Below are 526,900 nucleotides of genomic sequence, written 5' to 3'. Positions count from 1 at the left end.
GAGAGACTGAGTGTAGAAAAGAGACTTTTAATAAAAAGTAACCTGGCATTAACTTGGGCAAATCGCTGCAAGCAGGATTCATATGCATAAAACCATGAATAAAACACACACCCCAGTGCACACTGGGCAGTTTCCTTTTGCCTCAGGTTCTTAAGTCCAGCAACAAGAAGTTCCTTTAATGTGCCCCTCCCTTCACAGCACCACACTCATAGGTGTTGTCCTTAGTCAGGACAGACCCAGAGTCTAGAGATGCAGCTCCAAAGTTCACCTCCCATCCTGGTCAGGGGGAGGTGGAAAGAAGACACATTGCTTGCTCCGCTGGCTGCTCGCTATGTTCCTGCCGCCCCACCAGCTGCTCCGGCGGCCACTCTGCCAACTCCCCTGCTGCACACCATCGCCTTCCACTGCCACCTGCTCCTCTGCAGGTCAGTCTCCTGAGGTTTCTCCCAGCTCTCAGTGATTTTCAGCTCTTAGTGGGGGAACTTCACTGAAAAGGCAGGCTGGGCAGGAATGCTGACCCACAGCAAGTAATTTCAGCTCACTTAACAAAACAAAAGACTTTTAATGGAGCCTTAATTAACTGTATCTTTGAACAGTGGGGTGGGGCAGGTCAAACCATGCCTAGAGCTCTGAAGCAAAGCCCACACATCCCAGGAGAGACACCTGTCCCTATCCCCTCTACCTTTCACAGGGGTCTGCATCCAAGCCCCCTGCTTACCGAGTTCAGTTCAAATGAGTGGGACCCTTCAATCAGGACAGGCTAAGCACAGTTCTGCTGCCCTTCGTTCATACATTTCAAAAGTAAAGTGATTTGCAACCCAGCAGCCGCCAAAGTGACCAATTGGGCAAAGCAGTCCCATCAGGCCGAGGACGTAGGCAGGGTGGGCGTGCTCATGCAAATACCGTCTGGTCCTGTAGCCTATTCTTCTACCCCTGGCCAGCTCAGCAGGGGCAGAGCTCATTCAGATCCTGTTTACATCCTTACAGAAGTGGCAGGTCTTTGGTGTAGCACCAGAGTGACAGTTTGACTCCCTTGCCTTCTGGTACGCCTGCCTCAGCTCCATGATTTTCACACGGCACTGATGCGTGTCCCATTTGTAGCCCTTCTTCAAAAGGCCTTGAGAAATCTGACCATAGGCAGGGCCCAAGCATAATTTTTTTGGGCCCCGTACAAACTTGAACCATGGGCCCCCTCCCACACACATACCACAATCCCTCATCCCATACATACAATCTCATGAACTATGAAAAAAATTTGAATTCTGAAATTACTGTTACATTCTACATTTCTGAAAAATGCCCCCCCTTTGCTATTTTTGTTTAACATAACACCCAGCCAGAGAGTCCTACAAGTTTGCTGACTATTTTGTAACTTTTTGTTCCTTATAAAGGTATTATATCCTGTCAATGTCTTGATTTTTTTTATTCTAATAGACCAATCTGACTGCAAACATTTTATAATTAGGCCAATTAACTTTAAAGCTTTATTTTTCTGGCCTTTTTCATTGCAAAATCATGAATTAGGCCCCCAAAGTCAATTTCTTTTGCAAGTTCACACTCAATAGACAGGATAACTAGGTGGCTTAACCGTTCTTTTCAGGCCACAAGTATGGCTCTTTGAAAAGACAAGAATCAGATAGTGTAGCACTACTCTCTCCTGCTTCTTGTAAACCTTCTGAATGTGGTGGTGCTAATGGTGATACTACCTGACTATCTTTAAGCATTAGATTGGAGTCACATGATGCATGTTCTGGCAGCTTTTCTTTGTCATCAATTGCCAGTGCCACAGACACAGTCTCTATATTGAATTCATTTTCATCTTGATTTTGTTCATCTGCTTCCCTCGTTAGTATATTGCCTGACTGCAGAAAGGCCTTGTCTGATTTGAAAAACTGAAGGACAGATTGGTGTTCTTTAGCTTCTTTTAGTTCCCTTTCTTTTACCTCCTTACCTTTCTGTCTGCCTGATTTGTATTTATTGCCACCACCAGACATGGCAGTATGGGGGGGTGTGACTGTGAGTGAATTAGACACTTACTCACATGTATTTTGGGCCTGCCAATCCTACCAGAAGAAGAAGGATCACTGGTTCCCACTGTCTTATGGTGCTTTGCTTTGTCCCTCCCACCAGCTGTCCCTCCCTCCTGCCTTTGCACAAGGAACTCTGGGACTGGTAGTTCTTGAGCTTGATATGCTAGCCCACATCAGAGAGAGGAGCACAAGTCTCTCTGTCTCTCAGTCTCAAACTACAAGTCCTAGTTTAACTGCACAAGCACACACTCGCTATTCTAGAGAAGGGCCTGGGCTGGGCCAGCAACTCACCATTCAGAACGTTGCTTGAGACTGCGCTAACACTGCTTCTGATTGGCTCCAGCAAATCTCACAAGATCTGGACAATAGATAACAGGGAAATAAGTTTCTATAAATATCCTCAGGCATGATCTACAATTTAGCCTCAATTTTTTTCCTCACGGTAATGGGGGCTGCAGCCTGGGCTGGGCCTCCCAGGGCCTTTGGGCCCTGGTAAAGTGTACCCTTTTCCCTCCGATGTGGGGGCCCTGACCATAGGTATTGAAGTTCCTATGGCTGGAGCGGAACTGGGACTGCACAGCCTCCTCTCCCCACAGACCCAGCAGATCCAACAGCTCTGGTGTGTTCTGCGGGAGAACTTTTGGTGTGTGGAGCCACCATGGTCAGCTGGGAAGATGAGGTGTGAGCTCTCCATGCCAACCAAGCAGGAAGTGGAATTTCAAAATTTCCCAGGCCTTTAAAGGGGGAGAGGTGGATGGAAACCTGTGTACCTGGCTGCAGAGCAGTGGAGTTCAAACTGCTGACCAGAGTGGTCAAGCTGGACATTGTGGAATACCTCCTGGATGCCATTTACGGTGACATAACCAAGCGCAGTGTCTACACCACCACTTCGTTGAGCTAACTTTGCTGCAAAACACTCTGCACCTCTTGTTGAGGTGGTTTTATTTTGTCGGCAAAGCAGGAGAGTTTTGTCGGCAGCAGGGGCATTGTAGTGTGTACACCTCCACGGTTTTGTTGATGAGAGCTGACTTTTGTCAACAAAACTCTGTAGTTTAGACCTGGCCTGAGACACAGAAAGCTGTTGTATGTGGTGAACCTGCAGGCAGATCAATGGCACTGCTACCATGAACAGGCAGGCTACCATGTGGGAGCCAATATCTTCTCCTCAAAGCCTATGCACCACAGGTGCACCGGATTTTGTCAAGGTGTTAGGGGTAGTGATAAAAGCGGACTTTGACTCCCTCAGGGAACTGATGGGCAGGATTCCCTGGGAGGCTAATATGAGGGGGAAAGGAATCCAAGAGATCTGGCTGTATTTTAAAGAAACCTTATTGAGGGCACAGGAGCAAACCATCCCGATGTGCAGAAAGAATAGCAAATATGGGAGGCGTCCAGCTTGGCTTAACAAAGAAGTCTTTGGCGAACTTAAACACAAAAAAGAAGCTTACAAGAAGTGGAAGCTTGGTCAGATGACTAGGGAGGATTATAAAAATACTGCTCGAACATGCAGGAATGAAATCAGGAAGGCCAAAGCACAATTGGAGTTGCAGCTAGCAAGGGACATGAAGGGGAACAAGAAGGGTTTCTACAGGTATGTTACCAACAAGAGGAAGATTAGGGAAAGTGTGGGCCTCTTAGAGAATGAGGGAGGCAACCTAGTGACAGAGGAAGTGGAGAAAGCTGAGGTACTCAATGCCTTTTTTGCCTCTGTCTTCACAGACAAGATCAGCTCCCACTGCTTCACTGGGTGGCACAGAGTGGGAAGGAGGCGAACATCCCGCAGTGCTGAAGGAACAGGTCCAAGACTATTTAGAAGGATTGGACATACACAAGTCCATGGGGCCGGATGCAATGCACCCGAGGGTGCTGAGGGAGTTGGCTGAGGTGATTTCAGAGCCATTGGCTATTATCTTTGAAAGCTCGTGGCAACAGGGGGAGGTCCCTGAGGACTGGAAAAAAGCAAATATAGTGCCCATCTTCAAAAAAGGGAGGAAAGAGGATCCAGGGAACTACAGACCGGTCAGCCTCACTTCAATCCCTGGAAAAATCATGGAACAGGTCCTTAAGGAATCCATTTTAAGGCACTTGGAAGAGAGGAAGGTGATCAGGAACAGTCAACACGGATTCACCAAGGGAAAGTCATGCCTGACCAACCTGATTGCTTTCTATGATGAGGTGACTGGCTCTGTGGATGTAGGGAAGGCGGTGGATGTGATATACCTTGACTTTAGCAAAGCTTTTGATACTGTCTCTCACAGTATTCTTATCAGCAAGTTAAAGAAGTATGGGTTGGATGAAGGGACTATAAAATGGATAGAGAACTGGCTAGAGCATAGGGCTCAACGAGTAGTGATCAATGGCTCCATTCTAGCTGGCAACTAGTCACAAGCGGAGTGCCCCAGGAGTCGGTCCTGGGGCTGGTTTTGTTCAACATCTTCATTAATGATCTGGAAGATGGGGTAGATTGCACCCTCAGCAAATTTGCAGATGACACTAAGCTGGGGGGAGTGGTAGATACCCTGGAAGGTAGGGATAGGATACAGAAGGACCTAAACAAACTGGAGGATTGGGCCAAAAGAAATCTAATGAGGTTCAACAAAGAAAAGTGCAGAGTCCTCCACTTAGGAAGGAAGAATCCCATGCACAGCTATAGACTGGGGACCGACGAGCTAGGCAGCAGTTCTGCAGAAAAGGACCTGGGGGTAACGGTGGATAAAAAGCTGGATATGAGTCAGCAGTGTGCCCTAGTTGTCAAGAAGGCTAATAGCATATTGGGCTGCATTAGGAGGAGCATTGCCAGCAGGTCACGGGAAGTGATTATTCCCCTCTATTCGGCATTGGTGAGGCCGCATTTAGAGTATTGTGTCCAGTTTTGGGCCCCCCACTACAAAAAGGATGTAGACAAGTTGGAGAGAGTACAGCGGAGTGCAACAAAAATGATTAGGGGGCTGGAGCACAGGACTTATGAGAAGAGGCTAAGGAAACTGGGCTTGTGTAGTCTGCAAAAGAGAAGAAAGGGGGTTCCAGGGAGGATGGGGTTAGGCTGTTCTCAGTGGTGGCAGATGACAGAACAAGGAGCAACGGTCTCAAGTTGCAGTTGGGGAGGTCTAGGTTGGACATTAGGAAAAAGTTTTTCACTAGGAGGGTGGTGAAGCACTGGAATGGGTTACCTAGGAAGGTGGTGGAATCTCCATCTTTAGAGGTTTTTAAGCTGCAGCTTGACAAAACCCTTGCTGGGATTATTTATCTGAGGTTAGTCCTGTTTTGAGCAGGGGGTTGGACTAGATAACCTCCTGAGGTCCCTTCCAACTCTAATATTCTATGATTGTATGATAAAACAAAAGGGAGCAAGGATCAGTCAGTTCCTCCCCAACCATCTGTTTTTTCTTACATTTCATCCCTTATGCAAGCTACCATAAAGCCACCACTTTCTATTATTTATTTCTTTATATTATGATAGCACCTAGGAAGTGATCAGGGCCCCATTGTGCTAGGCATTGTACACAAAATGAAGAGAAAGTCTCTAAGCTGGTGAGTGTAAGATGACAGAGAACAGGTGGGTGCAACAAACAGTTGTGGGGATATAAGAATGAGATGATTATGAACAGTGTGATAATCTTCCTGCAAATCCCTCTTAAGATCCACTTATACTGTGATGTCCATAAGAATTTAGCCCACTAATAATGATTAGCTCAAGGGCCAAGTGATGATAGTTTCTATTTACACATAGAGGAAAAATATTTACTGTGTATTTTTATTCCTCTCATTTCACCTTTTGACTCAAGCGGTTAGCCAATTTTTAGAGCCTTGTGGGTTGTTTTGATTAGGAGAAACTGATGTTGGAATCAGGTATTTCTTTGGTGCTATCCTGTTTATTTACAAAGAGTGTACAAAGTCCTGTTTCCCTGAACGCCACAGGAATCAAACAACAGGAGATAATGTCTTTGCTCACAGTTCAAAACTTCTTTCAGCCAGTACTCAGAGCAAAAAGCTTTCTAGCCTTTTTCTCCGGACCAAGAGCCCAGTGCTTGTTCTGATTCCCTCGCTTTCTGCTCCTGCTCTTTCTGCGTCTCTTTCTCTCTCCCACAGACACAGATACCTCTACCAAGCAATACCCAGTGCAACCGCTCCTTCCACATGTGCCTTACGTGTGCTTCTATTTTGAGGGATGACATGCACCCATGTTTCGACAAAAGACTGCTATTGTTTCAGCTCCATACAGGAGCTTAATTTTGTCCTACATTTACTCCAAATGAGGGGTAACTGTTACACTCGCCAGTTTCAATGAAGTTTAATCCAACCCATAATACAATACCTCGTGCCCATCCTTCTGTTGTTGCTTGTTCTGAGACCCTTGGGGCATGGACCGTCTTACTATATACTTACACAGTGCCTAGTACAATGTGGGCGCTACCACAATAATCAATGACAATTTATGCCAAATGTGTGTAGCAGCTGGGGAGAATGTTTAGGTTGCACCAGGCCAACCTCCTGCTGCAGAAGTGGAGACTGTTATAGGTATGGAAACTGAGGCACACAGAGATTAAAGCCAGAATTTTCAAATTTGTGTATATAAGGCAAGACATCTAAATCCATATTCAGGCACCTGTATAAAAGCGATTTGATTTCCAGAAGTGCTGGAGTCAATGGTATCTGTGGATGCTCAGCACCCCTGGACTTGGGAACTTAACTTTAGGCATCCAAATTTGAAAATGTTGGCCTACGTGACTTGTTGATGGTAGGGACTCAGTGTCAGATGAAATTAGTCTCTTGCTTAGTCCGCACTGCCTCATTCTATTCAAGTGCCCCTCGTCACCAGATGTCGCAATGGCTGCTCATCAGAGAAGCTGGCTCAGGCTTCAGGAAGCCAGCTGGTAAAGTGCTTGTGGTGGCAGCACTGTTATCAGTGGTAGTCCCGGTGGAACTGCTCCTTACTGCTGTGAACTGATCTGGGTTCTTCCCCAAATTAAGGGACCAGTGGTTATGTTTTTCCTGGATTCTAAAGACCAGCCTGGGGTGTTTGTGTAATAGGACTGTGAATAACTTGTGATCTTTAGGAAAATATATTGCCAAATTTCCAAACTTTGTGATCAGTGCGCATTTGCAAGGCTATTTTACTTTTTAAAAGACAAAAATGGAAGCAGATATGCTCCTTTATACTCCCAGGTGTAAAAGTGGAGTGGGGGAAGGAGGAGGGAAAGCAACTGCACGTTGCAGGCTTACAAAGGTCGGTTCTGTTTAAGAGGACCAAGTAAACAATGGCAATAGAAACAACCCATCCCACTTGTCACTATGGCAAGCCTAAAAGGCAGATGAGATAAGGACAGGGCTAGTGTTTACTGATCCCAGTGCCAATCCAGTATCTTGTGACTGACCTTTCACCCACTAAAACAAGAAACCCCAAGGCTTGTGTGTGTGTGTGGGGATCAGTGGGGAGCCCCTATGGTGTGGGGGGGGGGGTCAGTGAGGAGCTCCTATGGGGTGGGGGGGTCAGTGAGGAGTCCCTATGGGGTGGGGGGGTGGGTCTAGGGGAGGCAGTGACTAGGGAGTCTGTGGGGAGCTCCCCAGAGGAGGCAGGTCCGGGGAAGGCAGGGAGTGGGGGGAGCTCCCGAGGGGAAGTGGGTCCGGGGGAGGCAGGGGGTCAGTGGGGAGCTCCCATAGGGGGAGGGGGTCTATGGAAAGCAGGGAGTGGGGGGGTCTGTGGAGTTCCCGGGTGGGTCCGGGGGAGGCAGGGCGCGGAGGGGTGTGGGGCGCTCCTGTGCGTGGAGGGGACGGGAGGGAAGCAGGGGGGGGCAGTGGAGAGTTCCCGTGGGGGGGGGGGGGGACACACAAGCGGGGGGTCCGGGTCTCTGAGCCGCTTCGGCGGCGGTGCCCGAGAGCTCCCGCCCCCCCGTGGCTCAGATCAGCTCCGCGCGCTGCTGCTGCTGCTGCTGCCGGCGCCACGCCTGGCCCTGGCCTGGCCTGTCCCTGGGCCTGGCCTGTCGCTGGCCGCTCCCCGGCGGGGCGGGGGCGGGCTCTGTGCCGCGGCGGGCGGGCGCTCGCCCGCCCAGGGAGGGTGAGGCTGCCCCGGCCCTTCATAAGGCCGCTGGGCTGAGGCGCGCCGCGGACGCCGCGCTGCGGGGGGATGGAGTGGGCCGTGCCCCTGCTGGGCCTCGGCGCGCTGCTCTGCCTGCTGGCCTGGCTGCGCCGCGGGCTGCTCGGGCTGGACGGCGACCTCACCCTGCTGTGGGCGGAATGGCGGGGCAAGAGGCCAGGTAACCCGCCGGGCGTAGCGGCGCTAGGGGGCGAGCCGTGCCGTGCCCTGCCCCGCCCCGCCCCGCCCCATCAGCCCCGGGAGCGCGGGGCAAGAGCCCGCGGGCTGGAGGCAGCTGCAGGGGCGGGATAAAGCCTGGAGGAGGCAGAGCCACTGTGGGCCTCTCTGGGGCTTCTCTGCCTGGGGACGCTCCTTTAGCTAACGGGGTGGATCCGTGAAACTGCGTTAACCCCTGTGTGGACACGATATTCAGCCTTAAAGTGGCTGGGTTAAACTAATCCGAATTTAAGGCGGTTTTAATGCTCAGTGACAGGGTCCACGTGGGTGTAATGCAGTTTAACAGGCCCGCTTTGAATTCACACCTTGTAGTTAATGTGGATTCGTTTTCCTGAACGTCCCTGTGTGGAAGAGCGCTGGGGTAGACCCGAGGGAGTGTGTGGGGATCTCTCTCCAGGGTAGTGGTAGGGGTTTGGGGGTAGGGTTATGGGAGGATTGCTGGGATATGGTAGTTGCAGGGGTGTGGTCATGGCTATGGGATGGAAGCCAGGAGAGTGTGTGTGTGTGTGGGGGGGGGCGGTCCTGGGGTAGCATTGAGATAAAGCCATGGAGTGGGTGTGGTGTGAGACAGTCACAGGAAGGCATGTGTGGGGGAGGAAAAACAAGGAGAGTTCTGTGGCACTTTAAAAACTAACCAATTTAATTTTAGCAGGCATAAGCTTTTGTGAGGCTCAGCTCACTTCCTCAGATGCGGAGGTAGAAATGAGAAACATAGGAGCATCCTATACCTGTACAAGTGCATAGAGAATAATGGGGGAGGTGGATGAAAGCCAGGTACTTGGGGCTTAATGACAGTCATTGAGCAGGAGGTGAGAATGGGTGAGCAAAGCAATTTACCTCTTGTAATGAGGGAGGAGGATCTAGGATAGCAGTGGGGTCTGGGAGGGAAGGCAGTTAAGTGTCTTTGCCACATCGCTATTTATACTACCTTTTGAAAGCAAGTGTAGCCTGGAAGTATCCCATCTCTGACCACACAGTGTTGATGTTAATGACCTGCACAGCTGTGGAAAAAGTGGGGCAAAGGTCTTTGGCAAACATTTCTACATTTGTTATCAGTGCCAGCCGACTGCTAGATGCTTCATAAGCATGCAGGAAACTGAAACGTTTACACTCATGCCTTTTGAAAAAGATCAGCTATTTAAGCATTTTGACAGTAGGTCAGAAAAGTTAATCAACAAGACTTGTAAGTAGGGGTCTGTCTCCCTAGTCCATCTCACTGATAGACCCCTGAAGATCTAATGGAGATAGTTATAGAAACTTTGCAGAAGTTTCAGACTTATTTTTAGTCGGTTTTAAATACATGCTGACCTATACAGGGTTAATAATTCTCTTTCTAGATTTATTCCAGTATGATGTGCTGACATTGTTACTTTCATAGTATCACAATTTTGCTACATGTCTTAGAGAACAAGTAAAAGACTGTCTGAAGAGTGCACTGTTTAGAAAGAACATAAACGAACAAGGGTAACAATATAAAATGAGGGGATGCCAGTGAGATAGGACAAGGATTACAACAGTTTACAAGAAAGGGTTACTGCTCCCACTGTCTTCTCCTGCTTGTGACTGAATTTGCAAGCTGCTTAGGCCTTCTGTAAGTCTTCTGTGTGTGTTTGTCAGGCCAGCGTCCTCTCTTCAAATCTGACTGTCTTACTTTGTCATTGACTTCAACCTATTCTCATAAAAACTTAATTAAAAAACCAATAAGGAAATTACATGCAAAACACAAATAAGATGATTTCAAGTTCTCTGTATAATGTGCTCCCAAGAATGTTTTACCTTTCCCTTTTCTCATTGCCTTTCCTCACTTCAGCATAACATGACATCAGAAGGATTTCACAGTCTGTAACTTTGATTTTAAGTTCCCTGAGGTAGATAACAGGTCTGTTATTTGGTACAGTGCCATGTGCCTCAATGATAAACAGTTAAATGTTAAATAACAGGTCTAAATACCTGATGGAGGATCTTTCCAATATAGCTTTCTTGGTTTTACATCTTGTTTGTTTCAGTGCTCTCAAGTTGTTTTACAGCTGTTCATCAGTCTCTCTCTCACACTTAATTGTTTTTTTTTTTTTCCCTTTAGGTTTCTATTTAGTTTCTCCTATTTTTCAGTAGCCACATGCGTCCTGTTTTCAGGAAGTGCATGGTGAACTATGCTAGCCTCACTGCTTTTTCAGCAGATGCAGCCAATGCATTTTCAGTTCTTTGATTGTAGATAGTCGGTTTTGCAGGCCTTTGTAGAAAGCGATGTTGATACCATACAAATAGACACCTTACGATTTATTTATTTTTGGTAAGGGTCATAAGGTATTAGGCAGGGTCTGAACATATGGGAAGCATGGTCCCTGTCTTAAAGAGCTGACAACCTATGTCTTGATCCTGCAAGCAGCTCTGTGTGGTCAAACCAATGCCCATACAGAGTCCCCCTGTAGCCAGGGGGCTCCACATGAGCAGAGGGTCTAACTGCTCCTAGTGGTTGGCAGAATTGGGACCAAAGAAAAAGAGTAAGGGTACAAGATGCAAGCAGAAAGGCCAAAATGATGATCTGACCATAAATTCTGGCAACTTTGGAACTGAAGTCATGAGCAGCTTTCACAATGAGCCTGCTATTAAAAACCTGTTTGAGGATACAGGGAAGACCTATTTAAACACCACCAGGAAATCTACTGATGACTTCTCGAGGTCTCTTCCTCCCATTCTACTCAGTGCAGCATTCTGAAAGTTGATTATAACATCTTAATTGGAACTCTGGCCAGAAGATGAGCACCTGTAATATAAAGAGGAAGGTGGCCTTATGGTTAAGACCTTGGACTGGAAATTACGAGACCACGGCACTTCTTTCCGATTCTGCTACTAACTGAATCATTATTTTGGGTGTTATAGTAAAAACTGGTTTTAAGTTATGAGCCTTTTAAAATCAGGTTTTGCTCAAGTGCAGTATATTATGTGTAACTCTTCGCTAAGCTGATAAAGTGTAAAGCAATTGTTTTCAATCTGTGGTCTGTGGACCCCTGGGGGTCTGCACACTATGCCTAAGATTTCCAAAGGGGTCTGCACCTCTGTCTGAAATTTTTTAGGGATTTGCTAATTAAAAAAGGTTGAAAAGCACTGGTGTATAGCTAAGAGAGGCTGTGCTTCAGCTGGATACTGAACCATATTAAGGGAAGCTGGGAATGTGCGATGGGATGATTACTTGATTATCGGTTCTGTTCATTCCCTCTGAAGACCCAGCATTGGCCATTGTCAGAAGACAGGCTACTGGGCTAGATGGACCATTGGTCTGACTCAGTATGGCCGTGCTTATGTATGTTTACACTGTGATTTTAAAAAAAAAACCCAAAAACCCAACTCATGGCACTGAGTCTCTGAGCATGGGCCAGCTGACTTTGGCTTGGACTGTGGAGCTAAAAATAGCAGTGTAGAGACACTCAGGCTGGAGCCCAGGCATCTGAGATCCCACAAGGGGGGGAAGGTCTCAGAGCAGCTACACTGCAATTTTATAGCCTTGCAGTTCAAGCCCCGTGAGCCCACGTCTGCTGCGGGCCAGTCGTGGCTGTGCCGCAGGTCTTTTATTGCAGTTTAGACATATCCTGTATGTGCAGTTTGGCATAGGATTCCTTGGCTTAGTTCCTTGGCTCAACCATCTTGTGGTGCAAAAGGATTAAAGGAGGGCTCCAGCATGCCTTCTAAGATATGTGTGTGGGAGCTGTTCTCTGAGGCATGTTAGGAACTGCCCAGCTCCTTAAAAGTTTGCAAGAGGGCTTGCCTCCTGTGGAATTCCCTACTGGGTATAGAACAGGCTGTTCCAAAGGTGTTGAGCCAAATAGCTGCAGATTGTGGAATTTAAACATGCTTTTGTGCCCAGCAGTCAGAGCTTCACATTTTCTCTTCCTACATAGGTTCTTATAGTGATGATTGGCTGACAGTATCTGGATGCCTTGCAAAAAGTTCTATGGCAAGGCAGGGTCCAACAAGCTGACTTTCTTCCTCTTCCCTAGGTGGTTGATCGGTAATGAGGGGTGTGAGTGTGTGTGCTATGAAATGGTGAACTGCAAGTCAGCCACAATGTGCATGCGGATAGCATAGTGGTCAGCAATACTGCAGGTCGGTAGTAATAGTCCTGGTGACCTTAGTTTTAGAATGAAGATGGCACAGGTGGAAGAGCTGGCAGTCCATGACATAGTCAATCCCAATTCCAAATGAAAGGTGGTCAGGAATAAGAATCAAAATCACAGCAAGATAAATGGCAAAAAGGGTTAGGGGCAGTAATGCAGCCCTGTTTGACACCAGTATAGACGGTGGACGAGTGTGTCTCCAACCCATTACAGATGACTGTGGCAATCATCCCATTATGAAGTAGCCTTAGAATGCAAATGAACTTCCATGGACAACCAAACCTAGACAGCATCTTCCATAATGCTTCACGATTGATGGAACAAAAGCTTTAGTTAGATCAATAAATGCCATAAATAATAACTAGCGTTGTTCTCTACACTTCTTTTGTATCTGTCGTGCAATACAAATGTCTGTGGTGCCCTGAGATGGTCTGAAGCCACATTGGCATTAGGGGAGAACATCCTTAGCAAGAGGAAGGAGACGCATCAAAAGGATGAAGCAAGGATCTTCCTGGCAATGGAGAGGAGGGCAATGCCTCAGTAATTCCCACACATTGATTTGTCCCCTTTCTTAAAAATGGTCACAATATTGGCATTCTTTAGCTCGGGTGGAATTTCCTCATTAACCCTAATCTTGACAAGAAGTTGAAGTTTTTGCACAAGTGCTATTCTACCAGCTTTGAAGACCTCACAGGGATGCCATCTGGGTCTGACGCCTTGTTATTCCTAGTCTAAGTGATGGCAGGCTGAACTTCAGAAGATTGGGGGGGTTCAGCAAGAGGTTTTAGTACTGGATGTTGAGGAATGGACTTGATGGTGGCGGCTGAGACTTCAGATTCATGGTTCAATAAAGTCTCAAAGTACTCCTTCCAGCGTTGCTGGAGGACTCTTCCTCAACGTTGGAAAGACTAACAAGCTCCATAGGCCTGGCCCTGCATAAGTTGTCCCTCTTCTCCCACAAATCATCATCGGTGGTGAACCCCTGGAAAATGTTGAGCGTTTCTCTTACTTTGGTAGCCACCTCTGAGACAGCCAACCTTGATATGAAGATTGAACATAGGATCCGTTGTGCCAGTGCATCCTTTGGAAAGTTGCTTTGTCGTGTCTTTATTGACAGAGATCTGTGAATGGAAACAAAGATTTCCTGGTCTACAATGCAGTAGTTATCCCCACTCTTCTTTATGGTTGTATGGATGACATACCAAAGCCATCTTAGGTGTCTGGAGTGGTACCAACAGCACTGCCTTAGGAAGATTCTCCGTATCAGATGGCATGTCCGTTGCACCAATGCCAGTGTTCTCTCTGTAGCCAACATCACCAGTGTTGAAATGAAGATTATGAAATACCAACTTCATTGGGCTGGCCATTGTGTGCGGATGGCTGATGATAATCTTCTGAAGCAAGTCCTCCTTTTTTTTTTTTTTTCCTCAACTTAGTCATGGTAAAAGGACCCACAGAGGACAGCGGAAATGCTACAAGGATACTTTGAAAGTATATCTTAAGAAGGGAGGCACTGATCCCACGAGTTGGCAAGAGCTGGCCGGCAACAGACTGCAATGGTGTTGCATCATACATCAAGCCTCAGCCTATTTTGATGAGAATTGCCTTGCTCTGGAGGCTGGGAGTGAAAGTTTACAGGATCCTGGCCAGCAGTTGTGCTCTCTACAAGCAACTACCTGTCACATGTGGAAAAACTTGTAGAGTCTTAAGTTTCATTAATGATATTTCCCCCTGGCAGACATCATCTTCATAATTGAGGGATAGGCAATGAATGTATACACTCATGCATGCATATGCCTCTCCGTACCCACTTCAATCTCTTTAGTGGTTGGTTGCAGATGTTGGGGGAAGGCTAAGCTAAAGAGATGAGTCTTGCACTCCTTTTTGAAGACAATGGTCATTCATATCTTTTTCAGAAGGAAGTTCCATAGTCTTGGATCAGTTGATGGGAAAGTGTTATCTCTGCTTTCAGGAGTTTGACCTTGAGTGTGACTGTTCACTGTTCCTGAGAAGTGTAACGTCAAAGGAGTGAGACACCTCCCTTAGTAAGAGATGATCATCTGAGGTCCTTCAGGTTACCTAGAATGATAATCTTTGTCTTGAAATTAACGCATGGGGAGCCAGTGTAATGAGAGAAACAGCTGAAAGCCCTTTGTGCACCTCATGTTGCTCAAGAGGCAGGCCGATGAGTTTTGGACCATCTATGTATTTTTAAAAGTCTGTGCACTCATTCCCAAGTAGGGGGAAGTGCAATAATCCATTCTAAAAGTCTTGTAGACATGGCTCACTCTGGCCTGGCCATCATCTGAAAGTAGATGCTGCAACTTTCTTGCCAGTCACAGCAGGCTTCAGCGCAGGCTAGCACTGCCCCAGGGCTTGAGGCAGGCTTGTATTGCTGCAGTTTCACTGCTTTGATACCTAAATGTAGCTGGATTAAAGCCAGCCTTCTGTATATCTACTCTTGAGCTGCAGTTACACCCCATGATTGCAGTATGGCTGTTCCCAGCATCTGAGTCAAGTCACAAGTCAGAGATAGAGCTGAGTGTTGTCTCATGTGGCAACAATATGCAGACCCTGCTGTCTTCTCCTGTTCACTTACTTAGGTAGGAATGTTAGCATTGGCTCTAACTAAGGTTTCTTTGAGTGCTTGCTCATGTCAATTCCATTCTAGCTGCGCACACACCCACGTGCATGGTTACTGGAATCTTTTCCCCTTAGCAGTATCTGTAGGGCTGGCTCTGGCGCCCTTTGGAGCCCCGCATTCATGCCGCAGTATATGAGATGCCACCAGCCCTGTGCTCCCTCAGTTCCTTCTTTCCACCTGTGATGGTCGCTGGAACCCTCTCTCTCCTGCTTGCTATTGCAAGTGCTTACAGCTCTCCTTTAGTAGTTAGGTTGAGTTGCTTCTCTTTATTTTTTTGTCTAACTCTTCTGTATGTAGTTATAGTTGAGTTCAAGTCACATTAGGGACCTTTGTCTCGGAGTGGGGCATGTCCCGTGCCCTGGGCTTCAAACCTTGTTCCACATGCAACAAGCCCTTCCCGCTTAATAACTTCCACGACAGCTGCTTAAAGTGCCTGGGAAAAATGCATAGAAAGGATAAGTGCAGGATTTGTAAGGGATTCAGGACGAGGACTAAAAAGGACAGACAGATCTGCCTGAAAGACCTATTAATGGAGGCGGCACTGAGACCAGCCTTGGAACCGCCCCATTCTGACTCGATGCTGAGAACATCAGCTTCAGGGCAGAGCGCATTGCCAGCACTGGGGTCTTCTCAATACTGCTTCTCTTCGCCATCACCGAGGAAGCGGCAGAAAAAACAGTGTTCTGAGAGAGGTCATTCCCCCCGCACTGAAGAACAGGAAAGTAGGGCTGGGCACAGCTCGCATCGGGGCAGCTGGAACAGGGCTGTCCACCCAGGGCAACAGAGCCCCACGAGGGAGCCACCCCCGACTCCAGGGAATGGAAGGGGGCCCTGCCAGCTAATGGTACCATCAACCCTGAAGGCATTTCAAGTGATGGCCCTCCCACCCCTAGACATTCCTCAGTGCCAGAGAAAGAGAAGGCACCAATATCAAGAGGAAGCTTGCGATGGGGCCTCCGCAGTGGACACATCGCTCTCCTAAGCCACACCACTGCTCTGTATCACCACGGCCCCAGCTGCCAGCGCAGAGGAGGTCCTCGCCTTCACAGCACTGGTCCCTGAGATCGTACTCCCGGTCCCCCATACCAAGACACTCACCTGCAGTTGAGCAGCCCCGATCCCAGTCCTCCCAGTACCAGTCCTAGTCTTCCTGCCACAGGTCTCTGACACCTCACTGCCCAGCATCATGCCATTCACTACACCACCGGCACTCACCAGAACATCACGGGACTGAGGTTCCAGGCACCAGTCTCCCTCCCCACGGCACCATCCTCCAGTACCACAGGGTGGCCAGGTGGAGGCACCATTAGGTCCTCTGTGGTCTCCAGGAGAGGAATCCTACTTCAAGCTCTGAAGGGGAACCCACTACCTGAACCAGCCAGCATCAGCCATCAAGGGTGCAAGAGTTGGGTTCGGGCCCTTCAACATCAAGTCAACTACATCAGCCCCTTTGGCAGGAGGAGGAGATACCACCACCTCTCCCTCATCTTCTTCATCCCCGGATGAGGCAGTCACCATCACGGGGTCCCTCAATCCTGTTGAATGACTTTCGAGCCCACCTAGAGCTCCTCAAGAGGGTGGCCTTCAATCTTGGCTTTGGGGTAGAGGAGCTCAAGGAAACCACGGACAACCTCTTCAACCTACTGAAAGCTGCGGTGTTGGCCCAGGTTGTGCTGCCAGTACATGAAGAGGTGCTCAAAGTGGGCGAGGCCCTGTGGCAAGTGCCATCTTCTCTGCCACCAACATCCAGAAGGGCTGAAAAGAAATACTATGTCCTGGCTAAGTGATTTGAGTATCTCTTTATACACCCTCTCCCAGGATCTCTAATAGTGGCAGCTCCCCACAAGCAGGATACTAGGGTCAGGTGAGCTGGACCCCAAAGAATAAAGACACCCAAACAAGTCCAACTTTCTGGAGGAAGATTTATTCTACAGCCAGCTTCCAATTTAGAATTGCCAACCAGCAGGCACTGCTGGGAAGTACAATTATAATATTTGGGACTCCCTGAAAAAATGAGTCACATGAGCACATGCAGAACTTTGCCACCAGCTTGGAGGAGGGCAAGGCAGTGACCAGACCTGCCCTATAGGCAACATTGAATGCAGCGGAGTTGACGGCAAGATCTAAGGCCTTGGTTGTGTCCATGTGCAGATGTTCGTGGCTACAATCATCCGGTCTATCCCAGGGAGTGCAACAAACTATTCAGGATCTTCCATTTGACAGCAGAGCACTCTTCTTGGATCAGACTGAGGCTCGACTCCATGGGCTGACAGAGTCCAGAGCCATCCTGCACTTGTCAGGCCTAAACACATCACAGGCCTCAAGATGACAATTTTGCCCTCTGCAGCAGCAGCTTAAATTTCAGGACCCTCCACGTTTCAGCTTCTGCAGGAGAAAGGATAAGGACAGAGGCTTCAAATGCCATCGCTCTGCCCTGACCTCCTCCTCTACTTCTTGCCTGGGGCCCTCATGACACCCAAGTGGGCAACGCCAGCCATTTTGAGGGTGCACCTGAGGACGACGTTCCAGTTTCTTTCCAGGATCCGCCTTCCCGGTTATTCCTGAACCGCCTTGCTTCTTTCCTCCCTGCATGGGTCCAGATTACATCAGACTATTGGCTTCTTAACATGATTTCAGTGGGCTACATCCTGTAGTTCTCTTTGCCCCCTCCCAACCACCTTCCCTTCCCGTCCCCCTTCAGGGACCCCACTTACAAGCAACTTCTCATTCATGAAGTGGAAAACCTTCTGAACCAGGGTGGGGGTTGTGAAGGAAGTTCCTCCAGACATGAGGGAAGGGGTTTTACTCCTAGTACTTCCTCATCCCCAAGGCGAAAGGGCGCCTCAGACCCATCCTACACCTGGGATGTCTCAACAAATATCTCAAGAGACCGAAGTTCTGCATGGTCTCCCTAGCCTCCATTATCCCTTCTCTGGATCCAGGAAAGTGGTATGCTGCCCTTGACTTTAAAGTATGCATATTTCCACATTGCAATATTCCCTGGCCACAGTTCATGGTTGGTCATTCCCATTATCTATTTACAGCACTGCGCTTTGGCCTTTCCTCTGCCCCAAGGGTATTCATGAAATGCATGGTGATGGTGGCCGCACACCTGAGGCGCTGGAGAATGCAGATTTATCTTTACCTGGACAACTGGCTAATCAAGGGCAAGTCCCAGTCTCGGGTCTGGAACAGCCCCAACCTAGTGCGGGTTACCTGAGCCTAATGATGACCGAACAAAAATTGACATTATCACTTGTCCAGCGAACAGTTCATTGGGGTGGTCCTTGATTCAACCCAAGCCAGGGCCTTCCTCTCAGAGCCTTGATTCAAAGCCATGTCAGACCTCATCACGCACATCCACACTTTTCCCCTCACAACAGCCCGAACTTGCCTCAAACTACTGGGTCATATGTTGGCTTGCACGTACGTGATGCGCCATGCATGTCTAAGACTCAGGCCACTACAGTCGTGGCTGGCATTGGCATATACCCTGAGCAGATGCAGCCTGGACCACGTGGTCACAGAATCCCCGCATGTCTTGTCATCGTCTGAGTTGGTGGTTGAATCCCCATTCGATGATGCGGGGCATACCCTTTGAAGGGTTAGTCACCTTGGTCACATCTGGCTTGCCAACTATTCCTCCCTTTCATGTCAAGCAAAGTAGTCCAAGTTGTGACGGACAATACTGCCATGATGTTTTACACCAACAGGCGAGGCAGAGCCTGCTCTCCAGCCCTGTGTCAGAGCACATACACCTATGGAACTTCACAGTTTGAAACAATATTCATATCATGGCTTCTCATCTCCCAGGGGCCAGGAATGCCACAGCAGACCTCCTCAGCAGGTCCTTCTTACCTCACAACGAATGGTCACTCCATCCAGAGGTGGCAAACTGATCTTCCAAAGGTGGGGTTCTCCCCAAGTGCCCCTTTTTTGCATCCAAACTGAACAAGAAATGCCATCAGTTCTGCTCAATGAGGGGTCGCTATCTGATGCCTTTCTTCTCTTATGGACGGGAGCTGTCATGTACATCTTCCTGCCAATACCACTGATAGAATCCTGTTGAAGATCAAGAGAGACAAGGCAGATATGATCCTGATAGCTTCCGCATAGCTGCATCAGCATCGGTGCAGCATGTTGCTGGAACTGTCAGTTGTGGCCTCCCCCCTCCCCTCCAACTACTACGTTGGCTCAAACTCCTCTCCCAGAACCACTGCCAGCTCCTACACCCGGACTTAGGATCCCTACACCTGACAGCATGGATTCTGAGTTGCTAAACATTGACAATCAGGCATGCTTATCTCAGGTCCAGTAAATCCTGATGGGCAGCAGAAAACCCTCCACTAGGATGTCATATCGGGCCAAGTGGAAAAAATTCACCTGCTGGGAGTCAGGCCAGAAAATCTCACCTCAATCCTGACTATAATAGGCTATTTGTTGCATCTTGAACTTCAAAGCCTAGCTATTTCTTCATTAAAGGTCCATCTGGCAGCCATCTCTGCATTTCACCTTCCGATCCAAAGGAAATCATTTTTTCCCCGCTATATGATGGTTAGGTTCCTTAAAGGCCTAGAGAGGCTTTACCCCCCAAGTTTAGGACCCGTTGTCCCCCTGAGATCTGAACCTAGTTCTAACAAGGTTCACAGGGCCCCCCTCCCCTTCAAGCCCTTGGATACCTGCTCCATGTTGCTCCTCTCCTGGAAAGTGTCCTTCCTCATAGCAATCACCTTGACACGAAGGGTTTCTGAGATTAGTGCACTCACCTCAGAGCCACCATACACAGTGTTCTGTAAAGACAAGGTCCAGCTGCGACCCCACCTGACCTTTTTACCCAAGGTTGTGTCCGTTTCATAATAACGACGACCTATTTCTTCCAATGTGGTTTCCAAAACCGTATAGCTCGAACAAGGAATGTAAATGGCAGACACTTGATATCAGACGTGCCTTAGTTTTCTGCATCAAAAGGACAATATCCTTCCATAAGACATGCAACTCTTTGTCGCAGTGGCAGAAAGAATGAAAGGCTTCCCGGTTTCCTCCCAGAGGACCTCCTCGTGGATAACTTCCTGCGTCAGATTCTATTATGAGCAGGCAAACGTACCTCTGCTGGAAATCGTTCTAGCCCATTCCACCAGAGCGCAAGCCTCTTCGGCGGCGTTTCTGGCACAAGTACCGATACAAGACATCTGTAATGCTCTGTCTGGTTCTCGGTGCATACCTTCATGTCCCATTACACCAGCAGGTGTGGGACGACGCCAGGTTGGCAGAGCAGTGCTGCAGACAGTGTACCTGTGAACTCCGAGCCCACCTCCAGGGACACTGCTTGTGCGTCACTTGGAATGGAATCGACATGAAGAAGCACTCGAAGAAAAGACTTATCTGCATAACTGCTGCTGTTTGAGATATTTTGCTCATGTCCAGTCCATGACCCACCCTCCGTCCCTGCCTTCGGAGTTGATGGCAAGAAGGAACTGAGGGAGCGTAGGGCCGGTGGTGCCTCATATACTGCGGCATGAGCACGGGGCTCCAGAGGGCACAAGAGCCGGCCCTACGGATGCTGCTAAGGGGGGAAAAAAAAATCCCAGTAACTGCACATGGATGCACATGCACATAGACAAGAATGGATATGAGGAATGCCTCTCGAAGAATAACCATTATGATCACTTTCTTTGACAGGGTAACAAGCCCTGGGGATGGGGGGAGCAGTAGATGTGGTTTATCTTGACTTTAGTAAGGCTTTTGATACTGTCTTTCATGACCTTCTCATAAACAAACGAGGGGAATACAACCTAGATGAAGCTGCTATAAGGTGGGTGCATAACTGGTTGGAAAACCGTTCCCAGAGAGTAGTTATCAGTAGTTCACAGTCAGGTTGGAAGGGCATATTGAGTGGGGTCCTGCAGGGATCAGTTCTGGGTCTGGTTCTGTTCAATATCTTCATCATTGATTTAGATAGTGACATAATGCAGTGGAGGGCAATAATTTTTGCAGAGGGGCCACTCAATGAATTCTGGTAAGTCTCGCAGGCCCCATGATGCTGGAGTGTCAGGCAGCTTTCGGCCAGTCACTACCTGAACTTCTGGCTTCCAGTCACATGACCAGAAGCAGGAAGTTCAGGTAGCGACTGGCTGAGAAACTAAACTGCCCGACGTTCCAGTTACCTTGGCAACTGAAGCGTCGGGCAGCTTAGTGATTCTCGGCCAATCGCTTCCCGAACTTCCTACTTCTGGCAGCCGGAAGCTCTGGCGTAGCGCTTCTGCATGGCGAGCTGTCAGGCCGGACAGAATAGTTAGATGGGCCGCATCCGGACCTCAGGCTGTATTTTGCCCACCCTTGGCATAGAAAGTACACTTATAAAGTTTGTTGATGATACCACGCCTGCCAGCAAACGTTGGAAGTGCTTTGGAGGGTAGGATTAAAATTCAAAACAATCTGGACAAACTGGAGAAATGGTCTGAAGTAAATAGGATGAAATTCAATAAGGACAAATGAAAAGTACTCCACTTAGGAAGGAACAGTCAGTTGTACACATACAAAATAGGAAATGGCTCTCTAAGACTAAGTATTGCGAAAAGGGATCTGGGATTAATAGTGACTCACCAGCTAAATATGAGTCAAGAGTTGCAAAGAAGGCAAACCTCATTCTGGGATGTATAGGCAGGAGTGTTGTAAGCAAGACATGAGACATAGTTCTTCCACTCTACTCCATGCTGATTAGGCCACAACTGGAGTATTATGTCCAGTTCTGGGTGCCAAATTTCAGGAAAGATGTAGACAAATTAGAGAAAGTCCAGAGAAAAGCAACAAACTATTAAAGGTCTAGAAAACATGAGCTATAAGGGAAAATTGAAAAAAAATTGGGTCTGTTTAGTCTGGAGAAGAGAAGACTGAGAGGAGCGGAGGGAATATGATAACAGTTTTCAAGTACATAAAAGGTTGTTACAAGGAGAAGTTAGAGAACAATTTTTCTCCCTCCTGAGGATAGGACAAGAAGAAATGGGCTTAAATTGCAGCAAGGGCGGTTTAGGTTGGACATTAGGAAAAACGTATTAACTGTCAAGATAGTTAAGCACTGGAATAAATGGTTTAGGGAGCTCCATCTTGGGAGATTTTAAATAGCAGGTTAGACAAACACCTTTCAGGGATGGTGTAGATCAGTGGTTCTCAGCCAGGGGTACACATACCCTTTGGGGTATGCAGAGGTCTTCTGGGGGTACATCAACTTATCTAGATATTTGTCTAGTTTTAAAACAGGCTACGTAAAAAGCACTAGTGAAGTCAGTGCAAACTAAAATTTCATACAGACAATGACTTGTTTATATTGCTTTGTATGCCATGCACTGAAATGTAAGTAGAATATTTATATTCCAATTGGTTTATAATGATATGGTAAAAATGAGAAAGTAAGCAGTTTTTCAGTAATAGTGTGCTGTGGCATTTCTGTATTTTTATGTCTGATTTTATAAGCAAGTAGTTTTTAGGTGAGGTGAAACTTGGGGGTATGCAAGACAAATCAGACTCCTGAAAGGGCTACAATAGTCTGGAAAGGTTGAAAGCCAGGGTCTAGATAATACTTGGTCCTGCTGTAAGTACAGAAGACTGGACTATATGACGTTGTGAGGTCCTTTCCAGTCCTATGATTATCATACCATGCAGCCCCCCCAGTTCCCAACTTCATAGGGGCTTGTATGGAAGTCATCACTGTCTCATGCAGTGGCTGCTGTCTTTGTTAAATGGGCTTGAGGCGTTTCCAATTATTATTATAAGGTAATTATATTAAAATGATTATTATAAGGTAAAGTTTTTAGCCCATCTATACATCTTGTCAGTCAGAGAAGCAGTAACTGTGAAACCAATTTTACTGTCATAGAGGCAGGATGCATTTTTCCCCAATATTAATTTCTCTTATAGGGATTTCTGCTCATTGCAAAATACAAGCTATTGACAGATCCAAGACCTTTTGTCACACATTTTAATAACAGTGTTGTCTTTAAACCACAAATGAGATCAACATTCCATGCTAAAGGCTTTCTGAACTGCTAAACTCTCACATTTTGAACAAACTATTTCCATTCCACTGGGTTCACTCAAATACGTTGGGTCAGATCGTCAGCTGCTGTTAATCAGAATAGTTCCAATGAAGTAAACACTAGCTGAATATCTGTTCTGGTGTTGGAAACACAAAAGGAAAACTTTAGCATATGCCAGATTGATGCAACGTAAGAACCTTGAAAGCTTCCAAAATCTGTCAATGAGTGAAAGCAGAGTGATATAAAGTTGTACATACTTATCTTTTAATATACAGTATATAAAGCTATAAATAGGGGTGGAAACCAAGTTCAAAGTGTCAGTTTTCTTGCAATCTCTAACAGTTTCAGGTGTTTGTTCCACCCATGTGACGAAAGTATGCCTATCATTGCAGTCACTAACATCTGTTAGTTATGTGCTGCCTGTGTCATGCTGCTCTGTCAGTTGTATTCTTACTGCAAGCAAATGAAATTGTTTAGATGTATTTGCTATTTGTTAGATGACATTTGTCTTATAAAATGGTGATGTGCAGTATTTTTTAATAAAGCAAACATTTCTTACGTTACAATTTTAAAAGCAAAACAAAATTGAACCAAAGGTTAAAGATACAAGTGAAGGAAAAACACAAAATAAGCCTTAACAACTCAAACATGGTTAAAGGTATGTACAATGATTTCCACCACAATCCCAGAACAAAGTGTGCTGAACTTTGGTAATAACATGCCTATCTATGCATGCTATACAACACAATTAAATATACTGGAGCTCATCTATGTAAGGGAGGAATAAGAAGGTGTCAGACTTTCTTAATATCTTTTTATGAATGTAGTCCTCAGTTTCATTAAAGCTTAACTAAAAGGATCCCAGATTTCTTATTTTTCTCAGCACAGCAATTTGGAGCTTATGTAGCAATAAGGACTTCCTCAACTGTAAATTTTGATGACAGTTAAAATCTGTAATTGAAATTTATTTAAATCACCTTCTGCTGGCCCCTGTGCTTCTAGAAAGATGTAATGGGGGAGTAGAGACTCAAAGACGAATTACAGTTCAACGTCCATTCTCCTTTATTACCAACTAAACAGACACTTTTTTTAAACATCTCATGCTCTGAGGTGCTTTTGTGAGGAGGGATGTGTACTGTACAAAGTGGCAACATCTGGGAATAATGTAAAGAAAATCTCTCTAGATTCTGCCACCCATTCTCATGCTGAGTAATAACTTCTGTAATTTAATAGCATGGATTTCAGTAGTTGCGAATGAAGGTACTGTTCAGTCTAGGTACATCTACTTCGCTATGGCGAGATACAACTTCCATCTCACATAGATGTACACATGCTAATTCTGCTTGAGCTAGTGCTTAAAAATAGCAGTTGGGCCAGGGCATCTCAGCTTATAGTCCTGCCCAGTTCCCTAGATATGCACTTGCTCAGCTAGCCGCAGCTGCTGCCTTTGCTGCGGCATCCCCGGTGCTAAGTTTAGGCACTAGCTGCATCAGACCTAGAGCACAGAGATCTCCTTGCGTTGGGGATCTCACCTCCTGTGTAGACGTACCCTCTGCATAAGGGTTGCAGAATCTGGCCAAAGGGGTGTTGCTGCTGCTTCGTAATAAAACAGATTGCAATCTGAGGGGTGTGCACAATATATGTAAGAATGGGGAAGGCAGGTTAATAGCCATAAAACAGTTAATATACGGTCCCATGGTATACATGGCAGCTGGAGTCAGGCTGCAAGTTCCATCACTGGGGGGATGTGGGGAGTTTGTCCCAGATTGTAGGCATTTGTTTGTCGCCCACCTATGGAGATGGATGCTTGATGGCCCTGTTTCTAGAGCATAAGCATGGATTGGGTCCAGTAGAAGTGAAATGTTGCATAAAATCTGTTGTGCTCTCCTCAGAGTGGGTAAACATAACACGTTTAAGGTGATTAAATGTGAAGAACGGTTCCATCTGCCTGGCCTACACTGGGACTCTCTAAAACTGTAGTGATTCATATCTCTGTCTGCCCCTTCTCCTTTCCCACTGGTCAAATGAAATAGAGGCCTTGTGTTTATATACCGGAGCTATGAAACTCCAGGAAAAAACCCAAACTGCACCAGAGGGGTATCTGAATTTCTTAGCTGGCTGACACATACCGCTATGCTGTGCAACCTCTCGTGTATGTTACGTATCATAGCACAATAGTTAATCATTAACACCATTCTATTGTAATTGTATTTTATTTTAAAACACTCATTTAAAACTGAACCAGTAAAAGTTCTTCAAAATCAGAACACTCAGAGTGGAAAAAACCAGTTCTTTCATTTGGTCTCCAACAGTACTCTATTCCAAGTTCTTTGCAGAACAGCAACACCCAAATACCTCATGTGCTTGCCAACTTACCGTACCATAATATAGGGAAATATCTTTTTTTTTACCTCCACTGAACAGTGGTAGTGAATCAGTCCTAATAGTTGGGGGGAGGGGGCAATCTGATCAGTAGGAGAGAGGAGATTAGTTTTCAACAGCGAGCGGAAGAGGGGACAAAAGTGTCCATGTTGAGAGGACAAATGCAATATCCTCTGTGGTTCAACAAGTATTGTTTAATTCTATAGATTTTGAGGGGAGGGGGGGGAGTGTTGAGGAAGGGAGGGAGTGTGTGCCTGTGAGATGAACCCGATGTCCCTCGGGGCTAACAAAATCAGAGTTTGGGATGTGTTGGGATACACTACAGGGGGAAAATTCTATATTAAACATAGTATGATGATGTAATTTAAAGACTGCACTGTAATTTACAAATGGGCAAAATTTAGGTTGCATATGCCATTAATTCTAGAATTTTTTACCTTCTGAGCACTTATCCGTGGACCCTTAACGTGTGGTTGGTTATACACTGAAAAGTGACTTTATAAAAATGCTATTGTGAGGTTCCTTGTTCTTGGGTTTTGCTCAGTTTATACTAGAAAAAACATTGTCGCTGCTAGTGCTGCAAACAGAACTTGAGTTCTGAAAGTCCAGCTGTGTTCTTTTCATTTTGCATGTTGTTCCTGGTGATAAAAGGCTTTGGAGATTAAAATGAAGACACTGGTGATCCCTGAGCAAACTGGATACCTATAGTGGGGTTTACACAGCTCTGATGAAACACTATTCACAGTGCGAACTCTAGGTATCACTGCAATACACAGGGGAGGCAAAATAGAAACATTTTTGACACAAAAGTCAGCAGCTATCATTAAACAAACACAAGGATCAGTTCTGCTGAGTTAAGAGGGTTCAATTTTAATATATAGTCACTTTTTAAATGTCCTAATTAGTTAGGGTAATTTATTTTTTAAAGAGTTAGGGAATCTTTTTCATCTTTGGCTACATATCTGCGGAATGATCTGGCCTACGCAAATGTCAGGAAGTAAGAGCTTGAGGTGGGAAGTTTTTGACATGGAGCTGAGTCACATGTGCAGTAACTCTAAACAGTTGCCACCAGCCCGTGACAGATGTTAGTCAAGATGCCTAAGGCACTGCTGGAAGGCGCTCTGACACTACGGTGATGAGCACAGCATAAGAACCTCCATAGACTAGAATGCCGATGGCACTCTTAAAAATCCCACAAGGGGGTGTGGTTGGTTTGTCTTGGGGAAAATCCCACTAGCCCCCTAGCTGCGTCTTCATTTGCCTAACCACCTTCAAAAATCTGGCCCTTAAGGCCTGAGCCGCCCGCAAATGTCTGAGGAACACCTATTGAAAAATCCCATTGATTTTAACGGATGCTGCAGGAGTGACTGAATGAAGCGGGACCCGCACCTCGATCTAATTCAAAATAAAGTGGGTGAACTCTCACCCTGCCTGCACTGCGTAGCTTCCTTTGATACACATATTAGCCTTGAGATCTCTAGTTACTAAGCAGGGGCGGCACTGGGGGGGCCTTGCCGCTCTAGCCACCCCAAAATTTGCCTTAGCAGCTGCTGTTCTCCAGCCTCCCAGCTCTGAAGGCAGTGGGGAGAGAGCGGTAGCTGCTGGCCAGGGCACCCAGCTCCAGCAGCAGCGGAGAAGTAAGCCCAGGCCGGGGCAGTGTTACCCAAGAGCAGCCCACCAGAATGCACCACCCAGGGCAAGTAGAGGGCCCATGGCTCCCCCCAGTGGCCCAGACTGACCCACTGTGGCCTGGGTTCATGGGCCCCACCCCCGCCACAGTCACCGCTCCCTGAGCGCCATGAGAACTCTGCTGGCCCTGGAGCCGGGTACCCCCCCGCCTAGGCAGGTCTTGCCATCTGGGAGCAGCTGCCAGTGCTGCATACTGCCTGGCTTCAGACTTCTAGCCTCTCACCTGGCCAGGGAGTGAGGGCTTGGGGGGAGGAGAGGAGGAGCGAGGGTGGGGCTTCAGGGGGGCATGTGGTGAGGAGGGGCTATGTCCCACCTCAGCCTCCCTCCCCCAACCAGGAAGAGCCTGCCATCGCCCCTGTTACTAAGAAATCCAGGATTAGGAGAGTCTCTAAACAAGAAATGTCCTGTTTAAAAACTCTGAAGATCAGACTCATTTGTTTGCATTGTTGCCTATAAATCTCTAGGTGCTGCCTTCCATAATTTCAGAGTTCTGTGCTCGTTTCTCTCTGTATGATGAGGTCAAAGGAAGTCCTAGATGTGCAGGGCTTGCTTAAACAGACTCCCAGAGTCCCGTTCCTTCCATCAGGTATAAATAACTAGTCCATTGTTTAGCCTGAGTAGGCTTGGATTCAAGCCATAAGAGAAAACAGTAGTAAAAATTATTTCACATCTGTTCTTGATAAAGATAATGTTTTACCTTTTATAAAGTAACAGAACTCAGAATTCCTTAATTTCTGCTCAATAAAATCAAATGCTGCCCCTGTAACTATTTATTTAGTAACTAAATTACTCTGCTGTTGGCAGTGATCTATAAACTGCTTTCTTGGTCACTTCGACAGAAAATGAACTGCCTGACAAGGTCGTCTGGGTGACAGGAGCCTCAAGTGGAATTGGAGAAGAGTTAGCTTACCAGCTAGCCAAGATAGGAGCTCTCCTTGTGCTCTCTGCAAGAAGAGAGAATGAATTGGAAAGGGTGAAAGAGAAGTGTCTTGGTAAGTAAAAAAGTAACTTTCATACTATAGATCTAATTTTTGCCATGATAGAGTTGTTTTTAAAAAAAAGGTACAACAGATATAAACTCCTAATTAAAAAAACATATATACACAAATATGAACTTACATTGATAATAATCAAGAGGCTTTTGAGTTGTGTATTCTAAGAACACATTTCAGAAAGCTCCCAATGGAAGGATGCAATGTTACAGGAGCATTAAATGAGAAGTGTTTAGGTGACTAAAACTGCAGATAGGTGCTTTTGACAATCCCAACCATCTGCAATTTTAGGCAACTTCACAGTCTGGGCCTCTTTCTCGTGAAAATAAGAGGCTGTTTTCAAAAGGAACACTGGGGCACTGAGCCAACGGTGTGCAGTCATGTGGAAATTCTGGCAGAACTTAGCATAAAGTTACGCAATGTTCGAGCAGTTCATGATATGCAGCTAAACTTGCTTTTGTGGCAGTTAGTGAAGATCAGTGCTAAAGACTACAAACTTCAAACAGACCGGCTAGGAGGAGCTGTCATCCTGGGTAATCAGCATTATATCAGCACTAGGGCAGTACCAGAATATATGTTAGAATGTACTTACTTGAAACATACACCAAGGACATGCAGGAGGACTCCTTCAGCTTAGCTGAAACTAGACTATAAACTTATTCAGAACTTCACTTCTGCTAATTTGAAGGACTCCTTCTGAATGTCTGCTTTGGGCCAGGCACACGGGGTTTAGGGTCCATTTAATGCAGCACCATGGAGTAAAGTAGCTGCACCAGAACTGAGAATCTGTCCCTATGGTGCTGGAACAATACTGGCTACTCATCATCTTTCATTCCGATCTACTGCCCACGCTGCCGGATCTGGCATGTAAAGCCATTTCCTTGGTTGGTGTAAATCAACTGACTTTGGTGGAGCTATGTTGAACTACATCAGCTGAGGACCAGATCCATAGGAGTTCACTTGTATTGTGTCATCATTATCCTGGAATGAGACTAAATATCACCTCTTCTGAATATAGGAGGGTTGGTTGAGGCAATGGGTCCCACTCTTGACTAGCGCAGACGATATTTATAGTTGATCTTCCAGGCAGTAATTTTGGCGCAACTGTGCGTGTGTGCATACATTTACACACACTCTCTCTCTTTCGCTCTCTCTCTCTACAGTAATCCTGTGAGGTTCATGATGGGCTGCCTGTTTTAAAAGCATCATGCTGCAATAAATTATAAGTATTTAGCTGAAGTGCATGTGGCGTAATTAGAACAAATAGTAACTACAGTAGCTGTGCAGAAAACTAAAATGACAGCAACTTAGCTAGTTAGCAGACGTTTAGAACTTTTTGAAATGTATATTTCAAATTGTCTTGTTCAAGGCAGACTCTTCACCCTGTCACATCTATTGTCCTTCTCAGTTGCCAGAGCCAGAAACATTACTGTGGAGAACCAGACTGCTACGTCCATGTGCCAGTTCAATAGTGCTACATTATCTGTCACCCAGATCGTATAGCAGGGGTGGCCAAACTTGCTGACTCCTTAAGACCCCCCTCCCCACTGGGCAGAGTCCTGTAGCCCCACCCCCTGCTGCAGGGCAGAAGCGCCGAGCTCCCCACCCCAGTCTGGTAGGTGGAGAATGGGGGGTGGGGAGGAGCATAAGGGGCTCTGCAGGCCGTACTTTAACTGTAAAAGCCGTATGCAGCTCAAGAGCCACAGTGTGGCCAAACCTGTCATATATCTTAGACATGTTGGGCTGGAAGTGACCTGGAGGTCATCAAGTCCAGCCCCCTGCGCTGAGGCAGGACCAAGTAAACCTAGACCATCCCTGACAGGTGTTTGTCCAACCTGTTCTTAAAAACCTCCAGTGACCGGGACCCTACAGCCTCCCTTGGAAGCCTCTTCCAGTATTTAACTATCGTTATGGTTAGAAAGTTTCCCCTAATATCCAGCCTAAATCTCCCTTGCTGCAGATTAAGCCCATTGCTTCTTGTCCTGCCTTCAGTGACCATGGAGATCAATGGATCACAGTCCTCTTTACAACAGCCCTTAACCTATTTGAAGAGCGTCATTAGGCCCTCTCTCTGTCTTCTTTTCTCAAGACTAAACACGCTCAGTATTTTTGTCCTTTCCTCCTAGGTTAGGTTTTCTGATTCTAGCAGAGCTTACAAGTGACCCTCTTTGTCCTTAATTTTGCCTTGCACATGCTGATTGGGCAGCTAGCACTTTCAGAGTCTTTCTACAGTGCAGCCATCTTATAGCACCTAAACTTCTTGGTGGCTGTAAGTAACTCTCCCTCCCTGTTACAGTTGGCTGTGAGATTATGCTGCTATAGTCCCTGTTGTGTAGACATGGGCTCGATAAACAACGGAAACATTCAGGCACCCAGGCTGCCTTTGACATGTTGGAACTGGGTAATGGTGAGCTTTCACAGGTGTCCCTGAGGAAATAGTTTAGCCTGCAGAATCTTTATTACTGGTGTTGATGAATGAAGTGCCAGCTGCAGTGGCTTTAATCTCGACAAAATGGGGCTACTGCATCCAGGCGCACAAGCGAGGACTTAGCATTTGTGGCAAAGGTTACGTCTATATAATTTTAAAAAACCAGTTGGTGGGGGCGAGGACAAGGTCCAACATTTGCCCAGCATTGTGGAAACAAGGTTCAGTTTTGCCTGTGTATATTGAATTGCAGTGGATGTAATCATTAACAAATCATGCTGCAGTCCTCTACTTTCTCTCCAGTGTGCAGTTGATGGAAGGAGAAAGATCAATGTAGTTATGGTCCAGAAACAATCAAAGATGAAACGAGCACTAATTAGCAGGTAGTGTCTAATTAAAAACACTTAAAACAGATGCCAGGATCGGGGGGTGGGGGGGTATAATTTTGTTGCCTTTGCTGTGTGGAGAAGACTCACAAGCCACTATTTAGGCAGCAGGCCCAGTACCGGCCCAGTACCAAGGTGAGAAATGTCAGTCGTGCAAAACAACTAGAAAAGCTGACGTATTCAGCGTGAAGACTTGGAATCGGTGGCACTTGGCTGTGCTAACGTATTCATCAGCCTGAAAGCATCCTAAAGAGTGCTCAGCATAAAAAACAGACACATGATGCAATAGTTAAAATAGCTTCGCATTTAAGCCTCTCAAATCCTTATTCATAACCAAAAGAAATTGACAAACACTAGCATTCCGCTCTACCGTAAAGGACTATTAACAAAAGAAATGGCAGCTTGGTCATGAGGAATTGGGGATTGGCCAAGGAGGAGAGGTGATATCTCTGGGTCTTTCCCCTGCCCTCTCAAGAAGAGTATGGATTCACTGACTCAAGATGATGAAACTGCTCAGAACGCAGGACTGGCTTAGAAGTTTTGGGATCTGTGAGTTGGCATGAAACAAACTCCGGCTAGCTTTGTACCAAATCTTTCTGCTCCTTCATTAGAAGCAGGAAGTTGTCAGCACGCATTTTAAGCCATATAATCTGAGCGCCCTTGATATGGAAACTGAGGCAAACAATACCACTGTTCAGGATGGAATCACATTTTAATGTAAGAGGGAAGCCAGTTTAAGATTCTGAAGATCTATATCATTTACTTTAGTGCATGATTTGTCCATTAAAACTCCTACAAAAATTGTTGGGGTCTTTTTGTTTACATGTTTCCTTTCTCTCCTGTTGAAAGGAAAATAATCTGTTTTCTGAAAATATACTGTCTGAGTGGCCTTCCCAGTAAAACCAGTGTGCGTGCTACATTTGTGATAAGATTGTGATAGGATATCTTGGAGCACTGCATGGCCTTCTGATGCTTTTCTTATTCTTGTGGGAAGTACTTAAAATCTTTCACGTCTCCTAGGCAGCGGGCATTAAAAATAGCCACTGAAGTCACGCTAACCTTCCCTGACACTCTGATTCTTGTCAATTAGCCTTACAAGTTTACTGGGATTTGATCTCAAGTGACATTCATGTTTATTGTGTGTGTGTGTGTGTGTGTGTGTGTGTGTGTGTGTGTGTGTGTGTCTCTCTCTCTCTCTCTCTCTCTCTCGTTGAAAAACTTACAGTAAAGCTTAATATTTGAGTGCTTGCTCACATGTCAAATTAGGTGTGGCAAGCCAGGGTGTGAATCTACTGTGCACCAGCTTGCTGTGTTGACTAGCTTGCCATGTGGATGAGGCCTTACTTCCTACAAAACTCATGAGCGTGCTTTAGTGGTTACGCTTGTGAATTTTCCACTGTGCCTTTATTTTTCATGACTATATAGGTTTTTAAAAATATTATTAAAATGTTGAGTTTAAAAAGACAGGACACTTAGTGTCTTTTTTTGCTTAACTCTCCATATAATCTACCTACACATACAGCTTTTATTTTAATCCTTTTTCTGCCTTGAGAAGCTGTTTCTGTAGACACACAGCAGTAACCACATTCAAGATTTTCTGGCCTCAGGCTCAGATATTGTGTACGTAGCCAGGCCGTCAGAGAGGCCGCAAGCTCTCAGGAGTACACACAATTGAACAGTTTAACCCCCAGGCAAAATGTGAAGGATCCTGATACTTTGTGCTTCTGTGGGGCTTGGCTAAAGTCTTAATTAAAAAATATATTTTTGCATTATTTACAAGGAATGTACACAATGGAGTGTATCGGTATATTGTTCAAGGTACACAAACCCATTTCATTTAATAAGATAGTACTTTGTATTGGTACCGTTAGAATCAACTAATGGAGTTCTATCCTGTGTCTGAGAAAAAAGAATCTGTTCCCACTTAATGGAATTTCCTTTTTGGAAGCTGTTGGTGGTGAGGCTGTTGGATTTACTTATTTATTTATTTAAAATATCAGGAATTGAATGTACTCCATCGGTGTTCTGGCTGGAATGCTCCTTTTAAATACTTTCTTTTATACAGAGATCTCCAACTTGAGCAGTAAAGATATCCTTGTTTTACCCCTTGATTTGATGGATAGAAGCTCCCATGAAGCTGCAACCAAAACCGTTCTTCAGCATTTTGGCAGAGTGAGTTGAATTTTGGGCTCAGTCCCTTCCCCTTGGTTTATACCCACCCCATCCCTCCACCTGTATTCTTTAGCACTGTTTTTATTTCCAGGAACTCAGTGACGGTGACTTTATCTACAAGTTGTCCATTTTGTGTGCGTGTGTGCATGCCCATGCATGCGTGTGTGGCTGCTAAGTCCTTGATCCTACAATTATTTGGTTGTGTTCATGTCATTGGCTTCAGTGGGGGTCTGCACAGGTGCAACAATGAGCAAATAACTTCTGAGTAAGGATCTAGGAATCTAATAATCTGATTGGCCCTGATCTGTGGCTGCATAACCTGGCTTCTAGACCCATACTGAAAATGGAATAACCATAACTTGTGTGTGTATTGATCTGAAAGTTGAACACAAGGAAGCAAGTTCAAAGAGCTTCATGTGGCAATGGTAGTAATACCTGTTTGTGTTAGCAACCAGGCACAACCGAAATATGCGTAACTCAAAAGCTGATTTTCCCACCCCCTTCACATTCTTGAGATGAACAAGTATTTTCTTGTGCATAGGTGTTCTGCTGCAGATGCCTAGTTCTAGGTATGAAGTTAAAGGAATGACAACAATTTGAAATCCAGGCATTTTAATAAAGTAGGACGTTTGAGATAATGCCCACAATACCCCTTCCATTTTATGGTTTTACAATCTGGTGTTTGTAACTGTCTCTTTGTCCCTCATTGCTGTGTACTCCAGTGGAAACTCTGGATCAGTCCATGCGGACCAGCTTGCAGGAGCAGGACCTTAGATGTTACTTGCTACAAGTTAATTTAAAAAAAAAAAAAAGCCTGTAATGTGGCTTTCATCTGCAAGTGTTCCTTTAACAGACCTTGGCTACTACTCAGCATAGTTATATTGAGCTATTTTTGTCGGCTTTTTGCTAACCCAACACCAAAATTAGCCAAACCTCAACTTAGACTTAATTGTAGTGGGTTTCTACCGCTAGAGTGAATTAAATATCTCCTACAGCAGCTATTATTGTCTAGCTTTTGTAGCAATGAGCCACTATTAGGGGCAGAAAAGCTGGTCAAGACAGAGTGGTGCTTGCTTAGGGGAAAAATATGGAGGTGGTTAAAAGATGTGTATTAATTCATCATTTCTTTACTGAAGATTGACATTTTGGTGAACAACGGTGGACGTTCCCAGCGCTCCTTGTTTGTGGATACGAAGGTGGATGTTTATAATGCCATAATGGAACTTAATTACCTGGGTACAGTCTCCTTAACGAAACATGTCCTGAGTCACATGATCCAAAGGGAGAAAGGGAAGATTGTAACTATGAGCAGTGTCATGGGCATCATGGGAGCCCCCCTCGCCACGGGGTATTGTGCCAGCAAGCATGCCCTCCAGGTAAGCGCAATTCCATCTGGCTTTTCAACGAGCAGTCTTGGAATACAGTGACTGTGTATCTCCTGCACACTTTATTGCAATAGCAGCTGTTCCTTGTGGAAGGTTTTAGTCTAACCAGCATCCAGCAAGGAAAGAGACTTGGCTGAAGAAGTGCAAGTGTATTGTGGTTCCCCCACCCAAATGTTTAAAAGCTCTTCAGAATAGAAGGGGCTGGTTATGGACGAAACTCCATTCCCACGCCTGTGCACAGTTGGTGACAACGAAAAGTGCCCTCTGTCCTTCCTTCTCTTGTCTTTGGATAGTGAACCACGCACTGTTGTAGAGGACTGCAGGGGCTTCAGGTAGGGCTAACTGATTTACAGCTGAAATGAGCGCATGACTTTCTGCCAGCTGTCTTCCAAGGTAAAGCAGTGTGGGGGTATTGGGATCCAAAACCATGAGTTAGGCCCTCCAAAATCATAAGTGGTCTAAAAATCACAAGATCTTGGGTTTTTTTCCCCTTTTGCCTTCTGGCTTTGGAGCTTTTAGGGTGCCCCCTTTCAAGCTTTTCCTGGCCCTTGTGGTTTCAGAGAACTTTTCCCACCCCCTTCAATGAAAGCGGAGTTTCTCATAATCACTTGACTCTAGGAGGTGGGGCTTTAAGGAAGACACCAAATAGCACAAGACACAATAAAATCACAGAATTTGGCGATGCTGTATATCATTGGGCATACGTCAAATCATCAAAAAATAGAAACAGTTGAGGTACGATGTACTTCTGTATATCCCTGTTTCCTTGTAAGGCTTTTTTATACTGGTGTAAAACCCAGCCTGTTATATCAAAAGGATTATATATATACTACCTGTCCAGAAATGTAAGGGGTTTTTAAAATGTGTGTATAATTATACATACACTGTGTTCACTTTGATATGGGGGTTTCCTTATTTATTTTTGAAATAGAAATAATCCCAAATGAGACCTACAGCCTTACTAGCTGAAATACATACATCTGAAGGAGAAATTGGAACTCCTTGAGAAGGGAACAGAAATTCATATTCATAGGCTGGAATAACTGAAGGAATTTTGGGCCCAGTCCTTTCAAGCATTGAGCACTTTCATGGCTTTCAAAGAGAATCAGTGGCTCACGGCCCCTCTTATGTGGTATCTTTTAGCATCCTGCCCTTTATTCTCAACATTTCTTGCAACAAATTGTGGGTGGGGGAGGGAGTGTTTATCTTCACCACTGCAGAAGGCTGCAATAGATCAGGAAACAAAATGGCTCTAAGGGTTGCATAGAATTTGCATAACCTTGTGGGATTAGATATGACCTGTCTTCAACACTGTTCTATGAACTGCTGCTAAAGTGATTGGTTTTCAGCTTAAACTGCAGTTATGGTCAGTGACAGTGTGAAATGGCAACTTCTTACTCAACACCTGACTTGAAGGTGCACACAGCAGAAATTTGCTTCGTTTACCGAAATAGAATTTTGCAAAGCAAAGGGCTGGCACCATAAGCAAGTCAGTAAGTTGAAAGAATGAGCCCTTTTCTATTGAGGAGACACAAGACAGTTGTCAGCTGTTACTGAAAACTCCTTGTCAATAGAGATGAAAGAGGCAGGAAATATACCACTTACTGCTGAGATCATAGATGGAGGTTGGAGCTCTCCGTTAAAAAGTTCCCTTTGAATTTCTACACGGAGGAGAGTTGATCTGGAAGTCATTGAGAGAATAAGCATATGAACATGCACACCCTTTCCCAGGGTCATTGCTATAGTCTTGTGTCTGTCTGTAAACTCAATTATGAATGCTTTTTAGTCTAAACACAGTTCATCCTTTGTACATTGCCATGTGCACACACAAGGCTCTATGACCTTTAGACGTAGAACACTTTGCTAAGTGGTGTTAAGGTTGAGAACATAGATCAGTAATCCAAAAGGTAAGAGCGTTACAATGTCTTGGCTATTTATAAAAAATAAGGTTCAGGACACTGAGAGTTAACCTTAAACTTAATCTAACATTTGACAGTGTGGAAATGAACAATTAAACCACTCCAATAGCCTTAATCTATAGCAAAAGGAACCAGCCTCCAATCTTCTTTCCTCTGTTTCTTTCGCACCTAGAGCCTGGATCTACAAACTCCTATTCACATAGATATCTACTGAGTTGTGAGATCAGGCCTCTGCTTTGCAAGATGTAGGTTTTTGGGTTTTTTTTACCAAAGACTTTTAAGAAATTCAGGCTAGAGAGATGGAGATTGCCTTGTAAGAGTCCCTGTATTAATCCACTGACCACACCACACTGCCATCCTCACTTTACCACTTCACAAACATTTTAATAAGTCTGCATTCTATAAATGCACAAACGTTCAATCTGAAGCCACTATTCTTAAAGACTTGAATGCATAATACGAGTTAGTGTGACCCGGGAGTACCTTTACGTTAGGTCTCAAAGTGGCTATAATTACATGAGCTGGGTCCAGATAGATGTAATTGTTCTGTATTTGCTGATTCTTAATTGGTGGCACATAGTCTTAATGAAGCAGGATGGACTTCAGTATGCTCTTCAGACAAATTCCTAATTAGATAATTGGTAGCACATGGAGCCTCAATGGGGGCAATGACAGCCTTCAGTATTCATCCTAATGAGGACTTTGGCTAATTGGTGGCACATGGAGTTGCACTCAAGAATGACCAGTGATGTCTTAGCATGTTGTCTAATCAAGACTGTCTGAAATAGGTGTCCTTTGCTAGAAGTAAAGGCAGCTAGCTCTTACACAGCAGCAGTGCAATTAGGAGCAGATCATCTTAGTGCTTGTGGTCACTGAGTTGAAAGTGCATACGGATGGATGAGGCTGTTTCTGTTCTAACACCATCGCCCCCACCCGCAAATGTGTCCCTGCGAGGGAATCACCGGGGTGGAGTTAGGGTTGCTGGGTGGCCTAACTGTATTTCCATACTTTCAAATGTTGGGCTTTCTTTAAAGCCTACCCTGATCTTTAGGTTTTTTTCCTTGACAGTGATTGTCTCAATAGCAATAATATAAAATCATTGATCCGTACTGTGTCACTGCAAACAAATAAAAACCATAGCAGCAAGTCTTAAAGCCCAGGTCACCTGACTCCGGCTTATGGAGCTTGCACCATGGCAGTAAAAATAGCTGGAGCCCGGGTTCTGAAACCCGATGAGGGGACCGGGTCTGAGAGCCTGGGCTCCTGCCTGAGCCTACGCTGCTGTTTATAGCAGCAGCCCTGTGAGCCTCAGTCAGCTGATCCATGCTTTGAGACCCTGTGCCATGGGTTTTTTACGCAGTGTAGACATTAAAGCACTGTGTGGACAAAGACCTTAGTTAAAAATTCTGTTATGAGCCAGAATAGACTCCAGCTTACTTCCCGAAGCTGTTGGCTCTGCAGAACCTACAGAAAAAGGGAGACAAAGTGTTTACTTTGGTAAATGTGACTTTGAATACTGAATACTTAAATGGCAGTTCCGAGTAAGAATCTGCCTTTTCTACATTGTTGCTCTTCAGAGTAGAGCAGCATTTCAAACAGAGTTAAGGAGAACCTAACCTCGCTGTGGAAGAAAAAATACTTAATTGATTGTCTCAAGTAACACAAAACACAATACTCCCCATACAGCAGCTCTCTTATTGGACATACCTGCACGTTCGCTTAGGTAAGGAGTTATCGATGCAGTGAAGTAGAGAGGACTGGTTACTTACCCCTTTCCGTTATGAATTCTCAGCTAGAAGTTTCTCAAAGCAGCAATCTAATAATAAACCTGCAGTATGTTGGGGGATGCTATTTTGGCCTGCTCACTCCCACACTGTGGTATGAAGTCACATGGTAGCATAGCCCCTGTGGAAATCTGGGTGGTAAATAGACTCTGGAACTGCAGGATGCATCTACCAAGAGGGTTTGTTCCTGACTCAGTTCACCAGGCCATAAATGGACTAATTTTCAGTCATGGACTCCATGCAGAACACGTCTTTGAGTCGCATGTTCCCCAAAGCAGCTCCTGTACAAATGTTAACAGCTACAGAACTTGAGCAAGACAGCACTCTGGTACCCTAAAGAGGAGTAGGGTATGTCTACACTGCAGTGGGAGGTGTGATTCTAGCAAATAAAGACACACCCCAGCTACCTTTTGATCTGAATCAAAGCTAGTTCAGGTAGCGGTAGCAGTGAGCTCCTGGCAGCGCACACTAAAGCCATCCGCCCAGGCCCCTGGTTACGTGCTTTGAGCGGGCGCCACCCCTGCTGCCACAGCTTCACTGCTGTCGTCCACAGCTAGCTTTGACTAACTCGCTCGATCTTGCTCCACATGCAGCGTCGCAGCTCCTGAGTGCAGTGTAGACCAACCTGTCGTGTAATTCAAGCTCAGCTTGACTCATGCATTTCTCTGCAGGGTGTCCAAGTCTGAGCCCAGGCCAGTTCCAGGTGGAGCCAAAGGCTAAACTCCCCTTTGAATTCAGGGGTGCAGAATTGGAGACTGTGAGCGCTCGGTGCAGGTTCTTGCTGCCCTGTGTTCCCTCCGCCCTGTGGCATAAAATCCTCATCCCTTACTTCAACGAACAGTTGCTATCATCATGTTTTACTGTCTGCATGAAGAGTTGAGAGAGGCGATAGGCTTTTGATTGCAAGGGATCCTGCAGTGCTCCTCCCTGCAAAGCTCCCTTTGACAAAACACCAGGGGTCTGATTCTCCAAGGCACTGAGCCCTGTGTGCTGCCACTAATGTCACTTGGTGCTAGAGAGGCTCAGTACCTCTCAAAATCAGGCCCTATAATACTTTGCTGGTGGGTGTTGTGCAGACCTAAAAACGGCAAGAGTGGGGGAAGCTTCTGCTAGTGAGATCCTGCTGCTCCCGAGAGCTGAAGGAAAGTGTCGGAAGTCACTGGTGCCTCTCTCTCTCATTCATTATGCAAGCCCTTAACCACTAGTTCAGGCTACTGATAAGCATTCAAACTGGTCATTGAACATGAAAGATCAGAGATCCGTGCTGGTGATCACATTTAGTACAATACCTGGAACTCCTACAGCAGAATTAGAGCTTAATGCTCAATAAATAAGTTAAGCCTCATAGTACCATGGTGAGCTACATGAATATCATTCTGTGGATGGGGAAACTGAGGCATGGGGCGATAACATAACTTCCTTTCTCCTAGGGTTTCTTTAATTCTCTTCGTCCTGAACTTGGTGACTACCCTGAGATAAACATTACCACCATCTGTCCAGGACCTGTCCAATCCAAAATTATACACAATGTCTTCACTGAAGAGCTCTCGAAGGTAAGGCGCAGCTGTCTCCCTGCTGAAACTCTGCTACAGTAGACGCTAATTCTCTCACAGGCCCAATTAGCCTTCGTTATATTGTCCAATTTAGAACCGAGCTCCTTCCTGCTGGCAAACATTAAGCTTTCAGCAGCAAAGAGATTGTCAGCTAATGAAAGACCTAGAGTGTAATAAAGAAACTTTATATAGGTCCAGATTTGTAAAGGTATTTTTAGGCACTGTAATGCTCAGTGTTGTAATGTCCAACTGATTTAGGAGCTTGTTTTTTCCAGAAGTGATTTAGGCACATAGGGGGCCCAAATTCCTTCGGCAATGGGATTTTAGGCTCCTAAATCAGTTAGGCGTGGCAACACTGATGCCACCATGTCTAAATATCTTTAAAAATCTGGGTCTTAGTCTCTAACTTCATATGGAATCATGTCCTTACTCACCTTAGTAAACTTTGTACCCTCCCTTTCCTATGTGTGCAGGTGTGTTAAAAATCTTTGTAGGTGACTGATTTGGTGCACCCCTCCCGCCCCCAGAGGGGCAACCTGGAACCTGCCACTATGCAGCCAAGTAGTGGTTGCAAAGTCCCTGGGTAGTCACCTTGTACTCACCCCCTTCCACAGCAGAATCACCCTGTTCTGCTGCACAGAAGCCCTTCGCAGCTGTGGGGGAAGGGACTGGATTAGTCCCCTAGAACTTTGAAATGCAGAATACGGTAGCTGCCACATAGGCAACTTTTGTCTGCTCAACTCACAAAGTTCCTTATTCTGTTGACTCTATGATGCAATCACTGGCAAAGCTCTTACAGTCAACAACATCAAGGCATGCATTCCTAATTCCTATTGAAAGCCGAGAAAAATCCCTCACATTCCAAAACTCTTTCAGCTAAAATATCCTGCAAGAAACCCTCTAGAAATTGGTCAACAATTTTTGTGTGTCTACAAAATCTACCCAGCAACCATACTGCCTCCTATAATTCCACACTGGGTGGGGAACAAGCTGCCTCTACTGTACGTTCAACCCACGTTCTGGCAGGTGTTCGTGTAACTGTATTTTCAGAAGAAATAAAATATTGTGTCTAAAGCTCTCTGTAATATTAGAACCCAGCTGAGAGCAAAACCCTGGAGAGCAGCATCTTCATTTGATTCTTCAAAAATAAAATAAAATAAGCTTCTCAGGCTCTTAAGAGGCAAGAAGTTTGGTTCTACCTCCTTCCACAACCAATCACTCAGGGAGTCTCTTTCCTAGCTGTCCGTCCCAGGGTCCTTTTCACTGCTGGAATTGGAAAGCAGACTGATACCAACAGCTTCTGCTGCAGAAAACTGTTGCTGTGGACCATCTGCTGTGCAGTGCACTTAACCCTCCTGCAACTGAGAAATGAAGTTAAATATCCACTCTAAAATCCCGTGTGTTCTCTTAGTTTATACCAAATGATAAACCTTGTTTAAATAGGTCAGATTTTGGACTTAACTGGGTTTTAAAGAATGGTAAATATTTCACCTGGGTTTCAAAGGCTGGTAAATATTTAAATACATGCTCTGGTTACGATAAGTAAGATTGCAAAGTGTTCTGGTTGGCCTTTTTGAGTGGGAAGCGCCCCTGATACAAACGTGGGCCTCAGGGGGGTGGGGTTTCTTTTTGCAAAGGTAGGCCTCGGGCTAAGAGGGTCTCAGAAAGTACATTTAAAACATGTGCATCTAGCACACGTCTTTCACCTTCATCACAACCACAGACAATGCAGTAACTTAAATAAACTAGAACATCTATAAAATCCTGGTCAAGAGCATCTCCTTGCTTTCTTTCTATATGCTGAAAATATATGAGGCAATGCTCATATTGTACGCCGCCACTGGTACATCAGCACCATTCAGAAAACTGAGATTTAAAATGCATGTCAGTCACACCAGCGGCTTTAGAATTCTAGTCCTCCAGCCCGCCCTGCAGTGAGACTGCTGTCCCAACTTCAACCCCAGCAAATCCCGTTTTATTCAGCTTTGCTATATCAAATGGTCTAACGTTTGCGCTGGCTACTTCTCAGGGACTGGAGGCTGAATTTATTAGCACAAAGCGTCAATGTCTCAGCTTAACAGCCATCAGAAAGGGAGGAGCTGGCATGAAAAAGACTAGTGTGCTTTACTTATTCATGAAGCTTAACTGAAGCTGTTCCCACCCAAAACTCAATACAAGAATAATATTCTGGTCTGAGGAGGCTAGAGTGGCCCCCACCTCTGCAGAATTCATGTGGTACTGCTTTGTGGGGGAGAGGATGAAATGTCTGAATGTGTAGCAAGTGCATATACTCTGCATGGAGCCCAGCTCCATAAGGTGTTCCCTTTTCTGACAGTAGCAGGGTTAGGCTGGGGGGAGGGAGGGAATAGGGCACAAGGATTGGCTGCTATGCATGTCTTCCAGCTCACTGCCAGGCATTAGGGCAACATAGGGCCAGGTAGCTGTTGGGATGAAGCTAGAGCACCTGTAGTCACTCTGTAGGCTTCAGAGGAGAATGACTTCGCCTTAGCACACACATCTAGTTACTTTCAGGCTTTGGGCCCAGGTGTATTATGTAGGCTTCATTTGCCCAAAATCCTACAGTTAATATAAAATATCAAAACCAAAATGGAGAACTGTCCTCTGGCCAGCCTGCTTTGCCAGAAGCCACAAGAGACCTGTTTTATTTTCTTTGGGGATAGATACGCAATGAGCTGTGATCCATTTAAAAACAAAGTATAACTCCCCTTTAAACATGTGAGGCAGGGAAATGGCAATGAGGCAGAAAATTTGTTTTAAATGATACGTATAGTGCCTAAATGCTGTGATGATAGGTACACGGGAAATCCAAAGATAGGAGAATGAAGTAACTTTTTTCTCCAGGCAAAAGTTCACTATAGCGTTTCATCATTCCTTTTTTCTTTTCAGTCACTAGAAAACATCGGTGATCAGTCCCACAAAATGCCAACTGATCGCTGTGTTCGGCTAACTTTGGTCAGCACAGTAAATAATTTGAAAGAAGCCTGGATCAGCGATCAACCATATTTAGCCGTCTGCTACCTCTGGCAATATGCACCCACCTGGGCATGGTGGCTTATGAACAAGATGGGCAAAATAAGAATACAAAACTTCAAGAGTGGAGTGGTAAGCCATTCCTAACAGGGTGGTTTTTGTATATCCTTTTCTCTCTATATAGACTTTAGCTATCAATGTAGCTGCATTCTGGGTCTGCTGTTCATCTTCCTCTGTTTGCTACCACATTTGGCAACATACTAGACTGTGCAGCCCCATGCCCTGTGAGTTATTGCTGTTCAAACAGCAGAACAGTGAAGTCAGTGCTCTTATGACAAAACATTTCATTTCAGAAATGTACCTAGTCTGCTCTGCAGAAGTGTACTGAGTAACTGCTAGACACCTGGCCTGCACTGTGCTTTGTCACTATGATTATTATAAAGTGACTGGAGCAATATATTTGGAATTCAGACAGGCTGACAATCTCTCACTTTCTTGCAAGTGCTGCTTTTGTCACATTTGTGACTGAGGCAAAAGCCTCTTGCTACATAGAAAAACTTACATTAAGAAGGATAGGTTAAGCACACTAAAGTAAAGGTTTCATGTCTATACTTAAAGTGGTCCTCCTGTACAAGTATATTGTCCGTGTCTGATTGCATATTAATACAAATAGAATGAGCCTTTTTTAACTCCATCTTGCGTGGGCTTCCAAATCTAAATAAAATAGTAGAAAATGGGGTGGAAAACATTGCTCAAAAGGTGTTGTGTCCTCATTATTACAGGATGCTGATGTCTCCTACTCTAAAAAGAAGAATGCTTGAGGAGGAACCTGCACAAAACCCCACTAAACTAGACTAGTAGCTGGAGCAGGGGGACCTTTCTGTCTTCTAGTCATCACTGCAAGTTAAGGCCTGTGCTTTTTGTTTTAATTCCTTACTACATTTTTGCTATCATGTAACCTGATAAATGCAATATAATTTGATTGTAAGAATACTTTTTGAATAAAAACATGTTTCTAAACATATCTGTTTTACGCTCTTGCAGGGCTTTTTATAAATTTATTCCTTAGGTTTATAAAAACAAGTGGAAGGAGAGTGGAAGTGTGAACTTTCTACTGCCCTAAGTTTACCAAGTAGTTGGAAGGCAGGCTAGCAATAAAACTACTTGATCTGATTTCACCACTCTCACCCCTTACAGACTGCAACCAGCGCTGAGATCTTTCCCTTCCTGAAGCCTGAAAGGCCCAGGCCTTATAAGCTGGCTGTAGTAATAGCAGCCTGGGGCACAAAGAGGAGGGGAAGGGAAGACATCTCCTTTCCAAGAGCCATTAGTACGTATCAAAGTGGAGGAGTCTGCCCACAGAAGGGCATGGGCAGTCAAACAAGGTCAAATGTAGTACCTTTACACACCTAGATTGTCCAGCAGAGGCTGTCAACATGTCTTCACAAACAAGGCCTCACTACTGCAAAGACCGATGCATGTGTTTAACTGATTGCAATGACATTACTTGCACCTACTTCCAGTGCATAAAGTTTAAGAATGTGCATAGGTTTTTGCAGAATGGGGTCAAAAGATAGCCAGTGCCTGAGCTGTACCCGCTGTCTGTAAAATGGAACTATGGAAACAATAATGCAAAGTCAAGATGTCCCAATTCTTCGTATTGCCCATAGGATCATCCTTCCTCCTTTGGTGTTACAGCGCTGCCTCTAAGGAGAACTTCCCTTTGCAAGTTTTGGGAGGAAATTAAAGAAATTCATCTTATGACAAAATGCTGACTTCCCTGAGATCCCTGGACCTTCTTCCTTAATGTTCCAATGAAGGAGCCGCATTTTAAACAGAACAAATGAATTTGTTAGCAGCTAGACTCTATCGCACACTATTGGAAATGTGATAAGTAAAATACGAATTTTCCTTGTAAAGGAAAAGCTTTCACACCAAGTACTTATACATGAGGCCTCTCCAAAAAGGACAGGTATTTAGAAATTTGGCCACCCTTTCTAGCAGACCCAAGCGACTGAGGGATCCTCGGTTAAGAAGCTTCAGCCAAGTTCTTGGAACATTAACCAGCTTCTGACTAAGTAATGTACACTGTAATATGTTAACATTTTACTGTAACATTGCCTTTAATAAAATTTCAAAAAATATCTTTGCGGACTGAATCACACTGATATATAAACTTTCATCTACACTCTCACTCATATCTGTCCCTATTTAGCTGAGCACTGTGGAATACTGCAAATGAAATATGCATTAAAAAGATGGAACAGAAATTACTGTTGAAGCAACTACTCAGTTCTGACAGACATTTTTGTACCTGTAGTTTCTGAAAGAATGGATGTTTTACATTAGTGAATTGAGTTGAATGACAAACTTTTGCACTCAGAGGGTCTTCAAGTGCTATGGACTCCTACTAGTTAAAGTATTCATAATGACCTTTTTAATAAACATTGTTTCAGTATTAGAACCAATATGAATTTTCAAAACTGCTTCAGAAATAACGGTCAGTTCTGGCCTTTTAATTTAGCTCAAAATGTGCTCTAAGTGCTGTTACATTTTGTGCTAAAAACAAGAGGTTGGACACTCACTTGTGAAGTTGGGGTCGATTGCAGCAGTTCCCACATTGGAGTTTGTGAAACACATGGGGGTAGGTTTTGGTTAATCTACTTGACAAAGGGCTGGTCTACATGGGGGTGGGGAAACCCTGGAGTAGCTACTTGCACATCTATGGAAACACGCCAAGACCGCCTTGGTGAAAGGGCAGCTGATAATACACTTTAAATAAAAGGATTTACAGTTATACATTATAACAAGTGCTAAATATCAAACTAAATCAATATATAAAATCAATAAAAAATATGTCATATAAATATTCATCTGTACACATTGGTTACCAACTCTATGGCTCACTATACTACAAAGAGCTGTAACCTGCCTGTGAATGCAAGTCACCTGTCAAGTTATTAAAAAAAATGCACCACCAACTATTAGTGGCCAGAGCGAAGTTTCTCTTCTCTGAAGTAGAGAAGATGACTTTGGCTGCCAGCGCCAGAGACAACACAGAGGGAATGGGGTTTGGGTAGTTCCAGCAGTGAAAACAGTTTCTAAAGTTCTTGCCTCCTGCTAGCACCTTTTCTGTGCAAATTAGGTTTCCTTGGTTTGGCAACTGCCATTCAATGCCACTCAGTCAGATCTTCATATTTCTAGTTGTACATATGCAGCATTAGTGTTTTGGTTTCCTACATACAGATAGGAAATACAAAAACAAAACAAAACAAAAAAATAACCACCCTACAAATCCAGAGTCTACAACAAAGGCACATGGAGAGGTTCAGATGAATAAACTGGGTAGCCCAGGGGTGGGTCTGCTGCTTGCACAGTAAGATTTCTTAGGAGGACTGGGTGAGCTTGTATACTGTAGCGTTCTTCATCATCATTGGTAGCATACAGCAGCTCCCACGAAAGATTTGCCCATTGACCTCGGACAGCTTCGTCGTTCAGTTTGCCAACCTGCACTAACAATTCCTGAAGGGTAAGCACTCTCCCGGTGTAAACTCCCTTTGAAAGCAAAAAACAAACAAACAATCTTTCAGTACACTTTCTAAAGAATTAAGAAATGTTTCAGTTACAGAGCACAAAAGGGAATAGTTAGCATTCTGTGTACTGTCTTTTAAAAACTGCTTCTTTCATAATTTTAACAGGTGAAATTGTGGAGACTCAATTTAACAAGGGAGACTTTCAGTACTGCAGTGTTTAGTGTGAGATGAAAGGGCTACAGGCCTCTAGAGTCAGACTTTGCTGTTGCATATAATTAACTAGAACTGTTGAATCTTTAATGGCTGAATTCTTGTATACAGGAATATCTCCACGTCATAGTTATCAGATACTGCTGCATCTGCAGAACAGCTGTGTAGCAATTTCCAGCAGTACTAATATGAGATGTCAAGCACTCGTGTTCTTTGGATGTAAAGTTCTCTGTAAAGTCTCGAATGTAAGACAGACACTAAAATAATGAGCAATGGAAAAACCACATTAATGTTACTAGCTAGCATTTCCCCCCTTACCATGTTAGGATCATGTCCCAAGGAAAAAAGGTATGGCTTTTCTTGTAAAACTGCTTGTTGCCACTCAGTATCTGATACTAAACCAATGTACCAGTCAGTTTCATATTCTTCCAGATAGTTGATCAGCTCTTTGAAGTTCTCTACTGGACCCAAGCTTGCTTTGTCAACCATGAGCTTAAACGTGTATCTGAAAGATGCACAACAGAACACAGAGTAAGTACGCACTTCAGAGAGAAGACAAATTGTTATCAAAAGCAATGTAGCTATGATAACTCCCTTACAGGTTGTTGTAATTGTTTTAATTAGTTCAAACATTGGCACTATTGATTGATAATTGCAATGCAAAATATTTAATTTCAGAACTAGTTTGCTATACTATTTGACAATAACTTACTTTCACTTAGACGGCTTTAAACTATATGTAGTGAAGAGATATATGCTAATTCTGAAAGCACAAATGCTCTCTGCTGACAGTCTTATACTATGTTTTATAATCCACCTGGATTTTTACCTGAATGCTTTCAGAGCTAGTTGGAACAGCTCTGGTTTTCCAGTTAGCCAATCCAAACCAATAGACCATGGAATGCCACCTGTGTATGCTCTAAATACGTGACTAGGAGCAGGAACCGTACTGTCTAGTCCGAACAAACCAAAACAACAAGACAACACACCATGCACATACAACTCTTTCAAAGCTTTTTCTTTAGTAATGTCTTCAATGAAATTGGAAGGTTTTTCTTTCAAATGAAAAAAATCCAGTTGACTCAAAACAAAATGGTACCAGTCTTCTGGAAACCTCTGCCTCATCTCATTGAGTTTGGAAGTAGGTATGGGTGCAGTTCTCCACTCTTCAGGTATACTTAGCAGCTCAGAGTAGGAGCAGCTAAATTCAACTAAAGGTAAACTTACAACTTCCTGCTGCTTTCCTTTGTCTACAGCAGGGAGCCCAAGCGCAACAGCTTTGTAGAGTTTAGCGGCAGGTGCTGTCTCTTGCAGAGCACCAAGTGTGCTCTGCGTTTCTACTGATCCTGGAACAGACAAAAGCGTTTTTGGTGCAGTTTCCAATGGCTCTGGTTTTTTTCTCTCTTTTGTTCTCCTGCTGGGCTCAAGATCAAAAAGATCACTATCATCAGTCCAATCCTCAATTGTATCCACACTAAAGCTATCTTCATCCTTTATGGGCCTGGGTTTTTCTACTGCACTGTTAAATGCTTTGGGCTGGGTTAATTGAAATGGCCCTTCTTTGTTCTTGGCCATTTTGTCCAGCTTCTCACACATTTTTGATTTTTTATAGCAATACTGGACAAGCATCCATATAAGCACTTTAATGAAATCATCTTTCAGTTGCTTTAAGTTTTCATGTGAATCAATGATTCCAGACAAGACATTCCTGGCATCAGAATATAGTCTCACAGGTAGAGCAGCACAAGGGGTTAAAATGTTTCCAAAATGATGGTTGAGAGAGTGTCTCTCTGCATGCTCCTGGTATTCAAAGGCCATTTCAAAAACTTCATCCACTCTGTGAGCTTCAGCAGTGTGGCAGGAAGTTTCCTGCAATTCTAGCCCCTATAGCACAAATGGAAACAAGTCATCTTTGTCCATATAAACAATGCTTACAAATACTATTTTCTCGTATTAACAATTATTCCCAGCAACTAAAGAGACACTTCCATTTCTAATATTTCTGGCACCTATGGAGCTAAAAAAATTTTTATAAACATACTAAGACTGACTTAAAATATTAAAATATAGGCACAATAAATCTGAACTTTCTTTAGAACCTTGCATTTTATCTACAATGTTACCTTTGCCCCTTACAGATCTACTATATACAGTTGTTTTAAAACAAATATCTTGCATTACAGGATAAGCAAGATACAGTATTTCTATACTTGCTAATCTAGTAACTATCTATTGTTTTTTTCAACTTCTTTTATGTCAGAACTTGCCTATATGCTTCAGATTGTTTTAAATGTAATATTACGGATTTAACATTGCAAAACAAAGACCCCATCAGTTGCAAAACTATACTAAATTAGTTACACACCCAGAACATGTTAACCTTATGTAATGTAAGTTGTGTTAGTGCTATTGCAGGAAGTTACACAGAAACAAATGTGTTTCCAAAACATGACTAGGTAACTTTTCAGTAAATATTCACCTTAATATTAACACAGCAGTATGTGAAGCCTCTTTCTAGTACCAATATCCACATCAGTCTGTCCTGAAAACGGCACAAGTAGTGAGATCCAGGTAAAGAAAGACCTAAAAAAAAAAAGATGCAGAAAAAGTTAATCTTTTGATTTGTGTTGACTGGGATTTCTTCTACACAGTGAGGAAACTCTTGTATGAAATAGTTTGTGATCTGTGTTGTCCTGGCAACAGCCTAGCACATCTACACAGCAACAGTGATCCTGCCAGAACCAGTCTGGGCCGGCCAAGTACAGCACAGGTGTTGCTCCAGTGGATTCCTGTCTTCCTGATGTACATATCCCATAGTGCCTGCACCCACTACTAGCTGGGGCTTTCGGGCAACTTCCAAGCATGAGGCACTGCCTTTGGGGTTGGAATGGCCAGGAGCACTGAGGCAGCTGCAAAGCTTGTGGTTACCTCTTGCAATACAAAGAAACTATTGCATACTACACTGATTGAGCTAGAGATCTGTTCCTGGATATTACAACCACCTGGAACAACCAGAACTGTCAAACTTCTTGAGATACTTGGTGAATGTGTGTACATACACAATTTTCCAAGTGCTGCTTTTTGCCATACTTTCTTCAGTATAGATTGGGTCTTTGTGCATTAGCTTCCACAATTGTTGATGACATTAACCTTGTGTCAGGGCCAGAACAGAAACCAAAGCAAGTAAGGTGCAAATCTGGATCCAAATACTGTTTCCAGAACAATAACTATAGTACATTCTGAAACACTCAGGTAGTGTAAATAGAAATGATGAGGCAAACTGGGAAAAGTTAGTGGAAACCAAGTTAAATTTTCTTGCCTACAGGGCTATGTATAGACATATGCTTTTTAATACTACTACAATGTACTTCTACAGAACCTTTCAGCATAGCATCTCAAAGTGCTTTCCAAACATTAATTAGACTTCATGACAACCGTGTGAGATATTAACATCTTTATAACAAGAAAATGAAGTAAGTGGCTTGGTCCAAAAATCACACCGTTGAGTCTGGGGCAGAGAAAGGAACAGAACCTTGAGACATGAAGACAGAAGGAGACATAGATAAAATAAGTGAGAAATGGCAAAGGAGTGCAAGGTAATTAAATTACTCCAAAAGGAAGGTGGGAATGGGATGAAAGAGAAATATAGGAAAGAGGGCAGACTTCTAAAAGGACAGGATCTAGTTTGTTCCGTTACTCCCGATATCAGCAAGGGAGTATGCTAAAGATTAGATGGAGAAAGACATGCCTTGCAACTTTTTTCATTAATTCAGAATGTTTTTGGAGCAGCAGTGGACTCTGGAATAAGTCATACCCAGCATTCCTCAGCCAAAAGAAGTCCTAAGATGTATTGCTTTGGTGGAAAATCAGAGTGTACAAAAGGGAATTTTGAGACTCCCCCAGCAACAGAGAGTCAGGCTGGGGGAGGGTGGGAGAGGAGGAGGAAGAAAAAAAAAATGTGCAATTCAAGGAGCTCTGCTAAACAGAATAACAAAATATTTAAGAGAGTCCTTTTTGGCAGCCGCTACACACACAGCACACCCATTGATGTCAACTGGGAGTTCCACACAAGTATGACTGCAGAATATACCCAAATAAAAACATTAAAAAACAACAATCTTCCAGCCAACAGATCCTGTATTGGCCCCTCCCCAAAATAGAGTAATCATTGCAGTACACAGAATTTTCATTAGGGGAGGGTGAAGAAGAGAAAAACTGAATAAGACTTCATAAATGGACTCCCAAGTCCTAAATTAATAAACCTACATCCAAGGATCATTAAGAACTGTTTTTCTAATACATCAACTCCATAGTTAATCATTACTTGCTCAGTTGGAAGGCACAAAAGTTTTACAAGACAACTGCATTTTTGTCTAAATTACCTGATATGTAAGAGAGTTTGGGAATGCCAAAGTCATCCTTTATCTATTTAAGATTTTTCTAAAGTGCCTGTCACCATAGTTCCACAAGCACTGATAGTAGTAATAATAAGCTGTGCTTCCATGGCATTTTTATTTATGGATCTCAAAATGTTTTATAAATATCAATTAAACCTCAATCCACCTGTGAGGTACTATCATATCTGCTTTATGGATGCTTAAACTGATGCAGAGATGTTAAGGCTATATTTTGCAAGTGTAGCCATTTCTGGGTGTCCCATATGAAACTCTAATGGACTAATTTTCAGAGATGCTGAGCCCCCACAACTCCAATTGAATTTGCTGTTCCTGAGCACCACTAGGAAGAAAAGTCAGGCCCTAGATATCAAGTTGGGTACCACAAAAAACTGAGGCAACCAAAATTAGTGGGCATTTGAAAATTAAGGCCTAAATGACTTGCCTGTCACATGTCAAGTTAATAACAATGCTAGCATTTAAGAGTCCTGAAATCAAGCTTCTTGGTTTAGTCAGTAGATCGCCCTCACTCCCACTGAAACATCGCAGTGCTTTCATCTTCTCCCTTTCTATTTAGATGTTAAGAGGACGGGGTTAAACTTGCTATCTAACTACTTTTCTTAATGCTGGCCTTAGATTACAGTCAGCTGTCACTTCTCCAGCATATTTGTGATATTCCAAAACATGACAATGCATGTTCACTGCCAACACATCACTCATTTGCATCCTTGCTCATGTTCAAATGATCTTTGATTTGTACAGTGAATTTTAGTTTCCAAATGTTGTAAAATACAACCAGTAAAATCAGCCATTAGGTTACAACAGCTAAAATTTAAAACATATTCCACTGAGCTAATAAAGTGCATTTTCTTGCTACCATTACAAAGATTTTTTTAAAAATTTGTGCTAACTGCCAAAGCTACTAAAAATCCTTTCTGTAGAATAGTTTTTATTTTTAAATTAAAATAATGGTACTTAGAGCATTGTCACTTCATCATTAACTTATTTGAGAATCTAAAATGATTTCTTGCTTGGCAATGTCCATTCAAAGACTATCTTTTCTCTTTTTAATATTTAATCGGAGGCATAAGTGCCACAGCACTGCACTTTTATAGAAGCAATAGGGAAGATGTTCTCTTATTTACTGGCAGAGTGAAGTTGGAGTAACTGTAGGAAGCTTTCCCACAAAAGGAGAACCCCCACTCCAAGTCTCTTCAGCACTGGCACCAAAACCATCACATAGGACTGCTGACAAAAGTTTCTGCATTTATCTCTTCCTCAGAAAAAGAATGACTAAAGTTAGCTTCAATTATCTTTGAATACTAAGATGCCTCCTCTACTAGCCATCAGTGTAAGACAGCAAAAGTAAATACTCATAGCTTATCAGTGAGGCAACATAGTCTCGATTATTCTAGTTATATGTGTGGTGTTTTTCAGAAACATTCTTGCAATTTCAGCAATTATATTTTCTTCAGCTGAGGGGAAAAAAAGCTTAGTTTTTGCTGTTTTCTTTTAGTGTAATTAAAATAAATAAATAAATACATGCCACAATCTTTCATATACTTGCAAGGTCAGAAGGGACTGTTATGATCCTCTAGTCTCATATCCTACATAACACAGGCCATAGAATTTTACCAAGTGGTTCATGTATCAAACCCATAGTTTTTAGTTGAGCCTAGGTAGATCTTTTAGAATGACATCCTCTTTTGTTCAAGATAAGGAATGCCAAGTGCAACATGCTTTGCCACTACTTTGTCTTTATATTAAATCATAGCATTCTCTATTAAGAGAATGCAGCAAGGTCAGAAAACACCCAAATTCTTCTTAACCGAATAAGCCCTGGAACATTGCACTGTTTAAGTTCTAATCTAGATAGTGAGAAAATTTATTTAAATGAGATGTTGCAAATCACAACGTTCTTCAATAAAGACTGCACAGATTAAAGCATTTAACTACATCTGAAAACTCTTTTATACAGCTGCTTAGTTTACCTACCTAGACTACCAGCTGCTAGTGCAGATTGCAGTGCAGCAGCCAGACTCGGAACCATCTGCTGGTAATACATCGTATCGGAACAAACACATGCTGTTGCACCCACAGGTCCTGGCCAGCTGCGGATAGGTCTAGGAAACCCAATAAAAAATATTGGTAGAGTGAAGAGCGGCAGCAAGGGGGAAGAAAGTAGTGCAGAGACAGCTATGAAGCCCAATACAATTGGGAAGAAAACAATGTTGAGTGTAATTAAGGTGGCAGTGGATTTCCGACGTTGCTTTTTCTCCGTCCAGGACGTCAAGAGAACAGCTACTGCAAACTGCAGTTTTGAGATCAACTGAAGTAATCGATCCCGAATGAGACCAGCCTGTTGAGATACATACAATAATTAAATATTTTCATTAGGTATCTGGTCACATTGCTAGAGCTCTTTCAGGTTTACAATATTTCATTTAGCATGCTTAATATTATTTTAACATTAATTATTATACCAAGAGAAAATCCATGTCTACAGAGTTTCAGTCTCATAGCCATAAGTCCTGAGCCCTAATTTTGGAACAAGCGGGGAAGAAAAGAACTGGAAGCAATAGCTAGCTGCTTAATCAAAATTAAAATTAGGTTTACCAGTAAGAGTCTGATTCCTGTATCAAGGCTTCTGTTCCACCACACATTTGTATTAAATAGCAACATCTGCACTATCGATACAATCACCATCTCCAACAAGGCGTTCTCTGTATTTTGCCAAACCTAAAATAGAGATTGATTATTTGTTGTATCAAGCATCTGCCCTGTCTCCCCCTTCTTGACCTGGAGTATTTCTTCCAAGTCATTGGTAATACTTATTTCTTTTGGAAAAGTTTTCTTCTACAAGATAACAAATTAGAAACGTTTAAAATTACCATTCTAAAGGTTCTTGTGAATCCAATGCAAATAGATACAGAATGAAGACTTTGTAGGGAACTGTCTAATTAAATAAATGCTATCATAGCAAATGGAGACACTGCAATTACAAAAAAAAAAAAAAAAAAAAGAGAAACATCAATGTTTTTCTTTGCAAAGTCTACAAAAGTCCATAATTTGGCTCCAGATCCTACAATGACTCATTGCAGAATGGAAATCTTAGTTTGTGAATGGAAACTACCTCCATTAAGCCAGTAATTTTTTTCATGAACTTTCCTCTCCCCCTCAAAAAAAAAAAAAGTTAAAATTAGGTGACATTTTCACACCAAAGGCCCATTCCCACAAGTGCTTATGCCTATGCTTAATTTGTGATCAGTTTCTCTGAAGTTAATGGGAATACTCATATGAGTGAAGCATGTGAATAAAGACTGCAGGATTATGTCCCAACACTGGTAGATCTACACAAATAAATTCACCTGGACCGAATCTTTGTTCCACTGAAGTGAGTGGAAGATGTGCTATTGATTTCAATGGAAGCAGGAGTAAATCTTTTATCAGGAAGTTACAAGGAACAAATATTCTGACTTCCATTTTCAATTCAGTTTTCTTTTGGAATTATTTTATGAAAGTTACAGCAAAGATTTTCAAAAGTGACCAGTGATTTTTGGTTCCAAACATATACTCCTTAAATGGACCTGATTTTCAAAAAGCACTGAGCATCCAAAATCTGAAAGTCAGTCCCTTTAAAAGCTTCTCAAGCTGAGCACTCCAAAACTGATGTACCCTCAATCACTAATCACTTCTGAAAATCAGGGCCATTACTTTTAGTCTTGTATACACAATTAAGTAAAACATCAATACAAACTTTCAACCATTTAATTCTTCTGAAAACGTACATTTTAACTCACATAGAAATGTTATTGCCATGTTTTAAACTTTCTTTAAGCATCTTACATATAGTATATAGTAGGTATTCCTACCTAGTGTTAGTAAAATCCTCCTGACAACACCAACTTTCATAAGCCTTCTTTGCGTCTCCATGAACACAGTCACAGTCAAGATATCCTTTGGATAAAAAGGGTTTCGGAAGATTCCAAACAAGTACACTCCCTGAATCTCTCTAAGAATCCACAGAGCTATAAGTAATATGATCAGAATGTAACTCACTATAGCCTGGGGACTAGCCTTGGAAAATGCTGAAAAACCAGCAAAGTGATGCAGTAGGCTGGCTTCTATGAGAGCAAATGTCAAGACCGTCAAATAGAAAAACAATTCCCTCCACCCAAACTGACTCCTAGGAACACTGGATATATTCTTAGACTTGTTGGAAGCTAAATGGCTCATCATGGTGTGCTTGAAGGCTACACCAATCTCACTTAGGTTAAGACTGAGTATGAAACCAAATCCAGTCATGAAGAGGACCACACCAAGAGTGCTGGGAATGAAATACGACGCTATAGCTGTTCCAGCAGAAATGAGAAACATTACTAATAACCTGCGAAGGAGAAAAAAAGAAAGATTTGCTTGAAAAGAAAAAGGTTATAAACTACACTGTTCTATTTGATCATTATGTAAATAAAATTTACCTTTTATTACTTGACATGGGTGAACCTCCTAGGCCAAACTCCAACACTTGTTCCATTCCCCATAGACAGAGTGCATCAAGTGGGGGCAGAATCCCCAATGCCCATAAAAATGGCAAAAATAGAAATATGATATGCAAAATCTGGTTTGTCTGTTCTAAAACTGGTATGTTAACAGTAAACCTGGATGAAAAAGGAAATGTATTGACTCCTATGAAAGGAAGATACTGTATATATAATGCACTATTTAAATTTAACACACACAAATTTAGAAGTATAAAAATTATGTCCCATATTCAAATGCCATAATATTCAGACTTTTTTTAAACACAAAAATAAATATACTTAAATTAATGCTTGGATATCATCAAACGGACAACCAGAAACCCAAACTTCAAATCCAGATCCAAATATTTCTGAAGTTCAAGTGTTTGTACCTATATATCCAGATCAGACCTATATTTAAAATTACTATACTAGGTACCAATCTAGAAAAATGTATTTTAAGACATTTAAAATCTGTAAAAATATATTGCTCGATAACTGATCCTTAAAAGGATGATGAGGCAAACAGTTACTTCCAGTAGTACTGAATTTAAGACTGAGGATGACCATTTTAACTATGCTAAACTTGTAACTTCTGTCTTCCTCTTAACTTATCTTGAAAGCTATCCGGTTCCTAATTTTCTATAAAGCAAAATAAAAGCATTAAGTTCTAGTCTAGTGTATAATTTTCTAGGCTTTTTCTGGATTTTTCCAACTGACTGACATCTCTAAATACAAATCCTTCAGGAAAGTTATTTAATTGCATCTACCAAGAAACTGCATACATAAGCCAACATTAAAGTTATATAAACATTACAAAAGTTTACCTATGTGCAAGATCCACTGCAATAAAGACAAAAATATAGAAAGGTCTCATCAGAGCAGTAATTTCATAAGTATCCAGTGCTTGGAAAGTAGCAGTCTCTGTAGCTGTGTTTATGATTAAAGAATATTCTCCTATACATACAGTCACCCATCCAAACACAAAGATCACAACAGTTCCTCCAATGTTACTGTACAGCAAGGTTATTCTGTTTGGCAGCAAATACCAAGTTCCTAACCCACACATTACCCCAGCAAGAAACGAATGAAATACAGTGTTGACTATATATTTCTTGCCTGGAATAATAAATTTAACTGTCTCTGAACCCACACAGCTGGAAAATTCATACTCATCTTCATCCCTTAGGGTATTCTGAATTTGCATTCTTTCTACTGTCACTGTTTTCTGTCTCGCATACAGATTTGTCATCTGGAGAATAAGTGCTGTAACAAGCATAAGTCCTCCTGAAAGTGCTGCAGTGTAATAGTCTTTCATAATGTCTAACTGGTACAAAAGTGTTCCTACTCCTCCCAAAACCCATGGTGTCAGGAAAAGAATGATCTGATTCACATATATGTAAGGTGGAGCACAATAGCCTAATTTAAATCGGGGACCTCCCAAAACAGTCTGTGGAAAACGCTTCAAGAAGAACTCCTGTTTGTAATCATTCAGGAGAGGTACATCCGGACCCATTCTCATTACTCAGGAATCTTAGATGAGTTCCATCTTTCCTGTAACACAGCAACTGCAGATAAAGAAAAATAAGGTAGTGTTATTAAATGCCACATTCAAAACTTCACTAGCAGATAATAAAGATAATTATTTTGTCCTGTTTTCATTTGTAAAATCATAGTGGAATTTTCATGTTATTAACTTCAGTGGACATCCATCTGTTTGCAGAACACACAACTTCAAGGAGTGTAAGTAAACAGCTAAAATGGGAAAAAACTTTACAAAATATTTTTAAATACAGAATATACTGACAGTTGCAGAACTTATGTGAAGAATTATGGAACTAATTCAAAATGACATTTACTCTTTGTAGTTAATCAAATTAATTGTTTACCCTCATGACAGAGCACTTGTCTAGAATTGGAATTTACATCTAGCCCCATTCCAATTAATGACTTAAGCCTTGATCCACTAAACCTCAAAGAGGAGGCCACCTATGTCCAGGAGGAACCCTACCAATTTCAATGAGGATCCATGTGGGTGCAAGGGTCTAGCCACATTGAGTTATTTGCAAAATTAGGGCCATTTAAATCAAACATAGAACATCTTAACTATAAAAAAAAAACTAATAGTGGCATCAAAGCCCTTTTCAGTTATCATGCCTAGGAGCCTTAGTCATTGACTAGGACCCAGTTAAGCTAGATGCTTCGCAAACTAAGAACAAAAAGATGGCCCTTGCCTGAAGAACTTACAATCAAAGCATAAGACAAGAGACACATGGAGGAGAACAAGGAAACAATGAGACAATATTGGTCAGCACGATGGGCAGTGGCCTTAGTACACCACTAGCCTGTTGTCAATGTTTTTGTAGGCATTATGGCAAACACGAGCTTTAAGGAGCACAATGAGGTAGCTTTGTGGATGTTACGGATGTCACAGTAGTTACAGACTATATACAATGCCTGGGCCACTACTTGTTTCCATACCTGGATGACTGGCTTCTAATGGAGTCATCCCGTGATGGCCTCCTTATTACCGTCCGAACGCTAGTCTAGGCATCTGTATGAATGAGGGAAAATAGGCCTTCTTTCCAATGGACCACTTCGCCGTTCTCATCTCCCTCATTACAAGGCTACAGCACTGTTTCTGCACACACCTCTGTCACTGCCTTTCACTTCTGGGACACATGGCGGCATGCACCTCCGTCACCCCACATGCCCACCTTCACATGAGATGCCGTCAACAGTGGCTTCAGTCTCTGTACGACCCACAGTGGTAACTTCCCATGGTGGTGCATCCAAGGTCATGGTGGGCACCCCCTTCAACCCTCCTACACCCTACACCACCCTCACCATGGATGCCTCATTTGTGGGCTGGGGCACCCACATACAGGACCACATGGCCCAAGGCCTCTAGTCCCCCAGCGAAGCAAGAATGCACATCAACATCATAGCGGTCCCACGCGCCTCTCAAATACTTCTTTCTCTCATCCACTCCAGACATGTGCAACTTCTCTCAGACAACATGACAGTGGTTGTATACATAAACAAACAAGGCGAAGTCAGATCTCCAACCCTCTGTCAGGAGGCACTCTGTCTGTGGAACTGGTGCCTATGGCACATCATCACACTTTATGCAACCCATTTACCGGGTACAGACAACATACTGGCAGACACTCTCAGCTGCTCCTTTAATCTCAACCACATGTGGGAGCTTCATGACCCCACTCTTCATTCCATCTTCCAGCTAATGGGACACACCTCACTGGGATATGTTCGTGATAGCTATCAATCACAAGCTTCCCCTCTTCTGCTCCAGAGGTGTCCTCAGGCAAGGATCTCAAGGAGATGCCCTTCTCCTCCCCTGGACACTGGAACTATGTTATGCCTTCCCACCCATAACGCTCCTCCCACAGGTACTCTGCAAAGTAAAACACAACTGAGCAGTCATCAACCTCACAGCCCACTTCTGGCCATGCCAATATTGGTTAAACAATCTTCTTCACCTTTCAACCTGCCCTCCAACCCATCTCCCCCCTCTCCTGAATCTCCCCACACAACAATGGGGATGGATCTGCCACCCCAACCTGGACCCTCTTCATCTCACAGCCTGGTATTTGGATAGGGCTCATGGATAGACAATGCATTCTCCACACCTATGCGAGATGTCGTCACACAAAACCGACACCCGGCACTAGGGCATGCTACCAAGCCAAATGGAGACACTTCATGGAGCGGGCATTCAACCACAATCACTCCATAAACACCATGTCCATACTGACCATCTTTAACTATCTGCTTAACATTCGTCTTTCGGCCTTGCCCACTCCTCCATTTGAGTTCACCCGGTGACGCTCAGCACCTTATTCCCACCTATAGATGGGTTCTCTGTCTTCAGCCATCCAACCACTGCCTGATTTCTCCATGGTCTGCTCAACATCTTCCCTTCAGTCAGGAAACATACCCCCCTTGGGACCTTAACCTCGTCCTTTCAACCCACATTAGACCCTCCCCTTTGAACCCTTGGCCACTTGCTCCCTTACCCACCTATCCATGAAGGTCATCTTTTTAGGTCACCTCTGCCTGATGAGGCCAACAAACTGGCAGCCACGATGGTGGACCCACCCTTTACTCTGTTGCACAGGGATAAAGTCTCCCTACGACTCCATCCCAAGTTTCTCCCCAAGATGGACTCACCATTCCACCTCAGCCAAGTCATCCAGCTCCCAACCTTTTACTTTAAACCACACACCTTCACCAGGGAGAGCACACTATATTCCCTCAACGTCCGTCACGCGTGGACCTTTTATCTCTAATGCACTCACACTTCCCAAGCATCACCCAGACTCTCTCACACTGTAGCAGAACATTGCCGAGGCTGCCCCTCTCTAAATGATCTCCCGCTGCATCACAGAGTTTTACTCCCTTTCCTGAGTCTCTCCAGAAGCTGGCATCACTGCCCACTCCACAAGTGCATAAGCCACTACGACATCCCATGGAAGGACATCTGCAAAGTAGCAACGGGGCCCTCCATTCACACATTCACCCGCTCATTACGCCATGGCCTATTCAGCAACAGATGCAGCCATTGGTCGTACAGTCCCACAAACTCTTACTTCTATTGAGCCCTTGCTCGCAACTCCAAATTGAATACTGCTCACTACGCTACCCATATAGAATCCACAGAGGAACCAGCACTCAAAGAAGAAAGGTTATTTCCTGTAACTGATGGTTCTTCGAAAGATGTGGTCCCCATCTGGATTCCAATCCCACCCCCATCCCCTCTGCTATGGGCTCTGTGTCTGTTGGTAAGAGAGAACTGAGGGGGTGTCGACCCGCGCAGTCTCATAAGACCTTGGACACACCACGTAGCCGATGCATGACACACATGGGAGTCGACGGAGACTACTCTAAACAGTTCTGACTCCGGCACATGCACACCCCCACATATGGAATCCAGATAGGGACCACACCTCTCAAAGAACCTCAGTTATAGTAAGTAATGTTTCTTTACTCAAAGGGTAAGGAAACTTTTAAAGAGAGAGTATCTTTGTACTCTACAAAAGCAATGATAAATCAAAACGAACATTTATCTTATCGGTCACAGAAGCAAGGACTTAGAGGCGACAGGCAGGAGTACTGTCAGAGCTTGGGTAGAGAACAGGACTCAGAAAAAGGTTACTGTGTAACAACTTTTGTTTTGTTTTAAATAAGATACCCATGCATGTAGCTAGAAGAGTTAATGCAGGAAGTTTTATAATACTGGCTGCCTTCTATCTGACAAATACACTCAACCCTATTTTTAATAGCACTACAGGTGTAGTGAGAAACAAGTGTGTTAATACCACTGACATGTATCCTCTTACTACAATATTTAATACTTGTAAGTGCTTGAGTGCACAATGTACAGCTTACATTCACCAAGGGAATGTCACATGGTCTGCAAGCATACATTGGGCATCAGGGCATTCCATCAGACAATGGAAACGAGAGGTGCACAGATACTCTAAATCAATCGTACTGGCCAATAATAGGCATTTTTTCTAAAAAAAAATATTCGCTTTTACAGTCTAAATCAATACATAATACTCAGGGATAAAATGTAGAGCCATGAGATACTGTTGACCTGTTGCCCTTATAACACAGAGCACTCGCTATGTAATACATTTCTTTCTTCTGTTGTAACTTTCCATATTTTTCTGTTACTTGCATCCTGTTATAACAGGTGAAAACAGCAATCAATTATGTCTGAAAGCAACTAAAATGTAATATGGAAATATTGCCAAATATACTGATATTGGATAGGGCTATTCATTACAATCAGTTCTACAGCTTGTAAATGCAATACGGAGATACCCATAAAAATATTCTAAAAGTACATTTTAAAAAATATTCTAAGCTTGCTCAGAAGTCATTGGAACTTTATAAATAAAATTAAATAGTATATTTTAAAGCGCTACATGTGCAATGGTGCCAGGTTAAAAAGAGTTTGATATGTGAAAAGTTGCAGGTTCATGTAAAGGAGAGAAATTCAGTTTTAAAAGGAATATAAATCAAAGGTGAACAGTTTTACTTTTCATATAAAATTTCCAGAGCAGCTGTGATTTTGCTGTTTTCCCAAGGTGTTACTTGGAAACATGTACTGGACATGCACAAGTCTATAGGACTGGATGCAATGCATCCAAGGGTGCTGAGGGAGTTGGCTGATGTGATTGCAGGGCCATTGGGCTATTATCTTTGAAAACTCGTGGCAACTGGGGGAGGTCCTGGATGATTGGAAAAAGGCAAGCATAGTGCCCATCTTCAAAAAAGGGGAGGAGGAGGATCCGGTAAAACTACAGACCTGTCAGCCTCACCTCACTACCCGGAAAAATCATGGAGCAGGTCCTCAAGGAATCCATTTTGAGGCACTTGGAAGAGAGGAAGGTGATCAGGAACAGTCAGCGTAGATTCACCAAGTGCAAGTTATGCCTGACCAACATAATTGCCTTCTATGATGAGATGACTGGCTCTATGGATGTGGGGAAAGCAGTGGACATGAAATACATTGACTTTAGCAAAGCTTTTGATACTGTTTCCCACAGTGTTCTTATCAGCAAGTTAAAGAAGTATGGGTTGGATGAATGGACTACAAGATGGACAGAAAGCTGGCTAGATCATTGGGCTCAACGGGTAGTGATCAACAGCTCCATGTCTAGTAGGCAGCTGGTAACAAACAGAATGCCCCGGGGTCGCTGCTGGGGCCGGTTTTGTTTAACATCTTCATTAATGATCTGGAGGATGGGGTGGATTGCACCCTCAGCAAGTCTGCAGATGACACTAAAATGGGGGAGTGGCAGATATGCTGGAGGATAGGGATAGGATACAGAGTGACCTAGACAAATTGGAGGATTGGGCCAAAATAAATCTGATGAGGTTCAACAAGGTCAAGTGCAGAGTTCTGCACTTAGGACAGAAGAATCCCAGGCACTGCTACAGACTAGGGACCAACTGGCTAGGCAGCAGTTCTGCAGAAAAGGACCTGGGAGTTACAGTGGACAAAAAGCGGGATACGAGTCAACAGTGTGCCCTTGTTGCTAAGAAGGCTACCGGCTTATTGGGCTGTGTTAGTAAGAGCACTGCCAGCAGATCGAGGGAAGTGATTATTCCCCTCTATTCGGCACTGGTGAGGCCACATTTGGAGTATTGTGTCCAGTTTTGGGCCCTTTCCTACAGAAAGGATGTGGACAACTTGGAGAGAGTCCAGTGGAGGGCAACAAAAATGTTTAAGGGGCTGGAGCATATGACTTATGAGAAGAGGCTGAAGGAACTAGGCTTGTTTAGTCTGCAGAAGAGAAGAATGAAGGGGGATTTGATAGCACCCTTTAACTATGTGAAAGGGAGTTCTAGGAAGGATGGAGCTAGGCTGGTCTCAGTGGTAGTAAATGACAGAACTAGGAGTAATGGTCTCAAGTTGCAGTGGAGGAGGTCTAAGTTGGATAGTAGGGAAAACTTTACTAGGAAGGTGGTGAAGCACTGTAACGGGTTACCTAGGGAGGTGATAGAGTCAACATCCTTAGAGGTTTTTAAGGTGCAGCTTGAAAAATCTCTGGCTGGGATGATTAAGTTGGGGTTGGTCCTGCTTTGAGCAGAGGGTTGGACTAGATGATCTCCTGGGGTCCCTTCCAACCTTAATCTTCTATGATTCTACTTTTTGTTTCAAGTTTTAGTGTGCGTTCTTGTTTATAAGTATGTATTTGCTAAACCACAAACAAAATATTAACCAATAAAACACATTTAACAAATAAAACATATTTACACTAGAAGTTCTGTATAAATAATAGACATACTTGTGTAAAACTTAAAATCTATGCATCTAAACAACACACTCCTCCTACTTCAGTGCAATGCAGAACAACAGAAACGTAAGGCACTATAAAAAAAAGCAATAAACATATTTATAAGATAAATTGGAGACTGAAGCCCAACAAATATGAGAAACCATGTAGTCTTAAATACTTCTGTCTGACCTCTAAGTTGATAAATAATATGTTAGTGTCAGATATTCCATCAAGAGCTTATATACGTATAGTTACCTCTGCACGACTCTCAGCAAAAGGAATTCACACCTTAGTAACTGTTTGCAGGATCTGTCCTTAGTTTGCATTGCTAAAGTATGTGGGCAGTTCTAGGCTGGCATCTTGCCTGGTAACCAGCTCACCTGGGTGACGCTGACAACAGTCATATCAAACATAAGCTACCTTTCTTCACTTTCAAAGCCCTTCATGGCCTAACTCCAACCTACTTATCTCACTTTCACTACTGAAGCATCAGCTCCCACGTCTGATCAGCTCATGATGCCAGCCTCCATTGCCATTTGTTAAATTATCAAACAAGCATCTTCGTGTTTTCTCCCTCACTTGGGAGAAGCACTCCACAAAATATCTGCAAAGCTACCTCATTAGCCTCCTTAAAACTCTCCTTTGCTGTGATGCCTACAAAAACATTGACAACAGATAGGCAGTCTGGAGTGCTGACACCACTGCCTATTATGCTGATCAATATTGTCTCATTGTTTCCTTGTACTCTGTATCCATTTGTTGTCTCTTGTCTTATACTTTGAATGTAAGATATTTGGGGATAGGAGATTTTTGTTCTATTTGTATAGTGACTAGTACAATAGGCTCCTAGGTGCTATTACAATACTAACAACAATCTGGCATCACCAACGCAGTTCTACACCTATATTTCTCAGGGCTTATCCCATTCCCTTTATGCAATATCTGAACACCATTAAATCTTTTAAATTGTTTATCCTCACAACATCCCTTTGAGGTAGAGATGTATTGTCCCCATTTTACAGATGGAGAACAGAGGCATAAAAAGACTTGATCAAGGTCACACTGGAAGACACTCATGGGGTCAAGGCATGACCTTTGGTCTCCCAAGTCCCAAACTAGTACCATAACCATGACACCATCCCTTTTGTACAGGGCTGACAGATTGTTAAATGCTGCTTTACATTTCTTGCAGAAGCTAAAAGGGTGAGGTGGATGAACGCTTTACTGCTAACATCACAGCAAAATCAGATTATATTTGTAAAGTTTTCATTTAATTATGAAATTAATTATAAGGCTTTCAAAAATATGATGTTATGTAAACATTATCTTCACAATAAATTAAAATGGAAACTAACTATCTGCTTATACAAGCCACACCACAATACTCAACACCTCTCACCCCCTGAAACTCTCAGTCATTAAGATCAACCAACCATAAACAAACAATTCTTTTAAAAAAATCACACCCTTACCACAAGCAGAGTTTTAACTCCTGAGTGACTTCAGGCTGTCCACTAAACACTTAACTCCTGCATTCACGTGTTCACAGAAGGGGCTCAGATACCATCATGAGAGGTGGCAATATAAAACCCTAAAATCAGGAGATTTTGTGCTTGGACTAGCGAGTGATGGTGACAATTTTGGAAGACTTATCGAACACTATAGCTCCCGATCTGCACACACAAACTTATCTCCACATCAAGTGTCACCTACAAGCTGCACCGCCTGTATGCTAAAAAACTAAGAAAGAGAAGGTCAAGTTTGCTCTAGTTGAGGTGCAAGGGCCGGGTCCCTCCTCTCCTAAGACTGAGGGGCAGCACTCAAACCCCACAGCAGCCTCTCAGCCAGGCTGGCACCATCTCCTTGTTCTGTTTGTACAGCACCGAGCACAACCGACAGCTGGCCGGGGACTGGGGCACCAATGTCTGCTGGGGGACGCAGCCAGCCCCTACCAAACCCACACAAACCCCAGCATTTCTAGGCTCTGGAACCAGCCCTGTGGCTCGGGTTGGGGGCAGAGGCGGCCACCCCAGCCGGGACCTCGGGGCGGTTTGCCCCGCCCGGCTCATTGGAGGCTGCCCCGCCGCCGGGCGTGGGGAGCGCGCCAGGCTGAGGGCGGGAGGCGGCAGAGCCCGGCTAGCGGCAGCGCCTCCTGGGCAGCCGCGTACCTGGGGGCGGATCGGGGCTGCCGGCGCCGATGGAGGAGCCCCGGCGGCGGCTGACGGGCCCGAGTCTCCCCGCTGGTTTGCACAGGGAAGGTAACCGAGGCAGGCGGGCCCAGTCCAGCGGCGGCGGGGGGGGGGAGAGGAGCCGGGCCGGGGGCGCCTCCCTCTCCGCCCGGGCCGCCGCCGCGGCAGCTGCAGCGAAGGGGAGGCTGCTACCGGGCGCCCCCTGAGGCGGCGCGGCCGGGTTCCGGCGGGCGCGGGACTCACCTCACACGCGCGCGGGGGTGGGGGAGCCGCGGCGGCCCCGCGCGCTGACGGCAGGCGGCTGCCCCTCCCCCCGCCGCTCACTGACGGACACGCCCACAGCCGCCGCCATTTTCCCGCCGCTGAGGGCCGGGCCGTTGTTGTCCCCCGGCCCATCGGGAAGCCGGCAGCTGCTGTTGTTCTCTAGTCGTCTAGCCGCGCCGCCGCGCGAAACGGCCTCGGAAATAGCCGCTCGGCGGCCGGGCCCGGGGCTTAGCCCCAGCGGGCGGGGTCTGGTGTACGAACGGCGGCTGCTGCGCCCCTGCTGTTTTTGTAGGGCCCGCACAAAGTGGGCTTGGCGCTCTCCTGCTGTTTTTGTAGGGCCCGCACAAACTGGGTTTGGCACGCTCCTGCTGTTTTTGTAGGGCCCGCACAAAGTGGGCTTGGCGCTCTCCTGCTGTTTTTGTAGGGCCCGCACAAACTGGGTTTGGCACGCTCCTGCTGTTTTTGTAGGGCCCGCACAAAGTGGGCTTGGCGCTCTCCTGCTGTTTTTGTAGGGCCCGCACAAGCTGGGTTTGACACTCTCCTGCTGTTTTTGTAGGGCCCGCACAAAGTGGGTTTGGCGCTCTCCTGCTGTTTTTGTAGGGCCCGCACAAACTGGGTTTGGCGCTCTCCTGCTGTTTTTGTGCGTCCTGCCGTAGCCTGCACTGCCATGTCAGGCTCTCATGCTCTGGCGGCTGACGTTAGTCGCCATGCGGGCACAAGGGATAGGGGTGTGACTTTGACTTAGCCCCATGCCGGGGGTGGGATCTCCCCCAAAGTGCTGTGCGGGCTGAGATGAGGGTTTAATGGGGACGGTGGGCATTGCCTGCTGCCCCCACAGGCTGCCCTGCCTCTGCCATTCCTACTCATCACTGCAGATGAAGAGCACTCATCCCAAGCCCTGTGCACCCTTAACACTTAGTTAAAATATACATTTGTTCCTGCTCACCCACAACACTGAAGCTGCTGCAGCTGTGCAGACTCACTGGTAGCATCTTGGGGCCCCACTCATGGATTTGGGACACATTGTGCTAGGCACTGTGACTAGAGCATTGCAACCTAAGGGGACCCGATTGCAGGGGTTGGGTCAGCTCTGAAAATGACAATCTCGGGTAGGATTTGGGTCAGCTGTGCTCAGGTCAGCTCTGGGTCTGGATCAGGCTTTAAAATTAGACCTGAGCACGCCTGTACTAAGCACTGTACAAACCATGTAACAAAAGATTGTCAGTTCCGCAAAAAGTGCGTACAGTAAGATAAGACAACAGGTGGATACAGATTGTGGAAGGGGGTGACATAATCTGACAACGAGACAGCTTGCTGAGCTACCTACTCCTGCTGTCTCTTTACCCAATCCAGTTATTTATATTTTTTAAAAATGACTTGCTATTTTCAGATACATTAGGTACTACTACAAAAGCCAGAGACATTCCCCCCAAAAAATTTGATAGCTAACAGTTAGGCTGTGACATTCAAGTTCAAATATTATAAACCACTATATGGATCATTTAAAAACAAACAGACATTCTGGAAATTATCAGCTAAGGTTAATTATACAGCTTTTGCACAACTGTAATACACAATTAATACACATCTGTAAACTGGGCCTTTTTGGCTGTGCAGCACCAAAATAACCATAACTCTGGCCCAGCAGTAGTTACCTGGGAGATGGAATAGAAGGGGTCTTTGAAACAATTTTATCTATCCATAACAAACAAATTCATTTTGCCAGTCAATGCTTTCCTTTCAGTTGTAAAGTGGCTGTGCCAACTCTAGTGTTCTTTATGCCCATCGGCCATCCGCATGACAAATATTGTATAAAATCCTCAGTAGACAAGCAGCATACTAAAGACCATCATTCTCCATTCTACATTGACTCCATCTCTCCGTAGGTCTTTGTAAGGCACTTATCAGTGTAGTATCTGACCACAAATCTAATTGAAGTGACATCAACATTTCAAGTATCAGCAAGTACAGAGCTAATGTATCTTATGTACACAAACCTCCTAGGCCCAGATCATGAAATTATAACATTGACATAAAAAGAATCAGTTTTACCCAGTTGACAAATAACATACTCATAACTGGCTTCATGCATCAGCATCTGTACCAGTACAGTGTTTTCCTAAAATTTAAGGATTCTGCAAATGTAGACTGCAGACTTCTTAAGCCTGTTATGAAATTAGATGATGGCTAGTAGCTACTCTAAATTTACCCTGCTATTGGCCTTTCTAGGGGCTGGTCTACACTTACCTGGAGATTCGGCAGCAGTCGACGGGAGTTACGCAAACTACACAGAGTAGCTTGCGTAACTCACATCGACTGCTCTGCTTCCCTTCTGCGCGCTGCGCTAGATGTTTGTTTGTTTTTCTGGACCCCAAAAGGGAGTGTTGGATGGAACAGTTGTCCTCTCACTATTTGGTCCACCAATTAGGCCTAATTTTTGACATACCAATTTTGGTTTATTGATTTTTGGTCCCATACTTTTCTTGTTTACCAGTCATTATTTTAACACAGCCCTTGAATTATATTAGTAGGCTTTTTAGTTTGCACCTTTTTCATTAACATTTATTATTATAGGTCATTGTGAGACTTTGTAAACTTACACTTTCACAGTGGAGCTTACAATTAGGGTAAATTTGCAGGTCCAAGTATCATAACACACGCTAGAGAGCTTATTTCTTTCTAGCTGATTTATTCCATTAAAATAAATCCACCTACCTTACAAATAATTAAACTTTTCATGCAAGTGAGGGCAGTGCATTGTTTTCTAGTGGCAGAGAGTTTCAGTAATATTTCTAAATTATCATTTGTGCAGGGTTTATGATTTTCATTCTTCCAATATAGGGAACTTTGTTGATGAAAGTTTCAACTCACTGCCAGCCTGTCTACTAAACATAAACTGAGTTGTTTCATCAGTTCACAGCTAAGTAACTAATCCCATACGGCATAAAAAGAAATGTAAGCAGGAAAGTATCTACCCTATCAAGGTAGGATTGTAAAGTGCTTTGGAATTTACAAACAGAAATACATTCTACCTCCAATATTATTATTGTCAACTGAAGGGAGAATAGACTTGCAAGTGAACTAATGACCAGTTGCAGTTATCTTCCTTTCATCTTCTCAGTTTTCATTTAGGATAAATAATAGCTCTTTAAAGTCAAGCACTTTAGTAGTAAACTGAGTATTTTTTGTTGATTACATAGCTAGATTTTTTTCCTTTTCTTTGCTTGCAGTTAATGCAAAAATCTCCAGATTATGGAGACAGTTTAGTTAAATATTTGATGTTTTGGGAAGGGCTCTCCTGTCTTGGAAGTCTATTTCAATTGCAGTGTTTTGAAAAGCTATCACAGATCTGAGGAGAGAGGGAATTACAAATTGCAAATCCGTGTGCTACGTGAATCACAAGTGACAACCCAGTATTGACTGAGGGATATTTTGTATCTTTAGTTTGACAATGTGTAACAATTCTGTGGCTGCATAGACTTCACAGTTGTCATTCATACCCCTATTCCATGGCCACATAGATTTCATGGTTATATAAGAGAAGATAGATAGAATACAAGACATTCTGCTCCAGGAACACTGACTCCTACCAGTAGAGCTCAAGGACAATCTGTATCTGCAGTATTAGTATTGGCCAGGTGTATTTATCTGTGCACAAGCTACAACATCACTTGCCCTTGAGCACCTCATTCACTAGAGGTCCGTGGTATACATACACTCTAGCTTAGCATTTCTCAAATGTGGCCACCAAGGGATTTTTCTGCAGCCATCAAAGCCTCCTGGGTGGAGACTGGGGATGGGGGGGACAAAGCAGTGGCCTGTCCCTGCAGTGTCCAGCTATTGCTCCTGGATGCTCTGCCTTGGTGTTTGCTCACTCTGCCAACAGGGGATCGGTGCCCTGCACTGCAGCCTCGGGGGGTTCTGGGCAGCGCCTCTGGAGACACGTGGGTCTGGTTTGTGTGCTTGGTGAGGGAGAAGCCTTCAAATCCGCAGATGGCTGGTGACAGTTCCTGACCCACCTTCCTGGGGGCGGAGGGGTTTCGGGGGTGGGTTCCAGCCCCACCTACAGCTTCAACTGCGGAGCTCCAGACGTGGGCTCTGATCTTAACCTTCCCCCGCCCCTCAGTTTCAGCTACAAGGCTCTGGCAATGGGTGTCAACCTCCTCTTGCTCCCCCCACCCCCTTGTGGGCTTCAGGCTTCAGTCCCCCGTCTGGCTGGCTGGCTTTGGTGGGTTTAGCCCGGGGTGGTGGGACTTGGGCAGATCCGGCCTTACTGGTCATCATGGTCAAGAGGCAAGAAGGGGGTGGATCTGGGGTGTGAGGCTGCAGAAGGGAGTTCAGGACAATGGGCGGAGAAAAGCAGCGGGGCCCCGTGGTGATGGAGGAGGGGGAGAGCCCAGGGAGGCAAGAGGGGGCCAGAGCGCACACACACCGAGTATATAGAAAGGTGATTATTTTTCCCCCCTTAAGTTGATAGTTAGTTAGTACCTACCTTCCTCTTCTAAATATATCTCCAAAACAAGCAGAAGAATAAAGGTCAGATCTCATTAGAAAAATTCTTAAGTGAAATTCCCACGATGCTTAGAGATCAACCATTGCTTTACAGTCCCCATCACAATCTCCACTTGCTGCTATGGCATTAAAAACCATTAGACTGACTGGTAAATCTGCAGGTTTCTCTAAACACATTTCCACTATAACACCTGAAATGCGCTTAGAGCTCTATGCTTTGTCATCCAGGCAACAAGGAAGGTCTGAGATTTTTTTACTCTGCTAAAACCATAAAAAAATCCTAGAATATATGGTGGAGATAGGGTGAGGGGACTGGAAGAGAATGGAGAAGAGAGTCCTTGTTCTAGAAACTGAGGAACAAGCATCAAAAAGCTTGCAGGTATCGAGGCTGGCTTTGGAGGTGAGTGGGCCCTCTGGAGCTCAGTGAGATAGCCACTGCAATATTAGATGGCTTGCTTCACAGGAGAGGAAGTTCCTGAGTAAGCAGTCTGCTGTAGGGAAGATGAAGGAAGTAGCCCTGTATCTAGCTGTGCACAATGGAGCCCTAATGATGAGAAGATATATATGTACAAATTATAACCTACTCATTGGTTATGGTCTGATGCTTAATGTACTATAATAAGATTAAATAACCTTTGTCAGGTTGATGTTCATTTTTTCCAAAATGGGTCATGATTTCTTTTTAGTCTACTCTTTAAACCTTTGAAAACACTGCATTTGTGTGTGCAAGTGAATTCAAAATGGATTTTCATAATTTCTCCTCTAATAGGATTGGACAGATTCTCACAGTTTCTATTGCTAATACGATTCCCTGCAAATAGAGCAGAAGGTTCAGGAGAACAAAAGAAATGATCTAATTTTAGTAATGGTGCAGGCTGAGCCTATGTAACCTCACTCCTTCTTTTATTCTCCTCCCTTTTTGAATGTCAGTATCTCTCCCACCATTGATTTTTTTTCAGTTTGAACTGAATTCTTGTTGTGCATTGAAAACTTGGCACAATGGATTTTTAGATAGCTTCCATCCAGATGTATGCAACAGTTGGGAATTTTATCAATTAAATTCCAAATAATCTCAAATGATTTTATAAAAATCAATTACGCCAACTAGAGTTGTTTTTGTTAATCAGAAAACTGTAAATCTGAAATTCCATGTAATTCTAAATCTCATTTGTTTTAGCCATATAACATCCTTGGCAAATTCTGATTTGTGTTTTAGGAGTCTGTTGCATATGGTAGCTATAACACAAGTAGCAAATTTAGTTGTTGAAAGACAAAAGGCAATTTATTTTAGTCCAGTTGGTACACACAGTTTGCAGGACACCTAGGTACCAATTCAGCGAAACACTTAGACGTATGAATAACTTAAACACAGTAAATCCTGCTGAGGCTTTAACTGAAATCCTAGTCCTATTGAAGGCAATGGGACTATTAACATGCTTAAAGTTAAGCATGTGCTTAAGTGCTTCGCTGGATCAGGACCTCATGGAATAGTTCAAATGAGCATTGGTGAGGTTGAATGTTAAATACTAGGGTTCCCACAATTCTCTCTCAAATAAGTGAAGCAAACAAGCTATATTCCTAATCTGTGGGGCATAAAAATTTGATGTGAGTAGGAATCTGGAGTGCAAAACTGTCCAAGAAAGCAAAAAGTTCAAGAACAACAAGGGATGCAGTAAAACTTACTAAGGGAATTTAAAAGACCTTCCTTTCCATGCCGTATTTAATATGTGGAATGGACTACAAAAGCAGCAATATACTTGTGAATACAATACAAAGAAGCTAGATATAGAGTACTTAGATGAAAAAAATTACAGGCTACAAAATACTGGCCCAAAGTTTTATTTCAGCCCAAATGTCTCTTTCAGCCCATTTCAGTCACATTTAAAAATTCCTGCTGATCATTCAAAACAAGTAAATCAAATCCATTAAATACAGAACGGAAATGTTTATATAATGGTCAATGCTACCATGTTGTCGCACAAGAATGAATTCCTGTGGTTATTGTAACAGCACACAGTTGTATGTAAGGTATTATTTATGTAGGGCCCAAAAGTGTGCATTAGGGTATATCTGATGTATTTTAGGATCTGCTTTAGGCAGTTTTGCCAACTACAAATGTTCAAAAATTATGAGTCAATCCCCCAAAATTATCAGACTGTTTTAAAAATTATGAGATTAAAAAATACATTGTGTTTTTATTTGCTGTCTGCTTTTGAGTCTTGGAGGGGTGGGAGTCACATTTTCAAGCTTTTCCAAGGAATCATGAGGGCTCAAAACCTATTTTTTTTTAAAAAGCTGAAATATAGTCCAAAAGTTGGTGCTTTAAGGCCCCCCTCCTCCCCTCCCCCAAAAAACCCAACCCTTCCCCTCCCCTCCTAATAACACTTGCAACAAAATCATCTGTGGCTACAAAGGAAGATAGGTCCCTGCACTGAAATGTTCACATTCTAAGCAGCAAACTGAAAAAGGAAGAAGGAAGGAACTTCCCTTTCACAATTCTTCCCCCACAGTTGTTTCCCCATGCACTAAGGGGCTCAAGTTCTACAACATAAAAGCTTTGCAAAATACACCACCAAAGCTGGTATAATACACCACAGCTGTCAACCCATCCCTTCCCAGACATGTCCAGTGTTGCTTAGTTCTCTTCCCTCTCCGATATAGTCACAGTTCTGGAGTAGCTGGATAACTCTGCTAAAATGACCAGCAGTGAAATAGTTAATGTTGATGGCTACAGCATCATTGTTAGGCACTGGCATATGCTAGGGACAGGGTGGAGTCCTGGCAGAGCTCAATGGGAAAGGCCTGGGCTTCCCCGTGCAAGTGCCGGGCAACGCACGTCACCCACCCTGTAGGCGCCTGCATTCTTTACTGTGCCAAAGGGGAGGGCAGTGGAAGTGATGTGAGCCCTCTGATGCACATTGATGGACCAGACCACCTGCTCCCCAGAGCATCGGGACTTCACTTGTGACGTGCTCTTGTGTTGGGTGCACAGTGGGGGCCCGGAGGCGCCTTATCATTCTTTCTGACTCCCAGCACATGGGCCAGCCATTGTCAACTGCAACTGTTTGGTTGTGAATTTGTGAATTTGGTTGTGTAACATTAAGAAATCCCAGCAGCAGGCCTCAGACTCTGCCCCTGCAGTATTTACACTGGAAGTCCTTCCAATAGAAACCCACACTCCCCTCAGACTTCTTGGTGAATTTCTAGCAACCACTTTCAACTGTGGCAGTGGCACCAGTTTGACTGAAGATTGTTTCCTACTGCAGAACAAGAACCTTAGCACACTCATAATCTACTCAGATCAATAACCTGGAGTATTAAAGGGTCCTTAATAGCAAGTAATTAAAGAGAACCTTTCAGACTGGGGATGGGCCAGAAGGAGTCTTACAGATGTTAGACTTCAACAAAAGTCTATGGATCTTGAGTTGTTTTAATATTTTTTTCCTGTGACCCTTTTGCAATAATTAAAGATTTCTGACGAAACAAGGGTTTGCTCCCACCTCCTTCAGTGATGCTATAATTATGAATTTGTGACATCACACGCCTGTCCATAAGAACATGTCATGCCATCCTAAACTCAAGCGTATAACTTCATTGGAGTGTCAGCCAGGAGCAGCCAGGTCACGAAGCAGGATGTTCCTGTTCAAAACACAAATATCTGACATGATAGCAAAAGCAAATACAGAAAACAACTAGGCAAGTAAGCCTGTGCAAAAAGAATTGCCCTGGATATTTAACTTCCTGTATTGTCATGTGTATTCTAAAATCCTATTCTTGCAATAGTTAATTTTATAAAATATTTTCTGCATATGTGAAGCACTTGGATTCATAACTTCACAGTAGATATCACAGTAGATTCTTTCTATAAGGGTCTTCAGCCAGCCAGTCAGGCCCACTGGTTCTGCACCCTTATCTAACAATAGTGGGAAAGTGGGACATCCCTGCTGTGTGTCTCTAGATTATGCCAAAGATGGGGACACAGAGGCTATGAAATCTCTCATGAACTGGACTCTCCATAAAACAGATTATTAAATGCCTAGAGAATCCATCTGATTTTTTCTTTATCTCTGCCTGGCCATCTTTCCCTCTTGGGGACAGTGGTATTTAGTGGTTAATACAGGGGACAGGTACTCAGGGCTCTTGGATTCTTTCCCCAACTCTGCCACCAATCTTGGACAATTCACTTTACTAGAGATGGACTCAAAACTAAATCCCCTGATCTGGTATTTTGGAGTCCGACCTGAATCCAGCTTTCTTAGCTTTATAATGGATGAACCAAAATCCTTCCCCAAGGACATTTAGGGTGAAATCTTGGCCCCCAGTGAGGTCACTGGGAAGTTTGCCATTGAGTTCAATAGGGCTTGTGCCTTTGGCCCATTCTAAGGTCTGAAGTCTGAGCTATCTGCTTTTGTTTTTACTCAAGTAACTTAGGCTACTTCAGAAACCTGTAGCTTCCTTCCTTTTACCCAACAGCATCGTGTTTTTCTCAACAGATGAATGTACTGTACTCACTTTTCTAATCACTCAATATAACATTTCTTGGGCTTCTTTCTTGAGTTTTCCGCTGCAAATTCAACGTTAATGCATTCTATGTAGCAATTCACCCTCATTACCACCAGGGGAAATCTCAGCGCTGTCAGATGGGTGTATTGTTATGCAGCATCTTAGTTTCCCTGCGGTGGCAGCTGTCTTGGAGCTTTCCAGCATCCTAGCAGTGAAACATAGGTGAAATGCTGGTGCTGCAATTAAATTAATGTGTTAAATGGTTGGGTAAAGGAAAAAACTCACTCTAAAAAACAGAGAAGGGAATAATTTTATCTTACTTTCTTGTCCTCCTTTTCTATCACTGGTGCTGTAGGCCCCATCTATTTTAAAAACTCACATTACCCAAATCCAATCATACCTAAGACGATCCTCCATCCTTAGAAGTTTTTAAGGCCTGGCTTAATAAAGCCCTGGCTGGGATGATTTAGTTGGGGTTGGGCCTGCTTTGAGCAGTGGGTTGAACTAGATGACCTGAAGTCCCTTCCAACCCTAAGCTTCTATGATTCTATGAAGAGTGAGTGCATTCAAAATGCAGATCCAACTCTTGCAGCTCAGGACTGTCTCTACACTGAACCTCTCTGTGCTGTAAAACAGATAAAATACCCACCTGGCAGGGGTCTTGTCAGGCTTAATGAGTACAAAAGTGATTTGAAATCCTTGAATAAAAGAAGCAATGTAAGTGCAAAGTATTATTATTCTATTAATGTTCAGTACTCATAAAACCAAGAGAGTGGACACCAGATTAACCTCAATGCACTATACTTTCCTAAGTCTGTTTCATTTAATTTTGGTAACATCCTTGCTGAATTGGTGAGCATCCAAAGCCAGACCTAAAGGTCTACTCTCCTACCTTGCCACTAGAGTAACGAAAACTTATTATATATTCCTTTGTGACAAGTAACAGCTCATTACAATTTATGAGATGCTTTCAGAAGTCAGCAAATGATAGTGAATTCACAGTTGGGCTGAACATAGTTTATCCCTCGAAATTATGAAATGTGGGGCAGTTTATATAAGTGCCAATCAGCTGAGTCTAGAAGGAGTCCTACTGCTAACGCTTTCTTCTATACTCTTGTTATGGGCCCTTACACAGAAGGAAGTACATTTTGACAGGATACAAATCTGTCTCTGGAGTTTTAATTAGGGGAAATGGCAGACTCATTTCTATGGGGAGGAGAGTTGAGGGATAAGCCGGTTGCTATGCGATTGTTTTTATTTACAGTAAATAGAATATCCTCATTGCAGAAGTGTTTCTAACGTGAGATAAAGCTGATCTTTTTTTTTTCCCAACTGTCTTTTAGTGCCCTCTTGAGGACAGAAAATTACAAAAAATATAAATCTGCTTTCTTCAGTTACAGAAGCTTCCCTTGCTCTTGGGATTGCTGAAATAAAAACGCAATTCTTAGTGTATGTAGCTGGAAAATCATTTACATTTTTAAAGCAAAGTTCCATGTAACAGATAAACAACTAAAAATGAAATCAGTGGACCATTTTATACCTAGTCTTGGAGATGGGGAGATGGACGAGGTGACTCTCGAGGGCCCTTCCAGCCCTACACTTCTATGGTTCTGTGATTTTAGTGCCATCATTTACATTTTTTAATGTATCAGTCTAGAAAAAGCTCTTGCCTCTCGATAGGATTTCCTGTGCATTCCCAAAATAATGCCATACACAAAAGCTTCACTGAAAAAAGAACTAAGGTTGATAAGTGTAATGTCACTACAACATTAAACCCTTAAAAGCAAGGAAAAGCCAAGTTATGGGATACCTTCTAACTGTACCCTAATGCCCAAACAGCATGTTCCCACTGAGAATAACAGAGAGTAAGACTCTGGATCACTGCAAAGTAATACTTTCTGTCTTCAAAAGATAAGGAAACACACTAAAAACAACGTAGTAGTCTCTCTCACAGTCTGGCACAAAATCTTAATTACAACCTCAGCAGCATTAACAACTATTCAGTGCTGACATACGTGCGCAGGTTAAGTGAGTGGTGTGACTGAGAACTATGTCCCTGCGGCTGGTAAAAGCCAGTGGGGAGGTAATGAGTTGGATGTGATTGCCAATATTTCTTTGAGAAAACACCAGCTGCCAGCTTCTCTTGAAGAATTGATTGTTGGATCCCTAGTCCAGAAACCATCTCTTGCCACAATCCCACCAAATAGTACCTAGCCTTGAACCTGGGTTAGGGACGACAATTCTAGCAAAATCTGGTGTTCTCAGGGCTCTTTGAATCAGCCAGTTAGATTTTAGGCTGGGCTAGAGTTTGTTTGTGAAGATCAGGGGTCCATGCTGATTTATTTATTTATTTGATCTATTGGCAGCTCACGATGTAGCTAACTATGGGGCATTGTTGGCATGACCGTGAACGCTCGCAAGGGCAGATAGGTTTGTTCCAGTGGCTCTGCTCCCCGCTTTCCAAAAGAGTCTACACAGAAATATTGGGCAATTTCTCACTGTTCCCGCTCAGTGTACAAATGGACCTTTCAGGAAGTGAGTGTGTGGGGACTACAGTGTTTTAAACATGTGTTCAACATCAATCTTCATATTTCCATCTCTTCCTATCCCTGCTGGTGCAGCTCAGTGACTTACCCAATAGCTAATGGAAACTGCAGCAGGGATGAGGGTTAGCTGGTTGAGACTCAACTAAGAAAAGATAGAGAGAACTCCTGGAGGTAGGAGGAAACATCGAACATTATATCAGCATCCGCAAATGGAGTAAGACGTTGCTTGTTATTTGTTGCTCAGGTCTCCAACCTGGGAGGGGTTTTACTGGATTTCCACTTGCTTCTGGATATTTAGGCAGTAACAGCTGTCAAGAGCCTGTCATTTGCATGTGGCAATACAGTTTTGTCCCGTTCTTTCCAATGTGAATCTTAGCATGGTTACTCCTATGTTTGTCACCTCACGACTGGAGGTGCTGTAACTGCTTGGAAATTGCAGCAGGTATAGGCTGTGGCAGCCACTTAGGCAGGGACTCAAGCAGACGGCACATTATTCCTGTGCTCTGTTAGCTGCACTGGCTACCAGTGGCTTCCCAAGTGACGTTTAAGGTGTTGGTTTTTATGTATAAAGCTCTGCTTGGTTTCAGTCTGGCTCCTTGAGTGACAACCTTTCTCCCATGATACTATGACAGCTGCAACTAAGAACGCCCAGGGAGCAAGATGTCCTTAGCAAGGGGTTCTTGCCTTTAGAATTCACTTCCCCCAACTGCTCTGCCAGAGCCAAGATTTGGGGTCTATTTACACTGCTATGTGAGCCTAGGGTTAGTAGAACTCGAGTTTGCAGGCCTTGGTTTTGTTACTTATGGCTTGAATGTCCACACCCATTTGTAACCCCAAGTAGGAATCATTGAACCCTGGATCCCAACTTGGGTCTCCAGCATCTACACTACATTATGTGGGCCTTAGTTCAACCACTCACATCCTAGACTACTTCCTAGCACCCTCCCAAAACGTGACTACTCTAGCCGTTTGTTTATGGTGCAGTGTGGGAAAATGTGACTGTCCCCCAAACTTAGCTGTCCAGGGGACAAAGAAAGTCTGCTGTGGGATTGTGGGATGCTTTCGGCGGGCTGCACCTACACTGCAAAGCAACAGGGCTTGAACCCTGGGTCCCAGCTTGACTCAAGCTCAGATCGTCCCCCCTGGGGGGTCCTGGGACCCTGGGTTAGCACAATTTGTGTATAGAGGGAAGCAGGGGTTAGGCTTGAGTCTGAGTTCAAACCCTGGGCTTACATTGCACTGTAGACATATCTTTGGTGAGCAGAAGGACATCTAAAAGATGCCTCCTTTCCTTTCCCGCCTTGTGTTATAGGAAGGAAACAATAAGAACAGAGATCATTTCTGGAATTAGGAAGGTTTTTCAGGTTTGCTTTTTAATGTCCCTTGGGCCTGTTTTTGATGAAGTTTTGTATTTTAATATCTCTGCCGCTCCCAGAGAATTTTTGATAGTCCCAATTAGGAATAACTGGATACAAATAAAGAGCAACTTCCCAAGTCGGAAGAGAAATCCCCTACAAAGAGTTGCTCATTTAAATTTAGCAGCAAGTCCCTGTTGCATTGAAAAGTGGGTGTCTTGAGCCCAAGAAGAGACATGACATTAATAAAAGCCTGGGTCACTGCCACACCAAGGAACAGCGAGGTGTAATTCAGGATTTCATGTCAAAGTATCACTGGTTTATTTCCATTGTACCAATCACCATTAAAAATCTCTTTAACCTTTTACTAAAGAGGGGGGATGAAAAGCAGTTAATACTTTAGCTTTAAAATGCTTTAAGTAAAGTTTTCAATTTAAAATATGTATTATTTTCCTTTTGCAGTATAGAGCCTTTTAAAGGAGGAAAGTCATGCACGACAGATTTTTAGATGATATGAACTGTCCTTTTTGGGAGGAAAAATTAGTGAGATCGTCTGATGCTCTTGTTGATGTCAGACTGTATTTTCTTTGAGACAAAATAAGACAAACACACAAAAGGCGGCAGATAAGAACAGCAAAGATAGAAAATGCGGCTTTTGTCTCTGGTGTTGATTTTTATTTGCAGCCTCCCTGCTGGAGAAACACAGGCCCAGCATGTGATCTGGTCCACCACTCTGAGACTTGGCAAACTTGTACCAGCATCAGGCTGTTTAAGGCAGTGCTGTTATCTTCCCTCTGCTAGCACAGGCTCCCGGCAGAGTTGCAAAAGGTATTGTCACAGTGATTGAACCAGACTCTTATCAATGGTGTACCAAGGGAGGAGGGTGGGGGGGAAGCCCTTCATGACACGCAGGCAGGGTGGGGAGTGCAGGAAGATCTGAGGGACAGCTGCCGCCAGCCCCCCACAGAGCCTCCTGTGCCCCCCTGCTCATCATGAAGGGCCAGTCCAGCACCCCAATGCCCCCAGACCAGGGGGTGAGGCCACCCCGTTCGAGCCGGTGCCGATCTGCGGGGCTGGACTAGGCCAGGCTCCACCATCCCACACAAGAGAAGGTAAGTGGCATGTTCCCCTCCCACCCCTTCACAGGTACAGACAACCCCCTACCCAGGGCAGATGGGGGGCAGTGCTGTCTTGTGGGAGACGGGGACCCCTCTTGCCCTGCGCGGGGGGGAGGTATGAGGTCTGGAGGGAGGGGGACCAAATGTAGGCTTGGCCCCCAGGCACTGGAGACCCACGGTATGCCACTGACTAAATAAAGGCAAAAAAAGAAGAAGAGAGGAATAGGAAAGAGATGAAATAAGGGGAGGAAGGAAAATTACACACAAGGAATGGGTGAGAGCAGGCACCCAAGGCTCACATGCCTGGTGTTGTCCAGCATTTAGCTGAAGCCCAGTGGAGGTGGTGGTGTCATCTGGTTACTTCTCTGGCCCCGTCTGGTCAGGATGCCTTTCAAGATCAGGATGACAAAGCCCCATGGTTTCACAGTGGATCCTGGTGTCCGAGGAGGCAGAGGGGGAGGACCCATGATGGTAAAGCTTGCTCCTTCCACTCCACACATCCCCCTCTACTCCCATTTAGTGACCTCAAGCTAAACAATGTCCAAGAAGGGGTAGCAACCTCCCTCTGTTAGAAGTAGCCAGAGAAAACACACTGCAGTGATTTCAATTATCAACATTTCCTTCCATTGCAAGAATTTTTCTGCTCACTGTTACGTCAACCTGTGACTTTACTAGAAGCCTTGAAGACCCTTTAGCACCGTTCCTTTGACGTAAACAATTCCTTTCATTCCAATCTCGCTCCAACATTTACTTTCATGAATAATTTTATGTAACAGGCTGAGTTGAACTTTTGTTGCCTTGGACAACTTACAATACAGGCCTCTGCACAGCACTCCACTATAAATCCAGACCAGCTCTCCCCTTCTCAGAGGCCAGAGTGGTCCCCTTGCATCCTCAAACACCACCAGTCTGTGAAACACCCACTGCTGTGCATTCCTTAATCCCTCTTGTTAGCTACCCAACTCCCTCAGCCTGCCCAGATTATTTGCCAGGAATCAGAGAGCTCTCTTTGCTTTCTTCCATCCGACTGAACTTCCATTTTGAACTAAATTAATTTACTTCTAAGAAAAAGATTTGGTGTGACACAAGAACACAATTTTAATGTTTCCTGTTCACCACGCTGAGCATGTGAACAAAGTCAGGGAAGGAAATGGCTTTTGTTATACTTTCTAAGATGGGCTACTTTTCTTGAGTAGGGGGAAGAACACTAAATCAGAAAACACAAGCTGAACCATAACTTTATTCAAAGAACAGGATCTTTGAAATCACTGGGTTTACTCAGGTGAGTAAAGTTATACCTGTGCCTAGATGATTGCAGGATTGGGGCCTGAAATAGAAAGGAGGTGGCAGCATAACAATAGTTCTGCCTCACGTCTCACAGAGCAGATCAAAAATAATGATACCATCTGAATAAAGAACAAACATAATCATCAACCGCTAAATAGTTCTAGCAAATAAGCACCTTCTCCATAAAAGTAACTACTGCTGGGAAAAATGGTACCAAATATTAACTGTCACTTTATGCATCCCACCTTAATCAACATGCATGGATTACCTCTGATGTGTTCTCAAAGCTGTTACTTAAATACCACTTAAGGTCAATTAAATAAACAAAATTTTAACGCCTAATGACATAAAGACATAAATAACATAAAGACCTGTAATGGTCAAATGATTTGGTGTTTCGCCCTTCTTGATTTAAAACAGCAGTGAAAACGGTTGGACCCCTTGAAGGTGATTTTGAAGATGGAGAAGTGCCTGTGCTGCACAAACAGCAATCAGAGACAATTAAGCAAACTGGGACAAGTGGTTCATTCTCTGCAGAGCCTGCATAGGAAATTGCACTTTACATTTCAGTCCCATTGCATTCGAAATAAGGCCCCCAGCTAAGTCATTTTTCAAGTCCAACTCCAATCAAAAGGTATTGCTTAAAATCTTCCTATTACTGTAGAAGTGAAAGGAATGATTGTCTATGCTGATGAGCCTAGAGGATTGGCTTGGAAAGAATTTGACAGTTTTGTCTCCCAGTCCCATTACAATGTTATTACAGACCCTGAAGAATACTGACAAGGCCTGAATGCTAGAATGAGTGTTGGGGTTGTTTAGGATAACTCTCTGTGACTGCAGATTTTGTACTGCTTCTCTGAGATACTGGGTATAGATTTTCTATCCAGGTTTACTCTTAGGCTGATTCTCAGGCAGCCTTTAGAGTTACTGATTAACAGATTGGCGTAAACGTTAACAGAATACAGAAAATAGAAAAATGTGAAGGGTGAAAAAAATAAGGAATTTTAGAATGAATTCTAAATCCCCATTCTGCAGCTCTGTCTAGTTAAGAGCTTGTGAAGTATGCACTGATCATGAGCAATATTTCTATGAGACCTTTATAGTCAGCGTAGACTGTTCTTAGCATACGATTAATGAAACAGTATATTTATGTGTGGAAGTTGCATCATTCCAGTGATTTTCTTTGTAAAGGCAGAAATGTATTGTACTTTCATACCCTTTAGAGCCTGAGGCTTTTCACAGCACTCCAGGTGCCTAAAATTGGACACCTCACTTTTATTTAGATGTTTAAATACAGATTTAAGTACCTAAATTTCAAGGCTTGAAAATGTTGGCCTGTATTAAAATCACTTTTATTAGTGTTCACACTGTTAGTGGGGAAAGAGGAGGAAAGGTCACACGGGGGAGATGGAAATACAGCTCTGTGTCATTTACTAACTAGGGGATATGCTGCCGTGCAATGGAGAGGACAGACTAGTTATTTTACTAAGGGCTAGGCTGTGGATTTTCCTGAGCCCTGACTCAGGGGCAGTGCAGAGTTATGCTCCACCAGGAGCAGACCATGAGCTGAATTATGATTCAGAAAGTCACAGTTCAGTCCTTGTTTCCTTCTTGCTCCAGGGGCAGGGAGTAATTTGTGACAGCCCTACACCTAATGCGGCTTGCTTTCTCCTCTGCACCAGCCCTACTGCTGCAGCAGGCCAGTGCGTAGGGGGGGGCACAAACTTGGCCTGTGGGAGAGGAGGAACAGGTGGCTCGGCATCAGCTGCTCTATGCACCCACATACAGCCCAGCAATACGTCTTGCCTGCACAGAGGAACAGCATTTTATGTCCCTTTCCTCCTCCGCCTAGACACTCTGAGTCCTATATAGCCAGGCCAGACCTTCCTGTTCATTGTCAATAAAACTGTGAAATGCCAGACTGCATTTGCTTTGTAATTCAGATCAGATGTTCTCTGGACACAATTTCACCAAACAGGTGTCAGCATCAGCCACCCCTTTCTGCAGCCGCGTATCCCACAATTCTGATACAAACCGTCTATTCCCCTCCTGTCTGCACTTTCTGGAGGTGGTTGAAATTTGCAGCACAGCCCGGGCTGGCCACTCTCCCCTTCTCCAGCTTGATCTTCTGTCCCCACGGCAGCAGTCAGTGGCGGTTCTTTGCTCCCGTCTTTTCCTTTGCCTCGTTATTTGTATTTGCTTTCAGGCAGGAGCAAGCAGCATGCTTTCTTCTCTCTCCTCATGTAGCCACCTGGAGTCCCTGCTGCAGCACTTCCTTGCTGAGTTCCTCTGCTCCCTTTCAGGCATCCTTCATTCTGCCCAAAGCCACAGCACCTGACTGAGAAGCCATGGCACTCTTTGGATGTCAAAAGAGCACTAAAGATTTATATCAAGCATCCAGAATCCACAAGATTGGCCTCCCTGAATAGTCTCCTTTCACCCCGGTGTCAGGTCTCAGAGTATCCAAGCTAGACCTTGCCCGATGGAGCAGATGACGTATCACGAAGGCATATAGGGCAGCCGGCGTTCCTGTTCCAGAAGGAATCAAGGTGCATGCCACAAGATTGATGGCAGCCTCATGAGACAAAAGAGCGTGTGCTTCTCCGGCGGTGATCTGCTGAGCAGCAATGTGGTCGGCAGCTCACACCTCTAACAGACTCTATGATGTGGACTTTTTGCCTTCTGCAGAGGCCTTGTTTGGCAGGAAGGTGCAGCAGGTGGTAGTTCAACAAAAATGGCACCATTAGGACAATCCTCAAAAGGGGAGCATATTTCCTCTGTCTTTCTGTTTGTTCTCTTAACCTTCTCTACTCCCGTTCGCTGCTCGCTACTTCCCATATGTATCAGAATGGCAGGAGATGCTGAGCTGCAGATAAGGACTTTTCTGACCCGGTAATCTTCTTTCTCCTAGCACCATCTCCAACAACCCGACTTGTGTCCTGGATGGCTTTTCAGCCCCAGATCATTTTATATGGACAGTTACTGTAGAAGCAGTGACTTGCTGTACATAGTTATTTGGGTGGCTTTGGAATTATTGTTTCTAATTATTTTCTTCGAGTTTCTACACACTTTTGGAATGAATCGTCTGGCAGCAAGTTGGAGAAGCGGGCATGGCCAGCACAGGCTGTGCTACAGCTTTGAACTACCTCCTGAAACTGCAGACCAGAGAGGAATAGCCCCTATGTATCAGAACTGGGGGAGCCCCTGCTAGCAGAAAAGGAATTATTGAGTAAAAATATTTCCATTTTCATGTGAGCCATTTTCTGCTATTAAAGAGTCTTGTTTTTATAAAAAGAAAAAAAAAAGAAAAAAAGAAATGTGTGGCCTTGTAGTGCATGTGTAGCTATACACCACAGTGAAAGGCAGACTGCGTCCACACTGTGGGGTGTAGCCACACGCAGCAGTGAAAGGCTCTGGCAGGTGAAGGCAGTAGGGAAAGGTTCTGGCAGCAAGTTGCTGTTGGAATCTTTCCCCGCTGCCTCCTCCTGTCACAGCCTTTCCCCGCTGCTGGAGTCTTTCACTGCAACAGGGAAAGGCTCCAGCAGTGAGACAAGACACTGCTAAAAATAGAAGTGTAGGTGCTTGGGTGCATTGTTTGGGTGTGTAGAGAGCTATGGAGGGTACACACCCTAGAGTTTTGGCGTGTCTCTACTCACCTAAGCACTGCCTCACCATCTGCACTGCTCTGTATACCCATGCTAGCTGGGCATGCAATGGCTGTACTCTACACACTGCCGTAAGTGTAGACCTACTCTAAGGGGAAATATGTTAATTAGCGTTTAAGTTAAACAAACCAACACCTCTTATCTGCACCTGTGTACAGTCAAACAGGAATGAAACACATGGTTACAAGTGGCAAGAATCTTAACATCAAAGACATGTATACATCCCAAAAGATATCAATATGGAACAGCTAAGGTGTGAAAACAAAACAGGGATACATGAGGGTTGAAATGATAAAAATAGAATAGCAAAATATCTCAGTTATTTCAAGATGAAGATTTTGTACTCTTTAATTCTTATTCTACAATCAAACTATAAGGACAAATCACAGTGTTAAAGTATCTGTGACAGAAAAATAAAATATAACTAAAAAATGGACACAGTAATATTCTCCTTCCTCCTAATATAAGCTGTCTTGAACTGTTAGGGGAAAACAAACACAGTGTTAATTTGAAAGCATAGCAGAGCAAACATAATTACCAAAATTAAGATGAATTTGGAATGGAAATTAATTGGGACTACATTTGTGGGGATGCTTGTAAAGCCTCCAGAACTTGTAAATTGTCAAAAGCCAAGCAAGAAAATACATCCGTGAGAGAATGGAAAAAGCACAAACCATTGGGGTCTGGGAGAGAAAGTCCACTTAATCACAGCATTCTCTAATGAGCCCATCCAAAGAAAGAAAGAGTTGGAGAGCCATGGTCAAAAAAAAGGGGCCTGATCCTGCCAATCACACGCAGAATGAATCCTGTCTTATTTGGCAGTGGTTTCATTAATTTCAGTGGGACTATGTACGGGTTAAGGTACCATGCATCAGGACTAAGGGTGACAGAACTGGGGCCAATCTAAAAAAAGTATTTAAATAAAATACCTTAAAAGTTCCTTAACAGGCAAATTCTGGTCCCCACAGAGTCAATAGAAGTTTTGCCATTGACTTCAATTGTACCCAACTGCACCCCTATGTATTAAAGTATCTATATAATGATTACAGGATTGTCACTCTGAAGCCTAGAATGTCTGTTGAGTCAGTTTGAGGTGATGGGAAAAGCTACAGGTATGGCTGAGAGCTCTTTTTGGTTAGAATATTGCCAGGTTCAATCTCACTGGGATTCACAGTCTGTTACCATTCAAAGTTCCCAATCATTTTGACTTAACAAATTAAACCTGTGGGGTGTACAGCCATAGTAAGGCCTGTATCTATGCAATGCCAAGAGTCCTAGACCACTGTAATATCAGAGGTAGATGTCAGAGGTAACTCAACCAATCACCACCCTTACTCTACAGCTGATTTGCATGCAACCATTTCATTGGTTGTATGAGGCAGACTGCACAGATGGTGGATTACTTAGCCCAACTGCTACATGCTTGTGACAGCGTGGGCTTTCAGCTACTAGTACAATAATAAGTGTACTTAGCTTTTCTTAAGCTTTCATGGTACCTTGAAGATGTAGCTGTTAAATATAATTATATATATGCCTATAATGAGAGTAAACTTCACCCATAGCCAGTTTGCTTGTGGAAAAATATAGAGGAGAGAGGACAACCCTGTATTTATTGGTCTTGAGAAGGCGTCTGACCATATTCTGGGAGAAGTAATCTGGTGGTGTATGAGAATGAAACAGATACCTGAAGACTGTATCAGACTTGACTAGGGCATGTACAAAGGTGCTAGTAGAAGGCCATGTGGATAAATAGAAGAGTTTCTAGCAAGCATTGAAGTATATCAAGGCTTGGCACTAAGCCCCCTTTTTGTTCACATTAATGCTGAGTGCACTTACAGAAAACATCCACAGAATGGCAGCTTGGTGCAGGCTTTTCGCAGATGATGTAGTGCTTGTGTGAGAGAGGAAACAGGAAGTGGAACAAGGTTTAGAGAAATGGAGGTGTGCACTTGAAAGAAATGGCATGAAAATCAGCAGGAAGACTTTGAGACTATAAGGCTGAGGTCCAGCCACTACGAAAGCTACAGAAGTTCAAGGTGCTAGATTCTATAGAACAGGATCATGGTGAAGTCAATGACTAATTTATAAGCAGCAGCAACAGGAAAGGCATGGACTAGCTGGAGAGACGTCAGCAGAGTGATCTTCAATAGGAGAATGCCTATCAAATCAAAAGGTAAAATCTACAAGATGGTAATTAGGACTTCAGTTTGTATGGCTCTGAATGCTGGGTACTGAAAAAGAGACAGGAGTAGAGCTTAAATACAGTGGGACTGAAAATGTTACAATGGATGCTTGTAGTTATAAGAATGAACCATGTTAGGAGCAGAACAAAGTAGGGGGAAGTATAAAGGTGGTACCAATGATAGAAAAGCTGAGGGAATCCAGGCTTAGATGATTTGGGCACATGAGAAGAGGATTAGAAGAATATATAGGAAACAGAGTGTAAACTTAGAAGTGACGGGTAAGAGAAAGGTTGGAAAACCCAAAACTAGATGGAGAGATGTCATACAAAAGGGGTGTGATTAGCTGCGGAAGGAGGACTTGAAATGCAGCTGAAAGGCCCCAAGGGAGCAAAAGATACCAGCATGACTAACAATCTAGCATGAGGAGAAATGTTGTCACAGAAGAGGGACTTCCTGCAGAAGGAATGACACTTGCAGTTATTTGGGCTGTGTGATGGGCGTATACCAGGCCTTTGTGGCCTCCTACTGCAGGCCCTAGGGTCCTACTACACCCCACCAGGAAAGGAGCAGAAAAGTTAGGGCCTTTACAGGTCTGCCTAAAGAAGCCCCATTGAAGCAGCCTATCAGAGCCCAGAGCAGACTCAGATAAAAGGTGTTGCAGGACTTGTTCTTGACAGGGACCAGGAGGACAAGGCAAAGTACTCCTCTCTGGCCAAAGGAGCGTAAAAGATAACTAGAGTTTGGTTCTAGCTACATTTGCTTAAGATGTGATAGAAAGGACCTGAGAACTTTAACGCTGAACTAAGGGGTGAAGATAAAGGGGCCAAGCGGGAAAAGGCCCAGGGAAACAGCTGCAATGCTCTGAAGTGAGCAGTATCTGGCTGATGTTTCTGAGGTCCCTGGATTGGAATCTAGAGTAATGAGCAGGCCCGGATTCCCCCACTGGCCACTGGTGAGGTGGCCTAATCCCTGAGAAGGAGACAAGGTTTGTTTAGAAAACTGAGCAAAGGGCTGAATTTAAATCCGCCAGAGCTCGGGCTGAAGAACCTGACAAGGGTAGACAGACAGTTTTTGTTGGACTTTGTTGTACTACTCGATTGGACTTTGTGACTTGCCGGAGGGCCGAGCCACTGAAGACCTGCCAAGGAAGGTCAACAACCTATGGCAGTACCGCAGCAACAGGAGGCGCTCCAGAGGGGATGCCCCCATTACAGTCAGGCTTAGTGCCAAGCCTGTCAGTCCAAAACCATGTTTCTTTGGTACCTATACAGTCGGACAAGGGTCCGACTAACTTGTGAGCTGGCACCATGCCATCCAAGCAGATGGACAGATCTGTAAGTAGCCAAGAGGCCAGGTAGGAGCATTGTGTGTGTACTGATGGCAGTGAAGCTTATAGGATTAGCCTACTTGCTTGCATATATATATATATATCTTTCCTTATAGATTTAAGTATGGTTGTTTGATTATAATAGAGTCATAGATTTATATTAAAGTATTTTAGCTGTAATGCAAGGTACCCTACAGGCCACATCCTGTATGAAAGCTAAGGCAGTTAGCATACATATGTTTAGGACCTATGGCCCAGATAAGTAATGATGAGTTAAAGGATAAGACATATATGGTTATAACCTTTACCCTAGATAAGTCAGGAAGCATCAAAACGCGCCGGGGGGGGGGGGGGGAGGAGGGCTGTCACAGGTTATGCCTCAAAAAAACTTCACAGATACACCACAGAACCCACAAAAGAGCCAGAAATAACAAAGGTGAGATAAACGAACTATCTGGAACCGTCTGGAAAGGATGTGGGTATGCCATTAATACGCACGGACCTGCCAGCCTATAGAATAGGTGTACCCTAATAATTTAGGGGTGACGAATCCAAGTTTGGACTTAGAAAGAGGACTCATATTGCTCAGGGTATAAGAAGGGGCAAATCGTGCTACTTGGGGCAATTGATCATCAGCTACTCCTGCTTGAAGCTTCTTTTAGTTAGTGTTAAGATTTTGTTCTTCGTTTATACTTAGTATTATTTGTAGTGTTAATCTTCGTCTTATAGTTCTTAGCCCTCGAGCACTGCCCACTCCGCCCCTCTTCTCACGAGTTGAGGAACCAGACATCTCTCTCAACCAGGTCATCAGGGAAGGGTGTGAGTATATTAATCCAAAGCATATTGTAGAAATATATATCATATAAGTCTCTAAATTAAGATTGTATTATCCATTATCCATTTGATTATTCATTTTCTTTTAATCAGTCATTTGTCTATCATTTTATGTTATCTTAATAAAAGCTTATAAAAATTATACAGATTTGGCTATCACTGTGAACCTTCCTGTTGTGCACCCTGGGGTCCTTATAAAACCCTTCTGGAGCCTGGTTCTGGGACAAGAACCTCATTATCTTCTGATCAGAGCAATTGATGAGCCTATACCCCCATTCAAATTACTAAAACACCCAAAATCAAGCTGCGAGAGTCCTAATAGCTGGCCAGCCGGAATTCTTAACACAACAACTTCTGTTTTAGGAAAACCGTTGGCTTGTTTGGACTGGGTGAAGTCAGGGATCGAATGAAGCAGGAGTGGGAATGGTAGAAACATAGGTCCGATTGTTAATTAATGTTGTTAAAGTTGGCTTATTACACACAAAAAAGGGGCAATCAAGAAGGGGAGTTGCCTTTGCGCTGCAGAGAGAGTGGAGAATGAGAACGATTAATGGCATTTCCAGATCCTTTTGTATCTCTCTGATAGGCCAAAAATAGACTTCATACAAGTTCGCAGAACAGATCAGCAGGTGCAAAGCCCTGTTCTACAGCCCCCTTGGTTATGGAAGGGGAGAATAAAACTTACTTTGCAGATTGAATGCAATAGCTGAAATGCAGTGAAAGCTAATACTTCACCTTTTGACTTTAAAAAAAAAAAAAAAAAGGTTCTGACAGTCTGACTACACCAGTGGGCCATTCTATTTATGGGAATATACTGCCTGCTGATATGTGTGTCTTTATGAATTTCTGGCTCATCACCAGCTGGAAGCTTGAGATCCAAGAGAGAAAATCCTGTGCCTATGCATAGCTTTCGAACAGAAATAGTTTTAAATTGCATGGTGTCCTAAATTTGGAAATGGAAAATCTGCAACCAAGTTATTTTTCAGCTAAAAGGACCCCAAAATGTAGAAAGTAAAATTAATTGAAATTGTGTAGATCCTCACATCAACATCCTCTTCACAGATGTACACTGTTCTCCCTAACCATGCTTCATCCCTTCTGATTGCAGTATAGCTAGAGGGCCCAGATGTATCTGTTCTTCCATCCAGAATGCATTAGAATCTATCTTCTAATGATCTACCAAACCTATTTTTCATATATCACCTCTTTCTTTCCCCTGTCTTCTCTAACTTGTTTATTCTTCCTTTTGAAATACTCAGCTGCACCATATATTTCTCTGGTGTTGACATGTATTGGACAGCCATGTCTGGAGTCACCGCACGTTATTCTTCTCTGTGTTTGTCCTTAGCCTAAATTTAAACCTGAAAGAATAGTCAGAAGAAGTCAGCACAAAGAAAAAAAGAAATGTGTTCAGGTATATTTCTCGATGATGAGCCTTACTCAGTCACAAATTTGAAAACAAGGGGACTGGATGGCTCAGGGGATTGGTAACGGCATACAGTCTTTTTCACTTCTAGGCTCTCATTCTGAATCCAGCCCAGGTTAGCAATATTTGAAAGTAGTTCTCTTCTGAGAGCTGTTCAGTGCGATGTCGGTGATCCATTCTTTTGCTTGTGCCAAAGAGTCATTACCATTGACATTAATACCTCCCACCCCGGAGACTTGTTGGTAGTTTCAGAAGAGAGAGCTAAGATTTAATGGTCATTCACCATGAACTATACTGACAACCTTATTACTCATCAGATCATTGGTGATGAATATTGGTAGGGCAGTGTAGGGAAGCTTGCACTGCAAAATTCCAGGGTAGTATCCATTCTGTTGACCAATACGGGACTTAAGTCTCTAGGCCTGTAAACCAGACACTTTTCACGACTACTAACATATTACTTAAATTTTCTCTTTTTTTTTTTTTTAAATCGAAGGGGTAAGGAGGGATCTCTCTACTAATGTATGAAACCACAGCTCTTGCTAAGTCTGCAGTGTATTATAGTAGTGCCTATCAATACCAGTTCATTTTGCGCTTTGATGGGCACGCAACTGCACTTTAAGGGCTTCTATAGATGACGCTTAAAAGCTTAATAACTACTACATGTCTACAGTGAACTAAAAAAATACATTGAAAGAACATTAAGGATATGAGAGAGCCAATGAACGCAATTACAATTCAGAATTAAACCTTTATTTGAGAACTCTAAGGTGTCCAGGCCTTCCATACTGCATGATTTTTGCCCTGTTGTACAAGGACTGACTACAGAATGTGGTCCATCTACTATTACTGGGGGAAAAACAATAACAGCAGCAATAACAATCTGATCCCAACACTAAGTCAATGGAGTTAAAGCAGGGATCAGACTTTTATTTTATTTTATTTTATTAACTCACACCAAAGAAATGAGGCAATCCACAAATACACATTCATACAGAAGAATTAAAATAGTTAAGATAGGACTTAGTTTGTGTTGCAAATCAAGATGTTCTTAAGTGGAAGTTCACCATATGTTCTCCGATACCTAGACACAAAGATAAGCCACCTTAACACACCTCATTTTGCTATGCATTGGAGTATGAATTGCTGCACATAGTTGGTTTGACTCAGAGCTTTTAAGTTGTTTTAAATATCATTTTTTGTGATTGTACTAAATTATATCAATATTATTTTGGTATTTTTTTTTTAAAAAGTTCTTGCCCTCTCAGTTATTCTGCCAAATTTTGGGGTTTGGGGAGAAAGTATTACAAATAAAAAAATGCTGAAGGTACTAGTAGATTTAATGCAACGATGATTTTTTTGCGGGGAGGTTATGTCTTCCTCTTTTTTTTAAAAAACAGTCCAATTATGTGCCATGTAGCCATAACCAGGCTAACAACAACCATATGATGGAATATCTTGTAATCCGGTTGTAGGTTTCTCTCTAGAGACAGTTTCCAAGTAGATGAGTTTTAAATCTCCTTAGAATTAAGAAGGGTTTGGAAACCGAATTAATTGTTTTGGAAAAATCCTCCTTTATGGATCATGAGGAGGATAAAAAAGGAAAGAAATAATGTCATCTGTGGTGGTTAGTCAGATGTTCTTTTGGAGTTACAATGATTTCCTCTTTAATTCCTCTTCTTGTTGACATTCATGTTAAAAGAATAATGAGTACTATGTTCACTGCCTTAATGCTACTCATCCTTGTGTACATTATGAAATCTTTGCATTAAGCTAACCAAATGGATTGAATCATAATGTAAGGCAGACACTAAAAACAACTGCACTCAGCTGTAAGATGGCATAAAAGCATAGTATAAATGGATACACTACAGTACAAGTGTTAATAATTGCCAGTACACTGTACAGTAATTTGTTTTAAAGAGGTGATTGGACCCAGACAACTGAGAGCATGCATCATACTGACTTAGTAGATCTGAATTGTTTTGTCTTTAGATTTTTAATTTTTATGTACTTGCCCTTTTACCAGTATAGTTGAGACATTCTGGAACATTTTTTAGCTGTATTAGTAATGCCAGGTTTAAATGAGGTAGATGATTTTGAACAATCGGCAGATGATCATTTCCCAGGTCTGTGTGCGTGCATGCGTCTGTCTATCTAGCTAATGTATATTTGTGGATATGTAATTTTTTCCTGCAAAGGCTACATTACTTCATGTTTTTAAAGAGCTTTGGGGAAAAATAGGTGCCCAGAAAAGCTATTTATTGTTTCACAGGTATAATAAAGGAAGCTATAGGCTAGTACTAATAATGCTTTAATTAATACATAAAACCAGGAGTCAATTCTTTACATGGTACATTAAATAGTAAAATATACCAATTTTGACTTGATTTCTATCTCATTGAACTACCCTCCATTTATTTGCTTCAGTTTTAAATCCTTCCATTCTAGTGTTCTCCGGCACCCATTATAGAATTCAAGCTTGCTTTTCACCTATCTGCTAACAGTTTAACATAGATGTCTGGGTCCAGTCCATTGTTCCAATTGTATATAGTTTAAAAAGCTCTGCAGTATTTTACTCTTTCCATTGTATCTTGGCTTCCCTGAGTGCTCTGCTCGCTGCATTTTACTTGTACTGGCTCTGTTTTCTAAGCCCATTTATGCTTTTTTCCCCCCCTGTACACACTTGTTCACTGGGGAGCTTAAATTGACTTCTCTCCATTCTGTATCCTTAACTAAAAATGCACCATTAAGGTTGATTGAAGTCTTTTGAAAACACTTCATAAAAAATGAAAGGCCATAAGAAATTAGGCTACCAGTGTTTGCAAATACCTGTTTTCAGCCAAATTGATGGGAAGGAATAAGAAAGAACTGAAAACTTAAAAATGCTATTGATACGTGTTTATATGCTACCTATTTTTGTGTGAATTGGCAAAGCACACGTACAACATTTTGGGGAATAAAATATTGAAAAATGTCAACAAAATGTGCCATACTGTAGGCTTTTTGTTACTTAAAACCTTTTAATCTCTTAATCATAAGGCATAGCTCTAAAGAAAGGAAATGGATTAACTAACATATTTAGATCATCCTGTTATTATTTTCATAGTTTTCCCTTTCAAAAATAAATTATTGTCCTCAAAATGTTTCTCTCTAGTTAATATTGCCTTCACCTAGTTTTAAGCTTACACGAGTAATTTTTAAACCACACAACATATTTATCAGGGTTCAAAAGAGTGGTTAAGAAATTGCTTTAAAAACTAAAACAAAAATGTTCAGTAAAACACTGAAACTTTAAGGCTTCTTTCATTAAAAGCTTTAGTTAGGTGCAATGGCTGAAGCCATTACATATGTCTAATGTTCCGTGCATGTGCAACTAATTATACAACTAATAAACAAAGAAACCTTATTTGGAAAGTCATCCACCAGGAGGAAAGAGAGTAATGTCTGGACACACACAATTTGTAAAGGAAGAATTGTATGAGCATATGGAAATGAATCTGACTTTAAAAAGAGAAATGTCATGAGGGATTTGCACCAAGTTTAAAAGGAAGCAAGTGCTTCAGAATCACAAGTGATTAAATTGGAAATGGCAGCGAGGTTGTCGAAGTAGCTGAGACTGCTCCCTCCGGTGAACAAGATACCAAGCAATCAAGCTGTTTCTAAACTCTACCAATGTGCCTGTTTATTACAATAAATATGTATTTAAGTGCTTTAATGATTATCTAAAAGAGCAATTACTGGATTTTAAATTACTCGCATTTCTTTTCTGAAACAATTGCCTTTTGAGAATCATAGGTTTGATCTACAAGCTACGCCAACAGTGGAATTAAAAAAAAAATTATTTCGGAAAAAGCTACCTACAAATTGATTTTGGCAGTAGCTCCAGCAAGCGGAAATGTCTGAAATGCAGAAGAATTTCTCGAAAATTAATCGGCATATAGTAGGTTTAAAAAAACATCAAACCAATTCTTCCCACCAGAGAATATTAAAATAAAAATAAATATAATTCAGGATCAAACCTTTACTTCTGTTAAATGAAAGCATTGCCACAGCAGTGTAATGTTATCTTTAGCAATGCAATTCATTTAGGATATTTAAAAAATGATAATTACTATTTTATATAAGCAATGGAATAACTGCCAGACCTAAACTATTATTTTATGGAATACTATGAACCCAAATTGCAGCAGAGTGCATGTTTTCCTTTAAGAATTCTCCCATTAATGGAGGAAAAGAGCATCAAGATCAACAAGAAAAGTAGCTAAGTACACGGAGGTCATTCAGAAGCTATGAGTTCTATAGCAGAGGTACAAGAAAAAACTGTCAGTTTCCATCCCATTAAACAAGCTATGCGCTATGTGTTAGACTCCCTGGGATTACCAGCAAACCCCTACCAAGATGTGTGCTAGCTTCTGCTCACACAGCACTATAAATTATTCAATTCCTTTTATGCAAATAATGTTTCATAGAAGCATCGGGAATCCATAATGGGAAGAAGAGTAACATCCATTTAGAAGAATTAAATGCTAGGTGAAATGTATGACACTTTGCAGACAAAAGCTATTGAAAATGGTCCAGTACCAGTGCCTTTTAAAGGTCCACAGACATACACACACTTAGAAAGCTTCCAAGTTTTCTTTTCTTTTTTCACATCAGAGTGTAGCAATGATTGCCCTGAGAGACACTCATTCCTGCATCACAGGTACGCACAAGGAAAAATCACAGAACTGCGGCCCCGCAGAGAATTTCTCTGTTATTCAGAATCTAAGCCTTCACTTTAAAAAAAGTGAGTGTTTCTAGGAAGCCTGGCTGGAAAGGGTGTTTTTAATCATGAATACAGATTTTTATTTTTTTAAACCTTTGGAGCCAGAAACACCCACGGCCATTTCCTCCCTATTTTCACAGACAGAACCTGCCCTCGACTTCAATGGATGCATAGGGCCAAATTCATCCTGGTGGAACTCCACTGAGGCAAATCCACCATTGGCATAAACAGATGCAAGTCCATTGATTTCAGTGGAATTTTGCCTGCTGACTATAACGAATGAGGTATAGCAAAGCTATTGTTACCTCATTGTCTCTTTAAGACCCTTCTTACAGGAAGCGATAGATGTGCACAGAACACTATGGGTGCATCCAGCCAGAGAACTGAATGTGTCTCCACTGTCGGACTTTAAATCTTTATTGTGGACCTTTTTGAGGTTTATCCCCTTTTTTATGAGTAACCTAATCAGAGAGAGTCCTTGTTGACCTGCCTGTAAGTTGTCTGCTCATTTAGGCCCGGTCTACACTAGCAAACTTGGTAGCAATAATTTACCATTGGTGGCGCTGCACTGCTGTTAGCAATGGCAAGAACTATAGTGTAGCTGTTAATCACAAATTACAAAATTCAATCTTTGAGGAGCCAAAGAGGCCTCTGTCAGGCTATGCTGGGACAATGGTTTTTTGATTATACCCCAACTTCACATTAGAGAAGCAGCATATACAGTGGCTAGAGCAAGGAACTGGGGAGTACCACTGTACTTTAGTGTCATCTTTATCTTTCTGCCTTAGTTTACTAGCGTTATTGAGGCTTACGTTGATTAGTGTTTTAGAGCATTAAGGTGCATAGATGAAAGGCAAATTAAAAGTATTAAGTGTCAAAACTTTTTTTTGTGGGACTAAAAAAAATGAACACACTTTTCCCTGTTAGAATCCATATTACCTATGGTCAACATACATAGCTTTAGATCTCTGAAGGAGGCCAGCTACTATGCAGCTGAATGTAGGCTGGATATAAAAGGGTCTCTTCTAGAAGCCCGTATGATGTTGACTGGACTGTATATTTATGTTGCTGAGATGCTGGCAGACCAGATGCCAGCTCATTCCAAGGCCACAGGCCTCACTGAACGCTTACCAATGCATAGCTGGAAACTAGTCTTGCTCACCTGTATGTTAGCATTATCCCAATAAATATTAGATGTTATGTTAATAAGAAAGTGTTTAGTGTTTTATACATTGCTTGTAGGATTCTGACTCAACTATACCCCATGTTATAAAGTGATAACAAGCATTTCCATTGTAAGCCTCTGACTATGTAACTTATCAAACAGGGAAAAAGCCACGTGTAATGCAAATGATGGTCTTTAACATGAAGATGTTAAATCCTGTTCATTAAATGCAAATAAACCATTCTACAAGCTCAAAGATCACAGACTTTGTTAAAGACATTCCTCCCCCACCCTATGAAAAAGGGACTTAGGGAAACTGTTATCAGCTTGATTTCTGAGGGGAGAAGATATAAAAATGTCTCACAAGGAAAAATGATCAATACTTTGCTGTTTGAACTCTCACAGGACCAGAGATTCTACACTGAAGTGAGAGTTATCCCTGGGTTTGCCCTGAAAGACATTTTGAATTAACAGATCACTACAACTTTGTCACTCTGAGGATTTAGATTGCAACTCATTTGTGTTATATGCTTGCTTGCTTTAACCTGTAAATAACTCTAATTTCTTATTCCTAGTTAATAAATCTTTAGATAGTTAATTACATGATTGACTACAGGCATTATCTTTGGTGTAAGATCTAGGGTACCAATTGATTTGGGATAAGTGACTGGTCCCTTGTGCCTGGAAGCAACCTGACTATTTTGCGATTTTTTGTGTGTGTAAATGACCATTTATCACTAAGTTCAGCTGGACTGGGTGGAAAGACAGACTGGAGAGCCTAAGGCGACTGTCTGTGACTCCATGGTAAGACTGTTATAGTGATCTAGGAGTTCACATTTGTTACTGGGTTGGTGAAATCTAATTATAGAACATACCACCAGTTTGGGGTGTCTGCCCTGGTCGTGAACCACTCCAGACAGTGTGACAGCTGTTTCTACACTTAATCTTCTTTAATTATACTATTATTCACACAGGAAAAATTTTGTTAAAAAGTGAATGAAAGGGCATTTCAATAGAATCCAACTAGCATCCAAGAATAGCATTATGCTTTCAAAATGCTTACAATATTATACACTTTAAAAATAATTGGAAATAGACAAAGGCAGAATTTTAAAAAAAACCAAAGACAAAGATGCAAAGGTAGAAGTAAGTCAAGAAAATTGAAAATAGGTAAAGCCGGAGAAAGATACAAATGGACAAATACTTCTAACTGGATCAGACTCACCAAGTGGTTCTTTAATTGGTCTGTGTAAAGGAAATGTACTCACCTGTAACTGGAGTACTTTGAGTAGATTGTCAATACAATTCCCTAAGCTTGGGCTGAGCCTGGAGACTCCACACAAGCTCAAAACCCATTAGAAAACTCTTGACAGCTTGGGTGTACCAAGAGTCTGCCTTGAGGCATGGGATACTTCCATTCAGAGTTATACTCGTGGCTTTCCAGAGGGTTCATGGCTTGTGCACAGTTCACAAGAGTGTTCCAAGAGCAGGGATCTGTACGAACATCCTCTATGGAGAATCATGTGATCTTTCCCTTCCCCTTCCCTGTCCAATTGTTGTTAAACCCACTTATTGCACCTTGCTTTAAAATTCGATCTCTTTACAGGGAAAGGACTCTGCTTGTACAGGGACCAGCACACTGAGGCCTATGCATATGACCTTATTCCATGAGGAGCCAGACTGAAATCAGTGGGATTACTCCCCCTTCTCCACAGCATCAAACACAATCTACTGTCCCTCCACGGTTTATCCACTCCCATAACTTACATGGTCATCTTCCATCCCTTTTGTTCCACTGACAACACGAGCCATCAGTGGCTGCTGGTGACCTCCTTTTTTCAAGCATCTTCTTCCATGTTGCCCTGACTGATGGAATGATCTCCCCAAAGTAACTAACCTGTCCTCCTTGAGGTCCCTGCACAACAACTACCTCTCCCACAGTGCCCAGGAGAGACTGCCAGCTGACAACAGCTAGGCAAGTGGGCTAAAGAAATTCATTAATATCTCCAATTTGTTTATTGAAAAATACCCAACAATCTTCAAACTGGCAATTTATGCACACAAGATCTGCTCCTGCTCCGAATTAAGTCAATGGCAAAAGTTCCCAATGACATCAGTGGTGTAGGATCAAGCCCAGAGCTGGTCTATGTACTATGTAACCTGAGTTATGCTACACGTGTCTCTTTTCCTCATCCTCTTTGTTATCTGCTACCCCCACCTGGTGCATCACATCTTCATCCAGACTGCAAGCTCGTTGAGGCTGGGACTCTCCACCCCTATAGGCCTTTCCATTGATTTTAATGAGCTTTGGATCAGGCCCCAAGTTTGTATAGCTCCAGCATGACAGGGGCTCTATGGCACCACCATAATGCAAACAATGATGGGAATCTGTATGTAACATATGTCGTTACCTAGTAACTAAGGCCCTGAACCTGCAATTTACAATGCATGGGGAGACAGCTGTGCCTATACAGAACCCAGTTGACTCTGCACAGATGCAGCAGTCTACCCGTCAATTGCATGATTGTGGCCTATGACCTAAAGTGTGATCTCCCTTAGCCCAGTGTAAATCCAGAATAACTCTATTCAAGTCAATGGAGTTACTCTGGATTTACACTGGTGTAACTGAGAGCAGAACCTGATCCAATTTCTAAACTGCTAACATGTTGTGGCAAACCTGCTCTAGAAAATCCACAGTGCAACAAAGACATCTGGTGGCTGTCCTGAAAACTGCACATCTTTAAAATGACACTGTACATACATAAAACAAAGAAAAATGCCACCAGAAAGGGCTATCTGACACAAGCAGGTATAGTGGTGGCCTGATAAGTAGTCTTCATGTTTAATAGCTATCTCTCCATCTATAACTAATGTAAGGAACACCAATTCCTTCTTACAAATTCACAGTGCTTATAAAGAAAAAATAAAATTATATTATTTTAATTTTAATAATTTTCTAAGCTATACAATTCTCAAGAATTGGACATTTCCAGAATTCCCAAAATATCAACAGACCTGAATTATAAAATTTTAAGAAATGCAATAATTTTAGTAACCATTTACTTGGTGCCTGACATGTAAAATATATATATTGTGAAGATTACATGAAGCTCTGAATGGCATACTTTATTACATTAAAACAAATGGTCTGATGTCTTCCAGTGCTTTAATTTCAAAGTCTAACATGGCAATTTATGCAGATAATTATTGAAATAGCTATGCTAAGTATTTAAAAAAGAAAACCAGAGTTTAGTGGAATTTTGATGGCTTTATAACTTATGGTAGTGATATCATCTGGTATTTTAAATTTCTGTGATATAACTTAAAAAATAAAATAAAAATTTAAGGAACAGGTACAATTGGGTTCTAAATATTAAAGGCCATATTCTGGCTTCAGATATATTTGCATGCTCCTACTGAGTTCAGTGGCCACACCTACATGCACATGTATGTGAAAGGCTCACTGCAGATAAAACAGGTACATGTATTATAGCTGAATCGTAGACTGACAATCATATTTTCCGATCAGTAGCCCAAATCCTGCATGGGAGTTTTGCCAGAGTAAGAGTTTGCAGGATTGCTCCATTATTCACTATACAGTTCCTTCTCATTTACCGTTGCAAGATAACGTACCGTACTACAATTTTTTCTAGTCCAGTTAAACCAAAGAGCAATTAATTCATATTTTTGTGAAAGTTCCTGAGGTTTTTGGAAAAAAATCCTGTAAAAGATGGAAAGACCAAATTCTGTCTTTAACTATACCAGTGTAAATCTGGAGTAACTATTTACTTCAAGGGACCTTTTCCACTGAATAATAATGGATATACATCAGCATAAGTTAAAGCAGAATTTTTCCCAAGTGTACCCATTGTTTGGATCATGACATTCTATGTCATAAAAGTTTGCTTCATCAACCTAAGGAACTTGATTAGTTAATTCAGACTTTTCATATTAATCATTATTAATTTTTATCTGGTGACTGTGAATATAAACAGAATGGGACAAATTCTCCCATAGTGTAACTCCACTGAAGACAAAGGAGTAATACCAGAGATGAGTTTGGCTCAATATTTCACTCATGTCCATTTTTCTTATTGAAGTTTACATTCGATTTGGCCTGGAGGGGCCATTGGCTGGCATCCTGAAAGAAAGAAACATTACAAAGTCAAACCATAGTGACTTAGCTTTATACAGGAGGAGTTATAAATAACTCTCAATTTTACAGCACAATAACAAATCAACTAATTTGATGTTTGTTCCCATCATATTCTTATATGACAACCAGCTTCCTATGTATGCAATATGGGTGAAATCCTGGCCTCGCTGAAGTCAGGAGGAAATTTACCATTGACCTGACTGGGGCCTGGATTTCACCCTCTATGCTTTGTGAATACTTTCATAGCTTATCCTATAAAATAAGGATTAAAAGTAAAATTTTCAAAAGTACCTAAGTCACTTAGGCCTAGACTTTTAAAGGTATTTAGGCATTGTATTTAGGCTGATGGGACTTTCCATTCCTGCTGAAGGGATATATTTTTCCTGAATTGTCTCCAAATATTACCTTGACTTAAAAAGTAGCAATGACCAATATTTTAAAACCTGGGTGCGTAGAATTAGGTGCTTACAACCCTCTTTAGGCATCTAAATGAAAGTGAACTGAATTTTTTTCAAAGGTGCTGCTCCCATTGACTTGGCAGCATTTCTTTTAGATTAAAATATAAATTAATAAACAAAATGTTGATAACTTGCCATATTGAGGCCTGAGATTTTTTAATATTCAATCATTCTAGGGTACAAAAACAGGAAACAAATTATATTCTGAAAGTGCTGTTTGGGATTCCAGAGTTGAGGTTAAGTTCCATTTTGCACTTAATCGGGGATTCAACCTCTTTGGTTTGTATGAAAAACTAGGCACATTTTCTCCAGAATTTACAGTACTTGCTCTGACTACAGAATGAATTTTTGAGAATTGACCAATGTCTATTCATTAGTTTATGAATTAAAATTAATTAAAAATTGTGTCCTTTGAAAAATGTAACATCTTGTGAGAGTCTTTTCTTTGACCCAAATGATATTAATAGCAGAACACCACACTTCAAATTTTCCATATATGTAAAATTAATTGAAGTCTTGTGCATAGGCTGTATTTAAATAACTTTGGTTGTAATTAAGCTAAGTTGTTACTGCTTGTTGTCTATAATTGTTCTAATTCTATAGGCCATTGATGGCACAGAGCAACAGCACAGCACAGGTAACAGGTAACTATAGGTAAGTAGTGCTAGTGTGACAGATAAATCTACAGTTAATTTTCATGTAAACAGTTGTCATAACTGATTAGTATGAGGGACACACGTATCTAAAGTTCTGATTGGTAGATTAATTGGCTCAACTGCTCTTTAAAGATTCCCTGCTGCAGGCTAACTTGGGCAGCAGAGCCTGAGTGGAGGGAAGGCAGCAGTGCAATGGGGAACTGCTGGGCCCTGAGGCACACGGCCAGTGGAACTCAAGGGAGAGCCTTTAACGCATGGTGATTTTGGACTCTGTGGCTGCACTCTCCATGAGCCTTTTGCCTAGCACAATCTCACTCATACTCCCTATAAACCAATAAGTCAATTGTAAATTAAGGGCCAGATTCACCAGCTTCACTTCAGCTGCTTTCTGCTGCTCTGGTGATGCAAAGCAGCTATAAAACATATCTTAACTGCCTGGTGTACTCTCACTTCTTTGGAGCACTGTGAAGCTGCCCTTAAAAGTTAAAATAAAATAAAAAGTGATTTAAAGTTGATACTATAAATCTGCTAATTATAAACCCATTCTCTTTGGGTTTATTGCTTACTGTTTGTGTGTATATGAAATGTTTAATACATTTTAAAAAAAACCTAAAGAAATCCCCAGGCAAAAATAGATGTTAAGATAGACCTAAGGTCAAGAGTGTATGTCAGAAATTTAAATGTAAAAAAAATTACAGAGCTGTTGTAATTATCCACAGGCCAAGTATTATAAGCCCAGGAAATTAACTTAAATTTATACTTCAAAGGAATCTAAACACAGTAAGCTAAGAAATGTACAGTTAAGGCACCCAAAGAACCTTAACTCTACCCTGTAGTGATGCCATGGGGGGAAATATGAAAAAAATCAAATGTGTCGTTAGATTCCATTTAATCTAATCCAGGACCACAAATATTAAAATCAAATTAAAACCCGAGGGTGCTGAGGGAATTGGCTGATGTGATTTCAGAGCCATTGGCTATTATCTTTGAAAGCTTGTGGCAATTGGGGGAGGTCCCTGATGACTGGAAAAAAGCAAATATAGGGCCCATTTTCAAGAAAGGGAGGAAAGAGGATCCAGGGAACTACAGACCAGTCAGCCTGACCTCAATCCCTGGAAAAATCATGGAGCAGGTCCTCAAGGAATCCATTTTAAGGCTCTTGGAAGAGAGGAAAGTGATCAAGAACAGTCAACATGGATTCAGCAAGTGAAAGTCATGCCTGCCCAACCTGATTGCTTTCTATGAAGAGGTGACTGTCTCTGTGGATGTGGGGAAAGCGGTGGGCGTGATATACCTTGACTTTAGCAAAGCTTTTGATACTGTCTCTCACAGTATTCTTATCAGCAAGTTAAAGAAGTATGGGTTGGATGAAGGGACTATAAAATGGATAGAGAACTGGCTAGAGCATAGGGCTCAATGAGTAGTGATCAATGGCTCCATGTCTAGCTGGCAGCCGGTCACAAGCGGAGTGCCCCAGGGGTTGGTCTTGGGGCCGGTTTTGTTCAACATCATTAATGATCTAGAGGACGGGGTAGATTGCACCCTCAGCAAGTTTGCAGATGACACTAAGCTAGGGGGAGTGGTAGATACCCTGGAAGGTAGGGATAGGATACAGAGTGACCTAGACAAATTGGAGGATTGGTCCTGCACTTTGGACGGAAGAATCCCATACACAGTTACAGACTGGGGACTGACGAGCTAGACAGCAGTTCTGCAGAAAAGGACCTTGGGGTTACAGTGGATAGGAAGCTGGATATGAGTCAGCAATGTGCCCTGGTTGCCAAGAAGGCTAATAGCATATTGGGCTGCATTAGTAGGAGCATTGCCAGCAGATCGCGGGAAGTGATTATTCCCCTGTATTCGGCATTGGTGAGGCTGCATTTGGAGTATTGTGTCCAGTTTTGGGCCCCCCACTACAAAAAGGATGTGGACAAGTTGGAGAGAGTCCAGTGGAGGTCAACAAAAATGATTGGGGGCTGGAGCACAAGACTTATGAGGAGAGGCTGAGGGAACTAGACTTGTTTAGTCTGCTGAAGAGAAGAATGAGGGGAGATTTGATAGCAGCCTTTAACTACCTGAAAGGGGGCTCCAGAGAGGATGGAGCTAGGCTGTTCTCAATGATGGCAGATGACAGAACAAGGAGCAACGGTCTCAAATTGCAGTGGGGGAGATCTAGGTTGGACACTAGTAAAAAGTTTTTCACTAGGAGGGTGGTGAAGCACTGGAATGGGTTACCTAGAAAGGTGGTGGAATCTCCATCTTTAGAGGTTTTTAAGTTGCGGCTTGACAAAACCCTCGCTGGGATTATTTAGCTGAGGTTAGTCCTGCTTTGAGCAGGGGGTTAGACTAGATGACCTCCTGAGGTCCCTTCCAACTCTATGATTCTATGATATGGCTATTCCATGATGCCATGCAAGACTTAAGATTGTTTGGGTGCCTTCACTGTGCATTTCTGTTCTTAACATGGCTGGATTACTTGAAGTAATCTTGAAGATTTCTTGCTGTAATCTTAAATTTGAATTTCCTCAGTTTATAATGCTTGGTTTTGTCATGTTACAACATCTCTGTAATGTTTTTTCACAATTCAGTTATTGAAATGTCCTCTCAACTTTAATCCATTTTAATATATTTTTGTCTGCAAATTATAGTACAATAGTAAGCAGATTACAACAAAATGGTCTTAATATTTTTACTGTCTTCATAAAGACCATAAACAAAACCACCAAGGAAAGAATGGCCGTCTGCAAAAAAGATGGAAGAGAATTTAGGAACAAACGTGCCATTTAAGACAAAGCAGGCATTTCTGTTAATGTAGAATCCTTCCCACAGCATCTCCCACACGTTTAAACAAACCTCCACCCTCTGTGTAGTTAGGTTTGTTTAAATATTATAATGACTGGCGTGCATAGCTCTGTTTTAGTGTAAGTCAATCCACATGCCAAGGAAAGACTCATGCATACAGCCTTACGTGAAAAACAAGCCTGCCACAAGTAAAAATAAGTGCACACATCAGAGCAACAACATTCTAACTATACAGTGTAGGTGTCATATAATTCTACTCAGAGGGCCAGCATGAGGCCTATACACCAGGGTAAAATTCACCCTTCATGAATTAGCTATGAATGTACGTTGGTCATTTCCTCTGACCATTTTTATTTCCCTGGAACATCTATGTCAGCATGGAACTATTCAGGCAAGGGAGCCCACCTGTAAGAAAGTATAGGTTTGTGCGAGACTCCCAGTGCTCACCTTGTGATAAACAGAGTTGTCCAAGGTCACAGAAGTATCTGAGCCAATCAGCACAAAGTGGACCTATTAATGCTAACGGTCCTTGAGATGGTATGTTGCATAATTCTTACAGATCACGTACAAGGCAGAGTGGAATGGGTCAGGCATTCTGGAATGTCCTTGTGGTATGAAGTTGCTGGAATGTCCTTGTGGTATGAAGATGCAGTGTGAATAGTGCAGGACCACTGACTCTGACAATCTAGCTTTCAATATCACTCTCATCACCCTGATATCTGAGCTCAGGCTACCTGTAGTCAGATGAAAATCCCACAGCAGTCCCTGATATGGTGCAGAGCTGCACCGAACTGCTGGTGAGCTATGGTTGGATGGAATCTAACACTTCAAAGGCACTGGCCCCTGGATCTAGGTTGATGAACCAGCTCTTTTCTGCAGCCAATCTGACGAAGTTCACCCTGGATGCACCTTTGGATCTGTCTATATCTTTGGGCAGGCTGCAAAAGACATCTGCTCAATAGGGTTCTTGTGGAAGGTTTTGCTTCCCACATGCTGAAGGGGTGGAAAGGAGCTCTCTTTTATAGGCAGCAGGCTGCCAGAGTTCCTTTTTGAATCATTGTTTTAATGCTACTGAGGTTTTGTTGCACTATTAATTATGTGTCAGGTCACCCAGAGCTTTGCAGGGGCTTCTTTTTATTATTTAAATTGGAAAAAAAAAACCCACATCTTGCTTATTTCTCAGGAATCTGTCACTGCCTTGTCTAAGTGTCAAACATAGTTGATGCACTGACTCTACTGTATTGTCAGGTCAATATTCTCTTCAGCAGGAGCCCAGGATGCTTGACAGTAGTACAGGCCCAGTGACTTTGAGGAGGAAGTTGCTTACAAATGGCAGCTGGTATCCTGTCCTGTTCTCTGTGCCTGTTGCTTCAAAAGGATTGCTATGGCAACTGTAACTTGGCATGGGACAATTTGGTACCAGAGCCATGTATCAGAACAGATGAGCTCAGGATTTCCCTGGATAAGCCCATAGTGCTTGACTACTATGGATGCTTCAACCCAGTCACTTTCAGAAATCTCCTCCATGCTCTGTTCTAGACGGTAACCAAAATGCTGTTTGCCAGAAAGGGAAGGTCAAGGCCTTTAGCCCCTGGAATCTTCTATTACTGTGAAAGTAGTGCCTTACGAGAAGGGCCTTAAGCAGATCTAATACCTCTGCACAAAACTCTAGAACTTGAGAGTTTATCTTCCAAACACACCACACAGAACACATCTACCCCTAAACATTTTCATGATCATCTCTGAACTCCTGTTTCTTGAACATACTAAAGGTGAAAGGTGTACCACCAATTTATAAAAAGACAATATAGTATTTTCAGTATTATTTTCTGGCCAATTCTTTATACTTCCTAACATTATTTGATTTGCTCTTTTGATTGCCACTGTGTTTTGAGCATGAGGGGGGCAAAATGTGATACTCCATCTTCATGCAAATTTCTCTAGTAAGAAAAAGCATGGAATTAAATACCAAAGTATGAGAGGCAGAATCCTGGCTACATAACACATTTTGAAATTTTCTGTGGCCATGAACTGATTGTGTAGTGTACAGCAAATGCAATGACACAAGACATGAGTTTTAAGCTGCCATAGAATTGTTTGATCTTAAAGTATAATAATGTGTGAAATTTGTCCTAAGAAAAATGCTCTCTTGGGCCCTGATCTAGCAAACACCAGCTACTGAGTGTAGTTCTTATTGCAATGTACAGTGCCTAGCATAATGGGGTCCTGGTCTGTGACTAGGTTTCCTAGGGCCTCAGTAACACAAATAAATAATCATTGCACGTTATTATTATTTAATAGTCTCACAGGCATATAGACTCAAGGTAATAAGTATTATGCTTGGTAATAAGTGTTACTGGGATTGGGCCTTTGTTTTGAGATAATCATTTTTAACCTTGAGTATTTTTGGTCACAATAACAGGTTCACCTTGATTGTTGCTACTCTGATATATTAAATTTTTAAAATAGTAAACAAAAGTTATCAACTGTGAAGAAAACAAAAAATGAAACAGGAAGGTTCAAGCAAGCTACAGAGCAGAATCAACTAGGATCTGTGGGACAACAGCTTGCTCCTGTTCAGTATATTATGCAAATCATATTCCAACTGAGTCATTGTTCTAAATAATCTTTTTATCTGCATGTTTTTTGGTATTACTAGTCACATCAGATGCTTTATCAGGAGACAGAAGGAAAACATATCCCTCCGGCAAAGCTGGGAATGATGACCCAAGTAAAACACAATCTTTGGATGATGGGAGAAAGGGTTGGAAGAAAGAAAGCTGCGTCAGCCCTGGAAAGAAGAAAACGTCAGAGTTTCTCAGATGGAGAGTGATTAAAGAGGCATTGTGCTAGGAAAAATAGGAAAAACAAGCTTTATTGCTGATAAGAGTCTCACCTGCTGTCATTTTCTCTGCTGTTCTGGTGCACATGTGCAGTTCGGGTAGTGCCACTCTGTTGTGTCAACTGGTTTAGAAGATTAGCTGTTGCTCCTTTTACCTGCCTGAGAGCTATTTCTGCATGGATGCTTCGAGGATTATTTGTCACCAGTCCTGGATTCTTAGATTTCTTATCTGAAACACAAAATATACATGGACATCCTCCAAATGTAATAGCAATACTCCAGCCAAACCCCAGCATGTCCATTTCCAATCATCAAGAACTCCATTCATTCCTCTTTTCTTGTAGGCATCTTGAATTCTGTAACTTTCCTATTGTTTCCTAACATGCATAACAAAGAAACTTGATGTTCATATCATCACTTTCCTTTTAAGTTTTTAGCAAAGTTAGTTTTCTTTCATAGATTGAAATTAGCAACCCCAAAAAATTGAAACATGATAATTCTTATGTAAATTCTTCAAATTGACAGATACATCAAAAAGAAAAAAATTTCAGAAAAATGATAAAGTTAGGAAAAAATACAAACTGTTATTTTATTCTTGAAAACCCATGAGTTTTTCATAACCCTCTTTAGGATGTGCACAAAGACTTAGTTATATATAAGTACTGCAAAATAAAGTTAACTATGAATAAATTGATGTAATATGCATTTTTAATGAAATTTAAGTACCATTTGTTCCAGATCAGTCTCCAAAATATCTTTGGCAAGTCAAAATGCCCTTGTTAAAATTATTCTATTTATCCTATATGTACATTGTAATGTCTAGTACTGGAAAATATATAATTATATTTTACATTCAGGAAAGGAGACAGAGTACTACTATTTGTATATACTCACATTTATTTGCCTCATTCAGTAAAGGATCTTCAAGTACATGAGGAAACGTGAGGTCAGGTCCAAATAAATGGTTGATGCCTTCAATCAGATTCACATTTGTTACTCTTACGGGAGGATGTTTTGAAAAGGTAATTGGTAATCCAGGAAATCCACAGTCCATAGGGGAGTTTGCAACTGGGATGCCCTACATAATAAAACAAAAGGCAGATAAATAGGTCTCATGGCTTGGTCTTTGAGGCAAAAGTACATAAGATGCATAGATACTATATTAGGGCATGATCCTAAAAATCCTTGTAGACAAACAAGTCTTACTAAGACAGTCTTTGGGAGAAAGAATGGTCTTGTTAAGAATGATTAAGGTATTGGAATAGGACTGAAGATATCTGTGTTAGGTTCCTGGCTCTGCTACAGACTCCATGTGACCTTGGACAAGTCAGATAACCTCTGTGTTTCTGGCTGTAAATTGGGGCTAATAATATTTTCCTTCCCCCACCCTTTGTCTTGTCAATGTAGATTGTAAGATTTCTGGACCAGGGATTCATCTCTGTGTTAGCATTAAGCACAATGGAGTTCCAATTTTGTTCAGGGCCTCAGAGCACTATTGTGATGCAAATAATTCATAATAATAATGTCAATGGGAAAGCTTTGTGTAAAGGTGTGAGGCTGTATGATTGAATATGACCATTTATATAATTGATATTACCATTGTTATACAATTGTAATAAATCTTGTACAAAATATGTCATGTAGGGTGTCAACAGAAAAGTTATGATTGTGTAAGTATGATTATCCTGTTTATATGAATGTATCATCTTTGTATCTGAAGTTAGGAATATTGGCTATGTACTTTAAAAACGTGTTGTATTCCTGGGTAACAGTCACCAAATAGGATTTACATCAAGGCTAGACAGCTGTGTGTTGATGACCCATTAAGAACACTTCACTCTGACAATGGGCCATAAAAGAAACTCATTCTACCCAGTAGATCTTTCTATGGATGCCTGAGACACTGAGGGACCAATGACCATCCCCTATGTGTCATCAAGCATGTAAGGGCATGTGATATGCTCATGTGACCCTGGATTCCATCTTGGGCCAGTAATTTTCCATGTACCTGAGCTGTGGGCTTTGTTTGGGCACACTAAATTCCATGCATATGGGAGAGGATATAAAAAGGCACCTGAGACATCTCCATTTTGTCTTTATTTCCTGCTTCATTTTTCTGGACTGGATTTCTAACAAGAAAGCTCTAAACAAGGACTGATGACACACAATTTGTTTGGGTAATTCCAGAGAGACTTTTGCAAGCTAGCAGTTTATTCCATCATTGCTTCAACCCTGATATAAGGACTTTGCAATCACTTGTATGTATATGATCTATTAACAATCTATAATTCTCTTCTTTTATTATTAAATCTTTAGTTTTTAGTTACTAAAGGACTGGCATTAATATGATTTTGGGTGAGATCTGAGTTATATATTGACCTGGCTAAGTGGCTGATCTCTTGGGATTGGAAGAACCCTATATTTGATGAAATTGGTTTCAGTGTCTGGGTGGTGAATCAAGGAAGGTCTAAAGAGACTGTGTTTTTGTTACCTCATATGGTAATACAGAAGTTCACTTTGTTACTGGGTTGGTATAGTCTAATAATAGAATAACCACTAGTTTGGGGTGTCTGCCCTGTTTCTCAGCAGTCTGTCCTGAATTTAGCATTCTTAGCTGTGACCCACTGAGGCACGGTGACAAAAGGATTGTAGGATCGGGCAGCCAGTCTACTGTTGCTAACTTGAGATTTAACTATTTTAATTGTCAGTTGAACTGTAACACAAAAATAGTTATATGCTGTGTATGATGAATGGATTAACGATTATAAATATTTACAAAATTTGGGGATTGATAAAAGTTTGGGGCGCACTTTGGGAGCTAAGCTACAGTAGCACACTGGATTTATTTATAAAAAAGAAGAATACGTTTAATGTGTAAAGTGATGGTCAGCAGAGGACCTGTAAAATTGCAGTTTTGGAAAGATATTTATAATACTGTATCAACCAATTCATAAATAAATGTATACTATTTCATAAGTAAAACCTTAGTGTCTGATGTTATGCTGCATATAAGTTGGTGCTGATTTGTTTGGTTAAAAGAAATTTACTATTGGTTTTAAAATGCAGAAATAAATTGTAAAAAAACCAAAACCCTACAAAATATGCATGTAAATTGACTAATTGTCCATCATTAAAACCATTTCCAATTCAATAATGAAAAACATTAACTATAGGAGATAAGCATTAGCATAAAGACAAAAATGAACGGCATACTATGTACAGAGTATGTACAGAGCGTTCCAGCAACAACCTAATCTAGTAGCAAATAAGGGTTCTAACCTACTTTCTACTGAAAAAATTTCTTTTGAAGTTTAACATCAAAAGCGTTTTTTCCGCTTAAATGACACCATACGCTTTCACTTCTTACTTTCTAACAAGCACTTGAAAAAGCACAATTAGAATGCAACTGACAAACTTGAAAAATCTTGTGTGTTGTTCCACTTCAATGACCTAATGAGATAATGGTTCAGTTCTGTTCCAGCTAACGAGGTATAACATCTTCATTGAACCTTAATACAAAACAGAGATATCTCTAAAGATATTGCCTTAACATACTTCTCTTGCTTTGCTAATCCTGCTATGTTTTTTATTTAAGTGATGTCCAATGTTTAAGAGTACAGGTCAGTTTTAAAATAAAACATTTACACATGCAGTGACTCAATCCACAATTGTCTTGAACTTTTGTATACAAGCACTGTGGCTTCAAGTGGCAAAAATGTGTTCACTAGTAGAGTAACTCACCAAGGCCCTGATCATACAAATTGACATGTTAATGCAGCCATAAGGAGATCTGTGATAGCATGTGTTTGAAGGATCAAGTTTAAGGTAGAACCCAGTATATAGAGATTTTGGTATATCTAGACTGAGGGTATGTCTATACTGATGGCGGCAAAGTTGCCACCACCAGATCGATCTTTCTGGATCGATTGAGCGGTCAGCGTAGACCCGCTCAATTGATCAGGAAGTCGACTGAGTAAAACCACCCCCTCAAATAGTGTAGTGCTGCGTCGACCAGAAGACATTTCCTGTCGGCACAGTGCAGTGAAGATGGCGCGCAGAAGGGAAGCACAGCAGTTGACGGTAGTTATGCAAGCTACTCTGCATGGTTTGCGTAACTCCCGTCGACTGCCGCCAAATCTCCAGGTAAGTGTAGACCAGGGCTTAGTGTGATTTACTATCGAAGTTAACCCCAATATCAGGGAAAGCAATGACACCTTTATTACAATTGACACCTTCGATATTTGTATAGCAGTAGTACCAAGAGAGCTGTATCACAATAAAGCACGTCACACACATATGACAAAAAGACTATTACTGCCCCCAAGAGCTTACAGTCTAAATGTATGATGAGAGAACAGGTAATTACTACAAGCAGACGGGGAGCACAAGGCAACAGTAAAATGATTAGGATTAGTGTAAAAATGGTGGTCACAGTAGCTGCTTAGCCATTGTCAAGTGTTTTGTAGGTATCCTGGCAGAGTTGAATTGTAAGGAGAATTTTGAAGTATAATGGCTTTGTAGATGTTATGGGGAGCTCCTCGTATACATAAGGGACAGCCTGGTACAGAGGTGCTTGTGGGAAAGTTGATCTAATGGGCAATAAAAGCTGACTTTACTGAGGTTTATCATAATCTTGACTACTTATAGTGTTTTAATCATAAACTTTAAAACGCTTTACTAGGTGAGAAAGCATTGTTACTGTGCTTTATAAACAGGGAAACTGAGGCACAAAGAGGTTAAGTGGCATTATAAAGCCACATAGCAAGTAAGTGGCAGAGCTGGGAAAAAAACCCATCTCTTCTCACTATTTTATATGTATGCTGTTGTAGAGATGGATAGTTAAAACATGTACTACCTTTTGGATGGCAGGAAAATAATGGATACATTTGGAGAAAGATTTGGAGAAAATGCAACCAGTGACGTGGAAAACATCAATCTACAATGGAACTAAAGAATTCTCTCTACATGGCTCTGAGGTAAATAGCAAGACCCTAAGGACAACAGACATGACCTTTGTAGGAAAGGATGCACACTGTCTCAATCTCTTGTTTGAACCATATTGATATTATTCATATTGGGGTAGCACCCACAACCATAGCCATGGATCAGGCTCCCACTGTGCTAGGCACTGTACAAACACAAAATGAAAAGATGGTCCCTGTCCCACCGAGCTGACAATCCAAGCATAAGACAACAGGTGGATGTAGACAGACTCTGGGGGACCACAAGGAAACATTCAGATTATATTGGCCAGCATGATAGTCAGAGGTCTCAGATTTCAATGGTGGTGGTGGGGAACTTTCAGTGGAGGGTAGGGGAGGAGCCGGGGGGCCACTTAGACCTCTGGGAGTTCTTGGATTTTTTGAAGGATAAAATGCAAAAATCAGTCTATTTCGGGAGCATTTCTTGTGATAATTTGATTAAGGTTAACTACAACAAAACTACTGACACAGGGCAAACAGGCAACAAAGATAAGCAATCTGCTGCACCTCTGGCATGCAGGCTCCATACCAAATCATAATTTTCAAGCCTATAAAACATCAAATTTCAGATAACGGACTTTCCTCCACAGGAATGGCTCTCAGCACAGATTAACCCTTTGGCCCCAGACCACTAACAAACAAACAAAAACAGTAAATTAATAAAATCTAAAAAACTTCCAAAAAGACTGCAACAATCATCCCCAAGCAGAGTTTTGACACCCCCTGGCCCCTCAAAGGGAAAAGCACCAGAGACTCCATGAAGTCCACTAGAGACGTCACAGTTGCTTTTGATTTTATGTGGAAGGCAGCTGTTACTACAGTGAGGGGCAGCAGTATAAAACCCATGGGTAGGTAGTCATAGTAAATCCTGTGGTAGAGATCATCCTTGAATTGAGGGGTAGCCAAAAGAAGAATAGAAAAACAGAGCATTTAGTCCAAAATGCTTTTATGCATACGGAGTGGAAAATTCTGATACACTGCTTTGTTTGGAAAGTCCCTAATGTTCATTTATGGGCTCCCGCTCCTCACGCATACCTCAGCTTTCACCCCATCTCTTTTTCTTGTAGTACAGCAACTACTCACCATGACTCCACTTTGGAAATTCTCCAGGGTTACCTAATGCCATCCATTGGCAAAAAGCCACTTACAAATTGAAGGGAACATGGGGAAAGCATAAAAAATAATCAGGGACTAGAGGTTTGTTTTAGGAGGAAATATTAAGAGAGTTCACACAAAAGAGCAGAGAGGGTCATGCTAAGATTCCACTAGTATCTGGAGGGTGGAAGAAGGAATTATTAGAATAGTAATGGTGGGCAAAACTAGGAGCAATGGGACTAAATTAAGGTTAAATTTAAGCTGAATATCTGGAGAAATTTCCTAACAGTAAAATCTGCAGTGTTAGGTTATGCAATCGCCTCTGAAGGGAAGTGGTGGAAGTTCCACTTCTTGAGACTGAATTAGACAATGCATAATGGTGTATGTGAAAACAATCCTTGATTAAAAGAGAGGACCTTCAGAACCTATCAGGTCTTTTCAAAGTTCTAAGATTTCAGTTTGACTTTAATAATGTTGAATTTTCCTTTACTTGTTGTTCTATTAAATGAATCTCTGCTCTTGCCCTCTCCTCCGTGCTCACTGTAATTCCATCTAACACTTGCAGGTTGGGCAATCGAAACACAAGCAATGGACGGTGGGACATCTTGCGAGAAACCTGAGGGGAGAGAGAACATAAGTTATCCTACAAATGGAATCCTGATCTAGAAGGATGACCTAAGAATAACTTGCCTCACGAATAAATGTCTGAACCAAACCACAGATGATCATATTCTATTCCTGTCCCAGGCAGTGTCATAGACAGAAGATGACATAAACATTTATATTCTAATATTTAGCACAAAAAACTATGACTGAAAGAGGAAAAAGAAATACATTATCTGAGGGGCTCTAAATAGGTTTCCACCCTATTAGTGTCTGACTCCTGCTGACAGATGCTAACTGATGCTTGCTGATCCATGATAGCAGGTGTACTTTGTTAACACGAGCTTGCATATAAGAGTTGAGAATGCCCCTTTGAATGAGGATTTTCATGTTTGGAGCGATGCAATTCTAAGGAAGGAATGCCATGAACAGCCAAGCCTGGAGAGAAAGTTCGGGTAGGAGCTGATGTTGCTTGGCTTCCTGCAATTCCTGTTGGGCTTTCTGCTCCTTCATAAATTGCAGCCAGATTTTTTCCTGTTTTTACTGGGCTACAGTCTGAGCTTGCTGGAGTTGGTACTGCTGGGTTTTCATCCATTTCAGAATCTAATCCATTTTCCCTTTTTACTTTGCTTTTATAGAGAAAGTTTGAAAAATCTCACAACTCCGAGAAACATATTTGAGGAAGTGGCATTTCCACCCTCTTACAAAACACAGCCAGCAAGAACATTGTCTATAAGGTCAAATCTCACCCTCCTTCAGGGGTTTCTCTCTATTAACTAGGTAACACAAATAAACAACAGCATGGGTCAACAGAAAAACTCTGCCACTGTTCCAGATTCAAGTTTAAAATTCTGCAGGGCTCACTCTAATAACACTACTGAGCTTTAATCATTAGCACATTCAAAAAAAAAGCAAATTATAATGCCTTGCACTTTTTACAGTGTCTTTCATTCAAGGATCTCAAAGGGTTTTTGTAGGTAAATATTACTATACCTATTTGTAAAGAGATAAATTGAGGCAAAAAGAAATTAATTAAAGGTCAGATTTTTAGCTTCTGGTCTTAATTTTTATAGGCCCATACTGCAGGTGCAAAGAAATGTGGAAATACTTTTGTGCCTGAATTATCTGTACCCTCAGATTAGATCATTTGGATGTGGAAGTGCTTTACACTGCAGGTCTAAATAAACAGAAGTCCAAAAAATGGGCCTGAAATTATGTGTGTTCACAAATTTGCACTAGCAAAGTCAAGGCATGTTTGAGGTCAAACTGAAACTGAAAACTTGGCGCAAGAGGTTTGTTCATGGTTATGTATGTAACCATGTATGATTCAGTGGTATAGACCAAAATAGAACCTAGAAGTGAGAACTCTTCGTCCTGAGCTAAAAAAACTACTGACAGTGTCTCAGCATTTTAATAGCAGATTCTGAATGGTCCAAAACCAGTGTAAAGAACATCTGAGTATGTTGGTAAATTAAGCTTTTGTGAAGTCAAAACCACTTCAAAATATCCAGCTATTGTTTGATGCAACACTCTAGCATCCACTCGGCATGTCATGGCACTGCCACCGCAGACTCGCCCTTTAGTGGCCTAAAGGAATCCCATTTTTTTTGCAGAAATGTATGTTTCTCTCCTCAATATTCTTATTTTTATATCTTAAAGGGTATAAAATAAAAATATTGCAGTAGATCTTCAGTTGGTGTAAACTGTCATACTTCCACTGAAGTCAATAGAGCATTAATAACTTAAACCAGTCAAGGAGCTGCAGCATAAAACTAAACACTTTTAAAAACACTAACACTGGAAAAAACGGTGACTTACCTGACACCTCCAGGTGACCTTGCAGGCTACAGGATTGGTCTTTGGTAAATGTGATTTACCAGTACTGTATTTTGGTATATAACAGTTACTGCTGATCAATATGAATTATAAACTTTGTAAACGGTATATATAAAGTTCCTCAAATGCCCCTTACAATGATTATACATGGGGCCTCACCAATTTCATGGCTGTGAAACCGTGTCACGGACCGTGAAATAAGCCTCTCCCCATAAAATACATCTCCCCCATGCTGCTGGGAGCATCCCAGCCAGGGGCTCCTACTTGCTAGTCACAGCTGGGCTGGGGAGGGACAGGATTTGCTCTTCACCTGTACAGTCGCTCTTGGTGGGGAGATCAGACCCACCTCCGGAGGCAGTGCAGTAGTGAGGGTGTCTCACTTCTGTGCTGCAGCAGCCCTGCAGTTTCCTGCAGCCAGGGGAGGTACCTGGAGGTGGGTCTGATGTCCCCCCCAAGAGCAGCTGGGCATGGGAAGAGCAAGTCCTGCCCCTCCCCAGCCTGGCCAGGAACTGGGCTCAGAGCTTCCACCCCAGGGCTCCAGTCGAGGCTTGAGGCATCCCAGCTCCGGGCTTCCATCCCTGCAGCTCCTCCCAGGGCTCGGGGCACCCGGGCTCGGAGCTTCTGCCCCTGCGGCTCCTGCTGTGGCTCAGGGCACCCATTTTTCCGGAGGGTGGGAGGGGGAACAAATTGGCTGAAGTCTGTGGGTTAATCCACCACTGGTCAGGACTAGCAGCTAAGAGCCTCCGGCTGGGACGCTCCAAGCAGCACGGGGGAGATCGGACTCCCTCCACCTCCTGGAGTCTCCTCTGGCTGCAAGAAGCTCTTCGGCTGCTGCCTTCAGAATTAGGATCTGAAGGCAGCACAGAAGTGAGGATGTCAATCCTGTGATCTCCCCCCCCCCCCCCCCCACAACAACTTTGCAACCCCCTATAACGCCTTTTTGGGTTGGGACCCCCACCCTTACAACATGAAATTTCAGATATAAACATCTGAATATGTGAAATTGACTAATTTTCAAAGGCTATGTCCATGACATTGACCAGAATGGACTGTGAATTTGTAGGATCCTATTTATACCTACTTATTTTCTCTTCTGTTAATAGATTGCAGCTGATGCAGAAAATTTCTATTACTGTTCTCCTGTGCCTATTTATGTAACCATATTATCCCATTTTCAAAGGTCTTCCTTGGTTACCATAGAGATTTCACATTGATTTTATAGCATGGTTTCTTACCTAATATTACTGGACTTAAACAGCAATTTGACTTGCTTTTTATATGTATTCCTAGCTGATTTTGTTTTTAAGGTCAGAGTCTGCAGATTTACTAACTGTAAAAATAATGCAGGGACATTTAGGACTCGGGCTTTTGTAATCTGATCCTATGGGGTGCTAAGTATATCCTGAGAAGCCTGCACACTGTAAACTCCCAGTGAGACGAAAGGGAATTGAGGGTGCTGAGGATCAAGCTCTTGATATTTAGTGCCAAATTTGTTTTCCTATTATGAAATGAATATATTTCTGTTTTAAATTCAACTGAAAAGGTTTTGTTTGATGCTGCTTTTAAGTGTGCTAGTTACAAGGCAAATTACTCTGGTATCAAGCAGAGTGCCACAGGGGTTGGTCCTGGGGCTGGTTTTGTTCAACATCTTCATGAATGATCTGGATGATGGGATGGATCGCACCCTCAGCAAGTTCACAGATGATACTAAGCTGGGGGAGGGAAGGAGTGGTAGATATGATGGAGGGTAGGATAGGATACAGAGTGACCTAAACAAATTGGAGGATTGGGCCAAAAGAAATCTGATGTGGTTCAACAAAGACAAGTGCAGAGTCCTGCACTTAGGATGGAAGAATCCCATGCACTGCTACAGCCTGGGGACTGACTAGCTAAGCAGTAATTCTGCAGAAAAGGACCTGGGGATTACAGCGGACAAGAAATTGGATATCAGTCAACAGTGTGTCTTTGTTGCCAAGAAGGCAAATGGCATATTGCAAGCATATTGAGGAAAGTGATTATTCCCCTCTATTCGGCACTGGTGAGGCCACATCTGGAGTATTGTGTCCAGTTTTGGGCCTCCCACTACAGAAAGGATGTGGACAAATTGGAAAGAGTCCAGTGGAGGGCAATGAAAATGATTACGGGGCTGGAGCACAAGACTTATGAGAAGAGGATGAAGGAACTGGGCTTATTTAGTCTGCAGAAGAGAAGAGTGAGGAGGGATTTGATAGCAGCCTTCAACTACCTGAAGGGAGGTTCCAAAGAGAATGGAGCTAGGCTGTTCTCTGTGGTGGAAGATGACAGAACAAGAAGCAATGGTCTCAAATTGCAGTGGGGGAGGTCTAGGTTGGATATTAGGAAATACTTTTTCACTAGGAGGGTGGTGAAATACTGGAATGGGTTACCTAGGGAGGTGTTAGATTCTCCATCCTTATCGGTTTTTAAGGCCTGGTTTGACAAAGTCCTGGCTGGGATGATTTAATGGGGTTGGTCCTGCTTTGAGTAGGGGGTTTGTCTAGATGACCTCCTGAGGTCCCTTCCAAGCCTAATCTTCTATGATTCTATGATACATACATGAGGCTGAGATCCTGCAATCCTTACTCAAGCATGTGGTCCCATTCAGATCAATCCTGCCCCTTTAAAGTCAATCGGTGTATTGTATTTGTCTGATTGGACCCACTTATGTCCGTAAGGGTTGGCAGGATCCAGTTACATATGCCTAGCACCAAAGGCACAGGACCTTCAGTGTGGAAATGGTTGAGGACAAGCTTGTCACTTCGGTTTTATAATCTTATAAACTTTGTGTTCCTTTGGAGAGAAGAAGACAAACAATTATAACCACAATGAGAAATAAATGCACATTTGGAGAAAATTCAAACCTAAAAATCCCTATGAACTTTTCATGAAGGTCACTGCATAAACAAACAATAATATTATCAGTGAACATCTTCTTACATTCTATAAAAAATGGTTTAGATCTCCTTTAACATTCTTTGATCTGTTTTATAGACCTGACCTGTTTTGGAATATTTAAAAGACAGCCCACCACCACACACTCACTTTTTGAATTTACCTTGCAGCACTGAAAAGAATAATACATGGTAGAATGAATGCAGTCCAATCACTCCTATACCAACGTGACAGGTTGATATGAGATGAATCTACATCCATATTATGACTACACAATGGTAAGTGATTGGTATTCAGCAGTTAATTAAGGAGAAATTCTTAACAAATATAATTAATTAGAAAGGTTAATTACCCACAACATAAACTTAAATATACATCTAGTTTACATGACCATACAAAGTAACATACTTACTGGATTTCCATGTATTGAAAGCTCTTTAAGACTAGGAACAACTTCAAATTTTTCCAGTTCAGATAATTCCTGTTCAAAAGTTCAAAAGTAATTTATATGCTATTACATTTAAAAGCCTACGAGCCAAATGTATTTACTTCGGCCAAATGCAGGAGTCTTTACCCAGGCAAACCCACTGAATGTAATGGGAGTTTTTTTCTGAATAAGGTTCTAAGTATCTGGCCTACTGAATCTACAGTCTCAACAAAAATATACTGTACCTGAATTTTGTTAAGTCCCAGGAAAAGTTTCTGTAATTTAACTAAAGGCTGTAAATTGTTCAGTTCTCGTAGTCGGTTTTCCTCTAAGTGAAGTGCCAAAAGGGAGCTCTGTTTAGCAAAGGAACCCTCTGTAATTGTTTTAACACGGTTATGATCCAATACCAACTCCTGCAGATGCTGTAGACCTTCAAGTCCTTCAATTTGACTGATTTCATTACCTGAGGAACCGAGATTATATGTGGAAAATGAGATGTAATGTGGCTGGTATTCAACTGTAACACAAAACAGCCTTTAACAAATAGCCTGTGGTAGTGAACTTCCCAGATGACCTATACACTGTGTAAAAAGGCATTTCTTTTGATCCATTTTAAATGGATCAAATACCACAGAGTGCCTCTTTGTTCCTGTGTTACAGAAAAGGATGAATCTGAGTGCCCAAAGGACCTTCTCTATATCATTACAGCTACTGCAGTGTTGCTCCTGGAACCTTTTCCTTTGGGAAGTACGTATCTTGCTTTATATGATATGGAAGTTCCCTCATGCTTCTAGAGATCTGAATGTCCAAAATTGCTTGTACAATTTATATTTAAAGCAAATCATCTTTCTAATTAATACTTGGGCTGTTGAAGATGACTTAAAATCAGATCATTATGGCTGTTCAAATGCTGTAAAATAGCTGGATTTTAACAATACAATATCAAATGTGCTAGGATTTCTCTCTCTCATAACTAAAGAACCCTAAGCCAATGGCATAAATTAGAGCATCCCTATAGCTGAGTTGAGGTTGGCCCTGTAATGGCCAGTGTTTGAAGGACTGGAATCAAAATTAGCTTTCCTATAGAACATTATATATTGGCTGCACAAATATAAACAAATGCTCTTATTACTTACCCTGTAGAAACAGCAATTTCAAATTTTTTAGCCTACTAAGCTGTAGCTGGGCCAAGTTACTAATTCCATTGTAGCCCAAATGAAGAACTTCTAAACTCTGCATTATTGGGGGCAGATTTTCACCAAATCCTGCATCCCTAAAACAATAAAGCAAATAGGAACATAAGGCCAGATAATTTCCAAACATTTTTCCTTGTACACAGTAACTCAAGCATTTCTCAACTCATTAACATCAATTATAGATACTTTATATAGGTAAACAGGAATTTACTAACTGGACCAGATTCAAAAGAAATTCCACCTATCTACTGCAGAAAGGCTGAAAGGCACTGAAAGAAATCTAGTATTTGAAGTTTGAATAGCCTTATATGGACTTCTATGCGATGGAAGCTAGGTCAACTTTTACTGGATGCAGACCATAGAAATCAAACAAACATGGAAAACCACTCTTCTGCCCACAAAAGGCCTCAATACTTATAATGGAAACAGCTGGAAACTGCTGTTTAATTTAGTAAAATATTTATGTAACCTTTGGCTGTATTCTCACAACAGCCTATGATGGTGGGGCAAAACCAAACAACAGCATGCAATTTACTACTTTACTTATAAAAGCTTCATTTTTGTAACATCTGACCATAATGAGGAACTGTGGTATGGTAGATTGAGAAAGGCACTGGAACACAGCAATTCCTGAGTTCTTATTTCAGCTTTGCCACTGCCTCATGACCCAATCACAGAGGCTGCTGAATGACTCCTGGAACTGCTGAGCAACCTGAATCGTCATTAAACCAATAAAATTAGTGGTTGCTTGGGTGCAAGTGATCATGACTTGATTACATTTTTATGTGCAAACAGAATAAAGCCCAAACCAGTAATATATATACTTGGCTTTAAAAGAGCCGATTTCATAAAGCTAAAAATAGTTGTGAACCAAATCAGCTGGAAGAAAGAATTTAAACAGAAAAATGCGAAAGATAATTAGGAACTATTTAAGAATATTTTACTAGATGCTCAAAAAATCACAATCCCACAATTAAGAAAGATGGCTATACTAGTTAAAAATAACTTGGCTTAGGGGGAAGTAAAAGCAGCTATAAAAAAATTTAAAAACATATAACAAATGGAAAAAAGGGGAAGTTGATAGCAATGAACATAAATTAAAAGTTAGGAATTGGAAAAAAATCTGATAAGGGAAGCGAAAGAACACAAGGAGAAATCTTTTGCCAGCAAAGTCTAGGACAGTAAGAAGGTGTTTTTTTTAAGTATATCTGGAACAAAAGGAATCTTGGTCTATTACTAGATGGAAATGATAGAATTATCAATAATAATGCAGAAAAGGCAGAAGTGTTGAATATTTCTGTTCTGTATTTGGGAAAAAGCCAGATCATGTATCAATATACTAAGATTCAGAATTGTCAATGTGTGTCACTCTAGCTTAAAATGTCTGAAAGTCAATATGAAATGACAGAAACACATGAGAGCTCTTTTTATCCGGAGCATCACCAGGTTGAATTATCATGATGATTCACTGCTGTTACCATCCAGTTTTTAGTTCTCAGCCATTTTCACTTTACAAATGACATCTGTGTGGTATACAGCTACTTTAGTAAAGCATGTATCTATGCCAAAAGCCGTAGAGCACTGTGATATCCAAAGTAACAATAAATCATCACCCTTACTTTACAGTTAATTTGCATGCAACAATTTCATTGGTTGGATGAAGGAGATTACAAGATGGTAGACTACTTGGCCCAGTATGTGACAGCATTGGCTTTCTGATATTAGTTCATATCATATGATGATGATGATTATAATCCTTTTCATTCCAAAAGTAACTAAGTGGATATTAAACAGAATTTACTAAAGTTACACTATTTTAAATCAGCAGGTCATGATAACTTGCATCTGAGAATTTTAAAGAATCTGGCCCAGGAGCTCTCTGGACCATTAATGCTGATTTTCAATAAGTCTTGGAAAACTGGGGAAGTTCCAGAGGACTGGATGAAAGCTAATGTTGTGCCTATATTTAAAAGGGGTAAATGGGATGACCCAGGTAATTAGAGGTCTGTGAGCCTGATATGGATCCTGGGCAAAATAATGGAATGGCTGACATGGAACTTCATTAATAAAGAATTAAAGAAGGGTAACATAATTAATGTCAATCCAATGGGTTTATGGAAAATAGATCTTGTCAAATTAACTTGATTTTTTTATGCAATTACAAGTTTGGTTGATAAAGGTAATCATTAAATGGATTAAAAAATGGCTAAATGACAGGTCCCAACGTGTAGTTGTAAATGGGGAATCATCAGCACCTAAACTGATAGCTACTGTGATTGTCCACCCTCGCCAAACTTAAATTTAATCTTCTTGGCCATATCAGCAAATGTTTTGATGCCAGATTTCTTGACTGCTGAAGAAGCTATATGTCCCATCAAAATCAAGTGCACCTCTCACAGTTTTCTGTTTTGTTCTTCACCAACGTCTGTAATTTTCAGTAGAGACTCTTGTACGTCTGATGTTACATGCAGTCCAATAGATATGTTGATATGCACCTCTGGATGTGATTCAGAGTCAAATGGGTTTGTCATATGGTTGAAGATATGGTTGGTAAGAGCTGTAACATGCTCTTCACCCCTCTTCAGTTAAGAGACAAGGACTTGTTTGTGGACTTTGTCTTCCCTATTTCTTGTTAGGCCACTTATTTCTCTCATAGGTTTTACATATTCATAATATGAAGTTGTGTACTGTCATCTATAAAACTAATATTGACCTGTGTGTAAGTGTCACTGAATTAAAAAGCTAGTTTCTAGAATATTTCAAAGGCTAGTACTGCATACATAGCAGTTACAAATGAAAACCTACATACATTTACATTGATATCTTATAAATTATATTGAAAATATAGTAAGGTATTATAAATACTTGTGCAATATTTTATAATTAAGAATATATACGGTGAAAACATTTAATGTTGGTATACTGCAAAATGTTGATATTTGCCATTTTTGCTACATGCTAAACAGCTTAATCATTTCTGAAAAAAAATACTTGCCCATGAAAAACTAATAAAAATCTTTTCATACATTGTCATTTGGCAGCTTTGATCAATAAAACACCACATTAAGGTGCTGAAATTAATGTTTTTGGAATTGTGCAAAAAATGACATTTCTCTCATTTTGGAGACCACTTTTCACCTCACCTACAGGCACCACTTGACAGCTCCACGTCATATCTGATCCCAATGTACATAAAATAAGCTTTCAAATGATATGATGTAGATGTGTGTGGCATGTGTACATTAAGCTCCAAATATACGGCCCTTTTTGAAGAACATTCACATGCCTATTTCAGCCAGTGCCCTTTTCCCCCAAAGAATTAAAAACAAACTCATGCATTTTGTACAGAAGCTTCCCATTCCCAACTAAATCTTAATTTTTCTTAAACTAATCATGTCCTGCAGAGAAGGAAGAGAATTTGGGACAAGAAATAAACATATACAGATGTCAAATGACCACAAAAAATGAAGGTAGGAAGAGCTGGACACTCATTTGGGAAATACACAAATAAAGCACCAAATCTTACATTTCTGTGTGATGCTGTCACTGAAAACATTTACTAAAAGTATGGAGGGAACTCTGGGTAGCAACTTTGCAAGTGTTTTCTGATGGGATTGAACTGAAATTGGCTATGGACACTGTCATAGTTGTAAAGGTCTGACTGAATGAACCTTGACATGTTCCTGAGGTTTCAGTCCTGTGAGAATGCAAAAATGAGAAATGCAAACTGAAATTTGATTTGAAAAAGTTCTTCAGGACAAAATCTGACCTAATGTGTTGGTGCCAAAAAAAAAAAAAAGAAAGGAAAGAAAAGAAAAGAAAAAATCTGTATGGATTTCTGCTGCAGGGGATGAGAAAAAGGGCTCTTTTAGGAGATGGGATAGGAAAAAGGGATTATTGACAGATAAAAGACTGCTCAGACTAAAAACAATATTAGGAAGGAAGTTTGGATGAATATGCAAAAGTGCTGCTTGACTTTATAATGTGTACAGTAGCATGAATCAGGCACTAGGGCATGGAGCTCACTGATTCTAATAAGTGGTTGTGACTGCTATCAGGATACTTGAGCATCTAAAAGTAGCTGAGTTTTCACAGATCAGGCTCAAAGAGGTGTAATATTATCTCAGTATCGAGATTACAGTGATTCAATATAATAGCAGGACTTTATACAATTTTTAATTAAAGATTTCAAGTACATAATGTCCCTGATAGGCCTGATTAGAGATCTATAAACTTGCCATACTAGATCAAACCTACGGCTATGGCATCAGAAAACTTGCGTGTGGTCAATACCAGATGCTTCAGAGGAAGTCAAAAAGGCCCCATAGAATCATAGAAGATTAGGGTCGGAAGGGACCTCAGGAGATCATCTAGTCCAACCCTCTGCTCAAAGCAGGACCAAATATATTTATCCAGTTGTGCAATGCTGTCCAAGGAGAGTGGGAGGGGAGAAGACTGGGATAATTGGTTTGACTTCCATAAGTCCAGAAGCTGTTGAGAGGCAGTGTGTCTGGTGATTACAGCAAGGAGCATTTGTTTTCTATTCCTGGTTCTGCCAAAGATTCAGTGTGACCTTCACTCAACTTCTTGGTGCTTCAGTTTACCAGTCTGAGTCAGTGCACTCTAGGGCAGTGGTCCCCAAACTGTGGGAAGTGCCCCCCTATGAGGGAGCAGAGGAACATTTGGGGGAGGAAGGCATGGCGGGGCCCAGGCCATCTCCCACAGGGCGCGGGGAGGGAGCACCACCCAACCCTGCTCTGCTCCTGGCCGCAGACCTGGCCACAGCCCTTAAATCCCAGCCTGGCTGTGGCTCTGCATCTGACCACAGGCCAGCCGCAACTCTGCTCCTGGCCCCCAGCCCTGCCACCAACCTCAGCCACTGGCAATGACTGTAGCCCAGCTGCGGTTCTGCTTCGAGCCCTGCTCCTGGTCCTTGACCCGCCCACAGCCACAGCACTGGCCTCGGCTCCTGGCCCCGACCCAGAGACCCCGATCCTGGTTTTGCCAGAGATTCAGTGTGACCTTCACTCAACTTCTTGGTGCTTCAGTTTACCAATCTGAGTCAGTGCACTCTAGGGCAGAGGCTCCCAGAGACTGGCTGGATGCTACCAACGATGTCAAATGTGCCTGAGTGGGTGGCAAAAGGCCACTGGGCTTCCTTGCTAGAAGACAGCTTACGCTAGGCAGGGAGAAGAGAGCATCCCAGGCTCATTGGCCTCCACGGACCGCCTCTTTCAGCAGTAGAATAAAGGAATTACAAAAGTTCATTTTTAATTTGATAGTACCTGCTTCCTTTTGAAGATCCTTGCTGTCCATAGCCACTAGAGGTCACTTTCTGGTACAGCTGCTGCCGGTTTGTTAAGTGATTTTGGGGCTTTTGTCTGGGCAGTATTGATTCAATGTGATTGTAATTCAGACACAATATCTGCATAAAGCAAACCACATTAAATGAAAAAGAACACTGCTCTGCTAATATAGTAGCAAAGGTGCCAGTTACAACATATCTCTGGTTTTTCAAATTCAGATAATGAGCTAACAACAGATTGGTTGCTGAATCACTGGGGTTCAAGGCTTCAAAAATTCTTAGTGCAATAGATAGGTTGGTGGTCAATTTATTTCAACACATGGTTAAACATGTGGTTTTTAGTCTTTTCATGACTCACCTGTACTGTATGAACACTGCTTACTGAAATAACTTTAGAAAGTTATATTTAGTATCTAATGTAAGTAATGTAATAAAGATTTCCTCTTGCTTTGTTATAAAAGAAACCTGTCAGGCAGGAGTAAAGAGAGTTAGAACTTTATATAAGAAAGAAGATTATAATTATTGTCATTATAAAAATAGGAAAGAAAAGCATAGAATGTGATTAACTCACCTTGACATTAGGCAAGAAGATTAAACCACTGAAAGAGGTGAGATTGTTGTTCTGTAAATTCACATTACAGACATTTCTAAACTGGTCTGCTGGCACAAGATCCACAGTTCTGTATTGGATAAAGAAAATAATTACCGAAAAAGGTATCGGGTGACATAGATTTCCTGAGCAGGTCTACAGATGTTACATTTCTCTCCAGAAATCTAACATTTTCCTTTTACAGGAGCATCCTGATAAAACCCTACAATAAATACATTGTGTTGTTTTCTCAGATGTAGTAATACAGAGTTGATATAATTCCTATGTTAAAGGCAAAACCCACTTCACCCACATAAAGTCTGAGTAATTATACTTTATGTGGGTGAAGTGTGAAAGGTGAGGGCTTGAGGAAGTGAAATCTACCCCACTGCAGGTACGTTGCAGATTCCCATCACAACCTCTCCAGTGTGTGGGCTGGAAACCTGGCCACAGCCCCTCCAGAGTATTTGCAGGTGTAGTAGTGCCACAGGATGTGCATTTGTACAGATAATGGTCCCTCTCTCCAGTCAACATCTTCCCCACAGCCTGCTGAAGTGCTATAAATTGTGAAAGTCTCCCATCTGGAGCACATGCCTCGATTGGGGATGTCTATTACTAGGCAGAGTCAACTGAGGAGAAAGCAGAAGGACAGCCCCGGATCAGAGAATACCATCACTTGAACGGATTCCATCACCTGCAGTGTTAAAGAGAAGCGACTTCAAGAAATTAGACCCCGTGACATAATATCCCTCTATAGAAGCTGTAAGGTACATAATCAAAGATACACAAGAGATATTTTCATATTGCCTTAAAACCTTTCATAGAAAGCCAAGGTCTCCAGAAACAGAATGTCTTTAGTGGCAGTGACTCAGCCTCACAACAGTATTTAAATAGTCTGCCCTCATATCTAAAATGGTTGCTTCCAAACTGGGAGGAGTTGAGACTTCTTTATGAATATGGTCATGGTCATGACCCTATTGGAGCCAATGGGAGATTTGACACTGGCATCAATGGAATTGGGATATAGCTCTTGGTGAAAACCTTCTAAGCCACTGAAAGATCACGGATAAGACCGAGTTCTGATAATCATCTTTACACACTACAAAACAGAGGGAACTTTCATTGACAGATATACAACTATGCATACCACAGAAATGCTTTCCAAAAAGTTATAAATCACAAAGGAAGGGTGGCAAACAGTCAAAGTGTATATACACTGCTGTATAATATGTTGGGCAGTAGGGCAGAGCATGCATGCACTTTCACACCAGGAACACAAAGCCATTTCTAAGGGAAGAGTGAAATAAGTATTTAATGCAACAATAAACAGATCATTCTGACATGATTGCTCTTGATGATTTACTGAAGTTATAAGATCCAGGATACGGTGATATCATCCAGATCTTTCACAAATCAGGAAATAGTGGCAACAAGAGAGGAGATTACTTACCTGTAACTGTAGGTTCTTCAAGATGTGTGGTCTCTGTTTTTATTCTAGACGTGGGTGCGCATGCGTGCAATGTGCCGGAGCTGGAAGGTTTCCTTAACAGTGCCCATTGACCCACACGTGCATCGTGCATCCCCTCATGCTTCCAGCTGAGGTTATAATAGGCTGTGCAGGTCGACACCTCTCTAGTGACCCTCTTACTGATGAGCAGTACAGTCTGCAGCAGAGGGGTGGATGGTGGGTTTTGGAATACAAATAGGGACCACATATCTCGAAGAACCTACAGTTACAGGTAAGTAACCTCCTCTTCTTTGAATGATGGTCCCTATATGTATTCCAAAGGTGGGTGAGTAGTGAGCAGTGATCAGCGTGAAGGTGGGTGCGTGGAAGCAAGACAAAGTGCACTCTGTAGCACGGCACGGCCCAGTGTAGATTCCGCAGTTGCCCCTTGAGAGATGACAAAGTGTGCTGTGAAGGTGTGAATGGAGTGCCATGTTATTGCATGACAGCTGTCTTGCCAGGAGATGTTGGCTAGGCATGCCGATGTGGCTGCCTACGCTCAGGAAGAGTGCGCTGTGACCCTATCAAGTGACAATATATTTGATAGCATGTAGCACTATTCGATGCATCCAGATATCCATTTCAACATTCGTTGGGAGAGAGGCCTTGGTCTTTGGAGCAGTCGGCAATGGGGAGAAACAGTTTTGGTGATACACAAAAGGCACAGGTCCTCTGGAGGTAGAATGCTAGGGCGTGGCAGATGTGAGGGTGTGAAGGATTCTGTCTGCATGGGAGGCATGTGGTTTGGGATGAAAGACAGGGAGGTGAATGGACTGATGTGGAACTTCGACGCTTTTTTGGGAGGAACTTGGGGTGGAGCTAAAAGGAAAATTTATTCTTGTGGAATACGATGTGAACATCACTTTCATTGAGAGATGGGAGAGGGAGCACGTTGCTATTGGCTCAAAGGATGGCTTAGTGAGGGTTTTGATGTAAATCTGCAATCAGGGCCATCATCATTGCAAAATGATCCACTGGAAGCAAGGCCCATGCCGCAATGGAGTCGAACTGCACCCCGATGAAGTTGATTGTCAGGGTAGAGACAAACACTGATTTCTCATTGATGCAGACACCCAGAGAGGCCAGAAAAGCATGAAGAGCAAGTATGGCTGAGGGAAGTTCTTGTTGGGATACTGTAACTAGGAGCCAGTCATCCAAGTAGGGGTACACTGAGTACCAAGGCGGTGCATTTGTGCTACCATGTCTGCAAAGACCTTCATGAAGACTCGTGGAGCCATCAGAATGCCAAAAGGGAGGAATCAGAATTGATAGTGGTGCTTCCCTAGCTGGAAATGGAGAAATTTCCAGTGTGCCGGGTGGATACTTACATGGAAGGAAGTGTCCTTCATGTCGAGAGCCATGAATCAAGCCCTGTGAGGGAGGGAGGGTGTAATAAATGCCAGCATCACCATATGGAACTTGGATTGCCTGCTAAAGTTGTTTAGCAGCTGAAGATCAAGAATGGGTCAGTGCCTTCCACCCTTCTTTAAGATGAGGAAGTATGGCAAGTAAAAGTCTCTCCCCATGTAGGGAGGTGCTACATGCTCTATGGCACCCTTTGTGAGAAGAGCAGCTGCCTCTTATTGGAGAAGGTATTGATGGGAAGGGTCTGCTGGAGGTATCGGGGGGAGGGGGAAAACAAATAAACTTTATGGAGTACCCATGATAATCTCCAGTACCCAAAGGTCCATAGTAATCTTCAATTGTGGGCAAACAGAGCAAGATGGCCCTCAAAGATAACGTGGGGCATCACAGGTGGCAAAGGGGAGGTTGGGAGCTCTCCGTGGATGCATCAAAACTGTTTAGGTTATTGGTGGGCAAGGTATGAGGAGGTGGCCATGACAAAGGCTGTGGGTCTCTGCTGCTGGGACTGATGGCACCTGGTGCTTCTGGTAGTAGACTGGATAAGGCACATGTGGGTGGGGGCGGAACTGTTGATGCTGCTGCTTGCAATGCAGGGCTGGGGTATAGCTCCCCAGGGATCATAGCGTGGCTCGGGAGTCTTTTAATGAGTGAAGGGACTCATGTCTTGGAGTAGAACAACTTGTCCTCATCAAACAGGAGGTGCTCTATAGTGGTTCGGACCTTGGAGCCCAACAGCACTAGTGGAGGAGACTGGGTCGAGTGGTACAAAGCTTGGAAGAGCAAGTATCTATGGTGAGATGGCTCCCAGAGCACCTAGTAGGAGTCTGGGGGTGTGGCAGCCCACAGGGGTACTAGTACCACACCGTCGCAGCCAGGTCAGAAACTGGAGGATAACGCAGTCAGGGACGAGAGTCGAGTTGCGCCTGGACATGGGAGAGAAGTTGGGCTCTAGCTCAGAAAATTCCTCCAAGTCCAAAGAGTCAGGTAGCAGTGGAGCCAGTGGTGCACAGTGCAGTGTCATTAGGGGCCAATCCATCAGGAGCAGGAGCAGTTCGTCAACCAGAATGAGGATCCTCCAAGTGAGCAAGGGACCAGAGAGAAACAGGGAGGGTGGGTACAGTAATTCCAATGTCTCTGTGGAAAGAAGGAGCATACGACCAGGAGTCCGGGGAGTGCCTCTGGAAACAATGAAAGACCGAGGCAGTGTCCACAGGGCCAGCGGAAGCAAAGGTTGCAGAGGTGGCGGCAGGATGGGTGGTGCTCGTGCCAGGGACTTCTCCGGGTGGGCAAGTACCAGGGGAACTAATGGTACTACTGCATGCTTCTTGTGCTTAACTTTACCCTGGATGCAGGGAAGGTTGGGTGCAGGTGCGGCAGGTTCTGTGCGAGACATCTCACCCAACCTGGCTTGGGGGGGAAAAGCTATGTTTAGAAGTACTCCTCGACAGGGACTTCCTACCCTCATGTCTGGGCTTGTACTTAGCCACTGGTGCTGCCGGATCTAGGGAGTGCAAAGTGCTCACCATCAGTGACGGATGTTACACCAACAATTCCGATGGTCCTGGATCCGAGTGGGTGTGCGGTCTTATGGCTTCTTCCATGAGGTATTTTCTGAGGCAAAGCTCTGATGCTTCCTGGGTCTGGGCCAAATTGCGCAATGAGCAGCAACATGAACCTTCCCAAGGCAGTAAAGATAGTGCTGGTGCTCATCACTCACAGAGAAGGAACACAGGCATAAAACACAGTTTTTAAAACTTGGAATATGGGGCATAGTCCCAGGTGGGGGGAATTGTACCCCAAACGGGATAAACTAATGTTCGCTATCCACAACTACTATATACAATATCTATCTATAAGAAAACAACAAAGAAGAACTATTTGCAACGGACTGAGTCACTCTCGTAGCTGGAAGACTAAGAGTATGAAGGAACAGGGGGTTCCGACTCAGGCCATGTGGTGATAAGAGGGAACTGGAGAGGCATCGACCCACACAGCCTATTATAACTTTGGCTGAGAGCACAAGGGGATGCACAATGAATATGGAGGTCAACAGACACCGCTAAAGAAACCTTCCGGCTCCAGTCTATGGCATGCATGTGGACCCACGTTTGGAATACATATAGGGTCCAACACTCAAAGAAGAACCTCATTTACACCTAAAATGACTGTCCTCATTTGGGCTAGATTTGGACTAAAAGGATTCAGAACCGACAGACTAAGGCAAATATGCTCCTTTTGACCAAATGAAGTCTCTTTACTACAGGTGCCTGTCCAAAATGTACGTAGGCAGCACAAATCTGTGTTTGAAAAATAGAATTATCTACTGAGAGATGAGGAAAGTCTGAAATTGAAGAAAGTCACTCTTTTTCCATGTGGATCATATATCTACTCTGTGAATTAAGTTAAGAGGATTTTGCCCATAAACTGAGAGACATATGAACTGACTTAACTAATAGGCATAGGCTCTGGTTTTAATTATATTTTTCTAGCCATGATACTAAATGCTATTTGTAACATAAGCGAGCACATTTAAAAATTATTGCACCTGATCGTAGAAGTTGTCCAATTTAATTCTTGCATTTTAGTGAAGTCTGAATGTCCTAGTCTTTCTGCAATCATATCACAGGTAAGTCTGCCACCAAATAAATCTTTAGCACTCTCAATGTCTGCTGGCTCCTGTATAATGACATTTAAAAATTGCATTTTGTTATATTAAAGCAGACCTAGAAGTATAATAATACAAAAAATTATATATATAAAATGTCAGCCCATAAGGTAGTTTAAAAAAATTATAAGTGTCTGAAAATCAGGGCTTAAACTAAAAGTGTCACCACACTATCACCTAAGCTTTGTGCCAGTAGTGCTATGTTTCCTATATTCTTATTGAACATGTTATGGAAATGTTCATATGCTCTAATTCAGTTTAAACTATAGATCTGTGATGTGCACCAAAACAGTATTAGGTAATTGCTTTAATAAGTGACAGAAATTATCAGGATGCCCATGCCATCTTGATTTGTGAAAAAGATGGTTTTAACAACAATTCTAATAGATATATGATGCATAGGATAACTTACTACTGCAGTGCCATCTAAGGCTTTGAGAGATGGAAGGTGGAATATTACAAACGATCGGTAGTTATCTTGTTTCCACACAATTAGATTTCCGTACATGTCCAGCATGACCAGATTATTTAAACCCTAAGAAATAAAGCACATAAATCAAGGTTTAATAGTAAAATTTGTAAATGTTTGTAAGGAATGAAATTTGGGTTACTCTGTCTATCTTTAATCCTTCTCTTCATCTTACAACTGCATGTGTCAAGTCTGAAGTATCATTTAATTGAACCCAGGGCTTCATTCTCATTTACACTAAGCTGCCTTTACGTCACTCTGGCAGTGTAAAGGAGTCTGAAAGTTGACATAAGTTAATATTACATTCACTTTAAAGTCCTTTTACACTACCAGAGTGCTGTAAAAATGAGAATCAAGCCCACAGTGAGAGAGAGAGAGTGTGTGTGTGTGAGCAAAGGAAGTGGGATTGCTGCATGTGTGGATGCTTGTGCTTTTGACTTTATTTCAAATGTTATTCTTCTAATTGCTGGGTTAGAGATGCATATTGTGTGGTTCTATGTGGAAAACTTTGGGCCCAATCCAGTTAGGTGCTCAGCACCTCCTTCAAAGTACTGAGCACACTCAACTCCAAAAGAAAGTGCAGACTAAGGCTCTTAGGAAGGACAATTACCATGGGCCTAATTTTAAAAAATGAAGATCTAAATTGCACATGCAAATACAAGACTATCAGGCACAATTTAGAGACAAGGTGGGTGAGGTAATATCTTTTATTGGACCAACTTCTGTTGGTGAGAGAGACAAGCTTTCGAGCTACACAGAACTCTTCTTCAGGTCCTGAAGAAAGATCTAAAGAATAGCTCTTTGTAGCTCAAAGGCTTACCTCTCTCACCAATAGAAGTTGATCCAATAAAATATATTACATCACCCACTTTTGTCTCTCTAATATGTGTGGGACCGACACAACTACAACAACACTGCAGGCACAATTTAGGCAGCCATTTTAAAAAAAATATGGCTTCCCGTATTTAAAGATGGGAAAGATATTATATTTGTACTGAAGTAACAAGCGAATTGTGAATTTACTTTTATCCACAAGCCCTATAGCAATCAAGTCCACATTTACCTTTAAGTGGTATATTTCTTGGTAGGTAGAAATATAGTTATTGCTGATGTATAGTTCTATTAGTGCGTAGGCTTTCTGCAAACCAACCAATGAAGTAATTCTGTTGCTCTCAAGAGAGAGGTAGTGAAGATGAGACAAATTTTCAAAAACGCGTCTTTCCAGACTGGTGAGATGATTATTATTTACACTAAGTCGTGTTAGTTTGGTGAGTTTTGAAATTCCTGGAAAAATAAATAAGATGTTCTTAAAGCATATATAGTGAGAAGCAAAAAAAGTGGTTAACTTTAGATGGTAAAACAAGCTATACATGAGAGGTGGCCTACACAATCAGGCTTTGATGCAGGTAGGATCAGGAGAGATCATTCATGGCCTGCTTTTCTGTGACAGCTAGAACATTTTCCAGGAAGAGTCTACTCACGGTCTGCTTCACCCCTCTGGCAGTAGCAGAGATCCTTGGGGAAGGTACTGGCTGCTGATTCTTCCTCCAGCAGTAGCAAAGAGCATGGTGAGGGGGAATGGCTGCCCACTCATCTGTCATGCAGCAGGTTCTTTTTCTTGCTCCCTCTTCCCCCATACACCCAGAGATGGGCTTTCTTTCACTAGACAGAAGACTATAGCCCAGATTTTTAAAGGTATTTAGGTGTTGCTAAGCTCAGCACTGCAACACCTAACTAATTTAGGAGCCTAAATCTCATTTTCAAAAGGGCTTTAGGCACTTAGGAGCCAAAATACCATTGACAGTCAATGGTATTTTGATTCCTAAGTGCCTCTATACCTTAGGAAAATGCCATTTAGGCTCCTGACTCAGTTAGGCATTGCAATACTGAGCACAGCAATACCCAAATACCTTTAAAAATCTGGACCTATGAATCTAACTGACAATAATAGTGTTTGCCATGACCTATGTAGGGATTTGGGGAAAAGTAGCGACTACCCAATAGGTTTTGGAAGAGTCATATAGTATATATAAGGTAAATCTGTTCTTTTTAAAAGTGAATTTTTGACCTTTTGGAATTGCTAGTTTATTAAAGTCTTATTTTAGAAATTATTGACCCAACACATAACTGTCACAACAAAATTTATGGTTCTTGCAGGAAAGTTACATGTCCAGTAAGTCTACATGCTAAAAACCATGCACTCTTATCAATTCTGAAAAATTCCTATTAACATAAATACATTTGTTTTGCTTTTCTGAAACACAATTTATCTGCCTTGTTCTCTTTTCTTCTTTTCTGCTAAAGACCCACCACAAAGCTAGAGATAAGACAATTATATTTTTTTAAATCTGAAAGCTTTAAAATTGTATGCAACTGATAAAGATAAAAGTAAAAAGTCACTCTCTGAAACACTAGACTATATGGGAACATTTCTGTTGTGTCTAAGTTAAATGGTTTGATTTTCACTAACTTCCTAAATATAGTACCTTCTAGATTTGAGATGCAGTTTTCATCTAAAGTGAGCTCTTCAAGATTAAGGCAAGATTCCAATCCTTCTATTTTAGTGAGATTATTGTTGCTAAATGAGGCCCATCTTAAATTCTCCAGTTTTTCCAAGTTGGCAATTTTGGTGAGATGTTGTCCATCCAGATCTAAGACCGTGATCTGTGAGAAAACTCAGTTTTAGTATTGAAAGATCTCAGTCAATTCAAAAATAGATACTAAAGAGCAATGCATCAAATGATATACCGAGGGCCATATACTGTCTTCACTTTCTTCATATACATTTCCTAGTAATATCAACAGGTGTTTCTTTTTGGATACTGGACAGCACAGATCCATCATTTTGTAATCAGGACTTCATTTTTAAAACCTTCCAAAAAACCAAAACCAAAACTTCAACAACTTGCACCAGAACAAGCCATGATTCCACAATATAAACTAACCAGCTTCCAAATGCACTAGTGCATTTACAGCTAATGTTAAAAATAGGTACAAAATTTTTCTGGTGTAGATCAGACCTCAGTATTAAAATTAATTTAACCTCATCTACCAATGTCACATATGATTATATTATTATTTAGCCTGCTTTCACATATTTTCATTCTATAATCCAGGGGTGAAATCATGGCCTCACTGAAGTCAATGGCAAAACATCCATTGACTTCAATGGGATCAGAATTTAACCCTGTATATAGTAACTTTCTAGCTCAGTGTTCTAGCAGAATTTGAGAGTTTGCTAAGGAAGGATTTATCCCTTACAGTTGTGATTCACAAATAAGTATTCCTTTCCCTTTAATGTATGTAACATCTAAATTCATTCTATTTTTCTTCTTTGCAATACTCTTCGGAAGGAACAAATGAAATTAGATTCCAGAAACATTTTTATCCTTCGGTGTCATCACAGAACTTTGTTTCACAGACACTGGCTGTAAACACTCACTTTACAACACGCTCTATACAGAAAGAGAGCAACCAATGATTCCATCCACCCTGATGCATGACCATGATTTCACTCTTTCTCAGAAAACAACCAGTAAGTCCAGGGCTGGAGTTAGGGAATGGAAAGCAGAGCAACTGCCTGGGGCCTGGTGCCATAGGGGGGCCCGCAAAGCTAAGTTACAAATCCCAACCCCGAGCGGCGGGTCTCAGGAAGGGAGGTCCACAAGACAGGCCCTACACTAAATGGCACCTCAGGAGCATCTCTGGCATCCCCCTTCAACTGTTATATTTTTGAATGCCTTAGTTTTTATTGCATTTGTAGCCCATTTCACGACTTTGATGAATGATTTGCATGCATGATTTATCCCTGCCATATAAAACAATAAATTTACAAGCTAGGATCTGTAAATCTGTATTTATTCATGCAATATATAAGCAAATAAAAAAAGTTTCCTCTAATCTTATAGAAACTTTTTAATTTTAAGAATAACTGAAATGTATTAACATCAAGAAATTGAACTGTGCACCAACAGTGGGTGGACCATTATTAAACAGTGTTACAGTAGGTGACGGCCTTAGAATGTTAGCCCTAGTCCTTTAGTTGTCTCGTTGGCCATCATCGATTGAAGGTATGTTTTAATGAACTTGAGCTTTGAAAAGCTGCGCTCACCACTCGTGACTGTGACCGGCAGCGTGAGCAGAATCCTCAAAGCTATCTACAAATGAGGAAAAGTGTCCTTTAACTCTGCATCATGAATGAATTGGAGAACTTGGAGTGGACAGTGCTTTCCGTGTGACAAAATGTGACAGTTGTTGTCCAATTCAACATAGAAGACTTTATCATTGATGTCCGAACATTCCCCATGCGTCAGCGTCTGGTGAAGGTCTGTGTAATTGTTCAAGAGTGTTTTCCTGTCTGCCGGCAGCTTACTAAGCTCATACAACCCCCCCATGTCTTTTTGTGATGCTTCATTTGTCCGAATCTTTCTTCAATGGACACTTGAGCAGTGTCAATGAATGAGCAAAAAAACTCCCTCTTGAATTTCTCTTCCGAGTTTCCCATCACTTCAGCTCTGCCCTCATAACCAAATTGTCTCTTCTTCCGATGAATACAAGTTTACAATAAATACAATACAATAAATACAAATAAATAAAAATACAAATACAAATAAATACAAGTTTACAAGTTTCCTCAAAGTCAGGCACAACTCCTAAGTTTCCACATTTTCTTTGGCAGCAGTGATGGCATCTTCAAATCCACTGCCGCAGCAGACCACAATAAAATCAAAGCAGTGCCTCATCAAAGCAGTAGCGTTTATGATTTCCATGGACTGAGTTTGTAATGCCTAGCTTACAATGTTTATTTGGAACAGGATATCATGCCAAGCCACAACTGAGACCAGAAATGTGAAGTCAGTGATCCAGTTTGCTAGGCTTTGTACCTTGTGTTGGATTCTAGCCTGGGCTTTACTTGATTGTGCCAGTTCCATCAGGGTGTTGTAAACCTCAGTCACTTGGTACCTCACTCGCCTTTCGCTGTCAATGCAGCTCTCCCAGCGAGTGTCACTTAGCAGCTTCATAATCAGATCTGTAACATTTTTCGCGAGGATCTTCCACCTGATAGTTGATGCTGAAAAACAAGACGTATATCCTTTGTAGTACTCTGAAGAGAGACACTGAATCTAAAGAAGATGACACTGCACTTGACACAACCAGGTTGTGAGAATGGCAGCCACGAGACACAAAGAAAGCTCTTGGATTCGGCGTAAGGATCCTTGCCTGGACGCTGCTGTTTCGTCCCTTCATGTTTGTGCTATTGCTGCAGAAGTGCTGAAGCTTTATCTTATTCTCATTCAAAACGTTCAGAAACAGTTCTGCTAGGCCTTTTCCAGTAGAGTCATCCACAGATTGGAAACAGATAAAGGGTTCCTTTACTGGGATACAGCCATCCTCATCATCAACAAATCTTACTGTAAATGACATCTTTTAACTGTGACTAATATCAGGAGCATAGTCCATTATTATGGCGTAGTACTTCACTTTGCTGAGCCACATCAATATGTTATCAAGCACTTTCTTTGCCATAAGGTCAATCAATCATTTTGAATTGTTTTGTTGCAGTAATGGTTCATAGTTTCTTTACGTGCTACTTGACGTAGGTGCTCACACATGACAGCGTCGTATTTCCCAACTTATCCGACGAGCCCCGGAAAGCCAAATTCTTGTCAAAGAAAGAGGGCAATTAAGATCAGATGCTCAAGCACGTTCCTCCAATCCTGGGTTTCTATGTTATCAAAGTGCTGGTTTTCTGCATCTATGCATTTATTCAGCTTGCGATTGGACTCGACCTCCATCCATTTGGAGTAGTCTGTAAAATGGCCGGGTGACTTTTCATGTTGCTTCAGAGCATCAGCTAAGTTATGCCAGTAATTGTACCTGGAAAGCGCAAGCAGTGATTTGGCATTCTTGTCAAACATTAACAACAATAGTCCTGTAGCACTTTAAAGACTAACAAATTTAATTTCTGCAGGCATAAGCTTTCATGGGCTGTAACCCACTTCGTCAGATGTAAGGAATAGAAATCAGATATATACATCTAAGGGTAAGGAACAACAATGGGGAAGGTAGGTATAAGCAAAGTCCATTCAGTTGGAGTAGTTGAGGCTTATTCTTATGCCACCGTATGCCAGCAATGCCCCTCTGCCATGTACATTGGCCAAGCCAGACTGTCACTACGCAAAAGAATAAATGGACACAAATCAGACATAAAAATGGTATCATCCATAAACCAGTCGGAGAGCACTTCAATCTCCCAGGACACTCTGTAGCTGACTTGAAAGTTGCCATACTTCTACAAAAAAACTTCAAAAACAGACTTCAAAGAGAAACTGCAGAGCTGGAACTCATCTGCAAACTTGACACAATCAAACTGGGTCTAAATAGGGACTTGGAATGGTTATCTCATTACACGAAGTAATTGTCACTGTTCACACATTCTCGCCTCCTAATCAATGGTTGTGAATAGGCCTCATCTACTCTAACTGAATGGACTTTGCTTATACCTACCTCAATTTGTTCTGGACAATCGCTACTGCCTAAACTCGGTCTATGTTGTTCTGTTTCAGATATTTTCCCATCAAATTTGCCCCTTTCTGCAAACTAGATTGCAATTGAGCTTTTCGCTTTCTATACTGAGCTCCTGAAGGCTTCTTCAGAGGCATCTTCTATTTTCTATGAGGGAAACAGACAGTATTAGGGAGAGAAAAAGTCTATGTTCTGCAGTCTTCGAAAGTCATCGAACATTATATGTTAAGCATAGCAGAAGAAGTAACAGTATTTCTTTTATATTGTTGCGTAGATAGGGATTTGATAGATATCTCTGGTGTCTCATTAAATATGTCTTTTATTAGTTGCTACTTACACTCTTCAAGTTTTAAAACATAAGTATACTTTCACAATTACATAATAAAACAAGCTTAACAATATCGCAACTTGGCTCTCACTTCACTTCACTCCATTCTTATATCTCACTGACTGACTGGTGATGCCCCACCCCTTACATACCCATGAGGGTATGGGCTGATAACATTCGAGGAGATTCAAGGAAAATGTATTTCTCAGAAAGTCTGGAAGGTTCCATGAGTGTAGTGAGGAGGTGTGGCCTCCCTCCCAGACTGATGGGGACCAACAGGCTGGGCCTGTGGGGGCAAAGCCAGAGACTGCCTGTCTACCAGCCCGGAAGCGAGGGGGCAGGACAGGAAGTACAAAAGAGAGGCCCAGGTGCTCAGTTGGCAGCCAGCTCCCGGAAGGGAAGGACATCCCTCCTGCTCTGTCTGCGGCCTGGTACCCAGGTGAGCCGACCGAGACCGGGTACCTGGGGAAGTGGACCAGGGTCGGCATCTGGGCGCCGGCAAAGGAGCAGCGTGAGACCTGGATCCCAGTGGTACCCCCGGATCCACCCACCACATTGGACCCGGTAATCCTGAGGGGCGAAGACCTGGAAGAATTGCCCGACACAGATGCAGAGGGCGTGGCCCTACCGGGGCCAGACCTGGAGGAACTTCCCCTGGAATTGGAGGAGGACGATGGTGAGGCGCGGGCCCTGACCGGGCCAGACCTGGAGGAACTGCCCCCTGCAGACAGCCCCAAACAGCTGCCTGACCTGCCACCCCCTGACAAGATCGAGGGGTTCTACAACCTGCCCCATGGCACCTACCCTGACGAGAACTACTGGATGGCAGGATACCAGGTACCCGAGGGACAGAGGGAAGGAAGTAGCCCTGGGGAGGGGCCACACACCCCGGGAACCGGGGAGCTGGACAGTGATTCAGCGTGTTGCAGTTGGGACCCCACCGACTCCATGGCAAAGCCCACGGACCCCGTGACCGACCCCTTGGCCACAGCTAGGGACCTTGGCTGGGATGCAGTGGAGTTGGGTGGGCCTGCGTCCCACTCCCCCTTCCCTGACCACCCTGGTGGCCTTTAGACTGTTTGCTGTCCTGCCCGGGGCCTTTGAACTGTTTGCCGCCTCATCTGGGGAGCTAGACTGTTTGCTGCCCTGCCCGGGGACCTTTTAAACTAGCTACAGATTGGAGACTGTTTCCCCAGCCCCGAGCTGGGATTACTCCTGCCGAAGCAGGGTAGTGAGGAAATGTGGCCTCCCTCCCAGACTGACGGGGAGGGACGGCCAACCATACTACAATGAGATTCTACAAAGGTCCAGAACTTTCTAGGAGGTTGGTGAAAAATGAATCTACACACGGAATATCTGGAACATTTTACTTCAAACATTCTATTTTCCCTTTTGTCTCTAACAACAAAAACAGTGCTTCAAGCCCAGCATGCCAGGTGGTTGCCTGGGTCGCCTGCCCCTAAATCCAGCTATGGAGTTCCAACTCCACCCCCTAACTCACTTCAGTGGGCCACCAAGCCTGTGGGTCAGTGTCAACTGCTGGCTTCACCCCCAGAGACACATGTGCCTTCTGTGGGGGTCCACTTCTTACTTTTTGCCCCAGAAAGTCTAATGCCTGTCCTGAAGCCTGGAGTGTTCTTCATTAGGCTAACTAATCATGCAATTATGAAAAAAATGGCCACATAGCTTAGCATAGCAAGTTGAGTCTCTGACGGCCCTGGATATTCAGCACCTATGCCAAACCACCTATACAGAATTCAAAGCTGTTTCTTACACAGGCTATGCTAATGGCCAAAGGACAACTTATGTTTTCTCTTCTATCTGTTGTGATATTCCTTTTGGATGGGATTTTCTCTTTCTGTAATAACATAATATATCCCTGTAGGAACCCCATTTCATTTTGATGTCACAAAACGTAATGTTGACACCACATACTGAAACATTGGTTTCTTGGCAATATTTGTAAGTATGCATTCCTTAATGCACACAGAATAGAACACTATGCTCATCAGCAGAAATGTGTTTTCCTCTAGCTATTCTATACTCTACACAACAAATTGAACTGACAGAGGAGCTTTTAACCTTTTGTTCTTGGCAGATTAACATGATTTCAGAGGATAGGTCAGAACATGGATTATGACAGGCTATGATGAATTTGGATCTTCCTATGTTGTGTTCTATGGCTTTTTGTTATGTAATGGAGTTGTAATTGTAGGTTGTCATGCCAGACAAGAGGAAATGTTTGTAGGCCTGAAATTAGACCTACCACCTTTCTTCATGTAATCTGGGCTCAGTATTGAAAATTCTATGTTTGAACACTGAATAATTGAAAATTTCAATATCTTGCAACCTCACAAGAAAGGAGCTAGAATGTATAGAAGAGAAAACTGTGATCTGATATGGAAACTCTTATGTTTTTATGTTCTTAACTTCAGGTACTAGATTACATTTTTAAGTGCTCAAAAAGATACATTTTTATTTAACATGCTTCAACCCATAACAAAATAAATGTGACAGAGATAAATCTAAGGCCTAATGCATTATATTTAATAGAGACAGGCTTACCCTAGAATACCAGCTGCTATTGAAATGTGCCTGGGAATCCACCTTTTTCTTGCTAATTTGAGTCAGAATTTTGGCATAAGGATGCACACTAAGAACACGTGGTCTAGCTTCATCAGTCCTAGAATGTTCTAACAAAGATGCCTGACAAAATGAAAATACTCAAATAAATAATATAACTGTATAAATCATCTACTCTTTCCACAGTGTAACATCAAAAAAAGGCTTTATGGCTTACAGTCTTCCAATCATAAGGAGATGGTAGATTAGTAGATCTAATACGTCTGCAGATCTAATCGGTCTAGTAGATTTGACACATGGTAATAGATCTCATTCATTTCTAATTTTTATTATTCTACTAAAAAAATGATCAGGGGCAAATCTTGAGGCCCTTACTCTGTTTTTGATCAGTCCTTACTCCAGCAAACTCCAATTCTAATCAATAGGAGATTACCTAAGAATGGACAGAGTAAAACCTGAATAAAGGCTAGAATTTGGACCAAGATATTAAAAGATCAGTGTCAAATAATTTAGCCTTTTTTTTTGTTCGCCATTGTCTGAAATACCATCTCAGGGCTTGTGCACATAGCAAGTTAATGTGCGGCAAGACAGGGTGTGAATCTACAGTGAAACACCTTGAACACACTAATGCTAAGTCATATTCTAGGACTTTTACTATCAGTTGCATCAGTGTCCACATAGTGAATTAGGGAGTGGCAAGCTGGTGCACAGTAGATCACACATCTGGCTTGCTGCACACTAACTCACTATGTAGACAAGCCCTCAGAAGCCTAAATATAGTTTTTCTGTTACTTGATTTATCCTTTTTTTTATTTGGCAAACATATTTAATTTTCTGTGCTTTCAATAGAGCTGAAATTAAACAAGGTCATTTTGAACAAATTAAAAAATTATATAAAATCTAATATGCTGAAATATCTTTCATTGTGTACCAGTGTCATTATTAATATCACTGAAGCCGAGTGAGAACAGTTCGTGAAATAACTGTTGCTTCACAGCCAGCTGCTGAGAGCACAAAATATGGCATTTTCACAGGGCATACAAAACTAAGTGATTTTTAAAATATGATTAAATACAAATTTTAAAATAGAAGTCAGATTGTATGATTATGCCTATAAATTCTTGTTTCTAATCTTGCATTTGGTACAAGTTACAGCAAAATGGAACATCAAACCTGAGTAATCTTTGATCCAGCAATAAAACACAGAGCATCTGCAGCCTCTTCTTCAGTAATATGGACTCCATCTAAATGAGTAAGAGCCTTTAATCGGCCAATGATTCTCAAACGCAATGAGGCTGGCTTGGAGAAAAAAAGCAAAGTGACTTAATTGATTTTTTAAACTGTCTATATGATTACATACAAAAAAGCACATATTTCTTTCAATCCAGTCTCCTGTCATGTTATATATGTTAAGGGCTAGACTCTGGCCCATCCTATGTGCTCACATAAGGAAGTAAGTAAAGGGGCATAAGATGTGCCCCTTGCTCCCATGTCTCAGCTATGCCTGCCATTGGTAGCAGTGTGGATGGGAAAACAGCCACCACAAGGTGGCTATGTCTTCCCTGCTCATGTAGACTGGGAAAGGGTGAAAAGGGGTGGGGAATGGGCTGAGTTTTGCCACACCTCTACAAAACTATAAGGAATAATGTACATTTTGGCTAGATTTATTAGTGTTAATAAATTACTCTGGATTTACATGGGTGTGAGAAATCAAAATCTAGCCCTGAAGGATTGTAATTCATACATAGCTATGTAAGATATTAAGTGCAGTATAATAACAAAGTTGTAAGCATCTGCCTTATAAGCCAGAAGCTTGCAAATACTACAAATGTCAATACACCCAAGGAACTTGATGACCTCACAGGACCTGAAAGAGAAGCTCAAGGGATTTGGACATGTCAACATAAACTCAAGGTGGAACTACAGCCCTAACTCATATACAGAAATATTTTTAAATTCCCACTAGATTAAATATAGTGCAAGAAAAACACACACTGGACAATCACACTCATAGGAAAGTGAGTAATAGCATTCTTATTTCTAGCCAGAAAATATACTTACTGAAATTACCAAAATAATAATGATCAATTTAATCTTTATAAACTAGATGGGATGATGCACCTGTGCCTGGGAGAAAGAGGGAGTAAGCACACCCCTTAACTGGGCTACACAGCCCTCAGATCCAAGTATTCAGGAGAAGAAGGCTATGCAGGTAGCCAGGGAATGGGGTGGAGAGGATGTGAAATGAGCTGAGTCTTGGATTGCTTCTCAATGCCACAGACAGCATAGATGTTCTGGGGGATGTGTGTGGCACCAGAAGATTGGCACTGCATATGTCCCCAGAAAGTGGGGGAAACTGTCTCCGCCCTGTCCCATCTTTCACTAGCCAGCACAGCTGAGTCAGTGCATGGGGGCAAAAAGTGGTTTTATACTGCTGGCATAGACCATCAGTAAAGTTAACACCTAGTAGAAACAAGGAGAGGAATTATGCCTCAGAGGAGTGTCACTGAGTCACAATGCTTCTAGGGGCCACTCCTGCAGCTTATGCACCACCCTTTGTTCAGGACTCTGTACAAAGTGAAAGGGCCTGATTCTCAGTTACTCTAGGGCTCTGACAGCATAAAGCATCCTTAAAGAGGGCACAAATCACATATATATCCACTTTAAAGCTCCTTACACAGCCAGAATGGTGTAAAGGGGCCTCAATGTAAATGAGAATCAGGCCCCAAATTGAGCACCATATGGTCTAATTGTTGTTTTGGTTAGAAGGTTTTCCTGAGAATTTTAGGCACTAACACATACCTTATGCCATGGGTTATGTCTGATATCAAGACTGAGTAAGTTTGAAGTGTGTTTACGTAAGACATTTATTTCCTCTCCAGTCTTTTTCAGTTGATTCCAGCTCAAGTCTAAATATTTCAGTTTGCTTAAGCCTCTAATTCCCTCAAGGGTGATCACATGGTTGTGGCTTGCATCAAAATACTCCAGGTTGGGCTGCAAGACAGTACTGATTTGAGAATAATTGTACAGAAAAAAGTGCAGCAAAGAAATATTTGGTAATAAACTCCATTTTAATAGACAGTCCCACAGAAGGCATTATCCTTCAGATTCAATGTCCAGAGTGCCTCCTGCCCAGCAGCAGAAAGCTTGCCTGGAGAGAAGTCTGGTTAAGCAACTGAATCTTTGAATGTATATCTGAATCCATCCCACCCTCTGACATTTTCTGGTTCATCCACTACCAATAGAATGCAGTACAGTTCTAGTTTTCTTTTTCAGGATGGAATTCATCCCTAGTGTGCTCAGCCATGCAAGGCCCTGTGCACCACTTCAGCCAGAGTAAGTGAGACAATCACACCATTTGAGAGTGGTGGGATCTACAGAGAGTCCTTGGACTGGGGAAGGGTCCATATCTCGTACACCTCTTGGAAGGTGACTCCATACTGGCTCCAAACAGTAGGCAAAAGAGAGGGTTAGAGGAAGGCTTTGATTTTGGTCACATGATCTGCAATCACATAGATCCAGTGGCCCAGAACTCCTTGGTGCTTAGAGGATGCTTAATGATTACGCTAGAATGGTAGCCCTGGAGGAGCAGCATTTGTATGACCTACTCAAGCTGGAGGTGAATGTCATCCTTCCTACCCCACAGCCAGAGCCCCACTCCAAATCTAATCCGTTGGTTTTATTAATTATTGTATTAGTTATGATTAATTATTTGTTTTAAGGTAGTGCCTAGAGATGCCAACCAAGATGAGGGCCCACTGTGCTAGGCACTGTAGACACACATAGTAAGAAACAGCCTCTGACCTGAAGTATTTACAATCTAACTAGACAAGGGAGACAAAAGGTGAGAGACAGCAACTAGAGAGAGAAATAATAGATAATAATAACACTATCTACCTCTTATATGGCACTTTTCATTGGCAGGTCTCAAAGCACTTTACAAAGGAAGTAGGTATCATTATTCCATTGTACATATTAGGAAACTGAGGCAAGGGAGGTGAAATGACTTGTCTAAGTCTGCCAAACAGGCCAACTGCAGAGCCAGGAATAGAACAAAGGTCCCCAAGTCCCAATCTAGTGCTCTACCTACTAGTCCACACTGCCTACTACAAAGCAGAAGCAGGAACAAAGGCTCTGTTCCCAGGTAGTGAACCCAGTAGGAATAAACCAATCTTGCTGCCATGCAACAGACATCAAGATATTTAAGTTGTACACACAAAGGATTTTTAATTAAAATATTCCTTTAGTTTATTTTCCTTTACAAAATATTAGAGCAATATTTCTTACCAAGTGGTAAACATCATCTAAACAAGTAAATTCATTGAAGCTGACAATAAGTTTTCGCAGCCCTGTCAGTCTAGAGATGTCCCGCAGTTTGCTCAGGCTGTTCCTATGCAAATTCAGAACCTAAATAAAAAATGAATGAGATTACAACTCTACCCTATATATACACAAACAAATTCTGTGCTACTCCTTAACTATTTCTCAGCATTAAAGAGTTTCAACTGCTAGCCTGTAAGAGTCAATGTAACTCTATTCTATAGATCATAAAAAAGACTAAGAAAAATTGTAAATGATATGAAGTTTGTGAAGGGCAGTTGCGAAGACCCTGGGACAAAGTATTGCTTTTATTTTCTATTTTGAAGGATATTTTTTCTTCACTTATACCTTCTCCTTGAGTAATAGTGAGACTGGGACTCAGTTCAGAAATGGTTTTTACTGTTCCATTGAAAGGTGTCATGGTAGGAACAAGAAGGGAGGACAGAGTTTCCAAGTCTTCCCCACTAGTACAGATCTTGTTGCTTGGGGAGACTGGTGGGAAGACCGGTTGGAAAATTGCCAGCTGAGAATTCCTCCATGCCCGGAATTCAGTTTAGGAGAGTGGCACCCAGAAGAGGAGAGGAACAGACCAACTGAAGCCAATTACTCAGGAAAAGGAGAGATGGGTGTGTGCAAAAGGGAAGGGAGAATTGCTACTATCCCATCGAAGACACAGACAGGAGAGGAGATCAAAATTATCTAACAATTTGATGGGTCAAATGTTCAGAAGGATTCCTGCACCAAGTCTGTACAGACAAAAAGAGTAACTGCAAATGCAAAACAGCAGTTATATGTGCAATGAAAAGAGCACTATTTGCATAAGTAAATATGGAGTTTTGTGGGTCCATCAGTTGCAGTGATATTTGAAAATCTGGCTGTAGCTATGTGGCTCTCAGAGTTCTCCCCTTCATTGGATTTCTATTTTTCTAATGCCAAAACTGACACATAAAATCTTTTCAGGAGTGATCACTGTGATGACATAACCATGCAGCCAAGAAGACTATGAGAAAACTCACAGTTAAAGCTGGCACTTTAGGATTTAACTGGATCTCACAAACACTAGTTTTATTTGTGATTTTATTGAAGTTATTCTCAGTTTATACTATAGTAAGATCAGAATCCTGCCCCATATTTGTAATTCATATTTTTATGAAAAACAAACAGCACAATTTAGGGATGGAAGATCTCATTCTGATTTCACATTAGTTTTGGACCTCTCATTATTCCAAAAGCATACACTGGTGTCAAACAAGTGTAACACCAGAATCAAGCCCAAATGCTAACCTTAACTTGTGACTTCCTGCCTTTGGTTTGTTTAGGAGGCAATCTGAATATTACATTGGTTATGTAACAAACTTATCCTGCTGTAAGTTTAACAGACAATGCTCACCACTATTTGACTGCAAATATTGGCCTTCGCAACTGAAAGCACTGTCCTTTCATCCAAACAAACAATTTTTGGTCTGGCTTTTACTATAGGCTCCATGTTCATAACTTCATCATCACATTGCAAATCACGAGACAGTATAAATCCTTCTGTATTTTTCTTTCCTTCTTCTACAATTACATTGCTGAGCGTAGAAAACAGGGACTGAACTTTGACCTATGCAAAATAATATTTGTCACTATTAGTAAAATTTCTATTGTAAGTTAGGTAAATTATTTAAAATTGCATACAACTATGCTGAAAGTAGAGTCAGGGAATCATCTTTCAATTATTCAGCACTTTCAGAGGAGAACAGCAATGGTTTTGATTACACAAGCATTTACACATTACAGTATGTTATGAACGAAAAGTAATGAAGTCTATGGACCATATCCTGTCATATATAGAACTCACGCTGAAGACAACAGAAGTCTGCTTCCCCACCCAAATTCCCAAAGTCCAAGCATTGCAATAGCTCAGCCTCCAGTGAAGGAGAGTTAGATGCAGACCCAATGGAGCTCATCAGTTCTGCAGTTGTTTTGGCAGGGGCCCACACAAATGTGATGCAAAAAGGAAATCTCTCCCACTCTCCCCTCCGGAAACTGAATATTCTACCTTTGCAGTACACCCTGCTTCTACCAGTTAGTAGAGTTCAGGACCTGAACTGAGACCCCGGCCCAATGACAGGAATTTACGCAGCCACATAACCACAAGGCAAGTCTACTACATAGTTTATAAAAAATTAACATAAAAGCTTTTTTAATGAAAGAATAACCTGTTCAGGATCCCAACCAGGTGGCAGAATATCTGTGCATGCTTCAAAACTACCTACATCACACTTTGAACCAAACACAATAGAAAAATTAGTTGCTCTCTCTTTAAGGACCCCATGAAGTAGAGTTTTGAACACTGTGAAATCTCATTATTTTCAGTGTCTCGTTACCTCCAAGGATGGTGCATTTAGTGAAAGGGGAGCTAATTTTCAATTGTGCTTTGTTGCACTGAGAAGACTTCATTTTAAATCTCTGTGCCTTCCCTGCCACACTTGATAATGTTACAAAAAAAGAGTCTGATCTAACTCTCATTGCAGTGTATGAAATGTTTCCCATTGACTTCAATGGGAGTTTTAAAAGGCCTTTAAACAGTTGGTGGGAACAGAACTCTGAACTTAGGTCATGTCAAGTACTGTGAGTGAAGGAGTAAATTTCAACTAGTTGGTTTTTTCTTGACATTTGAGATCTAAAGCTTTCCCTCTAACATCCTATTAGGGAAAACAAAGTTCATACCAGAGTAGTGTACTCAAATTCAACGACGTATTCAGGCAAGACCAGCTCGCGATCAAACACAAACCACTCACACTGTCGATGGCTGCAGTCACAGTTTCTATGTTCCATGGAAGAATATGTTTCTACAGCAAAAGAAAAGGAATAAACACAAGCAAAAGGAATAAATACAAGATTATTTCATGTTCATTGCAGGATGTAGCAAATAAACATTTCTCTCATTGAAAAAGTTTCAATTTGATTTATCTTTTTCAAAGGAGATTTGTTTTTTTAGGATGTCAATTTTCTTTAGGAGTCCGGTAGCAGTGTCTAAGAATCTTACCAAATCTTACTGCAGAATCAATCATTTAGCTTTTTATGTTCCTAGGGCAACGCTGTTCCCTGCTCTACACACCTTCAGAGGGTAGTAAGTGGGTGTAAGGTGCCCTCTTACTCCCCTGTGCAAGCTGCATGGCTGGCAGGTTCCAGCATGAGTGGGAGGCAGCTTCTCTGGGGCCACTACTCCCTCTGCTGCTGATTGGAAGGGAGTGGGCAAGCAGGGGTGGGAATTGGGCAAGAGACTTGGCTCCATTCCCCACTATCCCCAACAAGCCAGATGAAATCTTCTCCTGATACAGACCAGTAGCAGATTATTTCCCCTCTGGAGTGAGGGGAAAGCCAAGGAGAGAATCCCAGCTGTTCTTTCATGGCAGACTATAGGCAAAGAGAACTTTGTTTAGGTCCAGATGGCACAGTTAGCTATATTGCATGATGTTTATTACCCAAAAGTAGTTGATCATTTTATGGTATAATCACCTAACAGATTGGTTTTCTCTTCCTCCCCCCATGGAAGGAGAGAGACAATCACAGTTCCTGCACTCAAGAAAACTCCCTTCTAGTATTCCAATGACAGTAAATCCCCCCAGACAGGACAGGGAAGAGGTTAAGCCATGGCTCTGTTCCCACTCTGCACTGTCTTGAAAAGTTGGCGGACCACATGAAGCAAGCAGGATTGACCTCTCAAAAACTATGGCATCATATATATGTAGTACACTGACGTAGGCTTGGTCTACACTGCCGGCAGCCATCGATGGGAGATACGCAAGCTACATACTGTACTGTTTCTCAGCATTAAAGGAATTCTCCTTCTGCTCAAGTGGAGACAACTTCTGGGTTTAAATGATGACGGTGTTTGATCTCCCTCTGTGTAAGTGGCCCCAGTTGTTTTGTGCACACGCGCGCACACACTCACAAAAGCCCCCTGAACAATGCAAAGCTGGGATAGGGACTGTGAAGACTACTCTATTTCCAGTGTGGAGTAATGGCTGAAGAGCACAATCTGGCCCTTTGTGCGTTCCTTCAAACTCTGTGTGAATTAAACTACTATAAGTAATCACTAAAACAGTGTGCATCTTTTATTATTCTCTTTAACATTATTTAAAAAATAACATGCACTTGGGTGGGTCCAGACTGTGTTCTGAGTTCTCGCCAGGACCAAAATACCACAGCTGGCTCCTAAACATAAGAAAGACAGGGTTTAGGATACAACACTGACACAACCTTCACTTTGTGCTAATAACAGCCTGCAGATACAGTACCATCTTCGGCAGCAGATGTAGCACTTAGTACACGTTTCCGAGGCCTGTACACTGAATTAGCCCCTGGATAGTTGACTTGACTGATGAGATCTTTTTCACGAGCTGGAACACTATGTCCAAGAAAAACTTTTGCAATTATGAGTTTCCCTAGGGATGAGAAGAAAAGAAGGTTTAACAATAACACTATCAAATTAGCATAAACATAGGGCAATAAAATGTTGGTGGTCAGCTCAATACCATACAACAGTGGACTACATTCTGGCCTGGCAGATTAATGATCTACCAAGTGCCTTTGGGAAGAAAGACTTCCCACAACTTAATCCACGAACAGTTATATTTAGCTAAGATTTATAAGCAGTAAACTCAGAAATACAAAAATAAAAGAGGGTAGTGTCAAGGATCTGTCCCCATCAAGAGCGCCCCCTTTGATGCCACTTCACACAAGCTCTCAGCCTTCTGGCTCTTTCTCTCCTTTTCAGAGTTTCAGGTGAAATAAACAAATAATGCAAAGTCAGGAAAAGAAGCTAAACAAAAGGGCAAATTAAAAAACAAAATCTAAAGGCAGTTCTGGCCAGGATAATGACTTCTTTCTTCCGAGGGGCCCTGGATTGGCCATAGTCCATCCTAGAGTCCACTGGGTCTCCAGCTACAGTCTCTTCACTCTTTTAGCACAGGAGACCTTGTACTCACTTTTTGTGAGGGCAGAGGTTCTGCTATCTATCAGGCCTCCTCCTGGGAGCTGGGACGTTTAACAGACTGCTCCCTTCCAGGGCTGCCAACTACTGAGTAGTGATTTCTCCTTTTAAACTTCTCCATTTCTAGCACGACTTGACGATGTGGCACAGAGGCACTTCTCTAGCCCAAAGAAGCTCCTTAACCCCTTCCATGCTGGGGAGGGGTTTATACATCCCATCCCTCCTGTTTCCCCAGAGTGCTCTGTCCTGGCTTCAAGTTAGTTCAACTCCCTTTTGTCTCCCCTCACTCCCAATAACTCACCTTTCTTTTGCGTTGTTGAGTCTAGAAAGGTTTAGCTACATCTAATGAGCTCCCAGATAAGAGTGCCTTCCTTAGCTCCTCTGAACTTGTCTAGAAGTTAGTCTAGGCCATTGTATGGATTGGTGGTGCTTCCTAATAGAAAGGGTACTGGGACAGATTACAGCAGGTCTTCACATTCCCTCCACAAAAAGACCTGTATACTCTGTCACAACAATCTACTTACTGTATTTACAAGATTTTCTTGTACTTAAAGGATAAGAGATTTTGCAGTGATTTATGAAATAAGCCTTACGACTATGAGTGATGTTTTAAACCACCTCTCCAAGCTATTACATTACCATGTCTGAATGGCTCCTCAAGATCACTGCTATTTTTTCTTTCATCCTTGGTTTGTTGCTGCAAATATTCTATTCTGGGACATTCACATATACTTAGACTGTTAGAGAGGAGAACAGCTTCTTCTCTTCTTGAAAGCTGCAAAGATTAAAGTAAGATCTAAGTATGTTTGTTTGACCAACATCCCCTTTAAGAATTTCAAGATATTTATCCTTAATCAGCAGCTTTACAATATGCAAATGAATTAAGGAAGAGATGGGCAGTGAAAGAGGGAGGAGTAAAAAACAAGAGGAGCAGGCTCACTTACTTGTGATATCACCATCTAATTAGGAGAAGAGAAGGAGAAAAGAAAGTTTGATTGTAAACTCTTTGGGGCAGGAATCATATTTTTGTATATGTTTGAACAGCACCATGCGCAATGGGAGGGGGCAATCCTAACTGGGACCTTTGAGTACTAGCACAATATAAATAACGACAAAGAAGCAGAGTGGGAAATGGGCAAGAGTGAGCTATTTCTGAAGATACAATCTCATCACTCAACAACAAGCTCTTCATAAAACAAAGAAACAGGGAGAGGTGGGCTATAGGTAGAGAAGATAGAATGAGGATGCTGCAGAAAGGAAATAGAGAAGGTTGTCCTATCCCATCTCTCTACAATTTGCTTTTCATGGGTCAAAATAAGAAATTTCTTACCTGATAATTCAGTGTTAGCAGCTTCTCTCCTCATTCATCATTAATGGGATAATGACCCCCTACATATGGAATTCAGAGGCAGTCCAATATTTTTGCTAGAGGCTCCAAGACTAAGCCTCACCCTTCAGATCAGATCACTGGAAGAATTCTAGAACACTCCAGTGCAGCATTAAGATAACAACTTGAATAATTATTGTAAGACAGTTATATGTGTACGTCTCCCTTCAAAAAAAGAATTCATTAACCAGGCTACCAGGGTGGGCTGAATGAGAAGATGAGCTGCTAACAGAAACAAAATTATCAGGTAAGAATTTTTTCTTTCCTTTACACAGCTTCTCTTCTCATTCATCAGCAGTTGGAAGTAGCAGGCAATGAATCACACAAGTTGGAGGTAGGGAGGGGAGGATAAACAATTTTTTTATTATAGTAGACTCGTAGGCACGAATGTATGTAAGAACCAACCAAGTAGCACCTTTGTACCAACGACTTTGCAGAAGAATGGAAACTTACTTTGCAAATCTTCCTCAGATGAGGTCATACTCTTTCTTCCCAGTGCCCCTGTGGACTTCTGTGAATAGTTTCCTAGGTGCCCAGAATGCCAAAGGTGCAGGATTTTAGCATCTTGTCTGCAGCAACTCTGAGGCCCTCATGTCTTCATGTTTTGGACAGAATGAGATAAATAGTATACAACTGGCATGTGTATTCCATATGCCCGAGCTATATCTTTAGAACACTAGAAATGCCCATTTATGCCATAATCTTCCAAAGACTGCCACGTGTTCATACTAAATGATAGGAGAACTATTTCCCAGGAAGAGTCCAATGTGCCTTACAGAACACTGCTAGGGCTGGGACTGGTACCTATGATTCTATTTGTATGACAGTAGCATCTAGAGGTCAGGACCCCAGTGCAGTTGGCACTGTACAAAGAAGAAGTCCCTGCTCCAAAAAGCCTTCTGTTTTCCCTCGCAGACAAAACATAAATTTGACCAGATCAATGAATGAAATTTCCTGGTTGAGTTCTATCTGGATACCAAACTGTATCGGAGACCAATGGAAAATCCACATTGAACTACACTTCTCTTAGGATTCACACGCTGGTAACTGTAGGTGTTCCTGATCTGAATGAAAGGATCCCTGCTTCAAGAAGTCTGGTCTTCTATGTAGATGCAATGTGGGTTCCTTAGCTATCTAACAAGTCCAAAATGCCTTCTGGGCCAGAGGAGGATTAGAAGGACTTCAACTCTCCCTTTTCCTCTTTTTTATATTCTTTACGTAAACTATCTTGAAAGATAGCAGATTCTGCTCTGACCACAATATTACTTCCATTTGACCTCTTGTTACTCCGATTTTGGAAGGGGTATAAACACTCATGCCTCAATCATAAACCAGACTCCAATGGGGAGAATTCCCGCATGAGAGACAAAATTGCCCACGATGTGGTTTCCTACGCCTTCTTCTGAAGCAGCTGGTGGCCACTGTCATACTGGATACTGGACTTGATGGACCACTGGTCTGATGCCATGTTTTGGGTAGGGAGGTTGTTCAGACACTATTGACAGAACTGTCAAAGTGAACTAACAAATGTATTTGCTGAGATTTTGGAAATTTGTCTTTCAAGTATGCTCCTCAACATACAAGACTTGCTTCCATAGTGAGTATGCAAGAGTCTAGAATGCAAACTGGGTTGGCTTTCAGCATGTTGTTTGAACTGACCTACCCACAAAGGGATATTTGGATGTGATCTGAGAATGACATCTAATTTTGCATTGTATCAGATGTGTGATCCACATCCTCATAATGAATTTCTTCAGGTGCATTTTGAGAAACAACTCGGGGGTCGAAGCTGATGCATGGCACCAGCAATCCTATTCATTGGAGAAAATTGCTACGGATGACCTCTGTCAGGAAATGACTGGTGCAATGATGTGTTGGAGAGATTTTAGCTGGGGACTGTAGGTGATGACCAGTGGGGTTCTGTTGTTTTCTTTGTTGGGTCTGTCCTGTATATATCAAACACCTTTGTTCTGAATAGCTATAGCTGAGGCTTTAAAACCACATGCTGCCAAATACCCAATTTGGGGAGAAGCAGGAGGAAGAAAGTTGCTGCTGCACAAAAACAAATAAAAATTAAACGATAAAACAAACTGTTTGGAAGAAACTGAATTCCTAACTTGTTACACTTCTGGGGGCAGAAAATCTGGGGGCCTGAGCTGAAGGGTGGTACTTAGTCCTGAAGCCTCCAACAACAATTTTGGACTGACTCCCAATTCCACAGGTGGGGGATGTTGACTATTTATGATGAATGAGGAGAGAAGCTGTGCAACGGAAAGCAAGGGAGTGGGGAGAGAAGAAAAAAGGAAGGCAGGAAAAGAGGAGTTGAAAAGAAGTCGCAAAGCACTGATCATTCCTGTGCTGGAGAGGGAAGAAGCAAAGAAGGAAGTGCAGACAACAGGAGGAAGGACAAGAATAAAGGGACAAAAGGGGAAAGATGAATGGGACAAAGGATTAAGAAGAGATGAAAGAGGGGAAGGTAGAGCACCACCAATTAAGCTTTCCTGAGCTGGGCTACCAACTACTAAGCAATAAACATTTTTTTGTGCAGATTTTATCTCACCTTGTGCTCTTTCATTGTTTGGAACCCATCCTCAAGCACTTGTAGGAGTTGTTTTTTCTTAACTGGCAAGTCTGGGTCAAATACATAAAAGAGACATTCCAGCATCTTCCTGCAGTTTCTTAACAAGAATAAGAAGCAGGAAAATATTTCAGTGTTTGTGTTGCAAAAATAACATGCAGCCTAAGTGGAGTCTGTTCACTGTACAGTGTTCACTAAGAATTAGCTGGTGACTTCCACTTATGTAAGAAATACAAATAATGCTGATATTCAGTCTGCAACATCATCAGGAGAACACTAAAGGTCAATTGCATGACAAAACAAGTGTTTTTGTCCTTTAATGCATAAGTTGATCTGCATTTCCTGTGCTGCCTCAAAAATCTACTTTTTTTTTATTTGGAATACCAAGTTCTTACTTCTTTTTCTTAGCTGGAGGTTCTTGGCAAGGTTACTATAGTATCCGGGAAGGAGAGTGGATAGTGGAATCCAAATGGACAAACCATCTCAAAGGAACAGTTTCTGTAAAAGATGTAACCATTCTTTCTTCTTCGAGTGATTGTCCACATGGTGACTAGCAAGCAGTGACCTCATAATCAGGATCAGGATTGTAGGACAACTCTGCCAAAGCGGTCAGCATGCCTCCAGTAAGGAATAGTGCTGGACGAAATTATGGACTGATCTCCACATAGCAGCACTGCAAATTTCTGAAATTGATGTGCTTTTCATACCATAAACAAAAAAGTGCCTGAGCCCTGGTGCAGTTGGCTTTAACCTGCATGGGTGGATCTAATCTAGCTATCTCAGAGCATGATCTAATACAATTAGATATCTGTTTAGACAGTGTCTGGATGTGCATTGCCTGACCTTTCACCGTATGAGCAACTGCTACAAACAGTCTTGAGGAACTCCTGAAGAGTTTTTTCTAACCACATCAATGGTGTGCAATTTGGCTTCCCTTGGTTGGAATGAGGCTTGGGAAAGAAATCTGGTAGGTGAATCATGTGATTCAGATAAACATCTAAAACAATCTTTGGTAAAAATTGCAGATGAGACCCAAGGGTCACTGTGTCTTTATGTATCAGTGTGTAAGAAGCACCAGCCATGAGGACCTGAATCTCTCCTATCCATCACACTGATATTAGAGCAACTAAAAAGTCCATTTTAAAAGATGATATAGAGAGCAAAATTCTAGGGGCTCAGAAGGAGGTCCCATTAACCCTGCTAAGACTATATAAAGGTCACAGGAAAGAGGGAGCTCCCATACTGGTGGAAACACATGAATAAAGGGCGTGAGAAACTTAGCAACTGTAGGGTGGGAAAATATGGTGTGACCCTGGACAGGAGGATGGTGAACTGATATAGCTGCTAAATGTATTCTTATGCAGCTGATGTATGGCCCTGAGTGCTTAGGGACAGCTGATAAAATAGCAGGAATCGAGCCTTTTAAAGGAGACAGGTGGCACTGGCTGCCTAATTAGAGCACCTCCCATCTTCCTGCATAGGTCAGTGTAGTACAGTGGTTCTCAACCTCTTTACCATTGTGGGCTGCATATGCAGCTCACCATGTGTTATGTGGGCAGCATCCACACAATATAGAATATATACTACCTGTATATCACTGTATATCACTTAAAATTAGCCCCAAAGTAGCCCAATCTATTTATTGAAATAAAGGTTTTTTTCTGTTAACACATTGGTCTATACAGGTGTGGCCGAGGGGGGTGTGCATATGTATGAGAATGTGTATGAGAGAGCATGTGTAGGTGAAAGTTGTGTGAATCAGATGGGAAGTGTGTGTGTGAGAGAGAGCCAGTGTATATGAGTCATGGGAGACAGACAGTACCAGTACCCAAGATATATAATACTTGGAGGGCAGTGGGAAGGTGAATCAACCAGTTTTTATACAATAATCAGCATTGTTCTGAGTTGTTGATCAGAGCAAGATAATTGTAAATCCCTGAGCTCAGCATTTAAAGTGGCCTGGAAAAAGCATGTGTGTGTGTGTGTGTGCGGGGGATCTATGATAATCCCAGCTGAAATAAATGTTCATGCAGTTGGTAGGGCAGGGCTTAAAGTGCACCCCTTAGTGACCTGACTTCATTTTTAATTCTTGTTTGTTGGGACTGTGAACTGTTGCGACTCTGCCCACTTTAAACCTTGCCTGAGCTGGGTCCACAAAACAGCTGTAGTGTCAGCAGTGTGTCCTCCTCCAGGCTGCTGTTCTGTAGTGCAGGGAGCAGCGTGCAGGGCATGTGGCACACAGCAGCTCGGTGCCCTGGCTGCCTCTCACCAGGAGCTCATCTGAGGCGCGGGCAGAGCCCTGCTGGAGGCTGCCCTGCTGCTGTCTCTGTGCGTGGGGGAGTGGGCACTGACCTCTGGCTGGCAGTAGTGACTATAGAGGGGGTGCAGCTGGGATAGAAGGGGCTGCTCCGAGCCCCACTCACTGCAGCGGGCACTAGGAGCATGCATTTAGCTCCACGTGGGACTCAACACTGGGGCGCTGTCCAGGCCAGAGAGGATCACTGCTGCAAAGGGCATTACAGCCCTGTAGCAGAGATTACACAGGAGAAAGAGGGGGAGACAGCTCCTCCCCACTGTGGTTGCCTGGTCGGGCACATATCCCTGCACACCTGTTCCCAGACAGTCAGGGGCAGGGGTGATCCCACCCATCGAGCAATAGGGGAACCTAGCAGGAAGCTGCCCATGGGACAAATTTCCAACCCGCACCAGCTGTTGCTTACAAATAGTTGTCATTAAATACAATTATAAATTTTAATGTAACACATTACAGGGCGCCTCTTGCTCTGGTTGTGAACTCCAGGTCTGGACATGGCCAGCAGACAATGTGCTGGTGGGCGCTATCTGTCGCAGGCAGCCCCGGGCACAGTGCAGCCCGGAGCATGCTCATCCCTCCCAGAAGCAACATATAGCTGTGGTGGAGAGGGGAGGGCACAAATGAAAGGTTCTGAGGGGTCACATGCCCCCCATTTCTCCGGACACTTCTGATGCGGATGCCTAGAAGCGAGGAGGCAGTGCTCCTCCTGGCAGTGGTGCTCTCAGTGTCCCTGCCGTGCAGTCAGGGAGGAAGCAGCAGGTTGCCATCTGACTGCCCGGCTGAAAACCTTCCCTGCCACAGGGGCTTGCTTCATCTTCCATGCTAGCAGGGAGAACTCCAGCAGGGCTCCGTGGTGCTGTCTCCCCTTCAGCCAGCCCCGGCACAGCCTCTGCAAGGACCCGGGAGTGAGGCAATCAGTGTGGAAATCTTTGAATTTTTTTTAGCACACAGCTGGGCCACAGCTGTGTGTGAATTGACTGCAAGTGACCCATGGGACGTGGGTTGAGAACCATTGCTCTAGTAGAATCCTTTCTGCTATGCACCAGTGTACTCTGGACATCAGCTCTGCTGCTCCTGTCAATGGTAGTTAACCAGGCAGCCTCCAGGCTGTTAGATGCAACAATGCTGGGTTCAAAGGTAAGATCTGACCTTCATTCTGAAAGATCACATTGGGTAAGTGTGATGCTGTATGATTGAATATGACCATTTATATCATTGATATTGCCACTCTTATACAATTGCAACAAATCTTGTACAAAGTGTGTCATGTAAAGTGTTAATGGAAAAGTTATGATTTGCTAAGTATGATTATCTTGTTCATATGCATGTATCATTTCCTATCTGAAGGTATGAATACTGGCTATGTATTAGCATCATACACATGTGATGTATTCCTGGGCAGCATTCACCAGGTACAATTTACATTAAAGCCAGACAACTATGTATTGATGGCCCATCAAGGACACTTAGTTCTTACAATGGGCCATATAAGAAACTCATTCTGCCCAGATAGTGCTCCCTGTGGACGCCTCAGCAAGAATACGGGCAATGGCTGCCCCAGTAAGTCATCAAACTATGTAAGGACATGTGATATGCTCATGTGACCCTAGACTTTATCTTGGCCAGTAACTTTTATAAACAGAGACTGAGCTACGTTTGAGACAGTAAAATTCTATGCACATGGCGGAGGGTACAAAAGACCACGGAGATATCTCCATTTTGCCTCCTTCCTGACCTGATTCTCTGGACTGTGGATTTACAACCTAAAAGGAGTATTTTGAACTATGGACTGAGAACCTTCCAATTTTCTGAAAATTATCAGAGACTTTACAAGCCAGCAGTTTATGCCATCTCTGCTACAAATCTGATATAAGGACTTCACAATTATTAGTATGTATATGATCTATTAACCATTAACAACTCTCTTCTTCTTGCATTTTATTATTAAACCTTTAGATTTTAGTTAGTAAAGGACTGGCAGCGTGATTATTGGATAAGATCAGCGTTATATATTTACGTTGCTAAGTGGCCGATCTCTTGGGATTAGAAGAGCCCTACATTTGATTAAATTGGTTTTCAGTAACCACTCATAAAATCCAGTGTCAAGGGCTGGAATGCCTAAGGAGACTGCATATTGGACTCCTTGTTATCCAGTGTGGTGAAACAGAAGTTCACATTTGTTACTGGCTTAGTTCTAATGATAGAATAGCCACCAGTTTGGGGTCAGTCTGCCCTATTTCTCAGCAGTTTGTCCCGAATTTGGCATTTTCAGCTGTGACCCACTGAGGCATGGTGACAGTAAGTCAGGTAATACTATTGGGGGCTGAACTGACAGGAGTCTGAGGAGATCTATGCCTCCTTTTATTAGGTCCCAGGAGGGTGACTGAGACCAGTACTCAATCTGGGAATGATGTTTCTTCCTATGCCTTCAGATGACTGGGTGGAGGAGGATTTAGCTGCTCTACCAGTCTCAGGAGATGAAAGTTTCTCTGAAGAGAGAGCCTGGGAACTTGAAGCTGAGTCACAGCTCACAAGCACACTGATGGCGGAAGCCTGCTGAGGCACAACAGGCCCTTTTTCTCCAATTCCGCGGATTTTGTTAAGCACTCCAGGAGAAAATGTGTCAGACAGGCCTCTCTTGACTTCTGCTTTCTTGGAGAAGGAGCCACAGAATAAGCATCTATCAGGGATATGCCCCTCTCCAAACCAAAAAAAGCACCTAAAACACCCATCATTAAGCGGAACAGCTGCATCACAGGAGAGGCAAGTTTTGAATTCCAGCGACTTCATTTCAGCCCTAATGGCTAAATCTCAATATCAGGAAGCTCCCTAACACTAACAAAATGTTTTTTTCTCTTTCATATATATAAGCCAATGGACATAAAAAAAGACAAAACCCACTACATTATACAAGATCACTATTTAACTCATTTACACACACACAAAACATCAGTAAGGTCACACACTGTACAGAAAAGAGGACACTGCAGGGGTTCTGTCTCACAGCCATGGGTGGTAAGAACAAACTGAGGGACAGGTGGGCACAAGGGCATCCAGGCTGCAGGCACAGCCCCAATGGACATTTGTTGGCTAAAATAATCCTATCTTGCATTCATGTGCATCAGAAGTGGAATGCATGTGGACAATCACTAGAGGAAGAATCACTGCTAATTTCTAAAGCTTCAGTACCTAATCCTGCTATCACTCCATACACAGAAATCCCAGAAAACTCATTTGTCAGTTATATTATTCCCCTGCAGGGAACTTCTGTATAAACCAATCTTTAGTTTCCATTTGTTATGTATGATGTAATACTACCTCCCCAATTTTTCCCTTTCTTCTGCCCCTTTCTATACTGTAGATGGTTGTATATTTTAAGACTAATTACCATGCATCTTGTATACATCACTCTGATAATTGTCAAAACTTAAATTAAAAAGTAAATATTAAAAAAAATCCCACCTTAGAAACCCTTCTTTCCAATAACTAAGCTCCAACTCCTGCCAGCTGCTTTGACATGTGGACCCAATGCCTGCAGAGCTTATTACAGTATCAGGGACTTAAACATTCTTGTTAGAAGGCAGTGCAATGGATACCTATCAAAGCCAAACTTTTCTAAAGTAAAGGCTGAAATCCACGTATAAGAAATTTGAACACACCAGCATTGGAGCAGACAAATCCAGTGGGTAAATATGCAACCAGGTATCTGTAGGTACGCTACTGAGATGTGTGTTCAATACAGATGTATACATTCATGTATTTTTCCTCTTTTTGCACTATATCCCTGGTTTTCCTTTTTTAAAAAAGTCTGGTCATTCATATCTATATTTAAATGGCATTCACAGCCTTATTATAAACAAATGACCAAAGTGTTTAATTATGCAGGCTTATGTGTTGCTTTGTAAAATATATCTATCACTTAAAATCACAAAGTTCATATTGCGTCACTAAATTGTCCTTAAGAATCATCTACTCACTCTGTTTCACTTGAAACTTCTTTATCCAAAAACATTTGGAACTTCTCTTCAAATATCATCCTCAGAATACGATTGTGCACTCGAATGATGCGATTTATTTTCACTCCTGTGATACCATATACTTTGAAGTCCCAGGCACAAAATCGTGATAGAATTAGATCATAGCAGGAATTAAACCTATGTCCAGGAATGAGCAACGGACAGCAAAGAATTAATAACATTTTTCTTCATAACATTTTCATTTTTTTTTGCAGAAGAAAAAAATTGTATGTCAACCACAACTGATTTTTCTTGTTTTCAAATGAAGGGAAAGAAAAATAAATGAGACTTTGGGGTGTTTTCTCTTTCTTTTATACTTTTAGAAATTCTCTCTTTCAACTACAGATGGACAACCTTGTGTTACCTCATTTTCAACATTACAGATTCAAAATTAGGCAGCAAGCACTAATGTTAACATCTTTGTGATCCACCACGTTTCTCTCCTGCATGTACAGTGGGATGTCTAGGATATTACGTTGCATCGCACACTCCTTGAAGTTCTCCACACATGCTTAAGGTCACTGCTTTAGGCTTCTCGTCTGGAAGACTGTCACATCCTGTTTGTCTCGCAAGTGAGTAATTCCACTGGAATCAACGTGACTACTTGCATAAAATGAACAAGGTGAACGTGAACCTATATTACTACACCTAAACATTAAAAGAGGAATGACGATCCAGCGGTAAGGGCACTAGCCTGGGACACAGGAGACCTGGGATCATTTCCCTGCTATCTATCTTACAGCCTTCCTGTGTGACCATGGGCAAGTCACTGTGCCTCAGCTCTCCAACAGTAAAATGGAATAATAGCACTTCATGCCTCATGGGTGTTTTGGAGATATATACATCAAAGATTGTGAGGTGCTCAGATACTACAGTAATGCAGGCCATATAAACACCTTAGATAGACAGATAAAATACAGTTCTTAATATGTCAATTATGGAAATGTAGTGGTTTCCCAAAAACTGAGAAAACCAAATTGAAAAACTTAAATACTTTCTTTTAATAATCAAAGGACAATTTTCTAGAAAAAGACAAACAGCATATACAGATGTACTCACAATTAATAAAAACACTGCTCTTTCTCTAAAGGACTCTGTGCTAAGACTCTGATTCAAACATTGGATTCATTTAGAATTTCTCTTTTTCAATATTAAAAATCCTTGGATTGAAAAAGCAGCTTTAAAATAAATAAATTAATAAATAAAATAAAATAATAATATTTACAAGGAAACTACAGATAGAACCTCTGAGCACATTGCAACCTGCAGCACTCTAACAGATGTACCTGAATATAAGAGAAAGGCACAGATGAAGTGGACAAGCTTGGAGTACTCAAGCAGAAAACTGTTCTTGAAATAATGCCAACCTAAATTTACGTCTCCCCTCAACAAAGTGTCAAGGTTATTTATACTGAGACCATGTAAACAACTTCTAATGCTTCTTTACAACAAGTAGTAAAGCTATCCAGGAACTACCTGCCATTACTGCCACAGTAGTTAAAACAACTAACAGTCATTTCAGATTTTCATATTTCTCTTTTATAGACTATCTTATTTTATCATTTCATGGATGTGAAATAAAATAAAAAAAAAATAGCAAAGAATTAATCTACAAGGGCATCAGTCTTGATAATGTGTACTATCCAAATAGTGGAATATTTATCTTCTACTGTCCCTAAATATCACTGTGGACCCAACACAGCTCCAATCGAAATGAATGGCAAAACTTTAACTGACTTCAGTGAGGTGAAGACAAGCCCTCTAACCTCTGCTGTTGCATTTGGTCCAAAGGACTATCTAAAAGTTAATGGAATGCTTAGATGTTTTATGCGTAGGCATAAATGGAGTGAATGTTAATTAAAAATAACTATGGAACAAATGATAAAAAAAAAAATCAGTCACATTTCAGTTTCAGATATACAAAGAAGAACCCCACCTAAAATATCCTATTTTCCCCCCAGATTATTTGTATACTCTTTGATTTTCATGATTGTGGCTACTGGAACATTTTATTAAATAAATGATTAATTTACATTTTTAAAAATTACTGAATGTCCTATGAAGAGTGTGTTTTATAAAGCAAACATCTTCTTTCATTTTGAGTGCTATCTGCATTTTAAATAGTATCACCGGTACCAGAGAAGTAGAGAGAACCTTTCTGTATTTTTATGAGGAGGAGGCATGGCACAGTCCCTAGCCTGGGACTCAGGAGCCATGGGGTCTAATCACAGCTCTGCCACTGGTCTGCTGGATGACCCTGGGCAATCACTTCCTCTCCCTATGGCTTGGTTTACCCATCTGTAAAATGTGGAATAATGATATTTACCTCCTTTGTAAAGTGCTTTGAGATCTACTGATGGTTTATTATCTCTTACAAATCGCAATAAATAGATGATAAAATTGTATACTTCAGCGCATAAGGCAATAAATAACTAAAGAGGGTTAGGAATTAAATTATTCCACAAGCCCATTGTTCTGTAAGTGGCTACTAAGGTTTCTTGCACCTTCCTCTGAAGGTGAGCAGGGTGACTGTGCATCCCTGCATGCAGAACTGATGGGCTCAGTGTTATTTCCATATAGGGCAAGGTAGAGGGCTGCGGAAATAGGCAGATATAAAGGTCACAAACGTCTGTATAGGAGTCTAGATGGTTCAGTGCTCCTGCTCTATCTATAAATAGCATCTATGGAAGGGCTGTATGCCCACTCCATGCTTTGCCCATGGATTAGGGACTGATTCCATTTCTCTCTAAGCTCCTATGTAGTTCTCCCACAAAAAGCAGGGGTCATGAATTTAACCACATGAACTAAGTTTACCGTTTTCATAAGCAGGTGCTACTCCCAATGAATGTCAATAAGGATCTACTTAGGCCAACATCAGATTTGGCCCTATGTGTGTATCTGAAGAAAATATTTCCTTCAGAGAATTTCAGGTCACAGTGGAATAACTGGGGTTTTTTGGGTTAAAATTCACTAACAGTGGAAAGAACAGAAAATTTCTTATAAATTATTTCCTTTCTGCTAGCAGCATCTTCCACAATCATTGATATCTTGGCTGCTCCCCTTTCTTTGCAGCTCATGGAGGCAGACCAGAGTTTAGGAGCTACGTGGTCCCCCTCAGCTCCTGCTTGCTTCCAGATGAGTTATGCCCAAGCTGTAAAACTTGCATAACTTCATTAATAACAAATATTCCAGAGATAATGAAATAACTATGCACATTAGACCAAGGAAGACAGTTGTCATATGGTAACAATTCCACTTAATATCTTAACTTTGATTCATGAGCCATGTATGGTGGGTAGAATTATGGGAGATGCTGGTAGCAGAAAGAAAATTATCATTAAGAAATGTTCCATTCTTCAGCCCAGCATCTCCTACAATTCTTGATATCTGGGAAGTAGTGAGCAGCGAACAGATGTAGGGAGGATTATAGAAAAGGTCAGAAAAAGAAAATAGTCTCCCACCCCATCTATAATATTTGCTCAAAGGGCAAAATCATTTCCAAGCCACTACATGCAGCACCTTCCTACCAAAGGATGTCTCTGAGGAAGACAAGAAGTCCACCATGCAGTATCTGATAAAGATGGTAGCATTTGACTGGGTGGCTGCTGTGGAGTTCTGCTGTGGATGCATCAGCTCTTTCTGCCCAAGAGGTCACCATGGATTGCGTGAGTGTGTCCTGACCCCTTCTAGAACTGGAATTTCTGATGTTTTGTTTGCTTCCATAATGCATAGTCTACTCCAGCATTTTTCAAATGTGGTTACAAGCCCCCAGTGGATTTTTTTTTTGCAGCCACGATGGCCTCTGTGGTGGAGATGGAGGGGAGGGGAAGGCCCAAAACTGCAGTCCTTCCCTGCAAAGCCCAGCTGCTGCTTCTGGCTGCGCCACTCTGGTGTTTGCTGGCACTGACAGCCGGGATCAGCACCCTGCACCACATAGCCTCTTTGGGGGCTCTGGGCAGCACTTCTGGAGACACGTGGGTCTGGTGTGCATGGCACGGAGGAACCTGGGACTCCACAGGCAGTGGGTGAGTTCCCGAATCACATTCCCAGGGTGGCAGGGCTCCAGCTTCAGGCTTCAGCCTTGGGGCAGTGGGGCTCAGGTTTGGAAAAATTGTCAGAGCAGCCACCAGTAAGAGTTGGTGGCTGCACTCTGAGTGCACCAAAATATTTGTTGTGAGATCCCCTGGTCTAATCCATCTATGAACGGAGAACTTAGAAGCTCTGAGTCTTGGCATTTCAGATGGAAGAATACAAATAGGGCACCTGATCTCCTCATGGACTCTGTACAGTTGAGGCAAATTTTCAGAGTCCTTCTGACATCTAAGATGTGTTACCTCTCCTCGGTGGTATGCTGCAGCCTTGGAGAGCATGAAGGTAGAACCACCTCTTGGGATGAACAGAAAGAAGAGTTCACCTTCAGGATAGATGATTCTGGAGTTCTGAGCACCACCTTGTCCTCATGAAACACGCAGTAAGATTCCTGCATAGAGAGTGCCACCAGCTCCAACGTTCTCCTGCTGGATGTGAAGGCTATCAGAAAACAAATTTAATAGGTAAATAAAATGCTGACATGATGTCAGTGGTTTGAAGGGATGTCACGGCTCTCAGTACATATGACAAGTCCCACTTGGAAAAGAAAGAGGTCTAATCATGAGCTTGGCTAACTGGACTGCCCTATGGAATCTGGCTACCTGCAGGCTCTCTGGCAGAGAACCCACAGATCCTGTGAACACACTACTAAAGGCTGACATCTGATGCACAATGGTGCTGGGTTGGAGAACTTTGTCAAAATCTTCTTGGAGAAAATCCAGGATAGCTGGAATTCCTGGATTTCTAAGGTTTGCTTCAAGTTCCAGGGACTTGCCATAAAACTTGGTTCAGAAACAGAAATATGCTTTAAAGCTTTAAATATGCTTCTTCTAGAAGAAGGAAGTGTTCTGATGACTTTGGAGGACAGACCCAATGATGCTAGCACTTCCCTTTCAATAGCCAGGCTGTTAGATGCAGCTGATTTGGATGAAGCCAAGGATTTTGTGAGAGGATGTCCTGTCTCTTTGGGAGCTGTAGTGGCAGTCCCAATTTCAGGTATCAGGTCCAAAAACCAGGGTCTCCTTGGCCAACGTGTGGTTACCAATATTAGTCACTTGTCTTCATTTTCGGACCACTTGTCTTAATAATGGAAAGGGTGGAAACACACAGAGGAGGCCCTGTGGCCATTTGTGTGATAGGGGATCTGCTCTCATAGAACTGGGGTCCACTTCTCTGGTGAAGTAATTTGGTCTTTTCACATTCATGTGGGGCAGGCCGAACGATTGGATGATTAACTCGAAGACTTCTTGATTCAGGCATCACTCAGAGCAGTTCACCTTGCACCTGCTGAGTCAGTCTGGCTTCTGGTTTACGTGAACCACCCTGAGGAAGAGGAAACAATGCTTCACCCACTGCATGATTTCCATTGTTTCAGCTTTGCTGGTATTTCTGTGAGGATGAAGACTGAAAGGAACGCCTTTGTGTGAAGGCCAGTCTGTATTCTCACTTAAAAGCATGGTGTGGCATCAGGAGGGACTGATGAGATTTTGTGGCATAGTCCACCACCATTGTCCAGATGTGAAGGAGGAAGCTGTTAAAATTGCTGCCTTCTGCAGGCTGCCATGGAGGCAAAAAATTGGAAGCAAGCAGCAGCTCAGGGAGCATGAGGTTCCAAAACTCTGATCCGCCTCTATGAACTGCAGAGAGAGAACAGCCCAGACATCAAGAATTGTGGGTGACACTGGGCTGCAGAAACACGGTTTAAACATAATGTCTAAAACAGCATTACCAGGAATCACTGGGTGAGCCTTCTTCAAAGCGAATGTTGCCCACTGTTTCCAATTCAGTCAACAAAAACTGCACTACTAAGTTATTACTCTTCTTCTTTTTTTTAACTTCCATCTGGTAAATTTTCTCAATTCTGCAAGAGAAACAACAAAGTAAATTGTGGTGGGAATATAATAAATGCTAAAGATAGGACACAAATTCATCTGTTCTAAGTATAAGAACTTGGAGCCCCATTCTTTAGTTTTCTTTCCATTTATTTTTCTAAAAATTGTAAGTGAGTTTTATGATTGTGAATGGTGCTGAATTTACAGCCCTGACAGTGAAATCCTGTAGTGATCAACAAGACAGCCTCAGCATAGGCATCTTCTGGCAAGGTTCCTCAGTCCACAACCAGCATTAACTTGAGAGCTTATTGGTAGGAGTAAAAGAGAGGTTTAGTTTCTCTGAAGTATTGAAAATTATGCTAGTCTGAAGTGCAGCCACAAAGGAGCACTGCTAGATCCAGGGGTGACTTAAGGCACAGAATTCATATAGGTGGCCACTCAGGATATTTCAGGTCATTATATGTTCAACCCCTCAACTCCCTCAATTGTTCCATTACTGAACTGACTCAGTAGAAGTGTGCATGCTTCTTTCCCCACCTCATTGACAGGCGTCCAGGACTGTCCCTTTGGAAACTACCTCCTGCTCGCCAGTCAAAGAATCTGGCATGATCTGGTTCTCTTTAAGATCTGCTGCACCACAGAATTCTTTGTCACCCCACATTTCATTGCACCCTGGGATGGGGTAAGGGCAAACTAAGCCATTAGTGACCCAAGATGCCAAAGCAAATGAGGCAAGCACTGGCTAAACTGAAGAATCAATTACAGTTTCCAGGTCCATTGTCTGATAAAACACCATAGAATATAATAAAATGCTTTCTATTATTTTAAAGCTAGCAATCCAAACTTTTCTTTGGTAACAAACATTCATTTCTAAACTTAATCAATCATGAGACATCAGACTTCAAAAACCAGTTAATTCTGATTTATTTTCCCACTTGAATTTTGATATGATTTTAGTACCAATCACCTAAAGAATCCCTAGAAGAGAAGGTTACTCACTATGTGCCGCCACTGAGGTTCTTTGAGATGCGTGTCCATGTGGTTGCTCCACTTGAGGTGAATGTGCATCCCTGCGCCTTTGATTGGAGAATTTTAGCAGCAGTGCTCATCTGGGTTGCACATGCGCTGTCCCCGTTTTGCGCTGTTGTCAGTGCCTACCTAGCATGCACAACCAGACACCTCTCAGTTCCTTCTCTACTGTAGAGTCTGGAAATTGAACTCCGAAGTAGAGGGGAAGGGGATGGGTAGTGGAGCATGCACAGGGACACTCCTTGAAGAAAAGAAAGTTACTCACCCTGTGCAGTAACTGAGCTTTGAGATGGGTTTCCCTGTGGGTGTTCCACTATGCACCCATTTCAGGTGACTGTTGAGCAGTGCCCTTCATTGGATGGAAGGGGCTTCAGAGTTACATGTGTAAAGAATGATAACACGGTAAGACCTAGCAATGTGTCCGATCTTGAACCCTGGTCAATTGCATAATGTTTTATGAACATGTATGCAGATGTCCAAGTGGCTGCTCTACATATGTCCATGATCAATACATTTTGTATAGGAAGGCTACTGAAATTGACAGGGACCTGGTAGAGTGAGTTCAAATCCCCAATGGGGGGTACAGGTCCTTCTGTTGGGAGCAGAGGTGGATGCACCCAGCACTCCATTTAGATAGTATCTGGAAATAGCAGAACCTTTAAAGTGTTCTGCAGTGGAAAGGAAAAGCATCGGTAATTTTCTAAAGGGCTTGGTTCTGTCAAGGTAGAACACTAAGGCACCTCTGACATCTAGAGTATGTAGTGCTGAGTCCTGTGCACTCTCATGAGGTTTAGGGAAGATGGATTGGTTGGTTTATGTGGAAAGAAAAATATTTTTAGGCAGAAATTTTGGGTGAGGTCTTAGGGTAACCTTGTCCTTGAAAAAGATGATATAAGATAGGTGTGCTCTCCCACTTGGCAGGCTAATGTGATAGCTACTAAAAACATTATTACATGATTCTCTTCAATGGTTTTCTTTCATGTCATCCTCCTTTTTTCCATCTTCCACCAGGGAGTGTCCAGTGAAGGGTTTGTTTAGAAACACTTTTTTTCACATCTGCACCACATGTCAAACCACTTCAGCCTCCTTCTTGAATCATAGAGTTTCTATGGTCTGTTGGCCAGTCTTTTCTAAAACATCAGAGCTGGTTACTTTATTCCACAAATGGACACCAAGTATTCTCAGCAAGCATCGTTAATGCAGTGTATTAAGTTTCCTGCTGTGGGCTGCTAGCATTTGCCAAATGTCAGTATCACCTGCAAAGTCAAGAGGTTGAAATGTTCTTTTACTCCATGTAAGTCCTATATCTTCCTTTGATGTTACTTTTTGCATCACATAATCTATCGCAATGCAGAAAAGATGATGAAACCCTGATGCACATCAGTAATATCAAACCAATCAGTCTCTCCACTTCCTGTTCTTACGCAGCAGTTTGAACCTTCATATGGCATCTTCACCAGTGATACTATCTTTGTAGGAAGCCCATATTGTCGCAAGATCTTCATAGTGATTCTCCGTGAATGCAGTCAAAAGCTTTGGTGAAATCTATGAAGTTCAAGACTAATCTTCTCCTGTAGGCAAACCCTTTCTCAGTCTATCATCTCAGGGTAATCATCTACACATGATCATTTTGACTAAAGCCTGCTTTCTTATTATGCAGTTCTTCATCTATGCCCAATTTAATTCTGTTCAACAGTATGCTACAGAACACTTTTCTGTGTTCTCAAGTAGTTTTATTCCTCGCCAGTTATCACACACCATTAAGTTGCCTTTCTTTGGTAATTTATAAAATACTTCTTTCTTCCAGTGCTCTAGGCAGAACTCTTTCTCCCAAATTATATGATAAAATGAATGACTTTTGGAATACTATCAGTTTGGTCCTCAGTTGAAATAAATATAACACAGGCTTCAAATCCTATAATCAATTCTCTAATTTACCAAGCCCCATCTCAGTCAGTTAGAATGTATACATATTTCAAATTGCAGCTCTTATACAATTCACTATACATACTCATCTAGTTTTCTGTTCCAGAATGTTATCCTTTCTCTCAGGGCATCTAATTTCAGAAAGAACTTCCGCTCAAGACTTGATTCCTCGCTGGCTTCATCTGTGTTCTCACTATCATCAATTGATTTTTCAGTTTCCAGCCTTTTACTCTTAATAGATTTGTTACTCTGTATTTTGCCTGATGTCTGCAGCTCTGTCAGTTCACGTTCCAGCTGTTAAAAAGAATGCATCAGGATTCAAAGGCAATATGGTAGAAGTTACGGTAGAAAATCACAGTAAAGATAAGCCTTCTAGATATAGACTAAAAAGTGACTGTGAAAATATCTAACAGAAAAATAATTAAGTAGAATAATAATTTTCTTGATTTTTTTCCTGATAATATAATTTGCTTGATAATTAGCAAAATAATGCTGCAATTTGTAATAAGTTACTTAAAAACTCGACAAACTTGGAACAAGTAAAAACATGTACTGATATGGCTTCAGTTATGATATGATATGATATGAAAACACGGCTTCAGTTATGATATGTCCTGCAGAGTTGAAAATCCCACTCTTTTAGAACTAAATACATTTCTATGGCCTGTAGTAGCTTATAGTATGATCAAAAATATGAAATAATGATTTCCTGATAACCTACTATGTTTAAATTTGAATTTCTTTCTCTCTTTGCTTCCTGGATATCTTCAGCTGTCCTGGATCTTTAACCCCTTATAATGTCATAGCTATGAGGTTATGAAATATATTCTTATATGAATCTGATGCTCATGAAAGTGAGAGACTGTTAGCATGACCTAAAGTTAGGCATGGTGAGGGCAGGCACTGTACAAGTTTCCCCACTTAGTTAGGGCTTGAAACTGCAGTGCACAGAGAAGGGTGTAGAGGGGATATGCTCAGCAAGTGTACAGGCAACAACTGCATGGTATATTAAAAGATAAATCATGATCTGCACCTTGAGCTAACATCTCCATCCACATGCCCTTTGTCATGGGTGCTCAGTGCCCAGAAAGGTGTGAGTTGAGGAAATAGGGATGGGGTCAAGCAGAGGGGACAAAAAACTGCACAGCTCAAACAACTCAGTCCACTTTGCCTAAGAGCGTCAACAAAACTGGTATTCTAAATATTGCCTTCCCGTGCAGCGTAAGAGCGCAGATCCCTGATCAAAACACTGGGAAGGTTTAGATATATGTAAAAAGCAAAAGTCTGGATTATTTTTAAATAGGCACATTTTAAAATAGCTAACTCAAGGTACATCTTAAAGATTTATTAAGAATGTAAAAAAATATCTGTGAGCGCAGATTACAAGACAAAATGTTTTACTGTTTAGGATTATTAGGGCTGCATTGGCATAGCTGAGAATAGAATCTCATTCATTATCTTATTTGTTGTATTTAAAGAATGGGAAGATAATATTTTAGCCTTAAAATTAGAAAACTGTAATATAAGCACTGCCTGTTGAGGGTTACTGAAACTGCAGCACGAATAATTGCTTTTGAAGAGAGCTTAGATATTTAAATAAACAATGTGGTTTTTTTGTTTGTTTTTAAGTTAAGATTTCCATTGACTTCAATCAATTGATCAGGCCCTAAGAACTTTGGCTATATTTTGCACTTGGTTACATTGTCCAACCCAAATCAGTATAACTGAAGGTAGGATTTAGCCAAATAAACTTATAAAAGTATTTCTTCATCCCAAATCATATCTCCCACCATGTTAGATATTAAAATATCTTTCAAAGGATGCTTACATTGTTGATATTTTCAACTATTTAAACTTACGTGTTTTATGTTGCAGCTGAACAATTTTATTTGATCTTCTGGAAATTTCTGCAGTTTGCATTTTCTTTCTTTTAGCTTTTCAAGCTCCTCATTGAGCTGCCTATGAACAATCTTCACACGCATGTTATAGTACATTATCTTTTTTATCACTGTAGCCTTCATGTGTCAGGAAAACAGGAAAAGTTATTTGTCAGAATAATGTTAGCAAAATATGACTGTTCATACAAACTGTTTCCTAACAGTTCAGCAACCTTGTGACATTAAAATTTATATTTACATTTGTCTCTTATATTTCAAATTTTAAAACAATCACTTCAGGATTTACATACTAGATTTTTATGGTGTTGTTAGGACTTCATTTCATTTTGGGGGGTCTGTTTGCAATCTCTTTGTGATGTTTCCTAGTGTACTTAAATGTAGCATTGTTTCAATTAGCACTACATTAATGCACATTAGGGAACCAATAGTGTGCACCAATAGGATCTATACAGACCAATTAATGCACATGTTCATGCATTTTAGAAATCACATCCTGTATTCCACATTAATGTTCAATGTAGACAAGCCCTTAGATACAATTAACCATTTCAAGTGTTTTTCCAATGTTTCTTGGAAACACTGATTTCATTTTTGTGGTATAAGGGATGTTTTATCATTGTTTATTGGTTACAACCAAAAAATCAGAAGCCTTAGGTTTTGTATACTGCTAGGCTTAGCAGAGTTCCATTTTTATTTTTTTACGATTTTTTTCTATTTTTATCAATATCAAGTTTCTCAGTTGCAGAAAATTATGGGTGACAGACAATAGTGGAAGTCAGAAAATAATTATTTCATGATAGTATATGCTGAGATTGAAAAAGTTAAAGCTTTATAACCATTACAACACAAGTGATCAACATCATATCAAAATATATAAAGTAAATATCCTTAAATCAAACTCTAGTAAGTTCTCAAGGAGCATTTTTCTTACTTTGCCTTTCTGTAAATTTTCAATATAATCAATGGAAATATTTTTCATCAGTGTGTGTGTGTGTGTATGGTATAATTGGCATTTACCAATAAAAATGTAATCCTTCCAAGCCCATATATTGCACATTGGATGGTTTGTCTTCAAGTTAAAATATTATAGTTAAGAATGCTTTTACAAATCAAATATGATTAATTAATTTTCATAACCACATTTTTATATTGCTATAAATATATTAATATAAATGTGATTATGAAAATTAATTATTCATATTTTATTTTAAAAAACATTCTTAAACAAAACAGCTATACTGTATACACATGAACTATATCGTATGACTTGCTTCACAATAGAATGGACTCTATACAAACAGTTTTTGCCATCCATTTCTAACAAGAGTTAAATTTGACGATTGATTTTAAAAACACTTTGCTTGGATAGGAGGATGTGCTGCAGCAGCTCCATAACAGGATGATCCACAGGGAAAGTGAGGACAGAACTTGAGAATTTTTTTGTACTATGCTTGGAATATCTAAAAACACAAGATAGGATTCCATGGATTTTATTGAGCTCTTTCATGACCTCAAATCCTACCTGAAAGATTTCTACATGGAAACCATACATGAGAATACTAGTAAGCTTTTTGATTTTTAAAACAATGCCATGCTTGATTTTCAGTTAACTTCCTTGAAGTTATTGCTACTCTATGAACTGTAGTCTGTTTACAGAATACCTATATAAAGGGAGTCTTTGTATTCTGTACTAGACTCTTTAAATAATGAAAAAAATATATTTTAAAAGGTCTTGACTCAGTTTTCAAAGGGAGGGAATGGCTCCTTTCAATACAATAACACTGTTTCTCACCAACAAAGAAAGGTGGCCAATATTATGAATCCCAAGTATTCAAAAATCATGAGTTTGGCCTCCCAAAGTCACGAGATTTTAAAAAGTTATAATAAAGGTTGAGCTATTTTTATTTGCTTTCAGGTTTTGACCCTTTAGGTTTCATGTTTTCAAGTTTTTCTCCTCATGTGGAGAAGAAACTTACTTTTTTAAAATTAAAGTTGAGATTCTTTCATAATCATTCAATCACGAGATATTGTTAGACTCATGATAAAATCACAAAAGTTGGCAACACTTTATTAGTTTTGACACAGACACTTCAATTTTGTTGGCTGAAAGACAGACGTTGGGTAGTGGAGGCGTGTTACCAAAAATAGAGAGAGAAAAAGGAAAAGAGATCATAAATATTTTCGGCATAGTTATGTGGTAAAAATCTTATCCTTACCTCTGCCAGGACCTTGATTTGTTGTTGAGATACATCATATGTATCCAGCCTTTGAAGCTGAGGCATATGATACAGCACATGTGTAGCATAATTACAGAGAAGACAAATAGGGTTGGGGTCATACTGAGGATCATTCAGACTCAAATCTTTTAAATGAGGTAGACCTGCTAAATTAGTGAGTTCCTGGAAAAACAATGAAAATAGTAAATCAACAACATGTTGGTGGTCCTTATTTCAAAAAGTTTGCATTTCAGCATGAAAACAGGTTATTGCTTTCAATTATTAAAAGGATATATGCTCAAAATATATATCAACCCCTGACTTAACAAATGGATATTGGCAGATCCTCTTGACAGCTGAGTCTAAAGAAAAAACGGCCTTCTTCGCTCCATTGGGACTATATCAATTTAAAGCCATGCCTTTCAGACTCTATGGGACTGCTACCACCTTTCAGCAGTTGATGGACAGCTACGACTATATACGCTGCATACGTTGACAATATTATCATCTATAGGGAGGGCTTGGCCGACCATATGAAGCATGTTACTGCAGTATTACAGGCTCTTAAGGGGCTAGGGTTGATGGCCAACCCTACCAAGTGTCAACTGCCCCCAGGAAGTCACCTACGTAGGATACAGAATGGGGGATGTAGTTGCGACCCCTGTTGGACAAAGTCCAAGCCTTAGCAGGCTGCTCCAGCCACTCCACAAAGAAGCAAGTTCACCGTTTCTTGGGATTAGCAGGGTACTATCAGTGATTCATTCCAAACTTTGCTAGCATTGCCACCCGTTTGACAGACCTGGTCAAAGTCCTGCACCCAAAAGGGTCCATTGGACTAAAAACTGTGACAAGACATTTAGAACACTATAAAACCAGCTAATCCAGGAACCAGTTCTATTCCACCCAGACTTCTCAAAGCCATTTATCCTATGAACAAATATGTCCAATGTCAGGCTTGAAACTGTTCTATCTCAAGAATTTGGAGAAGAACATCCTATCCGCTATCTATTCTGCGAGAGGCTGCATATTTGGTCATTGAGATATAGGCCCTGGTGGTGAAATGGTCTGTCGACGCCCTGTACTAATACTTATGGGGCAATCCTTCTGCGTAAATAACTGATCACGCACCACTTTGCTGGCTGAACTCAAAGACAGATTACAACCCACGCATTATGCAGTGGTACCTCTCACTACAGCCTTGCAGTGTTATGCATATGCTCTAAGCTTCCAGCCTGCCCTTAATCCTGTCTCAGTCCAAGCCTTGTTCAAGCCTGCTTCAGCCTTGTCTGTGCCCTATTCCAACCTTGCTCCGGCTCTGCACCCACCTCCTGATCTTCAGACTGACTCCACCCAGCTTCAGTCTTTGGCCTGCTTCTGGACTCTGTCTATGATCCAACTCTACATCTGGCTTTGACCTTTGGTACCTGTCCTCAACTACCACTCCAATCACCACCCCTGACCACCTAGAATCCAGAGCCTGATTGTTACCTCAGTCTCAGTAACAATGAAAAGAACTTAAAAATGAAACATGAAGCCTGAACATACCTTGAAGGAACATATTCTGTTACCAGAGAGGTTTAATCTTTCCAATTGTTCATTGGGGTCAAAGCAATTTCCTAAAACACAAAGACAAACAAAATTAAAGAGAACATGGCTGCACCTATTATACTTGGTGAAGTACATATTTTCCTCATACATACAGGTTTTAATAGCAAAATATAATTGCTCAAGATTATAATTCATTATTACAAGTGAATAAATCTTATGCAGAGCAACCTTTTCTTCTTCCACTCAAAAACAAAACTAACATAAAAAAGAATCTGAGGAAAATTAGCAGATTTACTAGTTTCTGTTTGAAAATATAGTGCCTGATTCTACTCTCACTGAAGTCAATAAAGGCCTAAATCTCCTATACATTAAAACCCATTTACACTACTCAGGCAGTGTAAAGGAGCCTTAAATTACATGCACATTCCATTGATATCCATTTTAAGGCTCTTTTACATTGCAGAAACAGTGTTGAAGAGTTTTAGGGTTGAAGGGTAAAGAAGAATTAGGCCTGGAGAGTTTTGCCACTGATTTCAGTAGGAGCAGGAATGGGCACATAGGGCTTGATCCTGCACCATTCAAGTCAATAGGTGTTTTCCAAGGGCTTGAATGGAAGCAGAATCAAGTCCATATACATTAGACTTCTCAGTAATATGAGTTACTATGCAGAAATGCCACGTTTCAAATAAATATCACCTACCAATTTTGTTTATTAAGTTTCCAGCCAGATTGAGCTCCTTTAAATTCAGCAGAGTGTGCAAACCCTGTAAATATTTGAAAAGGTAAAGCTTCAGTCTAATACAATATTGCAAATGATGAAGCTCCTCAAGACTAAAAGTCAGAAGACAGATCATTCCAATTTAAAAATAACTTAGTTAGGTTCTACTCACATTTTTAATCATCAAAGTTAGCTTTTATTGTAAGCTTAATTTTCTTCTGACATGTAAATAGACAATGAATGCTGCTCAAAATGAATTATTTTGGAAAGCCTTGTAATTTATACTTCAGTGAAAATTAACTTGGTCTGGCAGCTCCTTAGCTTCACAACTGTTAATCAAAAACCTAACAGAACCATGCCCCGTGTCATTAGAATTGACTAACTTTTGGCTTCAGCCCACATCTCAGCCTTGGGACACCACAGTGGGATGCATTAGGGATGTCAATCATTTCTGTGTGTGATGGAGATCATAATGTCCTGGGATGAGATGTCAGCATTCTTTATTATGATATGTCTAATAAATAACGATTTTGTTAATGTGCTGTCTCCTTTCATTTTGTTCTTACTGAGCCCCAACTCTTCAGTCACTTCTTTCTCTCTCTCATTTTCCACAGCTCTAATCTCCCCTTCTTCTTATCTTATCCCCTATCTTATCACTCCCTACTCCTATCCTCTGCCACCGCAATCTCTCCAGCATTCTATTTTCTATCCATTCCCATTAGTTTTTTCACTTTCCCCATTAGTGTCCATGAATAGATTGGGTTTAAATGGGGTCTAGATCTATCAGAAATTGGGTTGTCTCAGACCCTCCCACCCTGTTCTTCTTCTCACTAGGATTCACACTTGTTTTCCTTCCACTCTTCACTCAATTTCCTATGCCCAGGGTACTTTAGCATACATCAACCAGCACCACTAAGTTGCGTGGTGTGCTGCCACTTTACTCCTCTACCTCAGCATATCTGTTCCATGTGAAGCCCTCTGAACATAGTATCCAGATTCCAAGGTTCCTGGTTTAATTTGCCCTTCTCAATATCTTCCTCCTCTCTAAACCTTCATTTTAGTCTAGAATCTCCCTCCTCCTTCTGTTCCTCACACTCCCTAATGAAGATGGGGATTGAGGTGCATCTTCAGTCTCCCACAAGGTGGACGTATTGAAGGCTGCAAGTGCCCTTAGGCTGTAAAGTGAGAAGCAAGGCCAAATGTTCTCCTAAGTGAAAAAAGATAGAAGCTATTAAAATTATCAGTTTGTTACACTGAAAGTGGCTGCCCTTTGCTAATTAGAATTCTAAGGAGTCCAATCCAGCAAAATCTATTCATGACTCTCCAAGATGTGCAAAATCTATTCTCAAGGAACTACCGAGTAGATCAGACAACAAAGGCCTCTGCAAAAGAGCTCTCCTCCTCCTATGCTCTCTACTCCTGAGTCTTGAAATCTATTATTTTCTGCCACCCAGAGCTATTTAGCCCATGTAGTAGTAACCCAGCACTAGTGCAGCCAGATAAGGAGAAATGAGCAAATTCCCCACTTTTGGGATTATTTTGTTAACTGGAAGAAGTTCTGTGGGGCTGAGTAAGCAGAAGACTTCCTGCATCAATCACACACATCACTGAAGACTCCAGAGCAATCCTCCTCCTTTTCTCCATAGTATCACCATTTACTATGGGAAGTTTGAAATAGTCTTTGGCTGAATGGGCCTCTAACTCTCTGGCTGATGGCTTGTTCCCATATTTCTCTTTCATGAGACAGCTTTAGGTGGTGGGTTTTGTTGTTGATTTGGTTTTTGCCTTTTTTACTAAAAAAAATTAAAATGGAAATTAAATTGCAAAAAAAAAAAAAAAAAAAAAAAAAAAGATTGACATAATTCTGAGATCCTGACAAAAAGTCCCTACCTGAAACTATGTTGGTGTGCCTAGGGCCTGATCTACTCTGGCGATGGTGGTCAACGTAATATCACTTACGTCAATCTCTGAAAGCCTGCGTCTACACTGGCACGGCAGTCCCGTCGACTTAATATGCGGCAAAAGTTGACATAATAAAACCACCTCCACAAGTGGTGTAGCGCCTAATTCTATTTTATTGGTTCGATTTTGCATCAGTGTAGACCCAGCGTAACATAATTCAACGTTCATGCCTCTGGGAGGTATCCCACAATGCCCCATTGTGACTGCTCTGGACATTCCCACTCTGCTGTTACATGGTCACGCTCACCGGAAATGGCCCCTCCTCTCATGACCTGGGAAAATTTCAGTTTTCATTTCCTGTCCGGCCAGCATGGAGGGAGCTTGTAGCTGAACTCCTCGTGGCTACTGCAAGGCCCAAACGCGCTCCAGCATGGAGTCAACCAGAGGTCTTAGATCTCATCGGTCTTTGGGGCGAGGAGTCCATTATGGCTCAGCTCAGAGCCAGCAAAAGAAATTTGGACATTTATGGGAAGATATCCCATGGCATATTGGAGAAGGGGCACAACAGGGTCACGCAGCAGTGCCACGTGAAGATCAAGGAGCTACAGCAGGCATATCAAAAGGCCAGGGAAGCTAACAGCCGTTCTGGTTCCTCGCCCAAAAAATGTCACTTTTACGAGGAGCTGCATGCCATTCTCGGCGGGAACCCCACCACGGTGCCACCACGCAGCATCGATACCTCCGCTCCATCCCACTCCAGGGACAATGATGAGGACTCCGTGGACGACAAGGATGAGGATAGCAGAGTGCAGGAGAGCGGGGTGTCCTTTCTCCCAGTCAGGACCTATTCCTGACCCCAGAGCAGTCCAGCAGCACACAGGACAGCACTAATGATCCCAGGGAAGGCACATCTGGTGAGTTGTTTTTTTTCTTCATATCAGTTATGTTCTTTTTTAAGGGAGGGAGGAGAGGAAAGGGGATTTCAAGAGCTTAGCGTACTGTCTTGGGTGGCTACTGCCGAAACAGATCATTTATATGCAGAGATATGCTCCGAGAATCATCAGTTGCTATCTCAAGGAAACTTTCATGTAGGTAATCTGTTTATCTTTTGCAAAAGGTTTCTGGGCAGGGCAGCCTTGTTCCTGCGTCCCCGGTAGGATACTTTGCCGCGCCACACTGCAATCAAGGGAGCCGGAATCATGGCAGAACACAGCATAGTGGCATAAGGGCCAGGCCGGTAACCCGCTGCGTGCAGCAAATCTTCCCTTTCCTCGTGCATTACCCTCAGGAGACTGATATCGCTCATGGTCACCTAGGGAAGACGGCGCATGTTTATTCCCCATTGTATTGTCCCAATAAAGTCACTTTAATTATTTGGCTATGGTTTCAGAGGACACTATTAACCCCCCGTGCTGTCCCCAGATCCCGTGGCCACCTCGTGACAAAATGGTCATCTTAATTAAACCGTGGCACCCAGGCACCCCTCTCATACAGGACATTTGAAATGAGCTTTTTTAATCCTCTCTAAAGCAGAGTAAAGTGCCCCTAACTTACCATTTCTGCAAAGACACAGTGAGCCGACCCTTCTGGGATATGCGGAATGGAATGAGGGTCTGTCTTACCCTTGTGCACAGCAAGGGGAGTTTTTTATACATTGTTGCATTTCTTTCATTTCCCTGGGTATGCTAACAATGGCAACGTTGTGCATTTCTTTTCGTTCTATAGACACCTCGGCCTTGACCCAGACCGCTTGAACTGCTGCAGAAAGACTATCGCAGATTAGGAAGAGGAAAAAAACCCCAAGAGACGACATGTTTGGCGAGCTCATGAATGCCTCCGCGGCCGCAGAGACAGAACTCCGAGCATGGCAGATGACCTTGTCCCAGAACATGGACATGGACAGGGAGAGTCAAAAAGCGATGCAGGAGCATGATCGCAGTACCACGCATGAGATGCTGCGAATCATGCACGACGAAGCAGACATGCTCCGGCGGCTTGTGGAACTTCAGGAGGAGCAGCAGCCGGACAGAGTCCCGCTGCAGCCCCTCCATAACGCTCCTCAGCCTATGGCTTTGCTGCCCTCCCCCTCCTTCACCCACAAGTGGTCTCGGAGGTGAATGGCCAGGCTTCAGTATGTGGTGCACTCCACCCCGTGGAGGCAAGCAGAAAGCAGCGGCGGCCCCACTAACAGCTGGCCTGCAAGCAACCACACTACCATTTGAGACTGTGAATGAACACTAGCCCCCCACCCCCACCAGCTTGAATGTTCATAAATAAAAGTTTACATTGTTTCAACACGTTTCTTTATTAAATCATATCTTGCTTGGGAGGGATTTGGAGGGTATTGATGTCCATGGTAGGGGGGATTTTAAGCAAAGGCACATAACATACAGGAACAGAAATCATTACTGTATCTCATTGCAGAACCTGGTTTTCAATGCTTCCCTAATGCAAAGTGCTCCGCGGTTAGCTCTCAGTGTATTGCTGGCATCTGGCTGCTCATAATTGGTGGCCAGTCTTTCTGCCTCCACAGCCCAACCCTGAGGGAACCTTTCCCCTTTCACTTTACACACCTTACGAAGAACACACCACGCAGATATCACTGAGGGGATGTTCTTTTCACTCATGTCCAGCCTAGTGAGGAGACTTCTCCATCTGGCCTTTAAATGCCCAAACGCACATTCAACAACCATTCTGCAACTGCTTACCCTGTTATTAAAATGCTCCTTGTCAAGGTGCCCGGTGTACAGCTTCATTAGCCTAGGGAGCAAGGGGTAAGCAGGATCCCCCAGGATCACTATTGGCATTTCAACACCCCCGATGTGAATTTTTTGGTCTGGGAAGAAAGTGCCCGCCTGCATGTTAGAGAACAGCCCCAAGTTCCGAAATACGCGCGCGTCATACACCTTTTCAGACCACCCCACACAGATGTCTGTAAAATGACCTCGGTGATCCACAAGGGCCTGCAGGACCATGGAAAAGTACTCCTTGTGGTTTATGTACTCATTTGAGAGGTGGGCAGGAGCTAAGATAGGGATGTGCGTGCCATCAATGGCCCCCCGCAGTTTGGGAACCCCACTGCAGCAAACCTGTCCACTATGTCCTGGACGTTTCCCAAAGTCACTATCCTTTGTAGCAGAAGTCTATTAATGGCCTTGCACACTTGAATCACGGCAGCTCCCACTGTAGATTTACAGTGATTCCGAAGTGATTCCCAACCGAGCGGTAACAGTCGGGGGTTGCCATTTTCCACAGATCGATGGCCACTAGCTTCTCCACCGTCAGAGCTTGTCTCAAGCGAGTATTCACGCACTTCAGGGATGGGGCCAGCTCTGAGCAAAGTTCAAGGAAAGTGGCCTTTCGCATACGAAAGTTTTGCAGCCACTGGTCATCATCCCACAGCTGCATAACGATGCGGTCCCACCAGTCTGTGCTTGTTTCCCAGGACCAGAACCAGCGCTCCACGGACTGCAGATGATGCGTTATGGCCTGCAGCAACTGGGAATTGTTCCGCTCGATGGCTTGTAGCAGGGCAGACTCAGTGGCATAGTGGTTGCCCGTGCTTCGGGTTCTCGCTCTCCTTTGAAAATACTCCATGATAAGCTGAGATGTATTTGTGATGCTCACAATAGTAGTGCAGAGTTGAGCTGGCTCCATGTCTCTACAGCAATAGCGAGTGTGTGGCATAAACAAATGGTGTGAAAATTGGTTTCCTGTTTGTTTGGGGGAAGAAGGGAGGGGGAAGGAGCGTTGCATCATGGGACGATGAATCTCATCCCAACAGCCACCGTGGCTAGTTGCACTGTGGGATAGCTACCCACACTGGGTATGGCTACAGTGGGATAGCTACAGTGCACTGCTTTGACTGCCGAAACAATCATGGCGAGTGTGGACGCACGAGCCCAGCGCAAGGAGCATGCTGTGGACACGATCCAGTGACTTCTAAAAATCGGCGGGTGAAAGTTGACTTTAAATAAGTCGACTTCACTCTGCAGTGTAGACATACCCTAGGAAATGCAGAGGTCTCAGAAAAGTGCGGGATTTTATTTATGTTATGCATATGCAACATACCATAGTGCATGCCATTAGTTTTTGATGATGTTTCAGCCCTAACTCTTTATGATTGTGGGTTTTTCAGACTTTTTTGTGGTTTAATGGTCTTAAAATCCTAGTTTATAGGTTGTATTCAGATACTATAGGATTCATGTGGCATAAATAGAATGGATTAGCTGGAAGGAAATCACATAAAAAAACCCAAACAGTCTCACCTGAATCTCCTTAATCTGGTTATTATTCAACCAAATTACCTCCAACTTTGTTAGGGTCTCCAGATTTCCAATTGTAGAAATTTCATTGTAGTATAGGTAAAGCTTTTCCAAATTAGTGCAGTCTTGTAGACCATCAATTTTCTGCAGCAGAGGACGATATATTAGTTCTCAATGAGCAACAAAAATGCACTCTTAGGAAGAAAGGCACCCTGCTTGTCAACGTACTGTATATCTATACAGAAAACTAGAGAGCAGTGTGGCAAGTCAGTTTCAATGTCCATTATATCAGTGAAAAGATTCCCACTGACTTCAGTGGGCTTTGGCTACAGCCCAGAAAGAAAAAGCAATACCTGCTGCAGCACTTCATGATGAATGTTGAAGTGATTCTTTTAAAACGATATAAAATTTTCAAGAAAATATTTTTCTTGTTATCAGTTTCCTAAAAAATGGCTTGTACTTTGTATTGTCAGTTTTTTAAAAAGTTGTTTTAGAAACACAACAATGGGGTTCCACAATGCAAGAATATTAAAAATTATCAGAAGAGGTAACTTGATCATTGTCTAAAATAGAACCTTTTCAGATTTAGCAACCAGTGTGATTACAAATAATAGAGGACCAGATTCTGAACCCCTTATTCATAATAAGTATTACTTTACTCCTTGAATAGGCAGATTGACATCAATGGGACTACCTGTGGAGGAATGTGCTATTCAGTGTAATCTGATCAAAGTTACTAGAAAAGAAAAATCATAGAGTTAACTTACCGTTAAGCAACATTCAACAATCCATAGCTCTTTGAGTAATGGACAATATTCCAGGTCTGAAATATTCTGAATGCTTTGTCCAACAAGAGTAAGGGTTGTTAAATTTGGGAAAAATGACATGCCTACTATTCTGGGATAACCTGAGAAAAACATCTCCAGTGTCGATGTTTCTGGTCCTTCTTGATCAATTTTCTCATAAGACAATCCATTGCAAGTGCACTGGAAATAAAACATAAACATTATTGCTCTTTTTATTTCTATGGTGTGAAAAATGCATTTTGGAGGAGAATGCATGGGAAATACTCCTGCAGGGAAATATTCCTGCTGTGAGGAAGGGCTCTGACAGCTCCCTGCTACTAGAGCCCTTTTCCGCAGCCAGGAAAGACTCAGGCAGTGGGAAGCTTTTCACTGATACATGTACACGCCGCAGCATGGATGCAGCTTGCTATTCACTGCGGCATGTAGCTACACATAACCTTCATGCCATTGCTTCATGGCCATTGGCCATGTCTACAGTAGCACTTATGTCAGCAAAACTTTTGTCACTCAAGGATGTGAAAAAAACACCGCCATAAGTGACATAACTTTTCCTAGCATAAGCACTCATGTGCACAGCACTATGTCGGTGGGAGGCGCTCGTCCACTGACATAGCTACCGCCATTTGTTGAGCTGGTTTTATTATGTCGATGGGAGAGCCCTCTACTGTTGGCATAACATGGTTACATGAGCACTCTTACAGCAGCACAGCTTATTAGTACAGCTGTGCCACTGTAAGCTTGTAAGTGTAGACATTGCCATAGTAAATACAAGTCTTTGTCCAGAAAAAAAAATTACATAAAACGTCATTAAAATTCTAAAAATGACAAAGTAGTAAAACACAACTTTTCCAAAAAAGAATAAATGGCCTGATCCTGCTTCCAACTGAGCTAAAGGCAAAGCTTCCATTGTTAACTGGTGCAAGACAGGTTTTAAGAATTTGTCTTGAATAAAGACTGCAGAATTTATTTTGTTCAATTACGTTACAAAAGCTTATTTCCATATATTTTAATATCTCTGCACTATTCTTCACATCAAAAAGGGATAAAGGGAAAATTACATTGAAATTCTGCTTCTCTGAAGATATAATTTAGCAAGATTCTCACTCCTGGGACTTTGTTTGTTAGTATGGGACTAGTGGCCCTCCCATCGTTCTCAAGCTTATTGACCCTTGCAGCCCCCTATTGTCATTGTATGCTATGTACTGCCCTCTGAACAGAAGTGAGAATCCTGCACTGATGATATTTTTAGAGAAATATAAATTACCACATAATTTTGACAGAAAAATATTAATAGTGATTGACATTTTGAGAGTTTAAAAAAAACCCAAAAAACTTACCAACTCTTTAATTATTTCCTCTGTGTTCTGGTTTTGGTTATCACTTTGGATCATTTTCCGAGTACTTAAAAGTAATAAGCATAGTAGTTCTATTTGAAAGAATGATAATATAATTATCTGTTGTGTATCTATTCACATAATTTAAAAGCCACAGAATTTCAAATAAATTTTGAAACAAAGATCTCAGTTCCGAAGCAATACACTTCCAACAGGCATTTCTTTCATGGGATCACAATGACATTAATGGGGAAAAAATAATAATATCCTCAGTGTTTGGAATAATTACTTTTTTCATTTACATTTATGGATTTTAAGGTCAGAAGAGATCACAGATTTTAAGTCTGATCATCTAAACTCCTGTATAACACAGACTGAAGAATTTCACCCAGTTTCCCCTATAATGAGCCTGATAACTCATGAGATAACATGTCTTCCAAAAAAGCACCCAGTCTTGATCCAAGACATCAAGAGACAGAGAATCCACTACTTCTCGATAGTTTGTTACAATGGTTAATCATGCTCACTATGAAAAATGTGTGCCTTATTTTGAACTTGAATTTGTCTGATTGGAACTTCCAGACATTGATACTCGTTATTCCTTTCTCACACAGTTTAAAGAGACCAGTATTTTCTTCCTGTGAAGGTACTTTATGTACTGTAATCAACTCACTTCTCAATCTTCTTTTTCCTAAACTAAGTAGATTGAATTACTTAAGTCTCTAACTGTAAGGTATTTTTTGCAGCCCCCAAATAATTTCAGTGGCTCTTTTCTGTACCCTCTTCTGCACCAATTTTTCAACATCCTTTTAAAAATGTGGACACTAGAACTATATGCAGCATTCCAGTATCAGTCTCACCAATGTTGTATAAAGAGGTAAAAATTACCTCTCTACTCTTACTCACTACTCCCCTCTTTATACATTCAAGCCCTTTACCCCACAGTATCACACAGGCAGCTCATGTTCAGTTGTCTGAGCACTATGATATGGGCTGCACTCTTTGTTCCTAGATGTTTGACCTTGCATTTGGTTGCATTAAAACACATATCTGTACTATCTGCCTTTTTAATTTGTTGCTCTTGCTGTTAATAAAATTAAAGGAAAGGCACCTTAAAATTAGTCACCATGTTTCATAAATTCATGATTCCTCAAGAAGAAAATTTCCAAATAAGAGGTAAAGAACCCACATGCAGATGTGAAAATAAACTGAAAACAACAAAACATAACTGAGATGTCTGCTGAGATTGGACCATCTTTTCTGTTACACATTTTTGAAGTGATCACATACAATCACATTAGCTAACATTATCAGCTTGATATTAGTACAAACAATATTGTAATTTACACTGCATCTTTTCTCTCCAAGGATCCCAAAGCACTTTACACATTTTATTTACTAACATATGTACAGGCTACACACAAAGGATCACTCCAGACATCTTTGAAATGCTGCTACAATTCTTAACACAGAGTATCTTTACCCATTAGTTTAGGGCAGGAAATGAAGACTATTTTATCTAGTTGAAACTGCTGGGGAAATTTAAATAGGTGGAATTGAATGAGATAAGAGTAAGAACAGAGGTAGAATCCCAGAGCTAACCCTGCTACTCTTGGGATCTTAAAGAACTACAAGGAATCAAGACTATATTTCCATCTCATCCAAAAGATGGCACACCCAGCAGCAGTGTAACACTTGGCACAGTATTGGGGGCATCATTTCTGTACTATTAAGATGGAGGGATAAATGCCACCTACTTAGTCTCTAACATCACCTCTACCAGGGCAATGCCCTGTTGACACAATGTCAGTTAGTATTAGTTCAGGACTGATGCAGAGGGCAAAATATTAACTATCGAGTCTTCCATCAGCAACCTCCCACAGTGTGGTACCCTGTGGGTGATGTGTTGCGGGGGGCATCAGTTCAGGAGAGGAAAGCATCCCCATTCCTCCACAATTTTGGGTTTCATGGAGAGGGGCTTAACTCAGCTGGAGACAACATAGCCAGCAAGGACTTGAAACTCTTCCTGGCAGCAGACAGGTGTGTGGGGGCCAGGCAAGGTATATCCCCTTTGGAGGAGGGGGAATTGGGAAGGAGGGTGCCAGGCACGGGATACCCCCTTTGGAGAGATGCAGAGGGTTGGGAAGGTGCGTGTCAGGCAGGGGATACCCCCTTTGGGTTTGGGGGCTGCAAAGAGGGGAATCCCCCTTGGGGCTGGAGGGTTGCAGAAGGGAGCCTGGCAGGGGATACTCCTGTGGGGGTTGGGAACGTGGGACCAGGCAGAGGATCCCCCCTGGGAGATGGGAAGGAAGGGTCAGGCGGGAGATACCCTCTTTAGGGGTGGGAGGTTGCGGAATGGGGCCTGGCCCCCTTTGGGTGGGAGGCTGGGAAAGGGGGGCCCAGACGGGGGATACCCCCCTTCCCCGAGGCAGTCACGTACCTGGCCCCGAGGACCTAGCATAGGCGGGGCCGGAGCCGGCTGACGCCGCGGACTCCCTCTGTGTACGGCAGCAGCCTCGGCCGTCACCATGGAAATCGCCTACCGCCCCGGCGGAGCGGCAGCAAACCCGAGGCGAGGTGGTGTCACGTGACAGCGGTTAGCGCGGGGCTCCCCCCCCTCCGCGGGGGGTGGGGAGGGATTCAGACATGCCCCTCCCCCCACCGTTTCTCTCAGAGCGGGCGGGAAAGGGCGTCAGTCAGACCGGCCGCCGCCCAGTCCTTTTCCATGGCGGGAGCGGGGCTCAGACCTGCCCCCCCGTCGCACACAGCGCCAGTCATTGTGAGGCCCAGGGGAGAAGGGCCCACAACAGGGGACGCGGGCAGTGCAGAGGGAAGAAGAGGCCAACTCCTCCCCTCCCCGCCCCCGCCTCTTGCTGGGATGGAGACCAGGCGCCTCTACCACCCCCTCTGCCACTCCTGCCTGCCACGGCCTCCCCCCTGCGTGGATCTAGTGGGCGAGCTCGGCTAGGATCAACAAGAAAGGCTGCTCTTGATTCTCTCCAGAGACCATATCTACCTCGGTGTAAGCGTCCTGAGTTCAGCAGAGTTACTCTAGGTTTGCACCAGAGGAGAACCAGGCCCTGTGGCCATCACTTCTTACAGTGGGAAGAAAAGAGAAGGTGGCAGCGCCCTGTACTCTTTAGACATGAACATTTAACACATTTGCGCACTGTATGACCCCAGAGTGCACATCTAGCTCTGCGCTGTGAGTTGCAGTTGAGCTCACTGGTTCTCTCTTTCTGGATCTCTAGGTATGTCCTTATCAATCAGCCTATACCCTATCAACTACTTTGCCAAATATCTTGACGCTTGTAGCCAGGTGGAGAGTTTTATTCTGGCTCATTTGTCTTTCTTGATCTGGGTGACACCGGAGCACACAAGAAAGCTGTGCAGGTTTCACTTCAGTTGTGACTTTAACTAGGTAAAGTCAAACCGGTGCAAAAAGCTGTGTGAACGCTCATATTTCAGTTAGAGTGGCTTATTTGGGCTTTGCTTCAATTGATTAGGAATTTTTATTTAAATCAAATCTGTAACTTTCTTGGGTAGACAATAGGGCTGGTTGAAAATTTTCCATCAAAACTATTTTTGATAGAAATTTTTTATGAAAAGTGTCTGCTTTCTATGGAAGTTTTTAAATTTTCATTGAAAATGTTTGGTTTTTGTCTGAAAACATGTTTCTAATTTCTTTTATTTTCATCAAAATTTCCCACAATTCTCCCCCGATTGCCAACCAGCCCCAGGAGACAAACTCTAACAGGACTCTCATTGTTTTTGCTGTATACAGACTAACAGGGCTACCCCTCTGGAACTTCTAACATCAAGCTCTTTCATGTGTTTGCATTGCTCTTTCATGTCACCAGATGTCACTCCTATTCCGTATAATGCAACTTTCATTCATTTAATGTCATTAAAGATTTCCCATTAGGGACCTGCTTACCTTCCAGCTATCAGCATTGCATCTCACTTATTAGTTCACATAAATGTGGTAGGTTTTTTGTACCAAAAGTTAGTAATAATGTGAATTTATCATGTTTATATGCCCTTATAATTTAGCACTCCACATAACAAATCATAACTCACATACAACAGTTACATAGTGAAACACAAAATCTTTTTATATAAAATGAGGTTAAAAACATGATAGTTATGACTGGGTATGAAAAGAATGCTAATTTTTTCACTTCAGAGAAAAAACAGCCATCAGTTATCTACCCTATCTAGTCTGTTCTCTTTCCATGTTCTGCTATTGCACTGAGTTCTGCGATAAAAGTCGGTCTTGCCTAGTAAGTGACTTTAATTTATTTTCTAAATCAACAAGTTAAGCACCATAGGGCCAGATCCTCAGCTGGTGTAAATCAGCATGTTTCCATTCTAGCTACACTGACTTACACCAGCTGATTATCTGGCTCATAATTTTAAAACAGTGGGTAAATAAAAAATAAGCACTTGTATCCAAAACTGAATGGTTAGTTATACTGATAGTAATAATAAGTAACTGCTTCTGTTTCTGAGCTTATAGCTGAATGACTCATCATTTCATAGAATCATAGAATATTAGAGTTGGAAGGGACCTCAGGAGGTCATCTAGTCCAACCCCCTGCTCAAAGCAGGACTAACCTCTGCTATATCATCCCAACCAGGGCTTTGTCAAGCCGCAGCTTAAAAACCTCTAAGGATGGAGATTCCACCACCTCCCTAGGTAACCCATTCCAGTGCTTCACCACCCTCCTAGTAAAAAACTTTTTCCTAATCTCCAACCTAGACCTCCCTCCCTGCAACTTGAGACCGTTGCTCCTTGTTCTGTCATCTGCCACCACCGAGAACAGCCTAGCCCCATCCTCCCTAGAACCCCCTTTCAGGTAGTTAAAGGCCGCTATCAAATCCCCCCTCACTCTTCTCTTTTGCAGACTAAACAAGCCCAGTTCCCTCAGCCTCTCCTCATAAGTCCTGTGCTCCAGCCCCCTAATCATTTTTGTTGCCCTCCGCTGGACTCTCTCCAACTTGTCCACATCCTTTTTGTATTGGGGGGCCCAAAACTGGACACAATATTCTAAATGCGGCCTCACCAATGCCGAATAGAGGGGAATAATCACTTCCCGTGACCTGCTAGCAATGCCCCTCCTAATGCAGCCCAATATGCCATTGGCCTTCTTGCCAACCAGGGCACACTGCTGACTCATATCCAGCTTTTTATCCACTGTTACCCCCAGGTCCTTTTCTGCAGAGCTGCTGCCCAGCTCGTCGGTCCCCAGTCTATAGCTGTGCATGGGATTCTTTCTTCCTAAGTGGAGGACTCTGCACTTTTCTTTGTTGAACCTCATTAGATTTCTTTTGGCCCAATCCTCCAGTTTGTTTAGGTCACTCTGTATCCTATCCCTACCTTGCAGGGTATCTACCACTCCCCCAGCTTAGTGTCGTCCGCAAACTTGCTGAGGGTGCAATCTACCCCATCCTCCAGATCATTAATAAAGATGTTGAACAAAACCGGCCCCAGGACCGACCCATGGGGAACTCCGCTTGTGACCGGTTGCCAGCTAGACATGGAGCCATTGATCACTACTCGTTGAGCCCTATGCTCTAGCCAGTTCTCTATCCATTTTATAGTCCATTCATCCAACCCATACTTCTTTAACTTGCTGATAAGAATACTGTGAGAAACCGTATCAAAAGCTTTGCTAAAGTCAAGGTATATCACATCCACCGCCTTCCCCACATCCACAGAGCCAGTCACCTCATCATAGAAAGCAATCAGGTTGGTCAGGCATGACTTTCCCTTGGTGAATCCGTGTTGACTGTTCCTGATCACCTTCCTCTCTTCCAAGTGCCTTAAAATGGATTCCTTAAGGACCTGCTCCATGATCTTTCCAGGGATTGAGGTGAGGCTGACCGGTCTGTAGTTCCCCGGATCCTCTTTCCTCCCTTTTTTGAAGATGGGCACTATATTTGCTTTTTTCCAGTCCTCAGGGACCTCCCCCTGTTGCCACGAGCTTTCAAAGATAATAGCCAATGGCTCTGATTTGAATCTGTTTATATAATAGCTCTAATCTCTTCAACTGCTACAGACATGCAGAGAAGCATTGCACTATTAATTGTGAGCTCAACTCAAGAAGAAGCAAAACTGACATTACTGCTAGAAAATTTCCTGTGGGTTTATAAAGCTGTTAACACTTATTAATGTTTGCATGTACAACATTTTCAAACTGTAAGGCAGCAGCTGTTTGGCCTCATTTTTAATGCACAGGATTTTCAAACCTCTTTCAAAAAGACTGAATTATAATCATTTCAAAGTTCTGCAGTGTGTTATCTTTTACCTTCTGCTACAATACCTGCTGCTCTAATTTTGCTAAAGCATTTCAATATAATTTGAGATCATTTCATAGGATAGTGAAGGGAATTGTTTAAATGCTGATGATGGTTTACTACTTTTTGGGATTCTCCCTGTTATAGTTTTGCTGACTGCTGCAGCAATTTTTGAAATTACCGATCATCAGATTCTCTTGGATTATTGTGCATCATGGGTACGTATTTCTGCCAGTGCCTTTTACTGTTGTTGAAATTTTTTATAGAGCAGTAGGCAATGCGTTTTCACTAGGAATGCTAAGTAGACATCAATATATTTGTTTCTGGAATACTTACCATCCTTAAATCAATATTGATTGTAATCTATATAAACTGACACATATGCTTCTGACTTGCAATGTGTCTTTTCATTATATCAAAATACTTCTAGTATCATTTCTGCCTACCTACTTATTACATAAAGCATCAGATTAAGTGTTTAGATACTATGGTGTTGGGCACTCTAAAAATACCTAAAAATATATTGTTTTAGAAACCAGATTTTCAATGAGTTGTAGTCAATAAGACTGAAGAAATTTTAGCTGGCTCTTAGTATCAATGAAGAAATGTGACAGCTGTATGCTTAGTTTGGCTCTATTTTTAATAACTTTATTAGTCAATTACAATAGTTAGGTTATGTCTTTGGATAGGTTTAAAAAAGATTTTTCCAATTAAGGAAATATCACTGTTTCAGCAATTAGTTTAGGTGAAGAGGTATTGATCCAGTTTTTCTTTCTATATATTTGCAGTTAAACTGTGGTCAACGCCGGCTCACCTGAACAGAATAGTGACATGTGAGTGTAGAAACAGTGCTATTTTCTAGGGTAGAGAAAGCACTGATTATTTTTAAACTTGATTGTGTCTTGGAGTGCAAAGCTATGGAAACTAATGCAGTATCTACACAGTCATTTTTGGAGAAAATTTCCACCTTTGCACTAACTCTCTTTTAGTAAGTAGGAACAGTGGGAAATGTAGTGTAGACAGGTCTAAGATGTTTTTACCACCATATTATTTAATTCTGCTCACAGCAGATCTACACAACAAATGCATCTGCTAGCTACATACTACATAGTACATGCTACATAGCTATGCTGATATAACCCTCGGTGTAGAGTGTTTCTACTGGTATAGCTAATGTCATTCAGGGAGGTGGGTTTTTTATGCCAACAGAAAAACTGCATCTGTAGTCAAAGGCTGCCATCACGCTGAACATATTGGCAATAACTGTTGATTGTATAGGTAATGGCCTGAACTGACTGGAACTTTAAATGAAAGAGATGGTGACTGGATATCTGGAGCTACACATCTTGGATGTCCACCTAATAATAGTCATCACTCCCATTGGAGTCAATAAAAATGTTACTTGAGCAAAAATGGATTAAGGAGTTTAGAATTTGCCCAATAGTACCAGTGGATTAACTATATTCACAGTACCCCCCTTCTAGTCTTCTCTATGTGCGTGGAAAGTCAGGTAGCAAAGCTAAAGTGCTCTAGCCCGCTGAGCACCATCTGGCCATGTGGACCCTGTTGCTGTGCACTAAAAGTTTTGTAGTGGACTTTGATGTACAGCTGTTTGAGACAGCAGTATGCCAAAGTACACTATGGAATTTTTAGGGCGTGGCACCAGAATCCACACAGGACCTTAATGTGTGGCAGGCTAGTGCACTGTACATGTAATTAACTATTGGAACAATTTACCAAGGATCATGGTGGATTCTCCATCACTGACTATTTTTAAATCAAGGTTTTGGATGTTTTTCGAAAAGATATTTTTTAAGAATTATTTTGAGGAAGTTCTGTTGCCTGCGTTATACAGGAAGCCAGACTCAATGATCACAGTGGTCCTTTCTGGCATTGGAACCTATGAATCTATTCACACCACAGCTTGCTGCACACTAAGGAGACAAGAGCTTTAACAGCAGTTCTGAGTGCTAATGTGGCCAGGGGAGAAGGATGCTCACTGAATTTGTATAGCATTTTCCTGTGAACTAACACTCAGTGTAGACATCCTGGGAGTCCAGTCTATTACAATTATTTGAGGGTGTCAACAAGCATGTGGATAAGGGTGATCCAATTGATACAGTGTACTTGAACTTTCAGAAAGCCTTTGACAAGGTCCCTCACCAAAGGCTCCTAAAAATAGGCAGTCATTGGATAAGACTACCCGTAACTGGTTAAAAGATAGGAAACAAAGGGTAGAAATAAATGGTCAGTTTTCACAGTGGAGAGAGGTAAATAGCAGGCTCCCTCAAGGATCTGCACTGACACCTGTGCTATTCAACATATTCATAAACGTTGAACTGGAAAAGGAGGTGAGCAATGAGGTGGCAAAATTTGCATATGATACAAAATTACTCAAGACAGTTAAGTTCAAAGCTGAAAAGTTACAAAGGAATCTCACTAAACTGGGTGACTGGGTAACAAAATGGCAGATGAAATTCATGGTGAGAAATGAAAAGTAATGGACATTAGTAAACATAATCCCAGTTATACATACGATATGATGGGGTTTAAATTAGCTGATATCACTCAAGAAAGAGATCTTGGCATTATTGTGGATAGTTATCTGAAAACTTCTAGTCAATGTGCAGTGGCAGTCAAAAAAGCTAACAGAATGTTAGGAACCATTAGGAAAGGGATAGATAATAAAACAGGAAATATAATGCCACTATATAAATCCATGGTATGCCCACATGTTGAATACTGCATGCAGTTCTGGTCGCCCTATCTCAAAAAAGACATATTTGAATTGGAAAAGGTACAGAGAAGGGCAACAAAAATTATTAGGGGTATGGAACAGCTTCCATACAAGGAGAGATTAAGAAGACTGGGACTGTTCATCTTAGAAAAGTGATGACTAAGGAGGGATATGATAGGTCTGTAGAATCATGGATGGTATGGAGTAAGTGAATAAAGGAGTGTTATTTACCCCTTAAAATAACACAAGATCTACGGGTCACCTAATGAAGTTAATAGGCATCAGGTTTAAAACAAAGATAAGAAAGTGCTTCTGCACACAACACAGTCAGTCTGTGGAACTCATTGCCAGGAGATGTTGATAAATACAGAGAGGCTAGGTCTATCAATGGCTATTAGTCAAGATGGTCAGGGACACAGCCCCATGCTCTGGGTGTCCCTAAACCTCCAACTGCCAGAAGTTGGGAGTGGACAAGAGGGGATGGATGGATAACTCAATGATCGTCCCATTCTGTTCATTCCCTCTGAAGCATCTGTGCCTGCAAGGCCTATTTCCAATCATTCCTAAAGTCATGCCCCTGGGCAGATTTCCTCTGGACTGTGTCTACTGTTCCCTGAGAGCTTTTGAGGAGCAATGGATGCTGTCTGGGGTTCTCTGCTTGGTGTCCCCCTCTGGATCCCTGATTTTGAACCTGTGACCTCACTCCCATCCATGGCTTTTCATGGCTTTGTTGTCCCTCCTGACTAGTTGATGCCTGCGTCTAGTGGCTCTTCCCCTTAGGCTGGGGGGAGGGTCTTTTAGATGTGAGCGGGCCCACACCTGCCAATCCCCAGTGTTTCAGTAGGTGCCATGACTCTCCCCTCCAACAGACCTGCAGTGACTCCGCCTCCAGGCATACTGCAGCAACCCATCCCTAGGCAGAGCTCAGGTCAGGTAACCCCCAAGCACAGGTATTTCACTTACCCTGCCAGAGCTGCCAGTTAATTTGTGCAAAAGCACTACTCAGCCAGGAACCCTCCTTCTGCCTCATGGTGTTACAGACTCTCTAGGCTTCCAGTCTGCCCTTGATCTGATTTCTGTTCCTGTCCCATCCTTGCCCAAACCTTGTTTCAGCCCTCTTCAGCCTTGTCTGTGCCCTACTCCAATCTTGTTCCAGCCCCATTATTGACCTGCTTCAGCCCTATACTTTCCTCCTGACCCCCAGACCTTCGGACTCACTCCAATCTGGCTTCAACCTTTTGGCCTGCATCTGGACTCTGATCCTGGTTCTGACACATGGCCTGTCTCCAGACCCAGTTTCAGCCTTGCCATCAGCCCAATCACAACCCTATACCTGGCTTTGATCCTTGGCACCTGTTCTTGACCATGGTTTCCAGCACCAGACCTGACTGCCTAGAACCAAGAGCCTGGCAGGGGGTTGCTCTAGAGTGTAGAAGTTCAAGGCTTTTAAACTGGCAAGGAAGGAGTGGACAGAATCATTCCAGTCTTGTCTCAGTAACATCTCTACAAATGTGCTTTCAGGAGCAGGGTTATAACTAGATGAAGACCAGGAGTAGCTGAAATAAGAGGGTTACTTGAAGGAGTTCCTGAGTAGCGGTAGCCTGTTGTTTAACCACTGGTGGATTGCCAGCCAACTGGGGACAGGGAGGGTGACTTTTCATCTTCGCAGCGCCAGTGCATTTTAATATCTTGGGCAAAAACAGCTTGTAATCAAATGCAGCAATGAAAATGAGGAATTTTCTACCCTTTTTCTTCTCTCACATTTTTCTCCATGTTGTATTGGCACATCTCTGTGTCTGTGAGGCACAATGGAAATTGAAAATCTGCTGAAGTGGAACAAGTGCAGTCAGCTTTCCAGTGTGTCATAGTTCCTTAATTGGCCTGTCTGTATGGGATAAACGGGCCAACGCCTGTCAATCCAGGCTTAGGGATATTGTGAGCAAAAACATCCTGAATCCAATGTTAACACATCCTCACTGGGCTATTTATATCCTGTGGTAAAGATAACTAGTAACATCATTTACAGTAAAAATGCTGCAAGATTGTTGTGTCACAGCCTGGATTTGATCACCAGTTGGCCCTGCCTCAAAATCATCTTAAAGCAGGTGGTTTTAAAGGTCTTCTTTCTCAGTTGGGTTTATTTGTTAATTGCATATTTTTTGATCAGATGGTGTATTTGTTCCACAGCAGAATTTCACAGAAGATTTTTAAAAAGTCACCAGGAAGAAAAACGATATAAGTTGATATTTATTGATAGAAAGAAGCAGTAAATGAAAGAGATAGTCACAGTGTGCCCAATGACAGCTTTGTTCTATGCTGCCATTTAGATTTCTGCTTCAGGAAAGCAAAAGCCTGGCAGCTTTTAATGCTCGGTTAATATGAAGATATGAGATTCTGTCATTTTTCTACACTTTCCATGCAAATTCTTTTTATGAAAAATCCGGTTATCCATCCATGTATGCGGCATAATGCACACATTTATAGCTCAAATTCCTGAATTAAAGGTTGATGCCAAGCCATGGGATATGTGTGCCTTTGGTTTATTTTGGTGATAAAGATAGCTGCTTTATAATTTTAAGATGTTATGTGCCTAAAAGCCCAATAACTTAAAGCCATTTGCTACTAATATCTAACAGAAAAGTGCCAAGCTATTATATTGCATTTTATTATTATTCAACCTCATTATATCCACATTATATATAAATTTGCATCAAAATATAGTTTGAAGGCTGTGACTTAATTGTTGGTAATTTGAGGCTAACATTCTGACTAAATTAATGCAACATCCTTTCTAATGTTACTATTCTAAAAGGTTATTAAGCAAACTTTATACACTGAGCAAAGGAAGAATGAAAAAGGAAAAAGATTAATTAGCATAACTAAATAGCAGTTCCTCTCTCCAGAGAAGCATTTTATTTTAAAATAAGATGTTTTGCTAAGCCCCCTGCTCTGCTTTGAAAATCTCAACCAATGTATTTTTGCTAGGAGGATGTAACAAAAATGGCTCTTTTAATCTCTTGGTCATATATGTGCTCATTACAAATGTCCCAGGCTGTGTCCACACTGCAGCATGTAGCTACTCATGGCAGTGAAAGGCTCTGACGGGGAAAAGCAGCAGAGAGAGGTCCAGTAGTGCCCTGCAGTGGTGGGGAAAAAGCTGCAGCAGAGGGGAGCTGCCAGAGTTTTCCCCTGCAGCCTCCTCCCTGCCAGAGCCGTATCAGTATCAGTTACTAGTGTGGGAGTAACTCTGCTAATACTTGTGTTAAGCCTCTGACCATGCTCAGAGCAAACTATGAGTTTCCAGAAGCCTGATCAGAGTCAGACATGAAATGGGTGCTCATCTGGACGATAAACATTCTGTGCCTCTGAGGCAGAATTCTGAGTGTTTATTAAACATGACGTAGGACTTCCTTTTGCATCCCGACTGGGAATACAACTTTGGAAGTATCTTTAAAAGGATCCAGTTATATGTCTGAAGAATTCTTTTTTGATACAGTATTTTAACAATATAATAACATTCCAGTCATCTTTAGTTGAATACCATAACTGGGAGCTCATTTCTGGAGACTTTCCAGATTGAGAAATTAGAGCTTGCTGTGGTACTTCTATCAGTTCTGTGATGTCTGATGTACGTAACGACTTAAGCACACATCATCTCAGAACACTTATCTGGCCAACTCAGTCTCTGTATGTAATAATAGAATCACATGCACAATTCTTTTTAATAAAAAGTTTGTCAGGCTTGCATACTCTGTGTAGGAGCTTCATTAAAATTCCTGTGAGGAGAGTTTAAATGTGGTGGAAAAAGAATAAAGGCAGCAAGTAAACAAAACAATGAAGAGTGTGGATTAAATTGAAATTGGCTCAGAAGAAGCCGAGATGGCCTAATGCCAATCAACATTTATTCAAGGAATGAGCTATCTCAAAGACGTGGCTCTCCTTGTAAGGACTTCAATGAGGGTAACAGGGGAGAAAGAGATACTTATCTATCCCTTAAGAACAGAGAATAAAAGCTAGGGGCGTAAAGGACTTTATTATTTGTAGCTTGTTATTGCTGGCAGAAAAGCCAAAACATACTGCTCCCCAGAATGTTGTTTTTGGTACCTGCACTATAGTTTCAACCCATCCATGGTCCGGCCATAATGAAAATGATTCCTTCTGCTAAACTAAACACCATAGAAGGAAGTGGACCAAATAAACAAGAGTGGCAATGAATAGATTCATGCTGGGCTTGGTATTGGCAGTGTCAGCAGCAATACCCACATCTGAGCAGCAGCAGCATCTTCTGGAATTAAAGAAGAGAAAGAAAAAAGAAGGCAGCCAGAGAAAAACACATTGTGTCTTTAGTGTGCTTCCCACAAATCAAATGGGGTTCTAATTAGGAGAAACCCTTTAAAAAGAAACAGAAGAGTGCTGGTTGGGTAGCTGCTACTACCGCCTGCTTTAGTTTCCATGAGTTAATCAGCAAATCTAAGAGAGCCAACAGGGTCTATGCCGTTAGAAGGTACCATGCAGTGCAAGAATTGCTATAAGGAAAGAGAAGATAAATGTACAGCTAGTATTAAAACTCCTGGGATAGACCAATATATCAAGGAACAGTAAGGCAGAACAGAAGTGGAAGTGAGATAATATGACAACAGGATGGGAGAAGAATAGAGTAGAAGGGGAAGCAAGCCAGAAGGAGAGAGATGAAGGAATGGGGAAGAGATAACAAAAAGATCAAGGAGTTGTACCTCTAGTTTGTTTTCAAATAAGGAGAAGGCTTGGAAGAGGAAAGATAAAAGACAGAACAAATAACAGGGAAACAAAATATTTAATAGAGTTAGGGAACAAAGACAAAGAAGGGGTGAGAGAGCGGGAACAGAAAAAGGGAGCTGGAACTAGATGAAATAAAGTCATCTATAAAGGGTAAAAAAAATCTTGAAAACACAGGCCTAGCTGACATGTTTATTGTGCTTCCCTGGAAGATGTTCTGTACCACAGTTCTGTAAATTTGGGGGAAAACCTGTGACATAAAATTACGACTAAGAGAATTTGAGTCCAGTTGCTTTGTACCATTATTGTTGGTTGGCCTTGTAATTAGCATAGTGGGACATGTAGTTTTAAAAGTTAGAAGCCACAGTGACAAGTACAATTTCTTCCTGATTTCCAATCTCTAATTTGAGACAGTTGGGGAGCTTTTAAATTAAATAAGTGAAACAGGAAGGAGACGTAGGCCTTGATTCTGTGCCTGATTTGGGTTAAACCTTTGAGCAAAGCTGCCCACATACTTAAAGTCAAGCATACGCTAAAGTATTTTGCTGAATCAAGGCCTCAAGGAGGGACAGCCACAAAGAAGGAAGTGTTTGTTACTCTATTAGCTTGGTTGTAGATACCTTGAAGAGACTGGGGCCTGGTCTACACTGACAGTGGAGGTCGACGTAATGCCGCTTACGTCGACCCCCTAAAATATGCGTCTCCACGGGCACATCAATTCCGCTAACCTAAATCGCGGTAAAATTCGACTTAATAAAGCCTCCGCAAGTGGCATAGCACTGAAGTCGAATTCTATGGGTCGAATCAGTGTCAAAGTAGGCAGAGCACAACATAAATCAATGTCATTGACCTCTGGGAGGTATCCCATAATACTCTGTTGTGACCGCTCTGGACATTAGTGCTCTGCTGCACCGTGGTCACATAAACAAGAAATAGCTCCTCCCCTCAAGCCCTGGGAAATTTTGATTTCACATTTCCTGTTTGGTCAGCATGGAGAGAGCTTTGTAGCTGAACTGCTTCTGGTGACTGCATGCCTCAGTTGTGCTCCAGCATGGAGTCAACCTGAGGTCTTGGATCTCATCAGCCTGTGGGGCAAAGAGTCTGTTCTGGCTCAGCTGCGAGCCAGCAAAAGAAATGTAGATATCTACGAGAAGATATCGCATGGTATGGTGGAGAAGGGCCATAACAGGAACTCATAGCAGTGCCACGTTAAAATCAAAGAGCTGAGGCAGGCATGTTAGAAAATTAGGGAGGCAAACAGGCATTCTGGCTCGTCACCGAACACATGCCACTTTTATGAGGAGCTGCATGCGATTCTCGGCAGTGACCCCACCACTGTGCCACCACGCAGCATCGATACCTCTGAAGAATCCCAGTCCAGGATGAATGAGGAGGACTCTGTGGACAATGAGAAAGAGGATGAGGAGAACAGGGGGCAGGAGAGCAGGGTATCCATTCTTCGTGAGAACCAGTACCTGTTCGTTATCCCAGAGCAGCCCAGCCATACACAGGACAGTAGTACTGAATGAGATGCCGGGGTAGACACATCTGGTGAGTGTGTGTGGCAAATCTCATTTCTGTGGTTATGTCCCCAGTCCAGCTTCTTATTTTTCAGGAAAAAAGGAGTTTGTGCTTTGGATGGGATGGGCTTCCTGGGTGTTGGTAAATTTCAGCAGAGGGTTACCCCCAGAACAGACTATTTACGTGCACAGGGATGCGTCGAGAATCCTCTGTGAATATCTCAAGGAAACTTTCATGTAGGTACTCTGCAATCCTTTGCAGAAGGTTTCTGGGGAGGATAGCCTTATTTCTTCCACCATGGTAGAAAACTTTACCCCACCACTCTTCTATTAAATGAGCAGGAATCCTTGCAAAATACAGCATCGCAGTATAAGGGCCAGGCCTATACTCCGATGCTTGAAGCAAATCTTCCCTTTCCACCTGCATTACCCTCAGGAGACTGATCTCACACATGGTCATCTAGGGAAGATGGTGCAAGTTTACAGTACCCGACCAATATAGTCACTGTGTCTTATTCCCCTGTCATGGATGGTGTCCCTGGGTCCCCACACAGACAATTCCCTAGTCATGGTATTGTTGGCATGGGCATTATGAGTCCGGTAACTGGTTGCCTTATTTTTTCTCCAGCTACACTTCACCCACAGCCTCCTCTAATCGGTTTTGACACCTCCTCCCAAACCGGTCTTTGGGATGGTAAAAGGGAGCCCAAGGATCCTTCTTCTTGCTTAAATAAGTGTGGTTTGGGGAATTTAATGCTACTGAGACCTCACTATAATGGATGCAAGGGCCCCTTGTTAGGTGGAAATAATATTTATGTTTATGTGCCCTTCTTTTGGTTGTAAATAGGATAAATAATAAGGGAAAACTCCATCTTGGATTTAGAATCCATTTTGAATTGGCCTCAGACAGGCAGGATGCTAACACTTGGCAGGCTTCCAGCAGGTAAAGTCTGCCCAATAACAGTGAAAAGCGGGAAAACCTAAGAATTGGTGCTGTGTGCAAAGCCCGAGCATGGCGGGAAAATCCCGAGCATGGATCAGCCCCTGGGAAGCTATTTAAGACAGTGAGTGCCGGAGCAAGGGGCTGCCCATCTGAGCAGAAGCGTGGCGAGGTACCATTGTTTTGCGCGGCTATGGATCGAGGACGAGAAGCAGACAGGTCTAGGATGGGAAGCAGACAGGTCTAGGATGAGAAGCAGATGGAACAGACTTACCTGTGGAGATCCGGACCCAGTAAAGGAGATCGTGGTCAGCACTCCCTGGGAGGGAGAGAAAAGAAACTGTAACTACCTTCGCAGACTGAGGGGACCAAAGGGGTCGTGTTCTAAAGTATTGGGCCTGGGGTTCACTCCCCCATCCTGTCTCGAAACCGGTGTTTATTCAAGTAGTGTTATATCTGTATTAAGTGGGAATCGTGTTTCTGACACGTCCCAGAATAAAAGCTGTTTGGTTGCACCTTACTGAGTATCAGTCTCAGTCAATTCACCCGGTGACAGATCAGGTAATCAGGTAAACGAATTAGGAAGGCGTACAGCCTTACTTAACATGTCTGGAACACCACTCCAACCTGTGCAATACATACTGATTGGAATGTGGCTTTGCCTTGTGAATATGAAAGGGAGTTCTTTTTACATTCTAACATTTCTTTTACTCCATGGGGTCAGCTAACAATGGCAACTTTGTGCTTTGCTTGCTTTACAGTGGACACCTTGGCCTTCGTCTCATCTTGTACTCCCACAGAGTGCCTTTCCCAGATTAGGAAGCAGAAAAAAAAACTCGGGATGACATGTTCAACGAACTAATGAATGCCTCCGTGGCTGCTGACACAGATCTGCTGGAGGATGTCCTTGTCAGAAAACTAGACATGGACATGAAGCACAGAAAATCAGCGCAGGAGCGTGCAACGCAACAAGAGATGTTGCGTATTATGAGGTATCAGTCTGATATGCTGAGGTATCTGGTAGAGCTCCAGGAAGAGCAGTGGCAGGACAGACTCCCTCTGCTTCCCCTCCAAAATGCTCAATCAACAAGCTGTTTCTTACCAGCCCCCACTCCCAAGCATTCTAGGAAGAGGTTGAGCAGAGTGCAGTATGTGCTCCACTCCACGACGGTGGAGGCAAGCAGAAAGAGGCGATGGCCTCTTTAAGATCTGCAGTTTGCACAGTCACAGTTTGCTCTGGATGGTCAAGCAGCATGGTGACAATGTTAACTTAACTTCCTTTCCCCACTCTGAAATGGGTCATGAATAAAACTGTACTGCTTTAAAAAAAATCTGTCTTTATTCATTCATAGCTTGGGGATCGTTGGTGGGTGTAGGAAGCCGCTGTGGCCTCCCCCGGAGCCAGAGCCTGAGGAAGGGCGCGAGCGCCCTGATTGGACCACCTCACACCCTGCCACGGAGTCTGCCCGGCAACAAGGGACCCAGGCCGTGATAGGACCACCCAGCCAATCCAATCGGTGGCAGTGGGGCGGAGCCCCGACAGGAAGGGGAAGTATAAAAGCCTGGCCCCTGAGCTCAGTAGGGCCCAGACTGCTGCCAGAGACAGACGTGCTACTCCGCCAGCCAAGGCCTAGGCCAGAGCCGAGCCGCCGATGAACCCCGGCCCCACCTGGGCCTAGGGACTGGATAGGGCCTTCGCGGAGCTGGACCAGGCAACCCGGCCAGGACAACTGGGCCAAGCTACCCCGACCCCGAGCCTGGGCCTGGACACCGGAATCCCAGGACTGGGCCAAGACCCCAGAGCAGCCCGAGTGGCGGGTACCCCCTGAGGCTGGGCCGGATCTGGAGGAGCTGCCGGCTGCCGAGCCCCTCCCTGAGTCGGGGCAGGACTTGGAGGAGCTGCCAGAGGCTGAGCCTCTCCCCGCCTACAACGACCTCAAGGAGCTGCCCCCTGAAGAGGAACTCCCCGCCTTACCCCCGGTCGATGCGGAGGGACTGACAGCGCTACGCCCGGCAGACTACCCTGGCAGCCCGGAGGAGGCAGGTACTGGGATCAGTGGGGAGGAAGTAGCCCAGGGACAGCCACGGCCTGTGGCTGAATCCCCGTTATAGTCGGTGTGTTGCGGCGGGAGCCCCGCTGACACAGTGGCAGCCTCTTCTGCCACTACTAGGGCCCTGGGCTGGGACACAGTGGAGACGGGTGGGCCTGCGTCCCCCTCCCCTTCCCCTTTTCCCTAGCCACCCCAGGAGAATCTCTCTCCTGACTGCTCCGGAAGCCGTTGCCTTGCTCGCAGCTCACCCTGCCTAAGGGTTGGAGCAACTGACTCCTTGCTCGCTCGCCCTGACTGAGGGCCTGCGCGGTAGACTGGGTGCTCACCCCGCCTAAGGGTGAATCGCTAAGACTGCTCACTTGCCAAGCGCGAGCTATTTCCCGGTGTGTAGGAAGCCGCTATGGCCTCCCACGGAGACGACCCGCTTACAGTGGGGAATGAAGGGGAGGAGGCCGATGGTGTGAGGGTGGGGAATGGGAAGGAAAGGCACAGCACTGACAGACATACATTACTGTGGTTCATTCCAAAAACATTTTTTCAATGCTTCCCTGAGGTGCAGCGCTCCACAGTTAGCTCTCAGCACTGGAATTTGGCTGCTCAAAATTTGCTGCCAGTCTATCAGCCTCCACAACCCAACCCTGGAGAACTTTTCACCCTTTGTTTCACATACATTATGGATGCATGCAGAGATAACTGCTGGTATGTTTTTTTTCACTGAGGTCAAGCCTAGTGAGTAGACATCTCCACCTTGCTTTTAAGCGTCCAAATGCACATTCCACCACCATTCTGCATTTGCTGAGCCTATTATTGAAACGCTCCTTCTTGCTGTCGAGGTGCCTGGTGCAGGGCTTCATTAGCCAGGAGAGCAAGGGGTAGGCAGGGTCCTCCAGGATCACTATTGGCATTTCAACATCCCCAATATTTATATTTTGGTCAGGGAAGAAAGTATCCACCTGCATCTTTTTTAACAGACCTGAGTTCCTAAAGATATGCGCGTCATGCACCTTTCCAGCCCAACCCACAGTGATGTTGGTGAAACGTCCTCTGTGATCCACAAGGGCCTGCAACACCATTGAGAAATATCCCTTCCGGTTAATGTACTCTGTGGCAAGGTGGCCCGGTGCTAAAATAGGGATATGTGTGCCATCTGTCGCCTCCCCGCAGTTTGAGAGCCCCATTGTGGCAAACCCATCCACTATGTCCTGCACATTTCCCAAAGTCACTACCCTTTGTAGCAGAAGTCTATTAATGGCCCTGCACACTTGCATCACAGCAGCTCCCACGGTGGATTTACTGACTCTGAATTGATTCCCAACTGACCCGTAGCAGTCTTGGGGTGCTAGCTTCCACAGAGCAATGGCCACTTGCTTCCCCACTGTCAGAGAAGATCTCAAGCGAGTATTCACGCGCTTCAGAGCTGGGGACAGGTCCACACAAAGTTCAAGTTAAGTGGCCTTTCGCATATGAAAGTTCTGCAGCCACTGCTCATCATCCCACAGCTTCATAATGATGCAATCCCACTAGTTTGTGCTTATTTCTCGGAACCAGAACCAGCACTCCACCGACTGAAGGTGGTGTGTGACAGCCTGCAGCAAACAGGAATTGTTTCAATCTATGGCTTATAGCAGGGCGGCCTCAGTAACATCGCAATTTTCCACGCTGCAGCTCTTGTCTCACCCTTAAAATACTGCAGGATAAGTCGAGAGGTATTTGTAACACAATTATAGTGCAAAGCTGAGCGGGCTCCTTGCCTGTCCAGCAACGGCATGCACATGGCAGAGAAAAACGGCGCAAAAAAGCGTTTGCCATTTGTTTAGGACAAGAAGTTAGGGGGAAGGAGCACGTTGCATCATGGGAGGATGACAACCTTCCCAAAAGCCTCTGTGTCTAGTTGCACTGTGGGATAGCTACCCACGGTGCACTGCTTTGATTGTTGACCCAAGCGCAGCTAATTGGAATGCAAAACCCTGACACAATGAGCATGGTGTGATCATGCTCCTGCGACTTCTAAAATTTGGCAGGTGAAAGTCAATTTAAAATAAATCGACTTCGCTTTGCAGTGTAGACATACCCTGGCTCTACCAGCTACCACAAATGCTATTAGCCTGGTACCCAAGTTTTCAGATTGAAGACTGAAAAAGGTAAGGCAAAGATTAATGCATTTGTTAGTATCATGCTTCTTTGGTATTGGCCAACCAGAAAAAACATCTGAAAGGGTCCACACAATCCACAACAGCTTCTCCCAGAGTGACAGATCCAAAATAGCGCTGTCAGTGAGGGGAATGAAGAGGGGGTTACATAGCAATTACTGTCCTCTAAGACATTTGCATTCTTAGTGAAATACCAGAACAAATACTATCTACAGTGTTGTTGTAGCCGTGTCGGTCCTAGAATGTTGAAGAGACAAGGTGGGTGAGGTAATATATTTTATTGGATCAACTTCTGTGAGAGAGACCCACCTTGTCTCTCAAAACAAACACCGAGAGAGAAAAAAAATCACTATATATCTAGAGGAGAATGAAATCTGAGCTGCAAGCAGCATGGAGGTTATACAGAATATATTGTGTCAGGCAAACTTGATTGCTTTTTTAATAGAATTACAAATTTAGTGGATGGAAGGAATCCAGGAGATGTCATGCATTTGGATGAGAGTAAAGCGTTTGATATAGCGCCTCAGGAAATCTTTCTTAAAAAGTTAATTCAACTCAGTTCAGACAGGAGGACTATCGCTGACAGGGAGGCCGATGGTCATATAAGCCCCTTGTTGAAAGAACTTGCCTTTCAGGCCTGTAAGAGAGAATCTCAGTTTTTATATAAAATAAATAAATCTCTAGTGAAGAACTTTTCCCTTGCAAAGATACCATTGAAAGCGTAACCTGATGTAATCCAATGCAAACCAATAGCAAAAGTTGAAAGAAATATGCAGCTGAACACGATTTCTGCAGCAGGAAGCTGGGGAAACCAATGGTCCCCCATCCACATAAACGTTTTGAGAGAGATTTTGAGAAGCAGTCAACATAAGATCAAATATCCTGAATTAATGGCAAAAATAATTAGTATGGCTGCTGAGTGTGGAGTATATCCCAAAGATTCATCTAGATCATCCTTTCCACAGCCCTTAAGCTAGCCCTGTGCATAATGATGAGACAGTTGTGGACAGAAATTGGTTGCATTTGTGTGGGAAAATAGCAAAAATTGTTTTGCAGCTTGTCCCAAAATACAATTTCTGGCTCTGCTTGTTTAAATGGTCACTTCTCTTTGACTGCACTCACTGTTGCCATCTGCAGCAGCTACTGAAAGAGGAATACCTTCCCTGTGTCTCCTACCAGTGACTTTAAACACTCAAAGTAGTCCCTGCAACCCACTCCACCAGCTGCTCAGCAGTGCAGAAGAAGGAGGAGAGGAGACCAAACCAAGCTACTGCTGGGAGTCTTGTAGTCTTCCAGCCTGCCTGCTGGCCTTCACTCCTAAATGCTGGTGCTGAGAGGAAGCTTGGAGCCCTATTCCCCAATCCACCAATCTGCTACCACCAAAGGACATCTTCCCCCCCTTAAGAAGCAAGGGGGACTCTCAACCCAATTGACCACTCGCCACACAACCAGAGACTGAGGGATACATTACCTGCCACTAAGGCTGCCAGTAGAGGCTACAGGACAGTCATCTTGCTGTGAGGAAATGCTGCCAGGTAGAGGAGCATCAGTGAGATGGGGGGAGTTTAGTGAGTAAAGCAGTACTGGAGAGGGAAGTAAAGGGCTGATAGATAGGCCAGCTGATGGATTTGTGAGGATAAAGCACAGGGAAGGGTGGAGGAAGAGTGTGGAATGAATGGATCTGGGGAGGGGAGAGGGGAGTATTTTAGCCAGAGTGTGACCTGTATCAATAAGTGAGGAGGAAAATTGTAGAAAGGAGCCTTTGGGTATAAAATTGTGGCCACAAATCACTGTGCACTGAAACCTGGCTAAAAGACCACAAGCAAAGGGGAACATAGCCCACATCTAATTAGGCCAGGAGAGAGTGGAAACAGGGAGAACTTGCCTGAGCTGCTAACTCAAGAGGGAGAGTCCTCCAGTTAAAAAGAGATGGCAGGCTGGAGCCAGGGCCCTGAGAGAGGGAAGAAGTAGCATTTTTCCCTGCTTCCTAGGGAGGAGTGTGGGATGGGAGGGAGGGTGATCTAGGAATCCTGGGAAAGAACAAGTGAGCTCCTTTCCTTGCTACCTAGGCAAGCAGTAAGGTCTGTTATGGAAGCCATTGGTGATTAATATCATTGTGAAATGTATGTATTAACACTATTGAGGAATTATGGACACTAACAGGTATTACGCTTTAAAGTCTGTGACTGAACAAAGATAGAAACACTTTCTCTCAGGTAGGAGGGAAGGCAGCTATCTATCTTCTGTCTCCAATGTAAATTAAGCAGTGTAGAATCAAAACAATGGAAGGTCCATTTACGTGTGTATCAGCAGGGGGATGGAAAGTCCACAGGAAGGAAGAACAACAGGAAGACTTCCTTGCTCTTGAAACAGAGACACTGGAATTATAAACCAATGCATTGCTCTGATTGAAGTAAGAGTGTTTGTCAAACCCCAGTTATATTAATGAGCTGCAGTGTATTCTCTCTTTAAAGGAGCAATGAATTTAATAACTTCTGTGAGTGTTCCGTGAGATGGCTGAACACTGCAGGAAGATGTCTCTGGGGAACTTGGGAGTTGAGGTTCACTGTTACCTGCAAGGCAAGGTTTGGACTGGCAGAGTCCTGAAGAGTTTGCTGACAAAGCAGACAAGCTGGTGTGTCAAGGAGTTGTCTCATAGTTTAGCAGTAGCAAAACTCTCACTCAGGCTGAGTGAGGTAACACAGTAATTGTCAATTCTGGGAACCTCAGCAGATTGTCACATTGGCATAGAGTATTGGGAACATTTGGAATGAGGATGATTTTTGGGCCACGCTGCAATAAGAATCTGGGTGGTGGAAGGCAGGATGTGACCTGTGACCTGCATGTCTGTATGCTGTCTGTCGGTGTTAGTGCTGTGAGCCACAGCAGCATAACATTGAAGGCAACCAGAGTTGCAGGACAGAGGTGACACAATGCCTTACTGGTCTGAGTGGTCTGAGTTGAACCCCAAAGCATCACAATGACCTAAACTGATATTTTTCCATTCTCTAGCTTCTGTGAACATGTAGTAAAGCCCTGGAGCCCCCTGAGGAAAAAAGTGAAGAAAGGAAAGAGGGAGTTTCCCTGTTAATCTCTGAAATGAGAAACCGCCACCGGCCAGCAGGAGTTATGACTGATAGGCAGAAGACACCTGTCTGCTCACCCCAACTCACAGGTAAGTGGTGCTCCATGCTCAAAATACCTATTTAAGTCAGTCAGAACTGCGGAAGTTCAGCAAAAGGGCAAAAGTCCACTTTCAAAAGTACATCAGGTGTCTCCGTTTCTGAGCACTTTATTCAAGAACAAATGAAATATTTGGGAAACAAAGTTAAAATATGTAGCTTTCTGAGATAGCTTTCAGATTTTAATTTATTTGGTTGTTATGGTTTTCTGATTTTAAAATGTGTTCCCTTCCATTTTAGTAGAAGGTAATGTCATTGCAAAGGGCAAAGGTGCTGTGGGCATTTCTTACTTAAACAAATGGCCATTCACTTTTCCTACTTATCTGACAGATTTCAAGCTGTTACTCTTTATTCCTAATATACAACAGAAATACCAAAACATTTGTATTTTGGAGTGTGTCCAAGAACCATGGATAATCATGATGTATAAGTAAGATAACAACAACCTCAGTTCTCAACAAATTTCTTTTACATGAACTCATTCACCATAACTTCCAATGTTGTGAATACCAAACACTGGACAACAGTGGCTGAGATGATTCTACACTACCATGTCTATACTGAACCTATACCCAGCTTGATACACTCTGTGCTGCTACATGTTAGGATGACATTTAAATCAAAGGATCTGCTCACTCAAGATTCCATGTAGTAATAGGCTATATTCAATATAAAAATTCCAGGAGATTGGAAGGGTATTACTGTTGTGTCAATATTGAAAAAAGGCAAGTGGAGTAACCTAATTCTAGTTGATTAACCTTCTCAATCCTGGAGAAAATAATGGAAAAACTGATATGGGATTCAACTGATAAAAAAATAATATAACGCCAGTCAAACAGTTTAAAAGAAAATAGGTCCTGTCAAAGAAATCTGAGCTCATTCTTTGAGATTTCAAGTTTAGTTGAAAAAGGTATCTGCATAAATGTAATATACTTGGACTTCTGTAAGGAATTGGGCTTCATACTACATGACATTAATTAAAATAGTACTATACAATATCAATAATGCACATTTTAAATAGATTAAAAACTAGCAACTGACAGATCTCAAAGTAGTTGTAAATGGGGAATCATCATCATCAAATGGGAGTGTTTCTGATGGAGGTTTGCAGGGATCAGTACTAGGCCTGATGCTGTTCAAAACTTTAATCAATAATGTGGAAGTAAATGATAAAATCCATCCTGGTAAAATTTGTGGATAACACAAAAGGTTACACTGCATACTTCCTCAAGTGACGTGTAGAGTACATACACGGGTAGCCCACCTACCATGTGTATTAATAGCAGCGTATATGGAGAGGCACTGTTTAGGTGAACAGAGTACAGACATGCCTGAAACTACGCAACTCTCTACTTATCTAAGCCATGCCTACCCATCTACACTGCTGTTTTTAGCAGTGTAGTGTCCCACTGCCTCCCCACTGCTGGAGCCTTTCCCCGCTTCAAGAAAAGGCTTAGGCAGGAGTGAAAGGCTCTGGCAGGGGAGAGGCAGTGAGGAACTGCTGAAGCCTTTTCCCCATTGTCTTCCCCCTTCCAGAGTCTTTCACTGATATGTAACTTCACACTGCAGTGTGGTTGCAGTTTGTCTTTCACTGCGGCGTATTGCTACATATAACCTACATGCCATTGACACTGATGTGTAGTGTAAACATAGCCAAAGATTATCAGTGTGGTAAATAATAATGAGGAATGATGAGGACAGAGCAGTTATGCAGAGCAATCTGGATCAGTAGGTAAGCTAGGCCCATTCAAGCAAAGTGTTTTAATACAGCCAAAAACAAAGTCATATATCTAGAAATAAGGAATGCTTGCCATACCTACAGAATCAGAATTGTATTCTGAGCAGCAGTGACTCTGAAAAGGATTTAGGGTCGTGGACAAACAACTGAACATGAGCTCCCTGTGTGAGGCTTAGGTGCTAATAAAAAGGGCACATCTGATGCTTGGATGTATAACCAAGATAATAGTGTGTAGGAAGGTCCTTTTATTTAACACTTCTGTGTACAGCATTGGTGAGACTAATCCTGGAATACTGCATACAGTTCTGGTGTCCATATTTTAAATAGGATGTCGAAAAATTAGAGAGTGTCCAGAAAAGAGCCACAAACTATCTGAGGGCTGGAGAAAATGCTTTGCAGTGAGAGACTTTGAACTCTGTGTTTTTTTATCAAAAGGATCGAGAGATGATTTCATTAGTGTATAAGTACGTCCACAGAAAATACAGGTACTAAAGGGCTCTTTAATCTAAAAGGCTGCTTAATCTAGCTGAGAAAGACAAAACAAGAACTAAAGGATAAAAGCTGAAATCAGACAAATTCAAATTAGCAACTAGGTACAGATCTTTACCCGTGACGGTAATTAACTATTGGAATAAACTAAATAAATAAATAGCAATGCAGAGGCATGGCTTGGATGAGAAGAAAGTTGTGTAGAGTATGTACTCAAGGAAATTGGTGGATTCTCCCTCTCTTGATAACTTCACATCAAAAAATTCCTTCCTGGAAGATGTGCTTTACTCATACACAAGTTATTGGGCTCAATACTGACGTAACTGGGTGAAATTTAATAGCTTGTGATAGACGAGGTCAAACTAGATAATCTAACGGTCCCTTCTGGCTATAAGCACTATGAATAATACTTTGCACATCAGGATCTTAAAGCAGAGAATGAATAGAAACTATCCTCACAAGATCCCTAAGACGTAGATCAGCGGTTCTCAACCTTTTTTTCCCCGAGTACCACTCGGGTCAGGTACAGTCACTGTACCTGGCCCGAATGGAACTCGGTAAATAAGCGGGGGGAACACTTTTGGCAGCGGCGGGGATACATACAGGAACCAATGCCCTCCGCCGAAACCCTGCCACCATTTGACCGTTTTCGGCGGCAGGGTGGGTGGCACTTTCGGCGGCAGTAAGCTTTCGCGGCGGTGGCAGGGTTTCTCTGAGGGAGCAGCAGAAAAGATTCGGAGGCGGCAAGCTTTCTCGGCGGCGGCAAGGGGGGGAATCGGCGGCGGCAAGGGGGGGAATTGGCGGCGGCAGGGTTTCTCGGCGGCGGCGAGGGGGGGAATCGGCGGCAGCAATCTTCCATGGCGGCGGCGAGGGAGGGGGATTCGGCGGCAGAAACGGCGGCAGGAAACGCCGCGCGTACCACCGAGCCGTCTTCCGCGTACCTCTAGTGGTATGCGTACCACCAGTTGAGAACCCCTGACGTAGATAAACATTATCTCCATTTTATAGATAGGAAAACTGACACATGGAGAAGTGGGATACAGGCTGGTTTATTTGCTGTCATCCCATTACACCTTCTGCCTTGCAACTGCCCCAAACTCCAGTTCAAAGTCTTTCAACTCCACCATGTTCAGCTCCACAGAGTCTTTCAACTCCTTTTCTCTTGGGAGTTTGCCGCATAATTGTGGGCTGTAAAAGGGAGGAGCCGTTCATGGTGACGGGACCAGCCACTGGGCCAGAGAGGAAAATGGCATTTAAAGGCATGGAAAATTTCTGTGCTTTGGAAGGGGATTGTGCTATGCTGATGGAGCGTGAATGGGAGAACTGGACTATGCTATAAGTAGAAGCAAGGGGAGAACATGGTGATGTGAATGCCATGATAGCTCTGCAGAGTTAGTGCATTCTAGTGTCTGTCACACTTACAAGAAGACACGGTTGGGTCCCAAACCCCTATGCTCCATTTCCACCATGTTTTGTTGGTAGTGCAAAATACCACATTCTTAGGGGCCACAAATTGTAACAGATTGTAGAAAATGGGGGGAGAATGTCCAGAACTTAGGTTGCCCTACAGAGGGGTGAACGTCCCCTTGTATGCAGTGGGCTCAAATGTATTGGGTATAGCTGTATTTTACAGCCCACTGTCCAAGCTCTGCTGAATTTGGCTCCTTGTCTTGATAAGGGTGGCCTTAAATAAATGAGGGTGTCACAACAATGAAGAGTTTGGGAAACCCTTCCCAAAAGGGTGGGGAGAGACTGGTGTGACAATCATATTTTTAGCAACTGGCATAGGAAAATATATTCTACCATCATGAGTACATACTGGAGACAGCCTTCTGAGAAGAAGGTTGCTCTCTGAAGTTTGGCTTCTGGTATTGTCCCCTTGTACTAAAAAGCTGTACAACTGATGAATATGGCTAAGCACTGGTTCAATGATACACCAACTGCTAGTGGGAGGATAGAGAACTCTAAAATAGAGATCATGTGGAAATAGGTGAACCCAAGAGAATTAGTTGTTAGCTATCTGAGGATAAGCAAATAACCATCATTATAAATGATGGAAAAAAAAAAAAAAGCCCTAAACCTCTATCACTCCCTGAAGACTGGCAAACTGTTGAAGTTTAAGCTACATCATTTTGTCACTAATGCTGGCTTCTACTTTCTCAATCAGAAATGCAACCCATGATCACTTGAAAGAAAACTGCTTTCAGGGGGATAAATAATAATTGAAACAATATTGCATAGAGTTCTACCTCTGAAATCTATACCTAAGGATTGTAAATTGTGAATGGTTAATTGCTCCCTGTTGGTGAGGGGCAGAGCTGAACTCAGTAGGGAGACTTGCTATAAAAAATCATTTTGGAGGTGAATGCAGCAAACAGAGGCAGATAACAGGAGAGTTGGGGAGGGAGTTTGCAGAGGGAATGTACCAGGGTCAGCTCTATGTGCAATTCAAAATGGTCAGCAATGGAACAGTTGTTGTGACAGGCAAAGGATGTGCCATGAGATCAAAGGCCAGAATGGACTTCCTATGCATGAAGTGCAAGTTGGTGGCTGTGTTGGAGGAAAAGATTCTTGGATTGGAGAGGCAAGGAGAGATTCTACTGAGAATCAGAGAAGCTGAGGAGTTCCTAGATAGCCAGGTTTGGGAAACATCAATATCTCTGGTTCAAGGAAGAAAGCAGCTAGCCACCAAGGAGTCAGAGAGAGGAGGTTTGGCAATTCATTACCACCAGAGGCAAGAAGTCACACTGGCCTTCTTTAGGGGTGGAGATAGACACCTTGGAGAAGAGGACCAGGAGGAATTCCCACACTTAGAAGTTTCCAACTGACAGCAGGTCCTTAACATGGAAAAACTATGGAAGATATATTTCAAAATTTAGCTCATATGAGGTAACAGAGAAATGTACGGGTCACATCTGTGGATGGCAGCTCAGCCCAATCTGTACGAAAATCAAGCTTGACACATAGTTTTCATTTTGTGGAACTTTGGTCCACCTTCTCTGGGTGAAGAGAGCCGTACAGTTTGGATGTCCCCAGTAGAAGGGCAACTAATCTCCTCTGGGACTAGAATAGTTAAACTAATAACAAAACGGGAGGGTAAAAGAGGAAAGATATGAGCACTCAGCACAAAATTGAGATGCTGAGAACAATAGAACCAAAGGACATGAAGAGAAGAAATTCTTTAATTGCCTATACACCAATGCTAGGCGCCTGAGTAACAAACAAGAGGAATTGTTCAAAAATTCAATCTAGATGGTATTATTGAAATGTGGTGGGATGATTCATATGATTTGGAATGTTAAAATGAATGGTAATCTATTTAGGAAGGATCGAGTGGACAAATTGGAGGTGGAATGACACTGTCAAAAATAACATTATCTGTTTGAGTCACTGATAGCTCTGAAGAAAATGATCTTGAATGCTTGTGGATCAATGTTGTAACAGAAAGCAGAAGATGGGGTATTTGTTGGTGTCTGCTACAAATCACACCAGAAAACAGGATGACTGCCTCCTTATACAGCTATCTATAATGTGTAGGAAAAAAAGCTACATCATGGAGGACTTCAATTTAAGTGACATGCTGGAGATTTCATGCTGTACTAAAATATCCTTGGACTTTCTAAATATTATAGATGACAATTTCCTAACTAAAATATGTTGTACCCAACATAGGGGAATTCTGTGTTAGACCTTGTCTTGACAGACAAAGAAGAATGGTCACAGAACTAAAAATTAATGGTAGTTTAGATACCAGTGACCTTGAGTTGATCACATGATGATGTGCAAACTAATAAAGTTCAGACTAGTAATATATATTTGGTGTTTTAAAAAAGGCTAATTTAATAAACTGAAGACAATTATGAGCCAAATCAGCTGGGAGAAAGAACTTAATCAGAAAAACATGAATGATAATTGGGAATTGTTTAAGAACACTTTAGTAGATGCCAAGCCACAATTGAGGAGGAAGACTGTATTGGTTAAAAAACTGATGTGGCTTAGAGGGGAAGGGAAGGCAGCAATAAAAAATAAAAAGAATATAACAAATTAAAGAAACAAAAGAAAACAAAGAAAGGACAAAATGATAGTAATGAATATAAATCAGAAACTAGGAATTGTAGAACTTTGATAAGGGAAGCAAAGGGACACAAAGAGAAATCTATGGCCAGCAGCGTTAAGGATAATAAGGAGTTAAGTATATTAGGAACAAAAATAATCCTGACAATGATATTGGTCCGTTGGTCCATTACTAGATGAAAATGGTTGAGTTATTAATAATGCAGACAAGGCAGCCGTGTTCAATAAATATTTCTGTTCTGTATTTGGGAGAAAAAACCTGATAACACTCTTTCCATTCCACTAGAATCTCAGGGGGATGTTAAACAGTAGCTAGTGAAGTTAGACATTTTAAAATCAGCATGGCTAGATAACTTGCTTCCAAGAGGTTTAAAAGACCTGGCTGAGGAGCTCGCTGGACCATTAATGTTGATTTTCAATAAGTCTTGGAATACTGGGGAAGTTCCAGAAGGCTGGAAGAAAGCTAATGTTGTGCCAGTATTTAAAAAGGGTAAATGGGATGACTCATATAATTATAGGACTGTCACTCTGACATTGCTCCTAGGCAAGATAATGGAGCAGTTGAGATGGGACTAGATTAATAAAGAATTAAAGGAGATTAATATAATTAATGCCAATCAAAATGGGTTTATGGAAAATAGATTCTGTCAAACTAATATGATTTTTAGGAGATTAAAATGTAGTTGATGTGAGATTGTTTGACTGGGTACTGCATGACATTTTGATTAAAAAACGAGAATGATATAAAATTGACATGGCACACATTAAATGGATTAAAAGCTGGCTAACTGATAGGTCTCCCAATGTAACTGTAAATGGGGAAATCAATGAGTAGGTGTGTTTTCCAATGGGGTCCCACAGAGATCTGTTCTTGGTCTTAGACTATTGAAAATTTTTATCAGTGACTTGGAAGAAAACATAAAATCATCACGGCTGAAGTTTGCAAATGACCCCAAAAGTGAGGAAGTGATAAATTAATGAAAGGACAGATCAGTCATACAGAGCAATCTGAATCACTTGGAAAGCTGGGCGCAAGCAAACTATATGCATTTAAATACAGCTAAATGTAAATGTACACATCTAGGAACAAAGAATAGAGATCATACTTCAGAATGGAGGACTTTGAAAAAGATTTGGGGGTCATAGTGGATAATCAGCTGAACATGAGCTCCCAATGCAATGCTGTGGCCAAAAGGGCTAATGCAAGCCTGGGATGCATAAACAGGGGAATCTCAAGTAGGAATTAAGAGGTTATTTTATCTCTGTATTTGGCCTGGTGCAACCATTGCTGGAATATTGTATCCAGTTCTGGTGTCAACAACTAAAGAAGGATATTGATAAATTGGAGAGGGTTCAGAGAAGAGCCGTGAGAATGTTTAAAAGATTAAAAAACATGCCGTATAGGGATCCATTTAAGGAGCTCAATCTATTTAGTTTCACAAAGACAAGGTTAAGGGTTGACTTGATTACAGTCTAGATTAGACATATCTACAGGTGGAACATATTTAATAATGACCTCTTCAGTCTAGCGGAGAAAGGTATAATATGATCCAATGGCTGAAAATTGAAGCAAGACAAATTTAGACTGGAAATAAGGTGTACATTTTTAACAGTGAGAATAATTAACCATTGGAACAACTTACTATAAATCACAGTGGATTCTCCATCACTGGCAATTTTTAAATCAAGATTGGCAGGGTTTTTTTAAAAGATATATTCTTGGAATTATTTTGGGGAAGTCCCATGGGCTTGTTATACAGGAGGTCAGACTAGGTGATCACAATGGTCCCTGCTGGCCTTGGAATCTGTGAAAATCTGAAAATGGCAAACTTAATTGTTAATGTGCAGCTCTCCGTTAATGTGCAGCTCTCTAGCTGTGGAGGAACTTTGCCAATTTACATCAGCCAGAGATCTTGGCAACATTTTCAAAAGCACCTAAATGACTTGGGAGCCTAAGTTCCATTGAAAGTCAGCCTAAACACTTCTAGTTCCAGAGGAGTAGCCGTGTTAGTCTGTATACAGCAAAGACAACGAGAGTTCTATGGCATTTTAAAGACTAACAAATTTAATATTTGTAGACATAAGCTTTCGAGAGACTTAGCTCTCTTCTTCAGATGCAGTAATACAGAAAATAGGTAACACAGAGGTATCTTATGGGTATCCAGGTGCATTGAGAACAATGGGGGAGGTGGAGTCCGGTACTTAAGACCTAATGACGACCATTGAGTAGGAGGTCACTTCAGACACTGTCATGTCTGTCTTATGATGGCTTTGTTTCTTCCAAATTCTAATGATTCCACTACTGAAATCACTGTACATATTGAACAACTCTTGCTTTCCTGAATTTTCTTAAATATTCTTCTACCACCTGTTCTATTTAAAGGGCAAAACTTCATTTCCTTCTACAATATCTTCAATTGTCTCTTATTGGTTTTTTTTTTCCTTATCTGTTTCTCCTACCATCTTTAATTTTAGAGAGCCAATCAGAATCCAGATAGTGAAACTGTGATGAATAAGGCTTTTTTGTCCCTTCTTGAGCACAAAGGAACTGATTCTGTACTCTTTATTCTAGTAAAAACACCTCATCACATAGTTTAGTCTAAATGGTAGTGTACCAAGATATTACAGAGACAAGTATCTTATAACTTCTTGTGGTACTATAATACATATTTGCATGAGCAGTCATGTAACAGTTGCTTTTGGCAGTTTATTTAGGTTGAAGTTTAACTCTTTCTTTTCCACGTCAATGATTTCATGCTGTTTATTGTGAGGAAAATATATTTTTCAAATTAACCAAAGGGCCTGGCATTGAACATGGTTCATCACACGCAGGCTAACTTAAATGGCAGAGTAAGATCATTTATACACTGTAACAACCTGCACAGCTGTTTCAAATGGGTCATGTTTTTAAAAAGGCACTTAAGGTGAAGTTATATTCCGGAAAGAATAGGCCACACATGCAAGTTATGAAAACATAGTCAAATACATTTACACAACTGTAAAATGCTGAGATTAAAAATTATTTTTGTCAAGGTTATTCACAGTGGGGCTGAAAACTTCATGACTAATGTCAGTTGGAGGACTGGGTGTGCAAAGACTGCAATACCGGGTCTATTATCAATATTTTAATTCAAGGAACAAAGTAGCAGGTTGGTACAACAAATGTAAATGTACAGCTTGTTGTCTCCAATTTGAATAATGCAATATGCAGAAAATACAACAAAGTGATTTTGAAATGTAAAGCAATAACTTTTTTAAGTACTGATCTGAAATGCTAAATGCCATAGCAGTTAAAGGCACAAACAAATCCTGATCATGCAAATGTTATATGAGAACAACTTCTTTGAAGTCAAAGGTCCTACTTCCAAATGTAATATTGGGTCTGCTTCTAAAACCCGTATGTTAACACAAGTTTAAGGTTATAAAATGATTAAAGTTTCATGGTACTCTAACTCACCCATACAAATTTAGGCTTGTATTTAATGAATCCAGTCACTCATGAGTACTTTATAGGCTCCCAGTACTGTAGTATCTGAATGCTTCACAATCTTGTTTATCCTCACAACACCCATGGGAGGTAGAGAAGTACTGTTATGCTTTTGTAAAGATGGGAAATTTGGGACTGGAAAGACCAAGGACAAGGCTCTTAAACTTATTTAGGCACCTAACTTCCATTGAAATCAATTGGAGTTAAGCACCTAAATACCTCTGAGTATCTGGGCCTTTAAGTGACTTGCCTAAGCTGTCAGTCTGTCACAGACTAAGGATTTAAACCTGGATCTTCAAAATTCTAGCCTAGTGCTCTAACCACTTCTTTCCTCTTCCTCCTTTATATTGAAAGTTAACAATTAGAGATTTTGTTGTTGTTGTTGCATTATTACTTTAATTCAGTCAATGGAACTGAGACCTGTGCCTTTAAGGGCTGAGCTTCCCAGACAGGGTCTCTGGTTGGGGGTGCATGGTGAAACTGTTATTGCACACAACCATTGGAATTGGACACAAAATAAACCAGATCTATTAAAATCACCTTAAGCACTGAGCGATCACTGAACACCATTCAATGTCACTGCCAACTTGTGGGCAACCAATCCGAGTAGTCAGAATCAGAGCAGAGTTTGTGGTCACAAGACAGGAGTCAGCTGAGTCAGGATACCAGAAGGTCAAAAGCAGGAAACAAACTGGAGATCAGAACCATGAGTCAGGAACTAGAGTCAGGCGAGGTCAGTATACCAGGAGGTCAGAGTCAGGAAACATACAAAGTCAGAACCATGCATCGATGCCAGGAGTAGGGTGACCAGATACCAAGTGTGAAAAATTGGGGCGGGGTGGGGGGTAATAGGTACCTATATAAGACAGAGCCCCAAATATTGGGACTATCCCTATAAAATTGGGACGTCTGGTCACCCTATCCAGGAGTCATGCTGGGTCAGGATACCAGGAAATCAGGGAGTAAGAGCGGGAAGCTCACAGTCCAGAACAGGATGAAGCCCAGTTGTTCAGACAGCTTCCTGTTTCTGTTGCTGTCTTACGTCGAGTGTGACAGTCTGTATACCTATGTCCACCCCTTTTTCAAGACTATGATAAATTTTGTACAAAGTGTGGCTTGTGAGGTATCATTTGAAAACTCATAATTTGCTGACTATTATTGTCCTGGTAAAATATGTGTGGCAACATTGTTAAAGTTATAAGATTCTACTGTATGATATTACTAAGAGTGGCTACATTTGAAGCACAGGAGGTGCTGGCGGTGCTGTTCCTTTTCTTCAGGTGTGAGCTGCTGGTGAGCCAGATTGGCTTGTATGGGGTTCAGTGGGTGAATCAGAAGCTGAGGTCATGGTACATGGCAAGGAAGACTGCAGGCAATCCATTTTCTCCTCCCTTCATTCTCGCAGATTATTATCTATGCAGATGGAGACATCCACAAAGGCATCTCGGCCCATTGGCATCTCTACGCAGGCCAGTTCATCTTTGATTTCTTCCCATAAGCCCTATCGGAACTGGGACAGCTGTGCTGCTTCATTCCATGGGTCCCAGGTAAGCGAGCATCAGCGGGGTGTCAAATGGAGGGTTGGAGTGTGGCTGCTCCTATAAACCCTGCAGAGCTGGGTTTGAGACCTGTGGAGTATGACACCCAAACCTTTGTATTGTTATATTTTTTTTTAAAGAAACTGCCCATGGTTAACTCTCTTCTGTATCTTTGCAACAGAAAAAGATGGAAACCAAACCCTGATCTGCACTAGACTTTCTTTTCCCCTCAAAATTCTTGCTATCACAAGTTCATTGATCGCCCAAACCTGCTCTTTGTCGTGTATAATGGCTTTTTTTGCAAGGGATGAAGTAGAGTTGAGAGTGGGGAAGATAGGCAGGAATTGGGGCAGTGGCTCTGCCACTGTAGACTCACCATGGCCTTCTACCACCACACAGGGCCTACTCAAGCCTGAAGCTGGAATGGTAGCTGTGGGGCACTACGGCCATTCCAGTTTGTGAAGGGAAGAGGCACAGCTACTTGGGTTGAGGGCTAATGTCAGGATTTCTCTTATGGGCTCTTTCTTTATCCTAATGCATTGCGTTAGCTGACCCAGCAATAGGGTGACCAGATGTTCTGATTTTATTGGGACAGTTCTGTTATTTGGGCCTTTTTCTTATATAGTGCATATTACCTTCAACCCTCTGTCCCAATTTTTCACACATGCTATCTGGTCACCCTACTCAGCAACGATACTCATGTATGCCTCCCCCCATCCAGCAATGGAAACTCAGCCCCAAAGTGGCCATCTATTAAAATTCTCAAATGAGCCACTTGGAACATTTTAACATTATGTATTCAGAGTTGATACTGTTTCTGTATCTGACTCTCTTAACTTTGTTCAAGGCATCATGAACTAGGAAAGCAAAACGATGTTTTAACATCCAGTCCTCAGTCTGCAGGAAGGCGCTCAAGGGAATGCAGCAGTGGCACTATTAGAATTTGCTAGAAATGCAGGGGCTATTGGTCTCTTGCCCAAATAAAACTTTCCTGCTTCACAGGGATAAGGCAAAATGAAACAAATAATTAGAGACTGGAAGTTCTGGACCTGATTTTGATCTCTAACTCGTTGGCTTGACACAGTCATTCTATCACTTCAAGCTGAGTTGCTCCTGCTTCTTACTGAGCTTTGTTGCAGGTGCTGAGTCTTTAAGAGTTAGCTGTCAGATGAGACTTCAGCAAGCTTCTCTGCTCAGCTACTGCTGAAACCCTAGCTCTTCTCAATGAATCTAGTGCACATGACATGCTCCTCTCTCCTGCAACCTACTCTACGCAATACTCCACTCCTCCACAGAGTGAGTGAAGCTGGGTGTGAGGGAGCAGACCAGAACATTATAGAACTGGTGGATCTTTCCCTCCCTAATGACTACTATATAAGCACATTAGTTTGATGATTCTGCAAAACGGGGCAGTAGTGAAACAGATGAGAATGTTGTCATTTAAGCTGCCATCATTAGGCTACTTTTACTGTCTGAGAGGTGGGGTAGGGTGGTTGGTAGGTTGGTCAGGTATACTGGCAGATGGCGTCGCATCTGATCTGATTCTCTTTACAACCACAGGGCTAGAAACTTTTATTATTTTCATTTGAATGCTCAAATGTTGCAGGAACTAAAGGGTTAGCCGGCGGTTCTAATTACAACTGTGGTACAGCAAGGTAAGTTAGGCAGGCAGAAGTCATAGTAAGAGTCATCGGAAGTCATGCTTGCTCAGGAACAAGGAGTTAGATTCCAAAAGAGAAGGAAGGCTAAATTAAGCAACATATAGTCTTTCTGTATTTTTTATTTCAGAATTTTTGTTAAGAGTAGCACCAAGAGACCCTAACTGAAACTAGGGACCTACTGTACATACATATAGTGAGAGATAGTCCCAGCCATGGATAGTTGCCTTATTTAGACAAGACAAAAGGTTGGAGGGAAGACACAGGGGAAGTGCTTTGCCCAAGATCACATAGCAGGTCAGCTGCAAAGCTGGGATGAGAGCCTATGTTTGATTCCTGACTCCTCATCTAATGCTGCCCAGTGGAGCACTCTGCTTCTCTGTGACTTCAGTTGCACAACCACTTCCATCCAGGGATAAACAGCCAACAGCCCAATCATACACATCATAGGCAGGCTTGGCAGAATTCAATTGTTATTTTTATCATTTCAACAGATAATGTTGATGTTTACTTAATTTAACCTTTTTTTATTGATTTAAATTTTCACAGTTGCAGGAAATTATGGAGGAGGTCAGACAATAATTATTTAATAACAGTAGATGTTGAGATTCAAAAAGTTAAAGTTTTATAACTGTCAAAATATAAAAAGTAAATATCCTGAAATCAAACTCTAAGAAGTTTTCAAGTGCACTTTTCTTACTTTCTCATCTGTACATTTTGATTATTACCAATGGCAATATTTTTTTCATTGATTTGTGTGTGTATGGTGAAATTGACATTTACTGACATGTACCAATAAAAATCTGATCTTTCCAAGGCTACCCATAGGACATGACAGTGTGCAGCCTCCGTCTATACACTGCCTGGGCCTTCTCTCTCTAGAGTTACCAGTAGCTGTCTTTGAAAAATAGCTTGAGGAAATCCTGACAGTGCTATCACTGCTCACTAAGGTGGGGCCGAGGAGGAAGAGAAGCCCCGAGTGATGCCTTGAGATTCTGCACTAGAGCTGGATTTTGTGTTGTCATCCTGAAACACTTGGCCTGACCTCTGAAATGGCAGTAGAAACAAATCAACAGACCATTCATGAGGAGAAGGTACACTAGCCCTGCTTGTTTCCAGCAAGCAGCAAATTAACTCCCAGAACAAACTCACACAGGTGGACAGGGAAGAGTGATGAAAACTGTTGGTGCTCAGAGAGGAATGCAGCAAGTAGCATAAAATCATGTGAAATGGGAGCACTTCATTCGGTCTACGTACTGACAGAGGACTCTTCGCCACTGAATTTGAGTGCCTCACAAACATGAATTAATTTATTCTTTTACAATGACTCCCTGTTTTACAGTTGGGGAAACTGAGGCACAGAGTAAATGGTTGCCCAAAGTTAGTGAGTCTGGCCCAGTTCCTCAAAGGTATTTAGGTGTCTATCTCTCGGAGATTTCAAAGGGAATTAGATGCCTGAGGATCTGGACCTCAGTGCCAGAGTCAGAAATACAAACTAGATCTCCCGAGTCCTAATGAAACCAGACCGTCCTTGCTCCTCAGTTGTTATAGGGCTGTGTTTTGGTATTGTTTTTTCTTTGTTTTCCCAGTTACATCAAAAGGCTTTTTGCCTTTCTCTTTTGTATTGTAGCCAATTTACTCTAAAGCCTCAAGAATAAATCCTTAAGGAAGAGAGGCCGATTTTTCTGTTGCAGAGTCAGCTGATCTCCTTTACCAGGCCCCATGACCTTTGCCAGCAATGCTGCTTCTGAGACCAAAACCCCCTCTAGGCTGAGTCACTTTGGTCCAGCAGCCTGTGTCAGCCCCAAAGCACTAAGGGCTATAATGCAAAGAGAAGCAATTTGTGTGTGCATGTTTTGAGAATTCATAGGAATTCACACACATTTGAACACTAGTAATATTCTGAAGGTAAGAGCTGCAACATCAAAAATTTTGAGTCGTAGGCAGGACAAAGAAGATCTTGTGGACTTAATGTATTAATGAAGAATTCAGTTTGTTCCCCTGCACCAGGTATTGGTTAAAGCCTAACCATGATAAGTTTAAGTGCAGATTTGATAAACCCTTCCTAGCCAGATCTTCACACAAATATTTGTGAAAATCCACATGTAGAATCTGCTGAAAGATCTAGTGACTTCTCTTTGTTCAGAGATCCAGTGATATTTTAAGGTTTTGCGCATAGATCTTCTACATAGAAAAATCAAACTTTCTGAAAGCAACTTCTGTATTTCCAGTTGCTTCTGTTGACATTTTCCACTCCTAATGTAAGGCTAAACTTTGCTTTCAGAAGCCCATATGCCACTCCCACTAAAAGTCAAGTTGATCAGAAGCTGATGCAGCTCCAATTCTCTTATGTGAGACTATGTTCAAGATCATCTGAGGACTATGCAACTATCAGTGAACTAAAGAAAAGTTCAGTCTTGCACTGTAATTGGTAATCCTAAAGCAAAAAAACTTTACTGCTTTATATATACTCCTGCTTCTCCCTGTCTCTCTTTAATAAGCAGGCACAGATTTTGTGCTTACTCCTGTAATTCTCTTACAACAATAGAAGTTCTCAGGCTCTCCCCTGCAACCATCCAGAGTCTGACTGCCTTTTCAAGCTGTCTCTGATCACTTGTAGCATATTCATCCTTAGTTTAACTTTGTTGAAATTAATAGACTGTTATTCGTACCTAATGTTATATTAACACAAGAGGTTATATTCTGATTACATTTACAAAGGCATAAAACTCAGTAACTCAGCCAAAGGTTAGAGGTGTATTTCAGGAGTGGATGGGTGAGGTTCTGTGACCTGCAATATGCAGGGGGTCAGACTAGATGATTACGATGGCCCCTTCTGACCTTAAAGTCTGAGTCTATGAATAGCAGAATTTGGCTTCTAAAAGGGAAATCACAAGTAACTTCTATTAAATTCTCAACTCCTTCTACCTTCCCTATGTGATTAAATTCAAAGAAATGGTGGTGTGGAACCCATTTTTTCCCTTGCTGGATTATGTGTACCTTTTCTAGGTTACTAAGTAGTATACAGGCCATTTGGGGGCCAGACCCTACTATAATTTTGCTACAGCATGCAAATACTATATGCAGTAATAGAAGGCGGTTACTCCAACCCAAGTGGTTGAAATACTCATGTAATGTGTTTCTGGAATACATATGCATACTGTAACAACATACAGGCAAATGTATACCAGGAATCTGGCTATCCAGCCACTGCTGAGATAAAGCAGTAATAGTGGAAGTGATTGCCACACAACGTGGTCTGCCAAATTCAGAATAAAACTCAAAATGACACCAAGTAGCCTGTGCCCTTGTGTTGTCTGAAGTAGAGTGCATGTTTAATGCATGTTTGTTTAGTGCATTTAGTGGATGTTTGTTTTCTGATGCAGTTAATGACAGTTATGCATGGAAATATTGCAGAAGCTGTCTACATTCTTACTATGTTCAGTGACTTTGTTACTGATTTCAGCAGGATAGTGAGGTTACAAACCATTAAGGAGGCTTCTGATCATCTCTTCCAGACTTTTCACTGTGTGGGTTTATTCTCCCATGACTCATGCATAGAACATCTATTAATACTAATGTACTCATGGAACAATAGGGAAACATGTCCCTTTAATGTAATTAAAATGTGCTATATGCAGGACCTCATTGACTTTTCTTCTGTTTTATTTATTTCTACATAGGATGGTGCACGTTCTAGTTTGCAGAATATAATTTTTCTCACAATGTTCTTACTGCCTTTGGATTAAATATACAAAGAATATTACTTCCATGACCTCATGCAAAGGGGGAAAATTGATCAAATTCATGGCTAGCCCTTCAGCCTTTGTATCATGGGGGATATGTTTTATGTATGCACAATTTGATGTCTGGACTGCATGGTCTGTCTCTTTTAGCTTGTAAACTCCTGTGCATAGAGATGGTGCTTTCTTCCCCGTTGCTTTAGCAATGAACATGCTTTTAATTACTTAGAAATTAATATTAATAATATTTAGTATTCTCCTCATTATTGTTTAGCCAGGTCTTTTCCACTGGAGAGTCATAGACTGCTTTATCCAAATCCTCAGGAGCCACCTGAGTCAGGTTCTGCATTGTGACCACCATCCTTCGTGATCGGACTCTCTTCAGTGTTGTTTGTTCCAATTCTCAATAGGCTGGAAGGGACGGAAGGAGGCTTTCTTTTACTGGAGTTGAACAGGGTGCCTCTAAGAGCACACCTGGCCCCTGTCAGCATGCAATACAAGCATTTCAAGTGTGTCTGTCCCTGTGGCCACAAGGCATTTGTTACAAAAATTAAAATAAAAATAGCACACGCCATGTGCAAAAACAAATGTGGTCAGCCCAATGGAAAGCAACATAAATGAGCCCTCCCCCTTGCTCTGGAGCTTGCTAAGCTTATGGACTGGCCATCCTAGCTATGAGATGAGGCTTTCTGGACTCTGTGAGATTCACACCATCACCAATCCAACCAGGAAGAGAAGGCTGAGCCTGTGGAATTTGTGCTGCATTCCCCTTTGCCTCTCTACACACAACTTCCAGGTGTGTTCTAGTGGCAGCTGGGGTTGAGGGAAGTCCATGGAGGCTTGATCTCCAGTGACGTGTGGAAGCAACGTGACCTGGGTGGCAGAGATGTCTTGACTGGGTCTCCTGCAGAACTGCCCCCCTCCCCCGCTCCCCAAGAATTATGCAGATCTTGAGGGGGATTTGCGATAGGGTTCTGGAAGGAGGGGGGCAAATCCCAGCACTGATGGAGTTAGTCAGACATGCTGAACGTCCTCTCCTCCAGGAAGATGGGGAGAATGGGGCCTAGGTTTTGAAAACGTATACCTACTTTAAACCTGGCCTCCACTGACAACTCCCTACAGTAGCCCAGTGCCTAGGGATGACTGCGAATACAATGAAACTGGCTCTAAGGCCCACTGCTTATAGGTAAACTACCTCCAAAAGGGAAAACACAGGACCGAGAGCCATGTGATTGGGGTAATTACTCCTGGCTTTGCCTGACTGTGACAAATGGCAGGTCCCCCAGGGTCCAATTCTATGAGTTGATGAATACCTCCTGCAAGATGCTCCCACTAGCTTCACCTGAGGGTGCTTAGTATCTTACACAAAGAACTCAATCTGTTGTAGGATCAGGCTCTTAATAGCCATCTGCCTCAGTTTCCCCATTCAACCAAAAGTGGAGTGGTAATACTTCCCTAGTTCACAAGGGTCTTGTGCAGTTTTATGTTAGAGATCCTTGGATAGTGCTCTATACTTACCAGCCATTATTGTATTAAAAACCCCATTAGGCTACTATTAATTGCAAGGAAAACTTGTTAGTTCATAGCGACTGGGAAACCCAATGTTGTATGCAGTGTGGTTGTAGCCCTGTTGGTCCCAGACCTGAAAAGAGCTCTAATGTGGCTTGAAACTTGTCTGTCTCACCAACAGAAGTTGGGCCAATAAAAGGTATTACCCTACCCACCATGTGTCTCTGGGAAGCCCAATGTCAGTTCCCGCAGTTTGTGAATTAGTAAGCAAGCGCGCCACTCATGAGTTTATTGTGACAGCTGTCGGTTAGTTGTAATGAGCTGCGATCATACTTCCTAGCATAGCTGCAAACAGACTGTAGTGTATTTGGTAAACAAATGAGAGTGTTCTGGGAGCAGAGCACATATTTCATTGGATAGTGGGGTGGGGAGGAATCGCAGGCTTGTTCTGTGTGAATTAACCAAGCGCCAGATCTTGAGCTTCTCTTTCCCGGTGAACTCACTGGAGTTCTCTGGGAATTGCCCTGGCCCCAAGCATGTTGCATTCTTGTGCTTAGCAACTGGCAACAATGCCCAGGGCAGTGAGGAGGGGAGGTGGGAGGGACTGAGAGGCAGAATGGGCAGGGGATGTTTCTCCCTCTTTACAAAGCACTGGGTGGTGCCTGAGAGACTGAAGCAGTTAAATGGGGCAGAGTTAGAGCCCGGCTGGCAGATCGCTGCCCTGTGATATGCCAGCCACAGGGTGACGCAAGGGCTGGAAGGCTCCAACTAAACAAGCCATTTTCACCTGCGTAATCAGCGCTAGTGAAGCTCCAGCAGCAGCAGCAGCTCTGAGCTTCCCGCAGCCGCCCGCACTCCGAGCAGCCACCGCCTCCTCTCGCTGCCTGTGAGCCAGAGCCCAGCAGCCTCCTGGAAGCCAGCATGTCCGCGCCGCCGGATCGCCCGGAGCTTCCGCTGTCGGGCTCTGGGGCACGCTGGGCTGGGGCCGGGGAGGAGGAGCGGGCAGCTGGGGCGCAGCGGAGGGATGGAGACGGGGCGCAGCAGCAGCTCCAGTTCGGCTCTGCCAAGGAACACCCTCCCGTTACCATGGCGACTGCATCCACAGGTAAAAGGCGAGGTACCCAGAGATGCTCAACAAAGGGTGGCGGGCAGCATCCTTCTCTTCCCTCCCCCCATCCACCCTCCCGCTCCGATCACTGCCGGGCTGCTTGGAAACACGGGCAAGCTCCTTGGTGATCGCCAGGAGGGAAATGCTAAAGCCCTAACCGTGTTGGTTGGGGCGAGGAGGGGGAAACGACAGGCTTTGCAGTTCCTTAGGCGCGGCACGCCCTGCCCCGGAGCTTTCAGGATAATGTTGGGAGGCATTTAATTTCAGTCCGGATTGTCTAGGCTACACCGCGGTTTCGTTTACACCTGTCTCAATCCGGACTGATTGACTGAGGAGTTCAAAGGAGTTAATCCGTATTTACATTGGTGCATCTGAGGTCCCGATCTGGCCCTTGTTTAATGTCAGCATGTGGAATTGATTAATTGAACTTCAGTATTGAGGGGAGGGAGGTATTTATTTTCTCTTTGCTTTTGGGATACAGCTTGATTTAAATATGGTGTTTCTTGTTGCTGTGTTTATTTCCCATTTGCTTTTAGGGGTGCATTTGATTTCCTTAGGTTTGGGAACACATTTCTTTTGATAAGAGTGTAAGCAGCAGACACACATTTGTTAGTGAAATCTAGAGACTTCAGCTTCTGGGAGTTCATGGGAGAATTATTTGAGGAAAGTGTTTCTATATTTTCTCTGTGGTTCCTCTCTCCCCACCCCCTTCCTTCCCTCTGTGTTGCTGGACTGATGGGGGAATTTAAACCATTACCATCTACATGTTGGAAGTTGGCTGCTCTGATTTAAATTCTTACCCACTGGGAAACAGATGCCCCCATTATGCAACTGTACAGTATTAAACTCGTGTTGACTAAATTGGAGGTGAGACTCTTGGGATAAAGATGAGTCCTAGTTATGCAATTACCACAGATGCATTAGCAACATTTTGGGCTAGGTCCCTTTCTGATTTCCTACAATCGTTCAGCACAAAGAATTGCTGTCCAGAAGGAATCCATGTTACATGACCATTTCTGGCCAGCTCCATTGTGGAGGCTCATTATTCCACTTATACCCAGCTCTGGCTTCCTCGGTGGGCGTGTGCTCAACATGGATGTTTTGCTGCAGCTTTTCTGGCTGCTTGGTGCCTCTGAATTCAATTGTGATATGGGATCTAATGCCCATCGGCTGATGTAGAAAATGTTATCCTGTTTTATAGCTTTGGACAGACAGTAAAATCTGCTTGATGTGCTGCCCATTAGCTAATCTCGGTGGTAAGTTGCAAACAAGACTTTATATTGATTGGTAAGGGAAGTATATGGCTTGTAATGTAAGAGGCACGCGCGTGTGTGTGTAAAAAGGGTGGGGGGTTCTCTCGGTAGAGATTTCCCTTGAGCGTATAATTATATACATGGCTGGGGGACCTGATCTTTCTTTCTTCACTTGTGGAGATAAACATGGCAATCCTGAAGTTTAGACTATATGAAGAACAATGATGGGTGGTTTCTTGCACAGTACAAATCCCTACTAAACTGAAACACTGTGATACTGCCTACATTTAATGAAAGCTTCTTCAGGGTTGAATTTATCTGTCAGGTGTCACTTATGCACTCCAGAATTCACTGTACTAGAAAGAGAATAGTTAGCTGGTAAAGAAAATCATGAAGATGTTGCATTTGGAATAATCTACACAGAAGTTTTATAAATATATATATTTGTGCCACACTTGGATGAAAGGGGAGAGAGAGAAGTCAGCAGTACAAATACTAACTGATGCTTGCCTGTGGCAGATAGATGAGACCCCAGATTAACTAATAAATGTGCTAATGTTACATTTTAAAATTAGTATACTCTTTTAATTTGATTGTATGATTAAAAAAATGGAGGGGATAACAGTGGAGGCAATAGCACTGCATTCTACAGCGTCCCATCCAGTGAATCCACTGCATTCACACGCAGTCTTTTTTTTATTTTGTTGCTATAATATCAGTGGTTTCTATGTTCCAAAGTACATAGCTAAGCACAATTGTCTTCTTTCACAGGGGGAAGTGCATTGTTTCTGTGTGTTTGTTTTTAAGTTACCAAATAAGAGGCATTTGCATGTTTCTGAGTATTTGGAACTTTCTTGTGTTTTTAAAAAAGTTTAATTCTGTTGTTTCCAGGGTGGTGTCCTGCATGCCTTGCTCAGGTGAGCAATTCCATTAAAACTCAAGAGCTGTGGGGATAGGCCAACCGGCAGATACATAACTTCTATGACATTTGCTGCATTTAACCAGCTAGTAGTCACTAGGTAGGGGAGAGAGTTGGGGATAGTTTATACAATAAACAAGTCATGCAAACAAGTGAAACAAAAATAGATTCACCAGTATGTTTCCCAGTCACCCCTATGCATCTTGCTTGTATGTTATATCTCCCCTTCCTACACCCTGGGTCTGTTGTTTTTCATTTGCTAGGCTGTATACTCCTTGAAGTAAGAACTGTATCATCTTAAGTGTTTGGCCAGTGCCCTGCACATTGTAGGTGCTACTGACATACAAATAACTAAGAATAATAACAGCATTCAATCATTAGCAATGCAAAACTATTTTGTTATGAAACCAGAAACGTTGCAAACTTTCTCTGATTTTGGATTTTGCTATAAACTTGAAAACCAGCCAGGGACCTTTGAAAGGTACACGAATATTTTCAAGCCAACCTGGGCTCAGTTTTGAGGCAAACCAGCTGCATGTCAAAACCATGTTCATGGCTTTTATGTGATTTAAGAGTGAAATACACCAATTTTTATAGGGGTTTGTCTCCAAGCGTCAGGGTTGACTGAAACTGAAGAAAAGATTCACATGAATTCCTGATGGGGAACTGGAGTGAGATATAGCTGTGCTGAATAGAATTCTTATAATTAAACCTTGAGATTTCTCAAACAAAATCTGGGCTATGGAAAGCTACAGTTTCCACATCTGTTACTTCTCCTGCATGGCTGCTATATTACAAATCACTGGGCTGAATCTTCATCCCTGGAGAGGGAAGATGAAAGAGGTGAGCTACTGCTGCTTTTGGATGTGGCTCAGCCATTTTTGCTGAGAATGGACTTCCCCTCCCAAAATGTGAACTTGGTTGAGGGCAAGAAGCACTATAGGCAGATCTTGCAAGATTAAAACAGTAGTGAGAGATTGCTGAGCATTTGTATGTTTCTGAAGAAAGCTCTATGCCACCCAACACACCATCTGTACATGGATTCTGCTATTTATTTTTATCCATTGACAGTAATTAAAATTCTTTGGAAAAAAACATTTCCAAATATATTGCACAGGCTGATATCAGGCATTTCCTGGAATAAAAACAAAATGACAGAATGGCTAGGGGTAGATTATGGTTTGGGCATGTTAGTGGGATGAAGAGGGAGTTGGACACAGGAAGTCCTTTGCAGCCTCACTACACCAAAACCCTGGGAGAATGACTAGGTCGTGGACTAGTACAGTGAGCCAATATCTCCAATGGGGCAGAAGTTGTACTTTGGCTTCTCTCCGATTCCACACAGATGGGTGGTTCAGGGCTGTCACTGAAAGGTATGTATACTGCACTCTAAAATGGATTAAGGGTATAGGCACTACAGGCCTGTGCCCAGGACTCCAATTCCTGGGGTCACGAAATAAGGTCATAATCTCAGGTTTTATTATTATTATTATTTATTTTAAAGCGTACATTTCTAGCCCACATGCTTGTGAAGAAAAGCTTGAAAACTGTGACCTGACTGTAACTGATGCAGTGACATCTGCCTGAGTCTGCAGAGAGCCTGAAACAATCACTCCGAGATGGGGGAACTGCTTCATGCACTGCAGCGGGGTGTGAATTCCAAGAGCCACTAATCTGGGGGCCCTGCCAACATCATCCCAATGGGACTCGGTGTGTGGCAGAAAAAGAAGAGTGCAGTGGACCTAACCTACCTACCCACCCAACAGATATGCTCTTGCTGCTAGGGTCAATGTTGGGGCGCACCCCTGCAACCACTCCTGCCTCTTTGTGGAGGGTGAGTGGACACCTTCTGCTAAGAAAGAAAGGATCCTATTGCTGCTCTTAAGGGGAAACTGGGCCTCATGCGACAGCCCCTGCTCCTTTGGGAGGGGCTCCCCTTGTCACTACTACTCTGAACTGGGAGAGGTGGGGCATGGCGTAGGGCTGGAGTGGCATAACCAGAGTGTCCTGTGTTGCCTTAATCCAGCCCTGACTGTACACCTCGCAAAGGGTGTAGCAACTGCCTCTCCTGCCCACGGCCCCCTGAACCCTAGCGGCATCCAGCCTGCCCATGTCTTCTGTAGGCAGAGTGTCTCCCATAACTGATGCATTGCCTCTCACGCCCTCCCTAACACAGCGGTGGCTTTCACCCCCGCAGCATCGCCCTTCTGGTTTTAAGTATGATGGTCTTACTTGATTCCTTTAGCTGGACATGTGACAAATGTTCTGAGCAGAAAGTGCTATACAGCCAGATCCATCAGGGCAATAGAGTGTTGATTTGATTGATATGTGTATTTGAAAGCTCAAAATTAAGCCTGAGGGAGGGGAAAAGATGCAAATCTTCAGGCAAGGTTGACCGCTGCATTATGCCCTCTCCAACATAGACACGGCAGCTCCCAAGCACAGGCACAAAGCCAGTGGGTCTGCAGCTTCTACTGCAGCCACCCACCACCGCCATCAGCACCCCTGCACACAGCTCGCTCACTTGGGCTGTGAATGAGGTGGCAAAAGGAAGCACCATTTGGCCCAGAATACGCCTGCCTTCGTGTTGATACAGTTTAGCTCGTAAATCATTTTCATTTGCTCTTTTTCCCTGTGTCTGAGACTATGAGTGCCAGAAGCAGCGAGGGCAGCATGAGGACTCAACACAAGAAGAGAATTTTAAATGGTTTTCAGGGCACCAAAGCAGCTCTTGAGAATACACTGATGCTGGGCCTGATGCTGGAGTCCTAATCAGGCAAAACTCTCATTAGAGTCAATAAGTTTGGTCGGTTGGCTCGGAGCCCAGGTATCTACACTGCACAGGCATTGTGCACCTACATGGTCACTTCAGCATCTTTGGAAGATCTGAATATTATCAAATCAACAGGTTGCTGCAAGGACATAATCATAGTATCTGTGATAAAGTCATTTCCCCACCACAACCTTCAATGTCTGAAACTGAAATCGTTTTTTTTAGCAGATGGTTTCATCCTCCCGCTGTCGTATGACTGTGTATTATTGCAGGATTGCTCATGACATGAATACTAGGCTCCTGGCATTTATTTAGTGAATTGTTGTAGAAAGAAGAGCATGGGTATTATAGTGACCCTTACCCCAGGGCTCGACAGACCCTGGGCGCCAGGTCGCCATGGCACCTAGGAATTTAATTCTGGCACCTAGTATTTCTCCCAGTGAAAGACTGGGTCCCAGGGGGAGCAGCTGCTACGCTGCGGCCAGGGCACCACTGCGTCCATGTGATGGTGGGGCCGGGAGGGGGGAGCGCTGAGGCTGCCGTGCTCCAGCCAGGGAGCCCTGCTACTGGGCCCACCTTGTAGGAGAGGGGCTGGGAGGGGAGAGAGGCCACCGTGCAGCGGCCGGGGTGCCACTGCGTCCATGTGGCGGGGCCGGGAGGGGAGAGCAGCTGCTGCGCTCTGGCCAGGGTGCACCGTCGCTGGGCCCACGTTGTCTGGCTCCTTAATTTTTGGGCTGGCTCCTAGCTATGATACAAATTTATCGAGCCCTGCCTTACCCTAAAGGCTACCTCCCTGTATCTAAAGCAGCCACTTTGAAATACTTCCACAATGTCCACTACAGTCTTGGTCACAACCTAGTTGAAGCCTTCCAGGCAAATTTAGCCTTCGTTGAAAGTGACGTATGTGGAGTTGTACCTTCTTATGCCAATGCAGTATTTGGCTCTTCTTGTTCTAGGCAACCAGATTTTTCTGTATGCCCCTTGGGTTATCCCTGAAAATTTTAGAAATATCCTTGTAAATTAAGAGATTGAACCACATTATTTAGTAAAGACTCCTTGCAGCCCAAACAATTATATGATTTGATGTAGAATTTGAAAAAGCGTACAGAAAAAAAGTAGATTTAATTTTGGATCTGTAACTTCCTGAAGTTCCCTTACAGATTGACTGTGCACTCCAGTTTGTGGCAAGCCAGTACATTGTACATTTCTTTAGCATACCAGTCATTCAAACACAATTTTCTGTATTGTCACCTCCCTTCACTGTGCCTCAGTTTCTCCATCTTTAAAAATGGGGACAGTGATACTTCCTCTCCTTTGTAGTAAAAAAATATATATATATATATATTATTAAAAAGTGATATGTGAGAGCTAAGTGTTGTTGTTATTGTTACTGAATATAATCTGTATGGTAATATAATTTCTTAAATCCATGGAAATCAAATTCCAGTGAAAACTCTGCCATTTCCCCACCAATACTGGTGTGGAGGGTATCCTTCTCAAGCAAGCATCAGCCTGTATATATGCAATGACCTTTTTGTTGTTAAATAAATGGATGACCCAGGAAAAAAAACTGCCCTTGCCCCCACCTTGACTCTTAAACTGACACATTACATTCAACCAGTAGGGTTGCAAATGAAATGAGGCGGACCAAGAAGAAGAAGGAGACAGAAGAGGTAGAGTTGCCAATTTTGGTTGGACATATTCCTGGAGGTTTTATCACATGACACAATCTTTAATTCCTGGAAACTCCAGGACAATCCTGGAGGGTTGGCAACCCTAGGTAGAGATCATTCACCTCTGAAGTATTAATCCCATAAATCAGTATTGAGCTGTTCTATATATAGGAGGGGGAGTGAGGAGCGGAGAAAAGAGGAAGGAGAGATGAGGAACGGGAGCTACTTTAGATCTCCCAATTCCATCATCCTGTGGACCAGTACATCTTGTGACATAATTTCATTGGTTTGGCTGTCTCTTTGGTCAATGGCAGTAACCCTGGTGTATGTTGCTGATATGTACTAGCACTTGTGCTGACTGCGTAACAGTAGGGGTTTGTGTAATCTTATGACACATAGAGCATTATACTGTATGACAGCCTCTCTGGAGCCAAAGCCTTCGCCCCTGAAAGGCTGCACACAAGTTTATCTACTGGGTCATAAATCTCTCCAGAAGGGGTTTCTGCAAAGGAACCAATCACACACCTTTAACAGTTGCTGTGCTACTAGTTCTGTAGGGACAAAACTGCAGTTCCAGTAATATAAGAACAGGATTCTTCTGGCCCTCAGCTGTGTCCCGTTTCTTCTCTAGCTTTTGGCTGCGGTCTCTCTGCACCTCTCCCCAGCTGACAGAGGTGGATGGATGAGTGAACCTCCTTGAAGTAATTCTCTGTCCCAGTCTTTGTAATCAGGGTTATATAAATATATCCTGTGTAAAGAGATGAGGGAGTTGGTTTGCTGGGTAACTAACTGAGGTTGCCCAGTTTGTACATTGACACTATGTGCGTGCACTGTCAGTCTGTAAATGGAGCAATTCTGATGTGATTTAAGGAAAGTGAATGTATGAGTTAATACCAGGATAGTGCTGCCTTCATCCATATGCATGAGCATAGACAACTGTGTTTTTTGGGAGGATGGGGATTGTGAGGAAAAAGGAAACAGTTTGGAACAGAAGTTCATTTATCTCTCTTTATTAGAAGTGGACAAATTTAGTCATGATACAAAATTACTCATTGAAGTCTTTCTTTCTTAAATATAATATGTCTTACAAATCTGAAAGTTTCAAACAAATATCTTCATACTGGATTTCTTTAAATGAATTCTTCTGCAACATCTGTAAGTCATCAATTTTGTCCTTGCATACATGTAAAAATCATATAGCAGTTGATTTGTGATTGTTCCACTGTGAATTAAAGCCCTGTTTTAATATGACATACAGCACTGAAACTATGCTCACTTACAGCATTGGGTGCTGATAACAGTACCACTAACATTATTTTTATCAGCTTCATTACTTTTGGAAAGTTTTGGCTTGACTGAGCAAACTGAGATTTCAACAATTTTTCTTTAAGTTAACAGCAGTTGATCTTAGATTTCAATGCAATAATGTTTTTAATTACTGTTACACTTACCTCCACTGATGTACTGATTATATTTTACATGAACATTCATGCTATAGTCCACATGAAGTGGTGTAGGATTTCATCTCTTTACCGCACTCCAGAAATGTTCTCAGAAATATCCTTCCTGATATTAAGAGCCATGATTTCCATCATCTCATTTTGAATAATTGGACTTCTGATTTCTTATCTCAGAACTTCGCATGTCTCATGTCCCGTTGAACAGCTGACAGGCTAGGTGCTGGATCCTGATTTTCATGTCAGTTGTTGGCTAGAGGGGTTGGACTGAGTCATAGGGGAAAAAGGGAGGAGGTATTGCATCAAGAATATACACACGTGTTCTGAGGTCCAGAAAGAGGTGAGAGGCAGACCAGTTGAAAGTCTCTGGGTGAAGATTAAAGGGGGAAAAATGGGGGTGATGTGGAGGAGGCATTTCTAGAACAAATAACAGAAATATCCTAAACCCAAGACCTAGTACAGTGGTTCCCAAACTCTACCACGTTACGTACCACCAACATAAAATGCCACCACCTATAGGAGTGGGGCTGGAAGGGATGGGTCTGGGAGGGGATTGGGCCAGCGCTGGAGCAGCTCTTGGCCAGCTGCTGCGGCTCCTGGCCAACCGCTTTGTGTCCGGGGAAGAGGGGAAGCAGAACGGCCAGGCCGCTGTGCTGCTTGGGGGCGGGGCCAGTGCTGGAGCAGCTCTGGCCAGCCCCCCCATTAGCAGGTGGATGCGTACCACTCGTGATATATGTACCACAGTTCAGGAACCACTTACATAGTAGTAATGGGGAACTTTAACTACCCAGACATCTGCTGGAAAAGTAATATGGCAAAACACAGTGTTCAGTAAGTTCTTGTAATGTATTGGGGACAACTTTTTGTTTCAGAAGGTGGAGGAAGCAAACAAGGGAACAGCCATTTTAGATTTGATTCTGACCAACAATGAAGAAATGGTTGTGAATCTAAAGGTTGAAGGCAATTTGAGTGAAAGTGTTCATGAAATGATAGATTTCATGATTCTAAGGAAAAGGAGTGAGAACGGCACAATAAGGATAATGGACTTTAAAAAAACAAAAGACAAACTCAGAACTGGTAGGCAAGGCTCCATGGGAAGACTATCTAAGGGAAAAAGGAGTTCAGGACTGCTGGTAGTTTCTCAGACAATATTAAAGGAGCACCAGCAAACTATCCTGGTGTGAAGGAAAGATAGGAGGAATAGTAAGAGGCCAATATGGCTGCACTAGATCATTTAATGAGAGGATTCCTACAAAAAGTGGAAAATGGACAGATTGCTAAGGATGAGTACAAAAGAAGAGCACAAGTGTGTAGGGATAAAATCCATAAGGCTAAGGCATAAAATTAGTTGCCCCTAGTAAGGGACACAAGTCAGTAAGAAGAGGTTCTTTAAATACAGCAGGAGAAAGATGAAGGAAAGTGTAAGACAAGTGTAGAAGGAGAGCTAATAGTGGATGAAATCAAGAAAGCTGAGATATTTAAATGCCTATTTTGCTTCAGTCTTCACTAAAAAGATAAACTGGTGAGATACTTAACACAATATTATCATCAAAGAGGAAGGTATGCAAGCCAAATGAGAGAATAGGTTAAAGAATATTTACATAAGTTTGGTATATTCAAGTTGGCAGGGCCTGATGACATGCACTCCAGGGGTGTGTCTACACTGCAATAAAAAAACCTGAGGTGCACAGTTTCAGAACCTGGGTCCACTGATACCCTAGGCTCACATACTAAAGGAACTAACTGAAACAATCTCAGAACTGTTAGTGGTCATCTCTGAGAAATCATGGAGGATGGGTAAGGTTCCAGGGGGCTGAAGAAGGCCAAATATAACACCTATCTTTAGTAGGTGGGTGTGGGGAGGAGAATTATACATCAGACAACCTAACTTCAATACTTGGAAGGACACTGGAACAAATTATTAAACAATCAATCTGTAAACACCTAAAGGATAATAGGGTGATAAGTAATAGCCAATGTGGAGTTTTCAAGAACAAATCCTGTAAAACCAACCTAATTTCCTTCTTTGACAGGTTTACTAGCCTGGTGTTTAGGGGGAGAAGCAGTAGACATGATGTATCTAGATATTTAGTAAGACTATTGACAGTATCACAGGACATTCTCATAAGCAAACTAGGGAAATGTGGTTTAGATGAAATTACTGTAAGGTGGGAGCACAACTTGTTGCAAGACCATTCTCAGAGTAGTTGTCAATGGTTTGCTGCCATGCTGGAAGGGCATAGCTGCGGGTTGGGGAGACACACCAGCAAGTGTCAGTCCTGGGTTTGGTTCTAGTCAATATTTTCATTAATGACTGGGATAATTGAGTGGAGAGTATGCTTATAAAATGTGCAGGTGATACTGAGCTGGGAGGGGTTGCAAACACTTTGGAGGACAGGAGTAGAATTCAAAATGATCTTGCCAAATTAGAGAATTGGGCTGAAATCAACAAGATAAAATTCAACAAAGAGACATGCAAGGACTTGACTTAGGAAGGAAAAATCAAATGCAGAACTACAAAATGGGGAATAACTGGCTAGGCAATAAAGCTGCAGAAAACAATGTGGGGTTATAAAGGATCACAAATTGAATGAGTCCACAGTGTGATGCAATTGTAAAAAAGGCTAATATTATTCTGGGGCATATTAACAGGAGTGCCATATGTAAGATATGGGATATAATTTTCCCACTTTACTCCTCACTGGTGAGGCCTCAGCTGGAATACTGTGTCCAGTTCTGGGCACCACATTTTAAAAAAGAGATGAGGACAAACTGGAAAGAGTCCAGAGAAGAGCAACAAAAACAATAAAAGGTTTAGAAAACCTGACCTACGAGGAAAGGTTAAAATAACTGGGCATGTTTAGTCTTAAGAAAAGAATTCTGAGGGGGAGCCTAATAAGTCTGCAAATATGTTAAGGGCTATCATAAAGGGGATGATGACTGTTATTCTCCATGTCCACTGAAGGTAGGACAAGAAACAATGGGCTTAATCTGCAGCAAGGAAGATTTAGGTTAGATATTAGGAAAATCTTTCTAACTAAAAGGGTAGTTAAGTTCTGGAATAGGCTACCAAGGGAGGCTGTGGAATCCCCATCACTGAAGGTTTATAAGAACAGGTTAGACAACCTGTGTTAGGGATGGTCTGGGCTTACTTGGTCCTGCCTCCGTGCAGGGGACTGAACTTGATGAACTCTTGAGGTCCCTCGCAGTCCTACATTTCTGTGATTCTATAATTTTATGTTCAGTCTAGCTTTAAAGTTGACATGATTTTCAGTTTTTGTATAATTTCTTCTTGCCAGCTATATCTATTCTAAATGAACTGTGAATGACCGATTGGTTTTAGTCTGTTACGCTGCACACCAGAAGGAATTGTAAACAACTTTTGGAAATTTTTGCAGCCAGAAGAGCAGCATAGCCACACACTGGATTAACAGGCTCCATCTCTGAATTCAGAAAAGAGGTCTAGTCTGTAGTGTTGCCAAACCTAAATCATCAGAAATGATCAGTCAGCCCCTCCTCCCCCTAAATCATGAGACTAAGTTTAAAATCAGGAGATTTTTAAAAACTAACTTTTCATTGGCTTCTGGGTTCTGAGCCTGTGGGTTATAGTCAAGGTACATTTTCAAACTCTTTTATGTAACGGGAGGGCCAGAAACATACATTTTTAAATGCAAGCTGAAATTCTCACTCAATCAAATGTATTTGGGAACTGGAGTTTTAAGAAAATTGCCAAATATTGCCAAATTCACCATTAAAATCACAAGTTGGCAACACGTATAGTGTCCTCTCAGAGCTACAATTCAGTCCTGAGCAATTGGGTGTGAACAGAACATCCTGTTCCATCCTGCTTTAAGTCTTGCTATACTGGGAAATAGGTTTCCTCTCCATTTTATGGAGACAAGGTGGGTGAGGTAATATCTTTTATTGGACCAACTTCAGTTGGTGAGAGACAAGCTTATTTCACAATATTCTAGGACCAACATGGCTACGACTGCACTGCATACAATGGACAGTATCCATTTTACAGTTAGATATCAAAATATGTTTGTCTATTCAATTTCCTCTTTGTAGTCTTCCACCCTTGTCACTTTAATGCTGATCCAGGTTAAAGATATTTATCAGGCTCATCTATGCATACAGCCCTCTCTATGCCTAAACTGCTGCAGGATCTTATTGATACAGTCACTCCCGATTCTTCACTACTTCTTCCAAGTTCGGTGTGCAGTGGACTACTCCCCTGAAGTTCTATTTGTTTTCTGCAAGGTAAAATCCCACTGATGTACCAGAGTGGAAAACTGGGCTGCAGTGAAAATGTGTTGCCCATCATGCTTGCCCACACAAGCCTGCAGTAAATTGATTGATATACAATGCTTGGGGGTGGGGTGTGTATGTGTGTGTGTGTTGTACATTAGTGTATACCTGACTTGCAGTGTCTCTTGTTTTAAGGTATAACTGTTGAAATTGGCGGTGAAGGAAAACTTAGAGGCCTTTCCTTTAAATGGGCCCTAGCCTGTTCTAAAACAGTCAGATGGAATCTGACCCTTTTGATCTAAACTATTTTTATAAGAGAAAAATTGACATCTAATACTGACTTCTCTATACTGATTCAGCTTCAAACATTTTTTTGTCATTGCAAGGGAGATGTCCTCTTAAATGGCAATATATAAAGAATTGAAGAGGATTTACTGGGGTGTGCCTTCAAGAAACTACTCAGTCTTTGAAGCAGCATGATGTCCATCCAGGATTTCTTAAAACACTTAACTGACTAACATAAAGTAATGTCTTCTAGTCTCTCTTACACATGCTTGTGCTCTGGTTCACTAGTATGAATTAAATTCGCTGCTGTTCATGGCTTCAGTATCCCGCTAGTACTGCTTCTGAAGAAGAATTTAAATGGTGCTGTTGAAGTGAAGAAAACATTCCGGCTTTATCCCTTCTGGGAGCAGCAGGCTTCTTAGTTAGGAAACTAACACCTTTCATGATGCTGAAAAGAAATGAATGAGTGAACTGTGGAAAATGATGGGTGCAAGGAGAGACCTACCCAGTCATCAGCCACCTGTTTTAACTTGTACTATATCAGACAGACCCCGTTTATTGCAGACATGAAAAAGAATCCATCAGTTACAGAAGACTACAGCAATTTGATCAAGATGCTGGAAATCTTTGCCCTATGGTGGCTGTTACTTGATATTCTGTACTCCCATCCTTCTAACCAGACAAGCACTATAGATATTCTCCCTCCCTTCAAATCTTGCTGTGTCCGTTCCTGATGGATTGTTTTGCTTCCTGACACACTGATCTTTCACTCTACTTTGACTCAGAGGCAACCGTGGTTCTTCCATATGCCATATTGGCAAAAAGAGGATGGAAGATGGTGACAGTTGAAAGAGCATTAGGTGCTCTCCTATATAACCAATATATAGCAACAGGTAAAATTTATAAGGCATCTGACTAAGATATGGAGGTAGGCAGCACCATTGGGATAATTATATATTTGAGCAAGGATAGATCATACGAATGCATATTGATTTTGAGAAGCCTCCACTGGTGGTAATGCTGCTGGTCAGTCTACACCAATCTGGGTTCTAACAGAATAATAGGATCTGTGGCTGTTTGATTGTTGTCCCTAAAATACACTGGCAATCCTAGGAGGCAAACGAGCTGTAGAAAATATCTCTTGTTCTCCTGTGTTCTTGGAAAGCCATCAAACCGTTCAACATATAGGGTTGAGAAATTTTGTTTCAGATCTTGGCCAAATTTGGATGCCAATATCATCTTGGCAAAGACCATTCTTTCATCCTGTGCTTAGACTTAACCTAAGCTTGATTCTTTTGTCTGCGTCATTTCTAGAGCCATACAACATTCAAGATACAGCTCTGATGTGGTGTGATACATTAGAGGTAAGCACTACAGTTATAGCCTCCACCAAAGGGTGGGGCTCAAGGGTAAGAGTGACTGACTTCCTAAGAACATTGATTCTGATTCAGAGTTTAAGGCCAGAAAGGATTTTCCTCTTTTATAACACAAGCCACAGAAGGCTGAAAATGAGTTAACTCATACTGGTTTCTAGAAGCAGCTTTGTTGGCAGAGAGTATGAATGCTAGATGGGTACTAAATAACTTTTCTTCGCAATGCTTTAGAAACAGTCTTATCCTGCTAGGCTCTGAGTATTCCCAACTCATGAGATGCTCCCTATGGGGAAGAATGGGTAGGCAAGGCAGCCTCCTTTAATCTGCCTTTTTTAGAGGGCTCAGATTAAATAGACACAGGTTCCTCTTGCCAGTCCTGTACTAGTAGGTTTAAAGTCCCAACATAGGAAACTTGAGCTTTAAAGTGTTTGTAAGCAAAACTGAACAAAGCCATACCAGATATCTGTGATGCTGACTAACTTGAATGAGGGTTTAAAAATCAGTATTGCAGGCCCTGAAGCAGAAGTTTATTTACCTGCTTCTGTCCGCAGCTCTTAGCTGGGTTGCCTCTATGCTAGCCCTTTCTCCCCACATACCTTCTCTCCACCTTTGAGTGACCATTCTGAACAAATTCACTGTGAAGGCAGCTTTGCATGTCGTTGAGTGGAATTGAATTTTTTGGCCCATTCCTTTTTTCACTCTTCATTTTAAACTTTACCCAGGTGCAATTTTTTCCCTTGTAATATTAGCAGCGCTCTCTAGAGATGTCTTAATAATGAAATAGTTGCCCTAGCAAACACATCATGGAAGCATAGCAAAGATGGCACTGAGTCAAGAGCATGGGCTGCTCCTAGAGCAAAGGTGTTATCTTGAGTATCTGCTGAAAATAAAGTTAAACACAAGCCTGAAACCCAGGATCCTTTTCTTTGAGAAAGAGCGTAATAAACAAGGGTGCTTAAGGTCTGGTTCGCATACAGTTTTTAATAGCAGTATAACTATTTTCGTTAGGGATGGAATCTTCTTACCAAAATAATTATCGTGGTACAAGCCCCACTGTGAACACTGCTTGTACTGGTATAAAGGTGCCTTATACATTAAAGCTGACTCTGCTTTGTATATGGGAACAAGCTATACCAGCATAATTATATTTACACAGGTGTAACTCCATCCACACTGTGTATTGTAGCCCTTTACAAATATACTACTTAACTATACCACTATAATTAATGTGTAGAGTAGCCCTCAGGCCCTGATGATTCTACACCAGCCGTGGCACTATATGCTAATCTATGGCGTGGTTTATAGTCTCCTGGGTTGAGCATGGTTTTAAAAAAAATAAAATCAAATAAAAAGGGGGAAACAAGCAAACCTTGTCCCTACTCTTCTATAAGCTTGTGCTAGCAACATACATGGGCCCTGAGCCTACAAAGGCAGGCTACTGAGTGTGACTCTGACTACACAGCTGTTGCGATAGCTGGTGTTTTTCTTAAAGCCCTGGCTCCTGGAATCATGGAATTGTGTGAGAATCTCCACTTTCACTTGGAAAAAATTAGGCAAGTGTAAGGCGGTGGCTCGTCTCCAGCCCGTGAAGGACTCACTGCCCCATCTACAGTTTATTTCCAGGCCCAGTTTTATTTCCCAAACATAGGCAAAGCACAGAAATAGTTCCTCAGTCCACCCTGGGCTACAGCTGCAGGGCACTTTCCCCTTTGCCTATCTCTCCCTGCCTTTTCGGGGCCTCTTGCAGGATTTTTCCTTGCTCTTTTATTGAGCAGTAAGCTGGCCACTCGAGTTCCCAGAACACCAGACATTCTGGTACTTCTGGGCACGCCCCTGCTTGTCATGCCCCCACCCCTGCCAGCATGATGGTGTGTGTGGGGAGGGAGAGGGTCAGGCCGCACAGGGGGGCACCATCTACAAGAAGGCCCTGCCCCCACTGGTATGACTTCATACACATGATGCATGCAACATCCTGTTGTATGGGGGGAGGTGCCATTTTTAAGAGCTGGAGGGGGGCGGGTAGCGGAACATATTCCCTGTCCAATACTGGATAACCATGTCTGGTTTTGTCCCAGCACCAGAGGGGGGAGAAACATCTCAAAAAGAGAACGTTCCAGTTTAATACTGGACAAGTCAGTGGCCTTCCTACCGAGTCTTCCCTCCCAGGGCTTTCTTCCTAGGGGAAAATGGTCTAACAGGTTCCCACTGCCTCCCCTTCCAAGGAACTCTAGCAGCCTCTCCCAGGGAACTGCCTGCTGCTCCTCCACCCCTTCCTTACTGACAGTCTGGCTCTTTATAGTTCCAAGTGCTGACCTGTGGCCAGTCTGGTATCACCTGTTCCAGCACAGCAGAGCTGGAGCTGTTTCATTTAACAGCAAGTTTCTAATGCTTCTGGTATGGAGAAAAGATGGAAAATGTGGCTTAAACTCAAAATCAGAAGGCGACTCTTCTCTCCTCCTCTCCTCCCCCCTCCCCCCAATACTATTTTAAATCTCATGATTGGTTAGCAATCTCATGATTGTGGGGTGCCTGGCTCATGAGTTTTGAATCTTGGGATTGACAGTATTGTTACTGTAAGCAGTCCCCATAAAGTCAATGTAAGAAGTCTGTGCTGACTCCCCAATCCAGGCTGATCAGTGCCAACCTAGACCTAGTGCAGGGGGATCATCCTGAGTGCTGTTCAAACCTACACCAGGAGGTCCCCAAAAAGTCAACCCACCAACTGAGAGGACAGAGGGGAATGTAGCACCTCCAGTATTGCCTACCCCAAGTGTTCAAAAATCTGAGTCAGCATTTTCAGGTGGCTATCCTAGGCACGGGCGGGTCACATACAGCACCTGGCGAGATTAGACCCTTAGCATCAGCAAATACTGTTGGGGTAGTTATGTGTTAGGGGAGACTAGACATCTTTTCTATGAGTTGTTTATGTATACAGCTGGTTTATATTTACTTGCTGATCAGTCGAAATTGTAATTCTTTTTCCTCCAAAGTGATTCAAGAGCTTTCATTCAGGTTTGGCATTTTTAATGGGACATTTATGTTCTAGCTTTTATTTTTTTCTCCTCTCTCTTTTCTTACTGCCGGATCAGAGCAATATATAAATGTTTGGGGGTTTTTTAACAGAAAAAATATGACATAGCAAAACTTTTTTTCCCTAATAATGGAATACTATTAGTAATGAATACTGTAAATCAGATGAAGTAAAGATACATAACAGCGGATGCTTAGCATGATTTCAGCAATAAGAAAGACGTTTCAATACATAGTATTTTATTGTCCAAATACCGTTTTTAATCAGGGTCCATTATCTAGTCTCTATCTTCCTAATCATCTCTAGATATACTATGTCTGTGGGCAAGTAAATTCACTGAGACCTACCCACAAATTTAAGGTCCTAATGAACAGTTAAGCACATGCTTAAGTCCATCTCTGTTGAACAAAGTATTTGTCTGTACCTAACTTCAGTGGGACTTTCAAGCACATTCTTAAGTGCTTTGCAGAATAGGGATGGGCTTATTTAAGCATGTGCTTAAAGTTAAGACTGTACTTTGCTGAATCAGGGACTAAATAATGTTAGAGATGCAGAATAGATCAGTGGTAGAACTGGGACTAAAACCGGGAGACCCTGACTTCCTCAGTTTATCAGTGTATAAAATGGATGCACTAATACCTACTACCTCACTAGGGTGTTGAGAGAATTAACACTTATAAAGCACATGGAGATCCTTGTATGGAAGTCCTTATAGAAGTGCACTGTTGTTATTTAATTTAATCTATTATATGTCTCCAGGTCATGTTAAAAAGAAAAAGGCAGAGAAAAGTGGGAAAGGGTTTCAAAGCACAGCCTGTACTAGCCTGTCTCTTTCAGATACCAAGAAGGGTGTTGTATATATTCTTTATATATTAATATATTTTAAAATTGGGTTTTCTATCTTTATTTAAATAGCTGCCATCAAGGAGTTCTTAGAATATTTGCAGTAGTTAGATGCCTGCGCTTGCTACAGCATTCAATTATCATGAACTTAAGAATGGCCATTCTGGGTCAGACCAATGGTCCATCTAGCCCAATATCCTGTCTTCCAACAATGGCCAGTGCTAAGTGCTTGAGAGGGAATGAACAGAACAAATACAAGTGATCCATCCTGTCAGCCATTCCCAGCTTCTGGCAAACAGAGGCTAGGGACACTTCAGAGCATGGTTTTGCATCCCTGCCCATCCTGGCTAATAGCCATTGATGGACCTATCCTCCATGAATTTATCTAGTTCTTTTTTGAACCCTGTTATAGTCTTGGCCTTCACAACATGGTCTGACAAAGAGTTCCACAGGTTGTGCGTTGAGTGAAGAAATATTTCCTTTTGTTCATTTTAAATTTGCTGCCTATTAATTGCATTGAGTGACTCCTTGTTCTTGTGTTATGAGAAGGAGTAAATAACACTTCCTTATTTACTTTCTTCATATCAGTCATGATTTTATAGACCTTTATCATATCCCTCCTTAGTCGTCTCTTTTCCAAGCTGAAAAGTCCCAGTTTTATTAATCTCTCCTCATATGGAAGCTGTTCTATACCCCTAATCATTTTGTTGCCCTTATCTGTACCTTTTCCATGAGCTCTTATATGATGATGTAGCCATTTGCTCTGAAATTAGTTTGACACAATTGCCACTAACAGCTGCTGTTTTCTTAGCATCTCTATGCATCTCTTTATGGGCTGCATTGGGCCTTATATGGTGGGGACCCCCTGCCCTGGATCTCACCCAACTCTCTTTCATTGAGTGGTGCTGAATATATTAACTTCTGTTGAATTATTATTAGCAGCAGCACTAACGATTTCTTAACCTGATCAAGAATGAAAGAATGTATGGGGGAGGTTTGTACATCATAGTAGGAAAAAAATCCATAAGGCCATGTGCTACATTTTGTGGTTTCCTGGTCCCAGAATCCTCTTCCATTGTAAACATTAACTGATTTTTCATTGTAGTCTCCTTAGAAGAGTTAGGTCAGATCCATTAGATTTTGGTTTAAATCTCCACCCCGAGGCCTTGGGTGTATTGGCATACACAATAACACTGGAGTCACAAAGCCATCCCAAACAGCAGCTCTTCTCCTTGCTCCCCCTCTGTCACACATCATTCAACCACCAGTCAAGTGATCAATACGACTTAAAAACACCAGACAGAAATGCCACCCTCAGCCCTGCACAGATGGGCATGATTTTAAGGTGTATGAATTCAGGCTACCAAAGTCAATGGAGCCATGCTGATTTACACAAGTTGAGGATATGGCCCCTGCCTGGTGTGACCCTTCAATCAGGGCTTAAAAACCACACTCAGAGGCCTTGTTAAAGGAATGAAATGAGAGAAAGGCTATGTATGGAATCATAAAGTCATAGAAGATTAGGTTGGAAGGGACCTCAAAAGGTCATCTGGTCCAACTCCCTGCTCAAAGCAAGACAAACCCAAACTAAATCATCTCAGCCAGGGCTTTGTCAAGCCACACCTTAAAAACCTCTAAAGATGGAGATTCCACCATCTCCCTAGATAACCCATTCCAGTGCTTCACCACCCTCCTAGTGAAAAACCTTTTCCTAATATCCAACCTACACCTCCCCCATTACAACTTGAGATTATTGCTCCTAGTTCTGTTATCTGCCACCACTGAGAACAGCCTAGCTCCATCCTCCCTGGAACCCCCTTTCATGTAGTTAAAGGCTGCTATCAAATCCCCCCTCATTCTTCTCTTCTGCAGACTCAACAAGCCTAATTCTCTCAGCTGGTCCTCCTAAGTTATGTGCTACAGCCCACTAATAATTTTTTTGCCCTCTTCTGGACTCTCTCCAATCTGTCCACATGCTTTCTGTAGTGGGGGGCTCAAAACCAGACACAATACTCCAGATCTGGCCTCATCAGTGCCGAATAGAGGAGAATAATCACTTCCCTCAATCTGCTGGTAATACTCCAACTAATGCAGCCCAATATGCCATTAGCCTTCTTGGCAATAAGGGCACACTTTTGACTCATATCCAGCTTCTTGTACACGGTAACTCCCAGGTCCTTTTCTGCAGAACTGCTGCTTTGCCAGTTGGTCTCCAGTATGTAGCAGTGCATGGGATTCTTCCATCCTAAATGCAGGACACCGCACTTGTCCTTGTTGAACCTCATCAGATTTTTTTTGGCCCAATCCTCCAATTTGTCTAGGTCACTCTGTATCCTAACCCTACCATCCAGGATATCGACCACTCCCCACATCTTAGTGTCATCCGCAAACTTGATGAGTGTGCAATCCACCCCATCCTCCAGATCATTAATGAAGATGTTGAATAAAACTGGCCCCAGCACCGACCCTGGGCACTCCGCTTGTTACTGGCTGCTAACTAAACATCAAACCGTTGATCACTACCCGTTAAACCCGATGATCTAGCCAGCTTTCTATCTATCTTATAGTCCATTTATCCAACCCATACTTCTTTAATTTGCTGATAAGAATACTGTGGGATATGTAAGCTGATTTTTAGTTGCTTGACTATAGTTACTCCATTTTTGCAGCTTCTTTGTTTATAAGGCAAGGCCGTTCCATTCTGTGCACAGATCATGGAAAGTTCTTAGGAATGCAGAAGGAGATAAGCCTCGGCTGAATTCAGCAAGCTATGCAACCTTGATAGATAAGTTGTAGTTAGCTGCAAAACATCTGTAAAAGTATTTTATAAATAATGTATGCCAAATAATATAGACCAATAGTTATAGAGAAAATAGGTTTGTGCCCTTGTAATAGGGATATGTATGGTTTTGTCATGAATGTTTAAGTTGCAATAAGGTATAAAACTGTCTGTAATCCTTTGTTCGGGGTCTTTTTCCACTGTCCACTTGTGGGCTTGGGAATTGACCTTCTGCAGAATAAACTCTTTTGGAGACTGTCCAGCCTGAAATCCCATGTGAGTCTTTTATCGGTGCAGGGTAATGAACCACACTTGGAATCTTTTTTCAACAGATACAGTATCAAAAGCTTTGCTAAAGTCAATGTATATCACATCCACCGCTTTCCACACATCCACAGAGCCAGTCATCTCATCATAGAAGGCAATCAGGCTGGTCAGACATGACTTGCCCTTGGTGAATCCATGCTGACTGTTCCTGATCACCTTCCTCTCTTCCAAGTGCCTCAAAATGGATTCTTTGAGGACCTGCTCCATGATTTTTCTGGGGACTGAGGTGAGGGTAACTGGTCTGTAGTTCCCCGGATCCTCCTCCTCCCCATTTTTGAAGATGGACACTGTATTTGCCTTTTTCCAATTATCTGGGACCTCCCTCAATCACGATGAGATTTCAAAGATAATGGCCAACAGCTCTGCAATCACATCTGCCAACTCCCTCAGCACCCTCGGATGCATTGCATCCAGCCCCAGGGACTTGTGCATGTCCAGCTTTTCTAAATAGTTCTAAACCTGTTCTTTCACCACTGAGGACTGTTTGCCTCCTCCCTATTCTGTGCTGCCCAGTGCAGTAGTCTGGGAGCTGATCTTGTCTGTGAAGACAAAGGCAAAAAAAAGCATTGAGTTCTTCAGCTTTTTCTACATCATCTGTCACTAGGCTGCCTCCCCCATTCTGTAAGGGGCCTGCACTTTCCCTGACCTTCTTCTTGTTGCTAACATAACCCTTCTTGTTACCCTTCATGTCCCTTGCTATTTGCAACTCCAATGTGCCTAGCAGTGTATGGCTGGAAGGGACCTTGATAGGACATCCAGTCCAACCCACTATACTGACACAGGAACCAGTATACCTAGACCTAGACCTAAACCATCCCTGACAGGTTTTGCCATTGATGTCAATGGGAGCAGGATTAGGCCTTTTGGGAGGAAGCAAGATTACCTAAGAAGGAATGGTTTGTTTGTTTTTAATACAGTCCCTCTTCTGTGCTGCCGTTTGTTCTGTCTGTGGCAGTGCAGTGAAGAAGGAGTTGGATATACTGAATCCACAGTATGCAAAGAAAGTTTTATGTTGTTTCAGCATGAGATGGAATCATAAAAAGTGCTGCTTCTCAGGGCTGGAAGCCATTTGTTGCTCATCTAAATGTCACCCACAGCTTGCAGTATGACTAAGCAATCCAAAGATAGCACCTTGTACACCTGGGATGTGAAAAGCACCTGACCCACGTAGTGATCCCAGCACACTCACATCAGCGAGAGCATCTTTTGCTGAGTTTGATTTTAAACTAGAAGGCCGTAGCAATAGAAAAAGGCTAGATTCTGGAACACAGCAGAAAGACACACATATATTCTGCTAAGGCAGCAGTGATGCTCAGTCTTATTCAGGTCAGTAGCAGTCCCCTCCCGATCTACAGATTATTCCTGCCAGCAGCACAAATAATCTGCATGGGCTGCGCACAGAGGGCATTGCTGGGTCATGAGGTGTCAAAACACAGAGAAGGGGATAGATTGTTGTGACCAGCCCCAGAATGCCTGTCCTCTGCTACTATTATGGGGTGGTCTCTGGAGTGTTCTTGGGGGAATGTGCACATTATGAGGTGCAGCCCACTTCTGCTTTGCAGAATACTCTGTTTCTGGCAAATGTCCGTGCGATTGGCACGAGGGACGTCTCTTCTGGTGCCTGCAGTTCATAGGCTCAAATAACCACAAGTGCAATTTAGATCATTTAGACAGTTATGCCCTGATCCAGCAAAGTGCTTAAGCATACAGAATTCTAGAAATGAAGGGCTAGAAGGGACCTTGAGAGGTCATCAAGTCCTGTCCCCTGTGCTGAGGCAGGGCCTAGTAAACCTAGACCATTCCTGACAGGCGCCCATCCAACCTGTTCTTAAAAACCTCTAATGATGGGGATTCCACAATCTCCCTTTGGTAAACATCATAGACCAAGGAAATTATGTAAATGGGAGTATTGCTGTGCTCTACATTTTAATTGATACGGCTGTAGTACTTCTGTACTATATATGGAGTGGTCACAGAGCTTGCTTATACACACGTGTTCATCATAAGATCCCTTAATCTTTAAAACATAGTTTCTCAACCTGTGGTATGCGGTGAAAAACCCAGTGAAGGGAGGTAGGTGGCAGCTGCCGACTTCTGGGGGAACCAGGCGGCAGCCACCTGCTTTCCACCCGGTCCCAGCTCCCAGCTGGGAAGTAGACGGCAGCCGCCCCAGTCCTGGGAAGCTGGGCGGCAGCTGCTGGCTTTTTGGGAAGCCGGGCGGCAGCCGCCTGTGTCCCGCCCGGTCCCAGCTCCCAGGTGGGAGCCCGGTGGCAGCCTCCTGCGCCTTGCGAACTGGGCTTGCCACTGGGTGATTGACACCCATACCCTGGCCCTGAACCGAGAGACAGCCTCCCGTACCTTGGCTTGAAGATGGGCCGCAGCTACCTGCTGCCTGCCCACATCCTGGGTCCCAGTCTGCGCAGAAGCCTCCTCCGCCCCAGTTCAGAGCAGGTGGCAGTCACCCACCTCCTGGGCTGGCAGCCAGGCAGCAGCTGCCTGCAACTTGCCCAGGTGGCAGCTCTCCTCCCCAGCTCAAAGCCCAGTACCCAGAAAGCCAGGCAGAGAGCCCAGTGGTTTGTCCAGTCCTAGAGCCGGGCTCTACCCGCAGGCTATGACAGCCCCAGATTTTACCAGTATAAAAATCTTAAGGGGGCCCACACAGTGTGATTTGCCCCAGGCCTGCACCCCCTTAAGGACGGCCGTGGGGAGTGCTGCTATCCACTCTGGTGGGCCACCAGTGCCTGCTCAGACCTCACAAGTTCCCGTCTGTGTGAGGAGAACACCACGTGACCCCGCCATCAGGCCATAGTGATTGGCTGGCGTTAACCTTTGCTCCTATATGGAGAAAGGGGAGGCGGAAGGAAGGGAGAAACAGCAGGAGGTTTTGTGATCTGCCACAGCCACACAGCACTGCAAAACTCAGAACTCTCCTGCTTTACGAGAAATACAGTCGTCTAGTGGTAAAGGGGGAAAAGATTGTATTTCTCAGGGTGGAAAATTAAGTGTTGGGGTACTTACTAACATTTTCAGAAGTTAGGGGGACTTGCTACTTAAAAGGTTAAGAAACACTGCTTTAAAAAAAGGTATTTTACACAAAGTGCCACCTAGTGGCAGAACAGTATAATGCAATTTAGCATGCCATTACATCTCCCTTTTAAGTTCTACATACCCACCATTTACCATATTTATACTTTCACGCTGTCTTCGAAGTTCAATATGTATCAGTGTGTTAAGTGTCTCTAAATCATACTGGTTTTCTAATTACATGACCCAACCATGTAACAACTTGGTCATCCAGCTGTCCATTAGTTGTAATGACTGGCTGTGGTTGGTTTGGAATCCTTGAGCCTTCTTCTTGTTCATCATCTGCCATATGTAGTTTGCTTTGTTGATTGTTCTTTCTGAGGAACAAACTGTAGATGCCGACAGTTTCTGTTGAACTCTCCCCTGTCAGTCTCGATCACATAGGATCTGGGTGCTGAATTATTTTTCTTTATGACAGCTGAAGTTGTTCATGCTTTTTCTCCAACCAATTTGACATGAACATGGTCACCAGGTTCTAGATCAGACAGTTCTCTAACTGAGTGGTGTCTGTTGTAAAAGTGTTCATAAGGTCTTTTAGAGTATGTCTACACTGCAATTAAACACCAGCAGCTGGCCCATTTCAGCTGACTTGGTCTCAGACTATGGGGCTGTTTAACTGCAGTGCAGATATTTTGTCTGAGGCTGCAGCCCAGGCTACGGGACCCTCTCCCCTTGTGGTGTCCCAGAGCCTGGGCTCCAGTTAAAGCCTGAACATCTACACCACAATTAAACAGCCCAATAGCCCAAGACCCACGAGCCCAAGTCAGCTGACATGGGCTAGCTGTGGGTGTTTCATTGCTGTATAGATGTACCCTTAGCCTTTTTATCTGATTTTGGCTACTCTCTTCATGTCTAGCCACTTTGGAAATAGGCTCTTTTCTAAACTTGGAACAGTAGTTGTGAGTTGTCTTCCCATAAGGAGTTGTGCTGGACCATATACAATAGCTGCTGTTGGTGTTGATCTATGACTCAGAAGAGCAAAGAATAGGTCTTCTTCCTATGGGATTTTCTTGGCTTTCTATACAGCTCTCTCAGCCTCTCCATTTGCTTGTGGATAATGTGGGCCACAGCTATTCAAATAACAAAACTGCAAAACCTAGAGAAAATGGACAAACTTGAAAAACCTGAAACTACTTAAAAACTATAAACAGACACTTTAATTTTTAAAGTCATTATCATAAAACCCTTGAGACAAGGAGGGAGAACTCCCAGAGTAAAAGGGGCAAAATGTAGCCTACATGCACAAGGTGTGGAAAAAGTCATATCCCAAGAGATGATGCATGTCAAGGCACACAGTGTAATAAATGTATGAAATATGGACATTTTGCAGCTATTTGCCGTACAAAAGCAGTCAGGGAGTTGACTCATATTACAGACGATCAACAACCACTTTTTCTGGGATCTGTCACTTGTGATGACGCAGAGCCTGCCTTGAGATTAAAACTGAATATTCATGGCAAGACTACTGACTTTAAAATTTACTCAGGAGCTGACATTGTTTTACAGTTTCTAAGCTAGTTTCAGGTTTTTTAAATTTGTCAATTTTCTCTAGGTTTTGCTGTTTCATCAGTTCAAGCTGTTTTGCTATTTGAATAGCTGTGGGCTAGGGTTAAATCTCTCTTCAATTGTAGCTGCCATGAAAGGTTTTTATCAATTAACCCAATAACCAATTGTTTGTCTCTAATATTTCCATGTGTGACAGGGCCAGACCTGATGGCTACAGGAGAGTAGTAGAGGGGGTCTATATTAGCCCCGGAATGAACAAATCCCTGTTCCCTGGGTGATCCAGCTGGGGCTACTCCGAGGCAATTAGGCCAATCAAGCCAGCTGAGGCCAATCAAGGAGCTTGCCCCAGCAGTTAAAAGCCTTTCTGTCAGGCAGACGGGAGTTAGGAAAAGAAGCGGAGTGGAGCTGATACAGGACTTGGAGCAACCACTGCCACATACTACAACCCCAAAGGTACCAGAGACAAGAGGGGGTACCTGTCTGGCTATGGCCAGGGACCCAAGGCACAGGCCTGAGGGAGAACCCCTCCCCACCCAGTTCCAGGAAGCAGACTGCGAACAGTGGGGCCAAAGACAGGCGATCCAGGGAAGGGAGTAAGTTACGGACTGGGCAGTTTGTAGACTACTCCACACAGGGTCCCTGTGTCGGGGCCCGGGGCAGAGGGTGGGACCGGGCCCCCCCCCCCCGCTCCCACCCAGGCACATCATAGTCGTAGCCGAAGAGGGCACAGTACCCACGAGAGGGCTGAACAAGCCGCCCTCGCCACACATGTTTTGCATTCCCAAAATCACAGTTTTCAGCCAATATGCAGAACTCTTATAAAACATTCAACATTTCCCCTGGTTCTTGAATTCATGGGTGGAAAAATATACTGTCATAAGCCACATTACTCTGAGGTATAAAGTATAAGCCACATTACTCTGAGGTATAAAGTATGCATATCCAGAACGCTTTCATAGTCATCTTGGTGACTGTCTTCAGTAGAGTCAAAGAATTTAAAGATATGCTCTGCCTTCTTCCCTGTACTGTAAATACAGAAGATACCTGCATATCTCCAGTTTCTTTGTGGAACTTGGTAGCAATGTGACATGTTGAAAAATATTGTGTCCAGTCTGTCCATTCTGAAGGTTTGTCAAAGCTGAAGTTCTCTGAAGCATTGAAGAGTGATGTATTGATGAGATCCTGCAACCTTTGTTGCTTTGTTCCTCTGTTTGTGTTCTTAGTTTACTCCTGACACCATGTCATGAATTCTGTACCACATATGGACTGGTCACAGAGTTTGCTTATACACACCAGATGTCTTTATTATAAGATCCTTTAATGCTCTCCCAGCTGAGGTTGAGGCTTGTTAAAAAAGGGTATTCACCTACAGAGCTGTCTAGTGGCTGAACTGTATAATACAGATTAACATTCCATTACAGCAGGAGCCTTCACTGTTCAGTTCTTCTAAAGTTGATTATTTTATTCCCTTTTGTAACCTTCCCCATTTCTTTTTATCATAATATTGAGTTAATGTTGTAGTTGTTTCTCTTTATTGGTCTTGTAAAATTGTCATGACAATTTAATGTATAATTGTTTCTTATGATTTCCAGGTTATCCCCAAAGCCAGCAAATACAATATAAAACTCTTAAATCTTAATCAGGCTGCAAAAAATGTTTTGAGTCAAAGGTAAAAGTTCTAAGAAAATGCATCAGAATCAGAACAAGCCACAAAGCAATTAACCTTCTCAGAAAACTCTCTTTATGAATGAAAGTGTACTTGTTTTCAGACTATGTGGCGGTGGTGTGGATCTGTTTTTTGCTCTGTCCCCAAAGTTATAACACTTTATAACAAAGTGGCCCACAACTGCCACCTTCTTCAAAAAAGAAAATATAGACTTGTGTCTCCCTTACACATGTTGGACCAAATTTTTCAAAGGTTCCGTCCCATTATGCACTTTTCAAAATTTCACGTGCACTTGTCTACATAAACTGCATGCATAAATGGGAAGATGGACAAACTAGCAGTTGTTTGCTTGCATGGATGTGGTATTACTGAGCACAAATGAGTGCATGCTCATTTTTTTTTATGGACAAAATAAACTGCCAGCTTGAGGGCCCATTGAAAATATGGACCTACATCCCTAATGATGTCAGTTGACCAGGTCAAAATTTCCTGCATTTTGAGTTTTCAATTTAAAAAAAAATCACAAATTTTAATTTTTGAAATATCCCCTCCCTCTGAAAACTTTCACACACAAAAAATTAGTAAAAGATATGTTTTGTTTTGATCTAGCTTTAGACATGGTTTGGAAAGAAGACGAAAACACAAAACTTTTGAGAATTTGGTAAGAATTTTTTTAATTGTTTTTTCAATCAGCTGTAGATGTCAGTGAGATTTAGAAATGTACCTGATTTATTGCTGGCCCTATAAAAGAAAATACAATCTGTATCTGTTGAAATTGGAGCAAGATAGATGATATTTTAAAAGCATTAGGTTATTTGTATTTTGTCCAGTAAATTTGTATATTCTCTTTTAGAATTACCATCACATGCAACAGAAGAACGTCTATATTTTAAAACGACTCCAAGGGGTCCTAGGGGGATGTCTTTGAGCAGCTATCATGGTTAAAAGCAAGGATTCATTGTCATTATTTGGATTTTTGTCTAATCTTCAAAGTCTTTCTGACATTAACATTCTGTAATTCAGTTTTCAGATATGCAGGTCAGAGCTAAGGTGACACTTTTTGAAGTGTAATACTTTATAACGTATGAATTATACTTATGCTTTGAACATAGTAAATGGACGGTGTATAATCTCTGGAATATTTAGTAGTACTGCCATACCATGAAGCTATCATGTGCATCCTCCATCTATCCATAGATGTTTGTACAAAGTTGGCCATCACCAGGACATCTGAGTGCAACTGAAAATTACCTAAGGAAATGAGGCTGAACAAAGAGTAAGAAAAAATAAAGTGCTTCATAGCTGTGCAGTAGACTTTCTCTTTTTCTTCTTGCTTTTAATAGGTCACCTCTTCCAACCTCCGTTACATCAAGCAGCTAGCATGTTGGATGTTTTGCAGATGACTCAGACTGTGCAGTGCACTTGTGCATGTCTATGTCAGCTTGTATTTGATAGCCAGCCAGAAAAAAGTGGGGAGGCCAGAATGATTCACAGTGACTTCTGTGAAAGAAAGAGTAACACAGCTACTGATAATAAATCAGCCCTGAACCTGAAATAGTTCAACTATCTTCACTGTCTTTTTGATTAGCTTTATTCTCTGAAGTGTTAATTAAAGAGGAAAATATATAAACTCTGGAAAGCTTCCAAGATACCTTTAAAAATCTGAACTCAGCATGAAGAATTATACTAAGTAGAGTCCTTTGGTCTAGCAGAATCGTCCAATAGCAATGCTGGAGATTTGTTCTGATTACATGTTGAATGGTGGGAAGGCACAAGCTATTTTTGCTAAAACTGATCGCAACCAGTTTGCCACGTTTGATGCACTAAGGGGTCTTGCACTGATACCTGTGTTTCATTATCAGACTATTTTTCTAGTGGTATAAAAGCAGAGTGTGTTTGTCTGGATTGTCTTTTTCAGGAGCTTAGTATAAGCTGTCCATATACTGTACTGTGAACACTTGCTGGGCCCCTGAGTATCAAGTTGGTTGCTCCTTTTTTCCACCACTGGTCTCTTTTTGTAAACATGCTTGTAAAGTGTGTTACTTGTTTCCCCTCTTGTCGGTCCACAGAGAATAACCACTGCCCTTGCTGCCAGCTAATGCACGTAGGCTTAGACCCTCAAAGGTATTTAAGCTCCTAACTTCCCCCAAAATCAGTGGATGTTAGGAGCCTAAATACCACTGAGGATCTGGGCATTAGTCCTTTAACTGGAGTGGTAGAAGCATGCAGAAGACACTAGAGTGATAGAGGATGGTCTAGATAATATTTAGTACTGCCAAAAGTGCAGGGGACTGGACTAGATGAACTCTTGAGGTCCCTTCCAGTCCTACGATTCTGTGTGCTTGGGTGATGAAGGCCCAGGTCACACCCTGCTGGCTGCCTATGATGGGGATCATTATTAGAAGTGGCTGGAAAAATTCCAATGAAACATTTTTCACTGGAATTTGCTGACTCATCAAAATTGAAACATTTTTTGTGCCAACAGTTTGATTTTTCTGATGTTCCAAGGTTCTGTTGCACCCCTGCCTGCTAAGCCGTGATTGAAACCTGCTGTGGAGTGGGGGACCCCAGAGCTTCTGTTGTCTACTGCCTTGGGGCAGCCTGCCAGGTGGACTGCCTGGGAGCCAGGGCTTCATTTCCTTTTGCAAAGAATTTAGAAATTTTTGTTTCAATTTTGTTCCAAATTGGAACAGAGTCACCTGTCTTTGCAGAGCTTTAGTTCTAATGTTTGTACTTCCTGGAGGACCATTGATTTTATAAGATGCTCTTAGCTGCACACTCTGAAGAAAGGAAAAAGAATGATGTCATATCCTCCAGCACTTCACATACGAATTGGTTTTATCTGCTACAATTTCTGACCCTGTGACCCCACTAGATTCTCTAGTCCAGTGTTTCTCAATTATATTTTGCCGTGGCACCCTTGCGCCGCCATGCGATACCCTCCGCCGACAAGTCCAGGAAATCTTCCCCTTTTCGGTGGCGCGATGTAGGCTGGTTTCGGCGGCGTGCTCTCTAAGCAGTTTTCGGCGGCGTGCTCGCGGCTGTTCGGCGGCGCGCAATTTCTGTTAATTTCAGCGGCACGGTTCTGCTTTTTCGCAGAACCCTTCAACTCAGCCATTCCGCGGAACACTATTTGAGAAACACTGCTCTAATCTTTAAGGAAATCATTCTGGGCAGGAACTACAAATGAACCAATATTATAATGCTAAATGACTTTATTCAGAATGTGTTTGTGTTTCTATGTTCTTTCTCTAGAACTGTTCTTGGCCAGTTCCTACTTTGTTGGGAAGTGGAGGAAAGTAGGGAACAGTTTTGGGGAAGGGACACGGAATGCAGGATTAGAAAAATAATGCTCTTGGGGCCACATTCTCTGCTGGTGTAAATGGTTAAAATTGCTGACTTAGATGGCACCATGCTAATTTATGCTGGCTGGGGATATGGCCTTTGGTGTTAAATGGTGTTCTCAGATTGGTTGCTAGCACTGACACACTGCTGTTCTCGAGGAGATATTCTTTAGGCAGACCATAAGCCAGTGGCCTTGGACAATGCAACATCAGTATGGATGGTGGAGGTTGTATCGTGCTCTTCTATGTCAGGGCTGGTTAATCAACTCAATGAACCCCTAAATCCTGGGAGAGTGAAACCCAAAGTCGTCAGCTTTTTGTCTTGTGATGTTGTCATTTTTAAAAATATGTTTAGACACTTTTCAAACTGAAATTTATTACACACTAATAATTTCTGGCAATGGTTGTTGCTATGAGATTTTGCACAGATGTATGATTGATGCACACAGGAAAGGGAGCCTAATTAAAAGTTCAAAGGACAAAACTTGCCTCACAAGTTTGTTCAGGTGTCTCCTAGTAATAGCAAAAACTTAGGCCAGAATTTTCAAACTTGGGTGTCTAAAGTTAGGCTCTTAAACTCATGTTTAGAGACCTCCATGACAGTGGGCCACTTTTCTGAAGTGCTGAGTACCCACAATTTCACAGATGTTGATGGGAGCAGCAGATGCTCAGCAAGTTTGAAAATTGGGGCATACATTTTTTTAAAAGTTCAGGGTCTTTGGTTTTTGGGTCCCAGCTTAAGGCCCATTTCTGATATCTCCTTTTCAGAGGATGGATGCTCAGCACTTTCTGAAAATCAGGACCCTTTAATAATAATCATACCTTGCTCTTATCTAACACTTTTCATTTGTAGATTTCAAAATGCTTTACAAACGATGTGAGCATCATTTATACCCATTTTACAAATGGGGAAAATGAAGCAAAGGGAAGCTAAGTGACTTGCCTAAGGTAACCCAATGGCCAAGCTAGGAATAGAACTAAGGTCTCCCAAGGCTCAGTCCAGTGCTCTGTCTGCTAGTATCTTTAGTTGGGCAATTTGAATAAAAGTCACCAAATAATTACTAGTCCTCTTTAAAAATGTAGGTCCAGGTTACTTTTATTTAGATGCCTAAATATTGATTTAGGAGCCACATTTTAGGTGTACATGTTTATTTCCTTTTAATTTTGTGTTAACACTTATGTACATTTTTGCTGGCGGAGATAGCCTCCTGAAATACATGTATCACATCATGAGGGCCTAAGAGGATGGCAGTGATGTAGCTTTATTTCTAGCTATAGCTGGTTTGGAATTTTCCATCAAAATGTTTTTGGTTTTTTTCCCATGGAAAATGCAGTTTCCATAAAAATAGATTTTGCTAAAATGTGTTGATTTTTTTCCATTAGGACAATTAAAACAAAATATTTCATTTTGGACTAGGTCAACCTGAATCAAAACATTTCAGTTTGCCCAACTGGACTGAAGCCTTTTGAGTCAGTTTGGCATTTATCTGCCTGAGCTGTCATGGTGCTGCATGGGAATTATAGTTCAGATGTCTCATGCCACAATTCTCTTTGGTGGGCTGGGCTCCCTGGCTGGACTAATATGAGGGGGAAAGGAGTCCAAGAGAGCTGGCTGTATTTTAAATAAACCTTATTGAGGGCATAGGAACATACCATCCCGATGTGGAGAAAGAATAGTAAATATGGCAGGTGACCAGCTTGGCTTAACAAAGAAGTTTTTGGTGAACTTAAACACAAAAAGGATGCTTGCAAGAAGTGGAAGCTTGGTCAGATGATCAGGGAGGAGTATAAACATACTGCTCGAGCATGCAGAGGTGAAGTCAGGAAGGCCAAAGAACAATTGGAGTAGGAGCTAGCAAGGGACGTGAAAGGTAACAAAAAGGGTTTCTACAGGTATGTTAGCAACAAGAAGAAGGTCAGGGAAAGTGCGGGCCCCTTACGCACTGGGGGAGACGACCTAGTGACAGATGATGTGGAAAAAGCTGAAGTACACAATGCTTTTTTTTGCCTCTGTCTTCACAAACAAGTCAGCTCCCAGACTACTGCATTGGGCAGCACAGAATAGGGAGGAGAGAAACAGCCCTCAGTGGTGAAAGAACAGATTCAGGACTATTTAGAAAAGCTGGACATGCACAAGTCCATGGGGCTGGATGCAATGCATCCGAGGGTGCTGAGGGAGTTGGCTGATATGACTGCAGAGCCGTTGGCCATTATCTTTGAAAACTCATCGTGATTGAGGGAGGTCCCAGATGATTGGAAAAAGGCAAATATAGTGTCCATCTTCAAAAACGGGAAGAAGGAGGATCCAGGGAACTACAGACAAGTTAACCTCACCTCAGTCCCCGGAAAAATCATGGAGCAGGTCCTCAAGGAATCCATTTTGAGGCACTTGGAAGAGAGGAAGGTGATCAGGAACAGTCAGCATGGATTCACCATTGCCTTCTATGATGAGATGACTGGCTCTATGGATGTGGGGAAAGCGGTGGATGTGATATACCTTGACTATAGCAAAGCTTTTGATACAGTATCCCACAGCATTCTTATCAGCAAATTAAAGAAGTATGGGTTGGATGAATGGACTATAAGATGGATAGAAACTGGCTAGATCATTGGGCTCAACGGGTAGTGATCAACGGCTCAATGTCTAATTGGCAGCCGATAACAAGTGGAGCGCCCTAGGGGTCGGTGCTGGGGCCAGTTTTGTCCTACATTTTCATTAATGATCTGGAGGATGGGGTGAATTGCACACTCAGCAAGTTTGCGGATGACACTAAGATGTGGGGAGTGGTCGATATCCTGGATGGTAGGGTTAGGATATAGAGTGACCTAGACAAATTGGAGGATTGGGCCAAAAAAAATCTGATGAGGTTCAACAAGGACAAGTGCGGTGTCCTGCATTTAGGATGGAAGAATCCCATGCACTGCTACATACTGGAGACCAACTGGCAAAGCAGCAGGTCTGCAGAAAAGGACCTGGGGGTTACTGTGTACAAGAAGCTGGATATGAGTCAACAGTGTGCCCTTATTGCCAAGAAGGCTAATGGCATATTGGGCTGCATTAGTAGGAGTATTACCGGCAGATTGAGGGAAGTGATTATTCCCCTCCATTTGGCACTGGTGAGGCCAGATCTGGAGTACTGTGTCCGGTTTTGGGCCCCCCACTACAGAACGGATGTGGACAGATTGGAGAGAGTCCAGAGGAGGGCAACAAAAATGATTAGGGGGCTGTAGAACATGACTTATGAGGAGAGTTTTAAGGAACGAGGCTTGTTTAGTCTGCAGAAGAGAAGAATGAGGGGGGATTTGATAGCACCCTTTAACTACATGAAATGGGGTTCCAGGGAGGATGGAGCTAGGCTGTTCTCAGTGGTGGCAGATGACAGAACTAGGAGCAATGATCTCAAGTTGCAGTGGGGGAGGTCTAGGTTGAATATTAGGAAAAAGTTTTTCACTAGGAGAGTGGTGAAGCACTGGAATGGTTACCTAGGGAGGTGGTGGAATCTCCATCCTTAGAGGATTTTAAGGTGTGGCTTGACAAAGCCCTGGCTGAGATGATTTAGTTGGGTTTGGCCCTGCTTGGAGCAGGGGGTTGGACTAGATGACCTCTGGAGGCTCTTTATTAACCCTAATCTTCTATGATTCTATGATGTGCAACTTTGAAATTCGATCTCTGCTAACATTTTTATTGGCATAAATGCCATTTCCCTGCTATTTCTCAATTAAAAACTGAAGCATGGAACTGGCTGAAATAAACATCACTAAATGAAATATCTGCTGAACAATTTTTACAGCTCTGATGGCTTTGTGCTAGTTAGTACCAAAATTAAGTAAATAAGTTTGAGATGTTTGCATTTTAAATTAATGAAGTAATTCATTTATAAGGTACTTGGCAGTGGCAGTATTGTTCATTGCAGAGTTTTATTATGGGAAGTGAAAATCAGACGTGTGGTATGTTGGTTGCTTTGTTAGTCTTGGCTTCAATCTGTAGTTTTATTTCATTGATATATCTCTTGTATATTCAGTTTTGCTTTGCGTGAAGTGCAGCTTACTCTGCACTTAGTCTTACTCTGCTAAAACCACACCAGGTGTTACAACCCTGCTAACTACCCAAAGGCTAGGGTCTTCTGCCATTCCCTAGATTCCTTCTTGCATGCGGCAGCAATGTGGAATCTGCAGTAGCAAAAGATCACAGGAGAAGAGATTGAAATAAATATAGCAGTTGCTGTCATGCCATCAAGCTTACTGTAATCAAGACGAATCTTGTTCACTAAAATGAATTTTGTAGAGAAAGGAGCATTCTATCCTGAAGTCCACATATGAAGGATTCAACACAATGGAATTAAGAATTCAAAATGACCTTGACAAATTGGATAACTGATCTGAAATCAACACAGTGTAATTCAATAAAGATAAGTACAAAGTACATCACTTAGGAAGGAAAAATTAAATGCACAATTGCAAAATGGGGAATAACTGGTTAGGTTGTAGTACTGCTGAAAAGGATCAGGGGGTTATAATGGATCACAAATTGAATGAGTCAATAATGTGATACAGCTGCAAAAAAAAGCTAATATTCTGGGGTGTATATATGGGAGTGGCATATGTTAGACACGGAAGGTTATTGTCCTTCTCTCCTTGGCACTGATGAGGCCTCAGCTAAAGTACTGTATCCAGTTCTGGGCACCCCACTTTAGGAATGATGTGGACAAAATGGGGAGAGTCCAGGGGAGAGCAACAAAAATGATAACAGGTTTAGAAAACCTGACATGAGGAAAGGTTTAAAAAGTGGGTATGTTTAGTCTTGAGAAAAGGAGAATGAGAGGGGATATGATAATAGTTTTCAAATATATTAAGGGCTGCTATAAAGAGGGCTCTGATTGATAGTTCTTCATGCCCACTGAAGGTAGGACAAGAAGTAATGGGCTTAATCTGCAGCAAGGGATATTTAGGTCAGATATTAGGAAAACTTTTCTAACTATAAGGGTAGTTACGCTCTGGAATAAGCTTCCAAGGGAGGTTGTGGAATTTTCATCATCGAAGGTTTAAAAAACAGGTTGGACAGACACCTGTCAGAGATGATCTAGGTTTACTTGGTCCTGCCTCACCACAGGGGGCTGGACTTGATGAACTCTCAAGGTCCTTTCTAGCCTTACATTTGTATGATTCTAAGTAAAGAAGAATCCTCTCTGAATGAAACTTTTAATGTACAGTATGGCAGGAATGATCTTCTGTCCCTCTGGGACTCAAGCTGCTGAAAAGTTTGGATCCCGAGTTAGTATATGAGCTGCCTGAATTTCAGAATTATCTTCCTCCCTTCTATGATGAATTAAGTGCAAATTTTGCATGTTGAAAAGTTTTTAGTACAAGTGCAACAGTCCTGATTATCCTGGCTGCCTTTTCTTTCCTGGGATTACAGAACACAATTTTTTATCTGGCAAAGATAAAAAAAGTATGCTTCCTTCTAAGGCAGAACAGATTTGGTTTGTAAGGGGGTGTACCATGACTTCATGGCCCCTGCTTGAGACCTGCTGCTCTGTTACACCACTCCCCAGGAAGCAGAGAGGAGAGGGAAAAAGAACAGCAATGGAGGGTCCTCCAGGACTTTCTAGAGAAACTTCACTGCAGCAGCCATCTTGGAAACTAGAGAGACCTGATCCTTCAAGGACTAGAAGGGCTAGCGACAGCCAATCAGAGCTCATCAGGCTCAGATAAAAGTGGTTGCCAGGGTCTAATAGGCCAGTTCTTGGCTGGGAGCAGAGAAGTGAAGGAGGGGGGCTCTGTTCTGGCTAAAGGAGGCTGACAAGTAGCTGGAGTTTATGGCTGACTTAATTTACACAGCTGGGATTGCAGAGAGAAGAACATGAGGAGGCTGACCCTGAACTAGAGCTGAGGATAAAAGGGCCTGGCAGGATGAGGCCCAGTGAAATAGCAGCAGAGGGTTGGAGTGAGCAGTACGTATGTAGGGTCCCTGGGCTGGAACTTGGAGCAGTGGGCAGGCCCAGGTTCCCCAAAGGGGTTCATTCAGATTTTGTGGTTTGGCCAAGCCATGGAAGATCCACCAAAGTCAGCCATTATCCTGCCAGGGGACCAGCAGTGAGGGTGGGGAAAAAAGGAGTACTGGACCCTTCTGCTCAAGAGGTGAGTGCCCCTTTCAGGGGTCTACTAGTGTTAAAACTTGATGCATTGAACAGCCAATAATATCTGGATGTGAAAACGTGTATGGGTCCGTTCAGCTAGGGTAGTGCTCTACCTAGCAAGACTGTGATTGTGTTATAGAGCATAGTCCTTGTTTCTGTTGCAGTACAGATTTCACCAAGCATAGGTAGTAATTTTCTAATTCAGCAGCGATCTGTTGGAAGTTCATCCTGCTGACCTGAGGCTTTTCTTAGATTACTTTTTCTAGTTGTTTTACTGGTTAAGTTAAACGATTAGCAGTTGTTGTAAACAGTTCTTTAAATCTTCAGTGCCAAATCCCGCCGCAATGCCTTGAGCTGTAAATCTGATAAAGAGCAAATGGTTTGTAAAGATAACAACTTGCTTTGTATTGAACTCCCACTGGGGACCTGATACTGACCAACAAGAATTACAGATCAGATAAGAAGAAAACGAAGACATAGCAGCATGGAAATCTTAGCGCTAAAATATTCGCGTTTACCTCTGAGCTTGAGTGGGTTGTTTCCTTATTGACGATAGACTAACATTTTTTAGTAAGATAATAAGGCCTAGTTTTCAAGCTTGAGCTGTATATCCGAGCACCTATGCACGTAAGCATCAAAATATGGCCTCAAATGGAATTTAAACATATGCTTAAAATTAAGCATCTACTAGAGTGCTTTGTTGACTCAATGCTTAAGTGGCTTGGTTTTAGAGGTGCTGGGAACCCATATGTCAAATCAGTGGGATCTGTGACAATCAGGTTTTATTTAGGGGCCTACTTTTAGACACCCATGTTCAGAAAACTTGGGCTTAGGTTCCTATATAGCAATATTTCCTCTGCTGTGTTGGTACCTAAATGACATTGACTAGGATCATCCTTGTCAGTTTCACCTTGTTACTGACAATGTGGTGAAAGCTTGTTGCTCAGAAGTGATGCTCCCATCAATCCTGAGTCCATGTCTGGTATTGCAGAGACCTGCTGTGCAGGAAGGCAGCTCCTGTCAGTTTGTCAGCTGCTTGTACTTTAGAGACTGATGAAAAAGAAAATGGGGGAAAGGCAGAGAGAAAGTAAGAGGACAAGGGTATGAGAGATGGAAAATAACATACTTCCTGTGTTGGTTTTATTGATCAAATGTTTGCAGCCGCAGAAATTACTTTCTACCGTCAACTATTATTGTAAGCCCAGCAGATATTCCATTTTTATTTTTTTAAATGCTCTTCTACACTTCCTTGATGATTTGGCTAGGGGATAACATTGTTTTCGACTTTGGCAAGAAAACATCCATTTAGTATAACCATGAAAAGTAAAAATTAGCAATAAATGTATTTTCCAAATAATGCATTGGTCTTATTCCCCAAGTCAGTGTCTTTAGACTAATTTTTAAAATTGTGCTTGAGAATACATTATAATTCAGTATGTATTAAGTAGCAGGAGATCTATACTTCTTAGTTTGTTGTTCCCATCAGCCTTGGAATTTAAATTGTTGACCTTAGATGGTACTTCTGGCCAATAACACTTTGAGATGGCTGGCCTGATGGGGGAGCAGCATGTGCTGTGTTGTCCTACAACAATCTGGTTTCAGAGGGATTTTGAGGCCTAACCTTCTGCCATTGCCTACTGGGTGTCATGTGACAATGGGAATCATTTGCAGGGAACTTTATTAGAATAAGGAAATCACAATATCCCTAACTGTATTGTGTGTTACCTTTCTGCTTCTCTGCAGAATTTCTGTCTAAAATCCCACCTGCCTGCCTTCCTGTGCAGAGCTAAAGGCACCCTGCACATTTTCCAGCCTGGTTATATGATCTTCCTTCCAAGAAGACTTATGTTTTTAAGCCAATCAAGGGCTTGGATAGCTTTTTCATGGGTGGCTGAGTGTCTCACTGCCCTGCCATGTTGACCCCTGCTCTTTAATGAGCTCTCTGGAGTTTACACCCAAGTGTTCTGCAGAAACCAGCCTCCCTACCTTCCCAGGGAATGAGAAGTTCTTGCAGCAATGCAGGGAGGGAAAACCCCTAGAAGATCCTCTAATCTTCCAGAAATGGAGGAAGGACAGGAGCCCTGCAAGTATTTGAACATTTTCAAAGCAGCTTCTTTACAAAGCAAATGAAAGGCAGGATCAACATTCTCCACGTCCATATAAGGCCTTGCACGCACAAGGGATCTGTCCTGATTTCAGCCATTGGTGGCTAGACACTGGTGTAGCTGCACGCAGTTGCTGGTAGGGGAAACCACTCTAAGCCAGGATTTGTACCAGTACAGCTTACCCTGGTTTCAAGGAGGGGTAAACTTCACTGGCACAAACAGCAACTTTGCCTGACTGTGCTAGGGGTGAAAATTAGCACTGCACCTATAAGGGGCACATCACAGAACTCTCAGCCTAGAGAAGTGGGGGCTCAGGTGGCTCTAAGGGCATGTTTAGGGGCACTACAACAGCACAGCCGCATAGACACTTCCTACATCGACACAAGGGGTTTTTCCATCGCTGGAGGTAATTCTCTTCCCCAGGAGGTGGTCGATGGAAGAATTCTTCTGTTGACTTAGCCACGTCTACAGCAGGGGTTCATCCAGCTTAACTACAGTGCTCGGAGGTGTGAAAAATTCACACCCCTGAGCGACATAGCTAGGTGGATCTGAATTTTGAGTGCAGGGCAGAGGTAAGTCACCTTTGCATCCTCCTGTTCTTGGGCTGCCCAGGAGTTGTAGAAGCACCCAGCATAATTTATAAAGGCCTGGGAATCAATCTAGGTTACAGCAATCTCCTTCAGCTGCCCTATGGGCAGCAGTGTTGCTCAGAAGCTACGCAGCACACCTAGCCCCGTCTCTCCCACCCCCAGACCTGTCTTGCCATGACCCCTAAACCAGGGCTTGCTTCCAGGAGATTCCTTGAGGACACGCTGTGACTGTCTTCTACAGTGCTTACCCTGTGGGAATTCTGCTCCAGCTGCATTGGCCCTTTTACCTAGCATAATAGGGCTGGCCAGGGCCCAGGCTGTCTTACCCCAGTGGTCTGCATCAGCACAGCTACACTAGTGGTTGTAATCAGGGCATCCCCCTCCAGTGTGGAGAAGACCAAATTCTTGACCTATTTATTGGCCTAAAATAAAGATTTCCTGCCCCCCCCCCCCCAGATGATTTGCTAAAGTCATTAGCTCCACTGTAGCACCCTCCAGCCTCTTTAAATTAAAAGCAGTGGCAACTCAATACATGAATGTTAGTGACAAAACAACTCAGATTCATAGGGAACTTTATTAGATCGTGGACTGAAAAATCAATTAGCATTTGATAAAACCCTTTTACTCCTACTGAGGAAACAGTCTGAACAAAAGGTACCTGTCCACAGATGTCTAGATGCCACAGCTCTTGTTCTGCTGAGGGCTTGTCTACATGGTGCTTTAGTCCACACTAGCATATCCACACTAGCATGTAGTGCACTAATTGGCCCATGTGGATCTTGCTAGTGTACACTGTAAGTTCTCTCCTGCACATTAACATAGCACTGTTTGAAATGGGACAACATGAACGCGCATAAGGGAACTTACAGTGCGTGCCAGCAGTGTCCATGTGGGCCAGTTATTGCATGACATGCTAGTGTGGACTAAAATTTACACCCCTCTGGTGTGGGCTAAAGTACCATGTAGACCAACCCTCAGTGCAGTTACCTCTGTAGGTGGGAGGAGAACGAGGCCCTTGTGCTGAATTGTCCCTCTCTCTGTTCTAAGGAAGGGTTTATTTGGCTTTTTTAAAAGTAATATCTGTGAGCAACAGGTGTCTTCTACTTCCACCGTGTGTCTTCTGCCTCCATTCTGCTTGAATTGCCCACTGCAGGGTTGCACAAATCAAATACTTCAGCAGGCCAGGAAGAAAAGCAGGTCATTATTTGTCCACGTTACTAAGTTCTTGTTTGAATATAGACCCCAAAGCATGGCCTGGGGACTGTCATTGCAAAGTAATGTGTAAAGCTTGCATTTGTTGAGCCTTGATAGTTGTAAATATTGGCACACAAATATCCCGGGGAAATCGTGTGATGTGGGTTGGGTATTTACTGGTATCAGGCACTGGTAGGAGTCTCAAGGAGGTGACTATGGATGCATTTGATAAGCCGAGCCAGAGGCTACAGCACTGTGTATCCACTGACCTCCAGCCGCTCTTCCTAGAGACACAGGAATTGAAGAAGCGCTATCAGGATTTTGGGCTGGCTCCCTCTGGGAGATTTATAAAGCTATAGTTAAAACGTAAAAACAGCTTGAATTCTCCACACTAAGGTAGGCAGGGCGACTTAAGTGGAGAGGAAGAATGGGCTTAGTGGTTATGTTGCTGGACTGGGGCTCAGGAGATCTGGGTCTGTTGCCTGTGTGACCCTGGCCAAAGTCCTTCTACCTTGATCAATATATGAACATTCTCAGTGAATCACACTGTTAGACATTCACTTACCTTTAGAAAATCAGCCAGGGCTAATGGGACTATATAACACACAGATATGCATAGATTAATAGGAGCTGATGTGTGCTTCCATGCTTAGGATGCTTTAGTTTTTTATTATTTATTTGTTTGCATTTTGTACATTTCTTTCTGCCTGACCCTATTGATTTTGGTGAAAATCCAAAAACCAGAAGGTGGGAAATAGGGGACACACACAGAGCTCTTGGCATTTGCTTAGCACACCGATCAGCTTCACCCAGGTATGTAATTATCTATAGAGCAGAGAACTCATTGAGGGAAACTATTGACACCTTCCAGAACACCAACACCTTCCATCTTAGCATAACACTGTGGCAATTATGTTACTAAGCAGCAGGTTTAAAGCAAACATAAGGAATTACATATTCACACAATGCACAATCAGCCTGTGGAACTCATTGCTGTGGGATTTTGTGAAGGCTGAAAATATGAGGGCTCAGAAAGAATTAGAGAAGTTCATGGAGGATAGGTCCATAAATAGCCATTAGCCAAGATGGTCTGGGATGCCATCCCATGCTCTGGGTGTCCCTAAGCCTCTGACTGCCAGAAGCTGGGACTGGACAACAATTGCCCTGTTCTGTTCATTCCCTGTGAGGCATCTGGCACTGGCTGCTGTCAGAAGACAGGACACTGGCTAGATGGACCTTTGGTCCGACCCAGTATGGCCGTTCACGTGTTCTTAACACTGCCCATCATCCCAATGGAGTTTAAAATGTTGACACCCGGAATGATTTATTTCCGAGACAGAAGGAAAAGAAATAATAATGGTGGTGAAGGGGTGGGCACACAGAGCCTCTGGAATGAGGGAGAGGGCTGGTGGGGTTGCAGAGAGTCCCTAAAATAGAGGGGGATGGGAGAAGGGGCAGCAAAGTGCCATTTAAAGTGGAGGAGCCATAGATTTTCTCTGTCTGTGCCTGACCATCTTCTTCCCCTCTCAGATGCCTGCCCACACTAGCAGCCCTCTTCCCCCTCACGCACACACCCCTTGCCTATGAGCCCCTACACCCACTCCCTCCAAATTTTGAGTGAGTGGCTCTGTGAGCTGGCAGCACCACTCAGGTTTGGCCTGGCCAAAAAAGTGGTCAGCCCACAGCCTGGGCGGCCTCCTTGGCCAAAGCATAGGAGGGTGGCACAGAGGGAGCTTGTGGGGAGAATGGAGGAATGCAAAGAGCCCCGCTGTGTACAGTGCACTCGGCCTCAAGGCGCAAGCAACAAAGTGTGCAGCCCTCTAGTGTAAACCTGAATTCACGGATGCCATTTTCCAGAACTCAAGCTATACTCATGGGGTCTTAATTTCCCAATGTAGCCTACCCAAAACATAATCTGCAGAGTCATTTATCTGCACAAAACGGAATTCTTTCTAACGCAGAACCCCAGGAGTCCCTAAATAGGGAGGAATGAAGAAAAAAGACATATTCTAACCATAAATAAAACATTGTCCTATTTTAAGCCCCCAAGTAAGTTTTGGAGGGAGGTTTAAATAAAAGGGAGATATTTGAGGAAGGTATTTACAGGCTCTGTGTTCCCTAGTCTTGCAGCTCCTTTAGATTCCTTTGAAAATCCCAGTGGGATTTCTTTTATTGGGCAGGACAAAAAGTCTTTTCACCACCATAGGTAGAACAAGGCCTCACCTTGAGGACCAAGGGAAAAACTTAGGGCCAGATCCCGAGCTGGTGTAAATCGGTGTAGCACTATTGAAGTAAATTCCCTCACTTTGGAAGAAAAACAAACCCAGGTAGGTATCACGCTCCTAGCAGTCTCTGTATATTCTTGTGCTTTGCAGAAATCAGCAAAAGAGCCGCCTCTACCTGATGTTTTGTCCTTTGTGAAGCTAGATCTGGTGTCCCATACTTGATACTCTGACTTTTCACTGGTAAATTCCCCTCTCTATGTCAGAAAATAGTTGGCAGCTGCTGAAAGTCTTTGGTTTCCCCCTTATTTTCTTTTTCTTTTCTCATTTTCGGGGCGCAATACACTAAAGACTATTAATTTCACACTGTTTACAAGCCTCATGACCTGTAGCAGTGGAATATTAATCTGAAGTTGACCTTTCTTTAATCTGCAAATTGAAAAAATTGTCTTTTATATCCCTTCATTATGAAACTGTGATTATACCAGCTAGGATAAAAATATGAACATGCTCAACCCTTCTGGATAAGCTTATCACCAGCTGGAAGCAGAAATACATCTTCCCCAGTTGTACAGTTAGTCGGATACATTTGGGGGGATTTTTCACCTTTCTTGGAAGCTTTTGTGAAATCCACAATTGTCGACAGGATACTGGACCGACCAGTGATCTGTTCTGGTTCGGCAATTCTTATGTTGCCAGTAGACAACTCGGAGCCATTTTCATTCCAGTTCTCTAAATGCCTTTCGAGGGCACTTCCAAAGCGATGCAACATGCAGTGTTTTGTGGGCCATCTGTCAGTGGACCATCTCTGTACTGAGGTGGGCCCAGTTGCAAATGACCGCACAACTTTGCTTCTGCAGAAGACTGAAATAAGCATGGGGCAGGCTCCTTACCTCCTCTCAACCTACTACTGGCAATGCCCTTGGGGGATCATGCCCCCTGCTTGCCCCGATCAAACGCACTGTGGCAGAGCTTAGCCCCTTCTTGGCATCTTCCTCATGGTTTGCTGGCCACAGCTACTATGCTGCCCTCCTCTCCACCAGCTCTTGTATAGACTGTACTTCTGACACACAGGATATACCCTTCTGATGCCTCCCCAGAACTGGTTGTACTTTTTCATCTGTTTCTTAGGGGAAAGTGCAAAGTGCATTATCATCTGCTGTGACAGTGCAGTCTGTGCAGAGGAAAACTCTCCTTGGAAAGCAGATGGGCAAAGAAAAGCATGAACACAAAGATTCCCTAAACAAACAAGACAGCGTCCTGCTCCAGTGTTTGAATAGCAGAGATTCAACACAATAGTGCAATGTGTGGGGAGGAGAAGAGTCTGAGAGGTTTGGGAATGTAACCACAGTGTATAGTTCAGAACATCAGATGGTGTAAATTGGCATAGCTCCTATATAACTCAGCATCTGGCGCCCTATGTAAAGTGTCTTACACTCTCAATCAGTAAGCTGCCTACCAAATAATAAAACCCAATCCACATCCTATACCGAGATCTGTCCCCTGCCAGGAGTGGCTTCACCTGAAAGCATTTGGTCCTGAGCAGGATGGCAGAATTTCTGATGGAGACATGACCAGGATCAGTTGTGTCTGATATGTTCTTGTGTCATCTGTCCAAATCTCTCGGGGCTCGAGAGCCAGCTGAAGCAGCACTGGTCTGCAAGATAAACAAGTAAAAATAAAGGGGACCCAAATGACCGATGGGCAGATTTCAGAACCTCCTCAAACCTTTCCTCAGGCTTTTACTAGCTGAAAGGGGAGTGGGCCATAAGAAATGTTTCTTTCAACTTTGGTAGAGGCACCTGTCCCACAGGAGCAACCTTATGGAACTTGTAGGGAAGCCCACAGATTGCAGAAGGAAAGAGTTTGGAGGAAGCATCCGTCTGTGTACACATGGTTTGAATGCCAGCCTCAGCTGCAGCACCTCTATAAATAGTTCTCAGTAAAGAGCCAGCTTAGTTTTCAAAACCTGGAGTCCTCACCACATGGTACATGAAACAGGGTGGAGGAGAAATTCAGGAGGGTTTTAGTGGCTGGGATTTGACTCAGTGGGAGAGAGTCATGGGGAGGGAAATGTGTGCTGGAGCTGTGCCATGAGGGAGATGTTACGTGGTGGATGGGGAGATGTCTGTTCCCACCCCTCATCCCAGGCTTATAGCTTCCCATTGCAGCTCCCACCTTTAGTCCTTTCCCTGCTCTTAGGTCCCATTTCACCAGTAAAGTAACAGCTGCCTCTCTCCTGGCTCACAGTATTACTCACTAGCCTGCCTCTCTGTCTTATCTCTGCCATTTACGCTGAAATACTCTTGGCTACCTCCTCTTCATCTCTGATTCTACCATACTGCCATGTTTCAGGTCACAAGCCAGACTCTATCCTGGGAGCACACCACAATCTGGGAGGTGGAGAAAGGGGGTGACTCATCAAACCAGAATCCAGGCAGCAGCTGGGTCTGGCTTTAGCAGTACAGTTGAGAGATGGGAAGGGAGACAGAGTTGAATGGGGAGGAGTGAAACTGAAGAAAGCAGAGCAGGGCCCAGGAGCAGTGTCTGAATGGACTTCTAACCAGTTCTTCTGAAACAGGGGCAAAGCCCTGATTTCAATAGAACTCTGAGATGCCGGGAAGTAGCACCAAGCAGGGATAGTTCCAGTAAAGACAGACACTTGGTCACCCTGTTTATAATGGATAAAAATAGTGGAACTAGTTGGAAATTTTATTTTTTGGTGAAACTTCTTGCAGAATTTTTAGGTTTTTGCTGAAGATTCCCCAACCTCCAAAACTTTGGTTTTCAAAAATGGAAAATTCTTTGGCTTTCAGTTGTTCAAAATAAAAAAAAATAAAAAAAAAAAAACCCAAAAAACATGCAGTTTTGATGACAGAAACCAAAAAAGCTTTGTTAACTAAATGGACATTTTCTCATGAGAAATTCCAATAAGTTTGAAAGAAAAGTGTTTTATTTGAATAAAAGTTTTTTGATTAAAAAGTTTTGACCAGCTCCAAAAGCCAGCTGGAAACAGTTTTCTACAAGGATATTTTCTTGCTTGATTTTTATCTTTAAAATATTAGCTGCTGATCTCCCTCCCTGAAGGATTCCGACAATCTGGAAAATGTGAGCTGTGAGAGCCTGAAGTTGGCTTAAGACTGAACTTCCTTTATGCCGTGAGCTAGAAGTCATGATACCTGCAGCCCAGGATTCAGCCTCTTATGAGATCACATTCCTAGTTCCCTAGAAACGGCCTCAGTCTTCTGGGGGCGAAGGAAGGAAGGAAATTGGGACCAGTGTTCTCAATCTGTTCTTTTGTCTTCCTCTACTAGGGTCTGGGATGTGTGTAGACATTGATGAGAGTGTTACTGCCATGGCTGATAGAGGTGCATCTTGTAGAAGTTTATCCTTTCATATTCTGAGGTCCTGGCTTCAATCCTCACTGCTGACAACTCACTCAAGGATGCAGTGTTACGAGCAATGGTTCGTATGGTGATTGAACCCAGGACCTTCAGTGAGTGTGGCTTACACAAGCTGTGTGTGCGTGTGGGGGAACACCTTTTTGTGTCTGTCTTAATAACACATGAGCAGTAAGGGGTACAAGCCAAACATGCTCTCTTGCTGCGCTTTTGTTGGTGGCACTTTTTTTTTGGTTTTGATTGTTTGCTTTGTGGGTCACTCTTAAAAGGGTGAGATTGTTGATGAGAATGGCTGCTCCGGGGGAGCCATGCGAGTGTCTGATTCCTCTAGTTAGGGTCTCATAGGTGGAAGCTAAAGAAGAATAATGCCATCCGAAGCTGCAGTTTTAGACCTGCAAGTAGTTTCATGAGAATAGACCCCAGTGGGGCACCATGCAGGTTCAGAAGTCAGCACATATGGAGCAGCTTGCAGGACTGGGGCCTTAGCATTTATTCTCAGTGTGTTGTATGACTCCCATTAAGGATAATGGGAGTTGAGTGGTTGAATTAAGAGACCAGTTTCAGTTTAGGGATCCCTTCCCTACCTTTTGTTGTAGATTTCAAATTCTTTCCCTGATGATGTGTGCTTCGGATGGCAGATGAACAGTGTCTCTGTGTTCGTTAGGTTCATTTCTTATCATTCAGTTTAAAAGTGTTTGTATGGGGAAGGGGTTTTTTCCAGATGCTGTTACAATTCTGCTAACTCTAAAACATGCAACATAACTTTGCATGAATAGGAAGAGCTTGTATGTCACAGGGACACCGTCACCTTGAAAATCACTAGAGCTGATCATAAAATGAGCCCTGAATGTTATTTTTCGGTTTTCAATGATTATTTTTTAATTTTTTCAACCAGCTCTGAAAACTACATTCTATCTGATTTTTTCCCCCTCTGTTACTAACAGCTAAGATCACTGTAACCAAAAGATAATAGAGGAAAATATTTTGCTCTTTTTGTTGTTGTGCATTTTGACAGCAGTTTGTGACTGTGCTGAGCATCTGGGAGTTCATCTCACATAGGAGGACTCCAAGACAGAGCCTCGTTTTCCTATCACTGTAACTTCAACCCAGAACACGCTTCATTGCATGCAGATTATCCGGTCCTCTTCTTTTCCACACTGCCTCTATTACAGGTAGAAGATTCGTAAGCATCTGTTACACAAGCTGGAATTTTCAAAGGGGCCTACTAGAATTAGACACACAATTCCCACTGAATGCCAATGGGAGTTAGACACCTTACTTCCTTGGTCCTCTTTGCAAATCCCACTGCCTTTTTTCCAGGGAAGTGAGATGAAGGGTTCAGCAGATGGGTATCTGTGATCCTGCATATGTGTTCTTGCTCTGAAGACCCCATCTGCACACTGAGTGTAGGGGCATCTGAGCAGGGAAAGGAGAAGTTTCTTGATCTGGTTTGAGCAGGAGAACAGAGTCTGCCAGCCTACAGAAAATGAAGTTTATTGGTATATCAGTGCAGAACTGCACACATTCTGTTGTCAGGAGAACATTTTCTGTGGGTGAAAACACAGTGAAGTGTAGATTCCATTTATCCATCAGAACAGATCAGCCTTACAGACCAGACTGCTTTGGAAAGTCAGAGGAATGACATCCTCTTGCCAGCTTGTTTACAGCTTGTACAATATTTATGTACCAGGTCCTGTAAACTGCAAGATTTTTTTTTCTTCATTAAAGGAGAATTGATGCATGCTCTTTTATCAGCTGTCTACCTCTGCTTATATAGTTGAGGGCTCTGCGCTTCCTGAAGAGAAACTGTTGCTTAAGCGTAATTTCCAGAATAATTTGCTCATTTAAAAGGTTAAACCTTTGCAGTGTAGGAGATTGTCTGCAAATAAAAGAAATGCTTGTTTTAGGAATTAACCTACTCGACATGTAACCTCTTAATATAATCTGAAACTAAAAAGCAAATTGAAGTCTTAGATTAAACCTACCTGTTCCACCGCAGCTGAAAAGATTGATAGGGCCTCAGAATGAGGTGCTGCCTAGGGAACAGGAAGTGGGCCTCTCCCTCAGTCAGAGGGGAGGAGCCACAAAGTAATTTTGGTTATACACAACGCAGAGATGGGGCACCAGGGATGAGTCAGTAGGAGGAATGAAGTCCTTGCTGTCAGTGAAGCCTTTGCTTTCTCCCCTGTCCTGTGACATCCCGTGTGTGTGTGTGTGTGTGTGTGTGTGTGTGTGTGTGTGTGTGTGGAGTGAGTGAGTGAGAGAGTGAGAGAGAGATGCTACATTTTGGGCAAAATATTTTTATCCAAGGGGTTTGGAGGAGTTGTTGTTATATTTTTCCACATGAAATGGAACCCAGGACCTGTTCTTCCTACTCACATGAGTAGCTCCAACGGAGTAAGGTGTTGGAAACTCACCCCGTGGTCTGTTCCAAAGCTCAGTACAGTCAGTGAGATTTCTCATAAGAAAGATTTCAGCCCTGACTTAAAGCTCCATGCAGCCCCATTGACTTCAAGTCAGAGCAGAAATTCACCAGACGTCTATTATTTGGGGCTGATCTTTTACCTATTTTACTAATGCGTAAATGCCAGCCAGAATCTGGCCCTATGCTGTGGGGCAGGATGGGGAAGGCACCAGAATTGTTTCATTAAATATCTGGGACTTCTTTGTAGGTCAGAAACAGAAGCTTTTTAGCTGTGAGACGCAGTGGAACTGTCACAACTGGATTGCAGGGGGCTGCTCCATCCCTACTCCTTTGGGGGCAGGCAGCACCCAGGAAAATGGGGCATGGCTCCCTCTTTCCCTTTGCCAGCAGAACTGTCTGCTTGCAGGTGAGGGATAATCTCCACCTGCAGGAGGGGGGTAGAAACAGGTGTGCTGTCTCTGCTCACTGGGGAGTTCCAGCAGGCATTCTGCTTCTCCAAGGCAGCGTGGTTTTGGGCAGGGAAGCTGCACACTGCCCTTTACTATGAGCACATCGAACCCTTTGTTCTGTGCTAATGTTAGAACTTCTTTTGGCTCTGCATTCAGCAGGAAAGTGAACTTCTGTTGCCAAATGCTGAACTCTGGAAGAGCCACAGTCTTTTGTGACTGGACAGGAGACAAAAATTCTAGTTAGGAGCCCAGACTGAGATTGTTAGAGTTGTCCAGGGGGTTTAGGCACAAGTCTTGCATTAATTTAAATGCCATTAAAATTAATGGAAGATAAGCATCTAACCCTAATGGAAGAGATGTGACTAAATCCACTAGCCTGCATTGGAAAATCTAGACTCTGGGCTTTGGTATTTCTACTTTACCCCTCCATTTGGGTAGAGCCAGGAGACCTTCCTCTAAGTTTTCTTTTGTACAGAGATGGTGTCCCAAGGACTACACTGAACAGTCAGCTGTCCACTCATGAGGAAGCTTTTTAGGATTGTTTGACAGTGTGCTAAGTGACAAACACAAAACCACTGTGACTGCGTGCAACTGGGCTTGCAAAAATTCATCTGCAATGGTGTGCTTAACTTTCATTTCCATTTTACTGCAGTTACATGTAGTTATTGGGTAACTGTGCATTCCCATGGCCAATTAGGTGCAAAACTAGTTATTTCAGTGGGCACTTGCCCAGTATGTATGTGCAATTGCATGCATAAAGGTGTGTACACAATTTTTCATGCACGGGTGCACATGGACATTTTATAAAATGAGGCCCACAACATAATGCAGCAGCAGGAAAGAAGTATTGTATCATATCAAGTTTAAAAAAGTTTAAGTGGAGGCTCACTGGAGTAAGAGAAGACTGCCCCCCCCCCCCCCCAAAAAAAATAAAAATAAAAAAAACTTAAACAGAGAAATAAAATGAATTGCAGCATGTCTCTGTGGTGAACAGAGCCCAGAGAATCAATGCCCTTATGTAATTATGGGTTTCTTCAACTCCAAATACAGAGAAACTCACACTTGGATAATATGTCTCTTGCTGTTTGTTCCTCTGTGAATTTTCCTGACAGGTAGACTATGAATAGCTCTGAGGCACTAGCAATTCACGTGTGCTTTTCAGAACACAGTACTGAGTCATTTTAAAGCCACCTACTATAGTACTTTTAAAGATGCACTAATTATGTTAAGTGTTAGACTCATGCCTGAGAAGGAGAGAGGAATTCATGCCTTCAGTTTCTCATGTGGGTTCTAACTCTGGTCAAAATATATATTTTAATATTTTTACAAATTAAAAATAAAGTGGTATGCTATTCCACTATTAAAGACTATGGACTTGATTCTGCAAAATGTTGTTTGGCTGTGTGGTCTGTAACCACTAGACTATACTCCTCCCCAAATCCAGGAATAAAAACCAGGATTCCTGACTTCCAACATTCCTTTGTCATCTAGCTAAATGTTATGTAAACTATTGTCAATGAGTCTGTCATGTTCCCCTCTACTGGCTGGTCCACATAGAGCCTAACTGTTACTACTACCAGTCCCTCCTTTAGTTAGGGGTGCTGTGGGTCTAAAGGTCTTGGGTTCCAATCCTGATGATGGTCCATTTGAAGGATCAATATTGTTCCATATGATGGAATTTGTTTTTTCTAAGTTTGCTTTTTAAAAAAAAAAAAAAAAAAATTACAAAATTTACACACACATACTATGCCAAAAGAATGTAATTAAGGATGCGAAATCAAGTACCAAATGTTAGGAAATGCCAAAATTAAGGTTGCCCACGCTATTAAGAGTTAATGTGAAAAGCTGCACAAGGGAAGCCATTTGCAAGGCACAACCAAAAGTTTTATTGGTCCTACAAACCCCAGGAACTATGCTATATATTTTTGAGTGCCATCTACTGGCACTTTATCTATTAATTATTTATATATGTCTGGACACATCTCATAACAGGTGCCACCTTAATTTGTTCCCCTTTTGTGTATTGTGTTATGCTATGGCCTCTAATTACATGATCTCATACTAATTCTACAGGACCCTGCCTCATTCAGTGTACTGGATGCATAGTGAATGAGGCTGAGGGTTGCAAGAACAGAAAGGATGCTGGAGTGAACTAACCAGGCTCTATCCCTGGCTTTGCCACAGAATTCCTGGGTGATACTGGGCAAGACTATCAGAGTGCCTTTGCGCTAGAGCTGATGGGAAAAATGAAAAACTATTTTTGTAAAAAGGGTGGAAGTTTGTTTTCAATTCCAAGCGTTCAAACCTCGGCCCATTTTTCTCTTCTATTTTTTAAATTGTGATTAAACTTTTTGGGAGCATTTTTATTTTATTGAAAATGTTATTAAAAATGTTTAAAATGTTTTAAAAAATCATAGAAATGTAGGGCTGAAAGGGGTCTCAGGAGGTTGTCAGATCCAGACCCTTGTGATGAGGCAGAACAAGTAAACCTAGCCCAGTGGTTCCCAAACTCTACCACGTTGCATACCACCAACATAAAATGTCACCACCTGTAGTACCAACACCTGTAGGGGTGGGGGGAAGGGTTGGGGTAGGAAGGAGGGAGTGACTGCTGCACTGCTTGGGGATGGGGCTGGCGCTGGAGCAGCTCCTGGCCAGCCACTGTGTGTCCAGGGAGAAGGGGACAGAATGGCCGGACTGCCGTGCTGCTTGGGGGGTGGGGCCGGTGCTGGAGTGGCTCCTGGCCAGCCCCCAGCAGCAGCTGGACACGTATCATTGGGAGGTGGCCTGTGTACCACTGGTGGTATACATACCACAGTTTGGAAACCACTGACCTAGACCATCCTGACAGGTGTTTGTCCAACCTAGTCTTAAAAGTTTCCAGTGATGGGAATTCCATAACCTCCATTGGAAGCCAGTTCCAGATCTTAACTACCTTTATACTTCGAAAGCTTTTCCGAGTATCTAACCTAAATCTCCCTTGCTGCAGATTAAGCCCATTACTACTTGACCTACCTTCAGTGGACATGGAGAACAATGGATCACAGTCCTCTTTATAACAGCCCATAACCTATTTGAAGAGTGTTACCAGATCCCCCCTCAGTCTTCTTTTTTCAGGACTAAATATGCCCAGTTTTTTTAACCTGTCCTCATAGGTCAGGTTTTCTAAACCTTTTATCACTTTTGTTGCTTTCCTCTGTACTCTCCAGTTTGTCCATATGATTCCTAAAGTGTGCACATCTGGTCACCCCATCTCAAAAAAGATATTTTGGAATTTGGAATTGGAAGCTCAGGAGCACTAAAGCTGTGAGAGACGATGGAATCACAGTCTCAGGTGAACTGACTGCAGGCAAATATCTTTGAAGTGAGTTTTAATAATACCCATTGGTGGAATAACTCCCTCTTTCCTTTTGTCTTCACCATGTGCCTGATAGATAAATAGTCCCAGTAAGAGCGGCCCTGTGTCTGCTTTTCTGAACAGGTTGGATTCGTGCATGATAGAATTAGTATCATTTCATTAATGCTTCACACCGTTATGTGTCATCCATTTCCTGCTCTCAGTGTAAAATCTAGGAGTTTTGTGTTGTCTCCCTGTCACAGGGTGCCTTTCCCCAGGGGTTGGAGAGCCTGAGGCTAAGCCAACCCTGATTGTATGGTGAGCCGCACCTGAATGGTTTCAGGTACTTCTCTGTGAAGGGCAGCAGGTGGCTGAAGTAAAAGGGAGCTGCTCAGGAAGAATAGAGACTGCTTGGAGAGAGCAGGCTCCAGCCGAGTCTTGGGACTAAGACTCCAGCCAGGAAGGGCTGAGAGCAGCCAGCTAAACCAGGAGAGACCCGGGGCAAGCAAGGGAAAGAGTACAAAAGCTCTCCAGGTAGGGAGGCCTGGACATAAGAAGGGAAATACTTGGTTGGGAGACTTTTTAATCTGGGACTTTGAGTTATTTTCTGTGAATAAACCCAGACCCTCAAGGAGGGGTATTTTGACCTCCAAAAAAATAAGTGGAACCTGCATAAGGAACACTTTGAAGGAGAAATTCTTAGCAGGGCACTGCAGAGCACCGCCGGGGGTTGCTCGGTAAGTAGCCACACCACCCCATTCCCTCTCAGCACTGCAAGGACATCTGGGGAAATTCCCTGAGCCAAGCTATAAATGTCTGTAAATTTACCTGAAAGCTCAAGATGAAAGTTAAAAATAGCCCTGTACTGCCAGGCACTTCTGGTTGTGGTGAAAATACCAACCATGTGAGTGCAGCTGGAGTGATTCAGACATGTCAGAAGCACTCAGGGAAGATCTGCTGCTACCTGGAATACATTTAGGGATCTTGGCTCTCTGTGACTTAACACTTTCACTGCTGGTGCCTGTGGGAAAAACAAGGCTGTGGTCTTTGAAACACCATGGAACAGCAACATTCAAGGGTGATGTCCAAGGGGTCTCATTTACCCTTCTGGTAGGTTAGGCAGTGCTAAACCAGTGGGAGTTACCTAGGCGCACACAGAGTGGAAAGCAGACGTCTTGGGCTTTGCCTTTATTCTTAAGCTACAGTAGGCCAAATCCTGCCTGCTTTACTCAGTATGCTTTTGCCCAGTTTCTGTAACTAGCACTGATTAAATAACCCTTTTGGTTCTTACTCCTCTGACATGGGGGTTGCAGTCATACATTTTCTTTCAGTGTTTTCAAACTTTAAAAAGGGGTTGATATACTTGGACCCACATGCTATTAAAAAAACGAACAACAAACAGACTGCAGCAATTCTTATGGAATTAATTTTACTGAAGGCTTTTGTGACATCCCAACTCACCTAGGCGCTGCTTTTGGTTTATAATATTACAGAGCTCCACCACAGACTGAGTCTCTTGTTAAGTTGCTGCAGTCAGTGGAGTTGAAGAATACAGTGAAACCCCCATTGTAAGATAATGGCACTGAGGATCCTCACAAAACAGCCCAGAAAAGTGGGGTTGCTCCTATCTCTCCTTGCATTACAGACAGACCTTCTCTTCCTCCCCAGCTCCTTTATCCCATAACATGAGTCAGGGAAACTAAGAAAAGAACAAAGGAGAGGAAGGAGAAAAGATCTACAGTTATTTAAGGCTGGAGGGGCGTTGGAGGAAGGAAAAGCTTCCTTCATAGACCTGGGGCTAGAAGGGACCATTCTGATCCACTAATCTGATCTCTTCCATAACACAGGCCAGAGAGTATCACCAAATGGTTCCTTCATCCCCTAAGTATCCTGGAAGTAAGTGTGAAGAGGAGGGGATCGGAGCTACAAGACCATTTCTACAGCCCTTCTGAGGCTCTATTTTTTTTTTTTTAAATAAATGTTTTCCCCCTAGTTTGTATGGTTCTGAAGTCTTTTCACGTATTTAATACTAGTAGTAATTCACTCTCTGCTGTTCAAGCATTCACTGACTAATCCTCACAGCTGCCCTGAGTAGCAGGTAAGTAAATCTTATTTCCAATATTTCCGTTGTGGAAACGGAGGCAGAGAAGTTAAGTGACTTGCCCAGTGCTAGAGAGAGTGGGTCATAGTCAAGAGTAGAAAGCTCGCTGTCCTGTGTACAATGACCCTGAGACAGAGTCCTTCTTTTTCTGCGGCACACGGGAGTGAGAGAACACATTGGAAATGTCTTTATCAAGTCCACTTCTGCGCTATGGCACTGATCTGGGAAAGATTTGACAAAGTGAGCAAGCTCTTCTCTTAATCTTCTTTGGCATCTTCTCTGTGTAAAAATAAAGCTGGCAGAATACTGGGGGAAAAGAGCATCATGAGCATTCATTCAAGTTCCAGTCAGACACTTGCTTTTACTGTGTTCAGACCCCTTATTGTTCTGTATTTGGAAAACAGGTTTATGTTCCCATTAGTGTTTGGGTAATGGCTTCATTTGAATGGGAGTATTTGATATTCATAACTCATTATTGGTTATTCTGATTGTCCGGCCAAAGAGCAGAAATAATGACGTGACTACTTGAAAATAACCTATATTCACACAAACCGGGATCAATTTGCAATTTTAAAAAGGGCTTAATTTGCTGGATAACTTATTTGCAATTAATAGTCAGACCATATCTAATACACAGGGACCAGCTTTTCAAAAATGCTCAGCTCCCATTTAGACACCTAAACAAAGAGTCCAGATTTTCAAATGTGCTCGGTGGTTCCTCTGGAGAGCAATGGCAGCAAGTTCTTTTGAAAATTTGGCCCTAGAATTTCATAGCTGTTCAACATCTGGTTAAGTTCTATACCACATTGAATCTCTTGGCACTGGCAAAATGTCCCCCTGCTCCCTAAGCAAAAATGTTGCTAATACTTTTTCAGTAAAGCAGCAGTCTGTGCGTTCACAAACCCTAGGATAAAACTGATTCCCTGCCAGACATCCCACTAAAATTGCTGTTGTTTATATTAGCACCTAGAAGTCTCAATCAAGATCAAGGCCCTATTGTGATAAGCACTGTACAAACACATAGTAGGAGATCCTTGCTTTAAAGTGCTTACAGTCTACCTAGTAAATAGTCCTAGTGATGTTGTCTCATGTTCTCAGACTAAGTAGTAAATAGTCCTAGTCGTGTTCCTTGTGCTTCTCCATCTTCCTGTCTGTATCAATCTGTTGTCTCTTGTGTTAGCCTTACATTGTAAAGTCTTTGGGCCAAGGGCTGTCTTTTGTTCTGTGTTTGTACAGCACCTAGCACAATGGGATGATGGTCCATGATCAAGGCTCCTAGGTGCTATTTCAGTTCTAATAAGACATACTATTAGTAGTAGTGTTTCTTAATTCCCAGTTAACGAGAGAGAGAGAGAGAGAGAGAGAGAGGTGTGAGTGTGTTTATATATACTCAAGGTTTGAATAGTGGGGCAGTTGGTTGCCTTTTTAAGAGCTCTCCTCTCTTTAGAAGCCATGGCTCAAAATTCTGTTTTGATTAATTGGCAAAAATATTTTAATCTCCTTTTGAGAGGCCTAGAAGTGTGTCTCACAATGACAAAGCAGGCTTTTATTGTGCTGTTGTCTTGCTGCTCGTGAGTCAATATGGGTCATTACAGCCCAGCATGGCAAAGAACAAAAGGGGAAGTTACTGTATGTCATGTGGAACAACAGCATAAAATCATTGCTGTACTTCTCCCGTTATTGAGCACTATAAAACCTATGATGAACTTCTAGGAGCTCTGGCATGCTGAATGCAGGATAACTGATGTTCCTGTCTAGCCATTAAAGAGATCAGCAATCGAGCTGGTTGGAAACATTTTGTAAAAAGTTCTCCATCAGAAAATGCTGTTCAACAAAATCTGTCAGAGAGTAGGATCTAGCTTTAGTACCAGTGAAGTTTTGAGTTAGACACAAGTGTTATTAATCAACAACACATTGACAAGAGGCGCCTCTGCTGGACATGAATACTTGCTGAAGTGAAGATAACAGCACAAATAGAAAGATAAATGAATTGATTGGCGGATGGTGGTTTTGTGTTTGACACCCAAGCAAGAATCAAGCTTTGTGGTGACAGGGTTACATGTGCTAAAATTCCCTTGGCATTATCAACTCACTTATTCTTTCCTAGTTTTTTTTTTTTTAAGATATAGCTAGTTCTGTGTTGCATCCCATGCACTCCAATCTCTTCTGCTCTCTGTTGCTTTTTCATATTTACACACACACAAATGGAAACACAAGCAGCACTACTGCTTTGCAGTAAACCTTGTTTGCATCTCTCCTGTGAAGATCAATAGAATTCTTCCTCTCTGCCCCAGCGTGATGTATTTATTTTCAGGTGTCTCCTTTGACAGGCCAAGTGTGTTGAACATTCTGCTTTACTTTTAGCACTTAACGTGCTTGTCTCATCACTGACATTCCATTCCCTGAGTGAGCGCTGGGGGGGCAGCGAATGGCAAATGGCCCATCTTGAAACATTCTTTTTTAGAAGACCATTTTTTATGTCCTCCTGCTTCCTGTGACCACCTCTGGCCATGTCTACACTAGGAGTGCTTTGCCAGTAGCTATCCCTGTATACTAGTGTGGACACAGCTTAAAACTGCACTTTTGATGGTGTAACTTATTCCAAACCTGCCCCCTCTCAAACCCTCCAAGCATAATCAGCTATATTGGCAAAACTGCAGTTTTGCTGGTATAACTGGGCCTACACTAGGGACTTTTGCCATTACAGCTTTGTCGGTCAAGGATGGCACCTCTTCAGACCCTTGAGTGACATCGCTGTGCTGGCAGAAGTTTCTAGTGTAGACTTCACTTCCATCTCCTCTTTCAGGTCTCCATTTGCAACCTGCTTCTTCCGCTACTGATCTAAATATCCACCTGGTGTTACTGCTGTGTCTCGTCCTTTATGTGGTTTGATTGTGTCCTCCCAGCTTACAGTCCTGATTCTACAAATACTATGGGCTGCAGTGCTGACTACCATGCATTGGCCCATTGACTTTGATGGTACTAATTTTGCTCTGTTACACTGGTGTAAATCCTAAAACCAGCAGAGTTACTTTGAATTTACACTGGTGTAACCAAGTGCCCAATGAAACGACTCATGATAGTAAATATTACAGCACTAGTAAATATTTGTAAAATCAGGCCCTAAATTTGTAAGCTCTTCATGCTCTGCTCTGTGAGCTTGAGTCTCTGTTACCCTTCTCCTTGCGATTCCTTGTCATTTACATCCGTGCAATGTGAGTGTAAAATGCTACTAAATCAAAATGCCTGTGATTTACACCAATTTTGCACTGGCATTAGGGACTATACAAGATTCAGGGCAACAGAAAATCTGGCCATGTATTTGTACAGCACCAGGCACATCTGTAATGCTCTAGAACAACAGCTTACAGGAGTGTTAAAATAATGGCCACAGTCCACTGGTAATCATTGACACTAGTGGACAGAAACCTAGTTAAAGTCACAGTGGAGAGTCTTTATATCCTGATACTTTAGCCCTCACCTGGTGAAAGATAATCATAAATGAATGTTTACTGTAGCACCTTTCATCCCAAGTGCTTCACCAACTACATATGTACAACCCCAGTGAGACAAAAGCTCCTGGGAGCTGGAGGCCAGCCGACACACAGAGTAGAGGAAAGGGAGCATTTTAATCAAAAAATCCAGATCAACCCTCTACTCTTAGATGAAATCCTGGCCCCGTTGAAGTCAAGGGTCAAGCTCCCATTGACTCATTAGGGCCAGGATTTCACCCTGTGAATGCTCTACAGGATATTTACAGTTAGAGTAAGGAAATGATACACAATAAATAGATGTTTTAATCTTCCCCTAATTTTGCCCCTATATTTGTTTTTATCTCTTGTCTAACACCTCAAATGTAAACACTCCCCCAATAGAGCTATTTACCAGAGGCATAAATCTAGCATCAGTGATGTTCAGAATCAGGATTTGCATCTTCAGAGTACAAATGTCACGCCCACTAGGATAAAGGACCAATTCTTCTAACTCAACTAGTGCAGAAATTGATTATTATACACAAGCAATTCTGTCATTGCTCCATGGAAGGAACCTTTTTCTCTATGTAGCTTTTCAAATTCAGTGTATTGTTTTTATGATACAAGAAGGTAGAGATGATTACTGGGGATAAGACTCTTCCAAACAGTCTCACTTGTTAGTTGGTTCATTTTAATTCACAGCATAGTCACACAATATTGCTTGTAATGAAGCACTTTACTGTTCTAGAAGCTTCATGAGAGGCGGTGTGGTCCAGTGGCTAGGATACTGGACTATAATGGAGGCTGGTGTTCTAGTCCCAGTTCTGCCACTGGCCTGTTCTGTGGCCTTGGTCTGGTCATTTCACCCTTCTGTGCTTGTCTCCCCTCCCACCTTTTCTCTAAATAGACTGAGAGTTCTCTGGAGCAGGGACTGTCTTTTATTATGAGTTTATGCAGTGTCTACCAAAATCGGGCCCTGATCTCAGCTGAGGCCTGTAGACACTACCGAAATACAAATAACTGAACTGAGACTTTTCTCCTTTGGTACACTTCACTTCACTCTTTAGCTTCCTCCTCTTGCTCTCAATCTGTCCGCTTTCTGGAACCACTGCAGCAAGCCAGATCTACTGTGGATAAAGTTTCAGTTTGTTTTGTGTACAGTTCAGACAGATGGCATTTTAATCAATTGCGGTCTATAAAGACAACAGGCAAAAATGATTTGTATTATTGGTGACACACCATTGATAATATCAAAGACAATAGTGTGCACAATATATTAAAGTGTGGCTCACAAATATGCTAATCAGTTTGTTTCAAAATCAACAGAAAGTCTCAAGCTTTTAGGCCCCGTTTATCTGGTATCTTCAGTCTATCCCTTATATCTTTCAGTATGTTGTCCAGGATATTTGTTTCAGGATAACTTCAGCATCTTTCATGGCATCTCTCTGGAACTCACTTCCCTTCACAACACCCATTGGAAGGCTCTCAAAGCCATTAAAGGACACCAGAACATAGTTAATGTCTGCCAGGCTGTTTATTCTCCATGCTCGCTGAATGAGAAGTCTCCTCTTGGGAATATGCTTGGTGAAAAGTCACAGGACAAAATCATGGTGTGGATTGGAAGCACGTTTTGTTGCCAGCCTCTGTGCTAATTGCTTTCTACAACTGTCTTTAAAAAGCATTGTTATGCAAGACCTCGGTGTCTCTAGCAGAAATGACTGATCTGGACATCATTATATCTGGACTTCATCACAGGTCTATGAAGAGGCTGTTCATAAATACCTACAGTAAGTACTCTGCAGTAGCACCTGTAAATCACAGTAGCGATCACATTTCATACATTACACATATCTAGTGTGAAGTCTAGTTATAGTGGTAAATCAAGCCTAATGCATCTTTGTCTCTTTGTTCTGGAAATAGGGAAATGCAAATGAACTTACAAAGATAATTGATGAGGACAATGGGCTGGCTGCACTGGAAGTATGTATCCAGGAGAAGCTTGGAATCTCACTGCAAGCATAAATCTAGCAAAAGAGAAAAGGCCAGGTAAAATCTCTCTGTGTATGTCCACCCATAACAGATACATGTATACTTGTGTAAGATATGTATATGCATACCCTGTTTAATAGTTTGTCATTTTATTCTCTGCAGGCAACATCAGCTAATTCAAGACATGAATAAGGAGAAATGTAAGGATCAGGCAAAAAGATGATTTCATACTGGATACTTTCAAAGACCTCACCATCGCACACGAGGCCACTGTGAAAATGGAGAGACACAGCAACGTGTTTCTATCACTGTAGAGTTTTCCAGCTTAAGCTGTGAGCAACTCAGCTGCTGAAGCTTCATGTCTAGAGTGTGCTTAGCATCACGTGTTATCCAGTGCTCATATCTGAAAGTACTCTTTCTACAATATCTGAGTGGAAACCTATGGTGACATTCATAAAGATACAGTGTATTCTACATTATCTGCTTTATATATGGCGATAATGTACTGAGGATTCTATTCTAGTCTATACTGGTTCTTATAACACCATCATCCTCATAGTATCTGAGCACCTTCCAATAGTCCTTTAGCAACATGACTAACATCTGTCACATGTCTTGTCTTGTTCTCACTCGCTCTCTTCCCAGAGGAGAATTGTGTGTGCAGTGTAGTGCTTTGGTAGGTTGTTGGGTTTATTTGGAGGTGTGTGTGAAGGGTGTCAGATGTACATGCTGCTATGTGTTTTTTAGAGAAGTGCGCTTTTTCATTTGGAGCAGAAGGTGGTGAGATTTTTGGATTGTCCTTAGCTCCTGTGGGAGTTGATTCCACAGTCTCAGACCAACCCCCAAGATAACTATCTCCCACCCACAAGAGAAAAATTCTTGGAGTAGATGATCAGGAATGCAATAATGCCCTTCATAAGGGTAATTGGCCTTCACAGATTCTTGCAAAGTAGGCCCAGTCAACTAAGGGCTTGTCTACACAGCTCTGGCAAAGCGCACTAGCATGGTGTGATTTGTAGAGGGCTGTAACATGTTACTCTGTAACTGCCCCTGCAGACCCTGCTTGCACACCCTGAAGGATACCAAGTTGTGCTGATGTATTCCCGTTTCAAACAGGACCATCTTAACATGGGGCAGTTACAGGGCAACACATTAGTGAGCTTTACAAATGGCATTCCTCTGATGTGCTTTGCTGCACTGTGTAGACAAGCTCTCACTTACATTGGAGTGTAAAGCAGTGATTTTTGTGCCTGGAACATGTTTAAGGTCACAAATCACTTCCTCTGTTTTCTGTTCTTTTTAGACAATGACCCAAATAATACAACACACATTGAGGCTCGGGCTAAATGGGGTTTATACTCTAATTGAATGAGCACTGCAGCTGTCAGATACCGTGTATGGTTTCCAGAAAGTAACAATTTACCGTAACATACTACTGGTATTTTGACTACATATTTATTCTAAATCTTAACTGGATTTTTCACAACACCATTGAGCTAGTGTGGCCTCAGCTGAAGAGTTATACCAGGGTCGTTGCCAGATCTAACCAAAAAGAGGTGATAGAAGCATGTTTGAAAGAAGGTGTTGACAAACAGGTAGTTTTTAATAGATATGATGATCCCCTTCGCAAAGTCCTGCTATTGCTTATGGAGCAAAAAGTCTGTTCTAGTAAATAGTCCTCTGCTTAGTGAAGCTGCATATAGCACTTGTGCATTTCATATTGATTGCATACAGTTTGTAGATAATATATATTGTTGTTTTAAGTAGTGCCTTTGCTGTCTATTTGAAATGCCAGAGTCAAATTCAGTGACTATTTCATGCTCTGTTGGAACATATCCAGTAGGCCCCAACTCAGTAAATTGCTTTGTGCTCCAGTCACTAACACTTTGGCGTTTCATGGCCTTACTCTGCCATACACCACCCTTGTACTCATGCACGTGATTCCTGCTTGACTTCAGCAGAGGTTGCACAGGTGTGTTTTTAAGGGCAGCATACAGGTCTCGCTGCTGCTCCTGCCTAGTTGGCAGGAAGCAGATTCCTCCAGCCATGTCAGCAAGACATACTTTAAGAAACTGCCAGCTCTGTTGTGATTACTGGATCAATGAGCAACTCACCGGCTTTATCTTACCTCCCTGCACCCCATCTCCATCCTTTCTGCAGCTCAGTAAGGGATGGTGACATACCATATAGGGAAAGTGATGGCCTAAATCATGCAGGGTTGCTCTGTTTTTTCTGCACCCTGAGTAATACCAGTTTGTTTGGTGCCTGTAATTATTTAGAGGGTTATAAAAGTCTCTACTTTCTCCACACAATTACAGAGAGATTCAAAGCAAAGATTCTGACATGTAAGAAAAATTGATCAGATTTTTTTTGTTGGGGAAAAAAAATTATTAGGGATTATTGTACTGCATCCAGTTAGTTACATAACAATTCCTCACAACATGAGCTTTTAATCATTAATTATAGCCAGGGTTTGTGAAAAGAGATGACTACACTGCTGTATATTTTCTTAGTGATCCACAGTGAATTTTTATTAGGCAGTAGTTGGTGCTTCTAAAAGCCCTGAGGGAAAGTGACCAAGAAATTGGCAAAGATTCATGATGTCTTTTAATTTTTCAGTGTCTTTATTTAGCAGCTTAGGGCAAAAGATGCAAGTCTCAAACTGCATAGTCTCTTTTTACCACCTCAGCAGCTACAGTTACTAAGAAAGCTATCGTAACTTAGATAGGAAAATAGAGCTTCATTGAGGGCTAGATGGACCACTCTTACTGGGGTGAGTATGATCTAGCCCTAAGAAAGACTATACTGGGGAGGAAGGGGGAAAGTATTTTACTTACACACACAGACACACACACACACACACACAGAGCCTCCCCCCACCCTTGTAGTTGTACTCGTGTGGTCACTTGCATCTCTGTAGAGCTACACTGTAGGATGTGGGCCACTACTGTATTCATAGAAATATTTAGGAGTGACCGTATTAGTAGTATGGCAATACCTAGAGGCCCCATCAAGAGAGGAGCCTCGTTGTGCTAGACACTGCACGTGCACATAGCAAGAGACAGCCCTTACCCAACAGCCCTTATAATCTAAATACAGGATGAGCGAGAGAGAAAGGATGTCATGGCAGGTGAAATGGGGAAAATGACTTGCCTCGGGTCACCCGGAGGATTAGTAGCAGAACCAGCAATAAAGAACCCCAGGTGTCCTGTGACTTGGTCTAGTGCCCTAGCTACTTAGATCCTGCTGCCTAGGCTATGATTTATCAATTGCTGACTCAGAAAAATAGGCCTGATATCGCTTGAGAGAGGCTGCTTCCTTACGGTGCAGTAATGTTCTTCACCAGAGGCCCATGGGGATGCAGCAGAGCAGGACTGAGGGAATTCAGAAATAATCAGAGACGGCTGCAAATGCTGAGGCTTTCAGAGCTGGGGGAAAGTGAGCGTTATCATTATAGACAGGAAAAGCGTACCCGCCAGCTCCATCAGCACATTTATTTAAAAAACAATAGAACTCATTTTACATCAGCTTTCCCTGCTATTCCACCAGGGGAACAGAAGCTCACTGTGAAGGAGTGGGCAGAGGAATAGGAGGGGATGCTACTGAGCGAGGCAGCCCACTCCAGGCTGGGAAGGGGCATCCCAGTAGCTCCTATTTCTTTCTTAGTTGGCAGGTGCCCAGTGTGGTCCTCTGTGCTTTCCACGCCCCGCTCCTTAGTGGCTGGTGCTCTGTGGGCTGACACCTCCTGCCCAGATGTAAATTCCCTGTCCTGACTCTGTTCCTGATCCCACCCTGGTAGCTGGCACATATATTCCTGCCTTCCCTTGGACAGGGTGTCTCTTCCAGGATCCATGGTGCTGTGTGCAGGGAGGGGAGGGCATGGGACATACTGGCTCCCAGTGGTGGGTGTGGAAAATATGAGGGGGGTTGAAAACATAAATCCACCCCTTTAATATTTCCAATGCAGGGCACAATTCCCCCTCACCTTAGTTCCACCATCCCTGCATGCCACTCTTTTCCAGTGGAATCTGAATTCTCTCTGCCCGGCTTGACATTATCCGGTCAGCAAGGTGCCAGCAACCCATCCCATTGTGAATTGATTTTTGGTTACATTTTAAAGCGTCTTGAGCGGATGATTCTTCTTTGTGAGGAGGAGATTTATATATTGCACTGGAGTAGTTTGTGTGTCTCTCTCTCTCTCTCTCACTCTCACACACACACACACACACACACACACACACACACACACACACACACACACACACTAGTAAAGCTGGGGTTAGCACTGCCATCGTGCACTTTGAAATGGGCTCCAACTGTAAGAGGTTGCTACTATCCTAGAACATAAGAATGGCCATACTGGGTCAGACCAGTGGTTCATCTAGCCCAGTGTCCTGTCTTCCAGCAGTGGTCTATGCCAAAGGGAATGAACAGAACAAGGTAACTATTGAGTGATCCATTCCCTGTCGGCCACTCCCAGCATCTGGCAGTCAGAAGCGTAGGGACACCCAGAGCAAGGGTTGCGTCTCTGACCATCTTGGCTAATAGCCATTGATGGACCTATCCTCCATGAACTCATCTAATTCTTTCTTGAACCCTGTTATAGTCTTGGCCTTCACAACATCCCCTGGCAATGAGTTCCAAAGGTTGACTATGCATTCTGTTAAGAAGTATTTCCTTCCTGCTGTCTATTAATTTCATTCCTTGGGGGACACTGCTATTTATCTTTCTTCATTCTGAAAATTGACCATTTATTCCTACCCTTTGTTTCCTGTCTTTTAACTAGTTACTGATCCATGAGAAGACCTTCCTTCTTATTGCATGACTGCTTACTTTGCTTAAGAGCCTTTGGTGAGGGACCTTGTCAAAGGCTTTCTAAAAGTCCAAGACTCCCCTCAAAGAATTCTAATAGACTGGCGAGGCATGATTTCCCTTCACAATAGCTGTGTTGACTCATCCCCAATAAATTATGTTTATCTATGTGTTGATAATTCTGTTCTTTACTATAATTTCAGCTAATTTGCTTGGCACTGAAGTTAGGCCTTACTGGTATGTAATTACCGCCATAGCTCTGAAGCCTTTTTAAAAAATTGGCATCACATTAGCTATCCTCCAGTCATCTCATACAGAAGCTGATTTAAGCAATAAGTTACATACCACAGTTTGTTCTGCAATTTCATATTTATCCTGTCTCCTGTATTGCATTAACATGACATGCTGTAAAATGCCAATACAGTGATCTCAGTATTCTTATAGGTAGGGGGAGAACCTCTGATCTCCAGCTCCTATGTTTTGTGGAAGGGTCCCAGCAAATCATGGATAGGGCCTTCTTACAAAATTAAGGTCTGGGATTCAGGACTCCTGGATTCTACTCACTGCACTCCGCCAGGTCGCTTTGTGACCTTCAGCATCCCCATCTTAAAAATAGAGAAGATGTCCCACCTTGAAAGTCCTCTGGTAGCTGCAGATGCAAAATGAGGTGCACAAGTTTGTTTGTTTATGTATTGGTGTCCCCCACCAACACCAATATGATATGCTGGTGAGGCATTAAAGTGGAGGAGAGGAGAAAGTGCTAAGAGATGTGGATGGAGGCGGTGGACAGAGAAGAGAAGTGATGGTGATGGAGAATGGGGTAGGGAGGAAAGCAACTCTCATACTCTTCACCGAAACAGTTTTATGTCAAAAATCTAGGTTTTTGACAAAATTAAATTTGTCACAAAAGGTGTCTGCTTTCCACAGAGAACTTCATTTTTTCATGAGACTATTTTGGCCCAAAACATTGGTTTTAGAATTTCTGTGGAAAATTGACAGCAATGAAAGGGATAGTTTTTTTAAAAAATTCTGGGGTGGGGAGAGAGATTTCAGACCAGCTATACTAGGGAGAAGAGGTAGTATGATCACTGATGTTATAGCCTACTTCTTCTGTAGCTCAGTACAACAGTTCTGAATGAATGGTTGTACTGCCTTTTCTCCATCTTGACAAGCAGCTGTCCCTGCTTGTCAAGATAGAGAAAAGGCAGCACAAAAGCCTGAGAACCCAATGGGATAATAAAAAATGGAGGATCAGGTCCAACACTTTGTCTCTGTCTGATTCTTTAGCTTTTCTTCTCCATGCCAAAAAAAACCTCCCAAGGTCTGCCCATAATTCTAAACAATGGCACTGCTGAGGGAGCATTGCCAGCTTTTTATGGCCTTTCCTTCTTATTTTTACCTTGAGATACACAGTCAAAGCAGAATGAACAGTGGGTGCTAATTAAGCAGAAGCACATTTTGACAACAGAGCAGTAGTGCTGGTGCATACAAAGCTGGAGCTCATTAAAGCAGCATGGTTTTTAGTCAGTTAGGTTTTTGCAGAGATTAACGTTCCTGGGTTAATTCAGACTTAGAAAATAACCACTTAATGTAAAAGTTCTTAATATCTCTGTTATTACACACCATAGGAATTGCTGAACTGCATTAGACTATTCATCCAGCTACCCAATTTCTTTACCAATGGCTAGCATCTGATGTATCCGCAAAAGGGTCCCTCCATGGACTTCAGCAAAGTATTTCTCTGTATCTTATCAGAGGGTGCACATCATGGGGCACAGAACATAAGCAATGCCATTGCCTTCTTTGGAATTTGTGCTGGGATAAGGATTTTAGGATCTGGTCCTATTATTAGATGTGTATAATCTATCCATGTTGTTTTATATCCTATCTGACTTCGCTGCTATAATAAATCAGCCACCAGCAAAACTGTCCAGTTGAATGGCATTGTACCAAACAAGTGTTTGTAGTGGAATCCACCTTGTACAATGAACATCTACTGCACAGCAGTATTTACCGCTCTCCTAGTTATGATGTCTTCTATACTTGGAATGGAAACTACCACAATTAACATGGTAAGTGTAACCACTCTACGTGGCTATTCTCAAGTGTTCATTGCCTGTACAAGCTCAGTCTTATATACTACTAAGGATATTCCAAGAAACAAGAAATTAGGTACATTAAGTTATTCTACCTTATCAGGCCAAATCCTCAGGTGTTAGTCATTGTAGCTCCATTGACTTTCATGGATCTATGCTGATTTATGCCAGCTGAGGATCTGGCCTCAGACCTTTAAGATCTGAAATGAATATCTGTCTCTGAAATGTTCGTTATTATATCTCGGTGGCGGGATGGAGCAAACGGACAAAATGATTCAAAATTAGCTTATTTATTAAGTGAGGTAGTGAAGGAGAGAAGTTACCGGAAACCTTCTGCAGTAGTACAACAGAAGTTCCAGCACAAGTCCCAATACAAGGAGTAAAATACAGACACAATCAACCATAAGAGTAAAGAGTAGATTATGACACATAGGAGTGGGCATTTTTGTCCCTGGGCAGCCTCATCCACATCGCAGTAGTGCCACAGAATTTCTAGCACTATTGCCCATACCAGAAAAAGTATGAAGAGGCTACTATCCACATAAAAGGTAAGGAGTAACAATTTGCAGGTAGATATATGCATCTTATACCAGGGGAAAATGCCCACAATCGTTGTTGTTGTTGTTATCGTTGGCTGAACAGCAGCAACACTTAGCAAACCATAAAGCAAAGAAGAAACCCACCAAGAGGACACCCACTGCAATGTTCTCCTGGGGGCCCATCAATCTAGGAGAGGTAGACCAAAAGGGCTTACAAGCACGTCTAGTCCTACATAAGCGGGAAGGAAGGCGCTTACCAATACAAGAACAAGGAGACCCATGTTTCGTTCTGATAACGAGTGGCGACCAGGGAACCATCCTGCCCGAGGCATCCGCTAGCGCTTCCACGGATCCACGGAGAGTCTCGGGAGGAGGGGGCTACCAGGCCTTCTTATACCCTTTTACTATCGCTAGGGTAGGTGACGTATATCTCAATCCCTACAGGGATTGGGCCTTATCTTATGTTCCATTAGTCTATTGGTGGTTAATTAGGGACCTCTTGGAATAAGGTGACGTTAGTTGTTTACTTCAAAAAGGGTTAGTCTTAATGCTGATACTGCTTAACTTTATTGCTAAAACAGCAATTATTCTGCTGACGGAGCATCAGCAGATTTATATTTTCATCTCGTGGACTTTACAGGCCTTATGGCATTTCCTCTTTTGGGCCGAGGCCTTTCAGAGGACAGTGTCTGGGCCTTGCTCCCGAGAGGCCTAACTCTTGTTATACTTGCTTTTAAAGCTTAGCATTGCCTTCAGGGCCTTGCTCTTGTCAAGCTAAGCTGATTTCGCATTACAAAGTCTTGCGCACCCTAACAGTCTCATAAGTACAAATGAAGGTGAATTCCTACTGGATGGATAAAAGGGTGTGGGGGTAGGGTGTATTTGCATATTTACGGTGAAGCTCTTTAGCAAAAAAATAAATAAATAAATTACTTAATCCCCGCAGAAGAAGATAAATCAGAATTTAATTTTCTTCAGCAAAAATGTGTATGGTTTGATTGGTCTCTTCAGCAAAGCGAGGCAGACAACTGCTTACCGAACCTCAGCAGTTGGAGAGAGAGCTTGCAAGCAATAAGTAGCTTCATCTTCCCAGAGCATGCATTCATTACCTCTTCAACACATGCCCAAGGCACTAAGTAGCATATCTTGTCTCAAACAACAGCCCTTTTGTCTCTACCATGTCAGCACTGACAAGCACTAATTCCTCCAGTATTTGAGCCAGTACACTGGGAATAATTCAGGCTGATCTGCATTGGTCCCAGTGAGCTTTTCCTAGCAAGTGACAGCAGAAGATGTGATTTTTTTTTTTTTTTTTTTTTTTTTTTTTTTGGAGGGGAGCTAATGGGATTTGGAATAATTATGGAAATAAAGAAGAATCAGAAGAGAACTAGACATCCATTTGGAAATGGTGTTACATTATACTGAATGGAAATAGACAATCTGCAATTAATTAGATGATGACACCCTAATAGCTGTGTGTCCAGTACATCATTATTTAGTGCTAGGTAAAAAGACATTTTTGGTAATCCAAACTATCCCCTGTTGGGATCAGTGAATTATTTATTTTTGGCAAGGTCAACTTCTATACTCTCGAAACAAAAACACTTGCAAAGTTAAACTCCAGTTTCTGGCCTGGAAAAAAAATACTTTCTCAGTTAAAAAAGAAATGGGATGGAAAGTTCTGTTTCCATGTAGTATTTAAAGCCTAGCATAAAAGTTAGAATTTATGCTACAGTACAGTGGATGTTTGTATTGATTAAAAAATTAGTCGTTTTAGCTTAATGTTTTATTAATCATAAAATGGCTTTTACCTTCAGTATCAATGTTGTATGACTCATTCTCAGTACAATGCTGTGTCAGCTTTTTGGGTGAACAACGTGAGTGACTGGCCAGGGTGCTGTGGTCAAGGGGCTGCAGAAGGATCGAGCTCATCCAGAAGGCAGGGGGAGGAGATAAAAGGGGCTGCAGGTTGGGAGCCAGGCATTCACACTCCTCCCCTCTCCGCTCTCCTGTCAGCATGACACCTACAGTGCCACCGCCACTCCACCTGCTGCTGCTCTGTCTGCTGAGTAGCTGCGCACTGCTCAGGGAGCAGTACTTAAAGGGTGCCAAAGAAAGTTCACCATTTTCCCAAAGGCTGGCCCTGGTACTATCTTAATTAATTATTCTTGGCATCATACTGGTAAAGCACTTAATTCAACACCATGTTTAGTCGTGTTTGCTTTGAAATTCGAATAGTGAATTGTTTTAATCAATGATAAAAATGCAAGACGACAACGCTGAGTTCCCAATGTTGTGCTGCTTAGTCACAGAATTCCTGTTGACTTCAATAGGAAACTTGCTTAGTTGGGACTGCAGGACTGGACCTCGGAGTCACTTAGTCAAGTCCTATGTAATTTATTGTTTTCTATAAATTATTCTTCTTAAAAAAAAAAAAAATGAGCCAGATCCTCAGCTGGTGTCAATCAACAGAGTTCCATTGAACTTTAAAATCGAGTCTTTCTCAAAGATCTGTTCTACCTCCACCAGAAGTTACGGGTTTGATGCAGGAATGACTGAGTGAAATTCTTGGTCTGTTTGATACAAGAGGTCAGACTCGATGGTCTCTTCTGACCTTGAAATCTGTGAACCTACATGGATTTACACCAGCTGATGATCTGGCCCAGTGTGTGTTAATTGAGAGATGGTGAAAAGTGTTAAAGTGTCAGCCCTGGACACTGAAATCCTGTATTTATCCACAGAAATGGTATCCCATCGGCAGGGGTATTGTAACCTTTCCCCACACTGCCCTGTCTAAAGCGAGAATCATCTCTAGTGATGAGAGGGGTAGTTCAATCTCTATGCCTATGCAGTTCTATTTATCTAGCTATAGTGAAGGCTGTATTCACTGTGGTATCTGAACACCTTCACCTAATCCTTGGTCTCTCCTCTATGGCTGCCAATTCTTATGGCTTTCTCCAGGGGATCCATCATAACCTAAGGCCCAGTCCTGACAACCCTTTCTCACATGAGTAGTCCTTTCTTAAGCCTAGATCTTACACCAGCTGAGTTCAGTGATAAAACTTCTATTGCATTCAAGGGGAGCAAGATCAATATTTACACAAGTAGTCTCATTAAAATGAATGGCCTTCTCCCCTGAGTAAGAATTATTCGAGTATTGTAATGGTTTTTCGCTACTCTTTTTAATAAGCTGTATTTGATTTTTTTAAAGAACTAATGTTCCTTTTGAGGGTGAATGGTTAAAACTATCTAATCAGAAACTTGCCTGGCCTCTTGTGATAGAAGAGCACTGGCAAGTAAGCAGTGTAGAGAATAAAGACAGGACAAAATTTAGATCTACATACAGGAAGGGTGTCCCAGCTCTGTGTGGTTGGATCCCAGATCAGCCACTACTTCACCTATGTATCCCAAGTAGGAAGGAAGAATCTTCTTCTCTCTAGAAGTATCAAGATCTGATATGCAAAAATGACAGGAGAAGTTTGCCTTCAATAATAAGCAAAAGCACAGAATTTGTTTTGTTCAATTCCTCTTTGTGTGCAAATAATTCAACAGAAAAGCCACACAGTAAATGGTCTCTTTCTCTGCAGGCTATTATGCGTGTTACTTTTAGTTTCTCATCGCTAAAAGCCATATTAACATAGATGAGATTGGACTGTATCCACTCAAACAGATGTATTTGTATTTATGCAGTGTTGTAGCCATGTTGTTGCCAGGATATTAGAGAGACAAGGTGGATGAGGTAATATCTTTTATTGGACCACCTTCTGTTGGTGAGAGAGACAAGCTTTTGAGGTTACACAGAGCTCTTCTTCAGCCGACTAGTAAGGTAACTCCACAGTCTCCCCAGCCCCGAATTTCCCCAGAAATGTGTGCTCTGACTTGTCTAGCCCTGTCCTGAGACAATGAGAAGAATGTTAAGATTTGTTGCTCCTCTAAAGAGTCAATATCCAACAGCTGTTATTTTAACTGGAGTTACTGAACAATTCAGTTCAAACACCACACTGGATTGGTTTAGTTTAAAAATAAAGCAAGTTTATTTAATTCCAAAGATATTGTGATAGATACCTTGGGGTTTCTTTGCCCCTCTCTTTTATAGTCCAGTGAACCTTTTAAATGGATTCTTCTGAGGGATACCTACAGCTAAAAGTCTATTTCTAGCTGTGAGGTAGGCAACATGGAGTCTGTCTTGAAGGAAGTGTTCTGCTGCTGCTTCCCCCACTGGAGTTTTCTACTAAAATGCAAATTATTTAGTTCCTGCCCCTTCCAGTGCATTTGAATGAACATTAGACATGTGCCTGTCAAGCTACTCCCCCTGCTGTAATAGTGTGATGTTTGACTCCACCACTTGCTAGCTTGATGGTGGGTATGTTTATGCAGTCTGTAATACATTCTCATTGTCTTTCAAAGTACTTTGGAAGTAACTCCCAGGTGGGGAAACTACATTTCTTTGTCTAGCGTGGGGTAACTGCTTCGTGGCTGGCAAACACATTTTGAGAATGATAATTTCCGTTTTTGTCCATAACTTTGTATCAGCTGCTTTCACCTACATTACACAATGATATTTATAACCAGGGAGTCAGAACTTCCCATTGATACATTGCATGATGCTTATCAGATACATTTCATGACATTAAAGAATTGGGGTACACTTGAACTGGTTAAGACAACTGAAATTCATTACCAGATATTAAGGTGGTCTTTGCCCTCTGCCTTTGGGTTGTTCTTAATGTAATGCCTCTTCCCCTTAAAAAGCTTCATTAGGGTTAGCCATTGGCTGAAGCAGAGGCAGTAGGTTAGAACTTCCTGTCACCAAATTTTTCTTCCCCTTCATATGCACAATCTCTATGTCACGTGCCTTGAGTATCATGCTCCATCATAGTCATTCAGAATTGGACCCCTTTAGTTTATGTAACCAATAGAGAATGATCATTGACCTGAAGAAGAGCTCTGTGTACGCTTGAAAGCATATCCCTCACCAGCAGAAATTGGTCCAGTAAACCCACCTTGTCTCTCAAATATTGGTAATTGACAAACATTGGTTCAAGGATATTATCATTCAAACTTTGCTCTTTTTTAAGGAATCACTTCAAGGAATGGATGTGTGATTCTTCTTCCCCTTTTCTTGTAATACGCCATTGGTGCTGCCTAGCTATGATACCCTGCAAATGAGTGTGCAGTTCATCATTTTCAGGTTAAATTAAAAAGAAAATGTAAATGTTATCCAAGGTGCCTGCTGCAGCTAAAAACCTATTAATTCCTGACCTCTGTTACTATGTTACACAAACAGATGCACATCCCAGTAAGGCCATCTTTAAACACAGGTTTTTCATTTTTGATTGCACCATGAAACCTCTGAATTTGCTGCCACAGTTGGTATCCGGATGTTCAAGTGCATGATACTGTTGGCTCCAAGACTGCAATTAAAAAGCATTTGCTTCTTTGCAGTCAATATGCACAAAAAGTGCTAATATAAGTAGCGCTGAGTGAAATTTTTGGCCAAAACTTTTTTTGGTGAAAAATGCGGAGGTGGTGACACATTTAACCAGTTTGTGCAGATGTTGCCAAATTGCTCATTTAGGATCTCCCTCTCTTCTCCCCTCCCCCAGAACAAAAATGTGAAAATATTAAAATGTTTTGGTTTTTGGGACTTGAGATGACTTTGTTTCAAAAAGTCCTTCAGTTTTATTTTAAAAAATTCAAAACCATTTTAAAATGTTCAAAATCTAAATGGAAGGTTTGTTTTTTGTGTAAATTAAACATTTTGTTTGACCTGAAAGAAAAATTTAAACCTTTTAGATTTTGCTGCAAATTTTGAAAAAGTTTGGTTTCAGTCCAGCTCGACACAATTTTCTTCTGCACTTTTCAAAATTGCCAGTGAACCAAAAAAATGCATTACTCACCCAGCTCTACTCATAATAGAGCATCCTCCAGAGTCTTAAAACAACATCATATAGATGATATACTGCTGGGCTTGGACAGTCAACGGCCTGTTACAGAGGTTTATTGAAGGAATATCTTCAAAGTCTGTTCAGATTACCACTTTACATTTTAGACCAATAGAAACTCAGGTGTGCAGCACAGCATGTAGAAAGAAATATTGCAAATGAGCTGGTTTTAAAAAAAAAAAAGCAACCATTTTTAAAACCTATGCATGGAAAGGTAATGGAAGGCAAATACTAAAACATAAAAATTACCATAATGTGCACCTAGGTCACACAATATGACTCCCATAAAAGTGAAAATGTTCCCCAGGGACCTGATCCAAAGCCCATTGATTTCAGTGGACTTTGGATTAAACCCTTGATTGTAAAACACATAGATGTTGTGCTGATTAAAACACAATGTGTTTAGCAATGTTCTGGACACACCCCTGCCCCTCTTTTGTTTAACATTTTCCTGGCAGGTGCCTACTCTTAGACACTACCAACACTTCAGGGTTTTTGGCCTACTGATGAAAAGTGCTATATAAGATCTAAATATTATTCTCCCAGGGTCAGATAAGTAGGTGACAAAGCCTGGGCTCTTCTAAATAACTTGCTACATTGTACATCTTTATGAGCCCCTTTCTCTCCCTGTTTAAGCAATGACTGAAGATAATTCTTTTTCAGAAGTGGTTTCTATTTTAATCACTGTGGAACCCTTTGTGAGAAGCCTCTTTCTACTGATGCTGCTTTTTGTTAGTATTTAGTACATTGCTGTTATGTCTTAACTGATGTTTTTATTTTAAGGCCCACATTGTATTGCATTCGTGCACCTGGATCCTTTCTGCTCTCTGTCTGTGAGACACAACAATTTAGTTTTTGGAGGCTGTAATGGTCCAGATCCTGTTGCTGGGCTGTTGCAGGAGTGGTTGGGTGGTGGTGGATGTCCTGTGATATTCAGAAGGTCAAACAAAATGATCTGTGGTCCCTTCTGGCCTTAAACTCTATGGCAATTTTCAAAAGGTCCTAAGCCCTTTCTTCTTTGCACACAATTTTTGAGCAGTTATTTGCACATGCAGGTGATGGAGTATATGTGTACAAATGATACACATACTAAACTTGTACCTGCAAATAGAGTTTTCACACTGAATTCAACCATTTGCACGTACAAGTGAAGATACATCAATGAGTAAGGATGGTTGCAAAGTTAAGGTGCTGGAACAGGACTCAGGAGATCTGGTTTCTTTTCCAGTTGTGCCACAGACTCACTGTGTGACATTGGGCAAGTCTCTTAATCTTTCTATGCCTCAGTTTCCCATCTATAATGTGGGGATAACAACCTTAACTTCTTAGATTGCAAGTTCTTTGGAGCAGGGACAATCTCCTTTTCTGCACATTGCTTACAACAGTTTCAGTTCAGGCCTCCAGGCACTACCAAGATATAAAGAAAATGCAGTCACAGAGATCATGCATAGAAAGTTGCACGTACACAAAGAGAGGCTGCTTTCTGAAAATTTGGCATGTCCTGTATTATTATTCATTACAGCATTTTAACTCTGTGCATTGCTTTATAAAACGCATTAGTTTCTAATTTTTTTCACTTCATGATTGCTCAATTATCCTTTCTTCCCTCCTTTCTCTCTATAATATTGCCACTGACTTTGGTGGCCCCTAAAGATGCATTTGCCAGATGAATTCTTCTGACAAGTCCCGTTATTGGCTAATTGCTTTTGCAGATGGAGCGCCTGTGCTGCACTTTGCATAGAAAGTAGAATTGATCTAGTGCAGGCCTTCCTGATGCTCAATTAAATCAACAGCCAGCTTGTGACTCAGGCAGATATGGCTGTCTTGCAGATGGTACAGACAGTTATTTATCTGCTCTGCTTTAATAACCTTTATGGAAAAGCCCTACAAAACTGACTAGAGATTGCTAACCTGTCTATACAATTTTCAGACCAGCCAATGGAATTCATCAGCAGGAATATAATTCTCTATTACATTTTTACAGTAATTTCTGTAGAATCCTATTGGTATTATCCCTGAAAATTTGATAGGATTTTTCCATAAGGGAACAAGCACTTGATCCAGAGCTCATTGAGGTAAATGGAAATAGTCAGACTAATTTAAATGGCCTTTCAGACAGCCCACAAGTAGGCAGCCTCTACAAATCTTGGGCTGTTTTGCATAAAAATCCCACAGAGTGAGAAAAAAAGCTCCAAAAAACTACTCTGTTGGCTCGGCATAAAATGTGCTCCTGGTGTCCCATTAAATCTAGGTGAGTTCGTAATTTGAGCAGGAAGTGGTAAGGTTAGTGGGGAAGGTCCAAATAAGCAACCATAGCAGCATCTTTATTTATTTAAAGTTTCTGAAGACACAACACACAGCAGACTGCATGTAGCTATAGCAGTCAGCTCGGTCGTTTGACAGTTTTGCCATCGTTACTTCTATCTCGATCTAGAAAAGGCAGAAGAATTCAATAAAGTTTTCTGTTCTGTACTCGGAAAGATGCAAAATGTTAATCAGTGCTAATGAAATACTGTCTCTTCCATCAGTAACTAGGGAGGATGTTAAACAGCAATTATTTAAAGAGAATGTTTTTAAACCCAAAGGACTGGATAATTTGCACGCACAAGTATTAAAATAATTGGCCAAGGAGCTCTCTGAACCAGCTGGGGAAGTTCCAGATGACTAAGGAAAGACCTCATGCAATAACAATATTAATAAAGGGGAAACAGGATGACCCTAGTAACTATAGGTTGGTGTTATCCTGACATCATTCCTAAGGAAAATTATAGAAAGGATGATAGGGGACAAATCAATAAAGAATTAAAGGACGGTAGCATAATTAGTGCCAATATATAGGATTTTATTGTAAATAGGTCTTGTCAAACAAACTTATTTTTTATGATGTCACAAGTTTGGTTGATAAAAGTAACCTGATATATTATGCTCAGACTTCTCTAAGGCATTTGATGTAGTCTTGTGTGACATTCTGGTAAAAAAAAAAAAATAGGACTCTAGAAAGTCAATGCAGCCCATATTAAATGGATCAAAAACTGTTTAACTGATAGATCTCAAAAAGTAATTGTAAATGCAGAATTGTCATGCTTTGTGGGTGTTTCTAATGGGGTCCCACAGAGATCTGTACTTGGCCCAGTGATAATCTATATCTTTTTATCAGTGATCTGGAATAAAATATAAAATTATTACTGGTAAAACTTGCAGATGATACAAAAATTGGTGAAGTGGTAAATAATAGTGGGCCAAGTCAGTTATTCAGTGTGTTCTGGATCATTTGATAAGGTGGGATCCTTTCAACAACATGCATTTTAAAACAGCCAAGTGCAAGGTCGTACATCTGGGAATGCAGGTCACCTTTATAAGAAGGGAGACTGTATCCTAGAATGCAGGGACACTGAATAGGACTTAGCAACAATAATATATAATCAGTTGAACATGAGCTCACAGTGTGATGTTGAAGCTAATAGGGCTAATGCAATCTTTGGGTGTATAAGGAGTGGAATATCAAGTTGGAGTAGGAAGGTGCTCCCTGTGCATGCAGCATTAGTGAGACAATTACTTGATTCTGGTGTTCACCAAACGGGACTTGGACAAATTGGAAAGGGTTGAGAAAAGAGCTACAGGAATGATTTGAGAGCTGGACAACATGCCTGCTAGTGAGAGGCTTAAAAAGCAAATCTACTTCATGTACCCAAGAGAAGGTTAAGAGGTGACTTGATCATGGTTTATAAAAACCTACTTGGGGAGAAGATTTCTGATAGCAGACAGCTTTTTAATCTAACAGAAAGTGGCATAATAAGAGCCAATGGCTGGAAACTGCAGATAAACAAATTCATATTAGAAACAAGGTACAGATTTTTAACAGTGAGAGTAATTAGCAATTGGAACAACTTTCCTTGGACTGTGGTGGATTTTGCATCACTTGAAGTCTTTAAATCCCGACTGGATGGCTTTCTAAAAGATATGCTGTAACTCCAACAGAGGCTCTGGGTTTGATGCAGAGGTTTACTGGATAAAATTCTCTGGCCTGTGTTAAACAGGAGGTCAGGATAGGTAATCAGAATGGCCCCTTCTGGCTTTTAAATCTATAAAACTCCATTAGGCTAAGCAAAGAGAGAGCAAGGCAGCAGATATTATCTGCTCAGGCAGGCCCCATCTCTGATGGCTGTCTTCTCATGTATAGAAGGAGCATTTCACTGGTGTTTTGGGCAGCTGTAAGGTGTTGGTTCTTGACTCACTCTTTTCTTGATTCTTCTGTAGGAGAGCACAAAGCAACCTTGGTCATGCCTAACTTTCAGAAGGCTCCACACACTTCTTGTAACATATATAAGACTTGGGCTGAGACTTTCAAAGCCGACCAGAGAATTTAGCCACAAAACTCTCATTAACTTCAATGTTAATTGAGTCCTCTAGCCATCTGTGAAAAATGTATCTCACATACAAATAAGGAAACTTGGGCACAAAGAGGTGAAGCAACAGCAAGTCAATGGTAGAGCTGGGACTCCTTGTCCAGAACTCCCACCGAACTTTCTGAGGTTCATCACCATGAAGCCTCTAGGCTGTCTTGAGTTTCACCCATCACTGGTTAAAATATTCCCATAGTAAACTATGCTCATTGTTTGTGAATTGACATGAAAGTTGAGTGAAAACACCTAAACCAAGCAATGCGGTTATGCTGCTAAAATAGACTGTTGGTTTGGAGACATCTCTTCTGTGTCTGGATCCATTCCACAATGTGACAGTACCTTGCCACGAACCTAGCAATCCTGCTGTTCTGTGTGGGCTGATTTTTATCCCACCCGCTGCAGTACCTGTGCAGCACCCCCAGTGAAGGGGTCCCATGTCTCCAAAGTGGCTTCCAGAATCACAATGCTAAGTATGATAGGTCTTTCATTTGTAGATAAGGATGAAATTGAACATGCAACAATCCAATGTGGAGTCCTCGTTGGGTGGGACAGCTTATTTTATTCCATGCCTTGAAATTAAATCCAGAAACTCCGATAATAATTTTAGATTTCTAGCAGCCATTTGCCCCCACATTAGAAAGTCATTTCATGGTCATACTCATAGCATCATCTAGGGCTGAGTTTTGGGTTGTGCATCTTGTTATGCAGCAACCCTTTGTGAGATGTGACTCACTTCGCTTTGTTCAGGATTATTCTTTGGTATTAGCTACACCTATAAAAAGCAAGCAGCCTATGGGGCCCTGCACTTCCCTTTGCTCTACAGCACGAAGGGGAGCAAAGGAACAGAGAACAGCAGTCGGTAAATCCCCAAAAGAGGATAATGGAGCTAATATGGCATTCTATTCCCACCTTATCCCAGAGCCCAGAGAATCCCCTTTTGATTCTATACAGCTGGGGTTTTCTCGGTCTGGGGGGTCATGTGGCGATGGGGTGGTGGTGGGAGGTAGAAGGGGGCAGCAGCTCCTTTCTGCAACATGCATCTTTCTGAACCCAGCGGGGCAGTGGTAAGCAACTTGTTTTTCCTGCTGGCAGGGATGCAGAGCCCACATGTTATTCAATGGTGCCTTGTCTCCTGAGGGAGCCACGATGCCAATATGAAGGGACTTGCCCAAGAGGGAATGTGGAGGAGTTTCAATTTGCCTAGGTGTCCAGGATGGAGGCTGGCATTCCCCATGGGCACTTAGGTCCTTGTGCTGTGTGTGGCCAAGAGGTATCACCCACAACTCCTTTCTCCCAGAACTCCTCTTCCCTCCCCTCCTTCCTGATCGAACAACAGTACTGGGACTCCATGAGCTTCCCCAAGTGGATTATTCCCCTCTCGTGCAGGTTTTCCCAGGGGAGGTGATGATAGAACTGCTAACCCATTTCCATGCAGATTAGAGTTTGCTAACCCATTTCCATGCAGATCAGCAGTTACGTCGTTCATTAGAAAACTTCCAAACAAACAAAACTTCCAAACAAATCTGCCTAACCTAAGACACAAATGACCTAGAAAAACCAGATCCCTGTGAAAACCATCCTGTGTTTCCACTCTCTGCAGTGGGTTGTGTTTATTTATCATCCATTTCATCATGTTTGTTTTATGACAAATGAACTTAATAATGATTTTCACAGTGGAATATGGGAGCGAGTACCCATAATAAGTATAGCTGTAGGTATCAGAAGCTGACCTTAATTCAGAAAGGAGATGCAATGAAGCAATCTAAGCAGCGGGAGCAAAGGAAAAATAGAATTAAACTTTAAAAGATAGTTATCTATATTATTTTTCTAGTTCATGCACTATCCATGCAAAAGAAGACGTCCCTGGAATGTGATGTTAAAGATTATTGCTTCTTGTAAGCCTAATATTAAACCTCATAATTATTTACTGCTGCAAAGGGTATTTCAATGCTGGGAATTTTTGTAGTGCTGCAAAGTGAAGGAGGGTCTGAATTGCAGTTCATTTATTAATGCTCTATTCCACTGTAGTCTTAATCCCAAACAGATGGCCAAGGGTGGCTTGACTCAAATTCAGCAAGAGTGCGCTGATTTTCTGAGAGCCTTCCATTTTAAGTGCTGCACTGCAATGACAGAGCATCAGCACCGAGTCCTAGCACTGAGCTTGATTGTCATCAATTTTTCCAGAACTCTGGAAACTAAAGAATGAATCACTCTGAGAGCTCTTAGGGGAAAATGTCTTTCTTCCATTTTGAAGGGAGCTTGGCTTAGCTCCTTTTAAAGGGCACTTCCTTGTCTGAAAACAAGCATCTTCAGTGTCATTGGTGTTCACTATTTGTCAAGTGTCGTCAGTCATCACAAATGGAATACACAGAAATGATGCATTCCTGTCGTTCCAACAGTATCCTACCCCTCAAGTTATATTCCAGCATGATTTCAAATATAAAGTCCCACATAAAGAGTCATTCGGGACCCTTTTCAATGCTTATCCTCCCTCCCTCCTCCCCACCCGCTGGAAAATCATTATAATGATTGCAATGATATAGTGCCTTTCATCACAGAAAGATCCCCAGTTCCTTTAGAAACTAACTCATCTATATCAGTGTTATTTAATTGACACATAGATAAAACAGTGGTATGAATTCAGTGCGTCACCCAACAGTGAAATGCAGCTCTCTCTGGGGTTGAAACAGGGCTGGAAACAGCTATGGAAACATAGCAACGCTACAGAAGGGTTTAGGACAGAAAGTCAAGAGAATAACCAGATTCATTCCAGGTTGGAACAGGGACATACAAATGTTTTCTTCCCAGCACCCAAGGAGATTCATCTCAAAAGCATTTGCTGTTTCTATCACCACCACTTGGGAGCAATTTTATTTTCTGCCGGGGGCGTTATAGCTGGTTCTTCAGCATGAGCTGCTGCGGGGATGAACTGAATCCAGGCATCCTCAGCAACACTGGCCACCCCCCCCCCCCACCCTGGACCAGCACCACCCGCTTCTTGCAGGTCTTCTCCTTACTCTTCTGGGCAAAGGGGTAAGAGATGTTGCCTTGTGCCACTGCAGCAGTCCCAGGGGCAGGCTTCTGACCACTGGGACTTTGCTCCTGGGTTTGCCAGGGTAAGTCAGCTGTGAATATAGCACTATTCAAACTTTGAGGGGACTTTTAGGCAGCAGAATGTAATAACTCCCATCTGATCATTAGATTTGGGTACATCGATCTTTTATATGTGTAATCTAAATGCGACACAGACAACCAGACTCTTCTGTTTTTATTTAAATACCCTTTAAAAAAAAAGAAGCAAAAAAAAAAGAGGGCGAGAACCTATATTCTTTTTTCATGCTCTCACTCCCCTTTTATTGAACCTACATCTCTGTTTAATACTGGAGAGATTGGTTCCTGTTGTAAATCAATACACACTTTAGGTAGATTTCCTTGGAAAATCTCCTTATGTTATTGTTCAATGTAATGTACATGAAAACTGTTAGCACAGAGAGTTCTCAGGGATGAATGATCTCCTGATCGTCGATGAAAAGCAGTCGTTGCTGGAGTGTAATGTGACAACTGTTGAACATTACACAGGAACACTACACAGTCATTTGGGACAGGAAGTGAAGAATGCTATAGTATATCTACTTAAAACTGTAAAGGGGATGCAAGCAGCCAGTATGCCACTACCCAGGTCATCTAAAATCATAAGTGGTCAGGACTTTAGTTTTACATGTCATCTGAAATACAGATGAGGCCCCAAAACCAGTGCTCAGAGGAGAGCAGTCTGCTGACTCAGCTACCCCACTACCAGGAGTAGCTGGAATATCCTTGGGTTCCTCACCTTGCTCAATTTAAAGGGATCATAGCCAGGGATAGTATGGCCACCTCATTCAGCAGCCACAGCAGGTGACATTCAGAGATACTGTGTAACTTAGACCTATGCACCATCATAAGTCCTCTTTTGGCAACTTGGCTAACTTTTGCCTAAGTGGGCTAGTGTCTTTCTCCCCACGATACTCAGGAGCTCAATGTTATTGCAGCTATGCATTTATTTTAAGACTAAAGACGCGAGAGGGGAAAGGAGGTGCACCAGCAGTTTCGTATATGTGTTCTGTCATGGGGCTCACGCTAGACCCCTTGGCCTGTTCTGGGATTCTTTTAACAAGCTGGTTTTGTCTGGGATGAAGTCACAGGGGACCTCTGGTGTGTTTCAAACCCCTTCTACAAATCAATTATCCTTGGCCGCAAGCAATGTTCCTTAAATGCTTTTGTTAAGGTTTTCATTCATTAACTCCTAACCTGTACAGTGTTTGAGTGGCCTCCTGTGGGATGGCTGCCAGAGGAACATCATGGTAAGACATAGAGGAGTATTAGGCCCCCATCCTGCAAACACTCGTGCATATTCCCAGCTCTGCATGAGCAGTCCATTGAATTCTATGGGACTACTTACATGCATGTTAACCACGTGTGTGTTTCCAGGATCAGATCCTCGGCACTGAACCAGAGTGTTATGTTCACAGCATACAAACAGAGACATTAGATGAAAACATAAAACATCCTCACTGGGAGGCTGCAATGTAACACGACTTTATTTCTCAAAACCCAGAATCTTAACGCACAAAAACCAAAAAACAGAGGGGGACAAAGCAGGCTGCTCCGTAAAGCAGAGAGGCACAACTCACCCCACCTTGTTGCTCTAGGCTGGCTCTTCGCAGATTGATTGCTCGAGGCCCAAATCACACTTCCGTGTTTCTTCTTGTGGCTCACTTGTGTTGTGAGGCTCCTAGCTTGCAAGGGGGATCAGACAACTCCCTGTGAATTAATTTTAACACAGTTCTCGATACACCTCACATTGCTGTTCTGGGGATCCAGCAATGCTGTTTTGTTCATCTTTTTGTCCTACTCAGCTCTCAGGATGTGTTCCCAATTCACTGTGATGCTCTTTCTGCCATTCCAGGCAGTTCTGCTGTCTGTATTAAACTATTCATCAGGAGATCTGAAACTCCCATTTTTATGGCATTTGATTCAAAAGGCTATCAAGTGTGCATGGAGTGGAGCAGACTTGGGCAACCTAACTTCTTCAGATCCTGTATTCTACAAAAGACAATTTAAGGAGTGTTGTAATCTCACAACATTTTGATCAATATAAACTGTGCAAGTGCTCATTCCCCGGTGCACATTACAGGCATTTTTAGCATAAGAAATACCAGGAGGACACATCTTCATTATGACAATTTAGCTCTTGTGAGTGATGGTTGAGTGAAGGCAGATGGACAAGGTGGTTTATGGCTCTTTTTGAAAGCTAAGCTGCTCCTGTAGCTTCGCAAAATGTATCAGTGTGCTACTGTATACATTTCCAGGTGTCTAAACCTGCATGATATAGGGCAGCAGTGAAATATTGCAGCTAAAGGGAGAGAAGAAAGGGTGGATACATTTAAAAGAAAAAAGATGTAAATGAGCAAAGATTAGCCAAGCCTTGTTTTAGTTCTAAAGCTTCTCAGCTGATGACTATACCTTTCACCATTCTCGATGGAATTTGATTCAAATCACATAGAGCCAAATCCTCAACTACAGCCCAACTGCACACAGTCCAGATCAGGGAGTGCATGTAGAAAGGTGGCTTAAGATTCAAGTTTGCACTCCCCTAATCTGCCACTCCTGAGTGCAGGACCAGTCCCACTGCATTGAATTAGAGCAGTTCTACCAATTTCTACCAATTCTACCAATTGAGAGCAATTCTAATTCTACCAGTTAGAGCAGTTCTACCAATTCTACCAATTTCTTTCCAATTTCTACCAGCTGCTAAGACGGAAGGGGAGGAAATTGCCTGTTGAGGATTGGTATGGCATGCTGCCATGTCCTCTTTCCATGGGTCATACCCCCTCAGACAGCTGTGACATAGGAGCTGCAACACTGGCTCTACATCACAGGTACTTACAGTGGGGGATCCTCCTTGGTTTTAGGGCCAACTCGCATCTGCTGTGAGGCACAAAGCAGTTGCAGTGCAGGGAAGAATCTGGTCCAAGACTTTGTTGAATTGTTAAACCATTGAAATCCAGCCAAGTGGGGTTCATTTATAAATCCACCGATTCAACCCTTATATAAACCTCCTCCTTGCCCAGCGTTTGATTAGCACGACTATGTTAGTCGTAAGTACTCTAGACAGGCTATCGGGGACATCTACTAAAACCTGGCCCCTCCTCTTTGACTGGCCACAGTGGAAGTGGTGATCTGCTCAGGGATGCGCCCAGGTCAGCCAGAGAGAACTGGAGTGCGAGAACACAAGCCTTTCAGCTCTCCCGATGAGGACAGCACCACAGCATTCAAACGTGGCAAGGGACATGTCCCCCTTCATTTCCCTCTGTAGTTTTATCTCTTGGGTGAGTTCCACCGTGCGGGGGGAGAACAGGTTTTCTGGACCTTGAGTTGGCAAGAGTCTGCTCTGTCAGCAGAACTCGGGGACTAGTTGGGGTCAGCCAGGCAAGTATCAGGTGGGGTAGATCCATCATTTTACCAGTCCCCCCAGCCATTGCCTCTTGACGAGCAGTGGAGTTATAGCAGCCTTGGCACTCTCAGCAGCGTTCACAGCCAACTCTTCCAGAACTCTCTGGATGCCCTAAGCTCCTCCTTTGCCCTTGTCTTCATGGAATCCCTTAACCCCAATCTGTGCCAAGCTCCACCACTCCACATCGATGTAGGGGGAAAGATCTGACCCCTCAGAAGAGGTAAAATGTTTATGATGATGCAGCATTTACATTCAATTATTTATAGTGCAATCTCTAGCTGTGTTTTTTCCAGAACTCCATTTTGGTTTGGGTCTTGCATGCATCTGAGAATAGCTCTTTGCTGCAGTTTCTTCCGCAGGAACATAGTTATTTATTCATAGACATTGGATTTATTCTGCTAGTCTGATGGGTTTGCTGGATTTACTCTGAAGAGGTCTCTTTATGTTTGTGGCTTCCCTGTTTTGTTTTGCCTCCTTCCCCCTTAACCAAAGTGAGAAAGACTCATAGGATATTTTTGTATATAGTTAAAAATCCCCCGTGAAACTTTGCCTGGAATGAACATGAACAGGAAAGTGGAAATTAAATTTACTAACCTTAAAGTTGCATACAGGGATGCGTGTACATTCTAGTATTTTTAGATCTGTTTTCCATTTCTTTGCCTCCTTCTCTCTTTTCTACTTTATTTTCTTTTTCTTTTCAATTTTTCTTTTCAATCCATGTTCACCATCACTTTAATTCATTTTTCTCTTCCTGTGTCTCTCTCTCTCTTCTCTCCTTCATCCAGTTCTCTTTTCACTCTGCCAAGTCACGTTCTCTTTCTTCCACTGTGTCTTTTTTCCCCTGTTTCTTTCCCCCATCCCACACACGCTCATTCCCTTCCACCTACTTCTTGGGATGTTTCCAACTCCCCAGTTGTTAGCCTCTGGCCCTTGTTCTGTTTTCTCTCTCACTTTCTCTCCCTCCTACTCCCTCACCAATGTCCATCCCTCCACCCCTAAATTGCCATTACAAATACTTTTCTTTCCATTCCTCCTGACATGTCTTCTGCCATGTCCCTCTAGTCAGGCCCTTCCCAGCTTGTAGAAGTCCTCCCACCCAGGACACAAATATCCTTCTGAGGCAGGGCCCAGACAACAATGCAGGGAGCTCCCCTCTGCACTTAGAGTGAGTTGGGCAGAGGAGTGCTACCAGAACAAGGCTTTGCTCCCTGACAGCAGAGCACTTTGTTAGAGATATGCGAGTGGTTGCAGAAGTCAGAGAGCTGGGAAGGAGCTGCACACAGGATGCAAGAGGTGTTATCATAGAATCATAGAGTTGGAAGGGACCTCAGGAGGTCATCTAGTCCAACCCTCTGCTCAGAGCAGGACTAACCTCAGCTAAATAATCCCAGTGAGGGTTTTGTCAAGCCGCAGCTTAAAAACCTCTAAAGATGGAGATTCCACCACCTCCCTAGGTAACCCATTCCAGTGCTTCACCACCCTCCTAGTGAAAAACTTTTTCCTAATGTCCAACCTAGACCTCCCCCCCTGCAACTTGAGACCGTTATGATGCCCTGTAAACTGATGGGAGGGTAATAATGCTTCAGACATTAGTCTTTTAAGGACCTTGGCTCAGGGCTTGTTTTATTGTCCACAAAATAAAAATATAAATCAACGGAGAAACACGGGGCAACAATTCCCAGCAATTTCTCCTGCACCAGCCAGCCAGAGGGGAGAGGACGTAGCCTCCCCTTGGACCTAGCTTCCCCCTCCTTTTATACACTGCCCTGAGCTTCACCCATCAAAGACTGCAGCACCCCGACTTTGTCACATGCCTCCTAAAGGGTACGATTCTGGCAGCTGTCTGAATCATCACATCTGAAAATGTGAATCAAGCCAATAGTGCAGTCATTGAAGGGCATGTCTGCACTGCAAAGAAAAACCTGCAGCACCGAGTGTCAGAGCCTGGGTCAATTGACTGGGGCTTGGGCTGCAGGGCCAAAAGTTGCAGTATAGACAATCCCACTTGGGCTGGCGCCCAGGCTCTGACACCGAGCAAGGGGGGGAAATCTCAGAGCCTGGGCTCCAGCCCGAGTGGAAATGTCAGCGTTGCTATTTGTAGCCCCTCAGCCCAAGCCTCATGAGTCAAAGGGCCAGGACTCTGAGACTTGGTGCTGCGGGTTTTTCTTTGCAGTGTAGACATGCCCTAAGATAACCCACAGCAAATTCCCCACCCCTTCACACAATCCCCTCTCCTTACAATTATAATTTTCACCATCTCCTGCACCCTCCATTTTCAAATGCCTGAGAAAAAAGATTGGTCCTCAGACTTGGAGTATTTTGTATCAAAGTGGGGAGCAGTGGGCCCCTCACAGAGAACACTCTGAGAGCAGCCCCTTTTTGTTTATACCAACCTGGTGGTGGCTTGAATGTCTCTGCAGATCTCATTTGTGGTAGCACAGTGGAGGGAGAGAGGCAGTGTGGCAGGTAGGGAGGACATAAGCCATTTAGGGATTTAAATTAAACGTTCATGAAACTTTTCCAACCCTCCTGAATAGAGCTGGATGGAAAGCAGGGGTGGGGGTTCTGCTAAAAATGTCAGATTTTCAGTGAATATTTCAAAACTGAAAAATGTCCACATAAAGCCAAAAAATTTCTGTTCTGAAATGCTGCCCTCATGCATCATGCTCCCAATAGAGGAGAATAAGGACATGAGACAATCAAACTAAAACTCCTATGAGCCACTATGGCAGCAAATCCAAATAAAAATATTTCAGTTTTGGGGCGATTTGATTTTTGATGAAAAATTGAAATTTTCTGCAGAAAGCCGACATTTCTAATGAAAAAAAATTGTTTAACTGAAAATCCAGAAAAAAGTTTTGATGAAAAATGTTCATTCAGGCATCCTTCCAAGCTTCTGTGTGGTTTCAGGAAAGGCGCAGGCTGGTTCTTGTCCCATCCAGCCCTCTCTGCTTTCCCTTAATTCCATGCATGGCAGGCTTAATTTCCCTTTCCCGGAATGGAGCATATCATTCTGATAACATTTAAATTCCTGTTGCTTGTGAAAAGAGACTGATGGTTCCTGTCTCTTTTATACCAAAAAAGGAAAGGATGGAAAGGGCCTTGTTGCAACGTGCATAATAAAAAGTCACCATCTAATAGAAGGCTAGGGGGTACTTTTGCTCCCATTAATTCCAGTGCATGGGATTTTAAGACAGTGATTCTGGCAAAGTTTGATAAGTTGTGGAGGTGATCAGCCTCCTGGATCAGAGTCCAAGCTACACTGCACACACAAACGATGCCTACATCCTTCTCTCTGGGCTCAGCCCTCAGCTGGGTGGAGATTATGCTCTAAGTGCCAGATTTTCAAAGGTATTTAGGTGCATAAATCCCATTGATATCATTGCCTTTAAAAATCTGGCCCTAAGTCACTTTGCTGCTCCCCAAATCCTGGACCAGCCAGGAGCTAAAATGGCCCCCAGCATAATTTAAAGCATCTTAAGATCTCTCACACTGCAGCATTCTCATAGAGACCACTGAGCCGGCCCTTCTCCCATCTAGCATCCTCTTTCTGCTCCCTCAAGTGGAATGGGGCAAGTATGTGACATAGAGCTGCCTATACAGATTCTATGCCATTCAGGTATCAGATGATACAGTCTCATCATATGATGATGCTAGCACACTTTCCATTCTTGTAGCATCTCTGGAGGATGTTAAACACAAACTGCTAAAGTTAGACATTTCTAAATCAGCAGGTCCAGATAATTGAATCCAAGTGTTTTAAAACAGCTGGTTGAGGAGCTTGTTGCACCATGAATGTCTATTTTCAATAAATCTTTGAGCATTGGGGAAATTCCAGAAGACTAGAAGCAAGCTGATGTGCCAATTTTTAAAACAGGTAAACAGGATGACCTGGGTAATTATAGGACTGTCTGCCTGGCGTTGATCCTGGACAAGATAATGGAGCAGCTGATTCAGGACTTGATTAATAAAGAATTTAAGGAGAGTAATTCAATGAATGCCAATCAGCATGGGTTTATGGAAACTAGATCCTGTCAAACAACTTAATATCTTTTTTTGATGAGATTACAAATTTGACTGATAATGGTAGTAGTGATAACACAATATACTTAGACTTCTGCAGGGAATTTTACTTGGTACTACATGACATTTTGATTAAAAAACTAGAACAATCAATATGGCCCACATTAAATGGATTAAAAACTGGCTAACTAATAGGTCTCAAACTGTAATTTTAAAGAGGGAATCATCATCGAGCTGGTGTGTTTCCAGTGTGGTCCCTCAGGGATCAGTTCTTGGCCCTATGCTATGTTAACATTTGTATTAATAACCTAGAAGAAGATATAAAATCATCACTGATAAAGTTTGCACATGGCACAAAATTTGGGGTAGTGGTAACTATTGCGGAGGACAGGTCACTGACTCAGAGCAATGTGGATCGTTTGGTAAACTGGGCACAAACAAACAGTATATTCCCAGTTCCCCAATAACTCAGGGTCAGTATTGGGAAACTCACATATGCTAACGGTCACAGGCCTTAAGCTAGTGTTTTACAGGATGCAAGCCTGTAGGTTTCTTGCATTACTGCTATGTAAAATACCTTAAGTTAGCTCTATGGGCTACCATTAGCTTTTTCACAACGTTGTGTTGATCTATGAGCTCTTCTTTCATTTGCTGTCACCCTTTATGTCTTTCTCAGACTTCCCTGTTAGCTGTCCCCATAATCTGTATCTGTGCAGTTTAGTGCCTCTTCCTAGGTCCATCCTTTACATTCTGTCATACTGAATCTCATTTCACAGCACACTGTTTGAATCTTCTCAGGTCACTTTGCAGTTTGGTTCTGACCTGATGTGCATTTGCTACTTCTCTGAATTTGGTGTTTTCTGCAGATAATGGTGAATTTACACTTCCTGCTCTGTCGATAGTTTTTGGGTCTCTGATTCCAATTTATGACATATCTCCCACTGGAGACCTTACCATTAATTCCTATATCTGTGCCTATTCAATCAGTTTCTAATAAACACGTTATACGTTTGACTGTAGACGACACTATATGAAATATATTATTGAAATCCAAGTATACTACATCCACTGCGTTCCTCTCTCTCCTAAATCAGATGCTATGTCCAAGAAGGCTATTAGATTTGGTTAGCATCACCTATTTCTAATTAATCTTTCTTTGTCAGTTATTAGACACATTTCTCTCCACTGTCCCTCTGACTCACTAATTGAGGAACACTCTCAAATATTTCCCAGAAGAGGCATCATGCTAATTGGCCCATAGTTCTCCAGATCCTTCCTCCTAGCCTTCTTAAAGATATTGACCTTTCCGGTCATCTGCATTTATCATTCATGTATCAATGTGTAGATGCTTTAACACCGCCTACAGAGCAGTATAATATATAGTGGGAAGCTTTTTTTATGTACTGTTTGCTGCATCTGGTGATGATAAAAGGTCTTTTCTCATACTGATATTTGTAGATAAATGTTTGTCATAAACCCATATCAAATGCCCTGATTAGTCATTGTTTTTCATTTGGAATCAGGCACGCAGTACATATTCTCTTGCCGTTTTTTTTTATTCTTTGTATCACAATTTTTCAGTCTAAGATGAAAGTGAGTGGCTCGTACATCCCCCTGTGACTCCTTGTAGCCATCTGCCATCTTGTAGCATATGCCAGTGTGCTAATCTCCTCCTGAATTCCACAGTGTTTGGATTGTAATAGTGAGGATGATGTTGCAGTAGAAACATGGATGATATTAACAGATGATATGGAGGAACTTCTGTAGCAAAAACTAGCAGAGCAAGAACACAGAAATATAGGTATTCCATCTAGTTTGTGATCAGCAGATCTGTGGCTCAGTTGTGTGTTCCATGACTTGGTTGTCACCAGTGCAGATCAATGGGTCCTTTTGTTGTATATTGGCCAGTCAGAGCCAACCGACCACCATTTTAGGATTTCACATCTTCGGCTGACTTTTTCTCTCCTTTTCTCATCCTCTTCCATTCGGTAGGTGCTCTAGAACAGTGGTTCTTAACGACCGGTCCCTGAGATCTCCTTGACACAATTTAGGAAGGCGGCAAGCCGGTCCCTGGTATCAAAAAGATTGAGAAACCCTTCTCTAGGCTCTGCCTTTAGAAGTCGGCTGCCACAGGCCCATGCAGCCATTCCAAATGCAATCAGACGAACGACCTCACTGGAAAAAAGGCAAGACAATGGAAAAGAGACCGGATAGCCTGGCTGGCAGTGCTGCAGCCTGGCTTCTTTTGTGCCACTTGCAGCAAGCAGTCAGTCTGTGCCTCTGGGCACCGTATTGCTGCAGGGTTGTGGAGCTCTGAGAGCTCTAGTCCTGCTGAAAAGAAGGAGGAAAAAAGGGAGGTTCTAAACTGCAAAACAAGTCCCACAAACTGGAGTTCTGGGCATTGCCCCTTCACCCCCTGGCCAGTTTTATCTGGCACAGCCTTTTCAGTAATCAAATCCCAACTGTCTCCTGGCACCACACAGGTGTAGCCTACGAGTTGAGACCCTGACTCCCAAGTAGACTGAAATGACTGAATAGGAATTAGGGATGTAAAAATTAGCTTACTCAATAATCCCTTTAAAAGGTCTGTTTTTTAGAACATTTAAAAATAGAACGTTTACACGTGGGGGGCAGAGGGGAGGTGCTGGGCTCAGCTCCTCACTGCCAAGCAAAGTTGCCTAGCTGCGACTCCCCCCGCTTCGCGTGCAGAGCCGTAGCTGGGCTGGGCAGCTCTCACTCACGGGGAGCTGAGCTGAGCCCAGCTGCTGCTCCTTCCCCCTCACCCCGCTCCCCCACGCTGGACTCTGCGCCTCCCTGCGAGCAAGAGCGGCCCAGCTGCTCTCCCTCGCGGGGAGCCGAATCCAGCTGGGGCTCCCCACCCCCTGCACTCTGCTGCCTCCCGCCAGCAAGAGCTGCTGCACTGCAGCTCCCTCCCCCCAATTTAAACGGTAATCAGCTGTTTAAAACGTTTAAACAGCTGATTATCATTTAAACGGTTAGGCGTTTACATTCCTAATAGGAATTGGTTTGGCTTCCTTCTCCTATTCAAACCATTTGGCAAATGCTACACGATACAGACAAAAGACCACTTACTTTTAGAGCTGTTAGGATTTTATAGATCTATAGATAGATAGATTTATTTTTTTGCAGAAACTTTTGACTCTTGTCAGAAACCAAAAATTTTTGGCTGAAAACTGGCAGAAACCAAAAAAGGTTCAGTTTGGGGGATTTTGATTTTTCCAGTGAAAACGTTGAAAGAAGGAGACACTTGCCACAAACACTTGAGTTTAGTTCAGAAACCCAATTTTTTGTCAAAAAAGGTTTTAACAGAAATGTTTTGACAAGCCATATATATTTTACCTTATTATACAGGTAACTAAAGCCTCATTGACTGATCTCCCTAGAGATTTGCTATGGAAAGTACACTAGGCAGTATGGGCGGGATTTTCCAAAGCACTCATCTTGACCTAACTGTGCTCAATTGACTTCAACAGGAGCAGAGTTAGGCCAATGCTGAACATGCTTGAAAAGCCCTTCCTGCTCTCTTTTCCTTAGGAGGTTGAACTAAAAATGTTATTGCAGATCCAATGGGACAACAGATGGAATAGATTTGTTAGATCCACCTTTTTGGTGAGCAGTTGGTGTCTTCCTAATGTCAAACTCAGAATTTGCAGCTCTGTTAAAGCACATGTTCCATAAACAACTCAGAGAAAAGCCGAGGTGGAGATTCTCAGCCCCACGGACAAGTCTAGCAGTGGCAGATGGAGGTCTTGGGAGCCCTTCAGTTCTGTTAGAGAACAGTATTTTCCAGTAAGGATTTTGTTAGGATTGCCACCTATTTCCTTTTGTCCTGAAGAACAAAACCCTGACAACTGCCATTCATAATGATCTCTTGGGACAGTTACCCTGCAAGAAGGCTCTCATACCATGGGAACGCCCCTTACAACCAGCAAGGTCTTGCCAAATTTGGGACATGTAGCAACTCCTAACATGAGAAAGAAAGCCCCGCTGAAGCAAGTGAGCTGGTAGGGTCCAAATGGGAGTCTCCATTACTCCCTGCATGGGTGGCGAGATAAAGGGACACATGCTGCACAGTGCTAGGCACCTCCTGAAACGTGCTGGGCTCTCTCAGTGCCCCTGGAGATCAGTGGAAGATAAGGGGCTTAGCTGCTTGTTGGAGGCAAACAGCACTAAAATCAGATCAGGCCTAAAAAATCAGTTTTCATGACATTTTGTTCTTTGGAGCTAGATTGTCACAGTCCTTCCTTGGCAGTGCAGGATTGTAGAGGAGCGTTAGCCCCCACATTCCCCAGCTCAGATTGAGATTCCGGCCATGCCTATCTGCATCTTTCAGTGCCTGAATACCTTTAAAAATTTGCCTCTTATTCCTTCCTCTCTAGAAAAAGAGAGCAGGGGAAGGACTATGACTCTCTGAGTCAGGTTTCGTTCTCTGCTCTGTCACTCCTTACTCAGGCCAGATCGGGTGTTTTGTGAACCTAATTACACGGCACCCATATGTAGTGACAGCACAAAGACAACAGATTCAGGAAATCACATTCCATGGTCACCCTGCAAGAACTGCTTGCTGCGCTGAGTAGTCTAAGAATAGAATTCCCACGTTGAACTGAATTTAGTATCTAGGCCAGATATTACTGCCAACTGCTGCAGATTTTAACTGGCTCTTTGCAACATGCAATGGGCTGGACTGGTGCAGCTTTGTTATCAATTATGCATGTTTTGAATCCCTCCATTTACGGTTCTTCCTTAGCCTGTCGACCTCCCAGCATCTAGTTTGTTTTCAGAGGCAAAAAAAATGTTGCATTCTGCTCAAATATCCATTCGTCGTCTGAGATCAATAGGGCTCATGGTTAGCATATTAGTGCAGTGGACTACTGTTCACTTTTCACAAATCAGACAGAGAAAGAAACTGAATGCACTGGCTCGTGGGGATATGAAGCATTTTTACCGTGTGTGATGGTTTGTATAGCTCCCTGCTTTCCCTGTTCATGAAGAGAATTTATTAAAGTTACAAGCAGGGATCACGATCTGGGCGCTCCTGTTTGTGTTTTATTTGCAAAGCCAAACAAAGGGCTGTGCAGAGAGTGGTACACCCGAATAACCAACCCTGGTGTACACAATGTGGAGATCAAGCTGTTCTCCCCCACCTGGTTTAATAATATACATTCCAACAAATTATAGACCTGAAGTTAGGCTTCCTCTCAAAGTGAACAGGAAAGCTTTACTAAATACTGGTTACACTGTGTCAGATTCCTGAGGGAGGGGAGATCTGATTTTGCCACAAACCCTGTTTATGAAGCTGTGCCTCCCCAAGAGCAATACAGGCAAGACACAGTTTCTACCCCGCGTCCCCCGTGCATCAGAGGCATAGTAATTTGCTGCTGTCCTATTCTAGCAGCAAATGATGATCCTCTGCAGTGGCTCAGCTGCGCTGGCCAGCCTGCTGTGGAGGGGGTTGGGCAGAGACAAGGCTCTGTCTAATCCATGTCCACTTTTTCCAATGCGAGTATGCAGTACTTGTTTGCTTCTGCCTGGCTAGACCCAAGGACTGGGTAGCCACAGAGATGTAGGGATGTGTGTGTGGTGATCTTTATGCCCCTTGTCCAGGTGTAACCCACTGCTGAGTATGTGTTATCCATGGCCCCATCCCTCCCGGACCCGATCCACAGAGGATTTGAATCTGCTACAGCCCCAGCAAGGCTGTGTGTGCTTTTTAGTTCACCATGTAGCCACTCATGATTTTAGCTGTCAAAGTCCCCAGTTCGGTTGCCAGTGTGTCAGTCAAGATGGTGGCCATCACATGGACACTAAGCCAGAGGACGGTCTAGCTCCCACATCATGCCATTTTATGAAACCATAGTTCAGAATTAAGGCAAACAGCACAATAAAACCCTGGTTATTAAAGGCCTTTGGAAATCCTAGAAACCTTTCAGTAAGTGGGGCAGTCAAATTAAGCCCAGGGGATTTTGAAATCTTCATTGCACCTGGCCCAAAGCACCGATTCTAAAGCTTGGGCTGACTCACCAGTTATCTGCACACTTCTGGTGTCCCCTTTGGATATTCGTGGTTCTACTCTGTTATTTTCCTTCGTTTTGAAATGCTCTTATGACACAAAAGATGCGGAGGATGTCGCTGCTGTATCGTTTTGTTCCTGAAATAGCACAAGGGTTGGCATGGCTGTGACAGTGCTAATCAGAAATGTGAAATGGCTGAGAACGTTTTTCCCATCCCTGCTTGGATTCATCTCCTGCAGGAGGAATAGAATCCAACATTGCAGTCTTGGCAGATAAGTAAAGGACGAACTGATTTTCGTATATCTAACTTTAAATGGACAGGAAAAGTGTTTGTGGCTCCTAAGCCAAAACATATAGGGCCACATCCTCAGCAGGTGTAAAATGAAGTCAGTGAAGCTCCACCAGTTGCTCCAGTTGTAGATCTGACCCATATTCTTCCACTGAGTTGCAGATTAAACTCTTCCTTTAATGTACTTTCAAAAAGTGTTCACAGGGCCAGGGATCTAAAATGCTAACGTTGTTTCTTCCTGTGTTAAGTGATTTCTCTCTGTTGTTAGAGGCGGAGGAGGGTGGTCAGAGAATACATCTAAAATGTCCACTGAGTGGCCTGGGGACTGGTTGTCTGCATCAAACTGTTTCTGCTTTTAGTGTTTCCTGATGCTAATTGCTTGTGGTGCCTTGTCTCCTTCAGTCTGCCCCAATACCTCTTCCCCTGGGTCCTACTTAGGATGTCTCTATACTACATGTTTTCTCTTAAAATTTCCCACCATTGCTACCACAGGGTAGCACTATCGTAGACAAAATAATGGTAGCCACCAGTGGCTGGTCTATTCTAGTGCTCCACTTATTTGTTGCTCTCATTGGTAGTGCTGCGTTGCTGGAGGAATGGTGGGAAGCTACAGGAAAAAATATTTTTAGACAATTGTTCTAGATTTTGAGCTCAGGCTTACATAGCTGTGTCCTCTCTGACCTATTTTGGCTGCTTTCCCTTGGGCATTAGATTTGATCCTGATTTGCAGCTGATGATTTCTCATCTTCAGAATCTGTTTGCTCTCTCTTCTGTCTCTTATGACAGCTTTCCACGGGTGTAACTCCACTAGCTTCAACGGAGTCATCCCTAATTTACCCAGCCCTGTGTCCTTGACTGCTGGCTCTTTCTGGGATGCACTGTAGCTAGCACTTTGCTGCAGGTTTTACGCAGTGTTAGAAAATTAATTTTCCTTTTGAGAGTGTTCAGTGATTCCAGTCAGGCATTGCTGAAATTGTCACTTGGTATACGTCTACACAGCAAAATAAGACCCATGGCAGGGAGTCTCAGAGCCCGGGTCAATTGACTTAGGTTTGTGAGGCTAAAAATAGTAGTGTAGACATTCGAGCTCCTGAAACCTGGTGAGCAGGGTGAGTCTCTGAACCTGAGCTCCTGCCCAACCTTGAACATCTACACTGCTATTTTTAGCCCTGCAGCATGAGCCCCAGAAGACAGACTCAGTTGTCCCAGGCTCTGGGACTCGCTGCCAGGGGTTGTTTTGTTTTTTGCTGTGTAGACGTTTCCTCTCTCTCTTCGAAACATGTCTGTTGCTGAAGCACCTTAAACTCCTCAGAGGAGTTTAAACCAAGCCTAGAGCGGAAGGGTACCAGTTCCTGAGTGTTTTAAATAAACAGGCTTCTTTTTATGCAACGTTCCAGTCAGTCATGGGTGACCCTGAAGAGTTCAGAGTTTCAGCCCAGATCTCTCTGGATGCCTATTTGAACCTTATCCAAATTCTCTTTCTATAGTCAAGCCCACCACCACCACCAAGCATTCTCTTAGGAGCCTGGAAGGCCTGTGAGACTCAGGTTATGTGTACACAGCAAAGAAATACCTGCGGTTGGCCTGTGCCAGTCGACTCGGGCTGTGGGGCTGTTTCATTGCTGTGTAGACTTCCATGCTTCGATTGGAGCCTGAGCTCTGGGCCCCTCGCACCCTGCAGAGTCCTAGAGCCCAGGCTCCAGCCTGAGCCTGGAAGTCTAGACAGCAGTGAAACAGCCCCCCAGCCTGAGCCTCCTAAGCTCAAGTCAGCTAGCACGGGCCAGCCGCGGGTGTCTGTTTGCTGTGTAGACATACCCTTAGGGTTCCTAAATGCGTACATAATTCTGAAAATGGGATTTAGAGCTTGTCTACACAAGGACACTCAAGAAAATTAATCCAAATTAGCTGAAGGTGTATATTTTGTTGGATTTGTTAAACTGCATTAAATCCCTGTGTGGACATTCAAAGTTAAAACAAAATGAATTAAGGGCACTTTCATTCTGAATGAGTATGTCCACACGAGGGTTTAATGCAGTTTAATTAATCTACTTTAAATTCACACCGTTAGCCAATTTGGATTAATTTTCCTGAGTGTTCCCAAGTAGATAACACTTTAGGACCTAAGTCACTTAGGTGGTTTTGAAAATTTTACCTTTTGACCTAAATTTGATCACTCCAGTCGTACTATGTGAGTAAAATGAAATAAGAATACATTCTCTCTCTTCACTAGCATTTAATCAGCCCTAGAGAAGTGTGTTGGATAGCTTTTTAGGAAGACTTTTTAGTATCCCAGAGCCATATCGTACAAGTCAGATTACTACTGACAATATTAGTGTTATGACAAATACATTTTCCTGCCTATACCTGTCTTTTCATTTCTCAGGATGCTTGGCTTTCTGCTGAAATGGCAAAGCGATATTAGTATTGGTTCTTATTTAAACGATGTCATAACCTCTTTTTAAAAATCACCCTTACAATGCTGTAAGATTTTTTCTGTAGAGGGGCACTCTTATTGGCACTGCTTATTTATATGCTTACTAATACACTGGTGAGAGCTGTCGAAGACACTTATACCAGCACTTTACTGCCAGGACAAGTTTTATTTCTCTCAGCCTATTTGCTGACGTGGAAAGCCTGCAGGCTGTGCATGCAGTGTCTCTCAATTGGGGTGGGAGGAGGGATATGCTGAATCATTTATTATACTTTCACTTTGCAAGCCTCGCTGCTAACTTTGCCCTGATTCTGGGATCTCTCAGCACCCCCTGGCAGGAGCGAAGCACCCTTCACAGCTTTTGATGTCAGTGGGAGTTGAGGGTGCTCAACACCACTAATAACTGGGACCTACTTGCCTATCCTTTTAACAATCCATCATAGTAATTGTAGCTGTGGTACACTGCTTAGTCAGGGAACAATCCTGAGCTCTCACAAATTGTATTGAAGACAATGGGAGTTAGGAGCTCAGCTCTGCTTAGGATTTAGGCCCTTGTTTTGTTCCTGAGTGTCTGTGTTCTCTACACAACCTTCCCACAGAAAATGCTCTTGGGCTCAGCAGGCTAGCCAGTGCCATGAGACCTAGCCAGGTTGGTTTTCTGAATTGCTCAGGAGTCTGCTTGAGATAGTCAGTAGACATCTCAAGGGGAGGAAAACAACCAGCCATGGCCTCTGGGCCATCTCCGTCGGACCCTTGGATTGAAAAGACGACATGCAAATGGCACCACAGTTGTCTAATACAAGATTTGAAGAATTCAGGGTTTCCTCCCCTGAAGTCAGTGGAGTTGCCCAGATGTAAAACCAGTATAAGTGAGAGGAGAGAATCAGGTCTGCTGTCTCCTCCCCCATCCTTTTGCCCTGGGACTCCTTCATCACTTGGGCCATGACCACATATCTCCACACTGCAGCTCTCCTCCTGGGGTGCTGGGGAAAGCTCAGTGAGAAGGATAACAATGTCACCATTTCACTCATTCTCATCTCCTGCATGGTCTCTCTCCTGTCTCAGGGAACTAAAGCAAAGGCTAGTCAGCTGGGTTGAGTAGGCACAAAGTATCCTCCCATCTGCCCCATCAGTCTCTTTCCTGCATTCAGGACCCACATAGACAGCTAGGGAAAAGAATGTCCAGGATGTGAATGCAGCTTGGTTCTGCAATACATTTTTCTTTTTATAATGCGTACCTCCCACCATTTCAAGTGGTTAAAGCAGGACACAGCACCACCCAGGTTTGCCCCTTCCTCTCCTCAGTAGATAGAGACAGAGGGGCGGACAAGCCAAATTTGATTGGCGTGGCAATCAAGTGCACTTAAATTTGGCCTGTCCACCTGCCTCCATCTACAAAGGGGTGGACGAGCTAAACCTGGTTGGTGCTGTGACCCATGTGCCAGGTCACAATGCCACTCAATTTGGGGGCCCTCTCAAATGGGGCCCAGGGCAAACTACCCATCAACTGGGACAAGGAGGCTTGGAGGTCAAAGGGGGACAGTGTTACAAAACCTAGGACTGTTTGGAGATCTGATAAGGTCCATCACATAAATGTAGCAGAAAGTGATTGACAGCCAATTACAGTTCATTCTATCTATGCTTGACCACACTGTACATGGCTGAGTTAAATCTTTCATACAGGCAGGCTCCTGAGAACTCTGTAGAAAAAAAGGTATGTATAAGCTGGGTTTGTATATTGTAAGTTAGTACAAAGAGCACCATCTTCTGGCCCGTAGGATTATCTAGCATTGTTGTAAACTTAAAGGATATAAATTCAATAAAGTTGTTGTTGCCCTGCGAAAGACTTGCTGGGCTCCATTGAACAGGTAGCATCTGTAGATATGGGGTAATGGTGAAGTGGGCCTCAGGGCCAATACCTAGCCCTAGCAATTATGCTAATGATTCACAGGAAATTGATTGAGCGAGGGGAAACTCTTGTGAGTCTATTCTACTGCCTTATATCTCAACAGCACCATTGACACCTATGTTTGGTTCACAGAGAGACAAGCCTCACAAAGGTTGGATTTCAGGTTCAGTTTGAGAAAGCACCCAGGTGTCTGAATACATCCAAACTTCCTGGCTGGAAAGCTCATGAGAAAGAGGCTTGTAAAATCTAAAGCATTTCTGAGCTCCAATCTTGACTGAAAACAAGAAGTGAGGGAGAAGCAGCTTAGTCTGAACCTAAGAAAAAGTTTGCTATGAGTTCAGTTCTACACATGAGTTTGGGCTCAGGATTTTCTTGTTTGATCAGATCTAATTTTCCCACTTCCAGCATTGAGTACGTACAAGCTTTTGATCACTTACTTTTTGTCCATTTTTTATTTGTAGTAGAATTACAGCAACACCTAGGGTCTTGTTGTGCATACATAGAGTAAAAGAGAGTCTCTGCCCTGAAGAACTTGCGGTTTGAATAGACAAAGGTTGAGGTGGGGATGTGGAGGCACAGGAAGGTGAAGGGACTTGCCCAAGATCACACAGATGTTAATGTCAGAGGAAATACTAGAACCCAGGTATCCTGATTCCTATTATGGTGTCCTATCCTACATGTGCCTCTTCTCGTCATACAGCATGCTCACTTTTGCTGGCTGGGGTAACAGGTGAACGGTACCTACTGATTCAGCCGGGCTCAAAATTTGCATATGCAACTGATTATGCCTGCACATCTGTGTGAGCCCCTGTTCTGAGTGTATGAATTGGGAAGCTGAACACCCAGTTGCTCAAATTGTGCGTGCTAGTGGCTGTTTCTCTACAGAAAACCTAGGCAAACTTGCTTTGGGGGCTCAGTCAGGAAGTGGCCATGTATCATCAGCGTTGAGGGCTGAGAATTTTATTTACTGAGGCTGGAGGTGAAGAATGAGCCAAATATGTGAAAGTGTGGCAGTAGGTCTGCAGGGTTTTGCTTGAGGGGTGTATTCATCCAATGTTACATCTCTTCTGAAAAGCTCATTGAAACATTTCTTGGTATCTTACTTATAGCAAAAATCAGTCTATGTACAAGTGCGGCTCCAGCCTGGACACTTACTTTGTAAAAATAGTGTCATTCTATTCAAGATTTCCTCTCCCTCTGAAAATTGAATAGATTTGATCTTTAAAAAAAAATAGAGACACAATCAACATTGAACCTGATGTTGCTATTTTTACCGTTATTTTTCAGAATAGAACTGGACTTTCACGTTCATATGAATTAATCAATCAATCAAATATTGGAGCCCATCACAGTAGTACCTGAGTACCTATTTATATTTAAGTAACCTACATTTTTGACAACTTGATAAAGACCTGTTAAGATGGATCCTGGTGATTTTATCTATGCAACTAATACTTTTTGGCACATGCAAAAGATTCTAAACTATTCACTGAGTGAGATTTAACATATCCTACTCTGCAGAAACAACAGTAATCATTCATTTGAATTAGCTATTATTCTCAGCTATTATCCTCAGCTAATTTTTAGCTCCTGTTCCATTATCTTGGAGCACTTAATATTTCATTGATCCAAACTGGACATCAATGGCCTTTCTAAAATTACTCTATATTGTTACTCTATATGGAACCAATGATTTCTAAAGTATTTTCAGCATCAATTATTTAATAGCTTCAGAATTTAGCCTTTAATAGAGACCATTTTGATCAATCAATAATTTAACCCTGATGATACACATTAGCCATTTTCAAAATCTTACTCTTTTCAGTCCCTGAAAACACATTTAATAAATGTTAGTTTAGCATAAATGTAGAACTCCCATTGAGTTCCACGGTCATTTCATCAGTCATGTAGTCTCTTAGCTGCACACCAGTGGTGAAATTAATGGGGCTTTTATCATTAACTTCCATGGAGCCAGTGTTTTGCCCCTGGAGTGAAATTCACCCTGTACAGAAATCCAAAGCCTGTGTACTCCTTAAGTCCCATTTAAGTCAGTTCTCAAAACAAAGGTTAAGTGGAACTTGCCTGGTGCATAATCCTCATGCTGGCCTTTTGCAAAGGGTTGAATTTCACATAGGGATAATACAAACAACCAGCCTCTAGATAATGCACAACTTCCTTTCTGATAAAGACAACAGTTACCCTATTTGCAAGAAAATGTGCTTTAGTTTTCTGGAGAGTTTAAACATCAATAATTTCCCTATTGTTTGGGGAGTAAATCAGTACAGACAAATTTTAATCTCCATTAGCCATCTCCACAAACATGTGCTGGGTACACTTGGGTATATTATTTCCCCAAGGCTCATATTACAGTACATCATGTCAGTGAATAGTTTTGCTTTACCTGAATTGGCAGGCAAGTTTTTGGGGAACATTTGAGGAAAATCCAAATAAAAACCTTTGAAACAAGATTAAGTTCACTGCTAATAGAACCATCAATTACCACAGCTATTCATCCCTCCCTTTCCCACGGATATTGAACTGAATCTGAATAAATTTAAAATTAGAGGGAATTTGCTTAATCACTAGGCTCTGAATACACCACTCTCTGATACAAGGATAGCTATCTGCATCTAGTTAGATACAACATCAAGCCAGCAGTTACAGATTCCAGATCTTTAATAGCCAGACTAGTAGCTTATGTATTAATATTTTCTTAAGAGGCACTTTTACAATTGGAGTTAAAGTTTCTAAAATCATCTCCTATATAAATGAGAATCTGCACTGAATCCTTGTAATTAGTCGATTTCATCATTACACAATCTTATTAACCCTGCAGCAATCCTGGGAGTTGGGATTTCTCAGGGCGCTATTTTAATGCAAAACGCTACTGATGTCTAGAAACACCTCTTGTTTCACCCTAGTAAACACAATTAGAAGTCTGGTTTCTGATCTGGCACGGAAAATGATCAAGGATCAATAGGGAGTCTATTAAAAAGCAACAGTTATTATGTTGTTTGCTTTTGAAAACTGTACATAATATTTATTGGCAGTTGCTATTTCAAGGTTTATTTTTAATTTTTCTACTGAAAAACAAAACAGAGAATTCGGATGACTTATTTTTCTTGGTTGTAGGAAAAGCAGTAAATGTACTATTTATGGCTCTTTTGGTTTGTTGTAATTCAAAGTATGAAGTCATGCCACTTACATCTTTCCACCAGCCTCTAACAAAAATATTAGCAATCATCTGTTTTGCTGTGCTATAACCACTAAGTATCAGTGATTTGCTGCTAAGCTGCTGATACTAAGCCAACAATTTCAATTACCCTTTCACTAAGGTATTCACCAGAAATCCGAACAGCTTCTAAGGCATGGTTATTTGACATATGTATACTGTGGATAGAGCTGGTTGAATACTGCAAACAAGCATTTGTGAACATTGGTTTGAATACATTTTGAATTTGTTTTGCCTGTATCTGCACCCCCAGCATTCCATGAACATTCATAGGAACAATTTTGTGTTTGCAAAAAGATAAAATGTTGTGAAAACTCATGTAACTATATGTTCACCTGAGTATTCACACCAGAAGAATTTGCACAGCCATTCTAAATGCTCTTTAGGTCTGAACGAATGCCAGTTGAAACCAATGGGCTACTTTCTGTTGACTTCAATCAGCTCCCCATGGATCAGGCCCCATGTACACGTGGTAATCCTCTAATAAGAGAACAGATATGGCACCATGTGACTCAAACAACTATTCACCCAGCACCAATTGGCAGCAACCATCATGAATAGTCTGCAGTCAGCTATCCACAGGCTGAAATAAGCTGGCATAAACAACCATTCAGATAATTTCAGTGAATAAACCAGTTTGTGGAAACCCACAATAGATAAGGAAAAAAGCAAATTCAGCAACAAAGCTGCTTGCTGTGAATAGCTTGCCCATCTCTGGCCAGCGGATAACTTTGGTATCACCACTGCATTGCAGCTGTTCTTTTAACACTCTCGTGGCACTGGTGCAACTTTTGGATGTGGACGCTCATCAATCCAAGCAATCTCCCCACATCCAGGGGGCGTGGCACAGAAGACACTGCCCAGGAGAACGTGGTGAGCCAAAAGTGGCTTTAAGCCACCTTTCCATTCTTTCCATTCTAAGCTGCTTCAGAAGCTAAAGAAAGTGCCCTGGAGCGTCTCTATTTTAGGACAGTCTCTCTCACACACCCCACAAGGCCATGGATTTCCTTGGTGCAGCAGCCTGCCGCCTGCTATTAATTCCAAAAAATAAGGAGCTTAGATGGTACAGGACTGACTAAACGTACACATTAGCAGGTGAGGAGGACAAGGTAGCAGTACGCACAGATGTTTGCGTAAGTTAATAGCCACAGTGGTCTCCATAGTCACAGTTGGCCACCAACCTAACCAGTGCTTGGAAATAGTGATTTGTAGGCATCATGGCAAAGAATCATGGTCCGTATAGGAAGGTCACAAGGGATTGTTGGAGAGAGAACACCGATAAAAGTCTCCAGGCTTTCCTACAAAAGGAGTTGTGTAATCAGGAGCCAGGGATCCTGGGATGCACATAGACTTCAGAAATTAACTCTTCCCACTCCTTCTAGATGGCCTGGTTGCAGAACTTGGTGGATACTGGGCCAAATTTAGCCCAGGATAAGCAAGTGCAACTTTACTGTAGTCAGTGAAGTTATCTGCTTCCACTTTAACCTCTTTTTCCTAATCAGAACACAGACTCTCCTGATGTAATTGTAGATGGGGCTGGCAGTGTTGCTTATTGTTAAGGTTGCCTGACATTTCCCATTGTCAGATCTTGTTTTCAATTGCTTATAACTTTGCCAAATTTTAACCATTTGGGATGAAATTTTACATGTCAGGCTGATTTATGTATTTGTTTTAATTTTAGCTAAGAGGTCTGCCATTTCCAAGAATGAGGCTAAGGGAAAGTACGTTGTTGGCCATACTAAAAAATTCTGGCAACTTTTTTTTGGAAAAGCTCTGGTACCCCCATGCTTTGGAAGAGGAGCTTGAAATTTGGTGACCTGCTGGCAGTTATGTCAGCGATATGCCTTGTTCATCCCCACGAATATCCACCCACATTTGGCCAAGTTACAAATTGACAAATTGCAGTTTGCGCCTGCTCCATAGACACTTGCTGTAGATTAACAGCTAAAATCTCCAAAAATTCCATCCTCACTGAATATGCTCAAGTCTCTTCCTAACTCCTAAAAAACTGGACCAAGGGGAAGGAAAGAGGTGTATGGATATTGGGGCAAGGGGTCTGGTGAGAGAGGGATTGGAGGGTGGAAAAGAAATTGTGACTGGGAATTGGAGGTGCGAGACCAGGACTGGCTGGGCAAAGAAGCTGGGACTGTGACGAGAAGCTTGAGGAGTGGAGACTAGGTGAAGAGAATGGGATTGGGATGAGGAGCCATGGAAGGGGAAAGATACAGGACTGGGACAGGTTGTAAGGGATGGGGCAGACGGGTTTGTGCCTATTACTGCACATTCCACACTCCAGAACCCGGACTGGAACCCAAGATTCCTGAGTCTCACCATTCCTCTGCCATCAGCAAGTGTCTGTGAAACCCACCGGCAAAGTATGAGTCCCATCCCTCATGAATGCCACTCCACATAGAGGATGACAGCTTACTATTGCCATCAATTATTCCCTTAGTTCAAGTAGCAGAGGTCTGTGCGGTGGATCTGAAGGTACCAACTCTACTAGAGAACCATGTGGATGTCAAGATGCCACATGATGAAGTTTGTGTTTCTCAGTAAAATGGGGATAATAAAACCCCCTCACCTTACAGTGTTATTGTGAAGATTAATTAATGTTTGTGAAGCACTCCCACCCTGTCAAAAAAACAAGTGGTTGTCAATATTATGCCAAGTGCTGAAATTTCTGGTTTTTTAGTTTGTTTTCTTAGAAACCTAAGAAGTTACACAGAAAAAAAACCCCACATTAAAAACATTATTAAGGTTGCAAGTCAAGCACTCAAAAGTTAAGAAATGCCAAAATGAAGATTGCTTGTGGAACATTCATTTGCACCCTATGGATGTGCATTATCATATAATCTTTAATTACATGATCACATAATATTTTTTCCACAGGGCCCTTGCCTCATTCAGTGCACAGAACAGATCTGCTCTGGGGATAAATCAAAATTGTGTGGTATAGGAGATGGTTGTCTGTAGGACTCCTGCCTCATTTACTGCAGAATTTGAATGTGCGTCATGAATGAGGCAGGAGATTGTAGGAAGAGAAGATGGTCCCAGGCTGAGACAGTTGAAGTTGGCCTTGGGGGAACTGCATTTTATCCTTGTCTCTGCCACCGAGTTCTTATGAGATGCTGCTCAAGTCACTTGAACTAAACTTTTCACAGGTGGTCATGAATTACATTTTCCTCCTTTTCTGTGTGCCCAGGTTGGGACCTTGGAGCCTGATTTGCAGAAGTGTTGAGTGCTCCCAACTGCAGCTGAAGTCAATGGGAACTGTGCTTGAATATAAAGTGCCATATAATGCTAAATACTCTGAAAAAATCAGGTACCAGGAGTCTCATAGCGGGCACCCAAAATTACTGGCCACTTTTGACTCAGATCTTTCCATGCCTCAGCTCCCTCTATTTAAAACGTGGATAATAACCACCTTCCCCCCCCACCTTACATGGGTGTTGTGAAAATAAATTAATTGATGTTTGTGAAGCACTCAGATACTGTAATGATGAGCACCTGTCAGGAGCCTGGGTGAGGGTAAGCAGGACTAGTGGCAGGAGCTAGGGAGCCAGGAACCAAAGGCAGGGCTCAGAGTCAGAGACGGAGTCAAGTGTCAAGCTGAAGGATCCATAGCAGGTATCAGTGTCAATGGTGGAGTTCCCGGTGGGGATCTGTGAGGAGCCAAGTTGGAACCAAGGCCAACACAAAGAGTTCAGAGGCAGAGAAGCAGATCAGTTGTGAGCGCTAACTAAGGATCCACATTATTGCCTGGGCACTTTCTGGTATGCCCCATTGGCTTATATAGGATCAAGGAGTCAATCAGAGATTGCTAACATAACTGTCACTTGGCTCACTTGAGGTGGAACTTCCCGTGGTGTGCAAGCTTTGCAAATCATGGGTTGCAGGGAGCAGCCAGTTTGCGGCTGTTGCCAGGTGGCAGCGTGAGGAATTCTTGGTTGCCAGGTAGCCCTGCAGGCCTGGGTTTGAGTGTCACAGTGTTACAACACCATAGAAAAGCCCATGGAGAAATTAATCATTCTGCCTTCAGAGCAGTGTTTGAATAGTGTGCAGTAAAATAAGGTCTAGGGCCATACAATGAAGACACAACAAAATGCTGATTAACTGTTCATTAATTGAGCACCAACCGCCCTGTGTACTGAATGAGACAGGGGTCCTGGGAAAAATAGGTATGTGAAATCATAATGCAAATTACTTACTAGCATTCTTTTAACGTAGCTTTTTCTGTGTGATTTTACTGACGTTCCATGTCCCAGGACATGTCACACATTCAATACAGAAGGAACTCTGAATGCTTGGCAGTGTGTAGCCATGTGCCAGGCGTGCGTCAGAGCAAAAGCTGGGTAGCCTCTGAGGTGCTGCGTGTAGTGGTGCTCAAGTGGTTAACTGGCCACCACTCTCTTACAGGCAGCAATTTCACTTAACCAGCTTTGTTCCTATGTGTCCCAGTTCCACTGTCCCCTATACAAATCTACCATTTGCATCATGTGCGCTACCAAAGGAGAGCTTTCTCTTCCTGTTCTCAAGGGCGCTGCCTGATATTAATGTATCAATTAAAATTATGGGCACTTTCTATAATTCAATTAGTGCTGGCCCTGGGAATTTAAGGTATTCTGGAGGAGTATTCGAGACACACAGTATGAATGATGTATGGTCAGTGTAAGGGTATTTAACCCCAACACACAGGGTATACCGCTGCCAGAGCCTTTCTGCTGCTCTGATCGAACTGCCAAAGCCTTTGTTCTCCTACCTGCCCTCAACAGCCATCTCACCTCTCAGAGCACACCCCACAGTCTGATGTCTTTCATTTCTGCATTCCCCCTCTCAGGAGCCCAGAACTGACTGCAGGAGCCTGAACATATATTCCCCTAATCTACCTTGCTTGCTAACTCCTGCAGCCCTCCCACTGTCCCTGGTCATCAGCCCTGTCCTGCTTCACCTCTGGCACCTGTAGTTCTGATGTCCTTCCATTGCAAACCGGCCTACTTCCCAGTTTCAGGGGCCTCCTTTGTCCCCCAGCATCCCATCCCTACCTGACTGTACCCTACTCTTAGTTGCTGCTCCCCCCTTTGCTGGCAGCCAAACCTGCTTCTAAAAAACCATGGGTGATAGGGTCAATAGGTTTCCTAGTCCTGCTTGCAGGCTAGGGGACTTTGTAGGGAAGTGTGCAGTCTGGGTCTTCAGCAGTCAGCCTGCAAAAGAAGCAGTCTGGAGCAAGCTGGATTAAGTTGTGTCTCTTTGCCTTAGACAGCAGCCTGCTGTCTCTGTCTCTGTCTCTGTAACTGGCTGCTGTGTGTTAGATTTCTGGGTTCTAAGAACTAAAGTAGTGTTATGTTGCAATCAGTCAGGAAGAATATAAATGTTTTTGATTCTACCTTCTGTGTGCATGCTGTGAACATAACAGGGATGGAAGTCACATGGCATAGTGGCAAATCACATGGTCCAGTGATTAGGGCATTGTCATAGGACTTGGGAGATGCAGATTGAATTCCCTGCTCTGTTACAGACTTCCTGTGTGACCTTGGGCAAGTCACTTAGCCTTTCTGTGCCGGAGGTTTCCATATGTAAAATAGGGATAATAGCACTTCCCTAATTCACAGGGGTGTCATAAGGATAAATACATTAAAAATGGTGAGGCCCTTGGATACTACAGGCCATATAAATACTAAGATAGATACACCTGCTGCTAAATAGCAGGCAGAGTCTTCAGTTTCTAGGCCCAAAAGTGCTTTTGGCTCCAACCATGTTGAGAGTGATTTGGTCAGCAGGGGATGGGTGGGAAATTATTGAGTGAGTAGCTCTGGCAGATATGCCCCTGTAGTCTGTCAGCACCAACCAAGGAGTGCCCCACTCCATGGGAGAGGTCATAGCAGGCTCCAGAAAACACAAACTGAAAATGAGGATTATGGAAAACTGGGGTTTTGATTAAATAAATATCTCCATGACAAGCATCTGCTTTCCTGGAAAAGCTCTAGTTTTTCAACAGGAAGCAGAACATTCTTGACCAAAAATTGAAAAGGTTCCATTTTGGGTGGTTTTCAGCTAAAAATGTTTTGGTTTTTCAAGTGAAAAAGTGAAATTTTCTGTAGGAATTTCTTTATCCCCAACCAGCTCCAAAATGGCCATCTTGTAGCAGGTGTTATCTCCCAGAGAACAGGATTGGCACCTGAACACATGTATTAGGGCCAGCCAGCTCCTCAACCCTGCTCTGGCAGCATAAAAGGGTCATAAAACTGGTTTACCCGGTGAGCTAAGGGCTCTCCTGGATTAAAGAGGTCTCAGTGTGGGAGACAGAGAAGGGGCGAAGCTAGAGATAAAGGAGTCTGGCTGGAACACTGCAGTAACGTCCCCAGATCAGCTCTTTAGAGTCATTGGCTGCTGGATGCAAATTAAAGCAGCTCTGAAGCTGGGGGACAAATCAGCCCCTGGCTTGCCTCAGGATGAGAACACGGATTACATAAAGCTGCTTTTGCTTCCCCCTTTGGGTCCTATGCAATGTGGAGCTCACCTTAGAGTCTGCTTGATGGTAGTAGGGTTTAGGCTAATTCTAATCTGTTACACTGGTGTGAATCTGGAGTCATTCCGCTGAAGACAATGAAGTTATTCTGGATTTGCAGCATTGTAATACAAATAAATTATTCTCTGTCTTTATATGGTATTTTATAAAGTCAGGGAAACATTATTAGCCTTATGTAACTAAGAAGAAAACTATAGCAGAGAGAGGCGGTGACTTGTCCAGAGTTACATAGCAAGTCAATAGGAGAGTCCAGAATAGAACCCAGATGTCCTTCACTCCTAGCCACCTATTAATTTCCGAAGCCGCCACCACCCCTGAGATTAGAATCTGGCTAGCCTGTTGGTTTGTGATACTTGTCTATGTGGTAGTTTTTAGTGCATGATTGAAAGTCCCACTAGATGCCTATTGTGACCCAAGAATCTCTCAATGCCCACTGGCAAGGGGGTTACAGGAATGTCCTAATTCTGGTGTGTATAATCTGATTCACCAGAGAATACTATATGAAGGTCTAAATGAAAGCCAAGGTCACACTGCTCATTAATATCATTGTGAAATGTATGTACAGATGCTAGGTAAGGAGTTAGGTATGTGTACTGAAAATATATTCTTAGAGTCTTTTTTCAGGGCAGGGGTGACAAATAGGTTTTCTGTCATATGCAATGTTTATTCATCTGTCTCCCTGTTGGGATGTAAATTAAGCACTGTAAGTTAATGCAAAGGATAGCCATTTTCATGTAAAGTCAGAGAGATGTGAAACCAGCAGGAAAGCAGAACACAGGAAAAATGAGCCACAAGTGGTTATCCTGCCTCTGACTTCAGATAAGGAACTCTGGGGATATAAGCACAAGGCAAAGAAGACACCCTTTTATCCTGCACCTAGGAAGTAAACAGGCACTGTGTTTACTTTCATAAAAACGGAATCTTTACTAACATTGCTTGAAATGCTGCAGAAGAGTGGGATGAAACTGCGTTAGACAGGAGGATAACCTGTCAAGTTTAGTCTCTAGAAAGCACGTGATGATTTTGTTTTATATGTAACCGTTTCCAATATTCTTACTGCCATTTGACTTGTGAATCTTTGATAATAAATGTATTGTTGTTTTCACTATAAATATATCTCAGTGCTATGATATTGAGCTAGGTGCAACTACTAAATTGAATCATACAAGCTGTTGTGTATGCTGTTCCTCTTGGGATAACAGACCTGGTATTTCTGTGAGTGTTCAGTGTATAAAAGGCTGAACACTACAGGGGAACACTTCAAAGGGACTGGGGGATTGGGGTGCATCTAATTGTTACCCTGCAAGCATAGCCCAGAGGAGAGTGTGTGAGTGACTCACAGGCTGATGATGTTAAGCATCTGAAACCCAGGTAAACACAAGCAAGACTCTCTGGTTGGAGGCAGCGGGTAACAAGATGACTCATAGTCCTGGGTAGCCCGAGAACTGTCACACCTCTCACAATATTTCTGCAGGCTAAACAAAATCTGACACTGCATTCATTCCAGGTGCAAGACTCCCACTGATCTCAGTGGGATGTGCACAGAAGGATTGCAGGCTGGATGTCTTCCCATCAAGACAGGATGCCTTTCTGAAAGATATGTGTTAGACAGACACAAGTTATTGGGCTCTATTCATGGCTAACTGGGTGAAAATCTATGGCCTGTGATATACAGGAGGTCAGACTTGGTGATTTAAGAGTCCATAGCTATTAGAATGGTCCCACGAATGGTCCCTGGCCTCAAACTCTACGAAAAGTCTATGAATCTGTGACTGAGTGCTAGGGACTTTTGTGTATACAATAAACTTGCTTCTGGGAAATGGGCTCACAAACTGTGCTTCATTTTAATTTCCAAACAGGTTGGCACATTCGTGAATATTTATATTTCTCCTCAACACAAAGCCATTGAGTGATTATTTGCTGCACTTTGTTGCTTTTTTAACAGCTTTCTTCTTACACTCAGTGATGGCTGTGGTTATGTTTTGATATCATTATGTTTTAGGGAAGGCATGAGCATATCGTCCCATCATTGCATTGCAAAGATTTCCCCATGGGTGTGGTGGTAAACTAAGAAGTGGGTAAATTTACCTTTTTAGTGTTCCAGGCCACAGTGGCATGATAGGTACTAATGGTGCGAAGAGATACCTTTGTTTTGAATTGGGTTTATGCTAGAATGACATCAGATGTGAAACTGGACATGCCATTAAAATGCAATTTTGGCTGAGCATAATGAGCTGGTAGATAATGCGCTCGTCAGTTGTGGTGGTTATGCAGCCAGGATTTGTTTATCACAAGAGTATAGGAGTGATTAATTGCTTTATTCCTTAAATCAGAGGTGGGAATTCTCATTTGGGGAAACTCCATTTACCAGCTATACTACTGCTTCTCCCTTAACAATGAATTAAAATCCTGAAATAGTAATTAATCCATCTAATTCATTAGGATATTAACACTTATCAACACTCCTACTTTGTAGCTCATACAGAAGTTAAGTAAGTGATGTACACCACACTCCTTTGAGATAGGTAAGTAGTATTAATTTTGAGCACCCAACATTCTCTTTTCCAGAAGAGGAAACTGAGGCAGAGAAGTTTCAAAAGTTACCTCAGATTTTGGGTCCAGACACCCAACGTTCTCTTTGGAAAATCTGGCTGTTAGGACCTGATTTGTCAGATGCTAGAGACCTGCAGCTTCCATTGGCTTCAGTTGTAGTCATGGGTGCTGAGCACCTCTGGAAATAAAGCCCCACATTTGAAAGCTGGGCACCCAGAAATCAAGACACCTATAATTAGAGGGCACTTGTGAAAGTTAGGGGTCTAAAACAATGAGAGTCCTGTAGCACCTTAAAGACTAACAAATTTCTGCAGGCATAAGCTTTTGTGGGCTGCAACCCAGTTCGTCAGATGCATCTTTCGTGGGTCGCAGCCCATGAAAGCTTTGCCTGCAGAAATTTGTTGGTCTTTAAGGTGCTACAGGACTCTCGTTGTTTTTGCTGTATACAGACTAACATGGCTACCCCTCTGGAACTTTTCACTTAGGGGTCTATGCAACTTGTATAGGACTACAGAGAGAGTTGGCCTCAGAGGTTGAACTGGAACACAGGAGTTGCTGATTCCCAGGCTGTGCTCATATGATAGTCTCATTTAGCACATGTGATCATTGTTTCTTTTAGTGGCTGGCCCCAGCAACTATTAATTATTATTTATTTATGATAGGGTAGCACCTCCTAGAGACCCCAGCTGAGATCAGTTGCCCCACTTGTGCTGTACAGATATGCAGTTAGAGACAGGCGCTGTCCCAGTGAGCTTAGGGCCAGATTTTCAAAGATATTTAGATGTCTAAAGGCATCTAGTGAGCTTTCCAAAAGCACTTAAGTAAGCCAGGAAGTCATTATCTTTGAAAGTGTGGCCTTTTGAGTTTAAGTAGACAAGATGGGAGGGGAAATGGACATGAGGTGACACCTCAGGACACAAAGCAGGTCAGTGGCACAGCCATGAACAGAACCCAAGTCTTTGACTTAGTCACTAAACCACATTGCCTGGGCCCATGAAATAACTATTACCTCTACATAAGTTACTCATTTAGCTCAAGTGACAGGGCTTGTGATTTTACTGCTGAAGGTTCCAAGTTCATTTGTCACTGATGACTGTCTGGGGTCTGTGTGTCTATTTGACCATTTTGCAATTACAATCAAACCGGGCTTTGCACTCACAGTGGTTGGAGTATCCTTTCACACAGGCATGTGAGACTAGGAGCTCGTTTACCTTTATTTTGTCTATAAATTAATCTTTACATAAAGAACAGTTAAAGGAGTCACTTGCCATTTCACTATGGGTTTTTTTGTGTGTTTTCTTTAGATGAAGCAGAGGCCTCTCACATCTTTGATTCCAGTTCCACTAAAGCATCTCAAGGAGGTAACCAGTCTTTTTACACATCCCTGATATCAGATGACCATTACACGTCTCCACCCGACTCCACATACTTCACGGGAATATTGCAGAAAGAAAACAGCCATGTTACATGTTCAGACAGCACAGAGGGATTTAACATTCTAGGGCACTCCATTCAAGATGTGATGGGATTTGAGTCCCATGGCTTGTTTAGCTCAGATTCAGGAATAGAGATGACTCCTGCAGAATCCACTGATGTCCATAAAACTTTAGCAGATCCCATGAAAATAGAAGCTTATAAATACATGGACATAAGTAGTTCAGAAGAGGTAAAATACCAAGAAAGATGCAACACAAGCTTAGAAGACAAGAATACAAGCCTTATTGATAAGTGCCCTGAAACACCAGCCAAACTAGAGCATATTTCTGGATCTAAGAAAACAGATTTTGAGGAGACAAAAGTGGGCAAAGGACAAAACTTTTTTGAAGAGTCAACTCTTCCATCCTATGCGGAGGAAATATTTGGTGACCAGCACAGTGCCTCATTGATTACAGCACCAGTCAAGATTACACTCACTGAGATAGAAAGCGTAGGGGAACCTGCAAACAAAGAAACAACTCCGAATAAGCAAGAAGCAGGCCTAAAACCAAGCCATGAAGTGGTTCCAACAGTGACTGTATCAGAGCCAGAAGATGACAGCCCAGGTTCTCTCACACCACCATCTTCCGGCACAGGTAAGATGACCGACACCCAGTGTCTTACTCTGCTATAAAGTGAGTGGGTGAAATTCTGGCCCCATTGAAGTTAATAGCAAATTTCCCATTGTCTTCATTGGGGCCAGGATTTCACTCACTGTTTATAAATAACACCCTGTTACTTTGCAGGTGAGCTCCCTGAGTGTACTCAGAGATGTATCATTACCTAACCTGATAGCCTGATTTCCAAAGGTGCTGAGCACCTGCAGCTCCCATTGAAGTGAGCTGAACTACGTCAGGTACTCAGCACCTTAGAAAATCAGGTCTCAAGGTTTTACTGCTCTTTGCTCCTGTTCAAACTGCAGAGCCAAAACCCAACAGACTGAGTGAGCTGGTGTACGCATCCCCAACAAAACTCTTAATGCTGTGCCAGTAGGCAGAGGCCCAACACAGGGTCGTGGCTAAGCTGCACCCGTCGAAGGAGGGGCATTGTGGTTCAGAGACACCCCTCTGAGAGGTACTGGGTTCTCCTTTCGTACTGGGGAGAGGAAAATTTTGCCACAGCTCTTTACAGGGCACAACATATTCCACCCCAGCCTGCTGGGCTGATATGGGAAGGGCCCCAGCCCACTTACACAACCCCTGCTTTTACAACCCTGAGGTGTGAAATGGTCTCCCTGTGGAGGTGGGAAGACTACACTTTCCAGAGTAGCCCTTGGAGAGCAGGGCACTGGTCCTATGAGTAAACCAGGCCCAGTGCCCCTGAGTCAGAGCAGGTGTGCAGAGCTGAGCCAAATAAAGAAGACAGCGCCACACCTGGGGCTTATAAAGGCCTGTCAGGACAGGCAGGATAGGACAAATTGGGATATGAGAGAGCTGCTACAGTGGAGTGAATGTTGGTTGTGGGGGGTGGAAGAGGGTCCATGGAATAAGGGGTCAGGTGCTCAGGGAGGTAGCCCTGGGAGTGGTGTTCCAGAAGGAGAAGGAAGCTGGCTGGGAAGGGGATGCTTCAAGAAACAGGATTGCCAGAGACTTGTGTGAGGGGAGGCTGTGAAACTCTAGGATAGATGGTGAGCTGAGAGACTGTTTTGTGTTTCATTTGCTTACGGAAGGATAATAAATCTACTTAAAGGGAGAGTGGGTGTGGCAGCCTGGAAGCTGTGGAGAAGTTATGCCATGTCACAGGCCCAGCCATATGCCAAACTAGACACAAATATTTCTGTGTAAACTGGGCAAACTTGAGCTGCAGCTGATCCTCAGTAAGGATTTGATGGCACCTGGCCTTGCCTGGGTGCATAAGGGAAAGGAGTAGGAACAAGGAGCTTTCCCTTTGCTTCCCAACCCCCTGAAAAGGTGCCCATGCAATCCACTCAGAGTACACCGGGATGAGCCTGTACACACCTGCTGAAAGGTGACCAAGCTGCTGCTCCGTTATGTGCTCTTCATCCCCCGTGGGAGGAATTTGTGGGCTCATGCTACAGCCCAGCTCCCCCTGAGCCCCTCCAGGACAGGCTATGGCCACAAGCCAGAAGCCCAGAATGCCGTTGTCACGGTTCCTTTTCAAAGCAGAACTATACTTGAAAGCATGTGGTGAATTGCCGTTTCAGTTCAGGAGGGGAGAGGGAGCAGGAGCGCTCCATGGGATAAACACAGCCCTCGGAAGGAAACGCACCTGAATTCTAGGCTCGTGTTTGTTTGCCAAATACACCATAAAGCTAAAACTTAGGACAGTGCTAAAAAACTCTGAGACCCTGAAGTGATTTCAGCCAGGGCCCTGGTATGAAGGTTTGGCAGCTGGGAGAGGTTGGAATCTCTGTCCTCAGGAATGAATTGTTGATTTGTATTACAGTCGCAACTGAGCTCAGGTCCTCCTTATGCTAGGCACTGCATGTACACACAGACATTCCCTGGGCTGAAGAGCTTAATGTTACATAGAGAGGCAAAGAGTGGGAGGGAAAAGAGAGAGACCGAGGTAAGTGACTTGCCCATGGTCACTCAGCAGGTCAGTGGCAGAGCTAGAATTAGAATTCAGAGCTCCTGAATCCTAGACCAGTGACATGTTTCCAAGCAGAAATGACTTCCCCAAACCACCCCTGCCCCAGGCAGCTTCTTCTGTAGCATATTCCCTACACTTCACACTTTCAAGTTTCCCCTTCAAAACCATTGTGAACCTCTTGTAAGAGGTACTCAGGACTGCTGTATTCTGCTTGCATATTTTTTTTAGTGCTCTGGCAAGGCAGTGGTCATTAACGCCTCAGGACCGGCAAGTTGTTGCAGTGCATGCTGGGAGAGGGAAGGGGAAGATTGTTCTGTAGGCTCTGCAGCTAAGTAGGGATGGATGACAGAGACTAGCCAAATAGAAACATCATGACTTGTTTCCTAGCCCCTCCCATCCCAGGGGTCAGATGGCCAAGGTCAGGCTGCCACTACTCCTGAGGGAATCTTTGTTCTCTAGGTCAGGCAGAAGAGAGGGAGCACTGATTTGTTTGCAGATGAGGCTGGAAGCAGAAGCAGCTCATCTGCTCAGCTTTGCTCTCTGCGTTGACCTTACAGTGGCATTGTAGTGCAATGCTGCCCCACTGGTGAGTGATGGAGACCCAGCAGTGGGTTACTAGGGGGCTCCTGCTGGGTTACGTGCACACTGACCAAGAGAGGCAGCAAACTGTGGGCATGGGAGCGAAGAAGCAACTCACTCACTTCTTCCCCACCCTCCCCTGCTGTTGCTTTGATGTCATCTCCACGCTGCTCCCCTCCTCCTGCCCATCACCCAGTCCCTGTGTGGCTCATCAGGCTCTGCTGCTGTCCACAGAGAAGATGGCTGAAGAAGCAGCTCTTCAAGGATCTGTGAAGCTGGACAGCCTGTTGGAGCAGCTGAGCACTGTGGAGGAACGTGGAGGGAGAAGCACCTCTCAGCAGAAGCGTCACCTCACCCAGCAGCGTTAGCTGTCCCTCACAAGCCCCTCTCCCCCACTCACTAGCATTCACTTCATACTTTGTGTAAGCAGGGGAATGGGCCTGCTATTGTGGGGAACTTTCCTGGCTCATACACTACCCCGGTGGAATTGGTTAGCAAAAGGATCTCTGTCCTCGCTGCCACTCCCTTTACCCAGAGGCCTGCCGGACCTCAAGGGCTCCCCTCCCACTCTCCTGTGTGACAGGGTACTTGTAACCCCAACAAGGCTGGGCCCAGGTTTCCTGGAGGGCTCGAACCCCAATCTTGTTGCAGTCACTTAGGACAGAGGCTTGGGTGTCCCCACTCCAGGGTACTCCCTCCGCACTGGATGCTTCCCTGACCCACTGATCATTGCATCTAGTTCAAAGCAAATACAATTTATTAAACAGCAATCATTTTTTAAAAAATAAAGAAAAGAGGAGAAAGATTAAAGGAAAACGCTGGCATGGGGGCACCACACACAGCAACTCTGGGGTGTGGGGGATGTTCACAGTTTGTTTCTCACACATCACAGGCCTCCTGCCTGGCTGCGCTGCAGGGATGCAGAGTCAAATACTTGCTCTGGCAGTGGCCACACGCCCCCAGGCTCTAGGGGCCAGGGCCCTTCTCCCCAGCGTCAGCCCTACTCCGTCGAGGTCACGATCCCCCTCCCAGTCTGGCTTGCGAGGCCTCTTGGCTGGTGGCGTATCCCTGCGCTGGGTTCTGCCCAGGGTCCCCCCCGCTCTCCCTCACTGCTCACCACATCAGGCCCCAGCTCCAGCCCCAACCCCAGCTCCAGCTCCATTTGACTCAGCTCGGCTCCCTGGGCTGCCCCTCTGGTTCTGCTGCTGTGCATCTGCTCTGCTCAGCTCAGCTCCCTGGCCTGGCTTCTTCTCTCACCTCCTAGCCGCTGGCTGCTTTGTCCTTAGCTCGGCTCTTCTCAGGCACAGGCAGGCAGCTCCAGCACACACAGAGAGGACGGGACGTCCCCTCGGGCTCCTGGTTCCCCCGTCGGCCTGCCTGCCCTGTCAATCAGGCTGACCTGGAATGTTGGCCTCTCCCCACTGGCCCTGGGGTCTGTCTGTCTCAGGGTCCTGATTCCTCATCCACCCTTCCCCTGTGTTTTGGTGCTGAGAGATGCCAACCAAAAAGTCACACTAAGTTTCAGTGAGGGACGAATGTTCCCCTTACATTTGCAAGCCACCCAATCAGCAGCACCTGTCCCTGTTCCACAAAATGGCCAAAAAATTGTGCTGTGATCCAGATCCCCACACTCCTTCACACCCCGTCAAGGGAAGATGGGATGTTGTGTCTTGCAAGATGAATTGTGGGTCACGGACCAGAAAAGGTTTGGTGCACACTGCACTGTGGAACAGGTGCCATCACAAACAACTGTAATTATTAAAGGAAAAGACACCAAAAGAGACTTTTAAAAGCTAAATGTTGGCACACGTGCCATCTTGCTGACCTGCCACAGGCCTCTTGAGCATTCATTGCACCATCCTGTCTATCTACAGTACTTATATGGCCCCCAATGACTGTGTAATTGGAGCATCTCACAGCCTTTAATGTCGTTACCAAAAGCCCCTGTGAGGTAGGGATGTGCTGTCATCCCTGCTTTAGAGGTGGGGAACTGAGCCATAGAGAGACTACAGGACACAGGAAGCCTGCGTCATAAGCAAGGATTTGAACCAGGTCCTAGGATAGTGGTCCAACCACTAGGCCATCCTCCCTCTGTGACACTTGGCACAGACTGCGTATCTGGCATAGTGCTCATGTGCGTTCCCTCTCACTCCACACCAAGCCTGTTGCCTCTTCACACTTTCAAAAAATCTGTATAAAACTGACTGCTGGGTTTAATCATTATTGATTTCCCTAGCTACTTTCTATTGCTTTATTGCATTAGGTCCCTACCTGTGTGTTGTAGGTGGGATCCAAATACTGAATATAATTAATATTTCTGGATAGCTTGGAACAAATATACATAATCATCTGATTACGATCAGTCTGATCCATACCCATTCCTGCTTCTTAAAGTCCTCATTCAACAAAGCATCCTTATTCTGCAAAGCACTGCTTACCTTTAAGCATCTGCTTAAGTCCCATTCAAAGTTAAGCACATGCTTGTGTGCTTTGATGCATAGGGTGCTTTAAGGAAACCCCTGCAGCTGTGGGCAAGAATCTTTGTATAATAATCAGGCTTGGAAGAGATTTGCTTTTCTTTTTCATTGAATAATATCAAACTTTATTTCCAAGTAATTCAATTTTTATTGACTTACTATTTTTTTTTTTTTTTTTTTTTTGCACTAAAAAGAAATTAAAACCCTCAGATACTAATTGTTGTTTACTCAAACTTTAATGATGGTAGAAGTCTGTCTTCAGACATATTTGATCATCATATTTCATAATGGCTTAGCATTGCATGGTTACATATCATGGAATACTGGGTTGTTTGCTAATAATCTCTAACGCACACCACATGTTCACATACGTATTCACTGACATGCCTAGAATTGTTTTTCTGGCTTTCTCTGTCCCAAATCTTGTCCCCAGCACAGTTTGAATGATGAGGTTGTTGTCTAGAAAATTCCATGGTGTTCTGAGGAGGAGGAGGGAAAGATTGGCTGGTGGATCATTTCAGCTGTGGAACTGCTGGCTCTGCTTCCACTCTTTTCCTGGCCCACTTCTGCCCCCTATTCCATTGCCTGTGGCCCTGCACAGAGATCCTCTGGAAATCCATATGCTGTGATGCACCAGATGCTTGCCAATGCCCTTCATTGGATCCAAAAATCCTGTCCCCTCATGCAGCAGGACCCCATCCATTTTGCTATGTCAGAGTGCTCCACAAAGATAGGGTGACCAGATAGGAAGTGTGAAAAATCAGGACATGGGGCTGGGGGATAATAGGCGCCTATATAAGACAAAGCCCCAAATATCGGGACTGTCCCTATGAAATCGGGACATCTAGTCACTCTAGCAGCTATTCAATATTTTGTTTCAGACTTTTCATCCAATGTATGGCCACAGGCCTTATTCACTGCACGCTGTTCAAACTCTGCTCTAAAGACAGAATTAAGACTTTCCTCATGAGTCTTTCTGTGGTGCTCATCACTATCATATCTGAGTGCTTCACAAACACTGATCTTCACAATACCCCTGGTAGAGGAGAGGGTATTTTCATCCCCATTTCCCAGAAACACAGAAATTCCATCAGGTGGCATCTTGACGTCCACATGGTTCTTCAGCCAAGGCATAACCTTTATATCCACTGCACAGAACTCTGCCCCCTGAGTTAAGGGAGCAACTGATATCTTTAGTAGGTTGTCATCTCCTGTGGGAATCACAGTAGAGGTGGATGAGATGCACACTTTGCCAGTGGGTTTCACAGATATTTGCTGACAGTAGAGGAATGGTGAGACTCAGGAATCTCGGGTTCCTATCCAGACTGTGAAGGGAGTGTGCTCTGGGGTCCAGAGACCTCTCTGCCTGTTTTCTCCCCTTCTCAGGCTTGACCTTCTGTCTTGTTCCCTCCAACCTGTCCTTGTCCCAGTCCTGTCTCCTTATCCCAAGCCCATTATAATTGTCTACTCAAACTCAGGCTTTTCTTCCCAGAGCTAGTCTCCTTCCCCAACCCATCCTGGTCACCCTCTGCAGGCCCCATGTTTGAATCCCAGTCCCCCTGCTTCCTCCTCCTCTTCCCCAGCCAGTCCCAGTTCTCCATCCTGCCCAACGCCTTGTTTCCAGTCTCTTTGTTCAGATAGTTCCATTTCCTCCTTCCAAACTCCTGGTTTGATCTGTCTCTTCCCTTCCCCACAACTTTCAGCCACCCTTTCTTCCCTGCTCACCAACTGGTTCCCAGCGTATCTCCTCAGGCCCCTCATCCTTATTTCAGTCTTCCCACACTCCCTTTCCCAGCTCCTTGTCCCAGCCTCATTGCCCGCCAGGTCCCTGTCAGCTCTTGTCTCCCCTACCTCCTTGCCTCTGTCCCCCTCACTTGTTCCCAGTCCCCTTGTCTAGTCAGTCTCATTCTTCTCTCTCTCCCCATCCTCACCCAGTCTCAGTTCCTTCCTGCCAACTCATTCCCACTCCCCCCATTACCTTTACTGGCTCCCAGTTATAGTCTCCCTCTTTGACTACCTGGGAAAGGAGCCTGGGAGCCATGACCTCCCCTCCCTCGACTTCCAATCCCTGTCACCCTTATTTTACCCCTTTCCATTTTTCTCCAACTCCCCATCCACCCCCTGTCCCACCCTACACCAGTCTGACTTCTTGTCCCCTCTGCAGTCAAGTCAGAGAGCTTCCTCCTCCAGGTGGCTTGGGTGCCAGCAGAGGGGTCACTGTGAGAGCATAGGAGAGACAGGCTCCTTGCTCTCAGTTTCAGTGCCTGGCCTCACCTTGGGCCAGAGCACTTGGGAGCAGGCATTACAGGGAAAGTCTCACTTCACCCCTGTAGCCCTGAACAAGCTCAGCTGCTTTGTGGGGATGGTGCATTTATAGTCTGGTCAGCTCTAGGAGCTGTGAGGGACTGGAACGTGCTCAGTGAGGACAAAATCTTCAGAGACTTTAGCTGCTACACTCTAAGAAGTCTCTATGGAGCATGTGTGAACTAATTTTTTTCAAAAGCTTAGAATCTAGCAGATTTTCACCAGGACCGCAAAAGGCATGTGCCTGACACAAAAGCTATCCCCTATCTTATTTGAAGTCCCTGTCTCCAAAGCATGGAGGCATTAGAGCTTTTCAAAGAAAAGGTTGCCAGAATTCTTTTTAAATGAGCAAAACAATATTTTTTCCCTAGACTTCTTTTCAGAAATGGCTGAACCACTTTAGCTGAAACTTTTTAAAAAAATCAGCTTGAGGCAGATACCTGGCATGGAATATTTTATCCCAAATGGTTAAAGTTAAGCAAAATTATAAGCAGTTGAAAACAGGGTCTTACAATGGGAAGTGTCAGGCAACCTTAATAATAGGTGGTGCTACCAGCCCTGCCTAGAATTCAGACATATATATATAGTGGCTGGTTTTTTTTAAAAAAATTATAATTACATAAATCTAAGCGGCTATTATAGAATATGGTCCTTCATCTGAGACTGCAGAACAAAATTATCCAAATTTAGCATATTGGAAGGGACTTGATTCTGCATTTTTCACATCCCCAAAACTCCCAATGTAGTCAATAGGGGGCTTGCTCCTTTGTATCCAGATGGAGAGTGGGCAAGGGTTTAAATATAAAAAAGGTCAAACTATGTCTATCCAAATCATGAGATCTTTAGTCATATTTCACTGAGACAGTCCTCATTGGCTTCAGTGGGAATTTGCTTGCGTAAAAACTGAATAAGGTTATTTTTCATGGTTACACTGTGAGAATCATGAACGGCATATTTGACAAACAGCTCACACTGGAGCTGAGTCTTTCTAATCCATGGTACTGAAAAGTCAATCCCAAGTGTGAATTGCAGTGTGAGTAAAAAGAATAGTGCCTTATTAAAAAACATATCGCATGTTGCATACAAAACGCTGAAATGAATGTCTGTTGCTAAGAGGTTGCTAAGAATTTTTTCCTCTATAAATTTGAGGGAATGTTTCCAAAATACTTACACACTGTGTGTGCACGCACGTGCTCCTGCCCATGCACACCCCCGGGTGTATATTTGTGTGTGTCATTTTTATCTGGATACTCTTCCCATTTAAAAAATAAATAAGCTTAAATTGCTGGGTGATCTTGGGCATACAATGATACTGACCTTCTTGTAAAGCACTTTTATATAGCACTTTCCAGTCGTAGATCTCAGAGCTAGATATTATTGTTTATTATTAAAGATAACTTTGCCTGTGTAACCAGCACTGCTAGCTGAACCTGTGCTTGCTTAGGCAACAGACAGGGATTTAAAGCAATCAGAAGTTATCTTTGTTAACAACATTGTGTTTTCTCTCTCTCTTTTTCTGTCTATCTCCGCACGGGATAACAGAACCATCTGGCTCAGAATCTCAAGGTAAATGCAGCCTGTCAGAGGATGAGTTTATCGGTGCCATTAAAGAAGCAAAGGGCTTTTCCTTTGAAACGTCTGAAGTCCAGCGATCACCAGGTCTTTATACAGAAAAGCAAGATCAGAAAAGCAAGCCAGGGCGTCCAGCTGTTTCATCCCCCTTAGATAACGAAGCCAGCAGTGCAGAATCTGGCGACTCTGAGATAGAACTAGTCTCAGAAGACCCGCTAGCTGCTGAAGAGGTGCTTCACTCCAGCTACATGACCTTCAGTCATATCGGAGGGCCTCCGCCTTCCCCTGCTTCTCCTTCAATACAGTACAGCATCCTGAGGGAAGAGCGTGAAGCTGAACTTGACAGCGAACTGATTATCGAGTCATGCGATGCCTCTTCAGCTTCCGAAGAAAGTCCCAAGAGGGAGCAAGATTCTCCTCTCATGAAACCAATAATCATGGACATAATCCAGGAAGAGAATAGTTTGAGAACCGATGCTTCAGACTTTGAAGTAAGTAAGACAACAGAGAGTAGGATGAACAGGGAAAATCTAGCTGAGTCTGCTTCCTATCTGAAATGCTCTTTTGTTGCACCCAAAGTAAATGTTGAGCCTCCAACCTCTGCCATCGGTACTGAAGAAGTAAAAGAAAAAATAACTCAGAAGAAACCAGTTGAAGCAACAGTTGTTAACCAAAGTAAACTGTCTTCCAAGGACTCTGGGAAAAGAAGTCCCTTGGCTTCCCCCTCACTGCCATTTTTAAATAAGCAAAAAGGTAAACACAGACATTTATGTTGTCTAAGTAACGTGTTTTTTCTTGAATGCAGCTAATGGGAGATGTATATGATTAATGTAGGAGGGCTTTTTAATCTAGCAGGCAAAGGCATAACTAGATCCAATGGCTGGAGTTTGAAGCTCGACAAATTCACACTGTGAAAGATTTGCACCTTGTTTCCAATGCAGGGTAATTAACCACTGGAACTGCTCACCAAAGAGTGTGGCTGATTCTTCATCCTTTTAAATCCAGGTGGGATGTATTTCTAAAAGAACTGCTCTAGCTCAGCCCCAAGTTACTGGGTTGATGCAGGAATCTGTGGCTGTGCTATGCAGGAGGTTGGAGTGGATGATCACAGTGGCCCCTTCTGCCCTTAAAAATCTGTCTATACAATGAGCAGAAAGAATGGGGTCTGGTCTACAGTACAGAGTTAGGTCAACGCAAGGCAGCTTGCGTCAACTTAGTTATGGAAGTGTCTGCACTTGAATTTCACTCCTGCTGATGTAACTGCCCCACTACACCAATTTAATAACTCCACCTCCACAAGCAGAGTGAAGTCACGGTCCACGTAGTTAGATCGACACAGTGTGAGTGTACACACTGCATTGTTTATGTTGCCTGTTACTGACTTTCAGGAGCCATCTCACAATGCCCCACGCTGACAGTACAATTGATACAAGCACTGCTGGTGAGGACGTGCACTGCCGACACAAAGAGCCAAGTGTAGACGTGCACAAGTGATGTAATTACTGCGGCAGCTGTATGCTGATGTAAATTAGGTTGACTTAATTTTGTAGTGTAGACATAGCCTGGGCTCGTCTGCCTTTGTACCCTTTTCATTAGAATTTATTTGGGCCTGATCGTACAGTACTGACTAGTCCAACTGCCTTTCTGTTCTATTCAGTTTCATATATCATTCCCATCACCCTGGCATGTGGGCGTCATCTAGTAGTGCATTAAGCAGTCTGACTACCATCTGCCGGGGGTTCTTTTCTTCTTTCTCTTTTCCTCTCCTCTGAGAGAAGGTTACAGTTGGATTTTTGAAAAGACCATTAAGGTTTGATGTGCTCACTGTTTTTATTAGCCCAGGCAGGTCGGAGAAGCACTGCTTGCAGCTGGAACAGAAAGTGGTGAGGCTTGTGGTGGTTCTTAGATCCTTTACCTCCACACAACCTATTGGGAGTTTACCCTAAATGAGGACCATAAAACCAGACCCTTTCATAGACATAAAATTAAGACTAAACCGCTTGTTTTCATGACTTCATTATTGACAAACTAAAACACACCAACACAAACAACAAGCCTGGTTCTTCAGCACTGATACATGTGAGTGACCTTACTCAGATGCCAAGATGTTTGTAGGATCTGCCCCATTGGCATAACCTCCATGAACATAGGGCAAAAAGAATGAGATTTCTGTAGCACTTTAAAGACTAACACGGCTACCCCTCTGGAACTCATGAACATAGGGCTAACTCAGAACTCAGGGATCTGGTGAAGAAATACATAACCACTAACAAATATACTCTCGGAAATTGTGCTAAACCTACCCAAACTCAGCAGCACAAACAACAAGTCAGGCTCTTCCCTCAGGGTTGTGTTGACCACAGGAACGGTGGGAGGGGAGAAGGGGCGGGCAATCAAATTGAAAAAAGAAAAGTTCAGATGAACAAATAGTTTTTTAATGGCTGGAACAGTCTGCCTGAAAGATTCCCATGGTGCGGTTAGAACCTTTCCATCCATAATAATGAGTTGGCTGGTGGTGGCCACTCTCAAGTCTTGTGAATGGAGCGAGTACAACTTCATTTTGCTAATGCTGAGATCCTGGCAAATGTTGCTGCTACTTATTGTCAGGCCAAATGCTAAGGGTCTTAGTCTAGTGTTGGTTCTTAGGTCACACAAAGCTACAGCTGACTTCAACAGAGGGGTTGGATTCAACTAAGGACTGAGTAAAAACCTCAGCAAGAACCATAGGACTTGGCCTGTAATTTTCAAAAAGGAATCATTCAATAATGAATCATTCAGATTTTGGGGTTTGGGCTCCAGGCTAGCTTCAACTTCACCTGTTGTTCCTGTCTCCCAAAGGGCCCATGTTAGGGTGACCTTTGCTATAGTAAGGAAAGATCAGGGTAATGCTGCTCCCTCAGTTAACCCAGGGCTGAGGAGAGCAGGGGATTGCTTAAATAAAACATACTGAAATGGGGGTCTAATCCTAGGGCCTCTGAAAGGGAGGCATTGCTTAAAGACGGGTATTTTACAACCAGGTGCTGTAATTATATGTGGGGCAAAATAGCTTCCCCATTATTCAGGTCAGGCAAATGCACTTGAATCCAGGCCCGCAGCAGCTCAAGCTAGAAGGGTCCCTTTAAAGCAGCCTGTGTGGTGCCTTCTATACTATGAGCAAAGGTCCAGTAGAGACTACATTGGAAGCACCAAACCGATAGCATGGCCAAACTTATGGCCTGAGTCAAATCTGAAGAGAGGTCTGTCGAGGTGATGGATTAGTCAGTGCATTAATTCACTCTGTCACAGTGCCTTATTCTTTTTCAGGACATCAGCTTGTGCATGTTGGGGGGGATGTGTCTCTAGTCTCCCTCCAATGCAAATGCATGACTGAATTCACCAGGTGTGTGATGAGGAGAATGGGTCTTTCTTTTTATTGTCTGCGGTTTAAGATACTGGGGAACCTCACCTCTAAATAGACAATGGTCTGGACTCTTTGCTCCTTCCACAGAATACAGCAGAGAGGGAGTGGATATTGAGACTACCTGACTAACTGCCCAGCTCTGCCTACAGGTTAGAGTAGCCATGGGGCTGCTCTAGTCTACACCAGCTGTCTGTCAGACACAAGGGACTACATGTCTGCTGAGGATTGCTGGAGCTCACTATGCTCTGACCTCTCCCCTTGTCCACTGTTCACACCTCTGTTGGTGATATATGAAAGGGAAGATACCCCCCCTGACTGGGAGAGCTCAAATTGAGTTGTGGGGCTGGCCGTTAGGGACCCCCTTTCTATTTGCAAATGGAGCAAGTTTGATATGGAAATCAGTGTGACCTAACAAATATGGAAACTCCACAGTACCGTTGTTACAGAGCAGCTTTTTAAGGCATAGCCACATTTTGTACAATACACTTGCAGGCGCTTTAACTACATGACTTCCCATGGACCTGCATGGTAAATTTATGTGGAACACTTTAAAAATGAACCTCTTATATTACAGTGACCCAAACCCAGCAAACTGACTCAGGTGAGTGAGCGGCTGCAGATCAAACGCTTGCAATGTGAGATGCTGTTAATTTTGGGGGTAAGAAACTAACAAAATTCAGGATTTAAAAAGTGCCTAATTTTATATTTTAAAACACTTCAGATGTGGAGGGCAGCCTCATGGCTACTCTAACCTGTAGGCAGGGCTGGGCAGTCAGTCAGGGAGCCCCAGTGTTCAAACCTCCATTGTGATGAGCCCAGCTGAGAAGAGGGGGCACAGAGCTGGCTCTATGCTATCTTTCTGCCTTCTTTAATCCCGGGCCACACCAAGCCCCAGTGCAAATCAGAGCAGCCACAGGGCTGTTTGAATTTATGCTAGCTAGAATACTCTTCTAGGAATTGTTCCACTGGCCCAAGATGTTTTGACAGCATCCCAGTCTCACAAGGGACGCTTCCCTATGCTACAGGAGCACCCAGCTGTACCTTTGATAAAGCTTTTGTGCCATGGGGTATTGGACTGAGGAACTGGACAATGCATTTCTGCACCAGTGGAAGAGTGGTTGGGATAAATTCTGTTCTCGTCCCCCACCTGTTCAAATCCAGGAAATGCATGGGGTGGCATTAAACAGGTGGGTAGATCTCTTTCCTGCAAACGTTGAGGATTTGGGTTTTTTAAATATTTATTAGCAGTGATAGTTTTTTCCAGTGGGTTTTATTCATTACTTACTCATGTTTTGCTGAGCTATTCCTACTGTAGTTTTTCAGCACTCTCTCTTGATACAGGCTCTACCCTCAGAAAGAGACACAGATCTCCCACTGAGTTCCATAAGAATTGCACATGAGCGTCTTTGAGCAGAATGTGACTGCAAAGACCAAACTCATCCCTGCTGTAACTCCATTGAACTCAGTAGACTTACACCCAGGATGAAATTGGCCCAATATGTTTTCCCTTGATTTTCAGCATGTGTTTTCCCTTGATGAATTCCTCCCACCCTTTCATTGCTTAAACTGATGCCAGTTCACTACCACGAGCTTATCCCTTTATGATTCACACAGGGGATTACTATGGGCATCAGTAGATTTCCCCACTTGTCTTCCGTTAAGTCAGCATTTGTCACTTATATTCCCTTCAACTCTGGTGGTGGAAACTTTCCCTACCCAGGGACAGCTACTAGCTAGTTTATCATCATTTGTCAGTGCTTAGCAAACAATACATAAGCTCAGCACTGTACTTTAGTAGCTGCTATTTCCCTGAGCAGACACTCCAGAGAACTTGCCGATATATTTACAAATGTGCCAATAAGCTTACGCAGTCCACTAAATAGCTCCCGTGGGAGTAGTGGGTATTCAGCACCTCATAGATCAGGACCCTTTATACAGTAATATGGGTCAGATCCTCAGTAGGTGTAAATCGCTGTAGCTCCAGTGACTTCGGCAAAGCTATGCCAGTTTACACCAGCTGAGGTGTAATGTTGCTAACTCACAATTTCACTGATAGTCTTGCAATATTTGGTGCGCTTCTTAAAGCCCCAGCGCCATTAGGCATGTGATTAGCTGAGAATCTCAGCATCCATGGCAAAAAAATAAGCTTTTAGCCCCCAGAGTTGTGCAGCAATGCTTGAAAAAGTGAACCCCAAAGACTTTGACAGTTGGTATTTTTTTAAAGATCTCGTTATTTTTAAGCCAATCTCGAGATTTTTGGGTGGCTGACTCATGATTTTTGAACTTAGGGGGTTAGCAATGATGGGACCTGGCCAATAATGCTTTTCTGTCTGAGGGATTAATGCACCTATCACTGTATCTAATTAAATTATCCCTTAAGAAGTGCTGTATATGTCTGTTTTCCCACCTGTAAACAGTATGTTTGTTCTTCACTGGGAGAATTCACTGAATGGGTTAGCCTAAAACATTCTACTGTATTGATCTTTGGGCTGGGAGACCAAGCCTACAAAATTTCAGCCTCAAAGGAGGTATTCTGCAAAATAATTAGAAGTGAACAGGGGGCTATAATAAAAACCATCACGTGGCCAGAACAATAGCTCTTGATACTCAAAGTCTATAATATTGGAACTTTTATCAACTGTAAGAAAAAATTATAAGGCAAAGTTCATCCATGTGGGCAGAAATTGCAATGATGTCATTGAGCTACGCAGGCATGAATTTAGGTCCATAATATAGTTTAGATTGTTCCATGACTCTGATCATCAGGGTAGATGTAGTCCAAGAACTGTCAATCATCAACCATTTAGCTTCGTATATAAACATTCAAGTATTTTGCAACTGGATATCCTTATTGTGTAGTGTGTACCAATGTCCATAATGATATCAGTTTACAGGATTAAACAGGCATTCAGTCACACTAATCACACTGGATTAATTCTGGGGCTGAACATGGAAATGCAAAATTGAATTTGAATTCATGCTCCATGGATTAAATGCATAGGTTGCATAGCTTCTGGAGTGAGTCAATGTGAAATCAGAGCATTTTACTTGAAACAAGCTCACTGTCTCCCTGACTACACTACTATGAGTTTGCTTTTATCACACCTTCAGATAATGTGTGCATGTGTTTGCCTGGTCCCCTGTAGTCACTCACTCGCTCTTACTCGCCCTACCGCCGTGCTCGAAAAAGGATTGTGGAACACAACAGATAGATGTGTGGTTTGTGTGGTGATAATTCAAAGTCTCTCCTTAATGTCTGTTGCCATCCAGTGGTAATGATGAAAATAGCCAGTCATTTCTGACTTCCATTTTACCATAGCTAAATATCATGTTTTGTAAGATAGGAGATATTCCCGTGTCGTTCACCATGGAGAGGCTCTGCTAACTGTTGTCAAAGACCACAGGATTTGATCAAAGATCTGATTTCTCTGTGTGGCTGTGATGGGGTGTCCACCCCATACAATAGTAGAAGGAGTTAATAGAGGCCAGATGGGCCAATTCACCTAGTAGATTGGAGGCTGAGAAGAAAGCTCTAATTTGAGGAACAGGCTCACCTGTGCAAGAACAGGCAGGGCCTGTATAAAGCCAGGTAGCTGGCTGCAGAGAGGGGTAGCTGCTCCTGGGAAAGGATGCATCACTCCATCAGTGGAGGTAGTTGGAGGCTCACAAACCCAGAAAGGGCAGGAGCCAGTGATGTAGGAAGAAGCCCAGGGAAAAAGCAGCAAGGGGTAGGACTGCATAGGGACTGTGGCTGCTTATTAGAGGGTCCCTGGGCTGGAGCCCAGTGTAGAGGGCAGACCTGAGTTCCCCTACCAGCCACTGGGGAGTGGCAAAGGGTGTTGGAGATGCCAGCCAGACAGCATGTCTGGAAAGATTGTGAATTCCATGTAAGAGGAGAACTTCAGTGACCTGGTTGGAGGTCCAAGCCATGAAGAGAAAGCTGCAGATCCGGGAGTGAGCAGGGCTGCAGACCAAGACAGGACGGGGAAGGTGCTAGTGTAAGCTGGCAGAGCTAATTCCCAGGAGGGCCAGTAAGAGGTGCCGCAAGCGGTGAGTTACCTCATGACAGTGGCACACACTCCTCTGATCCCATGCTCTCTAGTCAGAGTCATAAAATCACTGGCTACATTATTTCCCTCCCTTTCCTTTAGCAGAACAAATAGCTGAAGATGGCCACCAGCTCAGTTTACTTTGGGTTTTTTTATATTGAAACTGCAGCCTAATCAATTCCTATCAAGCATTTATTTATACTCAATATTTTATGTTAAGCCAAGCAGAAAGAAAAACTGAAATATAACCTCTGGCAGTTACTGTAACCAGGAATCTGGATTCTTTGGTTAGTTTTCAGAAAATCCGCATCTCAGACTTCAGCTTATCAGAAACTGAACAACAACAAGGACTAGATCCTCAGCTGGTGTGAACTGGCACAGCTCTTGATTTCTGTGGCACTAAGTGAGGATTGGGCCCAATAACTGATTTAAATGTGCTTATATGCAGATTAGGAAAAATCCTATTTGCTGTGGAAAAGGGCCTGCTTGAGCACTTTGAACAGCTGCAATCAATCCAAAAGAAGGCTGAACTGAAACAAATCAGAAAGAAGGCATGTCAGAAGAGTGGGTTTCTGTCCAGCTCTCTTATTCCCATTAATTTAAAAAAATCTCCTGAAGAAAGGAGTGTGTTTCAGGGAAGAGTCGAGGAACTCTCCAGGGACAGTTATAACAGACTTGATATTCTGGTCTCTAGCATGTTAACCTGAAGTTAAGCATATGTTTAAATGCTTTGCTAAATCAAGGCCTACACCACCAGTAAAGCATCTTTCTTCTACCTATAAGGGTGTCATATACTATTCCCTTGAGCACTGTCCGTTGGTCTGTATCATAGTTGGGGCAGCACAGCTGGGCTGCTATCAGTCTTTGGAAAAGGAAATGTTTCTGTCTTCACTATATTTCTCTTTTTTTTTTTTTTTTTTTTTTCTTCTTTTCCCCCCCAACATTAACTTTGAGTGCCATGAAGTCAATGTGGTCAAGAGTCCAGAGGTTCTGACTCCTAATCCACACTCTACCATTGCCTTGCTGTGTGGCTTTGGGAAGTCACTTTGCCTTTCTCTCGGTTTCCCCATCTGTAAAATGAGAATAGTGATACATACCTACCTCTCTGGGATGTTGTCTAGAGTTATTACTTAATGTCTCTACTGTGCTTTGAACATAGGGCTTGTCTATATGGTGGCGTGGGACAGTCTGCAGGGTTGTGAATTGTAGAGCATGCCAATATGGTGCACTCTAACTGCCCCATGTAGACTCTGCTGGCATGAACTAGGAGGTACCTAGTTTGTGTTGATGTAATTCCTTTTCAAGCAAGACTACCTTAACTCGCACAAGGTACCTTTTGGTTTGCACCAACAGGGCCTACAAGGAACAGCTAGAGCACAACGTTACCATGCTCTACAATTCATACCCCCTGTGCTGCTGTATATACAAGCCCTGGAAAATGCACAGTATTGTAATCGTCAATTAGTGAGATCAGTGGTGAAACTACACAATGCTTGTAAATCTGAGCAAGAACTGCATGACAATGTATACGGACCTTGTATCAAATTCTGCCCTCGGTTACACCAGGGGTTTTAATGGGGTTGCACAGTTGTAACTGAGAGCTGAATCTGCCCTCATAGGTTTAAGACTTCAACTGGAAATTGAGTCCTACATTTATGCTTTTGTTAGGAAACACCTCAGCTTCTCTTAACTCCACTCACTATGGATGTTGGTGTTCTAAAATGAAGCTATGTGCCCTTTTCTTTTACACTAAGGGCGAACACAACAGAGGTTTACTCTGTCATTCTAAAAAAATAAAATCTTATGTTTAGAGTCCTATGCAGGTAACTTTTCCTTAGTGTCTACGTTCTGCCCTAGACTTCTGGGCATGGGTTCTCCCACTTCATACCTGGCCACTCCAGACAGAGGGACTGAACCAACACATTATCATAATGAATGGAAGAATTCTCATTGGCACAGAGGAGGGATGGTCCAGTGACTAACTTGTGTGCCTGGGGGTTGGGAGACCTGGGTTCAGTTCCCTGCTCCATTATGGGCTACATGTGACGCATTGTGCTAAGGCTAAATGTATTACAGGCTATGAGGTGCTGAGATACTGTGGTGATGGGGCCATGTAAGTACCCTAGACAGACTTCAATGGGCTCCATAGCCTTCTTATATTTATTCCAAGGGATATGCCTTTTTTTTGCCCTCAAGCAGTTTAGCCTTTGCCCTGCTGGGTCCCCTCCTGCTGAACAACCCCTTTCCCTCTCCCTCTCCCATCGGGGCTCAGTTTGCTTCTTTGTGTAGACTTTGGCAAATGGAGGCACCAGTGCAATGGTGGACTCCAGGGCAGTGGAGACTGAGAGCCAAAGCACATCACCTCTGTAAAACACCTGACTTCTATGTCATGCATCAGTGGTTGAGTATATAATAAGCCCAGCACCCATCTCTGTCTGATTTCCATCTAATCACAGAAGTGAGCAATATGCCTGCCAGCTCAACATCTAAGCACCATTTATTTATTTGCAAACAGTTGTACAGTAACAGCCATAAACTGCCCACAGAGCTCATAAAACGACTTCTGTTCCCGCTAAATAATTAATTAGTTCATGCCCTGTAAAGTCCTCTCTTGAACCATCCCTCATCAAGCACAGTGGCAAAAGAAACACCCTGCCACACACTTTCAGGAGATAAGACAAGCGAGGAACTCATCCCTTAATCTTTGCAGGGCGGCCCCAGACTTTCTAGTGCTGCATTGTGAGTCACAACCGACCTATCAGGATAATTTGTTTCAGTGATAACATTATGAAAGACCCTTCTGAAGCCTGCACTCAATAGAGCAGGCAGTGATTGTTTCCATCCAAGTGAAATCTCACTTGTAGTTCCACGTCTCCCAAAAATATCACGCAGAGGCATTTAAAAAGAATGAAAACAAACCTTTGTGGCGCTTGGGTTTTCTGTTATTTTAATGTCTGTTTCTACCTAGGGCTGTTGCCATGGAGAAGCAGACTTCTGCAGCTTCACAATGAATGTTTTTCAGAGATGCCTGGGAGTTTTATTTATCTGGAGTGTTTTTGTTAGAGATAACCTTGCTGGAATAACATTAACACATCCCTTGTGTGAACGCACATTAGTTGCTAGTGAGATTTTTTTGGAGGAAGGGAGACGTTTGGTAGAATGAAATAACAATCTGGGACTCATTTTTCATCTCCATGTTTTAAATAGACTGACTCTGTAATCAGCAGTAATCTGTGGCTGAGCTTTGAACATAAGGAAATGTTAGTTTAATATTTTAGTGCCATCTGCTGTAAGTTCTCCCACATTCAGGCCCATCTGGTTTTACTTCCATCACTTTACTTTGCATAGTGTTCTGATCATTCAGCAACCCCCCATTTGTAAAAGGTGTAAATGGAGGGGCCTTTCCTGACCTTGATCTGTGTGGCACTGGGATGCAATGAGGGCAAACAATCCCTTTGCCACAGTGCAGTGTTTAAGTTCCTGGAGGCACTGTTGTTTATCTACCCATATCTTACAGAAAGTAATTAGAAATCCGTATGTAAGCAGGGTCCGAATGGTCTCTCCCCTGTTGAGCTGGTATTTGCATGGGCACACCTGCCCTGCTTAGGTGCTCAACAGGATGACACTGCTTTGCCCAAATGACTCCTTTTGGCTGGTGTTGGGTTACAAATGCAGGGGTAACAAAATGTTGTTCCCCTTATTATATGAGCAAAGGGCAGCAGAACTGTGCTTGGCCTGTTCTGATTGAAGGGTCTCCCATCTGAACCAAAGTGGCTAAGCCAGGGGCTCGGATGCCAAAGCCCCGTGAAGGCTGATGGGGGGTTAGGGACAGATATTCCTGCCTGGAAGTGTGGGCTCTGCCTAAGTGTCCCAGCCATGGTTTAATCTCCCCCTCCCACTGTTCAAAGATAGAGCTAATTAAGATTTCATTCGGAGTCTTCTGTTGAAGTTCTCACTAGCGCTGAAATCATCTACTGTGGGACAGCGCTTCTACCCAGCTTCAGTACTGTCTGAGGTTCACCCACGGAGCGCTGACAGTCACAGAGAGCTGACAATTGTAGATCTGGGTGGAATCTCAAGAGACTGACCCTCAGAGGTTATCATGGAGAAGCAGGTGGTAGCAGAAGGTGCTGGTGTGCAGCAGAGCGGCTGGCAGAGCGGCCTGCGGAGCAATGAGCAGCCAGCAGAGTGGCTGGCAGGGCAGCCAAAATATAGCCACCAGATGGTGGAGTGAGCAAGGTGCCTTCTTCCCCCACCCTCCAACAGGTGGGAGGTGAACTCTGCAGCTGCACCTCTAGACTCTGGGTCAGCCCTGACTAAGGACAACACGTCTGAGAGGGGTGCTGTGAAGGGAGGGGCACATTAAACGAACTTTTTGTTGCTGGACTTCAAACCGGAGGCGAAAGGAAACTGCCCCACATACTGTAAGGTGGGTGTTTTGTTTATGGTTGTATGCATGTGAATCCTGCTTGCGGCGTTTTCACCAAGTTAATGCCGGGTTACTTTCCCCTTTATATTAAAAGTCTCTTTTCTACAATCAGTCTCTGTGCTTGCAAGAGGGGAAGTATTGCCTCTAGAGGTGCCCGAGGAGTGGTGTGTAATTGTCCCAGGTTGCTGGGTGGGAACTCGAACTGGTTTTGTGGTGTATTGTTGAAACGAACCCCCAGATACTGAACCCGGCCCTTTTTGCTTCCAACTCTGACTAGCAGAAGGGTTACATTTGTAGGGAGAAAAGATGTTCTTGTGGTTGACACTAGAGTAGGAGATCTGGGTTCAATTCTCATTTTGCCTGAAACCTGTTGGGAAAGTCCCTTAATCTCTCTGTGCCTCACTTCCCCATTTGTAAAGTTAGGATATTAATACTAACTTTCTTGCACTCTTTTTTTTCCTTAGACTGTAGGCCCTTCAGGGTAGGGACTCTTTCATTAAGTGTATGTACCTAGCACAATGGGACTCCGATCTCCTCTATGGAACCTCCCAGATACTACTGACATATAAATGTGAGTGCGGGGCCAAATTCTGTCCTCCGTAATCTGCATGCTTTGTCACAGAGGGTTGCATGCACCTAACCAAGGACAGAATTTGCCCCCCAGACATTGCCAAGCCATATGCAGCGTCTACAAGAACAAAAAACAGAGGCAAGCCTTCGGCATAGTTACACACTGTAGTAGTCATTCAACCAAGGTAATTATCACAGGGTAAAACTAGGCTTTAAGGAGGGTTCAGGTTCCAACTCTGACCTGTGACTTGTTTTGCTCCGAGGCCAAGTGAAAATCCCAATCTGAGGCAAATCGCCTAAACTCTCCGCTGGAAAATTGTGGCCTGTTATCGCTAAAGACCTCATCTGGAATTCCATGTCTGGAAAAAATTCCTTTCATGCCAATGATCACTGACTTCCTATTAATACTGTGCAGTGTGCAAATTTCCAGATACGGAGAGTAATAAAAGGTGACTATTAAGTAATCCTTTGATTGCCAGGTAAGTAAGTCAGTGCCTACCTTCTCATAAGGCATTTGTGGAACAGAATGGGGTCTCAGTGGCTCTGCTTGTTGCCATGGCTTGTATTTCAAGCATGAAAAGCAGTTTCTTACCACATTAGTGGTGTCATGATTGATCCATGGCCAATATAGCACCTCTCGCGCTCATTCTTTGCACTTCTCAATTCCTGAATGACTCTCGTGGATCTTCTGTAGCATTTCTTTTTGGAGGTAGCATTATTTAGCAAACCGCTAAATGACTGTATCAGGGACTTGTGGTCCATTTCAATTTACACTGTCTATAAATATACTGATTGAGAAGGAGCTTTTAGGAATTTTCTTTACCTGTGAGAGATTCAATCTGTGTATATCTAGTTTCTGCATCAGTCAGTGATTTGGATGCACATGCCACTGGTTGCCAGCAATCCTCATGCTTCTGTAAAATCACTGCACCCAACTCAGACTGTGATGCATCCGCTGAATCTTAATAGGCCTTCCTGGTGCATAGAACTTCAACACTGGTTCTTGTATCAGGTGGTGTTTTAAAACTTCCCATGATTCCTCCTGTTCAGCACCCCAACACCATTCATTTTTTGTCCTCTAGGAGTTGTCTCAATGCCACTGCTCTGGCAGAAAGATTGGGTATGGATTTTCCAAGATAATTAACCATTCCAAGGACCCATTGAATGTCTTTCTTTGACTGGGGACATGGCATCATTTCAATGGCTGAAATCTTCCTCTTATCAGGTTTTACACCTCCATGGGAAATAATGTCCCCTACAAAAGTCAGTACTCTAACTCCTAAGACACATTTGTCCCTATTTAGTTTGAGGTTTGCAGCTCTAGTTGCATCCAGGATTTGCTGAAGTTGATGATCATGCTCCTCTTTCGTTGAGCCCCAGATGATGATTCATCCGTGGAGGTGTCCACACCGCTAATATGTTCATAGATGGTTTTGTGGTACACCTCTGGTGCTGAAGCTATACCAAAGGGTAAGTGTAAAAATTTTCCAAATGGAGTATTAAATGTGCATAATTTTGAGCTTTCCTCCATTAATTTTCCTTGAGGATGCATCCAGTTTACTGAACTATTGAGCATTTGCAAACTGAACCATCATCTCTTCTTTGGTTGGTAGTTTGAAATGTTTTCTTTATACAGCCTCGTTGAGGTCTCTGGGATCTAAGCATACATGTAGCTGGCCAGTGCTTTTTTCCATGATGACTAGGGAGCTCACCTGTTCTTTTGGCTCCTCTACTTCTGTATTACGTGCATTGCTTCCATTCTTGCAAGCTCAGCCTTGAGTTGATCATGGAGTGCAAATGGCACCTTTCGACATGGATGAATAGGAGGGACATGCTTGTTTACCTAGATTGTATGTTCACCCTGCAAGCAACCCAATCCCTGGAGCAGGTCCTGATATTCCTGAAAGAGTGCCTCATAGCCAGGTTCAGTATAATCTTGTAGTGAGAGCACCCGTTTTACCAGATAGTTTCTCACAGGCAGGCCCAGAATTGGTGTCCCCGCCCATGGCCCTACAATGAAAGGGAGCCTATATATGGTGTTTTTTATGGTTAATGCTAGCAAAGCACCGGTCCTGCACTAGTACTTTGGTTCCAGAATACCCAGTTATTTTTTTTTGTTGGTTCCATCTTAAGTCTTATTTTCAGTCTCTCATAATCTCATGCAGGTAGAATATTAACCTGAGCTCCTGTGTCCAGTTTCAGTGGAATGACTGTTCCATTCACTGTCAGAGGCAGTATCTAGTCCCTCTCATCAGGCTTGCTTCATCCCAGTACACCTAAAAAAAAAAAAACCTCCTCAGTTACCCTGTCAGTAACTAAATGCACTGGACTTCTCTGCCTTTGGGATCTGCAGCAGTTTGCAAAATGATTAAGTTTCCCACAGTTATGACAGAGTTTCCCATAGGCCAGATACTGTTTGGAGCCATGCTGTGATCCACACTTGCCACATGATCGTCTGGACTCAATCTTTCCTTTAGCAGGGGTTGGTTCCACATTGTGATTTGAGCCATTCTGGCTATATTCTGCTTTTCTTAGTGCATGGACAACCCCTGCTGGTGAATTCAGCTGTTCTACTTGTGTTTCAGGGGCCGTACATACTTGGGGGAGTTAACCTTGAACAAAGCTCCCCATCAAAGCAGTCTTTCTCTTTCTCTTAACACATTGTCTGTAATGCCACAAATGTCTGTGATCAGAGACTCTGTCAAGCCACCAAAGATACAGGTTTTCCTGAGTTTTCTTATTTCTGTGACATTGCTTTATGGTGTCACCCAATTTTTACATGCACGTAAAAAATCTATGCCTTTCAAAAGTCAAATTCCTTTTTGGCATGCAATCTTCCTCAGATTTAATCAGTATTATATTTAACTTCATGCTTTCATCTTCCTCAATGTCAAAGTTATTATAAACATCCCGTGCCTCCTCCCCAGCAACATGTAAAAATATGTGATTTTAGGTTTTCATCCTTGTCCTGTGCCCCAATGGCAGACACACACAACAGAAATCACTGCTTAAACATTATCCAGGTCTCTGCAATATTGCCTGACATTTGCAGACTGGAAGGCGGTTGTAAAACATCCTTAGAGTTGTGCTTTCACTTACTTGCTGAAAGCTTTGTTTGTCTGTGCTTCCAGTTGCAATGCAAACGCAGGAATGTTCCTCCAAATCATTGTAGTTTCTGAACTCATTCACCACTTTTAAATACCACATGATGATCTTGAGGGTTCATTAAAGAATAAACTATTGAATGAGTAAGGAATAGAACTTTAATAACACAGAGGGAAGTGATTCCCAGGTGGGCAGCTAGGAGCAGCCATGTTAGATCTGATGTAGGGCACATCACCCAATTCACAACACTGTCCCATGCTAGGGATCATCTCTAAATCACAATCTTCTACCAGCATATCTCTACAGTCCCTAACTTGGATGGCCTGGTTGTTTGGTCCCTTCAGGGGTGAATGAAGTTGCCATGGCAGTGGAAAGCAGGGATGGGCTAGGACCATTCCTGGTAAGAATCACAGCCAGCTTTCAGCTCCCAACTGTGAAAACCCCTCTTTCTTTCCTGGCTTGGTGGCCCCAGCAACCAAAAGCCAAGAGGAAACCAGCCAGTTGCATCAGGGCTAAGAAAAGAAGCATCAAACTAGAATTTCTGCAGCATACAACACTGCTGATAGGACTGATCAGTGTCGATTGCTGTGCCTTATTCGGGGGTAGCTCCACCAATGTGAGGCTGCCCTCTTCATTGTGAAGGTAGGAAGGAACAGCTGCTAATCAAACGCCAGGCTTTTGTCACTCTTCCTGGACTCCTCTCTTGCTTACGAGATGCCCTTTTCCTGACAGTCAGATTTGTGGCAGTGCTTCAGCGCCAGAGCAAAGCTTTGAGTGGCAGGGTCCCTGGGCTTCCCCTGCTCCAGAACTGTTACTCACATACACTCTCCATTTTTATTGCTGTCCTCTGATGCCTGGAGGTTTTGGTAGAAACAAAACCAGGACCAAAGCTGCTAAGGACCTGTTGAAGTGGGTAAGGATTTAGTAAGCTCACGTTAGCCCCTGGGTGTTTCCCCATTGCTCATCTTGTCTCTTCGTGGTAGAGCGATCATTTGGTGTAGCGTTAAATGATTTAAGGGAAGGGGCTCCCGCCATTCCCTGTAGGAGACATTCTGGAAATTTGACTTGCCTCGCTGTCAGAAAAGCTGCTGGGTGTTCCCCCTAGATCTTTCCGTTTCATTCTGCTGTTTCAGTTCATCTCCCTTCCAGATGCAGGGGAGCAGATTTGAGTCACTTTCCTCTCTCAAAGGGACCATAGACGGTCACAGTTCCTGGGTCTAAGGCAGCGTGCTCCCTCCATGCTCCCCAGACGAATGCATTGCCCCAATGTGGGCAGGGAGGAGAGAGGCCGTGGTCCCACCGGTCAGTCCTCAGAGTGAGAGTGAACCAAGGGATTTGGGGATTGCGTTAAAGAGCAGCGCTCCCCACGGCCTGCACACTACCCTTCCAACCCATGGAGTTCCTCATTCGCCCGTCTAGAAACCTGCTCACGGGTGGCTGACTGCTCTTCCCCCGTGTCATTGACTGGGATCACTAGCCTGCAGGAACAATGGTGACGCCTCCAGTCCAGAAATGTCCCTTGCGGTGACCCTGAGAAATGCCTCGCTCCTCAGAGCCCCTATAAAACTACTTTTGTCTGTAGCCTTCCACATTGCAGCATTTTGAGCCACAGGTTGTTCCTTATCCCATCCACTAACCGCTCTCCTAATACCTGGCGGCAGGCATGATACTTAGTCTCCATTGTTGCTAATGCTATTTTAGTCAGGTTTTTATACCATGCACATCGCTGTAGTATCTGAGTACCTTCCAATAATGCAGCAAGTAACGTGACTAACATCTGTCACATGTTGGCTGTTCTCTTGTCCTCTCCCGGGGAAGACGTGTGTGCAGGGGCGTGTCTTGTTTTGGTAGGGTTTTTTTCTTTGTTTTAGTTTGGTAAATATACCTGTCGCTGTGTGTTCCTATATTAGAGAAGACAAAGTCAAACAAATGTGCCTTGTACATAGGTATTAAAGCCAAATTTTTCAAATTTAGGTGTGTGAAGCAAGGCCATTTAAATCCAGTTAGGGACCTAAATGCAAGGGCCTGAGCATTCACAAATCCCATTGGAGTCAATAGAAACTGCAGGTACTCGGCAGCTCTTAGTAAGGCCACCGTTATACTTCAGTGGATTTAAGCCCTCAGGCTTAAACACTTTGCCCTAAAGTGATACTGTTAAATGCCTTTGAAATATTAGTGAGATTAGATAGGGCAGAACACACATCTTCAGAAATCAGGGTGGCCATCAATTTCACTACTTGTGCCTGAGCTAGGCATGGCAGTACTATAAAAACTCTCTTCCTGTCACATCAGGTGTATCACCTCTAAGAGCGAAGGGCTCTGAAGATTTGTCTTAAGGCCAGGTCACTCACAGACCAGTGTGGAAAGCTGTCCAGTTCTCCACCAGACTGGGCTGTGTTTATCAATAATTCCATCTAGTTAAGATTGTCGTCATTTAAAAAAAAAAAACACAGCAATTTGTATAATTAGAAACAGGTGGCCAGCTGTTTTTTGTCAGACGTTTAAATATCAGGACCTATGAAGCCATGAATTGTAGTGTCTAAGCCAAGAGAGCAAATCTGAGGTTTTGTTCAAAAAATCAATAAAAATCTGTTAGTAAAAGTATATGTAGTGCATCAATAAAGAAGGGGGAAGAAAACTGGTCCAAATCGGAACCGTATCTGAGCAGCAAATGATTTTTCTGGGATGCCACTTTCTTTTGCTAGCAGGATTGTTAAAAGGATAGTGTACAGTGCCCTGCAGTTTTGAGTTGATGTTGCTAAATTTTATGCCAACATAAAGGAATAAGCTATGTTTCTTAATGGCATCTCTCTGGCTTGGTACATAACCTGGCTCTTTGGTATCTATCACTCAGCACTTCCAATGGACTAGGTCCATGTAGAGCTGATAGCAAGCTGGTCATTAAAGGCAAATGTTCTCCCTTCCTCCATGACCATGGAGAGCCCTGCGTATAGTGATACCTGGGTGGATTTGCTGCACAGGTCTGGTGTAGAGCCTTTAGGGAAACTGGGCAAAGAATGACCACTCTACAGAGAGCTCCCTCCATCATGGATTTTAGGATGGGGGTGAGGGCAAATCCATTGTGTAGATCAAGCCACTGTTGCCCATCACAGAGTTGAGGTACCTACCCAGGTAGGTGAATCAAGCCCACATAACTAGCCAAGGGGAAAGATTGGACCCTCTTGCATTAAATTCTTGAGGAGGGAGGCTTTTCTGCATCCAATCCTAAAGTGGGTCTGGGCTGGTTTTTGAAAGACACTGTCACATTTTAGTCCCACAGATCCCTTTATTTTAAATGCTATTGTCTCTGGAAGAGAAGTGCCTGTATCATTCTTCATTTCCAATTGACTCATCAGCACAAAGCTATCGAAGGAAGAACCAGAGCCATCAAATCTGCTGTTACCTGAAGCCATGCAGACCCAAGCAGATATGCCCTGTTAGAGAGAACAACCTTTGCACCAATTGCCTTATGCATGAGCATAGCAGTCACTGATGTTTATGTAGCCTTGGAGGGAAGGTGTTATTTCCCTGAGTTACAAACAAGAACGAATTAAGTTTCACAGTGCCCAGGAGTGCTTAATCTATTAATATTAGTAAAGCATGCTCAGATCCTGCCTTTCCTTGGGAGGTATTATCATCCCCATTTAACAGATGGGGAAGCTGGGCCATAGAGAGATTAAGTGACTTGCCAAGGTCACATAGGAAGTCTGTGGAGGAGCAAGACTGCAAACCAGGATTTTTGGGGCTCGAGCCTCCTTCCTCTGCTTAAGATGTAGACTTGAGTCCAATTTCTCTGCAGGCATAATTCCATTCAGGGGACTTATGCCAGCCAGCAGCAAATTTGTCCTAAGCTTTTTTTAATGGTTAATTAGATAGACACAAGCTGGCCTTGGGTCAGTGCAGGTGCATAAGTTGGGGGAGAGAAGTGGTAGGAGGTGTCTCTCTGCTTTTAGACTCAATTGAATTGGGGAGCGCAGTCAGTATACTGTGCACAGTTAATCCAGCAGAGGTGTTAGCCTGCTCAGAAGAGGGTAGGAGGAAATGTCTGAAGGCAATGCTGTACCTCATCTCCCTCGCTGGCCAGCATGGAGGAGATGCCTGCTGTGCCTTCTTCCATAGGAGACATTCTGGCTGAGTCAGACAATCCTACTGCAGAGTGGCCCCCCTGCTTTACCCAGTGCGGGCTATGGCTCTAAGCCACAATTTGAGCCTCTGTGTTTAAGTGCTCTGAACAGGAGGAGCGGTGGTGATGGTGGTTTTCTGATAACACTGCACTGCAGTAATCACTTAAACTGGAGCAAGTCTGTGTTGTGCTGTATCTGCAGTGAAACACTGCTCTTAAGGTAAATGCATTTTGGAAGCTAGACAGTGTCCCTTTAACTATGTCCCGGCAATCAGAGAAAGCAATGACTCAGTTCTTCATACAAGGGGATTCTCTGAAGGCCAAGTCACTTGTTTGTTTTGGCTGTGACATTAACTACTGTATGTTAGTGCAACTTTACTACTAAAACAAACAATGTCTTTAGCTGCCTGGGTTGAGAGATGCTTTGCCTGGAGTTCAGATAACCCAAGTAAATGAAGAACAGAGTCACTAATGACCAGCAGAGAAACTACTTACTGATGGTGTTGCCGATTAGCATTTCCATGATTGCTATAACTTATGCATGTGCTAGACACATTTATTCCAGTCATACAGAAAGAAAAAAGGGAGATTAAAAATTGCAGTGGTATGTCTACACTGCAGTAAAAAATCCACGGCACTGAATCTCAGAGCCCAGGTCAGTTGGCTTGGGCTGCAGGGCTAAAAATTGTAGTGTAGATGTTCAGGCCCAGGCTCTGAAACCTGATCAGGGGGGAGGAGGCGTCTTGGGGCCCAAGCTCTAGCCCTAGCCTGAATGTCTACACTGCAATATTTAGCCCTGCATCCAAGTGCAAGCCCAAGTCAGCAGCCTCAGGCCATGTGCAGCCATGCCATGGGCCTTGTATTACAGTGTAGATGTACCCAGAGAGTGGGAAAGTAAATCCCACAGAAGTGAGTTGCTATTTCTGTGTGATTGACAGGTCTCCCAGGCTCCTTAGGACAAACATAGTGTCAGCCCAAATGATCCCACTCTTTTTTTCCTTAGAAAGAACACTGTGGGAAAAATCCACAGGAGACTTTCTGAAGTAAGAAATAAAGCACATAGCACGTGAGTCACTTTATAAGCATATTTATTCCTTAGATGTAACTAGACACAAAATGAAAAGCTTGTATCACCCACTGGTGAATAGATGTTACAGGTTCCCTAGCTGTACCCGATCCACAGAGGCTGAGAGTCTGTTCCAGCCCTGCAGGGAAGCCTTGGCTCTCTCTGATTCATACTTTTAGCTCTGGAGATCCTCAGTTCAATCCCCAGTGTGTTGGCCAAGATGGCAACTATCCAAACTATAATTCTGTAAGTTACACAGCAACCAAATCTCTACTGATACGCTAGACCTTACACTCATTTGTATCTGCACTTTGAAACTGATGCACTAATTAATAAACAGGGCCCTAGTCTTGCAATGTGGACCAGTGCCTGTTACAAAGCTTTGACTACACCAATTTGAATGTGCTAAAAACACACTTGGATGATGCTGGACTGGAGCGCCAGCTTCTTCACTGACTCAGTTCTGAATCTGTCCTGTCTCTCTTGACCTTATGGCCTCAATTTTTCTCCACTTCAATACAATGAACTGTGGTGTCGCCTCATTCACAAATGGATTTGGATGGACTTCAGCTCCTCCATTTTAAATGCTGGAAGAAAAGGAAGGAGCTCAGTATTACATTCTGTCAATTTCTGACCTTTGTGTTTGGGCTCAGCCAGGCTGGCAAAGTAATGGAAACGTTCCATAGCTTCTCTGAATTGTTTTTTGATTTCTGTCCTTGAGTGGTTCCAATTCTTTCTTAATTAACAGAGCTGGCTGGAACATTCACAATGGAATGTTTTGGGTTTTTTATGTCAGAAAATGCCATTCTGTCAAAATCGAGACTTTCCATGGGAATGTGTTGATTTTTGACAAAATTCCATTTGGGGGTGGGAACGGGGGGTAAAAGAAAGCATTTTGATACAGTTGATTAATTTTGATCTTATTGAAATAAAACACTTTGACTGACAAATTATTTTTTTAAAAATTTTGTTTCATGGGAAACCTCTAGCGGTGGCTTTTAATTATTATTCCAAATCTGAATGAAAACAAATTTCAAAATACTGGAATTTCCCACAGCACAGAAGTTCTGAGTTTCAGCCAGCTTCATTAATTATATCATGCCAACATTTGGCTCAGGCCCTAATTCAAAAAAAATTAAATATGATTTTTCAGAGAGGTCCAGTGCAGTGTTCTGTGTTAGGAATGAGAAGCAAGAAGCAATGGGCAATATGGACATTAGGAAAAACTTGCTAACTGTCAGGGTAGTTAAACACTGGAACAAATTGCCTAGGGAGGCTGTGGAATCAGTGTCATTGGAGATTTTTTAAGATCAGGTTAGACCAACACCTGTCAGGGGATGGTCTATTTAATACTTAGTCCTGCCTAATGTGAAGGGGCATGGACTAAAAGACCTCTTGAGGTCTATGATTCTATGAAAATGAGTCCATTGTGTGATTATGGAGCCTGTGAGTGCGCTTGGGAAGCATGGGTCTCATTTGGCATGGAGGTGAATGTTGGCTCAATTGGGGACTTCCTTTATCTTTGGGGATTGTGTTGGAAGGATTGGCATTTATGCAACCTTAGTTTAATTAAATGGGGTTTTTCCCCTTGGATAGATGCCATGATCATGTAAATTCTGAACTTCTATGTTGCTCTAAAAATGAAGAGAACCCCAATCCCCAGACAATCACCCCCCAAATCCATTAGGTTGGGATCCCCCCCCACCCAAGAAAGGGGGTTGTCACCACCCTGAATTTTGTGCTTTGAACGTTGTTTACCTTGTTTGGTTTCTAACCTTTGAGTTACGATTCTTTCCATAAGTCTCTTTACTTCCAGACGAAGTTGGTGCTCTTCTACTCTTTTGTCTGTTGTAAACATAGTCAGGCCCTTCAGGGCTTGGAGTCCTCAGCCGTCTGTCACAGATTTATGGTAGATCAGTTAGACAGCAATTTATGGGGTGGGAAGGAGATAGAATCTACTAAGAATGACTGACTACTAGTGAATGTGATGGTTGTCCTCAAATACCACTCGGATGCTATTAAAATACAGCACTAAAAACAAACAAGCAAAAAGAAATGAAAACCAAGGGCCAGCATGACTTTTCACAAATGTGTGACAACCAACTGCGAATAAGTGTCAGTTTTGATTGCAACAAGCTTGTTTTCCCCCCACTGCAGCTTAATTGGATGCTTGATGTGGCAGTGATGGTGAACATTTGGTGGTGTCAAACCGTTTAATTGGCCCTAAGTATGAAATTTGAGGTTTTGGACTTAAGTAATGATTAAACTATAGCTTTGCAATATGGAAAAGCTAAATTTAGCAGAATTTACACGGGAACTCCTAGCCATCTGTGCAGAAACAGTACATGGTCAAGCTCCCCTATCTTTTAAAACACACAAATCTTCATTTGAGATTACATAATTAATGTCTCTTTCAGATAACATGCTTCAATAACATGGGAAAGGAACACACACGTTTCTGAATGCTGATACTTATTGATCCTTTCATATTTTTGGAAAGGGTGATTTTTAGCATGTCCATATCAGCTGTGGCCTGGATTCTCTTCAATATGTTATTTTCAAAGCAGTATCAGCACTTCCAGAAAGTGATGACAGCTTTTCAGCCAGGCCAATGAGTGGGATATACTGTAAGCTATGGGCATGGAACTGTACATGGCTAAAGTCAAAGCCACTTGCACACCTTTAAGATTAGCGTGTGTGAAAGGGAAACTCGAAACCAATGAACACTGGGAGGGGGTGGGGGAAGGAGAGAGAATCACCAAGCTGTGTTGTCTTAAATGAAAAGCATTCTGCTTTCCAAAAGGGTTTATTTTAGGGATTGTCTTCACTGCAAAATTAATTAAATTAATTAATTAAGCCCTTTCCACACATGAAACCCTTTAACCCAAGTGCACTGCTGCCTTAATTTGAGTAGGCTGGCCCATCAGGTGGGATTAGGCCACAACTGCAGTTAACACAGCTCATCAGCTACTAACACAACTGTTTGTCAAGTGATGTCCCTATGGGTGCTCCACTGTAAGTGTGGCAGCGCCCCCTGTGCCTGGGATCTGAGATCTTCATCAGCAGTGCCTGTCAGACTACATGCACATCTCCCTCCTTTGCGTTGTGCAAGGGACATACATATAATGCTGTGCGGTTTGACCTCCCCCCGTTACTTCTCTACCGTCTTTGGTCTAAGACAGAATGCACAGCATAGCCCGCTTCTCCTATTCCCTCAGTAGATAGTGCTTTACCTGATAGTGCAGTGTAGTTAGTTTTTTTCATTTTCTTCTCCTTTTCTTGTCTATCAAGAAAAAATTTTGTCTTTTTACCTTTACACTTCTTTCATAGCTTAAGGTTCTGTTCCCCCACTCTCCCTTCCTGCCCTTCCCTACAGGGAAGCCTTTACTTTCACCCTTGTGCCCAGCTCCTCAAGGTTTAAAAGGTGAGTTTCTTGCGGGGCGGCCTTCCCGGTAACGGACGGCCATCTGCAGCGTATCCACTGTCTGGGAGAAGGACACGCCCTATAAAAGTGTTACCACTGCCTCAGTCTCAAACCCAGGGCCAGAAAAAATAGGCACATTAGATTGAAACTTCTCCTCATGGAGAAGTCGCTACGACCATCATCGGGCCTGGGCCTGGACTCCTCCCCGAGAGGCCCTCACGCTCTGGAAGGTCATCTGCCAATCCTCACTTCCCACATCCCCTGAAGAAAAAGTCATCCCTTACTCATTTGGATGACAAGAAATGGGCTTTCTCCTCACATTCTGAGGCACAACCCACCAGAACACCATCTCCAGCGAGGTCGGTTACCTCAGCCTCATCTGACGGGACAGAACTCTAGGGCTCATCCAGGTACCTCCGGTACCATCTTGAAAACAGTCTAAAGACCCTAACTGGGCAGACCTACAGCCCTCGGAACCGTTTCCAAGTTCTGGGAACCATGACAAGTCGCCTTCAGGAGCTACAGCACTGTTGCCATTTCTGGCACTGTAGCGGGAGGGGTGGTCCCCCTCTGAGGAGGACCCAGAGAGGGAGCCAGACCCACCCTGGCTGACAGAGGCCTGCCCCAGTGGAAACCCTGACCGGAAGCAGGGGGGCGGGGCTAGGCCTTTAAGAGCCAGGCCAGTGAGCTCAGTTGGAGAGAGACGGCCGAAGGGGAAGGACGCGTCTCCTCCTCAGCTCCTAGCTCAGGCCGGGCTGGGGAGCTGTGCTGAGAGGGAGCGACCGGCCTTAAACCCAGCCTGGGGATCGACGGAGGCCTCCCCCAGGTACCCTCAGTTGGAGGAGGGCCCACCAGAGGCCCCCACGGCCTGGGAGCCGGAAGAAGGCCCAACGGAACTCCCCACTGACTACGAGCCAGAAGAGAACCCTCTGGAGACACCCGGGGCCTGGGAGCCGGAGGCGGACCTGCCTGAGCAATACCGAGCCTGGGACCCCTAGAATCTACCGGCCCTGCCCGAGGCCTGGGGACCGCAGGACCTGGAAGAGCTACCCTCCGAAGATGAGCCCGTGGAGCTGCCCGAGCTGGACACAACAATACATCTCAACAGCCGCCTGTGGACAAGGAGGGCCTAGCAGGTCTACCAAACCTCAGCAACCCAGAAGAGGCAGGTGCCGGGGGTTTCGGGGAGGAAGAAGCCCAGGGATAGCCGCATGTTAGTGGCTGAGTCAGGGGCAACCCGGATGGCGTGTTGCGGCCGGAGCCCCGCCGACCCAGTGGCAAACGCCGTTGCCACTGCCAGGGCCCTGGGCTGGGACGCAGTGGAGACAGGCGGGCCTGCGTCCCCCTCCCCCTTCCCTATCCTCCGTGAGGAAGCCTTCCCCGCCGTGCCGTTCCAGAGAGCGGCTTTAAGCAGCTTGCCTTGCCAGCCCTGCCTGAGGGCCTGGCCATAGACTGCTTGCCCTGAGAAGGGCACAAGACTGCTCCCGGTGAGAGGTAGCCGGGAGGGGTGGTCCCCCTCTGAGGAGGACCCAGAGAGGGAGCCAGACCCGGACGCTGCTCCCCGGTTCCAGGGGCACGTCCACAGGCACCAATGAAACCATCAGCACCAAGTAAAACCTTGGCACCCTCAAAATCAGTGACATGAATCAAATCGGCAGCTCCTATCAAGCCTCTAGTGTCCTCTGCCAATGTCTCGAGGGCCTACACCATTCCCTCAGCACCGTGTCTTACACTGGCACCGATGATGCTTCTTCCCCATCCACAAGACTTCAGATACCTGGCAGACCTGTTGGTCTGACACTCGTGACTCTCCGCTTCTGCAACGTGACCTCCCCTCACTTCAACCATTCCTCTAGACTCACAACACTCCTCCCTTTCCCCACTGAGAACGTCATCTCCCCTCCCTAGAGAGGAAGACAAGGACTCTATCATTCCCTCAACTTCTGGGCAACTTGCATCTGCTCCTCCTCACTATACGCAGTCCACCTTTGGCAGATCACTCTGACTTGCAAACACACCAACGGAAAGTATCACATCCCGGCAAAAGATGCTGAATTCTTCTTTTCACACCCCATCCCAAATATTCTGGTGATCAAAGCAGAGCAAGAGAGAAGCCGTCAGTTCCAATCCCATCCTAACAATCCAGACAGATTGGATATGCCTGCATCTTTTTGGACGCAAGGAATATTCATCAGGCACACTCCAATTTAGAATTCCAACTAAATCATAGAATCATAGAATCATAGAATATTAGAGTTGGAAGGGACCTCAGGAGGTCATCTAGTCCAACCCCCTGCTCAAAGCAGGACTAACCTTAGCTATATCATCCCAACCAGGGCTTTGTCAAGCCTCAGCTTAAAAACCTCTAAGGATGGAGATTCCACCACCTCCCTAGGTAACCCATTCCAGTGCTTCACCACCCTCCTAGTAAAAAACTTTTTCCTAATGTCCAACCTAGACCTCCCGCCCTGCAACTTGAGACCGTTGCTCCTTGTTCTGTCATCTGCCACCACCGAGAACAGCCTAGCCCCATCCTCCCTGGAACCCCCTTTCAGGTAGTTAAAGGCCACTATCAAATCCCCCCTCACTCTTCTCTTTTGCAGACTAAACAAGCCCAGTTCCCTCAGCCTCTCCTCATAAGTCCTGTGCTCCAGCCCCTCCCGTCGTCTTCCCCGGTCTCCGTGCCTAATCATTTTGGTTGCCCTCCGCTGCACTCTCTCTAACTTGTCCACATCCTTTTTGTAGTGGGGGGCCCAAAACTGGACACAATATTCTAAATGCGGCCTCACCAATGCCGAATAGAGGGGAATAATCACTTCACCTAAACTCCTCCAAACTGGAGGAACTTTGCCATGACCTATCAGAGACCAAGAAGGAGCAATTCCAATCCTTAATACTGGAGGGACACGTCCTAACCTGTACAGCCCTACAAGCCTAGCTAGACTCTGCAGAGACTGCTGCTCGAACCATCGTGACTGCTATGGTCATAAGTTGCGCATCAAGGCTCCGCCTCTCGGGTTTTCCTAAGGAGGTACAAACCACAGTAGAGAACTTATTGTTTGCGGGCCAGAAACTGTTCTTGGAGCACACAGATAACTCTGTGCATTCCCTTAAAGATTTCTGAGTTACACTTTGTTCTCTCTGGATAAACACGCCAGCACCAAAGAGATGCTCAGAGAAGTACCAACTCCTCCCCATGATCCTGGACACAACAATACACTCCTCAACAGCACTATGACACCCAGCACCAATGACAAAGACCAAGACCTCTCACTCCTCAGGGTCTACCTCTCATGCCCCACCACTGAAACAACAATTTTGAAGATGTGATTGAGGTCCTGAGAAGCCTCCCCCTCTTCCAGTCATTCCTACCATCTTCAATGTTCCATTAGTTTGGCGATTGCCTAGCTCTGGTCTTCCCATTTTGGAGACTCATCACCTCAGACAAGTGGGTCCTAGAGATAATCAGGGAAGAATACTCCATTCCCTTCCTATCTATCCCACCACGCCCCCCACCCTGTCCCTCTTCAGGAACCCCTCTCATGAGTCGATTCTATTTCTCCCCATAGAATGATCTTCTGCACCTGGGAGCCATAGAACAGGTCCCTTCCCAACACGGGACAGGGTTTCTACTCTCACTATTTTCTGATTTAGAAGAAGTCCAGTGGCTGGCATCCCATCCTGGACCTTCACAATTTAAACAAATTAATCAAACTGCAACTTTTCAAGATGGTTACCCTCTCCACTATTATCCCAGCACTGGAACAGGGAGACTTGTTCTCAACCCTCAACCTCCAAGACTCCTACTTTCATATTTCCATAAACCCTGCCAACAGACAGTTCTTCCAGTTCATCATGGGCCCTGACCATTACGAGTAAAAAGGTCCTCGTGGTAGTCGCTGCCTACCTAAGGAAACAAGGAATCATCATTTTTACATACTTGGACAACTGTCTCCTAAAGCCCCCATCCAAAAACATTGCTCTCCGAGCCATCCACGTAACAATGGACCTATTGATGAAGTTAGGCCTCCTTTTGAACCTAGAAAAGTCCACTCTACCACCAGAACAACAACTGGAATTCGTCGGCACACAGTTGGATGCCATACAAGCCAGAACCTTTTCTACCACCTCACAGCTATAATGGATCTGGTATCCACCATATGGTTCTGCCCCCAGATCTTGCCTAAAAGCTGGAGACATGTTCGGGCCCACATGGCAGTGACTATCTTCATGGTCAGGCACACAAGACTCCACATACAATGCCTTCAAGCATGGCTCTGTATCTTCCTCACAAACAGTCTCAACAAACTCTTATCCATGCTGATGCCAGTCATGGACTCACTGCTGTGGTGGACACAGCCCAGCAACGTCTGTGTCAGAGTTCCTTTCCTACAACCACCGCCAAACATGATCCTAACCACCAATGCCTCCTTAATCGATTGGCGAGTGCATCTACATGAGCACACAGTGCAGGGCAGATGATCGTCCATCAAATCCACCTTACACATCAATCTCCTAGAGCCAGGAATGGTCCGCAATGCCCATCGACACTTTCTACCTCTTCTCAAACATTGTCCATCATCACTCTTCTGGTATAGTCTCGCCCACATGTATTACATCAACAGGCAGGGTGGAGCAAGAATCTATCCTTGGAGGCATGCAAACTATGGCAGCAGTGTAGCCAGAAAAACATTTCCATTTCAGCAGTGTACCTCCCTGGACACCACAACACCATTGTGGATGCACTGAGTAGGACATTCTTGCAGGATCATGAGTGGAAACTGGGTATGTGACCACTTCAACCCATATTCAACCGATGGGGCCATCCCACCATAGATCTCTTTGCTACTCCACATAACACCCGCTGCCCTCAATTCTGTTCCAGAGCGGGACTGGGACACAGGTCACTGGGAAATGTGTTCCTCCTGACATAGGATGCACCTCCTTTATGCCTTCCCTTTCCCTTCCTGTTCCATGTACTTCACAAAATACAGGAGGACTGAGTTCATGTCATACTAATAGCCTCAACATGGCCTCAACAAGTCTGATATACTTATCTCCTCCACATGATATGTCGATCAATTTATCTCCACATAACACCATTGCTCCTTTCACAGGTCGCATTCTCCATCCCAATCCACAAATACTCTACCTCAAAGCCTGGCTCCTCCATGGTTCCAGGATTTGGAAATAACCTGTTTGGGCACAGTCAAATAGATAGTTTTGAATAGCAGGCGTGACACGACCAGACACTTACATTCACAAATGGACTAGATTTAACTGCTGGTGCACCTCTAGTCAAGTTGATGCAACACACGCTCTGCTACATGCTACACCTTAAATAGTCAGGAGTATCCACTAGCTCTATTAAGATACAGTTGGCAGCAATCACTACTTTTCACTCCCCACCCCATAAACAGGCACTCTGTCTTCACATACCCTTTCATGAGATGATTTTTTGAGGATTATCCAAAAATCTTTATCCCTAATAAAAGACCAGATCCTTCCTGGGGCCCCAGCCTAGTCCTATGTTCTCTGACGAGACCCCTATTTGAACCATTGGCAACCTGTTCTTACCTACATCTATCCATGAAAATGGCCTTCCTTGTCGCCATCACCTCTGCTCAACAGGTTGGAGAAATTGCAGCCCTTATGGCATACCCACCATACACATTGTTTTATAAAGACAAAATCACACTATTCCCACACCCAAGATTTTTATCTAAGGTCCTAACATCTTTTCATCTCAATCAGCCAATACACCTTCTGTGCTTCTTCCCAAAGTCTCACAGTAACCAACAGGAGGCAGCTTTATACACACTAGATGTGAGGCGGACATTAGTCTTTTGCCTGGAGAGGACTAAACCCTTCCAGAAATCACCACAATTATTCCTCTCCACCCCTGACAGATCCAAAGGCACTGCCATATCTAAACAATGCCTCTCTAAGTGGATCTCACAGTGGATACATTTATCTTATAAACTCCACGATAGACAACCTCCTACCTCGATCAGAACACGCTCCCCACATTTGTTATCTACCTCGATTGCATTTGTTAATGACATTTCTTGAGGACATATGTAAAGCTGCCACATGGGTATCAACAGACACTTTCACCCGGCACTACGCTATTATTCAGTGTCGCAACGGACACTCTCCTAGGACATGCTGTCCTCTCCTCAGCAGTACGTGTGGCTCCAGAGCCCCAGCCCTCCAACTAGGGGCACTGCTTTTAGTCACCTACGGCGGAGCACCCTTAGGGACATCACTTGAAGACGAGAAGGTAAATCACTTTGTGCAGTAACTGAGGTTCTTTGAGATGTGTCCCCCTATGGGTGCTCCACTACCCACCCTCTTCCCCTCTGCTTCAGAGCTGAAAACATAAGCTCTGTGGTAGAGAAGGAACTGGGGGCAGTCGGACTGCACAGCGCTATATATACGTCCTGCGCGCAATGTGAGTGAGGGGAAGTGCGCATCTGCAGTCCAATGGGCACTGCTGATGAAGATCTTTGATCCCAGGTGCAGGGTGCACTGCCGCACCTACAGTGGAGCACCCGAAGGGACATACATGGCGAAGAACCTCAGTTACTGCATAGGGTGAGTAACCTTCTCTTCTGCAGTGTGGATGCAAGCCAGTTCCAACTGAGCCCTGCTAGTCCTATAGTGTCTTCCCATTATTCCTCCTATGTGCTCAGCAAAGACAAACAAGCTTTCCCACAATTTATCGGGAAAGAATTCACAAGGCAATTCCATGCAAAGAACCATGGGATGTGCTTCACACAAGTGAATTCCCCACCAGTGTGGGCACAACAGCTTGGGTGTTGTTTTGCAGGGTGGCTATTCTCACTGAAGCTTGGCTAACTCCAGAAGTTACTCAAAAATAGAGAATTTTATTCTGCAGTGAAGACAGACCCTTAGTCAGGATACCTCTAGCTAGCAAATGTCCCTTTGCACTGGATAATGCTAGAGAGGTTTAATCTTGACTTGAATCATTCTGATCACTGTGTGGAGTAAATATCACAATAAAATAAACTTTCTCCTTTCCTGCTAGGTCCTAAATAATTTTGCTTTTGTACAAAAACTCTCCAGAACCCTAACACAGAAAGTAAAGCTAATGAAGTACTTTTCACTGTTCCTTTCACTTAAGAAGGCAATGAGCACAAGTAACAAGGTGCTATGCATCCCTCAGAATGGTTAGCAGAAAAATACTCCTATCAAATGAGCAGTTCCGTCACGCTGTACCAGTTTGCTAAAGCACTGCTCAGCATACTCCCCCTAAGCCTGGGCGCAAAGCTGGCTTTTGTCCTTCACGGTTGTAACCATGGGAAGATTATTTTAGAATGAAATTAGATGAAGAAAGAACCAATGACCTCAGCTTACTAAGCACTGAAGCTGCTTTGGCGCATGTGGTTAACCGTGATGAATTCAGCAGCGTGTTTGCTGTTGCGTTGATTAACAACAAAGTGTTATCAGTGAGTGAATTCCGAATGAAGTTAAAGACAAATGCCCAAGGCCCTGTGCCGTGGACACACTCAAAGTAGGGAATAGGGTGTGGGATGCATATACTCTTTTCCTGTGACATCCCCCAGGATGCAGTCTAGACTGTTGGATCATTGTGTCCTTTTTAATTCTCGAGTCTGTTGTGCACTGTTTGCTTTGCTGTATGAGCTGCCACCCACCCCCAGACATATACCAGAGTGCTATGCTCAACCACTCTTGAATTACATATAGGACAACACTCCTATTCACATCGAGGATATATGCTGACTTCCCCATGATGATTACTGTACATGCAGTCATCCTGGAGCTTTACAACAGGCCACTCCCGGCAGGTTCCACTAGCTCAGCAGAGATCCACCAGGGTTACCTAGAAGTTCCAGGAAGTGAGGCTAATTGTAGACCAGACAAAACTTCTTTACACCCTTCAGGGGCCCTCACTAATCTGTGCAGAAGTTGGTAAGGAAGAGGAAAAGAAGAAGCTATGGGGTATTGTAATGGCTTGGAACTGGCCAAGAAAAGTATGGTGAATATATATATTTAAGTGCAGCTGGCTCCTGAAGATCTGTCTCCTCGAGTAGAATCTTCTTTTAAGCCCGTCATCTCTCTCTTGTTCCAGTCCAGCTATCCTTTCATCAGCTAGGAGAGTGTCAGCAAATGTCCTTTCCATGCAGATCCATCCTTCCCTCCATGCTTTTCCCCCTTGGTAAGGGGTGGATAGTTCCAACATCTCTGATACTGAGCACGTCTCCCTGGCAAAGAGTCTGCATGGGCTCACATGACTCTCATTAATATCTCCCAGCCTCAGCTGCACTTCCAAAAAGAGCCCCATGGAAATCAAGGGCAGGGGCTGAAGCTTTGGCACCCCAAATTCAAGAAATGTTGCATCCTCCATCTCTCAAAATCCCTCCTAGGTCACTCCTGCTGGCCAAGATAGAGTACCAGCCATCCAATCAGCATTCCCACCCTTTCTTGCTTCAGGAACCATGCCATAGTAGTATATTTCAGTCCAGGGCAGTTAACAGCTCTACATACAGTGCTGTTATCATCTGTGATTGTTTTCATGTGTATTGTGCCCCATTTTTGTTTCAGCCTGTAACTCCTGCCGGTAACCATGAACTTGTTTCATCACCAGCTTAGCATCCTTTGAAATGAATGTCACATCCGAACATGCTTGGTAGAAGATGTCTCCTAGACATGGTGCTCTTGGTATTGTAAACAGTGTGGAAAATGCCAGTCGAACAAGAGTGGAGAAATCCAGGCAGATGTGCACCGTGCTCCTGTTAGAGCCAGGACAAGTGTTTTACAGTCTGTGCTGAACTATTGTTTAGTTCCAAAATCTCTTGCTTAATTAGATTGATATGAAGAACGGTCAGGGGAAAATTCATAAATGTCACAGATTGTGCCTGCAAGTCAATACAAATACAATGATCCTCACCAATTACTTTATACGGTCCCAAGTAACCTGTGTTCCCCTTTCATAATTAATAGGATGCCTGAAAACACATGCCTAACATTTACTTTATAAAACACCAAATGAAATGCTAGACGCTGCCTCTTCAGGAGCCGTTTGGTTTGTGCTTCTTTACCCTCTTCAAGAGAGATTTTAGTGGTTATTTGTAAACGAGAGCTGGAAGGTAACACCCTCTCTCTCCCGCACAAGTCATTACTAGGCGGCTGTGCAGCCTGCCTGATTGTTACGCTGGGTCATGGGGCTGCCTGTGTGGCTGAGGTACCAGATCAGTTTGATTCTGAGTTGCTGCATTTCATCCATTATATCTGCATTCAACTTAATCTGATAAGTGCAGGGTGACACAGGTGTTCTGCACCCAGGGCATCCTCTTATGGGAGACAGCAGAATCATCAATCCGTGCAACCTTCTGCCTCTTTCTGTCTCTTAAGGGAAAAAATGATACATTTCTAGCACTTTGTAGTATGTATTATAGGAATTTATGTCCAGTAATGGCTGGGAGCCGTTAGCTATTTGCTGTTATCAACCCTGCCTTTTTTTGACAGAAGTTTTCTATATTAGTCTGTGTCTTGTCATCACACCCACAGCCATTGAGGTGGTAGCTCTCTCCTGCTTTGGCCAATGCTTGCATTGCTGTGCACTGCTTATTGCTACAGCCAGCTGTGGGACCAAACCAACTCCAACTGAAGTCAAGGGGAGTCCTTCCATTGACTCCAGTGGGAGCTGGCGGAGGCCATTTGTCAGCTGCTTCTATGTATCAGCACCCTCCCTCATATGCTTGGATCTTCTAAGTATATTATCCCCTGCCTTGTTTTATCTCCAATTGTTCACATTTGTTTCCATTGCCAAGATCACAATCGATCCATTTCTTCCCTTTTGGGATCATATAACTTTGAGGTCTCCCTTGGGCTCCTTTTCTCTCAGTTGTGCAGATAGGCCTGGCTGATCATTCTTCATATGCCTCAAGAGCATGATCTTAGTTGTCACTCAGTGCATTTTTGTCGATCATAGCGAATTCCTGTCTAAAACACAATGACCTGGAAAGCTACATGTGGTAGCACTCCAGACTACTAGGGTTAAATCATACAGTTCCAGAATCACTTACTATCCTTGTTTTCTTCATTCCTCTGTGTGCACAGTTTACCATTTTTTAATAACGCAGATGGTTTTAGTGGCGTATCTGTGCTGACACTCCCCATATCTTCTTCTTAGTCTGTATTCTGTTTCACCCTTCCTTTTAAGCAATGGTTTTATCACTTAATCTCATTAAAACTTCTCTTTATTGAATTCCATGAGCTGCTTATCAGACCATTTGTGATTAATTTTGTTCTGCTCCTCTGCTGCCTCCTCCAATTTGGTGACATTAGATAATGGCATCTTCCTCAAGGTCATTTATACACAGCACAAGTAAACAATCACGGCTCCCCTATTAACTATGGTGATACTCCTAGTTACTTGTCTCTCTGCTATACTGTTTGATTTTATTGACAGCCTCTGTGTCCTTTCCCAAAGCCAATTTCTAATGCATTTCAGTTGCCTCCTGCCCAGCATAGCCTGCTTTATAATCAATCTCCTCTGTTGTACAGTAGCAAATGCTTTTCTGAAATCCTCAGGATTTATCTGCACTGGTTTCCTGCTTGTCTTGCAATTCAGTCATGTAGCCCAAGGACAAAAGTACATGGATTGTCCTTTACTAAATTACACATCTGTAAATCTTCAAGGACCTTGCCCTGTTAGAGGCTTAAGGGCTCACAGGATTGGTAATGGGATACAGAGCCTTCCACCTTCTGGCCACTGGTTTGAATCCAGCTGTCTCACTGTTCAGTGGCATATGTGAAATTAACTGGTAGACTCAGTCTAGTTCCAAGTGAAAAAGTGTCCACATTAAAAAGGCAGCATCTCACACTTGTTACCAATTGGCCTCTCCTCTGGCATTCTCAATAGAGAAGCCAAACACTAAGTGGATAAGGATCACAAAGCAACTTTTTCCCCACTCTGTGTGTCTGTCTGTCTAGGTTCTTGTAATGGTGCCCAGCACCATGGTATTGGAGCACCACTGGAAACACTCCCTCCTGACTGTGTAGAAGCACATTTGCAGAGCAGCAGCTAAAAGCATACGTTATTGTTGTACCACTTCTGTGCACTCTGATGCAGATCACCATCTGGGGCTGTCAACTGTGCACCTCTTACCAGCACTCAATTCACGTGATAAGAAAGACAATTGTGCCCCTCACTGAGATTTCCACTTGCATGGAAGGATTACGGGTACTTCTTTATTTGGAACCTCTGTGAACTCTAGGAAGCGGAGCTGGTCTTGGTTACAGGGCTAACTGCACCCGTCTCCTTCCTGGGCTCTGAGTGCACCTCCTCAGGTCCTACGTGTCGTGCTATTACCTGACCCGTGGTGGAATTCTGCAGTTCTTCCACTCTCAGATCAGGCCCTGGTTACAGAAGGTTGTGTATCGACCATACTTATTTACAAGGTCTGACTGAGTTCTTCTCTTTGAGAGTCTATGACTAGTGGTGTACAACGATCAGGGAGCATTCTGAAGCCCAAAGTATTATTTGTTTTGGAGGGGGAACAAAGTGTTTCAAGAGGAAGGATTAAAACCATGATCTACTCACATGTCTGGTACTTCATGGCTTATCCTTTCCATCCTCTGATGGTAACCTAGGGGGGTCTAACCTCTCTTCAGACATCCCAGTGGGTGCCTGTGTCACCACCTGGTTCTCCCACACAATTATTCATGAGAGAGGGGGCAAAAAACAAACCATTTTAATCGGTCTTTTGATCTCCTGCATTCCAGGCCGTTTCTTGGTCTCATTTTGTCTCTTAACAACGCTCTAGTGTTTTAAGCAGAAGTAGCTTATCTTGAGCCATTTTTCCCTTCCTGCTTATTTTTTCCTTAAAAAAACCCCTATTAAATCAGTGTATTCACACAATAAACGTTCTGCTAATCAGGTCAACAGTATTTATACATCATTACAAAGCTGTTCCACATCATCACAGGTCTCTATGAAGGAAACCTCACCACTAGGACAAAAAAGTTTAAACCAAACCCTGATTTTTTTTTAAAAATGTATTTAATTTATGTATTTATTTTGCAGGTTTCTGTGGTGGGAGGGACCCAGAACACATCACTTTCAGCAGACGATAAACTGCTCTGTTTCACCCTAAAAAGGGCACTTTCTGTAAAGCTGGCAAATTTCTTCCCTGGGACAAGCTCAGGAGAGCACAGGATTTTCACCATATTTTACAGCAGGAAGCTCTACTTGCAAATTGTCAGGAACATGCGTTATTATTACTTTTATTATTCTATTTGCATGACAGCAGAGCCTAGAACCCCTAACGAGGATCAAAGCTCCATTGTGTTAGGTGTTTACTTACAATCAGTGAGAATCAATTCCTGTGCCAAAGAGGCAATCTAAATAGGAAAAACAGACAGTAGGGGAAAAGTATTATAATCCCCATTTCATAAGTGGGGGAAATTAAGGCACTGACAGACTTGCAGTTTCACACAAGAAGGCTGGTGCAGTGATGAGAATTGAACCCAGATCACCAGAGTCCCAGCCTAGTGCCTTTACCTTAAGACTGTCCTTTCTCCCCTGAAAAACCTCCTATTTTAAAGTTTGGCTCCATCTCTGCTACCTGACATGGTCTCTGGAGCTATTTCCAAACTTGGTTCTTGAACACCAATCCAGGACTTATTGACATTTTCCTTGTGTAGATGAGGCCATACCACCAAGGAAGCTTTCCTGTGGAAGCAAATGGTCCATGACAAGTTGTTGTCCTGGAGATGCTCAACAAACTTTCACTTCAGGTGGCTGTGTTCATAGAATCCTAGAGTTGGAAGGGATCTCAGGAGGTCATCTAGTCCAACCCCCTGCTTAAAGCAGGACTAACCAGGACTAACCTCAGCTAAATAATCCCAGCCAAGGCTTTGTCAAGCCGCAGCTTAAAAACCTCCCTGGTTGTGGGGAAGCTCTACCTATGTGTAGCCTCCCTCTGTACCAGCTTTGTCCTCTCTCCTATCTAGCGAATAGAACAAAGACTTTGAGCATGATTCTGTTCTTATTGACACCAGTTTTACCCCACTATATTTGCATTGAGTTCAGTGGAATTAGTCCCGATTTCCAGCAGAGTAACTGAGATCAGATTCAGGCTTGGTGTCTATAGGTAAAGCTTCCTTTTTCACAAACAAAGTTAATCCTTTTTTGCTGTCTGTAAGCAGCACACTCTTCTGAGCTCTGTTGAGACCGTATACTTTTATCCCTTTATGTGACTTCCCTTTTGTGTGCTGCACTCTATTCTCTTTTCTTACACATTTGCAATCGACAAAAGAACAAATAACATTTTGTTCAGAGCATGCTCCATTTCCATGGAGAACGAAGACAAATGCAGTTTCATTCAGAGGCTCCACATTTCAATCCCCAGTGCCTTAAGCCAGCAGCAGAAGAGCTGAGTCTAAGCAACCGTTGTCAAAAATCATGGCAATCTTTATTTTTTATTTTATTTTTTTAAATGATACATTTGTTTTCTTGGACTCCAGAAGCAGCAATGGGCAGCCAGAAACAGACATGGAAACTAATTCTGATTTGCTGCTGTTGTCTGTCAGTTCCCTCTTCTGCTTCCATGGAAACACACTATGGAAGAGGGGCAATGGGGCAAAGATTTAAAAGAATGACTTCTAAAATATTTGCCTTCCTTTTACAAAATGGGGGGCAGGAAGCGAATCCCTACAGTGGACCTAATCTCAAGGCATTTAATTACTGTTTCTACTATGGCCCCTGTTATGCAGGAGATCATGAGACATGATCACAATGTTCCCTACTGGCCTTGAAATCTTTGAATTGTTGGAAGTGGGGGGCTTGTTAACAAATATGTCTGTTTCTGACAAATGTCTTTTGTGAGAGATATTGGGGTGCCCTACGTTTTCAACAGTGACTAGTGGGTTTGGATGTCTGACTTGAGACTAGAGCTGAGTGAATAACTAATTTTTCAGCCTGGGGGCCAAATTAAAAAAAAAATTGATTCAGATTTAACTGAAGCTGAATTTTTTCAAGTTTTCTCATCAAAATGAGAAACTTGAAACAAAAATCGTTTGAGAAACGCTGAATGTGATGTGGCCAAAGTGAAATTTTCTCCCAACCAGAGTGGTAGCTGCTGAGTGCAACTGACATTCTTGTCAATTTCACTGTTGCAGTAGCAGACACCAATGCCAGATTTGCCCAGCAGCTCCTTGGGATCCCATGGTCTGCAGCTCCAAGGCAGACTGACCAAGTGGACTGCCCCAGGGACAGGGACAGGGCTTCCAGACTCTAAGCCAGCCTCAGACCTGTACCCTGGGAGCTGTTTCAGGACCTCCAGGCTCCTGGCTCCCATAGCAGCAAGCCTGGAAGTCCTGGCTTTGCTGGAAGCCCTGGAAAGGCAGGTCTCTGCTCTGAGCCACAGACCCAGGAAGTGCTGGAGTCTGCAGCAGCCTTCCAGGAACCCAGGCAGGGTTCTCTGGGCATCCTGCCTTGGATTCACCAAAAGCCCATCATACCCAGATGTTTCATTGGGCATCCAGGGAGATGGAGGCTGTGGTCTGAATGTGGGACTGAGAACCAGGAATTCCTGAGCCCTATTAATAGCTTTGATGCTGATCCCCTCTTGAAGTCACTTTATCTCTCTGCCTCAATTTCCTCATTTGCGAGATGGAGAGTATTGAACTTTTTCCCCTGCAATGCCTCCGAGGGTAATTGGTGCACTAGAAAACTTTGAAGAGGGCAAACACTATGTGAATACTGAGCATTATTACCCGAGGCAAGTGGATCGCCATTACAACTGAACAGCTTGTTTTGTTTTGTTTACACTGGTTGTGGTATTAAGCCACAGCCCTGACTAGGCACAGACCCTTCCTACCCAGCTATCTGGTTGCAGGGAGAGTGGTGCACCCTCCTCTTTCCCAGTGTGCCTGGCCATGTTCCCATGTCCCCTGCCCCCCACCTTGCTCCCTTCATCTCTTAGCAGTGTTCATGGCGTGAACTCCCCTGCCTGTGCACTGCTGGGGTTTGATGTATCAGTGGAAACACTGGGTGTATAAGCTCCTGGCACACTCTATCCCTTCTCCCTTGTGCATCTGCCAACTTGGACAGCCTGGCCCCAAATCCTTTTATCTCTCATGAATGTGCCAGCTAGTGGGGCAGATCCAGCCTGGGTAAGTTAGAGCAGCCCCAAAGCTGCTGCAACCCAGGGGATCGAAAAGAGGGTGGAAGTCACCTACACTCACCTTTAGGTGCGCTGAGTGGAGTTCAGGCACACCTGGGGATCTGGCCCACATACTATGCAGGGGAGTGCATTGAACATGAGCTAGGAATTCTTGTTAAAGCTACTCCAGCTCTGATGCCAGTTCTCGTGAAGTTAGGAAAGCCGTCTGCCTCCATTTCCCCAGCTATAAAAGGTGATGATACTGTCTCACCTATATCATACGGGTTTTGTGAGGGTTGATTAATGTTTCAAAGCACTTTGAAGAGGAACAACGCCATGTAAATGCTCAGTACCATTCCCTACGGCATGTTGCTGTCCATTATAACCAACCGTCATGTTAATGTTGCTGCTTATACAGTAGTTGTAGGGACAACTTTACCCACCACTGAAATCGGTGTGATGGAATGTGGTAAACATTTACCAGCACTAGAAATATTGCACGGAAGTTTAGGACAAGAAATGAAGGATTACTTAATCAGTTAAGACTATAGGTTACATTTAGGGAAGCACAAAGTACAGTAACTACCTGACTTGTGATACAGGGTACAGTGGATCAAAGTTCTTCTTGGAAAGAGTGTCTAAAATCTTTCTGATCACTAGTGGTTGGGAATTTGGAACGAGCAGTTCTCTGCCCCCATACACTGTTGAGGCACTGGTTCAACACTGACTCACTGGAATGAGCACTACATATTTGACTCACCAGCCTGTATTTGTCAGTGGCCGGAGAAATGGAAATGTACACACCTGTATTCTTTCCTGTAAAACAATGCTATTTTCTCTCTTTGTATTTACTAGGGTTATTGGACATATTCTGAGCTCAGACAATGGAGTGACTTCATTGGGCCAGATCCTCGTTTGGAGTAAACTGGCATAGTTCTATGTAGCGGAGCTACACAGATTTGCATCAGCTGAGCTTGCCTTCTGTAAAACGACTCCTGATTTACACCGATGTAACTGAGAGCAGAGTCAGACCCACTGTTTTCAATCTGATTGTAGAGCACTGCTCATTATGATGCTAGGAGAGAGAGTATCTTACCATATGGCTTGGTTTGAGTGCGACACAGATGAATTCATCACTCTGTAACGTACAGAGTTGTTTGTTTATTTTTTTATTCACCCCTCCCCACTAATTCATGAAGGGCTTTTCACACTCTGAAAAGTGGTACTTATCCACGTGGGAGTTAGCACATATTAATAGTAATGAGATCATTTAAACGGAAAGGAATTTCTTCCTGCAGTATAGTCTCTGAACAAAATGCTGAGGGTCAGATTCCTTGTGCTCCCCCAAGCTCTTTAAAGGCACCACGCCTCCCTGAGCCTCCTCCCTTCCCCAGCATTTCTTGGGTTCCTATGAGCCACAAGTGAGTACAATGCTTATTTCATTCTGAGTCAACAGAGAACGGATTAATGCCATTTAATGCTGTACATGGCAAGCAGCAGAAATGCATAGTGCTGTATTCTATTTGTCACTTCACACTGGCTGCTAGAGTACATGATGTAATGCAGCAGTTCTTATGACTTCTTCAGTAAGTATGTCTAGAGCACAGGCTCTCAACCAGGAGGACGCAAACAGATCCAGAGGGTCTTAATCATCTTTCTTTTCTTTATGGCATGATGGTAGGAGGATTGTGGAATCTTTTCCTATTGTACCATGGGGCTGTAGTATGGAAAAGCTCAAGAGCAAATCAAATAGCCCATACTAAATAATTTATCTGATGGTTTGTCTCCTCTTTTTTCCATTCTTGACTGTCCATAAATCAGGGTTTTCTTTTATTTATAAACTAGAAATGAATTGAATGATATATATAAATAATTCTTGGTCTTTAGCTTGGTTCCAAGGAATTGGTTGTGAGCACTTGCTATTTGAAATATGAGCTCTTTTGATTGGTTATAGGCATGTAATGTTTTTTTGGTCTCCTGATTGCCTGAGTATAACTCTTAAAATCAATATTTACATCATGCAGTTACATGGGACAAGAAATTCAAAACTCTTTCCAAGAATATTTTGCAGTCTTAGTTCAGGTTCAGCAAACCACCATTTGCTGGGATATTTGCAGAATATGAAACAGGTGAAGCAAATGTGTTTAAAAATCCCAAAAAATACTTTGCAGTATTCGTCCGGCTGTGGTTTTGTCCACCGCTACAGTGGCTGAAATGCTAGATACGCTTCTTCGTAGCTTTGCTGTGTCACACATTTCTTGTGATTTCAGAAATAAGTTAGGAGGAGTCCGACAAGTGCAAATGTGAACGTGCATTTATAATTAAGAGTTTGCTAAATGGCATTTTGTAGATTTATACTCCAACTGTGATTAAATGTCTACTCAGAGTCCAACAGTTTTCAATGTGCAAAATAAAAAAATGCATCATTTATTAGATTTTTTTAAACCCTCCATGTTACAGTCAGCTCCTGCAAACATGCAAGCTGACTGTATCTGGAGAATTCTCAAGGGTATGAGATGGAAAACGTAATGAATCAATTTGCCCCTTTGCTCCATTTATATATGGTGATCAGGTCTAAGGGTATCTCCCTATCCCTATATAATATTTTATAATCCCATATTTCATTAGTTCACTTGTCTTCCTCTTTAATTACTGCTGCTCCTCCTATATTCATATACCAACCAACACTGAAGCTTATGTGGTTGAATATACTGTGGTGTGATGAAAACTATTCCCTAGTTCAGTTTTTCTCAGTGAACATTCACACCTTTTAATTGGTTAACATAGTCTAATAAATTGCATTTAAATTAATGTTCAGTTTACTCTGTACCTTATGCACAGCAAAACAGTGTACTGCATAAAATTCCTCCTTCTGAGGAGGTAGACTGACTGAGAAACGTCCTCAAGCATCACGGAGTTGAAATTTTCCTGGGGTGAAGGATGTTTTCTTCCTTTTGTATTCCATTTATAAACTCATTAGGGGAGACGTGAATTGTCACACTGGGATAGACCCATGCTCCATCTAGCTCAGTTTTCTTCCTCTGACTGTGGGTAACTACCAGTTGCTGTAGAGGAAAGTGCTAGAAACCCCTAGAGGACAATTTGGAAATAACCTGCCCATAAAAGAAGTTTCTTCCTAAACTTCATCTGTTAGTGGTTTTGTGGTGCCCTGAAGAATGAGGATTTGTATGGCATCTAAAAATGTCTTTTACTCTTTTTTAAATCATACTAAGCTCTTCGTCTTGATGACATCTTGTGGCAAGAAGTTTCATAGGTTCATTAGACATTGCGTAAAGAGCATTTCCTTGGATCAAAGTTTTGCCTTTGAATTTAGTTGAGTGTCCTTTTGTTTTTTCTTCCTGGGAGAAGCTAAACTGGAACATCTGATCTACTTTCTCTAACCCATTCATTGCATACGTCCAGCCTCTCCTCTCTCACTTCCTCTCTAAACTAAACAGGCCCAATCTTTTCAGTCTCTCCATCTATGAAAGTCTTTACATGCCTTTAGTCATTATCACCTGGTACAAAACATCTGATTTCTGCTGTAGATTTTTACTTGTTTATCTTTCCCCAGTGCTTCAGATACACATGATTTTAGCTTCTGGAGTGCCTGCGCACCCCTCAGCAGCACTAGCAAGTTCACCCTTCTCCAGTCACTCAGGCCACCTCAGTCTCATCTTAAATGGACAGCTTATTAATGTACAATGGTCACCGTTAAAAGGTTGAACACACAATTAGCATTGCTGCAGATTCGGGTTCCCTCAGCTATATTACTTACAAATGTAGAGTAACCATATATCTGGGTTTTCCCGGGCACGATCTCCTTTTTGGTCCTCTGATCTCCATCTGGGCAGATTTTTAAAATATGAACAAATGTCCGTGATTTTTTTTTTCCCCCTTGCTCATCCTTTTTCCAACATCGATTCTGGTAGAACTGCAATTCCTGGCATGCACGAATAGCAACATGCATGTTTACAGGTTTGCCAACCTTATTTCTGCGCTGCTGCTGGAGGCGCCGCTGCCTTCAGAGCTGGGCGGCCAGAGAGCGGTGGCTGCTGGCCAGGCACCCGGCTCTGAAGGCAGCGCCACCGCCGGCAGCAGCACAGAAGTAAGGATGGCATGGCATTGACTGTTGAGTCGCTGAAAGGAATCCTGCTTGTACAGTGCAACTTCAGGCATATGTCTTGCAAAGACTTCCCTGGCTACTTGATCGGTAATGAACCCCTGCTGGGAAAGATACACTCTGCAGAGAAATCTGCATGGGCACAACAGGCAGAAGCGCTGCAGGAAAGGACTGACTGCATGTGAAAAGGTACATTTAGACTTATTTTGTGGCCATTACACTTGTTATTTATAAATGTTAGATATTCAAAGTAGAAAGAAACTGCTCCCCTCCCCCCTCCAATTCCCCCTCCTCTGGCAGTGTCCTCTCTTTGGAAACTTGAAATATGGTAACCCTAGCTAAATGGCAATTGCAAATATTTGAATGGCAACTACTATGGGAAGCTTGTATGCATATTGTTTCTCCTTTTCCCGTGTCCCTGAAGACAATAGGACTCAAACAGGAGGCAAGTCCTTTGCTCACAACTCCAATCCTCATTCCAACCAGCACTCTGCCTAAAAAGCTCCCTCTCTTTGCTTTCTCTCAGAGCCACATTTCTAGTGCTTCTCTTACTGCCTTCTTGGCCATGCAGCTGCTTCTGTCTGGTTGCTTCTGCTTGTAAACATGCACAGCTCCATCCACCAATACTGTGCAAAACCCTTCCCCCACATAGCTCAGCTCCTGACTGACATTGCATGCGGTCTGTGTTTTGGGCAGTGACTCCTGTTTCAAACATCTTACTGCTGAACTGCTTCTTACCTTTATCCTGAATGAAGGGTATCTGTCACACCTGCCAGCTTCAAGGGGATTGCACTCAACCTGCCTCAGCACGATGGAATGATCCTTACATAGAAAGGGTTACAGAAGTAGTACAGTATTTCTCACTTATGCACCAGGAAACACGCATCCTCACCTTCGTAGTTCTTGGATAGAGAACCTAACTGAATGCATTTTCAGGGCTGAATTCTTCTGCTACCCTTACTCATAATAGTAACAACTACTTCTCAAGTTGTCCCATTGTTTTCAATGCTATCTATCTATGGTACATATATGGACCCCATTTTAGCAGTATCTGAGTGCCTCACGATCTTTACATTGTTAATCACAAAAGATCTGTGAGGTAGGGAAGTATTTATCCCTATTTTACAGATGAGAAACTGAGGCACTGAGCTGCTTGTCCAAGGTCACACAAAGTCAGTGGCTGAGTGGGTACTTGAACCCAGTCTCCCAAGTCGTAGGCTAGTGCCCTAACAACTGGACCTGCCCGCCTCTGTGGGTTCAATGGGATACACTAGTAATTGGCCTTACTGTATTCTCGTGCAACTCTGAATTCCTTAACTACCATGGTTCTGTTCTCTAGACTTTACATGATTTTGCTGATGTAATCTTAACTCTTTTGCCTTAAGAATGGAAAATGAAATAATCTTTTCTCAAATAATCAGCTTGAACTTCCAAACCTGGGACCCCCTTGTCACTGTATTACAAACAGGGTGGTGAAGCCCCATTTTATTCAAATGCCCTGAAACTGAATCCATTTTTCCAGTGGAAGGTCCCTGGTTACTTCTCTCCACCATGAGGGTCTCTGTACTTCCAGCAAATTCTGCTGCCTCCCCTAGTCTCTCTTTGTTCTTTTCTCTCCTTCCTCATTTCAGTTTGAATTTAGTGCCAGATATAGCGCACACATGGACATGCAAAATGCAACTTCAGTGCTGAGCCAAGAAAGCCCCTAAGGGGTCAATGTCAGTGGTGTGGAAATTCAATATGTATTTTGCTGAATCAGGATTGGAATTTGTTTTGCTTTGCTCACACTATTTTCTGGGTACGCACTCATCCCTGCTTTCCCAGGTCCACGCCAGGAGCCCCCTTGAACGGATACATCCCAGATTATCGTGACTCAATGCTGCCTCGGGAAGCACATGCCCTTTTGTTTTTTCATAGCTGTTCTCCCAGGTACCATAACAAAGTAATACAAAAGTGGCTTTGCTTTTTTTTTTTTTCCACCAGGAAATGCAATTCTAACCATGTTAGTCTCTGGCTCTGGAAGATCATTTCCTGATCTAATCTTTCTAATTCCCTTGGGGTCCATAACATCATCTAAGACTCAACCTGGGTATCTTCTCTGTCCATAGAATCTCTCAACCCAAAATGTTTATATGATTTTTTTTCTCCACACACACAACCCTATTTCACTGAAACTGCCCCTCTCTCAGGGTTTTATATGGTCACTTGTTGTGTATGCTGTATGTTCTGATATTTTATATCCTTTGTTATCATCCGTGTTTACTCATAGCCCTATTATTGCAATAATAGTCATCTTCCTCTTTGTTTCCAGGAGATGCATTATCTTAGGATATAGACAGGTTCCCTCTCAGCTCCTTCCTTCCCTCATCACTAATCTGAAAGCCTTGCCAAATAATTTTCCATATTAGCAGCCAACAGATAGGCTTCCCTATGGCTCAGATGCAGCCTGCTGTGATTTCCCTGCGCCTCATGCAGGATGAGAACATCTAGAGTGCAGGATTGCTCACACCCGTTCCTTCCCTTTGTGATTCATAAAGAGAGAATTTTCTGTCTCCAAATGTCTCGTTCCCAAAGAGGCCAATGATTTGACTTACACCATAAGAGGCATTTTATTGCTATTTAAATTCAGTTTAATATGAGCATTGTGTTGCTGTTTGCCTGAAATAGCTGAAACTGCTATGGCAATTTTGACAGTTGTCTGTCTGGGTACTTATATGGGCCCTGACACTGTACCATTACTGAATTTATCCTCCCATCATCCCAGTGAAGTCGGGGAATATTCTTATCCCCTGTTATGGACGTAGGGGGAACTTGACACAAAGACTAAGGCTGCCCCAATCCCATTGAATTTCAGTAGGAGGCTAGCACCTAATTTCTATAGGTCCCTCTGGAAATGCCAGTCCTCGTAACTTGCCCAAGGTTACAGAACTAGAAAATGAAGCCTGATCTCCTGAGTCCCAACCCAATGCCTTAACCACAAGACCATCAGTCTAATGTGTCTCTCCTGCCATAAACAAGCAAAGTGCACCTTACTTCCACACTGTTTAACTAGATTCAATTCCCATTCTGTTCTTGCACTTATGGACAAACTATCCTTACCCTTCGATTGGAATATATACTAGCACTAGGAGCTTTAAAACTTGGGTTTCATCCTAATGGGGGTATAGGGAGGTGTGCAGTACGAGAGGCATCTGCTACACTCTCCACCCTGTGAGGCTGGATATGAAGCTATGTGCCTCTTGCTGTACTCCTCCTCTCTTAAGAGCACCATTTCTTTTTTATGCTCATGGCTGCCTGAATGAGTGCAGCGTCGCAGCCACACTCGGTCTGCCCTTCCAGAGCCTCCTCGTTTTGAGTCCTGGCACCCTTGTGCAAGGGAGTGCAGAGAGGGGCCAGTTTAAGTGCTGATCCAGGAGTAGGTGAAAATGGGACACTGCGCAGGGCTGGCCTGAGCCCGTCTCCCCCACCTCCCCTTCCTGCACAGGGCTGGCCTGAGCCCTGCCCCCCTCCCCATGTAGGGCTGTTCACCCAAGTACTGCCTGCCCCCTGCTCCTCCTCTTCGCCCCCCACCCCCATGGCGCTGGTGTCATTGCACACCCGAGCCCTTCCTGCCCCCCTGCACGGGGCTGGCATCGCCACTCCCCCCTCCCCACGCACATTCCTCCACACCCCACTTTTTTGACAAAGGTGGGCATTTGTCCCATTTGCTCTTGCCAACTTTTGCCAAAAATATCAGGATGGCAGGACAGGGCTTGAAAAAGGGAGTGTCCCGGCCAAAACGGGACATATGGTCACCCTCTCCAGGGCGCACAGTCCTCCGTGCTCAGCAGGTGCGGACTATGCACTGGCTGCACATGAGTGGTGGGGAGAGAGCTGATGCCTCCACTCGGAGAGCTCTGGTTGGTTAGAGGACTGGGAAGAAATCCCACCCATGATGTCCTTGCCTGCCATTGGAAGAAAAGAATGCCACTCCAGCAATGGAGCTCAATCCAGCCTGGGGACAGGGGATTTGTTCAGGCTACCTGTTCGGCTCGGGCCCAGTTGAGTGGGAGAAGGCCACATGCTGATGGAAGGAGCAAATGCAGCCTGGAGCCAGGGCTGGGAGATCAGGCCAGGCACACTGCTGCCACCAGGCTGGAAGAGGGGTCCAGAGCCTGCAGAGGAAGGCCTGAACAGCATGGTGACCACAGGGACAGACACGTGGCGATGACATACAGACCAGAACTCTCCTGATGCTCTGTGCCCCTGTGTGGAGACTCAGAGACGGGCTGGAGGGCCATTTGGAAAGTTCGTTGGTTGTTAGGATTCTTTTGCTGTTGAAGTGTTGTGTTATTGCTGGGGCTGTATTTGGGACTCCGCCAGTGGTCCCTTACTGGTCCCTTTTACTGATTGTGGCTGTGTCCCAGCTTACTAGGGGATATATCATAGAATCCATAGGGCTGGAAGGGACCTCGAGAGCTCATCTAGTCCAGTCCCTTGCACTCATGGCAGGACTAAATATTACCTAGACCATCCCTGACAGGTGTTTGTCTAACCTGCTCTTTAAAATCTCCAATGATGGAGATTCCACAACCTCCTTACGCAATTTATTCCAGTGATTAACCACCCTGACAGTTAGGAAGTTTTTCCTAATGTCCAACCTAAACCTCCTCTGCTGCAGTGTAAGCCCATTGCTTCTTGTCCTGTCCCCAGAGGTTAAGAACAATTTTTCTTCCTCCTCGTAACAACCTTTGATGTACTTGAAAGCTGTTATCATGTCCTCTCTGTCTTCTCACCAGGCTAAACAAACACAGATCTTTCAGTCTTGCCTCATAGGTCATGTTTTCTAGACCTTTAATCATTTTTGTTGCTCTTCTCTGGACTTTCTCCAGTTTGTCCACATCTTTCCTGAAATGCGGCACCCAGAACTGGACACAATATTCCAGTTGAGGTCTGTCTTACAACACTCCTACTAATACATCCCAAAATCATGTTTGCTTTTTTTTGCAACAGCATTACACTGTTGACTGATATTTAGTTTGTGGCCCACTATGACCCCCCAGATCCCTTTCCGCAATACTCCTTTCTAGGCAGTCGTTTCCCATTTTGTACGTGTGCAACTAATTGTTCCTTTCAATTGGAACAATTGGAGTACTTTCAATTTGTCCTTATTGAATTTCATCCTATTTACCTCAGACCAATTCTCTAGTTTGTTCAGATGATTCTGAATTATAATCCTATCCTCCAAAGCACTTGCAACCCCTTCCAGCTTGGTATCGTCCATGAACTTAAGTGTACTCTCTATGCCATTATCTAAATTATTAATGAAAATATTGAACAGAACTGGACCCGGAACTGATCCCTGCAGAACCCTACTGGTTATGCCCTTCCAGCATGACTATGAACCATTGATAACTTCACTCTGGGAATCGTTTTCCAACCAGTTTTGCACCCACCTTATAGTAGCTCCATCTAGGTTGTATTTCCCTAGTTTGTTTAAGAGAAGGTCATGTGGGACAATGTCAAAAGCCTTACTCAGATATACCACATCAAGATATACCACATCTACCACCTCCCCTCTATCCACAAGGCTTGTGACCCTGTCAAAGAAAGTTTTCAGATTGGTTTGACATGATTTGTTACTTATTACCTTATAATCTTCTAGGTGTTTGCAAATTGATTCCTTAATTATTTGCTTCATTATCTTTCCAGGTACGGAAGTTAAGCTGACTGGTCTGTAATTCCTCGGGTTGTCCATATTTCCCTTTTTGTAGATGGGCGGGCATTATATTTGCCCTTTTCCAGTCTTCTGGAATCTCTCCTGTCTTCCAAGATTTTTCAGAGATAATCGCTAATGACTTAGATATCTCCTCAGTCAGCTCTTTGAGTATTCTAGGATGTATTTCATCAGGCCCTGATAACTTGACATCTAACTTGTCTAAGTAATTTTTAACTTGTTCTTTCTCTATTTTAGCTTCTGATCCTGCCTCATTTTCACTGCCATTCACTGTTAGACGTCCAATTGCCACCAACCTTCTTGTGAAAACAGAAACAAAAGTCATTTAGCACGTCTGCCATTTCTGCATTTTCTGTTATTGTTTCCCCCCCCCCCCCGCCCCCATTGAGTAATGGGCCTACCCTGTTCTTGGTCTTCCGCTTGCTTCCAATGTATTTGTAAAATATTTTCTTGTTACCATTTATGTCTATAGCTAGTTAATCTCATTTTGTGCCTTGGGCTTTCTAATTTTGTCCCTGCATACTTGTGTTATTTGTTTATATACATCCTTTGTAATTTGACCAGTTTCCACTTTTTGTAGGACTCTCTTTTGACTTTTAATATGTTACCTGGTTAAGCCAAGGTGGTCTCTTGCCATACTTTCTATCTTTCTTACGCAATGGGATAGTTTACTTTTGTGCCCTTAATAATGTCTCTTTGAAAAAACTGCCAACTGTCTTCAATTGTTTTTCCTCTTAGACTTGCTTCCCCTGGGATCTTACCTTCCAACTCCCTGTGTTTTGCTAAAGTCTGCCTTCTTGAAATCCATTGTCTTTATTTTGCTGTCTCCCTCCTACCATTTCTTAGAATCATGAACTCGATCATTTCATGATCGCTTTCTCCTAAATTGCCTTCCACTTTCAAATTCTCAACCAGTTCCTCCCTGTTTGTCAAAATCAAATCTAGAACAGCCTCTCCCCTAGTAGCTTTCTCCACCTTCTGAAATAAAAAATGGTCTCCAATACATTCCAAGAACTTGTTGGATAGTCCGTGCCCTGCTGTGTTGTTTTCCCAACAGATATCTGAGTAGTTGAAGTCCCCCATCACCACCAAGTCCTGTGCTTTGGATGATCTTATTAGTTGTTTAAAAAAAGCCTCATCTACCTCTTTTTCCTGGTTTGGTGGGTTGGAGTAGACCCATGCCATGACATCACCCTCATTTTTTACCTCTTTTATCCTTACCCAGAGATTTTCAACAAGTCTGTCTCCTATTTCCATCTTAACCTCAGTCCAAGTGTATACATTTTTAATATATAAGACTACACCCCCTCCCTTTTTTCTGTATGATGTAAGCAAGGTCTGAGTGGCCCTCCCCTACTCAGCCAGCTGAAAGGGGGAGCACTCTTTTTGCATAGGCTCTGTATTTGCATGAGTTCGATTAGGTGCTGTATCTGTGTAAGCACACCTAGGTGCTGAGCATGATGGCAAATGGCCAGTCTGGTTGGTATTGGGTTACACATCACTTTAGTGTTAACTGAAGGGGTAATGAAATGTTGTCCTCCTATTGTGTGAACAAATGGTAGCAGAACTGTGCTTCGCCTTATTCTGATGAGAGATTCACTCTCATCTAAACAGAACTCAACAAAGGTAGTATACGGATGCTAGAGCACTGTAAGAGCGGGGCGGGGTCATCCTGCTGGCTGCAGTAGCCTTGAGAAAGGGCTACCCTCAGGTATGGATTGACTATCTCCTCCCACTGTTAAAGGTAGAACTAATGATTCCTCTTGGAGTCTTTTTTGTTTTGTTAAAGAGTCGGGACTCTCTGCTCTGCTGGCAGCTGGATCCGTCTGTCCCACGGGAGCCCCAGGACTTGGAGCAGGGACAGTCTCCTCTGTTGGCAGGGGCGTTTCCCATGCACTGAGAGCTGCAATCACTAAAAGCTGAAACTCACTAGAACTAAAGTCACTGGGGAAACCCTGAGGGGCTGACAGCAGAGGGGGACCGCATCCAGCAGGAGCCAGCAGAGGGGACTGGCTGAGCCCCACAACTGAGAGGTGGACAGTGCAAGTACAACAGTCGGTAGGACAGGGGAAAGCAAGAAGGGAGAGGCAAAGGACATGCCCACATACTCTGGGGTGGGGAGGGTTCAGCTCATTGTCTTCGTGAATTCTGTTTGCACTGTTTTCCCAAATTAGTGCTGTCTCCCTTCCTTCCATTAAAAGGTTTACTTTCTATATTCAGACTCTGTGCTTGCAAGAGGGGAAGTATTGCTTTTTGGGGGCACCCAGTGCATAGTGTGTGATTTCCCAGGTGACTGGGTGGGGGCTCAAGCTGGTTTGGTGTTGTGTATCATTGACAGGAATCCCTAGATATAGAACTCAGCCCTTTACTGCGGCCGAAGGGTTACAATAACATCAATGACTTTCTATCTGAGCACAGCAGTTATTCCTAGGTAAATTCCTGCCTCTCTCAAGGTTGGGGAAGAGAATTGGGGGGGCATACCGGGAGGCAAACGGGGTTCTCCACCCTGACTCACTGAGGCATGTGGGTTGGATTCTGGGGACAGTTAATGAACCCGGATGCTCCTACCTCCGGGCATGATCTTGCCCTTCTTCCTCCTGGCTCTGCAAGTGGAAAATGGTGATGAAGGAGGGGTAGTAGTTCTGCACTAGGCCATCTAAGCTGCCAACACAGGGGAGGATGGCTCAGGGACCAAGGAGGAGGAATGCACTCTGTAGCAGTCGTCACTGCTGCACCAAAAACTCCTTTTATAACTTCTGCCAAATGTGGAATACGCCCAGGGCCCTGGTGTCCCATCAGATCTTGCTAGAAGTGTATCCTTCTTGCCATGGTTGGGTATGCTGGGGGAAGGAAGTGGTTCCTTAACTTTCTTCCTCTCTCCACCTCCAAGTTCAGCACTTAGCTCTGTCCAAGTGGGAAGAGGAGTTTGGCCAACTGACAAGCAATCCCAGTGCTTCTTTCAATGTTTGCATGATCTCCAGACATATGTGAGGATGATGAGTATAAAACACCTATGTGTCATTATTATCTGTCAGTTTATAATAGTGGTTAGAAGTCTGAGCAGAGATTGTGGTTCCATTGTGCTAGGTGCTGTACAAATACATAATCAGAGGCAGCTGATGTCCCAGTGTGCTTGTAATTTCAATAGACAAGACAGACAAAGGGAGGGAACTGAGGGGCTAAGTGATGTCTAAGGAAGCTGGTGGCAGAACAGGGAATTATCAGTTAAGTCCCAGACCAGCACCTTCACCACAAAGCCATCCTTCCTCTTGATTACCAGTGCATTAAGAGATCGATTAATGAAACAAGGTTATCCATAGTGCCAATTGCAGTACCTGACAATGGCGTAAATGATATAAATATAGCAGCAAGAGGCTTAAATGTAATAGCCCTGAGAATGGGGGGAACATGGAACTGCTCTAATGCAGGCCTCTGGGGAAACATCTGTATCCATCTGAGAAAAGAAACACCTGATTCTAAGGTTTCCAAGCACTTGAAATAAATAGCCTCATTTGAAGGAATCAAATGATTTTTCTAATCAGTGGCAGGAATCAATTCCTTATTTTTATTATCCTTGTGGTGCAGAGAGCACATTAAAGAGCCAAGGAAAACTGTCTGCAATTGAACAGTCAGGAGTAAATCCTGATTGCTCTTCTATATTAGATCCACTATCACCTGTTCTAGTCCATGGGCTAAAACCCTAGCTCAATTTGGAGTTTAGCAGCACAATGGGTCTATAGGGTGCTCAGTGAAGTGGATCTTTCTTAGGTTAACAAGAAAAACGTGGAATGATGGCTTCTTTAGAGTATGGAGTGAATTAAGTCCTGATGTGTCTCATGCCACATTGCAAAAGCCAACAGTTTGAGTAGAAAATTGGCTTTAAATATTAATAGACCAGGACCCCATGAATTTCCTATATTCCAGGCCCCAGGGATTTCCCCAGATACAGGCAAACTACGGAATCCTAGGTCTCTTCTGTAAGTGACACGGTTCAAACAAATGCCCCGATCCTGCAATGGGCTTTACATGAATGGATGCCTGTGCCCACATAGCGCCCCATTTGGTTCAGTGCAGGACTCAGGCCATAGCCACTTGCTCGGCAGTATTCATCTGTGAATTGTGATGCCCCTTACCCCTGAAAGGTCATTTTTAAGCCCGGTGGAATTTTTTGTTGTGGCTGGTTTTTGTTTTGCTTAAATTGTATCCGGTATCAGCGGGGGATGTTTGTGACGCTGTATTAAGGTGATTTTTCAAAAAATATTTTGGTCACAGAAACCGTGGTATACATCACACTTGGGCAATGGGGCATTAATGACACACACATCCTAAGGTGAACGTATTTTCAAAATCAACATCAGGGACATTCTTGTGGCAATATTGTGAAGGCTGATGAAATCCTCAGTTGCTCTGCAGTCTGGTTCCATTCTCCAGTCTGCTCAGCATGGGTTGGAAAATCTCCAGTGGGAGCAACAGAGAAGATCAAAGAGAGGCTGGGGTCCGTCTTCCCCCCCCCAGACCTGTCGGAAAGGAGGGCTAGAAGGACCACCTGTTACCCACCCTCTTGCTCTGCAGACCCCACCCCATCCGAGGGGCTAAAGCAGAGTAGTTTGCCCTGATTAGACTGGACCATCAATTCATTGGAGTAATATTGCAAGGTTGTTCCGTGACACTGTATAGTATGCTTTGGCCTTGAATAATGGGCTGTGAAACATACTTGCTATGTAATGAGTAAAACAGGGGTGTGCAAACCATCTTATACCAGCAAGACAACAAGTCTCAGACAAACTTCTTGGTACCACAAACAACCCAAACACTTTGACTGGTGATATGGTCTCCCAAAAGAAGTTCCTGGGAGACTGAGGCGTCACTTGAAAACCGAGGCCTCTGGTTTCTTTAGCCAAAGGCATACAGCTACAGCTAGGAACTTCACCAGTTAGCCTAAAGCACCTTTTTATAGGTTTTTGGGCTAAACCCCTAAAAAATAGGGCACTCGTCTCTGTGCTGCATCTCCTAAGAGACACAGCTCAGGAGAGGGCCATGGCAAAGGAGACTTTGGGCAGACTCCCGACTGCTGTACAGGCTGAAAAGGGGCCTAGTGTAAGTTAGAGAGGCCCCAGGGGCTGCTATAATGTATGGCCATTTTTCCTGGGCTGCCTATGACCTGCTCTGCTATGACCTGTTGTGCTGCTGAGTGCAACAAGTATGCCCCTACCCCTGTACCCAGCTTGGCCCCTATGCCAGCATTTCCCCAGAGCAGCATGTAGGGGCCAGGGTTTCTAATGGAAATATTGACAGACTCATAACTCAGCTGTGGCTGCTGGAAGGCCTTTGTCTAGAATATCCTTCAAACATTTCACAGATCTCTTTAGTGTTTAGATATTTTACATAACTTCTGAAAGAGCATCACAGCCGGTTCTGGTGCTAATTCTGGAACCAGTTTAACTGGGCAAAATGATGTTTGCATAACAATATTAAAGGTGACAATCAAAGTGATCAATGTCATGAAATAAAGATATGGCTTTGTCCTTAATGTGACCCACTGTGGCTTGATGTTGAAAGACCTCAGGTTAGATTTGAAAACATCTAACCATTTGGAAACTCTTTAAAATCATTGCACCCTGGGTCGAATTGAAGATAGTTTTAGCCTTATCTTTGAATTCCTGTGCATTAAGGGCATAAGCAAGACCTTAAATGTTTTATTTAAATGTAGTTTCTGTCACACTTCTTCCTCCTTTCCATGGTAGCACTAAAAAAAAAAAAAATGAATGGCATGAGTGCATGAGATTTGACATGCTAAATTGTAACAGGTACTTCAGAGCTGTTGTGGTCTGTCATGTGAATTCAATAAAGACAAATGCAAAGTACTTCATTTAAGAAGGAAAAATCAAATGCACATCTACAAAATGGGGAATAACTCACTAGGTGGTAGTACTGCCGAAAAATATCTGGGAGTTGTAGTGGATCCAAACTGAATTGGAATCCCCATCATTGGAGGTTTTTTAAAACAGACTGGATGAACATCTGTCGGATGATCCAGGTTTACTTGGTCCTGCCTCCGTGCCAAAGGCTGGATTTGACCCCTCAAGGTCCCTTCCATTCCTACATTTCTCTGATGCTATGATTCTGAGTATATGTACCTAAGTGGCTTGAAGCATTACCACCTCAAGCTCCGCGCTCATGAGATCTTGTAAGCGATGTAGGGTTGGGCTGGGTCACTGTTTAAATGAGCAGACCTCTAGGGAGATACCAGGAAATGGGACTGACAATTCAGTAGCTGCCATGTTCCCCTCTCAGTCAGAACAGAACGTTTGCCACAGCACGGTGGTACAGTACCATCTTGCAATTGGAGATATTAAACTAAGGTCCTGACTACTTGTGGGGAGCCAAGGTTTGGGATTAGAGGGATAGATAGAAACTGTAGGCATCACTACCTACTTAATAACAGCCCACTCACCTATATCAACCATGTCATAAAATCCTGTAAATGAAGGGCTAACACGAGGGAAATGCAACCATGTAACCTTATTTTATTTATTACTTAGTCCTCACTTTCCCCTTGTCTTAGATCATCTTCTCCAGCAGAACTAATTAATAGGCAGACTCTCATTACCCAACTTGAAATTTGGCCATGTCACCAGAGTAAACATCCTTAATCTTGCAAAAAGTTCCCTGAAATCTGTAATTGTCACAAGTACTGAGATCTGTAATCACCCCAGTACCACACTCAGTGGTATTCAATGGACTTCACTCTGCAGAGAAGAAAAGTCTCCTCTTTTTGACCCTGCATCCATTCAGATCCTTAGAAAAATTCCTTTTGACTTTATTGGTGCAGGATCAAGCCTGTAGAGTCCATTAGTTTGATCAGAGCATCTTTTGCTCTTCCTGGATTCAGGCAGCCCTGAGCCTAGGTATGCTCCCCATACTGCTCGATATAGACAGCATAGTTTGGATAATTCCAAGATCATGGTCTGGATCTGATGCGGCACTTTCCCATTGGGGATGGAGATTAAGGGGATAGAAAGAGGAGACTCACTCCCTGTCATCCCAGCACTCAGGAGTGATGGGGCATTGAAGAAATGGAGGAGAAATCATGTTCCCTCATGACAGCTATAGGGTGGAGTGTGTACAGTAGCCACAGGAGTTACAAGGGACTGATCCCTCTCATGTGACAGGGAACCTATCTGCCAGAGCCTGATTACAGGGGGCAGGGACAATATTGTGCCAAATGCATTCAACAAAATAATGGTGGCACCATGACCCATCATCACATTGCGATGTTTTTTATCAGTACACAATAGCGTTGTTTTGCAATGATGCACTAAGGGTGCATGATGTGTCTCTGATTCTATTCAATGAGTAAGGGCTCCCCAGCTCTGCAAATGTGAATACCGCTTCTGTGGACGTATATAGTATTACGGATTTATATTAGGAATCCTTACACAGAGTGCCGTAGTTAGTGTGCATGGCAAACCTCCATGTCTTGAACTGCGGCAACTGTGCTATTGTCTCTTTTTCTTATGTATCAGAAATGATCAGTCCACATTATGAAACCATCCCATGCCAAATGTCCTTTTTTCTTTTCCCTTTTTAAAATCAAACTATTTTTCACTTATACCCAAGAAGCACATCATAAACATTGAAACCAGGAACATTGTTTTTCATAGATTCTTAAGCTTTATTCTGGGTAAGCAGAATTCAAACCAATTTGGTTTTTTAAAATATTCTCAGGCTATGACTACAGATGATAAATTTCAATCTGAAGCCAGTTTTTTGGCCTTTGAAAATTATGTTAAAACCTAAATAATGAGGTTATCAGGCCTTTGGCTATAGCAGCACTAGCAGATTGTACTGTGTAAAGGTCAACATTTTACTGTATTAAAAGATTCTCCCCAGATATTGGCTGTGATGGTGGGAGATGCTGCCCAAGAGGAGGAGAAGTGATCTGCTACTGCCAGCTGTAGAGGACCTCTGTTAGCTTAAGTGCTAGAGGCCTGTGTTCCTGAAGCCAAAAGAATCAGCAGTCCAGTCCTAGCTCCCTGTGGCTGTGTGTGCGATTTACATAGTTGTGTCTGTGACACAAGGATTTTAAACAATACACTGCTTGTTGAGCAGATTATGTCATGATACAATGTCATGAAATAATGACTGGAGAATTTACCCTTGGATGTTTATGTGGCTGTTACACAGAGACTGAGTTTAATGTACAATTATGATGTGTCAATAACAATATTTAATGCAATGGCGTGATCTAGAAGATTAAAACCAGTCTGGGAGCTGGGTATTCCTAAAGTCTAATCCCATGCTGATAGTGACTTGTATGATGATGGGTTTCCGGGTCTCAGTTTTCCCATCAGTGAAATGGGGATAATAATATTTATTAGGGGGTGTTTTGAGGATTGGTTAATATATGGACTGTGGTTTGAAAAGGCCAGATACTGTGTAGATGCTAAGAATACTTATTGCCAATGCTGTCCGGCTCTAGGATGGCAAACATTTGTTAATTAACCATCACCATGCCTCGGAAATGGGGAAGCCCTAGCATGTTCATTCTACTGATGAGGAAACTGAGGAAAAGAAGGTAAGTGGCTTTAGCCTAAGGGGGAGTCAGTATCAGAGCTGGGATTAGAACTCACAAATTCATCGCTTCCATGCTTTCTGTTGAAACCATGCCCTCTTTCATGGGCCTGGCCCATAAATTTAAAGAAGCTCTTACAACATGTGAAGCCACTTTTTATTAGCTTTTGTTTAGAAACTGTCCAGCATGTCTAGCGTATCTCCTCTCGCCAAAGTTCCATTGTCCTACACAGTCCCCTATCTGCGCCTCCTTTTTTTTTTTTTTTTTTTCGTGCTGCACAGACTTGAGGGTTTGGGCGTGGTGACTGGACCAGTCTCTGCTCATTTGTGCTCTGGCCTGTACTCAGACGTGGAGAGCTGCGAACGTTTTGGTGGTTGATTTCTTCTGTCATTTCCTTGCGTCTCTAGACTGTTGGGTAAAAGCTCAGTTCGCAGACCATTAAAAATATAAACTGAGATTGGGTTGCGTTTCTGGAGCAGGCTTCTGCCCTGAGCTACACCCGGGCATCTCAGCTGACCTCTCTGCCCCTGCACCATTATGACAGGGAGCAGGACTAATGCGGGTGGCGGGTGTAAATGAGGGGGAATTTGACCCTCTATAAATCTGAAGTAAACAATGGATTTCTTAATGTTCTCAAGAAATTTCTGGAACATGAATAGTCTCAGCGGAGTCAACACATAAGGAGCTCTGCCCCACCCCACCCCTGCTTCCACCCACACCCAACTTGTTTTTGTTTCTCTGCTGTCAGGTTCAGTTAACCATTTCAATGGCTTAACGGGGCTAAGCCACCGAGCGAACGCTTTTGATTTGATAGGCAACTGCATCCCCTTTTCAAAGGAGCCTGCTCCCTAGAGCAACCACATCCCAGTGCTGATTTGCTGCAGTGAAGACCGCAGCACGTACAATATGCCCTCCCCCCTCTCCCTGTTCTGCTTACAGCTTCAGTCTGTTGCCAGTGTAAGGCAGCAGCCGTGGTACCCACTAACCTATTCATGCTTTGGAATGCCTCAGTGAGAATCCAAGAAAGGAGCCGCGATTCCTAACCCCCGCAAGATGCAAGCCAGTGCCGATTCTACCAAGATGGACTGTCTGTGGAGCAACTGGAAATGTCAGGGTATTATATCTATTCTAGTGTTGCATGCCTAGAAAGATTGCATGTGAAAGAAGGCAAAGGCAGCGTCCATCCATTTTGCATTGTTCACCTGTGGGCCTTTGCATGCTTTTTATTTCCCCAGAAGATTTTCTTTGGAGTAATTTAAAAAAAAAACAACCAAACACCCTAATTCTAATTTTTTAATTTCTTTTATTTCTCCAGTCCCTGGGCTGTTACGTCTTAAAAACATATTACCCAGGACCTTTTCCTCTCACGCTGCAGCTCATATCAAAACCACCTATGCCTGATGCTGTAGCTTTTTCCTGATCCTTGAGGAGCATTGTCAGTCTGTGCCCAGGCTTTTAGACGAGGAGGGCAGGAATTGAGAATTTGTGTCTGTTTAGGCTCCTGAGGTTAACTGACAGTCCTGTTTTGGAGCTTCAGTGCATCCTTTCAGATGGGACACACCCATTTTGAGATCTGTGTCCACTGCAATACAAAGAAAAGGTAGCCTTGGCAATAACTGTAATAATACTGCGAATGCTGTGGCATTGCCACACATTTATCAGCTTGCTGTATAGTAGTCTTTAAAATTATTCAGTGATTATTTCTTTTAGCACGCCACCAAACCACCTGCTGTAAAATATTGCAATGTTTGGATCATCTGTTGTGTAACTGAAAAGAACAATAGAGGCATGTTCTGTTATAACATACTTATTTCGAGACGGTCCATATTAGCACTGGGTGTGGCAGGCTACCCTCCAGTTTGCCTTAGACAGCTTTTCAGCCATTTTTATTCAGCTTCACACTTAGCAGCTAGCATCCATCCTTTGTTTTGCTAAAAGATTGTCTCTGTGACACTGCTTGGTGAGCAGATTACAGAAAAATAGATGGAAAGATGGATCCAGTCTTGTAATCTTATGTATGTGTGCAGCAGGCTTTGTTTTATTTTATTATTTTTATGATAACCTTTGTGACAGCAAGGTACATTTTTTTACTTTGAACATATAGTGTATATTGTTAATGATCTCTGGTGGATCCCTAAGAGTGAATTACACCATAGCAACATCTTCTTAAAGGGGCCATGCTTCTTTTCAGATGTCATTTCTTCTCCTTAAAAGAATATAAACCCTGCTAATTGTAATGTGATCTGGAAAAATCCTCTGAACGTGTTTGGGGAACAGGGGAGGTTAATTGGATCCATCCGATTGCTGTTTCTGATATATTTTAAACCTTGGTTCTGCACATAATTGTCACCACATTCTGAGGGATGTCATAAAGTCAAACAGCTACAAAGTAAACTGATGCACCTGCTAATATAATATAAATCACAGCTTCAGTTGTGAATAAAGAACCAGGATTTTCAACAATATACGTGTGAAAGATTCACCACCAAGATTTATAATAATACGTTGTAACATGAACTCTGCATACTAAATTCTGTGAGTTACTTTAAAAAAAAAAGGTAGATATGAAATGCTGCCTATTCTTGTGAAAAAGAGAAATTTGCTGAGTCAAGTTGTCAAGCTCATCTTGACTTAAAACCAGATTGGATTTTTTGTCCATATTTATCAAACACAAAACACTATAAATAAATTAAAAAAATACAGGGGCACAAGGTATTCTATCTTTGCTTTACAAATAATGAAAAGTATTATGGTGCTGGGTCTGTCTTTTTGCAGCCTCCCCTTTGAAATCAATAGGCCGTTTGTCTTAAAATTGAATGACACAATATGACCCATGTTGATTAGAGAGAACCTGGTTGAAATAAATGATTACCATCCTTTACTTATCTTTTCCTTTCCCCTGATGTTGCTTTTTATGCTGGGGGGTGGGGGAACATTTGTGATGAAAACAAGGAAGGCCCTAAAATATCCATAGGATGCTGCCTATGTCTGTAACATTCTACTTATCAAACCCAAATGCACACTGCTGCAGAACTGCAACCCCCTCAAAAATAGTCACGAGAAGAATAAACATTGGGAGTTTTTTTATACAGTCAAAAACAAACTGTGTTGACCCACCCCAAAAAAGTATCTATTTTCTGAAAAAATGAAATTGTAAAAATTTTCCATTTTCATTGATTATTACTTCATCTCAGGTAACTTTATTCTTTTCATAGGTCTGTCTATGTACATAACAGATAAAGATAAAAGCCATTGCAAATAATACAGTGAATTTTGACTGAAATTATGGAAAATTGAGGCACTGGTTCGCACAAATTTTAATTTACTAGAAAGCCAGGTGTGCAATTAACTAAAATTAAGGACTAGGCAATGTACTATTTATAACAATAATATTTTGGGGTAGGTTAGTGAAAAGCTAGGAGGTGTTTCTTCTGAAAAACAGCAGATAAACTAGATGGAGCTTTGGTTTGACTCATCTAAACATGCTTTTTGTAAATATTCCTTGTGGTAATGGAAATACATTCAATATTGGTATGTAATATTCAAATATGTTGCAGTGTGTTTTTATCTGTCTATACCGGAAGCATGACGTAATTGTATGAATGACAGGTGATGATATAATCCTAAGGGAGAACCAAAGTCATTCTCCCTTCCTGGACATATGTTCCATTAAAATATTATTATTGCAGAGTGAGGTGAATTGCAGCAGGTTTTTATTTTGTTTGCATCTTTCACAATTAGAAAGTGATGCATTTGAAATAGACAGGGTTTGATCTTTCCACTATGTATGAGGATGCAGAGGTACCTAGACCACTATGTATGCCAGCCAGTGCGGGTTTCCAGACACTAACAGTCAGAAGAGCTGACTGCAACAGGTCATACTTCGGAAATGATGTCACAACACCAGGCAGTCTCTGTTGTGCAGTGCTCTGAGATCATTCCCAAAATCTGTTTTTGAAAGTGGCTTAAAAAACCCAAGATGGCAGCATCTACCACTTCTGATATATGGGCTGCTAGACCAGGACTCCTGACTTTATGAAGGTGTGGCATGGTCCTTTAGGATCCCCTGTAATCAGTACTCATGGTATGTACCAGTTATATTAGAAAAGACCCCCAAAAGGCTTGCATTGCACAGCTAGTTATTTTCAGTACATTGGCCTGGTGGTCACGTCTGCTTTCATTTCCCCTTCTACATTCCACTTTTTAGGTATCCATGAGTGATACGTTTCCGTCTGCTTCTCTGTTGACCTACAAGTCTCAATTTTTTTTAAAAGTGAAAGATTCCAAGTAAAGAACCTGTGGATTCTTTATAAAAATGCCACAAAATACTAGTGATAGCATTCATCTCTGCAGCACCTGAATGCCAAGGTGAATAAGGAATGTAGGTTTCTTGAAGTCCATCTAACTTAGCTTCATTAGAACAACGTTCTGAACAGGGCTTGTACTGACAACTGTTTTCTGAGTATTGTCTTGCTTATTCAACTAAAATAGGAGCTGGCTTTAAAATTGTACCAAAAAGCTATACCAAATGTTCTCCATGGCAGTATTCTCCGCTTTCAGTACTGATAGAAATGTTCAATGATAATAATACTCATATTTGCATTTAAAGTGCAATCCTATTAACTGCTTTGAAACCATTCTAATTAGCGCCCTTGTCATAAAATAGTCATTTGGGCCTATTGGTACGTCCAATGCTTTCCACATTTTCATAGGTGAATCGCTTCCACAGAAGTTATGGATTAGATCCTCAGCTCCGCAACCTGGTGTGGCTCCAAATGAGCTATGCCAATTTACACCAGCTGAGGATCTGTCCCAGCAGTATGTCTTGTGCTGATCTTCGATAGATACAGATTCTTGGAGCCAGGTGTCAGCAGGTATCTATTGGCGTAGCTGCCCTGAATTCCATGGATCTACAGTGACTCTGACCCACGGAGACTCTAGCCCTTTCTCTTTCAGAGGGTTTCCAAGACTGAACAAAAGTGGTCAAGTGTCGTTTAAGGGAAGAACAGTCTTCCAATTTCAAGTGCGTTTTTTGTAGAAATTATAAAACCAAGTTTACCAAAATCAGTATTACAGATGTATTTTGTCTCTAACCTGGGCTGGTGTCTTTTGACGGCTAGCACAAAATAAAGTTTGTTTATAAAGTTTAAGTAGTTTGCATGTTAAGCAGACTGAAACAAAAAACAAACAAACCCTGTTACTCCATTAATATGCAAACAGATTAATATTTCACCTGCAAATTGGGTGATTAGGTGCACAGTGACCTGATTTGTGCACCTAAATGTTTTTATATGAGCAAAATTTGTGAAGATATTATTTTAGAGTCCCATTTGAAAATTATACCTTAAAGGCTCACCTCCACTGATTTCAGTGGAAGAGAGTTTCTACAGACTTCTGGTGCAATCAGATGCAAATTCAGAGAAAGGGACTTAGCTATTTGATAATCCAAGTCTTATTAAAAATATGGTCCCTATTACTACTTCTCCTAAATTTGTTTCCCCTTTCAATTTGATATGTGCCCTATCACCAGTTCACAGATCAATCTCATGGGCACTCTCAAGTGTTTTGCTGAAAACTCATCCCTAGTCCAGGCCTGGTGCAATACTCCCAGATCCAGGAGTTCTCATCCTGTTTGTCCTGATGTCTTAGGAGCTTTTCCTCTCCTCTTCACTATGGTGTTGCTGCAAGATGTCTTTGTATGGCACTCTGAATAATGTGGCTGGTCAAAAAGCATCTTCCATGCACATTTTTTTTTTAAAGTTCATTTGCTTTCAAAAGTTTGTGCTGAAATTTTTAATTTTTTATTGAAACAAAATTCAGTGCAGATTTTCTATTTGCTTTCAATCAAAGTGAAACGTTTTGGAGTCTTTCTCCCCCTCCCTTTCTCTTCCTTCTTTCTCCCAATTAGAAAAGTGGAGGGAGGAGAAAAAAGGGAAAGAGAAGGAAAAAAAACAAGCCCCAAACTACTTTCACTTTGATTCTAATCAAAACCAACTTTTTCATTTCAACAAAACATCGGACATTTAGAACATCTCACTCAAAAAGTCTTTTTTTTTTCCCCTTTGCCAACAAAAGCCCTTTTCAGTGGGAAAAAAAATCTCAACTGGCTCTAGTGACTAAGCATAATAGCATCATATAAGCAGCCACGCTCTGGCCTCCTCATGACTTGTGTTATCTAAGTAGTCCACATGCTAGACTTGCACAGACAAATCTTCAGCCGTACTGGAGGGGGAGCAGCAGCACTTTCTGGTTTACTAGGCTGGTCAGATTTAGCAGCCCATGCTAGGAACATTGCTTAGGCGTAGACACAGAGAAGGTGTACATTAGCAAACCTATTACAGTTGCCACCCCTCCATGATTATCCTGGAGTCTCTAGGAATTAAAGATTAATCTTTAATTAAAGATTATGTCATGTGAAGAAACCTCCAGGAACATATCCAACCAAAACTGGCCACCGTACAAACTTCCAAGGTTAAAGGCGTGTCTGGATCCTACACGTTTGCAATGCGGGGAGGATGCAAAGTGACTTCCCCATTTTGGGGCCCCCTCAGCAGGGCCCAGGCTTGATTGTAGCCCCTCCTTGCAGGCCACCCCAACCTCTGGGCATCAGCAGCTAGCAGAGTAGCCAAGCAGGGAGGAGGGAGCACATTGCACAGGGGGGTGGGCATCAGAATGGGGGGTGAGCAAACTAGTTGTCATAAAATAAGAACCGTTCTGCCCCTTCGACCAAACCAAACCCTCACCGGGAGGTTTGGAAGAGCTCATCTAACCTTCTCTTTCTTTCCTTTCTCAAATGTTGCCTTTGTTTGCTCTTGATTTCAGTCAGGCCCAGAAGCATTAACAATGAAACATCATGAGAGAGGTGTTTCTTGTGGTATTTCTGACCTGACCATTGCCACAGAGTGCTGGAAAAAGAGGCAGCAGGGTCTAGTGGTTACAGCTTGGGACCGGGAGTCAGGACTCCTGGTTTGCATGCCCATAGTTCAGACTTTTTTGAGGGGTTCACACATCATTCATCAGAACCAGGCACTCGTCAACCAGAGGAACAGCAGGTAAAGCAGCACAGTGCAGGAGATGCAGCCCCTGAGCATGGCCCAGGGCCTCAGTCCACATGCTAGACTTGCACAGACAAATCTTCAGCCGTACTGGAGGGGGAGCAGCAGCACTTTCTGGTTTACTAGGCTGGTCAGATTTAGCAGCCCATGCTAGGAACATTGCTTAGGCGTAGACACAGAGAGGTGTACATTAGCAAACCTATTACAGTTGCCAACCCTCCATGATTATCCTGGAGTCTCAAATGTAAAGATTAATCTTTAATTAAAGATTTCAGTGAAGAAACCTCCAGGAACATATCCAACCAATGAAAACTTCAAGAGATCCTACACGTTTGCAATGCGGGGAGGATGCAAAGTGACTTCCCCATTTTGGGGCCCCCTCAGCAGGGCCCAGGCTTGATTGTATTTGCAGGCCACCCCAACCTCTGGGCATCAGCAGCTAGCAGAGTAGCCAAGCAGGGAGGAGGGAGCACATTGCCACAGAATGTGAGCAAACTGGATAAAATAAGAACCGGCAGCAAATGTTGCCTTTGTTTGCTATTTCAGTCAGGTTTAACAATGAAACATCATGAGAGAGGTGTTTCTTGCTGGAAAAAGAGGCAGCAGGGTCTAGTGGTTACAGCTTGGGACCGGGAGTCAGGACTCCTGGTTTGCATGCCCATAGTTCAGACTTTTTTGAGGGGTTCACACATCATTCATCAGAACCAGGCACTCGTCAACCAGAGGAACAGCAGGTAAAGCAGCACAGTGCAGGAGATGCAGCCCCTGAGCATGGCCCAGGGCCTCAGTCTGGCTTTTAGAAAAGCAAGCACATATTTCTGTGTAGAGTGGGTCTAATTACTGTGGTGCATGTTGTGTGCATGCCGACTCTTTGCAAGATACACAGCAGTGGTGGTTTTCTGATCTGGGAGCAGGATCAGTTTGTTGAGCTAAAATCCAGGAGACAGGACAGGGACCAGTCGATGCCCTGAGTGGAGAGGAAAGAGGATACCTGCAGCTTAAGTCTCGCCCAAGAGCCCCCACTTAAAACTAACATCAGAAAACTTTCTCAGCAGCAGTAGTGTGGAGGATCTGAGTTTCACGTGGATTCTCATTGACATGAGGCTACCCCCAAAGAGCCCAGACCTATTTAATATGCTGGAGTGAAACCAATCACAGAACATCTGCATGACTAAAGCACAGTTTTTTGTAAACTTCGTTAAGAATCTTCTCCCACTTACCTTTTGAAGGATCAAATTCGTTGATTAAGAACTGGACACTAAAACCAAGACTGTTGACTGCTGTGATGAAGGCCACTAAAAACAAGGACAATCACAACTTTGGGCACAACCCTTCAGATGTCCTTCAGCACCTCCTGGACTCAGATTGAGTCCAAAATAGCTGTATTTCTGAGTCCCATAATGACAAGCTATCGGCTCAATCCTTCAGTCCTTATTCAAGCAAAATTCCCATTGATCCCAATGGGGCTGCAGGGTTAAGAGCCCACAGTTAGAGGATACACGCAGTAAAATGTATACTTCTTTGATGTTTTATTGCTTCCTGTTTTAACAAGGCCTCCATGCTTATCTAGACCATGGAGATTTCAAAAAACAGTGAGATTTTAACAGCCTTGCATTTGCTGGTCCTGCTCACTTCATGTCCTGTCTGAAAATAAGTCAATTTAAAAAATATATTTCAACTTCCTTCATTGTCAGAAGGAGAATCCCTTTTAAAATAAATCTCCTTTGAAATGCTCGACGGAGGAGTAATTCCAGCTATGGGAGGGACCGGCTGTGAATGCAAGGGTGAAATCATTTGGAGCTGGTCAGCTGAAGTTAAGGGGGGGTTAACTTTGACCTCAGTGGGAGAAAGGGTGGGCCCTTTTTTGTTGAATGGGATGCTGCACTACTCTGATGCCGATTTTTCCATACTATTAAAGATGGGCCTGAACCATGACATTTGAAATCTGGAAGAGGGTCCGTATCTAAACTTCTAAAAGTTTGAGGTTAGGATCAGGAGGGGGCTGGATCTGTGGTCCTGGTTCATGGCCCATCTCTTCTTAAAATTAACATTGCCATACAGGGAATTCTGCCTGTTTTCCTTCATTTCCACTCCTGATCAGGCAGGTTCCTATTAATAAAACCCTGTACAGAAATCTGCAAGGGGCAGACAACATGGCTTTTTTATTAGCAAATAAGGTGTGGGGTGGGCCCTCTTGTCTGCAGGTGGGTTTCCCCCCTCTCTCCCCCAAGCAATGGTTTTAAGTCTTAATCCTGCAGCCTCTCTTGTGTGAAGAAATCCCATTGACTTCACTGAGAATTCCACATGAAGGGCAGAGGCAGGACTGGTTCCTTAGTTACTGTCAACCATCTGGTATTATCATGTGTGGGCCCAATCCTGCCACACTTAATCACATAAGCATTCCTCATTCTCACGAGTAATCCCATTCACATCGGGGGACCATTCATAGGAGTAAGGACAACTCAGGAGAACAGGGGTTTATGAGCTCTGTCATTCATTGATTGCATGCCTGTTCTCTTATGGCTCATGTCAATATGCTGTATGTTGTGCATGCTGTTATTGAGAATGCAGGAAACCCTAACTCTCGACTCCTGCTTTTCATCCACCGAGGTCTAGAAATGCCTTTTTTTTTTTTTTTTAAATCATAACACTCGGTGAATAAGATTGAAGAATAACCCAGGCCCTGAAAGTCATTGCTCTGAAAGGGAGAGTAGCCCTTTTGGATATGGATAATGCATAGTATTGCCATGCTACAAAACCAGGGTCAACACCCTCTCCTGGTCTCATGTCCCAAGGGTTGGGAGAGCAAGAAGGGTGACTTCTCTGGCTTGCTGAGAGTTGGCACAGGTGGATTCTCAAGGGCATCCTGCCTTTAGGGAGAAGGATGGTCTCTGTGTTATGGGCCTCAAAGATAGAGGGTTGGGGGTTGGACTAGATGACCTCCTGAGGTCCCTCCCAACCCTAATCTTCTCTGATTCTATGAAGGGCTGTGAAGCAAGAGAAAATGATGGGATCCAGAGGACTCCAATGAAGATGGAAAAAAATCCTTATAAAAATAGCAAAGACACTCTGTCGGCCCTGCAGTTCATGGCAGTGGTCTTCTGAAGCTGTGATGTGCTAGCTGTTCTCCAGAAGTTGCATCCAACTGTATTACATTTAGATACAGATGATGGGGAGAAAGAGGGGAAAGGTTGGGAGCTGACATATTGGCAAAGAAAGATGTCTTAACGAAGTGATGAGAGAAAACACTGAGCAGGTAGCCTTTGGATACACTTGGGTACTTGGAGAATCATCTGCTAATCCATCCATAACTAGCTGCATACTATTGGCCAGATTTTAATCTCCTCACATTATGTGAAGAATTCACTACTTTGCCAACATGCACAAACATGCAAGTGGATCTGTAGCTGTGTCCTCTGTGCCCTCATTGGTTGAAATCCTGGCCTCACTGAAGTCAATGGCAAAACTCCTAATGACTGCATTAGGGCCAGGCTGTCATCCCATTTCTCCAAGGTAAGAATCTAACCCTGTAAAATATATACAGTTAAACAAGGGAAATAATTTTCCTAAAGTTTTAAATTCGTATTTATTTTACTGGAGCATAGGAGAAACTTTAAATACTCTTGTTACATCTAGGTTTGTCCGATGCTGAGTCTGTTTCTAATGAGTTTATCACGATAGTACCAAGGCATCCATTTTTCAGGGAGTTAAAAATGTATTTGGTCAGAAGTAGAGAGGGAGTCAAACCAAAACTCTGGATCCAAATACTCCAAACTTTGCCAGTTCACACCTGGATCCAAGCTTCACAGCTGGACAGCTTCATTTGGTCTATAATGAACCCAACCAAACCCACTGAGCTGAAATTTCCCACCATGTGGGTGTGTCTACTGCTTTGTGGCTCAGGCTTCGCTCTAGTAATAAGTCATAGTTGTCAAATATTAGTCCAATAAAGCCTGTTAATTAACAAGACTTTCATTGTTAAATTTGGTTTCTCTAGCTTTCCAGTGTCACTACAGAGACCGGGCAATTAATTAGTGTTTGTATGTGTGTATGGACATTCTTTTCTTAATTTCTCGTCCACAAAAATACTACACAGGGAACGGTGAACCATCAGCTGTAAATGCAGACTGTAAGGGTCCGAGTGGTTATGGTGTTCTCATGTGAGGGGATGTGTCTTGTGATGCCATCAAGATGCTGAGCTGTGCGGAGGCTTGCACGTATTCTTCCTCTATTGTGAGCCATTCTTTATGCTTGAAGGCTAACCAGGATTTTTACATTATTAAAATCCCAGAGAAAATGCTGCCCTCCTGCATGTTTACTGTGTAACGGGGGAGGCGGCGAAGAGGGAAATGCTCAGGCAATATTCTAGCCATGCCCTCCCCTTCTTCCTGTATCTCAGCTTAACTCTTTGCTGAAGCATAGACCAGAGCTCTGTTTATGCAGGACGTTACCAAAAACATTACGCAGAGTTAAACCTCAGCTGCTGCGTGAAAACCCTCGATAAATGGATGTTAATTCTCAGTCAATTTTGAAAGACAGAGTAGTATGCACTTTTTTGAGTAAAACAGACGTTTAATGCACACAAAGCACATTGTAAATAGTAAAAGATATGGTAAATAGTGTTTGAAATACTATGAATGACTTTCATAAATTAAGATATTAAACAAAAAATCTACTGGTATTCCTTATACAGATTTCCCCTTTTCGTTTTTGTTACAAATATTCAGACGTAAGGTTTCCACATAACACTTTCTGTATTTGAGTTCACACATCAAAACACATTCCCCTCTGATCTTCTCTCAGAGATGATTTCTCAGTCTTTATAGCATGACCATAAAACATACTGTGTGTCACCTGGACTCTTCAGAGCTTGAGAAATGGCAGCATCCCAATCCTTTCAAGTACTTCAGCAAGCAAAGTGACTTGACTTGTCCTCTCAGTTGCTGGTGAAACAGAGCTCCAGAGCCTGTATTCAAAGTGGTACAGGGATTGGGATCAGTATATAGATCGGTATATATCCATTTCCTGGATCTCTGTAAAGCTGCCACTCCACAGGGCACCATCTTCTCCCCATAAACTCAGCTAAATCAGGTAAGAATTCACAAACCCTCCCCTCGCTAAGTGCTGCCCCCTTAAATCACTAACAGCGACAGAATCCCAGTCTAGAGCAGTTAGCTGATAGCCTGTGGAACTGACATGTAGCTATGTAGCCTCTAGGGGGAATAATTCCTGCCCCTCAGCTCTCCCTCTAGTTCCATAAAACACGCTGCAGTGAACCAAATGTTATTTTAGTGGACGTTTCCCTAGTAAGGAAAGTTGGACTAGCACTGACCTATATCCAGAGTAGAACAAGGATTGGGACCCTCACAGCAGACTCATTTTTTGGACCTGCATTAATCAGCCGCTGAGCCCACAGGGTTGTCTTTAACTCCTCTATTTATAACCTAACTTCCCTTGCAGTCTGCTTCGCTCCGCTCTCTGAGGCTGGCTAGGGTCCGACCTGCCAGGTGGGCTGCCCACAATGAAAATTTAACAGCTGCAGAGCACGTCAGGGAACTGCCACACCCTGCCCTGTTCTCATCAGACATTGAATGTCCCCCTCCCCGAGGAAGAGCAAAGTCAAATGCAACAACATGAAGTCTGTCTGTCATACAATTGTGTTTGTTAGAGGAAGAACAGGGATACCAGAAGGAAAATAATGTGTAGCTGATTTTCAGACTGGAGCAGGGAGATACCTTGTGGGTCTAAAATAACTAATCCAGTCATTGCAGAATTATCCATGGGAATCCTGTCAGTCAAAAATGTTCATTTTCTGTCTCCCTGCTCACCTCTTTTTCTCTTAAAATATTTTACAAAGAAGAAACGTGCATGAGTTTGAAGGCAAGGGGACATTTTAGATATAATTTGACTAAAATCATGTATCCTCCAGATACAATTTTGGGATGTCCTTTAAATATAAAAGCTAACAGGCAAACTGGGGCTGCAGCTGTACAAGTGACCACACAAACCAGTAAAGCTCTGTTCTCATGGTTACCATGATGTCATCAGACCCCTTGTTGAATGTGCATAGTAATATAGCTCACAGCAGCTCTCTCACACCCTTTGTCCCTGTCTTCTCTCCCTGTCTCACTGTACACTGTCTAGTGCATCAGTGCTGTATACGGTGTGTCCTCCAACTTTTGTGATGCTAGATGCCAAATAACAAGAAACGTTTTCCAAAAGGAGCAATGACATCTGCCAGGAGACATTTCAGGCACTGTATGCAGGAAATTTTCTTAATGGGATAAAAGTTACATGCTACTGACATTATTTTCGAGAACTTAGGTCTAACTGGCAGTGGAAGTGCTACATTTAGCTCCTACCTATAACCCGTCTGGGATTGTTGATACTACGTTTACCTAGTTGGATTGCTAGTGCAGCTGTATGGCAGAGAATGGAGAATTCGGGTTAGCTTAATGAAATGAAATTATATCTAAAGTGACGGCTGAGAGTCTGATTAATACTCTTGAAGGTTTGTGTTACATGGGTTATGTTTTGCAGAGATTTCCTGCTTTCATTTCTAACTAAAAGCAATGAACAAGCTGGACTCTAAAAGTAAACAGCTAGTAAACATGTTTCTCCATTGAAAACTCTTCAAAGAAAGTGACAACACTGGTTTGTTACAGTCTGAGTCTCCGATCCTGCTCGCATTAAAGTCAGTGGTAAAACTCCCCTTAAATTCAGTGGTGCGAGTCTGGCCTTTAATGTGTAGAGAGAAATGATGCTGAATCTGAAGTCGTGATAAATCACAGAGGGCTTTATACCTCCACAAGCAAATTAGGCCTACAGTGGATTCTACTGGAATTAATGCAAAATAATACGAAGATACTGGAATGAAAGTAATGTCACCCTTGTTACAATAAATTAAAAAGCTGTCATGAGAGACTACCACTAAACAGCTTTTACATGTTAACAGCTCAGGTTAGAATTTTAGGCTGTGGTTTTCAAAGAAACCTTAGGGAGTTAGGTGTCCAAATCCCATTGAAATGAATGTGATTTTGGTGCCTATTCTCTTAAACTCCTTTTGAAAATATCCTCTTCAAATATGAGGTGCTCTGCAGCTTGTCACTTTGTCTGTTTAAGATCGATCAAGTTGAGCTGGGCATGTGGATCTGCTATCAAGTTACATGCAAATCACATATGAATGGGCTAGCATGCCACAAGCATCTCAATTCATGTATATTTAGTATGGACTTGTTAGAATCCTGCAACTGTAATTGGGTCTGGGTAATTGAATGTTCATAAAAATGTGCAGTAAGCCCATTGCTCACAGCATGGTAATTTATTTAAGACAGGTTATGTGGACTAGAGCAAAGTCATTCATTCTTTTTCTGCAGGTGACTTCCTCACTAGAAATATGACTGGGGTCTTATTAATTTGTTGTTAATTCATATTACGAATCATCCCTCTCTTTCCCTCTCTCTAATTTGTAAGTGAATTTTGTGCTCATGAAAGACAGAAACCTAAACACAGTCTTAGATCAGGTATAGCTCTGGTACAGTACGTGCTACGCCAATTTGTCTGCCCACTTCTGCACATGCCTGAAATCCTGGCCCACAAAATGGGCTGTGTTCGTATTGACGGAAGCTTTCTAGAACAGAAGTTGCTAATTATCACAGCTTGTCCGGGGATTCTGTGTTGTGCACAAAAAGGGACGAGGGAGAGGCCGTCAAACACCATTTCACTGGTGACTCAAGCTAAGATTTGAACTTAAGACCTCAGACATGAAAGACAGAAAACCCACTGGGTCAGCAGACAGAGTGTGTCGTCTTTGTACACTGAACTGATACTCTGCTTGGAGTTGCAAAATAGTGTATGTGCACTGGGCCTGTATCCTCACCTTTGAATTTCACCTTGACGGCAAGAAGAATAAAAAGGGCATTTGAAGACAAGAGGATGCAGCCCTTCTTCGTTCATCTGGCGACAAGGGGACTGCTTCGCCATTGCACTGCCCCTTGTGTATCATCTACACCAAGAGGAGTGTAAATGCTTCTGTTTGAGGCAGTAATGATTTACACCTCCTTTGTGGTGGGGTAAATGGCTAAACAAGGGGCAGGGGCACCTATGAACCAAGTCCAAGGATTCTGGCTAGAATAATTTTCACAGCCTCAGACTTCCCTTGTGTTCGACGCTTGTAGTCAGCTTTGTTGTCTAGAGGAACACCCATGTACCAACCCCCATGTCACTGGCTGCCACATACGTGAGATTTTTTGCTTTTTGTAAAAGAGGCACAGAGTAAATATTGGGGGCCAGATTGTTGCTTCGACTATGGCGGCTTTTAACTGCTCTGGTGATGCAAAGCAGTCATAAACCAGGCAGGTGTGCCTCCTCCCCTCCACTCCCCCGAGAATTCTCCCTTTGCAGCCGCTGTTAGTGGCTCCAAGATCACACCAGGAATAGGGGGCATACCCATGGGAAAGGGGCATAGCTAGGAGATCCATCTGTCCTGGAGCAGGCAGCATTACAGTAGGTGAATTCTACCCCGATTCCCCTGGAACACGCAGCACAATCCCTCCTCGAGCTCCCCCGGCACTGGGCTCTCTGTATCAGTCAGTCTAACTCTGAATCTCTGCAGATGGGAGCCCGGATCGGGTGAAAATGGAAACCTGCCCTGTTTGAAACAAGATTTCACTTCTTTAAGGAAAAATAAGATGCAGATATTGGAAAAGACCTTTTAAGTGACTTGCATACACAGGCAGAACTATTTTCTATCCTGGCCTGGTAAACAGCATTTTAATATCTTTGATGACTGTGGACCCGATCAAGCTCAAAACATCCAAATCCTGCCAGTGGGAAAGATGCATGCTGACTTCCCAGCAGGCTAACCTGCCCACGGGAAGGGCTGGATTGCCACAGTGAGAACCAAAACTACTCCGTCTCCATCTAGCTTTGCACCCTCAAAGGTATTTAGGCTGCTAAGTTCCATTGAAATCAGTGTAAGGTAGAACCCTAAACACCTTTGAGGATGTGGTCCTCATGACAAATCCTGCTTCATCCCCTGGGCTCAGAGACCATGCAGACTGACCCAGCATTGTTCCACTGCACATGGGAGGGACAAGATTTGGGGAACCCATGCAGCACAGCTCTGTGGGTCCTCTCAGCCTTCTGTCATGCCGCAGGAGTTAGGGGAAGGAGTGGGACCAGGCCCAGCAGATCCACTACTGCATATGTCCCTGAGTCATTGCCTCAGAGCTTCTGCTCCATAGCTTGGAGATCAAGATTCCTTTCTCCTAACCCCTGCGAATCCCTAACTACACTGACCATCCCAGACATTGGTCTGTGCCTTCTGGGAAGGATTTGCCCCCTGTGCTCCAAGGGAAAAATGACCTTAAAAAACAGACCTACTTCCTGTCCCTTGGATTCAGTGTGATGTTAAGCTTGTATCTGAGATGTAATTTCTCAATCAGTGTAAATTACCACAACAATGTTAGCAGCATGTACTAACAGATGCATGCTACCTTGTGTGCTACCAATCCCCTTCTGGTTTTCATTTGACTGGTGGATGAAATCAGCTGTATTTCTTATCTTGTCTCTTGCATGCATACAGGTCCCCATGAGCGTCTCTTTTGCCTTATTAGAGAGACAAGGTGAGTGAGGTCATACGTTTTATTGGACCAACTTCCGTTGGCGAAAGAGACCAGCTTTCAATCTCCACAAAGTTCTTTGACCTGACCTGAAGAAGAACTCTGTGTGGCTCAGACACTTGTCTCTTTCATCAACAGAAGTTGGTCCAATAAAATATATTCCCTCAGCCACCTTGTCTCTCTAACGTCCTGGACCAACACAGCTACAACACTGCAGTTGTCCTTTGACAGGTGTCCATTCTGTGGCGAGTTTGCAGCAACGTGTCCTCAGTAAGAAGTGCCTCTTTCTTCTCTAAAATACAATTTTTTTCCTTCAAGAAAGAAATCCATAATGATCTGTTGAGGGAGGAAAAAATCTGTGAGCTGCTTTAATCTTTGGGCTGCCTGTTGTTGCTGAGGCAAAATACTAGTAACTAATCCTTTTATTAGCCAATTCTTTAACATGCTTTAGCACAAAATCCAGTTGTAAATCAGATTATGTCAGAATGATGCACACTTTGGAATATATTCTCATTGCTTTAGCCATTCAGCTCCTTTTCTCATTGAAAGGAGTAGCACTCTTAGAAAGCCCTGTGTATCTAAGGGAGAATATAATCCATTTCTAGCCTATGATAGTACTGGACACATGACCACAGCTGGAATTTATGCTAAATCATATTGGTTAATTAAAGAATTAGTTGCTGACTTTGGGACTTATCCTCAGCTGGTATAAACTGATTCAGGCTAATTTGTTTTTACCCAGCTGATGTTCCTATAGCTCTCCATTCCCTATTTACCTGGCAGTGTTTTCTCTTGGTGGGTGGACATACTGTTTCATCTGCAGATGAATGTGCATGCACAATGCCATGAGCTAGGCAGCTAACACTTGCACTCACTTCACTGGTCTGCAGAATATGAATTAAAATACTACATGAGAAGGAATATAATAAAAGGTATTGCACATTGGGGATTGCATTAAACCGCTAATGACATCCCCAAACAGCAGTTTTAGGAATTTTTAGGTATAAAAATTAACAACGGGCGTCAAATAATATCTCCCTTCCCACATCCATATTGTTGAAGGCTAATCAGAGCCACCATGCAGGTGCAGACTCTTGCTACTCATGATCTGCAAAACATGTGGATCTTGTTAGTTCTGTGGAATTCCCACCTATTTGCACCATGGGAATCTATCTCTTCATAGTTGGACACTCTGTGTAAGGAAGGTCAATTAATCCATCACATTTAGGCCTCAATCCTGCATGCACTCTGACATGTAATTAGTCCCACTGAATTCATCAGGGCTACTCCTGTGCATAAATGTTTGAAGGATCCAGACTGAATCCATACATTTAGAAATATAAAAGGATTCTCTAATTTAGGGTTCATATGTATCACTGGTGAATGGAATAGAACTTGAATGGAACAGAAAATGAATAGAACTTTATTTTAATTAGCAATTTTTGTACTCTTTCCCAAAGTACCTTAAAATATTGAGTAAGAGTAATAGCTGTAAGAGTAATGACTAATAGCTCATTCAGCAATGACTCACAAAATTTTGGAGATTAAAATTATTACTGGACAAATAATTTACCATAAATATATTATTTTATGAATTTTTCCTTTTTTTGTTTATGAATTTTCTTTGAGCAGATCATAATGTTCCTGAATTTGTTCCTTATTCAGAATTATTCTACAGCTAACATCTATCAGTAACATCTGATCTGTACCATATTCAAGCAGTTCATCTTGAATAGTCAATGTTTAAAATTAGAATCGTTTTTGATTGGACATTGTCACATGATATGGTTCTGTTCCCTGATTGGATGAAGGCACATTTCAGATGTAAATTTTTGGGATCATGAATTTTCCCGGAGTATTCAGCAATGTTTGCTTAAATTTGCTTTTATGGAGAATACTCCTGTTGGTAAAATCATTTTGCTACAATGTTCATGGTTCATGAACACAAAATGGGTTCAAGCCAGTCAAAGTGAACTTTAAAAAGTAAAGATACATTTACAGAAAATGTTTAGCAGTATTTGCCCTGCTCAAACAAAAACCCATACGTTGAATATAGAGAGAAAGTTAGCTAAGTCGCAGAAAGTTTCTTAAAAAGTGTCATGGGATTTATAACTTCCAGCTGAACAGTCACCAGATTAAATGGGACATTTTTTAAAATGTCTCATCTGAAAGATGGTTTCCTAACGATCTAACAAGTAGAGCTGGTCAGAAAATAATGGGGGGGAGGTGTTCCTGCTGAAAGCATCAACGAAAATGTGGGGGAGGGGAATAGTTCTCTTTAAAATTTTCAATGGAAATTTTTGACATTTTGTTGGTATACCAAAAACTGAAAAATATTTGGAATTTCTAATGAAAATTCTAAAATTTTCAAGCAAAATACACACTTTTTGGACAAACTTTCATTTACTCGAAAACTCAATCTCCCTTTGAAAAAAAGTTTTGATGGGAAATTTTGGACTAGCCTTAGTAATAACCCATAGCGCTGCATGGCTGGGTCATGTTGGAGTAAGCAATGAGGCTAGTGTGAGACTCAGGCATATGACATTTAAAGGCAAAAATGCTGCCCACTAAGACATACTGATACTGTAATGTAGAGATTTTAGGCCAGGTTTTGGTCTAGTTTGCAATTGTGTATTTCTGGAATGACTCCACTGATGTCAACAGAGTTACCAATGTAAGGGAGGTTGTCATTTATCCCTTTGGCTAAGTCTACACTGCAAGGTAGTGGCGTGATTCCCAGTTTGCATACACATATTCACATAGCTGCAGTAGCATGGGCCATGGCAGCCTGGTTTAGCCGTGCCAAGTCATACAGGCAGGGTTCAGGTGGGTTTGTATTTGCCACCACCCAGACTATCACAGCTACACTACTATTTATACTCGTGGTAGCTTTATCGAGCTAGCATGTGTGTATGCGACCTGGGAATCACACTGCTAGCTTGCAGCGTAGATGTAGCCTTTGTCTCTCTGCAAAAGATCTTAGTCACCTGACTCTGCAACAGTAGCTTGCTTTGAAATCACTGCGGTGTTTGATTTTGATTGATTGTCTTCTCTTCCCAGCTATTGACCTGTTGTACTGGCGTGACATCAAGCAGACAGGGATAGTGTTCGGAAGCATCCTGCTACTGCTCTTCTCCCTGACCCAGTTTAGTGTGGTCAGTGTTATCGCCTACCTGGCGCTAGCGGCTCTCTCAGCCACCATTAGCTTCAGAATCTACAAGTCCGTTTTGCAGGCTGTGCAGAAGACTGATGAAGGTCATCCATTCAAGTGAGTGCTTCACAATCATTTCCAAAGGGTGCATACCATGCAAAAGATTCATTATTAGTGATGTCATAGTTCTGTATCTGCCATAAACACTTTTAAACCGTGTACAGGGCTTTTTTTTTCTTTTCTTTCATAATGGGTAAATATGTTCTTTTCCACTGTTCATGGTCTTAAAAGTCCATGAATTGTATTAGCTCAAATATATATATATAAAAATCATCACCCCTCAGGCCTCAAAAATGTTAGTCTGAAAGCTGAAAGATTCAGAAAGTTTATAAGCAACTAGAAAAATGGAAAAACTGTAGTAAAAGCTATAGGTGTGCCTGGTATTCCAGCTATAACACACTTTCCCCCATAGCAGCAAGAATACTGGCCTACACTTCTTTTACTGAATGCCTAGAATAATGAGCTTCCATAAAGCACGTTGGGTGTGGATAGCACAAGTGTTAAACATTAATACTGTTGTTTTTAGAGGGAAAGTTGTATCTTTACCCCAGCAATATTAGAGTTTCAAGAGATTGTCAACTGGAGGAGATGACAGACACCTGAGATGGGAACCCCACAGATAGATTTTTCTCTTTCTCATGTGGAAGTGGGGGCAGGGAATCCCCAGTTTCCAAAGGATCCTAACGAGAACCCTCCATGGGACATGGGAAAGGGGTGAGGATTAGGGTGAGAACAGGGCAGAACAATGTTGGATGGGGTGGGCTGGGGGGTTTCCATGGAACACACATCATTCTCCCCACTGACCCCACTGAGTTTCAGGGGAAAAGCTAGTATGGCCTGGTGTTGTAATACCTAGACCATCATAGTGCTGGCAAGCCACCCTGGAATTTGGAGCTCACTGTCAGGGAGGAGAGTAGGAGGTGCTGGTGTTCCAGAGCTGATCAGAGGCCTGAGACCTGTGAGCAGATGGCTCTGGTCTCCAGGGCAGTTTTAAGACCTTTGTAGGCCCTAGGCACACTTGCCTTCGTAGGCCCCCCGACTGAAATAACTAATTTGATTTTAAGCTATTAATAAATAGTTTTTTAAATAAAAGTAAAAAATTATATATAAACATTTTTTTCATAGGCCCTGAAAGTTTTGTAGGCCCTAGGCACTGTGCCTATTGTGCCTAATGGATAATACGGCCCTGCTGGTCTCCTGGAATCTGTAGTGTGTGAGGGGCTGGATCCATGGCCCATCCCACGGGGGAATAATTCACACACCCAACAGCAAGATGTGGAGGAAAAAGCCACAGGAGAAGCCGTGTCAAGTTTCTTCCCTTGGTGGCCTCCAGTGGATTTTAATCACTGGAGGGGGCAATGAGGCCCATATTTGTCCAAGGGTGAAATATCAGTGCAGAGGGGTAATGGTGGGTGTTGGTAGTGTTGTGCCTCCTAAGGCCACAAAGAAAATGAGCTACAGGGTAGAAGGGAACAGCAGAAGGAGAAAAACACAAGAGTAAATGAACTGCAAGCTTGTCTATGTGTTGTAACTGGATCTGTGTTTCTGGCAGAGGCTACCTGGAGATGGAAATGTCTCTCTCACAGGACCAGATTCAGAAATATACAGACTGTCTCCAGTTGTACGTGAACAGCACAGTCAGAGAGCTGAGGAGACTCTTTCTTGTCCAGGACCTGGTGGATTCCTTAAAAGTATGATTTGCTTAACCATTTTGAATCCCATTGCAGAGGAGATATTTTACAGAGCAAAGCGCTTTCCTTAGTTTCCAGGGTGATAGTGCCTTTACAAAACCTAGACGTGTGTTACTGTACAGTATAAAGGTTCCCGTTCTCTCTCTCTCTCTCTTTTTTTTTTTTAACTAATAATTTTCTATAAATGAGTGATTTAACGTTACATGTTTGAATTTAGTGACCCATAATATCAGAGTTATTAAAGATGTTGGGCCGGATCCTCAGCTGATATAAAGTGGCATTGCTCCCCTGAAGTCTATGGAGTTTCTCTGAGTTACTCTCTCTGAGGAGCTGGCCCACAGAGTGCTACACTGTTCCTGCAAGGTACTCGGGACGCTGCTAGCAGCATGGTCACCCCTAGACTCGCTGGAACCCTACGTGACACTGGGATGTGATACTCCACCTTCTCCTTGCCCACCAATCCATCCCATCCCTCAACTCTTTCATTTCCTTTATAGAAGAATATCCGTGTTACTGCTCAGCCATAATGGTTGTTTATTATCTATTGCTTTAGGAGCGTCCAGAAGCCTGTTAGGTGCCTCCACACCCCTCAGAACAAAGACTGTCATGAAGGTCATTGGAACTTAGGCTCTTTTGAAAATTTTATCCACAGTTCGTGTCTCCACAGAGTTACAATCTAAGGCATCAGTCGTGCAATGTACTCTGCACAGGAAGACCCCTCTCTCAGTGAAGCTCCACACAGGTGCAGGGGTCTGCCTCGGCTGAGCTCATTGCAGGATCAGGTCCTACACATAGGCAAAAGCCCAACAAGGAAGATGACAAGGAGAACTGCAGGGGGGTGGTAGTGGAAGGAAGGGTGGAGTTATGCAAAGAAAAGTAGGGTGCTTTGCCTTTGCTCTGCACCCTTCCGAAAAGTTTGTGGGGTTTTTTTGCATTGATTTTGAAGTCTATGAAGAATTAAAGTCACTTACAGCAGATGCCCCTAGTTCCTTAGCGTGTTGGCATTCTAGCTAGTTAAGTGTAGCTAATGGAATAATAATATGCCCATATGCTAGCTAGTTAAATGGAGCCATTTATTCTTCTGCTGACAGTTTCAGTGATTGTCAGGAGATCTAATGATTTGTTTTCAATTTAGTTTGCAGTACTAATGTGGCTGCTGACTTACATTGGAGCTCTCTTCAATGGCCTGACTCTTCTGATCATGGGTAAAGATCGTCGTTTATTTTAAGATCTGTTCTTAAAATTATTAACCACAACGTGCAATTTCTTGTTAGGAAAACCAGCATAACCTCCCACTTGTCTCACCTTTGAAATGTGCTTTCTCCACCGTGAGACAATTATCTTTGTTCCACTTACTAATACATGTTCATCTTTATTTCTTAATCTGTTGTCCCCTGATATCTATCAGCCACTTGTTGTGCTTAGTGGCTTCTCAGCTGCTGGGCACATAGTGATGATAAATTTCCCATTTGGAAGATTCAGGCATAGTTCAGTTTTAATACGGATTCATGAATCTCTCTGGGGACAAAGTGACATCATGTGCCTTTGCCTTTTCTTTCAAGAGGAAACTAGAGAATGAATCTTGTTTTCTGTGAATAACAATCTAAACTGCAGAAATATAACTCTGTGCATTTTTCCCCAGCTGTGGTCTCTATGTTTACTCTACCTGTTGTATATGACAAGTATCAGGTAAGTCAAAAGACGGTACAATAACTATCAGTCAGATTGGATGTATAAATGGTTCTCGCTTTCCAATGCTCCGTTGATCTTCGGATGTCTGTTTTTGCTCTTTGTAGGCACAGATTGATCAATACTTGGGACTTGTGAGGATCCATATAAACACGGTCATGGCAAAGTGAGTTGAGCAGCAGATTTTTACAAGAAGATACCTTAGGCTCACTTGTGTCCTTAGGGCATATCTATACATTTGGGGTGGCATGGAAGGTTATGGTCCCCAGGGGAGCAAAAGCAGGAATTCTGCCACTGAGAGAAGGCCTACCAGACCTCCCCAGTGCATGGGGGAATGTGCCCAAAGTCACACACCCCTTCCGGGAGTGCAGCATACTGCCACTTGCAGTCTAACTCCATGCTGCAGACCAGTGAGGATCGGGCGCAATCACAGCCTCACATCCTCCTTCCCAGTCTCCTTCCCATTTGGGGAGCTATGGAGGGAGCAACCCTGGCGCTTCCCTGAGTTCCTTACACAGGCTGGACAAGGGAGACGAAGCTCTTTGCTTCCTTCCCCAAAAGGGCTCTTGATACACTGGCTCATTTCATCAACTCTTTTTTCATATCGTGGCTCAGAATGAGTTAACCTGCTACTGACATGGATGGTTGAGGTGCTTCTGCAGAATAGCAATGCTGTTGTCATTAGCAATCTTCTGGTTAAAGAAAATTTGCCTTCTGTACATTCAAGTGTGAAGCCAACGTGTACGCTCACTGTTACATTCGTGCACTGAGAAATTCAATTCATCCAAGTGCAGAAAGATGGCCCAAGGGTTTGGCCCCATTTTAAGTTCTCCAAACAGGGCTTAAGTAGAACTTCACAGTGCATGGACCTAGTGCTGGCCCTCTGCACAGGGGGATCGCCCCAATTTTTCATTAGGGCGCTAGGCTTAGGATTCACCTCAAAGAGAGAAATAAGTTGTAACCCTTTACTTATAGTAACGGTTCGTGTTTGCTGTGACCTAAATAGTTGGAGAGCTCTGGGTTGCAGATCTACCCAACAGCCTCCTCTTTCACCCAGTCTTTGACCACATTTCCTCAGGGTTGTGAGCCCTCTGGACGTAGAACCGCTCTGATCTCTACTCCTGAGCACTTGATCAACCAAACAAACCCAACCCCTGGCTCTGAGCACTCCTGGATTCTGGTGATGTTAAAAATCTGGATCCAAATTTTGTATTTTAACCATATTTCTAGTTTCTTACAGATAACAACATATAGTGGGAAGTCAAAGGAATGGCAAGTTCACTGAGCATATCCCGGATATATGTGAACTATTAAGAACCCAACTGTTTACTCCTGTGCTCCTAGATGCAGGGTCCAGCTAGTCCATGTGGGCAGGCTGTCTTATCCCCTCACCATTTCTTTTCTGTGCAGCTGTGTAGTCTAACGCACAATCTAGCCCTCTTTGTTTATAGTTGTTACACACCTGTCTTACCAAGGCACCTGGGATAAAGGCTAAAGCAAAGGTCACCTTCTAGCTAAGAAAAAGCATGATGCTATGGAATGACTGTGATTAATTGCTGTCTGACAGTGTAATCCCATTTTTTACACCTAGGATTCAGGCGAAAATCCCAGGCGCTAAGAGAAAGGCAGAATAAAACAGACATCAAGAATCCATCAGCTACAGTAGTGAATAATGGGGGAGTCTGGAGTGCAAACAGCTCAGCTTTACACTTTATTGCAAATTTATTGTTCCTTTTTTTTTCTCAACACCATGATCTTAGAACATAAAACACAGAAGCAGCTCTTTTTCCATGCTTCTTGTGTACTCTTAGAATATTCGCAATCACTTGTGTCAAGCACTAAAGTATAGTAAAGAGAAAAGTGTACTAGATGTGGTTTTTGTGTTGCTTATAAAGTGCATGATGGTGATAGCCTAAATAATATTGATTTTTTTTAAAGTGTTTTTCTTCTTCTATGGGCATTGCTTCTATAACTTTAATGTTACATGTGGCTAGGGCTTTCCTGCTTAGTGCCCTGATGCAATAGTTAAAATTGCTTCTATGTCACTGGGTTGCTGGTTGGGTTCATCTTTATTAACTATATAGAATTGTAGACTGATGTTTTGGTGTTTTCCAGCACAAATCAAATAAACAGCAATCGGTACTTATAGTAATCGGTTTTGTATAACTAAAAACAAAACAAAAGGGATTGATCGGCTGATTTACATGTATGGTAACTGGAGAGTTCCAGCTTGTTAAATTTATTACACTTTGTATTACATTCTCTGTAATTCCTAATGAACTTAATTATGGACTCTGAATATTTGCACTTATGTACTTGATACCGAATGCAGAAATAAATGTTACTAAATGTAAAAAGTTCTCCCTCTTGTTGCTATTGGGATTACATTAGAATTTGCAAAATCAATACCCAATCTGCAAAAAGCATGGCAGGCTTGTTTGTTGGTCTCTGAGAGCTATTTATGCCTGTTCCATGCTCAGGTTTGCCACTACAAAATGGTTCAATCCGAAAAGATTGTCTGTACTTAGTTCATTTAGCAGTTTCACATCCTGATGAGTAAAGAATGGAAATAAAGCAAACTTCCTAGTGCCAAAAGTTGTTTATTTTGTTGGTGTCATTACTACATTTCAGGCACATGTAATGATCAGTGAATTCTCTTGAAAGTTGCCTGACTTAAACATGGTTCAAATCAGAAACAACACAACTCTGAAAGCAATCAAAATTGCACTGGCCATTTTTCAGTCTCCCCATACCCACTATTTCTACTTTCTTAGCTCACTTTATTCCTCAAAATCTGTACTAAGATGAAGGAATCAATATTGATCACAGGTGCTGGTAGCCAAAATGAAAGCTTGTTTCAATTGAACAGTTGAAAGCTGGTTTACAAAGCCTTTTATAAATTGAAATTTAGTTTCTGAGAGCCAATAGATTAAAGCAAATCCCTATTAGCTGAGGCTGGTTGAAAATTTTCCATGTACATTGTTTTTTGAAAAAAGCTTGGATATTTGACAAAATGAACATTTTAATGGGAAGTGTTTGCTATATGTGAAAAAATTTGACTGTTCATTTAAAACCTGAAATCCTAAGTATTTTTGACCAAAAATGTACAGTTTTTGTTTAGCCTGCCGTTGAAATTTTCTGCAGAAGACTTTTTCTACAGGGGGAATGGGAGGGAAGAATTTCTGACCAGCTCTGATATTGATGTCACTGGCGTATACATTTTCTCTCAGAAAATTAAGCTCTATATCTAACATGAGCTCTTGGCGCATTGAGCATTTGTCTGGTCTTTTGTGAACTGAATTTTTTTTCCTTAAATTCATCTATTTCCTATCTCTAGCTGCCCAGTCACTTTGCTGACACATTCCTCTATCATGGATTAGACTACCATTGTGCCAGCTACCATGCAAGCACACAAAACAAACAGAAGATGGCCCTGCCCCAAAGAGTTTACAAACTCCATTGACTGGAGTGGAGTGACTCTTGATTTACGGCAGTGTAAATGAGAAGAGAATCAGACTCCTGGCAATATTATTTATATCTCATCTAGCAAATATAAGTAACATATAATTTACAAATAATGATACCTCGCCTTTGTATAGCACATAGATCTTAAAGTGTTTTACAAATACAGAATGATGAATCTCAAATTCAGTGTGAAAAAAATGACCCAGCAATTCACCTGCATTGTTACAACTTTGAGTTATTTAATATTTTACCCTTTTAATTAACATTTGTATTTAAACATTCTTTTTTAAACTTATTATAACATTTTATAAATCTCAGCTGCATATATATTATAAACATCTTTCTAGATCAAAAGATGAAAACTCCAGTTTGATATATTTTTCTTTTGATTCAATGGAGTAAGTTTCTTTTAATTTGTATAGTTATGAGAGTGTTTAATTTGAAGCCAATAGTTAAAATTTAACAGAACAGCCATCCAGTGCTTTAATTGCATCTCTGACTTCTATATTCACAGACTAAGGTGATAGATTCTGTGCTGCATCTCCTAAGAAGATCACGTGGTTTGCACAGTTGTAGCTGAGAGCATAGATCAGCACTTTAACTACTGGTAATGGAGTGTGAGAAGGACAGATCTCAGGGTAACTCTTGGGGCTTGGAATGAGTTGTTTTGCTGAGGGTTAGTTTGACTGGGAAAATAAGCAAATGTGATATTATCTCACTGATCCCATGCGTGTGGGACTCCCCAGTGCCATTTTTATATATTCAAGTAGAACCACACTTCAGAAGTTTTACCTTTAAGAAACACTTAAGTGTTGACTCTTCACCTATGAAACCATCATTTCCTTTTTGCATTGTTAACCAGTTGCAATAATACCAGTTCCTTCCATGCCACCCTGTGACCATGAGAACCAGCTGAATCAAAAGTCCTCCATACTGTTGGTTTCCATAAGCCATATTCTTTGAAAAATCCTACAAACAGAGCCCAGTCCTTCAATAGGATCTACTAACATAGAACCCCTGTGTCCCTGGAAGGACATATTTTATATAGATCTTGTACCATGATCATCATCATAGTATCTGAATACTGAAGTCCAGGAGACTTTATGGGGGAGTCTATGCTAGCAGATCCCATGCATGATCAGGTTCATGACACAGTATTTTGGGGATTATAATATGTTGATTTTGGGGGGTTTTTATGAGTGAAAAAAATTATGCAGTGCTAAAAGCAATGCTGAGCATTCCCATGAAATAATATCTGGTTTAATTGCCCAGAATAATTGAATGTATGTAACACTTAATGACATGGATTACTGGAATGAGAGGCGATCAGAGTACCCAGTCTGCTAGCTCCTTTCATTTCTATCCCTCTTTTACAGTCAAAGTAAAATACAATGGCAGACAAGCTTGATTGGTTAGTGAGACAAATTTTGCAGGGTGTTTGGACAGTAGAAACCTAAGAGTTTGCTCAGACAGGGTGATCAAAGGATTCTAGTGTTGAGCTCTCTTCTTTTCCACATGTTCCTATCAGGGGAACTTCAAAGAAATTGTACTACATCTGAGCCACATGAATTACACTGGCTTCCTGTTGCTTTTGGAGGCCATTCAAAGTGCTGGTTCTAATCACTAAGGCCTTGATTCAGCAAGATATTTGAGCATATGTCTACCTTTAAGTCCTATTGATTTCAGTGGGGCTACTCACCTGTTTAAAGCATGTGTTTAGACCCTGATTCAGCAAGATACTTAAACTCTGACATGGTTTCTGGAATTTAGCTATCTTAAAGATCTTCTTTCTCCCTGTACACCACCTTAAAGGTGACTGAGGTGCTACTGCTGTCAGCTCCTACATATGTTCTTTTAGGAATGGAAGATGGTGCATTTTCAACTCAGACTCTTCAGCTGTGAAATTCACTTCATTTGGTGACCAACCAGAGTACAGATTTACTGACCTACAGAGAGTTATGCAAGCTGCAGCTTTTTAGTGAAGTATTTGTTTAGATATGGGTCATCACTAAGTTATTTGTGGTTTGTTTGGACAGTGCAGAGAAAGGTTCATTTAGTGCTTCACACTGTCCAATACACTGCTATACTTTAATCAATGTAACATGCTCATGTGCTGGGGTGATGGGCACATAAATAAAAAAGTACGTTGTAGTGGAATGAGGTGGAATCATAGAACCATAGAAGTTTAGAGTTGGAGAGGATCTCAGGAGGTCATCTAGTGTAGCCCCCTGCTCAAAGCTGCTTTAATTCATCTAAATCATCCCAGCCAGGGCTTTGTCAAGCCGCACCTTAAAAACCTTTAAGGATGGAGATTCCACCAACTCCCTAGGTAACCCATTCCAGTGCTTCATCACCCTTCTACCACTGCAACTTGAGACCATTGCTCCTTATTATGAGAACAGCCTTGCTACATCCTCTTTGGAACCCCCCTTTAGGTAGTTAAAGGCTGCTATCAAATCCCCCCTCATTCTTCTCTTCTGTACACTAAAAAAGCCCAGTTCCCTCAGCCTCTCCTCATAAGTCATGTGCTCCAGCCCCCTAATCATTTTCATTGGCCTCTACCAGATTCTCTCCAATTTATCCACATCTTTTCTATAGTGGGGGGCCCAAAACTGGACACAGTACTCCAAATGCGGCCTCACCAGTGCTGAATAGAGGGGAATAATCACTTCCCTCGATCTGCTGGCAATGCTCCTGCTAATGCAGCCCAATATGCCATTAGCCTTCTTGGTAACCAGGGCACACTGTTGACTCATATCCAGTTTCTTATCCACTGTAACCCCCAGGTCCTTTTCTGTAGAACTGCTGCCTAGCCCGCTAGTCCCCAGCCTGTAGCCGTGCATGGGATTCTTCCATCCTAAGTGCAGGACTCTGCATTTATCCTTGTTGAACCTCATTAGATTTCTTTTGGCCCAATCCTCTAATTTGTCTAGGTCACTCTGTATCCTATCCCTACCCTCCAGCGTATCTACCACTCCCCCCAGCTTAGTGACATCTGCAAACTTGCTGAGGATGCAATCCACCCCATCCTCTAGATCATTAATGAAGATGTTGAACAAAACTGGCTTCAGGACCAACCCCTGGGGCACTGTGCTTGATACTGGCTGCCAACTAGACATCAGGCCATTGATCACTACCTGTTGATCCCAATGATCTAGCCAGCTTTCTATCCGCCTTATAGTCCATTCATCCAACCCATATTTCTTTAACTTGTTGGCAAGAATACTATGGGAGACTTTGCTAAAGTCAAGATATATCACATCCACCGCTTTCCCCACATCCACAGAGCCAGTCATCTCATCATAGAAAGTAATCAGATTGATCAGGCATGACTTGCCCTTGGTGAATCCATGCTGACTGTTCCTGATCACCTTCCTCTCTTCCAAGTGCCTCAAAATGGATTCCTTGAGGGCCTGCTCCATGATTTTTCCAGGGATTGAGGTGAGGCTGACTGGTCTGTAGTTCCCCGGGTCCTCCTTCTTCCCTTTTTAAAAGATGGGCACTATATTTGCCTTTTTCCAATTGTCCAAGACCTCCCCTGATTGCCACAAGTTTTCAAATATAATGGCCAATGGCTCTGCAATCACATCAGCCAACTGCCTCAGATGCATTGCATCTGGCCCCAGGGACGTGTGCGTGTCCAGCTTTTCTAAATAGTCCTGAACCTGTTCTTTCAGCACTGAGGGCTGCTCACCTCCTCCCATTCTGTGCTGCCCAGTGCAGTAGTCTGGGAGCCGACCTTGTCAGTGAAAACAGAGGCAAAAAAAGCATTTTTCAGCTTTTTCCACATCCTCTGTCACTAGGTTGCCTCCCCCATTCAGTAAAGGGCCCACACTCTCCCTGACCCTCTTGTTGGTAACATACCTGAAGAAACCCTTCTTGTTCCCTTCACATCCCTTGCTAGCTGCAACTCCAGTTGTACTTTGGCCTTCCTGATTTCACCCCTGCATGCTCGAGCAGTATTTTTTATACTCCTACTTAGTCATCTGTCCAAGCTTCCACTTCTTGTAAACTTCCTTTTTATGTTTAAGCTCACCAAAGACTTCTTTGTTAAGCCAAGCTGGGCGCCTGCTATATTTGCTATTCTTTCTGCACATCGGGATGGTTTGTTCCTGCACCCTCGATAAGGTTTCTTTAAAATACAGCCAGCTCTCTTGGATTCCTTTCCCCCCGCATATTAGCCTCCCAGAGTATCCTGCCCATCAGCTCCCTGAGGGAATCAAAGTCTGCTTTTCTGAAGTCCAGGGTCCGTATCCTGCTGTTCTCCTTTCTTCCTTTTGTCAGGATCCTGAATTCTACCATCTCATGGTCACTGCTGCCCAGGTTACCACCCACTTCTACTTCCCCTACCAAATCTTCCCTGTTTGTGAGCAGCAGGTCAAGAGGTGCACGGCTCTACTTGGTTCCTCCAGAACTTGCACCAGGAAGTTGTCCCCAACACTCCAAAAACTTCCTGAATTGTCTGTGGTAAATCCTGGTAAAGAGATTTGGAATCAGGGGAAAGGTGGGGTTGAATATTATAATAATTTGTAACACCCCTACCTCTATGATAATCATAGGATGTGTGCCTATAAACACCATACCTCTTTCTTTCCTGTCAGATCTTCTACAAAGTCTTTGGGCCAGGTTGTCATCTGGTGTATGGGGGAGTTTCATGAATGGAGCTCTACCAATTTACACCAGTGGAGCCACACTGCTTTACACCAGATGGAGATCAGACCCTTTACCCTTGAAATAGGCCCCTAGAAAAAAACAGTGCATGCTTTCCAATGTCTTTTCTTTCAGAATTAGCAATATTCCTGATCCCGTCTCTTTCTGTACCCACAATATTATTTTCCGTTACCTGCAGATTTAGTTGGCTCAGAGCTAATGCTATCTCTTCGACTCTCCATCTCTTCTAATACTATTCTTGTGATAGCAGGACTATCAAACACATTAGTTTCAGGAAAGCCCCTTAACTTGGCAGAAATTAGCATGCTGTATTGGGTTGTTAACAGCTAGTTTATCTTCCTTCTGCTACCCCTCCCTCTTTCAGATGGTGCAGAATTTACACTGCTAGCTCTTGTGGGACTATCAGCCGTCCTCTTGGCACAGGCCCAGTAGATTCCATATGGCAAGTAACAGCCAGTCTCCAGGTGCCCCTGGTCTCATCTAAACTTAATATTTTAATATTGGGTTCTTAATATTTTATTCACTCCCCCCCCCCCCCCCCCCCCCCCCCACACACACACAGAAAAATGTTCTTTCAAGGAACTTACCTTTTACCGTCCTGTGAAGCACAGCAGCAATGGAGCGTGATGCTGCAACCTCTAAAGAGGCGGACAAATGCCATTTTGGCTAAACAGAGGAGAGGTTCCCCCATTAAAGACTTGTCTCCACTCTGCTGTAATGGAAAGAGAACAGCAAAGGCACTGAATAGAAGCAATGAGGCTCCCTAGTGGTTTCCATTGGTTTCAGCAGGATTTGTTAGTTGTTTTCATTGTTTAATATAATTACAGGGGTTTCCACTCCAACTTAAGTGGATGAGGAAGGGGGTCTAAGTACTGTATATAGAGGTGCCATTAAAGTCCCAGAGCAGGTTGGTATATTGTAATTAGTCTACACTAATCATTACAATATCATCTTGCAAAGGAAGAGATCTCAGGTGCTGGTGGAGATTCTGGCAAGAGGTTTGTTCCACCAATCAGAGGGGGTAAGATGGCTGAGAGTGGCTGATGTTTCTTCATAAACCTCTTGGGAAAGTGATAGCTGATTATTCTTGGATATGCTGGGGTTTGCTCATTATTTCCCTGTTATCTGATTGTCCGTTCCCTAGTATTCAGTGTTTCTGTCTGAGCGCACTGTAAATGAAGCCTCACCTGGCATTTCTTCATGTGTTGCTGCCAGGACTCTTCTAGCCAGACAGCTACAAGAACCTGAGATTTAGCACCTCTGCTGGCTCTCAAACATGCCCATGAGGTGCCATGTGTACAAATCACCAACCTTTCACTCAGCGGCACAATCTTGCCTAATGCCAGCAGTTGTCATTCTGAGCTACATCACAGCCCTCTGCAAGGGATTGTGTGTGAACCCTGGGAGAAACTGTGATTTACCAGAGTCACAATGGCGCCCCTGTTGTTCCAGGAGGGGGAGTTTTTTTACTGCAGGCCCCAGATGTGTGCAGCTCACTTCCTGCTGTGCACCCACCTGGCTAGTCATTGTTCTGCCCCTTCCTCACCCACCTAAGGGACTAGTGGCAGCTCCACATGTGTCCCAAACCTATGATCTGGGCAGCCTTCACATGTTTGTGCAGCGGGAGTGAAGTGAGGTTACTCCCTGCATGTCCATGTTGGGCCTAGTCACTATACCAACACCACCCTCTATCTAGCCCTTTATCAGTAGCATCCTTGTTACATCCAACTGATTGGCCTCCCTTTCTCCTATGGATTTCTTCCTGCTCATTTTCCAGCCTGCTCTCTTTTCCCATTATAGCACCAGCAATAGCGGACAGACTGCCACTCTTCCTCTGCAAAAATACAAGCATGATTTAGGGCGTAAGACCTAAAAATGCATCTGCAATAGTAGCTGCACAGAAATCTGCAGGTGACCTATCCATTGGAAGATATTTACACACTCATGAAAATCTAGCACAGTGCATGTACTTTGTTGTCCTTCAGGCCTGCCAGAAATGCAGCATCTCATGCCACAGGATAAAGTGGAAAAATGGGGGTGATACAAGCAGAGATGATGGGGACCAAATTCATCCCTGGTCTGACTCCACTGAAGGAGTGTTTAGAAGGACTTTCTAACAAAACCAAAGCAGTCCTGGGTTATACTGAATAGACCAAATTCAGAACTGGTTAATGCCATTAAAACCGGTGCAGATCCCATGAGCCAGAGTCATTAGTTGCTTCTGCATTGGTGTAAATGGCCCATAGGACCTAAGAGGACTGGACAATAAGTATGTGATGTAACTCACTCCAATATGGCATTCAGGGCAGTGCAAAGTAAGCATAACTGGAAGAGGATGGAAGAGGGCTACATTGCAGGAAGAGCACTTATCTATGCTGTAATATAAAGTAGCCCCTCCACATTTCATTTTGCATGCTCCCATTAGTTGCTTTTCTTGACACAGTCTCCTTTTGGCCCAGGGCTGGCAAGTCACACTCATTTCTCATACGCACTGAATACCAACTTGGATCAACTTCACTGTTACAACTTACACCCCCTTACGACTGACTCTTTCCCAATTTACATCACTGTGTAAGTCACACAATAATTTGGTCTAATGGGCCTAATCCCCCTTTACATTATGGCCCACCTGCACGGTTCTGGCAGTGTAAAGGGCCCGTAAAGTGGACCTAAGTTACATTTACATCCACTTTACAGACCTTTAAGATTGCTAGAGTGGTGCGAAGTGGCCGTAATGTAAATGAGACTCAGGCCCCAAATATCTACAACTCTCTGTAGATGTGACTAAAGAATGGGACACCTTCTCTAGATCATGGAGGCAACTTTAACATCAGATTTCTTTACATGAAAAAATCTACTCTTATCAAATTAGACATCAGCTGTTTCAGGACCAGTTTAATTCTTGATTATTCAACAGATGTTAACTTGGAGGAATGATGATATATGTAATTGATAATGGTGTTACACTGAACAATAAAATACCACCCCAGGCATAAAATAAACATAATTACAGAACAGTTGCCAGCAGAGCAACAGCTTAATTTGTCTCTAATCAGCTAATTTAGAACACTTAAGTGGGGGGGAGGGGTGGTTAGAGGTGGAGCTGCAATACTAACAAAATGGCTGGAATGGAGAGATGCTGCTTCCACCACCTTCCTGTTCAGTATCTGTCAGGTGTAGCAATTTCAGAGCTGGAACATCTGCTCCATTTTTCCCCTGCTTCCCCTCACACACAGCCTGTGGAGCTTAGAAGCTTCTCCCCTGAAGCAACTGAGTTCAATGCGCTAGTGAAAGTTTAAAAAAAGAAAAAAAAAGAAAAAAAGAGCAGAGGCCCCTCCTGACCCTGGATCTTAAGCACAGGCCCAGAGCCAAGGTCAGGAGGGGGCTCTGTTTGGCGGGAGGAGGTCAGTACTCATAGGGTGAAGTCTTTCATTCCCCTCCTGGCCCTGAAGTATGGTCACCTCTGCTTCCTCTGTGCAGTGGAGGAGTGAGAAGGACAGGGAGATGAATCCACAGCTAAGACTACCTGCCCACTGCAGGGCGCAGAAGGCTGTCTCAATTACTACATGGTGAGTATCCGTTCCCAGTGCCCTGGAGTACCGAGCACTCCCCCACCCCACTACCCTTCATTTTCAGCTTTTACTGATTGTCACCCTTTTAAAACATTTGAATAAACTCCAATACATTCCTGGGAAATTAAACAAAAACAAAGGGCCTTAGCTATGTACTAATGTAGAATCTTTCTCCTTAACTTCTTATTTCCATGCTTTTAAAGCTTTGGGTGGATGGGGTATGTCCTGATGCAACCATAACTGGCACTAAATGTAGTTTTGGTTTGTTATTAGTCTATTGTTCATCTTGTGGGCTAATACAGATCTGTTATTAAGCCCTCAATTAATTCATTAGCCCTATTTGAACCCACCTCTTAACTAAACTGTCATTATTAATTTATTTTTGTCTTTAGCTGCAATCATTACCACTGTTTCCTTTTTGATTTGTGTTGCTAAGTAAGAACATAATTCAAAGTCAGTTAAAACCTCTTCCTCCCATGTATTTCTTGCAGATTGCCCCACCATTATGTAATCTTCATCATGCATCATTATGAAGAACAATGTGCATAAAGAGGCACGTGAATGTTGGTTCTTAACACATGTATTACAATTATAAAGAATAGGGGTAGAGATGAGATTGTATGTAGAATCTTAATTCCAAATTTCATCACTTTTGACTATTTTTTTAAAATTACAATATTTAATGCTATTGTTTCAAATTAATTTTCAATCTTAACTATCAAAGAGTTTGGGTGTGGTCTGGGAATATACAATTAAGGATGAGGCAAATTAACTAGCTCATACAGAGGCAAATATAAACAAGCATCACAAAGTTAACTGCATCATCACTTCAGAAAAGAAATTGTCCTCATATAATGCCAGCTCTCTTGTCCATAAAATTAATAGGTGGCCTCTTCGTTATCAAATCTCATGTTATGGTAGATAATTGTATGAAACCTATAGATTTTCCATGCAGGATTTTTATACCAGTTGAATGCACCTAAATGTCTTTGAGAATCCAAACCCAAGAGCCCACAGCTCCCATTGACTTCAGTAGGTTTAGGATTCGGCCCAGTGTGATTACCCCATAAATGGGAATAGCAGCATGGAGAACATGTGCTCAGTTCATTTTGGTATGCAGCAGTTTGTCAGCATAATGCAATTTAAAAGGCAATTTGTCAAACTACTGGAGATGAAAATGATCCCAACTTCACTGAATGTCCCTCACTGGATCAGACATTGGCACTAATTGTGAATAAAGCAGGTGTCCAGTACTAGCTCTGCGATGAGATGACAGTCATAGATCTGTGGGGAAGCAAAGGAGCCAATCTGATCACAAGCGGATTATCTCCAGTGTGAAGGTTGTTCCATTTTCAATTATTTTTTATATAATTAAAATGTTTGGTGATTGTGCTGATTATTTCTCCAGGCCTTTATTTCTCTTAATCTGCATAGTGGTGCCAACTCATGATTTTATTGCAAGTCTCATGATATTGGATGTTTTTCTTAAAGCCACAGCTCCTACAGGCATGTGATTAGGTGAGGATCTCAGCTTTCATTTAAAAAGGTACGTTTCTAGCCCACGTGGTTGTACAGAAAATCTTGAAAATGTGACTAAAGGTGATGAAGGCACAAAAATCAAAAGGCAAATAAAAAGAATCCAAAACATATCACCTAACAAAAAAAATCTTGTGATTGGTTTAAAATCTCATCATTTTTTGAGATCTGACTCATGATTTTTGAAATTTTGGGGTTGGCTTTACTGTCCTTCTGACCAGAAATTACCAGGTAAACCTGACTACATAAAAATAATCTCTGTGCTGTTCCTACAATCTGAGCAGGTGAGGACTAAGAGCTCCAACTCATCTAGACTCCTGACATTTTTTCTTTGAATTGGACTTAATTCCAGTACCCTGTCTCCAGCAAAGACTCCAGCAGTCTCAGAGGAAGGCCAGAGACTCCAGGCCAACAGCTGGACCCTGTGCAAGCCTGGTACAGAAGGATGGGGCTCTGTACCTGCAATATGGGAAGGGGAATGTGTCCTTGCTGAGCTAAAGGAGGTAGGCAGCGTGCACAGCAGCAGGCAGTGCAGATCTGTATGCCCTTCGCCCCTACGTATGTCAGGGCTGGCAGCCCAGTTCAGAGGTCTGTGCCAGAGCTGGCACCACAGGGTGGGTCTGTCTAGCCCATAGCAGACTGTATGCGCTGTGGGTCTGTCTGTCTGAGGGCTGGCAGCATAGCAGGTATGCCGGGTGGGTGGGTCGGTCTGTCTGTCTGCCGGCACAGTCTGTGTAACGTGTAGCTCTGTCTGTCCCAGGGCTAGCGGCAAGGGCTGTAGCTCTGTCTGTCTCTGGGAAGACGGGGGCACTGGCAGCTCCCAGCGCCAGAGGAGCCGCTGCGGCCGCCACTCCCGACCCCCTCCCAGCCTAGGGTCTGGTCCCAGCGCCAGGCCTCCGCCCAGGGCCGCGCGAGGAGTGGCAGGGGCCGGTTCCCTGGCACCCGAGGGGCCGCCCCGCGCCGGGCGTGGCCGCGCCATGGAGACGCGCGGCGGGGCCCCGGCCGCGCTCGCGGCTCTGAGCCACCTGCACGGCGTGGGTGAGCGGGGCGGGGGCCCGCTTGTGGGGACCCCGCTGCAGTGTGAGGGGCGGGGGGCGAGCACCGGGCTGGGCACGGCCCCGGGGAGGGAGCGGGCGCTGGGTGGGGCGTGGCCTTGTGGGGAAGGCGGAGACACGGGGCTGGGCCTGGCCCCCCGTGAGGTTGGGGGAGGGGCACCGGCTGGTCCCGGCCCCAGAGCCGGTGTCATCCGCCCTCCCCTGAAGGCCAAGGGGGTTCCCTGCCCAGCCCCACTGCCAGCTAGTCCCAGAGGCAGCGGCTCTTCCAGCATGTGCCTCCTGGGGATCCAGAGGGGGTCGTCTGCCGGGTGAGGGGGTGAAACCCTGGCTCATCCCCCGCTGCCCCACCCCGATGGATTTGGGGGAAACCCATGAGGCTTCAACCCCCGGCTGCCCCATGCCCATCCCAGAGGTGTTCCCACAGCAGGGCGTGGCCTGGGCCAGTGTTACCTACAGGAGGATCTTTGCGGGGTTTATTTATGCGTAAGTAGGACAAGCTACCTGGGGAGGCATGTACTTTGGGATGCCTGTGTGCTTCTGCTGTGTGTTTGTTCAGCTATACCCACGCTATGGCAGGCATATTGAGAGCCCAGAGCTTCCTGCGGGCACATCCCTGTATCCAGGCCCAGCTCATTGTGGTGTCAGGGCCTGATTTTGATAATAGGTATTATTCAAACTTATTATTTTAGAGAGATCTATAAAGAACAGCTAAACTAATATTTATGTCTGTAGCTGTTATGGGCTGTCTTGTTCCTACATGACCCAGGAGATGTCACAGTCTATCATATTAATCTGACTGCCATGTGTATATGAATCAGTGAGCTAAAAATCTTTCAGAAATTAGCATTTTGTGTGTGTGGGGGGGGGGAAAGTGGGGGGGAACGTGTAGACAATACATTTCTAAGTGAGCTGTCTACCAGTAATATGTATCTGTTTTATTTTATTTTATCCCTGTCCTTTTGGTTTGCTGGTCACATACACAGCCATCTGGTTTCTCTGTGGGACTCGGACTTTTTGGCAAGCATGTATGTAATGATCTGTTTAGAATTTCTAGATCCTCATGTTGTTCTACTGCTTCTTATTTCGCAAACCACTTTTTTTTTAAAATCTTCTTGAGTGGTCAATGTTTCCGCATATCTAAAATTCCCTGTACCTACACATAGCAGTAGCACCGTGGGGAAACCATACATGGCATTGGCCAAGAATCTGTCTTTGACCTACATTTCTGCTGATACATTGGTGAAGTAAACACATTTCACACACTGGGCAAACATTGCATTCAGGTTCTGAGACAGGTGGTGTGAGAGAGATGCCTGTGGTCTCCTATGAGCTTCTGAAAAGGGCATGTGGCATGGCATCTGAAGGAAGAAGGCACCTTGACAGACACTCAAAATACAGAATCTTTCCTTTTGGGCCTTAAGAGGTTGAAAAGTCCTTGAACTGACTTGAGTGTTAACTTTGTCCAGGCAATATCTGACAAGTTGGTTGTGGTGCTCCCAAAAGGCCATTCTTGGAAAATAAATCTGCCATCTGAAAGCAAATTTATCGCTATATTTGTCACAAGAAATAAAACCCACTCTCAGGACAACAGAAAAGGCTAGAAGATACATTAGGAAACCAGCAATCAGTAGTTTGCTACTAAAGCCCTCATGAAAGGAGGCTTAGCAATAACTAAGAATGGAAAAAGAAAACATTGTTTCAGGAGGAAAGATTAGCCACTTTCTAGGGAGAGGAATTGTTTTAGGATAGTGTAAGACAGGAGGTATAATAAAGAGAAATGGAATTAACAAGAGCAAAGAAAAATATTAGATTGGATATGGGGGAGGGAGGGTGAATTCCAAACTTCAAGTTTTATTAGACCGTGGAATAATCTTATAAGGGAAATTGTGGAAACCTTTTGTTGGATTAATTTTAAAAATAAATTGTACAGGGCTCTAGTGATTGGTAATGGGCTAAGGAACATTTTTCCTTTAGGTTCTTAGTCCAAATCTGGCTCTGGTTGATAGTGATGGAAAGTTGTTACTGTCTGATACCTGTTTGGTGCCCTATGTAACATGAATTGCTAGTCTTGGACAAGTTCCTTGTGATGAAATGTCTGTATATTAACATATTTACCACCGATAGCCTCATTAGAGAGCTCAAGGACTGAATGGGGATGGAGGCTGAACTTCCTTGTTATCCCTGAGTAAATCTTTTTAGTTTAGGTTTGTGGCATGTTGGCAGGGCTTTCTGACAACCAGGTTGAACCCATTATGCTAGGCACTGTACAAATATATAATAAATATCAGTCCCTGCCCATAAAGAGCTTACAGTCTAAAAGACAGGATGTAACAGAGAGATGAGAGAAACAAGTGGGTTGGAGTGGCATGAGATAGAGTAACATATAAATATAATAGGATGTGAAAATGCTTAGTCAGTAGCAGTGATCACAGCTCTCTGCCTGCCTGGCCATTATCATGTTGCAATTTACCATAAGCATTTTGGAGGAGGTGAGTTTTGAGGAGGGTCTTGAGGCAGGACAGGATGGTGGCTTTAAGGATTTTGACAGGGAGCTTTTCTCGTTTGTAAGAGTGGTCTGGCAGAAAGTGCGTGTCAGAAAAGTGGAAAATTGGGAGATCAAGGCTTGCATCGTTGAGGGAGCGAAGGTTGGAGTCAATATCATGATAACAGATCAGTCACTTGGAGAGGGGCTAAACTGTGGAAGGGGAGGATGTTGTAAATAAGGACAAAAACGTTGTGTTTGATATACTGGAAGTGGGGAGCCAGTGAAAAGACTTAAAAGGGATATGTGACATAGTCAGTGCAGTGAGCCATGGAGATGATCTTGTTGTGGAATAGATCACGCAGCTTCTCTTTTAGGGTTGGATCGAGCAGAACTTTAATTGTGACATACACACAGGAAGCTATAGGGAAGCCCAGACAGCACATCCCTGTGCTGATCTCTGGAACTTCACCTTGGTACAAAATACAGATAGCTTATATAGTTTTTTAAGATTCCTTTTTACATATTGATCGTACAGTGGAGTTCCTGATACTTAACAGGTCATTTACCACACCTGGCGTACTTATAACACACAGTGGGCGTCTCACAGTGCCAGCATGTCCCAATGATTCTTTGGTGCCAGGGAGTCCCGGCTCACATGCAGTCACTTGCTATCTATTTGACAGGGTATGGCTGGGTGCAGTTACAAAGGTAGTTAACATCTTACAATGTAGACCAATGATTTTTGCATTTCTATTGTAATTCTAAGACATCCTGCCTGCATTTAGCATTTCTATCACAGTTCCAGTCTAAGGCATCTTGTTTACTATCACAATTCCAGTCTAAGGCATCTTGTTTACTATCACAGTTTCCAGTCTAAGGCATCATGTCTGAATCTTGTTTCCACAATCTTATCAGCAGCATTTTGAATGGCTTTGAGGAGAATGAGGCATGGAGGTCAGAGAGGAGATCACAGTAGTTAAGGCACAGGGTGCTTATGACTTGGACAGGAATTTTGGCAATGTGGCCGGAGAGGAAAAGTCGATTTTTGGAGATGTTGTGGAGGAAGAATTGACAAGTTTTAGACGTGGCCCGGACATGTGGGTCAAAGGAGAGGGCCATGTGAAAGAGGAAACCAAGATTATGTTCTTGAGCCACAGAAAGGATGTTTGTAATAGAAAAAGTAGAAGTCTTTGCGGAGAGGGAGAATAGGTCACGTTAAGTTTCATTTGATGACTGGACATCCACAAGGATATGTCAGAAAGACAGGCTGAGATTTTGGTTTGGAGGGACCCAGGTCGATAGGAGAGAGAAAGTGGAAGTAGCAGTTCATAAAGAGCTTTCCGATATAAAGTTAGAGATTTCAAGCCCTGAATGATAAATTCATAGTCATGTGCCTCTGGGCCTGCCCAGCGAGCCCCCTAGCTCAGCCTTTTTGTCTGCAAAATTGGGTGGGGAAGAGGAATGCAAGAAGAGAGACCACCACCGTGGAAGGCAGAGAGAGAGGGTGGGGGAAACAAGGGGAGACACAATGAGGGAGGAGAAGGAGGGCAGCACATAATAGGAGGGATACATTATAATGGCCTATAAAGGAGACTGTTTGTTTTTCAAATGAGGCAGAGAAAGAACCAAATAGATATAAGGAATCAAGAAGAAATCTGGGAGAGAGGGCCGAATTAAAGCAGTGTGAAAAGGTAAAAAGAAATCAAGAAAAGACTTGACAAGCAGCAGTGTGATTAGTGAGATTGATTTGTATTTGTGCGCAGTATGCCCTACATATATCGTGTTTCTAGGGAAAGTGGCTCTCAGCTCTGTTGATTCGAAAGTGGTAGAGAGATTGTAATGACAGAATGTTGTTGTTAAAGGGACTTAGCTCTAATTGCTGCTTACTGCTGGGCCTATAGGGCTATATTTTGCTGTGAATAACCCAGGCAAGCCAACTATATCCTATGGACCTTCCTTCTGATCTCACTTACACTGGTTAAATCATGAATAACTTCTTTAAAGTCAAAGGAGTTAAACCAGCATAAAAGTGGTACATCATCAGTAAGGTTAAGAATCTGTTATAGGTATTTTTAGTAAAAGTCAGGGACAGGTCACAGGCAATAAACAAAAATTCACAGAAGCCTGCGACCTGTCCCTTAGTTTTACTAAAAATACCTTTGGGGGGAGGACAAATAGAGAACTGCTGGGAACTTGCAGCTGCTCCAGCCCCACTGCTCCTGTGGCAGGGGCTGACTACTGCTGCTGCTGCTCCAGGGGGGCTGATCCAACCCCAGTCTTCCAGCGGGCCCAGGGACTGCTACTCCCAGAGCCCCGGGGCCGACTGTCGGTCAGTTGTTCCGGCAGCCCCCAGGCCGACTGTCGGTCAGTTGTTCCAGAGGGCCACTGTTCTGGCGGCCACAGGGCTGGCTGTTGCAGGGGTACTGGGGCTGACAGCTGCTCCAGCTCTGCCCCAGAAGAAGTCACGGAGGTCCTGGAAAGTCTCAGAATCTGTGACCTCCGTGACAGAATCTCATCCTTAATCATCAAAGTCAGACCCAGATTCAACAGTGGGGTACACAGGGTGTAAGTTAGAACTTGGCATTAACTTGAAGTAAAATCCAAGTGAAGACGAGGCAGTTGTAGTTTTCACTCAAGTTAGCCAGTCAAATAAAGCTTATGGGGGGGCCTAGGGTTTTACTTTCAATTAATATATATAAGTTAAGAACGCACTGTTTTTCCTAGTGAAGACAGCCTCCATTTTGTGGTCACAGGCTCGTGACAGCCACAGCTCAGAACTAGTACCCTGTCTTATGGGGCCTCAGTAGACCAAAGTCCTTCTCTAAGGATTGGGGCCCTCTGTGGACCAGAGATCCTGACCGTCTAGTGCTGAATCAGAAAGAAGGCTATGGATCAGGTTACTATCAAACTCTTTAATTAAAAATCTTTCTTTGCCTTTTGGTCCCTGGAGAATCCAGTGTGAACGAGATTATGCGAACCTTTCCAGGGGGGTAGCTTCAAAAGACATACCAGATACATCCTAGAAAACCCAATTCACATGCTTTGTCCCAAGCAGTTCTCTGAAGATCATAATTCACAAATATTGCATTAATCATGTCTTCCTTCTAAAAGGTTCCATACAGTCACACAATGATGCATAAACCTTCTTGTTTTTAATAAATACAGTGAACTCCTAAACTGCTTAAGCCTAATGCAGTAGGTTTAACTTAGTTCAGTAAGGTTTTCCAGGATTTTGTCATGTCTGTCATACCATGTTGTCCTAGAACTTTGTAATTCATTTCTGCATGTCTTTAATTTGAGGAGCGCAAAAGGAACTGTCCTAGTTTGAAATCATGACAGTCATCAAGGTAGCAAATAGTTTTGGAATAAAGCCTTCTCATTTAGAATAACACTTGCAAAATAATGTAGCAGTCTGTATACATAACTTTAATGTTAAGGGAAAAAATGGAGACTTTTAATGTTACAATGTTTTTAATTTAGAAAAACAACTGAAAAATGAAGAGTGCGCATTCAATGAGGAAACTGTGCAGCACCTTGAAGATGCTGTTGAAGCTATTAAGAAACTGGTAACATAAATATCTAGTATTTAGAGTCACTTGTATATGAGAAGGATTTACAGTTTGAAATGAGTGAAATTAATATTTTACTGTTGTACAATAAGCAGTTTTCTGTTCCAAAGGTCATATTCTCCCCCAAAGAAGTGAAGACAACTCCAGCTGCAGTCAGTGCGAGCTGTGTGTGCGCTTTGCAGCGTGCACAATTTGGCCCTCATAATATGACCCAACTAATCCAACCCTACCAAGATAAACCACACAGCTGGCCAATGACTTGGCACTCAGGGAGCTGTATTGCTGTTTCAGTCAGGGAAAATGTGGGAGTCTGTTACTTTGGAGCAGGGGCAGATGTAGCCTCCCAATTCAGTGGGTGTACTATACCACATCCAGCCCTGCTCCCCCAGAACAGGAGAAAATTATCTGCCCCCAGAACAGGAGAAAATTGCCATTGCCGTCTGGAGTGGGCAGGAGTGCACGAATGAGGTACTCCTACCCTACTGGCGGTAGCACAGACTCCCCCTCCCTCTTCCTCTCCCCACATCACAGTTCCCTGCCAGGCTGGACAAGCAGAACAGCCTGACTTGCTCTCTTCTCCCCACCTAAATCCTTAGTGCTCTCTGCTTGCTCAAGGCTTCCTGTTGGTCCACAGCACTGAGAGGAGCTGCAGTGGGTTCTGGCAGGAGGGCCTGGAAAGCATAGCTGGACCCAGGTGCTGGCCATGCTCCCCCCAAGGAGGAACTCTCCCTGTCCACCCTCTTACCCCTTCCTGCTGGCTTGAGGCTTCCTGCCAGTGCCTGGCATCGAGGGAGCTGCTGCAGGTTCCAGCAGGAGAAGTGGGATCTGGATGCCAGCTGAGAGACATGAGATGCAGGCACAGGAGTGCAGATGTGGGCTCTGTGTCTGTGGATGTAATTGCACCCGTGGACCCTGGCTACAGCTGCAAGTGCTTTGGAGAACTTCACGAGGGCCCGTCCACACTTCGTGTAAGCGTATGTATGCACTTCCACTGAAGCCAACAGAGGAAAGATGGTCTTGTGGTCAATGCAGTGGATTGGGACTCCAGATCTGGGTTCCCAGCTCGAATACAGACTTCCTATTTTGGTTTAGAGCAAGTGATTTAGGCCCCAGTCCTGCAATGGGCTTGTGTGGGTGGAACGTCACTGAAATTAATGAGGCTCCACATGAGTGCGAAGTCTTCTTGTGAAAAGCTCTTTGCAGGATAAGGGCCTTATTCTTTCCCTTAATCTCATCTGTTTGAATGAGAAAAATACCTCTGTGTCTCACAGGGATATTGTGAGGATACAACCATTAATGGCTGTGAAAGGCCCAGATGTTACAGTGATGAACACTATAGAGAAACCTGTATTAAAAAATAAAGCAAATAAGTGATTTTGACCTAGGTATTTTGCCCTCTGACCCTAATGCACTCTTTCCTGGAGCAACGCATAGTGTCCTTCACTACAGAGAGATGAGAACACCCCTGTGCATGGTTAGGGTGTCATCTGTGACATTTCTTCATTGGGAATGGTGGTGTGTGGATGATTGGCATCTGTCAGAAGGCCATGGTAGACATTAAAGCTGGAATGGTTTCAAATACATTTTTTTAAAAAAACATCTCTTTAATTTATCCGCTGGTAAATGTAAATCTCTTATAAAACTCTCCTTTCCTCCTTATGTACTAAGTTGCCTATTGCAATCCGCCATATTTTCATGGTGTTTCTTGTACATTATTACCATGTCTTCCTATGCTTAAGGAGAGCAGTGTGTCCTGGGAGTAAATGTAGGTACGTAGAATTGAGTATTTGAGGAATAAGCTTGGACTACCTGTTTTCTTTCCATCTTGTTTAGGCTGGTGAGGATAGCTGTTAGCAAAACTGAAGGGAAGGCCGAAAAAGGCAGGGCAGGCATTAGGCATTGGTGGGGTAGGCAACCGCCTAGGTCACCACTTTTTTATGGACTGGTCACTCTTCCCCATCCCCCCTCCAGTTGGAAGCTGCATCAGCACAACACTGACCCAACTTGCCCCTCTCTGTACAGTTTCAGGAGGTCTGTCTCCTTAAAGGCTCCTCTCAGCAGTGACTCCAGCCTGTATCCCTTCAACACAACTTCGATGGGTGCCTATTTAAGGGTGCCCCCAACACACACACGACAAGAGCCAGGAGCTGACCCACCAGCGTGCCAGACCAGGATTTAAATTCTACCATTTAAATGATTCCTCCAGACAGAAGCTGAGAGCCAGGAACTGCCCCAACAATGTGGCTCTGGCCCAGCTGCTCCCCCAGCACAGCTTTTGGAGTGGGGACCTGATCTTCCCCTTTAAGGACTGCCCGACACAAGAAGCCAGAAGCTGCCACACCAGCATGGGTCTGGTTAGCTCTCCGTGGGTTAGGGTTTTTTGGGGGGCGACTGGAGGGGTGGAAGTGCCTTGGGTAGACATGTAGAAAGGGGGAGAATTAAGAGTTCAGAAGCTCTGAAGCACTTTTTCATATATTGTTCTATTGAGTGATTGAGGTAGAATCTACCCTATGAGTGATCATGTATTTGTTAATTGTCAGGAAAAAATAAGAAGACATGCCCTTGAACTTCTAGAAGAGGAGACCATAAAAAATAGTAAACTTCGTTTAAAAATCCAGAATCTGCCAGAAATGGTTGCCAAGGAGATGGAAGGTAGTGTCAAGTTAACCAACTCTGAGAATATAAGTGGGGAGACAAAATGTGTGGCAACATCTAAACTGCTGAAATAACATACATTGTTATGGGGTTTTGTTCAGTTTAGTTTTTAAATGTATCCTTATCGAACGAGAATCACAGCTGGGGACCTACAGGTGATAGTTCCTACAGTAATGGATTAAAGATTACAAAGAATAAGCCATATTCAGATTGTTGTTACACATGCTTTCTTGCAACAGCAACTGCACATGTTATCTTTCTAGCTCTTGTTACTGCTGCCCGTGAATCCAATACTGCTGAGATAAATCAGTTACAGACTGCATTGAAAAACATCACGTATGAAATCAAATTACTGAATCAGAAACAAATCCTTTGTGAAACCCAGAATGCTGCGCTGTGGTATGTATGTATTTGCTTCAGTAAATCATATTGATAGAGGATTAAGGAGAAATGGAATGGAATCAGACCCTGGTGAGCAGTGCTTCTCCCTCGCTCCTGCAGCTAGCTGCAAATCTTCCCAGGCAGTTCTCTGCTGCAGTAGCAGCCCTGCTTTTGAAGATCCCCTGCTGTAATGATAGATTGGTTTATAGGAACCCGACTGCAGATCTGGCTATGATAACAGTGGCTGGGGGAGAGCCCTCTGCCTGCATAATGAATGTCAGAGGACAGCCAGAAACAAAGATAGTTTTAAATTTGCAGGCCCAGATTATCAGCTGTGGGAGAGAGCTCTGAGTTAGACATTTATGCTGAGATTGCCCCCTTTAAGCATTAGGGGGCTATGCCTGATATAGTTGTATCAGCATAGCTGCCTAGTATAGACACAGCATACGCTGACAGAAAGAGGAGTTCTGCCAGTATGAGAACACCACTTCTCCAAATGACATTAGCAATGCCAACAGAAGCCCTCATCTGTCAGCAGAGCTGCGTCTACACTGGAGGTTTTGTCGGCATAGCTATGGTGGCTGGGGGGCGGGCTGTGGATTTTGCACACCCCTGAGCAACATAACTTTACTGGTATAAACTTTCATTGTGGACCAGGCGAAAATTCCTGCAAACATCCCCTCGTGGAGATTCCTCTTCCAAATTGTCCCCTTGGAGACATGGGGGCATTTGCTTTGTCCCTGCCAGATTTCATGTTCCTGTCACTTTCTGCCAAGGAGTTAGAGTTGTTCAAAAAGAGATCATAATGTATTTTCTTACAGCATGAAAACTGATATTTCTTTCCATTCCTTCTGTGTTTGAAAACAGTTCATTCATTTTTTATTAAACTTTCAAAAAATATTCACACCCAAAGAAGTAGAACTTGGAGAATGTCGTAAGCAACTGAAAATGAATCTTTAAAATGGACAGGCTTAGATAGTCTTAACTACAGGCATTGCTACATGCACTACTATACCTACATACGCACACAAACACACTCACTCAGACATGCACACACTCTAAAGCACTATTCTTGTCAGAGTCATTAATTTGTGCTTTACTGAAAGGTAGAAAATAAAGGTTCAGGCCTAGAGCTGTACTGCAGTGTTTCTACTGATGTCAGCAGGATTTGGACCAGGACTTTAATCCATATTATGGCAGGTATGCAGTATAATCTGTCTCTGATTTATGTTTGCTAGTAAGGAACAAGAGTGCTGGTGGGTCAAGCATGAAGAAGCTGTAGACTTACTGAACCAGCAGATGGCAGAGAAAGCTAACACAAATATACTTTTAAATGAGTTTTGCAACAAAAAAGGGGATGCCGAGCAAGAAATAATCAATCTAACGAATGCTGTGCAAGAGGTGAAAGATGTGCTCGCTAAAGAAATAGAAGCATTTAATGAGCAAAAAGAAATGTGGGCTAGAAAGGTAAATATCATGAGCTGTACTCCATGCTCGTAAAAGCATACAGGTTAATATAGCTCCAAAAAAATGGTTTTAGGAATTATACTGAGATTTCAGTGCTTGTACAGTACCTAGCACAATGGGGTCCTGGTCCATGAGTAGGGCTTCTAAGTACTACAACCCTACAAGTAATAAATCATAATAATATTTATGCTAAACATTTTACACGGTTTGCTCTCATGGAGTCAAATTATGTCTTCATAACAATACAACAGAAAAGTGACTTCCTAACAAACTCTTTATATTGGAGTGAGAGAGAGGTTCCAACACACACACACACTGTGGAATTAAAAAGAATATAAGAACTTGTATATAATGTGTGTGTGTGTGTATAATATAAATCTCTTATATTCTCTTAAATTCTGACTCCTTCTGTTTAATTATTTTAATATGAGAAGAGAGAGAAGAAAAGTATCTTTATTTTACTGCTTTTCTATTTTGTCTGTCTTGTCCTTACTTGATTTCCATTTTGCAAAATGCCATAAAAATGCCTCTTAAAAGACATTATTTTCTTTTTATTTGACAAAAATGTTTTTTTGTGTAGAACAAATTATAGTTCCAATGCTGCCAGCACCTAATCATGTGCCTAATTTTATGCACTGTGAGTAGTCCCGTGTAAATCAGTGAGACTGTTTATAGCATGTAAATATAAGCATGTGCATAAGTCTTTGCTAGGTCAGAGTCTAAATTAATACTCTAGTTTAATGAATTATGAATAGTATTTTCCTATAGGATTTATGCACTCAGACTATAGACAGTACCCCAGTAGAAAGTTCTTTTCTTCTAGTATAATTTTCTCATTAGTGTAACACTTTTTACTGAAAGGTTCCAGAGACTGCCTTATTTACAAATATAGAAACTTTCTTCTTTAGTTAAGCAATACATAGTATCTTGTTGACCTAACTGTATTTTTAAATGTAGAACGCAGAGATGAAAACAAAACTTGATCTTCAGAAGGCAAAAACTTTAGGAAAAAAGAATGAATTTGAAAAAATGTCCACAAAGCTATCGGATATCCTGTGTGAGATAGCTGAAAATACGGCGGTAAGGAGAAAACAACTAGCTTCTCGCAATAGAGTTCTTATTTCAATGCAAATTTTTACTGTAAAGAAAATCAGCATTTAATTTAATAGCTGGACAAATTGGAGGGAATTTAGAGAAGAGGGCTGGAGGGACCAACTTCTATGAAGAAAGAATAAAAGAACTAAGGACTTGTTTACATGAGGAAATTAACAGGCATTATTGACCAGTAATTGTTCCATAATAAAGTCACTTTTGTTCTGGAATACAATGTCCACATGGGAGAATTATACTATACAGAATAATTATTCTTCTATAGCTATGCAGTCAATTTCCCCATGTAGACATGCACTTAATATACGTGCAATAGCTCAGGTAGATGATGACACGTGCCCCAGCCCTGCAACTGGCTCCAGATGATTGCCCAAACAGAGTCAGTTGCAGGAGGAAAGCTAAAGAGGAGAAATGACACTTTGCAAATGCTTGATGGCTAAAAATACCAAACAGAAAAAGGGGCTATTTGGTGTGGTCCAAGGTGGCATAACTAGGAGCAATGGGAATAAATAGAAAGGAGAACACTTAATCTGAACATCAGGAGAGCTATCCTGGCAATGAGATGTATTCGAATATGGAATAATAACCAAAAGAAGTGAGGGAAGCCCCATTGCACAGAACTCTCACAAGTAAACTGGAGAAAATAACGCAGCATCCATTGATGAATAAATAAAAACAATATAGGGCATCTCAAGATCTGGGGAGTCAGAGCTAATAGGACGAGAAGGATAATCGGGATTTTATGCCTTCCACGCAGTACTGGCTACCATTTTTACCCCGTATAGTCCGAAGACAGTTTCCCCTTGTTTTTTCATAGGAATAACTTCTATGAAAAATATGGGGAGAGATCAGTCTTCATCTGTCCTCTTATGCTATGACTTCACTGCAGAGGTAATTTGAGTTATCTACACTTTAGTTAATTCCTCTTGAGTTAGGCCTGTCTACACTTAAAATTTAGGTCAGTGTAGGTACAGTGCTCAGGAGTGTGAAAAACCCACAGCCCTGAGTGCTGTAGCTATGCCAAACTATCTCTCAGTGTAGATGCAGCTAGGTAGATGGAAGAATGCTTCCATCAACTCAGGCCTGGCCTACACTACGTGGTTAGGTCAACGTAAGCTGCTTTGCGGCGACCTTGCTGTGGAAGTGTCTTAAATTTGGCTCCCACTGACATAAGTGCCTCTATATGCTGATCTAGTAACACCAGCAGCATAGAGCCATGGTCAATGTAATTAGATTGACACAGTGTCAGTCTAGACACTATGTTGTTTATGTCAACTGTTACTTGCTTTCAGGAGCTGTCCCACAATGCCCCACACTGACAATGCAATCGATACAAGCGCTCCTGGTGAGGACCACGCACTGCTGACACCAGGACCCAAGTGTGCACACACACAAGCGATTTAATAATTGCAATGGCTGTATGCCGACATCAGTTAAGTCAACATAATTTTGTAGTGTAGACATGGCCTTAGCTACTGCTGCTCGGGAAGGTGATGTTTCCACTATGACGGAAAAGTTCCTTCCATTGCTGTAGGCTGCACATACACTATGGGGTTATGCTGGCATAGCTATGGTGCCACTAGTATGCTACAGTCCCCATAGTGCAGACATGGTGAAATAACATGGGGGCAGCACAGAGTGATTGGATTAGCATCTGATAAATTGTGCTAACTTGAGCTGTAGTCCGTACCCCCTGATGGGTCAGCCAACTTGAGTTAAAAGCACCATTGCACCTGAGTTAAAGTTTTTGTGTGTACAGGAGTTGAGTTGGGGCAAACCCCAAGTTATAATTCAAGTTAATTCTGCAGTGAAGACAAATTAGAGGATAGAGTTTATCACTTAAAGCTCTTTAAATCTCTTCTGGTTACTACTGTGGCTTGGTTTATTAACACTTAGTGATAAAATAGAGTAAATATAGCAAAGCACTGGCTTGACCAGAACCTTAAACATAATTTTTTGTAAATTGGCTAATGATTTAACTTGTGACATTTCAGTATAAATATTAATAAGTTACACAAAAATCATATGCAAAAATTACATGGTCTTTAAAAAAGAAAAGTAGCCGTAAATGAATTATGTGAATACTGTTTATGGAAATATCATGTATCAGTACTGACTAATTTTATTTTAATAGACTATTTTTAATGAGAAAGTTCAGATAGCAAGACTGAAAGAAACAAATGAACAATTGATAAAGGAATTAGAACTTAAAATGGCAGAAAAGCTGGAACTCTGCAAAAGAAAGTAAGTGATTTGATTCTTTGTTCTCTTTGCTAAATTTATTGCAGCATTAGATATTTCTGTAGCCTTTAAGGAGTTAGCAACCATATTTGTTTTTAACTGGCCAGAGTCAATAAATTATGTGAATTATTAAATAATATAGACTGGTAAGTGACTTCAAATCAACTACTGTATTTATAAATGTTGTTTTAGCATCTAATCCATGCAGTGGTTGCATAATCCAATGCTATTCCTGGGAATCAAACTACCCCCTTTCTAAAATACTGCAGGTCACTTGTCGGTCTTTCTGTTTGCCTGATTGTTTATAAAGGCACAGAATGGCTGATTTAAAACAAAACTGCAATATCTTAGGGCCCGATCCAGTGCTCATTAAAGTCAATGGGAGTCTTTCCATTGACTTATCATAGAATCATAGAATATTAGAGTTGGCAGGGACCTCAGGAGGTCATCTAGTCCAACCCCCTGCTCAAAACAGGACTAACCTCAGCTATATCATCCCAGCCAGGGCTTTTTCAAGCCTCAGCTTAAAAACCTCTAAAGATGGAGATTCCACCACCTCCCTAGGTAACCCATTCCAGTGCTATCAGTGCTACCCAATATGCTATCAGCCTTCTTGACAACCAGGGCACACTGCTGACTCATATCCAGTTTCTTATCCACTGTAACCCCCAGGTCCTTTTGTGCAGAACTGCTGCCTAGCTCGTCGGTCTCATCTGTAGCAGTGCATGGGATTCTTCCATCCTAAGTACAGGACTCCGCACTTATCCTTGTTGAACCTCATCAGATTTCTTTTTGCCCAATCCTCCAATTTGTCTAGGTCACTCTGTATCCTATCCCTACCTTTCAGGGTATCTACTACTCCCCCAGCTTAGTGTCATCTGCAAACTTGCTGAGGGTGCAATCTACCCCATCTTCCAGATCATTAATGAAGATGTTGAACAAAATCGGCCCCAGGACCGACACCTGGGGCACTCCGCTTATGACCGGCTGCCAGCTAGACATGGAGCCATTGATCACTACCATTGAGCCCGATGATCTAGCCAGCTCTCTATCCATTTTATAGTCCATTCATCCAACCTATCCTTCTTTAACTTGCTGATAAGAATACTGTGGGAGACTGTATCAAAAGCTTTGCTAAAGTCAAGGTATATCATGTCCCCCACTTTCCCCACATCCACAGAGCCAGTTACCTCTTCATAGAAGGCAATCAGGTTGGTCAGGCATGACTTGCCCTTGGTGAATCCATGTTGACTGTTCCTGATCACCTTCCTCTCTTCTAAGTGCCTTAAAATGGATTCCTTGAGGACCTGCTCCATGATTTTTCCAGGGATTGAGGTGAGGCTGACTGGTCTGTAGTTCGCTGGATCCTCTTTCTTCCCTTTCTTGAAGATGGGCACTGTATTTGCCTTTTTCCAATCATCAGGGACCTCCCCCAATTGCCATGAGCTTTCAAAGATAATAGCCCAATGGCTCTGCAATCACATCAGCCAACTCCTTCAGCACCCTCAGATGCTTTGCATCTGGCCTCATAGATTTGCCTATGTCCAGTCTTTCTAAATAGTCCTGAACCTGTTCCTTCAGCACTGAGGGATGTTCACGTCCTGCCCATTCTGTGCCACCCAGTGCAGTAGTCTGGGAGCTGACTTTGTCTGTGAAGTCAGAGGCAAAAAAGGCATTGAGTACCTCAGCTTTCTCCACATCCTCTGTCACTAGGTTGCCTCCCCCATTCTGTAAGGGGCCCACACTTTCCCTAATTTTCCCCTTGTTGGTAACATACCTGTAGAAACCCTTCTTGTTCCCTTTCACATCCCTTGCTACCTGCAACTCCAATTGTGCTTTGGCCTTCCTGATTTCATTCCTGCATCTTCGAGCAGTATTTTTATAATCCTCCCTAGTCATCTGATCAAGCTTCCATTTCTTGTAAGCTTCTTTTTTGTGTTTAAGCTCACCAAAAACTTCTGTTTTAAGCCAAGCTGGACGCCTGCCATATTTGCTATTCTTTCTGCACATCGGGATGGTTTGTTCCTGCCCCCTCAATAAGGTTTCTTTAAAATACAGCCAGCTCTCTTGGATTCCTTTCCTCTGCATATTAGCCTCCCAGGGAATCCTGCCCATCAGCTCCCTGAGGGAGTCAGTCTGCTTTTCTGAAATCCATGGTCTGTATCCTGCTGTTCTCCTTTCTTCCTTTTGTCAGGATCCTGAACTTGACCATCTCATGGTCACTGCTGCCTAGGTTGCCACCCACTCCTACTTCCCCTACCAACTCTTCCCTGTTTGTAAGCAGCAGGTCAAGAGGAGCATGGCCCCTAGTTAGTTGCTTCAGCACTTGCACCAGGAAGTTGTCCCCAACACTCTCCAAAAAGTTCCTGGATTGTCTGTGCTCTGCTGTATTGCTCTTCCAGCAGATGTCAGGGTGATTGAAGTCCCCATGAGAACCAGGTCCTGTGAACTGGAAACTTTCTCTAGTTGACTGAAGAACTACCTCTGGGTCTGGTGGTCTATAACAGACACCCACCACAACATCACCCTTATTGTTCTTGATTCTAAGCTTAACCCAGAGACTCTCAACTGGCTTATCTCCAGTTTTATACTGGAGCTCAGAGCAATCATAGTGCTCTCTTACATACAGTGCAACTTCTCCAACTTTTCTCCCCTGCCTGTCCTTCCTGAACAGTTTATACCATCCATGACAGTGCTCTAGTCGTGTGAGTTACCCACCAAGTCTCGGTTATTCCAACCATATCATAGTTTCTTGACTGGGTCAGGACTTCCAATTCCTCCTACTTGTTTTCCAGGCTTCTTGCATTGTGTATAGGCACTTGAGACAACTGGTGAGTGCCCTACTTTCTCAGTGCAATTCAGGAGACCTCCCCTGTTGCACCCTCCTCCTTCTGCTTCCTCGTGGTGTCCCACTTCCTCACTTACCTCCGGGCTTAGGTCCCCGTCCCCTATCGAACCTAGTTTAAAACCCTCCTCACTAGTTTAGCCAGCCTGTCTGTGAAGATACTCTTCCCTCTCTCTATTAGGTGAATCCCGTCTCTTCCTAGTAATCCTTCCTGGAACAACATCCCATGATCGAAGAATCCAAAGCCCTCTCTCTGATAGCATCTGCATAACCACGCATTTACCGCCGCAACGCAGTGGTCCCTACCTGGGCCTTTTCCTTCAACAGGGAGGATGGACAAGAACACCACTTGCGCCTCAAACTCCTTTATCCTTGCGAATTTTCTTCACAAATCAGGCTTTCAGTTCAAATCCAGGATCTTGCTGTGACCTGTCCGTGCCCAGGGTAGCCAGCTGATAATGCCAAGGTCAGGGCAGGCTGTAAAAGGAGAGCAGATTCTCCCAGCAGTGGTGGGTGGCACGGAAGCCAGGCTTCCCAACCAGCCACAAACTGCTCTTCTGAATCCCCACAGAAGCCAGTATACAAATACACACAGCCCCCTTTACTGCATTTCAGCTCCAGGCTCCCAAATCAGTACTATCGTCTTAATTAGCATATTATAACCTTCCTACCAGTACCTGACACGGCATATCTCACACGAATTAATATGATTTTGACACACTGATGTCAAACAATATAACAAATGCTCTCCCCCACATCTACCCAGCATGTCACCCCCCAACGCGAGACTGGTGTAGAAAGGAGTAATCAGAGCTCCTGAATACACCCAAGGCCCTCCTTATTCAGACAGCATGACATTTGCTTCAACCAATAGGCAATACCTGCTACTCTGGAGGAAGGCAAGAGCACCTAACCATGGGGAATATAGTAATCCTAGGAGCCCTGTGTTAAATGAGCTTATTGCCTTGAACCCTGAAGTTTTCCTAGCTGGCATAACTATGTATGTCATTATTATTCTAAAACTATCCAGTTCTTTTCATAATTCAGCTGCAGTCCGGTACCTGACTGTGGCCCTGATCCATCGACATTGATGCACATGCTTCATTTTACTACCATGAGCATTGACTTCAGTGGGACTATGTATGGTAATAAATTGAAGCACATGTATACATATTCACAGGCTCAAGGCCTGTGTGACATTCTGCAGTGAATTTCATGGGCTGGTATGACAAAAGCATTCCCTTTGTATTACTGTTGTTTTTTTACAGTGCCCCAGAATTTGTGAGGTGCCTTTTTTGCTCTACGTTTTCTTGCCAGTATCTCTAGCTCCACCTCATATTATATAATGAGCAAGGGACTTAATCAGTTAAATTAAACTGAAGCCCTGCCTCAATATCTTCCTTTTTTCACTGTGTTTGGCACAGACCCCAAAGCCCAAGCCACGTGTGGTTCTCAAGTTTCCACATTTCTTTGTTATGAGGCCCCCAGTTTTTCTTCTCTCTTACTTTCTTAAATTCTTTCCCCCTTTGTCAGATTTCTTTCTTCTCACATTTTTCCTCTAGCTAGGAGGATGGGCCAGCTGGGTCCTTGCTTGACCATGGTCCTTCCTGCATGGGGGGCAAGGAAACGAATAGCTCTCATACTGCCCCTCCTCCCTCTAAGACGCATAAGCCCACTACATCCATAAGAAGCAAGACTTACAAATTTGTTTTCAAATTGTATTCCACTCATGAGGCCGGTTTCACTGGGTATGTCTACACTGCAATCAAAGGTGTGTTTGCAACTTGGGTAGGCCTCCTAGCGCTAATTTTGATTTAGCTAACATGGCTAAAATAGCAGTGAAGATACAGCTGCATGGACTTCAATGAAAGCTAGCAACATGAGTAGATACCCAGGATCTCATGGTAGGCTAGTACAGCTCACACTGAAGTCCATGCTGCCACGTCTTCACTGCTATTTTTAGCAAGCTAGCTAGATCACAGCTGGTGCAAGTATGTCTACACATGCTAGAAGATACTCCAAGAGGGGCAAGGGGGAAAGCTGAGCCATGGATTGCTTTAAATGGCACTACTGAGCTCATCATTTCGGTTCCAAATTACCCCTGAATGAAGGGCTATCGTCACATGTACATATGTCCATCTCCAGTTGCAGTGTAGATATACCCACTGTCCCTCTCTGGCTTCATCTGCTTCACAAATTGTATATTAGTCAGGTGTGTATCTGGGAAGACCCACTGCTGAGTAAAAATCTCTGTATTTGATGATAGTTCCAGATGCATTCCAAAAATCGTATGTTGTGTTTACACTAAAGGTATGAGAATAAGAACATGTAGCATTTCATGGGCTATTGGTCATATTCTTTGTTCATGTATGGATGCTTCTTAATATGTCTACATTGGCTTTGTTTCATAGATGTAGCCTTGATTCTGACCTACTCCTTTTGCAATCAAAAATTGCCCAAGAAAGAGAGAATCTGAATATCGAGATCGCAAAGGTAAGAAGCAGAGGATCTTTTTTTTACTACTTTATTGTTTTTTAATAGATATGAATATATATGAACTATATGAGACCTTGGACCAGAACCAATGAAAATGCCTGAAAAACTACACCAACAAAGATGTGTATCATCTAAACAGCCAATAGGAATCATGAACAATTGGCCTTCTTTCACAAGTTCATATGATGATGTCTCATTTGTAATTAGCTTTCGTATATAAGCAATTTTGGCTTATAGTAAACAAATACTGAGCAAATATATTAGCCATAAATAACTTTAAAATAAATGTGATCCGATCTGTTAATATGTATAATTTAGATAAGTGGCATCATTTTATATTATAGTTTGTATGCAGAAAGTGTATTTATTTATTGAACAGAGCTTCTTTTTTGTCACATTTTTATTGTGGTATATTCATGGATGCACTCGAGGTTAATCTTTTAAAACTGGACTTATTTGTTATCAAGTAATCACTTGGGTCCTGAGGTTGCAAATGGGTGAGCCAACAAACCTGCACAGAGCCCCATTGACTGCAATTATTTACAGAATTGGGGCCTAACAGAGCGCGATCATTTGAATGTTCAGGGTTTAACTGGCATTTGTTTTATTTAGATCCATGTTTGTTTTAGTGCTCAGAAAATACATCCTTAGACTCAGACAATGTTTTCAGCAGGTATTATTTTCAATGTGCTCTGCTCTAGCATTGGGTTTGAGTTGTTTGCATAGCAGCGATGTAATACACTCTAAATTAGTGGGTCTCAGTGCACAAGAAGCAATGACAAAAGGTGAAATAGTACGACTGACTATGTTCTATAAATTGAGCATTTTTTCATCTCTCGGATTTTACGGCTGTTTCATCGTCTAGTTTTCAATACATGCCATTTCCTTAAAATTGTTCACTCTTAGGCAAATAAGCTTATTTCGCTAGTAGCTCTCATCAGGTAAAATTGAGGGCTCAAATTCATTAGTATAGCGCTTGCAGTGTCTTTTATTTTCAATCAGTCCCATGATGCAAAACAGGCACAAACCTGGTTTAACCAGCCAGTTAAGTTGGGTTCATGGCTCCTGTCTGTAGCTGGAGCAGCACAGAACAGCTGGAGTGGATTGATGAATATCTCCCAGGGTCTGTTCCAAAGAAGTCATGCTATAATGGAGCTGAAGATTGGGTGAAGCTATAACCCTCATCTACTGTACCTCACAGGGTGTGATGCTTTCTTGAGGTACCCAAGACTGAGAGTCACCTTGTTACCTGTTGCTTCCAGTGACAGGGAGTCTAAATTGTAATAGCTGGGTGTCAGCCTGTCCGCCACTCAAGCTCTCTCCTCTGGGTTTATGCCAGCCCTAACTTAGCCTTGCAGATTAATACTAGGTGCAGTACCAAGTTCCTCTGAAGTGTTCTCCAGTAGTATCCAGCCCCTGTCATGGGACACTCACAGAAATTACCAGGTAAGCTGTCCGCAAGGGACACGCAGCTTGACTCATACAAATCAGGATCAAGTCCTTTATAACATCCCTGTGCTGAGCTACGTTTGTAAGGAAACAATCATAAGTGTTTTATCTAAGATTTAAGAGACACTGAGTGAGGATAATGGAAACAGAAATGGTTACATAAAAAACAACAAAAGTATAACACACTTCTTAAAATCTAAACTTAACTTTCCCAGAGTAACCATCTGTCTGAAAGCAGTTTTCTCACCCAAAGCTTTCTTCCAACATCACTAACCAACGGGGCTAGGATCCAACTTTCATGAATGCAGAAAGCGCTGTTCTTTTTGCTTCCTCAGTGAAGGATAAGAGAGGTGTCCTTTTGTCTTGATCTTATACCCCAAAGATAATTGTTTTTTTCCCCAGAGTGACCCCTGTCATTCTTTTGCTGGAATGCTGGCTCCAAGGTGTCTTCACATACTGCTGCTTAGTTTGCATGCAGATTTGGCTTCCATTGTGTTGGCTTATCATGCTTAATCTACGTAGCCAACACAGAGAGACAGGTGGATCAATGTCCTTTGTCTTACCCGAAACTGTTTGTCAGTTCTGCCCTGGACACCAATTTCAGTACATACACACAACTCCTTAAATAATGTCCATACATACATCTTGCAACAATTATGAAGATCAGTATGATATAAGCTTTTATTACACACCTTATACGACTCTTTTTGGATAAATACTATGAAAGCAGTGTGTTGGGTATAATGAGTTTGTCAGGCCAGATAAGAGTTGCTATTACAGAACAGTGAACCCTTTGCTAGTTGGTATTGAGGGGTTCTCAGGGTCACACACGGGTGTTGTGAAGCTTAATTAATTTAAAGTTCTTTCCAATTTTCTGATGGAAGGTGCTGTGGCAGCACAAAGTATTATTACTATGACTATTAGATATACATAAAATAGACTGGGAATTAGAATGAATATTTAGTTAATATCATTGGTCTTTATTTCTAGGCTAAGGAAGAATTAAGCCTGGCTGAAAGCCTGAATAGAAAATTTAAACATGAAAATACATTTATAAGTAGCCAGTATCGGATATTACTGGGGGAAGAGGAACACTTGCGTGCACAAAGGGATGAGGCAGCAACAGAGTAGGTTTAAACTGTCGACTTCTTAATTCTGAGAATTATGTCCTGATATTTAGAGAATGCAATTTTATTTCTGAAGCTTTTCTTTTGGAAGAGTAAAATCACTTCTTTGTACGACTGAGGAGCTGACTGATTTCTCTCTCTTGGCAGACTTGAAAGATTATCCAGTTGGCTGGATGAAAGACTTGACATTCTGGCAAAGCGTGTGGTGGAGGAGCAAAACTTGGAGGATGAAGTTGAGAAACTGGAAGATATCTTTCAGTATGTCATTTTTCAATCCTGATTGTATTCGTGATCTCACTGCAATTTAATCATGGGCCCATGTGAGTTTGGGAAAGGCTAAAACTTAACCATTCAAAGATACCTTAAAGAGAGCCAAATGAACCATATCAGCAAATTGATCTAAAACTATATGCAAAGAAGTCTTACTTTTATAGTTACGGATAATACCTCCTGCAGTTGATTATTGCCAGGCAAAGTGCACACTAACAAGAAGATTAAGAACAAGACAATGATTCAAGGAATATTATAGAAATGTATTGAATGCATAATTTCAATATCAAGTAAATGTAATGGTCCAGATCCTAACCCATGCTACAGCCCCTTTTTGGTGGTGCAAAGGGACTGTAAAGCTGTCTTAACTGGGCAGCTGAAGTTTCCCCTGATGTGGTGCAATCCCTGGATTGTGTAGACTTGGTGTAGCCTGCCTCTTGCTCCCTGGTGGTGTAGGGGATGTGGTTGGGGCGAGTGTTTGCAGAGCATTGCTGCTCTCTGGTGATCTGTGGCTATTGGAACAGCTCTTTGGGGCCTGTTACCCGCTGGTGTCGATTAGAACAACTCATCCAGGGCACTAAAAACAGGAGTGTGAATGTTGCAGCTTGGGCTCAAGCCGTCCTGGCCCCGTAGGTTTGAGACCCTGAGTTCCAACCCAAGTTGCAACATCCACACTGCTATGCTAGCCCAAACCCCACTTGTGCTAGCTAGCTCTATACTGGCACAAATCTCTACCCGGGTTGGGAGGCTCTCTCCCAGCTGCAGTGTAGACATACCTATCCTGGTATCCTTGGAGGTTAGCTGCTGTAGCAATCTGAATATATTAGCCCTGATCCTTGAATCAGTGCAAAATGACTGAATCGTGTGCTCTAATAACTATCCCAGATGGGTAGTTTCCGCATGGGGAGTGACAGCTCCTTCCATTTCAACTCTCAGAGCTTATTTTTCATTTTTCGGCCAGAAGGCATGATCTGTCCCTGTTTGCAGAAAAGCATGGGGGAGGTCAGTGCGCTAAGCCTGCACATTCCCATTGATCAACCAGAGGCAAGGAGCATCTGCACAGAAACCCCTTGTCTTTCAACTGCCACCTATATTCCTGCCTTCCTGCTGCCTCTTGATAGCATGGTTCAATGCTGCCAGTCTCTCCCTGCCTGCTGTTATCCCCCTGAATCGTTCTCAGGAGCATTCCCTGGCACATCATTAATATGCAGGTGTCTAGTCATGGATGAAATGTAGGAAAATAACTGTTCTTCTCACTTTTTATATTGAATAAGGAAAAGACCCAGTAGATTTAGTCTGAATTGCAGGAAAATTTGTGCATGTCTATCTTGATATTTAAATCTCCTATTGAAATATTCATGCAACAAAGTCCACAGTTTAAAAATCTAAGGAATAAAGTAAGAAGAGGAGGTGAACTAATTATCACTGTCTCAATATTATTTGGTTATCCCCAATAATGCTAGTAACGGACCGCATCCTGACAGGTAATTTCCTACAGAAGTGGTAGAAGTCCCATCGTTTAAGACGTTTTAAAACTAGACTGGACAAAGCAGCAAGAGCATATCCTATGGAACAATCCTGCACTCAGGGAGTTGGATTGGAAAGTCTCTTCCATCTCTAATTTCTTAAATTTTACTATATGATTCTGTGAACTCCTATTGACCTAGCTGGCACTTAGTATTTCTCAAGATCAGTCCCAATGTTATGTGCAGTGTTGCAGGGAGGCAGCATGGTATAGTGGATAGAGCACTGGACGGGAATTCAGGAGACCTGGAGTGCTGCGTGACCCTGAGTAAGTCACTGCATCACCCTGTGCCTTTGTTTCCCCATCTGTCAAATGTGAATAATGATACTGATCTCCTTTGTAAAGCACTTTGAGATCTACTATGAAAAGTGCTTTGTAAGATATTATTATTAACAATTCCATGGCAATGCACATTACACAGGAGCGTGCAAACGCGCGGACACAAAGGAGAAGAGTAGAAGAGAACAGAAAGAATAATTAAGTTAATATACAGCTACCTCAGCAACTTCACCAAATTATCAAAATCAGAACCCAAGTTTCTCTGGTTAATTAGTACATTCTTTTAAAAGGCTGCAGCATCCTCAGAATCAGAATCCATCCCTGTTCTTGCAAAGTTTTTGGTTTTGGTTTGGTTTTTAAATAGCCACCTGTACATAATACTATTGTCTGTAAGAGATTGACTTTGTTAGCACTTGCCCTCCCCATTGTTGTTTCTTACCCTTGGATGTATATATATACCTCCTATCTGTGATTTCCATTTCATGCATCTGACGAAGTGGGTTGCAGCCCACGAAAGCTTATGCTCGCAAGAATTTGTTAGTTTTTAAGGTGCTACAGGACTCTCGTTGTTTTGTTTGTAAGGGGTCTGTCAGAGAACGAAATCTCTCTCTATTTACAAACAGTTTTAAAAATCCAGGAAAAGTAAATCCACGGATGAGGGGTGAGCAAACAGAATTTTATAAATCACTGAATAGCAAAAATACCAGCGTTATTTTGCTAACCAGACGTGGCCAAAATATCATTTGGGACATATTCGGCTGTCCCTGGAGGGCCACCCTACCTGGGTACATTTGAAGTCTACTGGGGTGGCAGCTTCATGGCTGGTGTAAATCCTGCCCTTCAGGTCTGGGAGAGAGTCCGCTACTATCTACTGCCAAATCTTCAGCAGGCTTTGGGTGGCCACTTTTCCACCCCCCTCTTGTATCTCAAAGGAGAGCGGATCACTGGTAAATCTCTTCTGAAAATCCAATCAGACATATGGGCGCAGGATTACAACTGTCCCCAGCCACCAGCCTTTTTATTTTATTGAACTAAAATCCTCTAGAATGTGTTGAGTCCACAAAAATGTCTTGCATGCTGATGTTTGCCTGGGGAATTCTACATTAGCAGATATATGCTAATGTGTGCAAGTGAATGTATTAATCCATCTGCCTTGAGTCTCCACATCTGTGCAGGTTCTTCTGTGTTAGTTACTGCACCACACAATCATACTAATGTAACGGTTCTGTTCTTAAACTTCTGCCCTAGTGTTTCGGGCTTGATTAATAGGATTTCTGACTGCCCTCTCTCGCAGTGTTATTGATTCTGGCATGAGTCAAGACTCTTGGCTTTGCCGTAGCCTCTACCAAGTTCCTGTTTAACTTTGCAATGATGTCTCCTACCTGAGAGACAACAAACCATATGAAGCACAGCATCATGATTGCACACCATACTAGGTATATTTTTGAGAAGTGAGTCCCTAGTTGCATTGGAAAGAGCTTTTAAAAATTGTATATTCAAAAATTGACTTATAAAATGAAGTGGTATGCAAAGGTTAGCATTATGCTGAACTTTTACTCTTGTTTCAGAAACACTAAGGATGCTTATGCAAGAGAACTAGAGAATCTAGAGCAATGTTTAAAGAGGGAAAGTGAGATGAGGTAAAATTACAAGTCACAGTCTGCGTAAAGAACATGTTAATGATTTACAATGACTTTGTTTATGATTTTTCAAGTAAGACCTAAACCCAAGGTCTTAACCACTCAAAGATTCAATGGTCCTTTTTGCTGGATAAAAAGTGATTCATCTCAATGTCATGTTCAAATTCCATGTGGGGTAATTGTATTCTGTCTTCTAAATTCCCCTGCTGTTTCATTTGGATGAGAAATTCTTCACTTCCTGTCCTGTTGAGTTGTGCAGTAACAGCTGCTAACTTCACCCGGTAGGTGGCTCTATATCAGCAATGCACTACATTGTTCTGGTTTGGATACCAGTTCAGTTCTGTAAAGCACTTGGGGATCCTTCCAGATGGAGAAACACTGTCTGCATGGAAGCATTTCCAATTGAGTGCTTTGCATTTAGGGCTGATCTTGCACAGTTGAGGTCAGTGGGAGTTTTGCCATTGATTTCACTAGGAGCAGGATCACAGCTTGAGTCTGGGTGGCCTAACTTTCTCAAGTGCTATGCACCCACAATTCCTGCTGAAGTCAATGGGTGCTTAGAATGCTCAGCACCTTTGAAAATCACACCCCCAGTCTGATAGACATTTAGGGCTCGTCTGTCATGTGCTCACCAGGACAGACATACATTGGACTGGAAAAGAGGATGGTCTGTTTAAAATGATTTTGCATCTTGGATTATGTCAGCTGCTTTCCTTGGGACTGCATATTTTTCAGCCTTTAAATAGAGCTTTCCATTGAATTTGTTTTGTTCAGTAAATCTTGGAGGGGGGAAAGCGTGTTCTACAAAGATCACTGAAAGCACATTATTATGAGCTATGCTAAGTGCATCTGTATTGATGAGATCTGCCAAAGTGTAACTTGCAGCACTCTGCATGCTCTGTTTATACACTGCTACTTGGATTTGGTGCCAGGAAGCCCTTTCCTGTCTCTCTTTTAGTGTGTGCGCGTGCCCGTGCGCATGGGAAAGGGGCTAGCTATGGAAGAGACCCCAAATGGATAAATCTGAATTAATTTTTGTAACTGGAGTTAGATGTGAGATGGTGGTAAAATTTTCCCGGTTTGCTTGGAGGTTTACTTAGCAAACTCAAAACTCCCAAGTGATCCTAAGGGGGGAAAAGCCTCACAGGCTGAACCACCTGCCAGTTCTGGTCCAATGCCCAGTTTCACTGAGCTGTGCTTAAAATGTGCTACTTTTCCAAATGAAAAGGGACATGTCTTATTTTCAGAGATGCAAGTTCTATATACTTCTCTTGGGCTTATTCTCCATGAGTGCCTCCCAAATGTTTGTGACTGTGTTTTCCTTACAAAGATAACTGAAGATCTCTGGCCATATTGGTCCATCCTCTTTATTGTCCACATCAGAACCCCCCTGCCTGGCTAGATCTGCTCTAGGAATTACTTTGGGGAAGTTCTGTGGCCTGTGTTATGCAGGAGGTCAGCCTAGATGATCACAGTTGTCCCTTCTGGCCTTGGAATCTCTGAATCTCTGCTGTTGGTGGGAGCCCCTCAGAATCAAGCCTGTTGTCTGCTTTGTTACTTTACACATGCCATGCAGCTCTCGTTTCCCAATCAGTTACAATGCCATGGAATGGGTGATATTGTTTGTGTACTACCATTAGGGCTTTGCTGCACTGGAAACAACTTCACCTCGCAAAGCAGAATGAAATCTTGTGGAAAACAGAGGAGAAATTCATGAATGAGATGAATGTAAGACTTGAGACTGGTAAAAAACGGCATGCTGAGTTAATTGCCAAGGTATGTGAACCAGCTGGCATTACAACAAAGCCTATTCACGGCAATCCCCTAGCTTTTATGCTGTTCTTGGCAAAGTAGTTAAACTTCAAGGGCCAAATCCCTGGTGTAAATTACGATTTCAAAGGTTCTGCGTCAGTGTACATCAGCTCAGGATCTGGCCTTAGCAGCTTATTAATAAAATTGCACGGCAGTTGTGATCACAGCATTGTGGTTCAAATGACAACTGCACCCATTTTACTCAGCCCTGTTGTTGTTTAATATGACAAGTGAGCCAGTGTGTACTGCAGAAAGGATTGGCCCTGTTTGTTTTGTTTTCTGCAACCAGAATGAGTATTTCCAGAAAGAAATGTTGCAAGCTGAAGAACAGGTCAAACACCTGAGTGATGATGTAAATAAAAGGGAAGCTGAATGCCAGAAGTACGAAACCAACTTAACAGAAGACATACAGTGGCTTGAGGTAAATGTCATTTTAAAAAAAGTCTTGACAAGAATAGTCTAAATGGGGACACTTTCTTTGCTGGCGTAAATTGGCGCCACTTTATTGACCTCAGTGGTGCTACACCAATTGACACCAGCAGATAATTTGGCCAATGTTTCCTAATAGTTTCAGGAAAAAGTGATTCAGTGTCACAGTAACTCTTTGACTCCTGTGCTGACACTCCTAGAACCGGAGAGTTTTGAGTTTCAGGGAGTTTTTTTGCTAAGCAATTGTGACCTGGTCCACAGCCCATTGATGCCTCTGGGCTTTGGATCAGGCCCTTAGTACTTACTAGCAGTGGGTAAAGTCTTCCTTTGCAACTGGTACAAGGCTTTGTGTGCACTGAAAATAAGAACAATGAAGTGGTGGATTCCAGGCATGCAGCTTTCCCACAGTTACTTGATTGCTTGATGACAAAGGCAAAGAGGTCTGATCATTGTGTGGTTTAACCTGCCTTTATCCCACCAGCACTCTGAACTGCTAGATGAGACCTAAATGAGAAATAAAATAAAACGGTTTTCTTCTCACTAGTCTTCCAAACAAACCAACAAGAAAGGCATCAGTCTGAGTTTTGTGGCTGATACATCATCTTGTAAAGGAACTTGACTGAACAATTCATTCTGCTACTAAATCATGGCATGCCATCCACACGTGTGTCCTTATCCATGTATATGTTCTCATATCCATCAAATTGAATTTCTTGCAGAGAATATGCCCATCAAAAGTAACAGATCTGCAATAAAAATGTAAAATAAAATATATAGGACCAGATTCTTTCGTGATGTGCAACCCCATTAACTTTGAAGCAGTTGCGTTGAGTTTGTCAGTGTGGAATTTGTCCCACGATGTTTAGATAAACAGTACAGGATTTATGAAAAAATATATTAGTCTTGCTGCTGACATGTTGGGGCAATTTCTGTTGAATTACAGAGCTGTAAATCCCTTGAAATGAGTGGTGTTAGGTGAGGCACAATGCAGGGCAGTTTGGTCCTATCTGCCCTATTCCTCTGAGTGCTCTATTATAGCATCCAACAGCCCTTCTTCAAAAAGAAAGGGGACAATGTGAGACTCTGAATGTGAACTGACTGGAGCTTCCAGAAATGTCAGGCACTTCTCCCATCCGGTGCATATAGCATTTGCTCCGTCTCTAGGGGATCTTTCCTGGTTGTATGACTCTCCGCCATCAGTCTGATGGTTCAGAATCGGATAAATCCGACATCCTTAATGTATGAAATACCCCAAGCCTCTTCTCTCTGTCTTTCAGTGCATTTGTGTGTATGGATGTAAAATAATCACACACTGGATCTCTCCTTGGTGCACTTCCTGGCAGCTGTGTTGGTCAAAAAGATACAAACTGTATGATAAATGTTCTTTAACTCCTACTTCAATATCTCTAATAGTGTTGCTCTAACATCACACAACGAATATGACATATGAGGATTACCCTTCGCATGTGGGCTAGATTGAATCAAGTAAAAGATAATGACATACCTTTTAGGGACAGAAAAATAATTGTGACTATTATTTCTCCTTCAGTGATTCTCTCTGGTTTTTCTCTTCTTTAACTGTCTGTTTTCTGTCTGTGTCTTCACTTCTTATCATTTTGGTGTTAGAACAACTTGTGCCTCTTCCTGGGGTTCTGCTCTTTCAAACTCTTTTCCACTTGTGCACACCCTAGTCATTTCAGTCACGCTTGCTGCAGTCTTTACTCACTTATCTATCTTATTACAGTCTTATTTGTCTATAAAGCAACAGGAACACCCACTGGCGGTACCCGCTGGCTCTCATATTGCAGTACTCCGTGCATACTAAGTACATTTCTGCGTCAATAGAAGTATTGCCAGTATACACGCCTGAATTCACTGCTTCTATTTAAATAACTTGTAATACGGCTGGAGATTCACAATGTGTACTGTCAAAAGAATTACTTAGACTGTCTCCTCATTCTGGATATTCAAATTGCCTCCATTTTGCCACTCTCTTCTTTTTCAAATCTATGTCTCTCAGCGCTGCAGTTTCCAATTAATCTATTCATTTTGTCTTCCTCTGGTACAGTGATTATGCAGCCCATGCCCACTTTAATAGATCATTAATTAACATTTATTTTCACTAAAGGATGATGTCAAAGTTACCACTGAAGATATATATCAAAAAGAACAAAAACTAATTCTGAGCATCCCTCTCATAGAAGAAAGACAGAAAGAGTTGGAAGAGAAGCATGAAAAATACGAAGACTTGAAAAAAATAGTCTCAGGTAGGTGTGAAGTAGCTCTGACGCACTTTGAAGCTTTCTGCTTCTGTCTTACAAAGAGGTCTGACTCAGTGATCTGGGTGACCTCGCAGCTAATGAGCAACTGGCGTTCTGCAGAAGGGGAATGCCTGAAAAAGTAATTTGAGTTGACTTTGTAGCGGTCTAAGATTAATATAAACCCTGAAGATCGATATGTCACTTCCCCTCCCTTACCTTTATCCTAATCCTCTTTATTTACTTTGTGTATTACAGTGAATCTGGGATTTTGGTATATTTGTTGTATTTGGGAAAATTGATTTTAAAATGACATATCTATATCTATGTATAAATAAATAAAAAAGAGATCTGACAGTACCAGGGCTGTCTGCTGTAGTTCAGATGAACTGTAAAGTTACGGTGAAGCTCTGAGAGCTTTGTGCACCAGCTGGATTATGATATCTGGACAATACTGTACCATAAATAATGAATAATATCAGCCCTATACAGCTGATCACTTGCTGATGGAACACCTAATTCCTTTGTCTGAAAAAACCTTTTCCTGATTTGTAGACCTAAAAGATGAAGAGACAAGACTGACAAAATCCATTGATCGGTCAGTCAGGATGACTGCTAAACTCAAGAAGATCATGGTAATGGTTCAAACCTTGCTTAACATTATTTGTTAAAGTTTCCTACGTCAGTTTTCTTCCTCTCTGTTGTTGTGCTTTTTAATGATCTCATTTCACTCTTCCAGCACCATCTCCCTGTAGCTGGAACCTGTCATGCATGGAGATTGTGGTTGGAGGTTGCTTGCATAGCTCAATTCAGATCACAGAGCAGCACTGTCATTTGTCATGCAAGAACCTGACCTTGATCTTGTAACCCTTTGTCATATGAGCAGTCCCAATGGGATTACTTGAGTGAGGAAGGGGCTGCAGTATTGGGCCCCCTGCGAGCCCTGTCCCTGGATAGAAGCTGACTGCTGCTGGTGCAAGAGCCTTTGCTGCTGCTTGGCAAAATCTTCCTGTATCTTTGTCTCATGATCACTCCAGCTCATTTCATATCTTGACTATATCAATAGATAACTGCATAAGGAGAGAGAAATTCAGAGTCACATATGATTTGTGTGAGAGACACGATACTAAAGAACGGTGTCTGAGTCTCAAACAAAATCACAAGGTTTATGCCTAGATGGCCTGATATTGCAAGAATGGATCTCTGTGGTTGCTGGCCCACAAAAGCCTCCCAGGCACAGGCGCTATTCCCTTTTCAGAGAAGGAAGCGCTTCTTCTCCAAGCATATTTAAATAGGCGGTAGCTTACCGAGAATCTTTGTTCAAAACGTTTGTGTACAATGAAAGCCTTCATCAATAGAAATATGTTGTGTCGGTGTCACTAAGCTCATCATTGTGTCTGATTTAAACAGACAGGAAGTGGGGTTCAATAGGTAGCGTACGGGACAGAGTCAGGATCCCTGAGTTCTATTCCCAGCTGTGCCACTGGCTTGTTGCAATTCCACGTCACCTCTCTGTGCCTCTTTCCTTAACATGTAAGATGGAGATGCCAAGATTCAGTTTGTAAAGTGCTTTGAAATCTTTCAGTGACGGTGGCCTGTTTGTGAAGAGTGTTATTGTTGTTTATTTATTAGAGTACAATTATAGTCCAAATACAGGATCAGTTACAATGAAGCAAAATAGTGAAGGGTTTATTTGTTAACAGGCTGAGCTGAAGAATGAATTAAGAATAAAGCGTGACTTGGCGTTTGACCAGTTGAAAGATCATACGGAAGTTCTGAAGTTGCTAGAGAGAGACATCTATGAGGTCGACAGGAAGCTCGACGTTGTGAACACAGAAAACTGCAGATTGAAAGTAGTGAGTATACTGATGGTTTACAGCACAGCGTGTCAGCGTACAGATCTCTCTTCAATTTTCTTTTCACAGGGAAAAATGGAATTGGAGCACGATGAAACGGGATGAACGCTATAAATGCTCCAGCCATGCAAAATCGGAGCCAGATTTTGCCTTGCGATGCACCTGTGGAGCACCTGATAGCTTCATTGGGAGACACATGGAAACATCTACAGGCAGGATTTGTCCCTTTGGCATTTTGTCTGTGAAGGGATCTTTCATCATGGAGTAGAAAAGCACTCTGGTGCATCCAGTCAGACATCTAGGGAAAGGCTTTCCTGTAGCTGTGAAAGACGGGGTGAAAACTGAGGCACAGAAGAGCCTGTGCCATTTGGCATTGCAGCCAGGGAGACAGTACCACATTCCTCCGTTGGCTTACACAGCCATTTTAGCTCGTTCTTTAATTCTGGAGCAGTGTTTACGGCCGGAGCACTGTGTGCCAGAAAACCCAAGTCCACTAAGTGATAGGAAACGGGCTCAAATTGAAACTAGGTGGTGGGCTCCCCCCCCCCTTAGAATGGTGCACACTTTTGTGATGAGAGGTGAGAAACACGGGGATTCAGTGTGGTTACTGCCAGAGTGGGTTACTGAAGAACAGTGCCTCCCGCACAGCCACTCAACAACAAAAATCACAGAAAAGCGGATCTCTCTGAGGTTTGCAGGCAGCTTGCTGATGCTCAGCTTTCCAGGTGCATTTACTTTCAGTGCTGTAGGAAGCCCTCCATGTTCCCTGCTGGATCCAGCTGTGGACTCTGGTAATGTCGTGATCAGTCATTTCTATTCTGGCTAAGCATTTGTTGCTGCCTTATTGTTTTTAAGGGACAAGGGGACGGTTTTCAAAAGTGCCTGGTCCCATTTCCAGAAGCGACTCAGGGTACATCTACACTTCAAGGCCGAGGTGTGAATTCCAGCATGAGGAGACATTGCCGTGCTAGCTCTGCTCAAGTTAGCACACTAGAAATCGAAGTGCAGCTGCAGTGGTGCAGGCTATCCCAAATACAAATCTGTGGTCTCAGCTGGGATTGTCCTCGGGGTGGCTAGCTCCCGTGTTCTCCAAAGTCTTCCATTGCAAGGTCCTGCCCTGTGCGTCAAACTAGCCCACAAGAGTAAAGGAATTCCTTCTCCAGAAAATAGCTGAGCACATTAGACCATTTGCCTAGTGAAAGCAAAGTCTTGAGTGCTGATCTATGTCAGACTGCAACTCAGAGCTGAAGCTACATCTTCATTAGACACAATGAGCCAAATTTCCAAAGGACTTTCTGAATTGTGTGTAGTATTTTCATGTGCCCCTTTGAATGCACAGAAGCCTGCTCTTACAAGCACAGTAGCCTGTCTTTTCAAGCACTAATATTACAGATGCTACTTAGGAAGTGCTTTGAAAATGTGGCCTTATAATTTATTTTCCCTGATATAAACAGAAGCCTTCTTCAGAAAGAAATCCCTTTTTACCACAGTACAGTTATCCCTTTCCTGGATGCTCAGTCTAGGAAGAATTTCAACATGGTCTGACACACAAATGCTGGTTGCTGTCCATCTTCTGCTGTTGAAGATGTAGCAATGAAACTCCCTGGATGTTTACATACAAAAGTTGAAGAAAATCAGTTTCAATTCCAAAGGCCGGAGCTATTGGTACCTGAAGTACAACAAAGATACTAGTTTGGAACCTGCTTTTGTACTTCACTGTTGCCTTGGGACAGTTAGATATTGTAAAGAGACATAAGGAAACCAAACTGGAGAGTGAGGGCTACAGCCTCAGCTGGTTTAAATCAGCACGGCTGGATTGACTGGCTGTTTTAGAGGTGAGGATCTGGTCCTGAGATTTTATTTATTTTGGTTACCATGAATGTGATTGTTCAGGAAAGTGAAACGGATGTCCGATGTTGAGGAAAAGTGTAACAATGGAAAGAGGTTTGTCCTGGGGAATACACTACCCTCTGTATATCTGTAGATCACAAAAATTGCTAAAAAAAAAAAAAAAAAAAGCAGGAAGGAGAGACCATACACCAGTATTTACCTAGCGGCAATGATTTTCTCCACAGTTCAATGCACAGATGAAAGTGGATATTTTGACAATGCACCATGAAGCCAAAAACCACAAATCAACAACAATCAAAATTCTGAGTGATCTGACAGCCCTTCATAGTGAGTAACATGTCATCAAAGGAAATGTTCAGCTAGTTAAAAACAAAAATGATCATATTCTCAGTATTTTAAAAAGATGATTTTAGCGCGTGTATGTTTCCCTGACAATCGTCTAACATTTTAAAACTGCTGAATTTATTTTAGAGCTTCTTCTGAAGGAATGGTCAGAGGACAGCTGCATTCAAAAGGTGGGTTTCAACATTGCTTGACAAGGTGTGTTTTAGCATTGAAAATAATTTAGTTACCATGCAAAAAAGAATAGATTTGGTACTCTAAATACTCTACTACAATGTCTGTAGTCAAAAAGCATCTTCTCTGCCACATGGCAAAATACAGGAAATCCGAAATGTTCTTGCTCTGCATGAAAATGATTGTAAATTTCTTTGTCCTAGGGTGGTTCTGGTTCCATTTTCCTCATCCTAAATCCAAACCTACTTAAAGATTGTCATCTTTCTTTAAATTTCTTTAAAACTGAGCCAGCATTGGGCAGTTCATGAAAAATCTGCATAAGGGCTGGCTTTGGATCTCAAGAGTGGATATGCCTACCCAGCAGAGCCACACACTTGGCGTTTGGACAATCTAGGAAAAGACAGGACATGCAAGACAGAAGTGATTTTCTTTACAAGACAATTATTTTTACGCTTTGTCTCATTATAGGAATTTGTGGAGAACGAGAAGGAAATCCTGAATATAATAGCAGATCTTATAACAAAGCTTCAGCAGAGAGAGAAAAAAGTTGGCTGTATTAACAACAGGCTACTAAATAACTTGGATGGGCTAACCTCTTTATTAGAAAGTAAATCCAGCATGGAACCCAGTAAGCTACACCAATCCCTTTTCTTTTACTTTGTATCCTGATGGAATTATGGTGAATTTGTTCATTCGGAATAAACTATGATAAAACATCAGAAGTAAACTCCATAGGATCCTCAGCTAGTGGAAACTGATGCAGCTACATGGTGCTCCATCAGTTTCAACCAGCGAGGATCTGAACTCATGCTACTGTATTCATTAGGAAAAGTATGCGTATTTTATGGCACAACCTGGATGTCGTTACATTTAATTTCCAGTTCCTAAAGGCTAATTGAGTGAGGAAGCTGTGGAAAATATTTGGAGCTTCACTGTCCTCTTCAGAATCACATTTTAGCTTTTCCACAGTGGACATGTAAAGGTTAACAAATCAGAGCTCCTGCTTGGCCTACTGCTGTATGCTTAACATTATGGGACTGTACGGTTAATCGATGGTTATGGTGCCTAGAATTTTTTGTATGGGCAGCTTCTACTGTTTACATTTTAAATAAATAATAATACAGTGGGACAGTGCATGAGCATGTCTCCTTTAATGGCTGTTCCCATCCCCCCTCCCTCCAACCCAATAATATCTTGCTACCTGCTCATTTTTACTCAAGAGGCTTGTGCTCTTGATGCTAAATGTACCGGGTTCTGTCCCTGGTGTACTGGTCACGGTATATGCATGCATGTGGCTGTATGCGTGTAAGAGAAGAACATTTGTTTTTTGATGTTAGGATTTTTAAGATGAAAGATGATTGTATTCATACGCCTTTGAGGTGACTGGGATGTGAGTTCTTGGATAGCATATTAGAAAAAGGGATGGGGTAAACCTATAGGGAAAAGAACATTTCTTCTTCACCTTAGGGCATGATGCTGCCATTACTTCATGTGTGGAACGTTCACTGAAGTCAATGGAAAGTCATTGCATAAAAGGACTGCAAGGGTCAGGCAAAAATGGGTCTGTTTAACTACATCCATCTTAAAGTGTGTATCTGCAATTAGACTTCTTTTTTGTGCAATTGAGAGCAGATATGGAGAAAAGCTTGCTAAAATGTGTTTTATGTTTAAATCCTAGATGTTTCTGAAGGGTAGAATATTGGAGTAAAATGGAAAAGGTAAGTATCCATACATGATCCCTACGCTACAGCTTCCTGCTATAAACTGTGCTCTTAACAGTCCACTAATAGACATTTTAGGATTAATATATAAGATTTCCCAGTCTTACCCAAGGATGAGACTTATCACTAATGCTACTTGGGTTTTGTTTTCACATTTTTTTGACAACGTAGGGCCAGACTTTTAAACCTGGAGCCACACTGTCCACATACAGAAATGCATATGCAGTTGCCCAATTGCTATTACCATAACTGTGCATGCAAATTGACATGCAGTTGGCCAGTTTTGCATGCAGTTGGTTCAGAAACCCAGTCCACCCAACGTGCATGTGCAGTCCCAGTAATAGAGTCTAAAAATATAGGTACAAGACTGTGCACTGAACATTCGTATTTTAGAAAAAGCCCATTAAAATGCTAGCCCTGGGAGTTGGTATTTAATGCATATAATTATCAGGGTTATATTAGCAGAAGTGCCTTATGGATTTGGGTACATAAAAATGGGAATGTTTGTATGCAAACAGATAGATGTACCCAAGCTCCTTGAGTAAATGTCGATTGTCACACCCAAACGTGTTTTGTACGTATAAGTCCTTTTTGAAATAGTGGATCTAATTTTCCAGTTAGACAGTAAAGTTATTAGGTCAAAAATCTTAAATCTTGTAGTACAAGAGAATACTAGAGTGTGCATCTGAACAAAGAACAGAGACATCTGGAGGTAGATAAGCTGGTGTATAATCCAAAACAAATACCCTGAGTTATCTGCCCCTTCTACAGTGCTGTCCCGTGACTAGACTGTGACAGTTTTGCTTTGAGAGGTAAGCTCTCAGGCTGCTTCCTTATTCCCAACAGTCTAATTGGGCAATAGAACAAACAATGTAGTACAGTTACTCTTAATTAAACAAACACCCTGATCAGGCTCAGTACATTTTTATCCTACGAGATCAACCCTCCTCCTAATTACTTCCACATACTTAAAACCAGGTCACTGGTCAGCTTGCCCTAAAAGAGTTGACTGGTCAAAATACCTTTGGGAAATGGCTGTTTGCATCTTTAGATCTGAAGTGGTTAAAAGCCATGCTGGTTACCATGTGACTTCCCTCTGTGGATTAATGAGCACTTAAGTGTTGTAGGATGGTTCTCAGTCTATTTCATCCGATCAGCATATGCTAGTGCGCCTCCCTTTGAGCACGTAGATTGCTTTGTTATATGTAAAAGTAATATTAAGAGAGCAGTAGAGATGAACATATCCACTTAATGGGACAGGGGCTGCTCCTTAGTGACAGCAACCCCATTTCTTCCTCTCTGCCCTTTCTTGTGTGTGTATATGAGAGACTAGCATCAAGATTCGTCATTGTCTACATTCCCTTGTGCTCCAGATCAGTGTCTGGTTTGGCTGCCACCCAGCACATTCCTCACCTTTACAATGTTAGTGTTGGCCCAAGTTTTATCAGTGTGATTGAGTGTACACCAAAGCAAAAACAGCAATTGTTTAATTGTGCCAAAACATAGCAATCTTAAATAAGGGTGAAAGGTACGGAGAGGGCTCCGTCATTGCTTGGTGATTGACAGATGCACATGTTCAACAGCAGACAGTTTGCTAACCAGACTTGTTGCTAGAAGGGGGACTAATTCCTGCACAGGATATGCAGGCAGTGTATTGAGAAAACTACCTCAGTGGAAGGGACAGTACTCTAATAGTCTCTAGCTGCAAGGCCGCACACTTGGCACATCTCAAAACAGTTGAAAGATACAATAAGAAGTGTACTGTAGAGACCAATCCTGCTCTGACCATTCAGTGCTTCATTTCTTCTCCATTGCTTTAAAATCTAAATGTTGTTGGTCTGCAGGTTAATAGGAGGCTGGAGGGGGTTCTAAGGGGAGTAAAATGCTAGTACCTAACTACATCTGCAATTTCAGATACTGAGTGTTCTCTATAAACCTCTTATTTTTACACAGCTGAAAATTCCAAGTGAGGAGGTGACAGCTGCCAGACGCTTTACCAGAAAACTTTTATTTTGCTACTTTATTCAAACAGATGCTAATATACTGCACCGTGAAATAAATAAGTACAAACAAAACTTGTATTACAAGGTATGTCCCACCAGCATTTATACATACTCAGTGAGAAATATATACAAAGTAAGACATTATACACTTACAAGCCCTTCATGAAGTTAGAGTACAGAGTACAGCTTTTTCTAACATTACATAGTCTTACTCCTAGTTTTTGTACGGGGCTTTAGCCAGACAATGTCTTGTACAGAAGTGACAACTTTATTCCAAGGAGAACTGAAAGACATAAGCACTGAAATTCTTTAATCCATGTTACTGGGGCAGCTTCCTGGGTATGTTGGCACACGTTACATTTAATGTCCATTTGCTCCTTCTGAAAGGATGCGTGAAGGTTCAGTGTACTTTGCGGTAAGTAAGTAAAAGAGGGCAGGTGCAGGTACCAAAGCCAGCAGTGGTAAATCCTGGTCAAGTCTCTCCAGTTTGGAAATAGAGATGATTCCATAGGCGTGAAGTAACCAGTGGCTAAAAAGTACAACAAGCCTTTTCTTCCTGACAAGAAGATCCTTGAAAGACTTGTAAAGTAAAAAAAATGTTGTTAATGTTTTCATACTACGCTGTATCTGACACTTAAGTGAGAGATTATACGGCGGGGGAGGGGAGAACGGGACACTTCATATAGTCTATTGGTCTGGAGAATTATGATTTGACTCTGGTCACTCTCTATGATCTTTCCCCAGTCCTCCTTGGGAGAGGGAGTTGCATCAAGGTGAAACAGTTCACACTAGTTTCCTTGAGCAGGACCATATGCCAAACATGAAAAAGCCTAGTTCCCAGAATAAGCACCTGGGAAGATCAGTATCCTAGATGAGATTGTAGCATATGCCACAGCTATCTGGTCATGCGTTGACAATGGGTACATGTTCCTCACCATACTTCATGCCTCAAGGGTCTGCTGGTAAAATTGTTTTAAAATCTGTAACAGAAGAGAGATTTCTACCTACCTCTACTTCAGAAGCTGACATGTACACAGCCAGTGTAACCAAAGATAACACCAATATAATATACGGGAAAGCATAATCTAGAGGCAAACATTGCACGTGTTAGGGAAATCACCACCACATTAAGCACATTTCAGCAGAAGACATTAAATACTGCTATGTATGTCACTGTTCCACTGAATCAGTCCAGCCTACTTTAGCCCGGGTATTTAAAATTTAACAAACATGCACTACAGTATAAATAAGTGATAGACAAGCATGACATTTTACTTTCTGATCATCTAGCGGTTTCAAAATCCATCTCCTCAGAGGCCCAAAGGATCATATTTCTACAGAACATAAGAACGGCCACACTGGGTCAGACCAATGGTCCATTTAGCTCAGTGTCCTGTCTTTGGACAGAGGCCAGTGCCAGGCGCTTCAGAGGGAATGAACAGAACAGGGCAATTTATCGGGTAAGCCATCCCGTGTCGTGGAGTCCCAGCTTCTGGCGATCAGAGGTTTACAGACACCTAGAGCATGGGGTTATGTCCCTGACCATCTTGGCTAATAGCCATCAATGGACCTTTCCATTCTGAACTTATCTAATTCTTTTTTGAACCCAGTTACAGTTTTGGCCTTCACAGCATCCCCAGCAACAAGTTCCACAGGTTGCCCATGTGTTATGTAAAAAGTATTTCCTTTTGTTTGTTTTAAATATGAACAGAGAAGTGGACAGAAGAGCACCAATAAGGGATGGAGGGGGAGCGTGCATGCTGCCCCTTCACACAGGAGCCCCCAGACACTCCATGCTTATATCGCAAGGCTGTGACTCAAGACTGGGGGGCAGCCTAAGAACAGCTAAGTTTTCCAGTTTGCTTCCTCCCCTTGTGAAATCAGAGGTATTTCTGCTGGAAAAGATAGATTAAGTTAATACCATTAAAATGCAGCATTAGCTTCCAGGCCACACCTGCCCCTTTGAGAGGTAAAAGGCAAGGCAGGGACTGTGAATGCAGCATGTGCCCAGTAAGGAAAGTAATGGCACAAGAGACTATTGATGAATTCCTCAAGGTCTGGAAGCCACAAACCCCTCTTGCCATCCCCTTAAAAAGCAGGAATATGGTAGAAAGTTTGAGGCAGTCCTCAGCTTCTTCAATCTCTTCCCATCCCCTGCTGCTTTCTACACGTTTCACACAAGCGCTCAATTTGGCTGTAAGTGAATGAGGGCTTGATTTTCAGAGATGTTGAGCATATCTGAACACCCAAGTTCTGAATTCTTCTATTGGCACAGGCAAGCAGCGTTTGTAATAATTCAGGACAATAACTTTCTCTCTTGAGCTGCTACACTGCATTTGAGTGTTCTCTAGACTCCCGCTGTCATTGCTTTCCAAATATGTCCCTCAGATTTGCTAATTCTTGCCTTTATTTTAAATATTTCTTTCTGGAGGGCAAAATCTACAGAATGGCACTGAAGCTTGGCGCAGCACTCTTACTATCTAGGAAGTGAGGCCGCTGCTGCTTTGAGGAACTCGGAAAGTTATCTGTGGTTTTAAACCACTACGTGTGTGCGCAAATAAGTAACGTAGCTAGACTCACAGTACCTGTAACATTCTGCAGCCAATGCATCCTCTGCTAAGGCAGCATCGAGTTGATTGGCTAGACACCAATTTGATTTAGAACACTAACTCCGATTGCTCAATGTTTTCCCAAGAACTAGGGTGGGGGGGCTGTCACGCTTCTTCATTTAATAGATGGCTGTGTGGAATCATCTAACTTTATAACAGGACTGGGGATGGGTATTTGAACAATAACAGTAACTTATGAATTTTTTTATACATTTAAGGCAATAGCCTCCCCCATAGCAGAGGACATACCGTGTCCACTAAGCAAGTCACCTGAGCAAGGTGTTGTTTTTGTTAATGTTATACATAAACACTTACAGAGCAGGCCTCCTCCAACTGCCTGAAGTACAGTTAGAATAGGGAAGAAGTAAAGTGCTGCATAAATACTTTTAAATCGATCCGACTTTCCTAACCCACAGGCAATCTTCTTAACCAGAAGAGGTCGAAGCAGCATCATTAACACCAGACAGAAGGCATAGTATATAAATACAATGGTGTATCTGTAGAGGAAAAGTTTATATTTACTATTTGCATTACAGTGGCTCTAATAGACCTAGGATGCCTTGTGCTAGACACACACACACACACACACACACACACACACAGACAGTGTCTGCCCTGAAGAGCTTACAATCTATAGAGATGGGCATGAGGGGAAAATGGAGGCACAGAGCTGAACTGACTTGCCAAGGGTCACACCACAAGGCAGAGGTGGGAGGATACTGCAGGTTTCACAGTACAGAACTCTCTCCTCAAGACCACATCACCTCCCGAAGGTTGTGAAAGCAAGTTGTAGGTTAGTTCTGAAAGGTTGCCCAAATCTACAGTTGTTTCTTAATTCCATATCCTGAATGAAATGAAAATGTATCGAAGTTCACTGTTACAGATTATCTGTACTCCTAAAACCCGCATGGAACAGGCTCCCTTGCATAGCTGCTCATTGTGACTCGTTTATGAGATGTTAAAAGGTACAGGTTACTACTCTCCTTTGTAAGACTACTGGTAATTACTTGAGTACTTTGTGAAACTGCCTAGACATATGCAGATTTCCCCAAAAGAGCCAGCATGCTGCAATGTGCAAGTTTGCTACCAATAAAGCTGCAGTCAGAGAGACTGTTGGCTTGCTGGTTTATTACGATTCACTATGCTGCTGCTTTAAAGGAGGCTCAAAAAAAGAAAGCTCACTGAGTCACAAGACTTCAAAGGGGTTTTGATAGCCCACTAGTCTGGGTTAGATAAACCCTTTTACATTCTGCACCTTCAAAGAGGAATTTCTAAGGTTACACTTATTTAAACAATTGTGGAAATCAAAACCACAAGCAGAAGAAGGGAAAATTGATGCACTCTACCAGATGAAAGACTGACTTTAGTGTTTGAAGTGTTGTGAATGTTTTAATTTTTTTTCTTGGAATAGTCAATAGCATGTGGCTGTATTTCAGACTAAGATTAGTTTAAGATGACCTTGGTATATTTTCATTTCACCAAAACAGCACTCCGTATAAAGCTTTTCTCTCTCTACATCTATTTGAAAGGTATACACACTTTAAATTCTAAAGTTTGTATTTCTACCACTACCTGGCAAAAAACTTTTATTACTGTTCAGCCATATTTAGTATAAACTGCTGTTATATACAAGCAAACTCACAAATATAGTAACGTCTAGACTACCACTAGGACCTTCCATTTCTCACACAAGGGCCAATAAAAGAATGAATAAGAACTTACTGCTCTCCATTTTCAAAGTACCATAAAAACAGTCCCCAGTTCAAGAAAGCACTTGAGCATGTCCTTAAGGTTAAGCATGTGCTTAAGTATTTCCCTGGATAGATATGCTTTCCTGAATCCTGACCACATTAAGTACATTTTGGCAAGCAGCAGATTTCCCTTCTTACAAGAAGTACTAACTTAGCAGACTAAGGCCACATTTCAGTGTTAAATGTACCATAACCCAACATTTTATAAATCCCTGAAATACATATGGTGAAATAGCAAACTTAAAAAAGTACTCTCCAACAGACTTTATACTCACAGAGGATAGACAGCTTCATGAGTACAATGTATAGTAGTAATGTAGTCAGGACTTGGATTGTAAAGCATCGTGTACCAGTCAGAAAGCATCAGTACCTTGCAAGAACGGATATACAGAAAGCCTACTGGATCACTCACAAGCAGTGTAACAATTACTGCAACACTGCATTCGAATAAGGCAGTAAGATGCTGAAACAATGCACTGGAACTGTGGAGGGAGGAAGAAAAATGTTCTTTAATGACACCTTATTATCAACAGGGACAAAAAAATGCTGAGTGAAATATAAACCACTCTTTTCAATTCTGAACTGTTTATTGTGCTTAAATTCACTATAAAACATGGGACAAAGCCATGTTTATTACAAAATGAAGTTTTAAAGTAAGCATGACACTGAAAATATTCTCTCATTTATCTGAGTCACACTATTTAGTGCACAAGTGCAGTTGTATTTCATCTGAACTTCTGAAACTAACATTCACATCACACTTAGTCTAGCAAAAGCTAAGATAAAACATGCAAGGCAGGCGAGAGAATACAACCTCCCAAAACACCCAACGAATAATTTTTGTTCAACAAAACTAAACTATTAAGTATTGCAACATCATAAAGCCATGTGCCTAATTCACTGGCAAAAAACATCCTGTGAAGTGAGAATCCTAAAGCACCACTCTTAATATTTCCAAGGCTTTCATTTCTAAGTTATCTATTCCTTATAAATTGTGGTTTTCATTTTCAGTGACTTGCTACACATTTTATAAATAAAAGGGCAAACATTTTAGATCAGATGCATGGAACTCTCACTGGTGCTGAAAGCTCATGTTAAAATGATATATTTTAGTGGGTTGAGAATTTATAGTATGAAACATTAAGTGTTTAGTATACTGAATGTTTTCACACCACTTTAAACAGGCGACATTTGTAAAATATTTATACAGCAAAAAAATTACAGGATGCAGCCATGTTCTTTAATAAGTCCATTATAAAGTGTGTTCAGAAATCCATGATACTACAGTAAAGGTTATGTCAGCGTTATCATCTAAGTATCTTCCTATCAGGAGTTATACAGGTGCAGTAATACTCTCTAGGACAAAGCCTGATGTAGGTGAGCATTCGATACTACAATTGATGAACATTCACGAGTTGAGTACAGGGCATTTCCTGGGCACTATGACCATCTGGGAGGAACTGTGTCTGAGTAATTACTGCAGCTATAAGATGAAATTAATAAATCCATAAGCACATGGTCTGCCTAGAAAATCAGCGGCCTGCATATCTGGCTACCCAGTAGCATGAATCCTCTAGCACAACTATATCTGCCTTCTCGTGTGAATTATACATGGGATTTTTTGTTTTTAAATTAAATAAAAAAGGTTACTAACCTCTTTTTCCCTGAATACCATTCAATGAAGAACCAGTGCAAAACCAGAGGAAGCATGGCCATAAAGCCAAGATATAGCCAGTCATAATGTCCTGGAGATCCTGTACACTCCCGACAGATTTTGTTAACATCTGTTCGTTGTCCTCTCGGGCACACCTACAAAAACAGCACCACAAAATTGTATTTACAAAGACCTGAAAAACAAATAATAGATCATTTTGTTTTGTTGGAAGCCCAGGTAAAGGATGTCCTTGGGCTGACAAATGTACCTTATTGAAGGAAGTTCAATCCCTCACCCCTCCACTTGCCCCAATGATCCCATCCCCTGAGCTCCCTCATCCCACTCTCATTCCATTCCTTACTCTCCCTTTATCTGGCTTATTCCCTCCCAATACAAACATGCTTTAGTCTCTTGCATCCTATAAAATTCAACCCAATCTTAACCCCACTGCCTCACTAACTACTGCTCCATCTCCCTTTCACCTCTAAGTGAATTGCATGCACCATTTACCATCATTGTCTGGAGTTCCTCTCCTCCAATTCCATCCTAGATCTTCTCCAGTCTGGCTTCCCTCCCTGGCACTCCACTGGAACTGCTCTCACCAAAGTGACCTCTTCCTTGCTAAATCTCAGAACAAGTACTCCATCCTCATCCTCCTTGACATGTCAGCCACCTTGGTGGACTGTGCTCCTCTTGAAATCTTGTCCTTCCCTGACATCCATGACTCTAGTCTCCTGGTTTTCCTCCGACCTTTCTAATTGCTCCTTCAGAATATCCTCCTTACCCTTCCTCCAGCTTTCTGTGTGGGTTCCACAGAGCTCTGTCCTTGGTCCCCTTTTCTTCTCTCTCTTTGCTTTATCTCTGGGTAACCTCAGCAGCAAACACTAAGTCAACTATCATCTCCATACTGGTGACTCACACATCTAGCTCTCCACTCCAGACCTGTCTCCTGTCCAAACTAAAATCTCAGCCCGTCTCTCTCATATCTCTTTGAAGATGTCTAGTCATCAGCTCAAGCGCAACATGGCTATAACAGAGCTCTTAATCTTCTCCTACCTACCATCTCGATCACTGGGGAAAATACCACCATCACACCTGGCACTCAAGCCGGTATTAGGGTTGCAGTGCTGGGGTGGAAAGTGCCCCCTCAGCAGGGCAAAGAGGAGAAGGACACTGTCCAATGATTTTGCTCCTTCCCCTCCATGAATTTGGACCCTGGGTGGGTCACAAAAAAAGACAAAATGCATTTGGTGGGTTGCCTTAATAAGTTTTGGAACTACTCCTCTAGGTCCTCATATCTAGGCTGTGCCTCAATCATGCTGATTTTTTCTTAATCACATCTCTAAGACATGGCCTTTCCCATCCATCCACATGACGAAAACTCTTATCCAGGCCCCCATCATCTCCTGTCTCGATAACTGCAACATCTCTTTTACTGGCCTCACCCCACCTATATCCGTTCAGAATGCTGCTGCTACTAAGATTATTTCCCATGCACGTCACTTTGACTATGTCACCCCCCTCTCTTTGTATCCCTTTCCTCCTTCAATCCTTGTATCTCCTTGTATCCCACTTCTCTAGCACATCAAACATAAGCTCCTTGCGTATCAAGGCCCTTCACGGCTTAAACCCCATCTCTTATTTGCTATTAAGATGTCAGGTCCCTCCTCTGATCAGCCCAAGTTGCCAGCCTCCATCACTCACTTGTTAAATTTTCAAACAAATACCTTCATGCTTCCCCCCATGCTGCCCCTCATACTTAGGAGCTCCCTGTAAACATCTTCCTTCAAAACCCTCCTTAAAACTCTTCTTTGCTGTGATGCCTATTAAAAGCTTGAGAACGGTTAGGCCACTTGGTGTGCTGAGACCATGGAAAATCATGATGACAATACTGCCTCATTGTTTCCTTGTGCCCTGCCTGTATCTTTCTGTTGTCTCTTGTCTCATACTTCGATGGTAAGCTCTTTGGGGCAAAAACTCTTTGTTCTGTGTTTGTACAGCTTCTTGCACAATGACTAGGACTCCTTGACACTACAGAAATACAAATAATCATCACCATCTAATGCAGCGTGAATTGTATGTCACCTTTGTGCTCCAGGTTCTAGCCTGATGCAACTTAGCGCATCAGCGGTAGGAATTCCCAGCCAGGCATTGCCAGAGCACAATGTACCTCAGCGTCCCTCCATCAGCAAACCCCATCTCAAGGGAAATGAGGAAGGCACAATGGGAGGAAAGGCATGCTACCTACTATGCCAGCTGGGAATTCCCCTAGGATAGGACTCCCCCACAGATGGTTTAGGCCAGTGATACTTAGACCTCAGTAGTTCACGACACAAATTAGCAATCGACATTACTCAAAAGAGCCAGGACAGTGAGAATTTTTTACTATTTTTATATATATCGTTCTCAAAGCTAAATGAGTGATCAAGTATTATTATTTTATCAACTACAATTGGTTAATAGCACAGTAAAAGCATCCTGACTGGTTAATAGTGACAGCACACGGTGTTTTAATGTGCCCCGCAAAGCGCTGCAGGAGACATTCAACAGACACTTGCGGCTCGGGAGCCCCAGTCCGAGTATGACTGATTTAGGCAATCCTACGCCTCCCTTCGCATGCAGCACAGACGAACACACAGCACGGGCCGAGACCTGGCCCTCGATTTCTTTCACAAAGTCAAGCCTCTGCTGGAGTCAACACTCACCCCGCAGTCGCCGTAGCTTTCACTGGAGGCATTTATGTACTGCACGGCTCTCCCGCAATACAGGCCAAGGCAGGCCGGCTGGATAGCGACAGCTTGGAGAGACAGAAGCGTTGCAGCGCTGGAGTTAGTACCGCGGTTACTGGCGCTCTGGGCTCAGCCTGATCTCTCCCGCCGGGCCTGCGAGGAGACCCAGGCAGCCGGAGCCCTGCCCCTGCGGGGAAACCCTGGGCTCAGCTCTACACCGGCCTCCGGGCAGGAGCCGGCCCGGGGGCTGCTGGTCTGACGGGACCGCGTCACAGCGGCGGGCAGAGCAGAGAGCGCTGGGCCGGGCCGGGCCGGGGTTCGGCGGGGACAGCAACCAGGGCGCCCCTCCCCCCAGGGGCTGAGGTAAACCTCCCCTCCCCCCCAGCTGCGCGGCATCTCCCCTCCCCCCCCGCTCTGCGGCGCCTCCCCTTCCCTCCCCCAGCTGCGGGGCCCCCACTGCAGGGAACAGGGGCTGCCTTGACCCCGGGGCAACAGGACTTCAGCCTGCGCCATAGCGGGGCTGCCCGCCCTTCCCGAGGGGACACCGGGAGGGGCCTGACGGGCGGCCCCTGCCCTGACAGCGAACGAGCCCTCCCAGGGCAGGCGGGGGGTGGGGGGTCCCGGCCCAGCCCCGATAACGGTGCCCGCTGGGTGGGGGGAGGGGAAGCGCTCACTCATCCTGCCGCCGCGGGCGGGGCCCGAACCCGGAGCCGGGCCCAGGATTGTTCCCCTCGCGCAGCCACAACCCCTTCGAGTTCCGGGGACGGGGAGAAGCGAGACCCCGCCCCCTCACTTTGCGTCACTTCCTTCTTCGGCCACTACCGTGCCTGCAGGATGACTCCGCCCCTATTGGGGGCGTGGCTCCCCCCATACTGGGTGCGGCAAGGATAACCCCGCCTACCTGGAGGCGGAGCTCCCTGTGGCTCCTCGGTTGGGCGGGGTTTTCCCCCCGGCGCTCCCCAATTGGGGGCCAGCTTTGTCACACACCCACCCTCATGGGCGCGGTTACCGTGCAAGCCCCGCCCATTTATGGCAAGGCGTCACTCGGACCCCGCCCATGTGGGCGGGGCCAGTCTCGGCCTGATGTCCGTGGTTGGCCCTCCACGCCGGCCCCGCGTCTACGTTTACGTGCGTGAGTGGGCGTGGCCTCGCGGAGTCCGTCCGGGCCGGGCTGGGACGGGAGCATGGCAGCGCCCGGCTGGCTGCCCCCGCACGCGGGGCCGCTGGTGCGCGTGGTGGACATGCACACGGGCGGGGAGCCGCTGCGCATCGTGCCGGGCGGGCTGGAGCCGGGCCCCGCCGGCCCCACGCTGCTGGCCCGGCGGCGCCACATGGGCGCGGAGCTGGACCACGTGCGGCGGCTGCTGGTGCACGAGCCGCGCGGGCACCGCGACATGTACGCGGCCGTGCTGGTGCCCAGCGAGCTGCCGGGCGCCCAGCTGGGCGCGCTCTTCCTGCACGGCCAGGGCTACAGCACCATGTGCGGCCACGCCGTGCTGGCGCTGGGCCGCTTCGCCCTGGACGGCGGGCTGGTGCCGGCCCCGCGCCGCCCCGAGACCGAGCTCACCATCCACTGCCCCTGCGGGCCCGTCACCGCCTTCGTGCCCTGGGACGGGCAGCGCAGCGGCAGCCGCGTCCGCTTCCACAGCGTGCCCGCCTTCGCCGCCGCCACAGGTACCGGCACCGGCCCAGCCCCCCCGCCCGCCGAGGAGCCCGGTGCTGGGGGAGACCCTCTGCCGCCTGCCTCTCACTCACCGTCCCCAGAGATCCCCGCCTCTGTGTCACCCCCGCCATGTGGCATCCCCTCTGTCAGCCTCCCACAGCCGTGCGGGGCACCCGTGTCTGGGGGGGGGGCTCCCCTCTCCCACCCCTCAGCCCTGGGGAGAGGCTGCCCCTCTCTGTGGTGATCAGGTAACAAGTGTGAAAAACCAGGAGCGGGTGGGGGGTACTAGGTGCCTGTATAAGACAAAGCTCCCAATCTCGGGACTGCTGCTCTACAATTGGGGTAACTGGTCACCCTACCGCCTCTGGAGCACCCCCTGCCTGTGTGGCACCCCTGAGAGCCTGGCCCCATGTCTGTCAGCCCCCCAAAAGCCTTGTGGCGACACCCCTTCTCTGTGTGATCTGTGAGCCCCCTTCTCTGTGTGACCCTCCAGTCCTGGAGCCATTAGGAGGGGCACCCTTCTTCCCCACCCCCACCGTATAGCCCCCTGCCCGTGGAAGTGACAATTGTATGCATGACTAACACCACTAAACCTGCTGTCACTTTCCCCCATGTCTCCACCTGGGCTTTGGGTTTCAATTTGTGAGATAGACCCGTAACTTGGCCAGTGATGCGGCCCCATGTGATGGAAACCATTTCAAGCCAGGGGGTATAACAGCACTCCTAGTTCCAGCACCTATGGAGGGGTGTTATGGGTGCTTTTGTCCTGATGCTGTAACCAGCTTCAAGTATATGAGCAGGCCCCTTCACTTTGGAAGCAGGTGTAAACATCAAGGGGTGTGGCACTGCTCTGGCATCCAAGAGACTTTCTGCAGAAAGGATCCTGGTTTGTGCCCTGCATGATGTTGCTACCTAAGCCCATATTGCGCTGGCTGCCTGCGATTCGGCAAAACACAATGCAGGCATTGTTTGTGGGAATTAGATTGGGTAACTTACGACTGTGTAAATGTTAATAGATTTTTTGAAGGAGGAATCTTGTCAAAGATTGCAGTCCACAGTTAAGGAGTTACCACTTACTGAGATCACTCCGGAAAATAGAGGGATGATTTTTAACTTTCTACACTCCACCCAGTAAAGGGTGGGAAGGGGACAGGCAAGTGAATGTTTTGGTGGAGGGATGAGGGGTTTTAATCAAGTATATACCTACTTTTGACTCCACAGAAGAATAGATCTAAGTATGGATCTCCCTGATGATGAAATTGGTGACCAGGTCGAAAGAATGAAGAATTCTGCTTTGTAGGGCTCTTTGGAGATGGACTACCAAATGTTTCTGAGAACCTTTATTAAGTTACAAAAGAGCAGAACTTCGGATAGATTAGAGACTTCACAATACCTGCAATATTTTAGGATGGTATCCTATCCCAAATGTGTGTCTTCACTCTTGAATAACCATTTTCAGTTTCTGTAAGTACACTAGGAGTCACCCACACTCTTCAGTCTGATGATCTCCTGCATTTTGCTATTTTATTTTGTGACTACATGAATTCCTTTAACTGTTCAGCTTTCTGCCCTGCTGCATCCTTCCTGTTCCAAAATGACTTGTATCTATTTAGGATCCCTGCACTTAATGATCTGGCCTACTCACTCATCTGTTTTTTAATTTTTCTAATGATTGGATCTCTTGACATGATTTCTAGCATTGTTTTCTTTGTCTTTACTGCAGATTTCTATGCCATTCTCCTGCTTTAGAATGTAGCTTTACATCTCACTTCATAGTAAATCTGATACTGTAATTAAGCTGACTTACCCCACCGTTTATTAGAAACCTGCTATATTGAATTTGATTGAATTATCCTACATTAGTAAGCATGATATGAACTGTAAAAAAAAAAATTAATTTAATACTTCTAGTTTGGAAAGAGTACAGTCTGTGTAATTGGCCAAATTCAGCACAGCAAAGACAAGGGCCAAATTGTTCCCAGATTTAGACCCCAATTGACTCCTGTTAAAATCTGTGGAAGTCTTTTAATTGACTTTAATGGAAGTTGGATCAGGCCCTTATAACACTTCGATGTCAAAGTGCTTCACAAAACTATCCTTGTCACTATGCTAATAGTTGCATTAAAATCAGCAACAGTGCATTGGGGTGTGAATCAGGGTAGAATTTGGCTCCATGTGTCAAGGGAGGAAGAGAATGTTACCCATATATGTTCATGCACCTTCTGTTTGCTTTTCCCCCACCTTTAATTCTGTTTAGATGTGACAGTTGATGTTCCTGGCCATGGGAAGGTGGTGGTCGATATTGGGTATGGTGGTGCCTTCTATGCCTTTCTTGGTGCGGAGAGATTGGGATTAGATGTTTGTTCTTCAAAGACTAAGGATCTCGTAAATGCAGCAAGTGCAGTAACAGAAGCAGTGAAGAGACAGGTATAGCAAGATGCCCCAAATACTTTTCTAACAAAGTAGTAATACTGCAAATGAGAGTTTTTCTTACAGAGCAGACTCTTCATGATGTTTGTTTTAAATTCGATGTATAGGATTCCAACAAAGAGTAAATGCCAGAGTAGACTTTCTCAGGTGTTTGTGGGTGTGGCCTTTCTTGCCCCGGTAATGTAATCTTACCATTCAGTTAATTTAAACTGTTGATTATGTTTAGGGTCCTACCAAATTCACAGCTGTGGGAAAAAAACCCAAAAAACATCACAGACAGTGAAATCTGGTCTCCCCTATGAAACATGATCTTTTGTCTTTTTACCCTATACTCTACTATAGGACATCCCCAGTTGCAAATACAAAATTTTTAAAACTGCAGAAAACAGCCACAGCACAGCTAGCTTCAGGAACATAGGTACCCTACAAGACTGGATCAGATCAAGATCCACCCAGTTGAGTACTGTCTCTGACAGTGGCCAGCACCAGCTGCATCAGAGGACGGTGTAAGAATCCTGCAGTAGGCAGACATGGGATACAAAGTGTGTGCTATTAGCACATTGTTAGTTAGAATTTTTTTGTTTGTTTTCTTAATGACTTCAAGAGCGCCCATATCTAAGTGACAGATTGTCACTTAGGTATTAAACTGTCTACAGTAGACAGTGTGAATGTCTATCATGTTTGTGTGTGTTCCACCTCCCACCCCACACACACATATCCCTGTACAGCCCCAGCCAATGACAGCACACAGATGGTTTATAATCAAGCAAATATTAGACCAGAAAAATGCATCTTGAACAGAGCTCAGGAAATCAGGGAAGTCAAGTCCTGAAGAAATATCTGGGAGTTTGAGTTTCACAACGTATGTAGTCTTAAGCAAGCACAAGACAATGAAGTTGCTTTCCTCACTAATGAGAATCAGTTTACCTGTGGGATAGAGAGAAATGTGACCAAGTCTCCTCTCTGGAGTGGTTAGAATGGTACATTTATATTTATGTATGTCCACCCCGTCATCTTGTAAAAATATTACTGCAATTTAACTGAAAATATTTGATTGTTGTATATATCTATGAATCCATTCTGTGTGTTGTTCCTAGTTTAAACTTCATCACCCTGACAATGAAGAGCTTGCTTTCCTCTACGGCACGATACTAACAGATGGAAAAGATGTGTTTAGTGATGAACCAACAACCAACATTTGTGTGTTTGCAGATGCACAGGTATGAAAACATGCTACTTTAAGAGACACAAGATGAGTAATTCCTGGTCTGTGTGTCTATAAAGAATGAGTTTAAATTGAGCTGCTGCTTTTCTCACTGTGCTGCAAAGGTATTATCATTGTTTCTGAAGACTTAGATGTCAACTGTTCTTTAATAGCAAACTATTTCAGTACAGATTGAGAGCAGGTAAATACTTCTGCAAACATGAGAGAGACTTTCACTGAGGATTAAACATGTTTAATTAGGATTAAACTCTCCCAACTGTCAAATGGGAATAATCCAGAGAATACCAGTGGAGGGAATTTAGTTGCTCTAGCTTCTATATTAGTGATTATCTGCAAGTGTTACAGGCTTGAATGTATCGTTGAAGCATTAATACTTTAGTAATAGTTATGAATATTGTCAAACTAGGTTCCCTTACTCCAAGTATTTTGCCAAACAGAATCATGATCTAAAAGTGCCAGAACTCACGTAGTTTCTTTTGTGCTTCTCACCCTGTGTATTTACAAAACCACCGAGCTAGGAAATGCCAGTCTCTGTATTAATATGGAGTATAGTTTGGCAGGAGGGTGTCGTTAGTCATGTTTTATAATAAAAGATGAAAATAAAAAGCTGGCTAATGACTTCTCTTTTTAAATTAGGTCGACAGAAGTCCTACAGGCTCTGGTGTAACTGCTCGCATTGCCTTACAATACCATAAGGGACTCATCCAGCTGAATCAGACCAGAACCTTTAGAAGCAGTTCAACTGGTTCCTTGTTCACTGGAAAAGCAGTAAAGGCAAGCAGGAAACCCCTTCTTTTCTGTGTATTTTAAGGTGTTTTTGAGAACTTCATGCTCATGCCAGTGAGGAACTAACAGCACTGGCTTAAACCAGGCATAGCGCAACTATCTACAAACAGCTTTGCCACTATAGTCATGTCTGATCTGTCGCATCCCTGTCATTTCAGTCCTGGGCCTGTTTTGAGCAGAGATTGCAAGTCTTGACACATGTGGGCGAAGCAATGTGTTATGGATAAATAGGAATGAAGATTCACCTGACAGAGTGATCTTTTCATTGTGATCGCAGGCTGTACAAGAAGGAGTAAACAGTATGATGATGAAATTCACAGATGATACAAAACTGGAAGGAGCTGAGGAAGGAGGAATAATTCAGACACCTAGAATAATTAGGAACATTGGTAGAAAATAATAAAAATGAGGTTTAAAATGGGGAAAATGCAACTTACTACAGATGGGGAAAAATAATACAAGCCAGATCTTAAGTATGACAAACCAAAGAGGTCGTACTGCTGAAAGAGACGTGGGTGTGACAGCCAACACCAGATCAGACATGAACTTTCAGTGAAGTAAGTCAGGAAAAAAAGCCCATTGCAGTTTTGCACTGTCTATACAAAGGCATCTCATCAGAGGAGGGTGTTGTTTGTATGGCTTTAATATAATTACAGCTAGAATCTTTCCTTCAGCTCTGGGCACGTTCACCAAAAAGATTTCTAAATTGGAAAGAGTTGAGTGAAGAGCACCAGCAATGTGGGCTGGTAGAACTGATTTACAACGGTGGATTGGGTTAATTTAAGTGACAATTAGAGAGCGACATAAAAGGCTATACATTGGAGGGGGGGCAAATGGAATGAAATTAGGCTGGGAAAGCTCATGAGTATCAGAAAAATCTTTCTAACAGAGCTATTGGACTGGGAAAGGAAAGGAGCCAAGTGTCTGGGGCAGAGTTGCCGAATGTGGCTGCAGTTCTGTTTAAAGTGCAAAACTATTGATTAACAAAACCAATAAACAAACCCCACTTCTGAGCCCCCATTATCTTAAACTATGACTTCCATTTCTGGGCAGTAGTGGGGCCTTTCCTTCACTTGACTTGCCTTCCTGGAGCTCCTAGCAGAAGTCGTCATAGACTATTAGTTCAGGTCTTTTAAACAGCAGCTATACCCTTCTTGCCTGTTAGCTGATGGTTCAGTCCAAGCTAGGCTGGCCTGTGCCAAATAGAAGCCATTATCAAGGTGTGGCTCACTAAGGCCTGGTCTACATTTAAAAATTAGGTTGACATAACTAGTCTATCAGAGGTGTGAAAAAACACACCCGTGACTGGTGTAGCTGTGCTGACCTAATTCCAGTGTAGTTATATGGGTTATATCTTACAAATGATTCTCTCTGTAAGTAAACAAAAGCCCTTCCACTGTAATTGCAATAAGTCATAGCTAAGGGACAGCCAGAGAAGCAGTGCCATTGGTGACACGGATTTTATTGTACTTTACTATCTGCCGTCTAATAATACACTTTTGTAAACAGGGAAGAAACTGTTAAATGCCAGCACCATTTAAATCTAAACCTTTTCTCTTCTCAGGAAGCAAAGTGTGGTGACTATAATGCTGTTGTAGTAGAAGTCTCAGGAGAAGCCTTTTATACTGGAACAGCCACCTTTGTTTTTGAAGAGGAGGACCCACTGAAATATGGATTTTCTCTGAATTGACCTTTGCCATCATTCAACTGCCAGCATTTAAATAGTAACCAAGATCAAAAAGGTGATCTTGGTGATCTGTAGGGGGGGAATATAAATACACTATATTTACTTAGCTCATATTTTCCTAATAGACTGCTGCATCTATGGATGGTTAAAATCAAGTTAATTTAAATATCATAGAGCAGAGCTAGAAAATTTTCATGGTATCCTGATTGCTTGTATTATAAATAAAGATCACAAGCCACATTATTCTGTAGTGATTAGCATGTATTATACAAGCCTGGGTGTGTAAACTGCATTTACCATTATATTTCAAATGCTAGACAGTAAACAAAGCTAAGCTTGAAGGAGTTAATTCAAATGTGCGTGCCTCTTGTGAAAACCTGCTTTAAACTCATTACTTCAGTGCAGGAGTTCTATTAAAATGCAGTGTTCTAACCTCACATTTCTCGTTTCAATTCTTGTAACATGGCCTCAGTCACTGATCTGAACTGTCACAATAATTGTTTTGGCTCGTTTTCCCTGATTTGGCCATCTCATTTTGACTACTGTAACTTCTGTCGGGCCACACTGCTTCCTGGTTCAGATCTCTCCAGAAACCATTGAGATTTCCCTGAACTGTAGTAAGGCTTTTTCAGTATAAGATACAGCACGTTACAATTTGAGTATGACAAGACCACTTGGGTGTAAGTTGCTAGTCTGTCAGTTATTGCCTGGTGTTAATAGATCATTACAGACCCAAAAAAAAAAAATCTTGTAAAATTCTCATTAAACATTTCTAAAGATGAAGACAATGCTCTCTCCAAATCGCTAACGCACCAGTTGGCAGCTAATGGTACTGGAGGTCTTTGAAAAGAAAAGGTAAAATTAGAGTAATGATGGGACCAAAAGAGCACAAACTGTCTATCTATTTTGCTAAGGCAGGACTCCTGGATTCTTGTGTTCCTACCTTTGCTACATGACCTTTGGGCAAGTCACTTATGGCCTTGTTCAGGTACCCTAGCCCTAGCACCTTTGAAAAAGAGCTAATTTATGCCTCTGTTTCCCCACCTGTAAAAATGAGGGCAATAGGGGTGGCATCCATGAAGGGACTTGGGCATTGCTATGCCAAGAATCATGGTATCTAAATTAATTGTATAGAAAATTAGGAACAAAACTGTGATCCTCAAAGCTGAGTTAGGCAACTAGGCTCTAGACGACAAACGGAGATAGAGGGTCTTTAGAATGCGATCCACAAAAGCTTCATGCTCGGCAGGGAGCTGCCTAATTTAGCCAAATGGAGATGCTGACCAGAGGGGGGAGTGCTAAGCCCCATCCCTCGAGATGCCTAAGGCAGGTTTGTGTGGATGTGCCTAGCTCTGCTTAGTGATCCACAAATGGATACCTGTCACCTGCAATCAGGTAGCTTAAATGTCTAATAGTCATTGGGCCAAGGAGAGAGAATGGGAATGACTCGATAGCCTAGTGGTTTAGGGCACCCACATGGGAGACCTCAAGTGCAGTCCCTGTTACAACCACTCTTTTGTTAATTATCCACAATTTAACACCTTCGCCAGTAAAGATTGAAGGCGCACATCCCCCTCCCCCCCTAACCATCAGAATATCCCAGGTGCTTTTTAAAATATTTGGCTGCTATGAATCAGTCTATTTGAGCATCAGAGTAGATATAATTGGTGGCATATTATGATGGGGCAGGTTCTCATCTGGTGTAAATTGAAGCCAATGGAACTATGCCAGTTTAGGCCACCTCAGGATGTTCCCCTATGGTGAAGTACTGATGTGGTCCCATCGTTGTAGCAGGAGTACCCATCTTTTGCTAGGCTTATGGGGCCAAATCCTGCAGTCCACACTAAAGTAAATTGGGACAAAGAGACAGCGAATGAAGGGGAAAAAATGACACAAACACCATTTCTCAGGCAGGGAGGTACAGGTCATACAGCTTTTTCTTAAATTCTTGGATACTGTCTAGAAAAAAGAGTTAAACTGATTTACATATTTTACATTTCAATTTTTTTAAATTTTAAAATATTGAATTGTATCTCATATCTCCATTTGAGATCAATATCTTTATTAATTTCAATGAAGAATGAGTGTTTTAGTGTTTGCAGTGTTGGTCCTAGATGAGAGATTAAAAAGTGGGTGAGTTAATATCTTTTATTGATCCAGTTTCTGTTGGTGAAAGAGGTGCTGTTAAATGGCATCTTCCACGGAACAAGCTAGGTGATACCTAACCTCCTTTAGGACTATGGGTATCAAGAGGTATTTCTTAATGTGTGTCTATTTTAATTTAGCTCTAGGGCATATTTATCCACTTACAGAATGCACAATAGGAAAACATTGCAGTCATCCTTTAAAAAGCTTAACAATTATTTGAGCTGGTTTGATTTTTCCTTTCCTATCCCATAAGTCTAGGGCTACATGTACACATATTCACAGTGACCTAGTGTGAGTATAAACAGCAATGTAGCAGCAGCAGCAGAGGCATGGCTGAGCTATGCCGAAAACAAACCTAACGGAAATGGGTGGGTATGTACTTAGCACAGCTCAGCCATACCTCCACTGCAGCTACCCATGCTACTGCAGCTACACTGCTATTTATGCTCACACTAGCTTGATGAGGAGAAATGTATGTGTACATGGGCAAGGGAATCACACCCCCCAGCTCACAGTGCAACTGTAACCTATATGTCTTGGCAGCGCTGTAGAACTGGGTGCTAAGTAGCAAATATGCTGAAGATGGTACCTTTTCAGTGAAAATAGTATGATCAGTGTTACATGTCTGACCACCATTCAATCATTTTCTTAATGGTTTATCTTCAAAATATTTGGGGCTAGATCCACCAAAGGGATTAAGGCTCTGAATTGGAATGCCTAATATTTAGACCGTGCTTCCTAGTGGCATCCACAACCAGGATCTGTCGAGGGGTGTTCTGAGTCCTGCTTCCGCACACAAAGCTGGACTAGCTGGCTTCTCAAGGTCCCTTCTAGTCCCCCATTGATTCTGTGAAGTAGGTGCTCAGGCTCCCTATATAAAGCCTGGGGAGAGAGAGGTGCCTAGAAAAGGGATTCACAGAAGCCAGCCAGCAAGCTAAGGAGGCAGCTACCTAAGCTAACCAATAGGAAAAGGTGAGGGGAGTGGGTGTTAGCCCCTCAAAGGGAGCCAGGTCAGCCCTTTTTTACGAACACTGGTGGTGGTGGTGCCCATACCTTCCATTATACACGTTAGGCCAATGTTTAGAGCACTGCCTGATTCAAAGCAAGGGCTTGAACCCAGAGCTTCCCATGTGGGCTATAGGGCAGTGTCCTTGGTATCAGGGGTGTCATGTGTAAGACCTGGGCAATGTTTCTTCCACTATATATGGCACTGGTGAGGCCCCAGATGGACTACTGTGTCCAGTTTTGGATGCACTTTTTAAGAAAGTTGTGAACATATGGGACACAGTCCAGAGGAGCGCAACAAAAAATAAGAGGTTTAGAAAAACCTAACCGCTAAGGAAAGGATGAAAGAACTGGGCATGTTTAATCCAGAGACAAGAAGGCTGGGGAGGGACCTGATGATAGCCTTCAAATACATTGAAAGTTGTTATAAAGAGGCCAGCGATCAATGGGTCACCATATCCACGGAGGGTCAGACAAAATGTACTCAACATGGTTCACAGCAAGAGCGATTTAGTTTGGTTATTAGGCCACGACACGGACATGGACAGATACACACCCCTCCCCCCAGGCTCTAGTGATTAGGACACTCACCTAGTCTTCTGCTCCACCAACACCTCCTTCTCAGGCTTTTTGTGAACAAGATCTGAGCTGGCTTCGGTACCTAACTCCGGGCGAGAGCTCACAGCTGTGAATCCCGTCTGTCCAGATTTAGGCCCCCTAACTCCCTTTGTGGGGAGGAACTTAGCCCCCCCCCAATGGCTCTCCTCTGCATTGCCTATTGGCTAGTTTCGATGACGCCCAGCTTAGCTTGTGTGCAGTGCTTTTGTAGATTTCCCCAACTCACCTCATGCATTGTAGAGGCAGCCTGGGCAGCTAATGGCTGAGTGGTCCACTGGGCGGCAGAGTGCCAGGAATTAGGTGTTGCACTGCTGCGCCTCAGGCCCTTTGTGGCTCTGGTGCTGACAGGGTTCGGTGGTAGCTGAGCAGAGGTTTGGGTTTTTATTTTGTAAGCGCTACAATTTGGAGGCCATGGCTGGAGGAGTTCTGTGCCCCAGAAAATTATTGGAGGAGTGGGGAGAGACTGTGTCCATACGTGCGTGCTCGTCCCCGTGCATGCCCCTGGATGAATGGTTGCCTGTGTGTGTTCAGAGAAGATTAGGGTTGGAAGGGAACCTCAGGAGGTCATCTAATCCAACGCCCTACTCAAAGCAAGACCAATCCCAACTAAATCATCCCAGCCAGGGCTTTGTCAAGCTGGGCCTTAAAAACCTCTAAAGATGGAGATTCCACCACCTCCCCAGGTAACCCATTCCAGTGCTTCACCACCCTCCGAGTGAAAAAACTTTTTCCTAATGTCCACCCTAAACCCCCCTCCCCCACTGCAACTTGAGACCATTGCTCTTTGTTCTGTCATCTGCCACCACCGAGAACAGCCTAGCCCCATCCTCCCTGGAACCCCCCTTCAGATAGGTGAAGGCTGCTATCAAATCCCCCCTCACGCTTCTCTTCTGCAGACCAAGCCTAGCTCCCTCAACCTCTCCTCATAAGTCCTGTGCACCAGCCCCCTAATCATTTTTGTTGCCCTCCGCTGGACTCTCTCCAACTTGTCCACGTTCTTTCTGTAGGGGGGGCCCAAAACTGGACACAATACTCCAAATGCGGCCTCACCAATGCTGAACAGAGGGGAATAATCACTTCCCAGGATCTGCTGGCAGTGCTCCTACTAATGCAGCCCAATATGCTATTAGCCTTCTTGGCAACCAGGGCACACTGCTGACTCATATCCAGCTTCTTAACCACTGTTACCCCCAGCCCAGGTACTGGAGGGGAGGGGATGTGCTGTGTGTGTGTGTGTCTGTGGGGTGTGTGTCTGTCTGTCAGACGGTGTCTGGGGGCTGGGTGTGAGTCTGTTGGGGGGTGTTTCTTCGCGTGCCTTGGGGTCGCGCGTGGTCGCAGCCCCGTGGGTCTCGGCCGCGCGGGGGGTCGCCGCTGACTCTCCCCGGGCGGGCCCCGAGCGCGCAACCGGGCAGGCCGGACTCGGTTCCCTGGGCAACCGGCTGGAGACGTCAGCGCCTCCAGAGCCCCCGAAGCCCGCCCGCAGCAGGGGGCGCGGGCGCGCGGCAGGCAGAGCGCAGAGCCCGCCCGGCCGGGCGGGGAGCAGCCCGGCAGCCCGCGCTGTGGCTCCCCCAGACACGGGCAGCCGGCAGCCGCCTCGCTTGCCGCTCTCCCCGGGAGCGGCGGGGCAGGGGATGATCGCTGCTGATGGAGCCGCCGTCGGCCAGCCCGGAGCTGCTGCTGCTGCCGCTGCTGCGCGCCCTGTCCCGGCCGGGGGCCAATGAGAGCGGCGGGGCGGCGGCGGCGGAGGAGCCGAACTGGTCGGGCGCGGCGCTGGCCTCGCAGGCGCTGCTGCTGCTGCTGATCTTCGCCCTGTCGGCGCTGGGCAACGGGGCCGTGGTGCTGGTCATCGCCCGCCACCGGCAGCTGCGCACCGTCACCAACGCCTTCGTGCTCTCGCTCTCCCTCTCCGAGCTGCTGGGCGCCCTGCTCTGCCTGCCCCTCGCCTTCCTGCGCCTGCTGAGCCGCCCGCGGGGCGCCTGGCTGCCCGGCCGGCGCCTCTGCCTGGCCAGCGCCGCCCTGCACGCCGGCCTGGGCATCGCCGCCAGCCTCACCATGGCGCTGCTCTCCTTCGACCGCTACTGCGCCATCGTCCGCCAGCCCCGCCGCAAGATGGGCCGCCGCCGGGCCGCCCAGCTGCTGGCCGCCGTCTGGCTGGCGGCGCTGGGCTTCGCCGCCCCTTGGTACCTGCTGGCCCAGGCGGCCGGGGGAGCCGGGGCCGGCTCCGGCCGCTGCACCTACGTCCTGCTGCCCTGGGGCTCGTCGCGGCTGGGCCCGCCTTACTGCGCGGGGCTGATCGTCCTCTGCTACCTGCTGCCCTTCGGCCTGATGTGCTTCTGCCACTACAACATCTGCCGGGCCGTGCGGCTCTCCGAGAGCCGGGTGCGGCCGCTCACCCCCCACGCCCACCTGCTGCGCTGCTACGGCGAGACGCGCACGGCCACCACCGTCCTCATCATGATCGTCTCCATCATCTGCTGCTGGGGCCCCTACTGCATCCTGGGGCTGGCGGCCGCCGCCGGCCGCCCGCCCTTCTCGCCCACCGCCGACGCCGCGGCCAGCTGGCTGGCCTGGGCCAACGGCGCCATCAACCCGCTCATCTACGCCGCCCGCAACCCCAACATCTCCCTGCTGCTGGGCCGCAGCCGCCAGGGCGGCTACCGGACTAGGAACGACGTGGCCGCTTACCTGGCCGCCCGGGGCCAGCGCCTGGAGGAAGTCCGCGGGCGGGAGCGCTACGCCCAGCCGCACGGCGGCCCCGCCGCCGCCAGCGCCCTCTCCTCCTCCAGCCCGGCCAGCGGCGGCCCGCCGGCCATGTGGGCCTGCAAGAACCCGGCCGTGCTCTTCTGCCGCGACGGCCAGGCCGACACGGCCTCCGAAGCCGCTCCGCCGCCCAAATCGGACACCGCCGATACCAGCCTCTGAAGCGGCTGGGGTGGGGGAGTCGGGGGTGGGGGGTGGAGGATGGGTGGGAAAAGCTGCCTGGGCTGGGGCATCGTCTCCCCACGGGGAAGCAAGCACTGGGGAGCAAGCTGCAGGAGCCAGGGGGCGGCCCTGGCTGAGCCGGTGGCTTCCCCCCCTCTCTCCCCATCGCTGCGGTTCTTAATGCCAGCGTGGGAAAGAGAGGCAGTCTCGCCAGGCAGGTGCGCTGGCTCGCCTCCTTTCTCCAGGTTAGAGAGAGGGTATGGGAGCTGCCAGGGAGAGCAGCTGAAAGGAGCCTGGCACACAGCTGAGAAGAGGGAAGGTGGCTGTAATCACTGTGTGAGGCCAGGCACAACTTGTCTCGGTTTAGCAAACAAGTGCCAAACACCACAACACGCGCCGACTGAGCACTGGGAGCTGTTAAGTGCCCAAAAAAGTGACTGAAAGCTGAGTGTTGCCAGCTCATAGACACACAAAAGGTATCACACTGTGAAAACTGCATCTTTGCAGGAGCAAGTTGCTTTAACACATTATGTGTGGAACTACACACAGTCTCAGACTGTAGGACAGACTAAAAAACTGACATCCCACAGCTTATTGAGGTTTATTTTTAAATCCCAAACATAACAAAATTACAGGCAGAGCGCTGCAGATTTATAGCCAATGTGCAACTATGGGGGAGAAAAATGAAGCTTGAATCCCCATGGAAATTGTGATTGTTTCCTTTCAGTATACTTATATTCAGTGTAAGAAGTATGACAAATGGGGGGGATGGAATTCCCAGAAATGGGAGTTTAGGACTGTGGTCTGATCCAGACAGAACTGAGGAAAAGATCATATGGGTTTGAAATAGATGTGGCATCTTTCCTTTGTAGACTTGTAAATGTCCCTGTATGGGATGGACAAAAATACCTAATTTAAGCTGTCTATCATCCTTTGCACATATTTATATGAGCCACTAGGGAGAGGCAGGTAGTTGAAGAAGAAAGAAATCTGATGGGTGTAGTAGTTGGGATTTCAGGGTGTACAAATGTGTGATTGCAATAGCAGACATTATCCGGCTTACTGCAGAACTCAACTGACCCATTAGAATTCAATTACATTTGAAAACCAGCCATGATTGCCCGTATCCGTATCTTTTAAAAACAACAAGAGCACAAATCAATATGTTGACAGCAACTTCACAGGACATGCTGCAGCACAGCCACTCCTCATCTTGGGATTTATGAATTTATTTCTTTTTCCTCAGAGGTTCAGGATCTCAAAGCCTTAAATTAATATGTTTAATTGGAAATGGGATTCAGGCCTTCTGTTACCTTCATCACATTTAAATGTGAAGAAATAGCCAGTATTTTTCTTGTACAGTATTTAAATAATAATGGTTTATCAGATTTTTCAACTGTTTGTGACTCAAGTGGATGTATATCATTATTTTGTAAAGGAGACAAGAAATAAATTGTCTTTTATGCAAGAGAGAAAATTGTTTCTGCCTTTTATCATCCAAAAGCTAAATATGAAAGGACAAAAGGGTGACAAAATTGCCATGATAATGGAGAGAGATTTAATGGTAGATGAAATTTTAAAATCTTGATAATTTGTCATGCTTTTATACTTTTCTATTTAGGGCCCTGTCATGGCCCTACTTAAATCGGTGGGAGAAGAATTTGATCCTTAAAGACATTCTCAGTATTAACATTTGCACACACATATATGGCTTGAACCTGCAAACAATACTTTGCACAGTGTTTGTGATGAAGACGATGCCGGTCCCCTAGGAATTGGACTAAGACCACCACCTCATTTCACAAAGGCCAGTAAACAGCTAGACATGGTAACTTTTCATAGGGATAGAAAAGGTATTTATTTCCTGGGGCTTTGCTTCTCTGGCCTATTTTGCCTCTTATTCTTATATTGCTACAGAATTAACTGTGCATCAAGTGTCTTTCCTTTGAAAAGTCTTTGCTATTATTTATTTTACTGTGTATACTTTTGTATTGTTTTGCATAATTTTATTTATTTGGACTTAAAAAAGGACACCTTGCCGTATGCTGTAGCTATATTGCTTTATTATAAAAGCACCTACATGCTATAAAACTACAGTGACAATAGGAATGGGTTAGGTAAATGATTTCAGAATGCTATTTATCAATTTTTCTCCATCATTTAATTTATTATAAATTGCAAACATGCAAGCAGGCTTGGTTTGTGTGTCCCCCAACAGACAGCATCTCCAGCACTATGCTGGGGCACTGATTCAATATTGGCTCAAGTTGCATCTACTCTTGAGACATTAAATGGGATTAGAAAATTTGTAGGGGGTATTAATGCTAGAAACCGCGTCAAATTCCAGCTCAAGAAATTACCTTCCACGTTCCTAAAACTTGCCCTGAACTTTTAACTGGGTATAATATTCTTTACCTTCTCGTCTTAAATCTTGTTGCTGGGTGTTGTTGAACCATTTCACTCATAGATGTTTTGATCTCATTGTTCTTTTCCTATCTGTTTAAGGTCCAATTCTGTAACCCTTCCACACACAAATAGTTTCACTTCAAAGCAAGCGTGCCTGTGTGACTAAGGATTATAGAATCAGGCCAATAAAGTTTGTAAAACAAGATGAAAAATGGCATAAAAAAGCTTCATTTGGGAGCTAGATGATAGCAAAGCTCAATAAGCATGATCAAAGATTGTCCCTCAATTAAATTACTAAATATGTATACATTTAATCTCAGTGGCTGTAAATTGTTTCTTGATTGTTTAATGGACTTCACCCAAATAGGCAAATAGTGTTCATAACACTTCATCACAGTGTGCCATCAAATTTGTGCATTAATTTTGTCATGTTTGGTTTTAATATGCAACTAAAATAACACCCCCCCCCCCAAAAAAAAAAAAAAAAAAAAGAAGTAGATCAGTGTGTACAAATTCTGGAAAGTAGAGGATGGAATTCCCCAAAGCAGAGATATATCCAAACATTTTTAATTTATGCATAACTATTATTGTAATTCCAGTTCTCTCGAGTTGGATTATTTCTGGCATCTGTTTGTTCATATGCACTTTTGGTAATCTTCTGAGGAAAACATGGAGACGTTCCAGTGCTGGTCTCTGTGATAGGTATACTATTGATACATATCTCTGCCAGATGGAATGAACTTGGTCTAAACAGACAAACCAAAGAATTTGACCGTATTTCTCTTTGGAGTATATCTATCTGCCAATATGTCTTAATTTTTTATTATTACTGTTGTTGTTACATAGCTAACAAAAACTGAACAACAAACAAAAACCAAAATGCAGTGGTGGAATGGACGTAAATAGTGCAGAAGAAATATACAAAACCATTGTGAGGTTTAACCACTATGTAAACAGAGCTGTAAATATGATGCCCTGACAATGTATTTTGTAGTTCCTGATACTATTTTTCCTGTGTTTAATGTGAGAATTTGGATGGCCATTTTTAAACCAACAGCATGGCAGGCACAATAACATTTTATGTGTTATATTGTAGGGCCAAATATTGTATCAGTTGACGTGCAACTGCTTGCACAGTTTTTGTGCACTATTTTTTATGCACACAATGAAAGAACATCTCTCTGGTAGTACTCATTTATGGCTCTTATTAGTATAGTATCTGAACACTGCCTAAACATAATAGGTTTATTATTATAGCACTCTATGAGGTAGGCTACTAGTTCCATTTTAGAGGTGGAGAAAGAGACACAGAGAGATGAAATGACTTGCCCAAGGTCATAGGCAGAGTTGGAAATTTAACTCAGCTCTCCTGAATCCCAGTCCACCATCTGAACCACACGACTGCCTGCCTCTCCTTACATCTTCAACCGTATTTGCATGCACAAAGCAAGGGCAAATGCAGTACAGAGTATAATGTTTACGAGCAAGTGCTAGTGCGTACACTTGAAACATGCAAGTGATTTGCATGTGCAAAGCTGCATGAGTGCAAATGGATGCATGGGTGAGCCCCTTTTGCAAATTAGGCCCTTTCTGTGAAACACCTGATTGTCTCTGGGGAGAAGTCTTCACTTGATCTCTTCTGAAGTGGAGTTGCATGAATATCTGCTGGATATCCAGCCTTTTTAAGCAAAGACATCTTCGCTCTCTAGTCCTGGCAAAAACAATGCAGCTCGGCAGTTCAAGTGACAGGATATGCTCCTCCAGAGTACATCCAAAACCTGGATGGGGCTCAGTCCTTTGTTTCACAGCTTCAGTTGTAGATAAGTTGATCCAGAGGTAGAAGCAAGAATGAAGACAAGATGGGGATGGTGCAGCTGAATTTTATAGTTTCTGCCATGAGGCTTGTATTTCCTTTGTCCCAAACACAGCCATAGAGCACATGGCATGGAAAAGCCTCAGAGTCCCCTGTTCATAGAAATGTTTCTACATGTCCTGGTAACTCACAAGGTGTAGCCCCTAAATTCATGAATCTTCCTTTGGATTCATTGTACATTTGAATTCCCTTGGTGGGCCATTAAGCAGGCTTAGTGCTGCTCCCATCCTATTTGGGGATGTCACCCAAAACACAGCACAAGTTTGAAATACAGATATACCAGACGTATTTAGAACTCATAATACAAAACTGATACATATAAACATTATTGTATTATACTTAGCAAATTATAATCTTTATAATTATAATCTTTCCAATGGTACCTGACACAGCATACTTTGTAAGATTCATTGTAATTTTGCAATGTTGAGATCAATAATATTATAAATGATCACATACTCCAGACAGCATCACTCCTCCTTCTACAGGAGGACAGTCTGTTCCCTGGGGATCCTCACACTGTATATGATCATGGTAAGCCAAAATGCCCTAGGTGATACAACCCGATCCACAGCTCAATGAAGTTAATGGCAATCTTTCCACTGACTTCAATGGGCTTTGGATGAGGCTCATTAAGCATTCTGAGCAGCTCCTTTATTTAATGTAATTTTATTTGAAACATTTCTGTTGAGGAGCAGAGTACATATCTTGTCAGGATTACAATCCATGACATATTAATTTAAAATAAATCTGCAAAAATCTCACAACCGTCCTATATTCAATTCTTGGAGAATCTGAATTTAAGCTCCCAAAAGTAAGGACATTAAACAAAGCAAATAGGAAGTACTATATTGAATTCACCTTCACATATTGTTTAGCTGTTCCAACACATACATGACATTTCAGACAGTGTTTAAGGAGCCTTGGCATCCCACAATGCATTAAGGATGGAGACTGTTTTAATTCCTAGATATCTTTATGGTGTTTATACAGCACTAATCATTGCAGAATTTAGACAATTTGCTTTTAAGCACCACATAAGCACTAAATGTTATTTAATGCATAGATTCTAATTATGCAAACCCTTCTTAACCTGTATTGTCATCAGGCCTTTAAAACCCAAAAATCAGTTAGGGCCAGATTTTGAAAATTTTACCCAGAGGTCCTAATTCTGAAAACTTTAGTCATAAACAAAGTAGGGAAATACAGCCTAGATGGAGCTACCATAAGGTGGATGCATAACTGGCTGGATAACCATTCTCAGAGAACAGTAGTTATCAGTGCCAGAGGGGTAGCCATGTTAGTCCGTTTTTAGCAAAATAGCGAGAGTTCTGTGGCACCTTAAAGACTAACAGATTTATTTGAGCATAAGCTTTCCTGGGCAGAAACCCAGTTCATCGGATGCATGTAATTATCAGTGGTTCATAGTCAAGCTGGAAAGGCATATTGAGTGGGGTCCCGCAGAGATCAGGTCTGGGTCCGGTTCTGTTCAATATCGTCATCAATGATTTAGATAATGGCATAGAGAATACACTTCTATAGTTTGCAGATTATACCAAGTTGGGAAGCATTGCAAGTGCTTTGGAGGATAGGATTACAATTCAAAATGATCTGGACAAACTGGAGAAATGGTCTGAAGTAAACAGAATGAAATTCAATAAGGACAAATGCAAAGTACTCCACTTAGGAAGAAACAATCAATTGCACACATACAAAATGGGAAATGACTGCCTAGGCGGAGTGCTATGGAAAGGAATCTGGGGGGTCATAATGGATCACAAGCTAAATACAGTGCAAAAAAAGTGGCCATCATTCTGGGATGTATTAGTAGGAGTGCTGTAAGCAAGACGAGAAGTAATTCTTCCACGCTACCCTGTGCTAATAAGGCCTTAGCTGGAGTACTGTGTCCAGTTCTGGGTGCCACATTTCAGGAAAGATGTAGACAAATTGGAGAAAGTCCAGAGAAGAGCAACAAAAACGAATAAAGGTCTAGAAAACAAGTTTGCAGATGACACTAAGCTAGGGGAAGTAGTAGATACGCTGAAGGGCAGGGATGGGATACAGAGTGACTTAGACACATTAGAGGTTTGGGCCAAAAGAAATCTGAGGAGGTTCAACAGGACAAGTACAGAGTCCTTCACTTAGGATGGAAGAATCCCATGCAGTGCTACAGACTGGGACCAACTTGCCAGGCAGCAGTTCTGCAGAAAAGGACCTGGGGGTTATAACGGACGAGACGCTGGATATGAGTCAGCAGTGTGCCTTTATTGCCAAGAACGCTGACAGCATATTGGGCTGTATTAGTAGAGTATTGCCAGCAGATCGAGGGAAGTGATTATTCCCCTCTATTTGGCACTGGTGAGGCCAGCTGAGGGAAGACTGAAAAACTTGGGTTTGTTTAGTCTGGAGAAGAGAAGACTGCGGGGGAACATGATAACAGTTTTCAAGTACATAAAATGTTACGAGAAGGAAGGTGAAAAATTGTTCTCTTTAACCTCTGAGGATAGGTCCATTATACAAGGCATTGGTCAGACCTCATCTGGAATCCTGTGTGCAGTTCTGGTCCCCTGTGTTTAAGAAAGATGAATTCAAAGTGGAACAGGTGCAGAGAAAGGCTACTAGGATGATCCGAGAAATGGAAAACCTGCTTCCTGAGAGGAGACTCAAAGAGCTTGACTTGTTTAGCCTAACCAAAAGAAGGCTGAGGGGAGATATGATTGCTCTCTATGAATACGTCACAGGGATAAATACCAAGGAGGGAGAGGAATTATTTAAGTTCAGCACCAATCTGGACACAAGAACAAACGGATGCAAACAGTCCTACACATCTGTGATTATGAGAAATCCTAACTGGAATCAATAGGACTGCTTATCTAAGCAAGGCATTGCAGAATCAGGCCCATAAATTAGAACCTGTTCTTTGCTCCAAATAATGTACACTCTAAGGACCCAATTTTGCAAAGTCATGTGCAAATGGTCCTAACGTCAACTGTGTGTTGTAGTATTTTATTGTGGATATAGAAACTCAGTGCTACATTTATGAATTTTTAATACAGCAATAATAATACAAACCTACTTTCATTTACAATTAGGTGAAAATATCAAAATCTCTGCCTTTTCGACTGAAATTGCATTGAAAAATATATTGAAAAAGGCTTGGAATAAATTAAAAGCCACTCTAGGAGGTCAGTGCTTTTTCTTTTTTTAAACCCAATCCCTAAGGGGCAAAGGAGAGATACAAAAGGGGGGGGGAGAAGACAAATGAAACCAAGCATGCTGACCGTTAGTGGATTTGTTGAATGGGCTGAAGTGGATAACTTGAAAGCACATCAGAAAAGGGGAGTTTCTTGGTACACTGAATAATGTTCACATAGTTCTGATTTGTCTATAGAGCTGTAACCTCTCTGGGTCAGATTCTCAGCTGGACAATTCCGTGTTGCTCTGTTGAAGTCAATGGATTTACTTTAGCTTAAAAAATCCATCTCTGTCTCTTAATGTATGCATTTGTAGATGGAGCCTAAAATAATGTCCCAAATACGACAGTAAAGGTCCAACTCCTCAAGATAATAAATGTCTCCTGCAAGAAGCTGACCGCACTCATCTGCCGGTGACATCGATGTACCCGATCTGGCTCGCATTGAAATCAGTCACATGATTCCCTCCTTCTTCAACAGGACCATGACTGAGCCCTATGGGGGTTGAGGGTGCCCAGCACATTTCAGGATCTATCATATGGACTATCCTGTTAGTCGGACCCAATAGAGAAGTGAAGGATAACTGACTACACATCATTTAGGGCATAAAGAGCACGTAAGGGAGACATTTAAATTCACCCTTAATGGAGCTGTTGAAGAACTTTTTCTCGTTTGTCTTAGACTTTTAGGTGTTGGTGTATTCCTGTCACACAGGAACCAAGATCCCGGAAAGCTGTAGGAAAGCCAGCTCAGAAATAACGATTGTAAAACACGGCTCACGGCACAAGGCCTATGCAGCAATGTTCTGAGCAACGTCTGGGAGTTTTTTGGAGAAGCATGCTCTACTGTGGCCTTGCTCTAGGTGGACTTTCTGCTGCGAGGGGGCTGAACATCTGGGTTCTGCTGCTGCAAATTTGAACCACGTCATATCCAGGAATTAAAAACAACCCTTACCTTGTTTCTGAAGCGTTTGTAGCACTCGTCTTACCACTGCAGTAGGCGGTGTGTATTTAATATTCAGACTGCAGTTAGGTCCAGGAGCACCAATCAGAATCTTGTGCTAGGCGCAGTACAAACACATGCAAATGCCCACCCCAAAGAGCTTACAATTTTCAGGAATAATGTTTCAAATTAGGTGTACATACAATTTGTGTCCAGAACAAATGTTATAGAATTCAGGAGTAGGGCAGTAAAGCAAATGGATGGATTAAACTAGATTTATCTAAGCACTGCATGCTCATGGGCTTCACTGATCGCTCCACATGAAGAAGGCTTGTGGTATCTGACCTGAATTTAACCCATGAACTTCAGCCAGCCCTAAGAGTATCCATGAACTGGTTGATAGCCTGTATTCAAATAGTAGTTAGCAATGGATTGCTGTCCAACTGGGAGAGGGTCCTACAAGGGTCAGTCCTGGGTCAGGTATTATTCTATATTGTCATTAATGTCCTAGATAATGGAGTGGAGAGTACAACATTTGTGGATGAAACAAAGCTGAGGGGGGCTACAAGCACTTTGGAGGACAGAACGAGCATTCAAAATGACCTTCACAAATTGGAGAATTGGTCTGAGGTCAACAAGATAAAATTCAGTGAAGACACGTGCAAAGTGCTACACTTCAGAAGGAAAAAATCAAATACACAACTACAAAATGGGGAATAAATAGGCTAGGCAGTAATACTGCTGAAAAGGATCTCGGGATGATCCCGGATCACAAACTGAATATGAATCAATAAGGTAATGATGTTGCAAAAAAGGTTCATTTCATTCTAGGGTATATTAACAGGAGTGTCAGAGGTAAGACACTTGAGGTCTACTCAGCATGAGTGAGGCCTCAGCTGGAGTATCGTGTCCACACTTTAAGAAAGTTGTGGACAATTTGGAGAGTCCAGAGGAAAGCAACAAAAATGACAAAACGTTTCAAAAACATGACCAAACTGGGCCTGTTTAGTCTTGAGAAAAGAAGACTGAGAGGGGGACCTGATAACTGTCTTCAACTATGTTAAGGGCTGTTGGAAAGAGGATGGTCATTGATTACGCCCCATGTCTATTGATGGTAGGACAAGAAGTAATGGACTTAATGTGCAGCAAGGGACATTTAGGTTAGATATTAGGAAAAACTTTCTAACAATAACAGTAGTTCAGCACTGGAATAGGCTTTCAAGAGAGGTTGTGGAATCCCCATCACTGGAAATTTTTAAGAGCAGGTTAGACAATCATATGTCCAGGGTGATCTCAGCTAACTTGGCCTCTTATTTCTAAGATTATATGCAGTTCCAGTTTGTTCTGTAATTTTCTTCTTGATGGCAACCAACTCTTGCAACTTCAGAAAAAGCAGGCAATTATAGAAGACCACTGAACTCCGCTTTGGGTGTGTGGAGCAATGTGGAATCTCTGATTTTATGTATACATTTTCATCCAGGATCTTTATGTACGTTTTCAATCCTACTGTATTTATAAATTATTTGTACACCTAGCACTTCTTATAAATTAGTAAACATGATGGCATCTTTCAAGTATTCATAACCTTCAACATCTCCCTAAATCCCTCTGTCTGTGCTAGGCAATCTTAATTCTATCAATTACTTAGCTGTAAGCACAGCCACCTGCACTAGATGACCCCATCTATAATTTAGATGTAATGCTCGTCCTGTATAATATCACACACACACACAAACCATGTACTTCGCTCATCGGAGCAAAACAATTTAGGATTTCCCCCCTGGCACCTTGATGATGCTAACAATCAAATTCCCAAGACAAGAGTAGAAGGTGGCTGCATGTTCAAATCAAAACTTACTTGGATTTTGTTCAAATCAAAGTGAACCTTGATTTGTTCTGATAAGTCTCCCGAGTTATTTGTATATCCCCGTGTAAGGGTAGCTGAAGGGGCTCTGTGTAGAAGGCCACACTGCAGCTTCATGAAGAACAAACACAAATGATTCCTGTAGATGAGAAACCCCCGAGTCATACCCAGAGACAAAAGCAGTGAGACACATTTATTTTGAATCACTGAACCAGCATTTCCCTCACAACAGAATAAATGTAATTTGATTATCCAACCCAGAAACAGTCTCACTGTTAGGAAAAATGTTCAGAACAACAAAGTCACTCATTTCTATAGTGAAATCTAACGGACCAAGGCATCTATCCTCACTGAACCACGCCCATGGCTGCTGTGTTTAATCTGGTGCATTTTACAGAACATTTAATAATATATTCGCCCGAGGTTGTGTCAAGTTTTGAAATAAGCATCTCAATATGGATCATTTCCAGAAAATGATTCACGCTGCAATCTCTTCTGTTTGGCTGGAATGCCCCATTATAGAACACTTCATTTAAAAACAACGTTATTTTGAACAGATGTTACAGTTTGGATTGACTACACAGCAAGCGATCCCCACACAATCATTTTGGCAGCCTGAAATGCAGTGAGACATACACCAAATTAAAGATTGGTCTGCCCTGTTCACAGGGCTTCCCGGGTTCCAGATGTGGCAGTGTGTTTCAACGCTGTGACTTCATAGACAAGACATACAATAGTTCATTGTTTGCTGAATCACTATGATGGCATTTTTAACCAGTTAGGGAACAAATGCCTACTGGCCTTGGTAATGTCATGCCTTTTAATGGTTTAACTGCAAACTTCTCCATTCTCTCGGCCGATCCATTTTCAGAATGCCAGGATAATCAGATAAGCTACTGAATGTCTTGGGAAAATGTGGCATGTCAGGAAACGGCAAGGAAATGAACACAACAACATTTTGGCTGCCCCACGCCGTCTAGCTCTTATCTTCCCTGTACCATACCTAATTTATGGCCTAGTGCAGCCTGGCAGCAATGTCACAAACACGTCTCACATTGATCCCGTCACATTCTTTCCAGTTCAGTGACATGTATCCAAAGAGGTCACGTGCGGGCCCTCGTACACATGGAAATACAGGCCAATTTCAGATCCTTTGCGGATGGGAACATTCGTGGTTGGAAAATTGGGCCCTACCTGCATGACAGTCCTTCTGCTTTCTTTTGCAATGTAACATTTGAGTGACAGCAAGCCGGAGCTGCAAGAGGGTTAGTGGTGCTTTGGCTGTGTTTTCTAGCTCTTCTTCCTACTGAAGCAGGAGACTCAGCCAGGAACAGAGACACAAATCTAGCCTCTGTTATAGGGCTAACTACTGGTTAAAGGCTAACCAGACATTCCTCATTGCAAAGGATAGATCCGCATCATTTGAAAAACAAATGGAAAAGTGACTTCACCTACTGCATCAAGAGTTAAGTTTGCTGAGCTAACATCGCCTGTCAAATGCGTACTAAAATGATCATTTAAGGTTCTTCCCCCTCCCTGTGATTTGCATGTCACTATAATCCATGTTCACGAACCAATAAGCTACCCAGAATGATAATCACTTTATGGGTAAAAATTTGTTTAATAATTAAAAAGGCCTCAGTTAACCAAGCTGGACTGAGTTGATTGAGCGATTGTTAGCGCATAACAGAAAAGATACACATTACCAAATTAAATCCGTTAGAACCAATTCCTACAACCATGGCAAGTCTGATCGCAGTTCATTTCAGCCTGCCTTGGTCTGCTTGCTAACATTCAGCCTGTCACAGGTATACCCCTAAAGATTACAGTTTCAGCTCCTAGGAGTTCCTCTGTGCTCCCCTAAATAGATTGTAGTATAGTTCTGTTCTGGATTTCGTCGTATTTCATAAATTTCCTAACAGCGTAATTAATACCTGCTGCTTGCCCATTATTTCTGCTGTTGGTACATTACATGTATATATATTTCTGCCTGTTGAGGCTAAAACAGTGCTTGCTCAGTCAAAAAAGCAGGGCACTTATGTTAAACATCACTATGTCTTTCTGAACAAGTTTAGCAAGCGTGTATTCTTCCCTTCTTAGCATGACCACAGAGGTTTAAGGGAGTCTGGTTCATAAGTGAACTACAGGCCCTTAAAAAAGACTGTCAACATCACAGACTGAAGAAATTCACAGTGAAATAAAACCTCAAATGTGTGTCCAGATATTTGCATTGTTGGGTTCGGCTAAACCTGACTGTCACAGGCATGATTAAAATGAAATCTTTTTTTTTTTTAAATGTGGGAGTCTGGGTATACTTAAATTCAAAGACAAACAATGAATGACTTGCCGGAGTTCTCCATTCCTGATGGCTATTAAAGTTTAAATCACTAAGAAAATGCCACCAGATGGCACTATTGCTTTCTCTAGCTGTTGAACTGTACAAACTCTCACACCCACAAAAATCTTGTTTAACGTTGAAAAATAGGAAAGGTTCAGAAATCGCTCCAGACATTTTGATCAGAGCAGTGGGACCCCCTAAACAAGGAAAGGAAGCTGTTTGTGTGGGGCAAGCCTCTCCTTTGTATATACCCAGCACGAGTCTGGCTATTATGACCCAGCTTGACCACATCCAATGGAAACGTCATTGGGAGGGCTTGGGGTGGCGGGGGGAGGAGGACGAAATCCTGTGGGTTTTCCCAAATGGAGTTTTCCTTGCAGAGCAGGTTTTCCACCTACGGAACAACCAGCAGTTCTGTCCCCAAACTCCACAGATTCCAGGGCTATCTTTGCAGATGTTCTGTGCCTTCATACTGGGGCCGAGTCCCTCACCAAGCAATACAGCTTAGGGTATATTAACTTTGTGCTAGATTCCCTGCAAGCCTTGGGGAAATGATATGCATCCCTCCCCAGCGTGATCCTGGTCTTCCAGGATCTACAATCCCCATGCAGGATGCTCAGTAGGATCTGGGCTACAGAGTTCTCTGACCACACCCCATAGGTTCCAGCCAGTTTCTAAAATGGTTCTGAACATGATACCTTGGCTACACTTGAGCTAACCCAGGTCCTTCATCAGTTTGGCCATACTTTTTGTCAGCAACAGGCTGGTCCATAGTGCAGACAAAACCAGAGAGGTCAAGTGACTTGCACAAGGCCACCCTATGAGTCAGTGGCACAGCTGGGATTTGAATGCTTGAGTCTCTGAGACCTGGTGTGATGCTCTGACCACAAGACTACACTGCCTCCCCTAACCTCTACAGGCCCCCATTCTGCTCTTACACAAATATAAATCAGGAGTAACATTACAGAAGTCAATGGAATCATATCAGTGTAAAACGAACATCAGAGGCGAATGAAGTCCAATGAGTTGCATTTTCTGCTCAAAGGGAAAGGAAAAGTGACCACCAGTGGAAAACAATATCCGTATTTTACAACTTCAGGCAGTCCATTCAACTACAGGCCACTTGTTCAGGGCAGGGGCAAGTGGTTTCCATTGTCAGATTGTAATCTACATGACAAACTAGCTATTTACTCCCAAACAACAACAAAACAGCATGAAAACTCTCTTGGTTCCCCGCACTGCAATATCATGACTTTTTTTGGGGGGGGGCTTCAAACAAAGGCCTAACATAGGCCGCGATCCTGCGATCACTTGTGCATCAGAGGAATGCCATTCATCTCGAGGGGCCCACTCCAAGTCAAGCAGGTGCACAAGTGTTTGTGGGAACAGGGCCATAGATTCAGAGATTCCAAGGCCAGAAGGGACCTAGAAGGCTATTGATTTTTTACAGGGGACAACAGTACCCAGATATCATGGACCAGCCCAGGCTGCTTGTAGAATAGATGGTGCAGGGAGGGAGCACTGAGGGCCATCAAAAGGAGAAGGGTGAGCAAGAGGGAGAGATGGGGAGTGACCAAGATGGTTTTATATCACCAGGGCTGCCGGGGGCCACTCTGGTCTCCAGCACAAGTTCTTGCAGCCGCTGCTGTGGCACGCAGGGAGCACTGGTGTGCAGTGCACTCCAGCTACGCTGCCTGCCGGCCATCCCTGATATGTACAATGACAGCAGTGCCTTGGGCCAGTGAAGGGGGCCCCCCCTGCACTAGACACTGGGCAGGTGCAGCGTCGCAGACGGTCCCTGCCTCGAGGAGCTGATCGGCTGCCTTTGCCAATGGCCGGGAGGGGGGTTAGCTCTGCACCACCGGGGGAAATCCCCATCCGGCCACTTACGCCAGCTTTCCAGCTTTTCCAACAAGGCCAAGGAGCCGGCCCCCTACTTGTACATGAGTGCACGTCTCAGAGGGGCCGGAGAGCGGAGCCCTGAACTCCGTGAACTAGAACCTCAGCCCCACAGCTAACGGGACGGCAGGTGTTGACTGACCAGGGTGATGCAGTTTGTGAGCACACCAGCATCTGCAGTGGGGGGGTCCTGGCATACTCCAGGTACGTACACTGCGCTGGGGAAAGAGGCGGTAATGCTGCCTTGCTGGGCGTTGGCTCAGTTTTGCTCTCTGGCTTTCAGGTCTGCCCTCCTGGCAGCTGAGGCGGTAGCATGCAAGAATCTCTTCACATCACAAGCTGATTATCTCCTAGGAAGCGCTGAGCAGGACAAAGAGCTCCGTGGCGCCTGGTTCAAGTCAAGGTGTGGTGCTAGGGAGAACTGGTTGAGCACGCTGAGATTTCCTGCCATGAACTGCCATGCTCATGCAGTTTACAGGCCAAATCCTGACATGCTAGCAGCATGCTCCTCCCTTTGAGGCTCGAGAGAGCACACGTGTGTGTGTGTGTGTGGTTTATTTCATTTTGCAGAGCTCAGGATTCACACTGGACCAGATCCTGGGCTGGTGAAATCAGCATAGCGCTGTTAACATCAGTGGGGCTGTGCTGATTCCGCCAGCTGCGGATCTAGAACACGGTCTTCCTCCACGAACGCGCCGCCGCCTTCACCCCTTCTACGCCCTGGGCACATATCTTTGCTCACTTGCTGCCCACTGTCCCAGGTTCTGAGGAGTCAGGAAGAGCTTGGGTTCTCTAGAATGAGTTGCTTCCTTGTTGGAAGAGAATGACTATCTGCTGTTAAAGGGATCTGTCCCCACTGGAGGAATGGGTTCAGTACAAACACCAAGATAGATCGACTCTAGTCTGTTTTTATTGACAACATACGCAGGTATTTTAACACAGCAGCAGCACTCCCCTGCAGAACGCCAGCAGAGCCGCTGTGTTCACACCTGCGGCCGGCTAGCTTTGCCCACACAAACAGTCCTCAGGTGCCCTGCAAAACCTGCCTTTCTCTACTCCCCCTGCACATTTCAAAGTCCTACCCGAGCTCAGTGTGCTAGGCCTGTCATCTCAAAGTCAGGGCAGTAACTGAGTAGTGTGGAGTCTGGAGACGGGTTGAGTATTTTATATAAATACCTTCATGCCAACACTCCAGCTGACAAGGATTTGGGGCTGCTCCCCCCAGCCTCTCAAGCCCACGCTATCCTATCTCTTCCAGACTAGCCAGGGCCATGTGAGGCAGCAGCAGTCGCAGCACCCAGAGGTTACAGGGGGCTCCCGGCAGCATTGGCTCTGTCATTACCAGCTATGGAATTTCTTTAGCTCCTGATCATATCGGTGGGCTTCGGCAACTTATTCAGATTGGTTTATTACGTCTCGTTGCCCGACCTTCCTCAAATCCACCGTGCCACCATCCATTCTGGGGCTGCCACCCAGGCTGGCTTGGACGAATGTTGTAAAAATAGATCCAGATTGCTGTCCAAAACCCAGCAGCAACCGAGCAAAGAGAAGTGATATGCAGCTTCTTTAACCTTTGGCCTTCTCTACCCCTCCTCTCTCTTAGTTTTAACCTCCCTTTCTCTAACCACATCCCCTGCCGGTGCCAGACTCTCCAAAGATGGCTGGCTGGAGCTGCTGCTGGGTGGTGCCCTGGCCAATTGAGTGCCAGTCCTGCTGGTTAGGTGGGGGCTGGCTCAGGTTTCTGTGCCCGTCCTTTCCCCGCACTGGCTGGCTGCATCCTGCAGCACCAGACTGATATAGTGGCGCACGTTCAGCAGCTGCCAGGTAAGGGAAGCTCTCAGTCACCTGCATGGACCAGTAGCAGCAGCACCCCAGCCTCTAGGGTCGGGTGCATGAAATGCAGGGCTTTGAAAGTGCCACAATCTGTAGCTGTGGAACACGAGGGACCAGCCCCACTAGGGATGATTATGGAAAATCTGGGGCTGGGTGTCTTCTTGGCAGGAACTAATGGTGAAGCTTTCAGGAAGTCCTGGGGGCCTCTTCAGAAAAATGGCCGTTGACTGCACCGTGGTGGTTGCTGTAATCCTAATCCTTGAAACAGGAACTACTCCAAATACCGCGGTGCATTTAACACTAATGGGCTGCTGATTAAAGGGACAGCCTGCCACTGGCTGCCTGTCCCTGACCGCTGTGTTGTGTGTGACGTTATTCTGAAACTCAAGCTGAATCCAATTTAGACGCTCCTAGAAAAAGTAAAAATTCCACGCCCTCAGCGCTGATTCAATGGATCATTTGAGTGCATCTGCCTGCCTCACAGCAGGCCAGGCACTGTACCACCTACAAGAAAAGGAGCCTGTCGATCAATGTTACGAAGCAGGTTCTTTATCAAATCCTGAGACAAAGCTCTCAGCAGGGAGACGTGGACTAGTGAGAGTGACGAATCAGGATTATCCCCTACTGGAGATGAAATCAGGAAGATGGGCTTTTAGTTCTGTTTTCAATTAGTTTGGAAAGAAGTGGGGGAGGGGGAAGAAACACCCCCAAAAAGTCTGGATCCCTCTAAAGAAAGCCGGTAGCTTGCCCATCTCCCCACACATTAGACATAGATATAGATAGGAGAAAGTATTCTTGTGTGACATTTCACATGCTCGATACTGCTTTAAACCCTTCCTTTCTCCTCACTTTCTAATGGTGTAAAGCCCAGCACCAGTTTCATGTAATGTTAACAATCAGACCGTATAGTGAAGTTCTGTAATGAACAGCGGTGATATTAATCACCGTTACACACTGCAGTGTAGCTGGAGTTTGACAAAACATCAGGTTACATAAGTTCGCTTCAGTGGGAAGTGCTGAACAGTCGTGGTCTATAAATAGGAGAACCATCCCATGTTTGCCAAGATTGACATCATCTGTGTGTGACCACACCGAAAGGAAGTACCATGAATAACGACTAATGGTGAGCTGGACAGAGATGTTCTGAATTGCAGACATCATCAATATACCGTGTTGTGCTTAATAGGTACAATTTGAGTGTTAGCGACCAGCTTGAAACTAAAGTTTTTAAAGGCAGGAACTTCTTTGAAGCAAGAACCCTGGACAAATGAGAAAGTAGTAAAAATCCAGAAATCTTGCTGGAAAGTGTATGGAAGGAAGAACTGCATTATATGGGGGATTTCAATCTGGGGATATACACGGGATATCTCATGCTGCCAGGAGTAAAGTAACTCTGGAGTTCCTAAAAATCATGAGTGATAACTTTCTAACACAAAAAGTACCACAACTCATTGTAATTCCATATTAACCCTCATTCTGACAGATAAAGATAAACTGATCACTGACCTAAATGTTGATGTTTGCCTAGGAGCAAATGATCGTGACCTAATCTCATTTGCTGTGTGCAACCAGACTACAGTCCCAACCAGTAATAAATATATTTGGTGCTTAAAAAAAAAAAAGAAAGAAAGAAAGAAAAAAAAAGCAGTTTCCCAAAGTTGAAAACAATTGTGAGCAAAATTGAATGGGAGAAAAAGAATGTGAATGATAATTGAGAATTGTTTAAGAATGCTTTTTAGATCCCCAAACCATACAATACCATAATCTGGAAAGACAATTTCTTTGGGTAAAAAAATATCCTGGTTCAGAGGAGAGGTGAAAGTAGCAATGCAAAATTTTTAAAAAATCCAAAAAAAACCCTTAGTAAATGGAAAAATGGGGATGTTGATAGCAATGAGCACAAATTGGCACTTAGGATATATAGACAATTGATAAGGGAAGCTAGACATATCAGTGAAACATCTGTGGCCAGTAAATGTAAGGACAATAAGAAGGAATTCTTTAAAGATATCAGTAACAAACAAAATCCTAGAAATGGTATAGGTCTGATACTAGATCGGGATGGTAAAATTGTAAATCATGAAGTAGAAAAATAATATTTCTGTTCTGTATTCAGAAAGAAGCAAGATGATTTATTCATATCTTATACTGATAATAAAATACTTTCTACTCAGCCAGTAACTAGGGAGGATGTTAGATAGCAACTATTAAATGTTTTTAAAACTTCAGGAATGGATAACTTGCACCCAAGAGTATTAAAAGAATTGGCCAAGATGCTATCTAATGCATTAATGTTGATTTAAAATGGAGTGGTAAGTATTGAAAGAGGGCGGTCAGTTATATAGGTCAACCTAGACCACTTGGTAAAGTTGGCTTGTTTGAATAATGTGTGTTTTAATATGCGCAATGTCTAGGAAAAGAGAAAATAGGTCACACTTATAAGACAGGGGAGTGCAGCTTGGAATGCAATGACACAGAAAAGGACTTAGACATAATAGATAACCTATTAAACATAAGCTTGGTAATGCTGTAACCAAGAGAACAAATACGATCTTTGAATGCATAACCAGGAGAATATCAAATAGAAGTAAGAAGGTGGAATTACCTCTGTATATGTTAATAATGAGACCATTACTGGAATATTGTGCTCAGTTCTGATATCCACACTTCAAAAAGGATGTTGTTGGAATTATTAATATTAGAAATTACAAATATGGGAACTCACCAGAGATGTATTTAACCTTACATTCCTTTATTAAGTCCAAAGGCCAATTGGCATTTTATACAATTGCGCTAAACCTGCCTAATAGCCTAAAATAAGCTGTCACTTACCCAAGACAGTAAGAAAGTATCCATAAGAATGTTATCAGTATACGTACAAATAGGCCAGACCAAAAGGAAACTACTTCATCCCAATGTGCTCCAGCATGATCAGATAGGATCTGACAAAGAATTCCAATTCCTACCTCTTTTCATACCCCTTAATAAACAAATTACCACTGCCAATTACCACTGTAGCTAATGACCAATTTAAGGCAGCAGTTCACCCTAATTTTCTATTTTCATCCCGCCAAGATTTACAACCTCCTTTCTCCCCAAGGTCTTTCCTCCCTTTCCCTTCCCCTGCTTCCTGCTGACCAACACCTTTTTCATTGCACCGGCGCTCACACAGGCTTTACTTTTAGAGATAAAACTGGTATCCAGGGCGGAAAGTTCCATGTTGGCTTCTTTTAAGAGAGATTCTTTTTGTCTTATTTAAAACAAGCTGCAGTCACCTCGATCAGCCAGAGGCCTTCTTTTTCGAAACTTCCCCTTATCTCTTCAGTTATTCTTTGAGCCAGACACTCTGGCCTTGTAACTTGTTATTTTCAAGGCCTTCTTTCTACCTGCTGGTCAGGGCCTTTCTTTACAACACAGATCTTTCCTTAACCAGACTTAAGCTCTCTCTAATTCTTTGCTTTCATATTTATCCTACAAATGTTGACAAACTGAAAAGGATTCAGAAGAGGGACAGGTGTATGAAGTGCAATCTCTGTAGTTTATCCAAGAAAAGGTCGAGAGGTGATTTGGTTACAGTCTACAAGCACCTCTATGGAAAAGAGATTTCTGATAGCAAAGGGCTCTTTAATCTAGCAGATAAATGTGTAACAAGATCCACTGGTTAGAAGTTGAAGCTAAAATTCAGACTAAGAATTTTTAACACCAAGGATAATTAGCCTTTGGAACAATTTACCTAAGGAGGTGATGGATTTGCCATTACTTGAAGTCTGTAAATCAAAACTAGATGCCTTTCTAAAGGAGCTGCTGTACCTCAAGCAGAAATTATGGCTTAATGCAGGAATTACTCTGTGAGGTTCTCTGGCCTGTGTGATGCCGGTCAGCCGAGATGAGCAGCATACTCCCAGCTGGCCTTAAAATCTAGGCATCTCCCCTTCTAATGTGACA

The 526,900-nt window shown here is 43.1% G+C and overlaps 8 protein-coding genes and 2 long non-coding RNA genes across 13 annotated transcripts; 7 read left to right on the top strand and 3 right to left on the bottom strand.

Annotated features, from left to right (window-relative positions):
- The first annotated feature begins 8,056 nt into the window (after nt 1-8,056).
- DHRS7 (dehydrogenase/reductase 7) lies at nt 8,057-44,951 on the top strand. The gene is made up of 7 exons (XM_067554894.1): nt 8,057-8,284; nt 28,040-28,192; nt 33,069-33,175; nt 34,312-34,551; nt 39,694-39,816; nt 42,724-42,939; nt 43,590-44,951. Exons 1-7 carry the CDS (start codon nt 8,155-8,157, stop codon nt 43,626-43,628), a joined length of 1,008 nt encoding a protein of 335 aa, XP_067410995.1. The 5' UTR covers nt 8,057-8,154; the 3' UTR covers nt 43,629-44,951.
- A 143-nt stretch (nt 44,952-45,094) lies between these two features.
- PCNX4 (pecanex 4) lies at nt 45,095-57,212 on the bottom strand. The gene is given in 10 exon segments (XM_067554893.1): nt 45,095-46,362; nt 46,869-47,055; nt 47,380-48,434; nt 49,030-49,133; nt 52,940-53,303; nt 53,561-53,683; nt 53,836-53,936; nt 54,817-55,331; nt 55,423-55,602; nt 56,292-57,212. Coding segments are annotated over 10 exon segments (3,576 nt in total). The 5' UTR covers nt 56,987-57,212; the 3' UTR covers nt 45,095-46,110.
- An 8,182-nt stretch (nt 57,213-65,394) lies between these two features.
- LOC137157552 (uncharacterized) lies at nt 65,395-114,121 on the top strand. The gene is made up of 3 exons (XR_010921141.1): nt 65,395-65,536; nt 112,204-112,310; nt 113,977-114,121. It is a non-coding gene; the product is annotated as an uncharacterized lncRNA (long non-coding RNA).
- Nucleotides 99,388-187,400, bottom strand: LRRC9 (leucine rich repeat containing 9). The gene is made up of 33 exons (XM_067554892.1): nt 187,319-187,400; nt 184,882-184,970; nt 183,506-183,724; nt 182,742-182,882; nt 176,554-176,617; nt 175,851-175,921; nt 174,306-174,488; nt 172,051-172,206; nt 170,277-170,485; nt 167,134-167,265; nt 161,277-161,453; nt 154,968-155,085; nt 151,660-151,795; nt 150,326-150,472; nt 148,752-148,873; nt 147,430-147,642; nt 146,007-146,126; nt 144,522-144,713; nt 142,893-143,018; nt 141,702-141,842; nt 134,770-134,947; nt 133,347-133,567; nt 132,227-132,349; nt 131,695-131,825; nt 126,260-126,368; nt 125,669-125,808; nt 120,324-120,460; nt 119,433-119,650; nt 119,173-119,241; nt 113,902-114,027; nt 108,229-108,412; nt 107,389-107,563; nt 99,388-100,561 (listed from the first exon to the last, which is right to left on the bottom strand). The coding sequence occupies exons 2-33, from the start codon at nt 184,933-184,935 to the stop codon at nt 100,522-100,524; spliced, it is 4,572 nt and encodes a 1,523-aa protein (XP_067410993.1). The 5' UTR covers nt 184,936-184,970; nt 187,319-187,400; the 3' UTR covers nt 99,388-100,521.
- A 20,981-nt stretch (nt 187,401-208,381) lies between these two features.
- On the top strand, nt 208,382-225,800 carry LOC137157550 (uncharacterized). The gene is made up of 3 exons (XR_010921140.1): nt 208,382-208,506; nt 219,707-219,848; nt 225,515-225,800. It is a non-coding gene; the product is annotated as an uncharacterized lncRNA (long non-coding RNA).
- A 1,855-nt stretch (nt 225,801-227,655) lies between these two features.
- On the top strand, nt 227,656-433,674 carry RTN1 (reticulon 1). Of its 3 annotated transcripts, XM_067554890.1 has the most exons (10): nt 227,683-227,854; nt 229,059-229,113; nt 340,432-341,199; nt 350,059-350,841; nt 427,565-427,772; nt 429,268-429,406; nt 430,542-430,611; nt 431,049-431,095; nt 431,203-431,261; nt 432,687-433,674. In XM_067554890.1, the coding sequence occupies exons 1-10, from the start codon at nt 227,774-227,776 to the stop codon at nt 432,727-432,729; spliced, it is 2,253 nt and encodes a 750-aa protein (XP_067410991.1). In that variant the 5' UTR covers nt 227,683-227,773; the 3' UTR covers nt 432,730-433,674. The 3 variants fall into 3 exon arrangements, with proteins under 3 accessions (XP_067410989.1, XP_067410991.1, XP_067410992.1); XM_067554888.1 differs by lacking the exon at nt 229,059-229,113 and having other exon boundaries at nt 227,656-227,854; XM_067554891.1 differs by lacking the exons at nt 227,683-227,854; nt 229,059-229,113; nt 340,432-341,199; nt 350,059-350,841 and adding an exon at nt 408,739-408,940.
- Nucleotides 433,675-445,354: 11,680 nt separating this feature from the next.
- CCDC175 (coiled-coil domain containing 175) lies at nt 445,355-483,451 on the top strand. Its single transcript, XM_067554884.1, has 22 exons — nt 445,355-445,377; nt 451,360-451,445; nt 452,045-452,416; nt 453,989-454,100; nt 454,367-454,502; nt 455,723-455,951; nt 456,909-457,031; nt 459,196-459,305; nt 464,559-464,640; nt 467,083-467,219; nt 467,367-467,477; nt 470,862-470,933; nt 472,574-472,709; nt 473,035-473,166; nt 475,303-475,441; nt 475,988-476,067; nt 477,136-477,288; nt 479,364-479,466; nt 479,611-479,654; nt 480,124-480,283; nt 481,334-481,373; nt 483,330-483,451. The coding sequence occupies exons 3-21, from the start codon at nt 452,294-452,296 to the stop codon at nt 481,348-481,350; spliced, it is 2,199 nt and encodes a 732-aa protein (XP_067410985.1). The 5' UTR covers nt 445,355-445,377; nt 451,360-451,445; nt 452,045-452,293; the 3' UTR covers nt 481,351-481,373; nt 483,330-483,451.
- On the bottom strand, nt 483,364-492,914 carry JKAMP (JNK1/MAPK8 associated membrane protein). 2 transcript variants are annotated; one of them, XM_067554886.1, is made up of 7 exons: nt 492,797-492,907; nt 492,099-492,190; nt 489,394-489,548; nt 488,015-488,221; nt 486,304-486,485; nt 484,388-484,464; nt 483,364-483,958 (listed from the first exon to the last, which is right to left on the bottom strand). In XM_067554886.1, the coding sequence occupies exons 1-7, from the start codon at nt 492,798-492,800 to the stop codon at nt 483,740-483,742; spliced, it is 936 nt and encodes a 311-aa protein (XP_067410987.1). In that variant the 5' UTR covers nt 492,801-492,907; the 3' UTR covers nt 483,364-483,739. The 2 variants fall into 2 exon arrangements, with proteins under 2 accessions (XP_067410987.1, XP_067410988.1); XM_067554887.1 differs by lacking the exons at nt 483,364-483,958; nt 484,388-484,464 and adding an exon at nt 485,104-485,274 and having other exon boundaries at nt 492,797-492,914.
- A 369-nt stretch (nt 492,915-493,283) lies between these two features.
- Nucleotides 493,284-500,350, top strand: L3HYPDH (trans-L-3-hydroxyproline dehydratase). The gene is made up of 5 exons (XM_067554885.1): nt 493,284-493,796; nt 496,043-496,212; nt 497,313-497,435; nt 498,077-498,214; nt 499,791-500,350. The coding sequence occupies exons 1-5, from the start codon at nt 493,307-493,309 to the stop codon at nt 499,914-499,916; spliced, it is 1,047 nt and encodes a 348-aa protein (XP_067410986.1). The 5' UTR covers nt 493,284-493,306; the 3' UTR covers nt 499,917-500,350.
- Nucleotides 500,351-505,219: 4,869 nt separating this feature from the next.
- Nucleotides 505,220-506,606, top strand: GPR135 (G protein-coupled receptor 135). Its single transcript, XM_067555140.1, has one exon. The coding sequence runs from the start codon at nt 505,329-505,331 to the stop codon at nt 506,604-506,606; it is 1,278 nt and encodes a 425-aa protein (XP_067411241.1). The 5' UTR covers nt 505,220-505,328.
- Nucleotides 506,607-526,900: the final 20,294 nt, after the last annotated feature.

Source organism: Emydura macquarii, unplaced genomic scaffold (assembly GCF_026122565.2).
Source record: "Emydura macquarii macquarii isolate MOO-44397 ecotype Brisbane River unplaced genomic scaffold, CSIRO-AGI_Emac_v2 contig_1551, whole genome shotgun sequence".
NCBI classification, from domain to species: domain Eukaryota; kingdom Metazoa; phylum Chordata; order Testudines; family Chelidae; genus Emydura; species Emydura macquarii.
Note: the sequence above shows the minus strand (reverse complement) of the source record. Positions and strands in the feature narration are given on the sequence as shown.

Coding starts and splice junctions, on each gene's coding strand:
- JKAMP (XM_067554886.1), bottom strand. Junction 489,549..492,098: donor AAAGCTACGGCGACTGCGGG/GTGAGTGTTGAC, acceptor CTGTTTTTGTAG/GTGTGCCCGAGAGGACAACG. Junction 484,465..486,303: donor AGTTGGAGGAGGCCTGCTCT/GTAAGTGTTTAT, acceptor GTTTGCCTCTAG/ATTATGCTTTCCCGTATATT.
- RTN1 (XM_067554888.1), top strand. CDS start 227,671: ATGTCCGCGCCGCCGGATCGCCCGGAGCTTCCGCTGTCGGGCTCTGGG. Junction 350,842..427,564: donor ATTTTTAAATAAGCAAAAAG/GTAAACACAGAC, acceptor TTCTCTTCCCAG/CTATTGACCTGTTGTACTGG. Junction 431,262..432,686: donor ATAAACACGGTCATGGCAAA/GTGAGTTGAGCA, acceptor TTTTACACCTAG/GATTCAGGCGAAAATCCCAG.
- L3HYPDH (XM_067554885.1), top strand. CDS start 493,307: ATGGCAGCGCCCGGCTGGCTGCCCCCGCACGCGGGGCCGCTGGTGCGC. Junction 493,797..496,042: donor CGCCTTCGCCGCCGCCACAG/GTACCGGCACCG, acceptor AATTCTGTTTAG/ATGTGACAGTTGATGTTCCT. Junction 496,213..497,312: donor CAGAAGCAGTGAAGAGACAG/GTATAGCAAGAT, acceptor TGTTGTTCCTAG/TTTAAACTTCATCACCCTGA.
- DHRS7 (XM_067554894.1), top strand. CDS start 8,155: ATGGAGTGGGCCGTGCCCCTGCTGGGCCTCGGCGCGCTGCTCTGCCTG. Junction 28,193..33,068: donor GGTGAAAGAGAAGTGTCTTG/GTAAGTAAAAAA, acceptor TCTTTTATACAG/AGATCTCCAACTTGAGCAGT. Junction 42,940..43,589: donor AAAACTTCAAGAGTGGAGTG/GTAAGCCATTCC, acceptor TCATTATTACAG/GATGCTGATGTCTCCTACTC.
- GPR135 (XM_067555140.1), top strand. CDS start 505,329: ATGGAGCCGCCGTCGGCCAGCCCGGAGCTGCTGCTGCTGCCGCTGCTG.
- LRRC9 (XM_067554892.1), bottom strand. CDS start 184,935: ATGATCCAAAGTGATAACCAAAACCAGAACACAGAGGAAATAATTAAA. Junction 161,454..167,133: donor GGCTCACCCAGTGATTCCTG/GTAATGCTGTTT, acceptor TCCTGGACATAG/GTTTAATTCCTGCTATGATC. Junction 120,461..125,668: donor GGATCTTCAAAAGGAAGCAG/GTACTATCAAAT, acceptor TTATTGTTTTAG/GGATGCAGGATTTGGTGAAA.
- CCDC175 (XM_067554884.1), top strand. CDS start 452,294: ATGAGATGCAGGCACAGGAGTGCAGATGTGGGCTCTGTGTCTGTGGAT. Junction 454,503..455,722: donor ACCCAGAATGCTGCGCTGTG/GTATGTATGTAT, acceptor TATGTTTGCTAG/TAAGGAACAAGAGTGCTGGT. Junction 473,167..475,302: donor AAGACATACAGTGGCTTGAG/GTAAATGTCATT, acceptor TTTTCACTAAAG/GATGATGTCAAAGTTACCAC.